General features: G+C 39.2%; 8 protein-coding genes and 1 long non-coding RNA gene across 10 annotated transcripts; 5 read left to right on the plus strand and 4 right to left on the minus strand.

The window, feature by feature from the left end:
• Positions 1–879: 879 nt before the first annotated feature.
• LOC115263159 (Krueppel-like factor luna) lies at positions 880–272,804 on the plus strand. Of its 2 annotated transcripts, none has more exons than XM_062852639.1 (4): positions 880–1,106; positions 124,111–124,831; positions 124,912–125,052; positions 200,138–202,075. In XM_062852639.1, the coding sequence occupies exons 2-4, from the start codon at positions 124,123–124,125 to the stop codon at positions 200,146–200,148; spliced, it is 861 nt and encodes a 286-aa protein (XP_062708623.1). In that variant the 5' UTR covers positions 880–1,106; positions 124,111–124,122; the 3' UTR covers positions 200,149–202,075. The 2 variants fall into 2 exon arrangements, with proteins under 2 accessions (XP_062708623.1, XP_029721947.2); XM_029866087.2 differs by lacking the exon at positions 200,138–202,075 and adding an exon at positions 264,220–272,804 and having other exon boundaries at positions 885–1,106.
• Positions 11,944–13,225, minus strand: LOC109430876 (pupal cuticle protein Edg-78E-like). Its single transcript, XM_019706963.3, has 2 exons — positions 12,569–13,225; positions 11,944–12,506 (listed from the first exon to the last, which is right to left on the minus strand). The coding sequence occupies exons 1-2, from the start codon at positions 12,581–12,583 to the stop codon at positions 12,030–12,032; spliced, it is 492 nt and encodes a 163-aa protein (XP_019562508.3). The 5' UTR covers positions 12,584–13,225; the 3' UTR covers positions 11,944–12,029.
• LOC115263158 (protein flightless-1-like) lies at positions 217,985–220,569 on the minus strand. Its single transcript, XM_062852637.1, has 2 exons — positions 220,026–220,569; positions 217,985–219,968 (listed from the first exon to the last, which is right to left on the minus strand). The coding sequence occupies exons 1-2, from the start codon at positions 220,118–220,120 to the stop codon at positions 218,423–218,425; spliced, it is 1,641 nt and encodes a 546-aa protein (XP_062708621.1). The 5' UTR covers positions 220,121–220,569; the 3' UTR covers positions 217,985–218,422.
• LOC115263154 (uncharacterized) lies at positions 225,400–226,564 on the plus strand. The gene has a single exon (XM_062852638.1). It carries the CDS (start codon positions 225,687–225,689, stop codon positions 226,491–226,493), a length of 807 nt encoding a protein of 268 aa, XP_062708622.1. The 5' UTR covers positions 225,400–225,686; the 3' UTR covers positions 226,494–226,564.
• LOC115263155 (uncharacterized) lies at positions 226,844–228,321 on the minus strand. The gene is made up of 4 exons (XR_009997883.1): positions 228,139–228,321; positions 228,006–228,071; positions 227,874–227,944; positions 226,844–227,776 (listed from the first exon to the last, which is right to left on the minus strand). It is a non-coding gene; the product is annotated as an uncharacterized LOC115263155 (long non-coding RNA).
• Positions 272,805–283,668: 10,864 nt separating the features above from the next.
• Positions 283,669–298,084, plus strand: LOC109424126 (oligodendrocyte-myelin glycoprotein-like). The gene is made up of 2 exons (XM_019699223.3): positions 283,669–285,531; positions 297,963–298,084. The coding sequence occupies exon 1, from the start codon at positions 283,961–283,963 to the stop codon at positions 285,275–285,277; it is 1,317 nt and encodes a 438-aa protein (XP_019554768.3). The 5' UTR covers positions 283,669–283,960; the 3' UTR covers positions 285,278–285,531; positions 297,963–298,084.
• A 93-nt stretch (positions 298,085–298,177) lies between these two features.
• LOC109424149 (slit homolog 1 protein-like) lies at positions 298,178–303,702 on the plus strand. The gene is made up of 3 exons (XM_062848394.1): positions 298,178–298,331; positions 298,396–299,835; positions 302,352–303,702. Exons 1-3 carry the CDS (start codon positions 298,306–298,308, stop codon positions 303,628–303,630), a joined length of 2,745 nt encoding a protein of 914 aa, XP_062704378.1. The 5' UTR covers positions 298,178–298,305; the 3' UTR covers positions 303,631–303,702.
• Positions 303,703–342,531: 38,829 nt separating this feature from the next.
• On the minus strand, positions 342,532–367,988 carry LOC115263163 (uncharacterized). Its single transcript, XM_062852640.1, has 6 exons — positions 366,937–367,988; positions 365,989–366,856; positions 350,732–351,375; positions 349,869–350,607; positions 344,151–345,177; positions 342,532–343,711 (listed from the first exon to the last, which is right to left on the minus strand). Exons 1-6 carry the CDS (start codon positions 367,691–367,693, stop codon positions 342,620–342,622), a joined length of 5,127 nt encoding a protein of 1,708 aa, XP_062708624.1. The 5' UTR covers positions 367,694–367,988; the 3' UTR covers positions 342,532–342,619.
• A 41,938-nt stretch (positions 367,989–409,926) lies between these two features.
• Positions 409,927–414,780, plus strand: LOC134288285 (uncharacterized). The gene is made up of 2 exons (XM_062852641.1): positions 409,927–414,370; positions 414,433–414,780. Exon 1 carries the CDS (start codon positions 410,105–410,107, stop codon positions 414,173–414,175), a length of 4,071 nt encoding a protein of 1,356 aa, XP_062708625.1. The 5' UTR covers positions 409,927–410,104; the 3' UTR covers positions 414,176–414,370; positions 414,433–414,780.
• Positions 414,781–472,610: the final 57,830 nt, after the last annotated feature.

The raw sequence follows: 472,610 nt of genomic DNA on the forward strand, positions 1-472,610 counted from the left end.
CTTCCCCCGTCACCATTTGCCGGAATCGAATTCCAATTCCTATGGTGAAAGAGTTAGCAATCGAGCAGTGAGCATGGTGAGGTGATTTTACGGTGGTAGAACATGAGACACGTCTGGATAAGCAAATGATGGCATCCCGATACATACACGTGGTACGGTGGTTGTGTTGTACCAGGAAATGGAAGAATCCTGCCTTATAGTCGACCTGAACCAGAGTACCTATAACCTTTTACACCGAACTGAACTGATGCCATCGTGCCACCATGAAGTCATGTGTGGGAATAAATATGTGGGAAGTAAGCCGCTTACCGGTTTCCAAACGTCGAAGGATTCCAAAACCGAACGAAACGAGAATGGAAGCTGGAAGGCCCTTCCAGTCTTTGAATCATATACTACTATCTGCCATCTAATGCCCGGGAAAGGGAAGGATAAATATCAAGTCAATGAATGTAAGCTGACTTGGGCTGGGCTGGGGTTTTCAGCTAGTCAATAGTGAAAACTCGGTGACTAGGTGATGCGATTGCTTCACTGTTCAGTTGGATGGTAAGCTTTCCTAGCTATCTATGGCATTAAGATCAAAACTTCTAGCAGAGTACAGCTCCAATGAAAGCTTTTTATGGATTATTATAAGGATCATTTAGAGAATTCCTGACTAATGTGGTATCATGGGTTGAGTGGTATATTAGGTACTGATCAACACAAGCTTCTCTAAATCTACAATAATCTGAAAACCAATAGCGTTTAAGATAGAGACGAACCAGCCAAGGGCTGAAAGTCTCTTTTATAAAGACAAATCAATCAATCAATCAATCAATAAAAACAAATAATGATTTAATACAAACTGAGCGTAATTATTCTATTTTTGCTTCAACCAATCATTCCCAATTTATTACTACTAGAGAACATTTTCGTGCATTGTTTACCAATCCACGTCTGAATTCAGCATCTAATGTTCATCTCTTTTATTTCATTTCCAGGTAACGCTCAACAAATATGACAACGAATTTGACCAACTACGTGAAAAACACAATTTACCCATTCATCATCGGTACGCCGAAACAGATAAGCATCCACCCAATCCATCAGATATTGAAAATGCAACCAAGGTAACCACCTACTTTACAAAGAGTATAATATTGATTTCACTTCCGAGTTGGCTTCCGATCCCCAATGGCAACCAACTCCAAACATCCACTGCACTGCACTGCTTCCCGGCCCGGCTCGATCCAGCCCCACCACACCGCCCAGCAATCGAACGCTCGGCGCGGAGATTCCATTCGGTATAAATTTGTAAATGAAGATTGCGCATCAAAATTTCATGGATAGATTTGTCTGCCGTGAATAATTAATCCGCCGATGCTCGGAATCCCATTTGGGGCTAGCTGCTGCTGCCGCTGCTGTTGCTGCTTCAGCCAAGAGAAATGCTAGGGATGTACCTACCTATCCGAGCAGTGGAGATTGGAGAAGCATACTTTCGCTAGATTTCAACCACTTAAAAGCACTCGAAGGGCTTCTTCCGTTCGGGATTGCGGGGTTGGGAGCAATAGATGGGGTTGAGGAATACGAAGCGAAAATTACTGCACTGCGTGGAACATTCTAAAGCGGAATTTTAAGATCATTAGTGGTTGTTTGCGAGCTTGTACTATTCATCCAGGTAACGCCAAAGAATGAAATAATTATAGTTCACGCTTTGCTAAACGCATTATGTATTACAATTTTGGTTATTATGGTCATTTTTATCAAACTTTTAGTTGGAAATGAAATTAGAAGTAATTGTTTATAAAAATAGAATATTTTTGACGTCAGGACAGCAAATTAATTGGTACAAATATAAACAAACAAAATGGATTTTAACGTTTTCTTTTTCATAAAACACAAGAAGAGTTACTAAGCGTTACTACAGGAAATGATATTGTTCGCTTAGAATTTTCGATTTGTAAGGACAACCGAATCAATCGTAACAACCGAATCGAAATCAACAATCGCCATGCCAACCGCTATATTTAATATAATAGACTGCGATCATGTATAATTGGGTTCTTTAGGTGTATCCAGATTATTCCATAATCGGAATCTCCGTCCAAAAATTAGTCGAAATCCAAAATTTCAGCATTTCTGGTGCACGGGAACTGTTTTTAAAATGCATTTAAAGTTTGTATGGGGATTTTTTTTTTGTTCGGGATGAACCTTCATTTTATCGATTGAACTGTCATTCTATCCACTAAAATAAATACTGTTTTGTTTATTTAACCTTCAAAACAAAGGTATTGAAACGCAATGAAATCACGTTCTACCCAGAAAAATGAGCTCTTTCTTTAGGATATAGAAAATAGCAATATTTTGTTTACTAAACAACTCAATTACATATTTTTTAAGAGCAATTTACGGAACGATAATTTTACAAAGAACATTTTTTTCAATCGATTTATTTTTCAGGCTCATTTATGCTATATTCTTAACGAAGCCGAAAAACTGTGTACTGTAAAAAATGTATTTTTACAATGTTTCAACGAAAAATCAACTTCAAGTCTCTGATGTCTTAAGAAGGCGGTATTTCCCATTCAATTATTTGTACACTCCTCTAACACCTGGATATAAATAGTCCAGTCCCATACCGGTTGGGAACCTCTCCCGAACAATACTCTCTACTATCTTTTTCTGTTACACAAAAGATTTTGTTGTACGGTTAACAGTTTAGAACAGTGACAAGTTTATTGCATGATAGAAATTGCACAATTCAAATTCATAAATTTTCGAAACATAATATACTTGATGTTGGAAAGTTGATAACTAAATCCAAAATATCTTTTATGCAATTCAGTATCATAATTTCTATTTTATATAACTCATTTTGGTATCACCGTTAATTTTCCTAACTGGTTCATTGTGCAACTGAAATGAGCTGTATAATGAAAAATAGTTGCATAATGTTCATAATGCAACTCATTTGGGTCATTTGCATCTCAAATGAGTTGTATAATGAAAAAATCATTGCATAAAATTTTGTATTGAACTCGTTGCAAAACTCGATTTTTTTTAGCACTCTTCGTATTTATCTAACTCGGCAAGCCTCGTTGGATAAATGTACGACTCGTGTTGAAAAAAAAAACAACTTTTTGCAACTCGTTTCATAAATAACTATTCAACAATTATAAAATACAGAATACAACATAGAATATTTGGGTTTTCAAATCAATCTCAGCATTTTTTTTGTGAAAATTATTATTAACTAAAGACGACATCATCAGTTCAAAAAAGAACAATGGCCTATTCGTCAAAGTTCGTATTGTTAACAACATTTCACCAATTTAATTATTTGAAAATCTTGAGAGCATCTCTTTCAATGTTTTTTGAGTATTTCTTCTAAAATTCCTGTTTCCGGTACATCCTAAAAAAAAATCTCGACAACTTCTTTGATTTGCTGGGCAATTTTTTTTGAGAAATCTCTCAGTAGGTAATTCCTTTGCAAATTAAAGTGGCAGTGACTTCAGGATTGGTTTTGCAATTCCTTTGGATCCCCTTCTTTGAAAATTATTTCAATACATCCCTTAAAGGTGTAATCTGTAATTCATTTGGAAACTGCATCGAATTCATCAGAATACCCTTCGAAAGTAAGTAATTTTCTTTTCTGTAGTTTACCCAGCAATCCCTTCGGCAATCATTTTAAGAATACTTTCAGTAATGCTTTCAGTAATTCGGTATTTCGAAAATGCTTATGGGAATTTCTCCGTAATTATGTTTGGAATTATTTCTGGCAAATCCTTTGGAATTATTTAAGTTATTTTTGGACATCTTTTCTGAAACTTCATTGAGAATTTATGCAAACAAAGCCTTTTGGAGTTCCGTTGAAAAGTTCTTTAAGAAATCCTTCATTAGTCCCTTTAAATATACTTTGCAGAAGGGGATTTTTTATTACCGTACGGGTTTGGGCCGAAGGGTCTCAGATTTTCATGAAACTTTTTCAACAGGCAGGGCTCATGGATATGTGAACAAAAAAAAAATGAGGAAAATTCAGGGTCGCCTATTTTCCCGGAAAACTCAGGTGGAAATTTTTTGTTTTCCCCTGAAACTACTTACTTTGAAAAATCATAACTCAAGAACGAAGCATCGTAAAGAGTGAACACGATGAAATTGCCACACAGAAAATTTTGTATAACTTTTGATTGCGTTCGCCAAAATAGCTATTTTTTACCATGAATAGTATATTATGTGTAGCTAATGCCATAAATTTTCATTAAAATCGGTTGAGTATTGGCGGAGATATCGTTGAAACAAGGAAAATGCCACTTGAGAATCTTGTACAAACAAACATTTTGGAAAATATCACTTTTTTGCTGTTTCGACGCTGATGCCAAACATACCTAACCGATTTCAATGAAAATTTTTATGTACGTAAAGTATGTATGTAGAAGTTGTTTGTAAAAATTTCATTCAATTTGATCATACCGTTAAAAAGTTATAGCCATATATGTCGCACAATGTCACAATAAGCAGATGTGGTTTTTGGTATAGTGAAATTCAAACTGCTCTTACTTTGAAAGTACTCAACAAAAATGGCTGAAATTTTCACTGTAAACAGTTTAACACAACAATTTTACACTGTCAAAGTTTTATGAAAATCGGGACAGTGTTACCAGTTCTGCAGTCAAAATAGTGCACGCGGAACTAAAAATGGTCAAAAAGTACCTAAAATTTACCGCTTCAAGGATTTGAAGCTTTGGATATTTACTAGAAAAAGTACTGAACCGATTTCGATCAAATTTTTACCACTTAATTGATACTATGTTAAGAATATCGAGTGAAATTTTCAAACGTTTTGATGAGGTAACAAAAAAGTTATAGCCTAAGTAATTTTTTGAAATGGGTGTACAAATTTTCTAAAATCTCATTTTATAATATCGACAATATATGCGCCAATACTCAACCGATTTTAATGAAAATTTTATGGTATTAGCTACACATAATATACTATTCATGGTCAAAAAATTAGCTATTTTGACGAACGCAATCAAAAGTTATACCATATTTTCTGTGTGGCAATTTCATCGTGTTCGCCCTTTAGAAACATTTTTTTTTTTTTAGAAAATGAAAGTAATTTTTTTCAGAAATCAAAAAAAAAATATGAACTTGAAAAAGTTCCAACAAAATATTCCACAATTGAGGAAATTCGTAAACAAAAGCCAAAAAAACTATGCCCGAACTCGTGAAAAATTTTTAAAAAATATTTTTGAGAAGGTTATTTTATAAGCTTTAATCGTAGAAATTTTTGGAATGTACTTTTTTCTCGTTTTTGAAATATGACCAACTTTGTTGAAAAATGTCCAAATGTGCCATAAAAGCCTTTTCTTTGAAAAATCATAACTCATGAACAAGCATCGTAGAAACAAAGTTTTTTAAAGAAAATGAAAGCAAATTTTCTCAGGAATCAAAAAAAAATATTAAATGGAAAAAGTTTTCCACAAAATTTTTCACCGTTGAGAAAATTTATAAAGAAAAGCCGGAAAAACTATGTCCGAACTCGTGGAAAATTAAAAAAAAAATATTTTAAGAAGGTAATTTCATAAGCTTTGTTCGCTGACATTTTTGAATGCACTTAATTTTCGTTCCTGAGTTATGGAAAATTTTTTGAAAATTACCATATTATATAGGCTTACATGGTCATTTTCACATAATTGACCATAACTCAGTAACGAGAAAAAAGTACATTCCAAATATTCCAGCAAAGCTTATAAAATTACATTCCCAAAAATGATTTTTTTTTTGAAAATTTTCCACGAGTTCAGACATAGTTTTTTCCGGCTTTTCTTTATGAATTTTCTCAACGGTGGAATATATTGTGGAAAACTTTTTCCACTTCGTATTTTTTTTTTGAATTCCTGAGAAAATTTGCTTTCATATTCATAAAAAACTTTGTTTCTATGATGGTTCGTTCTTGAGTTATGATTTTTTAAAGAAAAGGCTTTCGTGGCACATTTGGACATTTTTCAACAAAATTGGCCATAACTCAAAAACGAAAAATAAGTACATTCCAAAAATTTCAGCGATTAAAGCTTATGAAATACCCTCCTCAAAAATTTTTTTTCGAAAATTTTCCACGAGTTCGGGCATAGTTTTTTCAGCTTTTCTTTACGAATTTTCTCAACTGTGGAAAATTTTGCGGGAAACTTTTTCAAGTTCATATTTTTTTTTTTGGATTTCTGAGAAAATTTACTTTAATTTTCTTAAACAACTTTGTTTCTACGATGCTTCGTTCTTGAGTTATGATTTTTTAAAGTAAGTAGTTCCAGGGGAAAACAAAAAAAATCCACCTGAGTTTTCCGGAAAAATAGGCGACCCTGAATTTTCCTCATTTTTTTTTTGTTCATGTATCCTTGAGCCCTGCCTGTGCAAAAAGTTTCATGAAAATCTGAGACCCTTTGGCCCAATTTGTACGATAATAAAAAAAAGGTCTAGAAGCAATTAACCATTTTTGTTTGTAAATTCTTTCTGCAATTCATTTGATTTTTTTCTGCAATTCCTAAGAATTTTTCAGATTATTTCTTCGTAAAATCTTCAGTGATGTTTTTGTAAATTTCTGCGGTGGTTTCTGTGGGGATTATTTCGGCAATTCCCTTATTTAGTAATTTCTTTCGGCAAATTTTTCAGGACTCTCTTTGTAATTTTTCCAGAAATTCCGGAAATAACTTAAGAAATTCCTTCGATAATTCCTCTGCAAATTCCTTCGGAAATTCCATCACTCACTCCTTTGAGCAGTCTTTCAGCTATACCTTTAGGAATTTCTATGACATTGTCTTCTAAAATCTGTGCGAAAATTACTTTTTAATTCCTCAAGTATTTTTTTTGCCAAAATTCTTTGTGAGGTCCTTCAGAAATTTCTTGGTGTATTCTTTCGGAAGTTCCTATTAAAATGTTTTCATACACTTAAAGAATGAATTTAAGTTGACTTGGATGCACATAAATGGAGCACCCCGTTTGATACAGCTAGAATCGGTGTAGCAATTGCTAGAACCGAATCGACAACTAAACCATATACAAGTAAAATGTTCATATGGATTCGAACAGTGGTCTGCTGATTGCGAAGTACACACGAAATCTCTTGGCTCATGCTACGAGGAATCTGCCAGTGAACCATTTGGAATTTCATTGATAATTGTATTTGGAAACTGCTTCGACAATTCATTTACGAATTTACTTGGTGATTTTCCTGCAGTTTTCCAACGATAGTTTTTTCTTTGACAATCATTTTGGAAATTTCCCAAGTACTTTTTTAATTGGTCCAGTTTTTTTTTTTGGTAATTTTCTTTGCAGTTTCTATTCTGCTTTCCCAACAATTTTTGAGAATTCATCCAATGATTAATTCGGGAATGCTTCTGAAAATTTCTCCGAGAATTTCTCTGGAATTTTTCTTGGAACTTCCCCGTAATTTTTTTCGGGCATATTTTCTGTAAATTTCTACACCATAACTTTTTATAATTGCTTGTGTGGATCGACTGAAAATCTTAACTGTAAACTTTTAGTGGCTACGCAGTCTTTATTCTTAAAACGGGTTTATTATTTATCCTACGTTTCGGAACCATCCCTAAATGCCGAAACGCTGAGTCAATAATAAACCCGTTTCAAGAATAAAGACTGCGTAGCCACAAAAAGTTCACACTTTTTATAATCCAATCGAATATCCCGATTTATAATTATTTTAAAAATTCTTTGCAGGAGGAATACACGGAATTGTTTTGTGAAGCACTCAGCAATGGGGCACGTTTGGTGTAGTACTAGATTTGTAGTAATGAGCTGAATTTTAGTATGGTGAGAGAGTCAATTCTCCGTTTCTGCTATGAATTGGTGCAAAAAGCGTGGGTATTATGATTCCTTGCCTAATTTAATGCTGTTTGAGCAAAACTTTGGATAACTATGTTGTTTAGGTTGCAAGAAATGGAGAAAACAACAACACTGTTGCCCAAAGTTTTGTTCAAACAGCATCAAATTAGGCAAGGAATCATAATACCCACGCTTTTTGCACCATTTAATTGCACAAACAGAGAATTGACCTTCTCACCATACTAAAATTCAGCTCATTACTACAAATTTAGTACTTCACCGATCTGTCCTATTCCCATGAATTCGTCAGACAATTTCTTCGTGGCTTCTGCAGTGATACTTATGGAAATTTCTAAGTTAATTTCTTTATGGGCAGCCTTGGAAATTCCTTTGAAACTTGCTTCGAAATTTGTTTTACTACTTTCAACGAAATTTCCTTTGAATAATTCTCAGGCTAATAACTTTTAGTTTTTTTTCAGTAAATCTTTCAAAAGTATTTCGGCAATTCTTGTCTTTGGCAATTATTTTGAAAATCCTTTTTGAAATTGCCTCAACATATTCTTTGAAAGGTACTTCAATTTTTATCCGAAATTTCTTCAGTAATAAGAATTTCCATTATACAAATTCCTTCGACAATTTCTACGAAATAATTTTGGCATCTTCTTTGGGAACTCTCTCGTCATTATCATTGCAAATTTCTCAAACCTTTTTTGCGGAAAATTCTTTGGATTTTCCGTTACAGTTATTAAAATAATTTAGTTCCATTTCAGATTCTCTCGGCCATCCTTTTGTAAACTGAAGTTGCTTTGTAAATTAATTTATAATATTTATTCCTTCAAAATTCTTTCAGCAACTCTCGTTGTGAATTCCTTAATTTCCTGGATGGCGGATGGAATTTTCAGTTATATTGCTCTTGAAAAAGCCTTTAAAATTTTTGAAAAAAATAAGGGGTTTATCCATGGATTTTCCCAGAAAATTTCAGTTGAGATTTATAAAGAAATTGTTGAAGGATGACTGTATACATTTTCTTCAAGAAATTTTCAAAGAAGAGAAATTGCTTATGGAATGTCATGAACAGATTTTGGAGGAGTAATTACAAATACAAAACATAAAATACAAATATATTACATAAGGAACCCCAAAACAACTGCAATAGAAATTCACGAAGGTGTCGCCAAAGAAACTCTGCATGAATTCACAGTGGAATTAGCTAGATTTCAACTGTATCTGAATAATAAAATACACAAACTGATGCTCAATTTTCAATTAAGCTGGTTCAACTGCCGTTAAATTGTAGACTTTAAAAAAAAGTATCCGGAGGAATTACCAGTAAAATTGCTAAATAAAATCAACGAAGTAGTTCCGAAGGAACTGCCGGTCAAATTTCTAAATATATTTTCGAAAAATTCTTTAAAAAAATGACTAATTTTATACCAGTATTTTATATAAATTATTGTTTAAATTGGGAAAAAATCCAAGAGTCGTGAGTTCAAATTTAACCAATAATTTACCCATCGGTACATAAGGACTGTATCGGAAATTAACTATAAACGTTCACAATTGCCTGAAAAAGAATCTGTTCGAAATAAACAAAACTTGTTTTCGGAGATACTATATAAATCTCTTAAATAAAGAATGACAGTTCTGATTTTCAAAAAATAATCATTTAACTTGGACTTTTATCTCAAAGATTGCATATATGTTTTTAAAAATTTGGACACCTCCTAAAAATTGAAAATTACGAATACTGTGGGAAAATATTCAATTTTTCCTCTTATTTTTGCGCAAATATATTCTTTTCCAGAATGCTCATAATATAGGAAACTTATTTTTATCAAGAAAAATTCCCTCCGCAGTTTAGGGCAATTCTTAAAAATGAAAAAAAGGCCATTTTTCGAGGAACTCTTTTTTTATGCGTCTTCAAAGAACGATTGCGCATGTACAGTGACCCCACACCGATGAATCACCTTAATTTTGTACACTATTTATGAATCACCATGTTGATCAAATGAGTGATCCATAAACTGTGGTCATTTTTGCCGATTCATAAATTGTGGGGTCACTGTATTTAAATCTATTGAAGAGGTAGTTTTACCAGAGAACGGAATTTTATAACCTCTAAAGATATTTAAAACAGAGCGTAAAAGTTCGACCAAAAAGTAGGTGTTTTTTGGGATAGACCATAATCTTAATGTTGGAGGTTTTTCTATCCAAAATAAGCAATTTAAAACTCTGTTTTAAGTGATATGTTATGTGTCCATAACTGCTGGTAATAATCATTATTTTCCAGATTTTTCTCCGTAGAAATTTTTTCCGCAACAAATATTTGAAACGTTAAAAAAATTAAAAAAAAAATGCAGTTTGAACAGATTGTTATTTTGTGTGGTATACTCATATAACTATATGTTCAATAATACTAAACATTTTCCAAATTTCTTCAAGCTGTTCTAAACTTAACTATATTGTGAAGATTTCATAGAAGAACCGGATTGAAAAGGCCAGCCGTGCGTCGAGATAGAGCATTTTGAATGTTTATAGTTAATTTCCGATACAGTCCTTATGTACGTTGAGTTATTTGAAAATCAAAAAAATACGTTGTTTTTTGTATTATACGTTCGTAAGGCTAATACAAGTTGTATTTTGATTTTTTTTTTGTGTTCCAACCCCCCCTGCAAAATGTTTTGACTGTTTTTTTTTTTTGCATTTTGAGGGGGCAGATAAAACAATATTTATCAAAATATCGGATCATGCTAAAAAACAATTTACGAAACCGATGAGTTTTTCTATATTTTTAAGATTTATAAATGCTTTATTATTTCCTCCCCCCCCCCCTGGTTGAGGCAGCCACGGATAAAAAATGAAATAAATACTTGTAACGGCCTAAAGTAGTAAAAAAAGTTTTGGAATTCATACTTTAAAAATATGCTCATACATTCTTCATTGTTTCCAAGTTTTGCAACAAAGAGGATGCTGCCATGAACGTTGTGTTCGTAAAAAATACTGATTTTCTGTATTATATGAAATTTTGTGAAGATCTTGTAATTCTAAGTATTCAAGATTCTCTCAGTTGAGTGGTTAGAAGCAAAGGGGCGTGACAAAAACCCGCTTTCAAGTGAATGAGGTTCAAAATTTTACACTATTTTTTTAACCCCATGCAAAATGAACGAAGTTTCAAAATCGACCCAATTTTCTCCGATTTCTAATCGCACAAATCAAGACTGTATCCGCAATAATCGGGACACAGAAATAAAGCTGTAACTCTGTAACGGATACATTAAAATTGATCAAATTTTGCTTGGGAACATTTTAAGATGTGTTCGTTTGACCTGCAAAATTCCATATAAATCAGTGCAGTACTTTTTGTTGTAGCAATGAAAGAGTAGAACGTGTGAAAATGAATTTTATACAGCACCTAGTTTAGCGTGTCAGAGCTGTTCTGTTACTTTTGAAATTGGTGAAGGAAATGGCTGAAATTTTGAGCACAAACCTCTCGATTTCCTTGTATGGGCGAAATATCAAAAAAATCGATGCACTGTCAACAATGTTATAGTAAAAACATGTATTGGGACATATCGTGATTTTAGCCCTTAAGACACAACCGTTCTGGAAAAAAGGTTTTTAATGTACAATTGATTATTTTAAAAGACGAAGACAGTTGATTAATTGAGAAATTGAAAGGCAAACTTATAAACAACCATGTTCTGGTGATATTCGAAGGACTCCATTTGTTAGACCGACATTTTAACCAACTTTGAGCAACACAAAACGTTGATTTTTTGCAAAATTAATGTGCGTTAAAGTGCCATTACACTGTTTGTAATTATTGGTTGTGTTGGTCGTTTGTTGGGCTTGTTTGGCCTAATATTTGTCATGTCTAATGGAAGAGAGTGGGACCTTAATGTTATAGAAAATGATGCAAAATCCTCTGTAGTATGCAGCGTTCCTCTCTACGGTAAACAGATTTATCTTGTACATTTTTCATTCGAATAGCCTTAACCCAAGATGGATTGATTATGAACGACAATGACGCGTATTTGAAAAATTATTTGTCCCGCTTAATGCAGCTGGTCAGCCTATCAATAATGCCAACGTTTTTCAATCTTTCTCCAACCAAGGTGAAGAGAAGAAAATTACTTTATTTGCTCCTAAGAAATGGTACATGCACAGCAAAATTAAGCTAAGTTTAAACGCGCTCTTTCACAAGTCTTGTGTCTTCAACCTTGCAGGGGTCTCAGCCTGGCGATGACCGATTCGAGGAATGCCGGGTTGAAGTCCGGATCCTTCGGTGGGTTGGCACGGATATCTTCCAGTGCCTTGATGACGTGCTCCGGTACCGGCGGTTCCACGGGAAGGTGGGCTCCCTGCGGTTGGAATCCATCCTGGTCGGCAACATAGGTCAGCTGGATCTTGTCACCTTCCGGAGCCGTGTAGGAAAACTCGCCAGTGGCTGCCGCTCCATCCGGGCTACTTTCCGACGCTTGAATTCCGTTGCTCGTTTCGTAGGCAAAACTGTACGACCCGTCCGGGTTGATTTGGTGGTCCTGCTTCACGATGGTGGCTGTACTCTCCGGGCCACCACCACCACCGCCTCCTCCTCCGCCTCCTCCTCCGCCTCCACTTGTGATCGAAATTCCATTTCGTCGCTGCTGTGGCAGTGCCAGGGAACACGAAATAACCACCAGAATTAGCCCCTGCAAAAAGGAAGTGAGTTTATCGTTTGATCTACACTTGGTAGGGAAAACTTTTATCTTACAAATTGATTGTGCATCTTGTTTCAAAAGTTGGTGAAGTTTGCAACGCCAAGCTACTGAATCTGATTCAGCAAGCTGAGTGATGCTGGTGGAAGCGTTCTTGATAGTTTATATACGCACGACGAATCGAAGATTTTTTCCCTAGATCACCACTTTGAACGTGCGATTTACCACTCATAAGTGCGGGTATTAGTTAAACAACCTCTGCACTGCACCAGCTCTAGGGGCAAACGCAGATGAACAAATCACACATCATCCTCCCCCGCTTTTCCACAGCACGTTACGCGTGGTGCACCGGTCGGTCGGTGGGCCGTAGGAGGTGCATCCGATTTCGCTGGAAACAGACTGTGTGGCACGTGCTATCAACCGCAAAGATCTAGGTGTCAATACACGCACTCCACCTTCTCTTGGTCCCCGGTCGGGTGGCGGCGTCCGCTGGCATCTGCATCCAGTGCGTATGTTTTACAGCTACCGAAACAAATTTCGCTGTGATTTATGGACATTAGAAATGGTCGTCGACTCCGAACCGGCATCAAGCAAGCCTAGGTATGGTTATGGAGCCGTGCCAGTGGCTTACATTGCTCGCTGGGTTTTCGGATGGAGCCGGCCGGTCAACTGACATATGGTGACATCGCTTCGGGCTGAATTGGGGGCGCTGCGATACCACCACCGGCGTGTGCTGGCGCTGCCGCTGCCGGCTTATGCATATGGTTGTTCAAATTCATAATGCACTTTTGCACTTGAGTTGATTTGACCAGTTGGTGGGCAGTTGTAATTGGTTTTGGGACCGATGTTTGATAGGACAGGTTTTTTTTGCTGAAGATGAGTAACCTCAATGACATCGGGTTTGTAATGGAGAGAAAGATTGGCTTTGGTTGGGATTTTACAGAAGTCACGATGGGTAGGTAAAGGTCAAACCGTATGTTGTAATCCAATCAGCTGTTGGGTAGTAAATAATATAACTTATTAAACGGTGCGCTTCAGTGCTTTATGGTCATTTGGTATGAGGGAATAGTTTTCTATTGAATTTCATGGATGTTCGGTATCGTAAAGTTGAATGATCAGTTCTTGTTGATTTTTTTAAGTATTCAAATGAAGTATTTTTATGCAATAACATTCGTAATGGAACAATAGCGGCAGATGATACAATTATTCTGCATTATGAATAATATCTTTTATAATCGCTCTTTTTGGAACTATTTCTCAACCGAATCTATTTCGTTTTCCTGTTGATTATAATAACAAGTTCACTGAAGGTGAAATGTTATTGTCTCAAGACGCATTTTGATTCGTATTCTCTAAACAGAGGATGGACCCATTTATTCACAAAATTAACAACGTTGAAAACAATGTTGTATAATAGGGACTTGTGGGCGAGTTGTTAACATTGTTATTCTGTGCTATTGCTAATTGCAGGGTAGCCATTTTTGTATTCACTCATATGAGCAATAGCATGGGACACGCTTGTATGGAAAACATAAATCCTCGCTCCAGTCGACTTTTTAGATCCCTCTCAGGTCCCATATGAACTGGACAAAATTTCAGCGCAATCGGTGAAACCATAATTTAGCGCAAGCGGTTCGACGTTTGCATAGGACTTACCCTTTAAGACAAAAAAATCCCAAAGGTCGCCCCTTTGTCTCCTTAATTCAAAACGATCAAGGCTTCTTGTAGAAAAATCATTTATGAATCATTCCTTCGAGGACCGCAAAACGATTGGATGCTTGTGAAAAAAGTTATTGAACGGACGGGATTTTTGTTTTGTGTTATTAGCAGCACTGTAACTGTTGCCTTGGCTGCTGCTGTGTTGGAGGGGGGGGGGGATGATGCGTCCCACCACCCCATGCAATAATGTGAACCTCTGAGTTAACAAAACACAAGACAAAACAAGAACTGTACAGAAATCAATGTTTCATTGCCTCTCAATGGCAATGGAGCAGTACGATATGTACCTAACACTGGCTCACCCGAACAGAAAAAAATAGGTTGCATTGATGCATGATACTTGATGGGCTACAACTCGTAGTGGTGAGTCTACGCCAAATGCAGCATTTTCTTGCATTGGTCATGGTCCTGGGCTAATATCTTCAAAATTCCCTGAACGTTTAGATTCCTCACGTCCTCCTCAACTACAAAAAAAAGCTAACGTGTACGCTATTTTTCACGAAGCTGAAGATCCCTTCCTGGTTATCTGCTGAATATGATTTAAGCTTGTCGTTTTTCTGGCATTCGAGCTATGGATCGCCAATCCGGAGACGGCGGGTTCGATTCCCCGGTCGAAAAAATTTTCTCGACTCCCTGGGCGTAGCGTATTATTGTACTTGCCTCACAATATACAAATTCATGCAGTGGCAGGCAATTTATAACTGTGGAAGTGCTCAAAGAACACTAAGTTGAAGCGAGGCAGGCCAAGTTCCAGTGGGGACGTAGATCCATAAAGAAGAAGAAGAAGAAGAAGAAGAAGAAGAAGATCCAACCTACTGCAGCCTGTCGTGCTTCATTATATTTATCTCTTCATATACTTGGTACAATTCGTAGTTTATGCGAAGTCGCCGTATGCCGTCCTCCAGTAATTGTGGTAGCACGTGCAAAAACACCAGAGGCTCTCTTATCGACTTTTGTGTTTAGTATTTGTTTGCAGCCTTTAATGGCTGGCATAACCTCTTCTAGCGTTGGAACTTTCATCGCTTGTTCGTTATCTTCATTCCCACCTATCGACAATTCCTCGAAGTGATGTCTCCTCCTTGGAGCCACCATTGTTTTACCTTTAAGCAAGCAACACTTCCATCCATGCATATGACGGGAAAAGGCGCTGTTCTTCTCCATATGCTATTGACAGTTTTGTAAAACCTTCGCATATCGTTCTGTTCCATACTAACTTGCGCAATCACATTTTCTTCATGGCTTTTTTTGTCCGTTACACTCTGGTACTCCTCGTTGAACCACCTGTTTCCAAGTTGTCTTCAAGCAGTACATATCACCTCCAGCACTGCCGTGCTCATCGCTCCGTGGCGTGGATAAACTCCCACAAAGTATTGAGAATATCGCTCTCTTTGATCTCACTTATCCGCTCGTCCAGCTTCTGATGATAGTCAGCTAGCGTACCCGGGTAGAGGCTAATGGCAAACAAAGGACAAAATAATAACTGGCTTTGCCATCATATCTCGTTTTGCCCTTCTTCTGTTATTGTGAAAAACTTAAAATGGCAAATCAATAGCAAAATATACAATCATAGCAAATCTTGTCATTGATATGTTATTCATGAATAATGCTAAATAACACATCAATAACAAAAATTACTATCATGGTAAAACTTGCAATTTAGCACCTTTTATAATGAATTGTATAAAATATCAAAACAATAACGTAATTTACATTCCTAGCTAAATTTGTCATTATTTTGATATTGTGAGAAACTATTTATAAACATTATGCACCATAACATATTTTACTCTTAATATACCATTAACTATTATATTGTATATTTCAAGCATAACTTTTCAATTCGACGTATCTCGCAAAAGTAAACAAATCCGGATTCTCAGCTGTGTGTTTGATTCGCAATGGATTCTATTTGATGCACATTAATTTATGTTAATTTAGAACTCAAACAATTAAAGAGTATAATTTGCAAAACGACGTATATATCTTTTTCGACGCAACGAAGGCTACGTTCATCAGAGTGAATTTGATTTTTAAGTTCGTTTCGTTTTGAGTTTTTAATTTCCACAAAATAAAACTGTTTTTACTTTGATTGATGAACTTAAATGTTATTGAAAAAAAAAAGAAATAGCGCATTTTACCTTTCTTCTGCTACTTTGAAATAATAACTGAATCTTCCATTTTTTTTAAATTGAATTTGAACAACTAAACCTACCATTATTTTGATCGCCACATAAACAGCTAAATTTGTTCTTATCCTGTTACCAATAATTCAAGAATGCCATATTTTGTTATTCACCGATAACAGTTAATTTTGGTCTTATTTTGTTACCAATATCTCAATAATAACTTATTTTGTTCTTCAATTTAATTCGCATGCTTTACCATTACTTTGTTATTACAATGGCAAAATAAGTTATTTTTAAGTTTTTCTGCTACCAAAATTTTGTTATTATTTTTGTTATTTTAACTCTTATTTCAAACAAACAAATAACACATTTTGCCATTCAAACATTCTGTTTTAATGGTAAAATTTGCCATTCTTTTGCCATTAAGCTCTACCCGGGATACCGTCTGCTGAAATATATACATACATACATTTATTTCGACGATGATTTTTCTTAAGGGCCTAACTGACTTGATCGATTTCTCTTCGTCAACTCTCTCTTTCGCTAATAACTTGATCAAAACAAACAAAATCATTATTCTTTTTGTTTCTAGAGTAAGATGTAGTCGTCGTCTTCGCATTTCAACCAAAAAATCTTTGGAATCTTAATACACTTTCCGTAAAAACACAAAGAGGACCGATGAAGAGAAATCGAAAATGTCAGTTAGGCCCTAATGAAGAATCAGTGTCGATTTGTTCAACATCACATTTAAGACAAGACATAATACTCGATTTGTGGCTGCCGCTCTCCATCCTCGGTCGCGCCCAATGCTCGCCAGGTCATGCTCTACCTGGTCCGCCCATCGTGCTCTCTGCGCTCCACGTCTTCTTGTGCCAATCGGATCAGTAGTAAACACCAGCTTTGCAGGGTTGTTGTCCGACATTCCTTCAACGAGCCCTGTTCACCGTATTCTTCCGGCTTTGGCCACCTTCTGGATACTGGGTTCGCCGTAAAGTGCAGCGAGCTCGTGATTCATCCTTCTCCGCCACACTCCGTTCTTCTGCACACCGCCGAAGATCGTCCTTAGCACGCGTCACTCGAAAACTCCAAGTGCTTGCAGGTCCTCTTCGAGCATCGGCCTTATTAGCGTTTTGTACATGGTGGGTGAAATCTTTATTGACCGCAGTTTTTTCTGCAACCCGTAGTAGGCCCGACTTCCGCAGATGATGCGCCTTCGAATTTCACGGCTCACGTTATTGTCAGCCATCAGTAAGTATCCGAGGCACCCTCTCTTCCAACCTGTGCGTTGGCGTCACCGTTGAAAATCCTAACATCGTGTTTACGACATTCACCAGAGGTCTTGTCAAGACATTCGTAGAACGCATCATTCACGTCATCGTTTTTGTCGATGGTTGACGCAAAGACATTGATCAGGCTGTAGTTAATCTAGCTTTACATCCTTACTGGGACAGAGTCGGTTTCTTGGCTTACTATTTCATAAGCTTTTCGATAATTAAGACAAGTTTTATTTTTTGTTCCATTTTTGTATTCAGATACGAAGAAAATTTATGAATGAATTCTCCGCAGAATTACTCATAATCAGAGAAATCTCGAAAAAAAAAGTTTGATATTTCGTAGAAAAAATCTCTGAGAAACTGCTGGAAAATTGTTGGGGTAATTTATGGAGAATCTAGAAGTAATTTTCGACGTAATTCTTGAATCCGAGAAAAAATCCTCGGAGGATTTTTCAATATTCTGTGAAATATTTTCAATATTCCAAAAATGCTTTGCAAAACTTCATACAGCTGGCGATCATTCAAAACAGTATCAGATATCAATAACCAAAATTTTGCATGCACAATCATGTGTCGATTTCGAAATCATGCTCCCAAAACAACTGAAGCAGAACAGTTTTTAAATTACACTTTTCGACGGTGGCGGTGCAATAAGAGGGAGCGATCAAATATGATGCATTGCTTTACGTAGAAGGTGTTCTTTCAAAAATTAATTACACCCTTTTTGAAATGTTAATGCTCAATAAGTAAAAAAAAGTGCCAAAATTATGAAAATTATGCCTAAACTATTTGTTGAAGTTTTTCAGGTGTGAAAGTTACATTCTATCACTTGAGACCTTATAGAGTAAGGATTTTGATTTTCATTCTCGTTTTTTTGAGAAAAAATGTTTTGGCTTGGCATTGTATGTTTACTCCTATGAACGAGCTTCAACATCTCCAGATACAAGTTGATTGTTTCCCGTAAATAAAAGCACTAAGCAATCCCTAAATTGACATTAATCTGATTACCTCAAATGATCTAGGATATCCCCTCAATGCAAACGACCCAGTCAGAATCTATGGCTGTCGTCCAAGGGTGACATCGTCGTTTGTCATCACCAACCAACATTTTTCGTCCGCAAGGATACAAAATAGACGAACGCCACCATCTGACCTACCATTGAGCTGCCTATTGGCTTCATTCTGACCTCCCCCATTTGATGCGGGTAGGATTTGGGAGCTAAATTGAAATAAAACACGAACACAGAGGGTAGAGGAACAGAACAGGGCAAATCACTGCTGCCCGGTTTGCGTCTTGCGTGTTTCTCCGGATCCATTATGGTAAGTTTGGGCTGCCGAATCATGATCACTTCGACAGCTTGTCCTCGAAATTGGATTCTGGGTGGATTTCGAGTCTGATTGACAAGATTGATTCGTTTTATTTACTGTGAAAGTCGATCGCTGAGGGGACAAAAGTCAATTACGAAATTAATCGCACCGGATGAGTTTCGGTTTTAGAAGGCAAATTGAGAGATTTGAAATCGGGGTTTGATTAGATTACCGGATGATTGCAGATGACCAGTAAGGCATTGGATGAATGTTCTTTGGACTATCTCGGATTTCCTTGAAAGGCTTGATTTTCAAATATGGTTTCTCCTTTTTTATTTGTAGTGGAAGTTCACACATATGTACCGAATGTAAACCGCTTTTTAGTTTAGTGTTTTACGAGTATAACCATAGTCATCTACTGAGAACTTTCTCAGACAAAATTTTGTTTATATTTTTAAGATTGTTCTTGATTTTGCTTTCTTATTTTCCTTTTGCAATTGTTTTGGATGATCTAAATTTCTCAAAAAATTATTTAGTTTTATTTTTCCAAAAACCATAAGGAAATCCCAGATGATTTAAAAACTTCTGAGTAGAACAAATTTCTCTAAAAACACATATATGAATTCATCCTGATATTTCTGGATAATTTTCAATATTTTTTTGCCTTTATCAAAGATGCTTTCAGCCAGTCGCTAGTTCAAATCTCCACCTCTTTTGCAACATTTTGTTTTAAAAAATTGTCATATAAACTAGATTTTTTTTTCGAAACTGTCTGTGGATATTTTCAGGAGATCTTTCTCAAATTCTCTACAAACTTCTGAGGGATATTTTTCACGTGACTTCTCCTAAAAATTCACACTCAAAATTAGTTTCTCAGAAATCTTAAATTTTTCTTAGAATTTCTTTTGCTTTAATTTCCATGGATTTGTTGGATTCAAAGTCTCCTTAAAAAGGTAAGAGGTCACTGTGGATGCTATGAGTGGTAACGTTCTGTGAAATACTTTAGCTTGTGAAAACAATTCAAAAAAATACTATCAATCACAATCCAAATCAGATATGCTTGTTTCGGGATAAAAAATCACACCAAAACGTGATCCACTTTTCACAGCCATTAGCGGATCAATTGAATATCCGCATTTAATCGAACAAGTAATTAACAGATGGTGTAAAAAGAAAATGCAGCGGACAGCTCAATTTAATTAACAATTGTGGTCCTACTTTCAGTGCCCTTGCCGCGACCGTCTCGGCTCTGCCTGACAGAATAGCAAAAAGGACGAACTGAGAAAAAAGTTGAATGCCGGGCTGCTAACCGATGATGGTTAGCATTATAATTTTAATTTTCCCCTCCAGCTATAATTAAGCATCTCACGCAAATTAGTGGAAAATTTTCATCGTTATTTCCCATTGTTTTGTCCTAGATTTTTTTCCCTCTCGCAGACTCTTTCACTCTCGGTTCGGCTCGGCATGACTCCGGCGGCATCAGCTCCACAGACTTCCTGCGACTATCCACCACCAAGTTTATTTGTTCGCTGCACTTCACACTGCGGCGCGGCGACCCCCCCTGGATGGAAATCCATATCTGGGAGGACGGCAAGGAATCGCGCGCGCGAGGCCTGGCGGAGCCAAGTTATGCTCATTGATGCAGAATAATTTGCTGAAGTGTTTTTTCGCTTGCCATCAGTAGTAGTCGGTTCGTGTCGGGCGCCCAGCAGCCATCGACCGACATCCGGCACGTCACGGCCACCTCCCACCAGGATCATGTCCAGATAGACCCTTCAGATCCGTCGTTGTGGCTAATTTTCGCTTCTTTCTTGTGCGTTGCTCGCCTCGGGCGGATTGTGGAGAAGTGTTCTGAAGGGTTGCAATTATTTTCTGCATAATTAGGTGAGCCAATATTCTCTATAAATTAAACGTGGATGATTTTGCTAATTGAGATGTATGCTACTGGAGCCCCGTTCGCGAACATCTCGAGGCATTTTAATGCCGGTTGAATGAATCAACCGTTTGTAGTTCTTTGCTGCCTCTGAGTTATTGTTAAAAATCATTCAGAGGTTCCGCCAAATAAATTCTCAAAATATCAGTTTTAGTAGAATTGTTTCAACCTTTGATTTTTATTCAGTATTTGGAATGTTGTTGGGTTTTGATTCATTGTGTTTATATTGACGGCAGATTTTTTTTGTGCTGAGAAAGGACTACTTTTTCAACAATTTTCATCAATATTGGATAAATCAATCCATTTTTTTTATTTCAGAGTGTATGGCTAGTATATAAAAATATGCAAACCTTTGAAATATTATCCATTCTCAAAAAAAAACGCAATGTATCAGCAACACCTATATTGCAAATCTTTTTTTTGCCTTTCTCGTACACCAAAGTGTACTGAAAGGCACTGTCCCTTTCGTGACGGAGCTCAAAAAAGTGAAATTTCCATACAAATTGCTCAAATTTGGCTCTCCAGAACTCTCAGACTTTTTAACATATCAACATTTTTTCTTTGGCATTCTCTAGAACTACTCCTTGTCTTTTGATTCCTAGCTTTGTCCATCGAAAATTGAAAATTTGCGACAGATAAAACTTTTTCATGTTTTACAATTTTTGCTCACTTTTTGTTTAATATGTTGTGGTCAATTTCACACACAACATAAACAAAAGTTTGTTTGCACACATGCAAGTATAAGTAATGGCTCCTTTATCAAAACAAGTTACATCAGGTAAACCAAAGACTAAACAGTTGAAAAAATTACACAACTCTGTTATTGCTCAACAGCACAATTGTGCTGGTTCGTCACGAAAGGGATATGTTCACTCAAAAAACGAATTTTCGATAGAAGGCGCGGAGCGTCAAGTCACATATACCAATCAACTCAGTTCGACGAATTGAGATGATGTCTGTATGTGTGTATGTATGTATGTCTGTGCGCAAAATTAGTGCACTAACTTTTAATGCACTTCCCATTGGTGATAATGAATCTGGACTTGTTAGAGGAATATCAGAAAGTAAAAAGAAAATCGTGTTAAGTACTGTTCCTTTGAATTCCACTAAGAAGTTGCATCCTTTGACAGAGACGTATTTTGATCTCAACTGTAAGGTCGTCTTCAGTGTCTTGTACTTGACTCAATTTCACTTCCCATTGGTCGATTTTTCGGATAATAGCTTGAACCGAATCGAACCGTAAATATACCGCATTGCTTGCTATTGAAAATGGTCCGAATCGGTCAAGGCGTTCCGGAGTTATGGTCATTACAGTGATCCAGACCTTTCCTTCCAACTTTCATCACAGCATTGTCTACAAGTTATGCTACCAAGCGGACTGTTCCGCTTCACAGTAATCTTCACACAATCTATAGCTTTACGCCAGGCACCCTTGCACCAATGCATGATCCATGTGCCAAAAATAAACATTTCCCACCAACACATCAACATCCGCATGACCTTGTGCAGGCGCAGAGGATTCAACGGCCTGATGTGGGCAAGCGATTGCAATCATCACTTCCCTCCCCTTCCCCATTGACCTGCAACCTGACGCAGCAGGCGCCATTGTCGCCTAAAAATTCAAGACCACCAACGCTCACACACTGATGATACCTGTTAGTCCCAAGCAGCTATCTCATTGGTTCCTTGTGTGAGTGTAGCTGATCTGATGATACTGGAGTAGCAACTGCGGGCGGTCAATCAAGCTCAAGCTCAAGGCCCTGACGAAATATAAAAATATGGGTCTACCCACTGGCGTAGCCACGGGGGGGGGTTTTAGGGTTAAAACCCCCCCCCCAGAGTCAAAATTTGTGGAACAAATTTTCAGTATAAAGCGCTTTGCGACGAAAAAATTTTCGGCTGCGCCGCTATTTTCAAATTACGAATACAATTGCTCATTACATTTCACAAAATGTAAATATCTAATCAAAAAAGGTATTATTGGCCGTTGAAAACCCCTCCCAGAGACAATTTCTGGCTACGCCACTGGGTCTACCCAAGCAGAGGAGAATATCAAATTAATAACTACGAAACCACATAACCTGTTTCTATATCTGGTTTTGTTATTATTTAATCATCAAGGCATAGCTTTCCCATGACAAATTTTGTTGGACAATCTCATTTAGTTATAATTTATTAATAATCAAGCTATTGATATACAATCACTTCATTACATTTCAATAACATGTTTTGTTGAAGTACAAGTTTTGTTATTGTTGTACTATTGATCAACTTATCAACAATAGCACAACAGTGACAAGTTTTGAAATCAAAGTGACAATTCGATAATAATGATCTGTCCTTTTGTTTTGTTCCTTTTTTGTATTCAGTTACGAAAGAAATTTCCAAACGAATCCTCTGAAAATTCCTTAAATAATATTGGAAGCTCTGGAGAAACCCTTCGATACCCTGGAGAAGTCTTCGAAAGAACTTCTTAGAAAATCCAAAAGTAATTCTTCTGAGCAATTATTAGAATTCTTGGCAAAATCTTAGGAAAACTCCAGGAGAATTCTTCGCAAAAAACTCCTGGTGAAATTCTCAAAGAAATTTTCAGAGAAATCTCAAGATGAAATTCGGGACATATAATCACGAGAAATTCTGAAGAAATCCTTGAAGGGATTCTGTTCATAATTCTGGAAGAATTTCTCGAGGAGTCTTTGAAAATCTGTGAATGATTTCGTGGAAGAACTCTCGGAGAAATTATTGGAAGATTCTTCCGTTACATTCTCTTAGAATGAATTTAAAACTGAATATAGTATTTTTCTATCATTTGAAGTATTTTTACTCATGTTATTTGTGGGTTCGTTTATATAATAAGTATCATAATTTACTTAGTTACGATTTTGATATCAAAGCAAATTTTGCTTTCCAATTATTATCAATAACAAATTAATATCAAAACTAGTTATTGAAATATTTTCCAAATTCACTGTTATTAAGTTGTTATTGAAACTGACAAAACAAGTTATTAAAAGGGTTTTCCGAGAACATTTTTTTGTTATGATATTTGTTATTTTGCCGCTTATGACAGGCAAGTAGCAATCATTTATATGTATCCACATCAGACCAAATATACCTCTGCGTCTGCACAAATTCATGCGCATGTCGGAGTGTTGGTAAGGTATGGTTAGCAATGCGCACACACATTGGTGCATGGATGCCAGGCGTAAGGTGATAGATTAGTGTGTTTATTACTCTGAAGATATTGCGGCACAGTTCGCTTGATTGCATAACTTTTAGGCGTTATATGAAAGATTGACACTGTGCAAGGAAAGTTGGAAGGAAGGGAAACGGCTTTTTCAACCCGTTTCTGTTATAGCGACGGCTATGTAATTATGAATTGTATATGTCGAGAAGAGAAAGAGATAAGGGGTCGTCCATAAATGACGTAGCTTTTTTAAAGCGATTTTTGTTACCCCCCTCCCCCCTCGTAGCATTTCGTCACATATTCAGATACCCCCCTCTATAAATGACGTAGCTTCTTAAACACCCCCCCCCCCCCAAATTTCATGTAAAAAAAAAACTCAAATTAAGCTCTGATTTCAATTCTAACTTTTATGTGTAATGAATATTATGAAAAAAAAACAACAATAGCAAAACAACATTGCTGACTGCCAGGATCAGATCGCCAACATCAAGACCATAGCTGCAACCAGTGGAGATTATCACCAAAGCTAATGACTAAATAAGCCACCCATCGTTCTGGTTGATGCCGAAGAACAGGAATCTTCCGAAGATATTAGATTGCTCACTAATAAATCTCTTCAGAATATGAAATTGGTTTCATTTGAATAAAATTCACCATGACATTTGAAGGACCCTGCAGGATTTTCTTCTAAAATTCTTACAGCAGTTCATTTTGAAATCCCTCAAGGAGTTTCTTTTGGGATTCCCGTTTTTGAGAATTTCTCCCTTTTTATTTCCTCCAGGACTTCCTTCTGGGATTTCTTCAGAGATCTTTCCAATTTTTCCTTCCGGAGTTCCTTCTTAGATTCCTCCAAAAGTTCATTGAGGGCTGAAAGTCTTTTTAATAAAGACAAATCAATCAATCAAAAGTTCCTTCTGAGATTTCTCCAGAAGTTTGTATTCTAATGTTTTTCTAAAAGAGTTTATCCATGGTTTCCTTCAAGAATTCTTTCAAGGTTTTCTTCTCCTCTCTTCCACCAGCAGTTTCTTCAGGCATCTCTTCAGGGATTTTAACCGGAATTTATTTTGAGATTCCATCAGAACTTCTTTCTGTGTTTCCCAAAGAAGTTTCCTGCGGGATTCCTCCAGGAGTTCCTTCTTGATGTCCTTCTGGAATTCACTCAGATATTCATTCAGAGATCTCGTCAAGAAACCCCACCGGCATTCCTTAAAACCCGAGCAGAAGAAAATAACAAGAGAATAACATATCAAGGTATTTATCTTAAATACTACCATACCTTGATATGCCCTTGATTAGGTGGTAATAAGAGGCAAAATAACAAAAACGAATACCAAAATTTTGTATAAATAACACCTAGAAAATAACAAGTCTTGTTATTTCAATAATGAATGCATACCTAAAATTTCAAGTGCTGTATTTGTTATCCCAAAGTCATTGAATAGCAAACTAATAACATTTCTTGTTATTAAATGTTTCATTTGTTCGATGACCGCATGATTTAATAGCAAATCTTGTTCTGCGGTTATTTTCACTACTAAACCACCAAATACTACATCAATACCAAACTCTGCTCAAATACCTCCAACTGTTATTGTGGTGCTCTCATAACATTTCGTAGAATAACGCAGCAATAACAATTTTAGGTATTAGAGCACATGTTGCTCTTCGCATGGTATGTGTAAGGTATGCCCTTGTGCTCGGGAAGCCCTCCCAGAAATCGCTTCTGGGATTCCTCCAGGAGTTCTTTTTCGGATTCCTTCAGGAATTTCTTCCTGGATTCTTCTGGTATTCCTCGAGGACTTCCTTCTAGGATTTATCCAGGATTTTTTCCCGGGACTGTTCCAGGAACTTTTTCCGGCATTCCTCTGTTCTCTTAGAGTTCCGCGAGGAATCCCTTTGCGGATTCCTTCCATTGTTCCTTCTGAATTCCTCCAGGATTTTCTTCCTTAGATTTCACCTGGAGTTATATCCCGATAATCTTCCGGGATTCCCCTCGGAATTCCTTCAGAGATTCCTTCCGGGACTCTTTCAAAAATTTCTTCCGTGTTTTCTTTAGAAGTTGAACCAGGAGTTCCTTCTGAGAATCTACAAATATCTCCTTCTGAGACTCTTCCAGGAGTTTATTCAAGATTTCTCCGAATGCTCCATCTAAATTGCTCAAGGAACTCTTCACGGAGTTTCTTTTGAAATTTCTCTATGATTTCCTATCCAAATTCCTCCAGGAGTTCCTTCTGAAATTCTTCTGAATGTTCCTTCTGAGATTTCTTCAGATCCTTATGTAATGTTTTCAGAAATTTTTATTTCTGGGATTCCAAGTAGGAATTTCTGTGAAAATGCTATCCTTCTCCTGTTGGGGAAACCTATGAAGAACACCTTGAGAAATTCCTTATAAAGCTGCTAGAAGAGCTCCTTATGAAATTATTGGAGGAATTCTTCGAGGAAGTCCTGTAGAAAGGTGCTCCTGGGATAATGCCAAAACTTAGAAAAAATTTCCTTTGCAAAATTAGCTTCGTGCGGTGCTCTATAACAAGCAACAAACTATTGGTCGTGGCGTGGGAAGCATTTGAGCGAAATTGATTTTTGTCTGCAAACATAATACATTATTCTTTACACAGGATTTCAAAACCATTTTCTCAGATACAGTTGTTGCGTCCGATAGCTGCATGTCTTATGAAATGAGGCTGCCTTTGATCTCCATTATTGGTTATTTACATTGATGTGAAAGAAAAAATAAATAAATAATGCAATATATTTTTTATTTTGATTTACTGGATAATGATACTTATTGCCAGTTAAAATTTTATTTATTACGAAATATTTTTTCATTAGGTTTAGTAGAAAGCTACGTAGCATATCATAAACCCCTACCCCCCTATTGTCACACTTCGTCACAACATTACACACACCCCCCTCCCCCCTAAAAAGCTACGTCATTTATGGACGCCCCCTAAAGAGATGGAAAGATACAAAGTAGGAGGAAAGGGACGGGCAAGGTTGCGACCATTCATTTGCAAAGATTTACATTCATTTGCTATTATCTCAGTTCAGAAGCATGCTATCGAAAAACAATGTATCGATGAATTTAACCTTGTAGTTTTATCTGAAAGTTTGCCGAATAACATTGGGGTCGCACACGCATTCCAAAGTCGTAAGCGAACTGTGAAGGCAACTTTCCACAGCGTGAATGAAATTTACATTCACTGCGTGGAGAGTTGCCTTCACAGCTCGCTCGCGACTTTTGTATACGTTTGCGACCCCAATGTTATTCGGCAAACTTTCAGATAAAACTACAAGGTTAAATTCATCCATACATTGTTTTTCGATAGCATGCTTCTGAACTGAGATAATAGCAAATGAATGTAAATCTTTGCAAATGAATGGTCGCAACCTTGGGGACGGGCCAGTGATTGAACCCAGGACCGTCTGCATATGAATCAGAAGCGGTAGCCATTAGACCACCAAGCCCGTCAGTGTTTGAGAATTTCGCCCAGGGAGTACTTTAGAAATTCATTTTGATATAATTCAAGGTCTTCATTTGGGGAATCTATTAGATAATACTACAGAAAAGCTACCAAAAATGTTTTCAGAACTTCTTCTAAAAAATATGTCAACAAAAATCTCTAAGAAATTTTTCCGAGTATTTGTTATCTTGGAATTTGAATTTGAAATTCCTCCTACTCTACAAATTCCACAAGTAATTGTTTCAAAGCATCTTGTAATGAAAGACAATTCACACCGTGTTCAGCCAAAGGCTGCACAGACTGAACACATTACTTACACTAAACAACGGACAACACACAGTACACCTAGTAACCCAGTGATGAATTTTTTGTATGATGAAAAGTTTCCACCGACTGGAGCGGGAATGGAACATACACTCCGAGGCTTACGATATGCCTTGACGACTGCCGCCACTACCCGCACGGCCTCGAAGCCCATATGATATGATTACCTTCTAAAATTCCTTCATATTTAAAAAAAAAATATCCATGAATGTAAGCAGAAACTCCTTTGGGGATAATTTTAAAAATTCTTTCAGAAATTTGTTTTGATATTTATTCAGAAATTTCTCCAGAAATTCGTTTAATAAAACTTTCAGCGATGCCTTCAGATAATATTCCAGAGTTATTGTGAAAAATTTTCAAAAGTTTCTTCAAAACTTTATACTGGGATGTATGGAAATTCTTCCAAGAATTCCACCAGAAATTCCCACAGCAACTTCCAACGTCTCCAGAAAGTCCACAAGGGATTCTACCGGAAGTTTCACATAGAGTTGCGTAAGAAAGATGTGTTCCTCCATGTATTTAGTTACAATATCCTTCAGCGATATACCCATTTTTTTTCGAAACTTTTCTGGATTTTTGTCCAAAAAAATCTTTGGGAATTATTTGAGGCATTCTTTCAAACGATCTTCCAAGGATTTATTCCAAAAAGTTTCTCGGAGTTTGCTTAAGAAATTACTCCAGCGTTTTTTTTTTTTTGAAAATCTCAATTTCTGTCAGAGAATTTTCCTTCAAAGACTCTTTTAAAAAAAAAATGTGAGATCCATTCGGGGATTTTCTGTAGGAGTTCCTATAGAAACTGCCGCAGGGGTTCCTTCACAACTTTTTGAGGAATTCTTCCAGAAAATCTTTCATGGCCTTTATTCTATATTCGACTAGTAATTTCTTATAAAAGAAATATCTCCAGATTTTCCACCATAAATTAATTTACAAATGTTTCCAAGATTTGTTTCGAAAAAAATCCACAAATTTGTCAATATTTTTTAATGAATCCTTGCTAAAATACCTCCTAGAATTCATTTAAAAATGTCCCATGAGTTTCTGAAAAAATCTCACAGGGATTTTTGAAGTAATTCTTCCTGGGACTTATCCAGGAGGGAAACTCCTCGTAGATAAACTTAAGAAGTCCAGGAAATCATAAAGGAATTCAGTCAAAAATGCTTCAACAAAATCTTCTAGGGATTCCTTTAGACTTTAGATTGCCTTCCAGAAATTTCTTCAAGAACTCCCTAATTAAGTCTTGCACGGGTATCAGTCAAAAATGTTGCATGGATGACTTTAGTAAATACTTCAAGAATTCCTTTCACATAATTTTGCATAGATTGTTCCAGAAATTCATCTACATTCGTAGAGTTTTTTTTCTATAGAGATTCCTCAAGAAATTTTTCAAAACATTCATCTAGAATACCTTCCATGAACTTTATTAAAAATACCCTATGATTTTTTTTTTCAGAAAATGATTCACGGATACATTGTGAATCATAAATTCAGATCTTCTTCAAAATGTTCGCAGAAACTTTCTAAAGAATTTTCTCTAAGGATTACTTAAGAAATTCTAAAAAAGATTGTTAGGGAAATTCTTGAGATTTCTCCACTTTCCCTTACATATTTCTTCAAGACATTTCTCTTGCAGAAATTGCTCCATTGATTTCTTTAAAAAAAATCTTAGAAAATCCTCCAAGGATTCCTTCAAGAAATTTTCGACGGATTCTTTCAGAGATTTTTGTGAGGTTTCTTTTGGAAAGGTTGCGGAGATTCACACAAAGATTTCATCAGAAATTCCGCCGGGTATTGCTCTATGTGTTTTCTCAGGAATTCCTCCAGGGTTTTCTCCAAACGTAGCTCTATGAATTTTACTCTTGAAATGTTGTTTATTATTTTTATTAGGGGATTTCTGCAGATTTTTTTTTCAAAACTATCTTAAGATGTTTTGTTTGACAATCCACCAGGGGTTTCCAGGTTTTTCTTCAGGTATTCCTTCTGAAATTTCTTCAAAAAGTTCATCTAGGGACTCCCAAAATATTCCTGTTTTTTTATCAATAATTCTTTCAGGAATTCATTTAAAATGTTCTTCAGATTTCTTTTAAATTTCTTCTGAAATTTCTTCAGCGATACTTTTTGGAAATATCTTTAGAGGCATCTTCAATATTTATAGAATTACTTCAGAAGTTTCAGCAGGGATTTCTTCAAAAGTTGTTCCATGGATTCTTTCAAAAGCAGTTCCAGCTGTTCCATCAGGAATTCCTAAAGCGGTTCCTTCAGAGATACCTCCAATAATTAATCCGTGGGAATCCAGTGACGGGGCGCTGAAATCGGGGAACCAGTTGTCAGTAATCTACCGAAGCCTTACAATGGCTTTTTTATGGAATTTACTACAAATTTTTGAATTCAATCCACGCCATCTACCGAAAACAAAAAAATATCAGGAACTAGCTGTCCCGGCAAACTTTGTCTTGCCGTCTTGTGGTGGTTTGACAACTGTTGAGCTCAAAATAGCACCGCACTCTAGATTGATTTCATTTCGGTCGTGTTGATTTCCTTCCCAGCTCATAGAAAATCAGTTCTTTTTCAATTTTGTTACTTTTCTAGTTGATTTTCGTAACTTTTTGTACATATAAACACAGCCACCATGGAAACGAATCGAACCGTGCAAGAGCCATCCTAATCGGTTCAGCCGTTTGTGAGTTTTGTTGCCTCAAAGAAACTCCGAACTCATTTTTATATATATCAGGAATAAACTGCAATTTTCGGTGAGGTCGTCTTAAGAAACATTGAAAGAAATTTGTTAGAAAGCTTTAAGGAAAAGTCCCCATTTTGAATCCCCATTTGTCAATTTGAGATTTTTCCAAGAAATCCTTTAGAATTATCTAAACTGACTGACTTCATAGAAATTCTTTCATAAATTTCATCAAAAGTGGTTTGCAGTCGTTTGGGATTCCTAAAGGGATATTTCTGGGAATTCCTTTATGTTGTTCTTTAGGATTTTGTCCATGGATTTCTTAAGAGATTTCCTTGAGCTCCAGTGATCTCTCTTTCCATGTAGGAATTTCTATAGTAATTTCTTCAGGAAGAAATCCAGGAATTAGTTCTTATTTTAAATTTTCACTGCAATTTGTGCAACACCTTTTCCGCCACCACTCAATACAAAATATTTGTTTTGTTTGTAGACTCAGAATTTCACTGAATTGAAAACCGGCAGAAAGATGATTAAAAATGAAAAAAAAAAGTTTGATACGTAATTTATGGACAACATATATTTCTGGCAACGGCACTGCTTCATGCAAATAATTAAATTATATAAATTTTCAATATGCTTTTAATTGCTGAATTCAGAGGTTTCGATTATCCAGAGTGAAAACAAAATCGATTCTCCGGACAATCGAGTGTGAACTGTAAAATATAAAATATAAAATTTTCTGGAAATGTTCGACTGGAAATAGTATGTTTTGTAGGGTTTAGTTTGCTCAGTCTAGGGAGCCTATTTAATAGTTTGGATTTCATAGACTGAGAAAGCCAGACACTCTTAAAATAAAAAATATAAAATTTTATTCCATTTGTCATATTGAAACCAATTACATTTCACAAGGTTCCATACATATTTCTAATTTTTTTTATTTATTTTTTTGAATTTTCTGTTTTATATGTTTTTGGAACATGGACGTAGGAGCTGTTTTTGAAATCAAAAGTTTCAAAAACTGTTTCCTTATAATCGTTTTAAGATAAAAAAAATGTTGATTGAGAGCATTTTATTATCCTATGCTACTCGGCAAATGTTGGGGCTAGAAGTAAGCATTCTACAGTAAAAAAAAAAATAAAAAAATCGAAGGGATAGTATTTTTGGAAAAATGATATTACATATATGGCATCTAACATAGATCCGCGATGAATATTACTCTCAATGTATTTCTTTTTTTGCATTTTCGAAGATATCATTTCAAATCAACAAGCCGTTTTCGAGTTTTATTTAAATTGGAAAATTAAGAAATTCATGAAAACTAGCACATGATCAAAATCTCATTCAAATTTAAAAACATCGAGTCAAAAATGACATGTTTTTGTGTTTTGGGTTGTAAATATTCCAATGCAACTTGAAAAAGCAGCGTGTCTCATGAAGGACGATGAAAATTTAGTGGAAACAATAGTATTTGCATAGCAAGAACTATTTTATCTGTACAACACGAAAAAAAGCCCTTATTTATACATGTTCGAAATGATAGAAGCTTTTTCGGCAAAACGTTTGCCTAACGTGTTGCCCTGGTAGTACTAGATTACCAAACCGACTTCCCAACAACAAAACTAAGACAACACTACAGGCTGAATGTTTTTGGACAGCTACGAATCATTATTTATCCCTGATGAAAATCCAAATAGGGATCGAAACGTTGGAACCAAGAAAATAAATTCGTAGGCCAATTAGTAAGACTGCAAGCCAGAACAAATCATTTGAAATAATCTTCACAGTCGAAAATTGATCTTGCCAGATAATCCCACCACGGACGGTAGTCATTGATCCTTTTTCTTCAGACACAATTCAATTAATCCGAACATGGTGCAGAGCTTTCTCGCTGATTGGCCCCATTCAACAATTTTTCCGTAACCTATTCAGAAACCACACAATCCAGTTAGCTTGTCGGCGGCGTCCTGAAAAGCCAAAAAGTTGCTCGGTCAGACCCGGGAAAAATGAACCGCCTTGGCTGTCGTCGCCGGCCGCCGCCAACAACTTTTGGTCAAACTGGAGAGAAAGATCATGATTCGCTTCGGTCCCTTTGGTGCCACGGACCGGACTCCGTAGAGTGGACGGCCCAGTGCACAATTTTCACAAATGCAGCTTCAGTCAGCTTTGAATGCTTCTTTAATAAATCATAAAAATTATTTCACAATGCTTGTGGCTTGTGTTACGACCGATGTGATGGTGAGCGCATAAAGGAACTCCTGCTGAGTTGCTGTCCAGATTCTCCCAATGGTGGTAGTAGGTACCTAACAACCAACGAACCAAAGACAGACACTACGACCGAGAATGGGAGATTGAGCAAACCATAATTGAACTCTAAAAGCGATATAAGATGCAGAAATATCTCAGAAGAAGCTTTCCCTCCGGCGAATCGTCAGACACAACTCTTGGTTTGGATGAGGAAAAAGTGAAGATTCAGAAACTAGCCAACCAGCATGAAATAGTTCCTGATAGCCCTTGCCCCGGTGCCACCCTTGCCTTCTTCTGCTACAGTTTGATGCAAGAAACGAACCGTACTCCGTCCGTACTGGTATAAGACACACACAATAAGAAGCTTTCACAGCGGTCGTCGAGTGCACAGTTTTTGGAAGAAGAAAGTCTTATCCCAACCACAACTTCCGAAAGACCGGAAACAACGGAAAACGAGATATAGAGAGCGTAGGAAAGGCCACTGACTATGTTGGAATACTGTTCACAATTCTCGTTTCCCAGTTATATACAAGAACCGAACCGAGCCAGAGCCTCTTCACAATATCCAGACATCCTGCTAGACTTGGGCAAGGCAAAGGAGAGAACCATCTTCAGGCCGCCGACGGCAATCGAGAATGCATTCTTCCACTTACGATTGAGAAACTTTTGCTTCTTGTTCGAAAAAGTTTTCTCCTTCGGTTTCCTTCCTTCCTCTGCCCGTACACACCTTACCGTTATGAAGCACTGAGCCCTTCCAATCCAAGCGGCTTTCATATATTCCACATAAACAGTTTCATAAAATTTTATCAATAGGAACGAATCTATTTCCTAAATGTCAACTACAGAGAAATAATTTTCTATTTGGAGACACTATCCACACCGACCCAAGACGACCAACCGGGGAGTCGCCCAAGGCTCGTGCAGCTTTGCTTGACTTTATCCAACAGTTTTTTTTTTCGCTTTTCTCCGGAATGGACTGATATTGGCAGCGGATTGGTTTGTGAACCTGCTGCTGCTGTGGCACCGTGAATCGGAATCAAAAGTCAAACAAACAGTTCGCTTTCACTGGCCTGATGTGCCAGGCGGGAACCGGTCGGTGGTGGCTTCAGTGATTGGTTTCGGTTGGTGGAAATTGCATCTCCTGGTGTCAGACGAGGACCGATTCGATTTTTTTTTCTTCGGTCGGTTCCAATTTTTATACGCCAAGAGTTTCTGCCAATGGGCGATGATAAGCTAGTACCGGAGTCGACCTTGTACCAGGGCGGGGGCAGTTTGTGGTAGTGAGGTGGACGGGGATATCCTGTCAGAATGTATAAAAGTTTAATAAATTGATGCATTGTAAAGGATGTTTGTAGTCGCTTTCTTTCAGTCGTCAAATTCTATGTCTGAAGCAGCTGAGTTGGGAATTGGGCTACTATGGAATTGAAACGGGTGTATCTGCTTTACGGGGCAAATTGATCATAAGATGCAGGAGCTAACAAAGGAACATGATCTAGTTTCAGTACATGATTGGAAAACAAAAAAGCAACAGGAGGAGTTTCATTACTCGAAGGGGTTATTTGCAATATAAAGAAGACGACTGTCTAGATTGTGAGAAGTTCCGTGCAAGCACCATTATGAATGTCGCCTACAAAACACAATCACAGTTTGTCCTCAGTGTCTATCGCCAATAACGATTTAGCTAGTGGGAAGATATCAAGTCCGATTCATCGACGGCCGGTCGACAACGGATTAGATCTTCCCCGTACACAAAATCCTCCAGAAACGTCCCAAAGCAAAGCGGTTGTATCGATTGCATCAGTGCAATCTTGATAAAATGAAAGCTGATTACTCATAGTTTCCAAATTTCAGCGCCCCATCTGCTGCTACTCTCTCGCTATGCACATTATTTGGAAGATTATTCCTAATCTGGACGATGATTCGTTAGCCAAGTGAAATTTAGTTCTATCAAATGCAACTATTGGTGAAATAGTGATTGTCCGCTATTTCACCAATAGTTGCATTTGAGAGAACTTTTTACTTTTTGTTATTATACAAAAAAAAAAATATTTCATTGATATCTTAAGAAAAAAAGTGGTTTGGAAAACAAAAATATCTTTCGATTTCTGTTTGGAGAATTGCTTTCCGGCAAACTTTTCTTTTGTTATGATTTTTTGATGATCCCATGTACTCAGAAAACCATAAAATTGATTTCATGCATCTCCTAATTTCAATAGTTTCGGCTGATATTTTGACAGTGACTTCAAGATGCCAATCAGAATGGGGGGAAGGGGGTCTTGAAAATAAAAGAATATTAAAAAACAGGCCTATTGTCTATGTTTTCTTTTCAAGAACTCATCCAGAAATTTTCCTTGAAAATTTTCCAGAAGTCACTCAACTAGTTGTTATTGTTGATGATGATGATGATAAAAGTGTGCCCACCATCAGCGCAAGGATCACCTATGACTGCAGAATCATCCCAGAAGAGAATGATCTACCTGATGGTTTGCTGTAGCAGGGTGAGATAAAATCGCTGAATTCGGTAATCAACAAAAGTTGCTATCTCATGACAAAAGACTGGCTACTGCACAAACTTAAGTTCGGTCCCCAGTTAATTGAACTCTCTGAGGCTACCCCACCATGTGTAAGCCCCTTGATAACTAACCCTCTAGTACCCAAATTTTTTATTTTGATCTAAATATAATTTTTCGTCATCTAAAATCGATTTAAACATGTTTTGGAAGATGATTCTTTTAAATTCTCGATTTCATGAGATTTAGTTTTCGATTTTTCTAATTTTTATTTTTGATCATCCCCACACTTTTATATTTTTCCTGAAAAGTAATTTGGGGAACGGATTTTTTGAGATGAAAACATTTTGAGATTTTATGATTATTGTTGAAATATTATTATTTTAAATTTTTTCACAGAAAATTTTATTTTCCGTGTAATTTAAAGGAAAATAGTTTTAGAGTGTATTCAATTGCCTTAAACTATTAAACAAGGATAGAATGATTTGGGAAAAATTTAAAATATGTAAATTGTAGCGATTCAATACAAAATAAACAATGACTTCTAAAAGGTGACTAAAACATCCATTTTTCTATGTAAATACGTTTACGCTTTAACATACACCAAAAATTATGTTGCGTCCTGAATATCAGCCAAAAGTATAAAAAAATTAATTTTCCGCGAAACAAGAATTACAAAAATGCTTAAACTATACCCCGTCTAAAGGAGGGTTAAATTAAAATTTTGCAATTTATTTGGTGTAGTTAGTTTCAAATATTCATTAATATAAGAAAAAATCGTGTTTATTAAAACGGGCTCACCAAGTTTAGCCTCCAGTCGTCTATCGAAATTTTAAGAGTGATTGTACAGATCATCATTACTAGAGCGCGCGAACTGGAATCCTCGCGGAAGGACTCTAGCTTTCGCACACGGAAAATAGGCCAGCGCATCCATTTGCGGTTTCTCAGCTAATTTCTCAAAAAAAATCTTTGGAACTTGTCCACGGTTTCTTTTTCAAATTTTTTCCCACGTATTCCTCCAAGATCGCTTTCAGATTTTGTTTTAATCAATTACTTCCAAGATTGCATGAAAAATTCTTACATGTATTCCTTAACAAATTTATTAAGAAACTCTTTCAGGGATACTATTAACATTTCATCCAGAAGCTTGAAGGAATTACTCTGGAAATTTCTCGAGAAATTCTTGTTGCAATTCCCTAGGGGTTTCCCATGGAATTCCTTCATGTATTCTTCCTGAGATTCCTTAAATAAATATCATTCCGATAGAAATTTCTTTACAGTTTAATGCAGGCTTACATCTAGAATTTCTAGCAGGAATTTCTCTAGAGATTTCCTAGATGAACTAGGCCCGGTTATGACTGAAAAATCCTGATATTTGAACAGAAGTTCCTTCGCAGATCTCTTCAGAGATTCTTACATTATTTCTTCTATGTATGTGTTCATATTTTTTCCATGATTTCCTTCAGAAATGCTTGCCGGAATTCCTCTAGAGAATAACTCCATCAATGTTTACTTCAAGGATTTCCTCAGATATTTATTTAAAATTCTTCCACAAATTATTTCTTGGAATTTCTGCACAAATTCCTCTAGAAAATTTTCAAAAAGATTCTTCTAGAAGTTCTTTCAGCGAATTCTAAATTTCCTCTGAGGACTGCTTCATAAATTCATTTGAGGATTTATTCTGACCTTTCTTCAGGGATTCTCACAGATATTTTACTGGTGATCGTACAGAAATGTTTTCAGAGCTTCTTTTTTTTAGCAATATACAAGAGAGTTTTCAAGAAATAATTTTGAAAGTACCTGTACAGTGGAGAGGTTTTTTCAGTGCTTCCAGTTATTTCGTTAGTGGTTCCTTAAAAACCTTTGCTTCAGAAATTTTCTCAGTGGTGCCTTGAGTAGGTATGCCTACAGGACTTTGGTTTTAATAAATTTCATATCTCTTTCATATCTTGAAAAATTGTACAAACGAAGCATTTCTTCAAAGGTATCTCCCACACGCAGAAAAATAAATTGTAAATACAATTAAATTCTAGTTCAAATTTCAAACCGATTTCTCAGTTTGCTATAGCGACAAACTTATTTCTAGTTTAAATTGAACTGTTCTTTTGTTTGATAATACAAATATTTTCATTTGTCGAGATTTTTGACAGTTTGTTAAAACAAACGAGATATGGTATTTTCAACATGAAATAATGGATTGGTTCAAACGACTGCACTTTTCATACTAACAAATCCGGAGTGTGATTGTGTTGGTGACGGCAGCAACTGCGGCAGCTCGGAAATCTATTTTTAGACCGTCGGTAAGCGGATGGGGAGGAGAACGATTTAAAAAAGACAAAAAAGGCGAAACCGATCAACTTTTTGTGGATGCTGTCGTGAGTACCTGCGCGTTATCCATCACGGCCAAAGCTGCACTTGAAATTTGGCATGATGGATTTGCTGCACCTTCTTCATTGTGGCGATGTTGGCATAAGCATTTTATAGATGTGTGAGTGCTTTCGGACCATGTTAATGGTTTTTATTTTGTTGAAACAAATGAAATTTTTGACATTATATGAAATGATAGTAATCGGTTGTTTTTAACGATAAACTCTAAACAAAAACAATTAAATATAACTTTGGAATAAGTAAATTCTCAGTTTGAAAATCAACCATGCGTTTTATTGTTTTAAACAAGCGCCATTTTTCTGCGTGCAAAGTTCTCTCAAATGGATTGCTTAAAAGAGATTTTCTCAGAAGATTTTCTCAGAATCACCTCAAAGGCCTTTTCCTCCGAAACTACCCAGAGATACCCTCAAAAAATTCTTCAGAAAATTCTCAAGGAGTTATTTCTTGGCAGTATTTCCAAGAATTCCTTCAAGTATTACCCCAAGGATTTTTCCAGTAATTCTTTTAGGGATTACTTCATGAATTGCTTCAGGGATTACAGTCCCGAAATATGTCAAGAACTTCTTCTCAGAATCGCCATTGGCATCTCTGGATTCCTTTCATGGATTCCTTCAGAAAGTCTTTAAGGGGTTGCTTTAGAAAGATATATCTGAAAGAATTGCATGAACAATTTCAAAAATAATCTTTGAAAGAATTTCTACAGGAATTCGTAAAGGAATTTAACAAGGAATTTCAAGAGGAACTCTTGTAGGAATTTCTGCAAGATTTGTAGAAGTGGAATTCATTGAAAAAAAATGGAACGACTTTGGTAGAAATCTTTTGCTGAAGTACTAAAGAAATGTGTGAAATACAGTAAGCGTCCATGGAAATATTTCGGAATCACTGAAAAAAATCAGAAGAAATCCATGAAGGAATTAAATAAAATCTTAGAAGACATTTTTGAAAGAATCCTAGCGTATTCAAAAATGCTTGATGGAGCTTCACGAGAATTTATTCAGAAACTGTAGATGATTTGTTGAGAAATCCTTCAATGAAGTATCTGAAGGGTTTAAAAAAATTCCTGGAGGAATCCGAAAAAAAACTTTTGAAAAATTTCCAATTAAATTGCTTTAAAAGCTCCTAGGAAATATTTCTGGAAAAATGTATGGATCCGTGGAAAAAATCTATATGTATCTTTGGAAGAATTTCTGAGGAAACTTATGAAGGAATACTTCTGGAACTCATAGAACAATCTCTGGAGAAAAAGCATTTTTCTTGATAAATTTTCAGAATGAATCTCCGAAGACATTATTGAGGATATTTCGGATGATATCGCTGGAGAATTTTCCGAGAAAATCTGAAGAAATATCTATAGCTATAAAAGCTGACTGAAAAATTACTGAAACAGTTTTTGAAATAAATTCTGAAGCAGAGATGAACCAGTCTAGGGCTGAAAATCTCAATAATAAAAAAGAAAATAAAACTTCTGGATCCCTGGAGAAAATAATGAAGGAATCCCATGAGAAACTTTCCATTCTTTCAGAAGGATATACCAAATGAAAGTCTGGAAGAATTTCTTAAATAATCCCAGCAGAAGTTTCTAAAAGCATCCACGAAAAACTTCGCAAACGAATTCTTCCTGGAGTTATTAAAAAGAAAAAAATGAAAAAGTCCTAGAGAAATTTCTTAGAAATACCCTGAAAGATGGCTTCGTGGCTGTGCGGTTAGAGACGTCACCCATCTTGGCATCTCGTAGGCCTCGGAGTGTGGGTTCAATTCCCGTTTCAGTCGGTGAGAACATTTCGCCAAACAGAAACTTTTCCACTGCACCATTGGGTGTTTCGTGCGTTGACTGTTGTCTTATGTTTGGGATCGTTCAATTTGTGCAACCTCTGGTTGGACACGGTATAGTGTATTTTTTAATGATCTGAAAGCATCTCTGGAGAAATTTCACAAAATTAAACTAAAGAAAGCTTTGGCGATTTTTTATGAATCCCTGGAAAATTAGCATTCCTTAAAGATTATGTTGAGGAATCCCTGACAGAATTTTTAAAGGAAACTTTGGTAGATGTTCTTTGCAGAATTTCTGAAGGAATATTTGGAATTATAGATTTCCAAAATCTGATTTTCAAAAAGAAATCGCTGGAATAGTGGAATTCAATGCAGGAATCTCTGATGATTTCCGTAAAAAAGTCCATAGAGCGGGAACTCATGGTACTCTAGCGGACTTTTTTTTTGCAATAATATGGATGATGTCACAGAAAAATTCCCGGAGAACTTTTTGTTGGGATCTGTAGTAGATTTTATTGAACAAATTTCGTGATGATTTTCTAAGGCAATTCCATGGAACTATTTTAGAAGGAATTCATAAAATTTTAAGCTTTTTTAGTGTTGAATATTTTTTAGTGAACTACATTGGAATTCATGAATGATTCTATGGATTTGTTAGAAAACCTCGGGAATAATTCTTGAAGAAATTCTCAGGAAATTTCAGAAGAAATCCCTGGCAAAATTTCTTAAAGATTTCGTGGAGGAGGAACTTCGCTGAAAGAATTCCTTAAGAAATCACTAGATTTTTTAAAGAAATAGAGGGGGAATTTTTTTAGAAATCCTAAATGATTTCTTCGAGATTTTTTGGGGAATTTCTAAAAAAAATCTGAAAGAATTTTTAAAAGGTTACTGGTGAAATTCATGGAGGAATTTCTGAAGCAACCATGAAAGATTTTCTAAAATAACCCTCTGAGAATTTTAAGGAGTATTATCTATCAAAATTTGCAACGAAAATTTTCGAATTATTTCTTGATTATTTTAAATAAAGCCGATGCAAATATTTAATTTGTTTTATGTCACCCCCCCCTTCAAAAATCTCAAAATATTGAAGGGGCGAAAAAAAAAACATGGCGTCTCATGACTCCATTTTCAATAGACAATTTTTTTACAAGCAACTATTTTTCAATAGTTGAAAAATATTTTTTCAATAGTTGGTAAAAATTCCAATTTTTCAATAGTTTTTTTTTTGTTTGTTCCTTATTTATTTTTGTCCCCCCCCCCTCGTACCTGATGAGAGGTCTCGGACATAAAAGAAAAATAATATTTGCATCGGCCTAATACGTAAATAAATTCCTGAAAGAATCCTGGAACAAATTTTGGAAAAATGCTGGACGAATTTTCAAAATAAATATCCAGAAGAACTTTTGAAAACATCTTAAAACGAATTTCCACAATCCACGGGGAATCGTTGGATAAATTTCTGCAGAAGAATTCTAAAGGGAGCTCTAGAAGAATTTCCGAAATATTCATGATGTTTCTGAAAAAGCGTTATCTGAAGGAAGCACTTTATAAATTCTTAAAGATTTTCTGGAATGTTTTTTAAGAAGTTTTGAAAAAAAATTCAATCAAATTTCTGATGGTATCTATAGTGAAATTTTAAAAGTAGTCCATGGGAAATGTTCTGAAAGAGTATCTTGAGAAATTATGCAGTAATTTAAAGAATTTATAAATTGGCATTATTGGTTATGAATCCATGAAAGACTGTCTAGAGCATAATGTTAAAGAATCCCTGAAAGACGGTTTAAAGGAAACTTTAGATGTTGTTCTAAAGAAATCATTTGCAAAATTTTGGTCAGAATTTAGAATTTGAGATTTTCTAAGAGAATAAATTCCTCTTTTCCAGCGATTTCTTTCGAAAATCGAAAGTTCTAAAAGAATCTCAGAAGAATTTTAGAAAAATCAATGAATACCAGAGGAAATTCTTGGAACTCTGGTGGAATTTCAATACATGGGTGGTTTTATAGAAGAATCCAGAAGAACTTTTCGTTGGAATCCATGGAAGATTAAAAAAAAATGTTTAGTTTTTTTTTATTCTGAATTAATCTGGGAACTTCAGAGGAATTTATGAACGATTCTGTGGATTTTTTAGAGAAATCACTGTAATAACTTTTGAAGGAATCCTCAGAAAAATCACAGAAGGAATCTCCTGAAGATTTTTTAAAAATTTCGTGGAATTCTTCACTAGCGGAATTCCTAAAGAAATCCCTGGGAAATTTTCTATGGAAATCAATGGAGGATTATTTGAAGAAATCCTAAATGATTTTTTCGAATTTTTTTAGAGGAATCTCTTAAAAAATGTCTGTAGGATTTTGTAAATGATTTCTGATAAAATTCATGGTGGAATTTACGAAGCAATCCTGTGAGATTTTCTAAATTTTAACTCAGCTTGGTATTGCTGAATACCCGTGCACTTACCGCATCACTTGCATGATGGACCCGAAAAGCCTAAGAAACTCCTCGCAAATCTTATTAAGATCTTTGTGTCACTTGAAAAACGTGAAAACGCGCCCCTCCCAAATAGTCATTTGTTATACCATTAAGCGCTTCCTCTTTCTACACGACTCTGAAGATTGCCCAAGAAGACAGTAAATGACAACGCATGACCCCGACGACATTGCACCACAGCGAGTGGCAAACAAATTTACTCACAAAACACGACGGCCGACGCCCTTATCACGAGGCAATTATCAAATTTCCTAATTTTCCGCTGTCAAGCAGAGGCCAAAAGATGTACGCAGAAAAATTACCCCTCGGTAACGGCTTCCCTCACACAACGCAACGCAACCACGGGGGGAGGGAAATTCTCAGGGGAACAATTTTCCGAATGGTCCATTCAAGCTCTCCTCCATCTGATGGTTGGCGTGATTTCGGAGTCAAACGCAATATGCTCGTTTGGTTGCGCGACCGTCGAGGCATTGCGGTGGTATGGTACGAAGATCTTTTCGTGCTTTTCTTTTCTTAATGTTGTTGTTTGATAACGATCAGATAACTGGACGGCGAGACGGTTTGGGTACCTTTTCCGATGCTCTTGAAATGCTGTGTGCTTGAATGTGGCACAAATTAGGGGAGCTTGAGCAATGTAGGAATAGCATGTTTCTGAAGAATAGTCCTGCTCAATTACGCTCAATTAAAGGAGAAGAGTGGAATATCATAACTTAAATGATGAGCCTCTTGGCTACCGCGAAAAATGATTATATGAATCGAACCTAGTATTGGTTACGTTTAAAATCTGCCATCTGGGAAACTAATTGTGGAAATTGTCTCTGCTGAACAGCAAAATGCCGATGTTCAACTAACAGATTTGTGATATTATACCTTCAGATTTTTTTTCACATATCAATCAATCCAGTATCACTGTTTATTTTTATATCAAAATCAGTATTATTGAGCTTTCAATCGAGTTGAATCCAAAATAAATATGTCTGCTATTCCTTTATACGGAATATCAGAATTAATGAACATCGTTTACAATTCAGCAGCATCCGAAAGTCACAATCCCCGGGATCATGTAGCAAAGATGAAATGAATTTGATTAATACTTGTATACAAAAGCGTGCCTAATAGCCGAAAACAAAAGCTTTACTCCGCTTCGTCACCCCCGTCCCGTAAAAAGAACGCTTGGTCCCAAATACGAAGAACACTTCCTGACTCTGATGGAGCTCTGGTGGCGCGACGCCGCCACGCCAAATCAAGTCAAAGCATTTCAACGGTACTAGAAGGCTGCCAACTGGTTACCGATGCGGCGCAACCGACCGGCACTTCCGTAACTCCTTCAACCAGTCCCGGCCCAGTCAGCCCATTGTGTCCTGCTTTCACTTTAGGTTTTGTTATCTCGGATTTTGACGCGCCCAGCCTGCGCGCGTAGGCAGATATCCTCGACCTTTTGTTAATCTCCTTCCCGGAGCGTGCAATCGTCGTCGTTGTCGCGGCTGAGCGGGGTTCGCTGCTGTTTACTGAGGCCAAAAAGTGAGCAACATTTATATTTGAGGGAGTTATCTCTCTGATGATGACGAGTGACGACGTTATGGGGGGAAATTAATTAGAATTAGAAGTGTGTCAACGACAGAACCGGAAGATTTGTTCACGATGGTCCATTTGAGTGGAATCGAAAACAGAGTTCAATTCTTGACAAAGTGGTTTCTTTATTTGACATAAATGGCAAAACCACAAATTTTATCTACACGATTTTCATAGATATTCGCCCTAAAAGTTTTATTCTAACCATTCATATTGCTTAATGTTGACGCATTCGTCATTATTTTTTAAAAATCGAAAAGTAAATTTATCATTTTAATAGATATTTTTTGGGAATTCCTGCGACATGAATATTCCATGTATTTTTTTTTGCATTTTTCCGGCAATTGATTTTGAAATTTCCCCGGAAATTCCTTTAGGTATTACTTCAGAAATTCCCTTAAGAATTCCGCAAATAATTTCTTTCCAATTTCTTGAATTTCTTTGGCATTTATTTCATTAATTATACCGAAAGTTCCTTAAGAAATTCATCCAGAAATTCCCTGGACAATTCCTCTGGGAAATCCTCTAGAAGTTCCTTGGGCATTTTTTGTGAATTCCTCAGGTAACTTGTTTTGAAGTCCTCCGCCATTTTTGTTAAAGAAATCATTCCAGAATATTTCCAATATTAAAAAACTTTTCATAGAAACTCCTCCGGGCCCATATAGCCGAGGCGGTAAACGCACGGGTATTCAGCATGACCATGCTGAGGGTGACGGGTTCGATTCCCGGTCGGTCCAGGATCTTTTCGTAAAGGAAATTTCCTTGACTTCCTTGGGCATAGAGTATCTTCGTGCCTGCCACACGATATACACATGCAAAATGGTCATTGGCAGAGGAAGCTCTCAGTTAAAAACTGTGGAAGTGCTCATAGAACACTATGCTGAGAAGCAGGCTTTGTCCCAGTGAGGACGTTACGCCAAGAAGAGGAGAGAGGAGAAACTCCTCCGAAACTTTTATCGATAATTCTTCAGGCATTTTTTAACGGATTTCTCCGAAAAATCCATTCGTAGTGCCTCCGACACCTTCACGAAGGATTTATGTTTAAGTATTCTTTAAGATTTTTCGCACAATTTCATTCAAAACTTTCTAAAAAAAACTTGAGAATCAGAAACAATGTCGTTCCTTTCACGTGCTTGTCAAATTATGAAAGGTATTGCTTGCCCTATGCTTTCTTCACGATCAGATGCAATAATTGAGGCGCCCAGAATCTAAGGGATGTAAGTGACCGTTTTGTCGATTTTGAGCTGAGCATATGAAAAAATTCTTTAGATTTCACGCTTTCAGAAACTTTTTGAACATTATTTTTATGATGATTAGAAAAATTACAATAAATCGTAGAAAATTCGGTCGATTTTGAAATTCCATTCATTTTATATGGGATGAAAATTGTTGAAAAACTTTATAGCTCATTTACTTGAAAGTGGGTTTTGGTCACTTACACTCCTTTGCTTTTAACCCCCTCAATTTAAAAGCAGTTTAAGAAATTGACGTCTCTTAAATAAATCCAACGGAAATTTGAGAATCCCTCAAGAGACTTCGTGGGATTTTTTCAGGGATGTACATGTATTTTATCGAAAGTTTCAGTAGGGATTGATTTGGCACGGTAAAGGCTGGGTATGCTGCGCAATTCAGATCCCATTGTGATCCATTAGCCTCCTATCCCTACCTCCACGCGGTACCGGCCGGAAACTATGAGCAACCTTAGGGAAGATCGGGTAACCAACCCCGGTGGGAACTTTGGTCGTAGGCTGACAGGGAAGGGGGGGTTTGCTTCGGTAAACCTGAGCGTCTGTTCTCCAGGAGGAGCGGCTCACAACAGCGTCTGATCCCCATGTTAGGGGCGGCTGATCTACGTCCGAGTGCCAGGGAAGGACTCTAAGCTCAACTGTGCACTATGGTCCTCCGGAAAGTAGGGGGTTGGTGTCAGGCCCCACGAGCCAGCCGTAAAAAACCATTGTAACGGAAAATCAGCAACAGAATAATACGAACCGAGACCAACGCAACGAACCCCGCGAACAAAAAGGACTTGCGATTGGAAACTCGGTACGTGGAACTGCCGATCTCTCAACTTCATTGGGAGCACCCGCATACTCGCCGATCTACTGAAGGACCGCGGGTTCGGCATCGTAGCGCTGCTGGAGGTGTGTTGGACAGGATCCATGGTGCGAACGTTTAGAGGTAATCATACCATCTACCAGAGTTGCGGCAACACACGCGAGCTGGGAACAGCTTTCATCGTGATGGGTGATATGCAGAGGCGCGTGATCGGTTGGTGGCCGATTGACGAAAGAATGTGCAGGTTGAGGATCAAAGGCCGGTTCTTCAACTTCAGCATAATAAACGTGCACAGCCCACACTCCGGAAGTACTGATGATGGCAAGGACGCATTTTACGCGCAGCTCGAACGCGAGTACGATCGCTGCCCAAGCCACGACGTCAAGATCATCATAGGAGATTTGAACGCTCAGGTAGGCCAGGAGGAGGAATTCAGACCGACGATTGGTAAGTTCAGCGCCCACCAGCAGACGAACGAAAACGGTCTACGACTCATTGATTTCGCCGCCTCCAAAAATATGGCCATACGTAGCACCTTTTTCCAACACAGCCTCCCTTATCGTTACACCTGGAGATCACCACAGCAGACGGAATCTCAAATCGACCACGTTCTGATTGACGGACGGCACTTCTTCGATATTATCGACGTCAGGACCTATCGTGGCGCCAACATCGACTCCGACCACTATCTGGTGATGGTCAAACTGCGCCCAAAACTCTCCGTCATCAACAATGTACGATACCGGCGACCGCCACGGTACAACCTAGAGCGACTGAAGCAACCGGATGTCGCCTCAGCATACGCGCAGAATCTCGAGGCCGCGTTGCCAGACGAGGGCGAGCTCGATGAGTCCCCTCTAGAGGACTGCTGGAGTACAGTGAAAGCAGCCATCAACGACGCAGCCGAGAGCACCATCGGGTACGTGGAACGGAATCGACGGAACGAACGGTAAGACGAAGAGTGCAGAACGGTTTTGGAGGAGAAGAATGCAGTGAGGGCGGTAATGCTGCAGCAAGGGACTCGACAGAACGTGGAACGTTATAAACAGAAGCGGAAACAGCAGACCCGTCTTTTTCGGGAGAAAAAGCGCCGCCTGGAAGAAGCGGAGTGTAAAGAAATGGAAGTGCTGTGCCGTTCCCAAGAAACACGGAAGTTCTATCAGAAGCTCAACGCATCCCGCAACGGCTTCGTGCCGCGAGCCGAAATATGCAGGGATAAAGACGGAGGCCCCTTGACGGACGGACGTGAGGTGATCGAAAGGTGGAAGCAGCACTTCGATCAGCACCTGAACGGCGTGGAGAACGTAGGCACGGGAGCCCACGGCAACGGAGGAAACGACGACGCCTGTGCAGCGGAGTACGGAAATGAACCAACTCCCACGCTGAGGGAAGTTAAGGATGCCATTCACCAGCTCAAAACCAACAAAGCAGCTGGTAAGGATGGTATCGCAGCTGAACTCATCAAGATGGGCCCAGAAAAGTTGGCCGACTGTCTGCATCGGCTGATAGTCAGGATCTGGGAAACCGAACAGCTACCGGAGGAGTGGAAGGAAGGGGTAATCTGCCCCATTCACAAGAAAGGCGACCATTTGGAATGTGAGAACTTCAGGGCGATCACTATTTTGAATGCTGCCTACAAAGTGCTATCCCAAATCATCTTCCGTCGTCTGTCACCTAAAACAAATGAGTTCGTGGGAAGTTACCAAGCTGGCTTCATCGACGGCCGGTCGACAACGGAGATCTTTACCGTACGGCAAATCCTCCAGAAATGCCGTGAATACCAGGCCCCAACGCATCACCTGTTCATCGACTTCAAAGCGGCGTACGACAGTATCGACCGCGCAGAGCTATGGAGAATCATGGACGAAAACGGCTTTCCTGGGAAGCTGACTAGACTGATTAAAGCAACGATGGACGGTGTGCAAAACTGCGTAAGGGTTTCGGGTGAACTATCTAGTTCATTCGAATCTCGCCGGAGACTGCGACAAGGTGATGGACTCTCTTGCCTACTCTTCAACATCGCTTTGGAAGGTGTGATGCGACGAGCCGGGCTCAACAGCCGGGGAACGATTTTCACAAATTCCGGACAATTTGTGTGCTTTGCGGACGACATGGACATTATTGCCAGAACATTTGGAACGGTGGCAGAGCTGTACACCCGCCTGAAACGCGAAGCAGCAAAGGTCGGACTGGTGGTGAATGCCTCAAAAACAAAGTACATGCTGGTAGGCGGAACCGAAAACGACCGGATCCGTCTGGGTAGTAATGTTACGATAGACGGGGATACTTTCGAGATGGTGGAGGAATTCGGCTACCTCGGATCCTTACTGACGGCTGACAACAACGTGAGCCGTGAAATTCGGAGACGCATCATCAGCGGAAGTCGGGCTTACTACGGGCTCCAGAAGAAACTGCGGTCGAAAAAGATTCACCCACGCACCAAATGCACTATGTACAAAACGCTAATAAGACCGGTAATCCTCTACGGGCACGAGACATGGACCATGCTCGAGGAGGACCTGCAAGCACTCGGAGTTTTCGAGCGACGCGTGCTAAGGACGATCTTCGGCGGTGTGCAGGAGAACGGTGTGTGGCGGAGAAGAATGAACCACGAGCTCGCTGCACTTTACGGCGAACCCAGCATCCAGAAGGTTGCCAAAGCCGGAAGGATACGGTGGGCAGGACATGTTGCAAGAATGCCGGACAACAACCCTGCAAAGCTGGTGTTTGCAACTGATCTGGTTGGCACAAGAAGGCGTGGAGCGCAGAGAGTACGATGGGCGGACCAGGTGGAGCGTGACTTGACGAGCATCGGGCGCGACCGAGGATGGAGAGCGGCAGCCACGAACCGTGTATTATGGAGAAATATTGTTGATTCATTTTTATCTTGAATTTGATGTAATACTAAATAGATGAATGAATGATTTGAGAATTTCTCCTGGAATATCTTGGCGAACTTCTTTAGGCATTCTGATTTTCTGATTTTCTATGAAGTTATGGCAAACAAAATCTCCAAACTTTCTACCAATATTATAATTGCAGTAGTCTTGAAGTTTCTCCAAAAATGCTCCTCTATCATTTAGAAGGTATTTCTATTTTCCGAATTTTCCCACAGTTTTTTTAGGCATTCTATTTGGTTTTCCTGTAAATTTCTTTACTAACTTCTTCGGACTTTTTTCATGAATTCTTTCAGAAATTCTTAAGGCATTTCTTTCACAAAACCCCTCTGATATTTTCTTTATTATTTCTATAATATTCGAACTTTGGCAAATTTCTCAACAAAATGTTGGTGCTATTCGTCGTTCCAAACCCTATTCTCTATATTTTCAAACAACACTTATATATTGTGAAATAATTGAGTTATAGTATTTTGAAAACACCACAGATATTGAAATGGGTTGAAGACAAAATGCCGTTTCCCTTCCTTCCTACTTTCACAGCACAGTGTAAATCTATCATATAACGTCTACAAGTTGTGCAACCAAGCGAAATGTGCCACTTCACAGTAATCTTCATACAATCTATAACTTTAAGCCTAGCATCCACGCGCCTATGTTAAAAATAAACATTCGCATATGATTGTGCAGGCACAAAGGACTCAACAGCCTGTTCGCAACAAACGATTGCAATAATCCTTTCCCTCCCCATCCTCACATTGACCTGCAATCAGACGTACCAGGTGCCATTGTCGCCTAAAATAGAAGATCATCAACTCTCACACACTGAAGATGCCTGTTGGACCCAAGCAGCTATCTCACTAGTAGTAGCAACCTTCTTCTTCTTCTTCTATATGGCTCTACGCCTCCACTGACTGGGGCTTGGCCTGCTTCTCTTCGACTTAGTGTTCTTTGAGCACTATTATCCAAAACAGAAAAAGCACTTTTCTCCAGAATGACTAGAAAGAGAACAAAACCAACGTTTTGTCATAACTGACAAAATTAACAATCGAACATTCTTATTTTCTCCGATTTGTGGATCATTTTAGAGAAAAAGTGCTTTTTTTAGTTCTGGAACATTTGCCATTCTCAATTGAGCCCTAATTGAAGGGCTTCCTTGCCTGCCCTTGCATGAATTTGTATAATGTGAGGCAAGTACAATGATACCCTATGCCCGTGGCGTCGAGAAAATTGTCCCAACCTAAACGGGAATTGAACCCACCGTCTCCGGATTGGCGATTCATATAGTCTTAACTACTAGGCTAGCCGGAGCAACCACATCATGTCATGTCGATGTCAACCTTTCGTTTCTTCTTGATCAGAATTCAAGCTTTCGACCAGTGCTGACTGCCATAGTATTTACAAGCTGTAGATGCAGTTAATCCAAAGCTTCGTCTGTTGCTAAACAAGCCCAGCTTTAAAATTGAAGGTATACATTGAAAAAGTGGCACAATCCGGAGGAAATGCACCGGAAGTCTAATTTCCACTGTGGCTCCCATTAAATATCTACTTAAAATTGCCAAGCCAGCTGCACGATTCGGTAGGCGTTTCTTCGTTTCGCACATTTCACCGCATAACATTGCATTAACACCGGGAGCGAAAATTTCCGCACTCCGAATCCAAGGCATCCTCCTGTAGCCTGTGGTGTGGTAGCGGTAGGTGCACGCCGGCCGCAGTGGAACAATTATTCTCAGCAACTTGTGCAGCACCATACTCCGACTCCCTGGTTCAGGATCTGGTTTATTGAGGTAGGGCCGGGTGCTCCGAGATCCACCCACTCTTCACTAGTGGCCTTAATAAACTCACTTGCCAACGTTCTGTTGGATCGCCCACGTCCCCTCAACAACACCGGACGCGTTGCCCTTCCTGTGCCGGTGGGGAGAGGTTCGTTAGAGGAAGAGAATCAGGAAATCTCTGCCTCCTCCGTGTCTCTAATACACATACTTTCAGTTTTTGCCGGAGGTTTTATCCTTGTCGAGATCGTCCTTCTTTCACACTGTTGTAGTCGCCACCGACGCGAGGAGAAGTCTCTGTCTAATTCACGGCTGTCCGGTGTCGACGACGACGGTTGTAGGTACGTATACGGAAGCAGCTCTGCTTCGATGTCGACCAACGACGACGACGACGGCTTCTAGGAGGCGTGTCAATTGGTGTGTATCGTTCTAATTTATTACCCGCAATTAATCCTGTTTCTGGGTCCTCCCTGCTCGCTTGGCTGCTTGTGTCTGGTTAGCGCTCGCTCGGATGCTATAGGGTAAATCTTGGTTGAGCTGACACTTCTGGAATCGCCGCCGTCCGTCGTCCGTCGTTGGCTGCCAGAACGTTAGAGGTATTAGATAAAACTGTGTCGCCCAGTCGATGGGGTGTGGAGATTGTGCACATTCATATAGCGAGTCAAGCCCAGTTTGTCTGCGCTGGAAAGGTCCGATTCATGATTGTGGATAGGATCATCGTCCGAGAATGAGAGATGTTTCAAGGATGAAATGCAAAGCTGCTTGTTCCAGGACCGGAATGGTTGATATTTCGGTGGGTGTTGAAATGTGTTCTATGGAAGGCGCTGATTTTGACAAATGAGTGGGTGTTTCCCGTGGACTTGGCAAGGTCTATAAGAACTTTTCGTACTACTTTTTGCAGATGATAGCTAATTACAGTTTAACCAATCGTTTGGCAAAACCTAAATAAGTTCTGATTTTTTATTCCATACATGAATTAATGACTTAGTGCTCTGTCCCATTTAGAGTACTACTGCATATAAAATGCCTAATTGTCAATCTCCCAAGCAGGATGTCATCCCACGCTGCTTCATATATCTTCCCTTGAATGTACCTACCACTGTGGATTCCTTACGCAGACAAAGCCACTTCAAAGAGATGAAGTTTGCACTTCGCATTATTCAGCTTTGTCGGATCCCCATCCTCGCTTGCTCGCCGTATGTGTGTGTGCCCTGGAATGTGCAAACCACCGCGGTACACTACGTGAAGAGTGAGTAATTCTCCGCTGTTAATTTAATAATTTAAGCAACGTGTGTCACGTTGATATAATTAAAAATTCATTTCATGCATGTACTTATTCAATTGTGCTGCCATGCATTTGTCTCTCCGGGAACGTTCCGGTTCTCGGTTGGTTCGGACGGCGAGGACCTGCCCGGCCCACCCACACCACAGTCAGTGTGCTACTGCTCCATCTCGCTGCAAAATGATTCCATGCGGGCTAAGCGAGGAAAGAAAAAACGAAATCAGGAGATGGCAACACTATCAGAATGGAAACTCAGTTTGTGTTACATGTGCGAAACGGTCCACGACGACGACGGGTGCGATGTGTGCTCCGGATCCATGCTTCATGCTAAATGCTTGTGGACTGAATGTGCGGTGACGGTATCACGCTGGTTATAGTTGCAATCACCCTTAATTAAATGAAAAAGTTGGACATAATAGATGTCTACCCTTTCTGGGGTTTCGGTGTCCAGTGTACCTCAGAATGGATGCTGTACAAACAGGTCTCTCTCTCTCTTCTTGGCGTAACGTCCTCATTGGGACAAAGCCTGCTTCTCAGCTTAGTGTTCTATGAGCACTTCCACAGTTATTAACTGAGAGCTTCCTCTGCCAATGACCATTTTGCATGTGTATATCGTGTGGCAGGCACGAAGATACTCTATGCCCAAGGAAGTCAAGGAAATTTCCTTTACGAAAAGATCCTGGACCGACCGGGAATCGAACCCGTCACCCTCAGCATGGTCATGCTGAATACCCGTGCGTTTACCGCCTCGGCTATATGGGCCCTAACAAACAGGTCCTCCTCTCCTCTCTCCTCTTCTTGGCGTAACGTCCTCACTGGGACAAAGCCTGCTTCTCAGCTTAGTGTTCTATGAGCACTTCCACAGTTTTTAACTGAGAGCTTCCTCTGCCAATGACCATTTTGCATGTGTATATCGTGTGGCAGGCACGAAGATACTCTATGCCCAAGGAAGTCAAGGAAATTTCCTTTACGAAAAGATCCTGGACCGACCGGGAATCGAACCCGTCACCCTCAGCATGGTCATGCTGAATACCCGTGCGTTTACCGCCTCGGCTATATGGGCCCTCAAACAGGTATGGTTTGCATTAAAAATATATGCATGTATCTATAGCTCGATCTAATGCTGGTTTGAGGACATCCTAAAGAACTTTGCAAGAACCAGTTGATGAAGGCATAACACACATCTTGGCATATCATGAGCACTTACACAAATCCTGAACGGTGCTGCAATGATTTGTATACATCTCCAATGTCATTGCACATTTGCTATTATCTACGAAAACTCAGACCAACTCATCTTTACACATCTGGTCAAGTCTTCTTCTACCTGCCGTAACGACTCAACTGGGACAAAGTCTGCTTTTCAGCTTAGTAAACTCCTATTAAACCCTCAGATTCATCCTAGAACGCTATGAAACGCCTGTTTTTGGGGATATTCGGGCTCGTTTGGAGGTTAACCATCAATGTTAACTTCTTTTCCCGATCAGCCTAGATAGCTGTGTAGTGTCGGTAACGGTTGTCTCAATTGGCTAAGAATAACACTACGGACCGCCTGATCCAGTGGTAAGAGTCCACTAAACAGGTGACCCCTAATTCATGGTGTTATGCGGCTTTATGCCTACCGTGCCAAGGAATGAATGGTTAAGGGGGTCTAATAAAAACCTAACCACATACGATTAGGGCGTCCTCCACAGTATTACGCCCTTACTGCGCTAACCGGAGCAATGGTGCGGTGGACCTTGCGTTTCTACGAGATAATCAATTACCCTTCTTAGGTCTCAAATTTGAGGTTAAATAAGGGCGGGATTATTCAAATGTTGTAAATTAGCTTACTTTACCACCTATATGGGTTCACTAAAGGCGTTTTCGCCGTTGGCATTTTTCAATTGACACCGATTTGGTTTGTCGTTGATGTTTCCTTTTTGTGCTGTGATTGTGAAGAGTGTAATCCTATCTAGTTTGGGTAGTGGCTACGGCTAGGAAACCTCAGATCAATTTTCAGCGTAAAAAGCGTGCGTACCCCAAGTGGCTCTACTTCAAAAAGTTCATTTTCGTTGGGTAACTTCTGTATAGTTTACCTTGTGAACCCAGTTTTGCTTCTTTCATTATAAATGAAGTGTCGTGCCTCGAGCATGCTATATCTCAGTATGTTTCAACCTTTCTTTATGGATGCCTTCAACAAACTCTTGTATTCATCATCTTTTCGCTGATATTTGTCAGTATTGCACCGATGGTTACATCATCTGAATTAGCTCAAACATTAATTTGAGATCCTTCAGTTTGATGCATTACTTAGGTTCATAGTACAGTTCATGCATAACTTAACATAGAATTGCACCTAACCCAACTCTGCATTAGCAGAATTTGTCATGAGTTGACTGAATGGCATGTGTCAGATGAGGAGTCTCCATTTGACCTTCTTTGCACTTTTTAGTGTTCCTTCGCAAAATTTGCGTATTCAGGCGTCCCTGCTCAATAAACTAGGGAACCTGTACTAATTGGTAGCGACCACATTTTATAGATAACTCGCTTCCATTGCTACTCCAAGAGAGTTTCATTGTGGTTTTGTACCTACAACGTCCTCCATTGTGGTATACCATAACTATTGCTTTGAAAGAAGCTTGACCTCTGCGGTCTGTGCGGACCGCAAGAGGTATTCCTAAATGGAACTCTGATCTGTTCAAGTTCAAAATATCTTCGAATAAACCAGTATTTTGTATAGTTACGAATCTCTAGGTTCCACCCGAGAATTATCGCTATATAATCGACTATGTGGGCCCTAAAAAGCTCTGCTTACTTAAAATCTCCAGGAGCAAATGGGTGTTTGTTCTATTTTTCTCCAAAGGGATTTGAGAATTTCAAACATGTTTTGAACTCTTGTAGTTTTCTGTGGAATATTTTCATGACGTGAAATTACTGCATAGTTTTATCCCAAAAGGGTGCGTGCGTTGTATAAAGAAGGAATGAGTTCCTGGTTACCTCGTTCTTTCTGAAATGCTTGAAACGCATTGTCGATTATCCCATCTGTGATGTTCGTCTGGCTGACATGGCTATTCATGTGGACTCACATGCCTCCCAATTTGGGATGTCCACAGTGACTCTTTTACTCGCTCAAACGTAGTTTTGCTAGGGTGATTTCTTGAATATTGAGGATGCTTTCGATGCCGTGCCTTTCAATGTCGTATTGAAAGAGCCGCATGACGTCACAAGCTACCTCCAATGAGCTATAGGATCTCTTTACGCTTATGCGTTTTACAGTGTCCTTTTCAGGGCATTGATTAAACCCGTTGTGGTATGAGCTATGAGCTCTCGTTGCGCTTATGCGTTCATTTCCTCTTCTAGGGTACCCCTTCCTATTTCATCACCTTTCCCTTTTCCAATTCCCATCCCTTGTCCCATTCGCCTTCAGGTAAATGATGAAATAGGCTTATATGTATGGCGATGGCACAAATGTCCCAAATGGAGGATAACGTGCCTCTGGAGCCGGCCTTCTGATACCTGATACCTGATACCTGGCATATTCCATTCAGGAAACCGATGATGTGGTTATTGAAAGAAGTATTGGTAACTAAATCAAACTACTGGCGACAGTCTGTCGTCTTTACGTCAGTCAGCAGATACAATTATGCAAGTATGATATAAAATTACAGTTTCATGTTTATTACTGCATAATAAAATGAAATCTTTTGTGAACTGTGAGAAGACATCAAAAGATAACCAGGTTTACCAGAATCCTTTAAATACTGTCTTTTCAAATCTACCATTTTGAAACATACCAGAGGAAATGCGTATATCAGCAAACAGCGCGTGCTACGCTTGTACACTGTCGACCGAAACAATGTACTATTAATCATCGTTCGTTCGCGATGAAATTTGCTGCGAAATTGTTTTTCATGGTACATTTGACAGCGGCTTGGAATGGGAATCTTGTTGAATCGAACGGCTTCTCCTCCTCCCCACCTACCATCATGCTTAGTGTGTGTGTACTGATGAACCTAGACGATGATGCTGGCAAGGACAACGACAACGACAAACATAACTGTCACATATGGCTCTGCGACCGACGAACACGATAAAGGGTAACACGTGTGATCTGCTGTCTTGTTGTAGCTCAGAACGATTTTTTGATTTTGGAACTTAAGTATATTGGGACATAATTTTCTACTAAAAATATGTGTTAATTGTAGTTTGAAAAATGTGCATTAACTGATTAACTCAAAACTCGAATGAAAAATCCTGAACAGCACCTACAGGTTATTCCATTTTTTTTTCATCATTTCCAGCACAAATCAACCAAAACGATAGGGCTCTATTAAATCCCACTCCTGAAAGAGTCTCGTTTCTTGTTGAACAAACAACATGAGAACTCTCATCCGGTCCGTATCGATTCATCCCCATCTTGATTGGAAATCGATTGCCCCGAAATCCAACTCTCCGTGCGAGAAGCAGCAAACCAGTTCAGCAATAAGTGGCACTTGGAAAGTTTCAATTAATTCCCATCTAATTGCAATTTTGATTCTATTGTCTTACCTTCTACTCTCTTGCTGCACTGGCTCATACGTTGTTCGCCACTTGTGACCGATCACAACCTCAAAGGCATTGCTTTCTCCTGGAAAATCCGGGAGGGGGAGGAAAAGAAAACTTTCGACCGGAATGCCTTTCCTGGACCGCAATGGAGCGGGCAATTCCCGGCAAATTTCCACAAGGTTCATTAACTTGTTGGGGTAAACTCAGGAGCTCTCGGGAACTGGGCATTCCAGAGTACTGGTTCTCCATTTTTGCATGTGCAATCGGATCCGATTCCCACCAGACCCGACGAACAACCACATCTTCAGATAAGTTATATTATCTATTTTAATGAATTTGTTTAAGTATCATTATCTAAGCTTGCCATTTCGCTCCGATCGACTGGTGGTATGTTTGTTTGGAAACAACTATGCCTGGTTGTGTCTGGGATGGTGATTGCCGACATCGGTACAGTTTTACCTCAACTAATAGTGTTGAAACCAAAAAATCTTTACGAACGTCATGTTAAATGGAGTGAGCATCTGAAATGGACATGCTGCTAAATAGAATCACTCGCATTACTCGAACATTCACTCCAGACGTCTTTCCGATTTGCATTTCCCGTATCCAGGCAGCAGCGGTTTAACGTCACCGGCTGTTCATTTCCCACTGGGAGTCCACAGGAGGAAGCACCAATGCTATCAGCAACCTGGCATTGTCGAACAGAACCGATCATAGGATACTTCGCTCTCTGAAAATGAACTGAACCGACAAGCCTCGATACTCAGTTCAATCATACACTCAGCTGTGTGGTATACATATGGCATGGCAATGTATGCCAGCTCGGCTCACTCGTCAGACACACAATCCTGCATCGCCGTCCATAGTGCCCGTCCACCTGAAGGAGAGCACTTCAGAGCATCGCCGGCAATGGTTCTACCCGGTTCCGGTCAGTTGATGAGGGACCAATCATATCGGATTTCAATGGCATTTCCGCATAGTCAGGTGAAATAAGCGAGATTTAACTATCGACTGGTTTAGCTTTGTCTTCTGGACGGTGTAGTGCGGTGTTTGGACTGGGTGAGCATGGTGGATGGGACTACTAAAGGTTGCGAGAGGGCGAGGCTGTTGTCCGTTTAAGAGGTTACACTTTCCAATTAGATCTCAATTACAGCAACGGCCTTTGTGTAGCGGAAGCTGAAAGGAAATCATGCGTGTTGGATGCGAAAAAATGAATTCATATAACTCTTGTTGCCATTAAACAAGTATTGCATATGATAACGATTCCAAATTAAATCGTTGTATTTTTTGTGAGTCCAACACAATACTATAAAAATGAATGGTTCAAAAACGTTGACCTTGTAATGTTTCAAATTGACACTGAATTTTATGTAACGCAAATCGCATCACTAACTGAAGAAAATCCGGCTTATGTAACTTTTCACCCTTCCCAATTACAAAAACTACAAAAACTTTCCGCGACAGGAGTAGAGGTAATCTCAATCTTTAGTAGCAACGTACATCATACTAATATTCCTTCCTTTCTTCGATGACCGTAAGGACCTGACCCACGCTGTTATTGACTTAATTATGTTAGGAACTCTCGAATGAGCACAGAACAGTAAGCTATTTCCATGCTCCGTTCGTTGGTTCATTGTACAGCCACTATTATTCTGTTTTTTTTCTACCCCGTTGGTGGGTCATTAAGCCACTGCGTGTAATCAACTGATCTTTTGTGGCAAGTCCCTTTTTGATATTCGCATCTTGCAAACTAATCACCATTTATCAAGTGATCAGCTACTCCAGGCCAGATATTATGTAATATTTTCACAAGCAATTAAACTTCTTCAAAACATAGGCCGTTCTTTCAAACGAAGTCAATATTATTATTCTTGGCGTTTGTCGCAAGAACGGTCGGATACTAAGTACACCATGGGTCTGTCCTTAAAGTTTCATCATGGCAAACCAGAAAAAAGCTTGTTCTAAGAAATTACTTGGAATTGACGAAATAAAGAGGGTACTACTTTGAACAAATTTTGTGCATTATTAAATATAATAATGATGACAATGGCGGCCAGGGCGCGTTTATGGTAGCGAGCAAAGGGAAGTTGTTGGGAATCCGAAAGAAGTAGGGATCTCAGGGGAGTTTCAGATAGTCTCAGGTGGATTCCAAGAGGTCTTAGTGGTGTTTAAGAGGGTCTCAGGGGCGTTTAAAAGGAATCAAGGGTTTTCATGGGTACTACATTGAAGTCTCAGGAGCAATTTAGGCGGATTCCTGGGGCTTTTAGGTGATATTCAGGGGATCTCTGAGGCGACTCAGGGGTTCTGAGGGGCTTTCTAAGAGGTCTGTGAGACATTTCAGGGGCTTTCAGACAAAAAATAACAGTTTTGCAATGTAGACCTGGAGTCAGGGTTCCTGATTTCCCCTTTTTATCTTCTTCCACATTCGAAGACAGTCAGCAGCGAACGGTTGTCGCTTTAGTTCGTGTGTATGATTGTCAGCGACGACAGCAAACTCCGGCGAACGGTGGGAAGCCACTCTTGGAAATTACTCATTCGTCCACATTCGCATCGCAAGCGAATGCGATTCGTGAGTGATGCGATTGACATTGTGCATACGAATTTTTGATGTTTTCGAATTATTTTCTTTGCTAATCTAGCATTTCAACAAGAATACAGTAAAAATGTATGCATTACATGCAGAAATTCCCTTCTACTTATGATAATAGCCGCTTCGATCGCTCACCGGCATTCTTCACCATTCGCCATTCATTCATTCGCTTGCGATCCAAACTGCGACGAATGGCAACGAATATTCATGCCAAGCAGCTGGCTCATCGCTTCCCACTGGTGATGAGGTTGCGTGTTTGATCACGACGATCCGTTTGCTGCATCTTTCTCGATTCGCTTCAGCAAAGAGGAGTGAATATGAATGGAGTGAGGCGAATATACCGATCCTTGCCTGGAGTTCCAGTGATTTCGAACTGTTCTGAGAACCGCGAAAGAGTCATGCCTTGATTTTTTTTAGCAGGCTTTCGGCGCTTTCGGGAGTATTTCAGGAAGCTTCAGAGAATTTCGGCGGGTTTCTGAGACGTAACATACGTGTTTTCGAGGGTTTCGCAGGGTCTCAGGCGGTGTTAGGGGGATTTCGAAGGCTTTGCATGGAGTTCCAAAGAATTTTCAGCTCGAGGAGTTACCCAAGCGTTTTCAGGGGCTTCGGAGGGTCTCAGATGCATTACATGGGGTCCGTGGGGGATTAAGAGGAAATTCTAAGGCGTTTCAAGAAACTTCAGAGGGTTTTCATAGACCTCTTCACGAAAACCCTCAAAACACCCCGGAAATGCCTTGAAATGCCCTTGAAATATCCATAATCTAACAGAAATGCCCTTGAAATCCGCGTGGTCCATTTGAAATGCCCCTGAAACTACAAAATGTTCCTGAAACCCTCCTAATATGACCCTATATTAATGTCTCGAAACTTCCCTGAAACCTCCGTAATCCCATTAAAACACCCTTGAAATCATCATAATCAATGTGAAAAAAAAACCTTAAACCCCAATGACCCCGAAACTCTCTGAAATGCTTGAAACGTCCCTGAAATGTAACACCCTTCGAAGGCTTAAGGTGAAACATCAACAAATCCCATTGCAATTTTGCATACAAACTTAAGAGGCACAAATCTGACGAACGAGGCCTCGAACCAAGCCGCACTTATTTATCCTGGCTTTGCTCACTTGCTAAAAGAGGCAGCTTTTCCAAATCGAGCGCATTTGTTTACGAATTTTCAAGATTGGTGCTCTTGAAAACGTGAGTAGGGGTCCAAGCCGTCATTATGGCAGCCATATTGTATTCTCTGAAGTTTCTCCTTAAATCCCTTTGAAACGTCCCTGAAACCCATTTTATGCTATTGAAACGCCGAAAAAAACCCCTGAACGCCCCTGAAGTCCCTTGGAACCTCTTTTCGATTGGCTTTCTGGAAACTTCGTTGAAATCTCCTTGGCCCATCTCTCAAAGGATCAAGACCTGTTCACGCGAACATGATTCCCCCATTAAAGCCCTGACTTAATTTATGCACAAATTTTCTTTTTTTTTACCGTTTAAATGTGCACCCCTTTGCATCCCGCTCTTTCTCGTGTTTGTTTAGGAGAGTGAGCAAGAAAAAAGAACAAGCTGGATTCGCCAATGCCCATCATGATGGACTCCTTATAGGACTCTCGACGGTTAGGCGAAATTGCTATTTTAAACCAATGAACCACTATATGATTTCTTGGGTTTTCGGCTTGCAGTCTGAAAAAATGCGTTGACTGATTTCAGATCATCGCCGACGTTTCGGTCCAGGTATGGGACCTTCCTCAGGGCTCGATACAACAATCAACCTGTCACAGAACTTTTTATTTAAAGTGGTGGTTAATCCCGGCAGTGTAGCAGACAGCGTGACCCTTTACGACCCGACAGTTTTTGCTTTCTAAAAAGTTTTGTGACAGGTTGATTGTTGTATCGAGCCCTGAGGAAGGTCCAATACCTGGACCGAAACGTCGGCGATGATCTGAAATCAGTCAACGCAATTTTTTCAGACTGCAAGCTGAAAACCCAAGAAATCAAGCACGCAAATCAGTCGATATTCGTAACCAGAACCACTATATGTTTGGCTATGTTTCAGAAATCACTCAATTGTTTCACAAATCACTCCATGTGCTCCTTTTAGGCAGTTTTACTATGAACTAACCTTCTTCTGGTGACGAGAATGTCGACTGATTTGGGTGCTTGATTTCTAGGGTTTCCGGCTTGCAGTCTGAAATAGTTTGCGTTGACTGATTTCAGATCATCGCCGACGTTTCGGTCCAGGTATGGGACCTTCCTCAGGGCTCGATACAACAATCAACCTGTCACAGAACTTTTTTGATAACAAAAAAATGTCGGGTCGTAAAAGGGTCACGCTTTCTGCCACACTTCTGGGCTATCCGTTATGATTCGGTCAGGGAATCCTTTTCTAGTACGGAGAAACACCTGCCGGGATTGACCACTTCTTTAACTGATTGTGTGCTCGTTGTTATGCTGACAAATAATCTTGCAAGCAGTTACTTCCACCTAGTGCGTTCGGTTAACAGGTTAACCAGGTCTCCAGGATCCAAAGCCTGGTGATCAGTTCTGGTAAGCCCACTGTCTAACTCACATAGCTTGATGTTACTGGAAATACTTACGAAACCTTACCGGACTCGACCCATTCGAAAACTGAAACTGATTACTGCAGCGTTGGACCACTATCACATAACTTTCATTTTCTGGTCAGATTCCAGAGGAAATCTCCAGCAAATCCATTCGTACTGATGTTGGTGCTAACATATTTTTCTTAACTTATTATAGACCAAGGCACGGCCCGCTCTCAGCTCATTCACTCTCAAAACCAACGCCTTCAAAATTGTCATCGAAGAATACTGAAAGCAAACAATTTCCATCAAGTAATTTATTGAAACAAAAATTTCAAACCAAATCTCGGAACTTTTTGTCTGATAAGGATCCACCCTCCACGCTTGAGCAAGCATTTTGAAGCATCTTGCGGCCTCCGTTGACAAGGGTAGTGACACCGACTGACAACAAGTGGAATTAATTGCATTTTATTAAACGCCGACCCTTCAAACAGGGGTCACTTAATGTCAAGAATGAATACGTCCTACTCCTGGCGACCTTGTCTAGCAAGGTGCATGCCCCTAATGTTTCTTCAATGAACCGTTTCGAGTTATAGGCACACGTAGAGGTGGGAAAGAGGATTCATTCACGCCTGTGTCTTTGTGCATCCTAAGTTTGCTTAAATTAATCATTCTTAGTAGCTAGCTGCAAACACGTTAAGAGGTGACTGATAGTGTTGCATAAATCAAGCTCAGTTTTTTTTTTCTCGCCACGCTGTCATGTCTCTCACGCCGTCGTCATTCGCTAGAACAAGCAAACGATTTACCCACGTCCTCCTGTTGGCAATGAAGCAATAATACCGGGTGCGAAAAAAGTATTCCCTTTGAAATTAAAATTATGACCAGAATAATAATCACTGGAACCGAACGGTTTTCGTTCGCTTCCATTTTTCTTCTGCTGCCGCACGTCCGTCAAGTTGTTGTCCGTCCTGTGCTTGCAGAGGTTGCGAGGTTAGCGCAGTGGTTCCAACATGTGCTGAAGTTTCAATTTTGCTATTCTGTTTTTGTCTTCTATTTTGTCTCTATCTTCTATCTTCTAGCTTCTAGCTTCTAACTTCTAGCTTCTAGCTTCTAGCTTCTAGCTTCTAGCTTCTAGCTTCTAGCTTCTAGCTTCTAGCTTCTAGCTTCTAGCTTCTAGCTTCTAGCTTCTAGCTTCTAGCTTCTAGCTTCTAGCTTCTAGCTTCTATGTTCACATCTCTTCACAAGTGCAACCACTATGGATGCTGCATGTGCTTAGGTTGTCGCATCTCGGACCGTTTTTCCTCCATCATACCCCGTCGGTCGTTGTGGGCCATCGTCGTCGTCGTTCTCGTCATCGTATGGCATTATCCTAACTAATGGTTTCCTCGGCAAAATTCTTACTTTGTTCCCCGGCCGGTACGTGAGGTTCGACGCTAGTTATTCCTTCGGTTTTTCCTTGCTCCCGGATTTTGCCTGGGCCCCACTACTGGGCCACGGACCGACGGTTGCATATGAACTCATCGATTGACGTGGAGGCCGGCGCCGGCGGGAAGGATGGAAGCTGAAACAAGAACGCCAAGCTCCACTCAAATAGTATCATTTCATCACGAGCTAGACGTCGCGGTTGCCGGGGTCTATCGTCTCCCGGTGCGGTGTGTAGAGAGACCCTTCGGAGTTATTCCGTTCATACATGGGTACCGACAGGAATGCTTCTCGAAGCAAACCAAACCCAGGAAACTACAACATCGTGGTGCATCGTGCTGAGGATCGAAAGAAGCGAAAAAAAAAAACAGAAGTGCACTTGAAATGCAGCGAGCGTATGCCGCAAACGTAACGAACTACATTAGAAAAATGGGTTTTGAAGGGTGGAGTGAACCTGTCGGTCGACGTCGTTGGTCGGTTCGGCAGAAGAAGAAGGTGAAATCCCGTTCGGGGGAAGTTGGAGGTGGATCGAGCGGCGGAAGCTTCGCTGTCAGGAATCGGAAACGAATAGCGTAACAACACAGTTGGAAACCTTGCTCTTTGTGAAAGACATTTAAGACTGAGTGGAAATCATGCAGAAGTATAAGTTGTTGGGTGGAATGCTTGTTACGACTGGTTTAGTTATGTGGTTTCGCTACGTTTTTATTAAAAATGGCGTCTCGTGCACGTGATGCAGCGAATGATATAAGAGGGGTTTTTTTTTCTGTGGTGAAAGCTCAGGCAGAATTGAATAAGATGCGAATGCAGTTCGATCACCTTTATGGCTAAAAAAAATAATCAAAACGAGGAATCATGACTGGACACAGGACAGCGGCTGGAATTTATTGAAAACCTGTTAACGTTCATTTTCCAGGGTTTATTGAAAGTATTAGTATTAATAACGAACATTAAAAACTAATGTCATCTATGGTTCTAAAAAATATGTTGCAACAAAAGAATAATTAATTTCTTCTCTCTGTCAACTCTGCAAACTAACTCATTTCCCACCTTTTCACCGCCACCAAATGAGAACAAAGTCATAAATTAACACGCTGAGTTACATGACTTACACGAGCAGTGCGTTGCGTATGGCACACAAAACCATCTGTTCTTCCCTACGCACAACCTACGCCTACAGAATCAATAAACACTTTCTCAAATTTCACACGTAATCCATCTGCCGCACAACCAGTAGAAGTAGAACCTCAACGACCCAACCCGGCGGCGGCGGCGCGGCGTCAACGGTGGCAACATTCGCACTCCGGATTCCAATCTGTCGTAGCGGCAATAAATCAAATATCAGATTCCATTTTATCCACCACACCAAACGTGAGCCATTTCCAGAAAAGGCGGCTTTCTCTTACCGCCGCGCCGCCGCGGGGCTTCACAGTTCCAAAAAACCCGCATCGATTCATCGGCATCAGAAGAGCCTCCGGGGTAGATTAGTCACCTGATCCGCGCAATCGTGTTCTCCGTCCGTGTCGTGTCGTGGGGTGCGGCATAAACTGCTGGTCCCATCTTCAAATGGTTGGTTTATAAATGTTGGGCTGCCAAAGTCAATCTCTGTGTGGACTGTAGGGGAAGCGAGAGAGTCGCGAGAGGGAACGAGGTGGAGTGAGTTTTTCTCGAAACGGTTCGATTAGCGTGCAAGAGGATTACGATTTTCTCATCCGACGCCAGGCATTCAATGTGGAGAGAAAACTGCTTACACAGTGCCACTGCGAGGCTTACAACGTCTTTGAAGCTGCAGTGGTGGCTCCTTTGGAAGGAAGCCGACACGGTTGGTGATGGTAAGCAGAGGTTATTTTCTGTAAGGACATCTCTATCGTTATAACGCGTATCTGTCGGAACAAGATGAGCAGCTATGGGGTCATCTTATTTTTCATCTTCTTCTGTCGGAGAACAGACACACTGCTACCATTTATTAGAATATTTATTGCGCGCAGTTCATTTCTATCCCCCAGAAAGGTTACTGTCTAGGCCTTCGTGATACTTCAGTTCAGAATAGCTTCCACAATGAATGCTATAGGGTGCGGGCACCGGTTTTGGCCAGTCTAAGGGAAATAATTTTTATAGAAATAACCAATAATCCTATGAAAACAACCAATGCGTCAAAAGAAAGGTTTCAATCTATATTTTGAAGGAAAAATGCAGAAATCATGCCAATACTTGATTTTTGTATTAAAAGTGGTGCTGGCCAAAATAGAAGCTCTGCCGCAGTTTTGGCCATATTCTTAAGTTTGGTTTCTATTTTGGCCAATCACGTGTATTTCTTATGGGAGTGGCCAAATTAGAAGCACCCTGGCCAAAATAGATATATGGGAGCAGATTTTTTAAGGAAATATATTTTTTTCTTCCAGTTTTTAATCAAAATGTGTGGTTTTCACAGCTGTAATCATCATATTGTATTAGGATCTACTAGTAAAAAATAAATTTACGCCGATTTAGATCGCAACAGGCTCAATACCGCACTATGGCCAAAACTCCGGACTGGCCAAAACTGAAGCTTCTACCCTAACTCTCGTAGGGTTTACATTCCACCAGATATCTCGAGGGTGTATCCTATTAAAGAGAAAACTGCAATCACTAAGTAGATGCTCTGTGAATTCAGTTTTGAGCCCACGTAACCGAAATTCTTCATGATGATTATTTTTTAGCTTCATTAGGAATGATGGGTTAGGTTAGGTTAGGTTAATAAGCCTGCATACAAACTTAAAGCTGAGTGTGAGTAGTCTACCATCATTCAGCAGCCATATCTTTAGAAAAAGTTAGTGTTCCAACTTAAATGTGCCCCCACATGTGCTCTGTGATATTGAGAATTCTTTCAGGGATTACTTCAGAAATCTCTCCAAGTGGAAAAAAAATCCAGGGATTCTTTCGGAAATTTGTCCCGGAATGTGTGTTTATTCAAGGATTGATTATCACACAAATTTCACCAGAAATTTCTCTACGGACTAATTTAAAATTTACCAAAGATTCATTCGGATATTTTCATCGTAAATTTCTTCCTCAAGGTATTTTTTTAAAGAAAATTCACCCACTTTTGCTTCAGAAAATTTATCCAAACAAAATTAATTTAAAGAAATATTACCAAGAATACTTACTTACTTTCAGTATGTTAATGCCTTCGAAGATTTCTCTGAGAATTCCTTCAGCAATTCTTACAAAAACTCCTTATAGTAGTTTTCTTTAGAATTATCTTCAAAGTTTTTGAGATATTTCCACAGAAATTTACTTAGTAATTTATGAAATTTAACTTCCCTTCCAAAACACTCCGGGCTTTCTTCACAATATTCTCAAGGAATACCTTATAAAAATTCTTTCATTGATTCCTTTTGAAAGTTACTATAGAATAACTCCCATGGATTTCTTCAAAAAAATCCTCTGGAAGTTCCTTCAGAATTTTCTCTAGAGGATCCTCCAGAATTCCTCTAAGAATTTTTTTTTCAGGGATGCATCCATAGATTCTTTCAGAAATCCGTAAGAAATTTCTTTCAGAAAATCATCAACGGATTTTTTTCAGAAATGCATTCGGCGATTTCTTAAACAAATCAAAAGTTCAGAATTCCTCCCAAAATTTCTTAAAGGATTCCTTGGAAGCACTGGGCAATTATTTCAATATTTTCCATACGTATTTTTCCCAGAGATTCCTTTAAAAATTCCTCGGAGATTCCTTCGAAAATTCTTACTGAGATTTCTTCATAATTTGTCCAAGGATTCCTTTAAGAAATCTAAGCTTCTTTCAGAAATAACTTAAGGAATTCGGTCTTAACGTTTACCAAAGATTCTTTTAGGTTTCAGCGGTTTTTTTTACAGAAGTTCATGAAAGGGATTCTTTAAAAGAACTATCCAGAGCTTCCTTCAGATATTCCCAATCAGAGTTGTTAATAGTCATCGGATCTGAAGAAGAATCACTGACGACAACAAATAATAAAAAGTTTGCGTCATTGAACCAGCAGCGCTTGAATATTTTCGTTCAAACATTGTCAGTCAGTTTGCTAGTTGCAGCGGAAAAGTTTTGCCGTTTCTCTTTGTCAGCATTTTCGTTGAAGTGCTTGCACTGTCTGTCCTGATCGATCACGAGAATGGCTGACCAGAAAAAAAAATCCAAAAAATAAACCCCGTTTGATTCGGAATCGAATCAAAAACCTTCGCATTGGCAGCGCACCAAGCAAACCAACAGAGCTAATTTAGCAGCTCGATAGGGCGGAGGCTAAATCATGAATAAAAAGCGTGACTCGTTCGCCTTTCGTCTGCAGTCAATTGCCATGTGACGATTACATGTTCGGTTTTCGTCATTGCAGAAGAAGACAAAAGAGAATGACGAAAACTATAGCTCCATGTTTTATTTTCAGTTATTCCACGTCGTGGTTTCTTTGTCAGTCGCTGATGATGATGCAAGTGACGAAGTTTTATTTGCTGACGAACTTTTTTAGTTTTTCGTCGTTGGTCAGTGACGAAACTGATGGTTACCAACCCTGTTCCCAATAGTCTCTCTAGAACATGTATCGAAGAATTCTTTTGAAGAATTGTTGTTGATTTCTTCAGAAACTTTCCATTGGTTACAGGCATTTCTTCAAAGAGATCACCATAGTTTGTTTTTCAAAAATTGGTTAAGAGATTCGATTGAAAATTCCCGCAGGAAAGTTTCCAGGAGCATTTCAGAGATCCATCCAAAAAATGGTGCTGGAATTCTTTCTGAAGCTCATGCATTATTGCTTTCAGTGATTCAGAAAGGATTTTCTGTAGTAAGAGATTTCTGCAGCAATTCATACCGAGATTTTTTCAGAATTTCCTCCAGATATTCCTCCATGTATATCCTCAGAAATACCAGAAAATTTTCCGGCATCTAAGGATAACTCCGAGAATTTCTCCACGTATTCTTTGAAAAATTTATTCAAAAATATTTTCCATAAATTTCTACAGGAATTTCTTAAGAGGTATCTCTAGATATTTTTTATAGAGATCTTTACAGAAGCTAACCACCAACCCAGTGTTGAGTAATTCCAAACATCAGCAGCAAAATTTAAGATTCTTATTTAGTTCATGATTTTCTATTGAGCTGAAGCTTTGCACAATTTTTCAGGTTCATCTATATCGTATTTTTTTATATCATATCTTCATATTGAGACGTTCGATTGTTACAATTTTTAAAACTAAATAATGATTCCTAAGAAAATGTACACTGTAAAGACGCAATTATCTCAAACTCCTCTCTTTTTAGCAACGTTTGTTTATAGGGAAAACGGTCCATTATATGAGCTATCCACCATAAAAATTTGATGCTGATTTTATTGTTAAGGGGGTTGTGGGAGTTAAACAAGTTGTTTTTATCATATTCCATATTTATGTATTCATTGGTATTATGTATATTGTATTATATATATAAATGAAAAAAAAAAGTAAATTCACAAATAATAATCATAGAATTGATATTTAATATGGGCACCACAATATATTTTTTGTAGAGTTTGACCGACGAGTCTCTCCACTCAATCTCTCATGTTATCCTAATTATTAAATTAAATGCGGCATTTGCACAATGTTGTTATAGAAACTCCAAGAGTTTTGGGTTTGGATTTCAGTATGGGCAATGAGGTCATGAAAACAATTTTTTAATGCATATAAATGAAGATACCCTGATCCATACTCTATGTGTACGAAAACCGATTTTGAAAATATTGCTTCGTTATTTAATAAAAAATCAAAAACCAAAAAGTGAGGAAATGCTTCCAGTTTCGCCTTAAGGCATGTAGAGTATGGATCAAGGTATCTTCTGATTTTTTTTGTAGTGGAAAATATTTTTTTGTTTTTGCAGAAACCATTTTTGAACGAAATTTCACAAAAAAATTTGCAAAAATGAAAAACATTTTCCACCTCAAAAAAAATCAGAAGATACCTTGATCTATACTCTACATGTGCACGAAAACCGATTTCGAAAATATTACTTCGTTATTCAATAAAAAAAATCAAAAACCGAAAAAATGAGAAAGTGCTTCCAGTTTCGCCTTAAGCGCATTTACGATCGAGCGCTTGACTCGTGGGAGCGCATCAGTGGTTCATGATTCAGATTTGAGTTTTACAAGAATTCCTTAATAAATACGTGCACAAATGGCTCCAGAAATATTTTCAGAAAATCCTTCAAGAGTTTCAATCACAAGTTTTTTTTCCAATAATTTCCCTAAACATTGCTTGATATGCTTTTCTTAAAATTCCACCTAGGGTTACCAGAGATGTTTCTCCATGTATTTCTCTATCAACTAATTTGAAATTTTATTTTGGGATTCCTTCAAGAATTTCCCTGGAATTTCTTTAAATATCTTTATCAACGAGATTTTAACCCGGGGCTAGTTCATCTCGGGACCCACGTTTTACTGCCCTTCCGAAGGCAGAACTCACATTTTGTGAGTATGTCGGAAGTGAGATTCGATCCCAGGTCATCGACGTGATAGTCACGGTTTCGTATAACCACATCAGTTCCGCTCCACACTTTTAAAAATTCCTGCTAAGATTCCTCTTGAAATTCTTTCAGAGATTTCTTTAATAATATTTCCAGGAACTTCTCCAGAGTTTTGAAACTTTCTTAAAAGTTTCTTCCATTATTTTTTTTGTAGAAATTCCTCTGATTTTTATTTAAATCCTCCAGAAATTCCAAGGATGTCGCTAAGATTTCTCCATAATTAAGGGGATTTTTTTTTAAGTTCTCCCATTAAGTTTATCAGAAATTTCTTTAGAAGTCCTCCGCAAATTCTTCGGAAATTCTGAACATTCTTAAAAATTACTCAAACAGCTTAAGAAGCTATCTTGCTAGATAAATTACTGGGAGAATATTTTAAGAAACTCCTTGAAGTATCTCCTGACTTCCAAGAAAAAAATGAGAACTTCTGAAGGAACTGTGGAAGAATTTCCCAGGAAAAGTAGCTTGAGAAATCTCGTGGAAGGATTCTTGGAGAAATCCGAACAAGAATTGGCGTAGGAATATCTTGAAAAATATTAGCAGAAATCTCTGCAGAAATTGCAGACAACGGTACTGGTGGAATTGTTGAAGAAATGCTAATCAGTAAATTTACGATAGCTGAAGAATTTTCTGAAGGAATTTTTGGAAAAACTCCTGGAGATACCTCTGGATGAAATTTTAGTAAAAAAAAATTTAAACTTTTTCTAAGAGGATTGGTACACACACAAAAAAATCCTGCTGAATAAAAAAATAGTGCTGGGGGATTTTAAGAGAGCCATTTATTTCTAAATGAAAAGATCTTTTTGAATAATACTTCGAAACAATGGGAATTCTTCAAGAACTGTCAAATCCCTTGCAGCTATTCATAGAAGAATTTTTGAAAAATTTCTCGTAACATGGCAAGCAATAATTCAGGAGTAATTACTACAGAAATTGCTGAGAGAATCTTTGAAGAAATTTCTATAGCACCACCGTGAAGAACTCAAATTATCTGTACAGAGAGGTCTGAATTAAATATGGACAATTTCTGGAGAAGCTCCTCGAGAAAGTGCTGGAGAAACTCGTAGAGGAACATCCAAATGAAACCCTTGAATTTTTCTCAGGAAATTTATAAATAAATGCAAGATAATCCTTGTATATATGGAGTAATCCTTGATACACCTAAGTAAGTTCCAACAATAATTTCAGAATTAAAAAAAACTTTTTTGAATTTTTGAAAGAATCTGTGAAAGAACCTTCGAATCTTTATGAAAAATATCATATGGAGTTGCATACTTTGTAGAAAACTTCTGAAGAAGCTTCTGGAAGAATTCCCGAAAAAAAAATTTGAGAAATTTCTACAAGAATGCCTGAGGAAATCCCAAAGAAAAACTCCTGAAGGACATTTCGATACTTTTCAGAAGGTTTTTTTTTTCAGACATGTTTTAAGGAATTTCAGAATCCCTAAAAGAATTGCAGTAGGAATTTCAGAAGGAATTTTAATTTTCAAGATCAATCTTTTGAGAAGTTTAATGAGAAACTCGTAAAGAAGACACAAGGAAAATCCTTGTATGAATTTCTATAAAAATCCTTTGAAGAATCCCTGAAGAAGTTTTCCAATGGTGATTGAACCTACTTTGAGGTTCTGAATTCCAGAGTGCTAATTCTCGGAACGGGTTTCCCCCGGAAGGACATATAAATTGCCTGCGATTGTGCGGCAGTTATAGGGTCTACCCAACCATTCCGGACAAGAACACTGTAACTATTGGGTCCCTGAAGAACGTTACAAACGGACTGAAACGTCGGATGAAATAAAAAAGTGTTCTATTTTTGTTAAGACTGACAAGTTAATACAAAACAATTTTCAAATAAATGCAAAACATTTTTACTGGAGGAGTTCTAGGGAATCCTGCAAAAATCCATAAACTTTTCCGGAAAAAAATATAAATCCTGAAAAAAACCTAAACAAGCTTTCGGTGGCGTCCCAAGGGGTAATCGTGGAGAAAATTTTAAATAAGTACATGGGAAAGAATACATTCTCAAGGAAATCTCGGAGCATTCTTATGAATAATTCTTGCTGAATTCCTGCAAGAACTCCCATTACATACATTACATTTATTTGTTCAACATCATTAAGACATGACATAATCAACAATAGTACGCCACAATACTCGGTTTGTGGCTGCCGCTCTCCATCCTCGGTCGCGCCCAATGCTCGCCAAGTCACGCTCCACCTGATCCGCCCATCGTGCTATCTGCGCTCCACGCCTTCTTGTGCCAACCGGATCAGTTGCAAGCACCAGCTTTGCAGGGTTGTTGTCAGGCATTCTTGCAACATACCCTGCCCACCGTATCCTTCCGGCTTTGGCCACCTTCTGGATACTGGGTTCGCCGTAAAGCGCAGCGAGCTCGTGGTTCATCCTTCTCCGCCCAGGGATAGGGTGCGACTCAAAACTCTTTGCGTGCCGCACACTCTGCTACGAGACAGCACAACAAACTAGAAGGAGACGAGTACGCGCAATCGGCTGTGTGTTGCTCGCTTACTTTGCCGCGCGCTGGAGCTCTCACGCTCTGTCGTATGCACTCTCTCGGTGCTTGTCTCCGTGCTTGGCACTTGGCTTGATACTACGCACGATTGGAAAAATTTCGAATCAAACGACCCATCACTTGTCAACCCTTGACAAGCTTAACAACTTTGCCGAAAACACAAACTCTTCAATTAATTTATTAATTGATTTTTTCTGTTTGGAGACAACCGCAGTTCCAAGCACCGTGCATTAGGGGAGACTGAGGAGACTTGATCCCTGGGGAGACTTGTTCCCCCCATATTTGCTCGGAATCAAAAACATTTTTCTTCTAGCATATTTTTTCCAAAACTACTCCTGGACAAACGACTATGTTTTGGCTACAAATGATTTCGATTGTACATTGCATTATTTTTTAACGGCTGATGGTTTGTTTTCAGTCCTTCAGAAATCTTTTAGACGATTCCGAAAAATCCCAATAATTTTGTGAAAATTGAACCAAATCGTGTCAAAATTTCACAGCACATAGTTTGAATAAAATACTTTCAAACTTATTTATCCAAATAAGGCTGTTGTTAACATATTTTAATTAATTCAGCTTAGTAAACACAACAGTAACATGGGGAGACTTGATCCCTCGAGGGTTACACACACATTATACATGGGAAAAATAAAATTCTATTTGGAAGCTTCTATTTACTTGGAATTCTAGTCTATTCAACGATAAAATGTGTCAGATAATTATAACTTTAGTACAATCCAATAAAAGGGGGATCAAGTCTCCCCATTTTGAAAATACGGCATATCCTTAAAAATTTAAGGAAATCTTACAATTTCAAACACTCCATATTCATCTAAAATACAAGAAAACTCGAAAAGAAAATGAATAGGAAGACTCTGGAATTATTTTCCTTTTAAATAAACCATGTGCTCAAAGGGGGATCAAGTGTCACCCATTTTTGAAAAATACATTATAAGACATGCCTCCATAAAAACACAATTTTTAAAACTTTAACAATAATTTAAAGGCCTTCTGTTGTGTATTAACTTGCAAAAGATGTTTACCTGCCATTTTGTACGGAAATCGGATCTAGTTTTGTGTTTTTTCTTAAAGTTTCAGGTAAATTAAGAAAAAGGGATCAAGTCTCCCCAGTCTCCCCTACTCCCTGCGCCGTAGAGCTAGTGCACGGTTACAGAAGTTACACAGATTTGTGTACTACTAGATCAGCCTCACCGCTGTGTCAAATGTACACAGATACTTTTCCGGCTCCAGCGCTGGCATGAAAACAAAATTAACAATTATTTTTGCATTGATCGATTCCTGATAATGCATGTCATCGTTCAGAGAAAATTAGTTACGAACTTTGCTCCCATACCAGCGCTAGAGCCAGAAAAGTGACTGTGTACATTTGACACAGGGGTGGAGGCTGATCTAGTAGTACACAAATCTGTGTACATTGTACACAAGCCTGTGTACATTGTACACAAGCCTGTGTTGTTTCGTTTTAGGGTGTGCTGTGATTGTCTCTCGCACAATTACGAAAGCTCTCACTCATACGTCTCTTGTCTCTCGGCAAAACGGGAGACGAGCACTTGCGATTGTGTGAAGCACACGCTTTTTTCGCACCGCACGGTGCATGCCGCCAATCCCTGTCTCCGCCACACATCGTTCTCCTGCACACCGCCGAAGATCGTCCTTAGCACGTGTCGCTCGAAAACTCAGAGTGCTTGTAGATCCTCCTCAAGCATGGTCCATGTCTCGTGCCCGTAGAGGATCACCGGTCTTATTAGCGTTATGGTGCATGGGTGAATCTTTTTCGACAGCAGTTTCTTCTGGAGCCCGTAGTAGGCCCGACTTCCGCTGATGATGCGCCTTCGAATTTCACGGCTCACGTTGTTGTCAGCCGTCAGTAAGGATCCGAGGTAAATGAATTCCTCCTCCACATCGAAAGTATCCCCGTCTATCGTAACATTACTACCCAGACGGACCCGGTCGTGTTCGGTTCCGCCTACCAGCATGAACTTTGTTTTTGTTTGAGGCATTCACCACCAGTCCGACCTTTGTTGCTTCGCGTTTCAGGCGGGTGTACAGCTCTGCCACCGTTCCAAATGTTCTAGCGATAATGTCCATGTCGTCCGCAAAGCACACAAATTGACCGGATTTTGTGAAGATCGTTTCCCGGCTGTTGAGCCCGGCTCGTCGCATCACACCTTCCAGAGCGATGTTGAAGAGTAGGCATAAGAGTCCATCACCTTGTCGCAGTCCCCGGCGAGATTCAAACCCAGTCAACCAGTGATCGTATAAGATGTTGCATAAGATGTTAAAGTGGAGGCGATATGCGTACATTTTACATGCGCCTAAATGGAGGCATGCACGCATATCGCCTCCACGTTATCATCTTATGCAACATCTTTTACGATTACTGGTTGTCTGGGAATGAACTGGATAGTTCACCCGAAACCCTTACGCTGTTTTGCACACCGTCCATCGTTACTTTAATCAGTCTAGTCAGCTTCCCAGGAAAGCCGTTTTCGTCCATGATTCTCCATAGCTCTGCGCGGTCGATACTGTCGTATGCCGCTTTGAAGTCGATGAACAGGTGATGCGTTGGGACCTGGTATTCACGGCATTTCTGGAGGATTTGCCGTACGGTAAAGATCTGGTCCATTGTCGACCGGCTGTCTATGAAGCCAGCTTGATAACTTCCCTCGAACTCATTCGTTTTAGGTGACAGACGACGGAAGATGATCTGGGATAGCACTTTGTAGGCAGCATTCAAAATAGTGATCGCCCTGAAGTTCTCACATTGCAAATGCAAGAACTCCCATTAGGTGATAATTACAGCAAAATTAATGAAAAAATAATCCATGAAGGGATTTTCCCAGAATAATTCAAAATAAGAAGCAATACTGAAGTTATTTGCATGAGGGCGTACCAGTATATCAGGCGCTGAGATTTGGGAACCTTGAGTAACCAAAGGTTACTTGGGATCTCTGATTTTACCATGACAGCACGAGTCAGAAGGAAAACAGTGCCCATTCCCAGGCTGCACTACCAGTAGGCACACAACTCTTATAGCAGATGGTATGTGTAAGGGGCTGTACATAAACCACGTGGTCTTTTTTTTGGGAGATTCCGAAAACTCGAAAAAAAAAATTGTATGGACCGTGGTCTTTGGTCGAACCCTCCTCCCCCAACATGACTACGTGGTTTATGGATGACCCCTAATCGACTGACCTGTGAAAGCATGAAGCAGGAACACATCATTTTGCACTCTCCACATGAAACCTTACGTTGGATTGCTTCTCTAGCTGGCGGCTATTCACGGTCAGTCGTAAGGTCCTTCACCATCCACACCCTACCACACGCCAAGATCCTTAAAGGCTAGCGAAAAATAATTTTCTCAATTACATTTGGGAAATCAATAACGCGCTTTCTGGTGTTTGTGCTTCTGGTTCGAGGTAGCACCCAGCAGCCACCAGTCAGTCCTAGGACTAACATTCGCAGTCCCTGGATTCGGTGTTGTTCTTCGGTTCAGCATCCTTGTTGATGATGGCTACTGTTGTGTTGTGGGGGGTGTTGTCCTTGTTGCCATTTGCCACCAACCAGCACCATCCATTCGAGTGAGCGAGCGAGCGAGCGCGGATGGTGACGACGCGGAGCTCGATGGCGACAACGTTATTCGATATTTATTATTTGCCGGGTCTGTTGTTGAAAGCTTATGGACCAATGAATGGAGCCCGGAATCGATCGGAAACATTGCCAATTTGGTATGTGGGAGCTCGGAAACGTGCAACGCAGGTGGAAGCATCCGCTTTTGTTGTTGTTGTTGCTGGATGGTTTGTGTCGCTCGCCATAGGAAAAGGGACGCTGTAGAGTCCGGTCCGGTTCGGTTGAACTGCATCAACATCAACAACGGCAGAAACCGGGGGCTTTGTATTGAATCATAATATTTACGTTTTATTTTTTCCAATTACAACATTTGCGCTCGAGGGATCTTTTGTTGGTGCAGTTTCGCTGGGAAAATATGCTTGTTTTGGCGCTTATCCATGTGGCCGAACCAGAATGTAGGTGAAAGAATGGGATCAGGAAACATAAACAGTCGAAATCAGCTGACAGTTTAATGGGAGGGAAGCATGGTTTCGATTTGCTTTGTGTAAATCATTAAATTTAGTGTATCTGTGAGCCATATTGTTGGTTCCCGTGAAGGCCAAGCCGAGGTGCATATTCCGTATTTCTTACAGGTGCAGCTAGGCGTTGTGATTAGCTTCACGCATTGGCGTGGTTGGCGACAGAAGCATAGAGTATAAGCTTATGTGGATTTATGCGGCACAAATTGTACCTATTTAGCGAGAGATTTGTGTAGGAAATCACGTAAAGTGGGGAGTTTCCCTTTTTAAAGTTTGATGCCTGTGTTTATTGAATAGCAGCGCGTTTATTGCCCTTTAGGGTTATAGCAAACCCTACACGAGCGTAATTTTTTCTTCAACCAGTACTTTTTTTTGTCTGAATTTTCGTCAAACGCATGGTTTTCCAATGCATTTTTTAAAATTGCCTCGAGCAGAAAGCTTGATGAAAAATTCCGACAAAAAGTTCTGATACTAATATAGTATTAGTGCTCACTTTAGGGCCGCTTAAGGAGTAAAGCTTTGGGTTTGATCCTAGCCCCGGCACTTTCGTCAGTTGCGCTTTTCCCCTGAGAGCAGCTGATACCTGACCCTCTTCTGAGCCCATGGCTCAAATTGACCCGGATACTTGGACATCGGCGAACGGCAACCCATAATGGACCCCCAATAGGACTGGAAAAAGGAACAACCAACAGCCACACATCAACATCCTCGTGCTCATCATTCTACCATGATAAAGTAGACAGTGAAAGCAGCGCAACGGCAACCAGTTCGATGTAGTAGAATTTAAGGGTATGTGGTATGCGATTTTTTCAAGGCGAAACGAAACGAAACGAAATATATAAATATGATGCGGTACAAAACGAAACGGAATTCGAAAATGTTTCGTGAGATCGATACGAAATCCGAATTCATTCGGTATTTTTTCGAAACGAAACGAAATTTTCGTAAAAGTTTCGCGGAATTTTGCAGTTACATCATTTTTTGAATTTTTACTGCGTTCTTGCGCCGCGTGCCATTTATATTTTCAACATTTTTTGCGACGTACATTTAAAATTTTAATAATTCCACCAATAACCTAATAAGATTGCTTCAATGACTCAATAAGTGCACTCCAATCATGCGTGCTTTAATGCCGTTTGTTTATCAGTAACATGAAGCAATGTTATGGCAACATCAGCCAGATGTTTTACAATCAAGCTTTGTTGGATAGCGTAACTTCTGGAGGAAGCCTAAAATCTAAACCTAAAATATATAGATGATTGAATTTATTGAAACATATAAATAAAAGTCACATAGAGATTGAAAATAATATTTATGAAATGTGTGCGACGCTCATTAAATATGAACTTATTCAAAAAATATAACACATTCACCTCCAGGTATTGGGCCAAAACTTCAACCAGATAGATTTGGACTCGAAGCTGGTGTTATGGTTAAAGTGCATGATCTAGGGTCAAATACCACTCTTAAAAGAACTCGGGTCTATCGATTTGAGCCTGTGGGTCTCGAAATAAACTTGCCTAGGGCTTAACATATTGTTACAACAGTTGGAGAAAAAAAAAATAAAAAAGATTTTTCTGAACTTTTCTGCCCATAACTGCATATCAGTCACATTCAACAAAATTTTGTAATAGGCATTGAAGAAAATGGAAGTTTGCAACTTGATTAGCATGCGAAAGGATCAAAATTTTAAAAAAAATGATAAAAAATCGAAATAAATCGTTTAGCAATGAAATCTTCTGCAGCTCTTCTTCTATTCTGGGCGAAAAGTTGGAAACATAATTAGACCAAAATATTGCTGATGGAACGCTATGAGGCTAGTGTGAATACCCAGTTCGGCTGTTATGCGGTTATATTCGTGAACATTGGGCAATGAGGCAAAACGACTTGGTATTTTTTTCACGTTTTGTAGAATAAACATTTCAAGTTCATTTTTGCGGATGAAAGTACTGACGAATTGGAGATGATCCTCGGTATAAATTCAATATCGACAAAAAACGGAAAATGTTACAAATATGCAGTTTTGTATTTGAAAAAAAAAAAAGTGTCTCACATAATATCACCAGCCGTGAATTTGTTGGAGAATAATATGTTGAAATCCAGCTAACAAACGTCTTTTTCACCGAAGTTTAGTATAAAAGTTGGCTGTGCACATATAGTTGTTAGAGTTTGTCGTGCTCATTTAACCTTTTGACATTTTAAAATCACTGCTGAGATAAATAAATAGTTTAAAACACCGTGTATAACGCTTCGTCATACAGATTTGATAGTAAAACTCTTTCAAGAGTTCAACTGCAAATTTCCCTGAAAAAAAATTATCCAGAAACTTTTCCATGTATTATACTTTCTACCGAATTTGTTCTATTTTTCTAGAAATATATCCATGTTTTCTTAGAACTTTTGCTAGTGTATCCCACATTCTGTATCATCCTAATTACCATACTCAATTACTTTGCTAAAAAACCTTTTGGGAATCTAAACTGAAGACAGGAACTTAACTTGTTTTTGTTTTGCATTTGGTTCCATCGGAAAATTTAACCAAAATATTATGTATGGTCTGGCATACAGCAAATGGTAAAAACATACCTTTTTAGCAAGATCTCTACCTATTTAGCAAGATGGTAGGTCCAAGATAAAAGAAGCATATTCGATATTTTTTCTGTCTTTATTAAAGAGCCTGGGAGTGGTTTGTCTTTCGCTACCGTAAATTATGGTGTAGTTGATCAGTGGGGTGAACCTGATCACTCAATTACCCACGAATATCGACCTGCAAGGAAGTTACCATTCCATTTTAATGTTTCGTCATTGGATTGCGAATGGTTAAAATAGAATTGTTGTTTTCTTGAAAGTCAAAATCCGCTGGTAATTGAATGATCAGGTTCACCCCACTGATCAACTACACCCCAGTTTAAGGTATTTAAGAAGTTTTTTTACACTTTTCAGTAATTTGAGATTAGCAAGATCTTCGATGTATGATATGGACACACTTACACTAGTATTTGTTTTCGAAATTTTTTAGACATTCCGCGGAATTCCGTTTGATTTCGTCAAAATCTATTTTTTTGAGACGAAACTTTTAGAATTTGGCGAAACGAAACGAAATTCAAAATCGTTAATTTCGCCAAGCTGAATTCCGTGGAATTCCGCGGAATTTCGTTTCGAGTTGCATTTGGCGAAACTTTTCGGTATACCGCATACCCTTAGTAGAATTAGAATAGTGTAAATTTTGGCGCTGCACAAAGTATAAGTAAAGCTTCCAATTGGAATAGCTCAAGCAGTGCCCTAGTGGACAAAAGAAGTGTAAATTAAGTTAAGTGATTGAAGAATAAAAAAGGAGTAAAACTTTAGGTACCGTAAACCGGGGTGAAATTGATCATTCGGGTACTACATTGTAATTCCATAGTAGGAACTCAAGCGTCGTAATGATCTTAAACTTTTTACGTCATCTGGTTCGTAGATGTCTAGAGATGAGTGTAGACTTTAATTTTTTTTAGAATAAAGTTAGTTTTGCCTTATTTTTTTAGGAATTTGCAATGTATTTCTCATTTAGCTGAAATCGTTGCTACTAAACAATCGATTGCTAATTCTCAGTTTTAACATTTTTGTGGAGCCTTGGTTAGGAAATTATGTAGCTAATCAAAACATGAAATAGTTAAAAAAGTTTATTTTATGATGAAATAGTATTTTTTTGTGAATCACTTAATTCAAATGAAATTGCCTACCTTAAGGCGTTTAAGGGGAAATTTCAAAATATAATTTTGCATTTAAAGTATTAAATTTACTAGTTGTAAGATTTTAAACGCAAATTCTGTTTTAGAAGAGCAAAATTAAGCGGAGAAGGAAATTTTCCTTTCAAACCGATGTTTAATTGTATACTGATCAATTTCCCCCCAAAGCGGAATTTCCATTTTTTTATATTTGAAGTTATTTAACTTGAAGTTTAAATTTGTTGAACAAAATTCTGTCACATGATTCCATGGAGATCCACTGGGTACTGGTTTTACAGAAATTCTTTTGGCAATATTTGAATTGGCACTGATGTTATCCTCAAAAGTTGTTTCAAAGTGATCAATTTGACCCCGGATTACGGTAATCAGAGTTCAGGGTTTTATGGCAGAGCATTGCTTATGTTTTGACAGCGGTTATTGTATGAGCCCTGCTAGTCAGCTCCTCATAAACTACTGAGAGACGTGAACTCGCCACTCAACGGATTGGCCCGGCACGGCAACCTACATTTCCGCTTCAATCGTTGTCCCACCCGTGAAGCGACACAGCGATAATTGTCACTCTCTATATTATCATCTTCCGCCGCTGGAAACCGGACGTGCATGTCCCGAGAGTAATCATACCCCCTGATTGTCATTCAGATAGATCCGAGGACGTCCAGCCGCATAATTCGTCGTTCTCGCAGCCATTGTCAAAACCGCACCCGAGTTTAGAATCCCGGCTGCTGCGGGCTGCTGGTTAGTGCTGACTTTGGTGTGGACACGAACCGCACTAGTTCACTCGCACCACGCTTGGCTGTACGTACAATTGTAGGAACATATGCATGCAACCAAGACTAGGAGGATCGTTGTCATCGTCGTCGTCGTCATCATTCACCCCCATCCGTGCTGAGCGAAACCTCAGAGCAATTTGTTTTGTGCGAATAAACTTTTTCTATCCCCTGCGGTGACCATCAGCCCAGCCGGCCAGCAACGGCAATGCAGGCGACCGGAAAAGTTGATCCTTCGGAGTGGGTTCCGCAGTGTGGCAAATGACTGGCTCTGGCTTGTATGTACAGCCTGTTGGTGAGGAACGACACATATCTGGGATTTACTTTGATATGGACATGCTTAGCGCGGAATTCATCAAAATTATACTTTGCCGTTCGGTTTCGTCGTATGATATGAAGAGAGTGTAGGAGCTGTGAGGTTTCATGCGGAAATGTCGTTTATTTCATGAAGTGCTTGAAACCTTGTTATAGCATGGAAACATATGGGGTTTATGACAGATTATATAGAAGCGTGGTTATTGAACTTCAGGAAGATAAATAAACCTGTACCTAGATTTGAAAAGAAGTCATGAAATGAATCCTTTTATTTGTTTTACGTTTTCCTCATCCAGTGTACATAAAGATTGATGATCCTCTACTTTGTTTTTATAACTCGACAAATCATCTTCTGCCTAACTATCACCATTGCTTGTCAAGATGAGTTTGACGTCTGATCGCCGTCGCTTCACAGCAACGTTTATGCATGTGAGTGTCACGTGAAGTAGGGTATGTGTGCCATCAGTAATCTCACGCTCCCATATTCATCCTATTCGAAAACAAGCGATTACGGCACCGATTGATTCCGTTCTTTTTGTTTTCATGGATGCTCACTTCTAATAAAAAATACAAAAATAAGAAAAAAAACAAACAGCCCTTCAATCGTTTGTTTTTCGGAGGATGAAAATGGGAGCCACATGCTTAATAAGGGAACCAATACCCTAAGTATTTCACGTCACTTGCGTCTGCATTTGGATCATTTGTCAGTTTCCCCCACGAACGACCACGGTTCGCAAATCGGGGCGTAGTCGTGATCCAACCAGGGGATCCAGGATATATTATTTTTCCGACATGGTAAATTACGGGCGCTGCTGGGGCAGTTTTGTGTCATGCACCATTGTTGGCTGCATGAAACCTCCGCATATTTTTTCGATCCATGCTTTCTTGCACCTCAGTAATCAAACTGGCATCAGCTTCTGAAGTTCAGAAATCGAACAAGCCATTATGTTGGCGTCGCTGAAACAGACCGTTATCGCATATATTTCCTGAAAATTTTAATCTAGATACTACAGGAGATCCACTAAATCAATATTCTATGGAATGACTGTATTGCTATACTTTTTTCGCTTGTTTCCAATTTAAAATTAAGTGAAAAGTTTTTCAAAGTTTATTATACAAGTAATTGATGTCCTGAATTTCATTGCATTTGGTTCATTTAATCCGAAGATTCAACATTTTAGAAATCTCATAATAATGCAATTCACTAGAGTCTCTTTAGGTACAAAAATTCGCCAATTGTAGAACAGTTAGTCTTGAAATCTTCGTGTTCATTTGGTTTTTTATGCATTGATAAATATCCAGTAAACGTCTCGATCCAGACATTTGTTTAATTAAAGCATACATGGAATGCCTGATACATCCTGGAGAGGCCCCTTCCCTAGTAACATTTCCATTGCTGATTGTTTTTGTTTGATTTTTATTAAGATTCTATTACAGCAATAATTAAAACTCACAGTTTTGTGACTGCTTTTATGAAAACCATTGAAAAAAGGTTTTATAATATACTTAAAGATATCCATAAAGACAGATTTTAAGAGTAAACAAGACTTTCCGATATTTAAACCTTCTGGCAATCATTATTACCACAATAAAACTGTTAAAACTCTCAACAGATGGCGATCCGTTCGATTAGCAACGACATCTGTTGGTGGAAAAGCAGAAACTACGAAACTGCTAGATTTATTGCGGTCATCATAAAAGTAAACTTGCTTTCGTTTTATTTTCGCTGATTATGGTCGTCGCCACATTAAAGAATTAGCTAACTTGAATGGAAAATAGTTAATTTTGCTCAAATTAGCAATGAATTGATTGTTTGCCACCATTTCCATAACATGCTCACATAAATAAACTCTCTCTGCAGGGTTTTCTTGTGATTCTAGATAGTTTTACTAAATTAACAAATTGATTTATTTTATTGCAAGATGATAATATTCACTATTTTCGAAGCGCATTAATTTTATGATTCTACAACCCCAATATCCACGGTAAAATTGTATGCGCATAATCCAACCAACACAATAACTACTAAAATATTACTTTGAAATGATCGCTTTCTACTTACGAATGATGTATCCTCACGTGTCATCACTATGAGCTGTCATAGTTTTTTGTATAAAAAAAAAACAACAACAATCGCAAATGGAAAATCATTCAACTAGGTTTTAAAACGAGTTTTTTGCTACTCTTAATGCGGTTTGCAAAACCTCTCCAAGAGTGGTCCACTTAGCCGGAAGATGCTTTTAAAGAGGTTAAAGAGATTTTGATGTATAAATCAGTTTTATTGCAAGTTTTGTAAAATTGAGCCGAACAATACTTAAAATGTTACTTGGGTAGAGCTCTTCTGAAAGCGTTTGAAACCATTTGGTTCGTCTTTGACCCTTCTGAAATTACCTAGGATCTCCTGGAACATACATGGAATGCCCTGAAACCCCCTGAAACATTACTGAAACCTCTTGAACACCCCTGGAACGCTCCTGAAATTCACTGGAACACTTCTGGAACACTCATGAAACCCCCTGCAGCATCCCTGAAACCCATTGATAACCCCTGAAATCCCCTGTAACGCCCCTGATACTTCTTACATATCATTGGAGCGCCCCTGAAACCACCTGACACACTCTTGAAAGCCCTTGGAACTGAAACCCTGAAGTACCTTGAAAACCTCCGAATCCGAAACCTTACCCGGAACGCTTCTTCCTTTAGGGGCTGTCCATTTAATTCGTAAAGGGATATTCACGATTTTTTGATACCTTCACCTCTCTTGTATGATTTTTTGTATGAGAATTAAAATATGTTTGTATGACGCGTATGATTTCTTAACCCCCCTCTTCCCTTAAACCCTTACGTAATTCATGAACAGTCCCTTATCTTTAGAGCCTTTTCATTACTAGTTCCATTATTTCTGAATATTATATTATGATCCATGTTTAATTTGGTGCTCATATCCTACCAAAATTGAGTTGTGATGGACATTGGTTGATAGCATTCAATCCCAACTAGGCACAACTCATTTCATGAAGTCTAGGTTAGGATTACTGTTCCAAACATCTAGAGGCTCTTACAACCCTTTTCCATATATTGACAATATTTGATTAAACCGAATTCCACAGCTGCAGTGTATGTGTTTAGCAGTTTCGTTTTTAGTAAGACAATGTCTTCATGAGATTGGGTTTTCACGGTAGGGCGATGGAAGCGCGAGTACCAAATCCGGGATCAGCATCGCGCAACAATGTTCATGGGTCAGTCAGTTTTTTTTTGTCGTTTGATATTAAACGACCATTGACGTATTTGTATTTCTCGCGACCAAATAAATCGTAATCGTGATTAAGACCGCGACGTGTATTTCCATATAACTAGTGGATCATGTCACCTACCAGAGGTGGCTCCTAGATCCACACCTTACCCTACCCTTTTAACAAATACGCCTTCTCGTGACAACTGTGGGGATTCTGTGGATTCCACAGTTTCTAGTAGCAACGGTTGTCGAACTGACATTCCTTTCCATTCCTGATAACCGTAAGGACGTGGCTGGTGCCGTTAGTCACTTTAAAATGTAGAACTCTCGAATTGTTAGCTAGTCCCAAACTTCCATATTCATTGGTTCTCTGTGCAACTTCGATAGTTCTGATCAATCACGGAGCAGCAACTACGATGTGTACGGCTATCTTTGCTTACTTTGACAATATCTTCAAGAGAGTGGATCTTCCCAATCCTGCTCAATTCCCCTGATACACCCCTGAAACTTCTTTACCACCTTGAATGCCTTTTAAATCCCTTAGAACATCCACGAAACCTCTGGGTGCCTCTAAAACCTCTAAGAACACCTTTGTAAGGCCCCCGAAACCTCCTGCAACCCCCCGGAACGCATCCGAAATCTTTTGGAGCCCCTGAAACCCCTCGAAAACCCCTTGTGCCATCCTGAAACTCCTTGAAGCACCCTTGGAATGCCCATTACACTCCCTGAAACGCCTCTGAAGCCCCTTGAAAACCCCTAAGGAATGCCCCTGAAATTTACTGGAATGCTCCTGAAATCCTTTAAAACGCAATATCCAACATCAGTAGTTTAGTTATTTGATCGTGGAATCAACTATTTAAAACACTGCGCCATGGCGGGAATGATTTTGAAACAATAAAAAAAAAATCCTGAAACGCCCCTGAAAGCCCTTGGCATCCCTGGAATGCTCCTGAAGCCTCCTTGGAACATCCGTGTTACGTCCCTGGAATCTCCTGAAACCCCTGGAACGCCCCTGCCATTTCGTGGAACATCCTTGAAACCGCTTGGAACGCACCTGAAACTCTTTGAAAAGGAACATCCCTGAAACGCTTTGAAACCCCTTGGAACGCCCCTGAAATCCCTTGAAGCACTCTTGGATCACCCATTAAACTCCCTTAAATCTTTTGAAACACACATGGGACGCCCCTGAAACGCCCCTGAAACGCTCCTGAAATCTTTTGAAACTTTTTTTTCTGCCTGTATTAACGAGATTTTTAACCCTAGGCTAGTTCATCTCGGGACCCACGTTTTACTTCCCTTCCGAAGGAAGAACCCACATTCAGTGAGAATGTCGGGAGTGGGATTCGATCCCAGGTCCTCGGCGTGATAGTCAAGTGTTCTAACCACCACACCAGGTCCGCTCCACATCTTCAATTCTTGCTGGGTTGTTGCTCGGACTATCTGGAGTATCCCTAGTACTGGAACACCCCTGAAACGTCTCTGAAATAAAAAAAAAACTGTCATCAGTCGTGCTTACAGTTTAGGCAGGATAAAAATTTACTTCGTCATACATATGCGCTAATATCCGTCACATCAGAAGAAAAATAGTCAATCTTTTCAGATATGCATTCCAACTTTCCTTTTCCAAAGCCTCATTTTAGATGGAAGCAAAAAGGTATAGGCTATCGATTTTTTCCCCCTGTTGGGGAAATAAGGCCACTGCGTCCAATAAGATAAACTTTTGTGGCATGTCCCGTTTTAATCTTCTAGCGCGTGCGCCATCAAATAACCGAAACTGCACCGCGCTCTCGCTATATACGACGAACGAGGTTTTTTAGAAGTGTTGTACTTTTTACAACAGCGCGCGTCCTGAAGAGTTAATATTCGCATCTAGCTAGCTAATTACCCTTTGACATATCAGCTTCTGACACGACGCGTCGTCTCCCAGACAGGTGCAATGCAGTGGTGTCATCGTGGTTACTCTAAGTTACTCACTGAGTAACCAGCTCTTGAAGTAAAAAAAAATATATTTTTCAACTCCCAGTATAAGCGCTCTTGCAAATATAAGAAAAACATGTAATTGAATAGCTTCCTAGTGAAACTAGAAATTGTTTCCGCCCTACTGGATGATTTTTCAATAGTTTTCGCCCTGTTTAGGCCCGCGTTCAGAAAAGGCGTATTTTCAGTTAAAAATGAAGGAGCGCCTAATGCATGGAACATGGGAATTGGGAAGGGTATATCTCCCAAAACCCCTTCCTTGGGTACGAGCATGGCGCCCTCACGTAGCACAGTGTTCGAAATCGATGATTTTACGATCAAAATTAAATAACTTTTTTTAGGTTGGTTCTAGAGGTTTGGCGTGTTCTACAAAGTTTTTCCGCATGTTAAAAGGCGTCTTTTGATAAAATGTAATAAATGATTAATCCCCCTAGAAGTGAGATAAAAAAAATATTTTTTCGAAATATTTTTTTAGATGTTTGACGTCTTCGGCAAAGTTGTAGCCCATAATAAGAGAACAAAAATCGTAGAACATGTCAAAGCTCCATATCTTACGGTTTTCGAGATATGGAGCGTTTTGAGCGAAGTACCCCTAAAACTAGTTTTTTCAGTGTAGCTTCAACAGATAACATCCTACAGTTTTGTGACCTTCTACAAACTTTTTCAGGACGTCGAATTACACATTTCTTTTGAAGATGTCAAGTCATTATATTTTAAAACAAAAAAGTTATAGGCAAATTTATCATATTTTAAGGTGTACTTTCACCTTAAGTAACTATTTCCGGCGCAAAATGGCGCAGATGGCTCAGTCGGTAGTTGAAAGATAAGACTTTTTACTATCACTTGAGGGTGGAAACCCTCGTGGGCAATAGTGGGAAAGGCGGTTTAAATACATGACAAAAACTAATTATTTTGCCTGTAATACAAGCAAAATAAATTAAAAAAAAATAATTAAGAAGCCCACAGTAATTTTTACTGCACTGTGTTTCTTCCGGCAATATTTTACAACGTTTTTGCAAAAACCAGTGAGTTTTTATAACTAAAAATGAAAACATCAGAACAACATATTGTTCCCGAGAGTTATAACTAAAGCTAGTTCTAAATAAAAGTATTGAATTTCTTCAAACTTATGACAACATATCTATGCCCAAATGAATGACAACCTACTCAATAGTCATAAAACTGAATGGCTACGGTGGTAAGAATATCAAATGCGTTTTGATAAATACCTTCGCAGTTCTTATTAAGGTAGTTGTAATTTTACAATCCTCAATGCATATTTTGACGATTTCCTGGTGAAAATGAAGTTAATCTTTTATATCAAGTGATCAATTTGATATAAAATTTTATTTTCAACCCGAGTTTTGTGAAAAGTACTGTTAAAAATATGAAAAGTACTTCAATTAAATCATGATGCAGACGATGGGACGTAACATGTAATTGGTTAACGTAACATGTAGAGATTAAAAATAATGTTTGAAATTAAAAAAAAACTATCGCGTTATTTCTCGGCACCCCCTGTATTTTATTGATTTATATCTGATATATTTCTATTGCTTCCCAGTTGTAAGTCAAACTCGTGGATTACCGAAAAAGCTGTTAATCTGCTATCGGACGAATCAAAACTTCTCCTGATGTTTTCCGATACTGATTCCGTAGTTGAAAAGTCAAACAACAAATATAAATATAAATACATGAAAAATTAACAAAAAAAAAATTACTATGTGTTTTGATGCACATCTTGAACTGTTTAATATTTCCTTCTTCCTATTTCGAGCGCTACTTAACTTGAATATTGCCCCAAAAAAAACTTCAAACAGGTAATTTTAAAGTAACTTTATCAGAAATTGTCTGACCATCTGATAGTAAACAATGTGAATTCAAAATCATGAATAAAATATTCTATTTGGTAAAAACAATGCTCAAAAACGACACGAATGCAACTTTGGTGTAAAGTGTCGCTAATTTAAGTAAATAAATAAATAAATCATGCTCAAAAATGTTGTAAAATATTGCTGGGAATAACGCAATGCAGTAAAAATTACTGCGGGCTCCTAAATGATTAATTTTCATTTATTTTTCTTGTATTACAGGCAAAATAATTAGTTTTTGTCATGTATTTAAACCACCTTTCCCACTATTGCCCACGAGAGTTTCCACCCCCAAGTGATAGTAAAAAGTCTAATCTTTTAACTACCGACTGAGCCATCTGCGCCATTTTGCGCCGGAAATAGTTACTTAAGGTGAAAGTACACCTTAAAATATGATAAATTTGCCTATAACTTTTTTGTTTTAAGATATAATGACTTGATATCTTCAAAAGAAATGTGTAATTCGACGTCCTGAACAAGTTTGTAAAAGGTCACAAAACTGTAGGATTTTATCTGTTGAAGCTACACTGAAAAAAACTAGTTTTAGAGGTACTTCGCACAAAACACTCCATATCTCGAAAACCGTAAGAGATGGAGCTTTGACATGTTCTACGATTTTTGTTCTCTTATTATGGGCTACAACTTTGCCGAAGACGTCAAACATCTAAAAAAATATTTCGAAAAAATATTTTTTTTATCTCACTTCTAGGGGGATTAATCATTTATTACATTTTATCAAAAGACGCCTTTTAACATGCGGAAAAACTTTGTAGAATACGCCAAACCTCTAGAACCAACCTAAAAAAAGTTATTTAATTTTGATCGTAAAATCATCGATTTCGAACACTGTGCGTAGGCGCCAATTTGTGACGTAGTAGTGTGAAACTTTTTTAAGCCTAACGCTTTATTTTTCACTTGAATATGTTAAGGCTGAAAAAGTCGCCATTGCGTTCATCGTCATCGTTGAAAGATCGAACGCAGTTTTCTTGTTCAAAATCAAAAGTGAATTGTTCGCAATGAAAACATATTATTGTGTTCCAGATGCAAAATGGAATAAGGTGAATATAGGTAGTTACAATGCACAAATTTTAGTTTTGAAGGATAATGTCAATGATTAGTCACCGTAGAAAGTTCTTGCCAAGAACCGCTCAAGAAGTTTCTTGAACAATTTCTTTCGAACACGAAACTGGGCTTAAATTAACATTAATTGTGTTGAATTTGCCCGCATTAAATTGATTTTGGCCATCATATATGTAACATAAAATCGCTTTCACTTGAGCGCCCCCGTAGGTGCAAAAAATTTTCAGGTAATGGGGAATACGGAATGTTTTCCTCTTCTTTTCTAAGTATAAGAATATCATATCGATACGGTTGCGCCCACAAAATGAAAACTGCAAATCCCTATCGAGTAAGAAGAAAGTAACTTTATAATTTTGGAGGGCGGAGACTCTTATAGTATTAACTATAGTAAAATGGTTATGTATTTTTTACGGAATTACTTGCTGCATCATAAATATAAGAAAAGATATCTGTGTAATTTCTCAAAATATTGTGCTCCCCGAATTTGGAAGAATAATCACCTTTTTCATACTAGGGAATCCTTATTCTGCCCCCTGAATATAATAAAATAATATATATAAGGCCGTTACAAATATTTATTTCACTTTTTGTCCCACCACTCTTTGACCGGTCGAGGGGGGGGGGGATTAAAAATAATAAAGCTTTTAATTTGAAAATATTAAAAACTCATCGGATTTGTAAAAGAATTTTAAGCAAGACCCGAAATTTTGATAAATATTTTTTCATCTGCCCCCTCAAAATGCAAAATCCAGCCAACAATTTTTGAAGGGGGGGGACACAAAAAGTCAAAATAAAATTCATATCAGCCTAATTTATCTAACATATCTGTATCCACACAAACATAGAATAAATATTATATTTTTCCAGTTTCCGGACGTAATGAAATTTCCTCTTTCTACGATTTTCGGGGGCTTGTTATATGTAGAAAAACAAGTAATCTTTATAAGTTTTCCTTTTATGGGGATTTCTTACATGGATTTCTTCAGAAATCTTTCCAAATACAACACATACTTTGAAGATTCTTTCAGAAAGTATTTCCGGAATTTCTTCAGAAATTTATTCACGAATTACCCCACAAATGTCTCCTTAAATTTCTCTATGAGATCTCTACAAATCCATCAAAGATTCATTTGTAAATTTTTCCTATGGATTTGTTTAGGTTCCAACAGAGATTATTTTATATATTTCACTCGCTATTCCTACAGAACGTTTAGTAAAATTATTCCAGAAGTACTTGCATGGATTGCTTTAGAAAATATTTCATGAATTTCTTCGGAAATTCTTTTGTGATTCCTTCAAAATTCCTTTGAAAGATTCCTCCAGAAAATTATAGAAGGATTTAATTTGATTTCCAGGTATTTCTTGAAAATTCTTCCAGCGATGCCTTTACAAAATCATCAAGGGGGTTTTTAGGAAATTCTGCAATTGCACCGAACCCGCTTTGGGCTGAAAATCTCATAATCTCAAAAATTATGTTAGGAATAACTTCGGAGACTAATCTGCAAAATCGTTCAGGAATCGATCAACCTACTTTGATGGTGCTCAGCGCATCAAAAAACAAAGCCGCCATCGTATACAGCCTTTAACATGGCAACAGCAGAGGAGTTATTTCAAACAGACAACACTACAGTGTGCTATCTATTCAATTCATAGCGGCCGTTTTGGTCCTATTAATAATCCATTAGTCCATTGATCCTTACAAAAATTCATAGAATTTTAAACAAAATTTTCTAAAGATTACCTTAGAAATAAATTATAGAACTTTTATTTATAAAACCTTTCCTGGATTCCTTCCGATATTGCTTCATAGATTTCTTCAGAAAATCCTCCAAGAATTACTTTAGGAGAGTCTAGAATTTCCTTCAAAATTTTCTATTGATAAAAATTACTTTGGAGCAGCTATCATGGGCTTCCTTTGAAATTATTGAATAGCTTTTGGCAGGAATTCGTACGAGAATTCTTTCAAGAAATCACCTATGAATCCCTTCAGAAAAGCATTCTGCGATTTGAAAAAAAAAAACAAATGCTCCTCCAGAAATTTCTCCAAGGATAACTTTAGAAACTCTCCTACAGACTCCTTCAGAAATTCTTACAAATATTCCTGTAGAAATCCGTCAAGAAATTGTTTTGGAAATTTTCGTGGAGATTTATTCAAAAATTCCAAATAAAATTCCTCCACAAACTCTTCCGAAAATTTGAAGTCTAAGAAAAACTTCTCTATTTTTTTCATGGATTCATTCCTAAATTACTCGTGGAATTCGATCTAAAAATCTATCAATGCTTCTTTCAGAATATCTTTCAGGATTTCCTTAATGAATTTCTCTAGCGTTTCTTTCAGATCTTCATGAATTCCATCTGGATTTTTTTAGGGTTTCATTTAGGTAGATTTTCTTCTGAAACTTAACCAGTAATTGCTTTCAACAAAAATAAGGATTTGTTCAAAGAAATCATCGGAAATTTCTCCAGAGGTTCTTTAGATTCTTGTACGGAGATTCCTTTAAGAACTTTTTCAAAGATTCGGTCATGAATTCTTCCGGTGATTTCTTCAGAAATTGTCAAAATATTCCTTAAGAAATTCGTTCCAGTATTTCTTCAGAAAGATCAGCAGATATTTGTTCAGAAATTGCTCTAGGGATCTCATTGCGAATTCCCGGAGTGTACAGGATTTTTTCAGAGCTTCATCCAAAAATCCTGCAGGAATTCCTCCAGGGACTCCTGTAAGAGTTCATTCTCCAGATATTCCCATCTGTATTACCGCAGGAATTTATTCGGCATTTCTTCTAGAGAACTCCAATTACTCTTCCACGGATTCTTCAAATTTTTTTTTTCAAAAATATTTCCTCGAAATTTCTATGAGAATTATCTCAGAAATATGCTAAGTTTTTTTTATAATTTCAGTCGCTTATCTATGCGTTTCTGCAGGTACATCAACGGTTTTTGTATGAAATTATTTCATAAAATCCTTGAAGAATTGTATTAAAGGATTTCAACTGGTATTTTTGAATAAATTCTTTAATATTTTTTTTTCTAGGAACTCCACCAAAGCTTTCCTGAGAAGGTATTTTTCCATTTCTACTTTGCCAGTAATTTCTTCAGGGGTTCTTTCAAAAATATTTGTTGTGACTCCTTTTAAAATTCCTTTGAGGAAATTTTTTTATCTTCAGAAACTTCTTCTGAATTTTTGGCATGTCTTCAAGAATTTCAGCTAGGGATTTATTTCAAAAATGTCTTCCCAAACTCCTACAAGGATTGATTCTTCCTATTGATTCTCCAATAATTCTCTGAGATTTTTTTTAGTGATTCCAGCAGAAATTCTCATAAGGATTTTTTTTAGAAATTGCTGCTCCATCAAACACATCTCCTAAAATTTCTTTAGAGATCCCTGCAGAATTTGTTTAGATGTTCCTCCAACGCATTTTCAGAAGTTCTTCAAGAAATTGTACAAAAAATACTGATGATTTGTTTAAGGAAGCCCTGAAAGGAAATAAAAAATCTTATGCAATTTCTGATGAGATTTGAGGAAACCAAGCTAAGGAATAAATAATTTCTACAGGACTGGCTGAAAGAAGCTTTGAGAAAAATCTTAAACAATTCCAAAAGAAAGTTCTGAATAAATCCAAATCAAGGCCTAGAGGAATACCTGAAAGAACTATTGAAGAAACCTCTGGAGGAACTCTTTCTGAATTCATAAATGTAAAGAAATAAAGAAATCTGAAAAAAAACTTCTAGAAGAATCTCTTGAGGTTTTTTTTTGTGGAGATTCCAAATAAAAAAGAAAAACCATGAAATGTAGCAATACCTTAAGAAACCTTGAGAAATTCCTGGAGAAACTCCTGGAGAAATTCCTAGAAGAGATTCTTGGAAAATTTGTATTTCCCGAAAAAAAAATGATAATATTTTTGAGCGAATTCCTTCAAAAATGTTTTCAAAAATACGTGAAGGAATACAAACATGAATTTATGTAGCAGTTTCCTATGTTATATCTTGAGGAAACCCGTGGACCAGTTTCAAGATGAGTCTTGAGAAATTTCTCGAGAAATTCATGAATAAGTTCCAAGGAAATATCTTGGGGTAATTCCCGAAAGAGTTCCTGGAGAATTTTTCAAAGATACTTAAGCTAATCTGTAGAGTAATTCTTGCTAGCATCATTCTAAAAAATCGGCGATGATCTTCTTTTTGTAAACATTCCATAAAATGTTTGATTAATCCTGAAAGAATCGTCAAAGAATTTCTGGCGGACTCCCAGGAAGTAATAAAGGTTTTTTTTCAAGAAATTTTAGGAAGATTTTTTGTTGAACTCATCAAAGGGATTCGAGCAATAATGTCCCATCCGAGACAGTTACGGAAAAAAATCGTAAAATAATAATGTATAGAGAAGTTTACCTGGAATGATTCTAAATTGGGCGCAATAGTGAAATCATTTTCTAGGGGCGTACCAGTATAGAAGGCGCTATAATTTAAAAACCTTGAGTAACCAGCTCTGATTTTTTTCAAGTGATTTTTCAAATGATAACTGCTCGAGTAGTGTCCAGTTGCTAGGCCAGTGCATGTATAAAGAGCTCTCTTGTTGAACTCTAAGAGCTTTTTGATTTTATATGCATTTGGTGTTATAAATCGTTTTGACTGATTGCAATTTTTGACATCCATCCAATTGAATATCACCCTCTGCTCAGCACAGCATTTCAGGTCCATTTTTATTGTACAGTTTGATATACCACAGAATGGTTCTGGGCCAGCAAACTGTAAATCGGAACCACTTTTTAGCAAGCTCGTCTGCCATTTCATTCCCTTCAATGCCACAGTTACCTGAAGCCTAGTATAAGTTTACTGAGTTCCCTTGGCACATCCTAAGCAGTGAAAGAATGCATTCCTAGACAAGCTTTGAAGTGCATTTGTAAGCGCACAATGGTTTTAGTGCAGCTTGACTATCTCAGAAAATACAAATATTTTCATTTTGTTTTTGTAATCTAAGGAGATGTTTTTGAAAGAGTTCTTGGATAATTCTTAAAAATAATGAAGTTTTCCCTGGAAGAATCTTTAAAAAAAAATCCTCAGAGGAATCCTTGCAAGAATACTGAAAGAATTCAAGTATAGAGAATCCCAGAAGAAACCTATGGAAGAATTCTGAAAATAATCCCTGGTGGAGTAACCTTTGAAAAAAAATCCAGATTAATTGTGGATAGAATCCAGGAGAAATCTCGTAGGAATATCTAATGAAGTTTTTGAATGAATCGCTGGAAGAATCCTGTGCAAAAATCCTTAGGGAAATTCCAGAGAAAATCCCTGCAGGAATTAGGAAAGAAAGAATCCTTGATCAATTCTTAAAAGGAATATATAAAAAAAATTTAAAAAAATGGATGAATACCTTCACAGATTTCGGAAAAAGTTTGGAAAACCCACAAGTGTAATTTACCAAGGTTTCCTGCAAAAATCCCTAGTACAATCCCAGGATATTACCGGGTGAAATTCAGAGATAAATTCCTGAATGCATTCATGTTGGGATTCCTGGCATTTTGAATTGTAACAGAATGTTTAAGATAAGACTTATTTTTATTTAAAAAAAACGAAAGCTAGTTACTTTAGTTTTATTTATCGTAAACAATTTATAGTTGAATCAAACGTTCTGAAAAGAAATATTTTATGAGTAATACATGTCAAAAATATCATTTCGTCCGAATAATTGAATCCGGAGTTACAACATTTAAAAAAACAAACTACCACATGATAAGACAATTTATTAAAATCTCGACATATAATAGCTCAAATTTGGATCAATAGAAGACAGCTACTTATTTGAGATTTGTTGATGCACTAACCGAAAAGATACAGCAAGTGGATTATATTTTGAAAAGTTAGAATTGTCGCAATCATTGCTTCTATCCATTCAGAAAAAGGTCAAGCACATACACTAAATCAACAGGTGGAAAAAGGATGTCATTTAACATCCTGCAACTCAAATAAGCAGTTTCCTGTTTCACCATAAATGTACCATTTCGCAGTCGTCGATTAGAATTTCAAACCACCATCGTGGAAACACCACCGTGTTTTTCGAGAGAGATATGTACACATCATGGTTGCTTGTTGGTTGTTGGGTTTTCCACCTTTGGAAAATCTGCTGGCTGACCATCGTTTTCCATTTGCAGTACCGTCTATATTTGAGCCCCACGAAATGGTTGAACCTAGTTCTGTAATTTTACGGACAAACATTGCAAAACGGATGGAAAACAAAAGAAGAAACGGCTGACTTGTTTTCGGATTTATTTGATTGAAATTTGGATAGTTCTATCTACGGGCATTCAGTTCATGAGGTAATGTGGGAATTGTGTCCCGTTTAACATTACAAGTGTGACAGAAACCATACAACAATATATTAACTCCATTTGATACGTAGGTGTATCATCCTGATTGTCGTCATTCACTTTCCCGCTTGTTTCCAAATAAAAATGCCACATAATATTACGAAATGTGCCATATACGCGAAAATTTTTATGTCCCTAGCCTCCTCCCTAATGACCCACGGTCTATCGGAATTTATGGCGCCATAGAACAAATTGAGAAAACTGTCAGTACATATAATCAATATTATCCTCACATTTCGCCTCAATCATGCGGATATTGCCTCCACAATCTCCCACGAAGTGTGGCCATAAATTTTCGGGACTCCTACTTGAGCAATATTGTGCCATCTCGTTGGGGGAACAAAATTGCGGCGCCGCGTCGTCGTCGTTGCTACCATAGCAACAGAAATGCAATCCGCAATGGAACTTTCTCGCAATAAACGATAGACTAACTTCCACCTGTTTATCATAATCACACCTGGACCTACCTCAGCGCATAGCAGTGCCAGTGCCCACACCGTACTCAATCAATCGTGAAAGCTGGCCAAAGTTTGACTCAATTTCGTACTAATTAAATTCCGCATTCGGTCCCTTTTCGTTCATTAATTTGTCCCTCGTTAGTAACAGCTCTCTTCCGAACGGGCACTACTTTGTGTTTGCGGGCCCATTCATTCTCTAATGTCGCTGGCAAAGCAATTCCGGATTGCTGGTTGTTGAAGTGCGTTCGACCGATTTGAAATTCATTACTCAATTATCCAACGGTGCGGTGCGGTGGCGTCGTAAAGGGTGCCTCGTTCGCGCGCCGCCGCCGGTCCAGAGAACTGTGCTCGGTTAATGAAGATTAACTGTTATTTATCAGTCAAAGTTGCGTCATTATCGTGGCCCCAGTGGAAAGGGGGATTGTGGATTGTGATAAGAAGAATTTGTGTTTCTTACAACCAGACCACGCGATATGCCCAAAACCGTTGCGTTGCGTTGTTAGATAATGTTTAATTTTAGAGACAATTTGCGTAAACGATAATCGGAAGTCATAATCGTTTTACGCTAAATTATGGCAGCTTAACGAAATGGCCCACAGCTGGACAGCGACGTTGGGGAATGTTTTGCTACCGAAACATAGACAGTTCCAGCAATTATGAGCACAGCTCTGCAGTTCGGACATTTGGGAATGGGAAGTCAAAAATATAAACATAGTTCGTTTTAAAGAAAACATATAAGGGCATCGCGCCACTTGGGCGGTGGCTTCTATATTCGTCTGTTTTCCACTATAACTCAGTTAATTTTGAACCAATTGACTTGAAATGTTATACACGGGTAGATACTATACCTATCTCACCACATTCCAAAAGTTGTGTTAATTGGTTCAAATTTGACTGAGTTGTAGTGGAAAACAGACGAATATAGAAGCCACCGCCCAAGTGGCGCGTTTCCCTATTTTCTCGCTATGCGAAAGCGTATTTATTATTTCTGGAATAGTCTAAAGGTAGTCGTCTTGAAGCCATTGGCAAAGCTGGGAAAGTGTTCTGGCTCATGGTAGAGGTGATTTCAAAGTTGTAGAGATGATGACATACTTACTGTAGGGACATTAATTTTAGTGGAAACGCTTCCTTCAAAACATATGAATTACAATTAATCAAGATTCAAAATGGATCTTAATAAGCTAAACCAATATTACATAACTCAGATTATTATCTGAGTTTTTGGCAGTACACCATGTCCGATAGAAAATCAGGAGTTAAAACTTTAAAACATTATAAAATTAGTAAGATAGGACCTCTCAGTTGACTGCTTGACCACCTTAACCCTAGTCGTGTATTGGGGTCAGTACGACCCCATTCCATCGTCTACGGCAGCGGGGTGAGCGTCAGCTAATGCATGAAGAAGGTTAACGTTATTCATAATCACTGGTCACTTTGTGATCTTCGCCATTGTTTATTTCAGCACACTTTAGGCTATATTTTATTATCATTGGTAACACGATTCATGTGAAATTTGACCTTCCCGCACCTAAATTGTGAGCAGTGATTTTAGAAGCATAAGGAGATTGAAGATTGAAAAACTGTATAAGGTGTTGATGCGATTAAATTATATTTTTCCATAAAACGTTGAAATATCCAACTACACATTTACACCGCAGGAATCTGAAATGGTGTGATTTGAAGAGATCGCTTTGGTCACGATTTTGTTCTCTTGCATATATGAAGACTTTGACCATTTCTTCACTTATAATCTTACCCAACGTTTACATGCTATCAAAAAAGTCACAATTTGATTTATCACTTTGACATACACTCCCGTTCAAAAGTTTGGGGTCACCCCCTCAAAAACATGTCATTTTTTTAGGCCCATATCTCCGCCAATTTGCGTCCGATTTCAAAACCCTAGGTTTCATTCAAAAGATAATAAGTCAAAGAAACTTTGAACATGATTTAAAAGAAACTTTTTCAAAAAAATTTGTATGTAAACTTAACCCAAAATTGCCAATTTTTCTAAAAAATGAATATAAACTTACGGCAGTGTCGCTGGAAGTTGAGTCAACCAAATTTCAAGATGAGAGCGGTAATATGACCCATTTTCTATTAGCTTTCAACTGCTTTTTACAGAACTTAGCTAAAAAATCTAGAAAAAAAGTTATTAAGTAAATTAATCCTTGATGTCATCGACCAAAATTTTGGGGTCACCCCTCAATATGATGTATCGGCCAAAAGTTTGGGGTCACTTTCGTAAAACATGGAAAAGTGATTTGGTGATATCTTCGTCATCTATAGTTCAATTTTAATTATTTTTGGCTCATTTCAAAGATAATTAACTAAATTTACGTTTGATGTCTTTAACTTAACGATTTTTGTATATAAAAATGTTATGTAAAGTTAGCACATTTTACCACGCTTCAAAAAATGAGGCAACTTTACGTTAAGTTTTAGTATGTAAATTTCAACAAATATGTGTGGTTCAATGTCTATGCAGTAAGTATCATTCATTTTGTTTCAAATAAACCAAGAAGAATTAAAATTGAATGAAAGATGACAATGATATCAACAAATCACTTTTCCATGTTTTACGATAGTGACCCCAAACTTTTAGCCGATACATCATATTGAGCGGTGACCCCAAACTTTTGGTCGATGACATCAAGGATTAATTTACTTAATAACTTTTTTTCTAGATTTTTTAGCTAAGTTCTGTAAAAAGCAGTTGAAAGCTAATAGAAAATGGGTCATATTACCGCTCTCATCTTAAAATTTGGTCGACCCAACTTCCAGCGACACTGTCGTAAGTTTATATTCATTTTTTAGAAAATTTGGCAACTTTGGGTTGAGTTTACATACAAATTTTTTTGAAAAAGTTTCTTTTAAATCATGTTTAAAGTTTCTTTGACTTATTATCTTTTGAATGAAACCTAGGGTTTTGAAATCGGACGCAAAATGGCGGAGATATGGGCCTAAAAAAATGACATGTTTTTGAGGGGGTGACCCCAAACTTTTGAACGGGAGTGTATATTTTGTTCTTTATTTTAATTCCGCTATTTTATGTGCAGCTTGCATGGGTTTTGTTCAATTTTACGTTTGACCACTTCCGGCGGGATACTTGGAACCTATTCCGATTGTCTCAAATATGGTCTTAGACTATGTTTTTGTCAACCGTTCATCGGGTTACCTGAAAAGCCGAAAATTATTGTGATCTGAGGCTATTTTCTTGCTAACCGTTCGGCAATTTTTTTGGAAAAGCCGAGATTTTATGTATTGCATGCATGATTTTGGTTCACTTCTATTAAATCACTTCTGATGGAACACCCGCAACCGATTCCGAAATATTATTACAAGTTCTAGATGTGGCCTGAGGTTATTTTCTTGTTGACCGTTCATCAGATTATCAGAAACGACGCTATGGTTCAGTTCCCTTCTATAATTTACCGCTTCCGACGCGTTACTCGTCTTGTCATCACCCAGTTCTGGAACACTACCGATTCTCCCAAATATGGTCTGAGATTATTTGTTGGTTAACCGTTGATCTTGTTACTGAATAAGTCATTGATATGTCGCATGTATTGGTTCTCTTTTACCTAAAAAGCCATTATTTGAGGTAAGGTACACCGGGGCAAGTTGAAACGGGTGAGGCAAGATGAAACACGAAGTTTTGAAATAGATTTCAATACAGTTGGGAAATTTATCCTTCGCTAAAAGATTGTTTGAATCAAAACCTATATGTTATGGCGATCAAACTGTTTATCATCATCAGAAAACATTATGTTAACTCGCTGTTTCATCTTGCCCCACCCGTTTCAACTTGCCCCGGTGTATCTTATCGCATGCATGGGTTTGGTGACACTTCCGGCCCGGAACCGGTTGCGGAACACTACCGATAGTCTCTTAAATAGTCTGAACCCATTTGCTTGCTAAAGATTATTAGGTTATCAAAAAAAAACGTGGCTTGGGTTCAATTTAATATTAAGCCACTTTCGGAAGGAAAACCCGGAACTAGTTTCGGCACTACTGACAGTCAATAATGTGGTCTTAGCCTACTTCCTCAGTAGCCGGTCATCAAGTTGTTGAAAAAGCCGTGATTTGATGTGCCGCATGCAAAAGTTTTGTCAACTTTTATATACGGCCACTTCCGGCGAAACACCCGGAACCGGTTCTGAAACACTACCGGTTCAGATATGGTCTGAGTATGTTTTCTTGCTAACTGTTCATCAGGTTATCGAAAATGCCGCAGTTTGATGTGTCGCATGCATGGGTTTGGATCACTTTTATATTTGACCACTTCCAGCGGGACATCCGGAACCGGTTCCGATACACTACCGGTTCAGATATGGTCTGAGTCTTTTCTTTATGCCAACCTTTCGTTGGGTTATCAAAAAAGTCGCGCTTTGATATATCGCATGCATGGATTTGGTTCACTTTTATATTTGGCCACTTCCGGCGGGACATCCGAAACCGGAACACAACCAGTTCAGATATGGTCTGAGACTGTTTTCTTGCTAACTTCCATCAGGTTATCGAAATTGCCGCAATTTGATGTGTCGCATGCATGGATTTGGTTCACTTTTATATTTGGCCACTTTCGGCGGGACACCCGGAACCGGTTCCGGAACACTACCGGTTCAGATATGGTCTGAGACTGTTTTCTTGCTAACTGTTTATCAGGTTATCCAAAATGCCGCAGTTTGATGTGTCGCATGTATGTGTTTGTTACATTTGTTTGTATGGCCCCTTCCAAGGGTACTGGTCCGGAACACGTAAATGGCCATAATTCCGGAAGGGCTGGACCGATCCGAACCATTTTCAATAGGAAACGATGGGACCAGATTCTGCGTCGAATGAACCATCGGTCATTAAAATTGGTTGAGGTTTACTGCCAAAAAGTGATGTGAGTTTTTTGTACACATACACACATACACAGACATCACCTTAATTCGTCGAGCTGAGTCGATTGGTATATGTGGCTTGACACTCCGGGCCTTCTATCAAAAAGTCGTTTTTGGAGTGAACATATAGCCTTTCCAGTACACTTAGTGTACGAGAAAAGCAAAAATGTTTCTTAAGTCGATCTCAGTATTTCACTTTTTTCGGCTTAGGAAGTAATACATATTTGTTTTATGGAATACGTTTCCATATTGGCATGCTCTGGCATCCATGTACTCAACAGAAGCACGATGTTCGATGAATTTAAATAGTAAAAAGAAATCCACATTGCTCTGGTGGAAATCGAACCCACAACTCCGAATTCGCTTTATGGACATTGCTTATTCCTCCAAGTTACAAAGCTACTTGACTGTCTTCCTCGCATGATGGCGTAAAATTAAACACGATTCCACTATTGCACATGGTTTGTTTCTTTTCAGAATCTGAACATCCTTCAATTGGGATTAGATGAGCCTCCCTCACACACATATGCTGTCAAAACGGGAGAAGAATTGTTTATATTTGTCGAGTGCCTCAGGCACTGCCTACCGATTAGTATCAGTCGAAAGGTCATGCATTTGTATAAGTACAGGGGATGGCAATAATGTTTGGGATAGGCAACTATTTTTCTCCCACAAAAAAAATCAACATTCTGTAATTTTTCATAGAGAGCATCAAAAAATTTCAAATTTTGACAAGTTTGTCAACCTATTATATGTGCATCATTGGTACAAATTTGGGCTCGATTGATTAATTTTTCGCGAAATAAGAACCCTTCGGGTAAAACACTATTTTTTAGGCAACTTATTTTTGAACTGTCATATCTCGGAAACCAGTGAACTGAATTGAATGAATTTTTTAACGTTTATCAGCAATATATTGATACTTACTATGACGTTATAAAATGTAATATTTTCTCACAGCAAATTAAGTTATACACTAAAACCTCTTTTTATGCATGTTTTTTTAATGCACTTTTAATTTATGCACCTTTTTTTATGCCCTGCATAAAAAGAGGGAAAGCTACTCAGAACCAATATTGTGCATAAGAATATTTATTAATGACAGGAACTATTGCAACGGCGACCGGGGGGTGTTTACTGATGAGAGCGAAGGAAGATTACATGTTCGTTTTTGGGTGTGTCCGAAGGTCTCATGTGCGTTACATGGACTCCGAGTGGGTCTTAAGGGGATTTCGGAGTCATTTCAGGAGTCTTAGAGCATTTTAGGCTGGTTTCGAAGCCTTTATGGAGGCGTTTTTAGGGGTTTTGGTTGAGGATGGTTTTCTTTAGATATTTCAAGATGTTCCAGATCATTTTCGGCGTGATTCAGAGGCTTTACGGAAGCGTTATGGAGGAGTTTTCGGGGTGTTCGGAGCATCTCAGGTGCGTTACATGGGGTCCGAGGGGGTTTAAGGGAGATTTTGGAGGCATTTTAAGACGTTTCAGAGCATTTTCGGCGGGATGCAGAGGCGTTACTTATGCGTTACGGAGGAGTTTTCGGGGTGTTTGGAGCTTCTCAGGTGCGTTACATGGGGTCCGAGGGGGTTTAAGGGGGATTTCGGAGGCATTTCAAAATGTTTCAGAGCATTTTCGGCGTAATTCAGAGGCGTTACGGAAGCGTTACGGAGGAGTTTTCGGGGTGTTCGGAGCCTCTCAGGTGCGTTACATGGGGTCCGAGGGGGTTTAAGGGGGATTTTGGAGGTATTTTAAAACGTTTCAGAGCATTTTCGGTGGGATGCAGAGGCGTTACTTATGCGTTACGGAGGAGTTTTCGGGGTGTTTGGAGCTTCTCAGGTGCGTTACATGGGGTCCGAGGGGGTTTAAGGGGGATTTTGGAGGCATTTCAAAATGTTTCAGACCATTTTCGGCGTGATTTGGAGGCGTTACGGAAGCGTTACGGAGGAGTTTTCAGGGTATTCGGAGCCTCTCAGGTGCGTTATATGGGGTTCGAGGGGGTTTAAGGGGGATTTTGGAGGCATTTCAAAATGTTTCAGACCATTTTCGGCGTGATTTAGTGGCGTTACGGAAGCGTTACAGAGGAGTTTTCGGGGTGTTCGGAGCATCTCAGGTACGTTACATGGGATCCGACGGGGTTTAAGGGGGATTTTGGAGGCATTTTAAGACGTTTCAGAGCATTTTCGGCGGGATGCAGAGGCGTTACTTATGCGTTACGGAGAAGTTTTCGGGGTGTTTGGAGCTTCTCAGGTGCGTTACATGGGGTCCGAGGGGGTTTAAGGGGGATTTCGGAAGCATTTGAAAATGTTTCAGACCATTTTCGGCGTGATTTAGTGGCGTTACGGAAGCGTTACGGAGGAGTTTTCGGGGTGTTCGGAGCATCTCAGGTACGTTACATGGGATCCGACGGGGTTTAAGGGGGATTTTGGAGGCATTTTAAGACGTTTCAGAGCATTTTCGGCGGGATGCAGAGGCGTTACTTATGCGTTACGGAGAAGTTTTCGGGGTGTTTGGAGCTTCTCAGGTGCGTTACATGGGGTCCGAGGGGGTTTAAGGGGGATTTCGGAAGCATTTGAAAATGTTTCAGACCATTTTCGGCGTGATTTAGTGGCGTTACGGAAGCGTTACGGAGGAGTTTTCGGGGTGTTCGGAGCATCTCAGGTACGTTACATGGGATCCGACGGGGTTTAAGGGGGATTTTGGAGGCATTTTAAGACGTTTCAGAGCATTTTCGGCGGGATGCAGAGGCGTTACTTATGCGTTACGGAGAAGTTTTCGGGGTGTTTGGAGCTTCTCAGGTGCGTTACATGGGGTCCGAGGGGGTTTAAGGGGGATTTCGGAAGCATTTGAAAATGTTTCAGACCATTTTCGGCGTGATTTAGTGGCGTTACGGAAGCGTTACGGAGGAGTTTTCGGGGTGTTCGGAGCATCTCAGGTACGTTACATGGGATCCGACGGGGTTTAAGGGGGATTTTGGAGGCATTTTAAGACGTTTCAGAGCATTTTCGGCGGGATGCAGAGGCGTTACTTATGCGTTACGGAGAAGTTTTCGGGGTGTTTGGAGCTTCTCAGGTGCGTTACATGGGGTCCGAGGGGGTTTAAGGGGGATTTCGGAAGCATTTGAAAATGTTTCAGACCATTTTCGGCGTGATTTAGAGACGTTACGGTAGCATTACGAGGAGTTTTTGGGGTGTTCGGAGCCTCTCAGGTGCGTTACATGAGGTCCGAGGGGGTTTAAGGGGGATTTTGGAGGCGTTTCAAAATGTTTCAGACCATTTTCGGCGTGATTTAGAGGCGTTACGGAAGCGTTACGAGGAGTTTTTGGGGTGTTCGGAGCCTCTCAGGTGCGTTACATGGGGCCCGAGGCGGTTTAAGGGGGATTTTGGAGGTATTTCAAAACGTTTCGGAGCATTTTCGGCGGGATGCAGAGGCGTTACGATAGCGTTACGGAGAAGTTCTCTGGGGTTTCGAAGCCTCTCAGGTGCTTTACATGGGGTCGCCGGGGGGTTCAAGGGGGATTTTTGAGGCATTTCAGGAAGTTTCAGAGCAGACTCTGAAATACCTTAAATCGGCCCTCAAATCTCATGCACCCTTTAAAGTCTCCAGAGATCCCTTGAATTACCCCTAAAGCCCCTTGGAACTCCCCTGAAACCCACTTAATACTATTGAAATACCCCAGAATTCTCCGCAATTCCATGAAAATACCAAAAAATCTTGACAGAACACCCTTCTAAGGCTCCTCAAACCCCCCGAAACAACCCCTTAAAACGCCCCTGAAGCCCCTTGGAACCCCCTTTTTGGGCTCTTTGGGAACATTCTGGAAACCCCCTTAGCCCCACCTCATCTGCCCAGGAGCAAGATCTGTTCTTGCAAACTAGATTTTCTAATTAAAGCCCAAACTTAATTTATGCATAAATTTCCCTCTTTTTATGCCTTTTTTAATTTATGCACATTTTTAATTTATGCAGTCCCAGCCATGTGCATAAAAAGAGGTTCCAGTGTACCGGGTTGAAATTTTAATCCATATAAAGAAAAATAAGTCAAATTTACAATACCACACAACAATTACTAAATGTGTTCTTTTTTTCATTCTAAATAGGCTCTAATATATCTGATTAGAGATAACTTGAAAACAGAAGTGAAAAATCTTTGATTATCAATACTAAAATTTATTGGCATTGATGTAAAAATATTACATTTTTTCGAGAAAAATCCAAAAAGTGTCAATCCATGATATCTTTTTTCAACGTTTAAAAAGTACCTATGTTTTAATAGTTTGTGAAGCATATACATATTATTAGTGTACGTTTACAATTTTATTCAAATCGGCCCACTGGTTTCCGAGATATGACAACTCAAAAATGAGTTGTCTAAAAATAGTGTTTTACCCGAACGGTTCTAACTTTGTGAAACATTATTCAATCGAGCCCAAATTTGTACCAATGATGCACATATAATAGGTTGAGAAACAGTCAAAATTTGAGATTTGTTGATGCACTCTATGAAAAGTTATAGCAGGTTGAACTTTTTTGTGAGAGAAAAAAAAGTTGCCTATCCCAAACATTTTGGCCACCCCCTGTACCTAGCTGCTAAATGGCGCCGCTTAAGTAGATTTCTCTCTAGAGCATTTTTCGCCTATTGATCATTTTCGTTTTCAGTCATTGTATGACAGACATTAGAATGCGATATGTCAAAAGTAGTCAAAAAAAAGTGTTACTAAAAGTTCCTGCACCGTTTATCACATAGACGGCTTCATTATACATATCCTTAATTTACTTCGTTGGAGAAAATCTCAGCCATTTCGTCCTAGAGATAAGGATCCTGCAAAGTCGATAAGCCCCATTTTACTTCAGATTTCTCTTCGTGCTTTGGAATGCACTTAAGACATTTAGAGGATACCTCTGAGATTGACTTGACAGTACCCCTAAATAACATCGCAACTATTTATTTACCAATAAACACACTGATTACAACCGAAACGGATACCAAAGCCCCGAGAAAATCCTAATTAATATAAACCACCTCGTATAATGTTACACCTCTATGCCATTTCCCGCTGCGGTAACGTCTCATGAAATTTTCACGACCCTTTTTCGGAAAACCCAAGCGCGCATATCTTGCCCACATTGCCGCAATATCGTTCCACTTTAACACGCTCATTTTGCGCAATACCTACGCCAGTCAGTCAGTCAGTGCCTTTCCACCCCGCCCCGGTTTGGTTTCACTTCCAGTTGAATCCTCCACTACTGAGCTCCTTTTTTTCGGCACCATCATCGTACGTTCCAAACCCACCCACACGTTCACATTCTGCGGTGACCCTATATATCGTTGTTCCATTCGGATGCATGGATCGAGCGACCTTCTGCTGCTGATACCTACTCTACACGTGCTGCTGCTGCTGCTGCTGTTGCTGAGTCGGACTCTTCGGGGTTTGTTATGTGCAAATTACAGCACAACGACCGACGACGCTGACACTGTGCTGCTGATGCTGATGGGATCGGGACGGGACTGCTGGGAAAGCGATAGATGGAACGCAGAAAAAAGAAACGAGAAGCTTTTCCGCATTTTATCCCCATGAAGACAAGTGTGAAATTACATTGAAATGGATATTACGACTTTTGCTGATGTTGATGCTGTACTTCCGGTGCGGTGCGCGTGGTGGTGGCAATGACCGCCGTCGGGTTGCGGTGCTGTTACTGCTGCAGCTGCTTTGGTGTCCGCTCAGACTCAGTCAGGCTCCGTATGTTTGGGTTCCGAATCGAACGGGTGACGTTTGCTCATTTTGTGTTCCATTTTCTCGGTTGACGGTTTTTCTCATTTTCCCTGCGTCCTTTTATTTGCTGATATTTTTTTTACATGTGATTCTACATTTGCTTTGCAACGGTTTGTCCGGATTTGGATGGGATTTGCTTCCTATTGGTCATACGAATTCGTTACTTCGCGATCCAATGAATATGAACTAATTTGAATTTTAGCTGATCAAACAAAAAAAAAACTTGTAAGGATTCTGACGGCTTTTGTATTTAGTGTTATCGGCCGGATGATACTATAAAATTATGCAATGTATGATTCCCAATTCTACCTCAATGCAAATGAACATTAAGGTCCTTTCCCTTTTTCCAGCATCAAAGTGAGCTTGTTTTTCAATTAAGTATACTTTAAGCACTTCCACACTTTAGCATCGTTTGACAGGCACAAACACTATAGTGTGGTTGCATCCAGTATAAGAAATTTACGAAAATTATTCTTTTTGAGATAGAGCTCACGTTTTAGTTGTTAGATAAGAGCTTTCCATTCTTTTGACGGACACAAAAATGCTCTACATTAAAAAAATAGTTATTATTCCCAGACAACCAGGAGTCGCTGTACATCGTAGAAAATACTGTTCAAATTCACTATCGCATACAGGTACGGCGAGTGCTGTTATGTGCGAATGCAAAATTAATAAATAGAAAAGATAAAAAAAGTTTAAAGTGGTGTATGAATTAAGTCGCATAAATGCGAAAATAAACTTGCACAGCGCAGGTAAACCAAGCGCATGTTAACAAACACTACTGAGGTGAATTAGAATATCAGCCAATTTCAGTTCGATGACAAGATTTGATTTTTTTAATTTTTGTTAATCACATAAGATGCTATATCACATCGTAATAGTGTGCACCATAAATCGCATAAGATAACGCTTCTACGACGAATACTCATATATTTGAGCCTGCACTTAGATAGAATCCATTTAGGTAAATTCTATTGGTTTATCTCTATTAAGTAAATATGGAGTTGGGAGGGGGTGGAGGGGTAGAGGAAGAAGGGTGGCTTGAACTGATTTCAAGTTTAGACTGTATTGATCCATTGTTTGATAATACAAATATTTTCATTTATCGAATTTTTTGACAGTTTGTTAGAAGTAACAAAGATTTTGTAGTTTCAACATAAAATAGCGGTTTGTTTTAAACGACTGCACTTTTGTCGCCAACAAATCCGGAATGTGATTGTGCTGGTGACGGCAGCTTCTGCGGCAGCTCTTAAATCTATTTTTAGACACTCAGCAAGCGGATGGAAAGTAGGGTATTGGTTCCCTTATAAAGCATGGGGCTCCCATTTTCATCCTACGAAAAACAAAGGACTGAAGCGCTGTTTGTTTTGTTTCTTATTTTTCTATTTTTAGTCAGAAGTGAGCATGCATGAAAACAAAAAGAACGTAATCAATCGGTGCCGTATGGTACACATAGCCTAGAATGAATAAAAAAGACAAAAAGGGGAAACCGACCAACGTTTTGTGGATGCTGTCTTGAGTGCCTGCGAGTCATCCATCACAGCCAAAACTGCACTTGAAAGTTTGGGTGATGGATTTGCTACGCCTTCTTTGTTGTAGTGAAGTTGGGGTGAGAATTCTAAAGATGTGCGAGTGCTTCCGGGCCAAGTTTGTGGTCCCCATTTTGTAGAAACAAATGAAGTTTCTAACGTTATATTTATAAATGGTAAATTGTGTGTTTTTTCATCGATAAATAATAAGTAAGAACATTGAAATATTACTTTGGAATAGGTGAATCCTCAGTTTGAAAATCAACCATGCATTTTATTGTTTTATTTTATTGTAAGCGTCATTTTTCTGCATGTATGCAACCTCTTGAAATGCCTTAAGGTGAGACCCATTTAAACTGCTCTTAAACGTCACGAAACCCTCGGAATTCCCTCGAAATGCATTTAAAAGCATTGAAACCCCTCTGAATCGCCGAAACTTTCTTTCAAACTATCCTGAAGCCTCATGGAACCCTCTGAAGTCCCTGAAACTCTTCTCGAACTGCCCCATCAGGTCTACTGAAAGCCTTGAATCCTCATCTGATTTTTTCCGAACTTCCATGAATCTACTGAAACGCAATAAAACGCCTTGAAACCTCTCTGGAGTTCCCCTAACCCGGTCCACGGAAGCTTCTCTCAAACTCTCCTGAAGTTCTTGAAACCCCCATGAGCATCTTGAAACCAATTAAAACGGCTTAAAATCTCACCGGAAAACCCTTGAAAGTTTTCTGAATTCCCTGAACATCTTAAGAACCCCCTGAAGCCTTCCGAAATCTGAAACACTTAGGAACCTTGAATCATTTCTAAAACCCCTCTAACTCCTCTAACACCACATTTAAGCATTATTGATTCCGTTTGAAGCCCTTGGAACAATCCTCAATCGCCCTGAAATGTCTTGATATGTTTTGAACACATCGAAACCTTTACAAATCCTCATTATAATCCAAGCGACTTCTGTCGATTCCCGGGATTCCACTTGAAACCCCCAGAACCTGTCTGAGAAACTCTGAAGCGCTTTAGCGTATCTTGAGATTATTGAGATCTCCTAATCCACTTGAAACTTTGGACCGCCTTGAAACCTTTTTGAAATTCTACAAATCTACTGAAAGTCCTTGGAATCCACTATAAAACCACGGGAAAGCCCTTGAACTATTTCAGAAAAAATAAACTACCAGATTTCTGCATTAAATGTTATATCCAGTTCACATAAATTGTGACAAAACTGTTAACAGTTATCATGGCACTTTCATTCAAACTTCTTCCTTGGAGCAAAGCCTTTTCGGTCTCTTTTAGCATCCAACGTGAAAAACATAGGTGCGATTGGTTGCGTACCTAATTCCGCATTGCGATAGAAATTTGCATATAATTGAGTACGGGATTTATATTTTGCATCTCGCTGAAACTCTATGAAATTCTTCTGAAACGCTCTGGAAACACTTGAAACAAGCCCGTGCACAAGGGAGAGGTTTTGGTAGTTAAACCCCTCCCATTATCAATGTTTAAAGCACTAAGCGCCCCTCCACTCTTTGCCAAAATAAGGAAAAACTCCGTAGCAGCTGTTGTGGCAACTTACACATTCGCACTCTCACGCAAAGTTTTACCACTGAGCGATGTGTGTTTGTTGCCGATCCACATTCGTAGCAAAACAGAGCGGTGCACATTTTATTAAAGATGTGTACTAGACCGGCCCACATTTGTATGAGACGAATGACATTTTTGTATTTGGGCCAGTCTAATGTGTACGCAGAGCTGTTTATCAGTGTATGTATGCCATCTCTGGTGGCCGCAAAATACTGTAACATCGAAGGGATTGTTCGCCCAAATAGGACTTAGGAATGCGTAATTGGGCCGAATAAGTCATTAGGCCGAATAAGTCATTAGGCCGAATAGATAACACTAAAACCTCTTTTTATGCATGTTATTTTTATGCACTTTTGATGTATGCACCTTTTTTACTCAGAACCAATATTGTGCATAAGAATATTTAATAATGACGGGAACTATTGCAACGGTGGCCAAGGGGTGTTCACAGAAGAGAGCAAAGGAAGGTTACAGGTTCGTTTTTGGGTGTTTCCAAAGGTCTCATGTGCGTTACATGCGGTCCGAGTGGGTCTTAAGGGGGTTTCGGAAACATTTCAGGAAGTCTCAGAGCATTTTAGGCTGGTTTCAGAGGCGTAAAGGAGGCGTTTTTAGGTGTTTTGGTTTAGGAGGATTTTTTGAGGCATTTCAGGATATTTCAGACCATTTTTGGCGTGATTCAGAGGCGTTACGGAAGCGTTACGGAGGAGTTTCCGGGGTGTTCGGAGCTTCTGAGGTGCGTTACATGGGGTACTAGGGTGTCTAAGGGGGATTTTGAAGCCATTTCAGGACGTTTCAGTGTCTTTTCGGTGGGATTCAGAAGCCTTGCGGAAGCGTTACGGAGAAGTTTTAAAGGGGAGCTTCTCAGGTGCATTACATGAGGTCCCAGGGGGTTTTAGAGGGATTTTGGAGGCATTTCAAGACGTTTCGGAGCATTTTCGGGGGATTCAGAGGCGTTCGGAAGCGTTACATGGGGTCCTCGGGGGGTTTAAGGGGGGTTTTTGAGGCATTTCAGAAAGTTTCAGAGCAGACTCTGAAACACCTTAAAACGCCCCTCAAACCTTTTGCAACGCCCTTAAAAGGCTCCTGAGACCCCTTGAATTATCCCTAAAGCCCCTTGGAATGCCCCTGAAACCCACTTAATACCAATGAAATACCCCAGAATTCCCCGTAATCCCATGAAAACACCAAAAAATCTTGACAGAACTCCTCAAATCGCCCGAAACAACCCCTTAAAACGCCCTTGAAGCCCCTTGGAACCCCCTTTTTTAGCTCTCTGGGAACTTTCTGGAAACCACCTTAGCCCCACCTCAACTACCCAGGAGCAAGACCTGTTCTCGCGAACTAGATTCTCTAATTAAAGCCCAAACGTTATTTATGCATAAATTTCCCTCTTTTTAAGAGGTAAACAGAGGTTCCAGTGTATTACAAAAGACAACGAGGAGGGGGGGGGGGTTGTTTGGGGTTGGAATATCCAGAGAAACGATCACATTGTTCATTCGGCCTTGACCTTTTCGGCCAACAGGGGCTGTCCATGAACCACGTGGTCATGAGGGGGGGGGGGGGGGGGGGGGGGTTCGGCCGATGACCATTTTGTATGGACGAATAAAAATTTTTGTATGGTCCAATGGCCACGCGGGAGGGGGGGGGGTGAGAAGTCCCAAAAAAATGACCGCGTGGTTTATGGACAGCCCCAAACATCTTGTCACCCCAAACACATTTTCGGCCTAAATATATTTTCGGCCTAAAGATCTTGCATTGCATTCCATTGCGAAATGCATTAAAATGCCTTGAAACTTCTCTGAATCCTTGTAATCTTCGCTTATACTCACCCGAAGCCTCATAAACCCCATTTTCTGAAATCCCCGGATACTCTCCTGAAACTTCATTTTTTTGCCTTTCTCGTACACCAAGTGTACTGGAAAGGCTGTATGTTCACTCCAAAAATTACTTTTTGATAGGAGGCCCGGAGGGTCGAGTCACATATACCATTCAACTCAGCTCGACGAGTGTGTTGTCTGTGTGTGTGTATGTGTGTGTGTATGTGTGTGTGTGCATATATGTGTGTATGTGTGTATGTGTACAAAAAAACTCACATCACTTTTTGGCAGTAAACCTCAACCGATTTTAATGACCGACGGTTCATTCGACGCGGAATCTGGTCCCATTGTTTCCTATTGAAAATGGTTCGGATCAGTCCAGCCGTTCCGGAGTTATGGCCATTTAGGTGTTCCGGACCGGTACCCCAGGAAGGGGCCAGATATGAAAACGCTCCAAACCCATGCATGCGATACATCCAACTACGACATTTTCGATAACTTGATGAATGGTAAGCAGGAAAATAGTCTCAGACCATATCTGAACCGGTAGTGTCCCGGAACCGGTTCCGGGCGTCCCGCTGGAAGTGGCCAAACATAAAAGCGAACTAAACCCATGCATGCGACATATCAAACCGCGGCTTTTTTGAAAACCAGATGAACGGTAAGCAAGACAATAGTCTCAGACCATATCTGAACCGGTTGTGTTTCGGAACCGGTTCCGGTGTCCCGTCGGATGTGGCCAAGTATAAAAGTTACCCAAACCTATGCATGCGACATATCAAATAGTGGCTTTTTTGATATCCTAATGAACAGTAAGCAGGAAAATATTCTCAAAACATATCGGAACCAGTACTGATCCGGAACCGGTTCCAGGTGATCCGCCGGAAGTGGCCAAATATAAAATTGAACTAAATCCATGCATGCGACATATCAAACCGCGTCTTTTTCGATATCTTTGTGAACAGTAAGCAGGAAAATGGCCAAATAAGAAACTGAACCAAATCTGTGCATGCAACACATCATATCGCGGCTTTTTGGATAACCTGATGAACGGTTAGCAGGAAAATTGGCTCAGGCAATATCAGAAACTACTGATACTGTTCCGGAATCGATTCCGGGTGCTCCGCCGAAAGTAACCAAATATTAAAGTGAACCAAACCCATGCATGCGACACATCAAATCCTGGCTTTTCCGGTGTCTTGATTTAGCAAAAAAAAAGTTTCCGACAATATTTGGGAAAACCGATACTGTTCCGCAATCGATTACGGGTGTTCCGCCGGAAGTGGTCAAGTGTAAAGGAGAACCAAACCCATAAATGCGACACATAAAATTGCTTTTAATACCATTAGTGTGCCGAAACCGGTTCCAGGTGGCCCGCCGGAAGTGGTCAAATGTAGAACGAAACCAAACGCATGCACGCATCAAATTAAATAACGGCTTCTTCGATAACGCGAAGAACGGTCTACAAGAAAATAGGTCACATTTAAGACTTCCAGTAGTGTTCCGGAATGTGTTTTGAGTATCTCGTCGGAACTGACGAAATGCAAAAATGAACCACACCCATGCATACGGTACAACAATTCGCGACTTTTTAGGAAAACTGATTCACAATTGGAGTTAGTCTAGTGGTTAAGGTTATGTTCGATTTCTGTTCCGGTCTGGAAAATTTTCTCGACTCCCTGGGCATAGTGTGTCATTGTACTTGCCTCACAATATACAAATTAATGCAATGGCAGGCAAAAAAGCCCTTCAATTGATAACTAAAGAGACAGGCCAAGTCCCAGTGGGGTCGTCGAGCCATAAAGAAAAATAAGAAGATTCACAATTGGCATGGAACTAGTCTGAGACCACATCAGGGACAATCGGTACAATCCCGGAACTGGTTCTGGGTGTCCTGCCGGAAGTGGTATAATGAGAAATTGAACCAAACCAATACGTGTGATACCATAAAACTACGCTAATTCGACAATGATTGCTGTCAAATTACCGGGGTAAACTTTTAATTCGACAAACTAACTCTATTTTAGTTTTTGTTTAGATTTTCGGATTCGTTCTTGAACACAAATCCTACAGATATTGTGGTAGTATGAATTGAAAGCTTGTTTATTTTATGACTGTTGGCTTCCGAAATTCACTGTGGTTGATCACCAAATGGATCAGGTGTCAGATAGCACAAAATGTGAACTTCCGGAAGTAGCAGCTGCACGAAGATTTGCTTCGGGTGTGAGTAACAGCACAATATCGTATCATTCGTGCATGGGACACGCTTGTATGAAAAAAAAAATCAACGCTCCAGTCGACTTTTTGGTTTTTATTTTGGACCCATATGAACTGTACAAAATTTCAGAGCAATCGGTGGAACTATAATTTAGCGCAAGCGATTCAAAGTTTGCATAGGATTTACTATAGAAAAAGTTACACTTCCGGACAAAAAAATCCCAGAGCTCTTAATTCAAATCGAACAACGCTTTTTGTATAAACATAATTTGTGAACTATTCCTTCGAAGACCGCTGTATATAACTGTGACATTTGATCATTTTTTAATTCGACAAATGTTGAATGAGCGAGGTACGAATTAAAAAGAGTCGTATTAAGAAGTGATTAATACGGGGGGTTTAACAGTACATCAAATAACAACTTTTTCGATAACACGATGATTGTCGGGGCCCGTGGCGTAGTGGTCCACACGTTCGCTTCATAAGCGGATGGTCATGGGTTCGGTCCCAGCCCCGGCACTTGCAATTTTTCGTCAGTTGCTCTTCCTCCCGAGAGCAGCTGACACCTGACCCTCTTTGGAGCATATGCTCTAACGGACCCGGAAACTTGGATATCGGCGAACCGCAACTCATAATGGACGACCCCCAATTGGACTGGAAAAGGAACAAGAGCCACACATCAGCATCATCGTGCTCATCATTCTACTGTGGACAGGGTAGAAAAGTGAAAGCAGCACAAGGCACCAGTTCGATATAGGGTATCGCGCTACTTGGGCGGTGGTTTTCTTCGTCTGTCATTTTCGTCTGTTTTCCACTGTAACTCGGTCAATTTTGAACCGATTGACTTGAAATTTTGTACACGGGTAGATACTATACCTATCTCACCGCATTCCAAGAATTGTGTCAATTGGTTCAAGATTGATTGAGTTATAGTGGAAAACAGACGAATATAGAAGCCACCGCCCAAGTAGCGCGATTTCCTAGTTGAATTAGAATAGTATACATTTAGGCGCCGTACAATATGTAAGTGCAGCGTCCAATTGGAATCGCTCACGTAGTGCCCTAGTGGACAAAGGAGCTGTAAATTAGGTTAAGTGATTAAGAATAAAAAAAAAACACGATGATCGATTCGTAATACCATATTTTAGACAACCGGTAGTGTCCCCAAACCGGTTCTGGGTGTCCCACTGGAAGTGGTCAAACGTAAACGTTATCCATACCCATGCACGCGATACATGAAATAGTGGTTTTCTAAGTAACATAATAAACATTAGCAATGAAATGGTGTCAGACTATACTTGGGAGACTCGGTAGTGCCCCGGAACCAGTTCCGGGTGTCCCTCCGAAATTGACCAAATGTACCGTGCGACACATCAAACCACGGCTTTTTTGATAACCTTAGGAACGGTTAGCTATGAAATAGGCTCACACAACGTTACAGACTACCGGTGAACAAAATCAATACAAACGATAAATATGTGTAAGAGAAACAAAATTTGACAAATTGAACCCCCATACAAAAAGATTATACTCACTACATATCGTTGTTGTGTTCAACAATTGATTCAAATATTTAGCAGTTCGCTGTGCTCATCAAATCACACAATTTCAGATTCCTGAGGTGTTAATATTATGCTTTTTGTTGAAATTAGAAGTGACCTGGGACGCGAAAACTGAGTTTTTACTTAGCTTTAAGTGTCGCAACTCGATTTGGATGAGTGCATATTGTATCTCTTAATAAGCTCAATGATGCGCAATGCCAATTATTCAAATTTATTTCGCATCTGCAACTTCACATGTCACGCGAGCCGCGACTTCGATTTGGTGATGCGGCGATAATATACAGTAGGATGAGTCAACGTTGTTTGGAAAAATTTGAATTTAATCGCATCAACCCCGAACAAAGGTTTTTTAATTCCCTTTTGCGTATAAAATTACTGGGTAAAATTTTAATGGTCTGGTTGCGCCCTCGCTCTCTGTTAGTGGATGAAGTTTACATGGAAAATTTCACATGCTTGCATTTTTTTTGTCAATTTTGTAACCTATGATATGATAATAAAATATAGCCTAAAGTGTGCAGAAAAAATTATTGGCGAAGATCGCAAAGTGATCTGTGATTGTGTAAAAAAATATATCTTGGCTTGTAAGTATCGTCTTGATATTGATCGGCCTCCAGTGTTAGTGAAGATGCTCAAGCAGTCAACTGAGAAGTCTGATATTTTTCAACTCTGCTTATACGTTGAACATAACGTCGGGCTATGTGCCATCAATAAGTTTTAAGTCAATTCAATAATGGCTTTGATAAAATGCTTGCTTTGCTTGATTGAGAACACTTTGGCTTACATCGACGGAAAGGTCGTGAGAGCATATTTGACGAGAAAGGCACTATCACCGCTAGGTGGATTAATTTGGGTTTTTTTGTCTGTATTAGCTTCACCTGAGAGTCTCCTGAATGCCCTTGAAACCCTTTTTGAGCTTACATAAATCTTTATGAATCCACTGATCCGCAATAAAACGCCTTGGAACCTCTCTGAAATCTCCCTCATCTGGACCCCGGTAGTTTCACTCGAACTCTCTTGAATTCTTCAAACCTACAGGAACATCTTTGAAGCATACAGAATCCTCCTTAAACTCACTTAATCGGGTTATAACTTCTCCAAGACCCAATGAGGCTTCAAAAACTTCTTTCAAACTCCTGGGAACTCCCATGAAAGCCCTTGAAACCAACTTATACATCTTAACTTCTTCCTGAAACACCCTTGAAACCCCCCTCAAGCTCTTCTGAAGCGCTTTGAGATCTCCAACAGATTGAAACTCCTTGAAAACCATCCCAAGACTCCTTGGAACCTTTTAAAACCCCATTTAAGCTCTACTAAGGGGAGCGGACCTGGATGAATGCTTAGAACACGTGACTATCACGCCGAGGACTTGAAACCGAATCCCACTCCCGACAAACTCACAAAATGTAAGTTCTTCCTTCGGAAAGGAAGTAAAGCGTGGGTCCCGAGATGAACTAGCCTAGGGCTAAAAATTTCGTTAATACAGATAAAAAAAAAAGCTCTACTACCAGTCCCTAAATTCACTAAACCTCCCGGAAACTCCATTGAAGCTCCTTTAAACCACATGATACGCTTCAAAGTCTGGTAGAACGCTATAAAACGTTTTTAAACCATATATAAACGCTATAAACGTTTGAAACTATATATTAAAACTAGAATTTGTAAGTTTTACATCGCGATCTTATAGATGCTATCGGCGGGTAATTATTAAACTTGTGTTTGTGGCCTTGCAGCCTTCAGTATGCATTCAAAACGACATATCTTTTCTATTCCCAACGTATCAATGGTCTATGATATGCCATTTTCTCAAGAGTAAGAAAATGTTTAAAATCGTGAGCAGGTGCAAAAATCGGCCATTGGCGGCCATTTTGGGCTTCTAACAAGCTTGTCCTTAATAAATAAATACAAAGTATTTCGCACAACAAAATGTGCATTTTATAAATTGCACAGTCCTTATCAAAAATTTTAATCCATAAGGTACCGGTAACACAACATTCAGCACTGTTCCCAAGCTTTTATGACTCAATCCATATGCCTGGCAGCATTCTACATTTCACGCCAAGAAATCCAAGAAAATTTCTAATTACAACATACTTTGCAGGTCGTCAGTCCCCCTTTCCTTCACTCTTAGTACCGCAGCATTCCCCTCACTCTCCAGACGCCCCCCCTCCCCAAAGGAAGGAAGAGGAAAGCTCTCACGCTCCAGGAATTTCCGCTTCTTCATCCGTTCCGGCAACGGATTCCTCCCAGTAGCAGTCTTTCCTAAACCACGCCGGATGCCGTACGAAACGTAATAAAGCGACTCGACGCCGTAAACATTTTCCCTCGGCTTGCGTCGATTAGCACCAGTTAAAATGCTCCAAAAATTGGCACAAAGCCTTGTTTGGTGCCGCCACGGCAGCCTAGGAGGGCGAGAAGACTTGTGCTGTGCTGCGGAGACTCTTTCTACGTTCTACGCTTTAAGAGAGTGTAATTTTAATGTTCGGGTAGCTACATTGAAATTCATTTAATGACAAAAACTTTCCATCGGGTGTCACTCTCGTTTTGTGTCTCGCACAATTTTTGCGCCAGTGCCATTATAAAATGTGTTCGTTACTTGCGTGTTGGAAAACTTTTTTTGTTTCAGGGAAAATGTATGAGCAGAAAACAATTAACTTAGACAGGGGAAAAAAGTACGATGTGGGCTTCGTAAGGATAATTGCGGATGTTTTGACGTTGCAAACGTCATACAGCTTAGTATCATTTTACCTAACGGTAACTCAAAAACCTCCAAGAGATTTTCCAAATTAATCTAGCCTTAACTAGTTCAAACAAATCCTCCACCGCTCACAGCGATAAGCCAATTAAGGTGACATAGAAAATGAAGATCTAAAGCCAAGTGACAACATGCAATGATTCATACCCTGTAATTTTTGCTTAACTCAAGCCAACCTTGTAGGAAAACAGGAGAATGAAGTGCATTCCGAACCATTCTCCTCTCATTTATCAGTGTATCGCTACTGGCATGAATAATGAAGAAGTAATAGCTACTCATATTACTGTCAAGTGGGACGCGTCAAGATGTCAGACAATGTGATGCGCTAATCTTCAACTGAACATGTTGTTGATTCTTCATGCCTCAGGGAATACCATTGCGCCATTGTCAACCTCCTATATGCCAATGCGTAGACTTGGCAATCCAATGGTGATTGTTGCTGTCTGACTGTTGTTGTAACATAATGAATGGACTGCAGAATTTGTTGAATTGCAGTTTGTTCTGTTGGAACTAAACTTCCATCAAATAATGTCAATCCTTTCAAAGGAATTTTGATGTAATTCCTGAATAATTTGGGAACATTTTCTTGTTCTCAATGATCTGTTGAGAAGCTATATTTTGCCCAACGGTGTCGCCTAGTCCACTCTGGCTCAAGGCCGACCAATTGTAGAAATACTTGATGGAATCTTGACAAGAAATTCTTGAATTTTCTGTGGAGGAGTTCTGAATAAATGTTCAAAAAACCGCTTTTTGAATCTTTGTAGCAATTGCTTACAGAATCCTTAGTAGTGTTCCTAAAAAAAAAAATCAAAGATAAAATTTCTGAAACAGTTCTTGATGAATTTATTAAAGACATCTTTGGTAGAATTCCTGAAATAAACATTGAAGAAATTAAGGAAGAAATATTTGGAGAAATGCTTGCTGAAAACATTGAAGAAATTGCTACGGAGATTCCCAAATAATTGAAAGAATCTTCACAGAATTTACGAGAGAATTATTTGGAAGAACCACTAGAAGAATGCTTGCAAATGTGAAGAAATCAAATAGAAATTCTGAAAGAAATCATAAAGCAATTCCCTATAGAATTTTTGGAAAAAATACAGAAGAATCCTTGGATGAATTTGCAAAGATAAATTTTGAAGGAATTCTTGAATAAAGTTTTAAAATTATTCTGTGAGGAACATTCTTGAAATGATAAAAGGAACTTCTAGCTAAATTCAAACAAACAATCTTGGGATCTTGAACAAATTACTGGATAAATAATTAAAGTTATTCCTGAAAAATCCTTGGACAAATACTTGGTGGCATCCTCTCAGGAATCACTGACCGTAATTTTGAAAACAACATCAAAGAAAACTTTAGATGAATGTATGAAGAAGTAATTATATCCTTGGAGCTGTCGTTGGAGAGATTTCTTAAGGAATATTCGGAGGAAGTTCTGATGAAATTCCGGAAAGAATTTCATGGGATGTCTCTGAAGCGAGCTCCTTGACGAATATTTGGGGAAAACCATAAAGAGAAACATTTAGAAAATTTTCAGCAAATTTTTGAAGGCATTTTTTAAAAGATCCTCCTGGAAATTTCCTAGGAGGAATTCTAAAAGCAACCTTATGTGAAATTCACGATATAACAATTGAAGAAATACTTGCTCATATCCTTGAATAAATATTGTATTGCATGATAAACGGCTTTGAAGAAATTCCTAAGGAAATTTTTATAGGAATACCTGAAGAAATTTTTGTAGATACTTCGGGAGATTTGGTTATGAAAACTTGATTAATTGATTGATTGATTTGTCTTTATTTAAGAGACTTTCAGCCCTTGGCTGTTATGAAAACTTGTTTAGAACCTCCTTGATTGGTCCTTGAAGAAATGTTAAAAGAAATTCTTGGAGGATTTCCTAGAAGAACCATTAAAGAAATAAAGAAATGCTTAATAATATCATAAAAGCTTTGAAAAATTCTTGGAAAAAAATCTATTAGGAGCTTATGAAGGAAACCTTGACGAAGTTTCTGAAAAAAATATTGGAGTTTTAAAATCTTTGAAGAAGCACCCGAATGAATGCTCGGTGAAATCCATGAAGAAACCCATGGAGAAAATTAAGGAGTAATCCCTGGACAAGTTCTTTGAAAACGCTTGGAGGAGTACTTGATAAACTCTTTTAAGAAATTTTAAACGTTTCTTAGAAGTATTTTGATAAAGTCCGTGGAAAACCCTTGAAGAATTACTAAAAAAAAAATGCAGGAGATGTATTTTTACCTGAAGTACTTTTTGTAGATACTTCTGGAAATTTGGTTATGAACACTTTTGATTGGTCCTTGAATCAATGTTTAAAGAAATTCTTGGAGGATTTCCTAGAAGAATCATTAAAAAAATAAAGAAGTGCTTAATAATATCATACAAGATTTTGAAAAATTCTTGGAAAAAATCTATTGGGAGCTTCTGAAGGAAACCTTGACGAAATTTCTGGAAAAATTATTGAAGTTTCAAAATCTTCGAATGAGCACCCCAATGAATGCTCGGAGAAATCCTTGAAGAAACCTATGGAAAAAAATATGGAGAAATCCCTGGACAAGTTCTTTGAAAACGCTTGGAGGAATACTTGATAAACTCTTTCAAGAATTTTTAAACGTTTCTTAGAAGAATTTTGATAAAGTCCGTGGAAAACCCTTGAAGGATTACTGAAAAAATGGAGAAAAAGTATTTTTCCTCTGGATTTTTCCACGATTTTCTGTAAAAATCTTTGAAACTTTCATCTTTGAAAAAAAATCCTTGAGGTATTTTAAAGATGAATGCATTGAGCTTTTGCTTAAAGAACGCTTACAGAAATTCGAGAAAAAAAAGTCAGAGATATTCCTGAACGAGTGTTTGGAGAAATACTGGAATGAATCTTTGCATGATTTTTAAGGTACTCTTGACGAAATTCTGCCCAATAGCTTCCTCACATTTACTACTTTATGGACTCTTAAAAGCTTTCTGAACGAAATCTTAAAAAAAAGAATAATTTTTACATGAATAGGACACGTTCGGATAGTACTAAAATTGTAGTAATGAGCTGAATTTTTGTATTGTGAGAAGGTGAATTCTCCGTTTCTGCATGGAAATGGTACAAAAAGCGTGGGTATTATGATTCCTTGCCTTATTTGATGCCGTTTGAGCAAAACTTTGGGTAACCGTGTTGCCTTTTTCTCCATTTCTTGCAACTTAAACAACACAGTTACCCAAAGTTTTGCTCAAACAGGATGAAGTTAAGCAAGGAATCATAATACCCACGATTTTTTGAATCATTTCATTGCAGAAACGGAGAATTGACCTTCTCACCATACAAAAATTCAACTCATTACTTTTTTTCTAGTACTTCACCGATCGTATCCTATTCCTTATCATTAACCTGTTGGATTTCCTGCAGTAATTCTTGATCCTTGGGAATATCCCTAGAAGATTTTTTTCACGGAAGTCCTGGAGGAATACTTGGTTAAACGAGCTTATTGAAATTTTAAAGACATTTATTAAAAGTTTCGTGAAGAAACTTTAAATGATCCACTGGTGATATCGCAAAGAGAATCTTGGAGAGAGCTTCAAAAAGAATCATTGGAAAATCTCCTGAGAAAATCCATATAGAAGCAACTCGTGCAGAACTTATTGAAGGAATGTCATGCTTATTTTTTTTAATTGATTTCTTTGAAGAAAAATCCGTGAAGGAATACTTGGAGAAGTAAGACTCGAATTGTTGTAAAAAGTTTTAAAGTAATTCTTGAATATTTTTTTAAGAAATTTCTTTTAGAAATCCCTGAAAGAATTCTTGGAATCGCAAGCAATACCCGTGGAGAAACTCCAAAAGGGAAAATTTACTACTACCAAAGAATTACTGCAGAAATTCTGGAGGAATCCTTGAAAAAAAACGTTAAGAGGGTCTCACGAAAAAATACTTGAGGAATCCTCGGAGGAATTCTTAATTTAATCTGTGAGGGAACTTCTGGGAAAAATCTTTAAAAATTGTCTACCAATAATTCCTGCCGATATCCTTGTATGAACTCTTTGTTAAACCAATAGAAGCATTCCTGACGAACCATTAAAACATTAGTTAACCCAGGTAGAAGAGAATTGCAAAATAATGGCAAGTTTTGTCATTAAAACAGAATTACTGAATGGCAAAATTTGCTATTGGTTTGTTTGAAATAAGTGACAAAAGGGCAAAAATAATAACTGACATTGTTCGATGAAATAACTACAGGATGTCAAATTTTGACATTGCAATGGCAAACCAAGAACAAAAAAAAAATAAGGTTGGAAATTGCAAAATATACCATTTTTGAGTTATTGAGAACAGAACAATAAAACAATTATTTATTCTCTTTGCAAACAAAAGAAGTATAAATTTTGTTATTTATTGCAAGTTTTCGGATGAGAAGTAATTGCAAACAAATGTCAAATATTTCCATTAACATAATCAAATTTCAAGTTTTGTCATTATTTTAATAATAAGTGCCAAAACGGCGATGTTTCATTTAAGTCGTAAGAGATTGACAATATTTCACCAATTGCAAAATTAGTTATGATAGCAAGATCAGACATTCACTAGTTATTCTACTAAATTTTAAATCATTGAATAAATGGCAAGCAAATGGCATATTTTGATATGATATCATATTTTGCTATTGACATGTTATGTTATGAATGTCAAAATAAGTTGTGATAATAAAATTTGTTATTATTTTGTTTTTGGTTTGTCATTCACCTCTACCCGGGAAGGAATACTTGGGCAATTGCCTGAGATATTTTGGGAGAAACTTTGAAAAGGAGTTTAAAAGCAATCAAGAAATCTCTAAAATCTCGAAAGCGAATTCTTTGAATGAATTCTCGAAAGAATTAAAGAACTTTTCAAAGGAGGAATTTCTCGTGCGAGAAATTATTGGAGATGAATTTTTGATCGACATATTGAGAAACACATTCTGAAAAAAATCTTTCAGGTATATCCTAGGAAATCTCGGAAGAAATCCTTGATAAATTCTGGAAGAACAGGAATCTTCGATAAATCTATCGATAACTCCGGAGAGCTTCTGGAGGATTCGTTGGTTGAATTTCTGATTGCATGCTTGATGGAATGTCCTAAGGAATTCTTGCAAGGAATGCTAAAGAAATCCTTGGAAAAATTTCTTTGAAAAAAAAAACTGTGAGAATATCACAAATACTTGAAGAAGTTTTTGCAGGAATTTTCATTTGAGTTCTTGAGCAACTTTCTTGAATGATTTTTTTTTCTACAAATTTCATGTCTTGAAAGCTTAAGAAATAGAAGTCATTAGCTTCCAATTCGTGAGCTGAGATTGATTATACGGCGATAGTTTAGTAGAAAAAGGGCTCAAAGGTAAGAAAAAAATGGAAATGTGATTACCTCACTTAGTAGTGATTTGCGTCCCCTTGTCCTTGGATCAGGCGGTCTTTTGGCATGTTCCTAGTTGTCAGCAGAAATCATTTTATTTTGTGTGGCGAAAATCATCTAAATTCAAATTTCTCAAAATGTATATCTTTTCCAGAAAAAAAAAATATATGATAGGCAACTAAGTGGTCATCATTGTGCACAATCAGTATCAAGTATTTTTTCTAATATTATGTTCCATTCCGAGAGATTCGCCTTCAGATGCTTTCTGCCATACAATATTTTAGGAATTTTCTTTTTATCGATTTTTATGTATAGACACTGGCGCCATATTGGTCGATGTGGAGAGTCGGAAATCAGCCAAAGCATTCAATTCATTGCTAAAATGGTTTGTTTGAACGTGAGAAATCTTAACCTGCAACTGATGAAATACATTGGTCATAATAGCAAAAAAAAAACAAAAAGAAGAAGGAGAAGAAGAGCATAACTAGAATTTGCTAGGTTGAAAAAAAAAACCAAAGAAGGGAAAGTTCACTAACCTGTAATATTTTCTACTTTCAAAACTGCTAAGTTATTCGCTATGCATATCTGTTGAAAAAAGAAAAAAAAGCTCCCATGCAACACGTAAACCGGCTAAACTTCCCCAAAAGTTTTCAACCATCTCTCAGCGCCCTTCCCAACTGTCCCCCCGCTAACAAAGGATTCAAGAAACCTTTCATTCATGTTGTGCGGGATGTCGAGGCAACACTTCCTTTCTTATGGACAAAATCCCACTGTCCCCGACAGTCCGATCCCTTGAAAGTAAACTTCCAGGTTCTGAATTAACATGCGGAGATGAAATAAACTTTCTTCAGCAAAAGTTCCTTTTCGCCAAGTTCACACATTTTGATTTATATTTTCCGGTCTCTCCCAAACTGTCTATCATCGCTCAGAAAAGTTATAAAACCGGTTCCGGTAAATTTCGATTTCGAAATTTAGATTGAATTCCTTGTGCGCTCTGCGCTTCTGTCAAGATGGATAGTGCGAATGAAAGTCCTTCCGAAACTTTTGTATAGTTGGTTCATTCAAATTTGTCACCATCTTCCAACTTTAACTGATTCCTGTTTTCCGCTGTTTTCTCTCCCTCCTTCACAGACTTGCTACGAGATGGAACGATACCTGAAAGATGAACCAAAACTTCAGACCTACAAGAAGCTGCCCGCTGACCTAGACACACCATGGGACCTGTTTGCCGCGCCCGGACCTATCTCCGGCTGGAAAGTAGAAGTAGATTCGTGTTGTTTAGAAGATTTAAATTTAAATGATAGACATTTAGACTCACACTCAAACTCATCATCATCTTCCACCTCGTCGTCACCCTGCTCCGGATCGTGGGACAGCAGTTCCTCGCTCAGTTGTGCGGTGGTGGTGAAAAAAGAACGCCTCGATCCGGACGACGACGAGGACAATAATAGCGACAGCTACGACGAACAAAGCGAAAAGTTTGGCAAAATCACCCTGCATCATCACCTCCACCACCAGAACGCAATCGAACTGAGGCTAGTGGCGCGAGCGACGACCTCCGACCTGTTACCAACGTTAACGCCTCCCTCCTCACCGGAATCACACCTCAGCATAGGCAGCAAACTGACGGCGACAGTGAAATCCGAACCAGAAATCGCGCTTCTCGACCATCAGGGTTTTCTGAGGGTATCCACGGGGACGCACATACCAAGGAATGCCATTGTCCGACTGACGACCTCCAGCAGTAAAGGCACGGTCGGGTTAACGCGAGTGATACAGGTCAGTCCCCAGCTGCAAGCCGCCATCGCCCAGCGGAGTTCCACGTCGTCCCCAAGTGCATCGTTATCGGCAGGTAATAAAAGCGTAATCCCAAGCCCCGAAATGGGTCAGATATCCTAAATGTTTTCATTGTTTTTATTCCGCAACCGATAGTTACCAGCGCGAAACACCACCAGCGGCAGCACGATCACAGTCCCGACTCGAAACGACGGATACACAAGTGTCAATTTCTCGGCTGTAAAAAAGTCTACACGAAAAGCTCGCACCTGAAAGCGCACCAACGAACGCATACAGGTAAGTGAAGTATTTAGATTGCAATAGAATATTCTTGATTCTTTGTACTGGACACATTCTACTGTGACGTTACAACGTTTTGACGCCTTTTTGATCAGATTTTCCACTATTAGTCGTAAATACGACGGTAAACCTAAAATATTTCTGCATTTCCGGATTCCTTATAAAATTTCCAATAAATAAGATCTCAATCTTAGGTCGCGTGCTTCATTACAGGGGCAAGTGCTTCATTACAGGGGACATACATACATACATTTACTCGTTCAACATCATTAATACAAGACATAATCAACAATAGTACGCCACAATACTAGGTTTGTGGCTGCCGCTCTCCATCCTCGGTCGAGCCCAATGCTCGCCTAGTCACGCTCCACCTGGTCCGCCCATCGTGCTCTCTGCGCTCCACGCCTTCTTGTGCCAACCGGATCAATTGCAAACACCAGCTTTGCAGGGTTGTTGTCCAGCATTCTTGCAACATGCCCTGCCCACCGTATCCTTCCGGCTTTGGCCACCTTCTGAATGCTAGGTTCACCGTAAGGTGCAGCGAGCTCGTGGTTCATCCTTCTCCGACACACACTGTTCTCCTGCACACCGCCGAGGATCGTCCTTAGCACGCGTCGCTCGAAAACTCCGAGGTCTTGCAGGTCCTCCGCGAGCATGGTCCATGTCTCGTGTCCGTAGAGGACCACCGGTCTTATTAGCGTTTTGTACATAGTGCATTTAGGGTCCCATATAGCCGAGGCGGTAAACGCACGGGTATTCAGCATGACCATGCTGAGGGTGACAGGTTCGATTCCCGGTCGGTCCAGGATCTTTTCGTAAAGGAAATTTCCTTGACTTCGTTGGGCATAGAGTATCTTCGTGCCTGCCACACGATATACACATGCAAAATGGTCATTGGCAGAGGAAGCTCTAAGTTAATAACTGTGGAAGTGCTCATAGAACACTAAGCTGAGAAGCAGGCTTTGTCCCAGTGAGCTTCGCGCGCTGGCTTTGCTAGATTTTTGCGATTTTTTTTTTCTCTTCTCTCTGCGGGGCTCCGACGACGGGACGCCAAGCAGTTAGTAGTGTGCGGTAGTTCGGCAGCAGCAAAGTTTCGCGCGCTGGCTTTGCTAGATTTTTGCGATTTTTTTTCTCTTCTCTCTGCGGGGCTCCGACGACGGGACGAGTGTGCGGTGGGCGCACCGTGGTTCGACATACATACATTTTTTTTGTGCAACATCATTAAGACAAGACATAATCAACAATAGTACGCCACAATACTAGGTTTGTGGCTGCCGCTCTCCATCCTCGGTCGCGCCCAATGCTCGCCAAGTCACGCTCCACCTGGTCCGCCCATCGTGCTCTCTGCGCTCCACGCCTTCTTGTGCCAACCGGATCAGTTGCAAACACCAGCTTTGCAGGGTTGTTGTCCGGCATTCTTGCAACATGCCCTGGCCACCTTCTGAATGCTGGGTTCGCCGTAAAGTGCAGCGAGCTCGTGGTTCATCCTTCTTCGCCACACACCGTTCTCCTGCACACCGCCGAAGATCGTTCTTAGCACGCGTCGCTCGAAAACTCCGAGTGCTTGTAGGTCCTCCTCGAGCATGGTCCATGTCTCGTGCCCGTAGAGGATCACCGGTCTTATTTGCGTTTTGTACATGGTGCATTTGGTGCGTGGGTGAATCTTTTTCGACCTCAGTTTCTTCTGGAGCCCATAGTAGGCCCGACTTCCGCTGATGATGCACCTCCGAATTTCACGAATCACGTTGTTGTCCGTCATCAGTAAGGATCCGAGGTTGACTAATTCCTCCACCACCTCGAAAGTATCCCCGTCTATCGTAACATTACTATCCAGACGGATCCGGTCGTAATCGGTTCCGCCTACCAGAATGTACTTTGTTTTTGAGGCATTCACCACCAGTCCGACCTTTGCTGCTTCGCGTTTCAAAGCACACAAATTGACCGGATTTTGTGAAAATCGTTCCTCGGCTTTTGAGCCCGGCTCGTCGCATCACACCTTCCAGAGCGATGTAGAAGAGTAGGCATGAAAGTCCATCACCTTGTCGCAGTCCCCGACGAGATTCGAATGAAGTGGTTAGTTCACCTGAAACCATTACGCAGTTTTGCACACCGTCCATTGTTGCTTTAATCAGTCTAGTCAGTTTCCCAGGAAAGCCGTTTTCGTCCATGATTCTCCATAGCTCTGCGCGGACGATACTGTCGTATGCCACCTTGAAGTCAATGAACAGGTAATGCGTTGGGACCTGGTATTCACGGCATTACTGGAGGATTTGCCGTAAGGTGAAGATGTTTTCCGTTGTCGCCCGGCCGTCGATGAAGCCGGCTTGATAACTTTCCACGAACTCATTCATTTTAGGTGACAGACGACGGAAGATGATCTGGGATAGCACTTTGTAGGCAGCATTCAAAATAGTGATCGCCCTTGAGTTCTCACATTCAAAATGGTCTCCTTTCTTGTGTATGGGGCAGATAACCCCTTTCTTCCACTCCTCCGGTAGCTGTGCGGTTTCCCAGATCCTTACTATCAGTCGGTGCAGACAGGTGACCAACTTTTCTGGGCGCATCTTGATGAGTTCATCTGCGATACCATCCTTACCAGCTGCTTTGTTGGTTTTGAGCTGGTGAATGGCATCCTTAACTTCCCTCAGCGTGGGAGTTGGTTCATTTTCTTCCTCCGCTGCACTGGCGTCGTCGTTTCCTCCGTTGCCGTGGTCTCCCGTGCCTACGTTCTCCACGCCGTTCAGGTGCTGATCGAAATGCTGCTTCCACCTTTCGATCACCTCACGTCCGTCTGTCAAGAGGCCTCCGTCTTTATTCCTGCATATTTCGGCTCGCGGAACGAAGCCGTTGCGGGATGCGTTGAGCTTCTGATAGAACTTCCGTGTTTCTTGGGAACGGCACAGCAGTTTCATTTCTTCACACTCCGCTTCTTCCAGGCGGTGATTTTTCTCCCGAAAGAGGCGGGTCTGCTGTTTTCATTTTTCTCGCTGTTTCATACAGTTTACTCTATTCGTGTGTTCAGTGTGGGAATCACTATGAAATCCTAGTAGAGTGTCTAATCTGCCTAATTTTTAACTTTTCTATTATAGTTTTATTGCATTTGCACTATATTTCGCACTCACGGCACTTTTGTTTACAACCGGGTGGAGGTCGCTGCTGATGACAAAGCGTGTGACTTTAGTTCGCGTTATCGGGAACACATTCGTGGTTTAGGGACCATGCGTTCTCGATATCGTGAATAAGATTCTTATGGAAGAATGGATTTTTATGCGTGAATACATACTGCAATCCAAAATAAGTACTGAAGTACAATTTAGACAATGCGCAACTTCACAGCTTCTTAATGGATATTGATTTGAATACTCAAAGTCATTGACCAGATGGCCGATTTCAGTTCCTTATTATCCAAGACATTATTTATTGTAACATCTATACATTTTCATGACTTCCATGGATATGCCAACTTAGAGCTTTCAGTTAACGGAATGAAATGTGAAAAGCCTCATATGACATTCAGTTGAAATCTTTGCTCTCCCAACGTCAGGAGGAAAGAAAAGAAATCATGCAAAATTACCCGGTTCAACTTTGAGATCAAAAACAAATCAAACTGACGAGCACTTTATTTCTTTCTCCGCCGTATGTGTACTGATGGTACATACCCAGCGAAAGGAAAGCACACAGCCAGCGTAACTTCTAAATCTTTGAAGCATTTAAAAAATCCATCAGCAAGAAGCAACGAGAAGGAAATCGAGAGTGCAATCAAGTGTAAGAAAAGCACCGAACCGCGACCGATTTGGCACCCTTCCACCCGCACGCGCTCGCGTTTTCGCTCGCGCCTTTCGCAAGATGTATTGCCATTACTCAAAAAGTGCTTATGTTGCAGTAAATTGTACACGCTCCTCTCGTAATACAAGGACGAAAGCTTTTTCGTCGGGGAAATTGCGGAAGCACAGGAACCAGCAGCGCAGCGGGAGGAAAATGCCGAAGAAGCAAACTTAGCTGTTTCTGCTAGCAGCACCACCATCCCCATCGCATCGCATCACTTCGTATCGCCTCTCGTTCACAGTAAATATTGTTGAATTTTTCAATGAAAGTATACAAACATTTGCCCCAGGAGGGAAAACTTTCGATGTAACGTGTGTCTCTTTTATCTCGGAAAGCTTCAATTCCTCGATGGTTGGATGCTGCTGCACACTTCATTGCTTTCCCTCGCACTCGCACACTGACTGCTTCAGGGTTTCCAGTCAACCAAGGGTAGAGACACACAGCAGCACATAGAAGAGCAATGGGCCAGGATGACATGCATCAGTGCAGGCTCTTTCACATGTTGGCAATTGAATTTTGAGGGATGCTTTCGAGCGATGGCGCTGGCTGGCTGGCTGGCTGGCTGTCAACGACGACGTTGTTGGTGACAACTTTGGAACATTCAGCGTGGACTCTCTGCCTGTATGTTTCGTTTATTTGATAGAATTTGTTGTAGTTGGGAGCGTATGCACGGTGCATTTTTACATAATATAATTTCAACTCAATCATGATGTAAAGTGAGTTTTGTGTCTGAAGAGCGGCAGAGTAACGACGGAAGCTCGTTTGATTGCTGCTCTTAGATGCATTTACTGAGGGAACTATTGTAACTGGTTCTATCTGGCGTTACAATATAATGAAGAATAAGTTCCCATATGTTCCCTAGGATCTGGTTTTGAAATTGTTGAATGAATTACATAATTTGATCCTACATACATATATTGCCGGCCAAATTTTTGAATTGTTTGCAGTAGGAGTTCCAAAAAATATTCCGACACATTTTTTAATCGAATTTTTGGAGGAATTCCTTTAAAAATTGCTGGAATCATCTGAGAAATTCTGGCAGGGCATTTTAACGGTATTCTTCATCCATTTTTTTTTTTCAGAGGTTCCATACGTGATTTTTGAGAAACTCACCGGTTATTTCTGTAAGAACTACAACTACAAGGAATTCCCGTTCCGTACGGGAACTGTTCTTGACTTCCCTGGGCATTTCGTATCATTGTGTTTGCTTCACAGTGTACATGGCCATACAGTGACATACAAAGAAAGCCCATAAAACCTGTGGAAATGCTCAAAGAACATTAAGTTGAAGCTACAGGCCAAGTTCCAGTGGGAACGTAGAGCCATACAAAGGAAAAAACGGTAGTAGAAATAAATTTTACAGGAATTATCGATAAATCCCTGAAAAAAATGCCGAAGAAATTATTGAAGAAATTGTCAGAAAAATTGTCTGCGAAATTCCCAAATAAATTCTAGACTAACATGTGAAAAGGGCGAAACAACCATTGTACAGCGGTCCACGAATCAGATTGACGAGGAAAGATGCATTCAGCACACATTACGGTACGTCATTCCCTTTGAACGGATGATGATTTTCTAGAAAAAAACTCAGATTAATCCACCTAGTGGTGATAGCGCCTTTCTCGTCGAATATGTACTCTAAGATATTTCCGTCGCCATAAGCTGAAGTATTCCTGAATACTGAAAATACTCTAGAACGGAACAAATATCATTTTCTTCTTTTGTCACAGTGCTCGTTCGTCAATGAGGGGGTGGAGTTGATAAATAATAAATGTATTTGATGAAAAAAATACTTAAACAATTAAGCAAAACCGCTTAACTCATCGGGTTTGGTAAGTAATTTTCTGGAGGACTCTTCACCTTAAAATTTTAAAATTTATTGGTTTTATTCATTTGTGCCCTTCCTCAAAATGTAGAATTCCGACCCAAAATTTCCAAGGGGGAACCCCTCTTGACTTAAGAGAAAATCGAAATTTGTGTCAGCCTTGTTCAGAAAAGCATGAACCTTATCAAAGCCATAATCTAATTTGGAAACTTATTGATTGGGGTTCCCTGTTTGGTGGACTTTTATCCCCGGAACAGAGGGTCCGTAGTGCTATTCTAAGCCGGCAACTACACGGGCATTTATTACCATTGGTTATACTGCCGTTCTACGCATGATCATCCCATGTTATATGGGATTCCCATGTAACATGGGGCAACAAGCAGTATAAGATTCGTGTAAAATTTGACAAAAAAAAGTGCAAGCAAGTGTTACAGAGCGCGATGGCTCAACCAGTTGCATCAAAATTGTGCGCAGTAATTTAAGTCACAAAAGGAAGTCGATTTTGTTTTGTTGTAATTTCAGCGATGCATCTAATCCTGATTCTGCAACAATGCCGGTAATCTTCGGTGTGGTCAGAGCTTGGATCAAAGACTATTTTCCTGCTGCCCGTTTATCTGGTTATCGAACATTTTTGATGATTTGATATTTCGCATGCATGGGTTTGGCTCACTTTTTAAACTGGCCACTTCCGGCGAGACATCAGATCAGAATCGCGCTACAATATTCGTTGGTCAGTCGGTTTTCTCGGTAGGGCGATGGAAGTGCGAGTGAAAAATCCGGGTTCAGAATCGCGCTACAATAATCGTAGATCAGTCGGTTTCCACGGTAGGGCGATGGAAACGCGAGCACGAAATCCGGGATCAGTGGTCATCGTGATCAAATAAATCATAATCGTGATGAAGACCGCGACGTGTATTTCCATATAACTAGTGGATCATATCACCTAACAGAGGTGGCTCCTAGATCCACACCTTACCCTACCCTACTAACCACCATTCCTTTCCGTGACAACTGTGGGAATGCTGTGGATTCCACGGTTTCTAGTTGCAACGGTTGTCGAACTAACATTCCTTCCCTTTCCTGATGACCGTAAGGACGTGGCCAGCGCCGTTATTGACTTTAAATAGCTGAACTCTCGAATTGTGCACATTGAGAATGGTTAGCTAGTCCCAAGCTTTCACATTCATTGGCTCTCTGTGCAACTTCGATTGTTCTGGTCAATCACGGAGTAGCAACTACGATGTGTACGGTTATCTTTGCTTTGCTTTGCTTTGCCACTTCCGGCGAGACATCTGGAAACGGTTCCGGAACACAACCGGTTCAGATATGTTATTTAGAGGATTGATTGATTCATCTGATTATCGATAAAGCCGCTATTTGGTATGTCGCATGTCTGGGCTCGGTTCACTTTTTTAATTGAAACGGTTCCGATACACAACCGGTTCAGATATGGTCTGAAACTATTTTCCTGCTTATCGTTCATCTTGTTACCGAAAAAGCCGCTGTTTGATGTGTCGCATGCATGGGTTTGGTTCGCTTTTTTAGTTAGCCACTTCCGGCGGGACACCTGGAACCAGTTCTAAAACGCTATCAGTTCAAATATTGTCTGAAACTACTTTCCTGCTTACCGTTCACGCGGTTATCGCAAAAGCCGCAATTCGATGTGCAGCATGCCTGGGTTTGGTTCTTTTTTTTTTCAATTGGCTACTTCCAGCGGAATACCTCGAACCGGTTCCGGAACACATCCGGTTCAGATATGGTCTGAAACTATTTTACTGCTTACCATTCATCTGGTTATCGATACAGCCGCTATTTGGTGTGTGCTCTCGTCATATCACCGCCGTGTGGAGCACTGTCACACGGTGGTGTGAAGAAATCGTTAGTATCTGAATCAGCGTATAGTTTTCTCTCGTCGTTTGAAGTCCCGTCGGTTAAGAAAAAAGTACACAGAATAGGGCCGTAAAGACATCCTGGCCGAAACATTTGCATGCCTGGGTTTAGTTCACTTTTTGAATTGGTCACTTCCGGCGGGACACCTGGAACCGGTTCCGGAGCACAACCGGTTCAAATATAGTCTGAAACTACTTTCCTGCTCACCGTTCGTCAGGTTATCTCAAAAGCCGCAATTCGATGTGTCGCATGCCTGGGTTTGGTTTTTTTTAATTGGCTACTTCCAGCGGGACTCCTGGAACCGGTTTCGGAACACAACCGCTTCAGATATGATCTGAAACTATTTTTCTGCTTACCGTTCAACTGGTTATCGATACAGCCGCTATTTGGTGTGTCGCATGCCTGGGTTTGGTTCACTTTTTTAATTCGCCACTTCCGGTGGGACACCTGGAACCGGTTATGGAACACAACCGCTTCAGATATGATCAGAAACAATTCTTCTGCTTAAAGTTCATCAGGTTATCGAAAAAGCCGCTGTTTGATGTGTCGCATGCATGGGTTTGGTTCACTTTTTTAGTTGGCCACTTCCAGCGGGACACCTGGAACCGGTTCTGGAACACTACCGGTTCAAATATAGTCTGAAACTACTTTCCTGCTCACCATTCAACTATTTATCGAAAATGCCGCTATTTGACGTGTCGCATGTATGGATTATGTTCACTTTTATATTTGGCCACTTCCGGCGGGACACCCGGAACCGGTTCCGAAACACTACCGGTTCAGATAAGTCTGAGACTATTTTCCTACTTCCCGTTCATCAGATAATCGAAAATGCAGTGGTTTGATGGGTCGCATGCATGGGTTTGTTGCATTTTCATATCTGGCCCCTTCCTGGGGTACCGGTCCGGAACACCTAAATGGCCATAACTCCGGAACGGCTGGACCGATCTGAACCATTTTCAATAGGAAACAATGGGGCAATATACCGCGTCTAATGAACCATCGGTCGTTGAAATCGGTTCATATTTACTATCTAAAAATGAGGTGACCTTTTTGTACACATACACACACACACACACACATACATACACACACACACACACACACATATACATACACACAGACATCATCTCAACTCGTCGAGCTGAGTCGATTGGTATATAACACTTGACCCCTCCGGGGGCTCTATAAAATTTTCGTTTTTGGAGTGAACATATAGCCTTTCGGTACACCTAGGTGTACGAGAAAGGCAAAAATAGGCACTTTTCAAGTATTTTTTACTTGAGTTACAAAAATAACACCCCTCTTTTTTTTATATGTTTTATAACAACATTTCTTCTTTTGAATGTGCGCAAAATATATTTTTTATGTTTGCCCCATCCCGTCATATCACCTTTTCAAAAAACTATGAATTTCTAAGAAAAACACCTGTAGTTATTAAAGTGCCCCACACAATGCATACGTTTGCGTGTGCGTGACAGTAGTTTGACACATTTTCCATGGGAAAACTGTCAAAAAAACGCAAACCTCGACGGAACGGACGCTATGTGTTCCAGGCTTAAGTCAAAAGAGATAACGACGCGTCTTCAAATGCTCTACAATTTTTCTTGGGCGACTTTGATGAAAAATCGAAACTGAAAAAGTTAATAACAGAAAACCGATTTTTCTTGAACCACCGGTTTTTCTTAAGGTGCACCCTAAGCTTATTCAGAAAAATATCTCTAGATAATTGACCGATCTACATAAAAAGCTACATAAAAACTGTCTTCAGCCAACTTGCTCAAAATTGATAGATCTACAACTTTCTCAAGAATATATATAGTTTTTCTGCAAATAAAAGAGTTTGGTTACCAATTCTTTGAAAATATGGGCCACCCTAATTTTCATGCACATTGGAAAGAGGGCCTTTTTATTAGAGACAACTTTGTAGAAGACCTTATTTGTCTCAAAAATCATTTGATAACGCTGAATACATCTTTCCTCGTAAATCTGGTTCGTGGACCATTGTGCATTGCACGCCTCAGCTTCTTCCGTCCCTCTTAGGTGGATTTCAATTTATTTATGCACACTTCGCTCATTATCAGATAGAGGAGAGTCCACTCTATCTATTACTGATAAAAGATTTAATGAATAATGGAAAATACGCTTAGGAGGAAAGAGAGAATCAGAAATTCGCAATGGCTGTTATGCCCTTTTCAAATCTTAGGCTAGAATTGGCAAAGGGACTCCTAAATAAACTGTTGAAAAATATTCTGAATATTTTCTAGACGCATTCTAGAAAAAACATAAAGGGAAAAGAAATTGTAAAAGGAGTTCATGTTAGCTGTTGCTGTAGCTGAGGCAATTTTATGACAAATTGAAATTCTAAAAGAATGGTCAAAAGCACGCTTTAAAATTTTTGGAGGAAATTTTCAGTAAATTGCATGAGAAATTCCAGATAAAAGTTGCGATTGAATTTTGCCTGAGCTGCGTGTTTTGAATTTGTCAAACGATTTCCTCAATAAGCTGTCAGAGAATACTTCAGTGGCTTATCTAGAGAAATTGTTTGAGAAATTCTTATAAATCAACTGTCGAAAGAATCCCTGAAGAAATTGTTGAAAGGACACATAAAAAATGCAAGTAAAATTTGTGCAAAAAATTTCAAGAATCCTCCAAAGAAGGCTTCTTAAAAAAATCCTAAAGAAATTCTCTAAGAATTTCCCATTCAAAAATAATGAGATGGAATTCGTAAGTAAATTTTCCTAATTGTCATTGAGCTTTCCAAAGAAATTCCCTGGAAATATTCTTTTTCATTTCAGTCTACTGAAGTTTGTGTTAAAACATCAGACAAATAATAAATCTCGTTTTTCGTATTAAAAACTACGTAGCCGTTAAAATTATGTAGTAAATATGTAGTTATGGAGTTAGGTATAATGGACGGGAAATTAAAAAAAAAATGGTTGCAAAATTCGTCATTAAATGTATAGAGTGCATGAATTTCCAGAGGAGTTCCTGGAACAATTTTAGGATGAATATAAATATAAGCTGTTTTAATTTGTTTTTCCATCTATTATTCAGCAGTAGTTGAAAACAATCCAGAGAACATCGTGATCCACTTATTTCTCATATTTCCCATTGAACTTCAACTCTCTTAAACACCCATTTTCTAAGAAAATTGCTTTGTTGTTTGACATAAACCTATCATTGACCTGCTTTCATTTTGACCACCAAACCTAACGTTATCCGACGTGAGTCCAACACTTTTTTTTTTCAGTGCTGGGCACCAACGGTGATGCAGAAAGCTGCATTGAAAGATTTCTATCCTGGGCGATTGCCAGCCATCGGCTCGATCTGTGGGCAGGTCGAATTTCTATAGACTTGCATGATTTCGTTTTTGAGGCTACGCCGCCATGAGCCTCTGGGTCTGCCTCTGCTGCGTCGTTCTGCTGGGTTCCAGTCTAACGCTTGCTTGCAGATTTCGTTTCCGCGCCTGCGTAGAGTGTGGCCGACCCACCTCCACTTTCGCTCCCGAATTTCTGTCGCTATCGGCTTTTGATGACGACGATGGAGCTCCACGTTGGAGATCCAATTATGATGCCACCATGCACGAATAATATACCGCAGGCATCTATTGATGAAGACCTGCAGCCGTTGAGTGTTCTCCACTGATACACACCAGGTTTCACTGGCGTATAGCAGCACAAATTTCACGTTTGAGTTGAAAATTCGGATTTTGGTGCGGCGACTGGTTGTTTCTCCATTAATTTCTTAAACTCGCAAAAGCAGCCCTTGCCTTCTTGATCCGTACACCTATGTCGATCCTGGTCGATCGGCCGTCATTTGGCTACCAAGATATTTCAACAGTTTCCACTGATTGCCCGGCTACCGAAAAGCTGGTAGGATTGACCGTGTTTACATCCAACGATTTCAACTTGTTGACGTTGATGGTAAACCCTACCGCCGAGGAGCGATTGGCAAGATCATCGAACTCGCTCTGCATATCAGAGCGTCGTTGAGCTAGGAGAGCAACGTCATCAGCCAGTTCGAAGTCATTTAGGTGCTCCATGGTAATGGGCTGCCCCTGCAATCTACGATTCGGTTCACGGTCAGTCGCACCTGCCAGGATCTCGTCGATTACGATGAGGAACAGTAGCGGTGATAGCAGAGGCGTCTCGTGACTAGCAGACTGACCTGTTCTACAGATTACTATTTTACTAAATGAAAACACATTAGAGTTATTTTATACTATGCTTACTGTTTTTTTTGTTTTAGTATTGTGATTTTTAACATAAGCTGATTTTTTATCTTCTTGTTTGTTAACCATTTTCTGAAAAATATCTTCCGCATTTTCATCGCAAATAATGATGCGATTCGCATTCAGATGCGCCTTTGAGCGACTTCCGAAGTTTGGTATCTCACATACTTTTAGAAACATCCGTTTTCGGTGGAAGTCATTTTTTAACGTTCTTTACACACAGACGGTACTTGTTTTTTTTTTTTTTTTAAACATGTCCAACATGCTCTCTTTTCCGCAAATGTTCGAAATTTTCACCTCCATAAATTGTTTTAGCTCGTATCATGACCTCGAATTTAAAATTTGGAAACCGTTGCCAACGAGTTAGAGCACATTCGGCACCCCCAGCTTCATCCACGCTGGATGTAGGGTAAATGATGATGGATGGACCAACCAAAAAACTGATCATGAATGGACCATTTTAAAAAAAAGTCGATTTTGCTTACATTTTCAAAAACAAGACTAACTGATATCTTGATACAGTCAAAGAATTACTCTTTCTGTGTTGAAAATGTACTGACTTACCTTAATTTGTTTTCAAATCTGCTATGCAATTGAAGATTTAAAAAGACTCATTCTTAGCACATTTGTGGCATCAAAATAACTATGTTTATAACACGCACAATATATGCATTTCTCTTCCAAATGTCTAAACTTTTTATGCTATACTATTGCGAAAACATGTAAACTTCACGTTGGTGCCTCACAAATATATCATTTACTATTAAAAATCACATAAATTAACGAAATTAATCAATATGAGTATGATGATGGTTGGTCCTACGTGTGATTTTGGTTGGACCAAGCCGTTACTACGATGGTTGCGATGGTTGCTAGGGCCAGCTTTGTATGTTTACTCACGCGCTGTCATTGAGAGCTTCAGTGTGATGGCAAAATCAAAGGAATTTAAACGAAAATCGCTTGTTCAGAAGGTCCCCGACAATGCGTTCTATTCGTCCAGATAGCTAGTGCGCTCCCACATTGCCGAAGTTCCCCGACAGCCATTTATTTGATGTCCAGGTTCTTAACCAACTGGATGCAGGTTCTGTGTGCTACATTTGAAGATTATCCCGATCGACTTCCCCTCCGTTAGCAGACCGAATGGATATAATGCTTCACCAACGAACATTTTTTTCGGAAAGGATTTGCACTGGATGTAAAGTGCCATTATCATCAATAAGAGACCGACTTCTACGGTACCTACACAGATAAAAATAATGAGATTTACACGTCATGTAAACTTCAGTTTAGTCATGTAAACTTAATGTTATGATGGTTTACATGATATATCATGTAAATTTGTGTTATATGTCGTGTAAACACACAGAGTCATGTTGAATTACATGACATATAATGGAAGTTTACATGATATTTTATGATTTTTACATGATTTATCATGTAAACTTCTGTGATATCCCACGCTCCAATCATGTGCATCATATGTCACAGAATTTTACACTCTTTTTTCGATCTGTGTATGGAATTAAGGATTTGTTGTGAAGATTGGCTGGCGAAATCTCCCTTTTGTGGAAATATTCCTTGTGACTGGTAGAACATCAAAACCTATACTTTTAATCAAATTCCGGATGCCATCCGATAGTAGAATAACTAGCCACAGAAGTTCAATGTCGCGACTGTTCGTGTGACTAACATCTAGTTTGCCACGCCCTTACAGAGTCAGCAGCGGTACTAGAAGTGTCAAGTTAATTTTGTTTACCAAAACAAAAGGTCCTCTACAAGAAGGACACTTAAAAATAGTAAATTATTGCAATTAAAGTTATCAAAATAATTAATTGAGAAAAGTGACTGCAGCGCCATTGGAGTTCTAGTGTATTTCTATTCATCCGATACTGCCTAAGTGAATGCATTTTAAATACATTTTATTCTTCAACGCAATCACTTGTTTCATTCAACCTTAAACCTAATGTCATGAATTTCAGTCTCACATCTTAAACGATTTATGACGTTTCTCGAAACCCCGATATTGTCGATAGAATAGTTTAATTAGAAAGATATCACGTTTTACCCTGAACAATATAACATCAAGAGAAGAATTAGTTAGAAGAAAACAATCAGTGATTTGATCATCAGTTGTTGTTTTAAGGACAGACTTGTTAGAATCCCAAAATGGCCGCGACGATGGCCGACTTTGACACCTACTCACGATTTCAAAGGCACAAATCTCTTCGTAAACAAAACCAGTGCACTTGAGCTTTTTATTTTAAGCTAATTACAAGTGAGCAAGAACAGAATAATGAAATACATTATTGTTTGACGCTTGCTTCTTGAGATTTGTGCGTCTGAAGTTTCGATGCAATTTTGAAGCGGGATTTCAAGACGTTTGTCCTTAACTCACGTAACAATATGCCACCTGAAAAGGGTGATAAAAGTGCGCATTTGCTTCGAGTCGTCTCGACATCTTCGGTGCACTTGTTCCTTGATCTATGAGGAATAAGTGCACCGAAGACAGCAACTCGATCCGACCTCATCCTACGCTGTAATCACACTTTGAAAAAGTGTGCAATCTATTGTGTCAGTCCAATTTGGGGTGGACCAACCATCATCAGCTTTCTGGTCCAACCATAATCAGCATTGGTCCAACCAATATCAGAATTGTTTGCTCAATAAAAACTATTTGTTTAATTATTTTCTTATTTTATTTGTTTTCTAAAGAGCTTTTCGTAAAGTAGAAGAGTAGAGCTATCTGCCAAATTGAAATTTATTGTGAAAAATTGTTTCCATCATTGCTAAATTTCGACATGAATTTCGACTATGTGTTGGAACACCTCAAACTGGTCCAACCATCATCATTTACCCTAATGCATAACAAGCGCGCACGACATTGGGTGTGCCAAAATGTGCTCTAGCTGCGCAAGTTGTTCTCAGCCTACGTAGAACGACAAACCGAAAAGCCACAGTCCAAGCTTTCATTCATTTCTGGTTTTGCTACACACATGTAAGAAGCTCTTTGCGTTTAGCTGTGTGCCTCTGGTATCCATCGCTTTTTTCTCCAAAGAGTATACCGAGCAGCACGCTAACAATCATTTACACATTGGCGTAGCTAGGGGGGGTTCCAGGGGTGCCAGGCACCCCCTAGAACAAATTTGGCACCCCCTAGAATTTTTCCTTGACCTAAAATTTAAAATTTCACACAATAAATTCCAATATTTATTAATGGCATATTCGAATAAAACTTAAACACACCCAGAATTACTTATATACCTGTTGTACGTTTTGGCGCTTTGGATATTGGTAAGTACAATCAACAGACTTCTCCATGAATTCATCCAGAAATACCTTTATCTATTCATACAGTGATGTCTCTAGGCTTTCTTTATGGATTCCTCCCGATATTTCTTCAATAAACTTCCCTCAGGATTCTCCAGGCAGTTCTGATGGGGTTGTACATTCTAGAAATTTCTGTAGAGATTGATCCAGCATTTTCTTGTAGTATTTTTTTTCGAAAATTCTTACTATGGTACTTCTTGGAATTCTTCTAGGGATTCTTCTAAAAAAACTTGGGATTTTTTCAGGGATTCCTGGTGGGATTATCCACGACAACCTTCCTGGATCCTTTCCGTTGATTCTTCCTGTAATTCCTTCAGAGATTTTATTCAGAGATTCTTCCCGAAATTTCTCATGTAATTCCTCAAGGAGCGTATATTGACTTTCCTCTGGGAACTGTGGCTAGGGTTCCAGCAATTTCTCTTAAACTCCTCCAAAAATTCTCACTGTGGTACCTTCAGAAATTCTACTAGGGAAGTTCTTTCGAAAATTCTTTCAGAAAATCACCCTGGCATTTTTCTAAAAATCCCTTCGGTGATTCTTCTAGAGATTTCTTCAAGGATTTAACCAGGACTTCCTCCAGAGGTTCTTCCGGAAATTGCACGGGGTATTTCTTCAAGAACTTCTATTGGCCTTCCTCCATGAATTCCAGCTGGAATTGTTCAAGCAATTCCCATTAGGATTCCTTCAGAAATACTTCCAGGAATTTCACCTGGCATACTTACTTGCTGCAATACTTTCGGGAAATCTTCCTGAGATTCCTCCAGAAATTCCTCCCGCGATTCCATCATGGATTCCTCCAGTATATTTCTACCGATTCTTTCAAGAAGAACTGTAGGTATTTCTCAAGGCATTTGTTAGAGGAACTTCTCTTAGGATATCCCCGGCATTCCTGATTCTAGGATTTCTCCAGAAATTACTTTTATGATACCTCCCGGATTATTAGGAATGTCTCCAGATCTGCGCTTCCCAAACTCCGTTTTCGCGGAGCACCAGCCTCTTGCAGGCTCGCTAAAAGGAGTAGAACAAGCGAGCCTGCGACACGTGGGGGCGCCACGAAAACTGATTTTGGGACGCGCTGCTCCAGATATTCCAGCTGGAATTCCTTTAGCAATTCCTGCGGTTCTTCCAGCTATTCATCCTTAATAAATTCTAACTGTGATAGTTCAGAAATTATGCTACGGAATTTTCTAGAGCTTTCTCCTGGCTTTTTTGCTGGGATCTTGCCAGGTAATCTTCCTGGAATTCTTGCAGAAATTACATTGGTGGTCCTACCAGGGATTTCTGCAAGGATTCCTCCAAAAATTTCTCATGGAATTCCTGAAGAAACTACCTTTGGCCTTCCTCTTATAATACCTCAAACAACTCCTTCTACGATTCTTCCAGCAATTCCTTCAGAAATTCTTACTATGATACGTCCAGAAACTCTTCTAGTGATTCCATTACGAATTTATCCTAGTATTATAGCTGAATATCTTCCGGGAAATCTTCCTCACATTTCTTCAGAAATTCCTCCTGTGATTCCTTCAGGGCCTTCTCTATAGATTCTTCCAGAATACCTCTACCAGTTCTTGCAGGGACTTCTCTAGGCATTCCAAAGATTTTTTCTTTAGATCCCCCCAGGCATTCCTGATGGGGTTTCTCTATAAATTCCTGTATAGTTTCCTCCAGCCATTCCTCCTAGGATTTCCGCTGTATACCTCTTGATATTTTTCCTGTGACTTTTTGAGAACCTTTCCGGTGATTACTCCAGGAATTTTTATCGAAGATATTTTATCCAAGGATTCTCTCATAAATTTCTCATGGGTTCTTCCAGCAATGCCTCCTAGGACTCCTCCAGAATTTCTTACTATAATACCTCCCGACATTCTTCTAGAAATTATTCTCCAGGGCTTCCTTCAAAAACTTGCTGGGATTGTTCTAGGTAATCTTTCTAGGAGCCTTGCAGAAGTACCTTCGGTGTTTCCTATGCCTCCTAGGTCTCTTCCAGAAATTCTTACTGTGATACCTGCAGGAATTCCTCTAGGGATTTCTCATGGCATTCTTGCTAGGATTCATCTAGGCAGTTTTCCTAGGATACTTTCAGAAATTCCTTTGATTCTTCCAGGGAATTTACTAAAAACTCATCCAGGATTTCCTCTACTGTTTTTATTCGTGGATTACTATAGAAATTAATCACGGTATTTCTCCTGCAAATCCTTTTGGGCTTCTTCAAGGAATTCCAGTAGAAATCTTTCGAATTTCGGAAATAGTTGGAATTTCCAGAGAAATCCTAGGAGGTGTTATTTACTAGAGAAATCATTAGTGAAATCCTATAGGAATGTACCAAAAAAAAACAAGTAATTAGTTAGAGAGCACAGAATTGACAAATTGTGAGACGAATTTGCGAAAAAAAATCGCGTTCTGGTTGGGTTTGAACCTACGACCCCGAATTCGCTAGACCATAGTATGGCCATTTCTTTGGGGATTCCTTCGGTATGGTTGTTTTTTTTTATTTCTGCGGTAGTTTCATTAAAATTTCATCAGCAATTTCTTTGGATTTTTTTTCTATAATTTCAATGGCCATTCTTCTGAAATTATATCAGCAATTTCTTTTTCAGTTATTTTGCAAATTTATTTGGCAATTTTATCGTGATTGTTTTTGAAATTATTTATAAATTATTTGTATTTACACTTGCAACACTCATACTGAATATTGCAGCATGGCACTAATTTCCCAAATGGAGGAGAACGTGCCTCTGGAGCCGACCTACTGATACCTGATACCTGAATATTGCAGCACCCAAAAAGGTTTGGCATCACCCTAAAATGTGATTATTTCAGGTCTTTGAGGCAAAAATCATTTATGACCCCCTAATTCTCTTTCAAAATGCAACTCGTACCGACAACCTAATTCGTTCTATGTTTACTTTATTTTTCCTCCTTATTTTGGGTGATGCCAAACTTTTTGGGTGCTGCAATACTGAGTATTGCAACGATTTCATATTATTGGCGGGTAGTGTATATTTATTACTTCCAAAAATGGCTGAATTTGAAAATCAGAAATTCTCAACTGGTCTTGGTCAAAGAAAATCCTATGAAATGCACGAAAAGCTTACTGACAGATTCCCAAAGAAATTGCCGGAAAAAATCCATCAAAATTACCTTAAAACTATCAAAGTAGTTGCCAAAAGAATCCTTAAAAAACAGCATTAAAAGCCTTCCATAAAAAAAACAGAGGAATTCCTGAAGAAAATATTTTTTTTTTAATAAATTGGCCAAATCCAATCTCAAAATAAATTCCGGAAATATTTTCAATAAAAAAAAAACAAAACAAATTTCGTACAAAATTCTCAAAGAATTATCCGAAAGCATCAGAGGATTTTTTAAAGAAAATTGAAAAAGAACTCCAAAATTAATTGCCGTAGAATCACCTTGACAAAATTTTTAAAAAATTCAAAAAAGATTTTTTTTTTCAAATAAATTCCCTGAGGAAATCTCTAAGAAATATGCCAAATCAATTTCCAAAGGAATCACCAAAGAAGTTCCCAAAGTAATAATCGAAGTTTCCAAATTTCCGATTGAATTGTTGATGGAATTCTCAAAAAAAAAAAAGTTCAATGCAAGTAACATCGGAATTACCAAAGGTATTCCGAAATCATCTGCTGCAGGAATTCCTTACATAAAAACTGAAGAAATCTAGAAGAAATTGTCTGAAGAATTTTCAATAAAATTATAGAAGCGATTTATGAAAAAAAATCCGAAGGAATTTTCAAAGGAATTGGCGAAGGAATACCAAATAGCTTAAATAATAAAAGTTCCAAAAATGGACGAAAATCCAAAAAAGTAAAATGACTTGCCGAAGATATTTCCAAAAAAAAAATATGTGAGGATATTCCCAGAGTCATTGTCGAATGGATTATCAAAGGCTTCACTAAAAGAAATTGCCTGAAGAGTAATTGGATTTTTTTTAAAAGCAAATATCAATAAAAAAATTAGCATTCCATTCATCAGATATATTACCAATTCGCAATTTGGTGCGAGCATCAGAATCCCGATGAGAAAAAAAGAAATTTGCTCGCACCAAATTCCGGGTTTCAACTGGATTGATAAGAAGTTAGTGAAGCTTCAGAACGGAACTCAGGATAACCGAGTGCGAATTTTGTAGTTTTAAGAATCATACTCACAATTTTCCTGTAAAAGTTCTTTCATGTCCACGTGGTAATATTCAACTAATTAAAAAAACGCTTTTCAGCCATTAATGTTGTGGCCAAACCAAGAATGCAAATATGTATCCTGATTTTGCAATTTTAAGTATTTATAACTCTAAATTTTTTTCTTAGAAACTATTTTTCTAAGGGTTATTATTATGCAATAAAACAAAGAGCACGATGAATACATGTTTTACGCAATTTTGTGGATATTTTATAGTTTCCGAGATTTACACGTCTAATGATTGCTTTGAAAATGTGTTCTAATGGACCTGATTGTTTTCAATCCACAAAACAGGTATTGTCGCGATGATTGTTAAGTAGTTAAGTTCAAACTGAAGATACAAATTCCATGTATTTCATTTTTCCCGCGACGCAGTATATCATAATACTAAGAAATTGAGGGTGGATCGGTATTTCTTTTTACAAAAAAAGCAACCTGGAAGCCACTGAAACTGGCACCCCCTAGGCACTCCCTAGGAGAAAATCCTAGATACGCCAATGCATTTACACACATTTGAGAACCTGATCGGTAAGCATTAGCAGGCTTGATAATCCTCCTCGAAATCAAAAGAGTTTGGCAACATGCTCTAGAGCGGTGTTTTGCTTTTGTCTCGTCGCGAGGGAGCGAAAGAACCACAAACAGAGAGGCAGTAAAAACTGAGCGAGGAAGAGGGGAACGAAAAAAGAGCCGATGATTATTTCGGGTTTTTGAGTGCGATTTTCGCCTCGAGAGTCTTTCTTTGTATGGGAGTGGAACTCGCGAGAGCTTTTTGAGTGTGAGTGGACGCAATTATGAGTGTTGCACGAACTCCTCGCTGCGCGGCCAGCTCGCGCTCGGTGCTGTTGAGGATTTGCGTTGTGATTTCTGAGTTTTATTTTCACTCCTCAGAAAATCGCCAAAATCGCTTCCTCATTTTCTCGCGAGGGAGTTTCTGTCAAGCCTGAGCATTAGCTGGCAAAGTATTTATTTAAATACTGTGCAATCAATGTTGCTTATTCATTTTTTTTTTAGATATTGTTAAATAATCCTTTAATTTCCACCAACGATACAACATACATTTTTTAGCATTCTAAAACTGTAAGTTTTCAACATGATTTTAAAAACTTTAGTCGATTGCGCTTAGCGTGCGTGTACGCGTGAGAAGCAGGCGGGAAGTGAAAAATGGAAAGAAACGTTGACAACGCTCAGGGAGGTATATTAAGGGTGAGCAAATGCGTGGTCCGGCGCGCTGCCGACGCTCGGTGAATTTTCCCGTTGCTCGGTGAACTTTTGAAATTTCTTATGGAAAACTGTTCATTACTGTTCATGATTGAAATTTTTTATGGAAACTTTTTGCACCATAAAACACAAAATTCCTCCAAAAGTGAAAATAAAGCAGGAAATCATGAGGCAATGACCAACAGGCATCCACCTGATGCGATTTGGTAGCAAATATCAACGGTATTTGCTACTTTTCTGTGATGTTTCAAGATTTGAAAAAATACCAAGAACAGCTGATTGGATTTGCCATAAGAAATTTCGGCTCAGCTTCGGGTCTTTTCGGGTGAAGCTAACGAAAAATAACTCACGCATACCTGACCAGACACGTCTGTCTTGGTACCCTTAATATACTACTCTGGACAACGCTGCTGCTGGTTCTAGACGAGTAGGGAACGTATGAGCGACAGAGTAAAGTGAAATGAATTCGAATGAACACTGCCATTCGGAGGCAAAAAAGGGAGAAAACTGTTGGTTTGGGAACAGCATCCATCGTTCGCATGAATCGGGGAACTGGTGGCATGTAGTTTCGAAGAGTCAAGCAAGAGAGAGCTGCGCAAGGCTGGCTCTCGCATGCTCTTGTTATATGATTTCTGCCGGTGGATGGCTTGGAGTCGTCTTTCGTTCTTCATAAACCGGGAACGATGTTAGCGCCTTGTGTGCAAGTTGTTATGGGGTATGTGCGGTGGGAGTTTTAAATTTAGTTTATTCTTTTGGTATATCTACTTAAAGATTATTTTGCGAGTTTTATTCTCAGCCTATACCCGTTCCAAGAACAGGTCGAACATGTGGACGAGGCGCCTCTGGGTGATAGTATACACTGAACGAAAATCCCCGCCACAAAGTGAATGAAAATTGCCTCATCCGAGCCCCATGCCTAAAATCAGATGATTTTTGGATTTTTGTCATTCAAGAGCTGATCTGACAGAATCAAAACAGACGGTATGAAAATCACCCAAAGCGACCACTATAATCATACTATTCAGAATCAAAACAAATCTGGACATGGATGATTTTCACTCAAAACCCATTCAGCTTACCGGTTGAAATGAGAATGAAAATCTTTACGAAAGTATATAGACATTGTTCACTGCAGTCTACAATTTAAATTGATTTAAATTCTTAATTAAACAACTAATATTACAACCATCACAACAAGTTAGAAGGAATCTGATTTCAATTGAAGTCAATTTCGCTCGAACTTGTTGAAATGGTTGTAATATTAGTTGTTTGGAAAATAACAATAGAACAAACTTTGATGTATGTGAATTATTTTTTATTTGAATTTTATTGGTTTTTATTATCAGAAATCTCATTTTATATTAATACACATAAATATATCACTATTCTGCATCACAGTCGAACACTTTTGCACAACGCATTTTTTCCGCGACCACTTCAACGTTGATTTTGCCATTGTAAACTGTCAAAGGATGGCGCACCAACAGCAAAATGAAAAACAATCTTAAATTGAATTACTTTCAGAATGGGGAACATGCAGACAATTAGAATACAAAAAGTAAACAAGAATCCGTCATTATTGTTCAGTAAATCATTCGATCGCGATTGTCATTTAGTTTTAGGAATCACCGAGTGAGCCCTGGATTGAGCACACGATTGAATGACAATTCATATTTTGAGTTGTGGGGATTTTCATTCAGCGATTGAATGATTTTCGGTATGAAGCATAGAGGAAAATGCTTTCCGATGGTTTTTTGATGATAATCATTCACAACAAACCCCAAGCGAAAAATCATTCATTAATTGTGTCAATTTTAGTTTTATTACAGGATGATTTTGGTTCAATCGAAGGCAGTCAAATCATTCTGCTGAGAAATCATTTAAAATTCAGATTTTGCGGGTCTGTACCGCATTGAATGAAGAATCATTCTTCGTACGGCGGGCGTTTTCGTTCAGTGTACATCCCCAAGCAGCACACAAGTCACAATGGAGTGTCGACAGCGCAGGTTTTTGATTGTACAGGAGCTACATTTATGTTATTCTAACGCAAAGGTAGAATAACTTGAAAATGATTCCTGTTCAAACAAAAACCTGCGCTGTCGACACTCCTTTGTGACTTGTGTGCTGCTTGAGTCCTTGCCTCACTCCAGCAACGACCCGGATGGGATCGGACAAAACACCGTTGTACAGTATTCTGCACGAAAATGCCCTGTACTGTGCTTAAATGAGGCCGATGATTTTCTCATGGAGACCCTTGCGCCTGAGGGCTTCCCAGATTGAGACGGTCGAAAGTTTTTTCGTAATCAATGAACACCAGGTAGGGAGACTCTTGGAATTCATTGATTTGTTCCAGAATCAATCTTCTCCTGTATCCGGATAAGAATCACTTTGCAGAGGACTTAGAGAACGATGCACAGTAGCATGATGCCCCGCTTATTAGCGCATACAGCCAGGTCACCCTTTTTGGACATCTTCAGTAAGACGCCTTGCATGCAGTCGGCCGGAAATGTCGCAGTTTCCCATATGTTGCATAATAATTGATGCAGTAGTCGTGCGGATACTACGGGGTCAGCTTTGAGTATCTCAGCTGATATGCGATCGACCCCTGAGGCCCTGTTCGATTTCATGCTACGGATGGCTGTTAGTATCCCCTGCACTGATGGAGCTTCGGTGTTGACACGGGTAATGCGTCGAACCCTTGGCGGATCATGCTGAGGTATTGATGGCGAATCGCTTCTCGAGAGCTCTGGTTGACTGAAATCGTTTCAAACATGACTAGAACAAAAATGACTGAAAAGATTTGTTGGATAATGTTCACATGTATGAGATGTTTTATTGCAACTCTGTTCTAAGAAATTCAGGGGGATCCAGGGATATTTCAAAATAATTTCAGGGAATGTTAAGAAGGTTTTGAAGCTGTGTCAGGATTTCAGATGATATCATTAATGATTTCACTGGAACGCCTCTGAAACCACCTAAACTCCCGGGAACAATTCTTTAAAAAAACACCCATGAAACTCCTTGAGATCCTCTTCGAACGCCTCTGAAACATCATGGAACACCCCTGATGCCCCCTGAAACGCCTCTCGGACTCCCTGAAAGACCGTGAAGCCTTTTTAAACCCCCCTAGAATGCTCCTGAAACACCCTGGAACGCTTTTGAAAGAACTTGGAACTCTCATGGAAACCCATGGAACACCTTTAAACCCCAAGCATATTCCTCGAACGTCTCTTAAACTCCTTGAAAACCCCTGGATCGATTCTGAAAACCCCTGTAATCCCCTAGGAACACCCTGAAGCAAGCCCCTCTGAGACCCCCTTAACCCTTTAAATCCCCCTGTAACACCCCTGGAACACTCTAGAACGTTCCTTTAAGCCATCCGGAACACCCTTGGAACATCCCTGGAACACTCCTGAAACCTCTTGAAATGCACGATTTGAAGTGAAAACAATTCTGGCAGTCAGACCAACAGTTTAGGATATGCCTGTATTCAACAATTGGATGCATAACGAATGTATGATTTTTTTTAACTATGTAAATGTTATTTCAAACAATGCGAACGTGTAAAGGACATCCTTTCAGTGTGTTGTAACTATGACGTGACTTTGATATGAGTGGTCAGTTTTACAGTAAAGCAATTTCTTAAAATTAATTTTAAGAATTGTGCAGTTTTCGTGTCATCGACGGTACACATTTTTTTAATCATATTTTGTAACGTTAAATATTTATAATTTTGTATCAAAATTGGTGCAATATCATAGCATACATGTTAACGTATCCACATCACACGTTTACATTGACCGAAAATTACTTAAGTTCGATTTATTATAAAAATTTCAGAAACTGTTCAACATTTGGATAGTGTTTAACAATTGGTGAATCATTCTAGCACAACCTCTAAAAGAATTATTGGAGAATCAAACAAAACGCTCCTGAAATGATTTCTGGAGGAAATCTTGAGATGAGGCATCAGATTAATTGCCATAAGAAATTATTAAAAAAAAAAAGCCGGAGGCAAACTTCTAGCAATTGTTAGAAGAATTTCTTCTAAGGTAGACAGCAATTCCTTCCAAGTCCTTGTAGAACTATTCTGAATCCAGAAGTTCTCATCAGAACTTCGTCAGAAATTGCTGCAGAAGAGAGAGCAAAAACCCAATATGGAGATGGAATTGTGTAAATAGGACTGCTCAAGGTGTGGACTTGGAGTTAGTATGGCTTTCTGTTCCACAGAATCGTTGCCTATTCTGTGGCTTAGTTTTCCGAACAAATCTCGATGAGAATAATGATGTACCGACACATGCATCACGATTTGCTTGAGTTTATAAAGAAGCGAATATAGCGAAATGAATAAACTATGACAAACTGTAGTGGGCTGGACACGTAGGGGAACAAAGCCCAAAATGCCAAGATGGGGTAGAATAGTACAACTCATAAAATCATTCCAGAGTGTGATTTGATCATTACTATAGGTAAATTGTGTCAGGATACGTTTGCATAAAGTAGCTAGGCCGCCAAACCCACAGAAAATCTTTTGATTTATCAATGAAAATTGGCAATGTTCGGGTTTTCGTGCTTGCAATCAAGGTTTTCTGGTGATTTTATTACCAGCCATGTGTTTCCAAGGAGATAGAGACACACATGGAGACGCATGGTTATTGATGTCTACGTCAAAGCTATCCATGTAAGGGGTCATTCAAATATGACGCCCATCGTTCAGCGGGGAGAGGAGTGGTATTTAGTATACGAAAAAAGCCTGATAGAGGGGGGGAAGGAGTCGAAAATGCCCGAAAAATGTTCGACGTAATTTTTATTTTTTTTTATCTGTATTAACGAGATGTTTAGCCCTGGGCTAGTTAATCTCGGGACCCACGCTTTACTTCCGTTCTGAAGGAAGAACTCACATTTTGCGAGTTTGTCGGGAGTGGGATTCGATCCCAGGTCTTCGGCGTAATAACCTTGTGTTCTAACCATCACACAAAATCCACTCCACACATTTTTTTAAAGGTTTTTATGAAGTGGCGTCTTAACCCATGGCCTTTTTGCACCACTTCCGTTCTACGAACCAACTTTTAAAATTGCAGAAAAATATATGAAAATGCATTAGTTTCGTGAATATTTCTGCAAATATTGTCCAGTTGTTGTTGCACCTTTGGAAGCCTAACAAATAAGGTTATTTATCATTGAAAACAATGAAAGTTTGAAAAATGGCATCTAACACCACTTTCCCTTACTGTGAATACCGGAGGAACGCATAGCGAAACCTATGTTTACGGCTATCGCATCTGTAGTGGGTGGTGCTCAGCGTTTTGTGAATTTTTGCACATTTGATTTGAAATCAATAAAAACTGAAGAGATATGTTATAAAATGTATATGCATAATCCAAAACTTATTGTTGTAGCTAACAGAAGAAAACCTTCCATTCCAAATGAAAACTTCATTTCTGCCAGCACTGAGGCAGCTTTCCGATTCAGGCAAATTCAGCCATATGCTGGCAGGGTTTGATCTGCTGACGGCAGATGCACTTTTCATCTGTCGAAGAGGAAAGCTGTGTGACTTTCGATAGAAGCACATTGCACATACATATAATAGCAAATAGCAGAAGTGGTAACCCGAGCAAAGTCCAACAACAAAATTACAGCAAATCGAAAACATGTTTTGTATTCAGCAACAAATTGATATCTCATTTTGATATCAGTTTATCTTTACTCAATTTGATTTCAAATTTTGTTTTCAGTTTGCTCTCATTTTACAGTAATGCAAATGTTTAGTGCTAGAATAGTTTTAACTTTTTGAGGTAAACTATGTAAAGTAATTCTAGGGATATATCATTAGTGCAATTATACTATTGCATTTATGATTTAAAATCAACCGAAAAACTCTACATTTTACGATTTTTCGTTTTTCTTGCGCTGATAACAAAAACAGTTGTCAATTTGCTATCATCGATAGCAGGAATTGTTTTCAATTTGCTGTCACAGGAACATTTTTCTGCTCTCATTTTTGATGTTTTAACCGTTAAAACGACCAAAACGACAACAACCCGAGTTATCGAAATTTGCAATATCACAACATCAAAATTAGTTTTCAATTTGCTATCAGACTTTGCTCGGGAACACCGGCATCATCATCATCACAGCCATCGCCATCATTCGGTAAAGGTTGTCGCGTTTTATTGCATGCACAATCAATTATTCATGCATCGTTGATTGATTACGCTCGAAAAAGGATTGAACGCTCCGGTGGGGATTGACTGGCTGCGGTATGGGGGCGGTAAGCGGGAAGATGCGTGTGTGTCACCTAGATGGAGCGATGAGGTACTGTCGGTCACACATGGTTCAATGGCGGATGCTGGCTGTTTCTCCGAGTAGGTACTAGCGGTGGTGGAGGTAAAAAGAGTGTCATGTTGTACCGATTAACGTCAAACAAACATTATGCTTACCAAGTGGAGACGATTACCTATCAACCAGGTGAAAGTGATTGGTTGCCCATGAGCAGCAGCCAGCGTGATGGATAATTGGGTGGAAACAAATGGGAAATCGATTCGCTCCGTGTGTGTAGGCTCGGAAGTGATGTGCACATTACTTTTGTGTTTAAATAATTGATTACGGCATGAATTGAATTAAATCGAATTGGTCAAGTGGGAATTCGCAAACAACTCGAAAAATGGCGCATGAAGTTGTCATGCGATTACCGAATTAAACCGTTGTCAGTTGGAAGTTGCGTGAATTACATGAACCGAATGATCGAAGGGGTCAAACTGATTTACTGGATTGGAGGGATTTGTTTTCAACAATCATCAATACTTAATGAATTTATGGAACTGAACGCAGTAGTATTTCCTTTGTTCTTATCTGAACATTTGTACCAGTATAGTGTATGTTTCGATCACATACACATTGATGATGAAGGCATATTCGTAGACCATTCTGAGAGATTTAAGGACATACTTTATTTATGAAGCCGTAAGCTATCATCGTAATGTTAGTAATGTTAGAATACAATTATGGCGGAAAGCGCATATAAAAATATCCCTGATCAGCGCCTGTTTTCGAACTATTCGCAAATTCATGTTTCAATTCTTTGGCTTTGAATCCCATGTAGATAATAAGCACTAGTTTACCGTGCCGCAGACGTGGTGTGTTTGTTCTCCGCAACATCTCATCTTACACGCAACTTGAGCCACAAAAGGTAGAAAGTGACTACATACACCTTTGGCTTAGAAAATATTGTCCACATTTTGGTCGATGGAAAACTTTTCTCCAAAAGGCAACGGAGAACATTAAACAGCTCCAGAGAGTCTCAACAATGTCAGCTTGAGAAAGAGCAGCCACTGTTGACGTGGTTGCAGACGACTTCTTCGAGACTGAAAAGTTTTACCGAAAATTAGTGAATCAGGTCACATAAAATGCCCACCCTTTCACCCCGACCCCACTTCAAACATGAGTTTGTTAATCCATTGTGTACACTTAAAGCTTCCTTTACGAGCGACCTTTCTCAGTTCTGAACTAATTTATTCAACTTCAATCAAGTGATAGCGAACTGCTTAAATCTAACCACCCCGATAAAAACTTGGTTTGCCACACAGCATTATACGATCCAAACTTGTGCTGAGCGTGTGGAATGGATGCTGTATGTTGCATGAAGCCATTTGAATAATTAAATGAAGCCTAGGATGTCTTGGTCACGATAAGCTTCTAGTAAATTGGATTACGCATCGGACGATTATCACAGGCCTCCGGTATTCAAATAGTTGCCACTTTTACTACAACACCACCACATCCAGATCAGAACTAGCCCTTGGCCCAGCCCAGCCGGGCAGCAGTAAAACAGCCCTTGAATAATTAAAGACGTTTAAAGATTCGCAAAGTTTTGTGTGTCCCTTTTTCCCATCGAGCCAGCACCGCAAGTTCATTTGTCGTCGGTCAAATTTACGGCCTGTTACGGGTCTGCTCCTCCTTGATTGATGTAATTCATCAGATTAAAATATGTTCTCCTACTACAGGATTGTGCGGAACCCTTCAGTGTCGTCCTCTCGTTTTCCGTCATTCATGACACAAACCGAAAAACATAATGAAAGTTTTATTGAGTGGTTTTCGGACTGTCGGGCTGCCATTCTTCTCAGAGCAAAGGACCATAATTCATTTCGCTGTAGTTGGCCATTGCTCCTACAAGCCGGGTATTCACTGAAAAATCCATTAATGGATCCAAAATCTGTCCGGCGTGATAAAAACCCTTCTTTAGCATTCAGTTCTCTATTCACACCATCTCAGTCTAAGTATAGTAAACCGGACGGGATGTGTAATTTGAAATGGAATTCTCTCGTGGGAACTTTATCATTGTGAACGCACCCTCGGTTTACACGCGCGCACACGGTGACTAAGGGAAGTGCTTTGTCTATCGTTTCCGTTCGTTCCCGTCCTGAATGTGTGTGCGCGTTACGTAAGGATGGGTCTAATCCACCACCCGCCAAAGATGGACTAGTGTTATTCGTCGATTTACTTCCGTCCGAAGTCTAGTTCCAGCTTCCACGTTGTGCTTGGAAACCGGGATGATTTGATCATTCCACACCAACGGAGTATGCAGGTATGGGCAAGAACGTCAAGTGATATTTACATTGTGAATGTAATCAACACAAAATGGGAAACCATTCATTCATTAGTATAGTAAAAGCTCAAATCGCGCTCTAAAAAAGACAACAACATCGATGATGATGATGATGATGATGATGATGATTATGATGATGACGACAACAAGGGAGAGGACTGTATACGAAATATCAGTGTACGCCTTCTTTAGCCAAATCAAAGGCATATTGGAAGGATCTTTCACCGAGAATTCCTTCCGGCATTCTTACAAGTATTCATCCTGAGATCTATTCAGGTACTCCTCATGGATTTTTTCATACAGTGTATCAAACAATTGTCTGTACAGCAATTTTTTGGTCAAAATAGTTTTTAATTGAAATGTTTATAACTTTTTTATACGTCAATCAAAAACGTTGAAATTTTGATCAATCATAACCCATATATTAAAGCTTCATTGGTAAAATTTTGAGCGAGATCGAATAAGTTTTCTGAATAGCTTAATCATGTCAAAATAATAGTCAGTCGTCCTTCTGCCAAAAAATCTCAACAACAACCAAGGATGGGAACACTCACTTGCCAAGAGCTACAGTGTATCAAACAATTGTCCGTACAGCAATTTTTTGGTCAAAATAATTTTTCATTTAAATGTTTATAACTTTTTTATACATCAATCAAAAACGCTGAAATTTTGACCAATTATGACGCATATATTAATACTCCATTGGTAACATTTTGAGTGAGATCGAATAGGTTTTCTGAAAGTTATAGAGCTTTTAGTAAAACTTATAAAATTTTTGTACACATTTTTAAAACATTATATCTCAATATGTACTTGATGGAAGTTTTTCAATTTTTTTTTGTGTTACAGCTTATACCTATGGCTTTCATATGCAGCTTCGTTTAAGGTTTCATATTAACTACAAAACATATGAAATATCTGTATATGTTCAGAGTGTCATTTGGAAATTTATCAAATTTTGATCAATAAAAGTGCCAAGTGTTTTCAACTTTTTTAAACTCTCTTGAAGTATTTTTATACAGGACCTACTAAACTACATATGAAGAGTAGGTCCTATAGATTTTTCGTTCAGTTAATGCACTTTTATTGATGGAAAACGTTTGGCAGATTATATGTACAAAATATGGTAAATTTTAAAACATCGTCAACTACACACGCACATTTTTTATATTTTTTGTAGTGTATATTAAACCCTAAACATGGCTGCATATGAAAGCCTTAGATATAAGATGTAACACAAAAAAAAAATGAAAAAAAATCATCGAGTACATATTGAGATATAATGTTTTGAAAATGTGTTCAAAAATCTTATAAGTTTTACAAAAAGTTCTATAACTTTCAGAAAACTTATTCGATCTCGCTCAAAATTTTACTAACGGAGCTTCAATATATGATTCATGTTTGGTCAAAATTTCAGCGTTTCTGATTGACGCATAAAAAAGTTATTAACATTTAAATGAAAAATTATTTTGACAAAAAATTTGCTGTACGGACAATTGTTTGATACACTGTAGATTCTTCCAGAGATTCCATGATTTCTTCTTTGATTCCCGCCGAGATTTTTTATGGTTTTCTTTCAGGGTTTTTTCTGGGATACCATAAGTGACTTCTCTCAGGATTCCTTTAGGGATCTCCGCCGGGATTGATTAACGGGGTTTTACCAAGATTGCGTCATAGGTTTCTCCGCGATTCTTCCTTGATTTCCCCGGGATTCCTTAAGGGATTCATTTCGGACGTTCCTCTGGGATTTCCTCCGGGATTCCTCCCGGAATTACATGAAACGTTTAACGTTTGCAAGAGTAGAGTATCTTCCGGGGGTTTGAGGCTTTGGGTTTTAAACACCCCCCCACCCCTTACCAGTGCTTGCCTAGTGTATGCGCCCCTACGCCTTTTGCCGAAATTGGGAAAAATCCCTCCCCTGACGCCACTTCTGAGCACAAGCCTGCTGCCAATTTATGCAGGGATTCTTCCAACGTTTATTCCCACGATTCTTACAGGGTTTTCTTCCAGGATTCCAATTGATATTCATTCCTTGATTTCTCCCAGGATTCCTTACGGCTGGATCTTTCTAGGATTTTTTTCATTTTTTCCCGTGATTTCCAAGGAGATTTCTCGTGTTTTTTTTGGATTTTCGTTAGGAATTTATTCCAGTATTTCTTTTGGGATTCCACCCGAGACTTCTCAATGATTTCTTTAGCGATCCTTTCAGAGATCCTCCCAGGATTTTTTTTGAAGAGATATCATCAGACTCCTTCTGGGATTTACACAGGGATTTCTCTCGGGATTATTTCAGGATTGTTGTCCATGACTCAGGATTTCTGCCAAGCTTCCTTCGGAGATTTCTTCATAACTGTTCCTGGGTTATCTCCCGGGATTAGTTTAGTGACTTTTCCGGGCTACCTTTGAGGAGTCGCTCCTAAATTCCTTCAGGAATTACTTCCTTGGTTTCTCCAATGACTCCTATGGAGCAGAGATTTTTCTGTATTATACAGGATTTCGAGCATTTGAACAGATTGCGTTTTGTACGAAATACATTTTTTGAGCAAGTGAAGCAATTTATTATCGTACAGCTCAGAAATAAAAAAAAAACATCCAACAGCCGTGCTACAAGAATTATTTCGTTAGGTCTCACGGGTTTACCTTCTGAGATTTATTCCGAGATTCTTTCGGTGACTTTTTTGAAGATTCCCTCGGGCTTTCTTGAGACATTTTTCTTGGGAATGCCTAATTTATTTCTCTCGGAATTTCTTTACGGATTTCCCCGGGGTTCCTCCCGGCATTCTCTAGTTCATATATATGGGGCTTAATCGATTCCGGCATTTTTTCAGGTATTCCTTCCGAGATTTATTTGGGAATTTCTGCGGAGATTTTTACTGGATTTTTGCTCTCTTTTAATGATTTTCCCAAGAATTCTTTAAGGATTCCTCCAGATGTTCCTTCCTAGATTTCTACTGGGATTCCATAAGGGATTTCTTCTGAGATTCCTACCAAGATTCCTTTCGAGATTCCCCCAGGATTTTCTAAGGGAATTCCCTTGACATTTTTTCATGTAATATTCCTCTCATCCCTTGCGATATTCCTCCTAGGATTTCTCTCAGAATTCTCCCTCACACTGGATTCCTCCAAATAATATTCCTGGAACTCCAACGAGGATTACTATATGTGGAGAAGAAGGGGATACTTCAATAATACAACGAGACATGTGCATAAATTATCCTGCAAATCGAAAGCCACATTTTTCCGTGTTGGACAGATTTTTAAATTTGATTATACACTGGAACCTCTTTTTATGCACATGGCTGGGACTGCATAAATTAAAAATGTGCATAAATTAAAGAAGGCATAAAAAGAGGGAAATTTATGCATAAATTAGGTTTGGGCTTTAATTAGAGAAACTAGTTCGCGAGAACAGGTCTTGCTCCTGAGCAGTTGAGGTGGGGCTAAGGGGGTTTCCAGAAAGTTCCCAGAGAGCCCAAAAAGGGGGTTCCAAGGAGCTTCAGTTTCGTTTTAAGAGGTTGTTTCAGGGGATTTGAGTAGCCTTTTAAGGTTGTTCTCTCAAGATTTTTTGGTGTTTTCATGGGATTACGGGAAATTCTGGAGTATTTCAGTAGTATTAAGTGGGTTTCATTTGCGTTCAAGGAGCTCTAGGGGCAATTCAAGGGATCTCATGAGCCTTTAAAGAGCGTTGCAAGAGGTTTAAGGGGCGTTTTCAGGTATTTCAGAGTCAGCTCTGAAACTTCCTGAAATGCCTCAAAAATCCCCTTTAAACCCCCCAGGGACCCCATGTAACGCACCTAAGAGTCTTCGAAAGCCCTGAGAACTCCACCGCAATGCTTCCGTAACACCTCTGAATCCCCGAAAATGCTCTAAAACACCTTGAAATGCCTCCAATATACCCCTTAAACCCCCTCAAACCCCCTCAAACCCCATGTAACGCACCTGTGATGCTCAGAACCCCCCGAAAACTCCTCCGTAACGCTTTTGTAACGCCTCTTAATCACGCCGAAAATGGTCTGAAACATTCAAAAATGCCTCCAAAATCCCCCTTAAACCTCCTCGGACCCCATGTAACGCACCTGAGAGGCTCCACACCCCCCGAAAACTCCTCCGTAACGCCTCTTAATTATGCAAAAAAATGCTCTGAAACGTACTGAAATGCCTTCGAAATCCCCCTTAAACCCCCTCGGACCCCATGTAACGCACCTGAGCGGCTTCGAACACCCCGAAAACTCCTCCGTAACGCCTCTGAGCCACGCCGAAAATGGGCAAAAATATCCTAAAATGCCTAAAAAATCATAATACAAAACTCCTAAAAACGCCTCCGTAACGCCTCTGAAACCAGCCTAAAATGCTTTGAGACTTTTTGATATGACTCTGAAACCCCATTAAGACCCACTTGGACCCCAAGTTACGCATATGAGACCTTCGGAAACACACAAAAACGAACCTGTAACCTTCCTTTGCTCTTCTCTGTAAACATGCAACAACAAAAACCAACTTTTAATCATATTTTTTTTTTCTAAATATTAATCAATTCTCACAAATTTTTGGTGAAAGTCTCTTATTCAAAAAGCTCTCGAACAACCTTGACATTGTTTTGCGATTAACCGATAACTGACTTGGGTTGCACTCCACCACAACCTAAGGGGAGTCCGCAGTGGCGTCTCTCATCTCTTCAATGGATGCTGATAAGAGCAATCTGTTAGCAGAGAACGAGATCTTGGATGCTTTGAGAAGAGATGTTGGCAATAGGGGTTCAGGTATCTGTGGGTTTATGGATAGATTGTACTTCCCGAAGTTTTTATCTGATTCGTGGTTGTGAGATCTGCAACAGACGGGCTTGGTGGCCTAGTGGCTACCGCTTCTGATTCGTATGCAGAAGGTCATGGGTTCAATCCCTGGCCCGTCCTTTTCATCCTACTTTGTATCTTTCTATCCACTTTCTCTCGCTCTCTCTTCTCTACATATACAACTCATGGTATATTCATATGTTCATAGCCATCGCTAGAACCAGAAACGAATTGAAAAAAAGTCGTTTCCCTCCCTTCCAACTTCCAATCACAGCACAGTGTATATAACGCCTATAAGTTATGCAACCAAAGCGTGCTGTGCCGCTTGACCTTATTCACCTTATTCACCACACAATCTATCACGGATACTATAAATAACCCTATCCATGGATCGCATCACCGACCCAACGGTGACTCCCAGATCTCCCATCCTTTCCGTCTAACAAATACCCCAGTCCGTGCGGGTTGTGGGGACGCAGAGTGCTCTCGGTCTCTAGTAGCAACAACCAGTACACTCTAACATTCCTTTCCCTTCCCAGCTGACTATAAGGACTTGGCCGGCGCCGTTATTGATCAAATATGCATGAGCTGCTAAAATTGCACTTTGAGAATAAGTGGAATGTCCCAGCCCCTAGGGGCGGGACAGCTCCTAATACCGCCGCTAATACCGTCTAATAAATATTAGTTTCCTAATCTTTCCGTTCACAGAATCATTTATTGTGTAGTATGTCATGACGGGTTGTCTCTGATTTTCTCCAATTTGTTCAATTAAAATTCCAATTCCTGTTGAATATTTCAGCTGTGAAAAAATAGCTTCAAATACGCTAGAGAGTTGATGGCTTTAGAAAAACCGTGTAACTGACCGTGGAAAAATCTAGAAGGAGGCTTCAGCAGATGTTATTAGATGCGATTTCAATATACGTTTAAGGCATAAAGCTCGTGGAAACTTATAATTTCTAATGTAGATATTCAAACAACTGAAATGAAAAGAAACACTGAAATGAACAGTTAACTACATTTTTAAAACTTCTATTTAGAACGGTTTGTTTCTCAATGTTTGCCAATAAACCATATGCAAAAAAGCTTCTATAACGAGAAAAATAGGCAATAACAGGATGGGGAACATTGCTACCAATGAAAATTTGCGCTCCAATGTCTCTTCGAGCTTGGATGCCACTGCTAGTTTCAGATTGTAGAGGTAAGCTTATATTGGTCATAAAATATTGATCCGCAGGAGGACTTACGGTATTGTAAGTATCAGTTGGAATGGCCTGTGTTCTTATAGAAACACACTTTTGGGACGTAGATGTAAGTGCGAGGTTCCACAATAAACCATTTTTTTTTTCCTCCCCTGTTGGGGAAATTAAGCCACTGCGTCCAATAGGCTGCACTTTTGTGGCAATAAACCATAGATATGCAACTAATTTCGATTTACTTTTATGATAATATTCATTCATGCAATCACGATGAAAGCACGCATTTCTTGTTTTTGACATTTTAAATCAGCCTAAGTAGTTCAAGGCTTACTTCGTTCAAAAATGGATTTCTTCTGGGATTAATATCTCCCAATACCTCTAATACTGCTTAATACCGCTAATGAATATTAGAGCTGTCCCGCCCCTAGCCCAGCCCCCTTATTCAGTTGGATCTCAGTGCAACTGGTACCAGTTCAGATCAATCACGGAGGAGCAACCATTGACATGTATAGTCAGAATTGATCGTTTTGATCGATTCGTGGTTGTGAGATCTGCAATCGACGGAGTGACCTTAACTTTCTTAGTAAAGTCACTCTCAACGTATTTACGTCAGAATTGTACTACATACTATGCTGAGCAGTTGGTACGCGATGTCCTCGTTCTATATCGTTAATATCCACAGCAAGACGCTGCACAGTAGACCTGGCAGCCTCTTTTCTTGTATTGCATCTCCGATGTGCTGCTCAGAGTTTAAAATTTTCATTTTCAATGAGTGAAATTCAACGTGAATTTTGAAAATTCTCAACAGAGGGATCAAAATATAATTCATTTTGGTGAATGAATTTTTCTTACCAATTCATTCATATTTCTGTCACTGTCAAGTTTCACTTAGAAATATAACTGAACCGTAACTCTCGATTATACTTCCAATCACCTCAAAACCTCAAAATAAATGACAAGAAAAATTATAGAAATATTAGATTCCATCATTTTCCAGTATTTTTTCTATGAATATGTAGACTATTTATAGTCTAGATTCGTATTCGTATTCGTATTCGTGTAGACTATTTATAGTCTAGATTCGTGATTATAAGATCTCAAGCTTTCAAAGGCTTGCAAATGAATGCGTTAATGGAGATAATAGATGGTACTCTCATCAAACTGGACAATTTTTTGTTGTGACCTGTGTTGTGGACTATGATTCTATTTCGTACAAGACACTAAGTGCAACATTGATGCTCTCACGATTCTGCTAATGTGACACAATTTTTGAAGAAATCTCTACTGATGTTTCTAAACAATTCTTGGAAAACTGATGAAGTATCTAAAGATATTTAAAAACTTAAGAAGGAATCACTAGAGCAAATTTTAAATTTACTTCTGAAGAAATTTCAAATAAACTTTTGAAAAAAAATGTTTAGAGCCAAAAAGGTGTTTTTTTTTCTGAAAATTCCTAAGGAAATCGAAAGTAAAATATTTGGAGTAATACCTGAGAGGAATCTCTTTGGAAAACCCGTAACAGAATAATTAAAATTCCCAAAAGATTTTTCAATGAATTCTTGAATCAATGAAGAAGTTTTCAAAGGAATCCCAGAAAAAAAAAGTCTGAAGTAACCTTTGAGAGATTTTTTTAAAGGCCTTTGAATAAACTGGAGGAATCCTTTCAAAAAAATATGGAAGATTCCTTGGGAGAAAATTAAGGCCTGTTAAAGGGATCCTTGAATTCATTTCTAGAAGATCCATTTCTTAAAGGTATATGTGAAGAAATCCCTAAAAAAAATCTTAATAGAATCTCTGAAAGAGTTTATCAAAAAACACTGAATTTTTGAAGCAATACTTAGAGAAATTTTAAATAAATCTCAGGAAAAAAAATCAAAAGATAACTTTTTAAAATTTTACGAAAGAGTTCTGGTATTTTTATTTCCTATATAAACCCGTGGAAATTTTTTCAAAAAAAAAATTCCCAAGGCATTTCTGAAAGAATCCATGGAGAATTTTCAATAAAGTTCGTAAAATGTTTTATAATGGGCTATAAATTTCACAAGGCATTTCTGAAAAGTCCCGAAAAGTATGTGAAAAAACATGAATGTGTTTCTGGAGCAAGATTTACTAATATTTGTTTTTTTTTCTTAATTTCGTGGAACATTTTCTTACTAAATTCCTTGAAGGGTTTACTAAAGGAATTCATGCAACAATTGCAGAAGCAATCCATCAAAAACTTTCTTAAGGAATTCTTGAGAGAATTAAAAAAAAATAAAATATGTTTCAAAAATCTCTAGCTGAATTTCTCAAAAACTTCTTGAAGGATTTTTTCAAGATATCTTCGGAAGAAGTTCTGAAGGAATTCTGAGAGCAATTTTATAAGGTTTCCCATGAAGATTTTGCAGATGAATCCCTGGAAGACTTTTTAAGAGATGGCGCGTACGTAATTGGCTGATGGCGCAAAATAATATGGGGTAACACTTCAGTTAGTATCGGTTGATGGATAAAAGGACGAAAGTCTACAAGTTGAGGCACAAAAGTTCCAAAAACAAAATGTGGAATGGATACGAAATTGAAATAGACAAAATAGCTAGGAGGAGTGTTTCATTTACAAGAAAAAACTTTTTTTTTGGTTCATTACCCTCAATTCCGTTTTGTAATAATAGTTCTTCTTAGTGGACTTCGCGGAGGTGCGGCTAGGACGTCAGCCATCTAGGCGTTTCGTAAGCCTCGGAATGTGGGTTCGATTCCCACTCCAGTCGGGGAAAACCTTCCGTGAAACTGAAAACTCTCCACTGGACTACTGGGTACTATTTGTGTAGTCCGTTGTCTAATGTTAGTGCTTGTTCAAAATGTACAACCCCTGGTTTAACACCGTGTAGTTTCTTTTTTAATCAACAATATTAGCGAGTGCCTTCCTTTTCCATCTCTCTTTTTCACGTGTTTTTTAGGAGAGTAGGTAAGAAAAAAGAAAAAAGTAACCACGCCAATACATACAGACTGTTCTTAGAATGAAAATATTTTAAAAAATGATGTTTCTTCTTTAATCAAACAGCCTTTGGAATAATCCTCTTGATTTTTGTCCATTCCACCTTTTCCATTAAATGTTTTGTCCCTTCAACCTTCTGTCCATCGACCTTCTATCACAGATTCGTGAATATCAACCAAGAACGAATATTACTCCTCTTTATCACTCTAGTAACTACCCTGTCACTTCTTCCGTGCGCATTATCGAAATGCCATTGTTGCGTAATGCCAAGCAGTAATGGTAGCAAGTGTTCCGGTTCCCACTCGTCCTTTTCGTAATGCACGCTACGACCATTTACTGAGATGCTGAAACACGTTCGTCGTCAAATATGCTAGTTCCTAGTGTCGACGTCTCATCGTTCGCTCAATTATCGGAACACGTCGCATTATTCATACTATGCAGGATAATTTCTGCTAGCAAAAATAAATATTGAATCTCACACTCCATAAGGCACGGAAATGCAGCGAAAGTTCTCTCCTTCACACTTGTAGCAGCAGCAGCAGTGCGCATCTCGTCCGGCACGACTGAGGAACGTCATTGTCTTCGCCAAGTGGCCCCATTACAGTCGTTAATCTTGTTCACTTGAAGCCCCTTCGTAATATGCACCCCGGTCTGTCTCGTACAAATGATTCAGTACAAGTTATCATTTTTAGATGCTGGTCTTGGGTTGGGTGACGACGGCGACGACGATGGCCAGGACGAAGCTTTAAAGTCAAATCCCAAGTCATCTTTGCCCAGTTTGGAAAGCTAACTCCGTTCCCGAAGCGTGTATATTTACCCAACAGGACTTGAATTATCCTAAAGCAACAAGGAACAGTAGAGTCATTCGATCCAGCATCAGGGGGACCCGGGTCCATGGACTCGGCACTCCGTGCCGTTCGACCTCATATCGAAGCCCGCCCAGTCGGTAGGTAGCCAGAGCCACCCTCCGCCTTCGTGCATCTCGAGATGGAGCAACCACGGCGGAAGCACATCACGCTCGGCACACAGTTTTATTATATTTATGAAGTCTCGTGATAATAACTATATCATATTTATGAAATTATGTTTCCTTGTGCAAGCACACTTCTATGCTGCTCGGTGGATCAACTTGGATATCGTCACATTTCAGCGATTCCCAAATGGGTTTGTGAATGCTGCTGGGAAATCACACTTTTGTAATGCTTTTGGGATGATTGAAGGGGCTATTGTTTTTGAAAGCATGTCATATATTGTTCTTTCCTTTGGTAATTCAGAATAATCTCACCAGTCAATATTCTGATAAAAGATTTTCAGCAGAGAAAGTTCATCATAACATTAACCAAGTAATTACATTAAAAAACAAATATATTGTTTATCAAGGATTGACAATGTGTTCAATTTTGTCGGATAAAAAAAATCCTTGCAATCTTTGGACACGACTAGTATTGGCACAAACTTGCTTCGCGTTCTACTGACCGTTGCATGAAACCATTGCATATCTCGCGCTCAGTATCATACGGGCGTATTTACAATGATCGATTTCTCTTCATAGATTTTCTCTTCGGCTCATAATTTGGCCTGCAAATCCTTTTTGGTTGTTTTTGTTGTTTTATATGCTAGTTCTAGTCGTCCTGCACCGAAACACACCGAGAGATCATCCGAATATTGGTCGTATTTTCCGGAATAATCCGAAGAGAAAATCGACGAAGAGAAATCGATCATTGTAGATACGCCTGTATGATACCAAACGCGAGATATCATTCCTCTTGGATCAATATCAATTACAGCAGCATTGGATGTGGACGTGGTAATCTAGATATGTATTATCTACACGAATAAGCTTACCCTGAAAACATCGGACTGTTTCATCTCAAGAGGTTTTCCAGATAAGTTTGTAATATCTCCATGTACATTTTTGAAATATTGCATGGGTCACGTCGCACATCCCGTAAGAAAATTGAGAACCTCTCTCTCACTTAAGACACATGCATACACACAGAAGCACGATGATAGTCTCCCTAGGGGCAGCTAGTGGATAGCTTTAACAGTCAACCATCCGGGCAGGGGTAGTGCAGCAGCGCAAGAATGAGAATAGTGCGAGAAATCGCTACAAAGGAATAATAGAAATTGTTGTCATCCAAACCGTCATCGTCGTCGTCCCTGGTCTTCACCAGCAGCGTCATCTTGCACGGAAGCTAGCCTGTGCGCGGTGGAGTGGCGTGGTGTCGCCGATTTATGGATGGCAATGATGATGTTCGCTTCTACGCTCGACTTCAGTACGGATGGATGGATGTACGGTGGTGGTGCACCTATACAACAACAGTACCAGAAACAATGAACGCTTCATGATCCGTAACTGGTCGTCGTCGTCGTCATTGACGTCGTCATCATTTTCCCTAGCTACAACACAACCTGCATCCTTGATATGCATACAATCAAGCATGTATGCTGTGGCGGCAAGCATGCATGACCGTTAGTTGGCAGGCGACGGATGAGCTGAATATTGATTGTACCCGACGGCAAGGAACATTAGCAATCACGGCCGGATTTGTTCAAATACGTGCGCCCTCAAGTAGCTTCCGGGAGCAATAGATTAGGATAGGATGAATTTTCTTCTCGGGTGAGCACAAGAAAATCAAGCAGCTTATCGTGTTGAGGCTTTCTCACGAATATATTTTGCCGAGTTGGAGTTATTAACCTTCCTAAACAGCTCGCTGACATAGTGGGTATGGGTCAAAAATGACCCTAATGGCAAGGATGGTTAAAGTACTTATGTTAATTTTAATGAGTTTTGAAGTGGAAACTTGAGTACTTGAGCAAGTTTCGTAGGCAATGTGGAGGTAAACCAGCAAACAACAAGCACCCGACGGGAGATTCAAGGTTTTCGACTTTCAAGAGAGCGTCAGCTAACACGTCGGTCGCAGTGCAGGTAACGCAGCTGAACCTGAACTACTTGTAACGCAGCCCAGCAATTGTTGTATTAGGCAATCGCTAAGTGGGGGACGCCATACCGAGTACCCATTGGTAACGACAGCTGGGTTGCGGATTGGTCCAAAATGGCAGCATTTTAAACAACTGGTTTTAATACCTACGAGGTCTTACGTGATCGCCAATGACAACGGGGTCTTCTTCTGCAGCTGTTATGCACCCCCGCAGTGGTCGATCGAGCAGTTCACGCTGATGCTGGCATGTATGACGACCAAGCTGACAGGGCGAAGGCCGGTGGTAATAGTGGGTGACTTCAATGCCAGGGCCGTGGAATGGGGAAGTCGTTTCATGAGCCAGCGGGGTCATGCTAGAGCAACTAGTCATGCTAGATGTTGATCTGACTAATCTCGATACCAAAAGTACCGTTGGCTGGAACGAAGCGGAGTCGATCATCGACGTCACTTTTTCAAGTCCTGGCTTAGTAATTCGAACTAGAGGGTAGACGATGCCAACATCAATTACCTAGCGGTTCGCTTCAGTATCGACTACAACAACAGTAGGTAGCGGGTAGAAGAAAGGGTGATTAGGGCAAGGTCTCGTGTGTGGAAGTCATCATACTTCAACGACGTGATATTTTAGGAGGTACTTCGCCGTAATCGACACTTCCTCGATCTAAGAACCACAGGTAGCGTTCGCGACGCCAAAACACTCAACACCGAGATAAGGGTAAGCAAAAACTCAACTCTATCAGAGTGCTATGCTAACACGAATCCGTGCGATGATGCATACAGAGTTGTGATGGCCAAGACGAGCGATGAATGGCTCCTACAGAGCAGTCTCCAGAGATGCTGGAGAGGATCATCGAGGGGCTTTTTCCGTGTCATGATCCTCCTTTTGTAGGACCACTGGGGACTGAGGCTGACGATCAGCACAATTTTCCCCAGAAATAACTCTATGAACTGTTTCAAAATAATATCAAAGATTCATACATAAACTTTCTCTAAAGATTAATAGTTTTTCATAGGGAATTATTAAAATATTTTACAAGCTTTTCGTTCGAAATTTCTCAAAACGTTAATTTAGAAAATCTTGCGAAAATTCAGAAATTCATCCATAATTCAGAAATCCTTTAGTGATTCCTCAAAAAAAAAGGTTTCGAAGGTTTATTTGGAAAACAATTCATGGATTTTTCAGATTCTTTCAAGGATTTCCTTAGAAAAATTATAGTTTCCTTTACAGTTTTCTCCAAAATTTTCTAGAGATCATACTAAACATGAATTTTAAACTCTGTGAAAACCTTCCTTGGATTTCTCTCAAAATTGCTTTCTGAGTTACCTCAGAAAATATAGAAAATAGTTTCAGAAAGTCTTCCACAGATTCCTTTTGAAAGTTCTTTTAGGACATCTACTACGGGTTTCTTCAAAAAACGCTTTAGAAGTTGCTTCAGAATGATCCTCCAGAAACTTATCCCAAGAACTCCTCTAGAAAAGCTTCCATGGGCTGATTCACATATTCTCCCATATTTTCTTCAAAAATTTGGAATTCAAAAATTCTTTCAGTAAATCATCCACGGATTCTATCAGACTTGCGGCGATTCCACCCGAAAATCGAAGTACAGAATTCCATAACAAAGATATCCATGGTTTTCTTAAAAACAAAATCTTCCACAGAATCCTTCAAAAGTTCTTTCTAAGTATCCACCAGAAACGCTTCGTTCCTTTAGAATTTTTTCTGGAGATTCCTTCAGAAATTCCTTATAAGATTTTTTCATAAATTTGTCCAATGCTGATGAATATTTTGAATATTTTGAGAAATTTCTTGAGAAACTCTTGAAAACGTAATATATAGTGGTTTCTCTGTAAAAATTCGTTAGAAGGCGTGATATTGACGTCATTCCTATGTGGGCTTGCCAGTATCAGGAGCGCTGAGATTTGGGAACCTTGAGTAACCAGCTCTGATTCTAACATGACAGCACTGGTAGGGTTACCGTTGAGGAACTTGCAGGGATTGCAAAACCACTTACCCCAGAGGGGGAGTGGACCTGGTTGAAGCGACTATCACATCGAGGACCTGGGATCAAATCCCACTCCCGACAGACTCACAAAATGTGAGTTCTTCCTTCGGAAGGTATGTGAAGCCTGGGTCCCGAGGTGAACTAGCCGAGGGTTAAAAATCTCGTTAATACAGACAAAAAAAACTTACGGACAGAGTTCCGAACTAGGCCATAAAAGTAGCAATTGCAGAATGTGATGTATGACGAGGTGTTGAGGTTACAGTTCCCGGTGAGAGTGGAAATAGTCGGTTTTGCTGGCGACATTACGCTGGAGGTCTACGGAGAATCGATCGAGAAAGTGCATCTGACTGCAGCCCACTCGATCGCAGTTGTGGAGGAGTGGATGAACTCCAGAGAACTGGAACTGTATAACCAGCCAGTTTAGACAGTTTCTACAATGTTTCGTTTATGCGGATACTCCCAAGTGTCCAATTTGTACAGGTTTAGATAAAATGGCGTACCTAACACGTTTTGTTCGTGAACCCGTGTTTTTGGGCATGACCGCATGCTTGCTACATGTGGTGGGCACGGGACTTCGATCCTGTTCGACATACCCGCTGCTGTGCTACGAATGCCGAACCTGTGGTCCTTCAGTAGATCAACGACTATACGGGTGTTTCCAACTTCATCGGAAGCAGATCTGCAGTTCCACGCGCTGAGTTTTCAATAGCAAGTGCTTTTCGTCGCTGGAGTTGATACTATTGTGTTTGGTTCAAATACATCTTTCGTTTCCTCTTCACTGATTGTGTTTTACGTGTGCTTCGCACAGGCCTGGTACCAAAGCCTTGGGAACTGCAAGCTGCAGTTTCTATTGTAGCATTTCCTTCAAATACATCTTTGCTAAAGAGATAGACACAAGTAAAATTCTTGTAATTGCATATAAAGAATATTCAGTTTAGTCTATAATTTTAATGTTTGAAACATTGCGTCCACTATTACCAAGCAGCAGCGCAACATCCCGTTCGATTCGAAACTGTGTCACGAAATGAAAAGATTATTTGCAAATAATCTATTTTGTCGATTTTTGGCATAGGATTTTATTGCAATCGAATCCGATCGGTGCTTATTCTGTTTAGTCAGTTAGTTGGGCGATTTCGACCGTGCAGAAGAGCGCAATTCTGAATTGATTGCGGCCAACCAACCATTCGCAATCGCTGCCGCATCGAAAAGTTCAAAAGCGTGCGCCCCGGTGGAATGCGTGAAAATGCTCTTCCCCGCTTAGGCTGGAATGGTGTTTTGTCGGCATTGAAGAGAATCAACGAATGTGAGTAGGATGGTAGGCATACAGGATAGCAGGAAGAATACGGCCTAGTTGCGGCGAGATTTATTAGCGCGATTGGCATAGCGTGAAGTTTTGGATTTCCCATTGATGATCTCTAAACATTTCATGGCGCATAATGAAGCATGCGGTCAATTGAACTGGGGCGCTGTAATTGAACTGGAGGGTTGGTTTTGTCCTTCTCCCTTCGGTGAACTGATTTACTGGACTCCTGGCAAGCTCACGCATCAATTATTATTGATTGAGGTTGCTCGGTTGATTGGTGGTTAATTTGATGGTATCTGATGCAATTTCCTGTGGTCTGGTCAGTAGGTAGGTTGCTGATCCTGATTCAAAAAGTAGCATTCGCTTTGTTACTTTAGTGCTGTGTATCAATAGGCTTTTGTGGAGCTTGTGATGTTGATACTCATCAACTTTTCACTGCACGTGATTCAATGTAACACACATACACATACAGTCAAGCATTAAACAGTATATATCGATATCTCCAAATCTCTCTAGACCACTTCCCGTGAAAATCTCCAAGTCATTCGTATCATTAGCCACCCGGGTCTATCCACCCTTGAAATCAAATTTTCTCAATTATTATCATTTCTTTGACGGGCACAAAAGGCAAACCCCTCCGACAAGGACCTGCCTAATTGCCTCCTGCGGCGGCGGGAGGGATTCGGTTTCCCGTTCGACAACATCAAGATTCACCTCGCCTGAGAGCTTTTTGTGTTGCCAGCCACACTTTCCCCCGGAAAAAGTACGTGCGGCTTGGGATAATAACACCACCCTCTCAAAAGAACCAAGTTGTGCTTTCTTTACCCCCCCAACACCGGTGCTGGTCCAGCAGCCAGATGAGGATGGAGCATCTGGTCCGCCGCCACGGAACGATGTGCCGTGAAATAATCCAAATTCGACCCACAAAATGGAGCTGCCGATATCCTGGGAATCGTGCCGCTAGATAAGTGGCAATGACACGTTAAATTTGCGTAGATCGGTGGAAATTTATTCAGCTGGAAGGGATTTTGGACATGCGAAACGAGTGAACGCCTGGGCCATTTTCCCGCCGACCGCAGCCTCTTGGAATTCGACCACAAAAAGTGAGATGCCCGCCGCACGAATCAAAGCAAAAAAGATGGAGTTTGGTTTGGTTGATTCGACGTACGTAAAGCTATGCTTTCGCAATCAAGTGAATGAAACCCTGAAGGCCTACCTTGGAAATCGGCTTTCATGGAAAACAGATCGGCCGTAAAGAAAATGTTTTAGCACTGTTTTTGTCTGACTCGGGTGGGTTCTTCGGGCTGCAGATGGTTGTAAATTGTGATTTTTATTGATTTGTTTCTGTGTTCACGCTGAAATTGTTGTTTTCGTCTTATTCGAAAGGGGAATTGAATCCAATGATTTTGACTGAAAGTAAAATTGTTAAGGATTCAATTTGATGAGAGATAGAGTGATAAAAATTCTTGTCTCGTTTTTTAGGCAACTAATGCTGCTTTAAATAAGGCATATTAAGCCGATCCGAGCCGTCACACCGTCCGACACTGGACCCGGTCAACCAACTGGGATCTCTTTACTGATTTAGTTGCGGCAATATTTCATGGATAATCGCCACCCATTGACACTCCAAGTTCATACTACAATGGCCTTCTCATGAACTTACGAAGAAGCTTCCCTCTGCGCCTGTGAAAACCACAAGAGAAATCCCTTGGTTGAACTCTGATTTGGCGAAGCTCAGGAAACAATGTAGAAAGAGTTGGATCAGACGCTGACCGGCTGGATCGGTGGTTTTCAGGTCGGCTCGCAAGGCCTACCAGAAAGCTCCCCGGTTTGATGAATGATCCGCCTGGAAAACTTACATAAGCGATCGAACTAAGGCCTGGGTGGCCTCTGCTGTAAAAAATAGCCGTCTCCATTCCACTCGGTGCATGGCTGTGTGTCTCCAGTTCCGCACTTTGCAAAGGGTCCGCAAATCGTCACCCACTTGATCGACCCAATCAACTTGCTGAGCACCACGTCTTCTTGAAGCGGTCGGATGACTCTCGAGAACCATTTTAGTTGGGTTGCTATCCGACATCTTGATGACGTGACCCGGCCACCGTAGCCTCCCGATTTGACGGTGTGGACGACGGTTGGGTCTCTCAGCAGCTGATACAGCTCGTGATTCATTCATTTTCTCCAAGTCCTGTCTTCCATCTGCACTCCGCCGTAGATGGTACCCAACACCTTCCGTTCGAAAACTCCAAGGGCATGTTGGTCATCTGCACGTAGAGTCCATGCTTCGTGCCTACAGAACACTATCTAATCAACGCTTTGTAGTTAGTTAACTTCGTGTGACGGCGAACTTTGTTAACTTTGTTCGATCGTAGAGTTTGGCGGAGTCCAATTAAGCTCGATTTCCTGTCACAATGCGTCTCTGAATTTCTCTTCTGGTGTCGTTGTTGGTGGTCACCAGTGAGCCCAAGTACACGAATTCTTCAACCGCCTCGATTTCGTTACCGTCGATAGACTCTTCTTATTACACCTTCTTAGGCGATGTTGAACAGCAAACACGAAAGACCATTACCTTGCGTAATCCTCTGCGAGATTCGAAGAGAATCGAGAGTGTCCGTGATACTCCAACTACGCACATCACTCGATCCATTGTCTCCTTGATCAATCGTATCAGTTTTTCCGGGAATCCGTATTCGTGCATAATCTACCATAGCTGTTCTCGATTGATTGTATCATAAGCCGATTTGAAATCGATGCATAAGTGATGTGTGGGCACGTAGTATTCGCGGCATTTCTGCAACACCTATCGGATGACAAACATCTGATACGTAGTAGCGCGTTCACCCATGAATCGAGCCTGATATTGCACCTCTTGCAATCGGTGATAGACGGCGGCATTAATTTTGAGAGAGTATCTTGTAGGCAGTGCTCAGTAGTGTGATCGCGCGGTAGTTCCCGCAATCCAACTTGTCACCCTTTTTGTAGATGGGACACGCGATATCTTCCATCCACTTGTTACCGGAGGAGTCCTCCTCCCAAATCTTGGCAATGACCCAGTGTAGCCCTCTAACCAATGCTTCTCCACCATATTTTAACTCACTTGGTGGTTGAACTGCTCCAGCTTTGTTGTTTTTCAACCGGCCAACCTCCTCCTCAATCTATTGGAGGTTAGGGGTTGGAAATCTTTCGTCCTGCGCACGTACTCCTAGATCTGTTAGTACGCCACCTTCGGTGCTTGCAACGTCGTGAGGTGCTCATCGTAATGCTGCCGCCACCTCTCGACCACCTCACGCTCGCTCGTGAGAAGATTCTCGTGATTGTCTCGGCACATGTCGGCTTGTGGTAATTAATTCATTATTTCATTTCATTTTATTTTATTCTTACTCTGTATTCTACACACGGGAGGTTGCATAGTTTAGTTTACGCATCGCTGGCCGTTATCATTTGATACGACGTGCAGGCTGTTTCGCGCGATTACCGATCCTATGTTATTCGCAATGTGGATTTTTACGGGTGGCTAATCGGACCTACGTCAACACTTCTCTCTCGCCGGAGGGCCATCGTGCCAGTTCTGTTAAGCGTCCCAAAAACACTGGGACGACCATGCTAATGGGGCTACCACCGGTGCAGTGGACCTGGTGTGGTGGTTAGAACACAAGACTATCACGCCAAGGACCTGAGATCGAATCCCACTCCCGACATACTTACAAAATGTGGGTTCTTCCTTCGGAAGGGGAAGTAAAGCGTGGGTCCCGAGATGAACTAGCCTAGGGTTAAAAATCTCGTTATTACAGACAAAAAAGGGGCTACTACCTTGGATCTAACTGGGCGTGTTGCAGCATTTCTTACTAAGCCGCTGTATGCCAGAACGGTCGCTGTTTGAACCGCACCTCCTTGGAGAACAGACACTCGGGTCATACCTCCTCAATCTAGCTGAAATCAGAAGGACAACAGTGCCCAGACTGCACTACCAGCTAAGCACACAACTGTTAGCTTGGTGGTCTTTGTCATCGCTTAACCCGATGAAGCATGAGGTAGGAACTTGTGAGGACCAGAGCTATGTTGGACGCCCTTCTTATCGACTCACCGTTTTTCAGCCCAAAATTAGGCCATCTCTAAAGGATGGCGATGTATGGGGTATTCTCTTCAACTCTCACGGCAGCACTCGAAGTTCTCTTTGAAGTTGCCCCGCTACACATTCATCTTAACCCTTATGTGGCCGGCCCCAAGTAGCACCTGCAACTAAAATGGAAATGATCATCGTTGCAAACATGTTGCAACTGAGTTTTCATGAAACAAACAACATTAAAACCTAATAAAATCCTGTTGTTAATGCCAAACTGAGGTGTAACAGTTTTATAACAACTAGCAAAATGAAAACAAACGTCATCAATAGTCGAAACTTGCGAAACCAATTTGTAACTGAAGTATACTCTGATAGTTTTAACGAATCTTAGTTACAACCGTTTACAAACCAAATCAACCAAAACATTGATTCTGATTGTTATAAACATGTTGCACCTGGAACTTATTTAGAACATGACGAAAAATGTTGACCGGAGAGATAGAAGTTCCAAAATGTGCGGCAAAATGTTTTTGTGATCACGAAAAATATAAAATGCACTATAAAAAACCAAAATGTTTCAAAAATAACGAAATCATGTGCAAATAAAATGTAACCTTTTCTTCATAAATGTATCGACATATTCCAAATTTTATAAAATTTAAGTGGTAAAATAGAAAATAAAATTGATTGAAAGTATAATATTGACCCAATAAAAAAAAATCTGCCTCATTTTTGCAGTACTGAACGACTGGTACCTACCACTGGGAAGATTTGAATATATGGGGTTTTGAGAAATCTAACGTAACGTACAAAAATATTAAGAGTTTCTCGAAAAATTTTACAATGGGTTTACATTTTTTACAAAAAACGTGAAATTTTCGGTTCGTAATAAATGGACAGCCTCTTGTTGACGTAAATGGGAAGTACACGTCCAAGTGTCTGCTTTTTTGGTTATTTATGTTTTACACGGAAAATTCAAACTATCCTATTTGGAGTCGATTTGACCCTAAAATGAGTATATCAAATCGATTAGTTACCCCAAAATTAGGTTATTTTTCCTCTCTCCCCCACAGATGTTGTTGTAAATAAACAGAGATGCATTTATCCAACGAGGGACCTTGAGGCCAATAAGCCAATTTTAAGTAAATGTAGATTTACCCAAATTTGGGTTGAATGAAAGGGGTCTTGGGTTGAATTTACCTCTTGAGTATATTTTTAGTTGGTGGTAAAGGCAATTTACCTTGCGTGAGTTTAATCGATTCACTCAAACGTTGACTTATTGGGCCGAACTATAGGATTGCGTCAAAAGAATCCAATTTTGGGTAGTTTGGCGGTCCCGTGTACCACGCGCAGCATTGTTGTACTTTGTCAATACGGATTCCCATAGACATGATTCAGCAAATATTATCTTTCTAAATTCTAAAATTAATTTTCAGCATTTTATGGGTGCATTAAATAAGCTGCTGAAATGCACTCCGCCAAAGCAATATGGCATATTAATTTTTACCACAAATGTCTAAATTTTCACTCGCAAAATGATAGGTAGACTGAGGCGCGTTTAGAATACGGAGCTAAAATGCGTAACTTACCGATAAATCTGGAACGGCACACAAATTGACGTTCTCGGTCAGCCTTATTTGCGATATATGTATGCACACAATTTATAATTCACATGAACGAAATTGTTGATGCATAATAACTGGCAGTGACGAATGTGGTGACTAACTGACTAGTTGTCGAATCGGTCACCATTTTTTAAGTCGACTATAAGTTGTATCTTGATTATAATTCGATTGCGTATTAAAACCGTTTATATCACGAATGGATGTTTTATATTGGCTCCACCTCTTGCGCTTTTTTGGTTGCAATTAAGTCGTTAATAAGAACATTGGTTCAAATGGCATAACTTTCAATATAGTTGCATACAAATTACAGGAACTTATTAATGTCCAAGTGTGTTGCTTGGGGCAGGGTACCCATTTAAAATACACGGTGTAGAAAAAAGCAAAAAGTTTGCCGGCCACATAACGGTTGAACAAGAAGCACTTTCTTGCAGTCACCGTCTATGGATACTCGGTCAACTAGAGGAAGCTCATGTGATCCGCTGTTGTTTCCACTTTTGGAACAAATTTGTCCTTGCTTCAAGTGATCTTGCGATTGCTAGTAATTTTCCAACTGGGACATTTTCCTCGAAATTCCCTCCCCGGGAGGAGCGGCCATATGTTTATCGAGAGAGAAGTATTTCAGACGGCATCGTATGTTACACTGATGGCTCCCTTCTTGTAAGTCGAGCTGATGCTGGTAACCCAACATAAGTCTTGTTCACTTGGTAGACACTGCACCGTTTTCCAGGCCGAAATCTTTGTTATTATGTGTGGAGTGCAATCAACTCTCAGCAACACGTAATGGGAGCAACACGTATTGAGTTAGCTCGCGCAGGAGCATCGCATGAGCATTCATTGGACTTGAGCCAGCTATTCCGGAATCGAAGTATTGGGCAAAGCTTCAGCAAAGCTTCCACTCAGCGCAAACAAAACTGGAATAGCTTGGAGTCAAACAAAATTGTATTGTACAGACCCATATTCAAGGGTCGCGAAGTGTCTTACAAATCTGTCTAAGCAGTATGCTGGTCAAAGCGTTGACAAATATTCAACAGGCTAATTAATTTGTATGTGAATCCGATTATGGAACTTTGTATCATTTGATATGTAACTGTCCGGTTTTTTCGCAACTGCGTTTCCGAGCACTCGGTAAACACTTGTTTTAATATAAGTGAAACTGACTTCGAAAACCTGAATCTTCGGGATGTTCTGTTGTTCTTAATCCGCTGTAGTAAAGAGCTATAGGCGCATTATGCGTTACTACAGTGCCTTTTTCAGGGCGCTATATGAACTCATTGAGGTACACTTAAGCGTTAGTGTCCTCTTCCAAGAATATCTTTCCTATTTCCCTACCTGTTCCTATTCCTATTCTAATCCGAATTTCCTTCATTTTCCTTCAGCTAGATGAATGTCCCAAATGAAGGATAAAATGTCCCAAATGAAGGAAAACGTGCTTCTGAGCCGGCCTTCTGATTGTTTACACGATTCTTAACTTTTTATCGGTAATGTACTTACAAAAATGGTTGTGTTTTAGTAACATAAAGTGTTTGGTTATGGATCTAGATCCAAAAATGGCAACTTGTACCGAATAACTCTACAAGATCATCTGTGGGGTGGGTAGACTTCTTGAAAATGAAACATGCATTCCAAATTATTCGAAATGTATGTTTAACACTCCACTAAACATTCTCTTCCATGTTTAGCAGGACCATTTCAGAGTTACTGTAAATTCAAAGACTTTCAAGTGTTTCCGCTGCCTAAATGCTGCCACGTACATCCTACAGTCAAAGTACATTACTTACTCCAGAAGTGGCAGAAGTAGGAAATCTCTACCAACAGCACACGCACACCAAATTCACCCGTGGAAAACTGCTACTTTCTTTCCGAGTGCGAATACCGCACTACATTTCCTATATGTACACATAGGAATGAACTGCCATCGTCGTGGTACCTACTCTAAAAGCCTCCCCAAGTCCGACTGTAGCCAAAAGGCTAGGAAAGTGACAACGACGATGGAGACAGTAGGAGCGCGCGGCAGCATGGCGTGTCAGTATCATACGCCAGATTACGTTTGCTCGTGCTTGGGTTCCATTAAGGAAGACTTCCACTCAGTATGTATGTTCAGTTAGCAGAGAGAGGCTGTGCTTCAGATTTGCTTTGCTCTTCTCGAACTCGGTACGGAAATCGGATACGGATTAGCTTTCGACATGCTGACAGATTTGGCACAATTGCTGAATTACTTCACCGACTGGTAAAGCATGCTGTTGGTTCTGTGCTCTAAGTGCAGTTTGTTAAACTGTTAAGTCGATTGGATGGTTCTTTTTTTTATCTGGAGTATTTTTGTTATCATTTACATAATAACAAACATTTCGACCATATTTCGAGAACACGCATTAGTCCAGTTGGAAGCAACAAATTTCCTATTTCTGATGGAGCCGTAATGGCACCTACACAGTACACACGTATCCTTGGCCCACTTACATTTCGTAGCTTTTACAACGTTCTGCCCTTTATGACAAATGCCAGCATAATGTGGATAAAATAAATCCTCATCCTCCAAAGTACACAATTTGGCAAATCCCGCAGCTGCGGTCGTGATTAGTGTTAGAACCAGATTTTCCCAAAATGAACTGTGTAATACGCTGTTTTCCTTTTATAACGTGTACTTACATGGAGTCACTAAAGTGAACGAAAGCCCCACTCCGCCCGTGCTACAAATGGGACAATCAGGCCTCCTGGGGTCCCAACTCGGCGTGAAGCATAGCTCCAGCACGTCGCACCACATCGTCCGAGCTAGACAAGCAGCACACATTCTTATCTCTTGGCTGGGCTAAAGTCATTGCAGGGCGGAGGATTGCCCCGTGGATGTGATCCACGGGGGCAAATGCGTGGTGGATGACTGCCTACGCGCGCCTTTGTGAGACGTGAATTTTGCACGGCGGCCGAACTTTGCTCACGGTATGCGACGAATTTCAACAAAGCAGAAGCCCACCTCCATCACCACGATAAAAACGTGGATGCTGGAGATTTCGAACGACTAGCTTTAAATTCCATAGCTCTGCAAAACCATTCCAGGGAACAACGGGTCGTCCTCGGGTGTACCTAATTCACCGGTGTGCTGGGAGGTGGAGGTGAAGCCACGTTCTACAAAGCCTCCGAGACCGGGTCGCTTTTTTTGCTCCCAACCAAACATTTGAGCTTATTAAAATCATATTTTATGTACCGGTATCCAGTGGGGCCCCTTCGGTGGAACGTGTATTGCTGGACTGAGAGAAAAACAAACATGAACTTTGCTACTTTCTTCCACCTTACGCGCGGTAAAATTTTCAAATGAAACGAGTGCTAGCCTAAACTGTTCAGTTCAGCGTTCAGTCTCCCCCTCGATGCAAACGTCTTCCTCTTGTTTGGCTGACTGGCTCCCGCAACAGAATGTTGAATGGTGGTCGAAAGCGTAGAAAAACCGCAAACAATTTAACCTCAGAACATTTTAAGCGTACAACATAAAATGCCATTTACTGCCCCCGGAGAATAATATTTTCTCAGATATGTTCCGATGAAGCCGGTAAGTAAATCAGAAGACTGGCCAGGGGTAGACATCTCCGTCTGTACTTGGTACCGTAAGCCAAAGAAATATTGGTGGACGGTATAAAGTAATTTTACTTTAAATATGAATTCCCAGGATGCTAACGCTTCCTCGTTACCAAAAGTTTTAAAATTTTATCTATCTCACAGATCAGTGCTTCTTCAAACTTTGCCAACCTACAGGGTTACCAAGGTTGCTTGTCAGTAATATGTTTTCCCTGTTAGGTACCTAACTTTACAATTATATTATGGGTTACAGCTCGCTTCAAAATTCGTTATGTTGTCGTTTGTTATGCCGTCATTCACATGTAATCAAAGTGTCACGCGGACATTCAATCTGCATTTTTCGGCTTTGTACTTAGGGCTCATTCACAAATATCATAACGCCAAAATTGACCTATTTTGATAACCAACCCCCCCCCCCCCCTCCCCTTCGTAACACTATTTGTAAGGGAAGAATTTTTTTTTTTGTTCGGGCTGTAACACCATCAAGGACACCCACCCACCCCCTCCAGCGTTATGACATATGTGAACAAGCCCTTAGTTCGCCGGCGGCAGACACAGAGTTCATCAAACCGTTGTTGTTCAGGTAATCAGTCACTTTTTTTCGGTTTTGTGCTTCGTTCGTTGGCAAGACAGCCAACGTTCATTAGTGTGCGGTGAATTGTCAGCTGGAGAGCATACCAACTAAAAGCGTCAAGCATTCAAAACAAAATTTTGGGTTTGAGAATTTCCTATAGCATAAAAGAACTGGGTGAATTTTATTCAATTTCAGAAGTAGAAGTACATTCAGTCTGTGCGAGCCAATCGAAGAAAAAAATGTAAAAAGAAAAAAATGCGCCCTAAACACTAAAAATATGCCGTTTTAAACTCGATATTCTTTAATTTAAATGCAATTTTGTTTATGCGCTGGATTTCTTGCATCATAACTATTGCTTTTAAACATAACCATCTTTCTTCACTCAACTTATGAAAAGAAAAAGAAGAAAAGAAAAAAAAAATGCACTCAGCGTAATATTCATCACGGATTTATGTTGGCGACATATAATTTTAATTTTCCTACCTTACACTTCCATTTTTTTCCGTAGAAAGCTGACTTCTAGCTTAAAATTTTGACAAATTGGACAAAGATGGTCACATGCTTCTAACTACATATTTCTTTTTCTCAAATTTTTACTTTTCCTTAATTTTTAAAACAAGTAAAAGGAAACAATTTTTGAGATTTTTCCAAAAATAAAGGCAACGTTCACCGGCTAACTGGAGACCATTATAGATTACCTGTTATTGGCAATTATTTCAAAAGTAAGAAATACATACATTCTTCCACATTATTGCCAATCATTTTTATAACTTCTCGAAATTTGACATTTTTTATTTGATCGAGGATTTCTTCGGATGTATCTTTAATGTATTCTTTAGTAATTTCTTATGGCTTTTCTACTTCAATATTTCAAGGTATGAGAGGTGCAGTTTCTTGAGAAATTCCTGTACTTACACTCCCGATCGAAAGTTTGGGGTCACCCCCTAAAAAACATGTCATTTTTTAGGCCCATATCTCCACCACCGCCCATATAGCCGAGGCGGTGAACGCACGGGTATTCAGCATGACCATGCTGAGGGTGACGGGTTCGATTCCCGGTTGGTCCAGGATCTTTTCGTAAAGGAAATTTCCTTGACTTCCTTGGGCATAGAGTATCTTCGTGCCTGCCACACGATATACACATGCAAAATGGTCATTGGCAGAGGAAGCTCTCATTTAATAACTGTGGAAGTGCTCATAGAACACTAAGCTGAGAAGCAGGCTTTGTCCCAGTGAGGACGTTACGCCAATAAGAGAGAGAGAGAGAGATCTCCACCAATTTGCGTCCTATTTAAAAATCCTCATTCGAAAGATAATAAGTCAAAGTAACTTTGAACATGGTTTTGGTGAAAGTTTTTCAAAAATATTTGTATGTAAACTAAACTCAAAGTTGCCAAATTTTCTAAAAAATGAGTATAAACTTACGGAAGTGTCGCTGGAAATTGGGTCGACCAAACTTTTAGATGAGAGCGGCAATATAGCCTATTTTCTATTAGTTTTCAACTGCTTTTTACCGAACTTGGCTAAAAAATCTAGGAAAAAGTTATTAAGTAAATTAACTCTTGATGGCATCGACCAAAAGTTTGGGGTCACCCCTCAATATGATGTATCAGCCAAAAGTTTGGGGTCACTATCGTAAAACATGTAAAACTGATTTGGTGATCAGTTCGTCATCTATAGTTCAATTTTAGTTGTTTTTGGATCATTTCAAAGATATTTAACTAAATTTACGTTGAATGTCTTCAATTTAACGTATTCTACGATTTTTAAGGACTGTATCGGAAATTAACTATAAACGTTCAAACTACTCTATCTCGAAGCACGGTTGGTCTTTTCATTCCGGTTCTTTTATGAAATCTTCACAATATAGTTAAGTTTAGAACAGCTTGAAGAAATTTGGAAAATGTTTAGTATTATTGAAAGTATGGTTCTATGAGTATAACAATCTGTACAAACTGTATTTCTTTTAAATTTTTTTAACGTTTCAATAATTTGTAGCGAAAAAAATGTGTACGGGGAAAATCTGGAGAATAATGATTGTTACTAGCAGTTATGTACACATAACATATCACTCAATACCGACTTTTAAAATTCTTATTTTGGATATAAAAACCTCCAACATTTAGAATATGGTCTGTTCCAAAAAACACCTACTTTTTGATCGAACTTTGACGCTCTGTTTTAAATATCTTCAGAGGTTATAAAACTCCGTTCTTTGGTTAAGCTACCTCTTCAATAGATTAAAATACATATCCAATTGAAAAAAATGCAAATTTTCAACTTTATGTATTTTTTATTTGCGTAATCGTTTTTTGAAGACGCATAAAAAAAGAGTTCCTCGAAAAATGGCCTTTTTTTTCAATTTTAAGAATTGCTCTAAACTGCGGAGGGAATTTTTCTTGATAAAAATAATTTTCCCATATCATGAGCATTCTGGAAAAGAATATATTTACGCAAAAATAAGAGAAAAAATAGAATATTTTCCCACAGTTTTCGCAATTTCAAAATTTTAGGAGGTGTCCAAAATTTTAAAAACATAAGTGCAATCTTTGAGATAAAAGTCCAAGTTAAATGATTATTTTTTGGAAATCAGAACTGCCATTCATTATATTAAAGATTTATCTAGTATCTCCAAAAATAAAGTTATGTCTATTTCGAACAAATTATTTTTAAGGCAATCGCGATCGTTTATAGTTAATTTCCGATACAGTCCTTATGTATAAAAATGTTGTGTAAAGTTAACACATTTCAACGTGAGTGTAGAATTAGCATTTAAGTTAAAATACGCATAAATAAAAATTAAAAAAAAAAACATTTCAACGCATTTTAAAAAATGAGGCAATTTTACGTTAAGTTTTAGTAAGTAAATTTTAACAAATATGTGTGAATCAATATCTATGCAGTATGTACCATTCATTATCCTTCAAATAAGCCAAGAAGCAGTAAAATTTAAAGAAAGATGACCAAGATATCAACAAATTACTTATCCATGTTTTACTATAGTGACCCCAAACTTTTGGCCGATACATCATTTTGAGGGGTGACCCCAAACTTTTGGGTGATGACATCAAGGGTTAAGTTACTTAATAACTTTTTCTCTAGATTTTTTAGCCAAGTTCGGTAAAAAGGAGCTGAAAGACAATAAAAACAGTTTATATTTCTGCTCTCATTTTAAAATTTGGTCGACCCAATTTCCAGTGACACTGCCGTAAGTTTATATTCATTTTTTTTTTTGAAAATTTGGCAACTTTGGGATATGTTTACATACAAATATTTTTGAAAAACTTTCACCGAAATCATGTTCAAAGTTACTTTGACTTATTATCTTTCGAATAATACCTAGGATTTTGAAATCGGACACAAATTAGTGGAGATATGGACCTAAAAAAGTGACATGTTTTTGAGTGGGTGACCCCAAACTTTTGATCGGGAGTGTATTTCTTTAAAAAAACACTACACCATCTTCAACCAGAGGTTGCACAGACTGAACAATCACTAACATTAGGCAACTGATTACACAAAACACCCAGATTTTTCGTTTGACGAAAAGTTTCTTCCGACTGGAGCGGGAATCGAACCATCACTCCGTGGCACTCACAATACGCCTAAACGACTGACGCCGCTAACCGCACGGCCCCGAAGCCCACGAAAATAATCAAAAGCTTTTTCGGCAGTTTCATTAGGAATTCTTCCGTCATTTTCTTTTAAAATTCATCCCACTGGATATTACTGCCTATGGCAATACTTTTAAGGATATCTTCGTTAATTTCTCTGGGGATTCTAATGTTAATTTTTTCATAGATTCTTACGGCAAATCTTTTAGGAGTTTCATTCAGCTATGTACTCAAAAAATTCTCTGTCATTTCCCGAAATTTTTCAGATAATTTATTAAAAAAATACTCCAAGAGAGTTTTCTTTCAGATATTCTTTCGCAACTGCTGGGAGATCGCCTCCGGCATTTTTTATTGTTATTTCCGACAATTCCTGTAGTAGTTTTTCTCAGGATTTCCTTTGGAATATAACAGTTTTCAGAGCGCATTTTTTGTGGATTCTCCAACAATTCTTATAGAAATTATGCGATGGCAACTTCCGGAGCTCCTCCGACAGTTTTTTTTTTGCCTTTCTCGTACACCAAGGTAGAAGGCTGCGAAAGGCTATATGTTCACTCCAAAAATGAAATTGTGATAGAACGCCCAGAGGGCCAAGTCTTATATACCAATCGACTCAGCTCGACGAGTTGAGATGATGTCTGTGTGTATGTATGTATGTGTGTATGTATGTGTGTGCGTGTGTATGTGTGTATGTGTACAAAAATGTCACCTCACTTTTGGATAGTAAATATCATCCGATTTCAACGCTTTTGTTTGATAGTAAATATCATCCGATTTCAACGCGGTTTTTTCGATAAGCTGATGAAAGGTTTTCAAGAAAACCAGCTCAGATTACGTTAGAGACCACCGATAGTATTCCACAACCGGTTTCAGGTGTCCCGCCGGAATTGGTCAAATGTAAAAATGAACCATGTAAATTTTTCGGAACAGGTTAAGGGTCCTACTGGAAGTGGACATACATAAAAGTGAATCAAACCCATGCTTGCGGTACATCAAATCGCTTTTTTGTCAGTAACCTGATACATGGATGATAAGAAAATAGGTCCACAGAAGTTACTACCGGTAGTGTTTTTAGTTCCGGGTAACCTGATTAACAGTTGTCAACAGATCACATTTGAATATACCGGTAGTGTTACGGAATCATTTCCGGGGGCCTCGTAAGCAATACAAAATATACTCAGATTACATAAGAGACTACCGGTGGTGTTGCAGAAGCAGCGTTGGGTTCTTTAGCGAAATTACGAAAGTGAACTAAATGAATGCAAGCGATAGATATGTGTAAGAGAACCAAAAACCTTAAAAACTAAAGCGATCTCATCAAATCACCATTTTAGATTCCTGAGACGTAAATTTACAGTAGGATGGATCAACGTTGTATGGAAAAATTAAAATTTAAGCGCATCAGCCTGGAACATTCTTTTAAATCTTTATTTGCGTCCAAAATTACTGCGCAAAATATTGATGCGGCTGGAGGGCGAGCTCTGTAATGTGGTTGATATTTGAATGTGATATAGCATTGGCAATTCAAATTACTGCATTACAAATTCTACATGAATTTTGCAACCAATGATAATAAAATATAGCATAAAATGTGCAGATAAAACTTTGTCAAAGTGTTCTGTGGAAAAAGTTTAATCCTGACTAGTAATTGTCATCTTGGTATGAATCAGCCACCAGTGAAAATGGTCAAGCAGTCAACTGAAAGGACTGATACTTTCAGCTCTGCCCATACGTTGAATATAACTTCGGAATAAGTGCCCCAATTTGATGATGACCTTGATTAAATTCTTGATTTTCTAAATAAAGTATTCTCATGATTCAGAAATTCGTAGGTGGTACAGTCCCAGATCGCTGTTATGAGCATTTCCCCCTTCTCGTCCATTACCAAAGCACAGAGATTTGGGGCTGATCACTGACTCTAAGGCAAGATTGATTGCGTCGACGGAAAGATCATGAGTACACATTCGACGAGAAAGGCACTATCACCACTAGGTGGATAAATCTGGGTTTTTGGAATTCCTCCCGCAATCTCCTTCGGTATTCATCTGACGAGTTCTCTAAAACTCCTGTGGAACTTTTTCCAAGAATTTCCCTGATGATTCTCAAAAAAACTCCTTCAACAATCTCCATGAAAATTCCTCCTATTTTATTTTCTGAAATTACTCCGGAAATTCATTGGATAAATTCAACAGCAATATATCGACATTCTATAACTCTCTTTTATGTTTTAGTGTTTTAGTAAAATCGAATTTTCTCGGTGAATAAGCTATTTCGGAACATAAAGTAAGCACAAAAATTGCCAATCCAAACCATTCTTAATTTCTATTCTCTATTTTTTCACAAAACTTTCCCGTTTTCCAACAATTAACGTTTTTCGCGATTTTCCCATACGATTTGACAGTTCTTGACTACCATTCTTCCGTGAGCTTGAGGTGAGAATGTGAGAAAGTTGACAACCGAGAGTAGCGTAGACAATCGGTTGAATACTAGTGATGGTGTCGCCGCCGAGCTGGAAACTAGATGCTATAATGGTTCTGGTCTACACTTTTCGCTGCTGGTGCCAACTGGAAGCATTCAATGGAAAAGTAAACAGCTTTTACCCTACACGCAGAAAAATGAGGCTTGTTTAAAACAGTAAAACGCATGGTTGATTTTCAAACTGAGCATTTACTTATTCCAAAGTTATATTTATTTTTTCTTACTTAGAGTTTATCGATCAAAACAATCAATTCCCATCATTCCATATAACGTTAAAATCTGCATTTGTTTCAACAAAATGGGGACCATAAACATGACCCGGAAGCACTTACACATCTTCCAAATTCTTACCCCAACATCGCCACAACGAAGAAAGTGTAGCAAATCCGGAGTGATGTCCAAGTGCAGTTTTGGCCGTGATGGATAACGCGCAGGTATTCAAGACTGCATCAAAAAAAAAGTTGGTCGGTTTCGATTTTTTGCCTTTTTTATTCGTTCTTGCTTCCATGCGCTTGTCGAGTGTCTAAAAATAGATTTCCGAGCTGCCGCAGGAGCTGCCGTCACCAACACAATCACTTCCTGGCTTTGTTAGTGGCAAAAGTGCAGTTGTTTAAATCAATCGGCAAATGAAAATATTTGTATTATCAAACAATGGAACAGTTCAGTTTGAACTAGAAATCAGTTTGTCGCTATAACAAACTGGAAAATCGGTTGATTTGAACTAGAATTTCATTGTGTTTACAAAATATTTTTCTGCGTGTATTACACTAGTTTACAAATTAAAAATTAAGTCGTGACTACTAACAACCAAAAATTTAACCCTCTAATACCCAATACCGCCTTTAGACGGGGTACAGTTTGAGCATTTTTGTAATTTTTGTTTCGTGGAAAATCAATTTTTTTATATTTTTGGCTGATATTTAGGACTGTTTTGTATATTTCAAAATGGTTTTTGGTGTATTTTAAAGCGTATTTACATTTTTTAAAAATCATTGAAAAATTGATGTTTTAGTCACCTTCTAGAAGTCATTGTTTATTTTGCTTTTAATCACTGCAATTAACATATTTTAAATTTTTCCTAAATCATTCTATCCTAGTTTTATAGTTTAAGGGAATCAAATACACTCTAAAATTATTTCCCTTAAAATTACACGGAAAATAAAATTTTCTATGAAAAAAATTTAAAATAAAAATATTTCAACACCAATCATAATATCTCAAAATGTTTTCATCTCAAAAAATCCGTACCCCAAATAAGCTTTCAGGAAAAATATAAAACTTTGGGGATGTTCAAAAATAAAAATTAGAAAAATCAAAAACTGAAATTCACGAAATCGAGAATTAAAAAGAATCATCTTCCAAAACATGTTTAAATCGATTTTAGATGACGAAAAATGATATTTAGATCAAAATCAAAAATTTGGGTATTAGAGGGTTAATGCATATTTATCTGCTGATTTCGAAACCGTGCTTCAAAAAAATTTGAAGTCGTAGAGTTTTTGAATTTTTTTTTTCTTCTGAAAATCAAGCTCTACATTTTTCGTGTTCGTGTTTCGTGTTCGATGGACAAATTGAAATATGAATTATGAAAAGAAATCCACGTGCTCCGGTGAGAATCGAACCTTTGACTCCCAATTCACTAGACGGGCGCTTCTTTCCTCCAAACTGCGGACCAACTGGCCATCTACGTCTCCTGAAGGCACTACCGTAATAGGTATGTCGAGAACTGATCCGTCGGAAGTCCAATGGCCTACTAATTATCATACCGATAAGTCATCGGATAGACAATGCCCAGCTCACGACATTATTCATGCACACTGGACACAACAGAGACATGTAGATGTTCATCGAATGCCAACCGAAGAGATTTCAAATCGTCAGTCTTGAATGAAAAGTCGAAAAAAAATCCGCCTTACAGGTATTTTTTTCTTTCATGGTTTCGAACTCAGGGCAAGATTCAACACTAAAAATGATCATCAGCTTACAAGTTCAAAAATGCTGTAAACTAATGTTAATAAAGGAATTTTCCGACCATTTCCTCAGTAACTCACCGGATTATGTGTCATACCTTCCTCAAAGAAGTCCAACAACTTCTCTAAAAAGAATTTGTTCAGCCATTCCTTGGGATTTTAAATTTTTCAGTATATTCACTGGCCTTTTTGGGGTTTCTTTGAATTTTTTTCAGGAATTGCTCTGGTGATTTCATTCGAAACACGTTTACCTGCCTATTAATATAGGAATTCATTTCAACTTCTTCAGGAATACTTTCTTCAATTTCTTTAGAAATTCCAGTAGTTCTTCTAATATTACATTCTGATAATTTCTTGGAACTACTCCGGAAAACTCCTGGAAGAACTCGGCAGCAATTTATGCGGAAGCTACTCTGAGAATTTCTTCAGAAAGTATTGCTTCAATTTGTTCAAAAGTAAGTTCAAGATCATTTCTTCTGGAATGCCTTCGATGATTCCTGCGGTAAATAATTTTAAGGCTGCTCCTGTTTTTTATTCAAAGTTGCCTCCAGCCATTTGTTTCAAAGCGTTATCTAAAAAGTGAACAAATTGAAAATTTTCACCTTTGAACACGCTTTAACCCCTTCGAGACGACTTTTTCCACCAACCTCGCTGCTGTAGAACGCGTCAGCGAGATGCAAATGATCCAACCGTCCTGAAAGGGTTAAAAGGCTCTAAAACCAGGAAAGAAAAAAAAATACAAAAATGCTCAAACTAGAGCCCGTCTAAAGGCGGAGTTAGTTATTAGAGGGTTAAGTATAGCAGTATTTGAGCTATATGAAAACAATGAGGTTTTAGAAATTCTACGATAGGTTCTTCTGGAATTTCCCTGACAATTTCTCAATAATCCCTTAAGGTAAAGATATGACGAAGCCACAACTTGAATTTACAAGAGTACAAATCAGAAGAAGCAAATAACAGTCAACACTGACAAATTGATCGTTTGGTTACCTGCTGGTGATCAATCGATCAAGTTTTCAGCGCAAGCAGTCATGTGGTTTTTTTTAGATTTATGATGTTGGAAATTCGTTGAGTGGCTTCGTTATACCTATCCTTGAAACTTTTTGGGGTGGGATTCCGAAAGCTAAATACGTGCTGATGAATACGTGCAAGAAAAATTTTGGTCGTCGATAGAAGTTCATGAGTTCCGTTTCATTGTTGAAACCAGTGTTATTGGTACGCAGTCACTTATTCGGTCGCATTGTGAACCAAAAAAGGTAAAAGCCATCCAACTACATATTCAGGATTTTAGAGCAAACTTCTGATGTTTCAATATTTCTTTTTTATTTTAGATTTTTTTTTCAATTATTTATTTTTTATTCATTTTTTTTTTTCATCAATCAATTCATCAATATTCAATTATTCAATTATTCAATATTCTTCGGCACATTCGAATGAAAATGAACAACTAACACCCAGTTTACGGTACATTTGAACACCATAAGCCAAAAAATGAACTGTATAGTGTATGTATATTTATGTACAGTACTTGAATGAAAATGCAACCCACGACTGAACGCCTAAATGCCACTAACCATAATCATCCAAACATTCGCTGAAGATTCCAACAGAGAAAAAAAGAATATGAGTGGAACAGCAGCATAAAATGGATTTCTGCAGTAATTATGCCATCATAAATTAAATTACTTTGAAGAAGAACACTGACATGGCAGCAGCAGCAGCGGCATAAATTTTCAGGGAAGTGGGAGCCATTCGCCTTGGCCGGGTAACGAACCACCGAACTTCAGCCAGTCAGTCATTCAAACACGCAGTAACCGCAACCGGAAGGTCGAAGGCAAGACGAAGTACCAAGTGGAACTTGGCAACGGGGGCGAAGAAGACGCTCACAAATATCTCTTGTGCCGGCGAAAGCTTGGAAGAGCATTCTACGCTCCCAACAAGGGGGGGCACGGGTTAGGTTCTTCGCCTAGGGTGGAAGTTGTACACTGAGCAACAAACCATCCAGCAACAACCAGCAGCAGATTTCGCGCGCCACAGCGGAGAAAATGAAATGAATTCATAATAGCAAAAGCGGGGTAGAATATTTTAGATTTTTCATTAGAGGAAAATTTTACCCGAAAGCGCACCCCGCTCAGGAATGCCTTTTGTGCCATACCAACTGTGCGGCGATGAGCGGCGAAACTGAATTGAAACAATGTTGTTGTAAGTAACTTTGATAAGCACACCACCATCACCGACCGGCTTGGGATTAAGCCAGGGATTGAGCTATACGCATACACACAGATCGGTTTGTGGGGGAATGCAAGATGAATGTCCATTAAAAAGATATTTTGGAAATCTGAAGGTTAAGTTTGTCTAAAGCTATCTGGTGTATTGATTCAATTCCTTTTCCTTGTCAGATAAATGGCTCAACTCAGTTCTGTCTATAATCCATTTTGGACATTTTCAAAAATAAAAAGCAAATAAAGTCCAAGAAGCATATTCCGACGTTGAATCAAAACAGGTTTTTTTTAAGAATCGCAGTTGTAACAACTAGCGTGGCCAGCTGCTCCTTTTTTACTCGTTCTTCGACACAAACACGAGAAAGAGAAGGGTGGAAGAGGTGGAACTTGCGACGAACCAGTACGAAGAAAAAAGCAGAAGGAAGTGTATTCCATCACAAAGAACAACTTTGTAGAACACTCGAAAAATCCTAAAAATCTATAGAAAAAATATATCAGAAAACCTATTACAAGCGGTCATCCACAAACAATGACACATAACTCTTTATGAGTTGAGCAAATAATGTAATAGTTTGTTAGGCAAACTTCCCACTAATACTTTTTTCTCCAACTTTGTAGAACACATCAAAACTATATCTTCATTTTTGAGAAAATTTAATTCCTATCGCACTTTTAGGTGTATTGATCATCAAGGTGAAAATTCCAAAATAAAGAGTTAAGTATATAGAACAAACACTTCTAAGACATCATATCTCTAAATTCAATATTTTAAGCCGCAAAAAAGGATTATGCATGCGAACCCCAGTATACAGTATGTAGCAGATTCCTCATAAGATTATGTCCGAAAATCCGAACGTCCGGAACTGGTTCCGTAGCGGCGGCATGCCCATAGCACAGAGCGATCATTTTATGGCCAAATGGGCTACGTGGCCGTGCGGTTAGCGGCGTCAGTCGTCTAGGCGTTTCGTAAGCCTCGGAGTGCGGGTTCGATTCCCGCTCCAGTCAGGGAAAACTTTCCGTCAAACGAAAAATTCTCAATTGGGCCACTGGGTGTTATTGTGTGTTGTCCGTTGTCTCGTGTTAGTAATGTTCAGTCTGTGCAGCCTCTAGCTGAAGGCGATGTAGTGTCTTTTTTTACATTTTACAATACAAATTTTAGAACCAAAATAGAGTAAAGTGGGGCAAAAGTTCGAGTGGGGCAAGAGTTTCTTTTGAAGTTTTTGAGCTTAATTCAAATTATACCTTTCGGGTGTCAAGGTTGTTCAAAGCCTTTTTGAAAAAGAATCTTTCACTCCAAAAATTAAGAAAATTGATCAATATTTCGAAAAGTTATGACAAAATGTTGGTTTTTGATCAAAAAATTGTAATATGCGATGGTCCTTCCAATGCATGGAATGGAATTGTAATGAATTCGAGTTCGATATTTTATTTTGGGGCGTAACTAGGTATATTTTGAAAATGCTTTAGCATGTATAACTTCTTGCAAAAAATATTTGGAAATCATATTTTACACATAGTGGGGCAAAAGTTCGAATTGTGGGGCAAGAGTTCGAGTCATGTGGCAACTTTAGGTAAAACCCTAAAATTCTGCAAAATGTACATATTATCTCTTAAAATGAAGGAATCAGTGCGAAAGTTCGATCAAAGTAGAAAAAAATGTTGTATTTTCTGAATTTGGCGTAAAACTACTAATTTTTGGCGAAGTAAATTTAACCCTGGTTTGGGTAAAATCCAGATCGAACTTTGAAGTGTATTCCAGTTTTAACATCAAATATTAATTGGTTTTAGGTATTCCAATTACCAAGTGTCGAAATAGTGTGCTACGTACGGTTAGCGAAATACCACAAACACTAGATTCGAACTTTTGCCCCAGTGGGGGGGCAAGAGTTCGAATTAGACACACACATACAAAAAGTGTTGTAACTCAAAATTGAAAAGACATTTGGCGTAACTTTGTTCAGCAAAATTTTAGCTCATGGATGGTGGAATCACCACACGGTATTCATTTATTTATACCTGCTTCGATTTCTTGAAAAAAAAAATTAAATTTCAACTAACTCAAGGGTCGAAGTTTAACTCCACCTTACTCTATGTGTGAGATTCAATAAAATTTCCAAAACATACCCTCGTGGCAAGGCATTTCTCAATACTCAGAATGGGGGGAGGGATCAGGGGGGGATGCCACACCCAGTTATTGGAAGACCAACTAACCGCATTTAACCCATATCCGCCCAGCGTCCTGTTTATAGGACAGATGCCCCGAACGCCCAGCGTCCAATAAATAGGACAGTCCTTTTGATGTGAATATCTCCAGAATTATGCAAAATTTTAGAATACTTTCTTCAGAGAAGATGGTCTCCACACCCATACCTTGCTCATAGTGGACAATATAGTTTGTGACTGGTTCACTAGGTGGCGTAAACGATGCTGCAAAGATTACATATTGTCACGATCTATGAGCTTCATTTCCAATGCGAAAATAATTTGTTTCCCTGGAATCTTTACAATAATTAATGATTTATAGTTCATTTCTTCGGCAGAGTTGTTTATCAATACATACAAAAGTCAATGTTTGTATGATTGTATGTTTATATGCTTGTTTGTTTATATGTTTGTATGTTTGTCTATTTGTATGTTGATATGTATGTACGTATGTATATATGTATCAATGTACCGCCATAACTCTGGGATGCGTCAAGAAATTTCAATCAAATTTGGCATACACATTCCTTAGGATGTGGTCGTGATAGTAGGGTTATTGGAATTCAAGATGGCGGCTTAGGCTCCAAGATGGCGGTCTAAATTCCAGAATATATGCTTTTTTACGGCAATGCTGCTTCGGATACTATGCAATATGGGTATCTATTAGAGTGGGTCAACGTTGTATGGAGAAACTTTAAATTTGATCGTATCAACCCGGAACAAAGCTTCTTCAATCTATATTAGCGTCTAAAACAACTGTGCAAAATTTGGGAGCGATAGCTTGCGTCCCCGTATTCCGCATTGCGGTTGAAATTTGTATTGAATTTAGTATGGGAAAACGTACTTTTTTGCATTTTTCTCATAAATTGAAATTTTTCGTCTAAAACAATGCAACTAATGACGTTGAAGAATAGCCTAGGATATGCCGAAAAAGTTTGCCGAAGACCGCAAAGTGATCCGACGCTTGTGGGAAAAGTTATTCGCCTGGTAACTTAGGCTAAAAATTGAGATTTTATTATTGATATTATTCCTTTACATGTTAAACGTTAAGCACCATCGGGCAATCTGTACGTTATAATTTTTTTCACAAGTGTCGGATCACTTTGCAGTCTTCGGCAAAGTTTTTTGCCATATCCTAGGCTATACTTCAACGTCATTAGTCGGATTGTTTTAGACGAAAAATTTCAATTTATGAGAAAAATGTAAAAAAGCACGTTTTCCCATACTAAATTCCATACAAATTTCAATCGCAATGCGGAATACGGGGAAGCAACCAATCGCTCCCAAATTTTGCACAGTTGCTTCGGACGCTAAAAGGAATCGAAAAAGCTTTGTTCCGAAAAATCGACTTTGTTGACCCAGTCTAGTATCTATCGATCGGGCATCATAAGTAGAACTTAAAAATGAATATCCGACGCCATTTTGAATTCCAATATGGTGGACCATATCCAAGATGGCGACCATGGAATGGTAGTTTGATCTATAATACCATGCAATATGGGTATCTATCGATCGGGCTTGATGAGTAGAAGTCAAAAATCGATATTTAACGCCATTTTTAAATCCAAGATGGCGGACCATATCCAAGATGGCGGCCACGGAATGAGAGTTTGGGCTATGATACCATGCAATATGGGTATCTATTGATCGGGCATCATGAGTAGAAATCAAAAATCGATATTTGACCCTATTTTTACATCCAATATGGCGGACCATATCCAAGATGGCAGCCATGAAATGGTAGTTTGATACCATGCAATAATGGGTATCTATCACGGGAGTGCTATGGTGATCTGATTTTGTTGCCGCTTATCATGCGCAACCAGAGCTCACTAATACCAACATTCACTCAATACAGCAGCCGGAGGAAATAAGGAAAAACGCACTTTGACGAATAATGTTTGCGTGTTTGCGAAAAGACGTGTTGTGTGTCTTTTCACAAACAATTCCCACTCTCTATAGAAACTTCACCTAAACATTGACACTCTCAAATCGAAAATTATCAAATATGCCCCTTTTTCATGATCAACATTTTTATGAGATCTAATGTGATGCAAGCGTTTTGCACCAATATCCCTCGTAAAAAGGTAAACATTCAAATTTCATGACTGTGTTGGTAAATATTTTGGCTGGAGCATAAATTTATGCTCCACGAAAGGAGGCACAATCCAGCCTGTCAAACTCCATAGTGAAAAAATAGGATGCCGTCCCCTTGGTACCTATCGATCAGACTTGATGAGTATGGTAGGGTAGTGAGTAGGGTAAACGGTGGAGAAGGCGGTCTGGTAGAGGGTTTGGGTGAAGGATACAGTAAAGGGAGTGGAGTAGAAGGTTAGGGTAGAGGATAGGATAGACGGTAGGGAAGTGGGTAGGATAGAGAGTAGGGTTGAGGGTTGGAAAACAGGTCAAGATAGAGAGTAGGGTAGGCGGTACAATTAAACACAATATAGACTAGAGGGTACGGTAAAGGATTATGCAGTGATTATGGTGGAGTATAGGGTATGGCAGATGGTAGGGTAGAAGGTTATGATAGAGCGTAGGGTAGAGGGTTGGAATAGAGGGCAAAGAAGACAGTAAGGTAGAAGCAAGAGAGTGGGGTGAAGAACTGAGATGAGATGAGATGAGCTGAGGTTTTTTTAGATACCTTCAGGAATTCTTTCCAGGATTTCTTCAGGCATTCAGAATCTTCCCAGGTTTATTCCCAGGATTCCTTCAGATATTGCTTCCGAGATTGCTGTACGGATTGCTCCGGAGTTCTATTCAGGTATTTTTACAGGGGTTGCTTTGGAAAATCCTGCAAAGATTCTTTTAGTTATTCTTTCCTGCATTCCTTCAGGGATTTGTGCTGGAGTTCTCAGCTTCTGACCGGCAGGACCAGAAGTCATCAGGAATCATGATTATCTCTCTAAGGATTCCATCAGGTATTCTTTACAGGATTCCATCACGAAAAACTTCAGAGATTTCTGCCAGAATTGCTTTAGAAAATCCTGAAAGGCTTCTATCAGAAATTTTAACCACCGTTCTTTCATGGATTTCTGCTGGAATTACTTCACAGATTCATTTTAGTATAGTTTCAAAGTGTTCTGTCGAAACATATTCAGAGAATCCTAATGGAATTCTTTCTACGAGCCGGGATCTTTGCTTGGAATTTATACAGAATTCCTCCCGGGATTTCTCCTGTGATTATTTCAGAGATTCCTATCAAGCTTTCAGCTGAGATTACCTCAGAATTCTACCAGATATGCCTCTCCGAATTCCTTCAGTATATCCTCTCGGGATTCCTTCAGGGATTTCTACCGGGAATGTTCTTACCCCCAGCGTTATGTTTTTCAGACTTTTGTACGTAATTCTATATTGCAATTGGTAGACCGAATAAAATTGAATTTTTGGGTGGTTTATCATTTTTCATGCAGCCGAAAGACATCTTTTCGATGTAACATTGATAGTGCCCAGATTAGCACCATAAAACCCACATATTGTTCACGAATAAAAAATCATGGAGTAGTACAAACATAAGTGGAGAGGCCGTGTAGAGTATATCTGGTTGAAATTTTATATCAAAACATGGAATGATGATGAACCTGGGCGTGTTAGTGGAATGTACGCCTGTAAGTACGAGACACTGAAGACGACGTTATAGTTGAGGTCGAAATACGTATTTGCCAAAGGATACAAATTAAAAGGAACAGTATTTAACACGATTTTCTTTTTAAAACATGCAACATTTCTGAAAGTTTACGTATGGTGAGTACGTAAAGAGAATTTGTGGGGTACTAAAGGAAAAACTCAATTACTTTATTAGAAATCATTATATGTGTAAAATCTAACTTCTACCGTATTTTAACGTTTGGTTATGCTACACATAGTGAGCACTCTTTATTTGAATCGTTACAAAAAAATAAATTTGAGAAATGTTGAACACTGCAGTCGAAACTACATGAAATTACAAGGAGCATGCATTGCATACTTTTAGGCGTTTATCGTGATATATTTCTGCCCCAATTTTTAAGTCCTTTTTCTGTTCTTTTTGAGTGGTTATCATCTCTCTCACTTGTTTAGAGCTGTATTGTATCTATACGGATCAGAATATAACGATAGCGTAGAAGTTGTGCTAAAATAGAACTCGAGAGAATTATCAGATATTGAGGACCTACAATGAAGAATTTTTTTGGAACTACACCATAGACTTCCATTTTTTTCGTCGAATCATGCTTATTTTATTGGAACTTGACCTTTGACAACAAATTTATTTAAAGATTTGAATTGTGAGACACCTTGGGCGTTAACGGGTTAATTTAAAATTGGTTTAATTTTTTTTTGATTGTATGGTCTTTGAGTAGTAGCCGATTGAAAAAAGTAGTTCGTCTAGGACTTTTAAGGGTTCAAGAAAGTTCCTTTTCGGTATTTCGTTAAAAATCCTCCATATTTTTTTCCTTTGTCAGAAAGTTCATAAAAAGTCATCCCTTTTTCTTCTTGAATGTCTCAAAAGTGGAGCTCTTCCAAAGTTTTTTTCCAAAATTTAGATGAAAATCTCTTTTGATTTTTTTTTTTAAGATTAATGAATAATTTAAATTTTGCCTGTGAGATTTAAAAAAAATCAGCAGCTACTCATCCTTTTGCCTTCCTTACTCTTGTTTGAGTATTTTTTATCTTAAGAATCTCATTTAGATCAGTATTTGAAAAAAAGGATAAAGGTTTTAAAAACAAAAGTTTGGCATGCATTTCAATATGAATTCAAAATGTATGATTTTTTGACTTTTGCGAACAAACTTGAACTGAATATGTTTTTCATAAGCACTTCTTGGAGACCCATAACTATCCAGGATAGATTTTTGTGTAATTTGAAAGTTAAATATACTTTCGCAAAATTTTTCAACGAGTGATTTCCAAAATTCCTCCAACATTTTGAAGATGTTTAATAGATTGTTTTTGAAGGATTTAAGGTAGTTAATTACGAAAACTAATGGGATTGATATGAGAAAAGATACATCCATTGTAAGATAAACATACACTTCCGTTCAAAAGTTTGGGGTCACCCCCTCAAGAACATGTTATTTTTTTAGGCCCATATCTCCGCCAATTTGCGTCCGATTTCAAAACCCAAGGTTGAACTATATATGACGAAGATATCACCAAATCACTTTTCCATGTTTTACGAAAGTGACCCCAAACTTTTGGCCGATACATCATATTCAGGGGTGACCTCAAACTTTTGGTCGATGACATCAAGGATTAATTTACTTAATAACTTTTTTTCTAGATTTTTTAGCTAAGTTCTGTAAAAATCAGTTGAAAGTTAATAGAAAATGGGTCATATTATCGCTCTCATCTTAAAATTTGGTCGAGACAACTTCCAGCGACACTGCCGTAAGTTTATATTCATTTTTTAGAAAATTTGGCAACTTTGGGTTAAGCTTACATACACAATTTTTTGAAAAAGTTTCTTTTAAATCATGTTCAAAGTTTCTTTGACTTATTATCTTTTAAATGAAACCTAGGGTTTTGAAATCGGACGTAAATTGGCGGAGATATGGGCCTAAAAAATGACATGTTCTTGAGGGGGTGACCCCAAACTTTTGAACGGGAGTGTATGCAACAGATTTTGAAGCATTAATTTCAAGACAATATTGAGGAATATGCAGAGAAATTATTGGACTAAATCTAAGTACTTGCATCAACTTATGATTGATGAACAGTTTTGAGAAGCTTTTGATGTAATATTTCTAAACAAGAGAGAGCTCGGACAGAAACACTTGGATAAATTATAATATTGTAGAAAGAATAAAACTATGAAAACCCACTTTTGCAAAATAAATGGTAGTTTACAGAAACAGGAGGATTTCGGGAGAATAATCATACAACGTTGAGAGTAATGTATAGACTTTTTTTTTATTTATTTTGCTGATAAATTTCAAAAAGCACCAGAAACAATTTCTGTGTGTCCTTAAGAACCATTTTCAGGATACAAACTTTGCATAGACTACAAGACCAGAACATGAAGCTTTATTATAATAATTTGTTGGAGATAGCATAGCATAGCATAGCCGACCGTACACATCCTGGGGTGGCTGTCGATAGAGACGTTTAATGCACCAGAAAAGTTGCCTGGGACTTGACAAACCTTTCATTTAACAAACTCTCGACACCTGGCCAGGTCCTTACGATCAGCGCTGATGGGGAGGAAATGTTGATTAGATATCTACTCAGAATATATCCAAGAACTTGGCCCACTTCATAGATATCTGGAGTTGGAAATTGGATACAGTAAGGTGGGGCAAAAGTTCGACCTTAGTTGATAAAGTAAGGTGGGGCAAAAGTTCGACCTTAGTTGATAATTCAACCTATTTCAAAAAATCGAAGCAGATAAAAATAAATAAATACCTTGTGGTGATTCTACCATCCATGAGCTAAAATTTTGCTGAACAAAGTTACGCCAAATGTCTGTTCAATTTTGAGTTACAACACTTTTTGTATGAGTGTGTTTTATTCGAACTCTTGCCCCACCACTGGGGCAAAAGTTCGAATCTAGTGTTTGTGGAATTTCGCTAACCGTAGCACACTATTTTGACACTTTGGTAATAGGAATACCTGAAACCACTTAATATTTGATGTTAGAACTGGAATACACTTTAAAATTCGATTTCGATTTTACCCAAATCAGGGTTAAATTTACTACACCAAAAATTAGTAGTTTTTCGCCAAATTCAGAAAAAACAACATTTTTTTTTCAACTTTAATCGAATTTTCTCACTAATTCCATCACTCTTAGAGATAATATGCACATTTTGCAGAATTTTAGGTTTCTACCTAAAGTTGCCACATGACTCGAACTTTTGCCCCACAATTCGAACTTTTGCCCCACTATGTGTAAAATACGATTTCCAAATCTTTTTTGCAAAAAGTTATACATGCTAGAGCATCTTCAAAATATACCTAGTTACGCCCCAAAATAAAATATCGAATTCGATTTCATTAAAATTCCATTCCATGCGTTGGAAGGGCCATCGCATGTTACAATTTTTTGATCAAAAACCAACATTTTGTCATAACTTCTCGAAATATTGATCAATTTTCATAATTTTTGGAGTGAAAGACTCTTTTTCAAAAAGGGTTCGAACAACCTTGACACTCGAAAGAAATAATTATAATTGAGCTCAAAAACTTCAAAAGAAACTCTTGCCCCACTCGAACTTTTGCCCCACTTTACTCTATGGTTTAATGGAGTGCTTTCCTAGGCGAAAAAGCGTATGAGAAATTGTAATGGTTTAACCATTTACCTGGTTACCACTGAAAAAGTAAACATATGCATTAAGCAAGTCGCACAGATTTCATAGGTAGTACAGCCTTAGACCACAGTTAAGAGGATTGTCGGATACCAAAACACAAATATTGGAGACTTATCTCTGACTTCTTGACAAGACTGACACAATCCTTCAACGTTCAGACACACAATTATTAGACAGCTTCGAATTAGTTATCTGCCCAATACGTCCTGGTTTCATCGTCATCTTAATGGCATATATTTGGGTTGATTGATTTTCCGGTTGAGAATCTGAAATATTAGATAATATTAACCTTGATTATAATAATTCGTTGGAGATAACGTAAAAAAATTTCTCATGATAGTACAAAATATTTTCAAAAAAAAAAAAAAAACTTGCGCAAATTAATATTTTTATAGACAAAAAGCTTCTTGACTTTTTTTTAGATCATGGGCAGAAAAAAAACCTAGAACAGTTTTGAAAAATAATAATTAGATATAATAGTAGAGGAAGTATTCCAAATTTCCTATAATGATCATTTCATGAATTCATTATTTAAAATACATGATAATTATTATAATACGGGATAAGTTTAAGAACCGCTGACTTCGTATTAATCGTTATTTATGCGACTCCGCCCGTTTCCTGATTCATTACCAACAATTCATGATATGCCTTCTTGAGATTTTTTTATTTCTGTTTTCATATTTAAAAATGATAGTTCTTGCCGGATTTAAGATTTTCAAAATTGAAGGAATATTTTTTATTGTATTTTTTAAAGTGTATTTTCAAGGTTTCCTGGAATGTATATCGGGAATTGTACCACAACATTCCTACTTTATTTTTGAAACATTTCCATTTTCTATGTCAAAAATTCTTTCAGAAGTTTGACCTACAGCTTCTCTAAAAAAAATGTCGAAAACTGCCTTTACAATTCCGAAACAAAATCTCAGATATTAAGAAAGATATTCTTCAGAATATCCCTAAGCAATACATTCAGAAAATTCAACATAATTCTGCAAAAATAAACACAGGATTATGTATTCAAAATATCATCAGAAAATTGTGTCAGAAAGCCAAACAGGAATTTCGCCTAAAACTCTACTCATATTTTTTCCGGAGAAAAAAATAGCATGATCAAGTAAATTATGTTTTGTTACAACCGTTTAACTAGTATTTCTCTTTCTTTCTTTGCAGGTAAATATTAAACCCTCCCAGGACGATACATGCACAGTGATGGTGTACAGCACGTTCACCGAGCCTGTCTGAGTCATATTGATTCCAACATCCTACCAGGATTAAGGAAGTAATTTCAACTGAGCATCATGCATAATGCTTCCGTGTTAAGTAACAATAGCGCAGTTCGTAAATTTTTAAAATTTTAGTACATTCAGCTACCTGTTTCAAAAGTTAATAAACCATCACCACTGTAATATAGGTCTCAGCTGTTGAGATGCATCGACTATGAAACCATCATGCAGAGATTAATAGAGTAAAAATTCACCATCTTCTCGGCAGTAAGATTCCGGTTGCAGACGTTGGTTTTAATGAAATTTTCCTTTCAAACCCCGCATTCAGAAGGTTTCATTTTACCGCTCCGACCCAGGGCACAATCATTGGACCCTTCGAAGAAAACCATGTAGAAAACTTGGCTTCACCCCTACCCGACGGCTGGCATCGCCTGAGACGCAGGGCAATGTTGTCTGATGAGGGCAAGTCGACCGCCGTTCCTTTTGCCGACCGTAATGGCGCATAGTGCGGATATGCACGCCCGACCAACCCTAGGACGGAAGGCAAAGTCCGATTTCATCCTACGACCCAGCACGTTAGTGCACCGAGGTCTATAAAATTTATAGCGCTTTTAATGGGTAATCATATTTCATTTTCACGTTTTATTGAATGAGAGCCGGGCGAAGAAAGTGTGAAACCCTTAAGCCAACTAACCAACGCTGCTGTGGTGTTGGATTCTATGTCGAACGAATTAGCTACAAGGTGGTGTGTTACAGCTAATAAATATGATGGTTTCGCTTTCGAGCTCATTTCAGCATGATTGATACTTCATAACAGGTTTATATTATTTATGAAGATGTAGTAAAATGCATCGTGGTGAGGTTAACTTTCATCATAGAGGCAAATTCGCCTCGGACAAAGGGACACTTAGATGAGAATTTATAAGTATTTGTTGCCTTCTACTTACTAAAACTATAAATGGAAATTTCTTTGCATGCGTCTTTCGTATTCGAGAAAATATTCTGTGCTTTGAGATCTGAGTTATAGAAGGATTAAAATTATCGCTTTCCAAATGCTCAAAATGACTCCAGACATCAACATGAAATTTAGAAGGGGTTAGAGCTTAACCAAATTTGGCATTGTAAGTAATATCCGCTGCTCATTCGGTTAGCATTTTCAAGGAAATACGGCTTATACAAATTTCAATTTTCTTATTAATGAAAAGAAAGAAATTTGAGAAAGAAGCAGTCTATTAAAACATTAAATGATTACGACACACTTCTAAGCAATCATCAATCAACTAACTACTAATAAGCCCTCCTCTGAAACTCTCCAAAATAATACCATTGTGCCATAATGAGTGTCCCATCCCCAAAACAGGCGTTCAACCGGGCTCCTAATAGAATGCTTTCACGAATCGCAATAAATTGAGCCATTTACATTCAGAGGCACAAACAATTGGCTGCTTAATAATCATTGTTATTAAAGTAAGGACCTATCAAACGCGAAACGAAGCGGAAATTTAGCTCCGTCCTGACTGAAATGTGCTCGAAATCTCTTCCGCTTTATTCCCATCAAGACTCTGCCTGCACTTCTGGGCAGTCAGTCGTACCCGTCCCGCAGTCGTCGTCTGTCGGCAAGACAATAATAATATTAACAACAGTGTGGAGTGTCTACTGCTGGTGTGGGAGTCACGCGCGACACTGTAATTACCACGGCTCATAATTGACAGTGTTGCCAGACCCATGATTCGCATCGGAAATCACAGCACTCTGCTACTGTCTGTGAATATGAAAATATTGGAAATGTTGTAAATGACCGTTGCTAACGCGTTTTTAATGAAGCCATTGTAGTGTAGCTGACTTAAAGAGCCAATTCCAATCAAGAATTTTAATTGCCAACCCTGTTCAGTAGTGCTGTCGTCTCTTCTGCCGGCTGCAAATGACAATCACCGCAGGAGCGTGAACACACAAAGGAGAGGCGCGTATTAAATTTTATTTCCTATTTTGATTATTTTATTATGCCAGTCGAGCTTCGGATGGCTGCCTTCAAAGTCGAAGTGGTGCACCAGACAGCTGTGAAAGTGAGAATTATACCACCTGCCGGTGCTTCCGCTTTCTCTTTTACACTTCGACGCTATGGAACTGAGAAAGATTTTCTGGCTCCATTTAAGATGACAGGAAACCCAGTCTTATCCGACCGAGGATGTTGGAAAATAATTAGGTTTGACACAACTGCCGTGCTCATTTAATTGCGAGCAACCCCTTACAGGATAGGATATTTAATTTTCATATTTCTGGTTTATTCTTAGATAAAAAAAAAGAAAAATTATGACAAATAAGACATCAAGACAAGAAATAGGGAAGACTGTTCAATCCTCTACCAGATTACGCAATAACAAAGATGGCCATATATAAATGTAGTCTTTCACATATCATAGCATGATTACTAGGGCGGCCCACACTTATGAGAAAAACAAAAAAAAAATCGAAAGATACGATGTTTTACCTCCACTTATTGTAGATGACTATATATGCCAAATAACTTTGTCGAAGTTGTCGAAGTGTGATCCGACGGCTGTGAAAAAAGTTAAATACTTAGTAAAGTGGGCACGGTAAAGGCTGGGTATGCTGCGCAATTCAGATCCCATTGTGATCCACTAGCCTCTGCCCAGCAACTCCTATCCCTACCTCCACGCGGTACCGGCCGGAAACTATGAGCAACCTTAGGGAAGATCGGGTAACCAACCCCGGTGGGACCTTTGGTCGTAGGCTGACAGGGAAGGGGGGGTTTGCTTCGGCAAACCTGAGCGTCTGTTCTCCAGGAGGAGCGGCTCACAACAGCGTCTGATCCCCATGTTAGGGGCGGCTGATCTACGTCCGAGTGCCAGGGAAGGACTCTAAGCTCAACTGTGCACTATGGTCCTCCGGAAAGTAGGGGGTTGGTGTCAGGCCCTACGAGCCAGCCGTAAAAACCCATTGTAACGGAAAATCAGCAACAGAATAATACGAACCGAGACCAACGGCAACGACCCCAGCGAACAAAAAGGACTTGCGATTGGAAACTCGGTACGTGGAACTGCCGATCTCTCAACTTCATTGGGAGCACCCGCATACTCGCCGATCTACTGAAGGACCGCGGGTTCGGCATCGTAGCGCTGCAGGAGGTGTGTTGGACAGGATCCATGGTGCGAACGTTTAGAGGTAATCATACCATCTACCAGAGCTGCGGCAACACACGCGAGCTGGGAACAGCTTTCATCGTGATGGGTGATATGCAGAGGCGCGTGATCGGTTGGTGGCCGATCGACGAAAGAATGTGCAGGTTGAGGATCAAGGGCCGATTCTTCAACTTCAGCATAATAAACGTGCACAGCCCACACTCCGGAAGTACTGATGATGACAAGGACGCATTTTACGCGCAGCTCGAACGCGAGTACGACCGCTGCCCAAGCCACGACGTCAAGATCATCATAGGAGATTTGAACGCTCAGGTAGGCCAGGAGGAGGAATTCAGACCGACGATTGGTAAGTTTAGCGCCCACCAGCAAACGAACGAAAACGGCCTACGACTCATTGATTTCGCCGCCTCCAAAAATATGGCCATACGTAGCACCTTTTTCCAACACAGCCTCCCTTATCGTTACACCTGGAGATCACCACAGCAGACGGAATCTCAAATCGACCACGTTCTGATTGACGGACGGCACTTCTCCGACATTATCGACGTCAGGACCTATCGTGGCGCCAACATCGACTCCGACCACTATCTGGTGATGGTCAAACTGCGCCCAAAACTCTCCGTCATCAACAATGTACGGTACCGGCGACCGCCACGGTACAACCTAGAGCGACTGAAGCAACCGGATGTCGCCTCAGCATACGCGCAGAATCTCGAAGCCGCGTTGCCAGACGAGGGCGAGCTCGATGAGGCCCCTCTAGAGGACTGCTGGAGTACAGTGAAAGCAGCCATCAACGACGCAGCCGAGAGCACCATCGGGTACGTGGAACGGAATCGACGAAACGAATGGTTCGACGAAGAGTGCAGAACGGTTTTGGAGGAGAAGAACGCAGCGAGGGCGGTAATGCTGCAGCAGGGGACTCGACAGAACGTGGAACGTTACAAACAGAAGCGGAAACAGCAGACCCGCCTCTTTCGGGAGAAAAAGCGCCGTCTGGAAGAAGCGGAGTGTGAAGAAATGGAACTGCTGTGTCGTTCCCAAGAAACACGGAAGTTCTATCAGAAGCTCAATGCATCCCGCAACGGCTTCGTGCCGCGAGCCGAAATATGCAGGGATAAAGACGGAGGCCTCTTGACGGACGGACGTGAGGTGATCGAAAGGTGGAAGCAGCACTTCGATCAGCACCTGAACGGCGTGGAGAACGTAGGCACGGGAGCCCACGGCAACGGAAGGAACGACGACGCCAGTGCAGCGGAGGACGGAAATGAACCAACTCCCACGCTGAGGGAAGTTAAGGATGCCATTCACCAGCTCAAAACCAACAAAGCAGCTGGTAAGGATGGAATCGCAGCTGAACTCATCAAGATGGGCCCAGAAAAGTTGGCCACCTGTCTGCATCGGCTGATAGTCAGGATCTGGGAAACCGAACAGCTACCGGAGGAGTGGAAGGAAGGGGTAATCTGCCCCATTCACAAGAAAGGCGACCATTTGGAATGTGAGAACTTCAGGGCGATCACTATTTTGAATGCTGCCTACAAAGTGCTATCCCAGATCATCTTCCGTCGTCTGTCACCTAAAACAAATGAGTTCGTGGGAAGTTATCAAGCCGGCTTCATCGACGGCCGGTCGACAACGGACCAGATCTTTACCGTACGGCAAATCCTCCAGAAATGCCGTGAATACCAGGTCCCAACGCACCACCTGTTCATCGACTTCAAAGCGGCATACGATAGTATCGACCGCGCAGAGCTATGGAGAATCATGGACGAAAACGGCTTTCCTGGGAAGCTGACTAGACTGATTAAAGCAACGATGGACGGTGTGCAAAACTGCGTAAGGGTTTCGGGTGAACTATCCAGTTCATTCGTATCTCGCCGGGGACTGCGACAAGGTGACGGACTCTCATGTCTACTCTTCAACATCGCGCTGGAAGGTGTGATGCGACGAGCCGGGCTCAACAGCCGGGGAACGATTTTCACAAAATCCGGTCAATTTGTGTGCTTTGTGGACGACATGGACATTATCGCTAGAACATTTGGAACGGTGGCAGAACTGTACACCCGCCTGAAACGCGAAGCAGCAAAGGTCGGACTGGTGGTGAATGCCTCAAAAACAAAGTACATGCTGGTAGGTGGAACCGAACACGACCGGATCCGTCTGGGTAGTAATGTTACGATAGACGGGGATACTTTCGAGGTGGTGGAGGAATTCGTCTACCTCGGATCCTTACTGACGGCTGACAACAACGTGAGCCGTGAAATTCGGAGGCGCATCATCAGCGGAAGTCGGGCCTACTACGGGCTCCAGAAGAAACTGCGGTCGAAAAAGATTCACCCACGCACCAAATGCACCATGTACAAAACGTTAATAAGACCGGTAATCCTCTACGGGCACGAGACATGGACCATGCTCGAGGAGGACCTACAAACACTCGGAGTTTTCGAGCGGCGCGTGCTAAGAACGATCTTCGGCGGTGTGCAGGAGAACGGTGTGTGGCGGAGAAGGATGAACCACGAGCTCGCTGCACTTTACGGCGAACCCAGCATCCAGAAGGTGGCCAAAGCCGGAAGGATACGGTGGGCAGGGCATGTTGCAAGAATGCCGGACAACAACCCTGCAAAGCTGGTGTTTGCAACAGATCCGGTCGGCACAAGAAGGCGTGGAGCGCAGAGAGCACGATGGGCGGACCAGGTGGAGCGTGACTTGGCGAGCATTGGGCGTAACCGAGGATGGAGAGCGGCAGCCACAAACCGAGTATTGTGGCGTACTATTGTTGATTATGTCTTGTCTTAATGATGTGGAACAAATAAATGCATACTTAGTAAAGTGAGGCGGAGTATTGAGATTTCATTATTGATGTTATTCCATTACATGTACTGGGAAACAACAATAAAGTTTCGCCTCACTTTACCTAGGGTACAACTCTCGCGTTTAGTATCATACAGACGTATCTACAATGATCGATTTCTCTTCGTCGATTTTCTCTTCGGATTATTCCGGAAAATATGACCAATATTCGGATGATCTCTCGGTGTATTTCGGTGAAGGACGGCTAGGACTAGCATCTAAAACAACAAAAACAGCCAAAAATGATTTGCAGGCCAAGTTATTAGCCGAAGAGAAAATCGATGAAGAGAAATCGGTCATTGTAGAAACGCCCGTATGATACTGAGCGCGAGAACTGTATTACCTGATGTCGGATCACTTTGGGGTCTTGGACAAAGTTGATTTGTAAATAATCGCCTATATTAATACTAAAGGGTTTAATTGTTACAGCGCAACCTATCGGTTAAAATCGAAATCTTCAGATTTCTACTAAGATTGGGCCAAGTTTTTTTTTTTCATACAAACTTCAATCCCTTTTGTTACTTGTTAATTGTCATCACTTCCGTTTACACTCCAATGATTTCGTTGATTTCATATGTTAAAGAACAAGGTGAGTTTATTACCAGGGGGCCCAACGTAGAGCTTTTTAGTGTGAGGGTAAGTGGTGGGTCAGCTTAAGAAAAAACAATTTACACAAACAAGCAACACACATACATGCCATATAAGAGTTACGGCAACTCAAGTGTCCCCCCCATCCCCTCATACCCGATGGGACATCGGGGCATAAAAGCAAAAAAAAATATTATTTGCATCGGCCTTATTTGTCAATTGTAAAGCTGTTAATTGTCCATATGTTTAATAAAACTATAGATCCCTGAGGAAGGTCCCAAACCAGGACCGAAACGTCGGAGCGCAGAAATTGTAGTTCGCTTAATGATAAAATAAGACCGAGCCAATACAATAACTGTCCCAATAGTAGAAAAACTCGTAATTAGAAGGCACGAAATGTTGCTAATTGACAATTTGAGAAAAAAAATTGTGAAAAAAAATCGCGTTCAGGTGGGATTAGAGCCCACGACTCCGTATTCGCTAGACCGGCGCTTTACCCAACCAAGTAACAGAACAGGTAATGATTCTGCGGAATAGAAAGCCACACCGTGAACATTCCTTTTTCACAAACCCACCTCTCTTTCTGCTTAGATGCCAATCTACAACACACTCGTGTTTTTGCCTGCTAACTACAAGTGAGAGCGAATTTTTTATATTAAGCGAATTCTGTATACTCTCGCACTCCGCATACCTAGCCATCAAGCAGTTTGTTTTGATGGTGTCTAATTAGTATGCGTCGAGACCGTGCCCCACGCCTATAAGTAAATGTCAAAGACTTTTTTCTCGCCAGCACTGTTCCGACTACTAGTTTAGACCTGATAGCAAGAGTGGTCCATAAATAACAAAGCATTTTAAGGGGGAGGGGAAGTCCCCGAAGCTGCTACTATTTATGTATAAGGTATGGGAAAATAAGCTACGAGGGATGAGGGAGGTATTGGAAATTGGCCAAAAAATATTTACGTCATTTATGGTCGGCCTCCAATGAGCATCGTAATTTTAAAACAGTTTATACATTTTTTGTTGATAATTTTTGACGTAGTTTTATTGAGATATTTTATGAATGTTTTATATATTTTTTTTATAATTAAATTAACCACTTATCGATTTTTTCGGCTTAACTAGACGAATGGAAGTTTAACTTAATTCCTAAAGCTAGACTTTACAAATACTGGCGTGAGTATGAAATGGACAAACTGAGGGGATATTTGCGAAAAAGTTACTCGTCCTCTCGGTGAGACTCGAACTCAGTAGGAGTCGTAAGTTCGAGTCTCACCGAGAGGATGAGTAACTTTTTCGCAAATCTCACCTCAACACTCACGCCAGTATTTGTCAATTCTAGCATTTGCAATATTTTTTATCCTTTTTATTTTATCTCTTTATTTTTATCATTTATCTCTTTTATTGATTTCGTACTGCAATACTTTGATGCTTAAGAAATTCCTACCAAGATTATTTCAGAAATTTCGCCGGAATTCCTTTGAGAAAATCACCCACGGATTACATTCTTTCAGCGATTTTTTTTTGTCGATAATCAAAAGTTCAGAATTCTTTTAATCCCCAGGTATTTCTTCAACAAATCATTCAAGTATTGCTGCAAAATTTTTTTAGGGATGCCTTAGGTTCCTCCTTAAATTTCCCAAATAATTTCTTAAGCAAGCCTTCTATGGACTGATTCCTAAATGGTTGCTTTGATTCATTAGAAAAATGCATAAATTACGTAACCCAACAATGTCCATTTTCAACCCCACTCCCCATAATGGTACAATTTATGTACAGGGGATACTCAAAATAACTGGGACAGGTAAAATTCTCACTTTTTTAAAAATGTTCAACTCGCTGTAACTTTTCGAAAAGGGCATCAAATATTCTCAAATTTTTGGAAATTTGGAAAAGATTGGACTATTCTACACGAAGTTAAAAAGGTTCTAGAAAAAGGTATTATTATACGATAGCCAATGCCGATTCAATGATCAGAATGCAATAAAATTTTGATCATTTATGACTTATATAATGAGCTATTAAAAACATTTGACTAAACTTAAAATTCTTCACACGAAATAAAATTATAACGATTAGATTATTTTTCTAATATAACACCAATTAATCCAAAACTTTATCATCGTTTCAATATTCAAGATAGTAATTGAGTTCATTTGAATTATCTTTAATTGAATTGAATATATTTATGTTTCAAAGGAAAGCAACCAAATAGCCGGCCTTAAATTGAAAAAGTAATCAAATGCATATTAAATATAGATAGATTTACTGAAAAAACATGAAATAAATGACATCGCCATAACTTTTTTTTCTTATTAATAATTTCAAATTAACCCTCTAATACCCAATCCCGCCTTTAGACGGGGTATAGTTTGAGCATTTTTGTAATGTTTGTTTCGTGGAAAATCAAATTTTTTATATTTTTGGCTGATATTTAGGACTGTTTTGTATATCTCAAAATGGTTTTTGGTGTATTTCAAAGCGTATTTAGATTTTATAAAAATCATTGAAAAATTGATGTTTTAGACACCTTTTAGAAGTCATTGTTTATTTTGTATTGAATCGCTACAATTAACATATTTTAAATTTTTCCCAAATCATACTATCCTTGTTTAATAGTTTAAGGGAATCGAATACACTCTTAAATTATTTTCCTTAAAATTACACGGAAAATAAAACTTTCTGTGAAAAAAATTTAAAATAATAATATTTTAACAATAATCATAAAATCTCAAAATGTTTTTATCTCAAAAAATCCGTTCCCCGAATTGGCTTCCAGGAAAAATATAAAAGTGTGGGGATGTTCAAAAATAAAAATTAGAAAAATCAAAAACTGAAATTCACGAAATCGAGAATTAAAAAGAATCATCTTCCAAAACATGTTTTAATCGATTTTAGATGACGAAAAATGATATTTAGATCAAAATCAAAAATTTGGGTATTAGAGGGTTAAGTCAACTGTTTTTTTAAGTTTATGATATAAGTCATAAATGATCAAAATAACATTGCATTCGGTTCATTGGATCCGGAGATATAACAGCTCATAGTTGGATATCGAATAATTATACATTTTTCTAGAATCTTTATAACTTCGTGTAAAATGCACCGATCTTTTCCAAATTTGAACCACTGATACACAACTAGTTGATGAACTTACAGTAAAAATTTGAGAATAGTTGATGCCCTTTTCGAAAAGTTACAGCTAGAGTTACAGCGAGTTGAACATTTTTTGGAAAGTGAAAATTTTAGCAGTCCCAGTTATTTTGAGCATCCCCTGTATATATGTCACCTCTGCAGTATACGGGTTGTTTTTTTTTTCGAGAATTCCTTTTTCCATGGAATCCATCAGAAACTAGGCCAGGTATTACTTCCAAAAATCTTGTTGGAAAACAATCCATGGTTTCCTTCAAAAAAATTTCCAGGATAGTCATCCGAAAAATGTCTAGGAGTTTTTTCACTATTTCTTTCAGAAATTCCTTCGACGGTTTTCCAAAAAATCATCCAGGGAATGTTTCAGTAATGCGTACAGATATATTGTTTTCATGAACTCCTCCAGAAATTTCTTCAGGATTTTTACCAGGAGCTCTATTGAAAATTCCCGCAGGAATGTCTCCAAGAATTCCTAGAGGAGCTGATTCATGGTTTGTTTGCCAATGATTTCGGCTAGTATTCCTTCAGAGATCCCTGCATTAATTCGTACAGAGATTCCTTTATTTACCCAGAATTTACTCCAAAGTTTTTTTCTAAGGATACCAATATGAATTTTTACTCGGATTCTTCAAGAAATTCTGAAATTTCTCCAAACTAAATTCCAAGTAACTTAAATTAATTTTGAAATTACTTTAAAGATTTTTCTATAATTTTTTACAAAAGTTTAAGTGTTTCTTCAGACATGCTTCCAGGGATTCATTTGTTCTATTTTTCCTGTGTTGGGGACATGGTATCACTGCGACCATTTATTTGATCTATTGTGGTGTTATCCTCTTTGTTTATGCCGTCCCTATTTAGAAGGAATTATCCTCCCAGTGCCACAGTGGGAAAATAAGGTACAAAACCGACAAAGAATTCTGTAACTTTTGAAAACCACGAATGCGGTTTACGAAGTAATACTTTTCTAATGAAAAAATGTGCGGGGAATCCAATAAAACCGGTTCCATAGGCCGCACGGATCGTTAACATGCTCATTTTACCCCAATTTCCCAATTTTTTAGCCGTTTTTGAAGAAATTCATGAATGTTCAGAAGCAGAAATGATCTTGAAGTATGAAAGCTCGACCGATCATGCTCATATATATTGCGGATATGAATAAAAATGTTAAACTTGACCGCATGAATGATTGTCATGCCCGTTTTACCATATTCCGCCAGATTATCGCATTTCTGGTAAGATATGTCATTTATCTAGGGAGAAAATCAGTGAAATTCCATCAAAATGAGTTTTTACCTGGTAAATACTTTTGAGCCATCGAATAAATCCGGATAAAAATCGAACGAACTGGTTTTTTGGTCATTTTGCCTTGATGCCCCAAAAATATCATTTTTTTAACTGAAGAGTTCTGCAACTTTTGAAATCCATGAATACGGTTTACGAAGCCATACTTTTCTGATGTAAAAATGTGCGGGGAATCAAATTAATCTGGTTTCATAGGCTGCACGGATCGTTCACATTCTCATTTTAACCCAATTCCCCAATTTTTAGCCTTTTTTGATAGAGATTCATATATTTTCAGAAGCGGAAGTGATCTTGAAGTATACAAACTCGACCAATCAAGCTCATATATATTGCCGATATAAATGAAAATGTTAAACTTGACCGCATGAATGATTGTCATGCCCGTTTTACCATATTCCCCCAGATTATCGCATTTCTGGTAAGATATGCTATTTATCTAGAGAGAAAATCAGTAAATGTCCATTCAGAGTTTCTACTTGGTGAATACATTTGAGCCTTCGAATAAATCAGGATAAAAATTAAAAGAACGGGTATGTTGGTCATTTTGCCTTGATTCCCCAAAAAAATCTTTTTTTAGAATTGAAGAGTTCTGTTACTTTTGAAATCCACGAATGCGATTTACGGAGTCATGTTTATCTAATGTAAAAAGGTGTGGAGAATCGAATAGATTTGGTTTCGTAGGCCGCACGAATCGTTAACATACTCATTTTACCCCAATTCCGCAGTTTTTTGTGTGTTTGATAGAAATTCATGTTCAGATGCGGAAACTACCTTGAAGTATAAAAACTCGACCAATCAAGCTCTTATATATTTTGCCGAAATAAATAAAAATGTTAAACTTGACCGCATGAACATTTTCAACCCCACTCCCCATAATGGTACAATTTATGTACAGGGGATACTCAAAATAACTGGGACAGGTAAAATTCTCACTTTTTTAAAAATGTTCAACTCGCTGTAACTTTTCGAAAAGGGCATCAAATATTCTCAAATTTTTGGAAATTTGGAAAAGATTGGACTATTCTACACGAAGTTAAAAAGGTTCTAGAAAAAGGTATTATTATACGATAGCCAATGCCGATTCAATGATCAGAATGCAATAAAATTTTGATCATTTATGACTTATATAATGAGCTATTAAAAACATTTGACTAAACTTAAAATTCTTCACACGAAATAAAATTATAACGATTAGATTATTTTTCTAATATAACACCAATTAATCCAAAACTTTATCATCGTTTCAATATTCAAGATAGTAATTGAGTTCATTTGAATTATCTTTAATTGAATTGAATATATTTATGTTTCAAAGGAAAGCAACCAAATAGCCGGTCTTAAATTGAAAAAGTAATCAAATGCATATTAAATATAGATAGATTTACTGAAAAAACATGAAATAAATGACATCGCCATAACTTTTTTTTCTTATTAATAATTTCAAATTGCCCGTTTTACCATATTCCCCCAGATTCTCGCATTTCTGGAAAAATATGCTATTTGTCGAGGGAGAAAATCGGTAAATGTCCATCTAAGAGAGATTTTTATTTGAATAACACATTTGAGCCATCTATCTATTACACCAGGGAACAACAACGAACTTATATCTTGGCCATTTTGCCTTGATGCCCTAAAACTATTATTATTTGAATTGAAGAGTTCTGTAACTTTTGGAAACCATGTATGCTATTTACAAAGTTTTTTTTTAAGTTAAAATGTTCGAAAAATTTAATGAAACTGGTTTTAAAGGCCACAAGGATCGTCAAAATACTCATTTAACTTCAATTTCTCATTTTTTTGTAGATTTTCATAGAAATTAATGTTTTTTTAGAATGGAAATGAACTAGAAGTTTAAAAACTCAACCAATCAAGCTCATATATACTGCCGATACAAATGAAAACGTCACACTTGACCGCATGAATGGTTGTCATGCCCGTTTCACCATATGTTCCCCGATTATCGCATTTTTTATATCTAGTTTATTTTATTATCATTTTTTTAATTGCAGAATTCTGTAACTTTTGAAAATCTTGAATGTGGTTTACGAAGTCAAACTTTTTTAATGTACAAATGTGCAGGGAATTGAATTAAAGTGATTTTATGGGCCTCACGGATCGTTATCGCACTTTCTTATTTAACCCCAATTCCCAATTTTTAAGTATTTTTTAATAGAAGTTCATGTATTTTCAGAATCGGAAATGACTTTGAAGTATAAAAGCTCAAAAATCTGTTGAGTTCATATAAGTTTTTATTTGAAAAACACACTTGAGCCATCCAATACATCAGGAAATAAAAATCGTACGAACTTTTATGTTGCCATTTCGCAGGAAATCCCGAAATATAAATATAATATTTTGAATATGTACAAGAAATTTATATGTTTTGAAAAACCACTAGTTTATGAAGTCAAACCCTTCTTATGTAAAATTGTACGGAAAATCTAATGAAAGTGGTTTCATAGACCTCAAGGGGTTAATGCGCGTTAGCATACTTATTTCAGCCCAATTTTCTATTTTCTTGGGATTTGATAGAATTTCGTGTATTTTCAAAAGCGTTAATGACTTTGAAATATAAGCACTCAAAAAATCCAAAAAAAACATTCAAATGAGTTTTGGTTAGAAATATATATTTGAGCCATCTAATAAATCAGGATACAACAATCGAACCAACTTGTATCTTGGTCATTTTGCCTTGATGCCCCGAAAAATATCCTTTTTTGAATAACTGTACAACTCAGAATGTTATCAAAAGCGTTTATTCTTACAAGTGAATTTTCTTAGACAAAAACTCTGTAAATTGGATTAATGCCCACATGAGTCATAACTGTGATTTGAACTCGTTTTTTTTGCAAATTCATCTAAATTATTGTATTCAGGGTTAAACAAGCTGCATCTAGAATTCACGGGTTTTATCTTTAAAAAACTGTTTTTGTAGAAAAACGGTTCGGATTATTTTTGGGTTATACACTTATGTAAAGTTAATTGTATATTTTACGGGGAATTAGTGCTAAATAGACAAAAAGCATTTCCGACCGATTTTCGTAACACGTATTCTTTAGATAGTTAAAATTGGTTATTAACGAAGTTTTATTTAATTTGTCATTTGTTGATTTTATTTTTAGATGTATAGCTTGTTTAACCCTAAAAAGTACAAAACTGAAAATGTTTAACAAACACATTATTCACAGTTAGTATTTGGATAAATCTGGGAGAATATGGTGAAACGGGCATGACAACCATTCATGCGGTCAAGTGTGACGTTTTCATTTGTATCGGCAGTATATATGAGCTTGATTGGTTGAGTTTTTAAACTTCAAGGTCATTTCCACTTCTAAAAAAACAATAATTTCTATGAAAATCCACAAAAAAATGAGAAATTGAAGTTAAATGAGTATTTTGACGATCCTTGTGGCCATTAAAACCAGTTTCATTGAAATTTTCGAACATTTTTAATTAAAAAAATATGACTTTGTAAATAGCATACATGGTTTTCAAAAGTTACAGAACTCTTCAATTCAAAAAATGATATTTTTGGGGCATCAAGGCAAAATGACCAAGATTAAGTTCGTTGTTCTTCCCTGGTTTAATAGATAGATGGCTCAAATGTGTTATTCAAATAAAAATCTCTCTTAGATGGACATTTACCGATTTTCTCCCTCGACAAATAGCATATTTTTCCAGAAATGCGATAATCTGGGGGAATATGGTAAAATGGGCATGGACATTGTTCATGCGGTCAAGTTTAACATTTTTATTTATTTCGGCAAAATATATAAGAGCTTGATTGGTCGAGATTTTATACTTCAAGGTCGTTTCCGCATCTGAACATGAATTTCTATCAAACACACAAAAAACTGCGGAATTGGGGTAAAATGAGTATGTTAACGATCCGTGCGGCCTACGAAACCAAATCTATTCGATTCTCCACACCTTTTTACATTAGATAAACATGACTCCGTAAATTTCGTGGTTTTCAAAAGTAACAGAACTCTTCAATTCTAAAAATAATATTTTTGGGAAATCAAGGCAAAATGACCAACATACCCGTTCTTTTAATTTTTATCCTGATTTATTCGAAGGCTCAAATGTATTCACCAAGTAGAAACTCATATGGATGGACATTTACTGATTTTCTCTCTATATAAATAGCATATCTTACCAGAAATACGATAATCTGGGGGAATATGGTAAAACGGGCATGACAATCATTCATGCGGTCAAGTTTAACATTTTCATTTATATCGGCAATATATATGAGCTTGATTGGTCGAGTTTGTATACTTCCGCTTCTGAAAATATATGAATCTCCATAAAAAAAAGGCTAAAAATTGGGGAATTGGGGTAAAATGAGCATGTTAACGATCCGTGCGGCCTATGAAACCTGTTTTATTGGATTTCCCGCACATTTTTACATTAGAAAAGTATAACTTCGTAAACCGCATTCATGGATTTCAAAAGTTGCAGAACTCTTCAGTTAAAAAAATGATATTTTTGGGGCATCAAGGCAAAATGACCAAAAAACCAGTTCGTTCGATTTTTATCCGGATTTATTCGATGGCTCAAAAGTATTTACCAGGTAAAAACTCATTTTGAAGGATTTTTACTGATTTTCTCCCTAGATAAATGACATATCTTACCAGAAATGCGATAATCTGGGGGAATATGGTAAAACGGGCATGACAATCATTCATGTGGTCAAGTTTAACATTTTATTAATATCCGCAATATATATGAGCATGATCGGTCGAGTTTTCATACTTCAAGATCATTTCCGCTTCTGAAAATACATGAATTTCTATAAAAACGGCTAAAAAATTGAGGAATTGGGGTAAAATGAGCATGTTAACGATCCGTGCGGCCTATGGAACCGGTTTTATTGGATTCCCCGCACATTTTTTCATTAGAAAAGTATAACTTCGTAAATCTCATTCGTGGTTTTCAAAAGTTACAGAATTCTTTGTCGGTTTTGTACCTTATTTTCCCACTGTGCAGTGGTTGGCATGTGACCCAATCAGTCGCATCTTTTTGAACAGTATTCTTTGAGAAATTTCAGAAGCAATTTCCAAGATCCATAAACTTTCTGGTCCTTGGATTGACATATTCCTTTATATACAATGAATTTCACTAAATTATGTTTTTTTTTTCAGAAGCGGCTCAATTGTTACATTTGTTTAAATTATAATTATCTCAGTTTCTCATAAGAGTCCGCTATTTAGAAAAAAAATAAGATCAGTAACCAGTCTGATTTTGCCTTGACAGCACTGGTCTAATATTTGACTTCGTGAACTTCTACTTAAAGGAAATCCTTTATAAACTCCATGGTGAACGTTCTCAAGAAATCTCTCAAAAATTTACAACTGAATTCTCGTGGGGATAGTTTTTAATTAAACTCCTGATTCCCTCACGTTCAAACCTTCAAACACAAGACAAATAATTCTGTGTTGGCATTTTTTAAAGACTAGCAATAATAATTTTTCAACACATATTGTGCCTATGAACTTCAGGCATTACGTATGAATAACAATTTACTAAAATTAAAATTGAAAAAATCACGTCGCTGACTTAAATTACTATATACGCAGGTGAAATGTGCTTCGGCGCACACGTCTAGCTGAAACGAAGGTTTGTCCCAGTAATGACGTTGCCAAGAAGAAGAAAGGTCTTGCTGGATCTTTTGTACCGAATTTTTGATTAATTTCAGTGTGAGCCCAACAACTTGAAAACATGATGATTAACCTGGGCCTGTTAGGGGAATATCTGTAAATAAAAAGAAAATCGCGTTAAGTACTGTACCTTTGAATTCCACTAAGAATTTGCATCCTTTGACAGATACGTATTTCGACCTCAACTGTAAGGTCGTCTTCAGTGTCTTGTACTTGAGTCGAGTCAAGTACAAGACACTGAAGACGACCTTACAGTTGAGGTCGAAATACGTATCTGTCAAAGGATGCAAATTCTTAGTGGAATTCAAAGGAACGGTACTTAACGTGATTTTCTTTTTATTTAACTTGAAAACAGCTTAATGAGCATACTTCAATCTGTTATCTTAGCTACCAGAATGTTTCATTTGGAACTTTATCGGAATTGTGTAGAAATTTATATAGAAGCGTATTAAGTCATCTGCCGTTCTAGGCAGAACGGCGTAGAACGGCAGTCATGGGAAGTAGAACTTTTTATCTATATCTATATATATAAAAATGAATTTCTGTCTGTCTGTCTGTCTGTCTGTCTGTCTGTCTGTCTGTCTGTCTGTCTGTCTGTCTGTCTGTCTGTCTGACCGCTATGCATTCGGAAACTACTGAACCGATCGGTGTGAAATTTTGTATGTGGGTGCTGTTGGGGCCGGGGAAGGTTCTTAGCTTGGTGTGAGACCTCTCCGGTCTTTGGAACGGGGGGCTCCCACACAGATGACTTCGCCGGGGACGTCCCTATGGAGCTGTGTGTCAAAAAACACAGTAGGCAGGCAGTACGACGTTTGCCGGGACAGCTAGTATATAATAAAAATGCAGTGGCATACGTGGGACCGCGCATAACTTGCGAATGGAAGGTCTGATTTTGATCGTCTTAGATTTGTTCTGTTAGTTTTCACCCAAGGAAGGTTTATGAGGCATAAAACATGAAAAAAATGAGAGTTTTTGAAAATCGATCTTCCATACATTTTGTGGCCGGAGACTTAGTCTTGGATAGAAAATTGAAACGTCAAAAACGCAGTAGGCAAGACAAAGTTTGCCGGGTACAGCTAGTTATCTATGATTATCTCTGTATCATTCAGTTGTTTACCAAAGTACCACTTCCACCCTTCAATCACCCCATGTCTATTGGTCAAAATAGTTTCGTTCTTTCCCATGTATGAATTACAGAACATGTTAACGAAGTTTTCATGGGATTTGTACATTACAACAGTCTCTAAACACTCAAATGCATATTCAAAAACAAATGTATTCCTTTTATCACTGCATTTCTTTTTGGATATGCATCATGCTCGAGCATCATTCTTGACTGGGGCAATGTTTTTAATGCAAACCCATGATGATGTAGCAGCTTAACAACGCTCCTGTGGATGTGTAAGGATGTGATCAAGCTCATTTTTATTTAAATATTCCAAAAAAAAACTAACCAACGTGCAAACTTTTATTAGGTTGTTTAAACACTAACACACAGAGGTGAGGTCACACATCAATAAATTCCTAGTCGATTATTACCGCTTGCCCGGTGCGTTGATTCACAGTAGATTTGCACCGGGCCAGTTTCTCGCTCAGAGTCTTCAATTCGTTCTGGGCACGATCCAGTGAGTTTTTCAAGCTTGATTTCTCCCCATTTACAGTTTTGAGCTCCGCTTCCGCAATGGCCAGACGACTCATAGTTTCACGTAATGATTTCGAGAGATCGTGAACTTCCTCGGAATATCGGGAGATTGGTTGTTGAGTACTTACTGTAACAACCGGAACTGCTACTTGCTTTTGACTTGCCGTCATGGATGGCTTGACGGTTGATGAAAGTTCAACTTTGTCTTTATCCGCTCGAAATATCTCGGACAATTTTTGTGATTCAAGCATAACAAGTTCGTCGAAGGTAGTACCCAAGTCTCGGCAGCATAAACCTCTCTTCTTAACCTGATAACTTCCACACATCTCATCATTGGATTTCACAGCTACTTTCTTCGCACCAAGTTGCGTGAGCATTCCTTCCATATCTGAACAAGCCCAATCATTTCCATTAAGCGAAACCGTTTGCAACCTCGGAAAGTTGGTTGCTCCTTTCGTAACCTCAAACTTGACCAAATAGTTATTGTTCAGGAGCAGTTTCTGCGCCTGCGAGAATCCTCTGCAATCGTGCACTGATAAGCGACTTAGCTCGTTGTTTGACAGATCTACCGACTCAAGCGGAACGAGCTTCACATCAGACGTCGTCACGGCGAATATGTTATTATGGGCCAGATTCAACTCCACGAGGGATGGCATGTTTTTAAACAAAGCAAAATCTACACTGAGAATACGATTGTACGAGAGATCGATGTAGGTCATCTTGCCGAAGCGTGTGAGTGCATGAATGTTGCTCAACCGATTATGCGATGCATCCAAATGTTCCAGGAGAAATATGAAGGATTGTTTATCCGTGGTCAGTTTGTGAATGTGATTGTTACGTGCTACGATTCGCTTTACATGTCTCGGTATTGTGACAGTTGAGATTAGATTGTTGCTCAAGTCGATTTGTTCTAACTGACGCAAATCGTTCAGCGGATCCCAATTGATGAAGATTAGTTGATTTGTCGAGATGTTCAGCTGACGAAGCTTGTTGCATCCAATAAGTTCGATACCATTGAAGAGATGCAACCGGTTTTGAGCCATGTTGACCGCTTCCAGGTTCTGACATGCTCCGAACACATCTTGCGGTAGGATGCCTATCGAATTAATCGATACGTCTAAGTGTTTTAACTTTGGTGATTTGGCAAATGCATCCACAGAAAGCTTTTTCAATCCTACTCCGATTGCTCGGAATGATTCCAACTGAGGAAACCTGTTGAACACAAGTTCCGGAATGTACTCCAATTGGGAGTTCTCGAAAATGATCTCCTTCTCTGCAGTGGCACGAGTATTATTATCAATGACATCTTTTTCCAGGACTTTGATTGATCGAAGCTTACATGTTCCAGCCTGTTGTGTTTGAACACAGTTCAATGGAAGGGCGGTTTTGGTTGCCTGTGAGCTAACGAGCTCAAGGGTTGCAAAAATACTATGAAAAGAAATTATGAATATAGATTATTATAAAATTGAATGCCTAACAACTTACCATAGAAAAAGTACCGCTTTCAACTGCATAGCGAGGCTGACTGAAAATGATTGCATGTGCAAAAAAATAAACAGGCGAAATGTGGAAATAAGCATTTAACTGATAGCGTAACGTTAAGAAACTCATTGATTAGACATTTTCAAGACATTATCAAAAAACACAAATTCTTCTTACTTCTGACCTCATGGAAGGCCTTTAAGATGAATACAAATACATGCAAAAACATGATTGCCATCTCCCTAATCGGTTGATGGCAAAACATTAGTTACTAATTTTGTCTACCAATTGCGAAAAAACTCAAATTTCATTTGAACAGAAACAGTTCAAGAAGCATTAAGCATTTTTATCATCTTCTCTTAAAAATCCCTTCATTCATACGCTGACTTCATCAGGAACAGTAATTAACAACGAACATGCGTCATAGCGAAGGAAAACACAGAACCCTTATTCAAGCTATCAGAAATATCAACGAATAATGTAATTACAAAATACTAGAGTTCACCATTATACAAACATTTTATCGAATTAGTGTTCTGCAAGTAGGTACCATCCCGATCAGAAAGGCATAACAAAATTATAACGGATTGAGTTATTTATTTCAAAGATTTTTCATAACAGAAGGAGTTATAAAATTCGCCGGTTAGGTGTTAAAATAACAAAAAATATAACTGAAATTGCTCTAGCCATAACATAATTATAACAGGTGTTGATACAATTTTAACAAATTTATAACAACGTGAGATATAATAAATATTGGATGATCAATAAATTATAACAAATGTTGTTATAAATTAGATATAAATATATTGGGTAAAAATTTAGTTGGGTAAATTTTAACTCATTTTTTGGGTAATTTTTATTAAAAGTGTTATTTATTTTTAGTGACAAGTTTTTTGTATAAAAAATTTCCCCCACGTACTATATAAAAAACCCCCACTCAGACGGGAATTGAACCAAGGACGCCAGCCTTCAACTGCAATCCGGCGCCTTTATCAATGAGGCCATTGCAGCACTTGAAGTGAAGGGCGGTATATGATCAAGTGGTTCTTCGTTTTGACGGTCGGTCTATAAATAGACTCACTTTTCCAACGTACAGGGGAGAGAAAATATGACGTCACATAAAAGTGCTCTTGGTACAATTGATCGCAATTACGTCATCTTAGGATATAATAACAAAAGTGGATATAATTAAGTTATAATTGTAACTCAAACATTATCTCTGCATTTTGGCTTCATCTCATGATTCAGACCAGAAATAAATGCATGTCGTATCTTAATCAAAGTTGTAGAGCTAGTTAATGCCTCTTAAACAGTGAAAAGAGGGGTATACAATTTCACCTTCTGTTGGTGCTAGCGAGTAATTAAATTAGAACATTTTGACATGTGTTATTAAATAATTATCTAATGCTCTTCACCATCAAGGAAGTTTCTGTCTATGGCAAAGTTATGCAGTAGTCTTGGGGTTGGAAACTTCACCGCTTCGTGGCGTTATTGTACATTTCTGGAGATTGTCAGATTTAGATGGCTTGTGAAATAAAAAAAAATAGTGTTTAAAGCACAATTTTAACACATGGTACGACAATTAACATACTAAAGCAATTCTGTGACGTTCGCTTTGCCTCGTGATCTCATATTAGGGGGAAACTGATTAAACTGATTAAACGTCGCGATCACCAAGGCAATCTTTGATTATTTCATTCGCAAAATCATGGAACATTTCAATTAAGCAGAAAATCATGGCTTACGCAGCAGTTTAATCTGTTTAGTGAGTACCCCTATTATGTTTTTATTTTCAGCAAAAAAAAAATTTAAACAAGAAATTCCCCCACTAGTCGAAAGCACCTAGTCAGCATTTGCTTCGGAATTTGCTCAAAATGCATGAAGATGTCCATCAACATTTCGGTAAAAAAGAAATAGCCTTCTGCTAGGTATTGATTGGTTTTTCAATTTTCTTATTTTGAACTACTTTACTGTATTTGATTTCAGTTGAGATTCTATTTCATTGAGTAAGTCTTATTTGAATAATTGCTTTCAAATTGTGGAAGTTAATGGAAATCATTGAAGTCCGATCGATATTCTATCGGGAGTGCCACAAGGATCGGTTTCAGGACCAGCCATATTTTTCGGCGGCCTTCCATCATCTTAGAAAGTATGTAATATCCACATGTTTGCAGATGATAAGAAGCTGTATTTCTACTGAATTAAAAAGGATGTTAATTGCATGGCAATGAAACGTGACTAGCGATATGACGTGACGAATTTAGATATAAATTTCAAAGCTCCACAAATAATTTGTTATCGATCAATTCTTCAAAAACTAAGGTGATTTTAATTTGCAGACGACTAATTGATCCAGATGTGTCATGTTAATTCAATAACAATGATGAATCTTTTAATTTTAGAATAATTTATTAAAACAATCTACAAACTGCAAAACCTATGGAGGATTGTGAAGTTTAAAACTTACTTCAGGAATGTTAACAGTTTCAATAAAAGTCATCTTTTGCATATCCATTTTGTTGCCTCACTTATCATAGCTTCATGTGACCGTTTGAGAGTTGCATTAACCCTAGTAGGATGTTGATGTCAATATGACCCAGACAGGCACGCTGAACGTGCACTACGCCATCGTGATTCAAAAAACCTAACATCTTAGGAGGATTAAATCACTGCATACGTTGGGCATTCAATTTGACTATATACTCTAGTGTGGCTCACCTACAATGACAACTGCTGGGAAACTCATTTCTTATTTTTTTTTTTAACTACGTTGCTGTGCGATGCGAAGGCTTAAGCAACCGTCATCCTTTTTGGAGTTTTCTTGCTGTAAATCAAAACATGGACCATGAAAATATATTCACTGCATTCTATTCTTCATGTGGAGTACAATGAATATATTTTCATAGTAAAGACTTTTGTTTTGAACAAAAAAATTGCTTCCATATGTTTGATAACGGTGATGATTTCAATGACAAATTGTTCAACGTTAACCAGCCGCAGTGTATTTTCAGTCCTGTCCCAGGGTGCGTGCGTGGCCTGGCGCGATCTAATGCTGCGCATTTCGAACGCAGCTGGCTAAGAATCCAAGACAAGCGCGACAATATCTATCTGAGCTCTCTTAAAGGTTTGGATCATGATTCAAACATGTCAAAAATGCTGCATTAGTTTATTAAAGGTTTGATTTATGTTAGTGTTTTTGAGCGTAGATAATCAAGAAATCGATTGTGAACTTCCAATGAGGGATAACCCTCAATCTACAAGTATGTCAGTAATAGTTATTTATGCAACGAGTTGCAAAATGAGGATTTTTACAGCACGAGCCGTACATTTACCCAACGAGGCTTGCCGAGTTGCATAAATATCCTGAACTTTCTTAAGGGTCTGGATCATGATTCAAACTTGTCAAAAATACTGTATTTTACAAGCACAGTAGCACCGCACAGCGGCGTAACTGCATACCACACACCACCTGTAAAAAATCATTTTAAATAAACTGCATTTTCAAAACTATAACTGAGTTTGTTATAATATTCATATAAAGATGATCAGAATGAATTTATTTGTATTATAACTGACCTTGTTATAATTTTGATATAATTAAATCAGGTTTTCAAATATTTTTTGTCAAATATATCTAAATATAACAAACGGTGATATATCTATCAACCGCTGATATAATTTTGTTACATTTTTGTTATGCCTTTCTGATCGGGATACGTCCCTAGCCAAATGCTGCTCCCTGGATGGCGATGAACGAGCGTACCCGAACAAACACATCCGACAGCGGATGTCCTTCAACGTATTACCTAAGTAAGTTTGCGGATGTTCCTCTTCAGGAGAGGACCCCTGCTGACTGTGGTGCTGCTGCTGCCTGCTGCTGCTTCACATGATGCGTGAGATGGCTTGTTTGAACAGGGGCCATTAACACACGAAGACAAACAACTTTTGCTGGGGAGTGTGTTGGCGTAGTAGTTGCTCTGGCGAGGAAGGAAATTGTGTTTTTTTCCTCATACTTTCCTGTTTTGGTCCGACAACACAGGAAGAAAAGTGAATTTTGTGGATACGACAAACTCTCGAGTTACTGCCATGTAGCAGCAAATAGCGACGAAAATTGAGCGAGTAGGTAAACTTTGTGTTGTAATTAAAGCATTGTAATGCACTGATGGAAAATCACAGAACCAGTTGGTGGCTTCATTGAAATTTCATGCTCGAAAAATGTGATAATCATGGACACAAAATAATACGATGGATAGAGTGAAATTCATATTGAGAAAACCATACGCATACAACATGCACTACACAATGCAATGACGTAGTTGTGTCAAATCACTTAGGGAAACAAAGTCCAAAATTACAAGGTTGGGTAAAATGGCCCAACTCACCAAATCTTTCCTGACACCATTACTATAGGCAAATGGTGTCAAGATATGTTTGCATTAAACATTCTTCTAGAAGCTTGGCCGCCAAACCCACAGAAAATTTTTGAATTCGATTTCTCAATGAAAATCGGTAACTTCCATTTTTTCGTGCTTGCAGTTAAGATTTTCTGGTGATTTTATTGCCAACCAAGTGTTTCCAAGGAGATTGAGACACGCATGGAGGCGCATGGTTGTTGATTTCTGCGTTATTCATGTTAGGGGTCATTGAAATATGACGACCATCGATTAGCGGGTTTAGCGGGTGCTTGCTTTCTTTCCCACTTTCTCCTGGAAATGTAAATCTATGTCCACGTCCTACAATACGTAGAGTATAATCACTCTTCTTCAGCCTATGCCCCATGTTTATTATATTCCAAAAACAGACTGTTTTGCACCAATTGTTTCCGTTCTTTTTGTTATTAAAAGCATGCCTACTCCCAACAAAAAAAAAAATCAAAAATATCAAACAAAACAAATAGCGCTTATGAGCTTTGTTTTCGATAGGATAAAAAATGAGATAACTATGCTGAAGATGAGTTCCGTTCCCCAACCTCTTTGACTTTTATTCATTTAAATTATCAGGAGTACACGATACTGCATTGCATTGTAAATGGCCGTTGAAATACGAAGAAATTTTGCTTCAATTTCACATTTGAAAAATAAATTTGCTTACCACTTCATGCATCATACACTAACCACACAGCAAAAAAAAAACAACTAATGCATCTGTTCCTGTAGCTGCTTTTATCCGGTTATGCCAAATTAATTATAAACTGGCAAATCACCGAACGTTCGAAGCATTAAGAAATGCGTAGCAATTGATTATACCTTTATACCAGCAACCATAAACTTGTTTTGCTCACACGTGTAGGAAGTAAAGACCAAATAACATTGGAACTAAAACAAAAAATAAAACAATGACTATCAAGGTACTCAAACGCATTACTCATAGATGAGGCAGCATTACTCATATAATCTGCTTCCACGGTTCATCAGCCGCTTGCCTCGCAGTAGGTAATAACATCAACAGCAGCCACATTATCGCCTTCTAGTCGAAGGGGAATTCCCTGCAGCATCAATGAGCACGGTGCTTTTCTGCGATCTTACGGCTTCGACAGGCTGTCCTGTGGCTTGATTGAGCGCGCGCCGGCGGTCCACCACTTGGGTTGGGCAGGTTCAGTAGTTCAGAACGCGCTCTCAAAAGCAGTTCAGTGCGAGAAGTGATCAGGTTATCAACGAAGAAATGCAAAAGTTAGTGCTTGCCGCTTTGACGGCAGTGATCGGCTGTGGATTAGTGCAATGTCGAGACCCGTGTGTTTCATATACAAGTGCTTTGACAGAAATTCATGAAATGCTCGATTATGAAAACGACAACCATAATTATAATATGTATATTCACGGAGGACCATCATACGAATCCAGAGCTCGCTATATTCTCAAAAGTTTAAACGCCGATTTAAGACGAGCTAGAGCAAATAATTACAACGGCTATAATCCGAACAAATATAATAATAGACAAGGCACTGCCAAACCTGATAGTAACTGTAAACAACTAGAAGATGCAATCCTGGCTAAAAGCCAAGAATTCGGAATTGAAAAAATTGGCTTGGAAAGTAACTTAGTGCGCCTTAGAAAAGTATTGGACTATCAAGATGAGCGGAACAACTTCCACTCGATGCAGAATCAAGAGTGCACAACAAAGGAGCAAAAATGCGAAGAGGATAAATCCAGCCTGGAAGCCGAAATTTCAGCATTTAATTCAACTCGCAAACAACTACATAAAACAATCAAAAGTCTCAATGACACCATCACAAAGCTTCAAAATGAAAAGAAAGTACTGCTGACAAAACTGAATGCCAATGCACCGGCCATTCATGGGGCTACCGGAATTGAGTATCCTGTTGCAGGACGCGAAATCAACAGTACAGCATCCTTTTCGACAACCGAAACGTCCATCCCAGTGCCAAATGTTACGAGTACAGAAGCTGTGGAAGTTCCGGAGTCCAGTAGCGTTATCCCGGATATTGATTTAAGGAACGATGCTAGTTAATTTAGGAATCGAACATAATTGCAGTAGTGAACGTTTTTGAAGCACGAATAACAAATGATGCTATTTGGGAATGGTACAAGTGTTTTACTCGGCGATGACATCCCAGACTCTATTATTAATTATATCAAATTAATGGGATTGTATAAGATCAAGTGGAGGTGCGTTAGAACTTAAGTAAATATGTTTTTACAATGTTGGGTTTAGCTTCCTAAAGTCTTTGATCATTGAAAACTGACCAAATTGTGATGAAAAACTTTTAGCAGGAAGCTGCTCAAAATTGAGTTTGACGTCATCAATCAAAGTGGCTGCTGGGAAGCAAAATTCAAACTTTAGCTATATAACCCCCCCCCCCCCCCCCCCCCCCCGAACTATGCTCAGCGGGAATCTCCAGGGTCGGCTGAAGGGAAATCGGTACAACAAACTCTAAAGCACACAAAAAATCCACCTCCAGAGGGAACTCACTTTTAAGGTAAATCAGGGTAAATCCAACAGCATAATAACGATCGACGGAACTCAATAACACTTTCTTATGATTTAGAAAACTCACAGGCAACACTACAAAAAGAATTCTGATTTGAACGCACGGGGAAGAGAGGCCTGAAAACCCCTTAGTGAATCCGAAAATAACGAAATCCACAAGAAACGTAGTAACTCTTCTCACACCTTGAAATGAAATTTAACTAGCAAATATTCATGCACAAAACTATATTGCCTAATATTACAAATTTTACCTAGGATTACATACATAAACAAATTTTAGCCATGGCTTCTATAAACATTTGTGACGTCACATAGTACTTGCGGTTTTCGGTCTTGGTTTAGTGGCAGGTAATTGTCGTGGCGGGTCTCGATCTTGGTAATGCCGGACGGTCGCGGCGCTAGGGCGGATCATTCGTGAACAGCTTCGTGGTTGGCGGTGGAATTCAGTGGCGATCCCAGTTGTCGACGGTCGGCAATTAAGGCTTCGAGCGATCGGCGAAATTCTCCGCAGTGGCCGAGGGTCTCAACCAGGAATCCAAGTGGCAAAGTTCCCGATTCCGGCCGGGGGCCTGAGGCACTATCGGCGAACTTCCCAAAGGTGGTCGGAATGACGGCCAAGAGTATGGTAGGGGTCCAACTTCCGTGCATACGTTGGCTCCGTCTGTGGGTTTTGGCCGCATGGCAAGATGGCTTCTCGCTGGACCCACGCTAGTGTTACTGTCCGGGGTCCTTTGTTCCGGAATTGTTGATGGCGTCCGAACAAAGCTGGTCGAAAGACAAAAGAAAAAGGCCCTTTTGTGGACCTGCCCCAACCATTACCAAATTTGACACGTTTTTGAGTTTTTCCGCAAAACCACTATTTTGTCTAACAGAATTAATAATTGTTTGCCCAAAATTTACCTTTTTCTGTATACGTTTCACTTTAACTGTTATAGAGCGTTCTATGTGGTATGAGAATAGGTTCCACTACCCTAATTAAAGAACCATTGGAATTTAGCTTTTCAATTATTTTCACGACTAACTATTACTAACCACTTCGTTCTATCGCACTAACTCCTACTAACAGTACTAGTTTTCACGTTTATTACCGCACAAGACCTATAATCAAAATCATCCAAATTGTTAGAATAAGTTACTACAATTCACTATCGTGCTTTCCACGAACCATGAGCAGTTACACACGTCGCACACTAACTGCTCCCTTGAACGTCCCGGACAGTACTAATTTTGCAGTGAAGAATGCCGAGCACGGACTTTAAAAACTATTCATAAGAATCCGAGCAATCCCGAAATTGCCGAATATCATTCGTGTTTTATGAGTTTCGTCGTACCTTGCTTTGCCTATGGATTTAATAAGCTATTTTACGAGACGTTCTACCGGTGGGCCGCTCATTGTTATTGTTTACATTTGATGTTTTTGTTTTCGCGAAAAGTGGCATAACATGTGGTGAGCGCTAATAAGATTTTTGCTGGCAGAGATGTTTCGGTTTCTAATGCGGCATGTATGAATCCCCCGAGCTGTATAATGTCACTAGCAGATGAAAAAAACATCCCCACGGTCTACGGTTATTAATTATAGTGGGCGGATTGACGCATTTTTGCGGATAAATGAACCCCGTTTATTGAATGGGCCCGTATCACATGTTATGCTAGCGAAAATGTAAATAAATGGGCCCACCGGTTGGACTTCAAAACTGGTAAACATTCAAAAAACAGCTGATTTGAAACGTCTCATAAAATGCCTTATTGGAAACTCGGCTGAGTGTGTTTTGCCGGTGCTCAAACCGCTGTTAATAAATTCTTCGGGCTGGGGTGAGTGCACCGCACAAAGGTGTGGGTAAGTGGGAGAATGAGAATACGAGAGAATTCTCGCATCTCGGTTCGAGCATAACTCAGGGTCACATCCAGGGGTAATTGTTTATTTTAATGTCGAGATTATTGTGATGAAGTCACAATTTGAAAATATGGAACCATCGGTTACAGCTATAATCAAACTAACAACTCTGAAAATGAAAATGCACGTGGTCCAAAGAGTAGATCTGCTCTAAATTATTTTTAGACAACGTTTTAGAGGAGGGCCTAAAAAGAACATTTTAAATTAAAATGCTCGTTCTCAAAAATGTAATTTGGTATTACCAAAAAGATTTGAATACTGAGTCTTCTTCCAGAAGACCCAATGCCTACATGGAGCTGACATCATTTACAGGCGCTTCCAGCAACATGTTTTTCATAATTTAAAACCAATGTTTTTAAAACATTAGATGCTTCCTTTTAACCTTGGTAGTCAGCATAGCATGAACAATTGCCCAAATTGTGGATGGAGTTTCAAAGCGGAGTATATCCTTTGTCTTTACAGAATCCACTATTATCTACATCTACAAAAACATTATTCCCCACTCATCCATAAAAAAGCTTGTTCTTCTTAATTTTATAAGTCCTACCGTCAACATAGAAAGCATCAAGGCCTGAAAAAGCTTCCGATAGATGATAGGATGGTAAAAATAACATATATTAAAAAGATATAAGGCTAGGTAACAATATAGTATACAAAGAAATAATCGGAACGACCTCGCCAAGTTTCATCTTATCGGACGATCGTACCTACGCCTGGTTTTTTTTTATCTCTGCGTCAAACCATGCAATCGTGTAACATTGGCGTATCTAGGATTTTTTCCTAGGGGGTGCCAGTTTCAGTGGCTTCCAGATTGTTTGTTTTTTTTTTTGTAGTATGAAACACCAATTCGCTCTCAATTTCATATAGTATAGTGATACATATACTGTATTGTGGGAAGAATTAGCCTGCAAATTTAAAAACTATCGTAACCAAAACTTGTTGATGTCATCCACACAAGACACCAAATCATTAATCGAGTTCTGAAGCTTCATAAACATATAACTGGTGAATAAAATGCTGTATAAAGCAAAAAAAATAACTTTTGTATAATCAGCTCTGATTACCAATCAAACAAATTGTCAGCGTCGTACAGCATTCTGTTTGCAAGATATATGTTTTGGGAAGTTCCGAAGCTCGACTCTGGATAATCGGGTTGGAAATCTTTCAGAAATTCTTTTGAAATTGACAACATTTTTCAGCATATTTTTAGATCCCCTTCTGCTCTTTTTTAAAAGTTTCTTCGGTACATATCAAGTTTCAATTTCATCTGCAAACCTTTCTTAATTTTTATTTCGTTTCTTTTGTCGTTTTTATTAGTTTCTTAAACTTTTTTATTAAGTCAGCATCTCTTTTTGTTATTGTTTTTTTTTTTCAATTTCACCTAAAACTCTTCCAGCAATTCCTTATGGATTTTTTTGGGTAATGCCTTTAAACAATAACTATGAGAACTTCCTTGCAAATTTCTTCAGAAAAGTCTTCTTACTTACTTTCAGTCCTGGGCACCGACGGTGGTGCAGAGCGCTGAATTGAAAGATTTCCATCCTGGGTGATTGCCAGCCATCGCCTTGACCTGTGGCCAGGTCAAATTTCTGTCGACTTGCTTGATTTCGTTATTAAGGCTGCACCGCCATGAGCCTCTGGGTCTACCTCTGCTGTGATTTCCTGATGGGTTCTAGTCTGACGCTTGTTTTCCGCATTTTCGTATTTATTTTTTTCTGTACATACATCGATTTTTTTTTTTCATTTATCACACTCCGGAATTCCTTCGGCAATTCCTTTTAAAAATACTTTTGCAATTCTTTTTCAAATCTCTTCTTCATTTTGTAGGGAATTATGTACTTGAACAATAACATAGATTTTTCTTCAGTAACTTTTTAGGGAATTCTTGCAGCTGATTCTATCGGAATACTTTCGACAATTCCGATGTAAGTTGCTTCGAAAATCTTTCTGGGAATTTCCTGCGGAAATGTCTTGGGCAAATAATTGCAGACTTTTTCGATCATTACTTTGGAAACTACTTCGAAAATTTCTTAGGAAATTTATTCGGAAATGTCCTCAAGATTTCTTTTGGGAATTTGTTTGCCAAAAAAAAACTTTGGTAATTCTTTCCAAATTCTTGCGGACATTCTATCAGAATTTGTTTGAATATTCCTTAGGAAATTCTTTTAAGAATTCTTTCTAAAATTTCTTCAGAAATAACTTTAATAGTTTCTTCAGCAATACCTTTTAGAATCTCTCCCGCATGCATGGTTATTGGAAAATCGTTCGGTCGTTATTTGGAAAACTTCCAAACGATTATTTTGGGAATTCCTTTCGAAACTCCTTTGGCATATTCTTTGAAAATTCCTTCGAAAATTTGTTTAGGAATACTTGCGAAAATTTTTACAAAAATTCATTTGGCAACTCCTTTGGAACATACATATTTTGGTAATTTATTTTGAGCTTGGATTTGTCAAATTTCTTTGAAAAGCTTTCATAATTTCTGTAGAATCCCAATTGGTAATTTCTAGGAATTCCTTTGGAAACTCCTTCGGTAATTCTTTAGGGAACTTAGTTTTGACGGCAGTTTATCTGGAACTTCCATTGAGAATTTCTCAGGAATTTTAATCAATTTCGAGGAAAATCTCATGAAGAAATCGCGGAACCAACTCTTTGAGATGGCAACATTTTTTGCAGAAATTCCAAAATGGATCTTTGGAAGTAATCTCGAGAAAAACCCGTGGATAAAATCAGGAACAAATGTAATACACTCTGAGAGGTATTCCAGGAGCAACATAGGAATGGATCTTCTTAAAGAGAGCCCGGGAGAAATTCCAAGAGAAATTAAAAAAATGTTTGAAATTTGCTGAAGAAATCTTCGGAGGAACTCTAGTAGAAATTCCATGAATAACTCCTGTAGAATTTCTTGGAGAAATCTGGGGAAGATTTCCCCGAGAGACACTCAAAAATCCCCGCTACAAATCTGAGAAATATCCTAAATGAATCTCCTGCAGAGATCCCGTGATAAATTCTCGAAGAAATCTCACGAAAATTTCGTCGAGTAAATTCCACGAGAAACTTGAGAGCAATGCTATTTTTTTATAGTTTCTTCAGTTGTGTTCTTCAAAGATGTTCTTTGTGTATAAAGGTTGTTATGTATGGCAGGTTGTTATTTATATGAAGATCCATCCTGTCAAATTGACGGATTTATTGAGGGAATTTCAAATATGTTTTAAGAGAAAAAAAAATAATACATCTTGAGGATATTTAAAAAGCTTTGCAGAAAAAAATGTTCAAAACTGTTATCAATTCGGCCACTTTCATCAAAAACTGTGTAGGAATACACAGGAAATTCTGTCAGATATTAAGTCAGAAATTCCAGTAGAAGCTGAACATGTGTTTTACCAACATTTCTTTAACAGTTTTCAGATTTTTGCCAGAAATAGCCCCATAGAATTTTTATTCCTTCATGAACTTTCACTGGAAATTCATTTCAGGATTTTGTGGAAATTGTGAGAAGTTATCGCAAACGTCTGTTGTGTTATAGATTTTTTAAGTAATATTCCATCGGAAACGTTTTATCGTTTTTTCTTTTCTTGAAATATCTCTAGGGTCTCTAGGTTTGCAATGCCATGAAGTTAGGATACGCGTAGTTTAAGAATAAAAATGTGTTTCTTACAAACACGTAAAATTCTTCTCATGATAGTTAATGAGATGTGTGCAATGTGTGAATTAAAATTGGTATACTGAAACTACAAGCTTACGAATTTAAGTGAAAGAAAAAAAAAAATCTTCGAACACTATCCTCAAAAAAAACCAGTACCTCCTCCCCTTCGAGTGAAGAAGGAAACGCGTAATAGTGAAATTCTTCCGAAGCACCTCCAGCTTGTCCGAATGGCGGAAACTCCCATTCGCCGGAGCACATTTTCCCATCAGCTTCATTTGTTTAGCTGTCAGTACGCCACTGCAACATAGAAAAATTGCTCTACATGTATTATGATTATAAAGTCATTCCACCGCACCGCCACACCGTACGGTCGTCGTCGAGCCAATATTGTTTGCAGCAGCGCAGCACCAGTATTCAGGGGAAGACTCTACAATATAGCACAGCAGGTTCATGGCAGTTTGAGGAATCTGTTCGCCGTTGTTTCCTTACACTATACCTACCTACTGCTTCGGGTTTCGGATCGCAACTGTCTATGGCTACATAAAAGGTTTTCTACTTCTGCTGATGCTGTGTCGAAAGAGAGAGGTACATGGTCTTTTTCTTCACGGTGCTGCACCATGGCAAAGATGTTTCCCTTCTTCCGTGAATTGATGGCTGTTGCCAATAACGGTAGTGCACTGCAGAATCTTGTGATTCAGGGGTTTTCACGAAGTACCGTAGTACTTCGAAAAATTTTGAATTGTAAAGGTTTCAAATAAGGATCCTCCCAAGTATTCGTGCATAATCATGACAGAAATCTACCAAAAATCTCAAAAAACACTGCTGAAAATTTCATTTCGATATATCAAGATTCAATTACCTAAATTTTATTTCAGAAACTGAACCTGAAAATATGGTATATGAAAAAATAGACCAGTTCTACAAGAATGTCACGTAAAACCGCTCTATCTCTGATATTTAAGGTAAATGTTATCGACTACCTTCGAAAAATGCCAATTGATATTCATAATAGTCTTATAGTAGGGGTCTCCAGTTAGCTTAGTGTTTAAGGCTTAGGATCGCCAATCCGTAGACGGCGGGTTCGATTCCCGTCCCGGTCGGGACAATTTTCTCGACTCCCTGGTCATAGCGTATCATTGTACTTGCATCACAATATATAAAAATTCATGCAATGGCAGGCAAAGAAAGCCCTTCAATTAATAACTGTGGAAGTGCTCAAAGAACACTAGGTTGAAGTGAGGCAGACCAAGTCCCAGTGGGGACGTAGAGCCATAAAAAGAAGAAAAGAAGAAAGAAGAATATAGCCTTAAAGTAATGTTTTTGCGTCCACAGGTACACCGCGGATCATCCAAAAGTGCATAACAAATCAAAAACTCTGAAAACCCCTGTAGAAATGGAAAGTAACTACGTTTTTGTCTTACTGCCATGCAATATTTTTGGTATTCATGTTGGATGTTTGCCTGGATGAAGAAATACAAGCTTTCAACATGAAGGAGGTTCATTTTACATACATGATAGTTGAAAGTTTGTGGCGTTGAATTTAACATTGAACAGTGCACCCTCGGCTGCATCACCTTTATACTATCATATTGTCGCAATTGGGTTGGTCCCTTAGAAGCTCCAGTTCTAATTCAAAAAAAATGTACTTCTGCTGTCTGGGGTTAACTCCAAGGAAGTATAAAACAAAAGATTTAGACAAGCATCGCCGAAGTATTGTGCCACGCATATTCGGCCGCTGCATAAAATCTCCGCAAATTATTTTGGCCAAGCAAATGTCAAGTAGGGTATGTGTGCCATCAGTAATCTCATGTTCCCATTTTCATCCTATTCGAAAACAAGCGATTACGGCACCGATTGACTCCGTTCTTTTTGTTTTCATGGGTGCTCACTTCTAACAAAAAATACAAAAATAAGAAACAAAACAAACAGCGCTTCAATCCTTTGTTTTTCGTGGGATGAAAATGGGAGCCACATGCTTAATAAGGGAACCAATGCCCTAGAAAGCATCATCACCGCTTCACGAAGAAAAAAAATCATGTGGGTTTCGACCATTCGATGGCAAAAGCAATTCAGTTGATTTCGGTTTCGTTCTCGTTCAACAGAAGGATGGATGTTAATTGATGAGCTCGTTCTATATAATCATAAAAATATGATGATATATTTATTTCAAAACTGTATTTACTCAACGGTTAATTTATAACATCGCCCCAGGCAGAGCCGTAGCGTGGTCCCACGGCGCCCTTGGCAAGAATCCAGATTGGCGCCCCACGGCAATTAGACATTATTATTTTGCTAAATTTGTTTATTCAAAGTTATAAGTACGTTTTCGAAGTTTTCACAGAGTAGGGTAATTGTTCCCTTCGTTGTGGTAGTACCTAATGTTACGGTAGTGGCAATTGAGCACTTTTTCGACTGAAATGTTACCAAAAGGCATTTTTAATAGATGTATTATGCTTAAATTATGAGATTGCACCATTTGTGTGCTTTAGATTTGCCCAAAAACCTATTTTAAAAAAATATTTTCCTTAAATTTTTTGCTGCTGTGTTCCTATTGTTGCGGTAGTGTTCCTAATGTTGTGGTATCCCATATGATTTCAATTGGATACCGCAACAATAGGAACCAAAATTAAATTTTACCTCCATAATAGGAACAGTGTGCCTAATGTTGTGGTAAGCGATTTATGATCGAAAACAGAGAGAAACGATAGTTTTTATATTTTTCCAAGCAAATTTGGATAGAAAACTACCAACAAACATTTTGCAACTCTTCATAAGATGGTACGATCATTGTTTTTTAAATGAATTTACCTTAATACCACAACGATGGGCACACTTACCCTATAAGTACGAATACATTTTGCATTTCAAGAATCATACTTAGACCAGCACAATAGTTATAAATGACATCTATGAGTTTTTGTTGAAATTTTTGCTGGATTCATTGAATGAAATTATGAAAGAGATTGTGGAATTCTGCATTTATCCGGAAGAATAAATGATTAAAATCTTCAAGAAATTTAAGTAAGTATTCTAAGTGGAATTCATGGAGTAATTTTTGCCGGAATTCATGGAGCAATTCGTGAAGAAATGCCCGTAATAGTAGAGGACCATTGGAAGAGTTTAAAAATAAACTTGACATAATGTTTTAAGGAATCTCTGAAAAAGTTTCTTAAGGAATTTTCGGAGGAATTTCTGAAGAAATCTATGAATGGCTTTTAGAAGAAAGCTTTGGAGAATTTTTGGATGAAGTTAATGGCAGATTTTCTAACGGAAAATCTTTAGAAGTTTCTGAATAAATTCCAAATTTATAATTTTATGGAGGAATTTATGAAGACATTCATGAAAAGTTTTCTAGTGAAATTCTAGCAGAAATTTATGGATCAATCAATTCATTCTCAGAGGGACTTCTGAAGGAATCCCTGGAGCGATTTCTAATAGATTCTCTGCAGGATTTTTCATAGGAATCCATGGAGGAATTACTAAAGAAATCTATTGAAGGGATTCCTAGTAATCCTTATAGACATTTTTTGCAGGAATCCATAAAAGGAAATTATTAAATATCCATGAAGAAATGTCGAGAGGAAGCCTTTGAGCAATTTCTGAATAAATTCCTAGATAACTTCCTAAAAATCTTGAAAGAGACGAACCAACCAAGGGTGGAAAGTCTCCATAATATAGATAAATCAATCAATCCTGAAAACGTCCCTGAAGGCATTTCTAAAGGGATTCTCATAGAATATTTAGTAAGAAACCCCAGAAGAATTTTAAATTTGTTTTTGTATTTGAATAATTTTTGATGGAGATTTTGATAGAATTTCTGGAGAAATTTTTCAAAGAATCCCATAAGGAATTTCTGAAATATTTTTTGAAAGATTTTCCTAAAGAAACCCAGCAAAAATCCGAAGAAATACCTGGTGAAATTTATGAAGAAATTCCCGAAATATTTCATTTGCTTTGAGGGAATGAACATAAAAAAAATCACTGATTGTTTTGTGGGTGAATACAACTTGAATGATTTCTGTTAGATTTACAACGAAACATTTATTGGTAATAACAATAAGACGATCAGAAGAAACATCGTCTGAATATCTTTCATATAAAATACTTGTTGTAAACACTCTAAAATATCTTGTACCGACTTTTCGAAACCTCTAAGCAGAATACCCTCCCGAATGAGTGTAATCAGTTTCGTACCTTTTAATTCCGCCCTAATTCCTTATCCTTTGACAGATACGCGTATTTCGATTACCACTTGTAATCTTCCTCAGTGTTAGTTATCCACTAGATAGTCGAAATACGCATATCTGTCAAAGGATAAGCAATTAGGGCGGAATTAAAAGGTACGAAACAGATAACATTCATTCGAACTCTAAAATATGTCAATAAATAAGTTTCCAGTAATTTTCAGAGAAAAACTTTCACTAGAATTTCGAAAACTTATTGATTTAGCTTTGCTCGTTAAAAACAACTAAAATAGCTTCTTAAAATAATAAAAAGCAAGCTAAATTCCCAGGTAACATCATGATAAATAATCTGGACAACGAATTTTTGAGAATAACGTAAAACACTCGATCAATCTTAGAAATTTTGAAGTCTTGGTAACATACAAGAAAATAATAGCATCATACTGTTCCTTCTAGCTTTAGCCCTTTTCGGCGCCCCTCAGAGGCTGGCGCCCTTGGCGGGGGCCAACCTGGCCAACCCCACGCTACGGCTCTGGCCCCAGGTTCCTTGTACAAGTTCGTAATCATCTAACTCTAACAAATCTGTATGTCGGTAGATTGACATATGAGGTGTCCCAAAATTGTCACAAATACATAATCACATTCCCAATATGGCAACCACCTGGAAAATGATTCGGAAACTTTATCAGTTTGATGAAGACATCCTGTCGGTGGATGCCTTTAGCGCACTAATGGTGCATAATTTATTTTAATTGCGCTATGAAGACATTTATGGAGACCATGGCGAAGGCATTATGTGGATTTTCGTTCGCGCGCTTCTCGTCTACCAACATAGATCGTCGCAGGAGGTCCATCCGTCGACGTCGTCATCATCATCATCGCCTATAGGGCGGGCAGCCCTATAGGACAACGCTGACATAGCCCGCTCGATACTGAAGGATGATGGTTGGTTGGTGGTACCTACAGTCAGTCAGTGGTAGACGTGATCCCGTGCAATCCTCCAATCAGCTCACACCCAACCGACCAATCTTCCCCATGTTTCCCGTGACGAAATGCACGGATGATGCTGTCCGTCTTCCTGCCTGAGCCCTGCTTGCTGTGTTGGGTCGTAAATTGGCTGTGAAGCTTCGCGATGGAATGCCGCGGGCAAGAAAAATTGTTGTTCTCTCTTCTTTGGTTCAGCAGAATGAAGAACATAATGATAAGGAAAAATTTACCGAAACGATCACCACCGACCGACCACCTCAAAGCTTTCGCTTGCGCGCAGAGATGGACCTAATTTATGGCCGGGCTCGCGTCTGGAAATTGGCACAGTTTATGAATTTTTAATGTTGATTATTCCGCCATAATGGATTACGGGCCCGGGAACACGAATCGACATCATCGCTGGGTGTCGTCCAGTCCATTTTTCGTGTGAAGTTCACCCGCATATGGAGTCGCGATAGTAAATTAGATTGGACGTAGAGGCCTGACGTGTTAAGACCAGTATAATTACATCCGGAAATCAGGGCTGCAACGCAGAGGAGACGATTCTTGTTTGCAAACAAAGACGAGCGAAAATTGAAAGCTTCCATTTAAGGTACATCGTGCATAAAGTACAAATACATAAAATCTAAATAAATTTGATATATTGTAATGTATCCGTTTATCATGACAGTGCAATTGGCTTTCATATGCGCTCAAGTTAATCCTAATCGAAAAGTAACGATGAAAGCACCGAATGAATCCGTTCTTTTTTGTTTTCATACGTACTCACTTCTAACTAAAAATTCACGAATAAGAAACTTAACGTACAACGCTTTAATCATTTGTTCTAAGTAGGATGGAAATGGAAGCACAATGCTTAATAAAGGAACTGATACCCTATGTGATCACCAATCAAAATTTTATGAAGGGCAGAACACAGGGAAAGCTGGGAAGTTTACCGTGGAAAGGCAAACTAATTTTCTGGAAAGCCTAAATGCTCCCATTGGAAAGCTAGAAAACTTTCCCTGGGGAGCTGGTATGGTTTCTCTAAAACTAGAAACCTTCCTATGGAAAGTTGAATCGATTTCCCTCGAAAGCTTTCCCTGGAAAGTTGGAATGCTTCCACCGGAAAACTGAAATGCTGAGAAGACGAAAAGCTTCGCTTGGAATGCTCCCCATGAAAGCTAAAACGCTTTTCCTTGAAAGCATCCTCTGGGCAGCAGGGATGGGAACACTCACTTGCTATTTTCTCAGCTCAGAAGCGTGTAATCAAGAAACGATGTATGGACGACTTTTGCCTTGTGGTTTTGTCTAAAACTTTGCCGAATAGAGTAGGGGTGGCACACGAATCTCAAAGTCGTGACACAGCTGTGAAAACGACTCTCCACGAGGTGAGTGTAAATTACATTCACCTCGTGTAGAGTTGCCTTCGCAGCTCCTTCTCGACTTCGGTATGCGTGTGCGACCCCTACTCTATTCGGCAAACTTTTAGACAAAATCTCGAGGCAAAAGTCGTCCATACATCTTTTTTTGATTGCACGCTTCTGAGCTGAGAAAACTGCACGTGAGTGTAACCCTTTGCAAGTGAGTGTTCCCATCCTTGCTGGGCAGCTTAAAATAATCCCCTGAAAAGCAAAACTTTTCCACTGGCAAACTGGAATGCTTCCAGTTGGAAAGCTGGAAAACTTCACATGAAAGGTGAAACGATTTTCCTTGAAAGCTTCCCAAGGAAAGCTTCAAAGAATCCCCTGGAAAACTAAAACTGGAAAACTTCCATTAGAAAGCTGGAAAACTTCCCGTGAAAAGCTGAAACGCTTTCCCTTGCAAACTTAAAAGAATTCCCTGTAAAGCAAAAACTTTTCCACTGAAAAATGAAAAACTACCCCTGGAAAGCTGGAAAGCTGATTTCAAATGGATTTCTTTTTCAAGTTCCACAAGTGATTTCTCCAGTATGACGAGCTTGATGGTATAGTGGTTACCGCATTTGATTTGTATGCAGAAGGCCCTAGGTTCAAATCATGGCCCGTCCCTTTTCTTCTACTTTGTATTTTTCTATCTACTTCCTCTCTTTCTCCTCTCTACATATACAACTCATGTATATTCATAAAGTTCATAGCCTAGCCATCGCTAGAACAGATATGGGTTCCGCTCCAACTTCCACAGTCAGTGTCAATCTCTCATGTAACGCCTACAAACTATGCAACCAAGCGAACAGTGTCGCTTCTCGTTCAGAGTAATCAGCGCACAACCTATCACCTAAAAAAAAATTCCCTATCCATGTATCACATCACTGACGACAGGTGACCCCTAGATCTCACATCCTACCCTACAAACAAATACCCCATCTGTGCTGGTTGTGGAGACGCAGAGTGCTCGCGATCGCGAGCACTCTCTAACATTCCTTTCATTTCCCATCTGACTGTAAGGACTTGGCCGGCACCGGTATTGATCCACATATATGGGCTGCCTAAATTGCACTTGGAGAATAAGTGGATTGTCCCAGCCCTTATTCAGTTAGATTTCGGTGCAATACATACCAGTTCAGATCAATCATGGAGGAGCAAGCATTGACATGTAGAGTCAGCCTTTGCTAAGCTAAGCTGATTCCACCAGAGCGATACCTCCAGCCCATATATCAGAAGGCCGAGCATCCCAGCCCATATAGCCGAGGCGGTAAACGCACGGGTATTCAGCATGACCATGCTGAGGGTGACGGGTTCGATTCCCGGTCGGCCCAGGATCTTTTCGTAAAGGAAATTTCCTTGACTTCCTTGGGCATAGAGTATGTTCGTGTCTGTCACACGATATACACATGCAAAATGGTCATTGGCAGAGGAAGCTCTCAGTTAATAACTGTGGAAGTGCTCATTGAACACTAAGCTGAGAAGCAGGCTTTGGCCCAGTGAGGACGTTATGCCAAGAAGAAGAAGAAGAAGATACCTCCAGCATTTTCATAATGAAATTATTTAGAAAATCTTATATGGATTGATTCAGAAATTCCCCCATGAATTTCACAAAAAAAAATCCTCAGGCATTCCTTCAGAAATCCGTCCAAAAATTCCTTCAGAAATTCATCTAGATAAAAATTTAGTAATTTCTCCTTGGATTACATAAAACAGTTCATCATATTTTTATTCAGAAATATTTCCAGTGTTTTTTTTAGAAATTCATCCGAAAAATTCATAAGAACATTTTCTAGGGATCCGTTCGGAAATTTAGCCAAAAGCTTCTCCAATGAGTCCCACAGGAATTTCCACAATTTGAATACACCAAAAATTGCTCCAAGGAAAAATTTAGAAAATTAGAAATTTCACAAGGAATTCACACTCTAGAAAGACATCAAAAAAAAATTTAAACAATCTTACATTTTCATCCCGTTTTCCATCAGAAAATGTTCCATCCATAGATACATTAAGAAATCTTCCAGGGATTATTTGAGACAACCTTCATGAAACTAGTTAAAAAAAATCTTCAAGATATTTTTTGCAAATTCCTTTAAAAATAACTTTAGAAATTCCTCTTAGGGTTCCCTCAAAAATTTTCTAAGAATTTCTTTTAGCAAATCTTTCATGATTTAGCTCAAAAAATCCTCCAAGATATCTTCAGAAGTTTCCCCCGAGTTTCCTTCAGAAATTTAGCTACCGATTCCTCCAGAAGATTCTCCAAAGAGCGAACCTGCTTAATATGATGGTTAAACAACGTGACTATCACGTAGAGGACCTGGGATCGAATCTCACTCCCGACATACTCACAAAATGTGATTTCTTCCTTCGAAAGGGATGTAAAGCGTGGGTCCCGAGATAAACTAGCCCTAGCCCAGGGCTAAAAATCTCGTAAATACAGATAAAAAATAGTAGTAATTCCTTCATAGATTTTTTTTTTGAAAATCTGGTATGGATTCCTTCTGAAATCCCTTCACGGATTCTTCTGGAAAATGTTTGACGAATTCTTTTAGCAATATCTGTAGTGATTCTTTAAAAATCTTCCAGAGAATCTCTGATAAATCATTCCAAAAAGAAATTTCCAACGCGATTCCTAAAAAAATCTTCAATGGAATATTTAATAAATCATTCCAAGAACTCCTTCCATCATTTTTTTTTTTCACATCTTCCATCAACGATTTCTCTGTGAATTCTTTCGAAGTTTTCATGAGAAAACCTTTTTATTTCAGAGGTTCGTTAAGACTTTAAGAAATTCCTCCAGAGATTCTTTCACAAAAATTTTCTAGGAATTTTCCTTCAGATAATCTTTTAAAAATTCCTACCATCTTTAATAGAGGCCTTCAAAAAAAATCTACTGGGATTCTCCTAAAAAATGTGTTATGGGTGGTTTCACAATCTAGCTCATGATTTTTTTCTGAAATTTTTCCCGAGTTTCATTCAGATTTTTTTTCTGTATACTGCAACCTTCGTAAAACTCGTTAAGATATTTTCTCCGGGTTTTTCATTTTTTTAAATACTCCATGATTTACTTTAAAAAATCTCTAAGGGGCCATTCATTAAGTCGTGACGTACTAGAGGGGAGGGTTTGTGAAAGTGTGACAAGCAACGTATTAAGTATAAGAAAAACTCGTACGAAGGGAGGAGGGGGGTTTGAAAATTCCCAATTCTAGCGTGACGTACTTAATGGATGCTCCCCAAAACATCTTCAGAAATTTCTCCAGAGTTTCCTTCAGAAATTTATCAACCGTTTTCTCCAGAACACTTCTTAAAAAAAACTTTCATAAATCTGCTCAGTAATTCCTCCATTGATTTATTTTCTAAATCCTGCATGGATGTCTTCAGAAATCCCTTCGCGGATTCTTATGGAAAATCTTTGGCAAATTCCTTCAATTCAATTCCAGGAGTGATTCTTTAAAAACCTTCCATGGAATCTTTAAAAAAAAAATCATTCCAAAGACTCAATTAGAAAATCTTTTAGGAGTTCTTCCAGAAGTTATTTCTGTGATTTATTAAATAATCCTCCATGGAACATTCAATAAAGCATTTCAAGGAGTCTTCATGAATCCCATAAGAATTTCTTCATAATTTGCCACAGATTCATTTGGGTTTTTAAAGTTATCACTAGTAAATCTAACTTTCAGAGATTCCTTAAGCGAATCCTTTAAAGATTTCATAAGAAATTCATCCAAGAGATCCCTTAAGCAAATCCTTTAAAGATTTCATAAGAAATTCATCCAGAGATTCTTTCACCTTTTTTGCGATGAATATTTCTTCAGATAATCCTCCACAAATTCCTTCGAGAAAATCGTTCATAGATAAATTCAAAAAAGTTTACTGGGATTCCCAAATAAAAATTTCTTGGGTTGCTTCAGAAACTCACACATGATTTTCTTTTTTTTTCGAGATTCTTTCATTCTTTGCATTTAGCTCCACATATTTCTCCAAGGATTCCTCTTGAAAACCTTTCATGAGCTTTTTCAGAAATTTCTCGATATAATCGTTTGGAAAATTATCCACGAATCTCTTCAGAAATGTATCCAGCAGTTTAAAAAAAATCAGAAATTTCTTTCAAGTTTTCTTCAGAAATTCTCCCAATGATCCCCCATAAAAATACTTGAGAAGTACCAACAAAGTTTTCTGCATGAATCCTTCTATTGATTCCTTTAAAACTTCCTCCAGGAATGGTTTCAGAATATTTTCTTGGGACTCCTTTATGAATTTCTGTAGGAATTCCTTTTGAAATATCGCGAGAGATTCCTTCAATTTGTATTCCAAAGATTCTTTCAGAGACTTTCCCAAGGATTCATTCGAGAATAATTCCAGCAATTTCTTCAAATATTTTCCTAGAAATACCTTCAGGAATTCTAACAGATAATCCTTCACGAACTCCCCCAGTTATTGCTACGGGATTTTCCCAGGAATCACATTGGAAATTCCCGCAAGAATGTTTCAGTGTTTTTTTTATTCAGGGATTCCTCCAGTGATTTCCTCAGGAATTTCTCCGGGTACTACTGTATCTATTTTCTAAGAACTTCTGCCAGTTTTTTTTTAAGATCTTTCTATGATTATTTTTTCAAAGAATTTTTTGAAAAAAAATAGGAAGAATTCCATTGGGATTTTCTCCAGTATTGTTTGTAAGATTCTTTCAAATATATCGCCAGAGATTGTTGCAAGCATTTCACCGGTACATAATTTTTACAATAAATCAATGAAAAATTTTCTCACACATTGTTTCAGAAATCCATTTAATTGTTAGAATTTGATTAATGGATTCCTCCTACAATATTTCACATGATTATTTTATGCATTTGGCCAGGGGATTTCCAAGAAAGTTCTAAGCTATTCCAGCTATTTTCAAAAATCCTGGGATGATTTCTTAAGGAATTATCCTTGGATTCCTTCATATATTTCTCGATATTTTCTACAAAAAAACAATAAGAAATATCTTCATAAATTGTTTAAGGAATCATGCAAATTCCTTCGAAAATCCATTGAAAAATTCATATGGAGATGCTTTCTTATATTTCTCGAAATGTTCTCTTTGCATTTAAAGTATTTCTTTAAGAACTTCAGATGAGATTTCTTTAGAGATTATTCTGTTATTTTTTTTTAAATTCCTGTATGAATTCCTTTCATAAATCCTTCAGGAATTTCTTCAAAAATTTTGTCAGGAAATCTTCAAAATTTTTCATAAGATTTTTTCATAGAAACTGCTTCATCGATCGGTTCTTAGTCTGCTTTTGACTCTGCTTCAGATTCCAGAGATTTTTCCGAGATTCCTCCTGGATTTCTTCAATTTATTCAACCAGAGAATGTTTCAGAAGTTTTTTCTTGTTAGAAACTGTTCCCTAAAGTAAATTATGACCAACAAAATTTTCTAACCAGGAGTTCCTACTCGATTGTTTGAAAAGAAATAGTCACAAAATCTTAGATTTCTTTTATTTCAGTCTCGTTTTGCAATTATACAGTAGTAAAGATCGTCAGCTCACGGGGTTCAAAAATACTTTAATCAGTGTTATCTGGAAGCTTTTTTGAACTCTTAATGGTATTTTCAATGTTATTTCATATTTTAAATTTGCCGAAAATTGAAGATATTTGGTGTTTTTAATGTTTTCAAATATTCTTTGGAAAATATGTCTCCATGTCACGTGCACTACATCTGTTTCAATAAAACACTTTGGCTTGGTAGAATTTCTGATGCATGCCGCACTGGAAACCTTCAAAAAAGTATCCTTAAACAAAGCTCGTTTAAAAAGATTTTGAAGTATTTATCATGCAATCATAGCTCAGCATACGTCTGAGAGCAATCCAAACATCTTCCAGTAAGCCAACTATGTGTATTGCCTCACTGATCTCTCACGGGAAATACAATGAAGTTAATGGAAATAGTTTCAGTCTGGATGAATGCAAGATCTCATCTTGAAATGTATGCTTGCTTACATAGGTACTTACTCCCGAAACCACACTCACAATACGTACACCACAAGAAATTGATGCGCCCGGAAGGAATGTCCGTATGCTTTTACCAAAACGATGCATGTCGCAAGTGGTTGGTTCTGTTTGCACATCTTGAAGGGTTGATTTCTGTTCAACAGTTGTAAACTGTGTAACTGAGGGAATTGATAGTGATTAAATTTGAGAATTTAGTTTTTGCCTTTTAAATAATAAATCAACTCAGGAGAGGCTCCATGGGACTTCATTCAACTCTTCGTTGCACAAATTTCTACTAAGGCTCCAGCAATTGAGTCTACATTCTCCAACAATTTTTGGCAGCTGCTTTTAACACCCACCTAGACACCCACCTTAATTGCATTTCATAAGACAAAATATTCTACTTTTTACCTTGCGTAGCATTCCCTAATCCAAAAGCTCAAAATATCTTCTTTCAATGGACCCAGTTTGTCAGATTTACGCCTCGACAGTGAGCCCGAACCAGAGTAGCTCTTAGCTTAATCACATTAGCTTGACGTAATTGCGTGTTTTAATTTGCAAACACATGTTCATGGGGCCATATCCGTTTGCAGTTTCACGTATCCCCAACGCAAAAACAACGTACGCCTGGGGCTAAACATCAGCAGAACACGCAATCCGGACCCGAAATCTGTGTTACACCGAAATCTATGTGCTCTATAAAAATAGGTTTAATAACAGAGTCCATACATTAAGCCGCTTGCTTGCAAGGCATCCACTCTCATAAGCTAAATGGAGAGACATTCTTTACCCGTTGGTGAAGACTTCGGGCAGGATAGGGTGGGGGATGGACTGAGAACATACCATGATGGCCGAAAAGGATGCCGTAAGGTGGTCCATTAACCGTTTCCGAGTTCAGCAGACGAGGTCGATGTAGGGGAAGAAAACGAAGAAGCGCTGATGAAGCCTTTGGACCATTTTGCCGTCTCTGTAAGTGTATTTCTCGGAAGCGGAAGCAGTTACAGATGACTAGAACGAAAAGAAAAAAAAAACACAAACGGCTCGATTTCTTGCCTCCCCAGAGCATTTGGGCGGAATGGGAGATAAAAATATTTGCCCTACACGACGGTGATGTTCTCGTTCCGGGTCACCCAACAACCAATCAGCGATGTTTACTTTACGGGTGGGAAACACGTGTTTTGGGTGGTTCAGCTGCCGATATGTGGAGGTGCCTGATGAGAAGAACTAAACGCATTAATATTGATTTTGTTTGTTGTGAGGAAATGTTAAGATGAATGATTGGACCTTTCCCAAAGACGTCATAATGAAAAGATCGGTTAGGAGCATCTAATGACTGGGAGGAATAGTAAGGGTTATTTAAATAAATCTGTATTATTGAATTTTTGAATTTCTTCATCGCCTTCACATTCGTCTAGGAAAGTGTAGAATTAGCCATGTGTTAAAATACACACTAAAAAAAACATTCGTCTAGGCGACACAACTAGACAGTTACTGCTTCGGAGCTTTGAGCACATGCACATTTATTTATTTTTTTTATCTGTATTGACGAGATTTTTAGCCTTAGGGGCTGTCCATAAACCACGTGGTCATTGGGGGGGGTTCGGCCAATGATCATTTTGTATGGACAAATTAAAAATTTTGGATGGACAAATGACCACGCGAGGGGGGGGGGTTGAAAAGTCCCAAAAAAATGACCACGTGGTTTATGGACAGCCCCTTAGGCTAGTTTATCTCGGAACCCACACTTTACTTCCCTTCCGAAGGAAGAACTCACATTTTGCGAGTTTGTCGGGAGTGGAATTCGATCCCAGGTCCTCGGCATGATAGTCAAGTGTTCTAACCATCACACCAGGTCAACTCCACATGCACATTTATAAACTAACATCTTTCGTTGTTATTTCCTATTTTTACTACCATTTTTCGTGTAGCAGACACGAGTATACTCTATGTCAGCCTTTCTCAAACTTTTTTTTTATCGACGCGTGTATTTCTTATGGGACTGATGGGTCCTATCGCGGGTTCTGTCACATTCGCCCGAATTCCAAATGCCCAAATTACAAACGCCCAAATGTAACAAACGCCCGAAACATTCTCCAGAAAAGACCATTCGCCCGAAAACCATAATAATCTTGAATTCTTTGAACACAGTCTGATTTAAGACTTATACTGCTACAAACATTTTCGGCAATATAGCTGTGGAAACATTTAATGACATTGACCCTTCTTTTGTTAATAGGCTTTTCTTTTCAGTTTCACCTTCAAGGAAATTTGATTCAATTTTATGTCTTTTTTACCAGAAATTTGCGCTTCTTTCAATCATGGGCTGTTCTTTTAAGTTGTTCTGTTATGGGGAACCTTGACGTTTTATATTTTTACAACTTTTGGATTCCAAACATGGTTTCAAAAGAACAGCTTGTTCAAATAAGAATGCTGAATTCTCGCGATTTTGATGTTTTTTTTTCTGCATCCGTTAGCTCAAACGTATTAATTTTCATCAATTATTCTTCATTTTACGAAACGTATGTAGTTATTCCGAGTAGATCAGTCATGAACACTATAATCTTTAAATGTTGACTACTCTGTGCTGAAGCTTTGTCTTTATCCTTTCGTTCAACAATGCTATAATAATATATGACATATTATGTAATATTTTCATAAGCAATTCCTTCTTCAAAGCATTGCAATGCATTGGCCGCTCTTCCAAACAAAGCTAATATGATTATTATTGGCGCTAGTCTAGCTGTTCTTACAATATTAAGTACACCATGCGTCTGTCCTTCAACTTTCATTATGGCAAACAAGAAAAAAAATTGCTCTGAGAAACTGCATGGAATCGGTGGATGACTTTCGAGCGAATGGTCTTTGGGCCGAATGGTCTTTTCGGGCGATTAAAATTCGGGCGTTTGTCATTCGGGCGAATGGTTTTCGGGCGAATGTGATAGAATCTCACGACCCAGAGTTCGAGAAAAGTAGCTCTATGTCAAAAAGAAAAACACGTCAAATTTCAATTGCAAAAGCTTGTATCTACAGTGATCGGGACTCAGAAATGCGGCTGCAACTCTGCAGAGGGTCGGTAAAATTGCACAAAAAATTGACTGAAACTTTTTTGGTGATTTTTTTATTGTTTGTGCCAATTTTCGCCAAAAAGACAAATCATGACCAATTTTCATCTGCATTTCTGTTACAGTCCAAAATACAGTAAAAATGGCGTCAAAATTTCGTAAACAATTACGATACACATACAGACACTTTCTTGTAAATTTTCATCAATTTTGATCAACTGGTTCAATGCTCTCAGCGTTGATATGCGTGAGTATTTGTGAATATTTTCCATATAAAATGCAGCAGCATACGTGGGACCGCTCTTAACACGCGAACGGAACATCCGATTTATGTCGTCTTTGTTTTGTTCTGTTAGTGTGCACCCAAGGTAGGTTTATATGAGGTGAAAGACAATGAGAAATGAAAAGTTTTTGGAATCGATATTTCAAACGTTTTGAATAGGGAGACTTTGACTGGGAACATCAAAACCACAGTAGGCAAGACAAAGTTTGTCGGGGACAGCTAGTTTTCCATATTTTTCACATGTAATGTATGCCTATAAGGCACTGCACTGTTTTGATTTTGTATGGGATTTTGACGTTTCGTGGCCTTGTTGTTTACCAAGTTTCTGTAAGAGTGAAAGAGAAGGAAAGAATTTCATACAGTGTCCTATTGTCATTACACCAAATATTTGTCAGCGAAATCCGACATTGATCAAAAGTTGCTTTGTGCGTTGTGTTGGTCATTTGTTGGATTTGTTTGACCAAATATTTGTCATGTCAAATAGGACCTTTACAGTTGTTGGTTATGTATATGGTATGAGTTCCATAAGTAATCCCACGCTCCCAAATTCATCCTATTTGAAAACACGCGATTACGGTACCGATTAATTTTCCTTTTAATTTCATGCGTGCTCACTTCTAACAAAAAATACAAAAATAAGAAACAAAGCAAACAGTTTGTTTTCATAGGATGAAAATGGGAGCCACATGCTTAATAAGGGAACTGATACCATATAATGCCTGTAACATTTCATGGTTATTGAAAAAGTTGTTCAAACAGTACAATTGAAAAAATAAGGGGTGTTCACTAATTACTGTTAAAGGAGCTTTTGCTAGAACTAATTTTAATCACGATTAGTCCCAATACATGTTTTGAATATAAAAATGTTGATAGTGCTTGAATTTTTTGCAATTTTGCCGACCCAAGAAATATATTCTAAGAGATTTGCGTTCAAAATTTCAGCCTTTACCTTTGCCGATTTCAAAAATTACTGAATTAACAAGCTAAATTAGGTGCTGCACAATGATCATTTACACACAGTCTACTTCTACTGTGTCATTGCTACAACAAAAAGTAAAGCATGCGTTTACATGAGATGAATCCATTTTAAGATTTTCCAGATTAAATTTGAAAAATTTTAATGTCTCCGTTGTAGAATATCAGCCGTATTTTTATGTCCCGGTTATTGTGGCTACAGGCTTTAGACGTTATTAGATCGAACGACAATTGAATCCAGACCTTCAAGAAACGATCTTGCTGAATATCTGTTTTACGGGAAGTGACTACAGGTTGTACATTCTCGTTTCAGGTAAGGATGAAACTAATTGAATACGTCTAGTTTTCGCGTTGAAATGCATCCAAGTTAAAATCTATTTAGGTCCCTCCATTTAGGTAACGTTACTTAAATGGAGCCTGGAGGCGAATGAATTAAAATTAAACAAATAAGGCCTTTACAAATATTTATTTCACTATTTGTCCACTCTTTGACTGATCGAGGGGGGGGGGGGATAAAAATAATGAAGCATTTAATTTGAAAAATATTTAAAACTCATCGGATTTGTTTAATAATTTGAGCAAGATCCGAAATTTTGATTAATATTTTTAATCTGCCCCCTCAAAATGCAAAATCCAGCCAAAAATTTTTAAAGGGGGGGACGGGGGAACAAAAAGTCAAAATAAAATTTGTATCAGCCTAAAAGCCTCAAAAAAATGCAATCTGATTGTGTTTAGAAAAGTTGAAGTATTTTAGATTAGGGATAAGGATGGTTTACAGAAAATAAGTAGCGAGAGGAGCTAAAGTTAGTCTAGGGCGTGCTCAGAGGGGGGGGGGGGAGCGATTTTGGTGTGGGAGGAGTGTTTCACCTGAGACCCTCTGAAACCCCCAAAAACGCCTACGTAATGCCTCTGAAACCTGTAAAAAAATCCTCTGAAACTCTCTGATGCCTTCGAAATTCCCCTAAAACCCCTTCGAAGCATTAAGAAATGCCTTTGAAATCTCCTCAAAGCCCTATCGGATCGTATATAACGCAACTGAGACCCTCCGAGGCCCCCCGAAAGCGCCCATGGAGCCCCATGCAACGCCTCTGAACCACCTGCCCCCTCCCCCTTAAACTATCTTGAAAGCCCTCTGAAACCCCGCATGACCCCTTTGAATCTCCAGACCACTTGCCCTTCTTAAACTTCTTTGCTACCTTCAAATCCATTTAGGTAATAAACTGAATCCATTTAGGTAAAAATTCTATTTAGACAGTCCCGACTCATTACCTAAATGGAGGTTTTGGTGTATATTATTCTGAAGAAAGGTTAAACCTCAACGATACAACTGAACTTGTTAGAAATATTCAAAGCTAGGTACTACAATTTTGTCTCATGTTTTCTAAAACTCTTGAATAATGCCCCTCTCAAAATGCAAAACTCCGACCATTTTTTTCAAGAGCCCACCTCTGGAACAAGAGCAACTCAAAAGTTCATTTTGTGATGAAGATGATGATTTTATTTTACCATCTGTTGTAGCTCGGCATCTGCCTATAGTACTCGGATAATATAAAAAGCAATTTGTTCAAGATTGTGCTACTGTTAGTGGTCAGTCATTCTCCTGCATGAAGGGCCAAAAAGGTTGTGTGGACCTGCAAGCAGACACTTGCATGAAACCCGTGAACGAAAATAATCTCCTTCCAGAAACAGAGCAACAAAGTCAAATGCGGCGACCCCAGCAACGACGAGAGACTTGCGATTGGAAGCTTGGTACGTGTAAACTGCATATCTGTCAATTTTATCGAGAGCTCCCGTATACTTTCCAACATACTGAAGCAGTGGCGTAGCCAGAAGGGGTTTTCAGCGGTCAATTATACCTTTTTGCCTTTCTCGTTCACCAAAATGAACTGAAAGCAGACCCCCTCAACTCCATCATTTTCTTGGAAACACGAACACAGCGCCATCATTTAGCTAGCGGATGAATATAGAACCATAAAATCAGCATAAGTGTGCTTTGCTTCTCGTGGTTGTTATGGTAGCTACGTTGTTACTTGTTTGTTATTTCCTTTCGATTCAGACGTGTGATGTGAAAAATGTACACAGGTACGTTTATAAAGTGCATGAACTAACAAATTATTTACAATTAAAACTTCTTTTTATACTTTTAGGATGATGAGATATTTATTGTAGTTGCCGCCAATCCCAATGGACCATGAATCATCTAGATCGCGATATGAATGGATAATCTTTAGCGCTCATCAGCTTGACCACACCGGGATAGTAGGTCAAAAAGGAATCATCGATGTCCGTAGACCAGATCGAGGTGAAGCCCGGAGCATCAAGATTAACATGCACTGGGGCACGATTAACAATCAAGTGAAGATACTGTTCGGAATTTGCATCGGTTAACCCCAACTGGGTGCCTTCGAATTAGAGAAAATAATTAAGGATCCGTTTGCGGTTCTAAAACTGAAAGACACCTTAATCAACCTGAAGATTGGATTCCGTCGGACATCTTACCCTGATGAAAGTGTTTTTACTCTTGCTGAAATTTATTGTAAATTCTCTCAATAAAATCATAACAATTCTGCGTGTTATACTGAAATAAACTTGGAACGAAAAGCTTCAGTAATGAAAGATGTTTTGCGTTTTCTATAATGTGCTGTTTCTCTAATAACTCCTAGCATAGATAACTTTCTCCACAACTGCGACCGGGGTTTGAGCAACTGGCAAAACGGTTCCTAACCACTTCAGTTTTTCCCAGAAGCTGTGGGTGCGGTAGAGTTTAACGGTTGAAAATTCATCAACTTCGACGTTGATGTCGGAATATTCTCAATTGCCGGATGTTATCACCTAAATTTCATGGGTTAATTGATCCGAGAGATCCTTGAAATCTTCATCCCCTTTTTAAACGGAATACCTGCCACCAAATATGCCATCAATCCGTTACAAATCTATTGGGCTGCCCGGGTCCGGAGGTTCAGATCGACCTACACAAAACAAATCAAATGTCATTTGCATTTCTATAAGAAAAATCTCAGTATGCTTAGTGAAATGCTACCTCGTAGTTCTATATTGTTACCCTGCGTGGCAGCACAATCACAAAAAAGACATGTTTCCTATGATTCATATGGAAAACCCACTCACATGGCCATCTTGTTAATCGGACATCTTTGCTGAAAGGCTATATGTTCACTCAAAAAACGAATTTTCGATAGCAGGCTCGGAGCAGGCTGGAAAAATGTGTCACATATACCAATCAACTCAGTTCGACGAATTGAGATTATGTCTGTGTGTATGTATGTGTGTGTGTATGTGTGTGTATGTGTGTGTGTATGTGTGTGCGTATGTATGTCTGTGAACAAAAAAAGTTCACTCACTTTTAAGGCACTTCCCTCCTTAAGGCCTCCAAGATGGAGGCTCCAAATTAAAGATGGCGGCTTTTTAATGGTGTATTAGGCTTTAAAACCATGTGATATGGGTATATTTGGTATACCAGGTTTTAGGCTCTAAAACCATGCAATATGGGTATATTTGGTATGGGGAAATTGTCCGGAATACATAAATGGCGACCATAATATCCAAGATTACGGTTATAAATTCAAGATTGCGACAGTTTAATTGAGTTACAGGCTCTAAAAACATGCAATATTGGTATATTTTGAATGAGGAAAATGTATGGAGTCCACAAATGGCGACCAAAATATCTAAGATGGCGGCACAAAATCCAAGATGGTGGCTCCAAATTCAAGATGGCGGCAGTTTAATGGAGTTCAGGCTCTAAACCATGTCTCAAATCCAAGATGGCGGCTATTTTTTGGTGCTTTAGGCTCTAAAACCATTCAATATCGGTATATTTGGTATGGAAAAGATGTCCGGAATACAAAAATGGCGGCCACAATATCCTAGATGGCGGCCGAAAATCCAAGATGGTGGCTCCAAATTCAAGATGGTGGCAGTTCGATGGAGTTTGAGGCTCTAAAACCATGCAATATGGGTATATTAAGCATAGGAAAGATGCATGGACTCCAAAAAATGGAGAGATGCATGGACATCCAAGATGGCGACCTTAAATCCAAAATGGCGGCTCTAAATTCAAAATAGCGGTTTTTTCTTAAGAGTTTGAGGCTCAACATTAAAAGCCATAAAAACGATATTATTTCTGGTGCCATGAAATGGATTTCTATTAAACGTATGAAAGTGCGATATACATCAACATGTCACTTGAGTTAAAAATATAAAGGGATTTTCGAAGGCACGAGAAAGGTGCCATTACCGCTATGTGGATTAATGAGAGTTTTTGATATGACACTTACATTTTGGAGAAATTTGTAACGTAATCCCCAAAGATTTGTTTCGAAGAAATCTGACGAAGAATTTTGGAAGAATTATTGGAGAAAATTCTAACACAATCTTCGAAAAATCCCTGGAAAATACAAAGAAGAAATTCCTGACGAAATCCTTAGAAGAATCGATGAAGGAATTTTAGGAAAAATTACTAGTGGAATTACTTGGATCCATATTTGACTGCAGCCATGCTCTACAACCGCGCCCGAAAAATCATGGAGCTCCATATTTATCTATCTTAGGCGAGGTTGCTGCAGTGTTACAATTTCCTCGGACGTTCAAGGGTTGTAGTTGCAGACTGAATGAAACTAAACACTAGACAAGGGACACATGGATCAAGCACCAGTGCATCACTATCGTCACGAAAAGTTTCATCACCCGGAGCGGAAATCGAACCCTCACCCCATAACATAGTGCGATTAGAAGCTTGGTGACCATAACCGCACGGCTACAAGGCTCCACAAGGTTTCATCAATTAATTATTGGTTGTAGGGTATCTGATCAACAATCTGCAGGATTGAAAATCTAAGTGTATATTTTTTTAATGTGTGAGCTTTTGCATGCTCATGCATTAATCGATTATGTTAAGTTCTTTGTAATGTATAAATTAAAATTCCATTTGGTATTTGAACATTCTCCGTCCAATAACATCACAATCAGTTTACCACCAATACAAAATGTTAAACCCTTCTTCTTATATAGTTATGTATCGACAGATCCTACTACACAATATAAAGTACCTTCGGTTCGCGCGCACAACAGCTCGCAAGTGTGCTCGGTGGCCTTATCGAATTTCTTGCCTCCAGTATTAATGTAAACAAATTTAGGGAATGCTTTTGCTTAATTCTAATAAATTACATCCATTTTTCTTTGTCTGTCGGTGTAGTGCCGCCACGCTGTGTTACCCACCGACCGGCACGGGATGTCGAGTCCTTCTCTCCGAGGGTTTCCGTTTCTTCCTGTACTGTGTTGGGTGGGTGTTGTGTACTGTGTAGCACACGATGTTGTTGGTGAAGCTGATGCTGTTGATTTTAGTGGTGAAATGAATTCGTTCTACTATTGCACAGCTCAGTGCTCGTATGGGTGGCGGCGAAACGGATACGACATAGGACCACCGGAAGTCAACGGATCCCCTCTGGTAAACTCTGCGACCTTCTCTGGAAGGAGAACGTAGCCTTGTGTCGGGGTAAATGTAGTACTTGAAAAATGAGTTTCAACTTTATTGTGCAAATCATCGCTAGCTGCCAGTGTGTAAAATGAGTAAAATTAATCCGGAACAAGGAAGTCAACTGGAAGCATAAAATTGAAATATTTATCAAATTTTGTGTGGCTTTCGAGGAAGTAAATCTGGAAAACTACCACCATCGTCGGCAAGGGAAAACTTTTCCGTGCTGTTTGAATTTTGACACTATCTGGGCGTTCATTCGCCAAGCAATGGCTGAAAACCGTCACCCCAAGAAGACAGTTACACATTCGTTAGATACAATTAAAACTTTAAAACAAACAACCGCACAAAAAAGCCGGAGCAAAGTCCCTCCGGCAATTAGAGGAAGCGAAAACTGTAGCTGTGGCTTTTTTGCTCCCAATTTTTCCGTTTCCTTTAGTTTTCGTTTTGCACTCCGATCGGACCGTGCAGATTCGAATCAGCATACAGGAGGTTGTCGGGTGCATCGTGCATCGTTTGTTTCGGAAACTTCAAGCAAATATGCACAGCATTTGCTCTCCACGGTGCTGCACTGGATTCCGCGAAAAAAAAGGTCAATGTAGAAGAATGTGTACTCAAACGTCATCTCCCTGGGGCAAAATGCGTTTGTTTTTTTTTATGGTAAATCAATACTACATATATGGTACGATATATTTAATTGTTATAAAGATTCATTGAACTGAACATTTCATGTAATAATTTAATTGGAGTCTACAAAATATCGAACGATTTTGAACCATTGTGCCAACTGGAGTAAAATTATGTAAAAACTCTCTAAAAAAAGAAAGACGAATCAGCACCGTACAGCGGCGGCGGTGGGCAGGTATGTCTAAGCGCGGGCGCGAGCCCGCAGGGAAAACCGGAGAAAAAACTGCAACCGCATCGCATCTTTTAGTTTGGCCAAAAATTTCCCGTATTTGTCTATGCATGCCAAACTGTTGGCCAAGAGGCAGTTTGCGACAGAGACCGAGAGAGGGCGGCGTAGGTACATGGTCGCGTCGTCGTCGGTAGGTCGTTCAACATAAAGTTGTAGCACGAAGCGGTTGCATTTGGATGGTCGTGTGAGAGTTTCTATTGCCAAAAATCAGCACCAAATCTTCCGCGCTAGCCGGCAGTGCAAATAAAAGCGTGATACGGTGTGGGAATAGTGGTTTGCCATTGGGGGAATGCACGCGAAACGGTATCGGGATCTCCGGTTTTCGTGCAGTGTTCAAGTTGGATCCGAAACGGTTGAAGTTTTTTTTTGTTCGGTTGGGAAATGTGCATCTTAACGGAGACAGCTTTTATCCTCTCACATTTTATTACAGCCGTTGGAAAGCCTATACGTGCTTGGAATGCATTTCTGTCAAGTTGAAAATATGTTCGCCAAACACACAAATCCGGTTTTCGAGACCTTTTTTGCAAACATTTTGAGGAACGCCAAATGAATTTAAAATGTCTACAATTGTTTCCTTTTTGACGTTGTACTCAAACACAAAGTCTTATTTAAAGGTTGATGTTGCAAGATTGTTCCATTTCCTTGCACTTTGCTTCTTCCAGACTGTACTTTTTTACCGATAAAGGCGGGTCTGCTGTTTCCGCTTCTGTTTGTAACGGTCCACATTCTGCCGGGTTCCTTGCTGCAGCATTGAGGCCCGTGTTGTGTTCTTCTCCTCCAAATTCGCTCTGCATTCCTCGTCGACTCCTTTCCATGTACCCGATGGTGCTCTCGGCTACGTCGTTAATGACTGCTTTCACTGTTCTCCAGCAGTTCTCTAGAGCAGTTCTCGTGGGCTTCGTGGCCGAGCGGTTAGCGGCGTCAGTCTTTAGGTGTCTCGTAAGACTCGGAGTGTGGGTTCGATTCCCACTCCAGTCGGGGAAAACTTTTCGTCAAACGAAAAATTCTCCACTGGGCCATTGGGTGTTCTATGTGTTGTCCGTTGTCTAATGTTAGTAATGTTCAGTTTGTGCGGCCTCTGGCCGAAGACGGTGTAGTGTCTTTTTAGAGGGGCCACATCGAGCTCGCCCTCGCACACTGTTGCGGATGGCATAAAAACGTGATCGAAATTGTTTTGACCATGAAAACATGATTTTTGATCTTTGGTGTCTTCGGCAAAGTTTTTCTATAAAATAAGCCCTAATTTATGGAAAAATCAGTTTTGTGATCAATCCCCCTAAAAGTGAGAAACGATTTCTATCTTTTTCATTTGTAAACCAAAAAAATATGTTTGTTCAGAGAAGTTGTAGACAATTTCACTAGAAACAACTTTGCCGAACATACAAAATTTCTGTCTTTTGATTTGTATGTACATTTGAGGCGTTTTTTATGAAGCACCCCTAAAAATCAGTTTTTTGCTTATAACTTTTTCTATGAATTTTTCACGATTTCCAAATGTTCTAGCAAATGTTTTGCCTTATTAAAACGCGTAACTTTTGCGAAGAAAGTATATATCTATCTCTCATATTTATCATGTTATTGGAAATTTCACTTTAAAAAATGCTTATGTTTGACATACCCATTTGTTAACTTTCGCACGTTTTCGCAGACCAGGATTTTCACATTTGAAAATATGGAACGAGTTTTATCTATTGCAAATATAGCCAGTTTTAGCCTGATTTCGCCTGCATATTTATATTTACATACTAGAAATGACTATCATTATAAAATGTGTTACTGTAAAATGATCAACATGTCAAAAAATGTACTCAGTGCTTTTCTTACATGATTTTTTCACATGAACACGCAAAAACGTTTTCACAGAATCACTTGGAATTGCATCAGATGACTTTCCCATAAAATTTAAGTTTTTTTTTCAGATAAACAGTGGCTTTCATAGTAGTACGATAAGTCTCTTCCACAAAATAAACGATATTGTTGAATGAACTTGCTAATGCTCATAAAAATTTTCGAGTTCATGTACACTTTGCAGAAATGTAAATTTTCAGAATGTTTAAATAACAGCATCTAATGATTCGATTAAAATTGGGTTTCAATTTGTTTACTTGAAAAATGAAATTTATCTGTTAATATTAACACATATCATTGAATACTGTCATCATTAAATGTATTGCTTCCAGTTACTGTTTGTATGTTTTTCTGTCCGAGGAAGCACAAGAGTCACGCAACAAAATACCAGAAATTACAGAGAGGATCATAGACGTAAGTTTCCAAAAATCTAAACTAACACAGATCTCCTACATCGTCTGCTTGAAACATCTGATCCCATAATAAGGAATATTGGACTATTTCCTAAAAAAAACTAGAACACCATAAACGTAGGATGCGAACAACCTTTTGCTCTAAACATATGACGAGATAGTAACTGGAAGCAATGAAATAAGTGATGACGTTAATCAATGATATGCATTAATAATAACAGATATGTAATAATTTTCAAGTAAACAAATTGAAACCCAATTTTAATCGAATCATTAGATGCTGTTATTTAAACATTCTGAAAATTTACATTTCTGCAAAGTGTACATGAACTCGAAAATTTTTATGAGCATTAGCAAGTTCATTCAACAATATCGTTTATTTTGTGGAAGAGACTTATCGTACTACTATGAAAGCCACTGTTTATCTGAAAAAAAAAACTTAAATTTTATGGGAAAGTCATCTGATGCAATTCCAAGTGATTCTGTGAAAACGTTTTTGCGTGTTCATGTGAAAAAATCATGTAAGAAAAGCACTGAGTACAGTTTTTGACATGTTGATCATTTTACAGTAACACATTTTATAATGATAGTCATTTCTAGTATGTAAATTTAAATATGCAGGCGAAATCAGGCTAAAACTGGCTATATTTGCAATAGATAAAACTCGTTCCATATTTTCAAATGTGAAAATCCTGGTCTGCGAAAACGTGCGAAAGTTAACAAATGGGTATGTCAAACATAAGCATTTTTTAAAGTGAAATTTCCAATAACATGATAAATATGAGAGATAGATATATACTTTCTTCGCAAAAGTTACGCGTTTTAATAAGGCAAAACATTTGCTAGAACATTTGGAAATCGTGAAAAATTCATAGAAAAAGTTATAAGCAAAAAACTGATTTTTAGGGGTGCTTCATAAAAAACGCCTCAAATGTACATACAAATCAAAAGACAGAAATTTTGTATGTTCGGCAAAGTTGTTTCTAGTGAAATTGTCTACAACTTCTCTGAACAAACATATTTTTTTGGTTTACAAATGAAAAAGATAGAAATCGTTTCTCACTTTTAGGGGGATTGATCACAAAACTGATTTTTCCATAAATTAGGGCTTATTTTATAGAAAAACTTTGCCGAAGACACCAAAGATCAAAAATCATGTTTTCATGGTCAAAACAATTTCGATCACGTTTTTATGCCATCCGCAACAGTGTGCCTCGTCCGAAAACGCTGCCTCGAGATTTTGCGCCTATGCTGAGGCGACATCCGGTTGCTTTAGTCGCTCTAAGTTTTACCGTGACGGTCACCGGTACCGTACCGGTAAAGTTTTGGGCGCAGTTTGGCCATCACCAGGTAGTAGTCAGAATCGATGTAAGTGCCACGATAGGCCCTGACATCGATAATGTCGGAGAAGTGCCGTCCATCAATCAGAACGTGGTCGATTTGCGATTCCGTCTCCTGTGGTGATCTCGAGAAGTAACGGTATACCCTTATAAGGGAGGCTGTGTTGGAAAAAGATGCTACGTATGGTCATGTTTTTGGTGGTGGCGAAATCAATGAGTCATATGCCGTTTTCGTTCGTCACCTGATGGGCGCTGAACTTTTCAATCGATGGTCTGAATTTCCTGGCCAACCTGAGCGTTTAGATCTCCTATGATGATCTTGACGTCGTGGCATGGGCAGCGGTCTTACTCGCGTTCGAGCTGCGCGTGAAATGTTTCTTCCGTCATCATCAGTGCTTCCGGAGTAAGGGCTGTGCACGTTTATTATGCTTAAGTTGAAGAATCGGTCCTTGATCCTCAACCTGCACATTCTTTCGTCTATCGGCCACCAACCGAGCACGCGCCTATGCATATCGCCCATCACAATAAAAGCTGTTCGTAGCTCATGTGTGTTGCCGCAACTCAGGTAGATGGTATGATTACCTCTAAATGTCCGCACCATGGATCCTGTCCAACACATCTTCTGCAGCGCTACGATGCCGAACCAGCAGTCATTCAGTAGGTCAGCGAGTACACGGGTGCTCCCAATGAAGTTGAGAGATCGGCAGTTTCACGTACCGAGTTTCTACTTAATCGCAATTCCTTTTTGTTCGCTGGGGTCGTTACCGTTGGTCTCGGTTGGTATTATTTTGTTGGCTCGTAGGGCCTGACACCAACCCCCTACATTCTGGAGGACCATAGTGCACAGTTCAGATCAGAGTCCTTCCCTGGCACTCGGGCGTTGATCTGCCGCCCCTAACATTGCGATCAGACGCTGTTGTGAGCCACTCAACCTGGAGAACAGACGCTCAGATTTGCAGAAGGAAATCCCCCCTTCCCTTCCAGTCTACGCAGCCCGACCGGTGCCACACGGAGGTATGGATAGGAGTTGCTGTGCAGAGGCTATTGATCTGAATGAGATCTGTCTCGCACGAATTATCCAGCCTTTACCGTGGTTGTGGTATACGTAAGGCTATAGATTTAATATAGAAGTGAAGGGGCTGCAAAACGGTGAGTCGATAAGGAGAGCGTCCACCATAGCTCTGGTCCTCACAAGTTCCTACCTCATGCTTCCACGGGTCAAACGATGACAAAGACCGCCAGCTAAGAGTTGTGTGCTTAGCTGGTAGTGCAGCCTGGGCACTGTTGTCCTTCTGACTTCAGCTAGATTGAGGAGGTACGTCCCGAGCGTCTGTTCACCAAGGAGGTGCGGCTCAAACAGCGTCTGTTCTGGCATCCAGCGGCTGAGTATGAAATGCTGTATTGCGTCAGCTATACCTAAGAAGGCAGCCCCTTCAACGCAATGTAGGTAGCGCGGCCCCGGTAAGGTAGCCTGCTGAAAACCTTCAAACACCCAGAAAAGCAATAGTAGAGTAAACGGATTGATTCAACGGCAAAAGACCCGGCAACGAACAAAGGACAACGGTTGGAAAGTCGGATCTTGGAACGTGAGAACTTTGAATGAACCCGCACGTGTTGGGCTCCTGGCTCGTGAACTGCAGAATGTCGGCGTTAATGTGGCCGCTATCCAGGAGATACGCTGGCCCAAAACTGGAGAACGCGAATTCCGAGCGGTGGATCCCATCGCCAACACTTCATTCAAGTACCACATCTACTACAGCGGCGGCGATAAGGCAGAACGCGGAGTTGGCTTTATAGTGATCGGGAAGCAGATGAAGCGAGTTATTCGGTGGAAGCCGATAAGCGACCGAATCTGTGTGTTGAGGATGAAGGGCAAGTTCTTCAACTACAGCCTGATCAGCATCTATGCGCCAACGAACGACAAACCCGATGACATGAAGGATGAATTCTATGAGAGCCTTGATAAGGCCTACGGAGAGTGCCCAAAACAAGATGTCAAAATAGTCATCGGAGATGCAAATGCGCAGATCGGCAGAGAAAGTTTCTTTCGGCCTGTCATTGGAACGGAAAGCCTTCATTCTGTTACCAACGATAATGGTCTGCGCCTTGTGACATTCGCTGCTGCTAGAGGGATGGCAATCAGCAGTACCTACTTCGCACGTAAGAATATCCGAAAACACACCTGGCGACACCCGAGTGGTGACACTTGCTCCCAGATAGACCACGTGCTGGTCGACGGGCGACATTTCTCGGACGTCATAGATGTGAGGTCCTACAGAGGCCCGAACATCGACTCGGATCATTATCTTGTAGCCGCTAAAATTCGGGCGCGATTATCCAGCGTCACGAGTTCAAGAAACAACAGGACGATGCGTTTCAATATCCAGCGCTTGTCAGCCGAAGGGGTTGCTGCACAGTACCATCAGAAGCTAGACGAGAGGATAGGAGAGACCAACGGATCTGGAGATGTCAACAGCTTGTGGCGAAGTATCCACGAAGCAGTGACAACAACAGCGCAAGAGGTGATTGGTACCGCTCAGCGACGCCAACGTAATGGTTGGTTTGACGAGGACTGCCAACGAGCGACGAACGAAAAGAATGCCGCCAGAAGTCGAATGCTAGTGGCCGGTACCCGGCAGAACAGAGAGCGGTACAGGGTTGCAAGAGCAGAAGAGAAACGAATCCACCGCAGGAAAAAACGGCAACACGAAGAGAGTGTTATTGCTGAAGCGCAGGAAAGTATGGACAGGAACGATATGCGGAGATTTTATGCAACTGTCAATGGCGCGCGGCACAAGACTGCGCATGTGCCCGCCATGTGCAATGACCGGGAAGGAAATTTGCTGACAGACAAAACAATGGTGGCAGCCAGGTGGAAGGAGCACTTCGAAGATTTGTTGAATGGTAGCAGCGGAGGAGCACCCAGGAACAGGATTAACATAATAGATGACAGTCAAGCAGTGGAACCACCAACACTGGATGAGGTTAAAAAGGCCCTTAAGGAGCTGAAAAACAGCAAGGCTGCTGGGAAGGACGAGATCCCGGTCGAACTTCTTAAGCACGGAAGCGAGCAGCTACATCAATCAATCCATCAGATTATTATAAAAATTTGGGAGGATGAAGAATTGCCCACTAGTTGGTTGGATGGCCTCATATGCCCAATCTACAAGAAAGGGCACAGACTGGAGTGTGCCAATTACAGAGGGATTACCCTTTTAAATTCGGCGTATAAGATACTGTCGCGTGTCCTGTTCAACAGACTGCGACCTCTTGAGGAGTCCTTCGTCGGCGAATACCAGGCTGGTTTTCGTGAGGGCCGATCAACGACGGATCAAATGTTTACCCTGCGGATGATCCTAGATAAATTTCGGGAATATAACTTGCAGACTCACCATCTGTTCATTGATTTTAAAGCAGCGTACGATTCAGTGAAAAGAAATGAGCTTTGGCAGATAATGTCAGAACATGGTTTTCCGGCGAAACTAATTAGGCTAATACGCGCAACGCTGGATGGATCAAAATCAAGTATTCGGATCGCGGACGAAGTGTCTACGTCGTTTGTGACCTTGGATGGATTGAAGCAGGGGGATGCTCTTTCAAATTTATTGTTCAACATTGCACTCGAAGGAGCGATTAGGAGGTCAGGCGTGCAGAGGAATGGCTCTATCATCACACGGTCGCACATGCTCCTCGGTTTTGCGGACGATATTGATCTCATCGGCATCGATCGTAGGGCAGTGGAGGAAGCTTATGCTCCTCTGAAGAGAGAGACAGCGAGGATAGGCTTGACGATTAACTCTACCAAGACGAAGTACATGATAGCGGGTAGAGACAGAAGCAGGCCTAGTGGTGTTAGTGTTGAGGTAGTGATTGATGGGGAAGTGTTTGAAGTTGTTGAAGAATTTGTTTATCTTGGAACACTTGTGACATGTGACAATGACGTTTCCCGTGAAGTGAAAAGGCGTATTGCAGCTGCGAATAGGGCCTTTTACGGATTGCGTAGCCAGCTTAGGTCCCGTAACTTGCAAACGCAAACAAAATTCGCTCTGTATAAGACGCTGATTCTTCCGGTTGCCCTCTACGGTCACGAAGCGTGGACGTTAAAGGAGGTAGACCGAAAAGCTTTTGGAGTTTTTGAGCGCAAAGTGCTGCGGACAATTCTCGGTGGGAAACAAGAAAATGGAATGTGGCGCAGACGCATGAATCACGAGTTGTACCAAGTGTACGAAGATGCGAATATTGTGAAACGTATAAAATACGGCAGACTTCAGTGGGCTGGACACGTAGTGCGAATGTCGGAAGAAAGAATAGCGAAAACAATATTCAGCAGAGAACCCGGTAGAGGTAGGCGACTTCGTGGGCGGCTGCGAACTCGCTGGCTGCACGCGGTTGAAGAAGATCTACGATCCCTACACGTTCGGGGAAACTGGAGGAACATCGCCCAAGACCGACGAAGATGGTGCTCTACTATACGCTCGGCATTGGAGTAAAGTTACTTTGTAGCCAACAAGGTATCAAGGTAAGGTATAGAAGTGAAGAGGTAAAAAGCAGAGAGAAATATACAAGGTAGGAGGGAAGGACGGGTCGTGGATTTAACTCAGTACCTTCTGCATATAAATCAGAAATGGTAGCTAATACTCTTCGAAGCCTTGCTTCTTAAAATAGGATTTATTTATTGTGTTTTGGGGATTACCTTATTTTCTTACTGATAAATATGTCATATTCTACCTTTTCAATTTATTCAATAGCAAAATTATTCTAATGGAAATTCTGCAAGCACTCGACGTAATTTGTATCATCTTCCAACTTTGGACAATTCGTACTAATCCAGATTTTTCCATTTCTATCATTTCAGGCGAGAAACCCTACAAATGCTCCTGGGATGGATGCGAATGGCGCTTTGCCCGCAGCGATGAACTCACCCGCCACTACCGAAAGCACACCGGAGCGAAACCATTCAAATGCCGGCACTGTGACCGGTGTTTCTCCCGCTCGGACCATTTGGCACTGCACATGAAACGGCATGCCTAAGTCAGTCGAATGCGAAGTCGGCGTGGGAGAGAAGGAGGAAGCCCAGCAGGAAGTGGACTATCCCTGGCACCCCGATTAAAAGAGCTTGTATCATCCTCTACGGTCAACACATCCCCAAACACACAGCCACACACACATACAGAATAGTAAGAGCAACGACAACTGAAACACTTCCAAAGTTAATGGGGGCGGTGAAACCGTTGCCCATCACCTTGAGATGATTCCGTTTGAAAAGTATTTCCTGTAAACAAACTCACATTTAGACATTTAGGAAACTTTAGAAGACTAGAATGAACCTCTTCCCCTCAGCCATTGTCATTATCATCACACACACACCATCACCAATGCCATCATTACAATCATCATTTTCGTCATTGATATGATCCTGCTCGCTATCGTCCCCGAATAAACACATCATTATCTAGAAAAGTTTTCTCATTAGACTATTATACACCAGGACGTAAGTTTTTAGAAACGCGAGTGAGAAATAGAGAAGCGGTTAGCAAACGTATATAAGCTGATTTTAGAGCAGACGGTGGATTAGAAGAAAATCCAGATGCACCGGATCTGGCAATTCCAAGCGTTTTCGGAAAACCAAAATTTGAGTATTGGTATTATTGTATCTGTATTAGTAGGGCAAAATGGAAATTGTCTCTTTGTATTTTAATTAGTTTTAAGAGTCACATCACCATCCCTCACGTGTGTCGGGAGTTCCCAATCGACACGCTCTACCACATCAACATTCAATAAGGCGTTTTCATACTTTAGCATAATTGTAGTGTAGTTTCCTAAGTATGCGTATGACTTTGTTGTTATAGTCAAGTAAATTTAACATTCTTCAAGTTAAAAAGGATTTCGTATCTAATGTGGCCATTTTAGGATTTAAGATTTTTGTTTTGTTTTCGTTTTTCCCTTTAGTTTTATTTGCAAAAGTTTAAGACTAAAGATAATATAGCTTGTTTTCTGTTCTTCCGTCAGGTGAGCAAAGTAAACGAGAGAAGAAATACAATTATCCAACAATATTGAAGAAAACATCACTGCCAAAACAAAACAAAAACATTTCGACTAGGATAAGGTCCGAAGGTTTAACTTTGCAAACTTGCTTCACAGTTCTGCTAATTTTGTCAGGTTTTCTTCATTGAACTTAAAAAAATGGAAATTAAACATATCCTGCCCTTGAATTTTATAATTCTTAGTGTTAATATAGAAAAACTATATGTATAGATAATGCGACGCCACTTCAACATTTGAAGTTTAACTTTTTGTTCTAATTAATGCTGGTGGCTTCAGTACTTCCTTGACATAGAACGTTGCTTTCAAGCTTGTTTTCCATCGGGTAAAACTACCAAAATTCATTGAACAAAAACCTCGTAACCCATGACTTTTCAACTTGAAAAAGTAACACGACTTTGACACAAACATTACATTCACACAACAATTCACACTCAAGCGGAAGGTGATTCAAATTGACCGCGAATGTAAAAAAAATTAAAACAAGAAACGGAGAAATATCCTATCGATTGCGTGATGCAATTTCTGTGATCTGCATACAGCATTTTTCGAGTGACCGCCGGTGGTCAGATTTATACAGCAACAACAACAAAATAATAAAAAAAAACTAACACATAGAGTAAAATAACACAGGTGACTAAAACGATTGCATAGTATATGGAGGAACATTTCAACGGAGCGAATGAAGAAGAAGAAACAAGCAACGCAAATAAAAAATGACACACGCATACCACGTAGTTGTGAGACAAGTAGCTGCATTCACTCTTACCTGTAGGATTGTGTAGAACCTAGAGCAGTGTGGATTGATTGGTGTTTTAACGTTTCGTTCGTTCGGTGCTGCCCTCGTAGGGTCAGTGTTTTCTTTGGTTAGGTTTCGGATATTGACATGTGCTTGACTACACACGGTGCAGAGAAATTATTGCGCAGACTCTATACTGGACTGGATGGAGTTGTACAGTACCCTAAAGCCAACTGTCGGACTAAATGTGATCCGTTGATACGCATCGTGTTTCATTAGTAACGTACAGCACCGGTGGTTTTGCATCCCACGTTATCATAAAAAATGATATTGTTAGATTGTGCATCAGGGCTCTCCACATGATTGAGACAGTCGAAAGCCATTTCGTAATCAATGAACACAAGGTACCAAGACTCTTGAAATTCATTAACTTGCTCCAAGACGATACGTAACATGACAATATGGACCACATAGGATCTGTTTGCAGAAGATGTTGCAGATAATGCTAAGATAGTGTTGTGAGATATCCAAGAGGAAACGCGAATGCCACCGGTATGTGTGGCTTTCTCGCCTTCGTCGGGTAGGCAGTCTGTCCAAATGGTGCTGACGGACTGCGGTTTTGGCTCCACGTGTTTTCGCTCGCTCTATCAAGGCTTTGACGTTACTTCCCTTCTCTATCTTGCTATAAGAATTACCTGCGAATCACCGGGAAATGTTTATCACATCTACAGGAATATGTTTTCAACGAGATTTCGAAAAAAATGGCTTTTGGAAAATTGATAAACATTTCTTTTTCGATCTTTTTGAAATGGCGCACGTCTCTCAAAGCTAACCAATATGTATTTTCTGAGTAATAGAGCCACACTAGTGGCGAGTGTATCGATTTAGACAAATCTGATGATGGCTGAAGAAGAGTAAGCCGAAACGTAATAAATCGAGGCGTTAGTGTGTAGTAATCACCGAAAAATATCAACAATCAATAAATATACAATATGTATTTTGTTCAAATACTGTTGCATTCCATATGTCCTCATAGAGTTTGCGCTGCAGATTTGTCTGCGCCTCATTTTTACAACGCTACATAGAATAAATTTCCAGTGAACATTAGCAATACCTTCACGACACCATCACGAATGCTTACACAGATTTTTGAAATCCATCATCCAACTCCATTTCTCATGCCATTTTAGAATAAATCTAGCGTAACGAAACCAAAATGAGAACGGAACATAAAACTGATTGAAAATGAACAGTGAAAAAATGTGTCAAAAATAGTATTAATCAAAGACTGGATAATTTTTTACGTATTTTAAAACCACTAGATGAATCTTAAAACAAAACACGTAAAGATAACGATATTGGAGAAGTAAACGTGAAAACCAACCCCCATGGATGAGAGTTTACAGCGCTTTTCGAATGTTCAATGTTAATTCCGTTCGGAGTAGCTGCTTTTCGCAGGTGAACCGAACAGAGAAAGTGTGTTACCGTTGCAAAAGTTTTCATCGTTTTGTACTCCTATGTTTACTGTTTCAGCCGTTCAATCTACCCTATAACATATAGTTGTGTCCGTAGAATAAAATTAGCAACTACTACCACCACCAACCGAAAACACCTGAGCCCGCGCAAAATAAAGAAAAATCTTTTAAAAAAATCTGAATCAGAAAAAAATAACAAAAGTTAAACACAAAAACCGCAATGCAATAATAACAGAACAAACTACAACAAACAAGCAACACTACAAAACAAAAAAAAAAAGCACTGACGACAAAACACACGATGAAAAGTTATTTATTTCCTTTCATATATTACAGAACTAAACCAGAAAGCAAACAGCCAGAATAAGACACAGTTTTACACTCACACACAATCAAAACGAACAAAAGTATTATTTAGGAGTGAATAGACACGCTGCATTTAAATTTCAACGTACAGTCCAGCCCTGATGACTAATGATGAGGACGACACTGAAAAGAAAAGAATAGTGAAAGAGAAAAAGCAAACACAGCAAAACAAAGAAAGGTGTAATATTTAGAACTAGAATAGAGAAATGAAGCAAGCCGGTGAAAACATTAGGAAAATAAACTAGCGGAAACAAAACAGTAGTTTAGACAAAATATATTTTTTACGAACTTTTTTTCGTAACGAAGAAAATCATAAAAAAAAGAAGCAAACGCAGAAGATCTGGAGCGCTATGTTGCTGAAAGTTGCTGAAAACGGAGTCACCAAGGCAGAAAGCGCGCCATTCCAAACCTATCCAACCTGTGCGCTAGAACCGCTTCCAGTATTTTCACACACACACACACACACACACTTGATTTAGACAACATGTCGTATTCGGTCGAAGCACAATAATAGTTTTTTCTACTTCTAGCACAATTTTGCATTGGCACAAAACACTTCGAATATTTTCTTTAGGAGCCCTAGGTTAATCAAAAGTTTTATCCCTCCCAATTGAATGATACCAAAAAAGTTAAAAGTGAAAAATGTTATTTTTAGTCTAAGTTTTAAAGTTTATTTTTAAGTATAACTTCCGTTGATTAATTTTATTGTTGCTAAAATTTAGAGAACCGCGTTCGTTCAACAACTTTCTCAGCAAAGCTCACACTGAGACGAGGAAAGATGATTCATAAAGTCGTTGCACAGAAAACTTGAAGAAGCAAACACGTGTATAAAAGCGAATGATTTAAAAAATGAGCAAGGCAAAAAAATGAAATCCAATACGATTAAAGATACATTTAAAACAATAAAATAAAGAAACGAATTTTATACAAGCTATATTTAAGGTAAACTAAGGCAAACAGAGAAGGACGCATAGAACAAAAAAAGAGAAAAAAGGAAACAGAAACTCTATGTTACGTAATATAAGGTAATCTGCTACAAGCTAGCAAAGATTTTGTAAATTAATTCCATTTGGTTCAGATGTTCTGGAGTCGATGAACTGTGGTTAATCGATAAAGTAGGCAGTACACTGCTGCCAACAGACTGTTTGATTGGAGAATTTTTGTATTCTTTAAGGAAAGCCCGGTAGACGTATGCGTTTCTGCTGCTAGCAAATGGATATAACCTGTGCAGAGAGGCCATTCTCTGTGTGTTCTGTTCCGTGTGTTGAACAATGTAAATTTAGAGGTCTGATTAGTGGTTTTATAGGTCAACAAAACGACATACAACTCTATCGGTGGAACTTAGTTTCGACGGAATGCATGTGGAGTGAAAGTGCGCACGTAAGGTGGATACTATTAGTGTTTTGGGTTGCTTCAATCAAGTTTTGCTGCATAGTTTACCAGGAGAGTTTCTGCTGTTTCAAGAAAAATGTTTTGATTGGTATTTAAAATACACATAAATTGCAGTTATTTTCCTGTTCTGTGGAATTCCGACCTAGGAAACATTAAAACTCCAATAGTTTTTTTTAAGCATTTATGAAACAAATTGGAAATGAGGTGTAAACCCACAGTAAAGAAGTGTAAGTCGCAAATATCACTTTTCGAGAAAACGACTGCATAATAGTTAAATAATAATTTATCTTTTGAACTTAAAACATAGAAAGGTCATTAAAAAGCTTCAATTTTGATGAAACTTTATCCACTCTGCATTTGCTGCCGTAATTCTACAAAGTGACGTGAGCGCCATTCCAAATTTGGACGTCCTTTGGCATATATCTGGTGAAATAATTACACGGTGATTTGCCTGCTATATTAGGATGCAATATCTACTGGAAATCTAGCATTTATGAAAGAAAACATAGCGAACGATCAAGAGTTTGATGAACAATAACCAAAAATTGTCAATGTCGCTTATGTCACTTTGCAGAGGAACGGCAGTTTGGTCCTCTTACAAAAGGGAAGTCAAAACATTTTCCAAAAAAATAGCAGATTACATTCCATTTTATACGAGAAACTTGATTAGTAAGTACTCAATTTGAGTTGATTTTCACAACCATCACGTCAACAACGGAAAACTTCCGCTTCATCTGTCAAACCACTTTAATAGGCATGTAGAAGTCAGGTGTAGAAAATTGTGTAAATTTCAAATCTTTTCTTTTATAAATGGTACAGTAGACTTTCGATACTAGGTGCACGTTTTACATATTCACTGCAACGGGTTTTGGCTGGTAACTATGCTGGCAGTTGCTGTCAGTCGTTATTGATTTATCCAAAGATTCATGTTGGCTCTTCATTTTTAAGAATGGTGAATCGATAACTGCAAAACGGTTGTGCGATATCTGCAACATATTTACGTTTCGCTTATCGAATGAAATTCGACAGTTGCAACAACTGACAGACGTCAAAGTGGTGTTGATATTTTATTTTGACGGAATACAGTAACCGTTGCATTTAGTGAACTTTCTTTTAAAAAAGCATTAAAGTTAAAGCGTTTCCTTCGAGCAAACATCTGCTGTACCTGTTGGAGTTTTAGTAAAAATGTATTGCAGTCAACTATCTAACACGATCGAATGTCCACTGTATAATTGGAAAATCATTGTTTAAATGCGATTTAAAATCTCAGTCTTTTTTCATTGATATTGAATTCGCGTCAAATACGTATTTATTTCAGGTATGTAGTTCTAACAATCGTCCGCATTTTGAAAGAAAATATTTGAAATAGACCCAATTTTCGCTAAATACTGACAACCTAAAAAAAATGTTACAAGCAGATTTGTCGAGTGAGAATTTCAACGTCACGATCCGTTTTTGCTAGGCTATATATCTATGTCTTTTTGCTGTTTATAAGCTGTTTTTGTTGTTGGAATGAGTGTAGAAACAATGGATTCGCGATGTCAGTAGAAGAAATACAGACGACAGTTTCATCACATAGCATGCATGTATCACTGACACAAACTCACACAACACACAATACACATACACGAAATCACAACGGCTCACGATAAATACTCTTTCGGAAGTTCTTTTCTCACTCTCTTGATATTTTCACTGTATTTTCTTAAGAATTTTGTCGTTTCCAGGGGTGGAAGAAAATAAGAAAGCTGGATAATAAAAAAAACAGAGCTCGTCAAACCGAAAACGCATTTTAAACACGAAAAAGTAAAAAAAAAGAAACAAACGGATAATCATCGCAACCAAAAGAAAATGATTACCATAAATGTAATTTGTTGTATTAAGGATCATAAGTCACATAAGAAGTGCATATTTTTTTCGAGCATACGCTAGTTTTACAATCAACAGTTGTTTTTCATTTCATTCTTCTTGATCTTCTTTGACGGTTACAAATCGACTTAAGTCCCTTTTGTGTGGTTCACGCATTGAAGCAAAAAGGTATGTTAGTTTTACGTTACAACTTGAAAAGAATCGATGGACTCGTCGCCATATACGGAAGAATCAAAAGAAATCATTGCCATCTGCGAGCCCTGTCTGTTGAGTTTCGCCCATGGGAATTCCAAAAGTGAAAGAAAATGTTAATTTATTCGGTGCATAACTATTAAATTGAGGTTTATTGGACAAGAGAGCATAAATCTAACGAGCGGATGCAAGCAAAGACAAACTACAGCAAGACGGCAACACATGTACATATGAAAATTGAAGCAAATAAGTAATTGTAAGTAAATAAGTGATATTTTCAGTAGTTTTCAAATGAAAATAATTAGTGAGTAAGGGAAAGCAAACGAGCGACCGTGCTAAAGATGAGAGAAAAGCTATTTTTATGAGAAATTTATAACTGTAACTGTATTTGATAGGGATGAGAGTGAGTCTGAGAGGTGTGAACCACGTGCTAATGGTTTTAGTTATTTCAAACGTACCAGCAGTAGGCAAAACGGTGGTAGAAAACGGAACTATTTCCGGGCATGTTTGTTTGGATTGATTGTAGATAAATAGCAGGTCATTTAGTTAATTATCAAGAAGCGGATACGACCGATGAAAGTAAAGACCGAGCGAAGTACAGAATACTTTCTGAATTTGAAATTCTTATAGTTGTTGATATAAAATTGAATAATTCCTTTGAAATCAGTCTAAGTTACTTTGAAGACTTATTCAGATTGTAAAAGATCGTAAATATAAATTTTTATGACAAATTTTACTAAATGTTTTGGCATCACGTAAGATATTCATTGTTTGCATCTTAATGTTCTAGCTTTTTAAACAACATGCGAAAATCGTAAACCAAAATGCTATAATACTGTAAGTATTAATCAACCGTACATTTGCTGGCTTTTCTGCTATTGATTCGAAAAGAAGAATATATTTATTAACCATTCGAAGCAAAGAATGACGAAAAAACTATGAATATAGAAAGCAAGGCTTTCGTTGTGCAAGATATATTTAATATAGTAATTGAACCGTTAAGTACATGATATGACTTTAAATCAAAACCAGCTTATTATTCATTGATCGATAGCTTAATATTTTACCAGCGTAAAGGCGAGTCCAAACTCAAAAGCAAATGGAACAAACCGAAACAGTCCCAAATAATTAATCAGTATCCATGTTTGATTCCAATCGGATGGCCCAAAGCAGCCTGTATAAATACAACTTGTTTGTGCTGACACTGACAAATATGGCGACGGGTGTCCTCTATCGATTCTAATCATGGTTTGGAAAATATCTTCACCTTGGAAGAAGTGAATGAAAGTTATAGCTTAAAATTCTGCTATGTGCATATTAAATTTAAGGAAAAAAATAAACGTACGTTCCTGTTACAAAAATGAACCGAACCGTGTAGCCTTTTGTTAATTACATCCGACACAGTCCCCAAGGTCCCCTCCCCTGCTCAGCCGCTCAACCGAAAGTTTCAAAAGTGCTAAACTACGTAACGACATGGACCTCCGTTTCCTTGTTTCGGTGTAGCTTGTGAGCGCGCGCACACGGTTGGCTGGGCGACATTTTGGTGCAACATCCTGCCCCTACCCCCGTTACCTTTTGCCACCCACAATTTTACTGTGTGTTTCCTTCCATCACTCCCGTGGGATGCATAGATCACACACAAAACAGCAGCACTGTAATTAATGTTTGTTTGTTTCTTGCCTCGTTGATGATGAAAATTGCTGCTGCTTTTATCTACTACTACCTACTACTGCCACTGTCGCCGTTACGAGAGAACTGCAAATGAAGGACTGTAATTTAGGATGTTGCTATCCGATGAGGGTCTGGCTGGGAAACACAAACCGAGATAACATTTCCTAAATAGTAACAAGTCGACAAATATGAGGTTTCCACTGTTGTTGATCGTGTGTAATTTGAGTGCGACTTGAGAATTGAGTTTTGGACGGAGGTAAATGGATGAACCCCCACAGGAGAAAACCATACAATGCGTCTTACTCCAAGAGTTTGATTTTTATCTTGGGTTAATGAAATATATAAAAAGTTCGGTTTCATAATACATACATTTATTTGCCAAGCCACATACATAATAACACATAATCAAAAACTTCGAACCGGTCCATCTCCATCTTGAACACTACGGTCCCCGCCTTCTTATGTCAACAGGTATGGTCTCCAACTTTTCAAGATTGTTGCCTAATAACCTCACAATATGTCGTGTCCGCTATATTTTTCGACTTCATGTATATTCAGGATAAGTGCAGCGAGCTCGTGGTTCATCCTTCGCCTCACAATATGTCGTGTCCGCTATATTTTTCGACTTCATGTATATTCAGGATAAGTGCAGCGAGCTCGTGGTTCATCCTTCGCCGCCTCGTACCATTGTTCTGCGCACCTTCAAAAACCTCCCTCATCACTAGTTTTTCTGATCATGTATGATTCAGGTTACATTATCGTAATCCGGCCTCAACCATATAATAAAAAAAAATGATGCTTCATATATCGCTGATGTACTGGAAATTTGACTCCCACGACTTGTATTATTTGTTTGAATCAAAAGAAATAAATGCTGATATTAGTGCACTTGAAAGTTCATTACATATGAAAACCGTATATTTTAGCTTCAGAATGGTTGGGATGATCAAGAAAAGCTTCAAGTTATATGATATATGGTCGAACTTTTCATCTATGTCTACTAAAATACACTACACCAAGTTTTGAACGTGCAGGATGCTTTATTACGAGTGTAGATCTGAAGGCCTTAACCACATACAGGGGATAGACAAAATGATCGGGACAGGCAAAATTTTCACTTCCCAAAAAATGTTGAACTAGCTGTAACTTTTCGAAAAGTGCATCAAATATTCTCAAATTTTTACTGTAAGTTCTTCAACTAGTTGTGTATCAGTGGACAAAATTTGGAAAAGATCGGACAATTCTTCTGGGCCCATATAGCCGAGGCGGTAAACGCACGGGTATTCAGCATGACCATGCTGAGGGTGACGGGTTCGATTCCCGGTCAGTCCAGGATCTTTTCGTAATGGAAATTTCCTTGGCTTCCTTGGGCATAGAGTATCTTCGTGCCTGCCACACGATATACACATGCAAAATGGTCATTGGCAGAGGAAGCTCTCAGTTAAAAACTGTGGAAGTGCTCATAGAACACTAAGCTGAGAAGCAGACTTTGTCCCAGTGAGGACGTTACGCCAAGAAGAGGAGAGGACAATTCTTCACGAAGTTATAAAGATTTTTGAAAAAGATAAAATTATCCGATAGCCAACTTTGAGCTGTTATATCTCCGGATTCAATGAACCGATTGCAATGAAATTTTGACCATTCATGACTTATATAATGAACTCTGGAAAACATTTGACTTAACTTGAAATTTTTAACAAGCGAAAAAGTTATAGCGATTTTATTTTTTTCACGATTTTTAAGTAAATTGGTCTATTTTTAATATGCATCCCATTACTGTTTCAATTTATTGGCGGCTATGTTGTTACTTTCCTTCAAAACGCATTTATATATAAGTCAATTAGAGGGAAACTAAATGAACTATAATTTGCATCTTGAATTTTGAAACGATGTTGATGTTTTGGATAATTTGGTGTTTTATTAGAAAAATAATCTAATCATTTTAATTTTCTTCCGTGTTAGGAATATTAAGTTAAGTCAATTATTTTGCATAGCTCATTATATAAGTCATAAATGGTCAAAATTTCATTGCATTCGGTTCATTGAATCCGGAGATATAACAGCTCAAAGTTGGCTATCGGATAATTTTACCTTTTTCAAAAATCTTTATAACTTCGTGAAGAAGTGTCCGACCTTTTCCAAATTTTGTCCACTGATACACAACTAGTTGAGAAACACACAGTAAAAATTTGAAAATATTTGATGCACTTTTCGAAAAGTTACAGCTAATTGAACATTTTTTGAATAGTGAAAATTTTGCCTGTCCCGATCATTTTGTCTATCCCCTGTAATTTGAAATGCACCCGATGCGTTATTACGGGTGTAGGTATAAAGGCCTTAACTCCAGAATGATTTGGATGGCCTAAGGTGTCGCCATTGATGTGCAGTTAGTCTTCCACACTCCCTGATTTACATGTATGGATCTAATGAAATCAGTTCTGACATTCATACAATAGTTTGATATACTATTACAGGTAAAGGCCTTATAATCAGAACTCCAGAGCTATTTTAAGTTGCCTAGAACATCAACAGGTCATGACTACCATCATTTCATGTTTCAAAATGTATATTTGAATGTAATTCATCAAATTCAAGTGATATTAAAAATAAACACAACTATTTGTATTCAGTAGACAAAGTTCAAAACTTCTGGACGTTTTGGATAACCTGGAGATCTATGTTACAGCTGTTAAAGGACATAAGACTTTTCTATCTAACAGCCCCAACCCAATCAAAGAATGTTGTGCAATTTCCATTGAAATATATCACATGTACATAGAAATAAAACGCGGGTTCGAGTGAAGAACAAGTGGTGTACACTACATTTACAGCTATATCTCCAAAATGTTCTAGCATAACATAATCTCCATATATGCATATGATAGCACAACTAATCCCCTTGATAAAAACATTTTGGTTGTGCAAATCTACCCACTGGGTCAAAAGATATAAGTAAAACTATGCAAAAAAAAGTTGTCCACATCCTTTAACCCTTTGATGCCGGAATTTTTCCAAGCATTATTATGGAGTTTTTTCTACGTTTTTCGGTATTTTTGGTGGCCAATAGCATAAAAACGGAAGAATATTATGCAGAATATTTTTTCTGGATATCCTAGGTCACCCAAACTATTCTTGAGTTTTGATCCTTAAATCTTCGGGTATAACGGTAACTTTTTTCATTATACAAAGCTACGATTTGTAATCTATCATGTCCAGTAAGTCTTCTGAAAGGTTATTAGATAATATTAGATCAGTCGGGATATCCTAGGTCATCCTAAGTGTTTTTAAGTTTAGATCTTGAAGTCTACGGGTGTAACGGTATTTTTTTTTTTTTTTCATTATACAAAGCTACGATTTGTAATCTATCATATCCAGTAAATCTTCTGAAAAGCTAATAGACAGTATCTGATCAGTCGCGATATCCTAGGTCATCCAAACTGTTCTTGAGTTTGGATCCTAAAGTCTAAGGGTGTAACGGTAACTTTTTTTTATTATACTAAGCTACGATTTGTAATCTATTATGTCCAGTAAGTCTTCTGAAAGTTCAATAGACAGTATCAGATCAGTCAGGATATCCTAGGTCATCCAAACTGTTCTTGAGTTCAGGTCCTAAAATGTGCGGGTGTAACGGTAACTTTTTTCATAATACAAAGCTACGATTTGTTATATATCATGTCCAGTGAGTCTACTGAAAGGTAAATAGACAGTGTCAGATCAATCGGGAAATCCTAGGTCATTCAAACTGTTCTTGAGTTTAGATCTTAAAGTCACCCGTAGACTTCTTTCATTAAAATCTGTAATCTATCATCTCCAGTAAGTCTTCTGAAAGTTACAGTGGTTGTTTTTATCAACTTGGCTTTATAACAATAAGGAAGCCCATAATATCCCAAAAATATATAACAACGCTTATTGTTCCTCTAACTACTTTAATAAGTAAGTACAGTGAATTCTGTAACACTACTTAACGTAGTGGCAAAAGCTATTATCACAAGTGTAGACCTGAAGCAATGGACTTCGGAGTAGTGTGGTTGATCTGGAATATCTCTAAACTATCTTGAAATGACTCATGGTGTGCCAGGGGGATTACAGATTACAGTATAAGTTCATTGTGAGAATCAATACTGTTACTATCGAGAGCTAAACTTCAGGAAGTTTGAACGACTCTCAGTATCCCAAAGGTTCATAATAATATATAGTTAGACTTCAGGTTGGTCCAGCCCCCGCTATTGATTATAAAACGATACTCAGTATGACAGATATAGCTGATGTTACGAGAGTAGACTTGAAGTTCTGAACTCAAAAATAGTTTGGCAGACCTGGAACATACCATAGTGTCTCTAAATGATATTTCAGATTTCAAGAGCTTCACGGATCTCAGCAGATTATACTATGCAATTATTTATGGTGAAAACACATAAAGTTTTTCTTGTAGATTTGAAGGACTTCATTATATAACAGTTTGGACGAACCTGGACGTCACAAAGGTTTATAATAATAAAAAAGTGTAGCCTTCAGATTGGTCCAGTATCCACGGGTAAATATGCAACGTTACTCAGTATAGCAGTTATGGCTGTTGTTACGAATGTAGACCTGAAGTCCTGAACTCTAAGGTAGTTTGGCTGATCTGGAATATCCCTGTAGTGTCTATAAATGACATTTGAGATTTCAAGAGCTTCACGGGTCCCAGCAGAATATGCAATACTTACAGTTTATGGCGAAAACACATAAAGCTTTTCTGGTAGAATTGAAGGACTTCATTATAGAACAATTTGGACGACCCTGAATGTCCCAAAGGATTATAATATGCTGGTAGACTTCAGATTGCTCCAGTAATTGCGCTTGTTTATGCAGCGTTACTCAGTAAAACAGATATGGCTACTGTTACGAGTGTAGACCTGAGGTTCTGAACTCCAAGGTAGTTTGGCTGATCTGGAATATCCCTGTAGTGTCTATAAATGACATTTGAGATTTCAAGAGCCTCACGGGTCCCAGCAGAATATGCAATACTTACAGTTTATGGCGAAAACACATAAAGCTTTTCTGGTAGAATTGAAGGACTTCATTATAGAACAATTTGGACGACCCTGAATGTCCCAAAGGATTATAATATGCTGGTAGACTTCAGATTGCTCCAGTAATTGCGCTTGTTTATGCAGCGTTACTCAGTAAAACAGATATGGCTACTGTTACGAGTGTAGACCTGAGGTTCTGAACTCCAAGGTAGTTTGGCTGATCTGGAATATCCCTATAGTGTCTATAAATGATATCGTAGATGTCAAGGGCTTTACGGATCCCAGTAGGTTATGCAATGCTATTATTTGTGGCGAAAATACACAACCTTATTCTTGTAGAATTGAAGGACTTCACTATGGGACAGTTTGGAACACCTAGAACAACCCAGAATATAAAATACCTTTTGCTAACCTTAACGAAGGCTAAATGAATACATATATACGTGACCCACATCCAAGCTCAGCTTTTAAAACACCTGGTATGTCAATTATTTCGTTTTTCCAAATTTCATGGTGTTCAGGATGTCCTAGGTTTTCAATGAAGCCCCAAATACAAATATTCACATTTTTCCCTAATAGAGGACTCAATTTGCAATAACTTTGCCGAAGACAGTATTCTGTTTTATCGAATGGGTGAATTTATAAGCCGTTTAAATGTTGGGGTCATATATGACCCCTCCGGCTCCAAAGGGTTAAGGGTAACAATGCTTGTCATACTTTCACACCACCGAGACCAACCCCCCCCCCCCTTAACCCTCTCCAAGCGGGACGTATTTCATGGATCACCCCTTTATGGCTGGCTTTCCGGAGAACCAGTGCACAGGCTTTGAGCCACTCTTTTTGGAGCACACACGCTCTGATTTACATAAGCATAACCCGCTTTCCTGTCAGCCTTCGTTTTTGTATTGGTAGAGTTAACCGTAAGGCCTATCCTCATTGTCTGTGTCCAGAAGAACATAAGGTTCCTCCACTGCCCTGAGATTGATTCCAATTAGATCAATATCTTCCGCAGAGCCAAGGAGCATGTGCGACCGTGTGATGATATTGCAATTTCTCTGCACGGCAGACCTCCTCATCGCTCCTTCAAGTGCAACAGTTAATTTGAAAGAGCATCAACCTGCTTCAATTCATCTGAGGTAACAAACGAGATAGACACTTCGTCTGTGATCCGAATACTTGATTATGTTCCATCCAGAATCTGAAAGTAAAAAACCATCTGAAAATGATTCTATAAGGTTTTTTTCAGAAAATCTGCTGATATTTCTTTAGAAATATATCTTGGGATACCTTCCAGGATTTCTCACAAGATTATTTCGTAATTTTCACGCCATTTTTGTGATTATCGCCTTCCGAAGATTCGTCCGGGTTTCTATCAGAATTTTCCCAAACTTCGAACAATTCTCTCCAGGATTCTACCTTGAGAATCTTGCAGGATTCCTGAATTCCGACCGCTTTCTCTTGGAGTTTTTCACAAGAATTCTACAGAATTTCTTTCGTTGGTTTTTTTGGTATTGCTCACAGAGTCTCGAAATTCTCATGAATTGTCGTCTGCCGAAATTTCCCCGAGTTTCAGCTGGGATATTTCTCAAAGGTTCCTGCAGGATTTCTTTTGAAGTTTCACTTGAGATTTCTCTCGAGGTTTCTCTAGTTTTTTCAAAAGTTTACTTCCGGTGTTATTCATGGAATTTCTCTCAAGTTTTTTTTTTTTTACTTTCTCCTAACAATTTCTCCGGATTGCCTATTGGGATTACTGCAAGAACTATTGCTGACATTTCTCATGGAGTTCTTCCTGTGGTTTCTTTCAGATTTTTTAAGCTTTTCCTTGTAGTTGTTCTCAGATATTTTTTTACAGATTTTCTCGGAATTATTCCCAGAGTTTTTCCTAGAATGCCGAATGAAAACTGACACGAGATTATGGGTGCTTCTTATGAGATTTATTTAATAGCTGCTTCCAGAATTCTTGCAGGGATTTTTCCTGGAGCTTTTTAGTTTAAACCTAGTCGTGCATTGGGGTCATTATTGTAGAACGGGTTCCAAACAACCGAGCAGTACTCCAGTATGGATCGATATAGGGCACAGTACAAGGATTTAAGGCAATGGACGTCCATGAACTCTTTAGCAGTTCTAAATATGAATCCCAGTACACTCGAAGCTTTCCCGACGACATAGCTGATATGCTGTTTAAAGGAGAGCTGTTCGTCCAAGACTACACCAAGGTCTTTGATATGACTAACACGCTCAATTTGGGTACCTGACAAATTATAATTGAACAGTATAGGCCGTTTTTTGTTCGAGAACGAGATCGCCGAGCACTTAGATGGGTTGACTTCCATTCGATTTAAGGTACACCATTCAGCAAATGCATCCACCTGACGTTGAAGGAAATAGCAGTCTTCAATTAAGCGAACACGAAGGTATAGTTTAAGATCGTCCGCAAAGGATAATCGCGGTCCTTCGATCATCATGTTTACATCGTTGAAATAGATAGTTAAGATATTACTTTATCAATACAATAGCAGACAAGATTTGTCGATCTTTTTTTTGAAACATCAAAAGAAATGCCAACATTCAGCGTCGAACCTACGACCTTTACAGGCGGAGATGCTTACCACTCAACTGTGGCTCACTGTTGTGAATGTCACGGGAATAAGACGAATAAGAGCATAAGCTTCTTCGTTTCCTCAGCTCAGAAAGAGGCATCTCTGGGTGTATGTGTTGCATTTCATGTACCGTCAAGGCGCCATTCACCGTGGGGGCTCCATTCACCGTGTGCCTTCGAATATTTTTTCATTATCTCCATATTATGATCCCTTAAATTTCACCAATACAACACTAATGTATTGTTACCATGTCAAAACGCTCATTAGGAACATTCAAAAGTATCATTTTGATACTAAAGTGTGTTTACATGAAGCGAGTTTCTGCTCGTTCACTTCATTCATAGTAAAAAAACAAAAACTGCGCTAAGGTGATTTAAGCGATAAACTAAATGTAGTAACGTTTTTATTCCACCAAGAAGCAATTAAATTATCAGGTATGTATTTTGCATTACCGAAGTAAGTTTAACAAGAAAGTACGATTACTCGTACTTTTTAATTGAAATAAAAAGGCACGGTAAATGGGTACCCTAAAAATCAATGGTCTCCATTCACCGTGCCCCATATTGTCCCATATATCTAGAAAAAATCGAAAATTTGAACATTCGTTTTACTAATAAAATCTTGCAAGTTATTACTTAAAATGAATTTAAACGAAGAAAATTCTCTTGGCTGGGTTGTTTTGATCATTTTTAAACAAAGTAGAATAAAATTGCTTATACACGGTGAATGGGTCCCTACTACCACGGTGAATGGAGACCTACCACGGAGTTAGGCGACCCTACTACCCTTTACTAATTGTGCTATATCACCAAATTTTGTGAAAATTTTTCTACTTCTGTGGATATTGCTTTAATTTTAACCTATAACGAAGGCAATTAAAAGCGGCACCAACAATGTTTATAAGACTGGTGTCAAATGACAGCCCTTATTTGCCCCGAATACTCTTAGATCCACGGTGAATGGTGCCTTGACGGTAGAAGAGCTAAATTAGTTCTTATGTAGAAATTTTCAGATATTTCGACAAGAACAAAAATTGATATCATATCACTTTGAGTTATTCATGCAATCTTCACTAAATTTTTGAATAACACATCAAAATCACATCAAGCTATGACATCAAAAGTTGATATATGATTTAGATATTCTCTTCTACCTGAGTTGAAATCCACGGCGAAACCAGGAAAGAATTCAAGGAAAATTTGTCTAAAATCATTCGCAGGTTTTAAATGTTAAACCTGCTGATAGGTCCTCAGGAAAACCGCCGAGACCTTATCAAGGTCTCAGTCTTTTTAACAATCGACCGGAACTGACGGCATAAATTGATTACGTTTTTTTATGTTTTTATATATGCTCACTTATGCGGAAAAAATCAATACTTTGCCTTGAGTTGGATGAAAATGGGAGCATATATGCTTAGTAAGGGAAGTGGTACCTTATACAGATAATTTTTTGGATAGAATTTCAACAGATTCAAAGGGTGCACTATGTTGGGCATGTAGACGTTAGACATCTGCAAATTTGTTTAGCGAAATTTAGGCTTTTATCAGCTTATGACTAAAAAAACTTATAACTTTAAAGAAAATAAATGATTGGAAGAAGACCTGGAAATCACGGCGAGCGTGGAGTTGGTGACAGTCATTAAATTGCGACAGCGACATTGAGCTCAGCATTCAGCATTAGATACGACTATCCAAAGAAAATAGTTACGGCAATGTGTTGGCAGATTAGATTATATAATTGGTACAAAACTATTAGATACTCAAATCAACATCCTGTTCCACTAATCATAATTGAGCCTTCCAGGGGTCCTAAGAATACCGGCATTGTGTGAATATTAGAGAGCTTAACCGTTCGGGATCCATGTAGCCGAAATGGTTTACGCGCGGTTATTTAACAATAGGGGAGACCGGGGAGACTTGATCCCTTTTTCTTAATTTACCTGAAACTTTAAGAAAAAACACAAAACTAGATCCGATTTCCGTACAAAATGGCAGGTAAACATCTATTGCAAGTTAATACACAACAGAAGGTCTTTAAATTATTGTCAAAGTTTTCAAAACTGTGTTTTTATGGAGGCATGTCTTATAATGTATTTTACAAAAATAGGTGACACTTGATCCCCCTTTCAGCACATGGTTTATTTAAAGGGAAAATAATTCCAGAGTCTTCCTATTCAGTTTCTTTTCGAGTTTGCTTGTATTTTTGATGAATATGGAGTGTTTGAAATTGTAAGATTTCCTTAAGTTTTTAAGGATATGCCGTATTTTCAAAATGGGGAGACTTGATCCCCCTTTTATTGGTTTGTACTAAAGTTAAAATTATCTGACACATTTTATCGTTGAATAGACTAGAATTCCAAGTAAATAGAGGCTTCCGAATAGAATTTTATTTATCACATATATAATGTGTGTGTAACCCTCGAGGGATCAAGTCTCCCCATGTCACTGTTGTGTATACTAAGCTGAATTAATTAAAATATGTTCACATTTAAAAAAAAAACAGTCGTTTGTCCAGGAGTAGTTTTGAAAAAAATATGCTAGAAGAAAAATGTTTTTGATTCCGAGCAAATATGGGGGGAACAAGTCTCCCCAGGGATCAAGTCTCCTCAGTCTCCCCTACTATGTTGAGGGTACTCGATTCGATTCCCGGTCAGCATCAGGATCTTTTCTAAAAGAAACCAGTTAATAACTGTGAAAGTGCCCCTTGAACACTGAGCTGAACACCCGGTTATGCTTCTGTACACTTAGGAAATTTGATTTATTGGCAAATATCCATGTACCGAACCAACTGAATTAATCTGGTGTACAAATCTCTCAGCTGTATATTTTCTGATTGGTTCGATCACGTTTAATTTCCTACAAGATGTGTAATAATTGCCGGCTTGCAACTCTAGCATTTCCAGCCATTCAAATCACCGATTCGGGCTAATCGCTTTGATTGGTGAACAATCCGATAAACGGTTTATGGGCTTCCACTTTGCAAAACAAAGCTTGTCAATCACCACCAGGCACAAAAGCAGCCTCCGTTTTTGAGTTGTTCCATTCATCCGCGTAAATTATGCCCACAACGATGATGGGTGATGCACGGCGCCGAAGATAATGGTACCCTCCGTTGGCCGGCAGAGACCCCGCTAATAAAAGTAAAAGTGAACCACGGCGCTCTCGCTACAAACCATTACGGACCTTGAAGCGATCCGAACCTGGCCACTGGTCACAGTGTAGTTCGTAACGGCGCAGCGATGAGGTTGCAATCGTTTCGGTGGGCTTCGATGGCCCAGGGCTTCCTAGCAGTGGCTCTCGTGTTCACTATAGCCCAAGTCGCGTGTGATGTGGTGATTTGCAATTATGAAAAATTCGAACTGTACGATAGTATGTACCACAAGAAAAAGGACGATTTCTGTGTATTCAACGAAGTGTACATGTCGGCCAGCATTCGGTATGGTGATTTTATGGCCAGTAGTTTGGATTACCAGAAAATTGCGTTTACAAATTCAAAGTTTCCCATTGTTCCACCCTCGCTTTATCGAAACTTTGACGACATTCGTGAGCTGTACGTAAGAAGATGTTCGCTAGAATCCTTGAGAATAACGCGACTGATTGAAAAGATGTACGCCGGAAACAATCAAATCACCTCTGTTATTGTGGATGGAAACGGATCGAATAACCTGAAGGAGTTGTACTTGGAAGCAAACATGCTAAAAGACCTTTCGAATATTACCAACCTACCAAACCTACAAGTGCTTGTTCTGGAAAACAATTCGCATCTTGGAAACATAGATCTCGCCGTATTTTCAAGAATGACAAAACTGTGGAAACTGGATCTCGAAAATGTTGGCATGACTAGAATCGTGAATAGCCTTAGATTAAATCTGCAAGAACTGAAAAGGCTAGATCTCTCAAACAATCAGCTCACCTACGTAGACATGCAGCTGTTCCAAACGTTCTCCAAATTGGAGCACTTATGGCTCAACGGAAATAAAATCTTCTATATGGAAATGGAACCCATCAGGACCTTCTTGCCGGACATCCGCAGTATAGTGATCGATGATAATTACTGGGGCTGTCAACATTTATCAATTGTTAGCAAATACCTTCTCGACAACAACATTATCATCCGAAGTAGTGAATGCAAAACTCGATCAGTTCATAAAGTGTGTTGTTCTGATACTACGGATCTGATTGACTACCGATACATAATAGAAATGAGCATCAAATCTGAGGCGAAATTCCAAACTGAAATCAAAAGTCTTGAACAAGCAAACCACAACCTACATGAAACTGTCGAAGGAATGCGACTTCAGCTGAACACGCTGATCCAAAATTATACGGGAATGCTGGAAGAGAGGAAGAATATAGCCACTCAACCCCCACCAACGCTGTCACCATCGTCTGAATCTGCCGAGGACTATTCGTACTACGAAAGCAGTGAGCCAGAGAATGATGTCGAATTGGATCCAGACGCGGACCATTCGGCACAAAACTCTGGAGGGGAAAACTTCACCATAACGGAGGAGGAGAATAGTGCGGAGCGAAGTCTACCGAGTAATAAAGTGTAAAGTGATGGAAAGTTTTTAATGATCATGGATCATTGCCATTTCCGGAGAAGTGCGATAAATTAAGTGAAATCTGTCGATAAGCTTCAATATTGAAAAGTGCTGATTGGAGTCATATAATCATGTCAAATGAAGTGCCGTAAATAGTGTAGAAAAGATGTGTGTGCAGTAACCAGTGTAGATCGTTGAATAATAAGCTCATCTACGAGAATCGAACTTATGGATACTTAATTTTACCTCAGATGCAGATTGTAAAGGTAATGGTAAAGCTTACGAAGCCTTTGCTTCAACTTTATTAAAAATGAGCTATCTGCAATGTATGTTTAACCCTAAAAGGGAAACCTTCATGGCCTCAGTTTCGTCACCTCGCTGAGTGTGTTCCATTAAAGACGAGCTCTGAAAGGCGGCTGGGGTCCAAATGGACCCCAGGTATCCCTTTTAGGGTTAATGTAGATGTTAGAAGCGTTTCCCATCTAATTTATGTGATTTTATGTGACATCATCCCATAAAAGCATAATTCATTTTTATAAACACCCATTCTTAATGTGCACAATTCGGTATCTCAACATAGATATAATAACGTATGATATGAAAAAAGGCGCTCTCCATTAACTATGAAGACTCAATTTTGGTACGTAGGTAATGGACAGGCCCAAACGTTCTTACGGTCAACAGTAGGAAGTGGAGCGGACTTGGTGTGATGGTTAGAACACTTGACTATCACGCCGAGGACCTGGGATCGAATCCCACTCCCGATAAACTCACAAAACTTGAGTTCTTCCTTCGGAACGGAAGTAAAACGTGGATCCCGAGATGAACTAGCCTTGGGCTAAAAATCTCGTTAATACAGATAAAAAAAAACAGCAGGAAGAAGGAATGTTAATTCATCAACTAGTAGGTAGAGACGTACTCACTAACATTAAAACCGTCAGCAGATCTGACTTGGTACATTCGGCTATACATTTACTCAATAAATTGAATGTATTTGCACAAAGGTATAGTTTGATACTACCAACTCACAGCCATAACCTAAATATCCATGAACTTTCCGTCGATATCCCTTTTGGGACGGAGCGCAAAAAAGTAAAATCTCCATACAAATGGCTCAACTTTGGCTCTCCAGAAGTCTTACATTTCCCAACAAAACAACAATTATTTTTTTCCATTCGTAAGAACTACTCTTAATCTTTCGATTTCTAGCTTTGACTACCTAGATGAATCGAAATAAAAAATATGCGACGGATAAAACTTTTTCATGTTTTACGGTTTTTGTCTACTTTTTGTTTACCTTGTTGTGGTAAATCTCACAGGCAACGAAAATAAAAGTTTATTTGCATACATACAAGTACAAGTAATGACTGAATTATTGAAACTGTTCACATAACATAAAACAAAGTCTAAACAAATGAAAAAAATATGCAAAACTGTTACCGTTCAACAGCACAATTGTACTGATGATTCGTCACGAAAGGGATATAAGCCGAACTGTTCCTGAATTCTGAGCAGAGTTTAAAAATTGCATTTTCAATTAGTACAATCAACGTGGATTTTGAAAATTCTTAACAGAGGGATCAAAAAAATTCATTCTGATGAATGAATTTTCTCACTTATTCATTCATTTTTCTGTCACTGACAATTTTCACTGAGAAATAGAACTAGACCGTAACTCTCATCAAGTCGGATTGTGCATCTGTTAACAATAATTGAACATTTTACGACGTGAGACAAAATATTCATGACAGAGAATTGAATGAAAAAAGAGGCATTCAGCTGAAAGTGGCCAAACGCGAATGAAAAAATGAAAATGACAATTTTTACTTTGAATCTTCATTTTTTTTACACTCTGGGCTTTGATAAAATTCTTGCTTTCAAAATAAAGTATTCTCAGAAATTCTGAGAATACTATATTTGCAAAGCAAGAATTTAATCAAAGCCTTGATGAACTTTTTTATGACAAATATTCCAATGTTTTGTTCAACGTATAGGCAGAGCTGGATAACATCAGACTTCTCAGTTGACTGCTTGACCACCTTCACTATCACTGGAGGCCCATCAATATCAAGACGATAATTGCTAGGATAAAACTTTTTTTATAATCATAGATCACTTTGCAGTCTTTGACATTTTAGGCTATATTTCATTACTTACATGATTCATGTAAAATATTACAAGAAAATGCAAGCAACTGAAATTTCCCAGACTAAATCCCATACAAATTTCAACCACATTACAGAGCACGAGGGCGCAACATAATCGCCAAATGCTAATCAGGTTGCATCTCGCAAATTGTTGGCTAGATAACGGTAGTGAGTTAACGCCAAATAAGAACGAAAGCGATGCAAGCGTCATAAGTGTCCAATTGGGTTGTTTTGCGAATAAAATATTGCTATTTTCCATAGCCTAATCGAAAGAGCTCATTTTCCTGAGTACAACGTGAATTTATTAGATTTTAATACCTTTGTTTTGATGGTTAAATTAACAAAACAGTTTTAACTTTCGTGGATAGAATGACAGTTCAATCGATAAAATGACAGTTCGACCCGAACAAAAAATTTACAAACTCTAAATGCATTTTAAAAATAGTTCCCGGACTTCAAAAATTCTGAAATTTTGGATAACGACTAATTTTTGGGCGGAAAATCAGATTATGAAATAATCTGGATACCCCTAAAGAACCCAATTGACGAACTGATGAATATTTGAATCAACCTTTGAAAATAAGAACGATGGATAGTGAGAAGAGTGAGACGTCTGTATGTATGTGGCTTTAGTTACGTCAAGATTGTGTTCTCTTACACATATTTATCGTTTGCGTTGACTTTGTTCACTTTTGTAAATTCCGACGAAACACCCATCGCTGGTTCTGCATCACTACCGGTAGTCTCTAATGTGGTCTGAGCCTATATTGTTGCTAACCGTATTTCAGGTTTAAAAAAAGCCACGGTTTGATATGTCACATGCATGGGTTTGGATTATTTTTGTATTTTTATTTGGCCACTTTCGGTGGAACACCCGAAACCGATTACGGAACACTACCGGTAGTTTGAAATGTGGCCTGAGCTATTTTTCTTGCAAACCGTTGATCAGGTTATCGAAAAAGTCACGATTTAATGTGTATCTGTATTGGTTCATTCTACTTTTACATTTTCCAATTCCAATGGAACACCCGGAACCGGCTCCGGGACACTATCGGTTGTCCCAAATATGGTCTGAGACTATGTTCTTATTAACCGTTCATTGAGTTATCGAAAAAGCTGCAATTTGATGTACCGCATCCATGGGATTGGTTCCATTTTATTGTTTACACTTCCGGCGGGACAACCGGAACCGACCCCGTGACAGTACTGATTGTCCCTAGTATTGTTTGAGTCTAGTTTCTTGCTAACAGATTTCCTAAAAAGCCGCGAATTGATGCGTGGTTTTGGTTCATATTTGCATTTGACCGATTCCGGCGAGACAACCTCAACTGCTTCTGGAACACTACCGGTATGTAGTCTCTAATGTGATCTTAGCCTATTTTTGCTAGCCACTCATCAGGTTCTCGAAAAATCTGCGATCAGATGTGTCGCATGCATGGGTTTGGTTCTTGTTTGCATTTCGCCACTTCTGACATGAATCCTGAGACTGGTTCCGGAACACTACCGATAGACTTAGGTTTGGTCTGAGCCTATTTTCTTGCTGGGCGTTCATCAAGTTATCGACAAAGACGCTATTTAATATGCCGCATGCATATGTTTTGGTCCCTTCTATATTTGTCCACTTCCGGCGGGACACCCGGTTCCGGAACACTATCGGTTGTCCCAAATATGGACTGAAATCATTTTTTTGCTAACCTTTAATCAGGTTATCCGCGGTTGTATGTGTCACGGTTCCAATATGGTCTGACAATATTTTCCTGATAACTGTTCATCAGGTTATCAAAAAAGCCGCTATTTGATGTGTCGCATGCATGGGTTTTGTTCACTTTTATGCTTGGCCATTTTCGGCGGGACACCTGGAACCAGTTTCAGAACCCTACCGGTTTAGATATGATCTGAAACTATGTCATGTTTATCCACTGTTATCACGATCATTTTCCAACAACGAACTTATAACATTTCGATTTTTTGAAAAATAAGGGACGGCCTAGTGTACAGTATAGTTGGCCAAAGATACTCTATGCTTCCATGAATGTGTTTTATAGATTGCTCTTTTTTAATACAATTAATCGTAAAACTAGTCCTAGTGGAAAATGGTTTCTCATTTTCACGAACCATTTTTTTTATTTTGTTAAAAAAAATATTTGTGTAAAAACGAAACACATTTTTCACCAGGCAAAAATTCAGAAGAAATTTTGATCATTCATCTAAACGGGTATGGAAACCGATTTAGAAAATATTCAATGAAACATCAAAAACCAAAAAATTACTTACCAAAATTATGCTTTCTGTCCTCCAAAGCTGGCTCCACCCTTGGCAGAGATTTTCAGGGCGAGTCTGACTTTGGGACATATACAGTAGACGTTCGCTCGGTGCAAACGGTTTAACTGCAATGCTTTTTAACTGCAAGTCCGCTAAGTGCAACAATTTTGCAGTTATCGCACCGCTATCAGTCAAAAACGAAACGTCAACAGAGTTGCGATGTTTTTCAGATGCACTACAGCTGCATTGCGATGTTTTTGAGTGCATTCTGGCTGCGTCCAACAGCAATTGACAACTGTTTGACGGCTGTCAGTCGTTGCAGTTAGCGAATTTCATTCGGTAACTGAAACATAAACATGTTGCACTTATCGAACGTCTACTGTACTTAGCGATTGGCGTCAAGTCCGGGTCTTCATGCCCCCATCTAATTTGCTTATCAAAGTGAAAAATTTACTATCTCTGCACTACACACGGTAGTTAAAAAGATCGAAACAAAAACACTTAACCCTGCCTGGGAATTATTTGCAAAATTTCTACTCAATTTGATTTTTGGAAAGCGTTGTGCAACCCACCGTGAAAATGTCAATATTTCCCAAAATTGGGCTTGAAAACTTATTTTTATATTTAGTGCACATTTACATTAAGCGCCGTCACCAACTTACGTTACGCTTCGAAAAAAATCTGTTTTTACACTTCGGATGCATCAACGCCAAGAAAGATCTTGTAAAAAGTTCGCGTAACTTCAAAAAATCGTGCAAAATAAAATCCAAAGGATATTCTTTTTCGCAATTTGCCCTCTGAAAATGATCAAAATCGCGTAAAAAAGTCGCGTGTTTTCACTTTTATTTCGAGCACATCTCTTCAAAAAAACGTGCAAAATCAAATCGTATATATCAGCAAAGGCTGATATTCAGAACCTTTCCATTTGAGCACGGAAACAACATAATTTTAACATAACCGCAATACGACCTATTCGAAAAAGGTACCGGTTGATTCGATATTCAACAAATCGTACCGTAGCAGACGACCAGCTTTTTGAGTTTCACCAACTAAGGATTGTTCATTTTATAAAGAGGACAACTTTGCAAGGCTATAAAAAGAAAACGCGTAGTTCAAATTTGAGCAGCCTTGGTTAGTTGTTTAGTACATTATATTAGCAGATAATAACCATAAATAAATTGGTTTAAAATTATTGAACTTCATAGAAATGTGGTAAAGTGTTTCGAGAGATCAATTTTTCAATTCCCAAAAACTAAAGATAAACACAAAATTTCTGTAAAACATCGGTGTATCGTTTTTAATTGCAAAAAAAGTGTTTGCCATGCTGCAGCAGTTTGAGTGATACATATTCTGGCAAAATATAAACCTAATCGGAATAATGGTTGTTGAGATATTAAAGTTACAAATTGGACTCGATTTTCAGAATAAAATTTATTTGTTAAACAAAAATGTATAAAAATATTAAATTTTGAATGTTTTCAATGGATCTAGTCGAAAGTACTAATAATGCAAATTCAAATGCAGAAAACCGCTTCTTGATAGCATTGTTGGCTTGGTTACTGTGCTTCATGGCAGTTACCGGAGATAAAACCGCTTCGTTCTATGAAGGTTCTTCTAAATAACGATGTACTCTATTGCAAATACAACGTAACAATGATGTCGAAAATAAAAATTAACATGTAGTTATTTTCAAATAAGGTATATAATTAAATAGGGTCAGACCTTGCTGAAAATAAATAATAAGAAGCTTCTCTAGAATCAAAAACTTGCATTTATGGAGCAATTTTTCATTATGGTCATCATTAAGTATTAAATTTATGATGAAGAATGTACTTTAAAGCATATTTTTTTTCGGTATCCTTTAGAATGCGATTCTCTTCTTTACTGGACAAATTTTGAACTGATTCCGTAGTGTTATTGCATCACTGGACTTAAATAAGTATTTTTTATCAATTTCATTGATAACAAGGCAACTCACTATATCAAGCTGTATAATGCTTGGTGCATTATTACTGACCAACTATTACACTCTACCTTTAGAAAAATAGTATTAGATCCCAACACATTGAAAAGTTCATGAAAATTTTAAAGTTATGTATGTGAAAAGTTGTGTAGAATTTTGAGAAATGGGGTTTTATTGAGTTTTAACGAAAACCGCTTCAGTTCCATAACTAAGGACAATTTGTATAATGTTATATTTTTCCTACACTGTAGAATAGCTATGGAAATTTATGCAAAAAACCGATAATGATTTTATTGAAAAATAAAAAAGATATCACACAAATAAGGTGTCCTCTTTATAAAATGAACAGTCCCTAATTCCGTAGTGGCTCTGCTTCAGGTATGGAAACAGGCCAGGGTCGTGATGGCTACGATCTTCTGAATGTTTCCAAAGCTTTTCTGGTCTAAAGTTCACAATTGATGGTGGGTTCGGCACTACTAGCACTTAACAACAATGCACAAATGAGCATCGATTGAGCTAAATTTTGTACTGTAACTCGCTTACATTTTATATTTTAATAATACGTTGAGAAAAAAATTAAGTTGTTTTTTTCGTATTGAAGAAAATACAAAACTTTTTTTTTTAAATTGCTTAAATTTAAGGAGATTGTCCCATATACTCACTAACTTGATATATTTTTTCTAGAATTATTTCGCAACCGCAGAACTCGCTCCCCTGCAAACAAAAGTAGCTGAATAACATCTTATAGAGCCAACGCCTCTGGAAAAAGTTCTCCTGAACTCTACCAGATCTACCAGTTTAATTTTCTATGAGCATTACTTCAGTTGATAGCTTTTCTATAAATTTCAATTTGGTATGTATTTATATATCGGAAGGTATGCATTTTTTAAATAGGTACACGAGAAACTAAAAATTTGGGCTCAGTGTACCAGTTGTGGCAATAGTACTTCAAATTCGCCATAGTTGATTTTCAACCTTTAATGGTACAAATCGGCAAGAAAATTTTCATGAACAACAGATCACGTTCACAAAAGATGGTTGCAATCATTCAAACTTCACAATTTGCGCAAATTATGATAGAAATAAATCATTTTCCTTAACTTTTCGGCTTCCTTGCACCCTATTTCGCCACAGTGTACCAGCTATGGCTAATCCCGTAAGGAATGCATGTAAATAGTGCGAAGTGGAACCCAAATTAACAATTATGTCCATAACTGGTACAGGGTTCCTATCATTGGCACACGCCGTAATAAATACTAAAAGTAGTTTTGGCTCCGTTTCTATAATTTTCCTGTAAAGTATGAGAACTAACCAATCATTTGACATATCGATGACATTCGTCGGTCTTCTTCTTATTTTTGTATAAATAGTCCTTACTTAGTGCGATAACTGGTACAGGCACTCTATCGTGAAATTACACAGCGCAACATTTTTTTGTCTCAAGAGCAAACTTATGTGTCTCCGAAGGTTTTTGGGCCGCTGAATCCGAATCCGGGCTCAGATTTGCTCTAACACGTCACAATTTTGAGCTATACCTCAATTTATAGGGCAAAATATGCGATTTTGGGCTTTTTTGACTGCAAGCCATTAAGCATGGAAATATTTTTTAAGCAATCAAAAGGTTAAATGGTCAATTAACATCTAATTTAACGACTTATGCAAAATATTTCGTTTTACTTAATCAAATTTGATAGATTTAAGCATTTTATGTTAGTATGAAAACTTGCATACAACTTTTGGAGGGCGACTTGTATGGGAAATATCATACCTAACATAAATCGCTTAAAACTATCAAAATCGATTTGGTAAAACGAAATATTTTGCATGAGTCGTTAAATTAGATGTTAATTGACCAATTAACCTTTTGATTGCTTAAAAAAAATATTTCCATGCTTAATGGCTTGCAGTCAAAAAAGCCTAAAATCGCAAATTTTGCCCTATAAATTGAGGTATAGCTCAAAATTGTGACGTGTTGGAGCAAATCTGAGCCCGGATTCGGATTCAGCGGCCCAAAAACCTTCGGAGACACATAAGTTTGCTCTTGAGACAGACCAAAAGTTAATTTTTGTTACGCTGTGTTATTTTTTTTCTGGACCAGCATAATTAGTTCTGTTCTTTACTTCCATAGCTACAGATAAGGATCGGTAAATTCGCCTCACTCCATTCATATTCACTCCTCTTTGCTGAAGCGAATCGAGAAAGATGCAGCAAACGGATAGTCGTGATCAAACACGCAACCCCATCACCAGTGGGAAGCGATGCGCAAGCTGGTTGACATAGTGGTTTCGCAGCGCGGTGTCACGAACACTAACGCAAATCTACTGGTTGAAAATACGCCCATTTGATTTTGCCGGGAACAGCTGATTTTTGTTTACTATTTTCAACCAGTAACTCAGGTTGTGTTCGTGTAATGCATCGTGTACGTACACGCAACACTACTAAAAGCAGAAACCACTATGGATATTCGTGACCGATCGTCGCAGTTTGGATCGCAAGCGAATGAATGAATGGCGAATGGTGACGAATGCTGGTGAGCGATCGAAGCGGCTATTATCATAACTAGAAGAGAATTTCTGCATGTAATGCATACGTTTTTAGTGTATTGTTGTTGAAATGCTAGATTAGCAAAGAAAATAATAAACATTTTTTGAAAACTTCAAATATTTGTACGCGCAATATCGCTTGTGATGCGAATGTGGACGAATGTTTAAATTCCATGTATGGCTTCCCATCGTTCGCCAGTGTTTGCTGTCGGCGCTGACAAGCAAACACACAAACTAAAGCAACAACCGTTCGGTGCTGACTGTATTTAAGTGTGGAAGAAGATGAAAAGTGGAAATCAGGAACCCTGGCTACAGATATACAGATTTTTATGATGGTTATTTGTGGGGGTGATACACAAATTATGTCAAGCAAAATTCGACCTTTTTCGACCTTTTTCGAGTTCACATTTTTTACAGTCAATTTGTCATATATTTCTGTAATAAATTCATTTTTTTATTAAATTCAATATTTTACCAAACTGCGTATTAGGCATACTTCAAAGACCTTTTGAAACTTTTGTTACCGTAGCTGTATCGCACATGTTGTGAATATTCGAATGATTATAGCTACCAAGTATTCGCTAAATCCAATTTCGTCTTCAAAAGTTTTTTTATTCTTCAACCAGTTAACCTAATTTACAGCTCTTTTGTCCACTAGGGTTCTGCGTGAGCGATTCCAATTGGCGGCTGCACTTACACTTTGTACAGCGCCTCCCAAGTAACACACTTGTCACCGAAGAGTCACGGCGGCGCAGGTTTTTGTTGCGCAGAAGTCACTGTGACTTACTTCTAACAAATAAACACTTACTTGCTAGAAGTAAGTCACAGTGACTTCTGCGCAACAAAAACCTGCGCCGCCGTGACTCTTCGGTGACAAGTGTGTTACTTGGGCTGAATGTATTCTAATTCTAATTCGAACTGGTAGCATTGCGTTGCTATCACTTTTCTACCCTGTCCATGGGTAGAATGATGTGCACGAGGATGTTGATATGTGGCTCTTGTTCCTACTCCAGTCCGATTGGGGGTGCATTATGAGTAGCCGTTAGCCGATATCCAAGTTTTCGGGTCCGTTAGAGCATATGCTCAGAAGAGGGTCAGGTGTCAGCTGCTCTCGGGGGGAAGAGCAACTGACGAAAAATTGCAAGTGCCGGGGCTGGGATCGAACCCATGACCATCCACTTATGAAGTAAACGTGTAACCACTACGCTATGGGCCCCGGCATATCATCAAAAGTGTTATTAATGAAATTTATGCATAAAATTGTACATTTCCTGTAGTAATAAAATTTTAGTATGGAAATTGCATACTTTCAACCGTTATCTTTGGATTTATTAATATTTAAACTGAACAAATTGAAAATTTAGAAAACCTGTAAAAGTTTTGCGTAGCTTTTCACATGTTGGAATAGTCAAGGGGTTGCATACCTTGCGGGGATTAAAAAATCTTACTTTTTTATTGCATTATTTAAAAGTAAATATAGCGGAACTTACGTATTTTTGGCAGTTTTGTTCTCTTCGTCATGGGAGTTTTTTTTTTGAAACCTGTTGGTCTCAGAGTTAGCCTCAAATCCTTCCCAACCAAGCTGAGTTTTATGCCCAAATTTTAGGCAATTCGACCCACAAAAACCCCCCATGACGAAGAGAACAAACCTGCCGATAATACCCTTCGTCGCCCTACTAGCTAAACAATGCACATTCCAAATTGGAGCACTATAACTAAAGTTACAGCCAAACCCGTGCACATAGGAGGGGTTTTGGGGGTTATATATCTCCCATTGTATCCCCAATGTTCCATCCATACACTAGGTGCCCCTCCGTCCTTTGTTAAAATTAGGAAAAACCCCTCCTTTTCTGTGCACGGGCCGGGTTACAGCCCATTGTAGCGCACGCCTTCCGTAAGGACAAGGCAAAGCGTGAAGCTTTCCACGCGATTATCTTGAAATTGATATTTTTTTTAAGCGCCGTTACGGTGATCACGATATCTTAAAAACTAATTGACATATTTGCAAACTTTTTTTATTGTTCGTTTTCGAAATCTCGAGGTACTGAATGGTTCACTTTTCACAAACAAATGCTACATTGACTTAAAAAAAAGCTTTGAATAAACTTTTTACAAAGAAAAGACGACTTTTTTGTTCACCATGAAGGGTTCTTAGAAAGGGTGCGCGCTACAATGGGCTGTAACTTTAGTTCTAGTGCTCAAATATTTATGAAATTTGGAATATGTATAGTATACTGCCCATGATCGCATATCAGTCCCATCTTTGCTGGGTTTCCTATTCATATGGGACAATTATGCGATCATAGGCAGTATAGCTAGCACAGAGAAACAGACATCACACTCCGCCCGCTTCCCATCGATCACCTTTTTAACGGTTGATTTAAATTTTCGGTAGTTGGTCAATTAACCACTCACGACGATTCCTCACTACCGCCACCTAGTGATAGCCCGACCAATCACAGTAAGTTAGCATTGGGCGGCTACGTTTTCGTGACATTTTTTTTTACATATTAACTTATAACATATTTTCAGTACTTATAAAGGCAAACTGATCAATTACACCTGAAAACCGTGGTTGTACTTGTTTTAAAGCATTGAGTTTGACCTTATCGATAACAATTCAGAAATTAGACGCCCAAAACTATGGAAAGTGATCAATTTTATCTGAAATCACGGTACATGATGAACAATTAACAAGAACGTATGCTTACACCACATATGTTTCCTAAGGTAATGGTCACTTAAAGCAGAGTCAAAGATTTTAATATACTATATTTGGCAGAGTGTAATGGCAAGAACATTAATCTGTAGGCCCTAAAACTTCCACTACATAGAGGCTTCAGCCTTCTTGAATCGAAGCATGTTCGTTTTTTTTATTTGTCGCTGTGAATTGTCAAACATTACTCGAATCACGTAAATATATTGTTGATGTTCTTCTTCTTCTTATTCTTCTTCTCCTTCTTCTTCTTCTTCTTCTTCTTCTTATTCTTCTTCTTTTTCTTTACGGCTCTACGTCCCCCCTGGGGCTTGGGCTATCTCGCTTCAACTTAGTGTTCTTTGAACACTTCCACAGTAATCAATTAAAGGCCTGTTTTGCCTGCCATAGCATGAATTTGTATATTATAAGGCAAGCGAAATGATACACTATATCCAGAGAGTCGAGAAAATTGTCTCGACTGGAACGGGAATCAAACCCATCGTCTCCGGATTGGTAATCCATAGCCTTAACCACTAGGCTATCTGGAGACCCCAAAACCTACTGTATGATGAGTGAAAAATTCAGTCAAAAACATGCATTTCAACTTTTTGTCACCACACACACCCCCCCCCCCCCCCACCCCCCTTTAAAAAAATATGGCTGGATTTTGCATTTTGAGGAGGCATATAAAAAATATTTATCAAAATCCGATGAGTTTAATATTTTTCAGATTAAATGTTTCATTATTTTTGTACCCCCCTCCCCTCGTTGCCATGGTGGGAAAAGTGAAAAAGTGAAATAAATATTTGTAAAGTACACCGGCGCAAGTTGAAAAGAGTGGGGCAAGATGAAAGGCTAAGTTTTGAAATAGATTTCAATGAAATTAGGAAATTTATCCTCCGCTTAAAGATTGTTTGAATCAAAAACTATGTGTTATGGCAATCAAATTGTTTATCATCATTAGTAAACATCATGTTTTTATTATTATTTTTTTAATAACGACGGATTGTTTTATGGCTTAAGCTTATAGAAAGTAGTTGAATGGGTCAATAATCATATGTTTTATTTCATCTTTCTATTCCAGGAAGCACCAGCAGTGGAAATCCACTCGGTGAACGAGTAACCAAGTCAACGTGTTGCAAAAGTTCAAATAGCGATAATTATTTATTTTGCAAATTTTTGTATAAATTTATTAACTTATTGAAATTTCTGACGTATTTATTTCATCCGAAACCTCCATACGCAATTACTAAACGCGGCCATCTTTTCTGAGAACTCGAATCGCAACGCCGCGGCTGGAAGAACGATCATCACGAGAGAACATATTTCTGCGACAGACATTTCAAACTGATAACGGCATCGAGAGCGAGTAATCTCCACGCGAACTGTATTGTATATAAAACAACCTCAGCTGCAGTAAACCGCAAATGGCGACGTCGTTCTGGTACTTCTTGTGAGTAGTAAATAGACATTTTTAGTTAAATTTATAATTTGGGTGGTTTCTAAATGCATTTCAGTTTGATAGCATTATGCATTTTGGCAAGGATCGTCGATGGCCGCCGAGAGATCAAGTTCAACTGTACACTGACGGCAAATTACTACGATTGCCTATTTCGAGATGTAATCATCCGTAGTGAATCGGAAGCGGACAGCATCTTTTTTGGCGAACAAAATTTCAACGATACCAGCATAGCATTTCGTGATTGCTCAATGGTTGTATTGCCCAAGAAAGTGTTTGAAACATTTCCAGCGATTCAATATCTATCAAGTGATGCATGTAATATTCAAAAGCTGCTAGGAGGAACATTTGCCAATGCTCAGCGATTGCAGGAGCTTCACTTGTATAACAACAAGATTTCAAAGCTCAATAATTTCGTATTCAATGGAGCACTGCAGTTGGAGATACTCTCGTTGTATAATAATACCGTCAAATATCTTGAAGAACACGCATTTGATGGCCTAGGACACCTGCGCCAACTGTACATGGATGATAACTTGATAGAAAAATTACCCGAGAGTTTGTTTTCCGGTCTAGAGGAGCTTCAAATATTGGAACTGCAAAACAATAAGATAAAAGAAATCAATGACGATCAATTTATTCTTTGCTCAATGCTGAGGGAATTAAATTTATCTGCAAACATGATTAACACATTCAACATGACACAGTTAGTCGGATTGAACAAGTTAGAGACCTTGGACATTGGTAAAAACTATTTGGACGAAGTTTTTGTGACAAAATATTTGCGTACCCTTAACGCTCAGGAGAACCAAGTCAGCCGAATACTAATGGATCAGGGTGACTTCTTTCAGCTTACTCATCTGAACTTATCTCGGAACAATATTGCCAACATAAACAACATTTTCAAGTTCCGAAATCTCATCGAATTGGATGTTTCTTATAACGAGCTAATTACATTAGACTTCGTCATATTCGCCTTTATGAAAAACCTCAAGGACATAAAGCTGAACAACAACCACTTGTGGATAATAGATAATGGGATTCCCGCGCCAGCCAAGTCCCTGCGAACGCTAAATCTTGCTCACAATAAGTTTCTCTTTATCGATTTGGCAGTATTCGATACATTTCCGGCACTAGAGAACATCTACCTCCATGGTAACGAGCTAATCGATATGCGTATCGAAGAAGTGGAGCAAAACTTTCCCTACCTCTCGTTGGTGTCCACCGACAACAACGATTGGGATTGTATCAATCTGATGAACATTGTTACCACCTTGGAGCGGGCCTACGTCAAGTGGTCGAACGGAAATCGCAACTGTACGAAACCCGAGCAGCACAAGTTTATCTGTTGTACCTCGACGGAGCATCACCTGCGGGAGAAAATTGTGCGGCTTACCAAGGAAATTTACAAATCGCGCAAAATGATTAAACAGCTTATTATGGAGAACGCCGAGTTGCGGACCGAGGTCGAGATGCAGTTTTTGCCACCGGTGGACTAGAAGAACTGGAAATGGCGAGTAGACTATCTTTGTGAGAGAAAGTAGAATATCTACTGCAGACAATGTGATTACATCATTAATTATTAATACCTGACAACATACCAGCATCTTACGAGATCAAGCGAGCGATGCATAAGAAGATGCAGTAAAAACATCAATAATTCCCAATCAATTTAATTGATTAAATGTGAGAATAAATATACTGACAAAAAATTTGAAGAGTATTTGATTTCCTAAAACTTCATTGCATTATGTTTGCGTTTCTATCGGTTCTGCTAAATCAAACTAAATAAGCACCTTTTAACATTCGAAAGTCGATACGTCCGTAACCAAGAATGAGGGTGTATGTATTACACCTAAGAGAATATTAGTACTTTTTCACCTACACACTACTTCATTTTTATCGATAGTCCAATCTCTCTGAAGCGAGCAGCCTCCAATTCAATCGATGAAGGACTCAGCACATGGAATACGCTAATGCTAAGTCTTGAGTGCTTTTTCCAAACGTTCATACACCATCATCATAGCTTGAGTTCCTTCACATTGCTCGATTCCAAGCAATGAGAAAGGGCCTCTCTGGTTTGCATTGGCACGTCAGGAGGATGGGTAGATGGTTGTATTCTATTGCCCCACAGATGTTGAAGAGACCATGGTCCAAAAGGTTGGATTCAGGCCGCGATTTCACTAGTGTTATGTGTTGTCTGATATCGAACTCTCGGAAAGTAATCTGTGTGTCTGCAGCAAGGCTTACCAGGATATCGGACCCATCGTGTGGGAATGAGATGAGCATCCTGAGGTCACATCTGAGTTGAAAGAATGGTCAGAGGTGAACAATAAAGGCAAAGGGGTGTAAGTGACAAAACACCACTTTTTGAGTAAATGCGGTTTAAAAAATTTTCACCAATTTTTCATCCCATACAAAATGTAAGTAGTTCCAATAACAACTCAGTTTTTTTCCGATCTGTTGTAATTTTTCTAATCCTCGTAAAAATAATCTCAAAAAAGTTCCTCAAAGCTTGAAGTCTGAAGGTTTTATTTTATATATTCCCAGCTTAAAATCGACAAAATTGTTACTTACACCCCTTTACATCTGGGCCCCTCAGGAGCGTGTCATGTGGACTCAGGTGTACTTTTGGAGATCTCTGAGGGATTTCCAGAACTTCTCAAAGATGTTTCAGGGGGACTCATAAGAATTTCAGAGAGGGTACCTGCAGGTCTCAGGAGCGTTTCAAGGAGTCTCAAGCAAAAGCTGAAGGTCTCAGGAGCGTTTCAGAGGATCTGAGAGGGGCTTCAGGGGTTCTCACGAGGTTTCGGGGGGTTCTAGGGGGTATCTGAGGTGCTTCATACTAACTAATGCAACGCCCATGAAATCCTCGTAATCCCTTTGAAATATCCCTAAACGTCCTTAAACTCCAGAAAAAATATTATGAAACTCATTCAAACGCCCCTGCGATGCTTCGAAACACCTTCTAAACCAGGAATAACCCCATTTAAACGCCCTTGAAATCCCCGTAATCCATTTGAGATGGCTCTGAAACTCCTTGACACACTTCTAAATGATTTCTAAATCCCTCAAAACGCCCCTAAAACCTCCATAATCCCATTGAACTGGCCTCAAAATCCCCAAAATCAATTTCAAATGACCCTGGAACACCTTCAAAAAGCTTAAGAAACCCCATGAAACGGACCTGAAAACCATCAAGTGCCCATAAAATTCTTTGAGACGTCCCTCGGAATGCCCTTTAAACGTTCTTGAAACCCACAGAAACCCTCTGAAATGTTTCTGGTTAAAAGAAGGAATCATTTCTGAAAAACAAACACATTGGCAGTTTAATTTCCCGAAAATTCCATTAGAAGATAGTTGCTTAGTATCTTAATTTCATAATGAAAGATTAAGTATAACGTCTCAGAGTATAACATAGAAAGCATTTTTAAAACAAGCATATTAATTAAAAAATAAACTTTTTCTTCCATTTCTTGCTGGCTCTACGTTACCAATGACATTAAATGGGCTTTCTTTGCCTGCCGCTACATGACTGCACCTTGCGTGACAAGCACAATAATATACTACACCCAGAAAGTCGAAGAAAATTTCGTTCAGAACGAGAATCGAACGCACCGCGTCCAGTTTGGCAATCTAATCGGCTAGGCTAACGTGATAATCAGACTTAAATCCTTCTCCCAATTAGAAGTCTTCAGCTTCGTCATTAGATTGATGTTTCATTTTCCAACGTAAATTTCGTGTCGTATTCCAAAGATCTAGCGTTACATTATATAAAAAGGAACATTTTCTTGGAAAGACTGAGGAAGACAGCATATGTTTACAAAACAACAGATAACGGTTAATCCCATATAAAGCTGATGGCGATAAGCATTTATACTTTAGTTTGCATCTTACACTCGGACAACATATAAGTGAAATGGGACGAATTATTACAGCCTTAGTATTTTTTAGGTAATAAATCGTAATATCCTTCCTGATATGCTTAGTTAACTTACCCGTATGACATTTCAGTGCATTTTTCTGCTTTACTGTGCTGGAAGCAAGAGAGTACAAGTGCACGTACAATGATAACCAAATCTGCGTTTTTCGTGGTTTGCAATTGAAAACTGATGATCAGTATACATCCACTTCGTTTGCTTCCATGGGGAAACCACCTAGAAATGTGAAATTTGAGCAATCATCGCTATCGTCAGTGCCTGTCGGAGTGCTCCAAGCTTTTCCTAATCTCGAGAAATATGATGCTAGCAACAGTGGAGTAAAGTTGATACCCGCTGGTTCATTTTCCAGCGCTACAAACATCCGAGAGTTGAATCTCACCGGAAACAAAATTCATCTCCTCGAGAATAACATCTTCGAAGGAGCAAATAAGATTACAAGTCTGGATCTGTCGAAAAACGTCATCAGTGAAGTACAGGAAGGTGCATTTAGTGGATTGGGTCATCTGACAATTCTGAATCTGAACAACAATCAAATTTCGATGCTTCCAAGCAAAGTTTTTGCTCCGTTGACGTCACTGGAAAACATTGAGTTGCAGTTCAATTCCTTATCGAAAATAGATGATTCACAATTTGAAACTTGCACAACTTTAGTGTCACTGAACGTGTCAAATAACGCTCTCCAAAAGTTTGATCTGAAACAATTCCTGCGAGAATGGTCGGTGGATTCGATAGACGTCAGTTTCAATCAACTAAAAGCAATAAGTATTCCCAAAAACCTTAAGAAGCTGGTAGCATCGAACAACCAAATCCAATCTGTTCAAGTTCTGGGAAAAGAACCGCAACTTATATTTCTCCGGTTGGCACACAACAAGCTGACCAGCATGGACCAAGTTCCTAGCTTCAACAAACTCGTAACCCTAGATCTGTCATACAACGAGATCGAGACCGTGGATTTTAGCTCTGTAACCAAGTTCAAAAACCTTATTCTGCTCAAACTGGACGGGAATCGATTGACAGCGCTATCCAGCTCCTTGACCACTCCCTGGACCTATTTGAAATACATCACATTGTCCCATAATGAGCTGATTCAGTTGGACTTGGATGCACTGAAGACACTTTCCAGAATCATCAAACTGGATTTGAGCTACAACAAGCTTACGTCGTTGCAGGCTAAGGGTATCAGCGATAAGTTCCCGGTAATGGTGCGGCTGATGATTGAAGGAAATGATTTCAAGTGCGATGGTATTGCTGCTTTGGTGAAAGATCTCAAATACGCGATGGCTGAACACAAAGTTACCGTCGACAAGTGCAAACGGGGTCAGCGGTTGATGAATGGAATCTGTTGCTCATAAATGTCAACATTTTTCGTGTTATATTATATTGTATGGAATAATAAGTGCAAATATAATCCATGTTAAAATGAGTATCTGGAGAAATGTACGAAATTTTCCGAAAATCCACTGAAATTTCTAAAAAAAATACTCGTGTTTGCAAAAATAGCTGCAGTAAAAACAGTAGGTGGCACGGACATTTCTGTTTGGCGAAGGTAGATGGAAGCAGAGAAAAATAAATGAAATAAAGTGTGTATGTTAACCAATAGTGGACCCCTTGGTAGTTGAAAATTGCGCTGAACGTGAAAACAGTATCTTAATTGAATTGTCTTAATCAACGATTGTGTTTCCTTCCTACATATTGCATGCAAAAACCGTACAAAACACCTTAAATTTATTTTAAAATAATCCTTTCAAATCTGGCTCAAATCCCGAGCAGAGTCTGACAACAAAATGATAGCAAATCAAAAACTCGATTTGTATTCAACAGCAAATTGATATCACATTTTGATATCAGTTGGTCTTGACTAAATTTGATTTCAAACTTAGATTTCGTTTTGCTGTCACTTCAAACTATTAAAAAAAATAAGTTTTTAAGTTATTTCATAACTTCTAGGCAATCTTGTATAATAACTTCTGGAATATACCATCAGTGTAGTTATCTTATGGCATTTAGGATTTGATATCAATCAAAAAACCCCTATATTTAACGATTTTCCATTTTTTTTTTGTACTGATAGCAAAAACAGTTATCAATTTGCCATCACTGATAGCAGGAATTGTTTTCAACTTGCTGTTACAAGAACATTTTTCTGCTCTCATTTTTGATGTTTTAACCGTTAAAACGACCAGAACGACAACAACCTGAGTTATCATAATTTGCAATATCACAACATCAAAATTTGTTTTCAATTTGCTGTCAGACTTTGCTCGGAATGTTCCTATAGTGGTTTCCTTGGAGTCCACTATTGAGTAGATTGCATTTTCTTACCATGTTAAATCGGTTGCATTAGTGGACCCCCTTAGTACATTTTTTCACTATCGTCGCAATGCTTTTACCGTCATGGCCGATGTAGATTACCCATAGGTGCGATAGGAAACTAGTCGGCTCTTTCATTCCTACGATGTTCTTATGCGAGTGACATCATGTTTGAAATGTTTAAATGCGATGCTTATGTCAAATGATATTTCTGCTTAGACATTGTATGAATGTACGCGATTTCTGTATTAAAAGATTTTCCCTACTCCCTACTGTCATGTGTTTGCTTAGGAACTATGGTATTAGTTGGACGCCCGCACCAATTCAGTGTCCAGTAATGGTCGACCATAAGAAGGGGGATATAGGCTAAGGCTTCTGACTCTGAATCTGAAGGTCATGGGTTCAGTCCCACCCCCTCCAGGGGTGAGTGGGAAAGTCTACGGACTATAAAAGAAAGATGCAGTCTCCGGATGGTGAAACAGAATTGTAAAATCAACGGACTAACAGGAATTCACTGTACATCAAACATGGTTGATAAAGAAGAATACTTTGTAAACTCCACGGAGTATAAATAGTGACAGGTTGGACATATGACCTGCGATGCCGGTCCATTAGGAGGTGTGTGCACAAAAGAAAAGCACACCAAAACAGAAGCAAGAACAACATGAAGAAGGCCATAAAAAGAAGGAGGAGGGCAAGGGCAAACTCTTATTTATGTATTTATTTATTTAATTGTATTTCTTCGTCTGACCTTTGGGGTCTTAATGAAGTGTGGTTGGAAAAAGCCTTTTTAGGCATAAAAACCCACATCTTAACATATAACACATTAAAAATACAAAATTAAAACTAAGAACTAATATTCACATTTTAAAAATAACATATCTAAGTTTAACAAAATACGTTAACGGAAATCAAATTCATCAAAAACATTATTAAAATTTACTACAATATACCTAATAGGATCATGTTGACCATATCGGCTATTGCGAGAATCCAAATGGAGAAAGTTGCGTCGTCGTAGCGGCCGTTCAGGAACTCAAATACGAAGCTCAGAGAGTAAAGCTGGAGCATCAATCTCGCCATTCAATAGCTTCCCAATAAAGCTGGATTGTGTCGTGTCCGAAACGAGCGGAATCTATTTTCAGGCCTCAAAACTGTCTGGGGTTGGTTCTTTCGGCCAATTTCCACCGCGAAATGAAACACGTTTGTTTCCGTCAAAATAATTCACAAGACTGATTTATTAGTTCTGTTTACCTGCCTTCTACCCTGCGTCTCCATGGCAACCCCGTTATTCTCTCTTTCAACTTCTACCTTTCTCGCATTTTTCAGTACCTCTTCTATTCTCTACATTATCTCTTTTCCCTACTCTTTACTGAAAAAATATTGTTCAAAACATGTTTATATATTTCTGCAGTTTGCGAGTTCCCCTCGTTGGTCTCAGTGGAAATATTTTTTTTTTTCAACCTAAAATTTTGAAAGAGGGAAAAGCCCCTTTGAGTGATTTCCTGAAATTCGAAATCTTTCTTAAAAAGGCACAGAACCTCTTTATCTTTTCTTAAAACATAACAAAAATATCTTAAGACTAAATGCTCACACGTTAGTGACCCATAGCAGAGCCGTGATCTTGTGTAAAGACAGCGTACCATATCGTGAAACGTCCATCATCTCTAGAAATCCAAGGGTGTGGTTGGATCAGGGGGTCATGAAAATGAATCTTCAAGACTGAAAATAAAAAATTCCAAACAAAACGAACAGTATCAAACAAAATAACAAATCTAATTTAGGAATTTGTATAAAAGTTTTAAAGCAGGTTCATATTTTGAGCCGAAAATATCCCGTATAGATATATGAATAGGAAGACCTGCAGCGTTTATGCTATAAAATAATTTCTTCTTCGGTTCAATGAATCGAAATTCTCAATCTGCTGGATTCCTCGTTCGCGCGATGATTAATCATAATCCCATTTTCTGAAATTGAAAAAAAGATTAATACCATTTTCAATCACTGGAAGTTCAAATGCTATTAGAAAAGACTGTTATAGTATCACCATCGTTATTGAGATTACCCAAACCTGCAATTGCATTGTTTAAACTATCCATTCGAAGTTTATTGTTGATTCTACATTCGTTTCTCATTCCAAATTCTGATGCTTGTATCACGTCCTGGGTATAGATAGCGTGTGTATTCGCTCCAAATAATGACTTTTGCTCTTTGCGTCGTAAGAACGGTGAATCGTTCGTTTGAATACGTTGGACCAGTTTCGGCTCGTAAAATGGACTATTGGGGAAGTAGGTAATAATGTGCAAAACTCTATAGTTTCTTAGGTTACGACCGCAAAAGCATTCTTATGTTTTTTCCAGAAAAAAAAAAAAGATATTTTGTACTCGGAACGAGAAAGAGAATAAAACAACGATACCGTCGCCGTACTCTGTGCTATGCTTTCCAAAACGTGCCTTGGGCGTTGTGAGCGTCATTAAAGACAATTTTTAAAAGGTCTTTATTTTTTTTTTAAATTAGTTGTGCTTCCAATTTTTTTAGTATTCGCTTGAACGCGCTTTGTACTTTTTAATGAATGATTGGGTGTGAGCTCCGTGCATGCTTGCGATACTTGATTTGCAGCGCACTCAAACAAAGATAAAACACATCTTAGTCACTCCCGACAGCTGATGCTGCGTGCAGTAGACAACATGAATGAAAATAAAACACAATTACTACGTCCGACCGATATCCTATCGGAAAATGTGATTCGATATCCAATTGGAAAACTAGTACATCATCTGTTTTATTCCAATAAGAGTTTTGTTTTTGAAAATTCCATTTGACAGAACGACTCGAACATGTGATGTGATATCTCCCCAGGGCATGGTTTTGCAGCACATGAAGCAAACAGCAATAATGCAATAGGAAATTCTGCAACGATGAAAATACCAGCAACATTATCAAAACCGGTGGGGAAATAACCAAGCCAGTGTATGCATGTCCTCCATCGACTATCAAGACAAATAGCTTGATGAAAACAAAAAGTGATTTCAACTTGTTATGCTGCACATCAGTATGCATTCTTTTACCACTTTTGCCTCTATATGTGTGTGTTGATTGACAAGTGGCAAATAACGATTGCTAAGTTACAGTTATTTCCCACTTGAGAATGAAAACCGCAGTGAAATGTTTTTCTCTCTCCCACTCTCACACGGATAACTCTCGCAACTAAATGAATGTTGGAGAAAAAAAAATGGAACATTCTTGAACAATAATTGTTCGAACTAGGCCAAATGAAAATCTGAACTTTTAAAGCATGAATACAAAATCTCACTGCCACTTCATGCATGAACAGAATATGTGTGTGTACTTACTTTACTTGAAGGATAAATTCTCGTGTCTTTTTAGTCTCCAATCTCCACCCACGATGGGCATATTTGTGCTCATTCTGCACTTCGAATGAAGTGACGAAAGTCGAGTCGAATGTGTCACCCGATTCCCGTAGTCGAATGCGGTGAGAAGAGTCGGTGTGAGTGAACACCGATGAACTCTCACCGTATTCCTACAGTCGATGTTGATCGACAGAAGTCGCGTTCAAGTGACGTTTGTGGGTGAGAAGAGTCGTAACCTCAAGAGGTGTCGAGAGCTCAATCGACACCAGAGAAGCACAACAAATTGTACATAATTGGTAAGTTTATTTGTAAATAAACCTTCATCTATTGATTTCAACATATTTTGTATGATATTTTCAGATGAAATCGTACCGACTGACTACCGGTAACCAAATCCACCACCACTGCACACTCTTCAAGCTGTCCCGATAGAAAATGGCCAAAGTTGCTGCCGCATCAGAAGCGAAGTCAGATGGCCGCTTTCTTTGGAAATCACTTGTGCTCACCATTCGGAACCTGAAAAATGTGGAATCATGGACCTAAACGCACTGGCATTTTTTTTCTGTAATGAAAACATCCGCTTGTTGAAGCTAAAGCACCGTCGAGATTCAAGAGCTGTACGGGGTGTAAAATGGTTGGCGTGAAATTAGAGTAACGGTATACTTGGACCATCTCCAGCAGCGTGTGGGAGTTCCAAAATGCATCTAGAACTGCATCTGGAGTATTTTCAGCAGAACAATGATAACAAGGGGTAACTGCTATGAAGCAACTGGAACGCTGCTGGAGATGTCCTTACTGGTGTAATTGTGAAAAAATATTACACAAATTTTGAGTTATGATCCAAAATAAAGTTTTTCGCTATAATTGTTGTATTTTATGGACATAAATAAAATATTTCAGACAGAAAGTTTATTTACAATTTCCCCCTAGTATTTTTTTTTAAATTTTGCTTGTGTTTTCTCACAGAGTGTTTATTAGAAATGTTCAAGAACTCCTCTAGCTATTCCTTCACGTCATGGCTATGCGCAGAAGTTTAAAACCCCATTTGCGCATGGGCTTACTCCATATATAAGCATGCTTAAATTTAAACATTTCATACCTATTCGAAAAAAATCTAAACTGTTGAAAAAATGTGTCACAACGTCTACAATTTCGAAGGAAGATTTCTTCTAGCATTGACTTGCAAAATCCATTAAGGAATTCGAATTCCTCCTAAATTTTGTTGAAATGATCTCTTTAAGAATTCCACTAAAACTTTTTCCTGGAGCTCTCCTACAGTAATAACTCCAGGAATTTGTCCAGTAATTCCTTTAGGGGTTCCGTCAAGGATTCTTCGAAGCATTCATCCAGAAATTCCTCCAGCTGTATCTCCAAGTATTTCTCCGGATTTCAGGGGTTCATCCAGGAAATCTTGCAAGAAATTCTGCTGAAATTTCTCCAAGGATTCCTCCAGCAATACCTTCATAATTTCTGTAGGAATTCCTTAGTGAAATTTCTGGAGCATTCTCTGAAGGGATCTTTCGAGAAATCCCTGGGGAAACCCCGGGATGAATTCCTGAGACCCAAGCAACACACATGGTTACAAAACAGTGACGGCAGCGTATGTAAGAGTTACGCAGTAAGTCACAGCGACTTCTGTGCAACCCTTACATACGCTGCCGTCACTGTTTTGTGACCATGTGTGTTACTTGAGGATGATCCCTGTAGAAATTCCTGGCAGAATCCCTTGATGAATTACTGAAGGAATCCCAGAAGGACTTCTTAGAAAAATCCCTGGACTTATTCCTGAATGAACCGTTCGAGTAATTTCTGAAGAAGTCCCATAGAGCTGCTTGTGGGAGCTCCTGGAGGATCTCCTTGAGAAATCCATGTAAGAACTGCTGGAGGAGTCCTTGGAGGGATTTATTGAGGATTTTCAGGAGTAATCTCAGGTAGAGGTCTTAGAAAATTTCCTGGAGGTATTTCTAAAAGAACTCTTGGAAGAACTTCTGGAGATATCAATGAAGGAATTTCTGGAGCAATTCCTGGAGGAGTTCCTGGAAGAATGCCTGCGGTATTTTAAGAGGGGTCTTTAAAGGAAAATCTTGGGAAATTCCTAGTGGAATCTCTGGAGGAATCCCTGGAGGAAGTCTCGGATGTAATTTTGGCGGAATCTCTGGATTTATTTTTGAAGGATTCCTGCAGGAATCTTGAAGTAATCATTGAAGGAATTTATGGAGGATCTTTAAAAAAAAATCATGAAAAAAATATTGAAGGAATCCCTGGAGAAATTCTTGGAGTATTTTCAGAAGAATTCCTGGAGAAATCTCATATGAACTCCTGGAGGGATCCTTGGAACAATTCCTGGATGATCCGATGGAGGAATTCCCAAAAGGAAGGTTTTCTGGAAGAATTCCTGTAGGAACCGTTAGTGAAGCTTCTAAAGAAATTCCTGGAGAAATTCTTAGATAATCCCTGAAGGAATTCTTTGAAGAACCCTTGAAGGAATTCCTGAAGGAACCGTTGGAGGAAATACTGGGTACCTTCCGGAACAGGTAGTGATGTTTTTTTTTTTTCCTAGGATGCATGCTATATTACAACTATACTATTTATATTATTACTGGATGTGGTCTTGTGATTCCGTTGTGATTTTACCCAAAAATGCATGGTGGGAGTCCTTGCTGGAATTCCTCAAAATATCTCCAGCAATTCCTCTAAAGGTGTCTGCTGGTGTTCTTCTAAAAATTCCACCAGGATTAGGTCCTTCTGGAATTGCTGGAGGAATCCTAACAAAAATACCTGATGGAATCCCAGCAAGAGTGTCTTTCTTGATTCCTAGAAAAAAAAAAATCCTGGAAGAATCATTGGAGGTACTTCTCGGCAATCCCGGCAGGAATTTCGTCAGGTACTCGTGGAGGAATTCTTCGAGAAATCTTTCCTCTATGCATTAGCATTAGCATTAGCATTAGCATTAAGCGAGTCGCACAAATTCGTAGGTGGTACAGTCCTAGACCGCTGTTATGAGGGTTGCCTCCTTCCCGTCCGAACCAAAGCACAAAGATTTGGGACTAATATCTGACTCTTAGACAAGATTGACGCAATCCTCCAATGGTCGAGCACTGTCCTGGCCACGTCCTTGCGACTGCTGAGGAATAGGAAAGGATGGTTAGTTTTGGACACCTATGAAAAATGTAGACAACTCTACGATCTCTCAGGCCTAGGTGTCACGGGAATTTTTGGGTGTTGTTAGTGGAAGGGTAAACTCCAAAGGATACACTTGGTTAACGTTCAGCACACCATTGTTAGACTGCTTCGAATCAGTTGGTTTTCTCGTCATCTTGTTGGCATTTGGTTGAATTACTAGATTGTTCGGTTGATAATCTGAAATATAAAACAATATTAACATCGTACGTTAAATAAGCTACATATTAATGATACGCTCGCCACAGTTACATATTTTAAAATATGATTTATATCGTACGATGTATTTACCTGAATCCTGCTGAAATAAAATGTTAATTAGCAGCACATTGAAACAAAAAAAACTACAAAACACAAGGAAAAGAGCATCAAACTTTGATCTTGGAATATTTAAAAATACGGTAAATATCAAGATCAAAATTTGATTTGGTAGATCTTACACCGCAACGCACCATTCTAAGGTGATCTACCCACGTTACGGGGGCAGAAATCTTTCCTCTATGCCTTCAAAAATTCCTATAGTAATTTCTTCAAGAACTGATTTAGGAATTTCTCTTAAAGCATCAGCATTTCTCCAAGAATTCTTGGAGGGATTTCTCAAGTATTTCCATAGCAAGATCTCCAAGAATTTCCGGAGAATTCTCAGCATGAATTGTCTGGAGAATTCCTGCTAGTATTTCTGGTGGGTTCCAGCAAAAAAAAATTAAATAAATTCCAGCAGAATTCCTAGAATTCTTAAAGGAATCTCAAGCTGATTTCCAACAGCAATTACTGGAAAAACTTGAAAATGTCTGAAAGAATCCTCGTAGAAATCCTTTGGATATTTTGAATAGAATTCAGCTGTGATTGCATGAGGAATTCTAGCAATCAGGAACTCTAGCGTTCGACGCTACAGCAAGCTTTTCTTGCAAATCTGAGAACTGAAGGCACTTTGGGAAATTTACATATGAATTTGATAGAGGAAGCATTTTACAAACTAATTTCAAACTGCTTTCAAGACAAAACATTTTATTCAGTTATTTTACATTATTATGCATAAAACAGCACTGCACTCTTTTGGTTGGGCAATAAGAAGCATGCTCTCACAAAAGCTCCAGCAGCTTTCTTGTTGAGGGAATCAGCCTTTTCGAAGAAAGTATAGGTGCCTATATATTCCGCATCGGTTCGGAATCCTTGTTCAGATTGGTCGAGGACAATTTGTCTTGTACCGGAACCGGAACATACAGTCGACATGGTGCACAATCACATCTACCCACAATATCGGTGATTGGTCCTGGCTGGACCTAGCTGTACTTCATTGCTGCAATCTATTTGTGCATCTTGATTTCGGGGCAGCAGCTATCCTGACGGCAAACATCTCTCTGCATTTTCATATGATGGAACACCGGGGCTCTTTTCCGCAAACTTTTTGACGGTCCGAAACCATTCGAAGCAGAGCAGGGCATCTTTATGTGTGCAGAACACTTTTGTTGAAATGTATTTTTTCTGCGGATTGGTAAAAGAAGGGTCACTCAAAAGTATTTCAAAGAATTCTGCAAACACCTACCTTGAAAAGTTTAATCATTTTCCGATCCTTACTATTTATGTGGCCACCAATCGGAGGAAAATGTTTCCATCCTGTTCAGGGAATATTCTGCTTCTGCCGCTCCTGCACATCCACTGTTTACGTTTGAAAAAAAAAACTTCAAACACCTACCGTTGTTGCAATCAGGGCGAAACATGAAAATAAATCGCGGCATATAAACAATCAAATAAACCGCCTAAAAGCAAATTAAAATGTTGTTCAAAGCTTATACATAATTCTAAATGGATGATCAAACGCAAATTTTGCATATTTCATGAATTAAAATATAATTATTTGAGATCAAATAAAAATATTATTGTTGATGTTCATTGGTTACGCTCTAATTCGAGTGATATCGCGAAACTCTTTTCGCTTGACAGATCTGCGAATGAACATCGCTTTTGTTTTGAGTCATTTTCCTTCTCGCTACAAAAATGAACCTCTCACCTCACTCGAGTCGACAACCGGAATCGAGTGAAAAGAGTCATGTGACGACGGGGTGAGAATAGTCGACTCGAGTCATTCGCCGTGCAGAATGAGCACAATTTCTTTATTCAGTCCCATCTGTGCACGATGCACGGCATTCCAACTTTCAATCAGCATTGATAATGCAAATGTACACCCGCGAAACTTACTTTTCGGGAGCTAATGCGCCAATGTCGTGTCCGAAACGAGCGGAATCTATTTTCAGGCCTCAAAACTGTCTGGGGTTGGTTCTTTCGGCCAATTTCCACCGCGAAATGAAACACGTTTGTTTCCGTCAAAATAATTCACAAGACTGATTTATTAGTTCTGTTTACCTGCCTTCTACCCTGCGTCTCCATGGCAACCCCGTTATTCTCTCTTTCAACTTCTACCTTTCTCGCATTTTTCAGTACCTCTTCTATTCTCTACAGATTGCATAGACGATCTCCTTTTCTCCAAAGTATCCAACCCCAATAGCATGCACCGATGCTCATACGGAGGAAGATGCACAGCGTCCAAAGAGCTAATCGCACGAATTTCCATTGTACAGCTTCAAAACAATCTATCCAATTCCGGATATACGGGCACCAAACAACTGCTGCCGAACTAAAGCGCTGTACAGAGACTTTAGACACAAAGGATCTCGAAATCCATCAGCAATTTCAAAAATGAAGCCCAGCTGTTTGTTTGCTCTAGTAAGTACATCATCATAGTGCGGCCTGAACGTCATCTCCGTATCCAGTATCACTCCAAGATCCTTAATTTCGCTCTTCCGCTCCAACTTTTCACCTGACAAAGAGTATTCAAAGAGGATAGGGTTCCGTTTTCGGCAAAAAGATTTTGCATTGCATTTTCCCACGCAGAGTTCCAATCCATTTCGCCTGCTCCAGCATTCAAAGGAGTTTAACGTTGCCTGAAGTGCCAAGCAATCTTCAATACTGGTGACCACGATGAAAAACTTCACGTCATCGGCATAGAACACTCTCTCACACCGCGGGGTAGTACAAACGCTACATCGTTGATAAACAGTGAAAATAAAAGTGGTCCAACATTGCTTCCCCGTGGCACTCATGTCATGCGTGTTGCTTGGGATCCGAATTCTGCGTTCGCCAGCAGTTGCGTCCTGAAGATGATGCGGCTCAACGAGGAAGAGTGACATTTTTAAGTTCGTTGATGTCTGGTCATCATGTGAACATCGTAGTGTGTGGCAATCGGTAACATCGTTCAATGCTGGACTACGTGTGATTGCCGTTAATTTGGACGAAATATTGACTCCTCGCTGGAGCCACCATGTTGAACACTATCACATTTCACGAATTCTAGTAGAATTAAATTCCCGGCAGGTCGTCTAAATGCCTCTGATGCTGCGCGTACGAGGATCTTGCATTTTCGCAAACCATTTGCGGACCGATCTTTCCCACGACTCACCGCAAAATGATTGTGTAAATTTTCAGCTTCTTCGTAAGGTTCTTCGGTGTAGTGTTTACGTGGATGGCAGAATCTGTAGCTAATATTTATGTTAGGTCCCAATAGTTGCCCAACAGAAATAGGTTAGGCGTGAAGGATTCATGGTCCTCTGACTTGAAAAGCATGTAAGTGAGAGCCCTAGAATTAATGACGAACTTAGCTTCGACCAAAAGTACTTCCAGGGTTTCATAGATTGGTTTTCGGGGAGGGTTCGCATCCCCTCCTATCGCGACTTTCATCGAGAGTACAAGCCGTTCCAATCAGACTCATGTAAAGCGTTGCCGATGGTATGAACATCCACTTTGTTTGGGTTATAAAGGACGACGGTCGACTATAGAGCTTCACTCGTCTTGCGGTCGTACTCCGGATACACGTTTCATTGTTGCTCTATGTGCACCGCATGAACTGTCAGGTAAGCAGCAGGCATCTAAACGTATCTAAATACCAAGGAAAGATATACCTGCAAATGCCAATAACGAAACCCATCCACCAACATATTTGTGTTAGTTAGTTGGTGTTTATACTCTAAAATATCATTATTACTACAAGGGAGCGTCCATAAATTACGTCACGCTCTGAGGGGGGAGGAGGGGTTCAGCAAAGTGTGACGATCCATAGAAAATTTTTCGAGTCTTCATACAAAAAGTGTGACATAGGGGGGAGGGGGGTTGAAAATCAGCAAATTTGGCGTGACGTAATTTATGGACGTTCCCCAACAAAGGTTGTGAAGTTTTATTATTTTGTTCTTTTCTAAATGCTGTAAATGTTCAGAATCATTAAAAAGTGTCACTGATTTTCAAGTAGTGATATTTCCTGTTTTATCACATGGAGGTCACTTCTAATTCAGTGAGATGCAACTTAATAATAAGAAGCAATCGGTGAAGTGCTAGATTGAAAGTAGTAAGCTGGAATTTTGTATGGCGAGATGATCAACTCTCTATTTCTGCAATTAAATGGTGCAAACAGCCTGGTTATTATGATTTCTTGCGTAATTTGATGTTGTTTGGGCAAAAAGTTGGGTAACTGTGTTGTTGTATTTTTTATTTATTGCAACTTCAACAACAACTTTACCTAAACTTTTGCTCGAACAGCATCAAATTAGGCAAGAAACCATATCCACGCTGTTTGCACCTTTTCATTGTAGAAATGGGGAGGTATATCCTCTCACCATACAAAATTCCAGCTCACTACCTTCAATCTAACACTTCATTGCTTCCTATTATTAAATTGCATCTCACTGAATTGGAAGTGACCTCCATGTAATAAAACAGGAAATATCACTATTTGAAAATCAGTGACATTTTTTAATGTTTCTGAACATTTACAGCATTTAGAAATGTACAAACTAAGAAAACTCCCTAAACTTTGTTGTTGTATTAATGATATTTTAGAGTATAAATACCAACTTTTCATAACTAACGCAAATATGTTGGTGGATGGGTCTCGTTATTGTCATTTGAGGGAATATCTTACCATGGTATTTAGATACGTTGGTATTAACCTGCTGCTTACCTGACAGTTCGTGTGGTGCACATAGAGCATCAAACGTGTATCCGGAGTACGAGCGCAAGCTCTATCGTCGACCGTCGTCCTTTATGAGCGCCCAAACAAAGTGGATGTTCATAGGTATCACCATGGGCGAAACTAGGAATTCTTGCCAGGGGGTGCCCTACAAACAAAAATTCATTAGTTCATCCATTCATCATTCTTGGCCCATATCTTACAGCAATGCATTCAAATTCTAGGGGGTGCCTGGCACCTTCGGCACCCCCAGTAGTTTCGCCTATGGGTATCACCGGCAACGCTTTACATGAGTCCGTCTGGGAACGTCTTGTACTATCGATGAAAGTCGCGATAGGAGGGGTTGCAAACCCTCCCCGAAAACCAAACTATGAAACCCTGGAAGTACTTTTGCTCGAAGCCAAGTTCGTCATTAATTCTAGGCCTCTCACCCACAATCCTTTAAAGCCAGCGGACCATGAATCCCTCACGTCTAACCTATTTCTTCTTCTTCTTTATGAATCGACGTCCCCACTGGGACTTGGCCGACCTCGCTTCAACTTACTGTTTTTCGAGCACTTCCACAGTTATTAATTGAAGGGCTTTCTTTGCCTGTCATTGCATGAATTTGTATATTGTGAGGCAAGTACAATGATACACTATGTCCAGGGAGTCGAGAAAATTTTCCCGACCGGAACGGGAATCGAACCCGCCGTCTCCGAATTGGCGATCCATAGCCTTAACCACAAGGCTAACTGGAGACACCGTCTAACCTATTTCTGTTGGGCAACTTTTGAGGCTCAACATATGACCTACAGACCCAACTAACAATTCCAAGTCACAAACAAGCAAGCTTGCTGAATTGTTGCTTAATAATGGTAATGATAGCGGAACTAAAATAATGCTTTACACATTACTGTTTAAATGATTTTTCAATTGAGAAAGTAGTCAATGTTCAACTTTCCTCATCGATATCAACAATGATAAATTAAAACACTTTTCAAAAGCTTAACAAGAAATGTATTCGACAAGCATTGATTCCTTAACAAAAGAGTTTAACAAAACATTTGTCTGCTTCTTATTAAGCTGATGTATCGATAAGCATATGTTCCTGTACAATGTGTTTTTCACTTGTCAAATAAACGTCTTCAACCCATCAAAGTTTGACTCGGAACTTTGTTCGGATTATGGGATAAATCAAGGCTAAAACTGTTGAGACAACCAAGTTATTAAAGAACCAGTATTTTAAACGAATCACATAAAATAAAACAGAATAGAATTATGTAGTTTAACATTGAGTGCCAAGAGACGTAATATATTTTTTATCTTCCGCCGCAGTTCAATTGTTCGAGACGTTTGGATCGATGTATTTGACATTTCAGTGCAGTCGTGTTTACTGAATATTGTTCCCAGAGTCACCTAGATAACCAAACAGCATTCAGAAATCGACACATTTCAAGTATCCCTAAACATCGTCATGCACTATTTATTGAACATAATATTAAGATTCCATGGCATAAATGGAAAAAAAAGCTTAACGGATCTTCGACTGAGCATTAGTACATTACCTGAACAGATGCTGTGAATGCACCATGTCCAAGACCATACCGCACACATATTGTCATACATTTTTAAAGATCGATATTTAATAATAAATATAAAAACATATTCATATCGCAATTAGTACGTCTGGAAACAATATCTTCAATAAGGACCAACACTTTTTGGCCGCATTCGATACAAGTTCAGGAGTGATCATTATTGAGTCATGGGAATATAATGCTTTGCTCTGGATCTCACCATCTCTAGGATGGCGCAGATAGGAAGGCATGCGACTAGCAATCGACAGGTCTCGAGTTCTAATCCGGATTCAGGTAATTTTATATGTAGTTCATATTTCATAATAGGTGTTCTCAACATGAGAGCAAATATTTACTCTCGTGAGAGTTCAACATTTTTGCATTTTATTTATTTTCAGACATTTTTACCAAAGCTTAATAACAACTTTCCTGTACATTTGTAAAACGCTTTGAACAACAAAAAATTAAGTTGGTGCACAACATGGTGCTTTATAACTTCTCCAAATTTGTGTGAACAAAACCCGAACATAGGTTAAACGTGAAAATAATTCAAATGTTATTCAACATTATGCTGAATTAATTCGTCATAATGGTGCCTGTTGAGTGATTGTTAGTTGCGGATTCTGCCATCTACGTAAACACAAGGACGATTCTTGTTAGAGATGGACGGGTATGTTAAGTCCTCGTACGCGCATCAGAGGTATTCAGACGACCTGTCGTGAATGTAGTTCTACTGGAATAAATGAAATGTGATAGTGTTCACCATGGTGGCTCCAGTGAGGAATCAGGATTTCATCCAAGATAATGGCAATTACACGTGATCCAGCAACGAGTGATGTTACCGATTGCCGCACACTATGATGCAGCAGTGACGATGACCACCGGATCATAAACAAACTTAAAAATGCCACTCTTCCTCGTTGAGCCGCATCATTCAGGACGTAACTGCTGGCGAACGCAGAATTCGGATCCCAAGCAACACGCATGTCATAATATAAGACTCACGACAGCGCAAGTTTTTGTTGTATAGAAATTAATTTGATAGTCGGGGCCCGTGGCGTAGTGGTCCACACGTTCGCTTCATAAGTGGATGGTCATGGGTTCGAACCCAGCCCCGGCACTCGCAATTTTTCGTCAGTTGCTCTTCCCCCCGAGAGCAGCTGACACCTGACCCTCTTCGGAGCATATGCTCTAACGGACCCGGAAACTTGGATATCGGCGAACCGCAACTCAGAATGGACGACCCCCAATTGGACTGGAAAAGGAACAGCAGCCACACATCAGCATCATCGTGCTCATCATTCTACTGTGGACAGAGTAGAAAAGTGAAAAGCAGCACAAGGCGCCAGTTCGAAATAGTTGAATTAGAATAGTATACATTTAGGCGCTGTACAATGGTAAGTGCAGCGTCCAATTGGAATCGCTCACGTAGTGCCCTAGTGGACAAAGGAGCTGTAAATTAGGTTAAGTGATTAAGAATAAAAAAAAAAAAAAATAATTTGACGATAAATTGTGAGAGCTTTCTCATGAAAGTTTTCTAAATGGTGATGTGATCATAAAAAACTGCACAAATTTGATATCTATTTTTGCCTTTTTATTTTACTAATACATGGATATTAGCGGGAATATTTAGATACGTTGGGTAAATACCACCCATCATTATGCTTGACACTTTCTGGATTCTGCGATTCTTCTCATTAGAAGTTCATATTTATCTTGTAAAATGTAGTTATAATATCTATTTTAGGCAGTGTGGCCTAAAATACTCCGACAAATTTTGCCCACTGGAACAGGCTACTTGTAAAGATAGGAGAAACAATAATAACGATACGCTATTTCGGTATAATATACCGAGGCACATAAGAAACACACTGTTACAAGATTAACAGAATTGATTAGAATATTAGAATATTCGCGATGCCAGAAAAACAAAACGTGATTTCGTGTAACTCGTATTTTATTTATTTAATAAGAAACATTCGAAAAATATATTCGGCAGAACATTTGGGTCGGAGCGTGAGCTACACCTGCCTGAAACGTTAACGTAGAAGTCGGTCTGTAGTATGAATACATCAACAACAAGGTGGAACTGAGTGCCAGAAACTTGAGTCTTTTCTTTGTTAAGGTGTTGAGGCGAACTCCAATCAAAATGAATAAAATCGAATAAGGTATTCTTATAATATCACTATCATCAAAGTTTATCAACCAAAATATTATCAACTGCATGTAGAAGTAAGGCATGTAGCAACGGTATGTAGTTCTTGAGAAAATGGATTTCGAAACATCAGGTAGGTACTACGAACAACTATTACATTTGTGTAAGGATATTTTATTTATTTATTACTGCACTTTTACCCATTGGATAGCCTCGCTGTTTATTAAATCATCATCGCTCGCATTATCTTCTGCATCAACAGAAGCGCTCTAGAGAAAGGATAATTCCTCACGAAAAGGCAACAGCAACAATATGTCTACAGGAAAAATTCAGCTCTCGTACTGGCGACGACGACGGGTCAAAGTAGTAAATTATGCTCGGTGGAAATGTAATATAACTCATCCGAGAACCCAAAGATCACAGTCACGTACGCACGTCAAGCGTCATCGGGCTAATGATGGCAAACTAACGAACGAGTAGTACTTGTCCGAGCAAAGAAAATAATTTACGACGTTGGGCCGAAAACTAGAACGTGACAAGTCCATGTGCCGACTGGTCCTTTTTTTTTCGGTGAAGCACATCAAATACATATTTGAGACTGGAACATAATAATCACACCATCAAGCAATCAGAAGTGGATCTTGAATTGAAATTGATATCGGATGTCGATGATGGATTGTTTCCATGCTCCATTTTTCGATTTCAATCGCCCCAGGTATCCATCACTTTTTCCATTCGTGCCCTGATCAACAGTTCCGGTGTCTTTGGTCGCCTTATTTCCGATGGTGGATATATCACTAAGTGGCAGTATATTGGAATCTGAAACAATCACAAATTTGTTGGAAAATTTTCAAAACAGCGCACACATATGGTTACTTACATAAAGTAACGACGTATCGAAAACGGGAAGCTCATGCGGTCGAGTTCGTTGGGAAATTCGATAATGTTTTCCCATGATTGGTTCCTCCAAGGACTTGCCAATTAGCATTAGATTTGGATGGTACTTTACTACCATTCGATTACTGATCCCTTTGATATCCAGTTTGTTAGTAGTTTCACTGGTCTTTCGAACGAAAAACAAATCCCACTACCCTCGAGGACACTCTGCTATTTACTGGCTTGGTGACATAAATACGATGGCATGCGAGCAGCCCCAGCAGCAACTACAATCACGGAATCATGCAACATAAAACATGCCCATGTGCTTTACTAGGAAAATGTTTTATCGAAGCTTGTTTACGACTGGCTCACTGTCATTGCTGCGTTTCAGCTATAAAATCTTCGTACTCTATCTATACGTCAACATGGTGGTTGTTTACGGGACCATGAGACGCGCAATCAAACTGTCTTGTGGATATATTTCATCAACTTACCACGGGCAGTGCTTGCCATTCTGATTCAAAGGAGGGAGGTCCGAATACGACCTACAAGGGATGGCCAAAATGTTTGGGATAGGCAACTTTTTTTTCTCTCACAAAAAAGTTCAACATGCTATAACTTTTAATAGAGCGCATCAAAAAATCTCAAATTTTGACTGTTTATCAACCTACTATATGTGCATTATTGGTACAAATTTGGGCTCGATTGATTGATATTTCGCAAAGTTAGAACTGTTCGCGTAAAACACTATTTTTTAGACAACTCATTTTTGAGCTGTCATATCTCGAAAACCAGTGAACCGAATTGAATGAAATTTTTAACGTACACTAACAATATGTAAATGCTTCATAAACTATTAAAACATAGGTACTTTTTAAACGTTGAAAAAAATTATCATGGATTGACACTTTTCGGATTTTTCTCGAAAAAATGTATTTTTTTACATCAATGTCATTAAATTTTCGTGTTGATATCCAAAGATTTTCCACTTCTGTTCTCAAATTATCTCTAACCAGATATATTAGAGCCTATTTAGATTGAAGGAAGAACACATTTAATATTTTTTGTGTGGTATTGTAAATTTTACTTATTTTCCTCTATATGGGTAAAAATTTCAACCCGGTATAACTTAATTCGTCGTGAGAAAATATTACATTTTATAACGTCGTATTAAGTATCAATATGTTGTTGATAAACGTTAAAAAATTCATTCAATTCGATTCACTGGTTTCCGAGATATAACAGTTCAAAAATTAGTTGTCTAAAAAATAGTGTTTTACGCGAACAGTTCTAACTATGCGAAATATAAATCAATCGAGCCCAAATTTGTACCAGTGATGCACATATAATAGGTTGACAAACAGTCAAAATTTGAGATTTTTTGATGCACTCTATAAAAAGTTACAGCATGTTGAATTTTTTTGTGGGAGAAAAAAAGTTGCCTATCCCAAACATTTTGGCCATCCCCTGTACTTCTAATGAGAAATCCAGCAAATATCCATAAATAAATCACTTGTTTTAGCTCTGGGACATAACTTTTTGGACCAGTGTTCGAAATATCAACACCGCTAAAAATTGGGAAACTAGGGAAATAAATCATTTCTGGCGTTGGTTTTGAATAGATCGAATCTGCATAGGAATTTTAGACCTATTGAAATCGAACACCAAATTCGTTCAGGACGAAACCTTGGTACATTCCTGAACAATCTGCAACCGACTACATGAATCTAGGTCTTATTCAAAAGATGATAAGTCAAAGAAACTTTTGATATTTACAAGAAAATTTTCAAACATTTTTGCATGATAACCTTTTTGAAAGTTTTATAACAAAAATTAAGGTGGTGTCGCTAGAAACTGGATCGACTAATTTTATAGATGAGACTAGAAACATAACCTATCTATATATATAAAAATGCAGTGGCATACGTGGGACCGCGCATAACTTGCGAACGGAAGGTCCGATTTTGATCGTCTTAGTTTTGTTCTGTTAGTTTTCACCCAAGGAAGGTTTATGAGGCAAAAAACATGGAAAAATTGAATGTTTTTGAAAATCGATCTTCCATACATTTTGTGACCGGGGACTTGGTCTTGGATAGAAACTTGAAACGTCAAAAAACGCAGTAGGCAAGACAAAGTTTGCCGGGTACAGCTAGTTTCCTATAAGAGCCTGTCCATAAACTACGAAAACTCTTAAAAGAAGCTTATACATGAGCAAAATTTCATTTTAATTGAAATAGGTTACTTTTCACAAATGTAAATAATTGAATTCAATGAACAGAAGCCGTAAAACAAACGTTTAAATCTTTTTTTTTGTAGAGTGATTAGGTGGAGCTGCAGGACAGCTGATAGCAAAGCCTGGACCCTTTCCCAACTTTCCCCCTACTAGGACCAATACTCACGATGGACTAGACGATGTCGTCAACTCGAGCAAAGTGTGTAGTAATTAGTATTGGGTCGTAGTAGTTTTTTAAAATACTCTGTTTAAACTATTCCCATTGCACTAGTGTTTTGACCGAATGGAAGCTCCAAAGATGATTTGATAATTGAACAATATTTCAATAATCGAAAATTCACAGAAAGAAGGCTGTCTATGTTAATGCCTTCAATGAATAGTACTTTGAAAAGTACTGAGAAATATTACAAAGAAGATCAAAAAAATGTGTCATAGCTAATTTTTAAAGATTTGCTATTTCTGAAAACTATTCGGAGACATCTACCAGAGTTAGCGTTTTTAGCCGATATGGGCAACTAATTTTTCTGACAGCTTCCCCAAACAATAATCAAATAATATCCTAAGTTATTTCAAAATATATTCTGAGAATTATTTCAAGCTGATTACCAATAGTGTCAATAACCGATGTTGGTCATTAACAGCACCAGCATCACCAGCATCATAACTCTATTAGATAAAAATTGTTGAGCTTCCATTCGATGTTGGAAAGGAATCAGTCAAACCCTTCATGTCAAAATGTAGTCTATAATGTGTCAAATTGTGTTATTAATTTCGCTAGTCGTCTTCTGCATATCTGTGATCATCTCAGTCCGAAGAATTATTATATCCACCGTAACGCTTTACATTGTCAACCGTCTTAGGTCCTAAAGAAACAAGTAACTAAATTCCTGATTTTTTGGTCAGTGTTATAATACCGTCTAAGATATAAAAACAAAAAAAGTTCAGTCAGCTGATTTTTGTGTCAAAAATAAAAATGATAAAGATTATTTGTCAACTTTTATATACATACACTTGTAGGTAGGTCAAAATAAGAAACAAAAATATAAACTTATTTCAACATTAACAGTTTTATCATTACCTAATCAGTACATAATTGTCTAATGGTAATAAAATTTAGTTGTTAAGATAACCTAATCTGTAAGGCTGTAAGTCTACTTATCCTAGCGCCCCATGTCCTGTGTACTTTCGAATTAAAATGATGAATGATGAGTGTAACGCAGAGTCCTCCCCTACCCACTCTTGCGTTACGTTAAATTTAACAATTATTGTCAAATTTGAGAAAATTCAAAGAATGCACAGATTAGGTCTGTGCAAGCTGAATTATAACTTGTCTGTGACTTGTGATAAATGCACAACGGATACTCCTTTGGTTCCCATTAGCACTTACGGCCGATTCCTTCACTTGCGCTCAACTCGTAAACCAGATACACCTAGCTCAAAGTTCAAGCGGGGGTGAATAAACTGGCGCTAAAGTGCTGATGGGTTAAGCCCTCCCATCGCGTCAAGATTGAATATCCAGGGGGAGGAAACAAACGTTTAGATCATCATTTTTAAAATAAGTCAAGAAGAACTCAAGTAGAAAAACTACGAAGATATGAACAAATTACTTGTCCACGTCTTACGAGATTCTTGTATGTCACACCATATTGGTGGGTGACCCCTAGCTTTTGGTCGATGACATCAAAGTTCATTCACTAACCTTTTTTAAGATTGTTCTACTAATGTCTGTAAAAAGCCGTTGAAAACTAACAAAATACAGGTTAAATTACTGCGCTTATCTTAAAAATTGGTTTACCCAAAAAAAATTGGGGGGAAATTTTGTAAATTCTTTGATTGATATCTAGATTTTTGAAAACGGACGCAAATTGGCGTCCGGATTAAAAATACATATCAGTCTAACATACCGCCGAAATGATTGTCATCATAAATCATTTTCTAAAATTCTAGCTGTTTTCAAGACTTGAGAAAGAACAAGTTTAATGTATGGAAAAAGTTTCCAAACAAAAAAACACATCTCACATTACACCCTTCTTCAGTTATAACATGACAACTTTCCAAAGAATTCAAATTTCCCCCCGCTAATCGTGGCGAGGAAAATTTTCAATCGTGTCACTTATTCGTATTTTTATTGACTTCTGGTTCGCATAGTTATGTCGCCCAGCTCTTCTTTCGAAATCACTCGCCAGCAGCAGCTAGATAAGGTTTCAGAGGGGAAAATAAAAAAAGCGAACTCTTATTATCTCAAACAACTCTCCAAATACCAAAAATCCAATAAATGTTCAATAAATTCCTTCGCATCAACTTAACCAGTAGCAACACCAGCAGCAGCGCAGTCAACGATGACAACGAGGACGGCGACGACAGCGAGAGCAAACACACATCCTACCTACCACCTTACTACTGTATGCATTCTGAGCCATTTCGATGAACTTCGATTGCGAGATTGTCGAATAGGTTCAAAGTGATAGTATAGTTGAGGCAGGAAGAAAAAAAAGCAAATTGAAGACGATGACGCCGATAAAAAAAAAGAATTGGAAAAGTTTTTTTTCCTGGAGCACAAGATTTCCGAGTGATTCCCCCCAGCGAGAGCAGGGTTTCATAGGATGAACTCGCGGAGCACTTCCAACTTTCGTTGTTCAAACTGAGAACTTTCTATATAATAATGCCAATGATAATAAAGGCAATATTCATTACGAATTGATCCTGGGCTGCAAAACGGTGAGTCGATAAGGAGAGCGTCCAACATAGCTCTGGTCCTCACAAGTTCCTACCTCATGCTTCCACGCGTCAAGCGATGACAAAGACCGCCAGCTAAGAGTTGTGTGCTTAGCTGGTAGTGCAGCCTGGACACTGTTGTCCTTCTGACTTCAGCTAGATTGAGCAGGTACGATCCGAGCGTCTGTTCACCAAGGAGGTGCGGCTCAAACAGCGTCTGTTCTGGCATCCAGCGGCTGAGTAAGAAACGCTGCACCACGCTCACCTAGATCCAAGGTGGTAGCCCCATCAGCGAGCTTCTAAAATACGGTGGAGAAGCACTGGTGAGAGCACTACACTGGGTCATTACCAAGATTTGGGAGGAGGAAGTATTACCGGAGGAATGGATGGAAGGTATCGTGTGTCCCGTCTACAAAAAGGGCAACAAGTTGGATTGCGGGAACTACCGCGCGATCACACTACTGAGCGCGGCCTACAAGATACTCTCTCAAATTTTATGCCGCCGACTATCACCGATTGCAAGAGAGTTCGTGGGGCAATATCAGGCTGGATTTATGGGTGAACGCGCTACAACGGACCGGATGTTCGCCATCCGACAGGTGTTGCAGAAATGCCGCGAATACAACGTGTCCACACATCACTTGTTCATCGATTTCAAATCGGCGTATGATACAATCGATCGAGAACAGTTATGGCAGATTATGCACGAATACGGATTCCCGGATAAACTGACACGGTTGATCAAGGCGACGATGGATCGAGTGATGTGCGTAGTTCGAGTATCAGGGACACTCTCGAGTCCCTTCGAATCTCGCAGAGGGTTACGGCAAGGTGATGGTCTTTCGTGCTTGCTGTTCAACATTGCTTTAGAGGGTTTAATTAGGAGAGCGGGATAAACACGAGTGGAACGATTTTTACGAAGTCCGTTCAGCTGCTTGGTTTCGTCGATGATATTGATATTGCTCGTAAATTTGAGACGATGGCGGAAACGTACATCCGACTATCGAGTGAAGCCAGTCGAATCGGATTACTCATTAATGTGTCCAAGACAAAGTACATGATGGCAAATGGCTCCAGGGAGGAATCACCGCGCCCGCCACCCCGAATTCATATCGACGGTGATGAAATCGAGGCGGTAGAAGAATTCGTGTACTTGGGCGCACTGGTGACCGCCGACAACGACACCAGCAGAGAAATTCAGAGGCGCATTGTGGCAGGAAATCGTGCTTACTTTGGACTCCGCAGAACTCTACGATCGAATAAAGTTCGCCGTAACACGAAGTTAACCATCTACAAAACGCTGATTAGACCGATGGTTCTCTATGGGCACGAAACATGGACCCTACGTGCAGAGGACCAACGCGCCCTTGGAGTTTTCGAACGGAAGGTGTTGCGTACCATCTACGGCGGAGTGCAAATGAAAGACGGGACTTGGAGAAGGCGAATGAGCCACGATCTGCATCAGCTGCTGAGAGAACCAACCATCGTCCATACCGCGAAAATCTCGAGGCTACGGTGGGCAGGTCACGTCATCAGGATGTCGGATAGCAACCCGACTAAAATGGTTCTCGAGAGTCATCCGACCGGTACAAGAAGACGTGGAGCGCAGCGGCTAGGTGGGTCGACCAAGTGGAGGACGATCTGCGGACCCTACGCAGAGTGCGGAACTGGAGACAAACAGCCATGGACCGAGTGGAATGGAGACGGCTACTATGTACAGCAGAGGGCACCCGCTATGGCCGGCTCCTGAGTTGTTAAGCGTTTCTTGTCCAGAGGATGAGTTTTGTGTAATGATGACTTTGGCGGGAATGCCGTTTCAACGGCTATCACCCACATCGTCTTGGAGCTACAGAGGAAGTGGAGCGTGGAGCCCCGACTGGAGCGGGAATCGAACCCACACTCCGAGGCTTACGAGACACCTAAACAACTGACGCCGCTCGGCCACGAAGCTCGCCAGACATCGATGTTCGTTGTTACAGGCTACGCAGCTAACCTTGAGGGTGCGATGTCCAATAGCCAGCCCCCTCTGCCTTCTTGGTGATTCCGTAGGGTGTGGTGACCATGGGAACGTGCTCAGTAGGTCGAGGATCTGGACCTGGGCCGTTCAGTATCTGTTGAATACATTCCGCAACCCCTGGTTTAGAAGAAAAAAACACATCCGGTAGCAACTCTGTACAAGCGACATGACACCGTTTCCAAAATGCCCCAGCCTAGGCCGCAGCCCAGCTAGGAGTACCTCGAACACATCAGGAATGACAGTAAGTTCTTGATTACGGAATACTTGTCATTGCTTTGAAATTAGTAACTGAGATGGTACACGCCTATAGGTAACTATGCTGGTGAGCTAGTAGCGACGGCAGTCTATCCTGCTAATAGGATCGGGTGACACTGACCTGAAACGGCCGATGGGCCGGCGTTGCCTTCTGTCCCATAAAACCATAGCGAGGTCTTAACGTACGTTCCCGACAGCTTAGGCAACTAAGTGGGTTTAGAGGAATACTCTCAAGCCGATTAAAAAATGCGCAAGGGGTAGAAAAACCAAGCCCCAAGAGGCCAATCCCAAGGAAACTAGAGGCCGTCCGGGCAAGAGAGGACCCTTGGACAAGGGATCACGGTTGACATAAAGAAGGTACTGGGACCCACGAAGGATAAGCCAGCTCCCCCGCTTGTCCGGAATGCCGAGACTGTGACGAGACCATGGAGCATGTGCTCCAAGCTTCGTGAAGATATGCGGTAGATATATCACTCCTGACAACATTGTTGAAAGGATGTGTACGGGGGTGGGTAAGTGGGATTCCGTTACTTCCACAATCTCCCGTATCGTACTTGAACTACAGAGAAAATGGTAGATCGACCAATAGCAAGTTGAGTCGGCCCCTCCTCCTCATTCGGGAGCTTGAGTCAAACTCCAACGAGTAGTCTACAGTACTAGCCAGGACCCAATCTTCCAGGGAAGAGAAGACAACTCAATAAAGAGTACTCATGTACGTCCCCCTTTTTCAAAGTCATTCCCAACGGGCATACCGCGAAGGTAAGAAAGTGAAAGAATGAGGTTCTAGTGGGTCGACCCCCACATAACCCGAGGAACCACCTCTGATAAGCAGATTCCTATTAAAATAAACACGATATACACTACACATGCAAAATGATCATTGGCAGAGAAAGCTCTCAGTAAAAAAAGTGGAATTGCTCATATATTAGCAGCTTAATAGCAGGCTTTGTCCCAGTTGGGACGTTACGCCAAAAAAAGGGTGAAGAAAAAAAACTCGGTGGACAACATAGGAACCCCTGTTGCAGAGAAGTGCCAACATTAAGACGACATCTATGTGCTGTAGGTGAAGCTTGATGCTTACGCAAAGGCACCGGATGCATTACGATTGCTTTTCCAAATTCCTCTAAACTCAACCAACACTACCTGACAGAGCGCCCTGGATAAAGAAGACGATGGTGCCATCAGCAGCAGAGGAGACGTTAAAAATACTACTATTTCACTTTTTAAAATAGAAGCCCTGCATGATGCCGGTGCACCAGTGACAGTCAAATTCAATTTGAAATTCTGATTGGAGAAACACTTTAGCTACCAGCCATAGCCAGCAGCGCGGGGATGGATAAGGAAGAAAAAGTGTTTGATATTCTTGATTCCTTGACTGAAAGCTTTCTGGATGCATAGCAAAGGAACAGAAATGAGATTAACTATTAAATGCACAGCTATGTGATGTTTAGCTCTTTTTCCTCAAATCGTAGTGCGATGGAAAAGAAATAAGGGCTTATTCAATTATGCGTTTGCACATGTTGGTAGCGCAATGTTATTGCGCAGTTCCCACCCAACTGGACCCCTTTCGCAGTTAGTATAAGTGCGGGATCGTGAATAAAACTGCGATTTTGCATCGAATCGTTTCGGTGTCTTCTGCGCACTTATTCAGCACTTTGTAATGCATAAGTGCGCAGAAGACACCGACACGATTCGATGCAAAATCGCAGTTTTATTCACGATCCCGCAGTTATACTAACTGTGAAAGGGGTCCAGTGGGGTGGGAAATGCGCAATAACTACGGTTTTGATGACGCCGTGATTTTTAACTGTAGGAAAAAGAGGCTGCAACAACAGATTCCGAGCATTTTCAACGAACTTATGACAAACGGTTGAAGAAACAAAATTTTAGATTTTTTTTGTCTGTATTAACCCTCTAATACCCAAATTTTAAATTTTGATCTAAATATCATTTTTCGTCATCTAAAAACGATTTAAATATGTTTTAGATAATGATTCTTTTTAATTCTCGATTTCATGAATTTCTTAACTTAAACACTTTAAAAAAAATCTTGTTTGGATCACCATCGTAACTTTTTTTTACTTATAAACACCATACCACTTTTTTACTTATAAACACCAGTCAGAATAAATACGCATCAAACCATGCAGAAGTCATTCTGATCGGTTCAGCCGTTCGTGAGTTTTGTTTCCTCAAAGGGACCAATAATCGTAGAAAGAATGAGTTTTTCATTCACACCACCACAATATCTGTAGAAATTATGTTTCATAACTAATCCGGAAATTAAAACAAAAACAAAAATAGAGTTGCCAAATTTCAAATTTCAATGTAGGGTGACCAGTTTGTCGAATAAAAAATTTACCCCGCTTATTCGACAACAGTCGGTGTCGTATTAGCGGGGTACCGTATTACCCCGCTAATACGACACCGACTGTTGTCGTATAACCGGGGTAAACTTTTAATTCGACAAACTGGTCACCCTACACCACCATGCTTATTGAAATTTGGCAACTCTATTTTTGTTTTTGTTTTGATTTCCGGATTTGTTATGAAACATAATTTTATCAAATATTGCGGTGGCGCGAATGAAAAGCTCGTTCTTTCTACGATTGTTGCCATCCTCAGTTCATTCCGGTTGGTCTCCAGGCGGTTTGGGTGTTGAATAGCACCAACTCAGAACTTCCGAAATTTGCGGCTGCAAGAGGAGTTGCTGCGGGTGTGAGTATAAGCGCAATATCAAACTGTTTTGCATTTACAGTGTACATCGCTGTGACATTTGAACACTTTTTAATTCGACATGTGTCGTATAAGCGGGGTACGAATTAAAAAGTGTCGTATTAAAACGTGTCGAACCAGAGGGGTAAGACGGTATATCAGCTAAAAATATAAAAAAATGATTTTCCACGAAACAAAAATTACAAAAATGCTCAAACTATACCCCGTCTAAAGGCGGGGTTGGGTATTAGAGGGTTAACGAGATTTTTAACCCTAGGCTAGTTCATTTCGGGACCCACGTTTTTACTTCCCTTCCGAAGGAAAAACCCACATTTTGTGAGTTGGAAGTGGGATTCGATCCCAGGTCCTCGGCGTGATAGTCAAGTGTTATAACCACCACACCAGGTCCGCTCCGCTTTAGAAAATAAAACAATAGAATAATATAATTTAAGAAAAAATATTTCAAATCATACAATTCATACAACTTTTTGATCATTGGGCCTGCACTCCTTTCTGCAGCATATTCTTACATAATCTGATCATATGGTCAAATATTAACAACAGCACTTCAAAAATCGCTCATTACAATGAAAGTCCAAACAATCATTATTCGCATCTGAGTTTTCCAAACCCCCCTGGGTTGCATACTGGAATCATATAGCTAACATTCCCCAACCATCATCACAGAACTTTGCCACAGGAATTCACAAATGGTTGTTTATTAGAAAACTTTTATTTGTTCTTCTCGTCTCGTCGGACAACTTTTTTTATATCAGCTGGACCTCTGTGTCTTGAAGCAGCCACTTCCTTTCAATCTAACATTTGCTCTTTATTTTAAGCCAAGAAACTATAGCCCCACATTGCATTGGAAAAACTGGATAAAACTATACATTTGATAGGACACATTGTGTGCTGGAAGCTATTCATTGTGGCATGTGGTTGGTGCATGAAAACCCAAACAAACTGTGCAACTGATTGATTGTGCATGAAAGTTTCATCGGGTGTTGTTACGCAGAGATAACGTCAACTGTAGTTGGGCAAATGTGGTGAATCGAAACTTGTTCAATGGATTATTCAAGTTTTACTGGAAATAATAATGCACTCGTCTATGCATCTCTATTATTTTCATAGGGGAAGGACCCCCATCCAACCCAACTGTATTTATTTTTAAATTTTTGAATGAGAATATGTTTTCGAATAGTTTTGGCGTTTCAGTCTTTTCGGGGTCAAAAACAACTAAATGTTTTCTTCTTCCAACGTTTCGATCCTTATTGGATCTTCCTCAGGGAATCGAATGAAATTGTTGCTTTTTCGTCCAGTGGTAGTTTTTTTAAAACTTTTAACCGTCATTTGTTGTTTTTTGAATTTGTCCGTTTTTTCTGTTCAGAAAAACCTTCAAATTCAAAAAGATATTTTCGTTGGTCGGAAACCGGACCGCTATCCACTACCTTTACGTACAACTTTTTGACCCCGAAAAGACTGAAACGCCAAAACTATTCGAAAGTCTTCAAAACAGTCGTCGTCAATATAGTAAATGAGAATATGTGCAAGTCATAGGGTATTGTACCATTTGGGCAGGTGTACCTATTTTGGGCACTTGTCGCTATAACTAAATCAATTTCAGACCGATTGATTTGAATTTTTGTACAGAGTTAGATACTGTACGTGCCTAACTCTGGACAAAATTTCAAATCAATCGGTTTGAAATTGACTTAGTTATAGCGGCAAGTGCCCAAAATAGGTACGCCTGCCCAAATGGTACAAGACCCTACTGCGCCTAAAACTCTCCGTTTTCAACAATGTTTGGTACCGTCGGCCGCCTCGGTACGACCTAAGGCGACTGATACAACTGGATGTCACTTCAGCATATGCGCAGAACCTCGAGACAGCGTTGCCGGACGAGGGCGAGCTCCATTAGGCCCCTCTGTGTTCATTCGAGATTTCTGAAAGTTGTTCCTGGGAATGCTATCAGAGTTCCTCACAGGATTTCTTTCCGAGTTTTTTTACAGGGTCTCTTCCGGGAGTACCTCCTGATTTTTTTTTTCAAAGATTTTCCCGATATGTTTCCAGAGTTCACCCCGGGAAGTTTATCTAAGGTTACTTCAGGGATTTCTCTTAGTAGTTTTCCGGGATAGCTACCCAGGTAACCAATAAGCAGTTGAAATAGCACTAATTCGGCACTATATGCACCTTAACAGCAGGTCTTTAAATGCTAATCTGCCATATATGCGCCATTAGTGCTAATTAAATGCAGGTTTTGGCCCAATATACGGCTGATTAAATGCTTATCCCTCCTATCCCCCAGATTGTCAAAAATAAAAACAAATATTTTCCCCTGCCCATTTCACGGCTTCCCTTTTCTTTTCTTTTTTTTCACTCTCCTGTGGAGCTTTTGTGGTTTGGGGCACGTCCTGAACTGCTGTTGCTGTTTTTTTGCTGCTTTCGGCCAAATTGGGATTTGATTCCTCGATCCTCGGGTTGACGATGGTGCTGAACCGCGCTACAGGGTAAGCTATAGATGATTAGACAAAGCGCGTTAGAATTTTGATCTATTTAAGACATGGGTATTACACCGGCGGCAGTTACTTCGTTATGTTTATGAGCTCGGCAGGTGCTGATAATAAAATCGATCATAGGAAACCAACCATGGAATTAATTTGTCAAAGCATGTTTTCCCATTGATTTTCTTCGTTGTTACCTATGATTGACTGGACATGCGAATAATGATGGCTTCTACAGCCGTGGCACGTAAATTAGGAAGTGGAAATGTGTTATGGTTTTAGAATCACCCATCTTTCTCAGCAGTTACAGTGCACATACAGTGCATTTGAAATGCTACGAAACTGCTGTCAGATTATAAGTAGCATTTGAATTGTTAATTTAGGGCAGTTTAGCAGTTGAACTGCTATGATGCGGCAATAAGCAGACCGAATGCAGATATGAAACAGAAATACGGCTTATTCAAAAGCTTATTGGTTACCTGGGTATCCAACAGTTTCTTTTGGGATTATTGCGAGATTCTTGCAGAAGTTCTTCCAGGGATTTCTTCCAGAGTTTTCCGATATTTCTCTTGGATTTCCCCGCGGGATTTTATCCAGAGTTTTTTCTAGGTTTTTTTCATAGATGTTTTCAAAGTTTCTCTTGAATTCTCCAAATATTTCCTACTGGGATCTTTTTTCGCATGCCCCAATATTTCTTAGGATTTTTCGAAGATTCTCTGCGGAATTTCTCCGCAGATCCTTGCCGAATATCTCGCTAAATTTCACCCGATATCGTCCGATATTTCTCCGGGAATCTCTTACAAGAAATTTTGTTTGTTTTTCCGCAGATATCTCGAGAAAAACCCATGGAAAAGTCCCTGCATGAACTCTTGGAGCAACTATTGAAGAAATTCCCAAGGAGCACGCAGAAGTTTAGAACAACTTCCTAGAGGGATTCTGGGAATAATATCAACGAAATCTGTAAAATAAATAACACAGCGAAGTCACAGAGAACAGACACCCAGGCTAGAACAAATTTCATTCGGAAAGTTGTGTAAGGATTTGAACCTTTACTTGAGTAAGGTTGCAAACTAATACACGATGACAACACTAATGCCACCAAACACCATATTGCCAGTGGTGAATTGAAACATTTCAGGTGGTGAATTACATTTGTATGGCAAACTAATCGATTGCAGCGTCACGCTATTGCCACTTGTGTTGCCGATTTCAAATGGCCGTTAAATTCCTTACACAGTTTCGGAACTGGACTTGGATGTCTGTTCTCTGTGGCGAAGTAAAAATCACAGAAAGCAGACGTCCAAGCTCATCAAGTGAAGATGTTTAAAACAATGCAATTGTTATTTTGAAATGACTGGGAATGTGGCCATTACGCAGCGCTGTCGCATTTCGAATCGCGGTACAAATTTGCCATTTTTATCTTTTGGCGCTGGTGTCACCAGATGTGCACCCTAGTATAGATCCACGAAGAGAGTGTGCTGGTTTTCCTTGGTAAACAATTATTGTATTGTTGTTCATGTTATTTTTAATTGAAAATGTTAAAATTATTTGCCAATGAGTTGCTCCAATTTTGTTATTAAATTAGCAAATACAACTCAGTCTCTGAGTAGGAAAATTTGAAGATGCTCTTGTGAAATAATTCATAGGATAGGGCCATCACGGCGTCGAAACGAATTTTAGGTGGGAAAGTCATTGGCGATGTCGCTACTGTGATTGTTTTTTTTTTCTTTACACAAGATTTTTAAGAAATTTTGTTCGAGCATGTTCGTCTGTTCTCTGTGATGCAAGTTTACTTACTAACATAAAATGCTAAAATTTATTGAATTTGATTTGGTAAAACGAAATATTTTGCATGAGTCGTTAATTTAGATGTATATTGACCAAAATGTACTTCCCCTCAAAATCAAAAACAAAGGCTAACATCAATATCAAACTAGCTGTCCCTGACAAACTTTGTCTTGCCTACTGCGATTTTTGACGTTCTCAGTCTCCTGTTTCAATGCTCCAATGTTTAAAAAATCAGTTTTCAAACATTCATTTTTTTTCTGTGAATCATAAACCTTTCATAAGTAAATACTACCAGAACCCAACAAAGACGACCATATTGAACGTTTCTATCGTAAGTTATGGCGTTGTCTTACGCATGCCTTTTTATATGATTCATACCTGCCTGTATTTAATACAAATCCCATTCATTGAATACAATATTAACCCTAAAAGGGATACCTTCATGGCCTCAGTTTCGTCACCTCGCTGAGTGTGTTCCATCAAAGACGAGCTCTGAAAGGCGCCTGGGGTCCAATGGACCCCAGGTATCCCTTTCAGGGATAAGATTTACTCATTGGGGTTTCATACGCTCTCACAGACCTAAGCAACTCACGAGTACTTCTGGAAAGCAATTATAAATTCTATATGAAGAAAGTCAACGTAATAATGAACTTTTATTAAGATAATACGAATGAGGGTTTAACTTATATTGCATCAGAGTAGTCATGAATTTTACTGTCAACGTAGATTTGAATGCAGTTAAATCGCAGTATGGACAATTTTTATTATGGTCATATCTCCTCCATATCACGATCATCTAGTGTACGGACAAACTAATCCTTATTTGAAAGCTCTTTAAATATACTTTCTGATAAGGGTATTCTCATCTGCATCTTTTTGCCCATAAGAAAAATATTAATTCCGAAATGTCAATGAAAAAAATCATGAATTTTCTGAAAACAGGTCTCACTTAATTCTTACAGCTTCGATTTCATCGGCAAAGTTGCGTATTTTATTGATACATACAACTTTGCAGAATATCTAAAAATTTAACAAATGTATGTATTGCTTCACAAACGGGTTTTGGGATTAACTTTCAAACACAGGCCTCTATTTCCATTGGTATTAAAATTACTACATTGATTGATTGATTTGTCTTTATTAAAGAGACTGAACTCTAGAAAAGGGCTGAAGGCTATTACTATATTGACGTCTTCAGGAAAGTTATTTGGAATCGAAAATGTTACAACTTTGCCAAAGTCTCAACCATTAAAAAAATTGTATCTCACTTTTAAGGGGGATTGATCCGAAAACTATAACTGTCAAAAGATGGCGCTGGTTATTCCCAATTTTGCCGAAGACATCATAGCTCTATTTCATCAATCCTACAAGAGCGTGAAAATGGGGATATAAACCATTGCATTGTGCGATGCGTGCCAAGGCCGATCTTTGATGGCATGAAGGAGAACGGTGTGTGGCAGCGAAGAATGTGTCAGAAACGAACGAATAAGCGAAGCCTAGTTGTCCCATCCCAGGCACTAAATGACATAGCAACCAGATCAGTACCTCTCCTTTATTTCATCTAGGTACTACCATATTAACAATTTAGAACCATCAGATGCCGACCAGAGCGCACGCGTCACGACGCAACGCGGAAATTTGCACGCAAAGGAATAACAATCAATAATAAGGAGCTGTCAAATCGTATGGGAAATCCGCGTCGCGTCGCGTGACGCGTCCACTCTGGCCGTACCCTCATACTTCACCTACAAGTTTCGTATAGGGGAATTCAGGTATTTTGGACAGACCGTTACGCGTATATATTTTGAACATTTACGGCAAAATCAAATGGAAGCGTCCAAAATATATACGCGTAACGGTCTGTCCAAATTACCTGAATCACCCTAGAGGCTTGCAGCAAAAACCTAACCTCATCGAATTCTCATACGATATGTAAACATTACCCTCAATTTTTATTTTTTGAGGGCAAGGACGGCTTTATGGACCGACGCCGAAGGAAAGAAAGAGAAGAAGACAATGATGACGTCAGTGTGCAAGCGCTCATCTAGCTCCACTCCACTCGAACAGAATGAACCACGAGCTCGTTGCGCTTTACGGCGTTCCCAGCATTTAGAAGGTTGACAAGAATGTAGCAAGAATGCTGGATAACAACTCTGCAAAAAATGTGTTCACAACAAATCCACATAGTTCAAGTGACGTGGAGCACAGCGGAAATGGTGGGCTGCCCAGGTTGAGAGAAGTTTGACGACTGTAAGACGTTCAGCAGTGAACAGAAATGAATCACCTATTTGGACACCCATACATTTTGGACCCTCTGGATTGTATTACAAAAAGAAAATGTAGTGCTGAGGAAACTTGAAGAAGTAAACAAAAACGTTTATCGTTATAGCGTAATAAATTCATTAAATTATTATATCTAGCATATTGAAGTGGCAGTTTCATCGAAAATAGTTTCAAACAGGTTTAAACACCGGGTGTCTAAATATATACTGAAGGGGGTCCAAAAAGCATTGGCCAAAACAGTGTAAACTAATGATTCAGAAATCAGTTATTTTTATCAAATTTGTAGCCAGAAATGACCTTGTGGATATTTTTAAACGGAAAGTGGAGGCTTTCACGACCATACTAACATGATCATTATGTAACAAGATGTATCGTAATCTGTTTGATTTTGACTGAAATTCAAACTAATGTCCTCTAGGGGTCCAAAATTCGACCGTTGCCCTATTATGGACTCAGACTTATCCATGTAAATATGTGAAACTAATTAAATGAAATGAGAAGAATGAAAAATGTTTCCAGATACTTTTATAAATAACATTGAAAATAAAACTAAATCAGTTCGTGGATATCAGCAAGAGATATATCCTTTTGTCACCAACATATGTAGATCCGGATTCAGCGACAATTTCATGAAGAAAACATTTGTGATACCAAACAACTTAAATAACAATGACTGGCTGGATAAGAAAGATTAAACGTAAAAAAAAAATAGTCTCTACATAAACATTATTTGCGCAAGAAACTAAACTTCCCAAGATTTCTCTAAAATAAAACTCAAGCTTACCTAGTTTTCGCAGTTTGGCATGGCTTCCAAAGACAACGGCGTATGGCGGATGAGGTCGGCATATGGGACTCTTCCGTCGAATGAGTAAAATTGGATTTCAGCAGAGTACTATGTAGACATCAGTACACTGCTGCAGTTGTGCTTCGTTAGTTATTTAGATTCGCTCCAGAGGATCTGGAATTCCGGAATAGTGGCTATGTATAGCTAAAACATGAAACACACGTAGGTACAGGCACAAGCGAGAGTAGCCACGTGCAACGGTAACGACGATCGGGAATAAGCGGGGTGTAGATAGCAGAAACTTTTATTTTCGAAAGAAAGTTTATTGTGCTTATTGAATGTTGCGCTTGATATACAGCGGGAAAACAAACATATGGTAGATGTACCTATACGCAATGGATAAATCTTTTTATCAGTTTCATATTTAATTAGTTTGTTCAACAATGAATAGAAGTTGACAAAAAACATAGGGGCAGCTATATGCTAAAGTTTCAACGTATTTTTTTTTTCAGTAAAATATTTAAACACTTCATGTTACAGTGCATTGAAAACTTTCAAACTACATATATGCAATAGTTTGAATGCTCTCAAAGTGATTTTTAGGTTCTGTTATTCTGTTACTCTGTTATAATCAACGCACCCCGGGCCGTGGCCAATCTGCGTTGTTTCGCTGGGCGATACGTCTACCAGTAGACTTGTATCTGCCCTATGCTAAACCGATTAGCATATCTAGTCCTTTCCACTGATGAGTAGGCTCGAATGTCCCGCCCCTCCCTATAACCCATAGGGGGAAATAAGGAGTTTCCAGTTTCAAGTATTGTATTGATTATGACACCAACTCTTTCTATTCCTTGGGAAAAAAAATCACTAGACTTGGATTATCAGACTACTATTAATAATGAACATAATTAAGATACAAGTTTACATACACAATTGTAAAAGCAGTGTTAGATACTTTAAAGTGAATTGAAAAATGTGAATAAGATAAATTGTAAACTATTTCGCGGTCAGTGTCATCAATAAAGGCGCAAACAAACAAATAATTGATATTGAAGTATGCATATTGCACTATCTATTAGCAAAGTAGTAGAAAGAGTTGGGTGCCTGATTATAAAATTGTTGTACTTATCTTGTGTGTTTCGGACAAGTCCCGTTTGTGTTGGCCATTAGGACACTTCTTGCTTCAAAACGGTCGTTTCTGGAATGGAAAGAGAATAATTGGCCGCACAACTCCGCAAATGGGCGGCCCGCACATATTAGTATAATGTTGCAATGATTGAAAATAATAGAGTATAAATGTTAATCTATATGAATACTGCTACTAGTTCAGGTTTCTCACCCTCCACGATTCTCTAGATACTATTATAGCGTACTTGTTGTAAATTTGTTAATAAGTGAAGCCTCCAGTAATTCAAAATTTAATGTAGCGAAGATCTTGAGTGGATAGCATTAAATGATAATGATAGTGATTATTTTAATATGGCTTAACAAAAATTACTATTCAAATATTTTAAATCGGATTCGTCAATAAAACTATTGTTCATAAAATAATTAACCATGCGAATAATAACATGATATAAGAGCTCTCGTGTTTCAATCAATGCTGTCATACTATCTACCAAATCGCACAAAGAGGATTGAGGAAGTTATATTGGTTATATGAACTACTACTACTTACTATACATCTTCAAATGGATAGTGTAACTACAGAAAACTACAGAAGAGTTAGCGGTATTTGTATTATTGAAGTGATATACCCAATGGGTGCCCCAGAAATAAAAATCCATTAATTTGATTCAACTAGGAGTTCGTTCATTAATCACATATACTTCATGAGGAGAGGCAAAGTTGTAACTTCATGCAATTTTGGTTTTGCATGGACAAAATTTTATGAGGGTTCGGTCTATATGTTTATGAACGGACTCTAATATATGGATTTGCAGCATAGCTGAGCCTTTCCTTCATAAGACTGACGAAAACCAATAGTTTGTAATGAAATTGTCCGCGTGGATTTGTAGTACTGAATCAATTGCTCGACATGACCCTATGTCTTTCATACGATTATGCTAATGACTCATAAAAAGATTAAAATCTGATACTCATCTCATGTTTGTCTTCAAAACCTTGTCATATTTGGAAAATGTATGCTTTTAAGGTTTAGCTCTTAAGCTATCTTAATAATTTTACTATTTACTGACCAGATAGCCAAAGTTAGAATTCACAGAGAATGAGATCATTTATAGTACTACAGCACCATAGGAGATCACTCACACTGCGTTTTCATAGAACGGCATTTTGTTCTACTAATAACAAACAGATGCTATTGATCTCCCTTAGCATAGATCGGCAGCCTAATGCACGCGCCCTGTCGGATTTCATAAGCCTCGGAGATTATTACCACCTTCAATGGTATGCCCATATACTATCCCACATTATTGTCCCATCAAGGGTCTGACTGGGCTCATAACCCCCCTCAGTGGTAATGTTCTCACCAGCTTGGAATTATATTTTCCCGGTACATAAGTAATTTCGACAACATACCGTTACACTATGCCGTAGTATAATTGGAAACACTATATCAGAGGATTGAATTATCTGATTTTAAAATTTACCATTGAATCTACATTCAGTTTAACCAATCAACACTGAAAAGCACAATGGTCATATGACGAAAATCAATGCTTCCTGGAAGATATAAACCAAGCCCAGGGGCTCTCAAAGTGATTTTTAGGTTGAGTTTTTATCTACGGTAATTCACAGATCCTATCCAACAAATTTGTTGAAATACCTCTTATATTGATAACATGATTACATTTAAATATTTCTAATAAAGAGCTTTTGGCCTATTACCAGGTTTATTATAAGTATAACAAATTCTTTAGAAAAATCCTCATAATAACATGTTTTTAATCGGATGTTCATCTATCCTGTAATTGCTAATGCAAATATTGAGTGTAACAAAATTACCCACTCATGCGTTAAGCTAAAGTTTACAAACTGTTAAATCTGTTAACCTGCAAGAATATGTAAAATTTTTAGAAGACACGACGGCTATTCATGTTCCACTTTGATTTGTATTCGAGATGTTATGAGGGTGCATTCTTTATTGACTCTTTTTATATCCCCCCTACCATTCATCAAATACTTATTTATTAATATTTATTAAACCCACCAACTCGTTCGTCTGGTAAAGGAGGTGAGACGAAATTTCGAACAACGAAACTCTTCAGGGCTGATTCTTCTTGACGCGGAGAAAGCGTATGATTCGGTGCGGCATGACGCAATCATACATAAGATGCTCCGTGCAAATTTCTCCATTCGCCTTTTGAAAATCATCCGCAATTTCCTGAAAGACAGAAGTTTCCAGGTCTCAGTAAATGGATGTCTCTCAGACCGCAAATCTGTACCATTTGGTGTTCCCCAAGGATCCGTTCTCAGTCCCACACTGTACAACGTTTTTTCTGCAGATATGGTTAAAGTTGATGGTGTTGAATACTTCCTTTTTGCCGACGATACTGGATTCTTAACATCGCATCGTGAACCAGAGAAAGTGGTCGAAAAGCTGCAGCAGGCTCAAAATGCTATCCTTGAATATCAACGAAAATGGAAAATTAAGACGAATCCTGCGAAATCCCAGGCGATCTACTTTACTCGTCGGCATAGCCCGAGGTATCTTCCACAAAGTTATGTCTCTTGCGGAGGCCAAAACATACCGTGGTCAGAAAGTGCAACATACCTAGGACTAACTCTTGATAAGAAGCTTAACTTTGGATTACATGTTAGCAATTGTATAAAAAAATGCGACAAACTCACCAGATCGCTGTACCCCTTAGTAAATCGTCGCTCACGTTTACAGACAAACATGAAACTCCTGCTATACAAAACTGTGTTTCGACCCACGATTGCATACGGGTTTCCAGCCTGGCACAATTGCGCTCAAAGCCATCGTAAGAAAATCCAAGTCAAGCTAAACAAATTATTAAAACTGATGCTGAATCTTTCACCATTTCACCTTTCCGAAGATGTGCATAGGATGGCTAGGATAGAACCGCTGGATGAATGGTTCGAGAGATTACTGCCGAAATTCAACCTGAGTTGCGCGACGTCTATAAACCCACTTCTTCAAGAGCTGGCTGCATAGTCTGCTGTGATATTATTGTTAAGTGTTTTTGTATTTGTTTCTTTGTTCTTTTGTTTTCCTAGTTTAGTAATGCCAATTTGAAGTTTTTTTTTTGTATAGAAAATTTTTTCTTCCGTGGTAAACTTTAAGTTAGACTATTAAATAAAACAGCATGTGTTTTGAATAATCAACTGTTGAAAGGGAACCCCAAATCTCAGTTATGAATGTAAAAAAAAAAAACCAAATGTATATTATATTAATTGCAATAAATGTATGTAAATAAAAAATATTTATTAAATTTATTAATACTCACCATGATGTATCACTTGGTCAGGATATTGATCATTTCTTTCGTACAGAAAATCGCACAATTTGATTGTTGCATCGTAACACAATAACTTTAATTAGAATAACATAATATTGTAACAGTTCCAATGGCAATATTTGAAAACATATGAATCAACATACTGAATCGTCTCTGTCTATCTGGTTGATTCTATCCTCCAGCTTAGACGGTGTTTTGAAGTCCTTTCGCACCTTAGGATTGTAACGCATAATGATTGGGCTCAGCTTCGGAGGGCTTTTATATGCAGCCAGCTGCTCCAATTTACGTTTCTGTAAGCTAGCAGGTTGTCTCACACCAGGAGAAGGTGTAGTTGTGGCGTTTGGATTCACACTGGTTAGTATTGAACGCATAGGAGTTGTTGTAGAATTATTCCGCAATGGCGTATTGAAGCTACAGGACCGTGGAAGTTTCACATCTTTCAATTCTGCTATTTTCGCGCTACACTCATCGTAAAACTCCTGCAGATCTCTATCCTTTAGAAAAGCATGGAAACTTTGAAATTCTTCAACAAAGTGCTTTGATTTGGAGTGTTCACTGAAAGTAGTACATTCAGTTGCAAACGCAGTTGGAATAACATTATGAGCATTATTCGTTCGCCATTGTAGATTTGATATACACAGCACAACGTGTTCCTTGACGACGTCCTCGTAGGCATATTCCTTTATGCTGGACCAAAAATGCACACCAAGCAAGTTTTGATCTGCGTCCGCCAAGTATACCGTTTGAAAATTTTTGTTTCCTATGGTTCCAACTTGGATGACTATGCCGATAGTATCAAATTCGTTGAACATTGGTCGGAAACCTGTTGTCTCTATATCAGCTATCTTCGTCAAAGTTCGCATCAACCGAACAGGAGGCTCATATTGATGGAGATCCAAAATTTTAAAAGCACTATTTTTTCCTGCTGTCAACTGAACTTCACCATTTTTTATTCCATTTGCAGATGCATTCCTCATTTCTAGTACCCTTCCCTCTTGAAACACATTACAATGATCTTCCGGAGGGCGCCATATGGATAGAAGCAATACTTTATCTGGTTTTCGGGCATCTGCTATTCGAAGCTTTAACAAAGAGCTTACTTTCCGTTTGCTCTCAGCGCCATTCATGCGTTCTCTGATACGCCGATTCACTTCCTGGAGGCACTCTTCCTGCTTGCGCCGCTGGAGGTTAATGATGGCTTCTCGTTGAGTACTACTGAATTCAATCTAGAAATAAAGGAATAGAAACATTTATGGCAACTATGATGTAGACACTATTGATAATATATTTTCAAAGAATTGATAGCACTGGGCAAGTTAAAAGGGGCCGTTCATAAACTACGTAGACTTTTTGGGGAAGGGGAGGGGGTCTAGCCAAAGTCTACGCTCCATCCAAATTTAAAAATTTTTGTATGGACTCAGACATACTGGACTGGATTTTTGTATGTCTACGTGGTTCATGAACAGCCCCAAATGGGTTTAAAATATTTGAAACTGAAACCTTAGTCCAAATATTTATGTAGTTAGTCTTTCGTGGGATGGCAGAAAGTCTCTCAATAAAAAAGTAAAAAAAAAATAGTATTTCACGAATATAGTTGTCTTCTGCCAACCAATTGAATAACTGCGCCAAAGCCGTCATTTCCTCCCAAAAACGTTTCAACTTTACCTCTAGGCAGGATAGATCCAAACCGGCGTCCACTAGTTCCAGCAATTCGGCGGTAGTCGTTGCGCGCGTTAGTTTGCTTAATAGGCTGCTACGGCCATTCTGTTGAACACTTTCTGCTTGCACTTCTCGTTGCACTTGACTGAAAAGCGCTTGGAAATTCTCGAAGCGATTGCTGTCACTTTCCAATGCTCTACGCCTCTCGACTCGCTCCGAACGTAACACGGTGGAAGCCCGATCACCCTTAACGGCTCCTTGGGCATCTCGCTGGGTTTTATCGACGAACATCATTGGATAAACTCGTAGTATTATAATTTCTAAGCTTGCAATAAGTCCACCACCTTCAAGAACATCGTTGCTAGATATCACAAAATTCAAAGGCACTTTGTACACTCCCAGGCGAGTGTCCCACTTTGTTCTCCGAGTGGAATTGGCATGGATTTTAAGTCGCACGTCTGCTGGTACTTCCAATGGCGAACAACCTTCACTGAGATTGATCAATTCCGCTCCCTGAATCATGAGTTTGGTCCCGATAGTGACTTTGCCGCGGAGTACGGCTTGTGTTAATGGAAAATCCAACACCGTCCTTATAGCATACCATCCATCGCAAAGTTCAATCTCTGCTTCAAATGGAACTGATCCACGGAATATTCGTGAAACAAACAGAACCATCCGCTTACTAGCGATGTCATCTTTTTCCAACATTTTCCTTATCACAGAACGTTTGGCGTTATCGATTTCTATATGATACCGGTACACAAGTTGATTGAACATATTTTCGGGCGTCGTTATTCCAGAGAAGCATTCCGAAAATTGACATTCCATTGACGTCAGTTTGATGATAATCCACACCCAGCAGTTTTCAATCCATCCCGTGGGAATCAGAGCTGGATCGACACCGGGAGATGCGAGGAAAGCTGCTTTGAGCTCCGGAAGTCCTACCTGGCAGCGGTCGTTGAACAGGAGACGAGTCGTGGCATTTGGATTACCGAGCGAAATGCCTTCCACGTTTTCTAGGCACTCAGTTTTACTGTAAGAAATGGAGTTGATGAAAGAAAAATGCTAATAATTCGTACGATACAGAAAAATTGAAATACAATCCAATAAAGGAGTGTCAACGATTAGGTCGATTAGACCCAACAGAAGCGTAATTCTAGTGACTGGTACCAGTATCAACAGAGATGTATGTACAGCTTAGGAAAAGACGAAAGAGAAATGACGCTATCGAAGCGAGACATGGCATGACGTGTCGTAGAGAATGCGAACATAAACGGCATGGATCAAACAGGTATGCGAAGGTATTGGCGATTAAAAGTACAGGTTATGTCGTGAAAATTTGGAAGTTTGAAAGGGAAATTCCAGTTCCCCATCAATAAATCATCAATTTTTTGGTAAATTGATCGATTTCAACAAATTTAAACCTTAAGTTAAATAATATCAAATATCAGAATATTGGAAATGCCACTTTGAGGTGAAATTGATCAGTATACAATTAAGCATCGGTTGGAAAGGAAAATTTCCTTCACCGCTTAATTTTGCTCTTCTAAAACCGAATAACGCGTCTAAAATCTTACATCTAGTGAATATAATACTTTAAATGCAAAATTAAATTTCGAAATTTCCCCTTAAACGCCTAAAGGTAGGCAATTTAATTGTAAATAAGTGATTTCTATTACAATAAATGACTATTTCTTCATAAAATGAACTGTTTATAACAATTTCATGTTCTGATTAGCTGCATAACATCCCAACCAAGGCTCCACAAAAATGTTAAAACAGAGAATTCACGGGAAGTCCTATTATCAATTGGGTTTTTAAATTAAGAAAAATTCAATGATTTTATATTTTTAAGCGAAAGAGCACCTTTTTCTAAGACTCTATGATTTTTTTCAGATTTTTAGAACTTTGTTTTGATACCTAAAATCAATTTCAAAAATATTTAGTCAAACCACCTTTTGACAGTTGGGCAACTGCTTGACAGCTCCGCCCAGTACAAAATGCGACGAGGGGTGATTCGACAAATCGCTCCCATACAAATTTCAAATTGATTTTTAAATAGGTTCCCAGGCACCAAAATTCATGAAAATTTGGATTTCGGCTCAGTTTGGCATGCAGATTCAGAATATGGAAAAATCTCAATGTCGCTAAAGAAGCCAATGGGGCACGTTCGGTGTAGTACTAGATTTGTAGTAATGAGCTGAATTTTAGTATGGTGAGAAGGTCAGTTCTCTATTTCTGTAATGAAATGGTGCAAAAAGCGTGGGTATTGTGTTTTCTTGCCTAATTTGATGCTGATTGAGCAAAACTTTGAATAACTATGTTGTTTATATTGCAAGAAATGGAGAAAACAACAACACTGTTGCCCAAAGTTTTGCTCAAACAGCATTAAATTAGGCAAGGAATCATAATACCCACGCTTTTTGCGCCATTTCACTGCAGAAACGGAGAATTGGCCTTCTCACCATACTAAAATTCAGCTCATTACTACAAATCTAGTACTTCACCGATCTGTCCTATTGATTGCTAGGCAGCAATGGTTTCAGCTAAATGAGAAATACATTGCAAATTCCTTGAAAAAATAAGGCAAAACTAACTTTTTTCTAAAAAATTAAAAGTCTACACTCATCTCTATACATCTACGAATCAGATGACGTAAAAAGTTAAAGATCATTACGCGCTTAAGAGTTTCTAGTATGGAATTACAATGTAGTACCCGAGTGACCAATTTCACCCCGCTGATCAATTTGACCCCGGTTTACGGTACCACAAAATAAATAGCCTGAAAGCGTTAATCGGTAGTTTTTCACTTAAATTTGCTAGGAAAAATGTAAAAACCATTGTTTATTATAGTTTTTGCTAATAAATCACTTGCACCAACTATAGGTACACGGTTCCTATTGTGGAGGTAAAATTTAACATTGTTTCCTATAATAGTGGCGCATCCCATTGAATTTTTATGGGACCCACCACTATAGGAACACTACCCCCACTATAGGTGCAAAGGAGCCAAAAATTTAAGGAAAATAATTGTTTAAAATAGGTTTTTCGGCAAATCCTGAACACAAAACTGAATTAATGTTATTAATTAGTTATGATGCATCTATTAAAAATGTCATTTGCAAGCTTTTTGTTTGAAATAGTACTAAATTGGCACTACCACCACTATTGGTACTACCTCCACTAAGAGAGCTTTTACCCTAATAACTCGGAGTTTGTAGGGATCAGCTTTAGCTGTAAAACGTTTATTTATTAGTGACTTTAACAATTGAGAATATCGTGTTACTTACTGTGGTAGATTGGACTGCTCTTAGTAGGCCTGGTAGATACTGATTAGTTTAAGGGAAGCTGTCAATAAAATAGGATGTGACCCATTACCTTGCCCACCACAAATGGCTGACGAGGATGGCATCCGAATCACACACAATGACCAAAGAGAATCTAGAAGTAGTGGTAGTTCATACGATTCAGACGTAGTTTCCCTTGAGTTTAATGACTGAAGTCGTGATGCTGTTATGGACAAAGAACTTGGAAGAGCATTGGCAGTTGAAAACAAATTGCAGAAGTAGTTGATGCTGGTAGATGAAGGCGAACCGGAATGAAAAATCGAATCTGCGCTTGAGATTACAGTACAAACAAATCCAGTGATTGCCAAGACAAGTCATGGAAAAGATGCCTCAAATAACGTCAAGAAAACATCGAATCAATGGGAGTATTCTATAGTTCCATAATTATGGCGACAAAGTAATCCAAATTGGGCGTATGATTTGTTGGACGGAGATTCTTGATGAGGACTTTCTGTGATAGGTAAATATATGTAAGATAAACGTCAAAGACCTTCACAGACATCGCGACGACGCGTTGGTCTGGAGCAGGTATGTATAATCAAAGTCCTTAACGGACAACGCGATGAGTTGTTGGTCCGGAGAAGGCAGAAAATATCAAAATCCTTAACGAGCAACACGTTAGCAATGTGTTGGCTCGGAGAAGGTAGACATATCAAAGACCTTAACGGACAACGTGCTGCCAACTCGTTGGTCCGGAGAAGGCAAAGTTGTATCAAAGTCCTTAACGAGCAACTCGCTGGCAACGTGTTGGCTCGGAGAAGGCAAGAGAAATTATCCAAGTCCTTAACGGACAACGCGCTAGCAACGCGTTGGACGAGGAAGGCACTAAAAAATCCTTAACGAGCAAAACGTTAACAGCGTTTTGGCTCGTAGAAGGTAGAAAACAAAGTCCTTAATGGACAACGCACTAACACTGCGTTGGTCCAGAGAAGGCAAAATAATACCTTTGTACAGTTTTCAGGAAAGAGTGAGATGACTTCAAAACATGTTGAGGAAAATCCAAATGACAATTGGAAAAAGGAGAAGACAATCCAGCTTAAAATGTGAACAATGAAAGCCGATGAAATAACAAAAAAAAATATTCGGAACTATTACTGCTAAGAATTCAGAGCACGACAACACTGGATAAGATTGATGGAGTTTAAATGCAATCAACACTCCTAGAGTACGCTGAGAATTATGTCACAAAAGTGTTTATGCAGTAACTTGGCTCGGATAAGGTATGTCCAATCATATTACTTATTTCTTTGCAGATATCTGGAGTTTATCACAAATTACATTTGCGTAATGATGAAAAACTCGAACGGGAACAGAACCTGATATAATTATTTTACTTAAATCGAGATGGAGGAGTTTGACCAAAGATGAATATGGGATGCCCATTAGAATGAACATGAAGAAAGATCGTCGATCGATGGTGGCTCTCAGCTATATTGTGAATGGAAACTACACATTTTCTAATTTGAAACAAAAGGAGATGTGGTAGATTGGACTGCTCTTAGTAGGCCTGGTAGATACTGATTAGTTTAAGGGAAGCTGTCAATAAAATAGGATGTGACCCATTACCTTGCCCACCACACTTACAATTTATCGGTTTCTGTCTACGTGATCTTCCTTTAGGTGATAATTTCCAAATTTAGGTTAAGTAGGATTTTGCTATAATTTCAGTAACAAATTTAGGTAGAAACAAATTATTTCAATTTTAGGAAAACTTATCAAATAAGAACTTACGTTTAATGCTAGAAATACAATTCAATTCTTGCTGAATACAACTTTCCACTCGGAACAAAACGAATGTGTTTACGAACCTATTCTTTAATCTTTCTATTGCCTCACATTTGCCATGTCATCACCTCACATCGCTATTGACACTGACATTCATTCCGATAGTTCTACCTGCCCTATGGTAATTATTGACCATCGCGCACCGGGGGGTACTCGTCGTCACACTACTTTTAGATCAAAATTTATTTATTGTTTTTACGTTGGTTTTTCGACTTATTTCTGCTCGCAGTGCAATGTGTGGCGCAGTTGCATCAAGTGTGAAAACGCAAATAAAAGGTGAAACGTTAAAAATATGGCAGAATATAATATTTTGTAAAAAACCGAAGGAAAATCACTAATGAACAACTGCTGTTTTGATCGTGAAATTTCGACTTCCTGGGTATAGTGTATCACCTACACAAATTCATGTAATTGCAGACGAAGTAAGCCCTTCAATCATGGAAATTTTCAAGGAACACTAAGTTGACGAGAAGTAGGCCAAGCTCCAGTGGGAATGAAGCCAGCAAGATGAGGAAGATCACCCAAAACCGATGAAGATGGAACTATACTGTAATTATACAGGCATAGGCAGGTATACAATTTAAATACTTACCCATACAGTTGAATCATGTCAAACTTGAAGTCCTTCGCATTATCCGCATTCACATGTCGTAGCCTCTCAGACACAACCCCAATATCTCCAGAATTCTTGTTACTTTCCACAAATTGGCGAACATTCTTCCTCCCACTCAGTTGCTTCTTCTTAATGAATTCCGTCAACCGTGGCCTTCGCTCATCCGATGGTTTATTTTCGATGTAACTTTGTTGCCGTTGCCTGCACAGCTGTCTTGCTTCTAGTATCTGTTGGGCTACCCTCAGCCCTTCGTCGGAGTTCAATTTGGTAACGACATCTCCGAAACTATCATCCCACGGTATTCCACCCGGAAGGTTGTGTTCGTCTGCGCTCACATTATCGCATTCATCGAAACGGCTCGTAAGTCGGACTTGTTTCATGGGACGAGACCTACGACTATTTGGACCAGTTGGATCCATTCCGCTGAAAAGCTGCTGAAACTCGTGGTCATCTAGATCTCCGAAAAAGTGATCGAGCTCGTGTTTGCCATTGTGATGCGATGTAGGAACAATTGCTTTGCCATGTATGTTTGGCGTACTTGTGGAGAACTGGTGCACCGCATTATTGCATCTTGCCTCTAGTTTGTACTTCTTGAGAGGTGTTTCCGGTTCACTATCATTTCCATCGCGAAGCCGTTTCGCACAACTGCCATCTTCAGCTGTAGTTGGTTTGTTTGCATCTTCTTTAGGTATTTTTCGAGGTTTTCCGTTTAGCGGGTCTGAAAAGAAGTTTGAGATTATAACTGTTTATTTATTTTTAATTTGTTATGTTTAATATCTTCATTAACATGGCTCTCAGCCAAGGGCTGGTTCGCCTCGAAGTAAGAGGAATTACATTCTTACCATTGAGTTGATTCTCCAAGTCAAGCTCTATCCGCCTGAGCATAGACTGTGCCTTAGACATGGCATCATCAGATACTTTCACCGTACTGCCACGAGCTGTCTGGAATCCGAAACTCTCACCTTGCACCTGTTCCGGATGAATGTCTTCAGTTCTCATTTCGTGCTCAAGCTGATCCAGAATATGTTGCGCTTTAGCCAAAGCTTTTTCGGAAGCTGTAACGCGGCTTCCTCCAGCCGTTTGAAATCCACCAAATGATTGCAGCGCTGTTTCTGGTTTATCATACTCTACCACCGGTGCACCAATATCGTCATTCCCTTCCTCTTCTTTCCATAGTTGTTCGGCTCTTGCAAGAGCTTTATCCGAAATGTGCACCTTACTCCCACCTGCGGTACAGAACCCGCCAAAAGATGGCTTTTCCGGAACAGGGACGAGGACTGCGCATGCCTCGTTGTCGTCGGTGGTGTTTGTTTGCCAAGCTTTATCTCCATCGAATTTTCGCTCTTCGTCGTCCCAGATAGTGCGAGCTTTGGCGAGTGCCGTTTCGGATATCTTGATTCCCCGGCCTCTGGCCGTTTGAAAGCCTTCGAGAGGTGGGTACGCGTGGTTAATGTCTGTTTCGTTTGAAGGTGTCACCATATTTGTCCTGTAGGTAAAATTGATTAGAAAAAAAAAAACAGAAAGATGATTGGACCTTTATCGTCAAATATGTACTAATGATTAGGGCTTCCATCTACACAGCTTAGAAAATCAGGACATTTCATGTATTTTCTCGAAAATGAGTAAAACTCCTCGGACTTGTTAAGAAATTTTGGCCAAAATAAGTAAAAAATCAGGACATGTCCTGCTAAATCAGGACGGATGGTAACCCTACTAATGATCTTTCCATAGACGTAAGCCGAAGGTTTCCTGAGTCCTGATAATACCGGCGGGTGATTGCAAAAAATGTTAAATATTTCCAACTGCTAATAACTCACTTGTTTTAGTGAATAATTTGAATCTGTTTGAACAAATAACTAGAGCATACTCCTAGCTTTGTGATGCTTATAAAGAAGTTTGTCTAGAAGCGGTTTGAAACGCAGAAAAATGCGAAAAAGGGAGAGACAGAAATTTTTGTCGTCGTTGTGCTCGAGTACCGGCGCTCTCGCGCTTGGAAACCGTTTAGAGGGAGAAGGCTGCTGTAAAACAAAATGTTATGACATTTATTTTTCGAACATTTTGAATTTGGGTGGGCCTGTGATGTTCGTGTGGAAAAATGTCAAATGTACAGCCGGTAACCGTTTTTTTCCAGTACATTTCTCATCCCTGCTCTGTACGAAGTTTCTGCCAGGAATAGCTCAAGAACTTTCTTGAGCGATTCCTTTTGAACACGAAACTGGACTTTAACCATGGGTAAATTTGTTTTAATTCGTGCGGGCAATTCTGTACGATTTTAAGGACAGACTTGTTAGAATCCCAAAATAGCCGACATTGGTACCTACTCACGATTTTGAGCGCACAAATCTCTTCGTAAACAAAACCAGCGCGCCTGAGCTTCTTATTTAAAGCTTATTACAAGTGAGCAAGAACAGAATAATGAAATGCACTATTGTTTGAAGCTTGCTTCTTGACATTTGTGCGTCTGAAGTTTTGATGCACTGTTGAAGCGGGATTTCAAGACGTTTGTCCTTAAGTATCAACGTGGTATACGTTTGATAACACAGCGTAACAAAAATTAACTTTTGGTTTGTCTCAAGAGCAAACTTATGTGTCTCTGAAGGATTTTGATCCGCTGAATCCGGGCTCAGATTTGCTCCAACACGTCACAATTTTGAGCTATACCTCAATTTATAGGGCAAAATATGCGATTTTGGGCTTTTTTGACTGCAAGCCATTAAGCATGGAAATATTTTTTTTAAGCAATCAAAAGGTTAATTGGTCAATTAATATCTAATTAAACGACTCATGCAAAATATTTCGTTTTACCAAATCGAATTTGATAGTTTTAAGAGATTTATGTTAGGTACGATATTTCCCATACAAGTCACCCTCCAAAAGTTGCATGCAAGTTATCATACCGTGGGGTGCCCTAATTTCGTGCGCGCCCAAACTTCGTTAACTTCTGACATCTGAGAGCATTATTATCTAATCAACAGCGGAATCATCAAAAGTTTGCTATAACCTCAAAACTACATTTGATCTCAATACAATTCACAAAAAAAAGAAATGAAAAATTTGATTTGTGTCAAAGATTGAAAAATAAATTGCAAATGTATGCAAATAGCAGATGCCATATTCAGAGATACAAGAAAATCAACACTCACGGAAGTGAACAAGTATTTTGATCTCTAGCAAAAGTAAATAATCCCATTTTTGTTTGATTATTTCAATTCAATATGTTTTATTATTATACGCTATAAAATTACTTAAAAATGTTGTTTTCTTATTTTATTTCAACATTTATGTTGTTGGCGAAATTAGGAACCCACAATTTATATGGTCCTTAATTTCGTGCACTCTTTTTTATAACTTTGTTTTAGAGGTTCATGAGTACTTGTAGACATTGCATGATTCGGTTATTAATAATAGTTTTAATGACTATTTTGATTGGTTTAAAATTAGCTAGGGACTGCTCATAAACTACGTAGAAAGTGAAAAAAAAAACAAATTTATAAATGTGGGAATACTAAGTAAGCTCAGGATGATTTTATTTATCCAAACATTGGGAGTAGTAGCTTACAGCCGATAATTTCATTCAAGCAAATCATTACCGTAAGCCTTATTGCCAAAACACAAACTTGGAAGACGACACTTTACTAGAACTAACCTCCCTAGGAATGTGCCTATTAATGGCACATAATAGAAACGTAAAAAGCTACAATTACAAAAATGAATTGATTCACATTACTGACCATTAATAAAGTTAGTGAACATTTGATTCAAATAGCAAACAATATATTGTTTAATTAAGATGTCAATTAAAGAGCAAACAAATGTCAAAAATAATAACCCTTAAAACTACAGAAGGATTTTTGGAAATCTCAATGTATACATCCGGGACCAACATGGGAAAGAGCAAATATTCACTCATATACTCACAGACGTCGATTTTATCTACATTTTATGGTTTCATTGGTATTGTACGAGTATGCTACGTTTTAAAAATTAACACATTTAGGAGAATTCTACGTCTTTTAGAGTGAGCGAAATTTGGACCCATTTTGAACGAAATTTGGAACCCGTGAACGAAATTTGGCACTTTCAAACAAATCAAAACTAATGCTGCAACTATCTTGTATAATGTGAAGTTGCCTAATTTATATTTTTCTTGGAAGCTACACTGCCAGCACTAAATATTATCGAACAAATTAATCTGATATACTTTATGGTAAAATTTCAGTCGTTTATCAAACTTTGAGAATTCTTAAGTGCACGAAATATGGGTACCTCACGGTACTAATATAAAATGCTTAAATCTATCAAATTTGATTAGGTAAAACGAACTATTTTGCATGAGTCGTTAATTTAGATATCAATTGACCAATTAACCTTTTGTTTGCTTAAAAAAAATATTTCCATGCTTAATGGCTTGCAGTCAAAAAAGCCCAAAATCGCATATTTTGCCCTATAAATTGAGGTATAGCTCAAAATTGTGACGTGTTAGAGCAAATCTGAGCCCGGATTCGGATTCAGCGGCCCAAAATCCTTCGGAGACACATAAGTTTGCTCTTGAGACAAAAAAAATGTTGCGCTGTGTAATTAGTCAATGAAAACGAATTCCTACACAAAAACAATGTATAGACGAAATCAGTAACAAATTTTGAAAACGACGTATAATCAATGGTGTAGCATTGATTAGGGTAATTCGCCAATTGTTGAACGGTTAGTACAGGCATTTTGGTTTTCGTTCTTTTTTCCGTGCATAATTCCACTTTAGTTGAAAAATATCCAGTGATCGTCTAGATCTACTCATCCCTTATACTGTCCATTGAATTTGTATTCTCTTAAATTCCATTTTCTAAGAGAAAATAGAACATTTGTATGGGAAGTCTGTAACCCAAATGTTGAACGCTTCCTTAACCTTCCAGGACGCGCGCCATCAAGCAATCGAAACTGCATCGCGCTCGCGCAGTATACGAAAAGCGAGGTTTTTTGGTAGTGTTGTACTTTTTACAACAGCGCGCGCGCTGGAGGGTTAAGCTAGCTCATCCTAATGTTGGACGGTTCTCGCCAATTGTTGAACGGTTGAAGCTTTGTTCGTAATTGATGACGTATAACCCGACATCAACCTATCATTCATCTGTTTTTATTTTGGCCACCAAACCCAACATAGACCCAACAGTTATCCGATGTGAGTCCAACAGTGGTCCAACATTTGATAAAATTTGACCCGACTTTGACCCTACATCCGATATTTTTTCACTCTGGCGGATTTTTTCCGGGTTTTTCGTGTTTTGTGCCCAGCTAGTCTGAGCTAGTGATGAAATGACAAAGGATCACTCATTTGAAGAGAGCTCTAGTGGACTGAAATCGATTTAAACATGACTAGATGCAAAAATGGCTGAAAAGTTTTGATTAGAATCGAAAACGACATAAGAAAAGTATGCATTTAAAAGCCCCTGAAACACTTCTGGAAACCCATGGGACCCACTCAACCCCCAAAAAAACTCGTGGAACTACCCTGAAATCCCTTGAAAACACGTGGGTTGCTCCTGAACCTCCTGGAACGCCATGAAATACTGGGACCCCCTTAATACTCTGAATTCCTCTTGAACAACTCTGGAATGCCCTTGAAACCCATTGAAAACCACTGGAATCTTTCTGAAGCCCACTGGAACACCCCTAGAACATCCCTGGAACGCCCTTGGAACCCCATGAAATGCACGGTTAGGTAAAGTGAAAAAAAATTCTAGCAGTCATGCTAACATCGTAGGTTATGCCAGTGTTCAACAATTGGATCATGGATGCATAATGATAGTGTGATAAGAAAAATATTTTTTCAAATTAAATTACAATGAAAGTATGATTTTAAACAATGTTAAACTGTTAAGGACATCCTTCCAGTTCTTGTAACTATGGTGTGCCTTTGATATTTGTGGTTGATTTGCCCGCAAAGCTTATTTCGTAACAGCAATTTCTTAACATTAATCTTAAGAATTGTGTAGTTTTCGTGTCATCAGCGGTACTAAATTTTCAATCAATTTTTTTGGCATAAAATATGTATAATTTTGTAAATTAATTAGAGCAATATCGTGACTTACATGTATATGCATCTACATCATACGTTTACGTTGGATAAAAATTACTAAAGTAAGATTTATAATAAAATATTCAGAAACTGTTCAACATTTGGGTAGTGTTCAACAATTAGCGAATTACCCTATACGTCGTTTTCAAAATTTGTTACTGAAATGTTCGTAACACATAGGAGTAATAGCTAATTAAGTTAGTCACGTAAAATAATGTAAAATTACATGACTTTTATATGTAAAATCGTAAAAATTATGTGATCTTTCAACGAAAATTGTTTAATAATTTTGAAATGCGCAATTTAAACACCGTAGTATCTTCAGCAAAGTTGTAGAGTATTGTTTTTTTTTTTTTTTTTTTTTTGAAGAGTGACCAGGTGGAGCTGCAGGACAGCTGATAGCAAAGCCTGGACCCTTTCCCAACTTTCCCCCTACTAGGACCAATACTCACGATGGACTAGACGATGTCGTCAACTTGAGCAAAGTGTGTAGTAATTAGCATTGGTTCGTAGTAGTTTTTAAAAATACTGTTTTTAACTTTTCCCATCGCACTAGTGTTTTGATCGAATGGAAGCTCCAACGATGATTTGATAATTGAACAATATTTCAATAATCGAAAATCTCCGAGGTCACTGGACAACATTCAGAGATAAAAAAAGGTGTCTATGTCTATGTTAACGCCTTCAGAGTACTATTCTTAAAAAATATACAAAGAGCAAAAAGAAAAATAAAGTGTCGTAGCTAATTTTTAAAGATTTGATATTTCTGAAAATTATTCGAAGACAGCTACCAGAGCTAGCGTTTTTAGCCGATATGGGCAACTAGTTTTTCTGACAGCTTCCCCAAACAATAATCCGATAATATCCTCAGTTATTTTATAATACATTCTGAAAATTATTTCAAGCTGATTACCAATAGTGTCAATAACCGATGTTAGTCATTGACAGTACCAGCATCATCCCCAAATAACTCTCATATTAGTGTTAGATAACACTTTTTGAGCTTCCATTCGATATTGTAAAGAAATTTGTCAAAGCCTATTTGTCAAAATATAGTCAATAATGTATCAAATTGTGTTTCTAATTTCGCTAGTCGTCTTCTGCATATCTTTGATCATCTCAGTCTAAAGTAATATTATATCCATCGTAACCCTTTACAATGTCAACCGTCCTAAGTCCTAACTAAATTCCTGCTTTTTTGATCAGTGAAATAATACCGTCTAAGATATAAAAACAAAAAAATTCAGTCAACTGATTTTTGTCAAAAATAAAAATGATAATGATTATTTGTCAACTTTTATAAATTCACAAAACCCATAAAAATAAGAAATACAAATATAAACTCCTATAATCAACAGTTTTATCTTTACCTAATCAGTCCATAATTTTCTAATTGTAATGAATCTAATCTGTAAGGCTGTAAGTCAACTTATCCTAGCGTCCCCTGTCCTGTGTACTAACGAATTCAAGTAACGAATGATGAGTGTAACGCAGAGACCTCCTCTACCCACTCTTGCGTTACGTTAAATTTAACAATTATTGTTAAATTTGAGTAAATTCAAAGAATGCAAAGATTAGGTCTATGCAAGCTGAATTATAATTTGTTTTTGACTTGTGATAAATGCACGACGGATACCCCTTTGGTTCCCATTAGCACTTACGGCGATTCCTTCACTTGCGCTCAACTCGTAAACTAGATATATCTAGCTCAAAGTCCAAGCGGTGGTGAATGAACTGGCGCTAAAGTGCTAATGGGTTAAGCCCTCCCATCGCGTCAAGATCGAATATCCAGGGGGAGGGAGCAAAGTTGTAGAGTATTGTTCAAACTATATTCTAACGGTATTTCCGGCACCTTTTCGGTGCAATTTATCGGATTCCAGATTAAATTTCTGTGAATGATTAAAAAAACACAAAATCGACACCTTGAAATCTTCATCAATTTCGCTCATTTTTGGATTGAAGACTTGTTTTTGCATGTGGATTGATAACACTAGTTTACAAAATAAAACGAAAGTCGTGAACTTCTATCAACGACCAAAATTTTTGAAGCATACTTTAGCGCTGATTTCAAAGCCGTGCTTCAAAAATTTTTAAGTAGAACAGTTTTTGAGATTTAGCTCAATATCGAATTTTACAAACTTTTAAAATATGGAATCTAATAAAATTCAAATATCTTGCGTTTTGTTCAACCAATTTTAAATCTTTTTCCATAAATTAAAAGCTGAATATAATATTATTCGATCATCTGAATGCAGGTTTTGCGTCAGATTTATGAAATTCAAGATATTGGCGACTTTTGGGGACAATCTCCTTAAATTTTAGCAAAATTTCCAAAAATATATGAAGAAATGTATTTTTTCAATAAGAAAAAAAAACAATTTAAAAATTCTTTCTCAACGTTTATTTAACATCTCATATGTAGGCGAGTTACAGTAAAAAAAACAGCTCAATCGGGGCATTGATTACGGAGAATGAGATGTGTGAAGTGAGCGACTTTGCTTAAAAATAGAACAAAAATCGATTTCAAATCATCAACCTTGTATGGAAAGTCGAAAAAATGTCCGCTCTACTGTATTTTTTTTTCCTTCGTGTTTTCGAACTCAGGGCATGATTCTTTTTTTTTTTTTTGAAGAGTGACCAGGTGGAGCTGCAGGACAGCTGATAGCAAAGCCTGGACCCTTTTCCAACTTTCCCCCTACTAGGACCAATACTCACGATGGACTAGACGATGTCGTCAACTTGAGCGAAGTGTGTAGTAATTAGCATTGGGTCGTAGTAGTTTTTAAAAATACTGTTGTTAACTTTTCCCATCGCACTAGTGTTTTGATCGAATGGAAGCTCCAAAGATGATTTGATAATTGAACAATATTTCAATAATCGAAAATCTCCGAGGTCACTGGACAACATTCAGAGATAAAAAAGGGTGTCTATGTCTATTCTTAAGAAATATACAAAGAACAAAAAGAAAAAAAATGTGTCGTAGCTAATTTTTAAAAATTTGATATTTCTGAAAATTATTCGAAGACAGCTAGCAGAGCTAGCGTTTTTAGCCGATATGGGCAACTAGTTTTTCTGACAGCTTCCCCAAACAATATTCAGATAATATCCTCAATTAATTTATAATACATTCTGAAAATTATTTCAAGCTGATTACCAATAGTGTCAATAACCGATGTTAGTCATTGACAGCACCAGCATCATCCCCAAATAACTCTCATATTAGTGTTAGATAACACTTTTTGAGCTTCCATTCGATATTGTAAAGAAATTTGTCAAACCCTATTTGTCAAAATATAGTCAATAATGTATCAAATTGTGTTCCTAATTTCGCTAGTCGTCTTCTGCATATCTGTGATCATCTCAGTCCAAAGTAATATTATATCCATTGTAGCCCTTTACATTGTCAACCGTCCTAAGTCCTAACTAAATTCCTGCTTTTTTTGATCAGTGAAATAATACCGTCTAAGATATAAAAACAAAAAAGTTCAGTCAACTGAAAAATGATAATGATTATTTGTCAACTTTTATAAATTCACAAAACCCATAAAAAAAAGAAATACAAATATAAACCCCTATAATCAACAGTTTTATCTTTACCTATTCAGTCCATAATTTTCTAATTGTAATGAATCTAATCTGTAAGGCTGTAAGTAGAGGTTCCAACCCGGGATATCCCGGGACGAAAAATCCCGGGATCTTGAAAAATTCGGGATTTCCCGAATCCCGGGATAAAATTTTTCACTGTCCCGAAAATCCCGGGATTCCCGGGACACACATTTCCTACATATTTTTTTCGCTTTGATTTGGATTTGAAGAGTTTTTGAAACGTATTCGATAACGTGGATTTTTTTTCGAAAATTGCCTTCAACAAAAAGTTACGAAAAAGTTACATAAACTACTTCTACTGTGTGTGGACGTCAAAACTCGTTGAAATTCTTCTTCAGCCAATCAGACTCGCTTAGCAAGCATTGAGGAGACGAGATTTTCCATTACTGTCTAGGGAAGGCAGCTTGAGTTTCTTGTATTCGGAGCTTAAGAAAAGTAACTCCAAAGTTGTAAACGACCTTTCGACGCAATCACGAAGAGAATCAATGAACGGTGACAAAAAGAAATAATAACAGTGCTGAAGTTCCTTCACGGTCTTCCGTTGTCAACGCAAGTGCCAGCAGAATTTGAAAGCTTATCGAAAACGCAAATAATTAAGTTCATCAAAAAACAAGAAATACGATTATTGCAAGACTGCCAAAGATAGACCGATAATGATGCTGCCGAGTTAAATGCTGGATTGTCCTTTATGCATGACACCATCGAGCTTGCGTGAATAACTGGAATCGGCTTTAAAGAGATATGCCAACCCGTCCCAGACTGATTCGGCTTGATTGAATTTTCAAAAGTTATTGCGAAAGAGCTGTCAGTTTTTGAGCTACATGGTAAATTATATCGACAATTGAAGCGACGGCAACAAATAACGAGCGCATCTTTTCCGGATATATCTGTTCGAAAAAAGGGAACCTCACTGTCCGATGAAAACAAAAATCATTATTGACATTAACTTCTTGAAGTCGTATCTTCAGAGAACGAATTCAAATTAATAAGAACAGTTACTTGATTTTTTTATTGATGAATAACACATATTCCTAACCACAAAATTGCGTTTTTAAGCACATTGAAAAATTTCCCGGGATCCCGGGATTTCCCGGGACAAACAACAAATTTTATCCCGAATCCCGGGACAAGCAAATTGGTCGGGAAATGGAACCTCTAGCTGTAAGTCAACTTATCCTAGCGTCCACTGTCCTGTGTACTTTCGATTTCATGTAATGAATGATGAGTGTAACGCAGAGGCCTCCCCTACTCACTCTTGCGTTACGTTAAATTTAACAATTATTGTTAAATTGGAGAAAATTCAATGAATACAAAGATTAGGTCTATGCAAGCTGAATTATAACTTGTCTTGAACTTGTGATAAATGCACAACGGATACTCCTTTGGTTCCCATTAGCACTTACGGCCGATTCCTTCACTTGCGCTCAACTCGTAAACCAGATATATCTAGCTCAAAGTCCAAGCGGTGGTGAATAAACTGGCACTAAAGTGCTAATGGGTTAAGCCCTCCCATCGCGTCAAGATTGAATATCCAGGGGGAGGGGTGTTTTCGAACTCAGGGCATGATTCTACACCAAAAATGATCATCAGCTTACCGAGTTCAAAAATGCTGTAAACTAGTGTAATTTGATGTGTCACGAAGAATCGGAGAAAACAAGTTTCAACGTGAACAGGTCTAATGTTGATACTATAAAATCGAATTCACATTGCACATCAAGTTTGTGCTACAAAGAAGCAAATCAAATTGGTGCATATTTTAAAATTAAAAATGCAGTTTTCTCATTCATTTTCAGTGCATATTAGCTCAAAAACGACCAGGTTAGGAAAAATACGCTGATCGTTTTTCAAAACCGAATAATAAAATTTGGTCGAAAAAACTGTTTTGCTTTGTTTTTTTTGCAGAATGCACTAAACTGAGCTGTACGTGAAGTTAAATACATCGCTCCTTCCACTTTAGTAAAAACGTAACCTGTGGAGATTTTCGTTCATCTGCATATCCTCGTCAATTCGAATCGGAATATCTTCAGCTATAGGGCACTGCATTAAATTATCTCCTTTTCTTTCAATTTTACAGACATTTTGTAAACATCAAGGCGAAGAAACATCAAAATCCCATACAAAATCAAAACAATGCAGTGCCCTGGGCCAATAGCATTTTGACAGAGTTATTAAAACACACCCAGAGGAATCCAGATAAGAGCATTTGAAGGAATCCTAGGCGAACCTCTTTAGGAATTTCAGAAGAAACTCCTGGAAGAACCCCAGAGAGAACTACCGAAGGAATTCCAAATAAACCCCGGAAGAATCTCACCAAAAACTCATTGGAACTTCTGGAAGAGTTTTGGAACAAGTTTGTAGAGAATTCGCGAAGGATTTTTTGGAGAAAGCGCATTTGGAATTCGTGTGAAATCCCAGAAGGACCTCCGAAGGAATGCCACCTTACCACAGACAAACAGACGTAACTCTCAGAGGAAATTCATCAAAAACTTTTGCCCGATGTCTTTTTTTTGTGAGCACACTGCCACCTGTTGGTAGAACCGCGCGCAACACTGTCGGTCATGATGGGATTCGTTTTGACGTTTGTCTAACACGCACACTACTACACAAATCGCCTGTAATTTTCGTTTGCATCATTCAGCAACGTGTGCACTGGCAAACGTCACAGCGATCGAACACTAGCGCCTCTGGTGGAAGGATCGCGCAAATCAAATGAAATTTTAATTGGTCGTTAAATGCATGTGCGAAGCCGTTTTGAAGAGTGTTACGTCTGTTTGTCTGTGACCATACCTTCATCGAGTCATAAATCAGCACACTTTTCCACGCACGCGAACCCCACATTCTGAATTAAATCAAACTACCTACCCATGGAAAGCTGGCGAAATTTTTCTAAGTACGGCTTAGAAAAAATCCCTAGCAACCGCGGTTTGTAGTGTCATCTATGAGCCTGTGCGCACCCTTTAAAGCCGTCTTACTCTCTTCCACAGAAAATTTGACGTTTACTGTGTCCCACGTTTTCAAATTTTCCGAAGGAGTGAGGAAAATATCACAAAACGGTGCACAGGCTCATCGTAGGTTAATTAACTTCAATACATATCATTATTTAATTCTTCTTCTTCTTCTTCTTCTTTATGGCACTACGTCTCCACTGGAACTTGGCCTGCCTCGCTTCAACTTAGTGTTCTTTGAGCACTTCCACAGTTATTAATTGAAGGGCTTTCTTTGCCTACCATTGCATGAATTTGTATATTGTGAGGCAAGATACATTATGCCCAGGGAGTCGAGAAAATTTCCCCGACTGGAACGGGAATCGAACCCGCCGTCTCCGGATTGGCGATCCATAGCCTTAACCACCATTATGTAATTACAGATGTGAAATAACATATTTTTTTTAAACTTGTATATTGTATGAGAACTTATTGGACACGGTATACATAGAGTCAGAGGCGACGCGTGGTCTAATAGGGGACCTGTTCAACTTTAGGAAAAAAAAAATCAAAACTGGTATTCAATACATTGAGAAAAACGGGTATTTATGCAGTATTGAGCAATATGTATTTTAAAACTGAAAGTGGTGCACTTTTCTTCTGAATAATCACCAAATCTCAGATTTGTTGGTGCCAAAACGAATTCGTAGCCATTCGATCACCGACGTCAGTCGTTAAAGCTTTTCATGGTACATGCTTGGAGTTTGAGTCCCTCTACAGTCGGATGAAAGTTTACGTCAAACAACACCATGTTGTTGTGCTTGAATGCCCGTTTGATATGATTGAAGAAACATGCAAGTTAAAAATAAGAAAGATTCTGAAAATAGTCTTCATCAATCATCGAATCCTTATGGTCATTTGGGTTTATTTGGCTCATTTTAAAGCCGATTAAACTACTATTCAGTTTGAAAATTAAGGGACTGTGGTATCAGTGCCGTTAAAAATCTTACGCTCCCAAATACATCAAAACAAGCGATGAGTCGACTAAAAACGATAGCACTCGCGGGACAGAATATAACTTAATGTATGTTGATTAATACAAACTAGCCCGGGTAGGACAATTTAATAAGAATTGCATTTGAACTTTCAATAATTATTATTATATGTACGCAACGAACGCCAAAAAAAGCGCAACAGCTTCAACAGACACGTCTCAGCCTCTCAGCCTCAGGTAGGCACGCATGGTTTGTTGGTGCGCAAGCCACACGCATTGAATGCTCGCAATGATTACGGTGAGAAGCCTCTCTTTTTGTATCGTTTTATTTATCTCTCTCGTTCAAACCGGTGGGTTGAACACGATGAGAGACACCGACGCCCAAGCTGCATGCAAGTTCACCGCGCTTTTTAACGCAACACGGTAAGAGTGGCTCACGCAGCGATAACTTTGGTTTCAGAAAAATAATTCTGTTAGAATTTGCGTGTAATCATAGAGCGTTTTCAGATTTTTTGAGCAAGAACATTACGACATTAAAATAATTAAACTATTTTCTGTTGAAATCCTTTTTCTGAGGAAGCATTGTCATGTGTGATTCAAACTCAATCCAATGCAAATAATTTTTAGCGTCAAACAAAGACACGCACGAGAGCCTCGCAGCGCTTGACAGCGAACGTTGTTCAAATTCTCTCGTAGAACGGGTTGATCCCACACATTTACACATCCAGTCGTATACGAACATCCGAGCCATTGCAGTGTGTTGGGGCGTTTATATATGAGAGCTCGTTCAGCAGCAGAAGTTGAACAACTACGGTGTGGTTGCTTGTTTTGCTTCTCGGCCGCTTCACGGTGGCTGGGTGGGCGACCGTCTTTTAGTGGTCGCATGACTGGTACGGTTAACACCCGATTTTGAGATCCAATAGGGGTGCATAATAATATATTGAATCATGTAAAAACTTTTTTTTCGGGATTCTGTGTTAATTTAAAATTTTATATGGGTCAAATTCAGGTTAATTCAAGGTTAAGTTAAAATTGCAGATTGGGATGTTAAAATAATTCATAATTATTTTCTTTCAAATCGAATACCTGTGCAATGAACAGGTTGAACACGCCGACGAGACGCCTCTGCATAGAGTCATCTGTGTTTTTCAGTCTGGATCTTTCGAGATACAGAATCTGTATACGCATAGATACAGATTTTGGAAAAATTCAGGAATGTTAGAAATTTTACAGATACTGTAACAGATTTTTTGGGATACCAATCTGTTTGGTTTTCAAACAAAAGTATCGATATTTGTTTGGTATCCACCGACCATAAATTGTGAAATCACCAAGTCATGTAGCTAAGCCAAACATCCCACCTACAACTGTACGGTAGGCACCATTGTTCCGCCCACTGGTCTTCTACAGCTAGTTGTAGGTGCATGTGTGAGTGAGTGTAAGTATTGGAGTGTGTGTGTCAGTGATGGTGTATTGGCAATCTGGCAATCTATGAAATAGAATGAGTTAAGCGCCTGTACATAACAGTCAATTAAATCACACAAGGAATATTAGTATTAAAGCGAAGATACAATGAAGCAACGCCCCGAACCTCAAGAGCACAAACCCAAGAACCAAATGACAGGCAGCTCCGACAAGTCGATCGACTGGGCACCACCAATGAATAACAAATCAAGCAACCGAAAATATACTGAAATCAAAGAATTTGGTTGGTTTGTGATTAAGGTTATATTTTCCCCTTGCCGCTTCTTTCAAAAAGGTGAGTGTCCATTTTGCCCCGGCAGCAGAAGATATTCCCAAACTTGATTTTTGATATAATAAAGAAGAAAATATAAACCTGTTAAGCATATAGATACAGCAAAACTACTTGCATGTGTTCTAGGAATATCAGGTTTTAATCGACCTGCAATAAATTAATCACTAAACCTTGTTTTAGATGGTGTGAAAATTATATGTATAATTTTAATTTCGAATGTTGCTTTTCTGAAACTACGTTTTAGATAAATGGACTATATTCTCCTTTCATTAAAAGTTCAAACAAGTTCGCATATTTCAAAATATTGAGGGTGTCGTCCATTCTGCCCCGGATGTCCATATTGCCCCGCCTACCCCTAAATCGTATGAAAACTTAAAACGGCTGGCGCTAAAATATAGTTTCTCCGATTGCTCTGAAATTTTGCACTGTTGATATGGGGCCAAAATGGAACTCAAAAAGTGTACAGGAGTAAAATGTCTTTTTGTGTCCCACGCTAATATGCACCCCACACACGCAACCCCCACACCCCAACTGTATGGTCACTTGAGTATACCTGGGGTTTTCATTACATGATGTTCAGGGATCACAGCCATCAAAACGTTCCATACTTTACCAGGGCTAGCGAGCTGTACATAGTCATGATGTTTTCCGCTATGGGAAACCATGATGGCTAGCGGTTTTACGTACGAAGAAACAACATTCAGAAAAAAAAGGAGCGCAATCCTTCCAAATATTACATTCCCTCAACATACCTGTTACTATATCTTTCGGCAGGCGGTAAAGGCATGACAAACTCCGCTTCACGAGCAGGCGATCCTTCCTTTATCGGCGAAGCAGGCTCCGGTGTTCCAACTGACTCTTCTTTTCTTTGTGACGAATATAGCTGCACCAGAAAGTCGTCGTCATCCTCTAGAAGGCGATGTATGTGTTCCTCTGAATTTCTTCCCTCCAGTTCGCTTTCGCTCTCGGTTTCGGCCTCACTCCGAAATAACCAGGCAATACTTAGTACTTTTGGTGATGCACTCGTGTCCGAAGGTAGCGAAATCGGCGACGTTGGTTCGGGAGGAAACCCGAAAAACGGCGGTTCTTTGTTGAGGGATTCAGAATCGGGATTTGGTTTTGTCACAGGTGGTCCGGGTTGCGAGAAAAACTGCGAAAGCTGGTTGATGTTCGCTTTGATGAGTAAGCTGGAATCGAAATTATCACCCTCAGGACTGGAATCGATCGCTACTGGGTCTTCCGGTTGAGGGTGTTGTTGTGTCCCCTGCAAGCAGTCCATTTCTTCATCGGATGATATATGAGCCGGCTCCATTTCGATTCCGTTTGTTCGTTCAGAATTCGTACTTTCGTAACTAAGCCTCCGAACTGCGACCGGTGTGTGAGGGCTCTTTTCAAATTTTTTCCTGGAAAATGTTCTTCTTTCGGCTGTTTTGCGTACTGCCTGAGGAGGACTGTCGATGTAGCTTTGGATTTTTTCAAGTCGTCTCTTTAACTGAGAAGATTTGATTTTGGAAAAATCTATTCTCAATTCACTATCCGATTCATCGCTGAAGTCTACCGTAATACATCTGCTGATGTTGATTTTACTGGTGGATGGAGGAGTTCGGCACTCTTGAATTGCTGAAAATGAGAAAAAAAAATGAATTCAATTGTTGTACATACTATTCAACAACCTGCGGTGAATCAAAATTTGTACTCACATATCGACTTCCTGGATAATGATGACTGCCTCACATTGCTCCAACGATCCCTTCGTCGAACCTCTTCGGTGGTAGGAGTTTTAGGCCGTATTTGTGATAAAGGTTCTGTTTTGATATGCATAACTTTCTCCTTTTCCTGCTGCTGCTGCTTCAAAGGGCTGCTCCAGTCGTTCAGTTCTTGTTCCGGATTGGTATTCAAACCCGCCAAAATGTCAGCAGCTTCACAGATTCCAATCATCTGGGTGTCCAAATCAAACTTAGTGTAACTGTAGTTTGCCTTTTTGCTCGTTACAGTGGCATTGGGTTCTTTTCCAATCGCTGGTATTGGGTCCGAGGGCCCAGGTTTTACCTCCAACTCAATGACCTCATCTATTCTGACAAACTTATTCTGAACGTTGACCAGAAAATCATCCGATGGCCGTGCAGTGCATTCCTGCTCAATTTGATTCGCTTTTTCCAAAATAGCAGCCGAAACCAGCGGATCTTCGAAGGCCAACTCAATGTTTTCCGTGTCGACATCGAAATATAGCAGGTCGTTTTGTTCGGGTATTTCCGGTTCCTCATTTTCTGCTCCAGCAGTTTCTTCCAACTCACTGACGTCCGCAGTTGCATCCCCGACAACCGAATCCTGCTGCTGCACTTCGGCGGCTCTGGCACGGTTCAACGATAGTGACGTTCGCTGTTTGCTAAAGTGCAACGCTTTCCTGCGGGATTTTCGTTTTTTAACCAACTCTGGACTAGCTGGCACTTCATCCATGTTCACTTGATTCACTTCATACTATAATTACTGAAAACGCAACAAAATTGAAACAGAAATTGATCAAATTCAATGCAATTATTGCACTACAAAATAAGCTCACAGAATCGATGGAAAATGCACTTTTTGTTTTGGTTTTTCTTCTTTTTTATCTCTGTTTTACTTTTCGACCATGATGTTTTGACATCGTCGAATTCGAAACTACAAGGGGTGATGCGACAGCATATACGCCAACATGTAGGCAATATGTGATACCTATTCAAATATAACACAAGGAGTAACGTGATGAAGATATACGCCAAAATGTAGGCATACATCTGATCATAGCTTACACCCACAAAAATAACTACTCAGTCACTGAATTAGCCCTAGAAATTTATATTAACAAATATTGGACACAACAGTTCTAACTACCGTCTTACCCCGCTCGTTCGACACGTTTTAATTCGACACTTTTTAATTCGTACCCCGCTTATTCGACACATGTCGCATTAAAAAGTGTTGAAATGTCACAGTGATGTACACTAGTGTGGGACACGCTTGTATGGAAATAGTAGTTTACGCAACAATTCCCACTGCAGAAAATATCGAAAAAAAATCAAACCGTCAAGCTTCGATCAATTTGACATTTGCCTTTGCGGCGTGTGAGAGAAAGAGACTGAATCTTGAAATTCTTCATCCTCTCACTCATTTCAAATTCGAACTAATGTCGTTTTCGTTTTTGCAGTGGAGCTACACCGGTGCAGCACTTTTGCACCGAAAGTGTTCGTTTTTGATTTTCGTGCTGCACCGGTGTAGCACTTTTTCTGCACCGCTCAAGATAGTGCAGCACTCAAAAATTCGAGAGTGTAGCGGGTGTACACCGTGTCCACCAATCAACGTTTGCAAAGTTGTAAATATTTTGGTTTTTATTCACGCACACCAATGCAACTGCACCGAAAATGTTCGGTTTTGCAGTGAAAAGTGTAGCACAAAGCGGTGTAGCACCGCCACAAAAACGAAAACGACATTAGGTACCTACAATAATTATGTCGTTTTCGTTTTTGTGGCGGTGCTACACCGCTTTGTGCTACACTTTTCACTGCAAAACCGAACATTTTCGGTGCAGTTGCATTGGTGTGCGTGAATAAAAACCAAAATATTTACAACTTTGCAAACGTTGATTGGTGGACACGGTGTACACCCGCTACACTCTCGAATTTTTGAGTGCTGCACTATCTTGAGCGGTGCAGAAAAAGTGCTACACCGGTGCAGCACGAAAATCAAAAACGAACACTTTCGGTGCAAAAGTGCTGCACCGGTGTAGCTCCACTGCAAAAACGAAAACGACATTAGAAACATTTTCCACTTCGTGTTGTGCAATTATACTAGCAATTATAGGCCTCAAAGGGCGAAAAACAGTGAATAAAACAAATGGAGTGCGCGATACTGCTAAAGATGAACGAGAGCTATCTGCTAACGTTGATTGTTGTTGAACGTTCGGAACAGTACGCGCACATAACCCCTTTTAGGATGGCCAGTGTGAGAGACGGAAGAAACCCTTGGTCGGAACCCGTGCCAGAGTAGGAGTAATCCGCTTCAGAACAGGAAAAAACTTCAGTCTGAGTCGCAACCATCCACTCCAACGCGGACTGTGTCGCGACTCGCAACTCCGACGATCCTGACACAGTGGAACAAACGAGGCCCAGCCGGAACTAGCAGACGACAACTCTGGGCTTCCGGCGATTTGCAACCTGATAAAAATCCGGCTTTCGGGACAAAGGAATCGTATGCCATCAATTTTTTTCAGGTAGGCACGAAAAGCCGTTCAGCTTTTGTTTACACTGATTTTAAGAAGTAATTGTATGCCATCATTTTGTTTCTAATATAGGGTAAACAGGTATAATATGCCCCCCTAAGCAGAAATGGTAATATATCTAAAATTGGCGCCTTATTTCATCTATTGTCCACTGCAAATCGTTGTTTCTAAAGTCAGTTAAGTGTTGCATGAGAACTTTACCTCTGGAGGGGCGGCTATGGAAGCTTTGAAACGTTTTCCGAAAACGTTCCAAAATTTACCTTATCAAAACAAACGGGGCAATACGCCCCATCGAAAGAAAAACGTCCAGCGCCGTGATAAAACTGTACCAGGGGATAATTCTACCATATGCTTATCCTAGGAGGGCCTTTTAACAATTGTTTAACTGCATAAAAGTTGCAAAATAACATAAGCGAACAGAACTAGCTTCGTTTACAATGAAGCCAGCTTGCAAGAGGTAAAATATTACGCCAAAAGCCTCGATTTCAGACTTTTTGATATTTTTATTGCTTTTGTATACCAATCAACTAACGGACCAGCTTGATGGCAATTAATCATCAATATTTAAGATTTCCAATCGATCTCGCATGCAAAAAGAGCTTGAATCGCTAGAAAATGAAGGGGGGCGTTTTGCCCCGGTGGGGCGTATTATACCCTTTTACCCTACCTATTTCACAGCGAATGTAATCAGGATGCTGTTCTCTCATCAGAGGAAACAACAATGGTAAGCAGCAGGCAGAGGAAAAAGCTCAAAACTGGCGGGTATGACTCGGGAAAAAGTCAGTCAAAGAATGAGCCCAGGACTGCAGTCGACCATTTGCACTGGAAATACGTGACTCAAATTGAATTCTCCGATGGTGCCGCTCACCGGAAGCTGTTACGGGTCCAGACGAAGTGTAAGAAGCTGAACGAGACACCCTCGAAGGGAACGAATCATCGTTAAGATCCGAGATCTTCAGATCCAACCATTTAGTCGAATTGACCACCGTTTTCGGTTGGCATTCAAGCGGAGGAGTGGTTGTGCGGTTTCCAGCTTTTTGAAGGCTGACCAGCAAACGCGTCAAACCACGGGGAACCTATAGAGATGCACTTAGTAGTTCTTCTGGGAGGTAAGACAATGAAAAGTGTAGTACTGTTGCAGAACTGATTTTGACTTTGCAAATTTTGCAGCATCTTCAAACAGATATATGATAGATCTTTTTCTTCTGTGTGGCTCTACTTTTATACTGGAACTTGGCCTACCTCTCTACAACTTTAAGTGCACTTCAAGCATTTCCATAGCTATTTATCGAAGTGCATTCTTTGTCAGCCATTGCATGGATTTGTATATTGTAGGGCAAGCAAAATGATACACTATGCCCAGGGAAGTCGAGAAAAATTCCCGATCGAAATAGGAATCGAACCCACCGTATCCGGGGCGATCCAAAGCTTGGAGGCCCTTTATAAAGATAAAGATAGAGGCTGCCTCGCCTTCTCGTATTCTATGACCCTGCCAGCTTCTAAGCTGAGCATCCTATGAGTATTACCACAGTAATTACCTAAAAGCTTCATCTACCAATCAACAGTTACAACTATATCGTTTGTCAAGCACAAAAACGTAGTGTCTGTCATTCTTGGTTGTACCACAGTTGTACCTAAAGTTTATATAACCTACATGGAATATCATTCTTGTCGGTAATGTTTAGGTACACGTACTGGTGGTAACTAAACCACAAGACAGACTACTGACTTCTATAAATGATTAACCTTCCAGGACGCGCGCCATCAAGCAACCGAAACTGGCACGCGAGGTTTTTTGGTAGTGTTGTACTTTTTACAACAGCGCTAAAGGGTTAATAATATTTTCTATTATTCTTAAAATACTTCCCGGTAGACTGGGAATTTCTGAGAATCTCTAGGAACTTTCAGGATTTTTTTTTTTTTTTCAAAGTGATTACGGCGGTAGCAACACTGTGCTTATGTTCTACACCGCACCCTTTCCCTACATTTGCTTCTAAGAGCCTCTATTTTTGTTTCAACACACAGAAGTACGTAGGCATGCGTGGCCCAAGTCGACACTGTTTTGGCCTGCGTTGAACAAAAATAGTTTTGATAAAAGTTTCCCCTTTTTTTTCTTTATGTCAATTGGTTTGTTGTAGTATGGTCCATGTATTTAGTTAGGTTCTTGTCCATATGTCAGTTATTCGAAGTAGATCTCCAAGGTAATAGTCAATTAAGTAATTCTGATTTGTTCTATCATAGCAGCTTTAGTCTTTGCTTTATAGAAGTGTAGTTTTATTGGAAATATGCTGAATGTCGTTAATAAAAAGAGACGTCTGGAACTGTAACCTGCTAGTTGTCATGCAGATACGTCATGTCTTAATAATGCCTAGGAGATTAACGAAAACACGTGTGTTCGGTCGGATGTCCATTGCGTAGAAAGTCAAGGAAAATAGGTTTCTTTATTGTCAGTTGCTTCGCTTGAAGCACTTCCCGTGAGAACCCTGTCATCTGTACATCAACTAATCCGTATCTTCGTACACAGCTAAATACTGTACTGTCAACCAGCGAAAAGCCTACGGGTAAATATTAAAAAATGAATAATAATGCTGTCTAGCGCATTGTTTCCTATCGGCCACTATTTTAGTCTAGTCCCAACTGCAAGCTTTTTTCCAATCTTAGCGTCAATTGTCTTCTAGATCCTTCTAGATAGATTCATCGAATCAGTCGAACCCGTATGTTAAAATATAGTCGATTCTGTGTCAAATTGTTTTCTTGATTTCTACTTCTCTGTGTTCATCTCTTGTGTCCTTAAATTGTCATCGGTGAAAAACCCACAGAAACATGTAACTGAACTCCTGATATTTTTCTGTTGGTGTCATAACACCATCTAAGAGATAAACAAAAATACGCCAAGTTGGTCAGTTGATTGTAATAAAACAAAAATTGCTTGTCAACCATTATGTATTCATCTCCCTACAAATACTATGAAAAATATTCAAATTCGTTCTGTCCTATCGGTCCTACCTCGATAAACCATGTCGTTTTCTCATGCGTGGCCTAGAAATGTCAACCTAGTCATACAAAAGTAACGTTGTTCAGTTAATAAAAAGCAGTCAGCTTTTGTCCAAAATGTCACGTCGAACGCATTGATGTCAACAATGCGTTTAAATGTTCGCACGTTAGCTTCGAATCTATCAGCACAATTAAGTGCTGCAAATCTCCTTCCCACTATTAATTCGTCGGTTGATTTTAATTGCATTATTTAAAGAAAATATGACCAACTAACATGGCAAAAAATCGAAAAAGCGACTATGACATTAATAAATTACTAATCAAAATCAACCGAGAAACGTAAGAAATAGAGCCCAAACAACATTTTGAAGTCAGCTGGCTGTTAAAGGTTCCAAAACCTTTAACAAATCCTATAATACTTTTATTAGGATTTGTAACGATCATCAAAACCTTCTCAAATCCAACCGACTTTGAACTATTGCTTAGTAATAGACTCTACTGAGCCCTGGCGGTTCCTCCGAGTTTATCGAGCATGTCTGATGCATATGATCAGCCATACTCCATCTGCAGCAGCCGGTTCGCGATGAACCGTTGGAGGCGCATTAAAGTGTTAAAAAGGTGATATGTTTCACTAAAGAACACTACATTACAAAAATCAAAATGAAACTCCTTCACTTTAATACCGTCAACCCCTGCGAACTTGGCCAGGGCTCTAGGAACTTTCAGGATTTTTAAATCATATTTCGCGAAGCTACTGACTTCCATAAATGATTGAGGATATTTTCTATTATTCTTGGAATACTTCTCAGTTGACTGGGAATTTCTGAGAATCTCTATGTTCTGTATTCTTAGAATACATGTTCAATACTTCCAATGAGCTATTCGCTGTTTGAAGGAAGCACGACACTAGACAACGGACTAGCATGCAACGCCCAGTGGCACAACCGAAAATTTTTCCTGAAAGCTGCGGCGGGAATCGATCCCGCGCTCCTCAGCATGATGCGGCTAAATGCTTGGTGAAACTAGCCGCACGACCACGAAGCCATCCTAGATAGAAGTTTCTGAAAATCTCTAGGGATTTTCAGATTTTTTTTCAACACATTCCGCGAAGCTGCTGACTTCCATGCTAGGGGCAGGACAGATCTAACGAGAGAAAATCTGTGCTCGAAATGTTGTTCAGAATTCTTCACAGTTCCTAAGATTTTCTCCCATTTATAAGAAAGTGTGATCTGGCACCAATGTCAAACTGCAAAGTGTTGCGTGTGCTGAATGAAAATTGCAGTTTTGGGGATATCTTTCGACAAATTTCGTAGATCATTAATAAAAACATCATTAATGAAAACTAAGAATTTCTCAGAGTTGCTCTCGTTTGCACAGTGTCTTGCCCGTAGCTTCTATGTATGATTGAGAATTTTTTCTGTTATTCATAGAAAACAACCCAGATGGCAGGGATTTTCTGAGAATTTTTAGGAATTTTTAAAACATATTCCGTGAAGTTGATGACTTCTATATATGATTGAGAATATATTCTATTATTCTTAGAATACAACCCAGATAATTGGGAATTTCTGAAAAAATCTAGGGATTTTACGGTTTTTTTTAACATATTCCGCGAAGCTACCGACTTCCATGAATGATTGAGAATATTTTTTATTATTCTTAAAATACAACCCAGATGACTGGGAATTTCTGAGAATCTCTAGGGATTTTCGGGAATTTTTTAAACATATTCCGCGAAGCTACTGACTTCCATAAATGATTGAGAATATTTTTTATTATTCTTAGAATACAACCCAGATGACTGAGAATTTCTGAGAATCTCTAGGGATTTTCGGGAATTTTTTAAACATATTCCGCGAAGCTACTGACTTCCATAAATGATTGAGAATATTTTTTATTATTCTTAGAATACAACCCAGATGACTGGGAATTTCTGAGAATCTTAAGGAATTTTCAGGAATTTTTTAAAAATATTCCGCAAAGCTACTGACTTCCATAAATGATTGAGAATATTTTTTATTATTCTTAAAATACAACCCAGATGACTGGGAATTTCTGAGAATCTCTAGGGATTTGCAGGAATTTTTTGAACATATTCCGTGAAGCTGCTGATTTCTATATATGATTGTGAATATATTCTATTATTCTCAGAATACAACCCAAATAACTGGGAATTTCTGAGAATCTCTAGGGAATTTCAGGATTTTTTTTCTCAACATATTCCGCGAAGCTACTGACCTAGCTACTGACTTCCATAAATGATTGAGAATATTTTCTATTATTCTTAGAATACAACCCAGATGACTGAGAATTCCTGAGAATCTCTAGGGATTTTCGGGAATTTTTTAAACATATTCCGCGAAGCTACTGACTTCCATAAATGATTGAGAATATTTTTTATTATTCTTAGAATACAACCCAGATGACTGAGAATTTCTGAGAATCTCTAGGGATTTTCGGGAATTTTTTAAACATTCCGCGAAGCTACTGACTTCCATAAATGATTGAGAATATTTTTTATTATTCTTTGAATACAACCCAGATGACTGGGAATTTCTGAGAATCTCTAGGGATTTTCGGGAATTTTTTAAACATATTCCGCGAAGCTACTGACTTCCATGAATGATTGAGAATATTTTTTATTATTCTTTGAATACAACCCAGATGACTGGGAATTTCTGAGAATCTTAAGGAATTTTCAGGAATTTTTTAAAAATATTCCGCAAAGCTACTGACTTCCATAAATGATTGAGAATATTTTTTATTATTCTTAGAATACAACCCAGATACATAACTGAGAATTTCTGAGAATCTCTAGGGATTTTCGGGAATTTTTTAAACATATTCCGCGAAGCTACTGACTTCCATAAATGATTGAGAATCTTTTTTATTATTCTTAGAATACATCCCAGATGACTGAGAATTTCTGAGAATCTTAAGGGATTTTCAGGAATTTTTTAAACATATTCCGCGAAGCTACTGACTTCCATAAATGATTGAGAATATTTTTTATTATTCTTAGAATACAACCCAGATACATAACTGAGAATTTCTGAGAATCTCTAGGGATTTTCGGGAATTTTTTAAACATATTCCGCGAAGCTACTGACTTCCATAAATGATTGAGAATCTTTTTTATTATTCTTAGAATACAACCCAGATGACTGAGAATTCCTGAGAATCTCTAGGGATTTTCGGGAATGTTTTAAACATTCCGCGAAGCTACTGACTTCCATAAATGATTGAGAATATTTTTTTATTATTCTTAGAATACAACCCAGATGACTGAGAATTCCTTAGAATCTCTAGGGATTTTCGGGAATTTTTTAAACATATTCCGCGAAGCTACTGACTTCCATAAATGATTGAGAATATTTTTTATTATTCTTAGAATACAACCCAGATGACTGAGAATTCCTTAGAATCTCTAGGGATTTTCGGGAATTTTTTAAACATATTCCGCGAAGCTACTGACTTCCATAAATGATTGAGAATATTTTTTATTATTCTTAGAATACAACCCAGATGACTGAGAATTTCTGAGAATCTCTAGGGATTTTCAGGATTTTTTTCTCCAACATATTCCGCGAAGCTACTGACCTAGCTACTGACTTCCATAAATGATTGAGAATATTTTCTATTATTCTTAGAATACAACCCAGATGACTGAGAATTTCTGAGAATCTCTAGGGATTTTCGGGAATTTTTAAACATATTCCGCGAAGCTACTGACTTCCATAAATGTTTGAGAATAGTTTTTATTATTCTTAGAATACAACACAGATGACTGGGAATTTCTGAGAATCTCTAGAGATTTTTAGGAATTTTTTGAACATATTCCGCGAAGCTGCTGATTTCTATATATGATTGAGAATATATTCTATTATTCTCAGAATACAACCCAAATGTCTGGGAATTTCTGAGAATCCCTAGGGAATTTCGGGAATTTTTTAAACATATTCCGCGAAGCTACTGACTTCCATAAATGTTTGAGAATAGTTTTTATTATTCTTAGAATATATCCCAGATGACTGAGAATTTCGAGAATCTCTAGGGATTTTCAGGAATTTTTTGAACATATTCAACGAAGCTGCAGATTTCTATATATGATTGACAATATATTCTATTATTATGGGAATTTCTGACAATCTCTAGGGATTTTCAGGATTTTTTTAACATATTCCGCGAAGCTACTTACCTAGCTACTGACTTCCATAAATGATTGAGATTATTTTCTATTATTCTAAGAATACAACCCAGCTAACAGAGAATTTCGAGAATCTCTAGGGATTTTCAGGAATTTTTCAAACATATTCCGCGAAGCCGCTGACTTCTATATATGACTGAGAATATTTTCTATTATTCTTTGAATACAACCCAGATGACTGGGAATTTCTGAGAATCTCTAGGGATTTTCAGGATTTTTTTAAATATATTCCGCGAAGGTACTAACTTCCATAAATGATTAAGAATATTCTCTATATTCTTAGAATACATCCTAGATGACTGGAAATTTCTGAGAGTCTCTAGGAATTTTCAGGATTTTTTAACATATTCCGCGAAGCTACTGACCTAGCTACTGACTTCCATAAATGATTGAGAATATGAAAATAGGAATTTGTAACGTTTTGACGTTTTTTTCTTTTTAAGCAAAATATATCTTCTTTGAGTTTAATTGAATTAGCCATTCAGTATAGATATTTTGCTTAAATTTGTATTAAATTGAAAAACGTTTGACGTTTTTCTCCTTTTAAGTAAAATGCCGTTTTGGATTCGCTTATTTTGGAACAAACGTTTGCTTGACCATGAGATAATTTTAGGTTAGATTCGAAATCATCATTCGTATTGACTTTGCCTGTATGCATTAAGAACTAGATGTAATTTTGTTTTGGTTTGTGTCGCGGCTTAGATGCCATAATGACGATGTGAGTGCAGTAATGGCTCCTGAATATATGTATTTCATGTAAACCATCTTGACGAACCTAGGGAGGCGCCAAAAAAAGATTATCGCCATTCGAATTCGTTCGTTGGCGCGATAATTGAGATAATAGGGGAATTGTTTAGTGAATGTTATTTAAGGGAAGTTTGACTAAAGCTCGTTCTTATTCGTTCGCTACAAGGCTGGACTGTAGAAGTTATCGCGGTTTTCTAGTTACGACGTTAGTGAAACTTTTAATAGTGATTTTGTGCCCTTCGTCTGCGTACCGAAGGTGAATTTTGTGTGAAATGGTGAATTCGTGTAAATTGTTTAAAACGTTTGTGTTCTTTTTTTTTTGAAATTTAGTAAAACTGTACGTGTTTCCGGTCTGCAAGACCGTGGTTTTCGCAATCCTTCTACGTCGATCGCTGGATTTGTACAAAAAAAAGGTAATTGTTAGATTTTAGGGAAGTTACTCGACTAAATTTTAATTTGTGCTATTTCGTGTTGGACTTTTCCAGCGCTTAGGCGCTTTTTTTTATTGTACGGGCTGGTTCAGCAAATTCTTTCGTGACAAGCGGAGTCACACTGGGGTTTCCCGTGGCGGTTTCCCGCCACCGTTATTCGTCCTACGAGTCCGGACGGTTTTTTGAGCTCGGGAGTCCGCTAAGGCCCGCCTTTGAAAAGGTAGTTAAACGGAGGGAGGTGAAGTCGTTAGTCATCGAACGAAGACCTCCGACGGCCGCCAATTACCGTCGTTTACGTCCACCTCACGCTACAACACCCCCCCCGGTGGACAGAGTACCGAGAGCACGGCCCGCGTGCGTTGTCAAGGGTCGCGCGTAGGACCGGACCCTATCCGAAGGCGAAGGGTTTCATTTCATCGCGCGCGGTAGAGCCCACCGAGGGTGAAGCCGTGCGAAGGGTACGTTGGCCCCGGTCCCTAGGAGAAGGTCAAAACCCGGGTCGCACGACATTCCGTCGTTGCCAGAGCTCTCGAGGATCACCAAATCGGAAGCCTTCCGTCCAGCCACCACCTCCTCCGCAACGATAATTCGGCTATACTTCCCGAGCTCAGTCATCGTGCTGCGTGCCACCATCGCAGCGTCGTCGGTAGTCCAATCTCGTCGCCGCCATTGCTACGAGGAACTTCGGGAGCCACAGTGACCTGCCGTCGTTCGCCGGCAAACCGTCGGAGTCGCCGCTACAAGAAAATCCTGCGCAGGTACGTGGAAACTTTATTCATGGCCATGATTGTTTCCCTTCCCCACCCGTATTTCCGAATATGATCAAGTCCAACCCGAATAGTTTTTAATTTTTGAAGTCAAGTTTTGAGAGTCGAAGTAAGTTAAATAAAATTTGTTTTAAACAGTTTAATAATTTGAATTCACTACTTCACCATTTTTTCTTCCCGTTTGGGGTGAATTGAATCTCTATGCTTCTACTTATCAAGACCAAGCGGTAAAAGGAGCTAAGTCAGAGTTCCTTCTAGATAAGCGGGTTAAGGAAAAAGGGGAAGTTAATTTGCTTTTCTCTGGTTTGTTGAGTCCCTTTATAAATTTCATTAAAGCCGTTCGCGAGTCCCCTGAGGGAAAGGTCTTTCAATAGTCGGGCAAAGTTAACACGACAGGTGGTCTCTCGATTACCCGAGAGTGGCGCTTAAGCCACCGAGTTTAGAAAAACCTCGCGAAGAATCGGAACGGTTACAAATTATTCAAATATTTTCAAATATAATCCTTGTTCAAAGTCCTAGAGGAATCCCTAAAAAAAAACTAAAGAACTATTCCCTGAAGAAACTCCTGGAACTCCTGGAAGAACTTTCTAGGAACTCCTGGAAGAATTTCCGAGGAACTTCTGGAAGAATTCCCGAGGAACTTCTGAGAGAATACCCGAGGAATTTCTGGAACAATTTTTGAGAAACTTCAGAGGATTTCCCGAGGAACTTCTGGAAGAATTCCAGAGAAACATCAGGAATAATTCCCGAGAAATTTCTGGGAGAGTTTCCGAGGAATTTCTGGAAGCACTTCCGAGGAACTACTGGAAGAATTTCCGAGGAACTTTTGAAATAATTCCCAAGGAATCGCCGAAAAACTTCTGGAGGTATTGCTGAGGAACTCCTGAAATAATACTCGAAGATCTCCTTGAGAAATTCCCGAGGTACTCTTGAAGGAATTCCCGAGGAACTTCTGGGAGAATACCTGAGGAACTTCTGGAATAATTTGCGAGGAACTTCTAGAGGAACTCCCGAGAAACTTCTGGAAGAACTTTCTAGGAACTCCTGGAAGAATTTCCGAGGAACTTCTGGAAGAATTCCCGAGGAACTTCTGGGAGAATACCTGAGGAACTTCTGGAACAATTCCCGAGGAACTTCTAGAGGAATTCCCGAGGAACTTATGGAAGAATTACGGAGAAACATCTGAAAAAATTCCCGAGGAACTTCTGGAAGAATTTTTAAGGAGCTTCTGGAAGAACTTTCGAGGAACTCTTGAGAGAATTTCCGTAGAACATTTGAAATAATACCCGACGAACTCCTGGAGAAATTTCCGTAAAACTTCTGGAGGTATTGCTGTGGTACTTCTGGAATAATTCTCGAGGAACTCCTTGAGGAATTTCCAAGGTACTCTTGAAGGAATTGCCGAGGAACTTCTGAAAGACCTTTCGAGGAACGCTTGAGAGAGTTTCCGAGGAACTTTTTAAATAATTCCCGACGAATTCCTGGAGAAATTCCCGTAAAACTTCTGGAGGTATTGATGAGGTACTTCTGGAATAATTCTCGAGGAACTCCTTGAGGAATTTCCGAGGTGCTCTTGAAGGAATTGCCGAATTTCTGGAACTCCTGGAGGAATTCCCAAAAAGCTTGTGGAGGTATTGCGGAGGTACTTCTGGAATAATTCCCGAGGAACTCCTGGAGGAATTTCCGACGAACTCTTGACGGAATTCCCGAAGAACAACGGGAAGAATTCTCGAAGAGTTCTCGAGGAACTGCTGGAGGTATTTCCGGAGGAATCCAGTATGAACTTCCGAGGAACTTCTGAGAGAAATCCCAAGGAACTCCTGAAAGAATTCCTGGAGAAATTCAGGATGAAATCCCGAAGAAGTCCAGGATGAGTTTCGGAGGAAGTCATGAAGAAATTACCGAGGCACTTTTGGAGGAATTCCCGAGAAACTCCTGGAGCAACTGCATGGAGATTTCCCGAGCTACTTCTGGAAGAATTCCCGAGAAACTCCGGAATAAACTGCTAGGAGAATTGCCAGGGAACACCCGGAGGAATTCCCGAGAAACTCCGGGTGAAATCCTAGAGAAACTCCGGGAGGCATTCCCCAAATAATCCCGAAGGAGTTTCCGAGGAACTCCTGGAGGTAATCCCGAGGTACTCGTGGATTCGAAGGACTCCTAGGAGAATTCCCGCAGTACTCCTGGAGTAATTTTCGATGAACTCCGTTTAGAATTCCCGAAAAACACCGCTAAGATTTCTCTAAGAACTCCGGGAATAATTTTCGTGGATCTTCTGGGGGTACTCTATACTTAGATAATCCTCGGGAAGTTCCTTCAGGAGTCCATTCAGGAATTCTTCCAGGAACCCCATCAGGGATTTCTCCAGGACTTCATTCAGGGATGCTTACAGGAGTTGCTTATTAATTTTATTGGGATTAAAATCAGGGATTTCTTAATGAGTTCCTTGAGAGATTTTTCCAGAAGTTCATGCAGAGATTTTGGTAGCAGTTGCAAGATACCCTCAAAAAATTCCTTTGGGGATTTTTTCTAGAAGTTTCTTCTAGGATTCTCTTAGGGATTTCTACAGAAGTTCCTCCAGAGAGAACTCCTGGGAGAATTTCCGAGGAACTTTTAAAATAATACACGAGGGACTTCTGGAAGAATTACTGAGGAACTTCTGGAATAATTCCCGAGGAATTTCTGGGAGAATTCCCGAGGAACTTCTGGAAGAATTTCCGAGGAACTTCTGGAAGAATTCCCGAGGAACTTCTGGAAGAATTCCCGAGGAACTTCTGGAAGAATTCCCGAGCAACTTTTAGAAGAATTTCCGAGGAACTTTTGAAAGAATTCCCGAGGAAGTTCTGGAAGAATTTCTGAGGAACTTCTGGAAGAATTCCCGAGGAAATTTTGGAATGATTCCCGAGGAACTTCTGTCCCAGAAGTTGCTCGGGAATTATTCCAAAATTCCGAAGAATGTGTCGAAGAATTCCAAAGAAACTTCTGGGAAGATTCCCGAGGAACTTCTGGAAAAAAAATCCAAGGAACTCCTGGAGAAATACCCAAGAAACTCCTGGAAAAGGTCTTGGGTATCTCCTGGAGGAATTCCATGGTAATACTTGGAGGAAATCCCGAGAATCTCCTAGAGGAATTCCCGAGGAACTCCGGGGGATTGTTCATAGAAATTTCTGGGAACAAATGTCTTCTGCTTTTCCTAAGAATGGCAAGCTTACTTTTTCTGGAATCCTCAGACTCATTACGCTATACCCAAGAATCATTATACTTTCTCGTAATGCTCAAAGATCTCCAGTTTTTTCGTGGAACAACTATGTACATTTCCCCCTGTATATCAAGGAATTACCAACTCTTCTCTCGAGATAGATAGATTTTAAGCGAGATTTTAAGTAACTTTTAATTCACCCAATTCATATAAATAAATAAATAAAATAACGTTTCTTGCATTTTTAATCATTGAGCACCAACATTTCAAAAGCTCGTAACCGTTTTTTGTAAACAAGAGTAATCACGCTCTTGTTTACAAAAAACAGTTACGTGCTTTTGAAATGTTGGCGCTGAAATCACAAAATCAATACAAAAAAGAAGAAGAAACCCCGTAAAAACGAGCTTGACAAGGGCTCGACGTTCTAGCTTGACATCAGTCTTACGTCAGTCTGATTCGTCGAGCTCCAGTTCGCATGTTCGAAGCCCGACAGCTTGACGCAAACGGTGCAGAATCGTTTGACATCAGACTGACCGTCAGTCTTACATCAGTCTGATGTCAAGCTCTGTAAGACTGACCGTAAGACTGATGTCAGACTTACGTCAAGCTTACGAAATGCACTGGGAAGGTGCAGAATGACGATTTTTACAGCACGAGTTGTACATTTATCCAACGAGGCTTGCCGAGTTGGATAATTACGACGAGTGCTGGAAAAATCGAGTTCTGCACCGAGTTGCGTACAACGTTTTTTGCAATTTCATAAATTACCCTGGATGATAGTTTAAACAAAACTTTTTCATCAAACTGCACACTGATGTTCATAGCCATGTTTAAGAAAATCTGATCATAACAGGTTATACTGTGCAGTTGTCACAATTTTTCAAAACTGCGACCAGAAAGCATCAAATAGTTGATCAAAACTGAAAACAGTGCTGTAATGGTTCATTACGCAACGCAAATCAGTGCTGTAATGAACCATTACAGCACTGTTAATTTGGTGTGGGAAAGTAGGCCTTTTCCTGTCAGATTTGCGTGAGGTAAAACAGCCTATTACGATGAGAAATTGCAAAAAAATAAATCCTCGCTCCAGTCAACTTTTACATACATACATACATTGTTACCGAAATCGTCAACAATAGCCAACCAGCTATCATGCAAAACAAATTCAAATTAAAAATACAAATATTGTTAGACTATGCATGGAGTACTGCCAAAAAAAAAATGTCATTACTAACGCTACCTGGCTCATAACTCTACCCATTGGGGCGAAGTCAACGATATGGCAATTAAATATCCGGGGCGAAACGACGAAGCTGTGGGACGATGAGAGAGCGAGGAGGAGAGGTTGAAGGGGAGTGAGGTGAATCGTGGAAAGAGGAGTGAGTCGTGGTACGAGCTCCGAACAAATAAGTCGACCGTTCGAAACCTAAAAGTATAGTCTGTGTGTGCGAACTTTGACCCACGCCGAACCTAACCACCCGACGACACCAACACCGGATTAACCAACGTGCCCAACCAAAAACCCACTCAGGACGAGGTGCCTTGCGGAAAACGATTTGGCTCCTTCCAGGCAGTGGACCTTCCCCGTGACGAACCGTAGGCTCCGCAGAACGTCAATCGCGGCCCTGGCTGGCCGCTGGAAGCCTCCGTGTCCAAGCCAATACTCCGCAGGACCCATCCGCCCAGTTAAACGTCCCCCGGGACATTTCCAGGCAGTTCGAAGGCCACGTGCTCAATCGAAGGCTCCGCAGAACGTCAAAAGCGGCCCTTTCCGGCCGCTGGAAGCCTCCGGGTCCTACCACAAATCCTACGGGCCCCGGCTGCCAGCGAAACACTCTCCGGGGCACATTCAAGCAGCGAGAAGCCCACGTGCTCCACCATTCCGAACCCGAGCGTCCAGCAAAACGCTACCCGGGGTCCATTCGGGCCGCGACTGTCCGCGTGCCCACCCAAACCGTCCGGGCCAAGCCGTCGAGGGAGAACCTCCAACCGTTACCCATTCCGGTCGCGGTCCCAAACCCATTTCGGACCCCAGCCAACCACGAACCCACAGCCGAGACCCATTCAGGTCGAGGGACCAGCCCGTGTCCAACTATCCTCCAACCGTGACTCATTCCGGTCGCGGTCCCAAACCCATTTCGGACCCCAGCCAACCACGAACCCCCAGCCGAGACCCATTCAGGTCGAGGGACCAGCCCGTGTCCAACTATAGCGCACCCAAGTCCGAGCCGTCGGTTGTGGCCCATCCAAACCACGAGCCGCGCTCGAAGCCAACTTTAACGCACGCCGGACCAACCGGTCCCACCAATCGCCACCTGGCCCAGCCAGGCCGGGAGCAGTCAACCGATCCAGCCATGGTCCCAGCCAAGACCATTCAAGCCGTCGTGCTCGATAGCCCAAAGGGCACAGGTATGTCCACCAACCTCCCTCTCATGTACATGTACCCTATGGGCCCCAACGTCACCGATCGGCCGCACCGATACTAACCTAACTAACCCTAAAATGAGTACCGCCAAATAAATAAGTTAAATGTAAAATTTAATCTTTTTTATTTAAAAGCACGAGACCCTTGAGTTGCATGACAGTTTGTTGGCCTTGTAGTTATGTCCACCTCTTTGTCGCTTGGTAAGGTGTCCCTGAAGCAGGTATAGTGCCGACCCTGAGAAGGCATCCGAAGGTGAGCTAGCATAGGACGGTGGAACGTCCACGACCAAGACGTACGGACGTCACCGGTTGTCGCAATTGGCGATCCAACGTAAATTTTAAAAAAATATTTGCCATCTGCAAATATTTTTACACCTGCTCGGGGAAACCTACGAAAGCTTTTCGTTGGTTCATCGTAAGAAAATTCCTAGTGGTGTCATCGAAAAGGGCTTGGTGGGTACTGGCTAAGGTTTGTTTGAACATTTGCATTGCTCTTACTGGTCCGAGTCACACACAACGATAAGTGATACTCTTTTGAATTGCGCTGTGTTTCGAAGCTTCTGTATATAGTTTTAGAATTGATATTTTTGCATACTCCTACTATTTTTCGCTATAACATAATTGAAATCGAATGAATTGAACTGAAGTTAATTGCGCAATTATTATTGATTGTATATAGGCTAAGGTTTGAATATCGAATTTTTGCATTAATTTGAATTAATAACATAGTGAACTGAAAATGGCTGAAGGCGGTAAAGAATGGGAGATCAGGGAAGAAGATCTTAAAACATTTTTTTATGATATTCGCGTAGATCATCTTAACGAAGATGAACTAGATTTCGAACTGGAAATACGAGAAATTATTTTCGGTAAGGACGAATCCATGTGTAGGAAGCGACGGGCTTTGAGGGAAAGGTTGAAGCAGGAAAAAACAGAACCGGCGATTATAGAGTATGCTTTAAAACGTGATCCTAGAATGGAGGCAATAGCGTGTCAGAATAAACTGCTTTCCTTTGAGTCCACACTAGGTGGTTCTGAGAAAGATTTGCCGCCGCGATGTCAGTCTATTTTGCTACATCTAGGACATCGGGTGAGTCTGTTGAAGAGATCGGTGGAAACGGCCGAACAAGAACAGCTCAATGCGATGCTGGAGAAGGTACTAGCATACCTATCCAGGTTTTTCTACAGCAAACGTCAGCAAGACGATATAGGGCTAGACAGATTTTTCAGAGAACCAGAAGCACCGGTAGTCAGTCAGGAGCAGGTCGATCAGGTACCAAAAGTTGATCAGGATGTTCTGGGATCATTGAGGAGATTAGGTTTGATAGGCGAGGATACCATGCATTCCGACGACGGAATTAGGACGGGACTGTTGCAACTTGAACAAGAGCTATATAATCTGCGGAAATTCAAAGAGGTTCATTCCGTTCGTCAAACTTCTAACATTATCGATTCAGGCATTGGGCTAAGTCAACCCCAAGTCACATACACGGGGACGATTCCAAAACAATCAGGGTCAGATACAGCAGGATTCACAAGACAGGTACGATTTACTAATTCGGATCCTTGGAATATAGTGAGTCAGTCGGGTAGTGCGACCTCCACGGGTAGTTTGGGCCATCCCTATTGGGGGAATTCCATCTGGTCTGAAGCCAATAGAAGGTCCGGCACATCATTTCTAGACCCGACGGGTATAAGTGCTCCAAGGTACCCCGCCATCAATACCCTAACGAACCCCACCCTTTCGAACACGGCCCCAAGAATGGCCTCTTCGATTCGACCAAACGCTGGTTACCCTTTTCCGACCGCCACGACGACGAACCATCTTGTTCCACCGTCTGGTATATCAAATGTGCCTGGTTTTGGTGGACATTCGCCACCCTTTCCTTTCACCCCCGAAGAAAGATGGAAAGTAACCCCTTACATTTCAAGGGAGGATACACAAACACCACACTGGTCTAGTTCCGTTCATAATGCAATTGGAACTCCAAGGCATTACCCGGTTACAGATCCTTTCACCGATCGCAGACCTGGATCGATGCAATACCCGATTCCGGGGATGATCCACTCTAACTCACCGGTTTTGGGTAGTACTATCGGCTCGGTGCCTTCCCCGTTGAGTTCAATGGGATCTTCGGTCTCTGTGGGTGCGGGCAGTATGCCCTATGTTCCCCAACCGATAACTGATGTCTTCCCGAGACCGTATGGACGCAAATCCTTACCGGTGTCGAAATGGAAGTTGGATAAATATGCTGGTACAGACCAAGGCCTTAAACTCAATGAATTCTTGCATTTAGTTTCCCAGCTGGCATTATCCGAAAATGTATCGGAACCGGAGCTCTTCGATTCGGCCTTCCACCTGTTTACAGGTCCGGCACTTAATTGGTATATGTCAATGAGATCCGCCAGCCGATTGGCCAATTGGGCTCACTTGGTTGTGGAACTCCGAAAGACCTTTGCTCACCCGGAACTAGATTCATTAGTTCGGGCCAGAATATACCAACGCCGGCAACAGAGGGGGGAAACCTTCCAGGATTTTTACTATGAAATGGAAAGTATGTTCCGTTCCATGATCAATCCCATGAATGAATGGGAGCGAGTGGATGTCCTTCGTAGGAACATGCGAACGGATTATAAGAAAGCGTTACTCTGGAAGCCCATTTCCAATCTCTCCGAGTTGTTGGAAGCGGGTCATATGATCGATGCGTCAAACTTTTCACTATTTGCGAAGGTATTTGGTCCAGAGAAATCCACCAGTGTTGTATCGGTAGGAAAGCCACGAAGAGACGATCAAAAATCTTCGGATCGTTTTCCTTCAAATTCAAAATTTACTGAGAAGTCCTACTCCAAAAAGGAGTTTAAACAGAACCCTTCGAAAAATGAAAAACCCAGTGAACCCAAATCCCAAAACGGTTCCAGCAAACCGGTAGGAAATGAACCTCCTCAAGAAGGTAGCTCAAAACCGTCCCGAACTTTGGAGTTCTTAGTAAATGGATACAAACCCCCGCGAAGTAGTGAGTGTCTGTACTGCAGACAACCCAATCATTCTTTGGAACAATGCAGAAATTACAGAGGGTTGATGTGTCTTGTTTGTGGCTTTAAAGGCTTCGAGACACAAAACTGTCCTTACTGTAAAAAAAACGGGCTACAGACGTTCGAAAAACGCCGACCGTCGAGTCCCCACCCCCACGCGTAAACTCATATCCTACGGGAATCACCCCTTCTGAATGGTGGGAACCGGTTTCAGAAGAGGCTTACGATTCCGACTCAGGGGAATCTCTCACGATTTCTTTATCCCAGTTAGACGATAACAGACCTTACGCAGCCATTAAAATTTATGGTCTACACTCCAAAGGACTCCTGGACTCCGGTAGCCAACTTACGCTCATTAGTGAAAACACTTTTTCCAAACTTAAAGGTGCTAAATTGCAGCCGTTAACCCGTCCAACCAAGGTACAATCAGCCAACGGATCCGAGCTAAAGGTATTGGGGAAGTTGTACATTCCGTTCAATTTTCAAGGGAGCCTTAAAATAATCCCCACACTGGTGGTTCGTCAGCTAGCCGTCGCTTGTATCCTAGGGATGGACTTTTGGCGCAAATTTCGCATTTGGCCAACAGTGCAAAACTGCGCTCAAGTTACCATTGAGGACGCTCAAAGCGAGCTCCTTTCCGACAACTCCTTATCCGATCAGGAGAAATCCCAATTGGAGAAGGTCAAGGGCCTATTTAAGACAGCGGACCCTGATGAGCTTTCGATGACCGATTGGGCGGAGCATCGTATTGAAATTGCCGATGAATGGAAGGGTAAACCTCCCGTTCGACAATACCCTTACACCCTGTCTCCAAAAGTTAGACAAAAAGTAATATCTGAGGTGGACCGGATGTTACGTATAGGCATTATTGAACGAGCTCATTCTGATTGGTCTTCCAATATTGTCCCGGTCATCAAGCCGTCAGGCAAAGTCCGCCTGTGCCTAGATGCACGAAAAATTAATGAGCGCACCATCAGAGATGCATATCCCTTGCCACATCCTGGCCGAATACTGGGCCAGTTGCCACGAGCCCGATACTTGAGTACAATCGATTTGTCAGAAGCCTTTCTCCAAATACCCCTGGAAAAGGCTTCGCGACGCTATACGGCATTTAGTGTTCAAGGGAAGGGCATGTTTCAATTTACTAGGCTTCCCTTTGGGCTTGTAAACAGCCCCGCCTCCCTCTCCAGGCTAATGGACCGAGTACTGGGACATGGCGAATTGGAACCGAACGTCTTCGTCTACCTTGACGACATCGTCATCGTGACGGAGACGTTCGAGGACCATATTCGACTATTGCGTGAGGTAGCTCGGCGCCTTAGGGAAGCAAACCTTTCTATAAACATAGAAAAATCGAAATTCGGCGTTAGAGAGTTGCCATTCCTAGGGTACTTGCTTTCGACGGACGGCCTCAGAGCCAATCCTGAGAAAGTACGGGCTATAGTGGAATACGAAAGACCCACAACAATTACTAAACTGCGACGTTTCCTAGGGATGGCCAACTACTATCGCCGATTTATCGAGGATTTTAGCGGGGTCACTTCTCCTCTTTCTGATCTTTTGAGGACGAAGTCAAAAGTCCTCATTTGGAGCGAGGCAGCCGAAGATTCCTTCAGTAAAATTAAAGAAAAGTTAATTTCGGCCCCTATACTGTCTCCACCAGACTTTGATTTGGAATTCACTATCCAAACAGACGCCAGTGATGTGGCGGTGGCTGGAATTCTATCCCAAATCCAAGATGGGCAGGAGAGAGTTATAGCTTACTTCTCGCACAAGATGACCACTCCACAAAGGAATTATCATGCGTGCGAGAAGGAAGCTTTAGCTGCTCTCCTGTCTATCGAAGCCTTTAGGGGCTACGTTGAAGGGTCACCTTTTACCTTAGTCACTGACTCATCAGCGTTGACCCACATAATGACAGCCAAGTGGAAGACGGCCTCGAGATGTAGCCGGTGGTGCCTTGAATTACAACACCACGACATGAAGATCGTTCACAGAAAAGGCAAGGAAAACACCGTGCCTGACGCTCTGTCTCGTAGTGTGCCCAGCAATCAGTCAGCCCTCACAATAGAAGCGCAAACTTTAGTTTCTCAGACCTCAAGTTCCGTTGATCCTTGTCGGCTAGACGCTGATACTCAATGGTACGAGAAACTACTAGAAGAGATTACAGAAAATCCTGAAAAGTACGTTGACTTCCAGATTAGGGAAGGGAAACTTTTTAAGTACTTATCCACCCCCGGCTCAATCCAAGATCAGAGATTTGATTGGAAAGAAGTTCCGTCACCTCCCGAGAGGCTAGCGGTTTTGGTCGAAAATCATGAAAATTCAATGCACTTGGGCATTGACAAAACGTTAGCCCGAATACGCCAGCGTTATTTCTGGCCTCGGATGGCGATGGAGGTTCGAGAGCACATCCAGAACTGTGTCATTTGTAAGGAATCCAAGGCAGCCAATGTAAGTTTAGCTCCACCGTTGGGTGACCAACGGATAACCACCCATCCTTGGCAAATAATTGCCTTAGATTTTGTAGGTCCCCTGCCGAAAAGCAAGAAGCAGAATCAATACCTATTGACGGTTGTTGATTTATTCAGTAAATGGGTCATGCTGGTACCCTTCCGTCGAATTGATAGTGCGACCTTCTGTACTACCCTCCGGGACCAGTGGTTCTTCCGGAACTCTGTACCCGAGGTGGTTATCACGGACAATGCGTCCTATTTCCTCTCTCGCGAGTTTCGAAACCTGTTGCAACGATTTGATATTAGGCACTGGTTGAATTCAAAATATCATTCGCAGGCGAATCCGGTAGAACGGGTTCACCGCACCATTAATACCGCGATCCGCACATACGTCCGGGAAGACCAGAGATTGTGGGATTGCAAAATCTCAGAAATTGAGACTATACTCAATACATCCTTGCACTCCGCTACGGAGCTGACACCGTATTTTACGACACACGGCTATGAAATGATGGTCAAGGGATCGGACCACCACCACAGCCCGTCCGAAGCAGCTCTCTCTCCCGAAGAAAGATCCGAGAGGCAGAAGGAAATTTATGGTAAAGTTTGTGATTTGGTTAAAGAAAATTTGGCCAAAGCTCACACTGACTGTAAAAAAAAGTATGATATGAGGCATCGAAGTTTCGGAAAGGAGTTCCAAGTGGGTCAGCTAGTTTTTCACCGCAATATGAAACTGTCCAGCGCACCTGATCACTACAATGCCAAATATGGGCCACAATACCTGCCGGCCCGAGTTATCAGAAAAAAGGGAACATCATCCTACGAAATCGAGGATTTGAATGGCAAATCCCTCGGGGTCTGGCCAGCTGCGCACCTGAAACCTGGCTAATCGACTCACTTAAGCACCAACCTAGTATAGGGCTATCCAGGATCTGTTTTAAAACATCATTCTTACGGAATTTACTGTAGTAAAATTTGTCTTCGTGACAAGCATTCCTAAACTTAATTCGAACGATGAACTCCCACGCACTTTGTTTTGCTTTGGTTTTAACTGTCAAACCACTGAGTGAAGTTAGCTGCGATGACAGCGGGCGAACTGCACGAAAAGAGTGCGTTCACAACTTTCACTCACTTTTGCGTAAATTTCAGTACCGGGCATCCTGCTATAGTAAATTTAAGGCAAAATGCCTAGAATTAACCCAAATAACGCGAGTAACTATTTTTCCATTGAGGAAAACGTGTTATTAAGATGTCTCTTAAGGTAGAATGTGCCTGAGAGGCTGCCGTTAAGACTGGAGGAGTCTTTCGGAAAAATAGACGATAACTAGGTAATTACTTGATTAGTTTTGGAAATAGTCTTAAAAGTGTGCGAGGGAATGACTGTGTTTGGGCCCAATGAGTGTTGATGAACGATAAGTATGAATGGAAAAGTGTGAATCTCGGTGTGAATAAGAACAAAGCGATAGCGTAAGTTACCTTAAAGTTTAACAACAACGAAAGGAGATATCATTCTTTCACCGCGATATTCTGAGGAAGTGCAATTCTGTTCCTTTACAATATGTTAAGCGAAAATGAGTAAAACAAATAAAAAAAAAAATAATCTTAAAGAAAAAAAATAAATAAATAAAACGTAAGAAAAGCAAGTTCAGGAGAGTTCATTAATCAAAAGTAGTAGTGAATGCAAACTAGTACGAGCCCTTAATAATAGAAGTCCAAATTAAAGCCAATATCTGGATAGCTCTGATTAGATCTCCCAACGGAAAATATTTCGATAATTAATGAAAACTTTTCACCCTAATACCAAGCCAGAAAAATTAAGCCCTTTAAGCTTAATTTTTCCTCCCCACAGGGGATAATTGTTACCGAAATCGTCAACAATAGCCAACCAGCTATCATGCAAAACAAATTCAAATTAAAAATACAAATATTGTTAGACTATGCATGGAGTACTGCCAAAAAAAAAATGTCATTACTAACGCTACCTGGCTCATAACTCTACCCATTGGGGCGAAGTCAACGATATGGCAATTAAATATCCGGGGCGAAACGACGAAGCTGTGGGACGATGAGAGAGCGAGGAGGAGAGGTTGAAGGGGAGTGAGGTGAATCGTGGAAAGAGGAGTGAGTCGTGGTACGAGCTCCGAACAAATAAGTCGACCGTTCGAAACCTAAAAGTATAGTCTGTGTGTGCGAACTTTGACCCACGCCGAACCTAACCACCCGACGACACCAACACCGGATTAACCAACGTGCCCAACCAAAAACCCACTCAGGACGAGGTGCCTTGCGGAAAACGATTTGGCTCCTTCCAGGCAGTGGACCTTCCCCGTGACGAACCGTAGGCTCCGCAGAACGTCAATCGCGGCCCTGGCTGGCCGCTGGAAGCCTCCGTGTCCAAGCCAATACTCCGCAGGACCCATCCGCCCAGTTAAACGTCCCCCGGGACATTTCCAGGCAGTTCGAAGGCCACGTGCTCAATCGAAGGCTCCGCAGAACGTCAAAAGCGGCCCTTTCCGGCCGCTGGAAGCCTCCGGGTCCTACCACAAATCCTACGGGCCCCGGCTGCCAGCGAAACACTCTCCGGGGCACATTCAAGCAGCGAGAAGCCCACGTGCTCCACCATTCCGAACCCGAGCGTCCAGCAAAACGCTACCCGGGGTCCATTCGGGCCGCGACTGTCCGCGTGCCCACCCAAACCGTCCGGGCCAAGCCGTCGAGGGAGAACCTCCAACCGTTACCCATTCCGGTCGCGGTCCCAAACCCATTTCGGACCCCAGCCAACCACGAACCCACAGCCGAGACCCATTCAGGTCGAGGGACCAGCCCGTGTCCAACTATCCTCCAACCGTGACTCATTCCGGTCGCGGTCCCAAACCCATTTCGGACCCCAGCCAACCACGAACCCCCAGCCGAGACCCATTCAGGTCGAGGGACCAGCCCGTGTCCAACTATAGCGCACCCAAGTCCGAGCCGTCGGTTGTGGCCCATCCAAACCACGAGCCGCGCTCGAAGCCAACTTTAACGCACGCCGGACCAACCGGTCCCACCAATCGCCACCTGGCCCAGCCAGGCCGGGAGCAGTCAACCGATCCAGCCATGGTCCCAGCCAAGACCATTCAAGCCGTCGTGCTCGATAGCCCAAAGGGCACAGGTATGTCCACCAACCTCCCTCTCATGTACATGTACCCTATGGGCCCCAACGTCACCGATCGGCCGCACCGATACTAACCTAACTAACCCTAAAATGAGTACCGCCAAATAAATAAGTTAAATGTAAAATTTAATCTTTTTTATTTAAAAGCACGAGACCCTTGAGTTGCATGACAGTTTGTTGGCCTTGTAGTTATGTCCACCTCTTTGTCGCTTGGTAAGGTGTCCCTGAAGCAGGTATAGTGCCGACCCTGAGAAGGCATCCGAAGGTGAGCTAGCATAGGACGGTGGAACGTCCACGACCAAGACGTACGGACGTCACCGGTTGTCGCAACATTCACTTTTATTGATTTAATCATTACAATTAGTGTACAATAGCTCTTTGTTACACTTGCAGAGTTTTGGATCTACCTTTCAGCTGCGTTATTTTTCAGTTTCTGTTTAGAAAAATTGGATTTTTTACGAATTGATTATTTATACTGCTTAGGGAAAAACTATCGAAAAAAAAACCCTAGAACTTTTTTTGTAAAACTTATTCTATGATCACAGTGGTTGATTTGCCAGGACTTCTATAAGAGGATTTGCTGACATCTGGCACGATGTGACGAAGGTTCTAATTGATCGCTCGATGAAATCGTCGATTAATTCCGTATTCGACAAGCGATGTAGTTCTGATGTCGGAAAGAAGGGATCCAAACCGTAGATCATTTTCAGCAGCTTATTCTGCTTAACCTGAAGACGAGCGCGATGAGACTTGGCACATTTTCCCCACACTGGTGATCCGTACGTCATTAATGGTCGAAGTACACACTTAAATATCAGTGCTTTGTTTTTGACAGCTAATTTTGAACGCCTATTAATCAGTGAATACAAACAACGGATAGTTTTGTCTAATTTATCAATTGAGTAATTCACGTGCTTTGCAAAAGTCAATTTGGAGTCAAGGATCACTCCAAGATATTTCCCATCATCTTCCCAATTTGATGGTTGACCGTTTGTGGTTATTGCTGTCCTAGGAAGGTTTCGTGCTGCCCTCTTCTTGGTGAAGAAAATTGTTTGCGTTTTTGTAGCATTCACTTTGATTCGCCATTTCCGCTGATAACTTTCCAGGTTGTTCTGCGCATGTTGTAGCTTAGTTACGATTTGAGCTGGATCCTTGTCGGCCGCTAAAAAAGCTGTGTCGTCCGCGAAGAAAGCATAGACTACTCCATCAACCATTATTGTATCTGATGTAAAAATATTATACAATGTAGGGCTCAAGACCGATCCTTGAGGGACACCAAACGGTATGGGGTGCGAAGTAGACGTAGAACCGTTGAGTGTTACTTGAAATCGGCGATTGGACAGGAACGAAGAAATTATTTTTACCAAATACAATGGACAGTTCGATTGATGCAGCTTGAAGACCACCGCCTCTTGCCATACGGAGTCATAGGCCTTCTCCACGTCAAGAAGCACCATGCCAGTGGATTTCCCATGGCTGAAGTTGCGCTTGATTTCTTGTTTGATTCGCACAAGTTGATGAATTGTTGAGTGGCCTTTTTTGAACCCAAATTGTTCGTACGGAATAACTTCGTTTGCTTCGACGTGGCGATTCAGTCTATTTAAAATCAGTCTTTCCAGTATTTTGCTTAAACCGCTCAATAGACTGATTGGGCGGTAGTTTCCGGGACAAGTAATGTTTTTATTCGGTTTAGGGATGGCAATCACAGAAGCATGTTTCCATTTGAGTGGGAAATAAGCTAGTCTGAGACAAGCATTAAGGATCTTTGTTAGTGCCACGAGTGCTTTTTTCGGAAGGTGTTTAAGGATACACGGAAAAAAATCCATTCCCAAGACCATGAATATGACTCATAGTTTCCCGATATTTTTATGATTTTATGTTATAAATATACACCATGATTAAATTTTATGATCTTATGATTGATTTCACCATAACGCTATTAGCCTGTGCGCGCAGGCGCAGTCGACATATGAATGACACTAACGAGTGGAGCTTTTTTGTCGATCATATTTAAAGCTTTCAACAGTGTTCGACATTCGATGAGAAAATCTTATTGGAATCTTATTGGAATCGTAAACAACAGCTTTTCCCATTAAATTCTCATTGACTGAAATTCAATTTAACCGTTATTTTGTAGTTGAAAATATGATTTTTTTTTGTCACGCGAAAATCGTTTTTTTCGTAAACCGTGGGATGGACGTACTTCGGACATATTGCGCTGGATAGAGGGCCAGATCTGCTGTCCAATGCATTACGTCCGCGTTATGTTTCACATATTTATTTGAAGAAAAAATTATTGTTTCAACCGTGACGACAATAGACTAACGTGAAGGTAAGTAATACATCAACGATTATCATTAGTTACATGAAAAAATAATTTGAGATCAAATTAGATTAGAATTAACAGAATTAATTAGAAACAATTACGGCAAGTATAACACTATAACAATAGCTGGAAAGTCAATCCTTTTTGTCGTTAATTCAATGCAAAACTGCAAACTAGAACGGTGATTTTTTTTCAACGGTTGGAAGTTTAATTTACTTATTTATTTATTGTTATGACCTCCATCTAACAAAATCCCATCAAATAATTAATTAATATGGGGATTCACTTGACAGCGTAAACCACTTATTAAAGTATATTCTGATTAAAGGTCGCGATCGCCAAGGCAATCTTTGATTATTTCATGAAACATTTCAAATAACAGAAAATCATGGCTTACGCAGCAATTTAAACTGTTTAGTGAGTCCTCTTAATAATTAATTAGTTTTGTACTGTTAATTTTAATTCCGCCCTCTAATGTTTATCTTTTGACTGATACGCGTATTTAGACTACTACCTATAATCTTCCTCAGTGTCTCCTCTAAGCAGAATATCCTCTTCGAATGAGTGTATTGTGGATTTAGCACCAAATCGGTGTCGGAAATAACTTCATTGACTTCCGCTGCCTTTCTTATGCGTTAAACATAACGTCGGAAGTAGTGCGCTGTATAGCAAATCTGATGCTCTATTCAGCGCACTACTTCCGACGTTATGTTTAACGCACAGGAAAAGCAGCGGAAGTCAATGAAGTTACTTCCGACACCAATTTGGTGCAAAATCCACAATACACTCATTCGAAGAGGATATTCTGCTTAGAGGAGACACTGAGGAAGATTATAAGTAGTAGTCTAAATACGCGTATCAGTCAAAAGATAAACATTAGAGGGCGGAATCAAAATGAACAGTACAAAACTAATTAATTATTAAGAGGACTCACGGAACAGTTTAAATTGCTGCGTAAGCCATGATTTTCTGTTATTTGAAATGTTTCATGAAATTGTGAATGAAATAATCAAAGATTGCCTTGGCGATCGCGACCTTTAATCAGAATATACTTTAATAAGTGGTTTACGCTGTCAAGTGAATCCCCTTATTAATTAATTAATTGATTACATTTTGTTAGATGGAGGTCATAACAATAAATAAATAAGTAAATTAAACTTCCGACCGTTGAAAAAAATCACCGTTCTAGTTTGCAGTTTTGCATTGAATTAACGACAAAAAGGATTGAATTTCCAGCTATTGTTCCATTTCCATTTATTTAGTTAACATCAAATTCATGATAATACTGAATCAACAATTTGCCGCCATAATACTCGATTTGCAGCTGCAGCTCTCCAACGTCGGTCACGCCCAACACTCGCCAGATCACGCTCCACCTGGTCCGCCCATCGTGCTCTCTGCGCTCCACGCCTTCTTGTACCAACCGGATGGTTAGCAAACACCAACTTTGCAGGGTTGTTGTCCGGCATTCTTGCAACATGCCCTGCCCACCGTATCCTTCCGGCTTTGGCTACCTGGATGCTGGGTTCGCCATAAAGTGCAGCGAGCTCGTGGTTCATCCTTCTCCGCCACACACCGTTCTCCTGCACGCCGCCGAAGATCGTCCTTAGCACCCGTCGCTCGAAAACTCCGAGTGCTTGCATGTCCTCCTCGAGCATCGTCCACGTCTCGTGCCCATAGAGAACCACCGGTCTTATTAACGTCTTGTACATGGTACATTTGGTGCGGGGGTGAATCTTTTTTGACCGCAGTTTCTTCTGGAGCCCATAATAGGCACGACTTCCACTGATGATGCGCCTTCGTATTTCACGGCTCACGTTATTGTCAGCCGTTAGCAAGGAACCGAGGTAGACGAATTCCTCCACCACCTCGAAAGTATCCCCGTCTATCGTAACATTGCTGCCAAGGCTTGTCCTGTCTCGCTCAGTCCCACCTACCAGCATGTACTTTGTCTTAGCCGCATTCACCACCAGTCCGACCTTTGCTGCTTCACGTTTCAGGCGGGTGTACTGTTCTGCTACCGTTCCAAATGTCCTAGCAATAATATCCATGTCATCCGCAAAACATACAAATTGGCTGGATTTCGTGAAGATCGTACCCCGGCTGTTGAGCCCGGCTCGTCGCATAACACCTTCCAGGGCGATGTTGAATAGTAGGCAGGAAAGTCCATCACCTTGTCGTAGTCCCCGTCGAGATTCAAATGAACTGGATAGTTCACCCGAAATCCTTACGCTGTTCTGCACACCGTCCATCGTTGCTTTTATCAGTCTAGTCAGCTTCCCGGGAAAGCTGTTCTCGTCCATAATTTTCCATAGCTCTGTGCGGTCGATACTGTCGTATGCCGCTTTGAAGTCGATGAACAGGTGATGCGTTGGGACCTGGTATTCACGGCATTTCTGGAGGATTTGCCGTACGGTGAAGATCTGGTCCGTTGTCGACCGGCCGTCGATGAAACCGGCTTGGTAACTTCCCACGAACTCATTTACTTTAGGTGAAAGACAACGGAAGCTGATCTGGGATAGCACTTTGTAGGCGGCATTCAAAATGGTGATCGCTCGAAAGTTCTCACACATTAACTTGTCGCCTTTCTTGTGGATGGGACAGATTATCCCTTCCTTCCACTCCTCCGGTAGCTGTTCGGTTTCCCAGATCTTGACTACTAACTGGTGCAGACAGGTGGCCAACTTTTCCGGGCCCATCTTGATGAGTTCCGCTGCGATACCGTCCTTACCAGCCGCTTTGTTGTTTTTGAGCTGGTGGATGGCATCCTTAACTTCCCTCAGCGTGGGAGTTGGTTCGTTCCCGTCCTCTGCTGCACCAACATAGTCATTTCCTCCGCTGCCTTGGTCCTCCGTGCCTACATTCTCTTCGCCATTCAGGTGCTCGTCGAAGTGCTGCTTCCACCTTTCGATCACCTCACGTTTGTCCGTCAGGAGGCTCCCGTCCTTATCCCTGCAGATTTCGGCTTGCGGCACGTAGCCTTTGCGGGATGCGTTGAGCTTCTGGTAGAACTTGCGTGTTTCCTGTGAACGGCACAGCAGTTCCATTTCCTCGCACTCCGCTTCTTCCAGGCGGCGCTTTTTCTCCCGGAAGAGACGGGTCTGCTGCTTCCGCTTCTGTCTGTATCGCTCCACATTCTGTCGGGTTCCATGCTGCAGCATTACCGCCCGCGCTGCATCCTTCTCCTCCAGAACCGCTCTGCACTCCTCGTCGAACCAATCGTTTCATCGACTCCGTTCTACGTACCCGATAGTGCTCTCAGCTGCGTTGTTGATGGCTGCTTTGATTGTACTCCAGCAGTCCTCTAGAGGGGCCACATCGAGCACACCCTCGTCCGGCAACGCTGCCTCGAGATTCTGCGCGTATGCGGTGGCGACATTCGGTTGCTTCAGTCGCTCTAGATCGTACCGGGGCGGCCGCCGGTAATGTACGTTGTTAATAACGGAGAGTTTTGGGCGCAGTTTAACCATCACCAGGTAGTGATCGGAGTCGATATTAGCGCCACGATAGGTCCTGACGTCGATAATGTCGGAGAAGTGCCGTCCATCAATCAGAACGTGGTCGATTTGCGATTCCGTTTGTTGTGGTGATCTCCAGGTGTAACGATACGGGAGGCTGTGCTGGAAGAAGGTGCTACGAATGGCCATGTTCTTGGAGGCGGCGAAATCGATGAGGCGTAGGCCATTTTCGTTCGTCAGCTGGTAGGCGCTGAACTTTCCAATCGTCGGTCTGAATTCCTCCTCCTGGCCTACCTGAGCGTTTAGATCCCCTATGATGATCTTGACGTCGTGGTTTGGGCAGCGGTCGTACTCGCGTTCGAGCTGCGCGTAAAATGCGTCTTTGTCATCATCAGTGCTTCCGGAGTGAGGGCTGTGCACGTTTATTATGCTTATGTTGAAGAATCGGCCCTTGATCCTCAACCTGCACATTCTTTCGTCGATCGGCCACCAACCGATCACGCGCCTCTGCATGTCGCCCATCACTATAAAAGCTGTTCCCAGCTCACGTGTGTTGCCGCAACTCTGGTAGATGCTATTGTTATACTTGCCGTAATTGTTTCTAATTAATTCTGTTAATTCTAATCTAATTTGATCTTAAATTATTTTTTCATGTAACTAATGATAATCGTTGATGTATTACTTACCTTCGCGTTAGTCTATTGTCGTCACGGTTGAAACAATATTTTTTTCTTCAAATAAATATGTGAAACATAACGCGGACGTAATGCATTGGACAGCAGATCTGGTCCTCTATCCAGCGCAATATGCCCGAAGTACGTCCATCCCACGGTTTACGAAAAAAAAACGATTTTCGCGTGACAAAAAAAAAATCATATTTTCAACTACAAAATAACGGTTAAATTGAATTTCAGTCAATGAGAAAAGCTGTTGTTTACGATTCCAATAAGATTTTCTCATCGAATGTCGAACACTGTTGAAAGCTTTAAATGATCGACAAAAAAGCTCCACTCGTTAGTGTCATTCATATGTCGACTACGCCTGCGCGCACAGGCTAATGCACCCGTTATTGTTTTGGCTTTCGACGACCAAAAATGGAAAATATAATCATGAAGCTATGATTAAATAAGCTGGGATCATGAGTAGCATTCATGAAGCCAAGAATAATTTTCATAAACCTGGATGCAGATCCTGATGCTTTACCACCAGATTCATAAAATTATGGTTTGGTGAGGTAGAACCATGCATAGAATTCATGGAATCAAAAAATACTTTTATGGTTCCGTCGTCGTCGGACCTATATGCTTCTCAGTCAAATTCATAAAATCATGGTTGAGGGAGATGGAACCATGCATAGAATTCATGGAATTAAGAATTACTTTTATGATTCCGTCGTCGTCGGACCCATATGCTTCTCAGTCAAATTCATAAAATCATGGTTGAGGGAGATGGAATCATGCATAGAATTCATGGAATTAAGAATTACTTTTATGATTCCGTCGTCGTCGGACCTCAATGTTTCTCAGTCAAATTCATAAAATCATGGTTGAGGGAGATGGAATCATGCATAGAATTCATGGAATTAAGAATTACTTTTATGATTCCGTCGCCGTCGGACCTCAATGTTTCTCAGTCAAATTCTTAAAATCATGGTTGAGGGAGATGGAACCATGCATAGAATACATGGAATTAAGAATTACTTTTATGATTCCGTCGTCGTCGGACCCATATGCTTCTCAGTCAAATTCATAAAATCATGGTTGAGGGAGATGGAACCATGCATAGAATTCATGGAATTAAGAATTACTTTTATGATTCCGTCGTCGTCGGACCCATATGCTTCTCAGTCAAATTCATAAAATCATGGTTGAGGGAGATGGAATCATGCATAGAATTCATGGAATTAAGAATTACTTTTATGATTCCGTCGTCGTCGGACCTCAATGTTTCTCAGTCAAATTCATAAAATCATGGTTGAGGGAGATGGAATCATGCATAGAATTCATGGAATTAAGAATTACTTTTATGATTCCGTCGCCGTCGGACCTCAATGTTTCTCAGTCAAATTCATAAAATCATGGTTGAGGGAGATGGAACCATGCATAGAATTCATGGAATTAAGAATTACTTTTATGATTCCGTCGTCGTCGGTCCCAAATGCTTTTAATTAGATTAATAAAACGACGCAAGCTAAAATCATAAGAAAATAAAATACGTGATATCAGAGCCCATTTCTATGATTTTGGGACCTATCCATCATCCTTTTTTCTATGAGCAAGCAGCACTTTTTAGTTGGCCTCTTGTTAGTGAAGATATGTAATGTTCAAATATAAAAGAGAACAACAATGATCGAACTCACCGGATAATCATATTTAGCTGGTTTATTATTTTTGTCTTTGGTACCTACATCCAACAGGCTAAGGATGCCCTCCAAACCACATCAATTGTTCTCTAGTTCACATCGCTTGCTGAGTCTCCGAAGTCGTCAAACGATGGATAAACCGGAAAAATAGAGAGAATTACCGAAAATTAACGCGCGATTCTCACTTTGCTTCACTCTCCGTACATAAACTCGGAACTACGACGGATGGCACAACGAAAACGCGAACTGGGCACTGTTTACTTTTTGCGCGTTTACTTTTTAGTCAATCAACTCCCAACAACCTGCCGAATCTTACGGGCACACTGTTTCGATGTTCCATTTCCTCATATCAAGACCAACAATTGAAAAGGCCTCATCAACATTGCGTAAACAAACACGTTTCTGTCGACATAGGGCCTTCTGGGATCCACCCACGCATCTCACCACCATTAACAGAAAACTTGATGTTTGCGCTTTCTGTTAGTGGTGGTGAAGTGTGTGGGTGGAGTTCAAAAGGCCTCAAGTCGATAGAAACATGTTTGTTTACAAAATGTTGATGCGGCCTTTTCAATTGTTGGTCTTGATATATGCACATTTATTACTCTAACCAAATAAAAACTTTGCAAAAATAGCAGGTTCAACTTTTTCCACATGTCTGTGCTGGACGACCGCGCGATTTATATAATTGCATATGGCAGATAAGTGTAACGCTAGGAAGCGACCATGAATATAATTTATGAAAATGCTTGTTTCTATTCATATTTCTGGTCAACTCATTCATGATATTATGAATTTTAATTATGATATTATGAGTTGGCAGACATCATAAGAACATGATTTTTTATTCATGGTTAGGCACAGATCGAAAAAAGAGTGTAAAATTCTGTGATATATGATGCACATAATTGGAGCGCGGGATATCATAGAAGTTTACATGACATATCATGTAAAGTTCATGAAATATCATGTAAACTTCCATTATATGTCATGTAATTCAGCATGACTCTGAGAGTTTACATGACATATAACACAAATTTACATGATATATCATGTAAACCATCATAACATTAAGTTTACATGAGTAAAATGAAGTTTACATGACGTGTAAATCTCATTATTTTTATCTGTGGGGGAATGGATTTTTTTCCGTGTAACGTTTCTAATGCCGTCGGGGCCCGGAGCTTTTTTGGTCTTCATTGAACGGATGATTGACAAGATTTCCTTTGGTTTGGCTAGAACACCTGGATTTACAATACACTCTGCCTGATTAATCCTATCCATGGTACTGTTCACTCGAGAGGTCGTCTCAGCATCTCCTTCTAGTGTGTTGATGTGGGCAGCAGCAAAGGAGGCGGCAAATGCTTCTGCCTTTTGGTTAGAGCTGACAATTATCTCTCCATTCACTTTAAGTGGTGGGTTGTACTTAACGTGGTTACGAAGGCATCTGCTTATTTTCCAAAATTGGTTGGATCCAGGATCCAGTTTTTTGAGCATTTCACCAAAATTCCTATATCGATGTTCGGCGCATTTGGAGCGAATAATACCGTTCAGTTGTTCAACTATCGCACCTAGCAAGGGATCACGAGTGCGTAGATGTTGACGACGACGAGTATTTCTTAGGCGGATAAGCTGCTTGACCTCATCTGGGAGAATGTTTCTTTGGTGATTATAGTTTGATAGTGGAATACAAGCCTCTTCTGCGCGGGCTAGTACATTGCCAAAGAACAAAATTGCATCATCTATATGTGCAATAGTATGGGACACGATTGTATGGAAAAAATAAATCCTCGCTCCAGTCGACTTTTTAGATCCCATTTATGTCCCATATGAACTGTACAAAATTTCAGCGCAATCGGTGAAACTATAATTTAGCGCAAGCGGTTCAAAGTTTGCATAGGATTTACTATGGGAAAAGTTACACTTTCAAACAAAAAATCCCAGAGGTTGCCCTTTGTCTCCTTAATTCAAATCGATCACGCTTCTTGTAGAAAAATCATTTATGAAACTTTCCTTCGAAGACCGCAAAACGGTTGGATGCTTGTGGAAAAAGTTATTGATTTATTACCGATTAGTGATCAAACGAACGGCTTTTTGTTTTGTTTTATCAGCAGCACTGCTGCTGCCGCTGTTGCATGGGGTGGCGGGAGGCATCACCACCCCCAGAAATAGCAGCAGCCAAGGCAGCAGCAACAGTGCTGCTGATAAAACAAAACAAAAAGCCGCTCATACGATCACTAATCGGTAATAAATCTATAACTTTTTCCACAAGCATCCAATTGTTTTGCGATCTTCGAAGGAAAGTTTCATAAATGATTTTTCTATAAGAAGCATTGATCGATTTGAATTAAGGGGATAAGGGGCAACCTCTGGGATTTTTTATCTGAAAGTGTAACTTTTCCCATAGTAAATCCTATGAAAACTTTGAACCGCTTGCGCTAAATTATAGTTTCACCGATTGCGCTGAAATTTTGCACAGTTCATATGGGACCTAAATGGAATCAGAAAAGTCGACTGGAGCGAGAATTTGGTGTTTGTCCCATACTAATGTACACTGTAAATGCAAAACAGTTGAATATTGCGCTTATACTCGCACCCGCAGCAGCTCCTCTTGCAGACGCTAATTCCGGAAGTTCTGTTTTGGTGCTATTTGACGCCCAAACCGCTTGGAGACCAACCGGAATCGACTGAGGATGGCAACAATCGTAAAAAGAACGAGCTTTTCATTCGCACCACCGCAATATCTGTTGAAATTATGTTTCATAACAAATCCGGAAATCAAAACAAAAACAAAAATAGAGTTGCCAAATTTCAATGAGCAACGTGGTGAGGGTGACCAGTTTGTCGAATTAAAAGTTTACCCCAGTTATTCGACAACTGTCGGTGTCGTATTAACGGGGTAATACGGTACCCCGCTAATACGACACCGACTGTTGTCGAATAAGCGGGGTAAATTTTTTATTCGACAAACTGGTCACCCTACATTGAAATTTGAAATTTGGCAACTCTATTTTTGTTTTTGTTTTAATTTCCGGATTAGTTATGAAACATAATTTCTACAGATATTGTGGTGGTGTGAATGAAAAACTCATTCTTTCTACGATTATTGGTCCCTTTGAGGAAACAAAACTCACGAACGGCTGAACCGATCAGAATGACTTCTGCATGGTTTGATGCGTATTTATTCTGACTGGTGTTTATAAGTAAAAAAGTGGTATGGTGTTTATAAGTAAAAAAAAGTTACGATGGTGATCCAAACAAGATTTTTTTTAAAGTGTTTAAGTAAAAAAAAAATCGGGTTAGGCAGCATCCATTTATTACGTAACGCTAAAATCGACATTTTTGGAACCCCCACCCCCTCCGTAACGCTTTTTTGTATGAAAATCCTAAAAATTTTGTATGGACCGTAACGCTAACGGCCATACTCCCCTCTCCCCCTAGAGCGTTACGTAATTTGTGGACGGCGCCTTACGTACTGTTCCTTTGAGGGCTGCAAAACGGTGAGGAGTCGATAAGAATAGCGTCCAACATGGCTCTGATCCTCACAAGTTCCTACCTCATGCTTCCACGGGTCAATCGATGACAAAGACCGCCAGCTAAGAGTTGTGGAGGCGCATGGTAGTTGATGTCTACGCTATCCATGTCAATCCATGTCCATTCGAATATGACGACCCTCGTTTAGCGGGGAGGGGAGGTAACACTCCATGTATTGAGTATACCTTGGAGTATACGAAAAAAGCAAGACAGAGGGTGCAAAGGGAGTCGGAAATGACCGAAAACTAGTGTCGTAGCTAGGAATTTGGGGGTCCGGTGCCGAACCAAAATAATGGACCCCATGAATATTAAAGATATACATATTTTACAATGATAGATCTATACGTTTAACTCTCGATTGATCGCGCAGTTGATTTTGTTCAACGCGTTGAAAAAATCTCGCTTTTTGTGCTCAGCATTTGCCCGCTGCTGGCGGTAGTGCCCAACTGACTGACGGAAGATTAAACAATATTTTCTGTATTTCTTTAAGAATTTTTTCAGGGATTTTTGCAAGGATACATCCCGGAGATCCATCAATCAATTATGTCGAAATATTGTTAACAATATATTTAGGAATTCCATCAAGTAATTCCTTCAAAGATTGCTGAACCGTTTTCTTCAAGAAATCTTTCTTGAAGAATAATTTGTCTTGAACATTTTTTTAAGTGGTGAATGTAAGGATGTCATTCAGTATTTTTCTAAGTACTCCTTCAGGAATTTTTACAATGTTGCCTACGAGGATGTTTTCAAAAGTACTTCAGCCGTGAAATGTCAGCGATAGCAGCGAAGCGAAGTAAGAAGAAATCAAACGTCAGCAGGTGACGAGCAGAAAATTAGATATGATATCAATTATAATTAGAAAAACCTAAGACTAGTTTTTTTTCCGTAAAAGTAGTGCATCTATATCTGTAATTACTAAATCTAATGTAAAACCTAAATTTTATTGGTGAGAAAATGACCATACTTATATGTACTTAAAATCTAATGAAACTATACCTACTTAGATTAGTGATCGTGGCAAATTGGAAAGATGTTGCGCCGGCTTTATTGAATCTAAATGTTACTTAAACTCTCAAGGTAACTAACTCTATGAAAATTACATGCAACTTAAGACTAATGTTTGTTCCTAAACTAGCTGTTACGACCACTATCAACCGACAGTGCACCTACTGTTTGAGCTACGTTGCGACGACTGATATTGACGGATTGAATCTATTGTGTCGAAGAGGAGATTTTTTCGTGATAGCCATCAAATGGTGATAACGTGGTCTCGATATGTGCGATATGCTAGGTGTTGAATTTATATGAATTTATTGGTTGATATTGGATCTATAAGTGTGCTTAAGTGACGAATGAACTATTAACTAGATTGGTAACATTATTAATTGTAAACTCCCTAAACTTTTGTTAAAAAGCTTCCTATTTTCTAAACAGTTTGTCAACATAGGTTAGATTCCCTACGTAATCACACGCGACCCTATCTGCGAATACTGCCGTGAAACTTGTTGGAATTTATACCTGTTACACATATGTAAGACCGTAACATGCACTACTGAAAACATAAGTTACTAAAATTTTACTCATGTAGCCACTTTAGACCGCCTCCGTTGGTTGAACGTTGCCTATCGCCCTTGCTGAATTCAGGGATTGAACACTAAATATGTAACATAACATTATATGATAACGTTTCAAGTTAATAATAAAATCTATTTTTTAGTTTGAGCTGATTACCTAAAACCGCGCTGCTTCAAAATTTTGTGACTGCTCTGTGTCCGAACAACTACTCAAAATATTTATTTCGAGATGACCGGGCAATGCAAGCAGTGCAACGAGCCGGACAACGATGATATGGTGGCCTGTGATACGTGTTCAACGTGGTACCATTTTGCGTGCGTAGGAGAGTCTCCGGGAGTCGCCAACCGGGCTTTCTGCTGTCCCGTATGCGTGGATAAAAAGAAGAAGGGTAAGAAGGTACCCAAGGGCAAATCGGCGAATCAATTAGGTGCACTTGCCAATGTACCCGGGACGTCCAACGATGCATCTTCTACCAAGAGTGTCTCTTCGAAGAAATCCACCGCAACAGCAAACGAAAACGACCGAGCAAAAAAATCGTTACCATCGAGAGATAACGACGCGAAATCAGTTGCCTCCCACACGAGCCGTGCGTCAGAATCACGTGTGTGTAGTGTCTACCTAATGGTTGTGCGCATAGAATGTCTACCTACATGAAATACTATTCATTACAGTACCTAAATATCTAGGTATGATTCATGATGTCTACCTAAGGTAGTATAAATACGGATGGTCATTGGACCACACAGCAGAGACTGCACAAGCCCTGAACTTGTCAACATCTTTAATATTCTTCTTTTGAAGAATATAAAAGTGGCGACGAGGATCAAGGAACGTGTGATTTCTTTTGAGTTATTCCGAAATTATTTCCTTTTGGTTTTCAGGTTGTTGTAATAACAAATTGTTATTTTTGTGGAGAACGGAATTGTTCTTTTATGGTAGGATTGCCATTATGTTGTGAACAAAATGTTCTTTTTGGCCGATGTTGCATTGACGAAATTGTCTTTTTGTTTTGGTAATAACGAAATGTTATTTTTTGTGGTGAACAAAATTGTTCTTTTGTGGCGGAATTGTCATATGTTTTTGTGTTATTTGTAATTTTTTGGTAAAATTGCCGATGTCGGGATAGCGAAATAGTCTTTTTGTTTTTGTAGTTTTGTTAACGAACAGATATGTTCTTTGAAAGTGACGGACTCGTCAGTTTATTTGTGCCATCATTATTTTGGTGATGAATGTTATTTTTTGAAGTTTTCTAAAGGGGAAAGGACTGTAGTGTCTACCTAATGGTTGTGCGCATAGAATGTCTACCTACATGAAATACTATTCATTACAGTACCTAAATATCTAGGTATGATTCATGATGTCTACCTAAGGTAGTATAAATACGGATGGTCATTGGACCACACAGCAGAGACTGCACAAGCCCTGAACTTGTCAACATCTTTAATATTCTTCTTTTGAAGAATATAAAAGTGTGCTTCTAGAATTTCGTCGCATGGAGGAGGACGAGAACAGCAGCTTGACGATGAGAGGCAGATGAGGGAAAAGAAGCTAGAGATCGAGAAGCAGTTTATTCAGAAAAAGATGCAGCAAGAAAGGGAATTAAGAGAGAAAGAACTCGCTCAGGAGCAGGCGTTGTTGGAAAAACAGCTTGCGGAGCAGGTAGAATTCCAAAACCGTCAGCGTGAGTTGCGAGAGCGATTCCAGAGGGAAAAGTTCGAGATTCTGTCAGCGAACCTGGAACTGGAAGGTGCTGTCGGGGGTCTGCTGCCCGGCGTAGAAGTAGCACAGGATAACCAGAAAATGGTGGAAGCCTGGTTAGACAAGGATAAAACGCTACATGCAACGATTCAGCGGGATGGCGTTGTAGGTGATGCAAAAGCCAAATCGGTGTCAGAGCAGTGCGTCCCCAAGAAACAACAGGTGCTGGAGACTCCTAAGCGGCATCCAGAAGTGCCGGCCGTGCCACCTGGTGCTAAGAATCTAGATCTCCCTAACTTTCAACGAGTGGATCACCGTAACGAGCAAGAAGACAACGAAGAATATGACGCTACCTCAGAGGACGACGACTCGATAGATGCGCCGCCGGTCAGAGCGGTAACGCCTGCAGGGCCTACAAAGGCACAGCGTGCAGCTCGACAAGTTCTATCTGTAGTGTCTACCTAATGGTTATGTGCATAGGATATCTACCTACATGAAATACTATTCATTACAGTACCTAAATGTCTAGGTATGATTCATTATGTCTACCTAAGGTAGTATAAATACGGGTGGTCATTGGACCGCACAGCAGAGACTGCACAAGCCTTGGACTTGTAAACATCTTTCATATTTTTCTTTTGAAGGATATAGTGGCGACGAGGATCAAGGAACTTGTAATTTCTTTTGAGTTATTCCGAAATTGTTTCCTTTTGGTTTTCAGGTTGTTATAATAACAAATTGTTTTGAAATTGTTATTTTTGTGGAGAACGGAATTGTTCTTTTATGGTAGAATTGCCATTATGTTGTGAACAGAATGTTCTTTTTGCCCGAAGTTGCATTGACGAAATTGTGTTTTTTGTTTTGGTAATAATGAAATGTTATTTTTTGTGATGAACGAAATTGTTCTTTTGTGGCGGAATTGTCATACGTTATGTTTTGGTGAATGGATTTGTGTTATTTGTACTTTTTTGGTAAAGTTACCGATGCTGGGATAGCGAAGTCGTCCTTTTGTTTTTGTAATTTTGTTAGCGAACAGATATGTTCTTTGAAAGTGACGGACTTGTCAATTTATTTGTGCTATCATTATTTTGGTGATGACTTTCTGAGTTTTCTAAAGGGGAAAGGACTGTAGTGTCTACCTAATGGTTATGTGCATAGGATATCTACCTACATGAAATACTATTCATTACAGTACCTAAATGTCTAGGTATGATTCATTATGTCTACCTAAGGTAGTATAAATACGGGTGGTCATTGGACCGCACAGCAGAGACTGCACAAGCCTTGGACTTGTAAACATCTTTCATATTTTTCTTTTGAAGGATATAAAACTATCCAAAAGGCTTCCCGTTTTCACGGGAAAGGTAGAAGAATGGCCTCTGTTTTACAGCAGCTTCGTTAACTCCACAGCAGCATGTGGGTTCTCAAACATTGAAAATCTTGTTCGCTTACAAGAATGTTTGAAAGGAGCTGCATTGGAGTCGGCTACTCCTGCCACAAGCCGTTCCGCAGGTTATTGATACTCTCCGAATGCTCTACGGACGCCCCGAGCAGTTGATCCACACCCTTCTCACTAAGGTAAGGAAGACTGATGCGCCCAGAGCCGAACTATTGGAATCGTTCATTCCTTTTGGACTCGCTGTTCAAGAACTATGCGACCACCTTGTGGCAGCGAACTTCCAAGATCACCTTGTGAATCCTGTACTCATACAAGAGCTCGTTGACAAGCTTCCTGCAGCTACAAAACGAGAATGGGTACAATTCAAACGATTCGTACAACCGGTGACCCTCAGTACGTTTGCGCAATTCACAACCAAACTGGTTGCCGAGGCCAGTGAGGTGATTCTCGTTATCGACCCGAAAACGAAAAGTGAAAGGGTGAAAGGCAAGGATCGTGGTTTTGTGAACACCCATTCAAGTGTACATGAAAAGCCCTTCGCCAACATAAAACCAGTTGCTCCCTGTCGAGTATGCCGGAAAGGAGAACACCGCATCCGAAATTGTGAAGAATTCCGGTGACTCAACCTTGAAGGACGTCTGAAACTCATGGAACAACTAAAGTTATGCGAACGAACATGAAGGTTGGTGCAAGTTCAAAATAACCTGCAATGTTGGTACCTGTCGCCACAACCACCATCCCCTGGTGCATCGTGATCAACCAAGCGTCCCGGCGGGTCCAGCACGATCGTCTTTGAACCCTACACCAAGCTCCAGCTTCCACTGTGTGCATGTAAACTCCACGCCGTCCATTATGTTCCGCATCGCTCCTGTCGTGCTGTTCAATGGTAATAAGTCTATCCACGCGTTAGCATATCTAGATGAGGGATCCGAGTTAACGCTCATTGACGAGGATTTGGTTCGCGACCTACGAGTCAATGGAAAGGTGCAGCCTCTGAAACTACGCTGGACGGGAAACATCGTTCGTGAGGAGCGTAATTCGGAATGCGTTTCTTTGAAGATTTCCGGAGTGAAAAGTTGTCATCGTTTTGACCTGAAGGATGCACATACCGTCGACAGGTTGTACCTTCCCAGACAACACGTCAACTTTCGTGAAATTGTGCGTCAATATCGATACTTGGATGGTGTTAGAGTAGCAGACCAAGTGGGTGATCAACCGAAGCTCCTCATCGGTCTCAACAATGCGTATCTACTGGCACCTTTGGAATCCCGCATTGGTGGTGTAGATGAGCCGATCGGTGTAAAGTCGCACCTTGGCTGGACTGTATATGGCCCTAGACGATCGCCACCTCCCACGGAAAGTTTCGTTGGATATCACGCGAGATTGACGAACGAAGAATTACACAACGCTATGAGGAAGTACTTTACCGTGGAGGACGTAGAAGGTACAGTCAGTCAACTCCCCGAATCAGTAGCAGATCGTCGAGCCCGAGACATCATGCAAAATACGACAGTAAAACGAAACGGCCGTTACGAGACGGGTCTTCTTTGGAAAGTAGATGACTTTCGGTTTCCTGACAGCCTGCCGATGGCCCTACATCGACTTCGTGGATTAGAGCGTCGTCTGGACAGAGATCCCAATTTGGACAGGAAGGTTCGGCAGCAAATCCAGGAATACCAAACCAAGAAATACATCCATAAAGCGTCAGCGGAAGAGTTGGAAACCTCCAATCAAGCTAGGGTCTGGTACCTCCCCCTAAATGTGGTTCAAAACCCTAAAAAACCTGAAAAGGTTCGATTGGTCTGGGACGCCGCCGCACAAGTTCGAGGAATATCGCTCAACTCAATGTTGTTACCCGGTCCAGATTTATTAGTGCCATTGACGGCAGTGCTTCAACCGTTCAGAGAGCGTGCGATAGCCTTTGGAGGAGATCTACAAGAGATGTTCCACCAGTTCACCATTCGTGAGGCCGACAAGCAGGCGCAGCGGTTTGTGTTTCGCGTTGATCGTGACAATGATCCGGAAATCTTCATAATGGATGTCGGAACCTTTGGCGCAACCTGCTCTCCAGCGTCGGCGCAGTATATCAAAAATCATAATGCTTCACAGTACGCTGAACAATACCCGGAAGCTGCTCGTTCCATAGTTCGTCTGCATTACGTCGACGATTATCTCGACAGTGCAGATGACGTCGACGAGGCTGTGGAACGTGCCAAACAGGTCCGATTCATCCATTCTCAAGCTGGGTTCACCATCCATAAATGGATTTCAAATTCCCCGAGGTTTCTCGAGGAACTAGGCGAACACAACACAGAGGACAAGATTTCACTGCAACACTGCAACGAAGGCTCTGCAGAACGTGTATTGGGACTTATATGGCACCCCAAGGAAGACGTCTTCATGTTTTTAACGGCGGTACGGGACGATTTGGCGCCATACTTGCTAGCGACCGCTCGCCCAACCAAAAGGTTGGCTCTCAGCTGCGTCATGAGCCTGTTTGATCCACTGGGCTTGCTGGCGCCTTTCACTCTACATAGAAAAATATTGCTACAAGAATTGTGGAAAAGCGGTTGTAATTGGGACCAAGAGATCAACGATGAGTGTTTCAGCAAATGGACGTGGTGGAGGAATACTCTTTCTTCAATCGAGAATTTACAAATTCCTCGATGCTACCTGAAAGGAGTTTCAGCCGCAGCCTACGACACCTTGCAACTCCATGTCTTTTGCGATGGCAGCTCTCACGCATACGGATGCGTAGCTTATTTCCGCCTGGAAACCCCTAGCGGAATAATCTGTAGTCTGGTGATGGCCAAAACCAAAGTTGCCCCTTTGAAGCAGCTCTCGATTCCCCGGATGAAGCTTCAAGCAGCGGTCCTCGGTGCTCGGTTGGCTAACACGGTGGTTGCAAACCATAGAGTAAAGATCACCAAGCGCATTCTTTGGTCTGATTCTCGAACGGTCCTGTCATGGATCCAATCGGACCAGAGGAAATACAAGCCCTTCGTTGGATTTCGGATAGGAGAAATTTTGCAAGAAACAGCTGTGGACGACTGGCGTTACATCCGAACAAAAATGAACATCGCAGATTTGCTCACCAAGAAAAGACGAGAAAGTAGCCTGACTTCAGATGGCGAATGGTTCCATGGCCCGAGAATTCTATACGCCCCTGAAGAAAGTTGGATCGGGATCAACGAAATGGCTCCCAATACGAATGAGGAGTTGCGCGCTTGTCATCTTTTTCACGCTGACCAGGCAGTCGAGTTCCAAGGACCTTTAATTGACGTGCCACGCTTCTCCAAGTGGAATGTGTTGGTACGCACTATAGCGTGTGTGTTTCGCTTCATCTCTAACTGTCGTAGAAAGCGGAAGAACAAACCGATAGAGGTCATCGAAACTACCGAGAAGACCAATAAGCTCGTCTGCCGAACATTAAGTCTAATCGTAGCCCCTCTCAAGCAGGAGGAATATGAAATTGCTGAAATCGTCTTATGGAAACTGGCCCAAAGCGATGTCTTCGGAGAAGAAATAACCATTCTTCGGCGCAATCAGAAATCAACCATGGAGAGTTGGGGGAAGATCGACAGGAAACACTTCCTGTACAAGCTCTCGCCCTTTCTAGATGATCACCAAGTTCTACGCGTGGATGGCCGCTTGAGCGAGTCTGAATTCATTCCATACGACTCCCGTTTTCCCATCATTTTACCAAGTCACCATGCAGTCACGGATCTCCTGATTGACCACCTTCACCAACGCTTTGGACACGCATACAAAGATACGGTTGTGAATGAACTTCGAAGGAGATTCTACGTTCCACGAGTAAGAGCTTGTGTCTCGAAAGTGGTTAAAAGGTGCCAGTCCTGCAAATTGAGGAAGAGTGAACCCCTTACTCCCCGAATGGCTCCCCTTCCAGTAGAGCGGCTAACGCCATTCATTCGTCCCTTCAGTTATGTTGGGATTGATTACTTCGGTCCAGTAGATGTAGTCGTTGGAAGACATAGTGAAAAAAGATGGATAGTACTTTTTACTTGCTTGTCAATACGAGCTGTCCATCTAGAAGTGGCACATAAACTGGACACAGCATCCTGCATAATGGCTATACGGAGGTTTGTCCTAAGACGAGGTCCGCCCATTTCAATATTTTCGGACAACGGTACAAACCTCAAAGCAGCAAACAAGGAGTTACAGGAGCAGATCAAACGTATTGATACATCGTGTGCCAATGTCTTCACAAACGCCCGTACGCAATGGAGATTTAGCCCGCCATCAGCGCCCCACATGGGGGGCATTTGGGAGCGCATGGTGCGCTCCGTCAAACAAGTGATGTCGGAGTTGAACGGCGGTAGAAGGCTGAACGATGAAACTTTATTGACAGTGATATCTGAAGCCGAAGAGATCGTCAATTCGAGACCACTCGTATACTTGCCTCAAGATTCGATGCATGCGGAAGCGTTAACGCCAAATAGCTTTGTTAGGGGAGTAACATCATGTTTGGATAACCCAGGAATTTCACCTACAAACCAAGCTGAAGCCCTTCGAAATGCTTATAAGCGTTTACAGATAACTGCAGATGCCTTGTGGAAACGGTGGATACACGAATATCTACCAGGTCTGAATCACCGTAGCAAATGGTTGGAAGAAAGCAAACCGTTGGCTCCGGGGGACTTAGTCTTCATCGTAGACGGACACAGTAGGAATGGATGGATTCGAGGCCAAGTAGAATCTGTATTTGCTGGCAGAGACGATCGTATCCGACAAGCATTAGTACGCACCGCCAATGGAGTGTATCGTCGACCTGTAACTAAGTTGGCAGTGATTGAGGTTGCATCTTCTGGTAAACCTGATCCCGATTCAGGTTCCGGTCAGGATTTACGGGCCGGGGAACTGTTACGACCACTATCAACCGACGGTGCACCTACTGTTTGAGCTACGTTGCGACGACTGACATTGACGGATTGAATCTATTGTGTCGAAGAGGAGATTTTTTCGTGATAGCCATCAAATGGTGATAACGTGGTCTCGATATGTGCGATATGCTAGGTGTTGAATTTATATGAATTTATTGGTTGATATTGGATCTATAAGTGTGCTTAAGTGACGAATGAACTATTAACTAGATTGGTAACATTATTAATTGTAAACTCCCTAAACTTTTGTTAAAAAGCTTCCTATTTTCTAAACAGTTTGCCAACATAGGTTAGATTCCCTACGTAATCACACGCGACCCTATCTGCGAATACTGCCGTGAAACTTGTTGGAATTTATACCTGTTACACATATGTAAGACCGTAACATGCACTACTGAAAACATAAGTTACTAAAATTTTACTCATGTAGCCACTTTAGACCGCCTCCGTTGGTTGAACGTTGCCTATCGCCCTTGCTGAATTCAGGGATTGAACACTAAATATGTAACATAACATTATATGATAACGTTTCAAGTTAATAATAAAACCTATTTTTTAGTTTGAGCCGATTACCTAAAACCGCGCTGCTTCAAAATTTTGTGACTGCTCTGTGTCCGAACACTAGCTATTTGTGCAAAATTTAAACCTATACTCGATCGACCCGGCAAAAGAAAAGGTAACTTTCAAACGTAAGTACACTACTAAAGATAACCTAAAACATAACCTAAAGATGAAATGTATTTGTAGGAAAATTTTATTCTCTGTACCAGTTAGCGTGCCAATAAAGGAGTTAAGATTTTGTTAAGTGTTTGTTAAGTTATTGAGTTGCTTTGCTAGAAATTCTTTAAAAATTCCTCCAATCTGCCCTTCAAGGATTCAGGAATTCCACCAATGAATACCTACTTCAGAAATTCAAATAAAATAAATATAAGAATTCTTTCAAGAATTCTCACAGAAATTTCTTCAAGAAATTCAACTGGAATTCCTTAAATGAATCCTTTAGGTATTCTTCCAAGGTTTCCTATTCAATTCATTTTTTCTATGTTTTCAAAGATTTCTTTAGCGATTACACAAATTTCGTCTTGATTTTCTACACGAAACTTCTAAGATTTTTTTCTAACGATTTCATCGAGCTTTTTTAAAAGAGGAACTCTAAGAAAGAACTCTCTCTTGAATATCTTATACGATTCATCTAGAACATATTTCCAGGACTTAAAAAATTTCTTTCGAAAGTTGCACCAGCGATTGCTTCGGGAACTGCTCCAAGCGTTTCTGAAGGCATTTCTTCAGTAATATTCCCAAGAGTTCCATAGAGATTTTCTTAGGATTTCCATTAACGATTCCTTTGGGGCTACTCCACATGATCCCTTCAGCATTTTTCCAGAGGAATTCTTAATGAATTCCTTCAAGTTTTTTTTTTAATTTCTTTTTGCAATGCCTCAAACGATTTTTCTATAAGTCCTTTCAAGGTTTGCTTAGGAATTTTAAGCATTTCTTTAGTTATACCTGCAGGAATTTCTTCAGAAATTCCTACAATAATTGCTGCATAGTTTCCTCAGGTGATTTTTTCAAGTCCTCTTCCACGATTCGTTCAAGAATCCTTCAAACAGTTCCAGTAGGGATTCAATTTTTTTTCTCCATGGACTTTTTCAAGCTACGTTACAATGATATTCCTTCAGGGATTTCTTAAAGTTTTCCTTAAGATATTCCTACAAGGATGAACACATTCATCCCGAAAGGATTCCTGCACAAATTTCCTCAGGGGGTCCTACAGAAAGTCACCCAAGGCCCCCTGCAGAAATTCCTCCAAGGAAATCAATAGCAATTGTTCTGAAGATTGCTTTTTATTTGTACCAACGAATTTGAGAGAAATTCTTTGGGGCTTTCGCCATTGATTCCTTTGAGGAATAATTCAGGCATTTCCTAATAAATTCTTCCAAAAATCCCATTGGTCTCAAAATTTCTTTAAGAACCGTTTACGTAATTCCTTCAAGCCAAGCGTGTGAGAAAGCCAAGATGCGTTTTGTAAACGAACTTGTTTCGATCGCGCACCGCTAAGAATGCGCATTACGGTATTTGTTAGTAGTAGGTATAGGTCTGCCTGGGTGGATCGAGATGAGACCTACCGCAACCAAAACATATTTGTTTACTAAAACGTTATTGCATTTAAGACACATGTTTTGCTAGATTTCATAAGCTTTTTTTAGTAATACTTCAAGATGTCATCAAAGAAACCTTCAAAATCAACCGAATACATCTCACAATTTATCATGAAGATTCTTCAAGAATTTCTTTTGAAATTCCTCCGTAATTTTTACAAGGATTCCTTCGATAATGCCTCCAAAATTCCTTTATAAAATCTCCTAAAGAAAGATCCATTCAGGTATGCCTCCAAAAATGATCTCAGAAATTCCTTGAAGATGTTTCGCCATGAGGACTTCTGCAAGACTCATTCTTGGAGAAATCTTTAAAGGAATTTTTGGAGAACTTCGTTCAGGTTCATCTGAAGAATTCCTTGATTTTTTTTAGAAGTCCTTGAAGTAACTGCTAGATATAATCGTGAAAAATATCCCCGAAGGCTTCACCATTAATATTTTGTTCTGAATAGGTGTCATATTTCTCCCTGGCCAAGTTCGCAAGGGTTGACGGTATTAAAGCGAAGGAGTTTCATTTTGATTATTGTAATGTAGTGTACTTGAGTGAAACATATCACCTTTTTAACACTTTAAAGTGCCTCCAACGGTTCATCACGAACCGGCTGCTGCAAATGGAGTATAGCTGATCATATGTATCAGATATGCTCGATAAACACGGAGGAACCGCCGGGACTCAGTAGAGTCTATTCCCAAGAAAAAGTTCCAAGGTGGTTGGATTTGAGAAGGTTTTGATGATCGTTACAAATCCTAATAAAAGCATTATAGGATTTGTGACAGGTTTTGGAACCTTTAACAGCCAGCTGACTTCAAAATGTTGTTTTGGGCTCTATTTCCCACGTTTCTCGGTTGATTTTGATTAGTAGTTTATTAATGTCATAGTCGCTTTTTCGAATTTTTACAATGTTAGTTGGTCATATTTTCTTAAAAATGAAGCAATTAAAATCGACCGAAGAATCAATAGTGGGAAGGAGATTTGCAGCACTTAATTGTGCTGATAGATTCGAAGCTAACGTGCGAACACTTAAACGCATTGTTGACGTCAATGCGTTCGACGTGACATTTTGGACAAAAACTGACTGCTTTATATTAACTGAACAACGTTACTTGTGTATGACTAGGTTGACATTTCTAGGCTACGCTTGAGAAAATGACATGGTTCATCTAGGTAGGACCGATAGGACAATTGAACGAATTTGAACATTTTCCATAGTAGTTGTAGCGGGATGAAAGTTGACATGAAATCTCTATTATTTTAAAATTTTATTGCAATTAACTGACCAACTTGGCGTATTTTTGTTTATCTCTTAGATGGTATTATGACACCAGCCGAAAAATATCAGAAGTTCAGTTACATGTTTCTGTGGGTTTTGGACCGATGACAATTTAAGGACACAAGAGATGAACACAGAGAAGTAGAAAACGATTAGCGTAATCTAGCAAGTAATTTGACACAGGATCGACAATATTTTAACATACGGGGTTCAACTTATTCAATGAAAAAAAAAACAAACATACGACAACTGATTTAACAAGAAGTAAAACATATTAAACCATACCACAAAATCAAACAAAAAGACTGACACAAACCTTGTGACCATAACACTACATAGGCAAATCCTGACTGACTGACCAATTGAAAACTTTCCAATCTTCTACCGTTGCTTTCTGAGTCAGTTGCAACAGTGTCTTAATGGATATCATTTTCCGCGTACGGCTGGCAAACTGCTTCTGAAAGATTACGTACTCTTTCCTATCTTCGGGTCTACCCAAGCAACACACATGTTATATAAAAGTTACGGCAGCGCAAGTTTTGGTTGTATAGAAGTTTATTTTACCTTATTTGAACACAATGTCAAAATTACGTCAAATAAACTTCTATACAACCAAAAGTTGCGCTGTCGTAACTCTATTATAACATGTGTGTTGCTTGGGTAGTGTAGAGGTTTCAACTCTATTCAGAATGCAGCTAGAAACCTAGCAAAAAAAAAAATAGGTGTACTTCATATTTCTCATTTGAAGAGTCGTGAGTTCAAATATCACCTAAGCTGAGGATTTTTCCCCAATTTAACCAATAATTTACTCATCTGTACATATGCACGTTGAGTTATTTGAAAATCATATTCCCGAAATTTATCCAGGATCAGGTTGAACATTTGGTACGAATTCGAATGAACCCCCAATGTCCCCATTGTAGAGGCCTGAGTGAGATAGGGTGCACTCGTTAAATTAATCGAAAAAAGCCAATAAATTTATAAAAATAGTTACCTTAGAATGTTACACAAATATAAAGACGAAGTGATTCGTCAACTTACCTAATAAAAGAACAAACTAGTTGCTTCTAATCGTATCATGTCCTTCACGGCCACAAATTTTAAGCATATGATAGTTTTTATCTTCCTCACGTACAATAGCTACGTAATGAGATAAGTTGAGAACAAAAGCGGTCCCTGATTAAGAGCACCTTAAAATGAGTTAATTTAATATCCGTCTCAAAGGTGCAAATTGCTTCCTTGAACTTTGGTGGAAAAGAAGTGCCGCTAACGAACAGAAAATATTCGCACATTTTCTGACCACAAAAAGGGTCGACAGCTCAACGAACGAGCGGCTGGAGAATAGCGCGCGGTTAGCATCCCCACTAGCCTCCTATCTGCGGGCCCATTAATAGGACCCGCTTGGAAGCTTAATCTTCATTCCGTTTGTAATTGTTTGCCGTTTTGTAGCGGCATAATTTCCTTTGGATTGGCTGCTGCTGGCTGTTTCTGCGGCGCCAACTTTTGTGACTCCGGTATTTGTCTCAGCAGCGCAAACCCGCGTAATATCTTAGTGGGCCCGGAGGAAAATGAGCGAAAATGTTGCTGCTTGTCTACATTATTCTGGGTCAGGAGTCCTTATAGCCCGAATCTAGGGTATGTGTTCAATTGCGGTGATTAAAAAAAAGGAGTTAGTTGAGATGTTGCTTAGCTTTAGGTTAAGGCCCCTTAGCGTGTCAGCTCAAATTTTGCTCTTCTTATTTGATTCTTATTCCAAACAATCATCAAGCACGATAGTAGTTGTGTAGCCTTTCTATACCAATTCCATAAACAAACAAACAAAAATAGCACCTCTTTGTCTCGGTACTTCCAATGTAAACATTTCGAGAATATGAATCATTTGAAAGCATCTCAAGCAGTAAACTACTCTACTTCAATGAATAACAAGGAAACATATCCAGATATCACGAGAAATGTTAGATTTTTTATGTAACAAGCTAGAAATGATCGAATTATTTTGGTACACTCTCTCACTGTTTATGTTTGCTGCAACAGCAGTGCTGGCGGACCGCCTGGTGAAGATTCCGTAAATTATAATGCTTTGCTTTTTTCACTAACAATTGTGTTAAAAAAGTTTAAACATAATCACCCCACAAATTATTTTTGATTTTATGACGCATAACCAATGTGTTTGACTGGATTTTTTAATTGATTTCGATCATTTTCATCGATGCATTCCTTGCTGAGCGCTTGTACGAGTAGGTTGACAGGATCCCTATCTCATCACACGGCACTCTTTGCAGTCGTTTTATAGTGTTTTCTCCACCGCCCGCGTGGTTCTTTTTACACTAATTAATTAGTTAGTTGCTAATAAGTGCAAAGTTTAGTGCTATAGGTGATCGCGCTTTGCGAAGGGAGCGAATCAGGTGGACAAAGTTCCACCCGATATCGTGCCACATCCACCATATCAACACCATCGGCGTCATAGGTGTTTGATTTCATCCCGCTTTGAAGCAGCAGCAGCAGACAAAAGACGGCTCCGACGCTGTGGTCGGTCATGTGCTGCAGTCAACGAACGGGAACGGCTAAGTAGCATTCTTTTTATTAGCTATTTATTTTCGCATCTCTCATTTCTCCGAAAAAGTGTGATTGGGTTTCAAGGTCGTTTTTTTCGCTTCGTTTTGTTTTTCTCGTGGTGCATTAGGGTGAGACGCGCCAAATTGAAAAAATCCACAGTTTTTTTTTCACCTTTGTGTGTGGGTGTTTTTTTTCTTTTGCGACTCCATACAGCGTGGGTCAAAATAAAAGCTAGACTTCAAATAGAATTTCACTAGTATTTTTTCTTCTCTCGTTTGATTATTGTCTAGTATATACTGTTTGAAAATTTTGCGGGTGAGATTCCCGCATGGATGAATCAAATGGAGGAGGCGGAATGCCTCCCAAAGATATCATTGCGCGAACGCGGTTTTACCAGCCATCTTCGCCTGGGCCTTGGGTTGTCTACTTCCGGCGCAAAAGCAAACCTTTGAATATGCTTTCGATTTCTCGAGAGCTGACGCGTAAGTATCCTGGGACTGTTATTCATCAAGTGAAACAGTCCAAGCTGCGTGTAACCGCACCTAGTTACAAAGCAGCAAATGAAATTGTTCAGCACGAGTGCTTCAATGTTGAGTATTCGCTTTACATATTGTCACGAGAAGTGGAGGTGGAGGTGAAGATCCTCGACGAAACGCTGACCTGCGATGATATTAAGACCGGCGTAGGACGCTTCAACAACAGGTCGATCGCTGATGTGAGTATTCTTGATTGTAAACCTCTCCAAAAGGCAACCATGGAAGGGGACAAAAAAGTTTACTCACCGTCAGGGTCTTTTCGAGTGACTTTCCCAGGCTCCGTCCTCCCGGAATTTGTTGTAATTGATAATGCTTTTTACACAGTACGTCTTTTTAGGCCGAAGGTTTTTAACTGTACCAATTGCAAGCAGTTTGGTCACAGTGCTAGCTTTTGCGACAACAAGCCCCGTTGTGGCAAATGCAACCAAGCTCATCTCGAAGAGTCTTGCACACAGGAAGCTGAAAAATGTAGCTACTGTGGTAAAGAACTACACGAGTTGCAAAAATGCCCGGCATACAAAAAGCGTATTCAAAATGAGAGTCGCTCAATTATTAAGCGCTCCAAGAAGACTTATGCGGAAATGGTGAAATCATTTAATACGCCCGCTAATATGTCTGAGTCAGCTGTCCCAGTTGAAAATCCCTATCAGGAGTTGTCTTCCGATGATCAGGATGACGGCGAAACTGATGAGGGTGGATCTCTTTCGGAGGTACTCGCATCCGGAAAAAGGAAGTCACCATCTTCCCCGGGATTGCGCCGAAAGGTGTTCTTAAAGTCTTCCCTCAAAAGTTTGACAACTTCCAAAGGAGGCGGAGGGAATTTAAAAAGTCCGAAGAAGCAGGTCTCTGATGGTGCAGTTCCTTGCTGCAGCAAGGACCTTGAACCTCCGCCTCCAACTGTTAAGTATACTTCAAAAAGAAATACTCGACAAGGTGGCAAGAAAAAAGCCACAAAAGCTCCTCGAATTTCAGCAAAACCTATCAAGCCCAATCGAGGACTGTTCACTTTTAGGGCCCTTGTAGATCGCTTATATGATGCCCTCGGACTTTCCGATTCCTTCAGAGGCATACTAGACATTTTTCTCAAAGCAGTAGAAGAGTATCTTCGGAATTTGACACAATCATGGCCCCTCCTTGCTTCGATCATATCTTTTGATGGATAATTCATCAACTGAGGTTCAAGATATGATCACTGTGCTACAGTGGAACTGTCATAGTTTAAAACCTAAATTAGACCTGTTTAAATTTTTGGTTCACAACTCAGATTGTGATATATTTGCACTTTGTGAAACATGGCTATCTTCTGAAGACGAACTCAATTTCCACGATTTTAACATTATTCGCCAGGACCGAGATGATCATTATGGAGGGGTACTTTTGGGGATCAAAAAAAGTTATTCATTTTATAAAATTCCAATCCCAACTCATCCTGGCGTAGAAATCGTTGCTTGCCAAATAAACGTAAAGGGTAAAGATCTTTGCGTAGCTTCCGTTTGCATTCCTCCAAGAATTTCAATTAACCGCCGTCATCTTTGGAATGCGATTTCTGCACTATCACATCCAGTATTAATTGTGGGTGATATGAACGCACATGGTACAGGGTGGGGCGAACCATATGACGATAATAGAGCGGTCATTTTCTATGATTTGTGCGACGATTTCAATTTGAACATTTTAAATACAGGTGAAGTGACACGTATTGCATCTGACGGCAAAGAAAGTCGTCTTGACCTATCACTGGGATCAAGTTCACTATCATTCGATTGCTTGTGGAAGGTAATCGAGGATCCTCATGGTAGTGATCACTTGCCCATTATAACCACCATCAAACATAATAGTGAAAGGTCAGACCATCCAATTCAGGTTCCTTTTGACCTCACAAGGAATATCGATTGGCAAAAGTATGCAGAAGCGGTATCTTTTGGCATCGAATCATTCAATCCTCTCCCACCTTTGGATGAGTATCGATTCCTGTCTGAACTGATATATAAGAGTGCATTAGAATCACAAAAACGACGTGTTCCAAGTGCAACCTTCAAAAGAAGACCAGCCACACTAGGCTGGGATGATGATTGCACCCAGTTGTATCTTAAAAAATCTGATGCTTTCAAAACTTTTCGTAGGCACGGTACCTCAGATCTTTATCAAGAGTACGCAAAGCTCGAAAGACAGCTGAGAAACCTGCTGAAAGCAAAGAAGCGTAGTTATTGGCGACACTTCATTGAGGGTCTCTCAAGAGAAACTTCAATGACAACGCTTTGGAGAGTGGCTCGCAACATGCGAAACCGCTCTTCTTCTAATGAGAGTGACGAATACTCCAACCGTTGGATATTCAGCTTCGCGAAAAAGGTCTGCCCAGACTCAGTCCCAGCACAACCGATTTCTTGGGAAACATCCCCAAGAGACGGTTCTCTGGACAGACCCTTCAGTATGCTGGAACTTTCTATGGCTCTTCTTTCATCAAACAATTCCGCTCCGGGATGCGATATGATCAAGTTCAATCTTCTAAAGAATCTCCCAGATATCGCGAAAAGACGATTACTGGACCTGTTCAACTCATTCATGGAGAACAACATCGTTCCGCATGAATGGAGACAGGTCAAAGTAATAGCTATTCAAAAGCCTGGTAAACCAGCGTCTGATCATAATTCATACCGCCCAATTGCTATGTTATCATGTTTAAGGAAATTGTTGGAAAAAATGATCCTATCGCGACTCGACCATTGGGTTGAATCGAATAGCTTGCTTTCAAATACACAGTTCGGGTTTCGCAAGGGCAAAGGAACAAACGATTGTCTAGCGTTGCTTTCAACAGATATTCAACTGGCCTTTGCGGAAAAGGAGCAACTGGCTTCAGTTTTCTTGGATATTAAGGGCGCCTTTGATTCAGTTTCCATAGGAATATTGTCAGAAAAACTGCACAATAGTGGACTTCCAGGAATTTTAAATAATTTCTTGTATAATTTGTTGTCAGAAAAACATATGAGTTTCAATCTCGGACAACTGACAACTTCCAGAATTAGTTACATGGGCCTACCCCAAGGCTCATGTTTAAGTCCCTTGCTTTATAATTTTTACGTGAAAGACATTGATAGTTGCTTGGAAGGACAATGCACGCTAAGACAACTTGCAGATGATGCTGTGGTTTCTCTAAAAGGCCCACATGCAGAAATGCTGCAAAGACCATTGCAAAATTCTCTAAATAATCTGTCAACCTGGGCAAGAGATTTGGGGATCGAGTTTGCTCCGCAAAAAACTCAATTGGTTGTGTTTTCTAAAAAGCGGAACCCAGCCCAACTGAAACTCAATCTTTTGGGAATAGAAATCGACCAGTCTTTGACTTCGAAATACCTTGGGGTCTGGTTTGATTCAAAAGGCACTTGGGGTACCCAAATCAAGTATTTGGTGCAAAAATGTCAACAAAGGATCAATTTTCTACGCACAATTACCGGTACATGGTGGGGTGCTCACCCGGAAGACCTCATAAAACTTTACAAAACGACTATTCTCTCTGTTATTGAGTATGGCTCTTTCTGCTTCCACTCAGCAGCAAACTGTCACCTAATAAAGCTGGAACGAATTCAATACCGTTGTTTGCGTATTGCCCTCGGCTGTATGCACTCAACGCATAATGCGAGCCTGGAGGTCCTGGCAGGGGTGAAACCTCTCCAGAACCGCTTCTGGGAGCTCTCGCTAAGGTTACTTATCAAGTGTGGAGTGAGCAACACACTTGTTATTGCAAACTTCGAAGAAATGCTCAGTCTGAACACTCAGTCAAAATTCATGAGAATCTATCTTTTCTACATGTCATCTGATATAAGCCTCCCAGGTTATAATCCTCCTCGTGTACACTTCACCAATGACAGTTCCTCTGTTAAATACGATCTGTCCATGAAACAAGCTGTTCAGGGAATACCAGATCAACTTCGGTGTATATCTATTCCTCGCATTTTTAACGAAAAGTACCAAAATGTCAATTCCTGTAAGAGATTCTTCACTGATGGGTCCCGCATCAATGGGTCTACTGGCTTCGGTGTTTTCAATGAAAATTCCACCGCCTTCCGAAAACTTCAAGAACCTTGTTCTGTTTATGTTGCTGAGCTGGCAGCAATCGACTTCGCTTTGGGGATGATTTCCAACATGCCCGCAGACCATTTCTTCATCTTCTCGGATAGTCTTAGTTCTATTGAGGCACTCCGGTCGATGAAACCTGTAAGGCATGCATCTTACTTTCTTACAAAAATAAGAGAGCAGATGTGTGCACTGGTCGAAAGATCATACAAGATTACCTTTGTATGGGTCCCCTCTCATTGCTCAATTTATGGCAATGAGAAGGCGGATTCTCTCGCAAAGGTGGGCGCACAGGAAGGCGAGATCTATGATAGAAGAATTTCACATGATGAATTTTTCCATTTAGTTCGCCAGAGTTCTCTTCAAAGTTGGCAACATGATTGGCGAGATGACCAACTGGGACGGTGGTTACATTCGATTATTCCTAAAGTTTCTTTGCGAGCGTGGCATTATGGTTTGGACGTAGGTCGAGACTTTATTCGCGTAATGTCAAGACTTATGTCAAACCACTACTCGCTAGGCGCACACTTGCATAGAATAAAGCTCGCGCTCAACAATATTTGCACTAAGTGTGGTTCCGGTTATGATGACATCGACCACGTAGTTTGGCAATGCCCGGATAATGACGCCTCCAGAGCACTACTATTGGATACCCTTGAGGCCCGAGGTAGACAACCCTTTGTTCCAGTAAGGGATGTGTTGGGAACCCGCGATCTCCCCTATATGCAATCCATTTATGAATTTCTCCGCTCATCTGGTATAAGAATTTAATTCGCTAGTGTTTGCTTCTCCAGTTTTTTCTTTGTTTTGTCCTCCTCGTGTTGCTCTCCGCTCATCTGATATAAAAGTTTAATTCGCTTGTGTTTTCTTCTCCAGTTTTTTTTTTCTCTGTTTTGTCCTCCTCGTGTTACCGAGCTGCTCCTGGCCATCCGGAAGACCAAGCCCTTCAACAAGCTGGTACCAACACCACAAGGCACCGAACACGTTAGCAAAATGCGATTAGCACCCGGATGAGCTGCAGTAAACCTTCGGTCCAGTCCTCACCCTGTCCATCCTGCAAAATGTGACCTTCTAACCTCGAGCTGCCACGAGTACCCTGGCCTCCACCCATCACTAACAAACATGATTGAAAAGTTATTATCTTGTACATAGTATATTATTAAGTGCAAAAAGAGATCTTCGGCTCCGTAAAGCGTTATACGCGATTGAGCCCCAAATAAATGAACTAGATAAAAAAAAAAAAAAAATTTTCATCGATGCTTTGGCCAGCAGGATCGACATCACTGCGTGCAATGATCGATGATTGTGCGCGCCAAAAGACATCACCGCGCTGCCGTCGTCGTCGTTGGTACTGCGGTGGGTGGTAAACACCGCCAACCACAGTTTAGTGCGGTCGAAACAAATCGTTAAAAATTTCTACTTTCGAGTGAACTAATGCTTAGTAATCGTGATTACTTGGAAAGAGGCTTGTATTTGAAGTAGTGTGAATACATTTTTATGCCGAATATCTCGCGTGAAATTGATTATTTTATAAAATAAGATAAGTGTCGATTTTTTACAAATATGTATTGGTGCAATGTTGTGTAAAGTTGATTTCGGTCAATGATTTTGAAGAAGCCATTTTGCGATGACACGCTAAGGGGCCTTAAATTGCTAAAATTTCACAGACATGCTTACCCGAATATATTTTAGAACAATGATAATTACAAGAAACAGAAACAGAAACAGAAACGAAACAGAAACAGAAACAGAAACAGAAACAGAAACAGAAACAGAAACAGAAACAGAAACAGAAACAGAAACAGAAACAGAAACAGAAACAGAAACTGAAACAGAAACAGAAACAGAAACAGAAACAGAAACAGAAACAGAGAAACAGAGAAACAGAGAAACAGAGAAACAGAGAAACAGAGAAACAGAGAAACAGAGAAACAGAGAAACAGAGAAACAGAGAAACAGAGAAACAGAGAAACAGAGAAACAGAGAAACAGAGAAACAGTGAAACAGAGAAACAGAGAAACAGAGAAACAGAGAAACAGAGAAACAGAGAAACAGAGAAACAGAGAAACAGAGAAACAGAGAAACAGAGAAACAGAGAAACAGAGAAACAGAGAAACAGAGAAACAGAGAAACAGAGAAACAGAGAAACAGAGAAACAGAGAAACAGAGAAACAGAGAAACAGAGAAACAGAGAAACAGAGAAACAGAGAAACAGAGAAACAGAGAAACAGAGAAACAGAGAAACAGAGAAACAGAGAAACAGAGAAACAGAGAAACAGAGAAACAGAGAAACAGAGAAACAGAGAAACAGATAAACAGAGAAACAGAGAAACAGAGAAACAGAGAAACAGAGAAACAGAGAAACAGAGAAACAGAGAAACAAAGAAACAGAGAAACAGAGAAACAGAGAAACAGAGAAACAGAGAAACAGAGAAACAGAGAAACAGAGAAACAGAGAAACAGAGAAACAGAGAAATAGAGAAACAGAGAAACAGAAACAAGAAGCTTCTTGTTCAGCAGGCCTTGTCAACCAACCGCCATATAAAATTTCAAGGATTTAAGCTTTGCTTTTACTATCCGTAGTTATTTATTTATATACATATAAATATACATATATATATATTTATACAGAAACAGAAACAGAAACAGAAACAGAAACAGAAACAGAAACAGAAACAGAAACAGAGAAACAGAGAAACAGAGAAACAGAGAAACAGAGAAACAGAGAAACAGAGAAACAGAGAAACAGAGAAACAGAGAAACAGAGAAACAGAGAAACAGAGAAACAGAGAAACAGAGAAACAGAGAAACAGAGAAACAGAGAAACAGAGAAACAGAGAAACAGAGAAACAGAGAAACAGAGAAACAGAGAAACAGAGAAACAGAGAAACAGAGAAACAGAGAAACAGAGAAACAGAGAAACATAGAAACAGAGAAACAGAGAAAAAGAGAAAAAGAGAAACAGAGAAACAGAGAAACAGAGAAACAGAGAAACAGAGAAACAGAGAAATAGAGAAACAGAGAAACAGAGAAACAGAGAAACAGAGAAACAGAGAAACAGAGAAACAGAGAAACAGAGAAACAGAGAAACAGAGAAACAGAGAAACAGAGAAACAGAGAAACAGAGAAACAGAGAAACAGAGAAACAGAGAAACAGAGAAACAGAGAAACAGAGAAACAGAGAAACAGAGAAACAGAGAAACAGAGAAACAGAGAAACAGAGAAACAGAGAAACAGAGAAACAGAGAAACAGAGAAACAGAGAAACAGAGAAACAGAGAAACAGAGAAACAGAGAAACAGAGAAACAGAGAAACAGAGAAACAGAGAAACAGAGAAACAGAGAAACAGAGAAACATAGAAACATAGAAACAGAGAAACAGAGAAACAGAGAAACAGAGAAACAGAGAAACAGAGAAACAGAGAAACAGAGAAACAGAGAAACAGAGAAACAGAGAAACAGAGAAACAGAGAAACAGAGAAACAGAGAAACAGAGAAACAGAGAAACAGAGAAACAGAGAAACAGAGAAACAGAGAAACAGAGAAACAGAGAAATAGAGAAACAGAGAAACAGAAACAAGAAGCTTCTTGTTCAGCAGGCCTTGTCAACCAACCGCCATATAAAATTTCAAGGATTTAAGCTTTGCTTTTACTATCCGTAGTTATTTATTTATATTATCAAGAAATCTTATTCACTAGATCACAACTGTTCGTGTGGTTGCCTTAGATTTGCGAATGTCTTAATTTTCTTACCGCTAACATAGGTGCTGTGCCTTTCCCACCATTGGCTACCGTCTTGTGCAATCATGCTCTCCCTTCCGGTTTGCCTCGCCGTTTTATGAAATAAAATAACAGTTATTATCAAGTTGTATCTACACGAGACCGACAGACACGGGAACATAACGACGGCGCGACGGGGAGATGAAGAGAAGACGGTCGACCAAAACGGGGTACACCAAAGAAAAACTCGAGTCAATTGTCGGTCTCGTTTCCTCCAATTTTTAGAAGCTCGTAGATTTCATTGGCAGCCAGCCCTCTGTTCCACATTGTCTGCGCAACACAAAAGGATCCATGGGGATGAATACGATGGAAGCTGTGTGGCGTAGTCGTCGTGTAGGGATGTGGGTGGATCGCTTCCGTTCATCATTGGGTTGCTGCAAGCGCAGGATGCTCCGGCAGGACAGCTGTTGGGCTGCCAGCGACTACTCTATAGGTACCAGAATAAAGCAAGCAATGAAAGAAAAAGCAAAGCTCGACTAAGCCGCCACAATAATCCGATAATTGGATGGCGCAGCCGAGCAAAAGAGGATCAGAATAAGAAAATGAATTGCGGGAAAATATGCTCCACAGACCGCTCGCCGAGAAGAGCAAATAGAAACGCTGCTCGTCCCTTCGTCAGAAAGAAGTTGGGCAGTGGAAAAGTTAGATCTGCTGCCGCTTCATTTTCCTAGGAACATTCCATTTAAGTACTTTATCCTTTTCAATTACTGAGGGATCTCGACAATTCCAAATAGGTAAGAAACTTACTCACACTTCCAGTTTCTACAAAGAGTAGACTCAAAAGCACTTTGATTTTCTTCAGAAACTGCTTGATGTTGTTTGCTGACTAACGGTGAGTGGACGGATTATGCACCATTATTCGTAATCAAATGTTTTGTGATGTGATACTAAAAACGCTACATCCATTTCGCCGGGAATACATGCCCAATTCTCAAACATCAACGATCGATCAGTCTTCTCCGTCATTAGCATATGAATCGAAAGTTATGCATCCGGTCGAAACAGCTGGCAGAACTGCAAAAAAAAATCGTTTCCGTCACAAACAAAAACTGCATAGCCATCTGACTGGCTTCATACATGTGGAACAAAAATACCTGTTGCTGCGGATGCTTTTGTGAACGTAAACGTTTGCCAGCTGCTAATATTATCATTCAAATTGAACAAACAAATAGATTGTTTTATATTGATCAAAGGTTATGGTTTCGTAGCTTTTTGCAATTATTTTTTTATTTTTATTAATTCGTTTATTTAACCCTAAAAGGGATACCTTCATGGCCTCAGTTTCGTCACCTCGCTGAATGTGTTCCATCAAATACGAGCTCTGAAAAGCGCCTGGGGTCCAATGGACCCCAGGTATCCCTTTTAGGGTTAAAAGGCTCGGGCGCCGCATGGGCATAACTGAGTCGAAGTCATTTGTTCATTTTGTTTACATTAATTAAGTTTGGGAAGCCGAAGTACTCGCGGTTGTTTCGAGGTTAGGGATTACAAAAAAAAAATAGTTGGGAAGGAGGGATTTAGGGGACTTAAATTAAATCATATGCTAACTAATAGGGTAGCGACCCACTTGGGCAGTGGCTGGTATTTTGGGCACTTTTCACTATAACTCAGTCAATTCCTTGAAATTTTGTACACGGCTAGATACTATACGTATCTCACCGCGTTCCAAAAATTGTATCATACATACATTTATTTGTTCAACATCACATTTAAGACAAGACATATTCAACAATAGTACGCCACAATACTCGGTCGCCGCTCTCCATCCTCGGTCGCGCCCAATGCTCGCCAGGTCACGCTCAACCTGGTCCGCCCTTAGTGCTCTCTGCGCTCCACGCCTTCTTGTCCCAACCGGATCGGTTGCAAATACCAGATTTGCAGGGTTGTTGTCCGGCATTCTTGCAACATGCCCTGTCCACTGTATCCTTCCGGCTTTGGCCACCTTCTGGATGCTGGGTTCGCCGTAAAGTGCAGCGAGCTCGTGGTTCATCCTTCTCCGCCACACACCGTTCTCCTGCACACCGCCGAAGATTGTCCTTAGCATGCGTCGCTCGAAAACTCCGAGTGCTTGCAGGTCCTCCTCGAGCATGGTCCATGTCTCGTGCCCGTAGAGGACCACCGGTCTTATTAGCGTTTTGTACATAGTGCATTTGGTGCGTGGGTGAATCTTTTTCGACCGCAGTTTCTTTTGGAGCCGGTAGTAGGCCCGACTTCCGCTGACGATGCGCCTCCGTATTTCACGGCTCACATTGTTGTCAGCCGTCAGTAAGGATCCGAGGTAGACGAATTCCTCCACCACCTCGAAAGTACCCCCGTCTATCGTAACATTATTACCCAGACGGATCCGGTCGTGTTCGGTTCCGCCTACCAGCATGTACTTTGTTTTTGAGACATTCACCACCATTACGACCTTTGCTGCTTCGCGTTTCTGGCGGGTGTACAGCTCTGCCACCGTTCCAAATGTTCTGGCAATAATGTCCATGTCGACCGCAAAGCACACAAATTGACCGGACTTTGTGAAAATCGTTCCCCGGCTGTTGAGCCCGGCTCGTCGCATCACACCTTCCAGAGCGATGTTGAAGAGTAGGCATGAGAGTCCATCACCTTGTCTCAGTCCCCGGCGAGATTCGAATGAACTGGATAGTTCACCCGAAACCCTTACGCAGTTTTGCACACCGTCCATCGTTGCTTTAATCAGTCTAGTCAGCTTCCCAGGAAAACCGTTTTCGTCCATGATTCTCTGCGCGGTCGATACTGTCGTATGCCGCTTTAAAGTCGATGAACAGGTGACACGTTGAGGCCTGGTATTCACGGCATTTCTACCTTTCGATCGCCTCACGTCCGTCCGTCAAGAGGCCTCCGTCTTTATCCCTGCATATTTCCGCTCGCGGCACGAAGCCGTTGTGGGATGCGTTGAGCTTCTGATAGAACTTCCGTGTTTCTTGGGAACGGCACACCAGTTCCATTTCTTCACACTCCGCTTCTTCCAGGCGGCGCTTTTTCTCCCGACAGAAACGGGTCTGCTGTTTCCGCTTCTGTTTATAACGTTCCACGTTCTGTCGAGTCCCTTGCTGCAGCATTACCGCCCTCGCTGCGTTCTTCTCCTCCAAAATCGTTCTGCACTCTTCGTCAAACCATTCGTTCCGTCGATTCCGTTCCACGTACCAGATGGTGCTCTCGGCTGCGTCGTTGCTGGCTGCTTTCACTGTACTCCAGCAGTCCTCTAGAGGGGCCTCATCGAGCTTGCCCTCGTCTGGCAACGCGGCTTCGAGATTCTGCGCGTATGCTGAGGCGACATCCGGTTGTTTCGGTCGCTCTAGGTTGTACCGTGGCGGTCGCCGGTACCGTACAGACGCTCAGGTTTGCCGAAGCAAACCCCCCCTTCCCTGTCCCTGTCCCTACGACCAAAGTTCCCACCGGGGTTGGTTACCCGATCTTCCTCATAGTTTCCGGCCGGTACCGCGAGGAGGTAGGGATAGGAGTTGCTGGGCAGAGGCTAATGGATCACAATGGGATCTGAATTGCGCAGCATACGCTGCCTTTACCGTGCCAAAAAAAAAATGTATCAATTGGGTCAAAATTAGCTGAGTTATTGCAGAAAAAGGTCCAAAATAGAGCCCCTGCCGAGATGGCTCCACTTTCCTACTAAAAAATTGATAGGACAAAATGTCCTGATCTGTAAATTACCCAAAAAAAAATAGATTTACGATAGACAACGACAAGAAGAGGACAAACGGAAAGGGACAGCAACAGACAGGGGCGAACAAGAAAACCAAATCAAAACCAACAATTGAAAAGGCCACATCAACATTGCGTAAACAAACACGTTTCTGTCGACTTAGGGCCTTCTGGGATCCACCCACGCATCTCACCACCATTAACAGAAAGCTTGATGTTTGCGCTTTCTGTTAGTGGTGGTGAGGTGTGTGGGTGGAGTTCAAAAGGCATCAAGTCGATAGAAACATGTTTGTTTACAAAATGTTGTTGTGGCCTTTTCAATTATTGGTCTTGAAATGGCGGATGATGAAAACAAGCAACGTAGGGTGGCGAGACACCTGGGCAGTGGCCGGTATTTTCGGCACTTTTCACTATAACTCAGTCAATTCCAAACCAATTGACTTGATATTTTGTACACGGCTGAATACTATACGTATCTCACCGCGTTTCAAAAATTGTGTTTGGTTCAAAACTAGCTGTGCTATAGCAAAAAAGTGCCCAAAATAGGACCCCTGCCGAGATGGTTCCACTTCCCTACTACATCAAACATGTGTCAAAAACTGATAAATCAGATTCATGTATTCCCTATCAAGGCCTGCCAACACTTCTCTAACAAATTTCTGTTGTTTTCCTCGGACCCGGAGAATTTCATGCAGCTCAGATTTGACCTCACGATACTCATTGCATCCCCACACGACATGTTCGATATCCTGGTAAGCCACGCCGCAGACACAGAGATTGCTTTCCAAGAGCACAATACGGAAGGTATGTGCGTTTAACAAACAGTGGCTGGGACATCAGCTGACACATTACACGAATGAAATCGCGACCTAAATCCAACCCTTTCAGCGAGTGTTGTTATCGCCGCGGATTGAAAACAAAAGCTACCATATTCTAAAACCGACAGAATGGTTGTTTGGTACAGACGGATAATAGTTTGAGCATTTTTGTAATTTTTGTTTCGTAGAAAATCTTTTTTTTTAATTTTTGGCTGATATTTAGGACTGTTCTGTGTATCTCAAAATGGTTTCTGATGTATTTTAAAACGTATTTACATATTTTTTAAATCATTGAAAAATAGTAGTTTTAGTCACCTTTCAGAAGTCATTGTTTATTCTGTATTCGCTGCAATTACGATTTTTATTTTTTTCTCAAATCTTTCTATCCTAGTTTAATACTTTATTACACTCTAAAATTACTTTCCTTAAAATTACACGGAAAACAAAATTTCTCATGAAAAAAAATAACATAAAAATATTTCAACAATAATCACAAAATCTCAAAATGTTTCCATCTCAAAAAAGCCGTATCCTAAATAGGCTTCCAGGAAAAATATAAAAGTGTGGGGATGTTCAAAAATAAAAATTAGAAAAACCAAAACCGAAATTCACGAAATCGAGAATTAAAAAGAATCATCTTCCAAAACATCAAAATCAAACATTTGGGTATTAGAGGGTTAAAGTTCGCATATAGTTGATTCGCATTTGACACTTCTGTATCAGATACACAATGTGCTTTCCCCAGGTGCATTTGGAGTCGAATCAGACGCCGAGATATTGAGAAGACATGCTATGAGTGATTATCTTACCCATCAGATGGAGCGGAAACTACAAGATAGACAACCATCTCAGTTTTCTCCGGAGAGAATTCGATACGCAGCTTGAGATCACAAGTAGACAAATTATCTAAAATATCATGTAGTGGTCCTTGTAGATCGACTGATATTGATCTCGTTACATAAACAACACAGCTGTCTTAATGTGCAATTTTCCATGTGACAATCATCTATGTCTCTGACATAAAAATAGTGAAGAAAGGGGATTTGGCATGAACCCTGGGGGAGACCCATGTAGCTAATTGATTAAACTGTCAAGTCGCCATGAGAAAAACTCATCAGCTTTTCAAACAGCAAATTATACAAAAAAAGTTGTTCAAAATGGCAGCCTATTTTTTTTTTTTTTTTTTTTTTTTTTTTTTTTTTTTTTTTTTTTTATCTGAATTAACGAGATTTTTAGCCCTCTTTCACATTTTTTTGCGAGTTTGTCGGGAGTGGGATTCGATCCCAGGTCCTCGGCGTGATAGTCAAGTGTTCTAACCATCACACCAGGTCCGCTCCACGTGGCAGCCTATTTATTGCACCCATAAATAAATAGAAACGCTCCATAGAAAATCAAAAAGCGCTCCATAAAGAATGAACATATGTTCCATGAAAGTGTGCAATGTTACCCATAAATTATTGAAAACTATGAAATCTTTATAAAGGACGTACCGGTAAAACATAAAATTTTCTCATTAAAAGTGAACTTTTGCACCAATAAATAATACTGAAATGCTCCATAATAAAATACAAATGCTCCATATAAAAATGAAAATGCTCCATAAATAATTAAAATTGTATCCAAAGTAAATTGAATATTGCTCCATAGAAAAATTAAATTGCACCATAATAAATTGAAATTGCACTATAGAAAATAAGAGAATTCTCCATAAGTATTATCAAACTGCACCATAGAAAACATGAATTGCTCCATGAAAAATTGAAAATCTTCCATAGATAGCATATTCTCATAATTTTATTCGACAGGGCTGAATTGCTTTACATTGCACTGCTTTAGTGGTCTTAAAAATGAGCAGTTTTTATTATTGTTTCATTTTCAGATGTTATATTGTACATTTTGAATAATTTTAGATGTTTATTTAGAGTACAGTTCCATGACTCGATCTCTTTCCCCATAATTCGAACTTTTGCTTCATTATGTGTAAAAAATGATTGCCAAATCTATTTTTCAACAATTTGTACAAACTACAGCATTTTCCACACTACCTAGTTACATCCTAAAAAAATCGACTTCAATTTCTTTTCAATTCTAATTTATGTGTTATGAGGATTATTGCTTGTTGCAATTGTGATAAACCAATATTTAATTATAACATTTCGGAATTTTGATCAATTTTCATAATTGTTGGACTGAAGAACTCTTGCCCAAAAAGGTTTTGATCAGCATTGACATCCACAAGAAACAACTTTAATTGAGCTTGAAATTGTACAACGCACAGTGGCCGGAAGCCGGACAAAACCTCAAAAATCGACTTCAATATTTTATTTTTCTAATATTTTTCTTCCATTATAGATACTTCAACTAAGAAAACCCCAAATTTTCAAGTCATTTGGTCGAAAATTGAGTCTTGTAGATTTTTTCAAAGTTGAAGTTTTATGTGCTACATTATTAGTATTTATTGTCTTTATTTTATGAGCTTCCTTCATGAGTTCGTTGTAAAAGTTAGGAAGACTTGAATAATGTGACAATATTGTTTATGTTTTTGGCTATGAATAACCATTACATTTCAGGGATTGTTTGGAATTCAATCACAAAATTATTATGTTTTTGCAATATGCAAACATATTGACTTTTATGGAATTTTGGAGAAAAACTCCGTATTAAAGAGATCCAGTACTTGTTTAGGAAACATCCGAAAACGACGCCGTATCCCGGATCTGACGTGCAATTTTGTTTAGTTTTTGGCTATACAGGTCACTGTTTGCGCATTTTTACGCTAAGCGCGAAAAAAATAAATTTTTTTTCTATCAGGTCACAATGGAGCCGCATGGTTGTAGAGGAAGTGATATTGTTTGAAGTTTAAATTTTATCTTAACATACATCAATTTGGCTTCAGAATACTAACAATTTAGTGTTATTTTCATTCTTGTTAGAGACTTTTACCAACTCTGATGGTCATAAGGGGGGGGGGGGTGAGAGGGTGTGTCTGATAATGTAATGGCCACAGCTTTAACAGTTTTTTTTAATAATATTTTATTTTTTGTCAGAAAAACACAAGAAGGTGGGTGCTTCAGTTAAAAACAGTAAGCTGGAGAGGAATGACTAACGGCGTTAAACGCTACGTTAAATATTTTTCTGCGTAAACGTCGCGATCACCAAGGCAATCTTTGAATATTTTAATCTCAATTTTATAAAACGAACATTTTACGCTCTTTAGTGAAACCCCTTATATTGGTTTTTTAAACTTGAAGTTTTCTCTCTCTCTTCTCTCTTTTTGGCGTAACGTCCTCATTGGGACAAAGCCTGCATCTCAGCTTAGTGTTCTATGAGCACTTCCACAGTTATTAACTGAGAGCTTCCTCTGCCAATGACCATTTTGCATGCGTATATCGTGTGGCAGGCACGAAGATACTTTATGCCCAAGGAAGTCAAGGAAATTTCCTTTACGAAAAGATCCTGGACCGACCGGGAATCGAACCCGTCACCCTCAGCATGGTCATGGTGAAGTTTTATTGTATGTTATTCATGCAGTTTCGTTAAACACATTTCTACTAAACGACACACAGAGTGATAAAGATTTTGAAACTATTTGCTGGAACTCAACTGTTCATAAATATGATTACCGATCTCTGATGATCGTTTATCAAAAACTCCCTTCAATATTGCGAATATGAATTGCCAATTCTTTATAGATAGGGTTGTTTCGGTTGCTTCGACAAGTGAAAGCAGGGATCGATGTACCTTACAACCCAAACTCGGAAGAGCATATATGAAGTTGTTGAAACGAGATTGATAAAAAGCAGTTCAAATTTTACGCAGTTCACTATATTAGACTATCTGACCCCATAACGATTGAATTAACACACCTCCGTGCACCCACCGTAAAATTTCACGTGGTCTATGGGCAGTCCCTGAGAATAGACCACGTCTTGTCAGCCAACATTGGTGTGTATCTGAATTGATCCATTGAAAGAAAACGTAGATAAACGTTTTTTTCTTCTAATGATTTATGTAGTTTTGAAGATTTTGGAACACCCTAACAGCAACAAATACACAATTATAGTTTATTTCAATACCAATACATGATTTAAGAACCCCTAAATTAAAAGGTTAATCAAAACCTACGTTCAGAAAGCTCATCGTAATAGCTTATTATCAATTAATTTTACATGCTTTCCATAATCAGCAGATTTCAAAATTTTGAACCACCCTAATATAGTAAAATCAGAATATATGATAAGTTCCATATCAGAAATAGATTTAGGGAACTAAAATCATCATAACCTGTGAATTTTAGCAATTTCGGTTAACATTTGAGGTTTTGTCCGACATTTGTATGGAGGCCCGCCACTGTGCAACGTACTCACACGTTACACCACCTTATTCTATGTTGTCATTGATTACGAGATATCTTCAAATCTTCACTGCGGTGGTGATATAGCACAATAATTATCATAATGAAGGTATGACTTGTGATGAAAGGCGATACAAAGTTTCATGATTATTTTTACAGTCCAATTCAGGTCTAAGAGGCTGGTGTATGGCGTAACGCACGTATAAAGTCAAACGCATCGTATCTGCATATAGGATGGACGAGCTATTGCAATTATTTCATTGATGAAAGAAATTGCATTATTTTCTTTTGCTGTTTACAACCCGGAGCAACACGGAACTCGTATACGTACTTATTTTTATAAATCTTTTTAACGAGATTTTTAGCCCGGGGCTAGTTCATCTCGGGACCCACGCTTTGCTTCCCTGCCGAAGGAAGAACCCGCACTTAGTGAGTTTGTTGGGAGTGGGATTTGATCCCAGGTCTTCAGCGTGAAAGCCAAGTGTTCTAACCATCATACCAGGTCCGCTCCACTTACTTATAATTCTGTATTAATTGAGTTTGTTTTGCATCTCATTAAAAAAAAACAGTTTATTCTGGATCAAATCTCACAACACATAGACGGAAGGAAAGTGAACCATTTGTCTCAAGAAAAACTAGCATAGAGCCAAATATCTCGTTAGTAAACAAACAAAATCGTAGTTATGATTTCCTTCAATTCAATTGTACATTCATAACTTCTGACAGTCAATTTGCAGTGCTCGGATAAAGCTTTCTGAAACTTCTTCATTTTTGTTTAAGCGTTGAGTCTCAACTAGAATAAAGTCTGCTTATCTCCTTAGTAATCCTGGGGCACTTACGCAATTATAACCTTAGCGTAACAGGAATCGAACCAAATATCCCTAGTATGGTCTGTCTGCATAGCAGCGCGCCTAACCGAAATATGGACCTTTACAGAAATTGAAATATCAAAGCATTGATTCTTACTATATCATTATGCTAGAGAAAAAAAATCCATCACCTGGTTCCATTTCAAGCATAACCACATGACATAAGGCAGGCGATAGCCATGAAAAGCATCTGCTGCACCCTCATCTTAATGAGAGCAATAATTATCACTCCATTCCTATCTAAGGCCAACCTAAGCTTTAGATTGCGGTGGTCTTCGATGGCAGGTGCTTTCCTAAAGAAGCTTTCTGGCGAGCAATCACTTCGCAAACTGCAATCTTATCCTTGTGGCTAAATGTGCTCCTGCCAGGCAAAGAGCCGTAAAAAAACAAGAACTACCAGCGAATGTAACAAAAACTATCCGGGTACATCTGCTACCGAACACTCGAAAGCACTTATCATCAGCCTACGTTGAGGACGTTGTTGTGGAGACAGTTTCGTTCGACCAAAAAGCAAAACACCAAAAACAGGTTGCGTTGCTACGTGTCCCACATGTTGGGTCACTTTTTGAATGCTTCGTTTTATCTACTTCACTTCACCGTGGTACCCTACCAACTTGCGTCGAAAACAGTGCTTTGGCTCAAACCTTCCAAATATTTGATTACCAGTTGCTTGGCTTGGGCTTGGTTTGAGCCCCGAACAGATCACGAGATTGGTTCGACCCGGGCGAAACCGACCAATGCAGAAGAGCAGGTGCGTTGCCTCTTATTATAATATTAATTTTCATATCTTCTGCTTTGGGATTGAGTTTCTGCGTGGACCTGGACGCCCGGCAGCAGCAGTTTACAATAGCAGGAGCAGCAGCAACGTTGTTGTCGTTGATGATGAAAAGTTTGTTGGTTGGACGTTGATTCAGGGAAAATGGAAAAATGAGCACCTCGTCAAAGGTGACACTTTGTTTTGCGTTAGGACCGGCAGCATGCTTCTGTCTAATTAGGACCGAGTGAGAAAAACATCTGCCTGTTGATTCTAATACACGATAATATGAAACTCTTGCCTTGGAAATATACATAAGTCATTTGTACGGACATGTTGGCTGAACGATTTCAAAGACGAAAAACTCCCTAGTTATTTTACAAAACTAGATAAATAATTATTGAATAAATGGCAAACTTCAATCATTAAGATACTTGCTACAGAATCCCATACACACAATTTTCAATTTTCATAGACATTTTCGACTCTGGAAGACAATCATAGATCAATTGAATCTATAAACCAGAACCTACATAAGTAGTAGATGCATAGTCAGACTATAACTTCGACTGCACTTTAGTGAAAGCAATTAAAGTGTCATAAATATCACAAAATATATTCACACGGTCAGAAAATTCTTTCTTTTTGGAGGTAAAGTGAGACAACTCAAAAAGTGAGTAAATCGCATTTAAAGCGCTGGCCTCGTATACTCATGTTTTTTAGCTGCTTTAGTTTTGATCAGATTCGAGTGAATCGTTTTAATTTTTAAATAAGTTTCTTTTAGAGTGCACTGCCTTGAAATTAGGAGTACGTATTTAAAGTTTCCCATTTAATGGCACCAGAAATCATATCGTTTATCTGGCTTTTGATGTTTGAGCTTCTAACTCCTAAGATAAAGCCGCTATATTAAATTTTGTGCCGCCATTTTGGATTTAAGTGCTATTCTGGTCGCCATTTTTGGACTCCAGACTTCTTCTCCATACCAGATATACTCATATTGCATGGTTTTTTAGCCTTGAACTCCATTAAACAGCCGTCATATTGAATTTTGGATATTCTGGTCGCCATTTTTAGATTCCGGGCATCTTCCCCAAATATACCTATATTGCATGGTTTTAGGGACTAAAACTCCATTAAACAGCCGCCATTTTGAATTTGAAACCACCATCTTGGATTTTAGACCGTCATCTTGGATATTCTGGTCGTCATTTTGAGATTCCGGACATCTTCCTCATACCAAATAGGGAGACAAAGGGTATTATCGGCAGGTATGTTCTCTTCGTCATGAGGGAATCGACGCAGTTGAATTCAGTGTGCGGAGTTTGCGTCGTGGGTCGAGTCGGTTCCGAATTTTTCGCTTCCCATCGCGTTGCAGTGTGAACGAGAAAGAATAAAATTGACGCGGTTTAACTCAGAGTGTGGAGGTTGCGTCGTGGGTCGAGTCGGTTCCGAATTTTTCGCTTCCCATGATAATTATTTCTATGTGATATTTAAAACTTTATGTGTATTTATCTAAGAAATATTGAAAAGTTCGTCACGTCATGTGTCGGCGCTAGTTCCCAATACACTTTTAGTTGATAATAAATATTTTCTTTCTTTTCTTGCATCTAACACAAAGTGTTAGTTCGGGCTAGCCGGTCGAGAAAAAAAATCCGGGCGCCGACAAGTGAGTCGCGTTCAGTGTATTTCTGTGTGGAATAGACTAACGGTTTCTGCTCCCTAGTGGAGTGGAGACGCGCGATAGAATTTTCTTTTTGGCTACACGCAACCTGAGATTGGCAGATTCTTATACATACATACATACCTAATACAATTGGGTATGAAACATATACAAATATTGTATTAGGGCCTTGCAAATACAAAAATTGGTAGGTGGCAGTATACCAAAAATTGTATTGACTTCCTAGAATCTGGAAAAGGAAAATTTCGCATGTGTGCGTGTGCTCTGTCGCATTGGTTTCGCATTATTTGTTCTATTTTTAGACTGATCATGGCAGCAGCGGCGGCATCAAATACCAATACATGTTTAAAAAAAAATACGGGCGGCGGCGGGAATCGAACCGAGACACTATCATGGTGATCCACAGTATCCTGCGCTCTAACCAGCACGGCTATAACTGCACATGAATAGACAAGAGGCTGAAAGCCATCATGATCAACACAAACGTGGCTTGGTGATGGAAGTGATACAGCCGCCACACTGCACAATGGGTCCAGAGCCGTATTTGCGAAGACAAAACTGTTTAAGCTTCAGGTTTAAGTTTTTAGACACATATTGTGTTTTAGAAAGTTTATTTTTAATTGTTGACCCTATTCCCTATTATTGTTATGTTGGGGTGGTTCGTCTGGTTAAATTGATTCAAAAATCTGCTTTCAAATAATTTTTTTTGCAATGCCATGATGGATGGTGATGGATCGTTTAATTAGAAATTCCACCAATAAACGGCAAATTCTAATTTTCATATATCTCAGGACTCTCACCACTTAGAAAGTTGGTGTCTTCGACAACGTTGTTAAGTGAGTCAAGGGCTTACAGTTAATGGTCCACTAGGCGGCGCTAGTTACACATTTGCAAAATCATTCAAATGATTGATATTTTTTCGTGAAGTAATCAACAAGCTGTAAGTTTGTTTTCTTTGAACGTGTCTAAGTCAAGTCAAAGGTTTTTCAAAGAGCTATGTATTAGTCATAATTGTGCAATGTCGCATTTCATTCGGTTCACTTGATCCAGAGATATAGCAATTAAACGAAGAACACTCAAATATGAACTACTTTATAAGAGTTGCTCCAATTTTATGTAAAGTTATCCAATCGAGCCCAAATTTGTACCGTTTATAGCTTACTAGTTGTGCAACTGGCAGGAAAAATTTGAGAATATTTGGTGCATTTTTGAAAAAGTTACAGCTTGCTGAATATATTTGAAGTAATAAATAAAAGTTGCATGCTTCAATTAATTCGTAACTAGCGCCGCCTACTGACAGAACCTTGAATCAATCAGCTGATTAACTGAGCGGCCGTAACCAACCTAACAACATCGCCGAAGACATCAACTTTCTAAGTGATCTGAGCCCTGAGATATATGGAATATAATATTTGTTTGCTCACTAGCGCTGCCTTGTGGTGGAATTTTGAATCAAACGGCTCATCATTTGTTAGTTCTTGACCAGCCAAATAATATTGCCGAAGACACCAACTCTCTAAGTAACCAGGATTATGAGATATTTGGTATAAACATTTCATCAGTGTTACGTCTGTTTGTCTCTGGTATGACAGATATCACAGACAGCAAGACGTAGCACTGGCGAAATTTCCATACCGTACATCTTAGCACCATGATTATGATTACTTAAATATTCGGTATACTTGGCAAAGTTGTTAGGCCAGCCAGGGTTTTACTGATGATGGGCCGTTTGATTCAAAATTCCACCACTAGGTAGCGCTTACGATAAATTAATTATTATATTCCATATATCTCAGAACTCTGATTACTTAGAAAGTTGGTTTCTTCGGCAATGTTGTTTGGTTTATTAAGGCGTTTCATTTGATTAGCTGATTGGTTCAGGATTCTGTCAGTAGATGGCGTTAGTTACAAATTAGTAGAAGCATGTATCTTTTACTTATTATCTCGAATATATTCAGCAACCTGTAACTTTCTATAATGTGTAGGGAATATTCTCAAATTTTATCTGATAGTTGCACAACTAATTAGCTATAAATGGTACAAATTTGAACTCGATTGGATAGTTTTACATGAAGCTGGAGCGACTGTAGTAAAATGTTTCATATTTGAGTGTTCTTCGTTAAACTGCTATATCTCTGGATTAAGTAAACCGAATGAAATAAAATTTTGCACATTTATGACTAATATATAGCTCTTTGAAAAACCTTTGACTTGACTTAAATATGTTCAAAGAAAACTAAATTACAGCTTTTTGATTGCTTTACGAAAAAAAAACATTCATTTCCATAATTTTGCAAATGTGTAACTTGCGCTTCCTTGTGGCAAAATTTCGAAACAAGTGGACCATTAAGCCCTTGACCTACCAAACAACATTGTCAAAAACACTAACTTTGTAAGTGACCAGAATTCTGAGATATATTAAATTTAAAATTTGCTTGACCTCTAGCACCGCCTAGTGGTATATACAAAAGCATGCTAAGTTTTAAAAATTGCCTAAAACATTTTTAGCAAGTTGTATCCTCTTATAAAGTCCACCAAAACTATTCAAATTTTGATTACTTGTTCCTCAACGAGTTTGATTTAATTGGTGCAAATTTGGGCTTGATTGATTATTCAACTTTACACGAAATTAGAGCCCTTCTATCTATATCCAGTTTTTAACTTCCGTTTATCAAATTACTGTACTTTAGGACTAAGCGAACCGAATTAAATTAAATTTTGAAAGTTTGTGACTAATGTATTGGTCTTCATGTATCGTTGGACTCGACTTAAATATGACCAAAGGCAAAAAAGTTGCAATTTATTGAAAACTTTTCGAAAAGTTCTAATGATTCGAATGTTTTATCCAAGGGCTGAAAGTCTCTTGAATAAAGACAAATCAATCAAATCAATCGAATGTTTTATTTTTGTAAATTTGCTATAACTTTGTACAACAGTCTGATATTGTATAGAGAATAATTAATCAGCAGATTTTTGGATAAGTCACACTTGATTGACTGTAATCATTTCACAATAATGAAAAAAAAAAAAGAAATGACAGAACTTGGCAGAAACATTTTTGTCTTCGTAAATACGACTCTAGACCCATTGTGCACTGAAAAGCCCGCATCCAGCAGGTTGATGTTTGCAAGTGGAAAATTCCATGTAGACAATAGGACGCGAAGCTCAGCAGTGAAGCGAAAGTTATTTTTAGACGCAACCCAGTTCAACTTCTCGGGTTTGAATGGAGGTGTTTGTGTGTAGTGGTATGGAAGCTATGGAACCGTGTAGCGCACCTTAATACAACGAACGGATTATGATTTATCACATTTCAAGACCAACAATTGAAAAGGCCTCATCAACATTGCGTAAACAAACACGTTTCTGTCGACATAGGGCCTTCTGGGATCCACCCACGCATCTCACCACCATTAACAGAAAACTTGATGTTTGCGCTTTCTGTTAGTGGTGGTGAAGTGTGTGGGTGGAGTTCAAAAGGCCTCAAGTCGATAGAAACATGTTTGTTTACAAAATGTTGATGCGGCCTTTTCAATTGTTGGTCTTGATTTTCTGTACGTTTTTAATACATAAATTGGTAGAAAAGGCATATCTCAATTTTTGGTAGCTTTTCTTGTTTTGCGTGTAGTTTTCGCATCGAAAAGTGGTCGGTTGTTAACGGCGATTTGTATATTGATCCATTGTCAAATCATATCACCAACCATAGGTGACTCCCGGACTGACAATGTACCTTACCCTACTAACAAAAAAATCTTTCCTGAGACAAACGTGGAGATGCAGCGATTCGCGGTCTTTATAACAACGTTTGTCTTACTAACATTCCCTCCCATCCTTGATGACCGTAAGGACGTGGCCGGCGCCGTTATTGAAAGCTGTTATTACAGTTGAGAGCTCTCGAACTGTGTACATTGAGGATAGTAAGCTAGTCCCAAGCCCTATTCATTGGTTCCTTGTGCAATTTCGATTGCTCTGGTCAATCACGGAGTAGCAACTACGAATTGTGCGGTCATCTATGCTCATGCTCATGCTCAGGTGTGTTCTCTTCGTCATGGGGGGTTTTTGTGGGACAAATTGCCTGAAATTTTGGCATATACAGTGTCGGACAAAACAATAAGACCACCGGTCCTATTTCATACAAAACGGCCAAGTTTGACGATATGGTACTCGGTTTCTAGTAAACCGATTTGGCTGAAATTTTGACTGTCGACATGAAATTACGGGAATTTCGATTTGTATTGAATTGGTTGAGTTCTGTTCACTACTTTCAAAGTTACAGATATACGGTGCGACAAAATTCTAACATCATATTTTTATGATGGTTATTTGTGGTCAATTCAATATAAATGTCCCCAAGTTTAAATGGCATCCTTAATTTTAGTACTTGCTTATCAATCATCAACTATCAGATACTCACATATATCCATTGGTAATGGCAATCTGAAAGTGGTCCTATTATTTTGTCGTTTCGTATATCTGTAACTTTTGATGTAGTGAACAGAACTCAATCAACTAAACACAAATCAAAATTCACGTAACTGCATGGCGACTGTCAAAATTTCAGCCAAATCGGTTTACTAGAAACCGAGTATCACATCGTCAAACTTGACCATTTTGTATGAAAAATGGGTGGTGGTCTTATTGTTTTGGCCGACACTGTAACTCAGCTTGGTTGGGAAGGATTTGAGGCCAAATCTGAAATCAATCGAATAAAAAAAAAATCATGACGAAGAGAACAAAACTACCGTACCGAATACGTAAGTTCCCCTATATCAATATTGCAAGGTTTAAGCATGAGCATGAGCATGAGCGAGCATATATGACCACACAATTCGTAGTTGCTACTCCGTGATTGACCAGAGCAATCGAAATTGCGGTCATCGAGGGGAATGTTAGTGAGACAAACGTTGTTATAAAGACCGCGAATCGCTACATCTCCACGTTTGTCTCAGGATGGATTTTTTTGTTAGTAGGGTAGGGGACATTATCAGGTCTAGGAGTCACCTATGGTTGGTGATGTGATCTGACAATGGATCAATAAGTACTAACTTTCGCGCACAACCGACCACTTTTCTATACGAAAACATACTGTCGCGCGTTTCCACCCCATCAGGAAGAAGAAACTATGAGCCCATTCCACGCAGGAATGAACTGAACGCAACAAAAGACACATCAATAAACCAAACCATTCGCATTCACAGCATGGAACAACACAATACTATACACTAAACATCCGCGCATCTGAACGCTCAAGAGTTTATCTTAGAGTGGAGAAAAAGTTACATGCTCTGGATTCAATTTGATGAGTGATGTGATACATGCAACTCCTATTCGAATAAAAACTTGTATGCATTTTGATTAAAGTATAACACATGTCGACACCGAAGATGACGAACCATTCAAATTATTTCATGAGTGTAAAAAAAAGAAAAACATTATTGACTTCAGAACTTCAAAAATATTATATCTCAATTATATCATATTATGTTATAAATGTTGTTTAATAACTCATTGTGAAATAATTTAGTTTCAATTACTTGACATTCAGAAAATCATTTTGTACAATTGTATCAAAATATGATAGGATCTAGTTGTCTTGAAGCTAAAACTCATATCATACTTTGTTAAAATATTGATCTGATCATAACAAAATAGGTTATTATTTCGATTATACCGGTGTACTTTTTGTTACAATTTTAGTTATTTTAACATCAACCTGCACCTAGTTTATAACATAACAAGTTATAGAAAAATTTTATAACATCGTAACACAATGTGTTATAAACTTGATAGATTTTTCTAGTCGGGTGGTCATAGTCAATTTTGGCGCTACGATAGGTTCTGAAACTTGTCCTGACGTCAATAATGTCGAAGAAGTGCTGTCCATCAATCAGAACGTGGTCGATTTGCGATTCACAGCAGATGGAATCTCCAGGTGTTACGATAAGATAGACTCTGTTGGAAAATGATGCTACGAATTGACAGGTTTTGGAGGCAGCGAAATCGGTAAATCATAGGCCGTTTTCGTTCGTCAGCTGGTGGGCGCAAAACTTTCCAATCGTCGGTCTGAATTCCTCCTCCTGGCCTACCTGAGCGTTTAGGTCGCCTGAACGCCCTGTCTTGGGCAGTAGTCGTACTTGCGTTCGCGTAGAATAAGTTCTTGTCATCATTAGTACCTACGGAGTGTGGGCTGTGCTCGTTGATTATGTTAAAGTTGAAGAAAACGTTCGCACCATGGATCTTGTTTAACACACCTCCTGTAGCGCACGATTCCGAACCCACGATTCTTCAGTAGATCGACGAGTATGCAGGCGTTCCCAATGAAGTTGAAAGATCAGCCCTTCCACGTGTTTCCAATCGCCAAGTTTCCAATCGCAAGTCCTTTTTGTTTGCTGGGTTCGTTGCTACTGGACTCGATTCGTATTGTTGTGTTGTTGATTTTCCATACAATATATATTGTTTTTTTTTACATCTGGCTCGTAAGGCTGGATACCAATCCCCTACTGTTCGGAAAACCATAATGCACAGAATCCTTCCCTGGCACTCGGACGTCGATCAGCCGCCCCTAGCATGGGGATCAGACGCTGTTGTGAGCTGCTTCCCTTGGAAAACATACGCTCAGGTTTGCAGAATTAAAACCTCGACGTCTCTGTCAGCCTACGATCAAGGCTCCCGTTGCCAGCCATTACCGTTTGTTTGAAGGGGTTTCAAAGGCGCTTCAGAAAGTTTCAGAGGGATTCCTGAAGGCCTTAAGAGCGCTACAGTGGGCCTCAGGGGGTGTTTCAGGGAATCTCAGGAGAATTTAGAGGGGTCCCAGCGGATGTCATGGGGCACCTGGGGGTCTTAGGGGTTTTAGGGGGTTTGAAGGCGCTTCCAGGGGTTTATTTGGTTTCTAGAAATCTCAGGGACGTTTTTGGGGGTTCAAGGGGTATTTGGAGGTCTCAAAGAAGTTTCAGAGAGTCTCAGTTGATTTCAGGGGGTCTCAAGGGTTTTTTGAAATATTCCAGGCGGTCTCAGAGGCGTTCAAGGAGGCCGCAGGGGATTTCAGGGAGTGGCAGGGTGTCTCAGGGGCGCTTCAGGAAGTATTGAGCGACCTGAGGATTACAGAGGCGTTTTAGGGAGTCGGAGGGGGTTTCAAGGAGTGCCTTGCAGAAGCGTTTCAGAGGGTCTCAGGGAATACTTGGGGCGTTCCAATCTATAAACGCTTCTGAAATCTCCACATTACCTTTGAAATACCCCTGAACGCTCTTAAAGTCCTGAGACTCCTCCAGAAAAAAAAAACCCTTGAAACCCATTGAAACGCCTCTTAATTGCTTTTAAGCGCCCCCGAAACCTCCATAATCCTAATGAATTTCCCTAAAATGCACCTTAAAACCCTTTGAAGTGCTTCTGAAATGCTATCAAACGCCCCTAAAACCTATCGGAAAGACTTAAAAACGTTTCTGAAACTCCCTTTGATTTTTTTTAGTTTTTATCAATGTGTGACAACTCCCTTTATTTTTTCTGAAATATGTCTGAGATGCCTTGAAACGCCCCTGAACTCCCTTGTAACACCCTTTAAAGGCTCTTGAGACTTCCCCTAAATCTAAGTCTCTTGAAACGACCCTGAAACTCCCGAAAAACTATCCCATAGAAACGCCAATGAACCCAGTCGGGAGGGCCTTAAATCCCCTGAAATAATCCCCTGGAATGTCCCTGACGCCCCTTGGAGCCCCCCTTTTTTGGGCTCTTTGGGAGCTCCCTGAAAACCTTTTGGCCTCACCTCAAATATCCAGGAGCAAAATCTGTTCTTGCAAATGAAGTACCTTCAATAAAGCCCGGACTTAATTTATTCACAAAACTCCCTCTTTTTATAGCCTTCTAAATGTATGCACATTTTTAGTTTTCGCACCCGCAGGACCTACTGATGCCATATGTCGGCTCCAGAGGCACGTAATCGTCCTGTGGCATAAAAAGAAGTTCCAGTGTATTGAAAAGTATCCTTGATATTCATGGAATCTCTACGTCCCAAAAGTTTACCATCGTTATCGCATGCACGCGTCATTTCGGAGACAAGAGAGAACAATTTCTGATTTGGTTTATTGATATTTTTCCATCCTTCGCTGATGATTGCCCGAATTTTAATAAATGCATAATTTTTCATATAATTTAGCTGTGGTGGTACGGGCTCCACACACGCATGACGCGTTCGGATTCGCCCGGTCGGACAGTCGTCCGTCGTCGAATCAGCTGCATCATAAATCGGCAGATGTTTCACGATTCCTACACTCTGATTCGCTGACCGGTGAATAAAAAGCCGGACTCCAGAGAGAGAGAAAAAAACTTTATTTGCCATTAGCGCCATTCGTTGCAATCAGTATTAACGTTGAGCAGGCTTAACCAGAAGCGAAACAAAGAATTCAAATGAAAAATGGATATGTTTTTCTTACGAACGTTTTATGCCATTTGCTGAATGCAGCCGAGGTGCATACTTGAGAAAGTCCTTTAACGTTACTTCCATTTCGTTTAAATACCCTCACCGACGATAAATTACTTTCTCCTTTCATATTCGGATCATAAATGGTATCAACTTGAGGTGATAACAACCAGTTTGGACACGGTTTTTAAAACGCCTTTCATGTTTAACACTTTGTTGGGAAAGACTTTGTAGTTGTTTTTTTTTCCTAATTGAAACCGAGTCTAAATATTTTAAAAATATTAATCTGTGAGATAAATTTAGTACAGTATTGTATTTGCCAATTGCATTTACAACTCTTGAATATTAAAAAAAAACCTTACTTAGAGTTTTCTAATTCCCTACTAACTAAGCACCGATCAATAATGATCGAGTTTATTCTTGCATTTCGCCTAATGTTTTATGACCCATTTGGTACCAATTACTAATTTATAAATAAGCTTTTATATCATGTAAAAATATTGGGAAAATACTGTAATTTCCTTTAAAAATTGTCCCTCGAATTCTGTTTCGGTCTAGTCCACGACTATTTCGGGCACAACTTGAATTCAATTCCCAGCACACCTTCTACGTAAAACAATTATGATTTGACCGTAGGTGTTTATTCGAAAAATCGGTCAAATTATTCGCAATCCTCATCAAATCATGTGTACTGAGTCCTTTGGAGTAGAAACCTTTGAGATGGATGTAGCTTTAGAATAACGACCAGAATATTCCAATTAATATTTTTGCCCACCAGGATCTAATACGCAATCACAGTGCAACGAAAGCAACTTGTTGTTTACATTATATAGAAAGGAAAAAACATGATTTGTTTTTTTAATTGACAGCTTTTGGACCTAAAACCTTGCTATATTGCAATATTGATATAGGATTACTAGCTGCCCAATTCGTGTCATTTTGTGCTGTTTGTCGTCGTCGGAAAGAGAAAAGCCGGAATTCGGTCGTGTGATTACCAGGAGTTATAAATAACGCGCTTGTCGGTGTCGCCGAAGGACACATGGACACTTAGAGGATATTTATTGGTGAGTTCGTTGCATATTATTAAAACAATTAACAGTATACATTGCCATTAGACAGTATACATATAATATAGACTTAAAAAACGATTCTAATATAAACCCGACTAGGCGATCATAACAAAATTATATCATAATATGTTATTATGTTATACAGATTTTTTCTAACATAGGCAGTTATAATTTAGATGCAGGATGTTGTTAAAATAACAAAAATTCTAACTAAAAATCATAAGAGTTCTAACAAAAGTGTATCAGAGTTTGTTACAAATACATCAAAAATATATCAAGCCCTGTTCTAAAATATATCAAAATTATAATACAGTTTGATATTTTCAATTAGGGTAAAAATCAAAAAGGGTAAAACTAAATGTTTATACTCATTTTTGGGTAATTATTTTAAGTGTGTTATTCTATTTTTTTTTTGAATTGGCCTCCTCCAGAATAATGCATTTCGGAAAAAAAATCACGCAATTCTAACGAAAAGTATCATTTTAGTATGAAAAATTTATAACGACATGGCTTTGGCCCCCCCTAGAGCTATGACCTTGTTACGCTTATGGTTAAATCAGTTCAAAGATGGAAAAATATGAGCACTTTTCAGTTTTGAGGGTACGCAATAGCATTCTATGCAATAAAAAACAAGCAAAACTGCAGCCCCTCAACAGCAATTGAATGTTTTTTCTTAAATTTTTCAATTACACGGAAAAAAGCTGCTTCCTGATAAGCATCTTTTGATCTTTTACCTGTTATCCATCGACCTTATGTCCTACAAGCAATGAAAAAAAAAAAACGATTACATAATCAAATTTCTCATTTTTTTGTAATATAGCTAAAAATTAAAATTATTTCATATTCTGATATAATTATGTTATATTATCAACTGATCATTTTGTTCAGTTGCAAAAATAACAATGCTATAACAGAGTTTGTTCTGATTTATTTGTAACAAATTTAGTTACAAAAGATTTTAATACATTTTGTTATAATTGAGTTTGAAAAAGTAATTAACAGTCCATGTCATAACAAAATTATAACATAATTTGTTAGTTATATCACATTAAGATATAATTATGATATATTCTTGTTATGTTCTTCTAGGCTAACTGGAGACCCCGCACAAAGCTATGGAAACTCATTGACCAAGCGGCTTTACCGGGAAACTTACAAGGCTAATAAGAGCAACGATAAATGGTGTGAAAAATTGCTTAAGGATTTCGAGTGAGCTATCCAGTTCATTCAAATCTTGCCGGGGACTAGGACAAGGTGATGTACTTTCCTGCCTAATATACAAAATCGCCCTGGAAAATGTTATGCGATGAGCCGGGTTCAACAGCCGGGGTACGATCTTCATGAAATCCGGCCAATTTGTCTGTTTTCTGGGTGGCATGGATATTATTGCTAGAATATTTGGAGCGGTGGCAGAACTGTAACTCCGGCTGAAACGTGAAGCAGCAAAGGTCGGACTGGTGATGAATGCGGCAAAAACAAAGTACATACTGGTAGGTGGGACTGAGCGAGACAGGACATGCCTTGGCAATAATATTACGATAGACGGGAATACTTTCGAAGAGGTAGAAGAATTCGCCTACCTCGGTTCCTTGCCTAAAGCTGACAATAACGTGAGCCGTATGCAGTAGCCCTGTCCACTTGTCAAAAACTAACTCTTTTGGCATAAATTGAAAGATATACTTGATTGCTACAAGTTCTCCAAACAACGATTGTCCCCGAAAAGCTAGTTTAAGGACACATTTGGATTTCACGAATATTAATACGTTTTACTCAGTTCCTACAGCATTGGTGTCAAAGAAGCAAATAATCTCAAAACATTAGAGAAGATAATGTCGTTTTTAAAATATCCAACTTGTTACGTATAGTGGGGTGTTCCAGTACAAAAACTATCGAAAAATAAACTTTTTAATGTTTTTCTGAATACAAATGCGTTAATTACATATGTTTCCTTTTATTTCATTGGCATATTGTATGCTAATTTGATGCACCTCTTTATTTTAATGGTTTTGGCTGAGCTTTTGACCAGTGACCTCTTTTTGGATGTCAATAAGAATATAAGGGTAGATTTGGTCTCCAGTTAGCTTAGTGGTTAAGGCTATGGATCGCCAATCCGGAGACGGCGGGTTCGATTCCCGTTCCAGTCGGGAAAATTTTCTCGACTCCCTTGGGCATAGTGTATCATTGTACTTGCCTCACAATATACAAATTCATGCAATGGCAGGCAAAGAAAGCCCTTCAATTAATAACTGTGGAAGTGCTCAAAGAACACTAAGTTGAAGCGAGGCAGGCCAAGTCCCAGTGGGGACGTCGAGCCATAAAGAAGAAGAAGAAGAAGAAGAAGAAGAAGAAGAAGAAGAAGGGTAGATTTTAGAATCGAAGAACATTTTTAAAAATTTGGCCAGGCTTAGCATGCAGGAATGCCATATATACAGATTTATCTATATTACATGTACAGATTTCTGAGCATTCGTACAGATTTTAATTTATATGAAATACATATTTTTTAGCTAAAGCCTGCGCACTTTAGAAACGGTACACTTTCAACCGGCTGCAGATCAAAAACGGTTTGACTTAGAAAAAAATGTTGTAAGAAGCAAATGAAGCTTATTTATTGTATTTTGTAGGAAAAATATGAAAAATTCAGTTTTTGTTTCTTCAAGATAAAATTTTGACCTGATTGTGAAATTCATGCCATTTCATTCTGCACAAACCAATGATCGCCAACATTCCCAAATTTCATAGCTAACGGGCTGATATATCCACAAGAAACAAAATAATATTCATCAAAGATATGCTCAAAACAAGCCTCGACATTAAACTCTTGACAAATATGATTCACAAGACCATAATAAACTTATAACCTTATTGTCAATTCACGTTATATTCAAAGCATAATTTTACTCAAAGTATTTTTTTATGAAAACATATTTCCTGGGATCGTTTTTTGCATCTACAATTCCCCAATTCAAGTGGCCCAACTTAATTCATATCGAAACCTGGATTATTTTTGAAATTATTAGCAGTTTCCCCTCACAGTAGTCAAAAATTAACAGTCATAAGGCCAACTCCTCATAATAAGCCTAAAATACGATAGTTTTCATGGATAAAACACTGAAAACCATATAGATTCTGAAACTATAGATGTGATTCTATAGCGTATAGTTTTCCCTCACAGTAGTCAGAAATTAACAGTCATAAGGCTAACTCCTCATAACAAGCCAAAAATACGATAGTTTTTATGGATAAAACACTGAAAACCATATAGATTCTGAAACTATAGATGTGATTCCATAGCGTGAGCGTTAGCGTTAGCGTAGTTTCGGTATACTTCGTAGATTGGATACTAACAACATTCATGTACCTTTTGCTAATCTTGCTCGGATTGCTTTTCGGAACAAGGCTGGGGAGTTAACTTCGCTCCAATCTTATGCAAGAATACCAAAAGCACAAATGTCATTATTCCCGGCCACGCCCATCTTTACCGTAACTTGGGATAGGGGAAGGAAATGTTGATGTAGCACTTATATAAGAGGCCTCCGACTCAGTGACACTCCCATAAGTACTACGAAGTGGGTGGTTGGGAGGTGTATTATGTAGGTCAAGGATTCGCCTGAAAAGCTGGCGATGGACCCACGGCATTGGTTGTTTAGGGTAATTGTTCCCTTCGTTGTGGTAGTACCTATTGTTGCGGTAGTGGCAATTGAGCACTTTTTCGACTGAAATGTTACCAAAAGGCATTTTTAATAGATGTATTATGCTTAAATTATGAGATTGCACCATTTGTGTGCTTAAGATTTGCCCAAAAACCTATTAAAAAAAATATTTTCCTTAAATTTTTTGCTGCTGTGTTCCTATTGTTGCGGTAGTGTTCCTAATGTTGCGGTATCCCATATGATTTCAATGGGATACCGCAACAATAGGAACCAAAATTAAATTTTACCTCCATAATAGGAACAGTGTGCCTATTGTTGTGGTAAGCGATTTATGATAGAAAACAGAGAGAAACGATAGTTTTTATATTTTTCCAAGCAAATTTGGATAGAAAACTACCAACTAACGTTTTGCAACCCTTCATTAGATGCTACGATCATTGTTTTTAAAATGAATTTACCTTAATACCACAACGATGGGCACACTTACCCAAGTTGGTTAAAATTTAATCTTTTGAAAGCCGGCAATTAAAAGAGATTTTTTTCTATTTATTGTTTAAATAATTATGTTCTTGCTCAGTAAGAGGCCCAAGCAGAACCGATCCCTCCAGGGTCATCGGAACATCACAGTGAATGTTCGAAACGCGTGAAAAAAAAACAAATTTGGCAATCCGAAAAAAAAAAACGCGAAAACATAGAAAAAAAAAACATCTCAATTTATAAAAAAAAATACGTAAAACGAGTTGAAGAAAATAAAATCAAAAGATATTTTTTTCTATTTATTGTATAAATAAGTATGTTTCGGCTCAGTGCGAGGCACCAGCAGAACCGATCCCTCCAGGGTCATCGGAACTATGCAATAAATGTTTAAAACGCAAGGAAAAAAAATTGGTGACTCTAAAAATAACCAAATAATAGAAAAAAAAATAACAAAAAATCGCGTTACACAACAACAAAAACCATCTCAATTTATCTAAGAAAAAAAAAAAATAAAACAAGATCGCGTGAAACGAGTAAAAAACATGGTTGGCAATCCGAAAAAAAAACAATTTTTCTAAAAAAAAAAAAAAAAAACGCGTCCACACCCGCGACATTACGACACTCGGCTCGAAGAAAAACGACGCGGACAACGTGGTCTACCCGCCACCGAATGATATGGCGATCTTGACCCTTAAAAAAATAAGAAGGATGTTTCGTCGTTCCGACTGCAGGGTTGCCCGCTTGTACATCTGAAATAGATAATAGTATTAAAAGGTGATAGGCTCACAACAGTTACATAATTTTCGAAAATAAATCTCTCTTTACATAGACAAAAAATACCTGAATCCTCCTGAAACAAATGGTTTATTAGCAATAAAAAACATAATACAAAAAAAAAGTAGAACAAATTATTATCTTAGATTTTTTTGCATTTAAATTGACAAAGCTAAAAAATTACAAGATCAGAATTTGTTATGGTAGATCTTACACCGTAACGCACCATTATAAGGTGATCTACCCACGTTACGAGGCGAAACTAAAGATGTGATTCTATGATCACAAATTAAAAACTTCTAAGTTGATTCAGTTTTAATAAAAAAAATCGTTAGATATTTCACGCCATCAAAACACATCCAATGAATTTCGTCTGCAATAGTTCATACAGCTTTCGAGCCACGATTATTTATATTTTTCTGCATCAAATCATTGGTTTCTTGAATACCAATACTATTCGTATAGTATCCTTCCCGTATGCGTATTTGCCGAACTAAAGTTTAAGCGAAAACAACTTTTTTGACCTTAAATATCTATGCAAGCCTTTGATTTTCCATAAAACCCTTCAAAGGCTTACCATAGCTATATTGGAAATTTTAAAACACTCATGGAATATTTTACCTCCCTTAATCAACAATCATAATACCAACAACTATTCCATACTGCGTATAATTGATGGGTTTGATTATTATATATTCCTACACATATCTTGAATCTGACAATGATTGGTTTTTGCTCAATGTGTGCAGAAAAAAAATGGCACTGTTTACGTATTCAGATCAAGAGTTCATCTAAAAATGTAAAAACAGCCAATTTTATGTTTTTCCTACAAACTACAATAGATAAGCTTCAATTGCTTTATTTTATTTTTGTATGAGATATAGATTTTTCGGCCATATTTTGTATGGGCTACTGGTTTTTGAAAAAGTGATACAGATTTGATAAAAAAACATCTGACATCCCTGCGTATAACACAAAAATTCAGCAGTGGCTTAATTTCCCACACAGCGGGGAGGAAAAAAACATGCAAAGTGTGACTAACGTTGGAAAGTCGCAGCAGCAAATAAAGTAGGCTGCAAATTGTTGATTCAGTAGTGTTATCATAAACTAAATGAATGAAAATCAATTGAAACGAATCGATTGGAATCTGTAAGTTTGTCATTATTGTCAAATTAAAAAAAAAATATGATTAAGATAGAGATATAGATAGAGATAGAGATAGAGATAGAGATAGAGATAGAGATAGAGATAGAGATAGACATAGAGATAGAGATAGAGATAGAGATAGAGATAGAGATAGAGATAGAGATAGAGATAGAGATAGAGATAGAAATAGAGATAGAGATAGAGATAGAGATAGAGATAGAGATAGAGATAGAGATAGAGATAGAGATAGAGATAGAGATAGAGATAGAGATAGAGATAGAGATAGAGATAGAGATAGAGATAGAGATAGAGATAGAGATAGAGATAGAGATAGAGATAGAGATAGAGATAGAGATAGAGATAGAGATAGAGATAGAGATAGAGATAGAGATAGAGATAGAGATAGAGATAGAGATAGAGATAGAGATAGAGATAGAGATAGAGATAGAGATAGAGATAGAGATAGAGATAGAGATAGAGATAGAGATAGAGATAGAGATAGAGATAGAGATAGAGATAGAGATAGAGATAGAGATAGAGATAGAGATAGAGATAGAGATAGAGATAGAGATAGAGATAGAGATAGAGATAGAGATAGAGATAGAGATAGAGATAGAGATAGAGATAGAGATAGAGATAGAGATAGAGATAGAGATAGAAATAGAAATAGAGATAGAGATAGAGATAGAGATAGAGATAGAGATAGAGATAGAGATAGAGATAGCAATAGAAATGAACCCTCAATAATTGGCAATTTTTAACATTTATTATGCAAAAATCATAAAATACTCCTCTACCCTCCTTGTCAACCAATTATTAGACTTAAGTCTATCTACCAAATATTCTGCCAGATGTGTGTAACGTGATTATGCAAAGTTTTTTTTTAAATAAAAAAGTTCAAAAACCAGCTCACTATTGAAGGCGACAGATGTTCGATGCTTCAAACTGCTCGTATGTGCATACACGCAACTACGTATCATTTTTCGGTAGTTTTAATGGCTGCTAGTGGCGTAATGGAAATGAGAAATGACAGCAAGGGAGTAACAATTTGAACCGATCGGAGGTTACCTTCTTTTCCGCCCTACGGTCAAACTTCATCTGACGGCGAAGGTAATATTATATCTCAGAAATTGGAAGCCGGTTGATTCGTCCACGTTTTACCGTGCAGAAACCAGTTTTTTTTCGAATACGAAACGATAAGACGCAAGGCAGCTATTATCCTTTGCCGTTCTGGTTCATATGTTGGTACACATATTGCTGAAGGTATGCGAAACTGGATGGAAAGGGCATAGGCAGCGGTCGCGTGGCTCTGATCATATTTTAAAAATTCTTCGGATCGTCTTTTGTTTTCTCGGAGGTTCACATCAATTTGCTCCTGGCATGCTGAATTTTTCTGCTCCGGTCCCCGATAATGATGTTGAAAATCCTGTCTAGAAAGTGTTCCGCATTCAACGGAACTTTTTCCTCTTCGGATAAAAGCCGGTTACTCGATGAACTTTAACAACCGGTGAGGGACAATAATGTAGCAGCATCGCTAGAGCATGTACGCGAGTCAGGTTAGTTTCAATCAATGTGTGTTCAGATAATATTTATATCTTTTAATTTCCAAATTTTTTTGAAACGTACTATTGATCTGAGCACCAGCGCTGATTCTATTTTAGATTCAAGGTCAAATGTTCTCTGAAGAAGTATGCATTTTTATCCGAATACCTTCTCGATGATACCTTCTCTAAAAATTGAAATTGTTTCATGATTTTCTTTATTTCCTAGTTTTTATTGATGACCAGCATTTGTTCTATGAGGAAATGCTCCCTCTTCAAGGGAAGTTCTGCAAGCGAAAACAGTCCGACAGCAAGCGAGAGATTTGTGAGATTTATGGAGCCTACCTGCATTGCTAAAGTGTGCACCGTTGAAAGAGTTCCCTACTGAACCGAACCGATGCCTTCGTGTCGGATGCTAGGTGGTATATTTTTCAAGCTTCCAAAAGATATATGCAAGATACGGATCAGGTCGTTCCGGTTGGATTTGGAACCATAAGCAATGTAGGTACCTATGCTTGCCACGCTCCGTCACAGCTAGGTAGGTCATAATGTTGTAGCCACCGCTAGTGTGCACCGCATACCTGGAGTGAGAATGTGCCTCAATGACTTTATCATCACACGTTTCCAAGAGGCCGCTTTACATCGGATTATCGCGGTTTTGAAATCAAGCACAAAAGGGAGTGAGTCCTTTGGCACCCGACGAGGTTCCATCGGTTTATGGCTAGGTCATAGCTAAACAGATGCAAGATTGACTACATCTTTTTAGATCATGCATTCTATGACAATCAATCTAAAGTAAAGTTCTTCAAAGTGCGTATTGCTTATCTTTGTGTTTGATTTTCCTAACAGTACCTACTTGTGGTCTTGTTTTTTAACGCAGCGTTTCGCGAAAAATTCATATTTGTTAGGGGTACATAGTGTAAACATCATATTGTATTCTAAAAAAAAATAGTTCTAGAAATCAAGTTTGTTTGTCTGTGGCGAGAGGTGTTGGGAAGTTGCTGCAACAGGACTCGCAAAACTTTGCCAATTCAGTGCAGGTGTTACACGTACCCGCCAGCATAACGTCTGAACTTGGACCGTTGTCCTTATGGCACACACGGGTAATGCATTATTCATTTCTTCTGTTTTTCACGAAGCATTCCTTACAATTCCCTGCGAGATAGCTTCGGCTGAATGCGTACGCGCGGATGCAACGAATTTCTTCATGATGGAATGCTTTGTATTACGATTGTAAATAGGCTTTGCCTAGGCAATTGGAAACGTATATGTAACTAGCTGTCCCCGGCAAACTTGGTCCTGCCTACTTTGTTTTTTTGACGTTTCAAATCTCTAGAAAATCAAACATCCCGTTCAAAATGTATAAAAAATCGATTTTCAAAAATTCTTAGATTTTCCATGTAGTTAAGCTCATAAACTCCTTGGACCAAAACTATCAGAACAAAACCAAGACGACCGAAATCGGACCCTCCGATGCGCGGTCTCACTGAAGGTCCCACATAAGTAATTTCATTTATATATATAAGATGAAAAGCAGTGCAAAATGTGCAAAAGCAAAAATATCGAAAGTAAGTAAGTAAGTAAGTAAGTAAGTAAGTAAGTAAGTAAGTAAGTAAGTAAGTAAGTAAGTAAGTAAGTAAGTAAGTAAGTAAGTAAGTAAGTAAGTAAGTAAGTAAGTAAGTAAGTAAGTAAGTAAGTAAGTAAGTAAGTAAGTAAGTAAGTAAGTAAGTAAGTAAGTAAGTAAGTAAGTAAGTAAGTAAGTAAGTAAGTAAGTAAGTAAGTAAGTAAGTAAGTAAGTAAGTAAGTAAGTAAGTAAGTAAGTAAGTAAGTAAGTAAGTAAGTAAGTAAGTAAGTAAGTAAGTAAGTAAGTAAGTAAGTAAGTAAGTAAGTAAGTAAGTAAGTAAGTAAGTAAGTAAGTAAGTAAGTAAGTAAGTAAGTAAGTAAGTAAGTAAGTAAGTAAGTAAGTAAGTAAGTAAGTAAGTAAGTAAGTAAGTAAGTAAGTAAGTAAGTAAGTAAGTAAGTAAGTAAGTAAGTAAGTAAGTAAGTAAGTAAGTAAGTAAGTAAGTAAGTAAGTAAGTAAGTAAGTAAGTAAGTAAGTAAGTAAGTAAGTAAGTAAGTAAGTAAGTAAGTAAGTAAGTAAGTAAGTAAGTAAGTAAGTAAGTAAGTAAGTAAGTAAGTAAGTAAGTAAGTAAGTAAGTAAGTAAGTAAGTAAGTAAGTAAGTAAGTAAGTAAGTAAGTAAGTAAGTAAGTAAGTAAGTAAGTAAGTAAGTAAGTAAGTAAGTAAGTAAGTAAGTAAGTAAGTAAGTAAGTAAGTAAGTAAGTAAGTAAGTAAGTAAGTAAGTAAGTAAGTAAGTAAGTAAGTAAGTAAGTAAGTAAGTAAGTAAGTAAGTAAGTAAGTAAGTAAGTAAGTAAGTAAGTAAGTAAGTAAGTAAGTAAGTAAGTAAGTAAGTAAGTAAGTAAGTAAGTAAGTAAGTAAGTAAGTAAGTAAGTAAGTAAGTAAGTAAGTAAGTAAGTAAGTAAGTAAGTAAGTAAGTAAGTAAGTAAGTAAGTAAGTAAGTAAGTAAGTAAGTAAGTAAGTAAGTAAGTAAGTAAGTAAGTAAGTAAGTAAGTAAGTAAGTAAGTAAGTAAGTAAGTAAGTAAGTAAGTAAGTAAGTAAGTAAGTAAGTAAGTAAGTAAGTAAGTAAGTAAGTAAGTAAGTAAGTAAGTAAGTAAGTAAGTAAGTAAGTAAGTAAGTAAGTAAGTAAGTAAGTAAGTAAGTAAGTAAGTAAGTAAGTAAGTAAGTAAGTAAGTAAGTAAGTAAGTAAGTAAGTAAGTAAGTAAGTAAGTAAGTAAGTAAGTAAGTAAGTAAGTAAGTAAGTAAGTAAGTAAGTAAGTAAGTAAGTAAGTAAGTAAGTAAGTAAGTAAGTAAGTAAGTAAGTAAGTAAGTAAGTAAGTAAGTAAGTAAGTAAGTAAGTAAGTAAGTAAGTAAGTAAGTAAGTAAGTAAGTAAGTAAGTAAGTAAGTAAGTAAGTAAGTAAGTAAGTAAGTAAGTAAGTAAGTAAGTAAGTAAGTAAGTAAGTAAGTAAGTAAGTAAGTAAGTAAGTAAGTAAGTAAGGTGTCTGGTTCTCATTTGATGTTTCATTCGCCATTCCACGTAACGCAACTATTTATATTGATATCATATTTTGTATCGCGAACAAATTTAAACTTCATTCAACTTCCACTTTTAATATCCGCCGAACGATTCTGATAATGCAGACTTTCTTTGTTTCCACCGACTTGAGTCCATATGGTGCTCCATTATGCGCAACCAACCAGACATGAAAGCCTTCTCGGAAATACACTCTTGTGGCAGGCTGGCTGCTGCATACAGGAAACGAGGCTCCCCTGCTCTCTCTAGAAACAGCATATTTCCGTAGTAAGGTGTGCGGGTGCCGGTGCCACACACTTCAATAACCTCTATGTGATCGGCATCGCTGATAAGACAGGTTATGCTACTGCTGTTTTTTTTCTTTCCTGCTGAATGGCATGGCAGCAGGAGTGCAATTTGGCGGTTGAGCGAAGGCAGTTGTCCGTTGCAGGGAGAGAAAAAAAGAAACTCGCCTTCGTCTGATGGTAGGCATTCTGCTTTTATATTTTTTTAGTTGTGAGCCTTAACCCTATTCAATGACCATGTACCTTCCATACTATTTTTCAAGCGACTAATACAGAAAGAAGACATTCAAAATTGATACAGGGATACACATGTGATACGGTCTAGATCGAAAGTTTTTAGTCAACACACAGAGAAATAAATTGTAAACACAACTAAATTCTAGTTCAAAACAACCGATTTTTCAGTTTACTATAGGGAAAAATTGATTTCTAGTTTAAACTGAACTTTTCCATTGTTTGAAATTACAAATATTTTCTTTTGTCGAAATTTTTGACAGTTTGTTAATTTAATAGTTTAAATATAAGAAAATGGATTGTTTTAAACGACTGCACTTTTGCAATTAACAAAGCCAGATTGTGATTGTGTTGCTGTGGCAGCTCGGAAATGATGCAAAGGACAACGAATTAAAAAAGACAAAAAGGCGAAACCGACCAACTTTTTGTGGATGCTGTCCTGTTGTACCTGCGACACATAAAAAATATACTCCTTTCGACCACAGTTTCTGAAAGTACTTATTAAAATTAGCAATATGATTTAGAGGTTTTGCTAGTTTACTTCGAAATGTTGTGTTATGTCATTGCATTGACAAGTTTTTTTTTTTCAATTTTAAGATGTTATACAATTATATACCATTTTTTGGATTTTGTCAATGTTTGTTTCACAGAAATGTTCTTGACACAACTTTTGTAAACAAATTGAAAACATATTTTCAATATTACATACTGTTCTAATCTTAAAATGCTCAAAAATGGTCATAGTTTTTAAAGACTGCATATTTGGGTATTACTATCTTCGACACGAATCTGGAGTGCCATCTATACGAGTAACTTTGCTGAACATCACAATAATCTTTAAAAAAATTATTGGGTAAGTGTGCCAATTATGGCTACAGCACCAATTATTCGCCATAGTTAATTTTCACCCGTTAACGATGTAAATCAACAAGACAAAAATTGTGAAAAACAGATCACGTTCACAAAAGACAGTTGCACTCATTTAAACTCCACATTTACCTCAAATTATGGTTGAAATAAATCATTTTTTCTTAAAATTTCATTGGTATACGCTGTAATCAATACTAAAAGTAGTTTAGGCTTCGTTCCTATATTTTTCCTGTAAAGTATGGAAACTAAGCTGTCTTTTAACTTATTGATGACATTCCTTGGTCTTCTCGTTATTTTTGTATAAATAGCTTTCCTTAGGTAGTGTCATAAATGGTACACGTACCTTGTTCCATCTGTTGTTTAGGAGTATTTTTTTCCAGAATCAGTGCATTTTGGGGCATTCCGCACGAATCACTTTTCACAGATTTTATCGTAGTTTTTTTTCAAATACCGATACATATTACTATTATTTTCCTTAAAAAATAAGTACAATGATAAAGTTTACCAGTTGAAAAGGATGAACTTTTGATTGTTATACATTTTCGACATTGAGCTTTTGACACGTATAATTTGCAATGCTATTTTAAGTGCATTCTTCATTGCACGAAGATTTTTTTTGACAGATGTCAGGTCATTTTGACAGATAACGCATGCAAAGCAAAGCAAATACAACCATACACATCGTAGTTGCTACTTCGTGATCGACCTGAACAATCGAAATTGAACAGAGAAGCAATCAATGGTGCTTGGGACTAGCTACGCACTCTCAATGTGCACAATTCGAGAGTTCAATATTTGAAAGTCAATAACAGCGCTGGCCACGCCCTTACGGTCATCGGGAAAGGGAACCTCCTCTCTCTCTCTCTCTTCTTGGCGTAACGTCCTCACTGGGACAAAGCCTGCTTCTCAGCTTAGTGTTCTATGAGCACTTCCACAGTTATTAACTGAGAGCTTCCTCTGCCAATGACCATTTTGCATGTGTATATCGTGTGGCAGGCACGAAGATACTCTATGCCCAAGGAAGTCAAGAAAATTTCCTTTACGAAAAGATCCTGGACCGACCGGGAATCGAACCCGTCACCCTCAGCATGGTCATGCTGAATACCCGTGCGTTTACCGCCTCGGCTATATGGGAAAGGGAACCGTTGCTACTAGAAACCGTGGAATCCACAGCATCCCCAAAGTTGTCACGGGAAGGAGAGGTGGTTAAAAGGATAGGGTAAGGTGTGGATCTTGGAGCCACCTGGTAGGTGATATGAACCACTAGTTATATGGAAATACACGTCGCGGTCTTCATCATGATTATGATTTATTTGGTCACGATGATCACCCTACACAATAGTAAGAGTAATACACATACGTGAGTGGTTGTTCACTATCAAACGTGTCAACGCATTAATCGTTTATCCCCATCACTCTTACCTGAAAATTGTCTGCCACACGAAAATTCTCAAGCTAATCTGACTCCGGATTCCACACTCCCAGGAGTTTGGTGACTCCATAGCCGAGAAATCCAACATCCAGTTTTTAATTATTTATAGGTAACATTGCACATTCTCATGGAATATGTGTTCATTCTTTAGGGAACGGTTTTAAATTTTCTATGAAGCATTTGCAATTTGTTATGGTCGCAATAAGCTTTTTCCAATGTCAACACACATTCAATCTAGACGGTACAAAAAGAGTCGGCAGATCGTACTTCCGCTTTACCGATGTTGGAAATGTGTGAGTGAGAATTTTTGATGCACTCTATAAAAACTTACAGCATGCTGAACATTTTTGTGACAGAAAAAAAGTTGCCTATACCAAACATTTTGGCCATCCCCGTATATATTGTCCATTGAATCATATCATAACGACAGGCAAAATTTCCTAGTATGATAGGAAAGGAAGTATGAGACGATATTTTTTATCATTTTTAAATTATTGGCTCTGAATTTATTACTAGAATCGCATTTGCCACTTGGTTTGAATATTTTTTTTTAATTATGAGTTTTCCATATCACTGAGCTCGAATTTCCTATAAATTTCGCCACAATTCAAAAAGCTGATATGGTGAAACGTTTTTAAAGCATCCAAAGTTCTGAAAACTTAAATATACTGAGAAATGCCTGAAATTATGTTAATTGTCAAGAATTTCCAATGTCCTAAGTGCATACGGATATATCTTTTACAGCTTTGGTTTTCCGAACTGAATTATGCAAGCTGTTGCAGGCATGTGGTTCAATTTTCGACGTGGTGGGTATTTTGTTTCTTATTTTTGGAAAGTGGAACTGTTCATGTAGTGCATTATGGATTTCGTGCTCCTTATTAATAAAAAGCTTAAACAACGGTTATGCATATTTTCAAAACCATTAAGAACTGCATGGGGACTTTGTGAGAGTCAAATGTTTATGTCTTTTGCCGCTTAAGGTGAAACGGGACGCCGTGTTATTTTTCCTATCTTGCCTCTCTTTCTAACAATTTGCCTCGCGATTTTGAAGATGGTAATCTCGAGTTCTATCGCACTGAAGATGCTGAAAAACAATCAGTATATGCACTGCAAGTGAGCATACACAGTGATAGGTTTTTGTTGCAAAATATGAAGTAGAATCTGAGATTACCATCTTAGTAGCAACAGAGCAATGGCGGATATTTCCCCGACCGTCCCGTCCGCCCTTAATAAGGTTAGCCTTTTGTAATTCTCGTGTTCAGTTTGCGTAGATGTTACGGTCGCGTTTTGGCGGAAGCTGAAGCTGCCCATTTCCACAGTAGCCAGATGAGAATCTAGTAAAGCGCGTAAATTCCAAATTCATCACATACCTACGCGTGTTCGAGAACGGTTTTGACGACCGTAGCCCAGCGTATCACGCAACCATAATCGATGAACCGCCTCTGCCTCTGTAGCACGTTACCGCCGCTCTTTCGTGGTCGTCATTTTCTCTCACATTCTCTCTTACTCTCGTTCTCGTGGTATGCCTTCTTAACCAAATTACAACTGTCGTCGCTCGGGTGAAAAATGCTGGTCCAAATCACTAAATTGGCCATAACTCCGGAACGGCTTGAACGATCCGAACCATTTTCAATAGCAAACAATGCGGTAAAATTCCGGTTCGATCCGTGCTATAATCCGAAAAATCGGTCAACGGGAAGTGCCTTAAAAGTGGGTGAACCCAAGGTGAACCTTTTTTTGCTCACAGACATACATACATACACACATACATACATCATCTCAATTCGTTGAACTGAGTTGGTTGGTATATGTGACTTGACCCTCCGACCGAAATTCATTTTTTGAGTGAACATATAGCCTTTCAGTACACTTTTGTGTACGAGAAAGGCAAAAAATCAATAAATCAGAGAAAATTGGGATGATTTTGAAACTCCATACATTTTGTATGGGATGAAACATTGACGAAACACTTTTAGCCTCATTTACTCAAAAGCGGGATTTGGCACTAACTTTCTTAAGTTTTAGCATTTGGATGGTAGAATAACAGCACAGTATTCATTTGCTTATCGTCAGCTTCAGTTTTTTTAAACATAACATAATTTTCAATTAAGTTTGAACTTACACTCCACCTTACTCAACACTCCTTAAAAGAGTTCTAGGGGATGGACTTGAATTAATGAATAAAGCTATTCTTAAAGGATTTCCGGAGAGAAATCATCAAAGAAACTTTTGATAGACCGTTTAGGAAAGAAGCAGCTGGTGCAAGGGTTGGATTTAGTCGTACATTGGGGTCATAATGACGCAATCGAGAGCATGAGCAACCAAATGGACGATTATTCTCACCTTAAAATGTATCAACTGACCTGAACCGAAAATGCGTGACCATGTACTGAATATGCAGGTAGCAACATATTTTATTTACTTGCAAATCATGCCGCACTGAAATTAAACGCTTGTACATCTGTCCATCTGCTGCTCAAGCGCCATCATTCAGAGAATGCAGCTCTCTACATACAGTCATGAACTCGGGAATGAACTGCAAAAGGCACTTCAAGAAGAACCAAAAATGCAATTTTCCCTTTCACTGAAAAACGTGCCGTGAATAAGGATGGATTTGGTCAACAACGTTAGAGACGCCGGCAAAAGCTTTCTGGCGCAAGACCGTGGAGCAACGAAAGCAGTCAAACTTTACCGTGCAGCCACAACAACAAACAGGACAGCCGAAAAAAATACGTTTCATCTCTGCCAATAGCAGCTGGCGCGTTTTGTCTGTCTCGCACTTCAGGCTCTCCGCAGAGACGTTTCCAAGCTGCTTATTTTCTTATCCCTTCGTTCGTTTTAATTTGCTTTTATTTTTTATCAATAATTCGTCGTATTTGTGTGGATATGATGATGCAATATGCAGTGCAGATGTTATACATAATTCTATCGCAGGCCCAATTTATTGCCATGGTGCGGCAGACGGCAGTATGGCAGCTTGAACGTGCAAGAAAAGACGGTTTGAAAAAGTGATACGTAGCAATAGTGGATGTAAAAAATACGTTTGCAATTTCTTTACACTCTCCCTGGGCCTGCATGAGGAATTGATGATAGTCCTAGGGGGAGAAGCTTCACGTTTTGCTTGAGTACCTCCTGCAAAATGGGGCTAGAAAATTGAAGCCTGCCTGGAGGTCAAAGTAGCATATCCACACGTATGCTTGAGAAGGCAGTTTTTTATTCTCTTAATTTATTATTCAGTAGGCATCATCTGTAAAATATGAAACTTGAGTGTTGCTTTTTTTATGAACTATGAGAGTGTGTTCCGAACCGGAAACCATGGTTGTGTTTTATATATTAATTGTATTGCACTCTGCCCTCATTATAAGAAATAATCCGTTGAGGCATGTTTACGGGATAAGCAAAATACATTTTCAATATTATAGTTGGCATGCTCAATTTTCTCAAATACTGAACAACATATTACAAAACTTGTTTCGGAACTCAATAAATTAAATGTCTATACAAATGCTCGGTAATGAAGGATTATAAAGCGTTTCAAACCAGCCCAGCTAATTCGTTATCGAGCATGACAATACATTACATTTAAGTATGCATTAAATAATGCAACGAATAATGCAGAAAAGGATAACCTTATTTTTGCTTCATGTACAACCGAAACACTGTCAAACACCTTAGTCATTTGATCATTACATCTAATCTGCCCTGTTTCCTTCAGAAACTTACCTACTCTGAAGCAAACAGGGTTGTGTAGTGAAAGAATGGGTTTCCTTTCAAATAATAAAGAACTCACTATTTGCTGAGATGAGATTACTCGTTTGCAATATATTGTGCTTTCGAGATTTTGTGCTGTTCGACGTTTTATCTCTTCCGACGTTTTGGCATTCGACGTTTTGTCATTAAACCGTTCAGTAGCAGGCTCCCCACTTGTATTCGTGTTTGAGACGGTCGAAACTTTTTTCGTAATTAATGAACACCAGGTAGATAGATCCTTGAAATTCATTGATTTGCTCCAAGATGATACGGAGCGTGACAATATGGTGTAAGAGTACCATGAATAAATTGAAATTAAAGTTATATGTACACTAGAGATAAATGGATTTTACAGTTGAACCCCTTGAAATCAGTATTTAAATTTGACTATCTGAGTAGCTTGAAATTCACTGATTTCCCTTGCCACACACCGCCACAAACTAAATACAGGGGATGGCCAAAATGTTTGGGATAGACAACTTTTTTTCTCCCTCAAAAAAAATCAACAAAAAGTCCCAAAAAAATGACCACGTGGTTTATGGACAGCCCCTTATATGTGCATCATTGGTACAAATTTGGGCTCGATTGATAATTTTTTCGCGAAGTTAGAACCGTTTGGGTAAAACACTATTATTTAGACAACTAATTTTTGAACTGTCATATCTCGGAAACCAGTGAACCGAATTGAATGAATTTTTTAACGTTTATCAAAAATATATTGATACTTAATACGACGTTATAAAATGTAATATTTTCTCACGGCGAATTAAGTTATACCGGATTGAAATTTTTACCCATATAGAGGAAAATAAGTCAAATTTACAGTATCACACAAAAATTACTAAATGTGTTCTTCCATCAATCTAAATAGGCTCTAATATATTTGATTAGAGATAACTTGAAAACAGAAGTGGAAAATCTTTGGATATCAACACCAAAATTCATTGACAGTGATGTAAAAAAATTATATTTTTTCGAGAAAAATCCAAAAAGTGTCAATCAATGATAACTTTTTTCAACGTTTAAAAAGTACCTATGTTTTAATAGTTTGCGAAGCATTTACATATGGTTAGTGTACGTTCAAAATTTCATTCAATTCGGTTCACTGGTTTCCGATATATGACAGCTCAAAGATGAGTTGTCTGAAAAATAGTGTTTTACCCGAACGATTCTAACTTTGCGAAATAGTAATCAATCGAGCCCAAATTTTTTGATTTTTTGATGCACTCTATGAAAAGTTATAGCTCGTTGAACTTTTTTGCGAGAGAAAAAAAAGTTGCCTATCCCAAACGTTTTGGCCATCCCCTGTAAGTTCCTGAGAGATCTCTGGCTCAAAATTAGAACTCTTAAACCAAGCGACCATGTGATGATCTACGGGCATCGACCTGTCCGATCTATCTTTGAGTATCGGGTGGGCAATGAATTGGAATATCAGATCTAATTTGAGGAAAGGGGATGCTTTCGCCTTACAATTCATGACTTTGGTGTGCGTGAAGGTGATTTTTAGTTCCTTGCGAAATTAACTTCATTAGTTTCACGTAATATCCAGAGACAAATATCTTCAGAACTCGAACTTTATCTGAGGACCTTGAGACGTTACTCGAACACTTTGTTTAGGCCTACGGAAGATGTGTGAACGGTCCGAGCAGTAATTCGCCCCGTGGTGTGTTCAAGTAGGTGAACTAGTATAGTTCAAGTGTGAAAGTGTATCCGCAAGAGCCTTTAGTTTTAAGTTGTTTATTGTAACGTTTTGGAAATGTTGAAGAGGTTTTGTGCCTCTTTGAGAGAGATTTCAAAGATGGAAATAACTCAAAGGGGGTTTTCTCTCTTCCAAATTTTTAGTTAAAAATAAATAAATAGTAGTAATAATAATAATAATTGTGAAAGTGCTTCTAATTTACTGATTTATATTATCCTTTAATTCCCCTCTAATATAGTTAGTTTAGCTAGGAAAGATGGCGATTAGTGCGGTTTTGGCGTTTTTTTGGTACGAGCGTAGACTTGCAGATAATGCGGTAGATTTGTAAGTATTTCCGCAATTTCGATAGTTTTTTGTTCTTTTAGGAGTACTTTTTCTTTTTTTTAGTTGGCTTTGTTTACCAACCAAGAATTCTTCTTTATATTTCGGTCTGTTTGGACATTTTGAAGTAAAGTCTTTCAGTGATGATAACCATCGTGAAATCCTTTTTAGGAAACGGCGGTAATAACATTGCCGCACACTAATTTCTAATTTTTCACGACTTATCAGTCGTTAAGCACCCTGTTTCCTTTGATCAGCCGACTCATTCGCCGGCTAGGGAGTCCACCCACACTCTTTTGTCCCGCCTACATGAGCGCCTCACTTCCTTCTCGAGAGCCGGATAGCGCTGATGGGCTACGGCTATGGCTCCTCGTGTTTTCGCTCGCTCTAGAACGGCTTTGGCGTATCTTTGTTTCCTCCAGGTGTCATCTGTGCTCCACTACTTTCTCTGGGTGCGTAGCTCACATAAAATATTCGCGTCTTCCGGAATATCCGAAGCACGGTTCACAAGCTCCTCGACGAAGGGTTTTTTTTCACCGCTGCGTCTTCTAGTCGGCGTATTTTGAACCAGCGCCCTATTTTCTTCTGTCGATGTATCCTTGCAATGCGCAACCGGATCTCGCCAATTAGGAGATAATAATCGTACGCAATATCATCGCTACGTTTGTACCGTTCATCAAGAAGGCTCCGCCTCCATTTTCGGCTGATGCAGATGTGGTCGTTTTGATTTTCCAAGACGCCACCACGGCAAACCCATGTCACTTTGTGCACTGATCGACGAACAAAGAGCCATCCCTCAATCACCATGTCATTATTTCTCCGAGACCATGGCGTCCCATGACGTACTCATAGTTCGAGTTGTCGGAACCAATCTTAGCGTTGAAGTCGCCCATGAGGATCTTTATATCACCTTTTGGAATTTTATCCACGACAGCATTCAATTAGCTGTAAAAGTTCTCTTTGTCATGCATGTGCGTACACGGAAACAAATCTGATCCTATTTTTATGATTCACAAATCATAAAACATAAAGGTTTCTCATTTTATGAAATCATGATCACGAATCATGATTTCATAAACTGAGCAACTACTATCATGATTCGTTTCAATCATTTTTCTGAGCTCGATCTCATGAAAGTTTTCAAGCGTTACACGCACTCCGCACACCTGTCAAAACGTGGTCATTCAGTGTGTGGTATCGCTGGCGAATGGTGACAAAAATGTAAAAAGCCATTATTCAAATGGGAATATAGATTTGAAAAATTATTATATTGTTTCTTTTTGGTGTTCTTAGTGGTCTAGCGTGGAATCGTAAGAAACTGTAAGTAAAAAAAGTGCAGAAAATGTTTTCTTACGTTTTTTTTTCACTAATGTCTTAAGTCTATTGCACGCCATCGTTCTCGTTTCAGCTCCGTGCAATTCCATTCTGGCTTCCTTTGGTCGAGCTCCGCCGTGAAACGACACCAGCCCCATCCCGACTACAGCTTTCCGTTCTTGTCCGGCTCCGTTCAACGACACGTGAGTAAAAAAAAACTCCTGAAAATGTCTTCTAATTGAGAGTGAAAAATGATTTCTAAGTAACATTCGATTGCACGTCATCGTTTTCATTCCAGCTCAATCGGCTGCGGCTTTTAATCCTCGCCCGGATCCGTCCAATCCCGCAGCACCGTCCCGTCCGCATCCATCTGTTCTGACTCCAAAAATTCCAAAAGTTGTTCAAAATAAATGATACAGCAACTAGAAAATCTATCAGATTCATAAGCGATGCGCACCCGAAACCATGACTCGAAATCACAATAACATGATTTAAAACTAATATGTTGGTCCTAGAAAATCTATCAGATTCATAAGCGATGCGCACCCGGAACCATGATTCCAAATCTTTATGATTTGAGGAAAAAAGTAACGCATTGGTAGCGTTACGAGGCAATGGATCATACTATTATGATCATAAATCATGGTGTATTTTTATAAAACGAAAATGTACTAGGCTCATGAAATCATGAGTCGTTTTTATGATTTTTGGGAGCAGAATTCTACCCGTGTAACATTGGATTATGGCCACATTTACCCAAGCACCACGCAAGTCACAAAAGTGTGTCGACAGCGCAGGTAGGTTGTACAGAAGCTACAATCATGTGATCCTAACTCAAAGGAGGGATAACTTGAAAATGACTTGTGTCCAACCAAAAACCTGCGCTGTCGAGACTCCTTTGGGACTTGCGTGCTGCTCTGGTATTCTCTCAATAAATAGGTTCCCACTTCGTGAGCACAGCGTGGGCGTAAGCGCTGATCAGGGAACCAACTCTACGGTGACGAGGAGCGTGTTGACCTCCCCAGTTAACCAGTGATCGTATAAAATGTTGTATAAGATGATAAAATGGAGGTGATATACGTACATTTTACGTGCGCCTAAATGGAGGCATGTACGCACAACATCTTATACGATTACTGGTTGTCTGGGTCATATGCCAGAGTATGGCAGAATTTTGCCCGACTCCAATCTGTGACTCCAAAGTTCGGACTACGGACTTGGCTCAGTCCTTGGATCTCAAGCTTCATACATAATGCCTTATTGGTTAGTTGTGCCAGTTTATCCTGCCGGACACATACATTACTAGTTCCAATTCTTGTCCGTTGATTTGCACTTAAAAAAAGTCGTTGTCGTTGAATCAGCTTGTGATCTTTCATTTTCGGTTTCTGTAACGGTTTTTTGGTTTCGAGAGGTTGTTTGCCTAAGGTCCCCTATCCAACGTGATGGGGCTGCCACCTTATGTATATTTTTCGGCGGAGGAGCATTTTAGACTCAGCCGCTGATGCCACAATGGACGCTGTTTGAGCCGCATCTCCTCGGTGAACAGACGTTCGTTACGTATATTAGAGTCCTTTCAGCGTCGTTTTAAGAAATTTTTGGGGCGATTCAAGCGATTCGAGGAGCATCAGGGCAGTGCATGAAGTCCCCTGATATAATCCTGAAAACTCCTAAAACGCTCCAGACTCCAGGCGCTCCAGTTCAGAGACCCCAAGAATCCTTCTGGGACCCTTTGAAACGTCTTTGAGACCTCATATAACAGCCTGACAGCCCTTGAAACGTCCCTGAGATCTCTTGAAACCTCTTGAAGCCTTCAGAGGCCCCCTGAAAAGT

The sequence above is a fragment of the Aedes albopictus genome, chromosome 2 (genome assembly GCF_035046485.1).
Source record: "Aedes albopictus strain Foshan chromosome 2, AalbF5, whole genome shotgun sequence".
NCBI lineage: Eukaryota > Metazoa > Arthropoda > Insecta > Diptera > Culicidae > Aedes > Aedes albopictus.

What these genes read in the sequence shown, in the direction of transcription:
- LOC109424149 (XM_062848394.1), top strand. Translation starts at nt 298,306, where the DNA reads ATGGCGACGTCGTTCTGGTACTTCTT. An exon ending in ACGTCGTTCTGGTACTTCTT is followed by an intron (nt 298,332 to 298,395) that starts GTGAGTAGTAAA and finishes AATGCATTTCAG; the next exon opens with TTTGATAGCATTATGCATTT. An exon ending in TTTTTGCCACCGGTGGACTA is followed by an intron (nt 299,836 to 302,351) that starts GAAGAACTGGAA and finishes ATGACATTTCAG; the next exon opens with TGCATTTTTCTGCTTTACTG.
- LOC115263154 (XM_062852638.1), top strand. Translation starts at nt 225,687, where the DNA reads ATGCAAAAGTTAGTGCTTGCCGCTTTGACGGCAGTGATCGGCTGTGGA.
- LOC115263159 (XM_029866087.2), top strand. Translation starts at nt 124,123, where the DNA reads ATGGAACGATACCTGAAAGATGAACCAAAACTTCAGACCTACAAGAAG. An exon ending in AAGTGCATCGTTATCGGCAG is followed by an intron (nt 124,832 to 124,911) that starts GTAATAAAAGCG and finishes CGCAACCGATAG; the next exon opens with TTACCAGCGCGAAACACCAC. An exon ending in GCACCAACGAACGCATACAG is followed by an intron (nt 125,053 to 264,219) that starts GTAAGTGAAGTA and finishes CTATCATTTCAG; the next exon opens with GCGAGAAACCCTACAAATGC.
- LOC115263158 (XM_062852637.1), bottom strand. Translation starts at nt 220,120, where the DNA reads ATGCTTATTTCCACATTTCGCCTGTTTATTTTTTTGCACATGCAATCA. An exon ending in AAAGCGGTACTTTTTCTATG is followed by an intron (nt 219,969 to 220,025) that starts GTAAGTTGTTAG and finishes TTCTTTTCATAG; the next exon opens with TATTTTTGCAACCCTTGAGC.
- LOC134288285 (XM_062852641.1), top strand. Translation starts at nt 410,105, where the DNA reads ATGTTCCGCATCGCTCCTGTCGTGCTGTTCAATGGTAATAAGTCTATC.
- LOC115263163 (XM_062852640.1), bottom strand. Translation starts at nt 367,693, where the DNA reads ATGGATGAAGTGCCAGCTAGTCCAGAGTTGGTTAAAAAACGAAAATCC. An exon ending in GCCGAAAGATATAGTAACAG is followed by an intron (nt 351,376 to 365,988) that starts GTATGTTGAGGG and finishes TTTTACCTACAG; the next exon opens with GACAAATATGGTGACACCTT. An exon ending in CTTGGAGAATCAACTCAATG is followed by an intron (nt 350,608 to 350,731) that starts GTAAGAATGTAA and finishes ACTTCTTTTCAG; the next exon opens with ACCCGCTAAACGGAAAACCT.
- LOC109424126 (XM_019699223.3), top strand. Translation starts at nt 283,961, where the DNA reads ATGAGGTTGCAATCGTTTCGGTGGGCTTCGATGGCCCAGGGCTTCCTA.